Source organism: Sphaeramia orbicularis, chromosome 24 (genome assembly GCF_902148855.1).
Source record: "Sphaeramia orbicularis chromosome 24, fSphaOr1.1, whole genome shotgun sequence".
Taxonomy (NCBI): domain Eukaryota; kingdom Metazoa; phylum Chordata; class Actinopteri; order Kurtiformes; family Apogonidae; genus Sphaeramia; species Sphaeramia orbicularis.
Genome location: NC_043979.1, coordinates 26,898,756 through 27,475,471, shown reverse-complemented (window position 1 = coordinate 27,475,471; position 576,716 = coordinate 26,898,756). Strand labels below are relative to the sequence as shown.

Below are 576,716 nucleotides of genomic sequence, written 5' to 3'. Positions count from 1 at the left end.
GTATGAAATTTTTGCACAACATATATCCCATCAACCTATACTGATCAGAATATTCATATTAAAAATATGTGCACATTCTGTAAACAAGTCTCAAAAACATGTATTTATTTATTCTATTATTGCCCTTATTCTCTTTCTTTTTTGGATCCATCTTACAAGTTACATCTCTTCTAAATAAACCAGCATCATTGAAATTACAGATAAGACTGTAGTTGCACATTTTGACTGGTATTTTCAGACTCTTTCCACTGTCAATGTAATAAACTAGTGTGTATTTATTTTGAGCTCTCCCTTTAAGTTGCCGGACAGTTTACAGTGAAACTCATCAGCATTTTTGTCCACTTATGTTTGTCAAGTTCATAACTTCACCATCAGAGGTTCCACATTCTCATGAAAACATTTCCTGTTTTGTTCTCAGAAAAAAACCCTTAAAAACACAGAAGAACCAGCAGACCTCAGACCAGAGAAACATCACCTTATATAAAGTGTAATACCATGAGAACAAGACCAGTCTGAGATCTTGGGTTTATTTTTCTGTTATGTCGATTCACTTCTTCAGCAGTGAGCCAGTCAGAATATTTATCTCATATAATGTAAGTCTGACTTTTGCATTTACATTTATGCATTTGGCAGATGCTTTTTTCCAAAGTGACTTACAGGGGCACATTAACAATTAAGCTCTCTCTCTCTACTTTTTTGTAAAGCACTTTAAACTAACCTCAGTGGCCCAAAATGCTGCACAAAAGAATAAATGAAAAACAAAATAAAAGAATAAAATAAAAGAATAGATAAAAAGACATTAAAACAGCTGTACAAAAAGATATGATATGATGATTCACAGAGGAACACCACTGAGGGACAAAAACAGCTGTTGATCTGCTATTACTGTCTGCAGATTTAATCATAAACCAATCTGTGAATGGAGAGAAAAAGTTAAAACCTACAAATATCTGCATAGATCTGTAGATGTGTTTTTGTGGGCAGACGGTGGTATATGCAGTAGTGGCTGGTCTATAGAAGAAAGCCGATTTAAACACATTAATCTTAACAAAATGTGTCTGAAATGAAAAATATGTTCAAGTTATTGTAATATAATACTGGTCTGTATTCTGTGGTTCATGTCAACATTTATTAAAGTTGTTTTAATCTGAATTTAATTCATTTTTACCTCCGCCAAGGAGGTTATGTTTTTGCCAGGGTTTGTTTGTTTGTCTGTTTGTTTGTCTGTCCGTTAGTGTGCAACATAACTCAAAAAGTTATGGACAGATTTGGATGAAATTTTCAGGGTTTGTTGGAAATGGGATAAGGAAGAAATGATTAAATTTTGGTGGTGATCGGGGGTGGGGGGGCCCACGGGGGGGGCCACTGATCAGCCTTGGCGGAGGTCTGCGCTCTCCGAGTGCTTCTAGTTATGTGAATATTTGTGTGTGAACATGTGCCACCAGTAAAATGAGTGTGTATTTGGCTCTGGAAATTATTGCCTTGCAGGTTATATGAGGCTGTGCTGTCACTGGAGGATTAAAGACTCACCTTTGGTCACCCATAGCCATAGGAATTTCTTGTCATTATTTTGTATTAATGTAAATGAGTTTCTCTGGGTCGGTAAGTGGCCCTGAGTGAGATCTAGACACTTTGAAGACTCCAGAACCAACATGAAACAGGTGATTTACCTTCTCCACATGTCACAGCTACTGAAGTTTGGTCTTGTTCAGCTCCGTACACCTCTGTTTAGTCTCCTCCACCTCAAAGTTTGACACAAGGACTTGAATTTAATAGAGTGTGAGGACAAACACTACTTGGGTATTTGTCTACGTAGGTGATATTGGACCCAGTTCCTTCAGTCGACTGGTGGTGCAGTGGATAGGCTGTGGGTTTGTTCATGAAATGTATGTGTTTAAATTAAAAAAAAGACAAATTTTTCCTGGAATTGGAAGAAAAACCCACTAAATTGCAGGTGGACTTTAATCAAACTGCTGTGTTCATCTCCACCAGTCTCCACCACATATAAGATACAGACCTGATGACTGACTCTTAGAAGTAAATCAGTTATGGTTTAATATTTTGATCTTTTCAATTCAAAGGGATAAAAGCTCATGTTCTCGTGTCAAAGCACAGGTTTGAGCTCAAAGCACAAAGTCTGAGGTGGCAATAATGAGTAGGCACATAGAAGAGGAAGGACAAATGTGTTTTCCTGTTTGATGCATCATTTCACAGATACTTCAGATTCACAGTGAAGACCAGTCAGAGAACCACGATGGGTGAATTCACATGGATCACACTGTCTTTACTTTTTCTACAGATATCAGGTAAAGATACATTTATTGAGATCTCTGAAAGTAAAACCAAGTTTGTGTTTGTTTAATGTGATGAATCCACCTGTAAACCACAGAGGAAACTTTTGTCTATTTATTAATATTAGAGAAAAAAGCATCGTAACAACTACATTTATTTTCCATTTTCAGCGGAAGTCACTGAAGAAAATGTGTTTGTCAGAAATGGAAGTGATGCCACTCTGCCTTGTGGAAATGTGATGGATGGTCAGCATGAATGTAATGGTACAACCTGGAACTTTGTCAGAAAAGAAACAGCAGAGGAGCTTGTTGGTCATGGAAAGATTAAACCTGAATTCCAATCAGACAGACTGGCTGTTACAGCAGACTGCTCCCTTCTTATAAAGAATGTCACCAAGGAGGATGCCAACCAGTACACCTGCCAACAGTACAGATACAATCCAATAAAAGGTGTTCACAGATATGGGGGAGACGCTAAGGTTTATCTGTCTGTCGTTACCTGTGAGTATTTACATCAGAATATTTTCATCTCAAACTATCTTATTAAAATAAGCACAGGAACATAGTAACAATGGAATTTACAGTGATTCATTTACTCACTTTATGTATTTGTTTCACAATATCTCCATGTTCACCAGTGACAGAACATCAGGACACAGATAAAAGGATGTTCAACTGTTCTGTGTGGACATACAAACAGTGTAAACATAAAGTGAGGTGGCAGTTTGAGAAAAACAATGAGAAGAAGTACAAACAAGATTCGAGCACAGTGGATGGCATATGTTCAAACACCACTACATGTCTTGGTTGTAAATCCAAGAATTCTGATTCATTAACATGTGAAGTGACAGATACAAATCAGAAAGTGTATCCGTTCCCCTTTAAGTCTTCAGATCAGAAAACAGGTAAGAACATGATGATCTGTTTAACGTTATGGGAGGAAAAAAAAAAAAAAAAAGAAATGTTGATTTTAATTTACCGCACATGATTGGGTTGTTATTTCATTTATGCAGGTGAGGAAAAAAAGGTGAATGTGGAGACAACAAGAGTCACACCAACAACAAGAACGACGACTAAAGTAACAGCAGTGGAAAACACTGATGAAAACAAAATAACCACAGAGTCTCCAACTAGTAACTACACAACAAAACCAGATTCTCCTAACATCTCTATTTCTACTATTTTCTTATTTCATTAATCCAAGAATCTGTCATTGTTTAACTAGTATTTAGTTTTATGTTACATTTAGATTGCACAGTATGAATGTTACAGCAACATATGTTTGCAGATGTTCATAATACTACATCTGTTCAGTCCGTTTGTTCACACATAAGCAGATCTTGCTCAGTTTTTCTGATCTGCTGCTCAGAGGTTATAATAGAGAACTTACAGGAGAAAAGACTCTATCGTGGTAGCTACAGTAGAACAGGTATTTAAAAATAGCTCATGTGAATGCTCTTTATGTGAATCACTCAACAGTCTCCCCTGCGTGGCTGTTATCAGTGACTCCACTACAGAGCTCTGCTGATGCTGTTAACCACATTCTCACTACAACATTTCCTCTTTAGTAAAACTCAGAAAAGATGCAAAGACAAATAAGATGATTTTTTTTCCTCCAACATTTGTTGCTATATTTAGTGGCTGAACATCTTGTTTTATCTTTATCCATAGATAGCTAGCAAACGTTTGTAATGATGTGGCACTATATGAATACAATTTGATTGATTGATAGATAGGTATATTATTAATCTTTGACAGGAAATTGTTCTTTTACAACAGCCATGATGAGAGTGTCACACTAAAACAGAAATATAAATAAGATAAAAATGTAATTATGCCACGTAAAACTTAATATATAATGGTGCAAAATTAGTGCAGTTGGCACAGTGGAAGCAACATCTGCTTGAGGAACAAACTTACACCAACAAATATCGTTGCTTAATTTTTTCATGTATTTACCGAAAGTTAACTAAACTGTACTAGAGTAAAATGTTTGTAATAGTTTCAGGTTTTCCAGACTGGGCAAAGTTCTTCATTGCTTCAGGTTTAGCAGCACTTCTAGTAACTACTGTGGTGCTTCTCATTTGGAACAGAAAAAAAGGTCAGAATATTTATAGATGCAATATTTTATTAGTAGATTTGAAAATAAATTAACATTTTCATTGTATAAACTAAAAAAAATTCCTTTTCTTTTCAGGGGAGAAAACACAGATGGGAGAAGGCACTGTTGTGAGTAAAAATCTGCATAATTTTATAGCAAAAGGAGATTGAACACAGGAAAAAGCAAAGAAATATTAATTCATAAAGCAGCTGAGAGACAATATTTATGCGATATTTATTATGTTACTGTGTTACACGCCATCACATAGTGGATAAAAATAATACAGAAACTCAGTAAAAAAAAATAAAACGGTGGAGTACATCATTATTTTTGACAAAGACGATGGCCTTTAGAATTTGTACCTGCGTTTGTGATTTGTTTCTTACATGTTTATATGGATACATTCTGCAGGTTTAAGTCTCCGTTCATCTACCTAAAGTCTGGTGTGTGTTCATAATTTTTGAGATGCAATTTTAGACGGATCCGGGATAAGACAATCATGGTGGAAATAGTGGAAAAGTACTATATTAATTTATCAAAACCAAAGTTACAAAGTGCTTCATATAGCAGGCAAAACATGGAGACATAAAGCACAACAATACAATAGAATAAAAGCTAGAATTAGGTGAAATCAGGGGAAGACAAATGTGATAAGTGTGTTTTCCTTATACTGAAAAGAACCCACTAATCCAGCTGTCATATTTTCAGATGTGACATAATTATACACATTCTTTCCTCAAATAGAAGTGCTGATATTTGTCTGAGTGAATATAAAACTTATATTCAAATAAAAGTAAAAAGTACATCCTCTAAAAGGTATTCAAAGTAAAAAAAACTGTCATTTTTCTGTGGAAAGTGTGTAAAGTTAGTCAGACCTATTTATGTACTGGAAAGACTAATGTAACTTGAAATAAAATCATGAAGACTTGTGAATATGAGCTTCGTTTCAATTAGTTTTCAGTGTCAGCAACAGAGCTAAAAACCAAATTTTATCTGTGCTCTAGTCTAGTCTTTGTTGAATTTCCATTTATATTGGAGACATTAAGGATCATCTTTTCCATGTGATTGTTTTGATTGAAATCAGCGCTAATGCAAAATGAAAATAAGTGATAAAGTAACAAATGAATTAAAACTCCTGATCCTGCTCTGAAAATGGAAGAAAAGGTAAAACTATCAGAAAATAAATGCTCAAGTGAAGCACAGATACCTTGAAGCTCTAGATAAAAACAGAAAGAAAGTATGTGACCTTTGTATTTCCCACCTCTGCATATTTCATCATATAGTGACTAATAAAGTTAAAAAGCTTAAACCAGTGTTTAAGTCTGTACAAAGTTCATAACCAAGAGTTTGTGGAGTACGAGTAAAAAGTTTTAGCAGCGACACAAACCAATTATTTGCTTGAATGTCATTTATTCATCAGTTAAAATCTTAAAAAATGCTTTTAATCAATCTTCTGTGGACATCAGAAACAAATGGAAAAAAAAGTTAGGAGAAAAAAACTTATGTCACCGCAAAATTTTTGTCTATTACAGAGTAAATATGAAACTGTCCCACAGGTTTCTGTATTCGATATAAAATACTTTATATTTCTGATTTGTTAGAAGGGTATTAGTTCAAGACCTTTGTGTTCATTAGTAACATTCAAGTGTGGGAGGACACTGCATGACAAGGCACTAGTTTAGACAATGATATCATATAGAGAAGTGTTTCAGTTGGATTGACTAAATATAACGACACTGTTACCCATAAAGTTGGAATAAAATATGTTTACCTCTTCTGATGAAATGATTGTGATGATGTGATTTATGCTTCTATGGGTAACATTGTATTAACACTAACAGTGAGCAAAATTATAATATATCTGGCATCATTCGGCTGTACTGATAGTAAATCTACCTGAGGGTAACTTACATTTTGTAACACTGGTCATGTTTTGTGTAAGGCTCAGAAGTTAAGATAATTTATGTTGAGGAAATATAAGGTTTAACAGTGAAGTAAATTCATATTACAGGGAATAAGTTAATTCATGTGTTTAAGTTAATTGGTTAAAAATATATATTGAGACTGTTTACCCAATTAACAATTTACATTTACAGAATTATTATTTTCACATTTATACATTTAAATATTCTCATTTGTAGTATACAAGCTGCTCCAGTTGCAGGAAAAAATTATTAGACCATCAAAAGTCAACAAAAACAATGGATTCCACAATCGAGTACTAACTCCTGTGTGTGTCATGTGATTAAAACAAACAGAAAAGAAAACATGGAATGCCTAAAAGCACTGTTTTTGTCAGTACAATGCCATAGATATTGATGTAAGAACTGAAGTGAATTTGGTTATTATCAAGAAAACATGTAAAATGGATAGATATCAGCGCTTAAATTAAACTACTATGAGCTATTTTTGTTGTTATCATTATATTTGTCCAAACAAATGTACCTTTAGTTGTACCAGGCATTAAAATGAACATGAAATTGAAGAAAACAAGGGTGGTCTAATAATTTTTTCCACGACTGTAAGATAATCTGTTGAATCTGCCGTTCTAAATCACTTACATTTATCAATCAAAGTACTGCTAGCTCCTGATTGGTTAGTTCAGTCATGTGAGGGTATGTGTCAGGAAGTGTTGCTGTAGCAGCTGTGTGGAGAGTGAAGCACTGTTCAAGACTGCTGCTGTCTCATTTTATAAGGAGTGAACCATCAACCACCAACCAACCCTCATGTTACATTTTGTATTTCTACAATCTACTATAGTTTGAATATTAATTTGATAAAAACCTGTTTTTTTTATGTTTCTCAAAGCTTAAATTACAGTAAAACCAGATACCAAGATCTCTACCAACAAACTTCCAGTAGAAGACAGTGTTTCAGTGTCTGTGTCATTGTTGGTATCAGTTATTGACTCTGTGTTGTCTTGTTTCTGTCTTGTCCTTTGAGGCTGACCCTGAAGATGCTGTTCCCTACGCCTCAGTTCACTTCACCAAGAAGGCCAGAAAAGCTGGGGTGAGCTGCTGGATCACTTATGAATTCTGATATGTATATATAATACACTGGCCTCCTCTTCAGGTTCTGCTATGTTCCTTAACCCATAAAGACCCAAACCTCCACTGGCGACCAAAACCATCAACTGAACTAGAATGTTCCGTATCTGCTGATCCATTAATCCTATCAATACATGTAAATAATTGGTGTAAAATGCAGTTTGTCGTCTTTTCATGGTCATCAGATATGACCCATTTGGACGTTCAGAGGCTCCATAGTGAATGTGGAAAAACGTCCTCTTCTACAACATTGATTCACCAGCAAAACCCATGGAGTTGGATCAATGACAGTGGATGAGGATGCTTGTTTTTACATTCACTTATTGACATATTTGCTGAAAAAGTCACTGTTTCTTCAGTTTTCTGTTTTACGGTGGCCAACAAGGGCCAAACACACTGTAACGGCCCAATGCGTCTCATTTAGAGAAAACAGCTGCAAGTACAGAAACGATGCAAACTCACAAACTCAAACACAAGTCTAAACGAGGTACAAAAAGAGAAACATTGTGCAAATGAAAAAATGCGCCTTAAGACACAAAAACACATGCATAATCCTCAAATGCTCTGCAAATAGAGAAACAATGCAAAGCACAAAATGATTCAAACCAAGAAAACATCTGTAAATGAAAAACGCTGCATAACCAGTCACTTCAAAGGAAGTGCTCCAAACCTGTAGGGGGCGCTGTCAGCAGAACAGCTGACTGACAGTGTTTCAAACTACAGTGGGAACAAATTGAAGTTACAGCGTAGCACGGTCATGTGACTTTTATTTGATTCTAGTCTGTTGTCTATAAACGCTGGCTGGCTGCAGGTTTGAGCACTTCTGTTGTAGTGACTGACTATGCAGCGTTTTTCATTTGCATATGTTTTCATGATTTGCGTCGTTTCTCTATTTGCAGAGCATTTGATGTTTATCTATTTGTTTTTGTTTCTTGCAGCACATTTTTTATTTGCATCACATTCCTCTTTTTGTACCTCGTTTAGACTTGTGTTCAAGTTGTCAGTTTGCATCGTTTCTGTACTTGCAGCTATTTTCTCTTAACTGAGACACACTGGGCCATTACAATGTGTTTGGCCCTTGTCGGCCACCGTACTGTTTTGATATAATAACCGTTGACTGTACTCTGAGTTTTCATGAGCATCTAAATTAAATATAGTAAATGAAGTATAGGAAAATACATGATTTACGGTGAAAAATGCAGAATACAGAAGATACTAGTATAGTAAATGGTGATAAATCAATAATGAAAGGTTGACCGGAGAGAAAAATTCATTTGGGAAGTGCCACAAAACTGACAAAAGTACAACTGGGTCTTTATGGGTTAAAATCAGGGATCTGTATTAAGAGGCAAGTTTGACCAAGTCAGAATCTCTTTGTTTGTTTGTATCATTTCAACTGTAAAAGGTTTTTCTTAGTGGTTCTTGTGCCTTCTTGTCACTTTCTGATACTTTTGTCAAAGGTTCCGTGGTGTTTGTTTTCCACATTATAGGAGACCAGAAAGTGATTCACTACTCCCTCTAGTGGTCACATAAATGCAGTGGCCTATTCATGTGAAAACAATCCAGTGCTTTGAGTCTTTGTAATAACTTCACAGATCTTCATTCTAAACACTGGAATGATAATTTTATGTAATTTTTTAATATCTGAAAGTAGAAATACTTCATACAGCCCCTCTGAGGTGGTGGAACAGTTGATGTAAATGTAGACATAGTGGAATTTTAAGATGTATTTTTGTAAATCTGAGCCTGAAGGAAACATACAGTTGTTAAGTCTCAAATAATAAAGTTTAGGAAGTTTAGTATGTGATGTTTTCATATGTTTTGATCCACTTTCTTCAACATAACCATCACCAGGTAATTTTATTTACCCTTCATGATACTAAAAATTTTGAGTTGAGGCAGATGTTAGTCTCATAGACCCTTTAATCCTGCTTCATGATCCAGGCCTCAGACCAGCATGTCCACCTCACAGTCTCATCTAATAAGCAAATCTACAGCCTTCTGAATACTTAGTCGCTCTGTTTCCTTCTTGTTTCTCAGGCCCAGCGTAAAAATGATGATGATGATGATGATGATGATGATGCAGTGACATACAGCACCGTTAAAGCCTCCTCCTCTTCTGCTGCAGACTCCTGTGATCCCAGCATCCTCTATGCTACTGTAAACAAACCAAAATAGTGTCCATGTAACCAAATAGTGTAGACCACAGCAGTGTTTCATAGCAGTTCACCTATCAGTTCGCTGTTTTTATGTTATTATAGTCTTTCATGTTCTAAAATTAACGTGTTGAAAAAATGTTAAAAGAAGAAAAATATATTAAGCACCTGTGTCTGCTTATGATGGTTAAACTGTAAAAAAAAAAAAGCTATATAGGCTAATGCTTTTTTGATTGTAGACATATTTGTAATGAAAACAGTGGTTGAAATAAGATGTTTTCTGGAATTAAAATGAACCAAACTTTCTACTGAACTTCAGTGAATGTATAAAGCTTCTATTTTGGGCCAAACTTTCTGATGTTCTCTGCTTGTTTTTGAGAAATACAGATGGAAAGAGTACGCACAAAGTCTGAGGCTGATTTTATAGTCGACTTCCTGTATTATCAGTGTACGACACCATCAGTGTTATTAGCACCTTATTTTACATGATAGTTTCTTCTTCTTCTTCTTCTTCTTCTTCTTCTTCTTCTTCTTCTTCTTCTTCTTCTTCTTCTGATTAGTATTATTTTTTTATTATTATTATTATTATTTATTTTTTTAAATTTAGCATTTTTACGTAATATTTTCCTTGTTACTCTGGTTTTATTTTATTTATGTGACAAAAAAAAATTCTTCAAAATAAAAAAAAATATATATAAAAAAAGACTAAATTATTGTAGTAATCTAAAAATAAATATATTATGTTGAATGAATAAAAAAACCTATGTATGTTTAAGAAAATGGAGATGACAATAAATTAACTTTTTAAAATCAATTTTTTTTATTTAACACTTTAACTCTATTTACATCAGATGCAGGGCCGGACTGAGACTCATTTTCAGCCCTGGAGTTTCATACCTCAGACCGGCCCACTTTGGATCATGACCAATTATTATTAAAATTATGGAATTATAACCTTACATGTTAGGTCTACACACTGTTCTGCAAAGCCTTCTAATTCAGTGTATTTTCTAAAATATTTCCAATTCAGCACAAGTAAAGGTTGCTTCACAATGTGGATTTATTTCAACAGTGAGTGCACATCGACATCTCCAACATTATTATTCCTCACAACACAACAATAACAGAATCTATATTTTTGTTCTTATAAGTGTTAACATTTTTCAAACCTTTAAAATGTTTGAAATGAAATAAAAGAATATATAAAAATATTAAATAAAAAAATAATACAAAAAATAAAGCCTGTTGCACTTTCTAATAACTATCATTTTCAACAAAAGATTTTCATCACAACTTACTTGTGGTTTGTTCCATCTTTGCTATTGAAAACTTTTGGTAAAGTGATATTAGGGGTTTGACGAGGATGATAAGAAAAAAATATATGTATATCCTATGACTGAGGACGAGCAAAGCAGTCAAAGCTAACAACAGACTCCTCTTCATCTGTCTCATGTGCCTAGTGGTTCAGGGTTGTGCTGCTGAGCTGCTCCTCTGTCATCAGCAGACTCTGCTCTCCCTTTCACACTTCCTTTAGTTTCCCTAGACTCGCCTGCACCTGGATCACAATAAAAAATAATATCTACAGACATTTTGACTTACTTAACCAATTCAGATATTTACATTGGCAAAATATGCAGGCTTATTTGATATTACTTTATGCAATTACCTTTCAATTGTGGGCTTTGTGTATTTACTGTCTCAATTTTAAAAATAAAAAATAAAATAGGCCAGTATTATCGTTTGGGTATAGAAAGTGGTTTTACTGGAATTAATGCTTGTTCACACAGTCTGTTCCAACAGCTCACCTTTTCCTTCCATACTGACAGGAACAATCCCCTCATCACTACTGGCTCCTGGCTCTGCTTCTGACACTAAAGCACATTTTAAAAATGCTCATAATTCTCAGCACAAATCTTCTATTTTCAAAGCTTTGGTGTCAGTTTCATTCATGTAGTTCTGAATCCTGGAGCATCTCAGAGCACCTTTCATACTGAACAGGCCTACACCATACTCTTCATTGGAGCCTATTTATTCTAATCCTCTTCCCTCTCTGAGCAGTCCTACCTGCACACTCTGGACTTGTGGGCTCATGGCTGGTGCCTGGTGCTGGATCTGCTTTCTGACTCTGAGGAGCTAGAAGACAAAGCTTCCCAGTTATGTGGCATCACATCATACTATTATTTAAATGACATAACGTTATGTTACGCGCCACAATGCCACACAATTCACTGACTCGATAATTAACTAACTTGAAAGGTGGTTTACCCGGTTCATCATCCTCATTAGTTGTTTCCAACCGGGAGGTCGTTTTTGTGAAAAAGTTGCAGATTTTGGCACATTTGGCTGCGTTTGCTTCCAGAGCTTTCCTCTTTTTAATTCTTGCCTTCTCTGCACCACCCTTGCTCTTTCCATTAAAACAGCAAACACAGCTGACCATCCACAGCCTACAGAGCACAGATGGTATATGCTCCACAGCTACAGTATAGAGCTACTAACTGTATGCAAGGACAGATTACGGCAGGTCACGGTGCGTCTGCTTGCTAGTACAGGGGGTGGGGCCCAGGAACAGCGGCTGCAGTTTACATGATCAACCCAGTGCTATGACTGACACCCCCCCCCCCCCCCCCCGCCCCCCAAAAAATTTTAAAATTCATATATATATATTTAAAGTGAACTCCGGCCCTCGCGGCCTAAATATTATACCGGCCAACTGGGAATTGTCCCGGTCCTCCCAATTACCCAGTCCGGGCCTGATCACATGACACTTCCTATTGTGTTAATCAGCGCAGACAATAAACAGCATTTGCACAGTTAAAACATTTTATCTTGTGACACTGTAACAGAGCAAATACTGCAGAAGTACCAGTACCTATGTATTATTTAATTCTGCATCTTGTCCAATTGTGAATTTCAGACTTTTCTTCATCAGCGATCAGTGACTCACCCTCCCATCACACAGGACATTATGACTTTGTAGTGTTGCACACATATTTAACTTGCATGTGAGGGGAAATGCATATTGAGCAACATCTGTACCAGTAGCATGAGTCTTTCCAAAATGTGGAAACACCAATGAAAATAAAATCTCATTCTGGTGTTCTCATTATGTATTCTCCAAAATGTTTTACTGCTGGTTATAACTAATTCTGACATTATATTTAACTAATTAATGAGACCGTTTATTAATAGATAACTGACTAAACACATAACAGAAATGAAAAGCTGATTTGCTCCTCCTACTTAGACTCAGAATAGACAAAACCAATGGGGAAGTGACAATTTTATACAGGATGCATTCAGTAAGCATCAAGACTAAAAAAGAGAAGAATGATGGTTGAAAATAAACAGATTAAAATGTCTTCTTCTCTGCTACTGATGCTTCAGATCACAGGTAAAGGTTTCTTTCTTTTTCTTTTTTTTTTTCAGAAATGACAATGACATGGAATGAACATGAACATGTTACCCAGGGTTATTTATCTTGTTAGCATTTCTCATTACTGATGTGAGAGTTTGTGTTATTTTACACATTGAAACATGAGATGACACCATTAGCTTTATGGCATTAAGATTTATTTTCTCAAGTTTCTTTCTATATATTCAGACTCTTATTCTTGATATTCAAGTTTCTGTGCACACTAAAAACAGGGTATTGTTTTCCCCTTTGTGCATGTGAGCGTAAAATCCACTGTTTACCTGCTGTTAATACAAGCTATATTTTTTGTAACCCTCTTGGAATTAAAGAGGTTGTACAGTATTGATATCGCAGACTCTCAACAGCAGGAATAAGTTATGTATAACACTGATACATGCATTATGTGGCCTGCCAGTGTAAATATATTCAGTTCTTATCTCTACAATCCAATACATTGACATCTTTGGCAGAATTTCAGAGCTCTTCATTGTCGGCACTTATTATAATTTTAGGTCATTTATGAATATCTACAAGTAGTTATACTATATTTTGGTGCATTTAGCCTTGCAGTCGTTGCACAGGGTTTGCTTCCCTCTCTAATATTTATATATTACAGCTTTCCTTCAAAATATTGTAAATTTCATCCTTTTTTTCCTTTGAAGCATCATTACATATTTATTTATATTCACATTTTTGTTCCATATATTCAATCTGCCATTTCTGAGTTTTCAGTCATATATAATGATTCCTATTCCATTTATTCATATTAATGGGTCATTACTATATAGAGAGCAGTTGTAAAACATGCAGCCCGTGGGCCAAAACTGGCCCGCCAAAGCGTCCACTCTGGCGATGAATTTGTGAAATGCAAACTTACACTGAAGATATTTACACTCAACGGTGTTAAAATCATTTTAGTTCAGGTTCCACATTCAGACCAATATGATCTAAAGTGAATCAGACCAGTAAAATACTATCATAACAACCTATAAATAATGAAAACTGCAAATTTTCTCTTTATTTTACTGTCAAAAAGTAAAATTTCATGAAAATATTTACATTTACAAACTATTCTTTTACAAAAATGTGAACAACCTGAACAAATATGAACAACATGAAATATCTTGAGAGAAGTAAATGCAATTTTACCAATATTCTGTCTGTTACTAAATGTTTTGTGTATTTGTAATTGTAATGCGCATGTATAACTGATAAACTGAGGCATAATATTACTAAACTTGCATTTTCTTTTCTGAAGACATTTCAGGTTGTTCTTGTTATTCAGATTTGTAAGGACACTTTGTAGATGTAAACATATTCATAATGTTTTTTTGTTTTGTTTTGTTTTGTGTTTTTTTTGTCAGTTATTTCTTTGCTGGTCCGGCCCATTTCAGATCATATTGGGCCTCATGTGGCCCTGAACTAAAATGAGTTTGACACCCCTGTATAGAGTGATTGTTGTGTATTTTACTGGTGATTCACCAGTAAAATACAGTGTTGTAGGACATGTCAATTTGCTGTCAAGGACAGAATCATTCTAACACTACACCTGACCAGAACGTGACTTTTGTTTTTATTGTAAAATTTTTCTCTCAACAGTGGCAACTGGAGGAATTTCATCCGTTGTCAGAAGAGGAGATGATGCCATGTTGTCCTGTACAAATCTGAATGTGCATGACTGTGGTCAGATTGGCTTTATTTTCACTGTGGAGACTGACACAACAGAACTGGTCCAACGTGGCCAGATTCAGGAAAACAGAAAAGTTACAACAGACAGACTAAGAATGACAGCAGACTGCTCTCTGGTTATAAAGGAGGTCATACCTGAAGATGCCGGCCTCTATGACTGCCAGCAGAACCATCATCAGCAAGTTGAATATACTGAGAATTGGCTGTCAGTTGTTAGCAGTGAGTAGTTTTCTCATTACTATTTATTCAGCTATGTTATTACATGAAAATACTGCAACACATCAATATATAATGTAGTAACAAGTTGCTTTGTTAGGATTAACATTTTGAAATGAGCCTTCTTGTTTTTAATGAAGGTCCTGAAATAATAGTCAAACAGACAAAAAGGAAAAAGGAAAGTTTAAAAACAATGATCAAAATTGGATGTATTGTATATTATGTGTGTACATCTATAATAGAACTGTTCAATTTATCTCAAAGTACAATAAAACAAAGCAGGTTAAGTAATATTAAGTTATTGTCATCTGAAGGACCTGGAACATAAATGCTGTAGAATCTAGAAGAATCTTAGTGAATATATTCAGCAACATGCTCCCAAACAATGTTGAGGTTAAGTTGGATGAATGTAATTTGCGTTTTATGTTTTTCCTGTTTTTAGTAAATAAGGAAGAAGTTGATGAAAAGATTGCGCTGACCTGCAGTGTGTCGACATATGTACAATGCAAACATCCAGTGAAGTGGCTATATGAGGAAAATGAAGTGACCAGAGACAACAAAAACATACGGTTATCACAGGTCGTCTGCTGGTCTACAGTCACATTTAAAAAGTCAATCAACACCGAGTCGTTCACGTGCAAAGTAGAAGACAAAAACACTGGAAATATTCACCTGTTTCCCTTCAGGCCTCGGTCTTCAGGTGAGAGTATGATCAGCTGCTTACAGTAAACTTATGTATTGTATTGATATTATAAACTCCTAACAGAAGAGGGCGCCTCGTACCAGAACACACTGAGTTCTACCAAAACCACAAATGACTCAATGGCACATAAGGTATAAAGAGTGCAGTTGTCTATGGAGACGTAGGTACAAACAGCATCTGCCTTTTTTATTTTGTTCATGCAGGTGGGGATACCACAAAACCAGCTGTGGAAAGTACAGAAGAACAGATGACCACACCAGCATCTGAAACTAGAAGAAATAAAACAAATCAAGGTATTTCTTACATCTCTCATCTCTCACTCCTGAAGGAAACAGTACATCATTCTTCATGTGCTTTAATTCACCAGACTAGTTGAGTCTGTTGTGGGCACTGTTGCATTGTTTCATTTCACATTTTTAAAGGGTTCTATGTAGTAGGATAGTCCACACTCTCAACAGCAAAGGGAACACACTTAGGGCAAACAAAACCACCGACAAAACAAGGCTATGTATCCACAGATTGCACTGAATAATATCTAAAACTCATTGTTTGCACACATCTGTATTATAGTATCTTTAAGTTTTCTTCTTAAAACTGAAACTCCACATAATTGGTCCAAATAACACTGGGTTTTATAATCTTCACGTGCTACGTCAGCTGATAGTTTACATTACAGCTCTGTTAGCTTAGCTACAAAACAGCCACAGTAAAACCACAAATCACCTCCATTTCTGTACAATTTGTGCATCTATTTTAAGTGTGGACCAGAGTGAATATTCCCCAAAATAAAAAGACCAGAGCAGACAAAACAAACACTTAATATACTTTCAGTTGAAACCTGCAACTTCACCACTAGATTTCTCAATTATGCTGGGGTTGTAAATATTATTGATGCTCAAAAATGAATCCAACTATCAACAGCATGGAGGAGTTTTACCAGTTTTACCATGAAGGCATTAACTCTGTGGAGATGTAGTGTTACTCATTCCCTAAATAAAGGGTGAATGTCATCATTTACACATATCTCTACTGTTGTATCAGGTTTTGTCCTTCAAACACATCTCAGTCGATCCAAATAACACTGTGTCTTATAATGTTCAGGTGCTGCGTCAGCTGATAGTTTACATTATAGTTCTGTTAGCTTAGCTCTGTTTGTAGACATAAATCACCTCTGTTTTCTGTGCGGTTAGTGTTGTCAATAGCTGCGCTGAAGATCTGTTTGAAATCGTCAAAACATGGTCAGAACTGTCATAGTTTAGTCTGAACCGTGGATTAACAAATTAAAAACTTAGCAAAGATAATAACATACCACAATAACTTTATACCTTCCTAAGCCTCATAATCAAACTCACCCATATAGATGAATCATTGTGATTTCAGCATTCTTTTTATTTACAGCTGTATCCAGTGCTGAAAACAACTACTTCTAACTTTCTTCACTTTGTCGCTTTCTTTAACTCTGAAAGTCGTTTTTTTAGTTTCATCCAGTCTCATCACTTTCTGATGTTTTGGTCATCATTGCTTCGTGGTGTTAGTTTTCGTCACCATGTGAGTTCGACAGGGTGACTCACTACTCCCTCTAGTGGTCACATAAATCCAAGAATCCATCTGTATAAATAGATTCAGTTCATATCTGTATATTCCAATAAACTGGCATCTTTGACATAACTTCAGAGCTCTTCATTTCAAACACTCTGATGATAACTCTAAGTGTTTGGGTTTTTTTTTTTTTTCAATATTTAGATGTAGGAATATAATCTTATGAACTACGAGCTATTCTTGAGGTGATTAAAAATGTCCTTTTTCTTTTTACTGTCTTTAAGGGCAAAGAAGATCATCCTCATAGAACTTACGGTCCCATGGGAAGAGGGTTGTGAGGAGGCGTTCGAAAGAAAGAGCGGCAAATACCAGGACCTCCTGCATGACTGCAGAGAGAAAGGGTGGCAGGCGTGGCTCTTCCCAGTCGAGGTCGGCTGTAGAGGATTCCCTGCCCAGTCAGTGTGGAGGATGCTCACGGCAATTGGGGTGACGGGAAGGGAGAGAAAGATGGCAGCTCGCAGGATGGGTGAGGCAGCAGAAAGAGCCTCCTGTTGGTTATGGAGCAGGAGAGAGGAGCTTAGCTGGAAGCCAGGGGGAGTTGATGGGCAGTGATCTGGCCACCACTGCCGACCCACCAATGTTGAGGGTGTAGCGGTTTTGGGTCGAAACACCCAATGATCATTGGATACCGCCTGATGACATCAACTCTTCCTGGCCAAAGCTACATTCACTAACAGTGAATGAAGGAGAAGCATCTTCGGGTGTAATTACAATCAATGTTTTCCTTTGTTTCAGTTTGGATCCGGTTCTTCATTGGGTTTGTGGGTTTAACAGCGCTCTCAGTAACTGCTGTGGTCCTCCCTAAGTGGATGAAAAGGAAAAGTGAGGATATACACACTTTAAAACAACAAACTGTGACACAGAGAACTTCACTGTTGAAACTCCAGTGAACTGTCTTTTCTTTCTTCTGTCTCTTCAGGGAATAACTCACAGATCAGTCACAGTGATGTCACAGTGACTTATCGCGCTGCAGCTTCCTCCTCTTCTGCTTCAGTCTCCATTAACCCTGATGACTTCTATGAAAATGCAGATTATGGAAATCAATAACAGACCACAGTGTCATATGTAACAGCCTGTCGACCACATCCTAAGTTGTTTTATGTCTAAACCAAACCGTACCCATTGTCTAGTGCAGTGGTTCCAACCTTTTTTGGCTCCTGACCCCATTTGAACATCACAAATTTCTGGCAAGTTGGGAGTGAGAGTGAATAGATTTATTTTATTTTCTCTTGTACATAATGTACCAAGATTAATCACAGCAAAGTTATGATATATTTCACTTGTGTGCAATATAAATACAGAGGTTAAACTTTTATTATATATATATATATATATATATATATATATATATTTTTTTTTTTTTTTTTTTTTTTTTTTACAACTTCTGGTTTTATATTTTATGGGATAAATTGTACTATGTTGAATCTTCTCTTTTCTGTTTGTTAGGTTACACATCCATATTGTTGAGTCGTACTGTACAGACTGTATTTTCATTTCAGAAATGCATCTTGGCTTCTTTAATAAATAATTCAACTGCCCACAAGACGGCAGCAATTTTCATTATGTGTCAACTCATGTTTCTCCGTCTGAGGGAGAATGAGAGTGAAGAACATGTTTCCTTTCATAATAACATCAGGAAAAAAATGTGTATGAAATTTTTGCACAACATATATCCCACCAACCTATATTGATCAGAATATTCAGATATTAAAAATACTTGCACATTCTGTAAACAAGTCTCAAAAACATGTTTTCATTTCCTCTATTATTGCCCTTATTCTCTTTCTTTTTTGGATCCATCTTACAAGTTATATCTCTTCTAAATAAACCAGCATCATTGAAATTACAGATAAGAATGTAGTTGCAGATTTTGATTTGTATTTTCAGGCTCTTACCACTGTCTATGTATTAAACTGGTGTGTATGGATTTTGAGCTCTCCCTATAAGTTGCCAGACAAAGTTTACTGTGAAACTCATCAGCATTTTTGTCCACTTGTGTTTGTCAGGTTCACATCTTCACCACCAGAGGTTCCACATTCTCATGAAAACATTTCCTCCTTTGCTCTCAGAAAAAACCTCAAAAACACAGAGAAACCAGCAGACCTCAGACCAGAGAAATATCACCTTATATAAAGTGTAATACCATGAGAACAAAACCAGTCTGAGATCTTGGGTTCATTTTTTCTGTTAGGTCGATTCCCCTCTTCAGCAGTGGGCCAATCAGAATATTTATCTCATATAAGGTAAGTCTGATATGATGATTCCCAGAGGAACACCACTGAGGAACCAAAACAGCTGTTGATCTGCTATAAATCAATCTGTTAATGTAGAGGAAAAAGAACTACAAACATCTGCATAGGTCTGTAAGTGTGTTTGTGTGGGCAGATGTTTGGTGGAAAACAGAACATTCTTTGTGAATCTTATGCGTTCATATTTTAACATCCATTTCACACATATACAGTGGTTGCTGGTCTATAGAAGAAAGCCTATTTAAACAAATTAATCTTTGTAACAGCGTCTCTATAATGAAAAATATGCTGAAGTTATTATAATATAACACTTGTCTGTATTCTGTGGTTCATGTCAACATTTATTAAAGTTGTTTTTATCTATATTTAATTAATTTCTGTCTGAATATTTATGTGTGAACATGGACCACCAGTAAAATGACTCTGAAAACTTTTGTCAAGCAGGTTATATGAGGCTGTGCTGTCACTGGAGGATTAAAAAATTCACCCTTGGTCAGCTTTTTTGGCACCCATAGGAATTTCTTGTCATTATTTTGTTTTAATGTAAATGAGTTTCTCTGGGTCGGTAAGTGGCCCTGAGTGAGATCCAGACACTTTGAAGACTCCAGAACCAACATGAAACAGGTGATTTACCTGCTCCACATGTCACAGCTACTGAAGTTTGGTCTTGTTCAGCTCCGTACACCTCTGTTTAGTCTCCTCCACCTCAAAGTTTGACACAAGGACTTGAATTTAATAGAGTGTGAGGACAAACACTACTTGGATATTTGTCTACGTAGGTGATATTGGACCCAGTTCCTTCAGTCGACTGGTGGTGCAGTGGATAGGCTGTGGGTTTGTTCATGAGATTTATGTGTTTAAATCAAAACAAAATAAATGTTCCCAGAATAAGAAAAAAAACACTAAATTGCGGGTGGACTTTAACTAAACTGCTGTGTTCATCTCCACCAGTCTCCACCACATATAAGATACAGGACTGATGACTGACTCTTAGAAGTAAATCAGTTATGGTTTAATATTTTGATCTTTTCAATTCAAAGGGATAAAAGCTCATGTTCTCGTGTCAAAGCACAGGTTTGAGCTCAAACCACAAAGTCTGAGGTGACAATAATGAGTAGACACATAGAAGAGGAAGGACAAATGTGTTTTCCTGTTTGATGCATCATTTCACAGATACTTCAGATTCACAGTGAAGACCAGTCAGAGAACCACCATGGGTGAATTCACATGGATCACACTGTCTTTACTTTTTCTACAGATATCAGGTAAAGACACATTTATTGAGATCTCTGAAAGTAAAGCCAAGTTTGTGTTTGTTTAATGTGATGAATCCACCTGGAAACCACAGAGGAAACTTTTGTCTATTTATTAATATTAGAGAAAAAAACATCATAAAAACTACATTTATTTTCCATTTTCAGCGGAAGTCACTGAAGAAAATGTCTTTGTCAGAAATGGAAGTGATGCCACGCTGTCTTGTGGAAATGTGATGGATCGTCAGCATGAATGTAATGGTACAACCTGGAACTTTGTCAGAGAAGAAACAGTAGTAGAGCTTGTTGGTCATGGAAAGATTAAACCTGAATTCCAATCAGACAGACTGGATGTTACAGCAGACTGCTCCCTTCTTATAAAGAATGTCACCAAGGAGGATGCTGGTGCGTACACCTGCCGACAGTACAGAAATAAAGTGAAATATGGGGGAGACGCTATGGTTTATCTGTCTGTCGTTACCTGTGAGTATTTACATCAGAATATTTTCATCTCAAACTATCTTATTAAAATAAGCACAGGAACATAATAACAATGGAATTTACAGTGATTCATTTATTCTCTTTTTGTCTTTGTCTCACAATATCTCCATGTTCACCAGTGACAGAACATCAGGACACAGATAAAAGGATGTTCAACTGTTCTGTGTGGACATACAGACAGTGTAAACATACAGTGAAGTGGCAGTTTGAGAAAAACAATGGGAAGAAGTTCAAAGAAGATTTGAGCACAGTGGATGGCAAATGTTCAAACACCTTGAAATGTGTTGGTTGTAAACCAGAGAATTCTGATTCATTAACATGTAAAGTGACAGATAAAAATCAGAAAGTGCATCCGTTCCCCTTTAAGTCTTCAGATCAGAAAACAGGTAAGAGCATGATGATCTGTTAAACATTATGGGAAAAAGAAAAGGAATGTTGATTATAATTTACCGCACATGATTGGGTTTTTATTTCATTTATGCAGAAGAGAAAAACAAGATGAATGTGGAGACAACAAGAGTCACACCAACAACAAGAACGACAACTAACTTAGCAGCAGTGGAAAACACTGAAGAAAACAAAACAACCACAGCATCTGCACCCAGTAACTACACAACAAAACCAGGTTCTCCTAACATCTCTATCTCTACTATTTTCTTATTTAATTAATCCAAGAATCTGTCATTGTTTAACTAGTATTTAGTTTTATGTTTCATTTAGATTGCACAGTATGAGTATTATAGTGACATGTGTTTGCAGATGTTCATAATACTACATCTGTTCAGTCCGTTTGTTCACACATAAGCAGATCTTTCTCGATTTTTCTGATCTGCTGCTCAGAGGTTATAATAGAGAACTTACAGGAGAAAAGACTCCTCTATCGTGGTAGCTACAGTAGAACAGGTATTTAAAAATAGCTTATGTGAATGCTCTTCATGTGAATCACTCAACAGTCTCCTCTGCGTGGTTGTTACCAGTGACTCCACTACAGAGCTCTGCTGATGCTGTTAACCACATTCTCACTACAACATTTCCTCTTTAGTAAAACTCAGAAAAGATGCAAAGACAATTAAGATGATTTTTTTCCCCCAACATTTGTATTTCTTTGCTATATTTAATGGCTGAACATCTTGTTTTATCTTTATCCATAGAAAGCTAGTAAACGTTTGTCATGATGTGACACTATATGAATACAATTTGATTGATTGAAAGATATATTATTAATCTTTGACAGGAAATTGTTCTTTTACAACAGCCATGATGAGAGTGTCACACTAAAACAGAAATATAAATAAGATAAAAATGTAATTATGCCACGTAAAACTTAATATATAATGGTGCAAAATTAGTGCAGTTGGCACAATGGAACATCATTAACAACATCTGCCTAAGGATAAATAGATATATAAAACACTTACACAAACAAATATCTCAGCTTAATTACCTCAAGGAGGTTATGTTTTTTGCCAGCATTGGTTTGTTAGTCTGCCAGTATGTTTGTTTATCTGTCTGTCCGTGTGCAAGATAACTCAAAAAGTTATGGATGGATTTGGATGAAAATTTCAGGAAATGTTGATACTGGCACAAGGAACAAATTATTAAATTTTCATGGGGGGGGGGCAATGATCTGCCTTGACAGAGGTCTGCGCTCTCAGAGTGCTATTCTAGTTTATTCTGTTATTGTGCTTATTCTCTTTCTTTTTTAGATCTAGTAACAGTTTCAGGTTTTCCATACAAGGCGAAGGTCTCCATTGCTTCAGGTTCAGCAGCACTTCTAGTAACTATTGTGGTGCTTCTCATTTGGAAGACAAAAAAAGGTCAGAACATTTACAGTCACAATTATTCTACAAGTTGATTTGAAAATAAATTAACATTTTCATTGTATAACCTAAAACAAATTCCTTTTCTTTTCAGGGAACAAAACACAGATGGGAGAAGGCACTGTTGTGAGTAAAAATATGTATAATTCTATAGCAAAAGGAGATTGAACAAAGGAAAAAGCAAAGGAATATTAATTCATAAAGCAGCTGAGAGACAATATTTATGCTATATTTATTATGTTACTGTGTTACATGCCATCACATAGGGGATAAAAATAATACAGAAACTCAGTAAAAAAATAAAAAGGTGGAGTATATCATTATTTTTGCCAAAGATGACAGCCTTTAGAATTTGACCTGTGTTTGTGATTTGTTTCTTACATGTTTAAATTGATACATTTTGCAGGTTTCAATCTCCATTCATCTACCTAAAGTCTGGTGTTTCGTCATGATTTTTGAGATGCAATTTTAGACAAATCCAGGATAAGACAATAATGGTGGAAATAGCAGAAAAGCACTATATTAATTTATCAAAACCAAAGTTACAAAGTGCTTCACATAGCAGGCAAAATATGGAGACATAAAGCACAACAATACAATAGAATAAAAGCTAGAATTAGGTGAAATCAGGGGAAGACAAATGTGATAAGTGTGTTTTCCTTATACTTAAAAGAACCCACTGATCTAGCTGTGATATTTTCAGATGTGACATAATTACACACATTCTTTCCTCAAATAGAAATGGCGATATCTGTCTGAATGAACATAAAACTTATATTCAAATAAAAGTAAAAAGTACATCCTCTAAAATGTATTCAAAGTAAAATTTTTCATTTTCTGTGGAAAGTTAGTCAAACCTATTAATGTACTGGAAAGACTAATGTAACTTGAAACTAAATTATGAAGAATTGTGAAGATTAGCTTTGTTTCAATTAGTTTTCAGTGTCAGCAACAGAACTAAAAACAAAATTTTATCTGTGCTCTAGTCTAGTCTTTGTTGAATTTCCATTTATATTGGAGACATTAAGGATCATCTTTTCCACGTGGTTGTTTTGATGGAAATCAGCGCTAATGCAAAATGACTGATGAAATAAGAAATGCATTAAAACTCCTGATCCTGCTTTGAAAATGGAAGAAAAGGTAAAACTGTCAGAAAAGAAATACTCAAGTGAAGCACAGATACCTTGAAGCTCTAAATAAGAACGGAAAGAGAGTATGTGACCTTTGTATTTCCCACCTCTGCATATTTCATCATATAGTGACTAATAAAGTTAAAAAGCTTAAACCAGAGTTTAGGTCTGTACAAAGTTCATAACCAAGAGTTTGCAGAGTACGAGTAAAAAGTTTTAGCAGCGACACAAACCGATTCTTTGCTTGAATGTCATTTATTCATCAGTTAAAATCTTTAAAAAAATGCTTCTAATCAATCTTCTGTGGACATCAGAAACAAATGGAAAAAAAAGTTAGGGGTAACAAAAATTATGTCACTGCAAAATTTTTGTCTATGACAGAGTAAATATAAACTGGCCCACAGGTTTCTGTATTCGATATAAAATATTTTATATTTCTGATTTGTTAGAAGGGTATTAGTTCAAGACCTTTGTGTTCATTAGTCACATTCAAGTGTGGGAGGACACTGCATGACAAGGCACTAGTTTAGACAATGATATCATATAGAGAAGTGTTTCAGTTGGATTGACTAAATATAACGACACTGTTACCCATAAAGTTGGAATAAAATATGTTTACCTCTTCTGATGAAATGATTGTGATGATGTGATTCATGCTTCTATGGGTAACATTGTATTAACACTAACAGTGAGCAAAATTATAATATATCTGGCATCATTCGGCTGTACTGATAGTAAATCTACCTGAGGGTAACTTACATTTTGTAACACTGGTCATGTTTTGTGTAAGGCTCAGAAGTTAAGATAATTTATGTTGAGGAAATATAAGGTTTAACAGTGAAGTAAATTCATATTACAGGGAATAAGTTAACTCGTGTTTAAGTTAATTTGTTAAAAAAATATTGACAGTGTTCACCCAATTAACAATTTACATTTATAGAATTATTATTTACACATTTATACATTTAAATATTCCTATTTGTAGTATACAAGCAGCTACAGTCATGGAAAAAATTATTAGGCCATCGAAATTCATCAAAAACAATGGTTATGCAATCAAGTACTAACTCCTGTGTGTATCATGTGGCTAAAACAAACAGAAAAGAAAACATGGAATGCCTAAAAGCACTGTTTTTATCAGTACAATGCCATAGATATTGATGTAAGAACTGAAGTGAATTTGGTTATTATCAACAAAACATGTAAAATGGATAGATATCAGCTCTGAAATTAAACTCTTATGAGCTATTTTTGTTGTTATCATTATATTTGTCCAAACAAATGTACCTTTAGTTGTACCAGGCATTAAAATGAACAAGAAATTGAAGAAAACAAGGGTGGTCTAATAATTTTTTCCACGACTGTAAGATAATGTGCTGAATCTGCCGTTCTAAATCACTTACATTTATCAATCAAAGTACTGCTAGCTCCTGATTGGTTAGTTCAGTCATGTGAGGGTATGTGTCAGGAAGTGTTGCTATAGCAGCTGTGTGGAGAGCGAAGCACTGTTCAAGACTGCTGCTGTCTCATTTTATAAGGAGTGAACCATCAACCACCAACCAACCCTCATGTTACATTTTGTATTTCTACAATCTACTATAGTTTGAATATTAATTTGATAAAAACCTGTTTTTTTTATATGTTTCTCAAAGCTTAAATTACAGTAAAACCAGATGCCAAGATCTCTACCAACAAACTTCCAGTAGATGACAGTGTTTCAGTGTCTGTGTCATTGTTGGTATCAGTTATTGACTCTGTGTTGTCTTGTTTCTGTCTTGTCCTTTGAGGCTGACCCTGAAGATGCTGTTCCCTACGCCTCAGTTCACTTCACCAAGAAGGCCAGAAAAGCTGGGGTGAGCTGCTGGATCACTTATGAATTCTGATATGTATATATAATACACTGGCCTCCTCTTCAGGTTCTGCTATGTTCCTTAACCCATAAAGACCCAAACCTCCACTGGCGACCAAAACCATCAACTGAACTAGAATGTTCTATATCTGCTGATCTATTAATCCTGTCAATACATGTAAATAATTGGTGTAAAATGCAGTTTGTCGTCTTTTCATGGTCATCAGATATGACCCATTTGGACGTTCAGAGGCTCCATAGTGAATGTGGAAAAACGTCATCTTCTACAACATTGACTCACCAGCAAAACCCATGGAGTTGGATCAATGACAGTGGATGAGGATGCTTGTTTTTACATTCACTTATTGACATATTTGCTGAAAAAGTCACTGTTTCTTCAGTTTTCTCTGTTTTACGGTGGCCAACAAGGGCCAAACACACTGCAACGGCCCAATGCGTCTCATTTAGAGAAAACAGCTGCAAGTACAGAAACGATGCAAACTCACAAACTCAAACACAAGTCTAAACGAGGTACAAAAAGAGAGACGTGGTGCAAATGAGAAAATGTGCAGCAAGACACAAAAACACATGCATAATCCTCAAATGCTCTGCAAATAGAGAAGCAATGCAAAGCATAAAATGATTCAAACCAAGAAAACATCTGCAAATGAAAAACGCTGCATAACCAGTCACTTCAAAGGAAGTGCTCCAAACCTGTAGGGGGTGCTGTCAGCAGAACAGCTGACTGACAGTGTTTCAAACTACAGTGGGAACAAATTGAAGTTACAGCGTAGCACGGTCATGTGACTTTTATTTGATTCTAGTCTGTTGTCTATAAACGCTGGCTGGCTGCAGGTTTGGAGCACTTCTGTTGTAGTGATTGATATGCAGCGTTTTTCATTTGCATATGTTTTCTTGATTTGCATCGTTTCTCTATTTGCAGAGCATTTGATGTTTATCCATTTGTTTTTCTTTCTTGCAGCACATTTTTTTATTTGCATCACATTCCTCTTTTTGTACCTCGTTTAGACTTGTGTTTGAGTTGTCAATTTGCATCGTTTCTGTACTTGCAGCTATTTTCTCTTAACTGAGACACACTGGGCCGTTGCAATGTGTTTGGCCCTTGTCGGCCACCGTACTGTTTTGATATAATAACCGTTGACTGTACTCTGAGTTTTCATGAGCATCTAAATTAAATATAGTAAATGAAGTATAGGAAAATACATGATTTACAGTGAAAAATGCAAAATACAGAAGATAATAGTATAGTAAATGGTGATAAATCACTAATGAAAGGTTGACCGGAGAGAAAAATTCATTTGGGAAGTGCCACAAAACTGCAGTGGTGGAGAATCCCAGCTCCATAAAGTAAAAGTCCTGCCTTGTATTTGTTCCAACCATTCACTGAACCAGCACATTTTGATGGCCACAACTCCTCATTCAGGTAGGTGGGATTGTTAGTGGAATCACCTGTGTTAAGTGAACAGGTAGAACCAATACATGGCGGGACTTTTACTTTATGGAGCTGGGATTCTCCACCACTGCAAAACTGACAAAAGTACAACTGGGTCTTTATGGGTTAAAATTAGTGATCTGTATTAAGAGGCAAGTTCGACCAAGTCAGAATCTCTTTGTTTGTTAGTATCATTTCAACTGTAAAAGGTTTTTCTTAGTGGTTCTTGTGCCTTCTTGTTACTTTCTGATACTTCTGTTAAAGGTTCCGTGATGTTTGCTTTTCACATTATGGGAGACCAGAAAGTGATTCACTACTCCCTCTAGTGGTCACATAAATGCAGTGGCCTATTCATGTGAAAACAATCCAGTACATTGGAATCTTTGGAATAACTTCACAGATCTTCATTCTAAGCACTGGAATGATAATTTAATGTAATTTTTTAATATCTGAAAGTAAATTACTTCATACAGCCCCTCTGAGGTGGTGGAACAGTTGATATAAATGTAAACATAGTGGAATTTTAAGATGTATTTTTGTAAATCTGAGCCCGAAGGAAACATACAGTTGTTAAGTCTCAAATAATAAAGTTTAGGAAGTTTAGTATGTGATGTTTTCATATAGTTTGATCCACTTTCTTCAACATAACCATCAGGGGTGATTTTATTTACCCTTCATGATACTAAAAATTTTGAGTTGAGGCAGATGTTAGTCTCATAGACCCTTTAATCCTGCTTCATGATCCAGGCCTCAGACCAGCATGTCCACCCCACAGTCTCATCTAATAAACAAATCTACAGCCTTCTGAATACTTAGTCACTCTGTTTCCTTCTTGTTTCTCAGACCCAGCGTAAAAATGATGATGATGATGATGATGATGATGCAGTGACATACAGCACCGTTAAAGCCTCCTCCTCCTCTTCTGCTGCAGACTCCTGTGATCCCAGCATCCTCTATGTTACTGTAAACAAACCAAAATAGTGTCCATGTAACCAAATAGTATAGACCACAGCAGTGTTTCATAGCAGTTCACCTATCAGTTCGCTGTTTTTATGTTATTACAGTCTTTCATGTTCTAAAATTAACGTGTTGACAAAATGTTAAACGAAGAAAAATATATTAAGCATCTGTGTCTGCTTATGATGGTTAAACTGTAAAAAAAAAAAAAATGCTATATAGGCTAATGCTTTTTTGATTGTAGACATATTTGTAATGAAAATAGTGGTTAAAATACGATGTTTTCTGGCATTAAAATGAACCAAACTTTCTACTGAACTTCAGTGAATGTATAAAGCTTCTATTTGGGCCAAACTTTCTGATGTTTTCTGCTTGTTTTTGAGGAATACAGATGGAAAGACTAAGCACAAAGTCTGAGGCTGATTTTATAGTCGACTTCCTATATTATCAGTGTACGACACCATCAGTGTTATTAGCACCTTATTTTACATGATAGTTTCTTCTTCTTCTTCTTCTTCTTCTTCTTCTTCTTCTGATTAGTATTATTTTTTATTATAATTATTATTTATTTTTTTAAATTTAGCATTTTTACATAATATTTTCCTTGTTACTCTTGTTTTATTTTATTTATGTGACAAAAAAAATTCTTCAAAATAAAAAAAATATATATAAAAAAAGACTAAATTATTGTAGTAATCTAAAAATATATAAATTATGTTGAATGAATAAAAAAACCTATGTTTGTGTAAGGAAATGGAGATGACAATATATTAACTTTTTAAAATCAGATTTTTTTATTTAACACTTTAAGTCTATTAACATCAGATGACACTTCCTATTGTGTTAATCAGCGTAGACAATAAACAACATTCACACAGTTCAAACATTTTACCTTGTGACACTGTAACAGAGCAAATACTGCAGAAGTACCAGTACCTATGTATTATTTAATTCTGCATCTTGTCCAATTGTGAAATTAAGACTTTTCTTCATCAGTGATCAGTGACTCACCCTCCCATCACACAGGACATTATGACTTTGTAGTGTTGCACACATATTTAACTTGCATGTGAGGGGAAATGCATAGTGAGCAACATCTGTACCAGTAGCATGAGTCTTTCCAAAATGTGGAAACACCAATGAAAATAAAATCTCATTCTGGTGTTCTCATTATGTACTCTCCAAAATGTTTTACTGCTGGTTATAACTAATGCTGACATTATATTTAACTCATTAATGAGACCGTTTATTTATAGATAACTGATTAAACACATAACAGAAATGAAAAGCTGATTTGCTCCTCCTACTTAGACTCAGAATAGACAAAACCAATGAGGAAGTGACACAATTTTATACAGGATACATTCAGTAAGCATCAAGACTGAAAAAGAGAAGAATGATGGTTGAAAATAAACAGATTAAAATGTCTTTTTCTCTGCTACTGATGCTTCAGATCACAGGTAAAGGTTTCTTTCTTTTTTTTTTTTTTTTTTTTTTTTACAGAAATGACAATAACATGGAATGAACATGAACATGTTATCCAGGGTTATTTATCTTGTTAGCATTTATAATTACTGATGTGAGAGTTTGTGTTATTTTACACATTGAAACATGAGATGACACCATTAGCTTTATGGCATTAAGATCTATTTTCTCATGTTTCTTTCCATATATTCAGACTCTTATTCTTGATATTCAAGTTTCTGTGCACACTAAAAACAGGGTATTGTTATCACCTTTGTGCATGTGAGCCAGAAATCCACTGTTTACCTGCTGTTAATACAAACTATGTTTTTTTTTGTAACCCTCTTGAAATTAAAGAAGTTGTACAATATTGATATCGCAGACTCTCAACAGCAGGAATAAGTTATGTATAACACTGATACATGCATTATGTGGCCTGTCAGTGTAAATATATTCAGTTCTTATCTCCACAATCTAATACATTGACATTTTTGGCAGAATTTCAGAGCTCCTCATTCTTGGCACTTATTATAATTTTAGGTCATTTATGAATATCTAAAAGTAGTTATACTATATTTTGGTGCATTTAGCCTAGCAGTCTTTGCACAGGGTTTGCTTCCCTCTCTAATATTTATATATTACAGCTTTCCTTCGAAGTATTTCAAATTTCAGCCTTTTTTTTCCTTTGAAGCATCATTAGATATTTATTCATATTCACACTTTTGTTCCATATATTCAATCTGCCATTCCTGAGTTTTCAGTCATATATAATGATTCCACATATAACGAATTTCTGAAATGCAAACTTACACTGAAGATATGAACAATCAACGGTGTTAAAATCATTTTAGTTCAGGTTCCACATTCAGACCAATATGATCTAAAGTGGATCAGGCCAGTAAAATACTATCATAACTACCTATAAGTAATGAAAACTGCTAATTTTCTATTTGTTTTACTGTCAAAAAGTAAAATTTCATGAAACTATTTACATTTACAAATTATTATTTTACAAAAAATGTGAGCAACCTCAACAAATATGAACAACACGAAATATCTTGAGAGAAGTAAATGCAATTTTACCAATATTCTGCCTGTTACTAAATGTTTTGTGTATTTGTAATAGTAATGTAAGTTGTAATGCACATGTGTAACTGATGAACTGAGGCATAATATTACTAAAATTGTATTTATTTTCCTTAAGACATTTCAGGTTGTTGTTATTCACATTTTTAAGGAAATTTTGCAGATGTAAACATGTTCATAAATATATACATTTATATATACATATATATATATATATATATATATATATATATATATATATATATATATACATATATATATATATATATATATATATATATATATATATATATATATATATATATATATATATATATATATATATATATATATACATATATATATATATATATATATATATATACTTTTTTTTTTTTTACTTTTTTTGCTGTTATTATTTTTCTGGTCCGGCCCATTTGAGATCATATTGGGCTGAATGTGGCCCTGAACTAAAATGAGTTTGACACCCCTGATATAGAGTAATAGTTGTGTATTTTATTTATCCAGGACATGTCAATTGCTATCAAGGACAGAATCATTCTCACACTACACCTGACCAGAACATTACTTTTTTTTTAACTGTAAAATTTTTCTCTCAACAGTGGAAGCTGGAACAATTTCATCTGTTGTCAGAAGAGGAGATGATGCCATGTTGTCCTGTGCAAATCTGAATGTGCATGACTGTGGTCAGATTGGCTTTATTTACATTATGGACACTTACAGAACAGAACTGGTCCAACGTGGTCAGATTAAAAACAATGGAAAAGTTACAACAGACAGGCTAAGAATGACAGCAAACTGCTCTCTGGTTATAAAGGAGGTCATACCTGAAGATGCCGGCCTCTATTACTGTCAGCAGAACCATCATCAGCAAGTTGAATATACTGAGAACTGGCTGTCAGTTGTTAGCAGTGAGTAGTTTTTCTCATTACAATTCATTCAACTATGTTATTACATGAAAATGCTGCAACACATCAATATATAATGTAGTAACAAGTTGCTTTGTTAGGATAAACATGTTGAAATGAGCCTTCTTGTTTTTGATGGAGGTCCTGAAATAATAGTCAAACAGACAAAAGGGGAAAAGGAAAGTTTAAAAACAATGGTCAAAACTGGATGTATTGTATATTATGTATGTTCATCTTTAATAGAACTGTGCAAATTATCTCCAAGTACAATAAGACAAAGCAGGTTTAGTAATATGAAGTTATTGTCGTCTGAAGGACCTGGAACATAAATGCTGTAGAATCTAGAAGAATCTCAGTGAATATATTCAGCAACATGCTCCCAAACAATGTTCAGGTTAATTTGTATGAATATAATGTGTGTTTTATGTTTTTCCTGTTTTTCAGTAAACGAGCATGAAGCTTATGAAAATGTTGCGCTGACCTGCAGTGTGTCGACATATGTACAATGCAAACATCCAGTGAAGTGGCTATATGAGGAAAATGAAGTGACCAAAAACAACAAAAACATACGGTTATCACAGGACATCTGCTGGTCTACAGTCACATTTAAAAAGTCAATCAACACCGAGTCGTTCACGTGCAAAGTAGAAGACAAAAACACTGGAAATATTCACCTGTTTCCCATCAGGCCTCGGTCTTCAGGTGAGAGTATGATCAGCTGCTTACAGTAAACTTATGTATTGTATTGATATTATAAACTCCTAACAGCAGAGGGAGCCTCGTTCCAGAACACACTGAGTTCTACCAAAACCACCAATGACTCATTGGCACATAAGGTATAAAGAGTGCAGTTGTCTATGGAGACGTAGGTACAAACAGCATCTGCCTTTTTTATTTCGTTCATGCAGGTGGGGATACCACAAAACCAGCTGTGGAAAGTACAGAAGAACAGATGACCGCACCAGCATCTGAAACGAGAAGAAATAAAACAAATCAAGGTATTTCTTACATCTCTCATCTCTCACTCCTGAAGGAAACAGTACATCATTCTTCATGTGCTTTAATTCACCAGACTAGTTGAGTCTGTTGTGGGCACTGTTGCATTGTTTCATTTCACATTTTTAAAGGGTTCTATGTAGTAGGATAGTCCACACTCTCAACAGCAAAGGGAACACACTTAGGGCAAACAAAACCACCGACAAAACAAGGCTATGTATCCACAGACTGTTTTGAATAATATCTAAAACTCACTGTTTGCACACGTCTGTATTATAGTATCTTTAAGTTTTCTTCTTAAAACTAAAACTCCACATAATTGGTCCAAATAACACTGGGTTTTATAATCTTCACATGCTATGTCAGCTGATAGTTTACATTATAGCTCTGTTAGCTTAGCTACAAAACAGCCACAGTAAAACCACAAATCACCTCCATTTCTGTACAATTTGTGCATCTATTTTAAATGTGGACCAGAGTGAATATTCCCCAAAATAAAAAGACCAGAGCAGACAAAACAAACACTTAATATACTTTCAGTTGAAACCTGCCACTTCACCACTAGATTTCACAATTATGCTGGGGTCGTAAATATTATTGATGCTCAAAAATGAATCCAACTATCAACAGCGTGGAGGAGTTTTACCAGTTTTACCATGAAGGCATTAACTCTGTGGAGATGTAGTGTTACTCATTCCCTAAATAAAGGGTGAATGTCATAATTTACACATATCTCTACTGTTGTATCAGGTTTTGTCCTTCAAACACATGTCAGTCGATCCAAATAACACTGTGTCTTATAATGTTCAGGTGCTGCGTCAACTGATAGTTTACATTATAGTTCTGTTAGCTTAGCTCTGTTTGTAGACACAAATCACCTCTGTTTTCTGTGCGGTTAGTGTTGTCAGTAGCTGCGCTGAAGATCTGTTTGAAATTGTCAAACATGGTCAGAACTGTCATAGTTTAGTCTGAACCGTGGATTAACAAATTAAAAACTAAGCAAAGATAATAACATACCACAATAACTTTATACCTTCCTAAGCCTCATAATCAAACTCACCTATATAGATGAATCATTGTGATTTCAGCATTCTTTTTATTTACAGCTGTATCCAGTGCTGAAAACAACTACTTCTAACTTTTATCACGTTGTCGCTTTCTTTGACTCTGAAAGTTGTTTTTTTAGTTTCATCCAGTCTCATCACTTTCTGATGTTTTGGTCATCATTGCTTCGTGGTGTTAGTTTTCGTCACCATGTGAGTTCGACAGGATGACTCACTGCTCCCTCTAGTGGTCACATAAATCCAAGGATCCATCTGTATAAATAGATTCAGTTCATATCTGTATATTCCAATAAACTGGCATCTTTGACATAACTTCAGAGCTCTTCATTTCAAACACTCTGATGATAACTCTAAGTGTTTTTTTTTTTTTTTTTCAATATTTAGATGTAGGAATATAATCTTATGAACTATGAGCTATTCTTGAGGTGATTAAAAATGTCCTTTTTCTTTTTACTGTCTTTAATGTTTTCCTTTGTTTCAGTTTGGATCCGGTTCTTCATTGGGTTTGTGGGTTTAACAGCGCTCTCAGTAACTGCTGTGGTCCTCCCTAAATGGATGAAAAGGAAAAGTGAGGATATACACACTTTAAAACAACAAACTGTGACACAGAGAACTTCAGTGTTGAAACTCCAGTGAACTGTCTTTTCTTTCTTCTGTCTCTTCAGGGAATAACTCACAGATCAGTCACAGTGATGTCACAGTGACTTATCGCGCTGCAGCTTCCTCCTCTTCTGCTTCAGTCTCCATTAACCCTGATGACTTCTATGAAAATGCAGATTATGGAAATCAATAACAGACCACAGTGTCATATGTAACAGCCTGTCGATCACATCCTAAGTTGTTTTATGTCTAACCCAAACCGTACCCATTGTCTAGTGCAGTGGTTCCAACCTTTTTTGGCTCCTGACCCCATTTTAACATCACAAATTTCTGGCAAGTTGGGAGTGAGAGTGTATAGATTTATTTTATTTTCTCTTGTACATAATTTACCAAGATTAATCACAGCAAAGTTATGATATATTTCACTTGTGTGCAATATAAATACAGAGGTAAACTTTTATTATATATATATATATATATATTTGTTTTTTTTTTTTTTGTTTTTTTTACAACTTCTGGTTTTATTTTTATGGGATAAACTTGTATGATGTTGAATCGTCTTCTTTCTGTTTGTTATGTTACACATCCATATTGTTGAGTCGTACTGTACAGACTGTATTTTCATTTCAGAAATGCATCTTGGCTTCTTTAATAAATAATTCAACTGCCCACAAGAGGGCAGCAATTTTCATTGGTGTGTCAACTCATGTTTCTCTGTCTGAGGGAGAATGAGAGTGAAGAACATGTTTCCTTTCATAATAACATCAGGAAAAAAATGTGTATGAAATTTTTTGCGCAACATATATCCCACCAACCTATACTGATCAGAATATTCAGATATTAAAAATATGTGCACATTCTGTAAACAAGTCTCAAAAACATGTTTTCATTTCCTCTATTATTGCCCTTATTCTCTTTCTTTTTTGGATCCATCTTACAAGTTACATCTCTTCTAAATAAACCAGCATCATTGAAATTACAGATAAGAATGTAGCTGCAGATTTTGACTGGTATTTTCAAGCTCTTACCACTGTCTATATACTGAACTGGTGTGTATGGATTTTGAGCTCTCCCTATAAGTTGCCAGACAAAGTTTACAGTGAAACTCATCAGCATTTTTGTCCACTTGTGTTTGTCAGGTTCACATCTTCACCATCAGAGGTTCCACATTCTCATGAAAACATTTCCTCCTTTGCTCTCAGAAAAAAAACTCAAAAACACAGAGAAACCAGCAGACCTCAGACCAGAGAAACATCACCATAAACAATGTGTAATACCATGAGAACAAAACCAGTCTGAGATCTTGGGTTTATTTTTTCTGTTAGGTCGATTCACCTCTTCAGCAGTGGGCCAATCAGAATATTTATCTCATATAAGGTAAGTCTGATATGATGATCGACAGAGGAACACCACTGAGGAACCAAAACAGCTGTTGATCTGCTATAAACCAATCTGTTAATGTAGAGAAAAAAGAACTACAAACATCTGCATAGGTCTGTAAGTGTGTTTGTGTGGGCAGACGTTTGGTGGAAAACAGAACATTCTTTGTGAATCTTATGTGTTCATATTTTAACATCTGTTTCACACATATGCAGTGGTGGCTGGTCTACAGAAGAAAGCCTATTTAAACACATTAATCTTTGCAACAACGTCTCTATTATGAAAAATATGCTGAAGTTATTATAATATAATACTTGTCTGTATTCTGTGGTTCATGTTAACATTTATTCAAGTTGTTTTAATCTGTATTTAATTAATTTTTATGTGAATATTTGTGTGTGAACATGGGCCTCCAGTTAAATGGCTCTGAAAACTTTTGTCAAGCAGGTTATATGAGGCTGTGCTGTCACTGGAGGGATAAAGATTCACCCTTGGTCAGTTTTTATGGCACCCATGAGAATTTCTTTTCATTATTTTGCTTTAATATAAATGAGTTTCTCTGGGTCGGTAAGTGGCCCTGAGTGAGATCCAGACACTTTGAAGACTCCAGAACCAACATGAAACAGGTGATTTACCTTCTCCACATGTCACAGCTACTGAAGTTTGGTCTTGTTCAGCTCCGTACACCTCTGTTTAGTCTCCTCCACCTCAAAGTTTGACACAAGGACTTGAATTTAACAGAGTGTGAGGACAAACACTACTTGGATATTTGTCTACGTAGGTGATATTGGACCCAGTTCCTTCAGTCGACTGGTGGTGCAGTGGATAGGCTGTGGGTTTGTTCATGAGATTTATGTGTTTAAATCAAAACACAATATTTTTACCTTGAGTGAGAGAAAAAAAAAACACTAAATTGCAGGTGGACTTTAATCAAACTGCTGTGTTCATCTCCACCAGTCTCCACCACATATAAGATACAGGACTGATGACTGACTGTTAGAAGTAAATCAGTTACGGTTTAATATTTCTATCTTTTCAATTCAAAGGGATAAAAGCTCATGTTCTCGTGTCAAAGTACAGGTTTGAGCTCAAAGCACAAAGTCTGAGGTGACAATAATGAGTAGGCACATAGAAGAGGAAGGACAAATGTGTTTTCCTGTTTGACGCATCATTTCACAGATACTTCAGATTCACAGTGAAGACCAGTCAGAGAACCACCATGGGTGAATTCACATGGATCACACTGTCTTTACTTTTTCTACAGATATCAGGTAAAGATACATTTAATGAGATCTCTGAGAGTAAAGCCAAGTTTGTGTTTGTTTAATGTGATGAATCCACCTGTAAACCACAAAGGAAACTTTTGTATATTTATTAATATTAGAGAAAAAAACATCATAAAACCTACATTTATTTTTCATTTTTCAACAGAAGACACTGGAGAAAACTTGTTTGTCAGAAATGGAAGTGATGCCACTTTGCCTTGCGGAAATGTGCTGGATGGTCAGCATACATGTGATGGTACAACCTGGATCTTTTCAAAAAAAAACAACATCAGTAGAGCTTGTTTTTCATGGAGAGATCCAACCTGAACCCCAATCAGACAGACTGGATGTTACAGCAGACTGCTCCCTTCTTATAAAGAATGTCACCAAGGAGGATCCTGGTGTGTACACCTGCCAACAGTACAGATATGATCCAGTAAAGGGTTATCAGCAATATGGGGGAGACGCTGTGTTTCATCTGTCTGTCGTTACCTGTAAGTATTTACATCAGAATATTTTCATCTCAAACTATCTTATTAAAATCAGCACAGGAACATAATAACAATGGAATTTACAGTGATTCATTTATTCTCTTTTTGTCTTTGTTTCACAATATCTCCATGTTCACCAGTGACAGAACATCAGGACACAGATAAAAGGATGTTCACCTGTTCTGTGTGGACATACAGACAGTGTGAACATGAAGTGAGGTGGCAGTTTGAGAAAAACAATGAGAAGAAGTACAAACAAGATTCGAGCACAGTGGATGGCATATGTTCAAACACCACTACATGTCTTGGTTGTAAATCCAAGAATTCTGATTCATTAACATGTGAAGTGACAGAAAAAAATCAGAAAGGTCAGAAAGTGCATCCGTTCCCCTTTAAGTTTTCAGATCAGAAAACAGGTAAGAACATGATGATCTATTTAACGACACTTATGGAGAAAAAAAATGAAACTAATACTGACTTTAATTAACTGCACGATTGGGTTTTTATTTCATTTATGCAGATGATGAAAACAACATACAGGTGAAGACAACAAGAGTCACATCAACAACAAGAACGACAACTAAATTAACAACAGTGGAAAACACCGAAGAAAACAAAACAACCACAGCGTCTGCACCCAGTAACTACACAACAACACCAGGTTGTCCTAACATCTCTATTTCTACTATTTACTTATTTCATTAATTCAAGAATCTGTTATTGTATTGTTTTTAGTATTTAGTTTTATGTTACATTTAGATTGTACAGTATGAATATTATAGTGACATGTGTTTGCAGATGTTCATAATACTACATCTGTTCAGTCCGTTTGTTCACACATAAGCAGATCTTGCTCAGTTTTTCTGATCTGCTGCTCAGAGGTTATAATAGAGAACTTACAGGAGAAAAGACTCCTCTATCGTGGTAGCTACAGCCGGACAGGTATTTAAAAATAGCTTATGTGAATGCTCTTCATGTGAATCACTCAACAGTCTCCTCTGCGTGGCTGTTACCAGTGACTCCACTACAGAGCTCTGCTGATGCTGTTAACCACATTCTCACTACAACATTTCCTCTTTAGTAAAACTCAGAAAAGATGCAAAGACAAATAAGATGATTTTTTCCCCCAACATTTGTATTTCTTTGCTATATTTAGTGGCTGAACATCTTGTATTATCTTTATCCATAGAAAGCTAGTAAATGTTTGTTATGATGTGACACTATATGAATAAAATTTGATTGATTGATAGATATTTTATTAATCCTTGACAGGAAATTGTTCTTTTACAGCAGCCATGATGAGAGTGTCACACTAAATCAGAAATATAAATAAGATAAAAATATAATTATACCACGTAAAACTTAATATATAATGGTGCAAAATTAGTGCAGTTGGCACAATGGAACATCATTAACAACATCTGTCAAAGGATAAATAGATATACTGGCACAAGGAACAAGTGATTAAATTTTCGGGGGGGGCAATGATCTGCCTTGACAGAGGTCTGCGCTCTCCAAGTGCTTTTCTAGTTTATTCTGTTATTGCGCTTATTCTCTTTCTTTTTTAGATCCAGTAACAGTTTCAGGTTTTCCATACGAGGCGAAGGTCTCCATTGCTTCAGGTTTAGCAGCACTTCTAGTAACTACTGTGGTGCTTCTCATTTGGAAGACAAAAAAAGGTCAGAACATTTATAGTCACAATATTCTATAAGTTGATTTGAAAATAAATTAACATTTTCATTGTATAAACTAAAAAAAATTCCTTTTCTTTTCAGGGAACAAAACACAGATGGGAGAAGGCACTGTTGTGAGTAAAAATCTATATAATTTTATAGCAAAAGGAGATTGAACACAGGAAAAAGCAAAGGAATATTAATTCATAAAGCAGCTGAGAGACAAAATTTATGCGATATTTATTATGTTACTGTGTTACATGCCATCACATAGTGAATAAAAATAATACAGAAACTCATTAAAAAATTAAAAAGGTGGAGTATATCATTATTTTTGCCAAAGACGACAGCCTTTAGAATTTGTACCTGTGTTTGTGATTTGTTTCTTACATGTTTAAATGGATACATTTTGCAGGTTTTAATCTCCATTCATCTACCTAAAGTCTGGTGTTTCGTCATGATTTTTGAGATGCAATTTTAGACAAATCCAGGATAAGACAATCATGGTGGAAATAGTGGAAAAGTACTATATTAATTTATCAAAACCAAAGTTACAAAGTGCTTCATATAGCAGGCAAAACATGGAGACATAAAGCACAACAATACAATAGAATAAAAGCTAGAATTAGGTGAAATCAGGGGAAGATAAATGTGATAAGTGTGTTTTCCTTATACTTAAAAGAACCCACTGATCCAGCTGTCATATTTTCAGATGTGACATAATTACACACATTCTTTCCTCAAATAGAAGTGCTGATATTTGTCTGAATGAACATAAAACTTATATTCAAATAAAAGTAAAAAGTACATCCTCTAAAATGTATTCAAAGTAAAAAAAAAAAAAATGTCATTTTTCTGTGGAAAGTTAGTCAAACCTATTTATGTACTGGAAAGACTAATGTAACTTGAAATAAAATTATGAAGAATTGTGAATATTAGCTTTGTTTCAATTAGTTTTCAGTGTCAGCAACAGAACTAAAAACAAAATTTTATCTGTGCTCTAGTCTAGTCTTTGTTGAATTTCCATTTATATTGGAGACATTAAGGATCATCTTTTCCACGTGGTTGTTTTGATGGAAATCAGCGCTAATGCAAAATGAAAATAAGTGATAAAATAAGAAATGAATTAAAACTCCTGATCCTGCTTTGAAAATGGAAGAAAAGGTAAAACTGTCAGAAAAGAAATAAAGTGAAGCACAGATACCTTGAAGCTCTAAATAAGAACGGAAAGAAAGTATGTGACCTTTGTATTTCCCACCTCTGCATATTTCATCATATAGTGACTAATAAAGTTAAAAAGCTTAAACCAGTGTTTAAGTCTGTACAAAGTTCATAACCAAGAGTTTGCGGCGCACAGGTAAAAAGTTTTAGCAGCGACACAAACTGATTCTTTGCTTGAATGTCATTTATTCATCAGTTAAAATCTTAATAAATGCTTTTAATCAATCTTCTGTGGACATCAGAAATAAATGGAAAAAAAGTTAGGGGAAAAAACTCTTTCAGCTGGATTGACTAAATATAACTACACTGCTACCCATAAAGTTGGAATAAAATATGTCTACCTCTTCTGATGAAATGATTGTGATGATGTGATTTATGCTTCTATGGGTAACATTGTATTAACACTAACAGTGAGCAAAATTATAATATATCTGGCATCATTTGACCGTACTCATAGTAAATCTACCTGAGGGTAACTTACATTTTGTTACATTTTTGTTACATTTTGTTTGGTCATGTTTTGTGTAAGGCTCAGAAGTTAAGATAATTTATGTTGAGGAAATATACGGTTTAAAAGTGAAGTAAATTCATATTACAGGGAATAAGTTAATTCATGTGTTTAAGTTAATTGGTTAAAAATATATTGAGACTGTTTACCCAGTTAACAATTTACATTTACAGAATTATTATTTACACATTTATACATTTGAATATTCTCATTTGAAGTATACAAGCTGCTCCAGTTGCAGGAAAAAATTATTAGACCATCAAAAGTCAACAAAAACAATGAATTCCACAATCAAGTACTAACTCCTGTGTGTATAATGTGACTAAAACAAACAGAAAAGAAAACATGGAATGCCTAAAAGCACTGTTTTTATCAGTGCAATGCCATAGCTATTGATGTAAGAACTGAAGTGAGTTGAGAAGTGAGTTACAAAACATGTAAAATGGATAGATATCAGCTCTTAAATTAAACTCTTATGAGCTATTTTTGTTGTTATCATTATATTTGTCCAAACAAATGTACCTTTAGTTGTACCAGGCATTAAAATGAACATGAAATTGAAGAAAACAAGGGTGGTCTAATAATTTTTTCCACGACTGTAAGATAATCTGTTGAATCTGCCATTCTAAATCACTTACATTTATCAAAGTACTGCTAGCTCCTGATTGGTTAGTTCAGTCATGTGAGGGTATGTGTCAGGAAGTGTTGCTATAGCAGCTGTGTGGAGAGTGAAGCACTGTTCAAGACTGCTGCTGTCTCATTTTATAAGGAGTGAACCATCAACCACCAACCAACCCTCACGTTACATTTTGTATTTCTAAAATCTACCATAGTTTGAATATTAATTTGATAAAAACCTGTTTTTTTATGTTTCTCAAAGCTTAAATTACAGTAAAACCAGATACCAAGATCTCTACCAACAAACTTCCAGTAGAAGACAGTGTTTCAGTGTCTGTGTCATTGTTGGTATCAGTTATTGACTCTGTGTTGTCTTGTTTCTGTCTTGTCCTTTGAGGCTGACCCTGAAGATGCTGTTCCCTACGCCTCAGTTCACTTCACCAAGAAGGCCAGAAAAGCTGGGGTGAGCTGCTGGATCACTTATGAATTCTGATATGTATATATAATACACTGGCCTCCTCTTTAGGTTCTGCTATGTTCCTTAACCCATAAAGACCCAGACCTCCACTGGCGACCAAAACCATCAACTGAACTAGAATGTTCCGTATCTGCTGATCCATTAATCCTATCAATACATGCAAATAATTGGTGTAAAATGCAGTTTGTTGTCTTTTCATGGTCATCAGATATGACCCATTTGGACGTTCAGAGGCTCCATAGTGAATGTGGAAAAACGTCATCTTCTACAACATTGATTCACCAGCAAAACCCATGGAGTTGGATCAATGACAGTGGATGAGGATGCTTGTTTTTACATTCAGTTATTGATATATTTGCTGAAAAAGTCACTGTTTCTTCAGTTTTCTCTGTTTTACGGTGGCCAACAAGGGCCAAACACACTGTAACGGCCCAATGCGTCTCAGTTAGAGAAAACAGCTGCAACAACAGAAACGATGCAAACTCACAAACTCAAACACAAGTCTAAACGAGGTACAAAAAGAGAAACGTGGTGCAAATGAAAAAAATGCGCATTAAGACACAAAAACACATGCATAATCCTCAAATGCTCTGCAAATAGAGAAACAATGCAAAGCACAAAATGATTCAAACCAAGAAAACATCTGCAAATGAAAAACGCTGCATAACCAGTCACTTCAAAGGAAGTGCTCCAAACCTGTAGGGGGCGCTGTCAGCAGAACAGCTGACTGACAGTGTTTCAAACTACAGTGGGAACAAATTGAAGTTACAGCGTAGCACGGTCATGTGACTTTTATTTGATTCTAGTCTGTTGTCTATAAACGCTGGCTGGCTGCAGGTTTGAGCACTTCTGTTCTAGTGATTGATATGCAGCGTTTTTCATTTGCAGATGTTTTCTTGATTTGCGTCGTTTCTCTATTTGCAGAGCATTTGATGTTTATCTATTTGTTTTTGTTTCTTGCAGCACATTTTTTATTTGCATCACGTTCCTCTTTTTGTACCTCATTTAGACTTGTGTTCAAGTTGTGAATTTGCATCGTTTCTGTACTTGCAGCTATTTTCTCTTAACTGAGACACACTGGGCCATTGCAATGTGTTTGGCCCTTGTCGGCCACCGTACTGTTTTGATATAATAACCGTTGACTGTACTCTGAGTTTTCATGAGCATCTAAATTAAATATAGTAAATGGAGTACAGGAAAATACATGATTTACAGTGAAAAATGCAAAATACAGAAGATACTAGTATAGTAAATGGTGATAAATCAATAATGAAAGGTTGACCGGAGAGAAAAATTCATTTGGGAAGTGCCACAAAACTGACAAAAGTACCACTGGGTGTTTATGGGTTAAAATCAGGGATCTGTATTAAGAGGCAAGTTCGACCAAGTCAGAATCTCTTTGTTTGTTAGTATCATTTCAACTGTAAAAGATGTTTCTTTGTGGTTCTCGTGCCTTCTTGTCACTTTCTGATACTTTTGTCAAAGGTTCCGTGGTGTTTGTTTTCCACATTATAGGAGACCAGAAAGTGATTCACTGCTCCCTCTAGTGGTCACATAAATGCAGTGGCCTATTCATGTGAAAACAATCCAGTACATTGGAATATTTGGAATAACTTCACAGATCTTCATTCTAAGCACTGGAATAATAATTTTATGTAATTTTTTAGTATCTGAAAGTAGAAATACTTCATACAGCCCCTCTGAGGTGGTGGAACAGTTGATGTAAATGTAAACATAGTGGAATTTTAAGATGTATTTTTGTAAATCTGAGCCCGAAGGAAACATACAGTTGTTAAGTCTTCAATAATAAAGTTTAGGAAGTTTACTATGTGATGTTTTCATATGTTTTGATCCACTTTCTTCAACATAACCATTAGCAGGTAATTTTATTTACCCTTCATGATACTAAAAATTTTGAGTTGAGGCAGATGTTAGTCTCATAGACCCTTTAATCCTGCTTCATGATCCAGGCCTCAGACCAGCATGTCCACCCCACAGTCTCATCTAATAAGCAAATCTACAGCCTTCTGAATACTTAGTCGCTCTGTTTCCTTCTTGTTTCTCAGGCCCAGCGTAAAAATGATGATGATGATGATGATGATGATGCAGTGACATACAGCACCGTTAAAGCCTCCTCCTCTTCTGCTGCAGACTCCTGTGATCCCAGCATCCTCTATGCTACTGTAAACAAACCAAAATAGTGTCCATGTAACCAAATAGTATGGACCACAGCAGTGTTTCATAGCAGTTCACCTATCAGTTCGCTGTTTTTATGTTATTATAGTCTTTCATGTTCTAAAATTAACGTGTTGACAAAATGTTAAAAGAAGAAAAATATATTAAGCATCTGTGTCTGTTTATGATGGTTAAACTGTAAAAAAAAAAAATGCTATATAGGCTAATGCTTTTTTGATTGTAGACATATTTGTAATGAAAATAGTGGTTAAAATAAGATGTTTTCTGGAATTAAAATGAACCAAACTTTCTACTGAACTTCAGTGAATGTATAAAGCTTCTCTTTGGGCCAAACTTTCTGATGTTTTCTGTTTGTTTTTGAGGAACACAGATGCAAAGAGTAAGCACAAAGTCTGAGGCTGATTTTATAGTCGACTTCCTGTATTATCAGTGTACGACACCATCAGTGTTATTAGCACCTTATTTTACATGATAGTTTCTTCTTCTTCTTCGTCTTCTTCTTCGTCTTCTTCTTCTGATTTTTTTTTTTTTTAATTATTATTATTATTATTTATTTATTTATTTTTAATTTAGCATTTTTACATAATATTTTCCTTGTTACTCTGGTTTTATTTTATGTGACAAAAAAATTTCTTGAAAATAAAAAAATGTATATTTAAAAAAAGACACAAAATTATTGTAGTAATCTAAAAACATATATATATATATATATATATATATATATATATATATATATATATATATATTATGTTGAATGAATAAAAAAAACCTATGTATTTTTAAGAAAATGGAGATGACAATAAATTAACTTTAAAATCAATTTTTATTTAACACTTTAAGTCTATTAACATCAGATGACACTTCCTATTGTGTTAATCAGCGTAGACAATAAACAACATTCACACAGTTCAAACATTTTACCTTGTGACACTGTAACAGAGCAAATACTGCAGAAGTACCAGTACCTATGTATTATCTAATTCTGCATCTTGTCCAATTGTGAATTCAAGACTTTTCTTCATCAGTGATCAGTGACTCACCCTCCCATCACACAGGACATTAGGACTTTGTAGTGTTGCACACATATTTAACTTGCATGTGAGGGGAAATGCATATTGAGCAACATCTGTACCAGTAGCATGAGTCTTTCCAAAATGTGGAAACACCAATGAAAATAAAATCTCATTCTGGTGTTCTCATTATGTATTCTCCAAAATGTTTTACTGCTGGTTATAACTAATGCTGACATTATATTTAACTCATTAATGAAACCGTTTATTTATAGATAACTGACTGAACACATAACAGAAATGAAAAGCTGATTTGCTCCTCCTACTTAGACTCAGAATAGACAAAAACCAATGAGGAAGTGACAAAATTTTATACAGGATACATTCAGTAAGCATCGAGACTGAAAAAGAGAAGAATGATGGTTGAAAATAAACAGATTAAAATGTCTTTTTCTCTGCTACTGATGCTTCAGATCACAGGTAAAGACGCTTTTTTTTTTTTTTTTTTTTTTTTTTTTTTACAGAAATGACACTAACATGGAATGCTTTGTTGTAATATGTTGTCAGGTTTGAGTATATGGCAGGAAACTTACACAGAATGAAACTTAAATGAAGATAAGAGATTTGAGGCATGTTTCTTTTTCATTAAACAGGGAATATTATTACTTTTAAACAAATTTTGTCATTTTAGCCTCTAAACATGTTATCCAGGGTTATTTATCTTGTTAGCATTTCTCATTACTGATGCTAGAGTTTGTGTTATTTTACACATTGAAACATGAGATGACACCATTAGCTTTATGGTATTAAGATTTATTTTCTCAAGTTTCTTTCTATATATTCAGACTCTTATTCTTGATATTCAAGTTTCTGTGCACACTAAAAACAGGGTATTGTTTTCCCCTTTGTGCACGTGAGCCTAAAATCCACTGTTTACCTGCTGTTAATACAAGCTATATTTTTTGTAACCCTCTTGGAATTAAAGAGGTTGTACAGTATTGATATCGCAGACTCTCAACAGCAGGAATAAGTTATGTATAACACTGATACATGCATTATGTGGCCTGTCAGTGTAAATATAGTCAGTTCTTATTTCTACAATCCAATACATTGACATCTTTGGCAGAATTTCAGAGCTCTTCATTGTCGGCACTTATTATAATTTTAGGTCATTTATGAATATCTAAAAGTAGTTATACTGTATTTTGGTGCATTTAGCCTTGCAGTCGTTGCACAGGGTTTGTTTACCTCTAATATTCATATATTACAGCTTTCCTTCGAAGTATTTCAAATTTCAGCCTTTTTTTTTTCCTTTGAAGCGTCATTACATATTTATTTATATTCACATTTTTGTTCCATATATTCAATCTACCATTGCTGAGTTTTCAGTCATAAATAATGATTCCATATATAATGAATTTGTGAAATGCAAACTTACACTGAAGATATGAACAAACAAGGGTGTTAAAATCATTTTAGTTCAGATTCCACATTCAGACCAATATGATCTAAAGTGGATCAGACCAGTAAAATACTATCATAACAACCTATAAATAATGAAAACTGCTAATTTTGTCTTTATTTTACTGTACAAAAGTAAAATTTCATGAAAATATTTACATTTACAAACTATTCATTTACAAAAATGTGAACAGCCTGAACAAATATGAACAACACGAAGTGCCTTAAGAGGAATAAGTGCAATTTTACCTATATTCTACCTGTTACTAAATGTTTTGTGTATTTGTAATTGTAGTGCAAGTTGTAATGCACATGTGTAACTGGTAAACTTAGGCATAATAAAATTGCATTTATTTTTCTTAAGACATTTCAGGTTCTTGTTATTCAGATTTTTAAGGAAACGTTGCAGATGTAAACATATTCATAATGGTTTTTTTTGTTTGTTTGTTTGTTTTTTAACCTTTTTCACTGTTATTATTTTTCTGGTCTGGACCATTTCAGATCATATTGGGCTGAATGTGGCCCTGAACTAAAATGAGTTTGACACCCCTGTATAGAGTAATAGTTGTGTATTTTATTTATCCAGGACATGTCAGTTGCTATCAAGGACAGAAACATTCTAACACTACACCTGACCGGAACATGACTTTTTGTTTTTACTGTAAAATTTTTCTCTCAACAGTGGCAGCTGGAAAAATTTCATCTGTTGTCAGAAGAGGAGATGACGCCATGTTGTCCTGTGCAAATCTGAATGTGCATGACTGTGGTCACATTACCTTTTTTTTCACTCAGGACACTTACAGAACAGAACTGGTCCAACGTGGTCAGATTAAAAGTAATGGAAAAGTTACAACAGACAGACTAAGAATGACAGCAAACTGCTCTCTGGTTATAAAGGAGGTCGAACCTAATGATGCCGGCCTCTATCACTGTCAGCAGAACAGACATCAGCAAGTTGAATATACTGAGAATTGGCTGTCAGTTGTTAGCAGTGAGTAGCTTTCTCATTACTATTTATTCAGCTATGTTATTACATGAAAATACTGCAACACACCAATATATAATGTAGTAACAACTTTCTTTGTTAGGATAAACATCTTGAAATGAGCCTTCTTGTTTTTGATGGAGGTCCTGAAATAATAGTCAAACAGACAAAAAAGAAAAAGGAAAGTTTAAACACAATGGTCAAAATTGGATGTATTGTATATTATGTATGTACATCTATAATAGAACTGTGCAATTTATCTCAAAGTACAATAAAACAAAGCAGGTTAAGTAATTATAATTTTGAAGTTATTGTCATCTGAAGGACCTGGAACATAAATGCTGTAGAATCTAGAAGAATCTTAGTGAATATATTCAGCAACATGCTCCCAAACAATGTTGAGGTTAATTTGTATGAATATAATGTGTGTTTTATGTTTTTCCTGTTTTTCAGTAAACGAGCATGAAGTTTATGAAAATGTTGCGCTGACCTGCAGTATGTCGACATATGTACAATGCACACATCCAGTGAAGTGGCTATATGAGGAAAATGAAGTGACCAAAAACAACAAAAACATACGGTTATCACAGGTCGTCTGCCGGTCTAAAGTCACATTTAAAAAGTCAGTCAGCACAGAGTTGTTCACGTGCAAAGTAGTAGACAAAAACATCGGAAATATTCACCTGTTTCCCTTCAGGCCTCGGTCTTCAGCTGAGAGTATGATCAGCTGCTTACAGTGAACTTATGTATCGTATTGATATTATAAACTCCTAACAGCAGAGGGCGCCTCGTTCCAGAACACACTGAGTTCTACCAAAACCACCAATGACTCAATGGCACATAAGGTATAAAGAGTGCAGTTGTCTATGGAGACGTAGGTACAAACAGCATCTGCCTTTTTTATTTCGTTCATGCAGGTGGGGATACCACAAAACCAGCTGTGGAAAGTACAGAAGAACAGATGACCACACCAGCATCTGAAACTAGAAGAAATAAAACAAATCAAGGTATTTCTTACATCTCTCATCTCTCACTCCTGAAGTAAACAGTACATCATTCTTCATGTGCTTTACTTAACCAAACTAATTGAGTCTGTTGTGGGCACTGTTGCATTGTTTCATTTCACATTTTTAAAGGGTTCTATGTAGTAGGATAGTCCACACTCTCAACAGCAAAGGGAACACACTTAGGACGAACAAAACCACCAATGAAACAAGGCTATGTATCTGACTGTATTGAATAATATCTAAAACTCATTGTTTGCACACATCTGTATTATAGTATCTTTAAGTTTTCTTCTTCAAACTAAAACTCCACATAATTGGTCCAAATAACACTGGGTTTTATAATCTTCACGTGCTACGTCAGCTGATAGTTTACATTACAGCTCTGTTAGCTTAGCTACAAAACAGCCACAGTAAAACCACAAATCACCTCCATTTCTGTACAATTTGTGCATCTATTTTAAATGTGGACCAGAGTGAATATTCCCCAAAATAAAAAGACCGGAACAGACAAAACAAACACTTAATATACTTTCAGTTGAAACCTGCAACTTCACCACTAGATTTCACAATTATGCTGGGGTTGTAAATATTATTGATGCTCAAAAATGAATCCAACTATCAACAGCATGGAGGAGTTTTAACAGTTTTACCATGAAGGCATTAACTCTGTGGAGATGTAGTGTTACTCATTCCCTAAATAAAGGGTGAATGTCATCATTTACACATATCTCTACTGTTGTATCAGGTTTTGTCCTTCAAACACATCTCAGTCCATCCAAATAACACTGTGTCTTATAATGGTCAGGTGCTGCGTCAGCTGATAGTTTACATTATAGTTCTGTTAGCTTAGCTCTGTTTGTAGACTTAAATCACCTCTGTTTTCTGTGCGGTTAGTGTTGTCAATAGCTGCACTGAAGATCTGTTTGAAATCGTCAAAACATGGTCAGAACTGTCATAGTTTAGTCTGAACCGTGGATTAACAAATTAAAAACTAAGCAAAGATAATAACATACCACAATAACTTTATACCTTCCTAAGCCTCATAATCAAACTCACCCATATAGATGAATCATTGTGATTTCAGCATTCTTTTTATTTACAGCTGTATCCAGTGCTGAAAACAACTACTTCTAACTTTTATCACTTTGTCGCTTTCTTTGACTCTGAAAGTTGTTTTTTTAGTTTCATCCAGTCTCATCACTTTCTGATGTTTTGGTCATCATTGCTTCGTGGTGTTAGTTTTCGTCACCATGTGAGTTCGACAGGATGACTCACTACTCCCTCTAGTGGTCACATAAATCCAAGGATCCATCTGTATAAATAGATTCAGTTCATATCTGTATATTCCAATAAACTGGCATCTTTGACATAACTTCAGAGCTCTTCATTTCAAACACTCTGATGATAACTCTAAGTGGTTTTTTTTTTTTTTTTTCAATATTTAGATGTAGGAATATAATCTTATGAACTATGAGCTATTCTTGAGGTGATTAAAAATGTCCTTTTTCTTTTTACTGTCTTTAATGTTTTCCTTTGTTTCAGTTTGGATCCGGTTCTTCATTGGGTTTGTGGTTTTAACAGCGCTCTCAGTAACTGCTGTGGTCCTCCCTAAATGGATGAAAAGGAAAAGTGAGGATATACACACTTTAAAACAACAAACTGTGACACAGAGAACTTCAGTGTTGAAACTCCAGTGAACTGTCTTTTCTTTCTTCTGTCTCTTCAGGGAATAACTCACAGATCAGTCACAGTGATGTCACAGTGACTTATCGCGCTGCAGCTTCCTCCTCTTCTGCTTCAGTCTCCATTAACCCTGATGACTTCTATGAAAATGCAGATTATGGAAATCAATAACAGACCACAGTGTCATATGTAACAGCCTGTGGATCACATCCTAAGTTGTTTTATGTCTAACCCAAACCGTACCCATTGTCTAGTGCAGTGGTTCCAACCTTTTTTGGCTCCTGACCCCATTTTAACATCACAAATTTCTGGCAAGTTGGGAGTGAGAGTGAATAGATTTATTTTATTTTCTCTTGCACATAATTTACCAAGATTAATCACAGCAAAGTTATGATATGTTTCACTTGTGTGCAATATAAATACAGAGGTAAACTTTTATTGTATATATTTTTTTTTTGTTTGTTTGTTTGTTTGTTTTTTTTTACAACTTCTGGTTTTATATTTTATGGGATAAATTGTATGATGTTGAATCGTCTTTCTTCTATTTGTTATGTTACACATCCATATTGTTGAGTCATACTGTACAGACTGTATTTTCATTTCAGAGATGCATCTTAACTTCTTTAATAAATAATTCAACTGCCCACAAGAGGGCAGATATTTTCATTGGTGTGTCAACTCATGTTTCTCTGTCTGAAGGAGAATGAGAGTGAAGAACATGTTTCCTTTCATAATAACATCAGGAAAAAAATGTGTATGAAAATTTTGCACAACATTTATCCCACCAACCTATACTGATCAGAATATTCAGATATTAAAAATATGTGCACATTCTGTAAACAAGTCTCAAAAACATGTATTCATTTCCTCTATTATTGCCCTTATTCTCTTTCTTTTTTGGATCCATCTTACAAGTTACATCTCTTCTAAATTAACCAGCATCACTGAAATTACAGATAAGAATGTAGTTGTACATTTTGACTGATATTTTCAAGCTCTTACCACTGTCTATGTACTAAACTGGTGTGTATGGATTTTGAGCTCTCCCTATAAGTTGCCAGACCAAGTTTACAGTGAAACTCATCAGCATTTTTGTCCACTTGTGTTTGTCAGGTTCACATCTTCACCACCAGAGGTTCCACATTCTCATGAAAACATTTCCTCCTTTGCTCTCAGAATAAACTTCAAATACACAGAGAAACCAGCAGACCTCAGACCAGAGAAACATCACCATAAACAATGTGTAATACCACAAGAACAAAACCAGCCTGAGATCTTGGGTTCATTTTTTTTCTGTTAGGTCGATTCACCTCTTCAGCAGTGGGCCAATCAGAATATATATCTCATATAAGGTGAGTCTGATATGATGATTCACAGAGGAACACCACTGAGGAACCAAAACAGCTGTTGAACTGCTATTACTGTCTGCAGATTTAATCATAAACCAATCTGTTAATGTAGAGTTTGGTCGATAATAAACTATTCTTTGTGAATCTTATGTGTTCATATTTTAACATCCATTTCTCACATATGCAGTGGTGGCTGGTCTATAGAAGAAAGCCTATTTAAACACATTCATCTTAGCAAAAATGTCTCTATAATGAAAAATATGCTCAAGTTATTATAATAGAATACTTGTCTGGCTTCTGTGGTTCATGTCAACATTCATTAAAGATGTTTTGTAACTGTACTTAATTAATTTCTGTGTGAATATTTGTGTGTGAACATGGACCGCCAGTTAAATGACTCTGAAACTTTTGTCAAGCAGGTTATATGAGGCTGTGCTGTCATTGGAGGATTAAAGATTTACCCTTGGTCAGTTTGTTTGCACCCATAGGAATTTCTTGTCATTATTTTGTATTAATGTAAATGAGTTTCTCTGGGTCGGTAAGTGAGTGAGATCCAGACACTTTGAAGACTCCAGAACCAACATGAAACAGGTGATTTACCTGCTCCACATGTCACAGCGACTGAAGTTTGGTCTTGTTCAGCTCCGTACACCTCTGTTTAGTCTCCTCCACCTCAAAGTTTGACACAAGGACTTGAATTTAATAGAGTGTGAGGACAAACACTACTTGGATATTTGTCTACGTAGGTGATATTGGACCCAGTTCCTTCAGTCGACTGGTGGTGCAGTGGATAGGCTGTGGGTTTGTTCAAGAAATGTATGTGTTTAAATTAAAAAAAAAAAAAAAAATTCCTGGAATTGGAAGAAAAACCCACTAAATTGCAGGTGGACTTTAATCAAACTGCTGTGTTCATCTCCACCAGTCTCCACCACATATAAGATACAGGACTGATGACTGACTCTTAGAAGTAAATCAGTTATGGTTTAATATTTCTATCTTTTCAATTCAAAGGGATAAAAGCTCATGTTCTCGTGTCAAAGCACAGGTTTGAGCTCAAAGCACAAAGTCTGAGGTGACAATAATGAGTAGGCACATAGAAGAGGAAGGACAAATGTGTTTTCCTGTTTGATGCATCATTTCACAGATACTTCAGATTCACAGTGAAGACCAGTCAGAGAACCACCATGGGTGAATTCATATGGATCACACTGTCTTTACTTTTTCTACAGATATCAGGTAAAGATACATTTATTGAGATCTCTGAGAGTAAAGCCAAGTTTGTGTTTGTTTAATGTGATGAATCCACCTGGAAACCACAGAGGAAACTTTTGTCTATTTATTAATATTAGAGAAAAAAGGTTCATAAAAACTACATTTATTTTCCATTTTCAGCGGAAGTCACTGAAGAAATGTGTTTGTCAGAAATGGAAGTGATGTCATGCTGCCTTGTAGAAATGTGATGGATGGTCAGCATAAATGTGATGGTACAACCTGGAATTTTGTCAGAAAAAACACAACAGTAGAGCTTGTTGGTCATGGAAAGATTAAACCTGAATTCCAATCAGACAGACTGGATGTTACAGCAGACTGCTCCCTTCTTATAAAGAATGTCACAGAGGAGGATGCTGGTGCGTACACCTGCCAACAGTACAGAAAAAGACACAGATATGGGGGAGACGCCAGGGTTTATCTGTCTGTCGTTGCCTGTGAGTATTTACGTCAGAATATTTTCATCTCAAACTATTGTATTAAAATAAGCACAGGAACATTACAACAATGAATTTACAGTGATTCATTTATTGTCTTTTTGTCTTTGTTTCACAATATCTCCATGTTCACCAGTGACAGAACATCAGGACACAGATGAAAGGGTGTTCAACTGTTCTGTGTGGACATACAAACAGTGTGAACATACAGTGAACTGGCAGTGGCAAGTGAAAAAAAATGAGAAGTACCGTCAGGATTGGAGTGCAGTGGATGGCATCTGTTCGACCACCATTAAATGTGTTGGTTGTAAACCAGAGAATTCTGATTCATTAACATGTGAAGTGAATGAAACAAATCAGAAATATCACAAAGTGTATCCATTCCTCTTTAAGTCTTCAGATCAGAAAACAGGTAAGAACATGATGATCTGTTTAACGTCACCTATAGAGGAAAAAAAAAAGAAACTAATACTGACTTTAACTTACTGCACATTATTGGGTTTTTATCTCATTCATGCAGATGAGGAAAACAACATAAAGGTGACGACAACAAAAGTCGCATCAACAACCAGAACTACAACTAAATTAACAACAATGGAAAACAGTGAAGACAAAATAACCACAGCATCTCCATCTAGTAACTACACAACAAAACCAGGTTGTCCGAACATCTCTATTTCTACTATTTACTTATTTCATTAATTCAAGAATCTGTTATTGTTTAATTAGTATTTAGTTTTATGTTACATTTAGATTGCACAGTATGAATATTATAGTGACATGTGTTTGCAGATGTTCATAATACTACATCTGTTCAGTCCGTTTGTTCACACATAAGCAGATCTTACTCAGTTTTTCTGATCTGCTGCTCAGAGGTTATAATAGAGAACTTACAGGAGAAAAGACTCTTCTATCGTGGTAGCTACAGTCGGACAGGTAGTTAAAAATAGCTCATGTGAATGCTCTTCATGTGAATCAGTCAACAGTCTCCTCTGCGTGGTAGTTACCAGTGACTCCACTACAGAGCTCTGCTGATGCTGTTAACCACCTTCTCACTACAGCATTTCCTCTTTAGCAAAACTCAAAAAGATGCAAAGACAAATAAGATGATGTTTTTTTTTTTCCCCCCAACATTTGTATTTCTTTGCTATATTTAGTGGCTGAACATCTTGTATTATCTTTATCCATAGAAAGCTAGCAAACTTTTGTTATGATGTTACACTGTATGAATAAAATTTGATTGATTGATTGATAGATAGATATTTTATTAATCCTTGACAGGAAATTGTTCTTTTACAGCAGCCATGAGTGTCACACTAAATCGGAAATATAAATAAGATAAAAATGTAATTATGCCACGTAAAACTTAATATATAATGGGGCAAAATTTGTGCAGACAATGGAAACATCTGCCTAAGGATAAATAGATATATAAAACACTTACACAAACAAATATCTTAGCTTAATTACCTGATGCTCAAAAATGAATCCAACTATCAACAGCATGGAGGAGTTTTACCAGTTTTACCATGAAGGCATTAACTCTGTGGAGATGTAGTGTTACTCATTCCCTAAATAAAGGGTGAATGTCATCATTTACACTTATCTCTACTGTTGTATCAGGTTTTGTCCTTCAAACACATCTCAGTTGATCAAAATAACACTGTGTCTTATAATGTTCAGGTGCTGCATCAGCTGATAGTTTACATTATAGTTCTGTTAGCTTAGCTCTGTTTATAGACACAAATCACTTGTTTTCTGTGCGGTTAGTGTTGTCAATAGCTGAGCTGAACATCTGTTTGAAATCGTCAAAACATGGTCAGAACTGTCATAGTTTAGTCTGAACTGTGGATTAACAAATTAAAAACTAAGCAAAGATAATAACATACCACAATAACTTTACACCTTCCTAAGCCTCATAATCAAACTCACCCATATAGATGAATCATTGTGATTTTAGCATCAATTGTGATTTCAGCATTCTTTTTATTTAGAGCTGTATCCAGTGCTGAAAACAACTACTTCTAACTTTCATCACTTTGTCGCTTTCTTTGACTCTGAAAGTTGTTTTTTTAGTTTCATCCAGTCTCATCACTTTCTGATGTTTTGGTCATCATTGCTTCGTGGTGTTAGTTTTCGTCACCATGTGAGTTCGACAGGATGACTCACTACTCCCTCTAGTGGTCACATAAATCTGATGATCCGTCACTATAAATAGTTTCAGTTCATGTCTATGCATTCCAGTACATTGGCATCTATGACAAAACTTCAGAGCTCTTCACTCCAAAATTCCTGAAAATAATTAAAAGTATTTTTTCAATATTCAGACGTAGGAATATAATCATATGAACTATGATTAATTTTTGACATTATTAAAAATCTACCTTGTCTTTTTATTGTGTTCAGTGTTTTCTTTTGTTTCAGTTTGGATCCGGTTCATCATTTGGTTTGTGGGTTTAACAGCGCTCTCAGTAACTGCTGTGGTCCTCCCTAAGTGGATGACAAGGAAAAGTGAGGATATACACACTTTAAAACAACAAACTGTGACACAGAGAACTTCACTGTTGAAACTCCAGTGAACTGTCTTTTCTTTCTTCTGTCTCTTCAGGGAATAACTCACAGATCAGTCACAGTGATGTCACAGTGACTTATCGCGCTGCAGCTTCCTCCTCTTCTGCTTCAGTCTCCATTAACCCTGATGACTTCTATGAAAATGCAGATTATGAAAATCAATAACATATCACAGTACCATATGTACCAGCCTGTGGATCAGGTGTTTATTGAAGCTGTTATCCCTCATGTCGTCACATTCTGCTCATGGTCATGAGCCCTTTATCGTCAGTTGTTGAGCAGATGGAAGTCTACACATCAGACACTGATGACATGGGACAGGTGACGTTGTTGTGTCCCATGTATATTAGTTTCTTATTTTAGCACTTCCTCTTACCATGTCTCCCACATCCTAAGTTATTTTATGTCTAAACCAAACCGTACCCATTGTCTAGTGCAGTGGTTCCAACCTTTTTTGGCTCCTGACCCCATTTCAGCATCGCCAGTTTCTGGCAACCACAGACATTCAAAATGGAGACATGTTTTTGCTAAAATTAATTTGTTTTTGATCATGTAATAGTTTGCTAAACTATGTTGCAAATAAACATTAATTTTAGACGACATTTAGTCTATATAATGTATATAATGCACCTTTTTGGTGTGTGCTTCTCAGTTTCTCTTGTAGGTGTCTTAGTGGGGCCAGGTGGGTGAAGAAATCTTTCCATTTTCTGTTCAGTCTGGTTTTCTGACTGTGAGTGTGTCTGGGCAGGTTGAAGTGTAGTAACGCATGCAGTCACATGATCGGGTCAATCAAGATATGTCCTCTCAGATATTATATCCTGCAGTTTATTTGAACTTAATTTTTTTTTTTCCAGGAAAAGTGTGTGGTATTTAACCCTTTGATGCATGAATTATGAGAACCTTAGTCAACATTTTTTTCCTCAGTGTTTTATTCCTCTTTAGGTATGAAAAAACAATGTGATTGAATTTTTTTGAATGAATCTATTTTTTTATTGTTTCAAAAACCTCCACTCAGTTGGACACCATGCATTTAATTTTTGAAGCAAAGAAACATGTAAGTGTAAGTGATATACTGTGTGGAAACGATGAAATAAAAGCAGTTTCAGTGCAGCTAATCTGATGTTTTATCACACACTATAATACTAGTTATTACTTACTTCATGGAGATAATATGCAAAAAAAAAAAAAAAAAACGTTTTATCTCAGAAAACTGTTAATTACAGTCTAATAAACACTAGCAATTGATTTACACTCAAACATGTTACTGCAGATCAGGTTTATCTTTGTTACAAAGTCAAAGTTACAGTATTTGTATGACTTGCAGTGGATGAGATGATGTATAAGCATCCACTGTGTTGGCTGATATGGAACTAAAACAACAAAACCCATGAATATACAAGAGAACAGCTGCAGAATAGATGTCCACTGGAGTGACCACTATGCATGAAAGGGTTAAATTATAATGAAATATATATTGACTCATTAAAAATGTTTTTATTTGTAATTTTTTTTTATCAATAATTAGAAATTTCAAGTGAGCCCATTTGAATTTCAGGTGACCCCATGTAGGGTCGCGACCCCAACGTTTAAAAAACACTGGTCTAGTGTTGAAATGTGATGACACAACCAAGTGCATAATCAGTGTGTGATGAGTTGGGACTGAGAGTGTATAGATTTATTTTATTTTCTCTTATACATAACTGGCCAAGATTAATCACAGCAAAGTTATGATATATTTCACTCATGTGCAAAACAAATATAGCGGTTAAACTTTTATTATATTTGTTTTTGTTTTACAACTTCTGGTTTTATATTTTATGGGATAAATTGTACTATGTTGAATCTTCTTTTTTCTGTTTGTTAGGTTACACATCCATATTGTTGAGTCGTACTGTACAGACTGTATTTTCATTTCAGGGATGCATCTTGGCTTCTTTAATAAATAATTCAACTGCCCACAAGAGGGCAGCAATTTTCATTATGTGTCAACTCATGTTTCTCTGTCTGAGGGAGAATGAGAGTGAAGAACATAAATATGTATGAAAATTTTGCAAAACATATGTACCACAAACCTATATTGATCAGAATATTCAGATATTGAAAATATGTGCACATTCTGTAAAAAAGTCCCAAAACATGTATTCATTTCTTGTATTGTTGCCCTTATTGTCTTTCTTTTTTGGATCTATCTTACAAGTTACATCTCTTCTAAATTAACCAGCATCATTGAAATTACAGATAAGAATGTAGTTGCACATTTTGACTTGTATTTTCAGACTCTTTCCACTGTCAATGTACAAAACTGGTATGTATTTATTTTGAGCTCTCCCCCTAAGTTGCCGGACAGTTTACAGTGAAACTCATCAGCATTTTTGTCCACTTGTGTTTGTCAGGTTCACATCTTCACCACCAGAGGTTCCACATTCTCATGAAAACATTTCCTCTTTTGTTATCAGAAAAAACCCTTAAAAACACAGAGAAACCAGCAGACCTCAGACCAGAGAAACATCACCTCATATAAAGTGTAATACCATGAGAACAAGACCAGTCTGAGATCTTGGGTTTATTTTTCTGTTATGTCGATTCACTTCTTCAGCAGTGAGCCAGTCAGAATATTTATCTCATATAATGTAAGTCTGATTCTTGCATTTACATTTATGCATTTGGCAGATGCTTTTTCCAAAGTGACTTACAGGGGAACATTAACAATTAAGCTCTCTCTCTACTTTTTTTGTAAAGCACTTTAAACTAACCACAGTGGACCAAAATGCTGTAAAAAAAGAATAAATAAAAACCAAAATAAAAGAATAAAATATAACAATAGATTAAAAAGACATTAAAACAGCTGTACAAATAGATATGATATGATGATTCACAGAGGAACACCACTGAGGGACAAAAATAGCTTTTGATCTGCTATTACTGTCTGCAGATTTAATCATAGACCAATCTGTGAATGGAGAGAAAATGTTAAAACCTACAAACATCTGCATAGATCTGTAGATGTGTTTTTGTGGGCAGATGGTGGTATATGCAGTAGTGTCCGGTCTATAGAAGAAAGCCTGTTTAAACGCATTAATCTTAGCAAAATGCGTTTGAAGTGAAAAATATGCTCAATTATTATAATATAATTCTTGTCTGTATTCTGTGGTTCATGTCAACATTTATTAAAGTTGTTTTAATCAGTATTTAATTAATTTTTATGAGAATATTTGTGTGTGAACATGGACCACCAGTAAAATGAGTGTGTATTTGGCTCTGGAAATTTTTGCCAAGCAGGTTATATGAGGCTGTGCTGTCACTGGAGGATTAAAGACTCACCTTTGGTCACCCATAGCCATAGGAATTTCTTGTCATTATTTTGTATTAATGTAAATGAGTTTCTCTGGGTCGGTAAGTGGCCCTGAGTGAGATCCAGACACTTTGAAGACTCCAGAACCAACATGAAACAGGTGATTTACCTTCTCCACATGTCACAGCTACTGAAGTTTGGTCTTGTTCAGCTCCGTACACCTCTGTTTAGTCTCCTCCACCTCAAAGTTTGACACAAGGAATTTCATTTAATAGAGTGTGAGGATAAACACTACTTGGATATTTGTCTACGTAGGTGATATTGGACCCAGTTCCTTCAGTCGACTGGTGGTGCAGTGGATAGGCTGTGGGTTTGTTCATGAAATGTATGTGTTTAAATCAAAACAAAATAAATTTTCCCAGAATAAGAAATAAAAACCACTAAATTGCAGGTGGACTTTAATCAAACTGCTGTGTTCATCTCCACCAGTCTCCACCACATATAAGATACAGGACTGATGACTGACTGTTAGAAGGAAATCAGTTATGGTTTAATATTTTGATCTTTTCAGTTCAAAGGGATAAAAGCTCATGTTCTTGTGTCAAAGCACAGGTTTGAGCTCAAAGCACAAAGTCTGAGGTGACAATAATGAGTAGGCACATAGAAGAGGAAGGACAAATGTGTTTTCCTGTTTGACGCATCATTTCACAGATACTTCAGATTCACAGTGAAGACCAGTCAGAGAACCACCATGGGTGAATTCACACGGATCACACTGTCTTTACTTTTTCTACAGATATCAGGTAAAGATACATTTATTGAGATCTCTGAGAGTAAAGCCAAGTTTGTGTTTGTTTAATGTGATGAATCCACCTGTAAACCACAGAGGAAACTTTTGTCTATTTATTAATTTCAGAGAAAAAAACACATCATAAAAACTACATTTATTTTCCATTTACAGCAAAAATCACTGAAGAAAATGTGTTTGTCAGAAATGGAAGTGATGCCATGCTGCCTTGTGGAAATGTGATGGATGGTCAGCATAAATGTGATGATACAACCTGGATCTTTTCAAACAAAACAAAAACAGTAGAACTTGTTAGTCATGGAAAGATTAATCCTGAACACCAATCAGACAGATTGGATGTTACAGTAAATTGCTCCCTTCTTATAAAGAATGTCACCAAGGAGGATGCTGGTGTGTACACCTGCCGACAGTTCAGAAAGGATTCAATAATGGCTGATCAGAAATATGGGGGAGACGCTGTGGTTTATCTGTCTGTCGTTACCTGTGAGTATTTACATCAGAATATTTTCATCTCAAACTATTGTATTAAAATAAGCACAGGAACATTACAACAATGGAATTTACAGTGATTCATTTATTCTCTTTTTGTCTTTGTTTCACAATATCTCCATGTTCACCAGTGACAGAACATCAGGACACAGATGAAAGGATGTTCAACTGTTCTGTGTGGACATACAGACAGTGTGAACATACAGTGAACTGGCAGTGGCAAGTGAAAAAAAATGAGAAGTACCGTCAGGATTGGAGTGCAGTGGATGGCATCTGTTCGACCACCATTAAATGTGTTGGTTGTAAACCAGAGAATTCTGATTCATTAACATGTGAAGTGAATGAAACAAATCAGAAATATCACAAAGTGTATCCATTCCTCTTTAAGTCTTCAGATCAGAAAACAGGTAAGAACATGATGATCTGTTTGACGACACTCATGGAGAAAAAAAAAAAAAGAAACTAATACTGACTTTAACTTACTGCACATGATTGGTTTTTATTTCATTTATGCAGATGAGGAAAACAAGATGAATGTGGAGACAACAAGAGTCACACCAACAACAAGAATGACAACTAAATTAACAACAGTGAAAAACAGTGAAGACACAATGACCACATCTGCACCCGGTTACTACACAACAAAACCAGGTTGATCTAACATCTCTATTTCTACTATTTACTTATTTCATTAAACCAAGAATCTGTTATTGTTTAACTAGTATTTCGTTTTATGTTACATTTAGATTGCACAGTATGAATGTTACAGCGACATGTGTTTGCAGATGTTCATAATACTACATCTGTTCAGTCCGTTTGTTCACACATAAGCAGATCTTTCTCAGTTTTTCTGATCTGCTGCTCAGAGGTTATAATAGAGAACTTACAGGAGAAAAGACTCCTCTATCGTGGTAGCTACAGTAGAACAGGTATTTAAAAATAGCTCATGTGAATGCTCTTCATGTGAATCACTCAACAGTCTCCCCTGCGTGGCTGTTATCAGTGACTCCACTACAGAGCTCTGCTGATGCTGTTAACCACATTCTCACTACAACACTTCCTCTTCAGTAAAACTCAGAAAAGATGCAAAGACAAATAAGATGATGCCCCCCCCCCAACATTTGTATTTCTTTGCTGTATCTAGTGGCTGAACATCTTGTTTTATCTTTATCCATAGATAGCTAGCAAACCTTTGTTATGATGTGACACTATATGAATACAATTTGATTGACTGATAGATACATTACTAATCCTTGACAGGAAATTGTTCTTTTACAACAGCTATGATGAAAGTGTCACACTAAAACAGAAATATAAATAAGATAAAAATGTAATTATGCCACGTAAAACTTATTATATTATGGTGCAAAATTAGTGCAGTTGGCACAATGGAAGCAACACCTGCTTAAGGAACAAACTTACACAAACAAATATTGTTGCTTAATTTTTTCATGTATTTTCCTAAAGTTAACCAAACTGTACTAAAGTAAAATGTTTGTAATAGTTTCAGGTTTTCCAGACTGGGCAAAGTTCCCCATTGCTTCAGGTTTAGCAGCACTTCTAGTAACTACTGTGGTGCTTCTCATTTGGAAGATTAAAAAAGGTCAGAACGTTTGTAGATGCAATATTTTATTAGTAGATTTGAAAATAAATGAATATTTTCATTGTATAAACAAAAAAAAATTCCTTTTCTTTTCAGGGAACAAAACACAGATGGGAGAAGGCACTGTTGTGAGTAAAAATCTGTATAATTTTATAGCAAAAGGAGATTGAACACAGGAAAAAGCAAAGAAATATTAATTTATAAAGCAGCTGAGAGACAATATTTATGCGATATTTATTATGTTACTGTGTTACATGCCATCACATAGTGGATAAAAATAATACAGAAACTCAGTAAAAAATAAAACGGTGGAGTATATCATTATTTTTGCCAAAGACGATGGCCTTTAGAATTTGTACCTGCGTTTGTGATTTGTTTCTTACATGTTTATATGGATACATTCTGCAGGTTTCCATTCATCTACCTAAAGTCTGGTGTGTCTTCATAATTTTTGAGATGCAATTTTAGACGGATCCAGGATAATAAAATAATGGTGGAAATAGTGGAAAAGTACTATATTAATTTATCAAAACCAAAGTTACAAAGTGCTTCATATAGCAGGCAAAACATGGAGACATAAAGCACAACAATACAATAGAATAAAAGCTAGAATTAGGTGAAATCAGGGGAAGACAAATGTGATAAGTGTGTTTTCCTTATACTTAAAAGAACCCACTGATCCAGCTGTTATATTTCCAGATGTGACATAATTACACACATTCTTTCCTCAAATAGAAGTGCTGATATTTGTCTGAGTGAATATAAAACTTATATTCAAATAAAAGTAAAAAGTACATCCTCTAAAATGTATTCAAAGTAAAAAATTGTCATTTTTCCTTGGAAAGTGTGGAAAGTTAGTCAAACCTATTAATGTACTGGAAAGACTAATGTAACTTGAAATAAAATTATGAAGACTTGTGAATATTAGCTTTGTTTCAATTACTTTTCAGTGTCAGCAACAGAGCTAAAAACCAAATTTTATCTGTGCTCTAGTCTAGTCTTTGTTTAATTTCCATTTATACTGGAGACATTAAGGATCATCTTTTCCACGTGGTTGTTTTGATGGAAATCAGCGCTAATGCAAAATGACTGATAAAATAACAAATGCATTAAAACTCCTGATCCTGCTCTGAAAATGGAAGAAAAGGTAAAACTGTCAGAAAATAAATGCTCAAGTGACGCACAGATGCCTTGAAGCTCTAGCTAAGAACGGAAAGAAAGTATGTGACCTTTGTATTTCCCACCTCTGCATATTTCATCATATAGTGACTAATAAAGTTAAAAAGCTTAAACCAGAGTTTAAGTCTGTACAAAGTTCATAACCAAGAGTTTGCAGAGTACGAGTAAAAAGTTTTAGCAGCGACACAAACCGATTCTTTGCTTGAATGTCATTTATTCATCAGTTAAAATCTTTAAAAAAAATGCTTTTAATCAATCTTCTGTGGACATCATAAACAAATGGGAAAAAAAGTTAGGGGAAAAAAACTTATGTCACCACAAAATTTTTGTCCATTACAGAGTAAATATGAAACTGGCCCACGGGTTTCTGTATTCGATATAAAATACTTTATATTTCTGATTTGTTAGAAGGGTACTAGCTCAAGACCTTTGTGTTCATTAGTCACATTCAAGTGTGGGAGGACACTGCATGACAAGGCACTAGTTTAGACAATGATATCATATAGAGAAGGGTTTCAATTGGATTGACTAAATATAATGACACTGTTACCCATAAAGTTGGAATAAAATATGTTTACCTCTTCTGATGAAATGATTGTGATGATGTGATTTATGCTTCTATGGGTAACATTGTATTAACACTAACAGTGAGCAAAATTATAATATATCTGGCATCATTTGGGTGTACTGATAGTAAATCTACCTGAGGGTAACTTACATTTTGTAACACTGGTCATGTTTTATGTAAGGCTCAGAAGTTAAGATAATTTATGTTGAGGAAATATAAGGTTTAACAGTGAAGTAAATTCACATTACAGGGAATAAGTTAACTCGTGTTTAAGTTAATTTGTTAAAAATATATTGACAGTGTTCACCCAATTAACAATTTACATTTATAGAATTATTATTTTAACATTTATACATTTAAATATTCCTATTTGTAGTATACAAGCAGCTACAGTCGTGGAAAAAAATATTAGGCCATCGAAATTCATCAAAAACAATGGTTATGCAATCAAGTATTAACTCAGGTGTATATCATGTGACTAAAACAGACAGAGAAGAAAACACGGAATGCCTAAAAGCACTATTTTTATCAGTACAATGCCATAGCTATTGATGTAAGAGCTGAAGTGATTTTGGTTATTATCAACAAAACATGTAAAATGGATAGATATCAGCTCTGAAATTAAACTCTTATGAGCTATTTTTGTTGTTATCATTATATTTGTCCAAACAAATGTACCTTTAGTTGTACCAGGCATTAAAATGAACATGAAATTGAAGAAAACAAGGGTGGTCTAATAATTTTTTCCACGACTGTAGGATAAAGTGTTGAATCTGCCATTCTAAATCACTTACATTTATCAGTCAAAGTACTGCTAGCTCCTGATTGGTTAGTTCAGTCATGTGAGGGTATGTGTCAGGAAGTGTTGCTGTAGCAGCTGTGTGGAGAGTGAAGCACTGTTCAAGACTGCTGCTGTCTCATTTTATAAGGAGTGAACCATCAACCACCAACCAACCCTCATGTTATATTTTGTATTTCTAAAATCTACTATAGTTTGAATGTTAATTTGATAAAAACCTGTTTTTTTATGTTTCTCAAAGCTTAAATTACAGTAAAACCAGATGCCAAGATCTCTACCAACAAACTTCCAGTAGATGACAGTGTTTCAGTGTCTGTGTCATTGTTGGTATCAGTTATTGACTCTGTGTTGTCTTGTTTCTGTCTTGTCCTTTGAGGCTGACCCTGAAGATGCTGTTCCCTACGCCTCAGTTCACTTCACCAAGAAGGCCAGAAAAGCTGGGGTGAGCTGCTGGATCACTTATGAATTCTGATATGTATATATAATACACTGGCCTCCTCTTCAGGTTCTGCTATTTTCCTTAACCCATAAAGACCCAAACCTCCAATGGCGACCAAAACCATCAACTGAACTAGAATGTTCCGTATCTGCTGATCCATTAATCCTGTCAGTACATGTAAATAATTGGTGTAAAATGCAGTTTGTCGTCTTTTCATGGTCATCAGATATGACCCATTTGGACGTTCAGAGGCTCCATAGTGAATGTGGAAAAACGTCATCTTCTACAACATTGATTCAACAGTAAAACCCATGGAGTTGGATCAATGACAGTGGATGAGGATGCTTGTTTTTACATTCACTTATTGATATATTTGCTGAAAAAGTCACTGTTTCTTCAGTTTTCTGTTTTACGGTGGCCAACAAGGGCCAAACACACTGCAACGGCCCAATGCGTCTCATTTAGAGAAAACAGCTGCAAGTACAGAAACGATGCAAACTCACAAACTCAAACACAAGTCTAAACGAGGTACAAAAAGAGAAACGTGGTGCAAATGAAAAAATGCGCCTTAAGACACAAAAACACATGCATAATCCTCAAATGCTCTGCAAATAGACAAACAATGCAAAGCACAAAATGATTCAAACCAAGAAAACATCTGTAAATGAAAAACGCTGCATAACCAGTCACTACAAAGGAAGTGCTCCAAACCTGTAGGGGGCGCTGTCAGCAGAACAGCTGACTGACAGTGTTTCAAACTACAGTGGGAACAAATTGAAGTTACAGCGTAGCACGGTCATGTGACTTTTATTTGATTCTAGTCTGTTGTCTATAAATGCTGGCTGGCTGCAGGTTTGAGCACTTCTGTTCTAGTGATTGATATGCAGCGTTTTTCATTTGCAGATGTTTTCTTGATTTGCGTCGTTTCTCTATTTGCAGAGCATTTGATGTTTATCTATTTGTTTTTGTTTCTTGCAGCACATTTTTTATTTGCATCACGTTCCTCTTTTTGTACCTCATTTAGACTTGTGTTTTAGTTGTGAATTTGCATCGTTTCTGTACTTGCAGCTATTTTCTCTTAACTGAGACACACTGGGCCATTGCAATGTGTTTGGCCCTTGTCGGCCACCGTACTGTTTTGATATAATAACCGTTGACTGTACTCTGAGTTTTCATGAGCATCTAAATTAAATATAGTAAATGGAGTACAGGAAAATACATGATTTACAGTGAAAAATGCAAAATACAGAAGATAATAGTATAGTAAATGGTGATAAATCAATAATGAAAGGTTGACCGGAGAGAAAAATTCATTTGGGAAGTGCCACAAAACTGACAAAAGTGCCACTGGGTGTTTATGGGTTAAAATCAGGGATCTGTATTAAGAGGCAAGTTCGACCAAGTCAGAATCTCTTTGTTTGTTAGTATCATTTCAACTGTAAAAGGTGTTTCTTTGTGGTTCTCGTGCCTTCTTGTCACTTTCTGATACTTTTGTCAAAGGTTCCGTGGTGTTTGTTTTCCACATTATAGGAGACCAGAAAGTGATTCACTACTCCCTCTAGTGGTCACATAAATGCAGTGGCCTATTCATGTGAAAACAATCCAGTCAGGGCCAGATTAACACTTCATTGTACCCTGGGCAACAATATTCAAGGGCCCCATCATCACAACCCCAGGATCCCTATAATCTGGCAAAATACAGAATAAATTCCAGGAATATATGTAAATATACCCCATACTTCAATATCTAACTATCATCAAATGCATTTTGATGTACAAATGTGTAAATGCTCGTAGAACTACAAGTGCACCACTATAGCCTCTTGTCAAGGCCACTCACTTGCATATGATGATATGAAAACAAAACACATTAGCATCAGTATAATCTAAAATTGATCCACTACATTAGAAAGAGAGGGAAGTGTCCTCCATTTTCACAAAAAATAAATAAACCATTTCCAAAGTATCCAGTATATATTTAAGAACACTTTTTGCCAAATGTATTGAATCGTCAGAAAAAGCCCACAGACCAAGCACAAACATAATCTGATAGACTCAGATATGAATTTTAACTCTTTCCCCGCCAGAGCATTTTCCAGTGAGTTGGTAGCCAGCGCCAGCCTTTTTGGTCATTTTCACTAATCTTTGGAGGCTCACCGAAAATGTTGTGTTAGGAGTATGTGAACACTGAATACATCAAAAGAAAGAACAGAACAGAACTTTTAAACACAAAAAACGATTTTATTCTATCTTCATTCGTTCGTGAGATATGAATATTTGAATATTGTTCATTTTCAGGAAAAAAATGAATTTAGAGCAAAAAACTGAGAAAATTGAATTTTTTCGAAGACATTGATTTTCAAGATAAAACTGATTTCCTATTTACATTTTTGACTCTTTCTTCTTTACCAACAGTAACACTGTATTCAAAATCACAAAATAAAATAATTATAACAACAATAATAATAACAAACAGCTCTAAGATATCCCATCATTCCACAAAATGTTAGTGGAATCCACACCAAACTTTAGACCAAACATCTTCTAAAGCACCAGGTTCCTTCTAAACTTTACACTTTGACATACATCAGTTATAAGTAACAACATATTAGTTTAGTTTTTTGATATAAACACTTCAATATTCCTCATTTTCAAGAAAAAAAGAAACAAATTCACTAAATACTGCAGATTTCTGGCCTTTCTTTGGCTGTACCACATCCTCCTGTTGGACCACCTGCTGTGTTTGATCTGTAAATAATTATATGGACATGTAGTTATTTATCTTTGGATGAATATATGTATTTATTTATTTATTTATTTCATACAAAAGCTAAATCAAACAGTGTCTTACCTGTGTCCCTGCTGACATTCTACAGCTGAATCTGTTCTGTGTCCTCAGTCTGAATCTGAACTCACTCTAACAGATGAACACTAGCTGTCCTTTGTCTTGTCCCACGTCTGGTTGTCTGTCTTCTCCTTGAATGTCCCCTAGAAATGTCTCTTTTCTCTTCCTCCTGTCTGTCATTTTCTCCGTGTCGCTCCGTGCCCGCCCCCCCCCCCCCCCCCATTCAGTGACTGCCGCTGGATGCGTTGCCATGGGATACGGAGACTCCAGTGCGAGAACGTTAAACCCGGTCCTTCATTTTTCCGAAAAAACTGCTTAATTGTTTGTTTTTGGACTAAGGAAAGTATTTCACATGATCTGCAACACCTCCAACTATAGCATGAAAGTGAAAACACGGACTGACGGAAAATCTCGTCATTGGCGAAGAAAGAGTTAAACAGAAATCCACTTGTTACCTCAGAATTCAACAAGAGAGTTAAAGTGCAATGTAAACATCGTTTTGATTCGCGTACGTATGTCGCATAGTTCTTGACGTCTCACATCCCGCTCAGTGCACGCACGTTGATTTGCGTCACAGCTGATTTGCTTTTTGGACTGACCAATGAGGAGAGGGTCTCAGCTCACGGTCACAGACAGCAGGAGCAGGGTTTCTGTGCAGTGCAATAGCTCCGGACAGCGGACAGTTTCATTTATAAGCAAAAGATAACCAGATATTTTCGTTATGCCCGAGCTACCCAGGGCCCTTCAGACATCGCGGGCCCCTGGGCAATTGCCCAGTTGCCCATATGGTTAATCCGGGCTTGAATCCAGTACATTGGAATATTTGGAATAACTTCACAGATCTTCATTCTAAGCACTGGAATAATAATTTTATGTAATTTTTTAGTATCTGAAAGTAGAAATACTTCATACAGCCCCTCTGAGGTGGTGGAACAGTTGATGTAAATGTAGACATAGTGGAATTTTAAGATGTATTTTTGTAAATCTGAGCCCGAAGGAAACATACAGTTGTTAAGTCTTCAATAATAAAGTTTAGGAAGTTTACTATGTGATGTTTTCATATAGTTTGATCCACTTTCTTCAACATAACCATTAGCAGGTAATTTTATTTACCCTTCATGATACTAAAAATTCTGAGTTGAGGCAGATGTTAGTCTCATAGACCCTTTAATCCTGCTTCATGATTCAGGCCTCAGACCAGCATGTCCACCCCACAGTCTCATCTAATAAGCAAATCTACAGCCTTCTGAATACTTAGTCGCTCTGTTTCCTTCTTGTTTCTCAGGCCCAGCGTAAAAATGATGATGATGATGATGATGATGATGATGCAGTGACATACAGCACCGTTAAAGCCTCCTCCTCTTCTGCTGCAGACTCCTGTGATCCCAGCATCCTCTATGTTACTGTAAACAAACCAAAATAGTGTCCATGTAACCAAATAGTATAGACCACAGCAGTGTTTCATAGCAGTTCACCTATCAGTTCGCTGTTTTTATGTTATTATAGTCTTTCATGTTCTAAAATTAACGTGTTGACAAAATGTTAAAAGAAGAAAAATATATTAAGCATCTGTGTCTGTTTATGATGGTTAAACTGTAAAAAAAAAAAAATGCTATATAGGCTAATGCTTTTTTGATTGTAGACATATTTGTAATGAAAATAGTGGTTAAAATAAGATGTTTTCTGGAATTAAAATGAACCAAACTTTCTACTGAACTTCAGTGAATGTATAAAGCTTCTCTTTGGGCCAAACTTTCTGATGTTTTCTGCTTGTTTTTGAGGAATACAGATGGAAAGAGTACGCACAAAGTCTGAGGCTGATTTTATAGTCGACTTCCTGTATTATCAGTGTACAACACCATCAGTGTTATTAGCACCTTATTTTACATGATAGTTTCTTCTTCTTCTTCTTCTTCTTCTTCTTCTTCTTCGTCTTCTTCTTCGTCTTCTTCTTCTCCTGATTTTTTTTTTTTTTAATTATTATTATTATTATTTATTTATTTATTTTTAATTTAGCATTTTTACATAATATTTTCCTTGTTACTCTGGTTTTATTTTATGTGACAAAAAAATTTCTTGAAAATAAAAAAATGTATATTTAAAAAAAGACACAAAATTATTGTAGTAATCTAAAAACATATATATATATATATATATATATATATATATATATATATATATATATATATATATTATGTTGAATGAATAAAAAAAACCTATGTATTTTTAAGAAAATGGAGATGACAATAAATTAACTTTTTAAAATCAATTTTTATTTAACACTTTAAGTCTATTAACATCAGATGACACTTCCTATTGTGTTAATCAGCGTAGACAATAAACAACATTCACACAGTTCAAACATTTTACCTTGTGACACTGTAACAGAGCAAATACTGCAGAAGTACCAGTACCTATGTATTATCTAATTCTGCATCTTGTCCAATTGTGAATTCAAGACTTTTCTTCATCAGCGATCAGTGACTCACCCTCCCATCACACAGGACATTAGGACTTTGTAGTGTTGCACACATATTTAACTTGCATGTGAGGGGAAATGCATATTGAGCAACATCTGTACCAGTAGCATAAGTCTTTCCAAAATGTGGAAACACCAATGAAAATAAAATCTCATTCTGGTGTTCTCATTATGTATTCTCCAAAATGTTTTACTGCTGGTTATAACTAATGCTGACATTATATTTAACTCATTAATGAAACCGTTTATTTATAGATAACTGACTGAACACATAACAGAAATGAAAAGCTGATTTGCTCCTCCTACTTAGACTCAGAATAGACAAAACCAATGAGGAAGTGACAAAATTTTACACAGGATACATTCAGTAAGCATCGAGACTGAAAAAGAGAAGAATGATGGTTGAAAATAAACAGATTAAAATGTCTTTTTCTCTGCTACTGATGCTTCAGATCACAGGTAAAGACGCTTTTATTTCTTTTCTTTTTTTTTTTTACAGAAATGACACTAACATGGAATGCTTTGTTGTAATATGTTGTCAGGTTTGAGTATATGGCAGGAAACTTACACAGAATGAAACTTAAATGAAGATAAGAGATTTGAGGCATGTTTCTTTTTCATTAAACAGGGAATATTATTACTTTTAAACAAATTTTGTCATTTTAGCCTCTAAACATGTTATCCAGGGTTATTTATCTTGTTAGCATTTCTCATTACTGATGCTAGAGTTTGTGTTATTTTACACATTGAAACATGAGATGACACCATTAGCTTTATGGTATTAAGATTTATTTTCTCAAGTTTCTTTCTATATATTCAGACTCTTATTCTTGATATTCAAGTTTCTGTGCACACTAAAAACAGGGTATTGTTTTCACCTTTGTGCATATCAGGCAAAAATCCACTGTTTACCTGCTGTTAATACAAGCTATATTTTTTGTAACCCTCTTGGAATTAAAGAGGTTGTACAATATTGATATCGCAGACTCTCAACAGCAGGAATAAGTTATGTATAACACTGATACATGCATTATGTGGCCTGTCAGTGTAAATATAGTCAGTTCTTATTTCTACAATCCAATACATTGACATCTTTGGCAGAATTTCAGAGCTCTTCATTGTCGGCACTTATTATAATTTTAGGTCATTTATGAATATCTAAAAGTAGTTATACTGTATTTTGGTGCATTTAGCCTTGCAGTCTTTGCACAGGGTTTGTTTACCTCTAATATTCATATATTACAGCTTTCCTTCGAAGTATTTCAAATTTCAGCCTTTTTTTTTTCCTTTGAAGCGTCATTACATATTTATTTATATTCACATTTTTGTTCCATATATTCAATCTACCATTGCTGAGTTTTCAGTCATAAATAATGATTCCATATATAATGAATTTGTGAAATGCAAACTTACACTGAAGATATGAACAAACAAGGGTGTTAAAATCATTTTAGTTCAGATTCCACATTCAGACCAATATGATCTAAAGTGGATCAGACCAGTAAAATACTATCATAACAACCTATAAATAATGAAAACTGCTAATTTTGTCTTTATTTTACTGTACAAAAGTAAAATTTCATGAAAATATTTACATTTACAAACTATTCATTTACAAAAATGTGAACAGCCTGAACAAATATGAACAACACGAAGTGCCTTAAGAGGAATAAGTGCAATTTTACCTATATTCTACCTGTTACTAAATGTTTTGTGTATTTGTAATTGTAGTGCAAGTTGTAATGCACATGTGTAACTGGTAAACTTAGGCATAATAAAATTGCATTTATTTTTCTTAAGACATTTCAGGTTCTTGTTATTCAGATTTTTAAGGAAACGTTGCAGATGTAAACATATTCATAATGGTTTTTTTTGTTTGTTTGTTTGTTTTTTAACCTTTTTCACTGTTATTATTTTTCTGGTCTGGACCATTTCAGATCATATTGGGCTGAATGTGGCCCTGAACTAAAATGAGTTTGACACCCCTGTATAGAGTAATAGTTGTGTATTTTATTTATCCAGGACATGTCAGTTGCTATCAAGGACAGAATCATTCTAACACTACACCTGACCGGAACATGACTTTTTGTTTTTACTGTAAAATTTTTCTCTCAACAGTGGCAGCTGGAAAAATTTCATCTGTTGTCAGAAGAGGAGATGACGCCATGTTGTCCTGTGCAAATCTGAATGTGCATGACTGTGGTCAGATTACCTTTTTTTTCACTCAGGACACTTACAGAACAGAACTGGTCCAACGTGGTCAGATTAAAAGTAATGGAAAAGTTACAACAGACAGACTAAGAATGACAGCAAACTGCTCTCTGGTTATAAAGGAGGTCGAACCTAATGATGCCGGCCTCTATCACTGTCAGAAGAACAGACATCAGCAAGTTGAATATACTGAGAATTGGCTGTCAGTTGTTAGCAGTGAGTAGCTTTCTCATTACTATTTATTCAGCTATGTTATTACATGAAAATACTGCAACACACCAATATATAATGTAGTAACAACTTTCTTTGTTAGGATAAACATCTTGAAATGAGCCTTCTTGTTTTTGATGGAGGTCCTGAAATAATAGTCAAACAGACAAAAAGGAAAAAGGAAAGTTTAAAAACAATGATCAAAATTGGATGTATTGTATATTATGTATGTACATCTATAATAGAACTGTGCAATTTATCTTAAAGTACAACAAGACAAAGCATGTTAAGTAATTATAATTTTGAAGTTATTGTCGTCTGAAGGACCTGGAACATAAATGCTGTAGAATCTAGAAGAATTTCAGTGAATATATTCAGCAACATGCTTCCAAACAATGTTGAGGTTAAGTTGGATGAATGTAATATGTGTTTTATGATTTTCCTGTATTTCAGTAAATAAGCAAGAAGTTGATGAAAAGATTGAGCTGACCTGCAGTGTGTCGACATATGTACAATGCACACATCCAGTGAAGTGGCTATATGAGGAAAATGAAGTGACCAAAAATAACAAAAACATATGGTTATCACAGGACATCTGCTGGTCTACAGTCACATTTAAAAAGTCAATCGACACCGAGTCGTTCACGTGCAAAGTAGAAGACAAAAACACTGGAAATATTCACCTGTTTCCCTTCAGGCCTCAGTCTTCAGGTGAGAGTATGATCAGCTGCTTACAGTAAACTTATGTGTTGTATTGATATTATAAACTCCTAACAGCAGAGGGAGCCTCGTTCCAGAACACACTGAGTTCTACCAAAACCACCAATGACTCAGCACTTTGTTTCCACAGACTGTATCAGTCACTGAGTAAAGTACAAAGCTCATTGTTTACACACATCTGTATTATGGTATAATCAAGTTTTGTTCTTCAACTAAATCATGATATAGGTGATTATTCTAACAGTCATATATTATCATCTTCATGTTGCTGATAGTTTACATTATAGTTCTGTTAGCTTAGCTTTGTTTTTGCACATAAAACAGCAACTGTAAAAACCACAAATCACCTCTGTTTTCTGTTCGGTTTCTTTTGTCAATAGCTGCATTAAAGATTTGTTTGGAATTGGCCAAATAAGGACAGAACTTTCACAGTTTAGTCTGAACCGTGGATTAAGAAACGGACATCTTAGCAAAGAAAATAATGTCACATAATAATTCTTTATCTTCATAAGTCTAACAATTAAACTCACCCATGCAGAAGAAATTCTATGATTTCTGCATCAAACTCCATTTTTTTTTTAATTTAGCGCTGTGTCCAGTGGTGAAAATAACAACAGTGTTTCAAACTTTTATTGCTTTAACTCAGTGGTTCCCAACCTGTTTTGGCTCATGACCCCATTTTAATGTCACAAATTTCTGGTGACCCCAGACATTCAAAACAGAGACTGTTTTTTTTTTGCTAATTTTTTTTTTTTTTTTTTGATCATGTAATAGTTTGCTATACTGTGTTTCAAATAAACATTAATTATAGAGGACATTTAGTCTGTATAATGTATATTAGTATGGACAAGTACAGAAAAGCCAGGTGTAGATTACTGCACAAAGTGAGAATTTGATTTTCCTTGGCCAGGATATGTACAGTCAGTCCAGCTTGTGTTTACAAGGCTGACAATTAATACTGAACAAACAATAACTGAAACTATGAATTATGAAAGACCTGCAGCATCCTAAACTGACCACAATGAACATTTGAAAGATAAACAGCACCACAGTGCTTCAGTTTCAGCTTCACAGTTTGTCATGTCTTTTACATATTGTGATTATCTCTCTCAACTCACCATATATATGTTTGGGGTTTTTTTATTAGTACAATGTTGTTGTTGTTGTTGTTGTTGTTGTTTTATCAATTACAACAAACTTCAGACAACCCCATTTGAATTTCAGGCAACCCCACGAGGGGTCCTGACCCCAAGGTTAAAAACACTGCTTTAACACTTTCTTTGACCCTACAAGTTTTATTCTTAGTGGTTCTCATTCCATCTTATCATTTTCTAACACTTTGGTCAAAGGCCAAAGTTTTGCACACCACAGCAGACCAGCACAGTGTCTCACTACTCCCTCTAGTGGTCACATAAATCCACTGCCCTATCACTGTAAAAATATTCAGTTCATATCTCTACAATCCAATATACTGGGGTCTTTGGCAGGACTTTTGTAAACACTCTAGTGGTTCTTTTACTTGTACTACATATAGTCCTTTTATTTATTTATTTATTTATTTTTATTATATCATTTTTATCATTTATTCATATAGTCCTTTTAAACTAATGTGTATACTGCAGGGGTCACCAATCCTGGTCCTTGAGGGCTGGTATCCTGCATGTTTTAGATGTTTCCCTCTTCCAGCACACCTGATGGTCATTATCAGGCTTCTGCAGAGCTTGATGATAGACTTATCATTTTAATCAGGTGTGTTGAAAGAGGGATACATCTAAAACATGCGGGATAGTGGCCCTCGAGGACCAGGATTGGACAGCCGTGGTATAATGTGAATCATTGTAGTTATTTTATACATCGTGATATTGCTCCTCGTGTCATTAATGTACTTTGTTTTTCCCTGTAAATATTTATTTTTTCTACGCTCAGGTGGAGACACAACAACAACTGCATCAACAACGACAAAAACAACTCAAGGCAGCAAATCACAAACGACCAGTTCAGCAACCGATGGAATCAGTCATTCTCCAATAACCAGATTCAGTGACTCATATTCTTATTTTTTTTAAATGACTTGGGGTTTATGTCTGTCAATCTCTCTTGGTTATAATTAATTATCATTAGTGAAAGGGTTTTGTACAGAAAATTGCACCTATCTTTACAGGTTCTGTTTGTTTTCCAGACTGGTGGTGGTACATTGCAGTGGCTGTGGGTTTACTGGTTCTCTTAGTCATTGTTATAGTGGTCATCAAATGGAGGAGAAATAAAGGTGAGAAGATTTATTTATTTATGCCTGATGAGTGTCATACCTACTAATATTATTGCTTTTATTTGTTTATTTCTTTATTTAATCTCAGATTGGGATGTGTTACCCGGGACTTTGTAGGGTGGGGTGTGTGTGGGGGGGTATTGTATTTATGTTATGTCGAAAATCCAAAAGTATTGTTTTTTCTTGTATGATTGCCACTTTCTTTTTGTTTTTTTTTAACCTTGATTCCAATAAAAAGAATGTTGAGAAGATTTATATGGGAATTTTTAACAGTACTCCATGGAAATACTAAATGGACTTTCTTTCTCCTTTCAGGCAGCAAAAAACAGAAGAATAGCAGTGTTGTGAGTTGGTTGATTACTTTTCTTTGCACAGTAAACCAGACCAAAAATAATATTGCTTTTCCACAGACAAACCAGCTCAAATTGCCTCGACTTGGTACATGTTTTTTTTTCTTTTCCATTAAAATACAACTTGTGCCATGAAGGTAAAATGAGCATAAAATGAAGACAGATTTAGACAGAAATGAAGACAGTTATTGATTCAAATTAAAACAAAATCCCAAAAATTATCAGTCCTGGGTAAGGGTTTGCTTTCAGTCCTCTAAAGATGATATCATAATAAAACCTCTGCATCACCTAAACCTAATGTTATTTTTTTGTTTTTTGTTTTTTTGTTTTGCAGGCAGTGAGTTTAGACACTGCAGAGTTTCCGTTTTCTGCAGAAAATATTCAGGAACCGGTGAGATCATACACTACGCCTAGTTCACACTGTTATATGTACTTTTAACGTGTATTTGTTCTGTAGTATTAAAGTATTAGTAGTAAGTATAAGTAGTAAGTATTAGTAAAGTATTATGTAAAAGTGACAGAAGTTTTATGTACAGTACTTCTGCTGTTGAGAAGAATGAGGAAGGAAGGAGCCGGAGAAATAATCATAAAATGAACTATGTCAAAGAGAAAAAGTTTTAACCACCAAAAAGAAAAGAAATAGTCTGACTTTAGGTAAATGTGTTGTCTTCACTCTAGGTGGATCCTGAAAATGGTATTTGCTATGCCTCTGTCAACTACACCAAGAGGACCAAGAGCAAAAAACAAGTAATCCAAACTGTTTCCACTGCAGTTAAAAACATATATATAACATTATATTTGATATGAACATTAATTGCGTGAATCTTCATGTTTTGGCAGTGACCCTAGTTCAGCTTTATGCCCATATTTATCATATAACAACATTTCAGATGTCATATTCAAATGAATGGTTGTTTTGTGAAGAGTATGTGTAAAAACTGCTTTCCCCTGTTTCTCAGGTTCCAGATATGGATGATGCAGAGGAAACAGTGACATACAGCACAGTGAAATGTTCACGCTCTTCTGGTGTCGCTTCCACTGATCTCAACGATCTCTACGCTTCTGTAAAGAAATAAAACACAACACATTGCATGTACCTGTAGTGCTGTAGTGCACAAATCACTATGAATGATGCTGTAGTTGTTCTGCAAAATAGTACACATATTCATTTTCTCTAAGCACAAGCTGTCAAATTTAACAGATCTGTTTTGTCATGTTTCTATGGCCCTATTCAGCCCTGATATGGCAACATGCTCAACTTCCTCATTCTTTATGCAAAAACACAAGTTCATTTAGAGCCTAAGACATGGCACAAAGTTTCATTTCTAATTTAAATATTGTAATGTTAAACTGATAACTGGTGATGTTTATTATGTTTCCTTGTACTGTTCACACTGCCGGCAGCTGATGAGGTTTTCTTATCTGCTAATCACTGCATGAGGTGGTATTGCCAATTTTACCACATTTTAGTGATTTAGTGTGTTTCCATTGTGCAACCAACCCATACCGTACCATTTCTTGGTACCATTCCAATGAAGGTCCGGGACAGACAGGGTGGAACCAGACAGATGTCACTCAGTAGAGTCCATTTATTGGGTGACAGAAGAACGTCACTCCTCACTGCTGGATTTCCTCTGTTGTTGTTGTTAGTTGTGTCTTGTTTGTTGTCACCACACTGGTATGATGTCACACTAGGCATTTGGTCTCAACCCCCCTACCAAGTGAGGGTACATTTGGCAGTAGAAACACTACTGTACCAACCTGAACTGTAAGACTCAGTGGAAACATGCTGTGTGATATGACAACTTTGTTTTCTTTGTATGATAAACACCTTAGTGATCATTACAGTATATCTTTAAGTGCTTCCAACATGTCTCTGAATGTCTGTATTTTAATTCTTCACCCAAACACCATCTCACCTCAAGCTGCACAACACGTATGAAGTACTTGTGATGCATATTTGTGGCTTTTTTTTTTTAAGGTTTTAATAATCTTTAAAATGCCTTAGTTGGTGCATTACACAGGGCACATCCACAGACTATTAAATCCTTCCGGAGAATCGTGAAAATAAGGAGAATGTGAACAAATCCTTCCCAGACCACTTCTGAATGTAATCAGAGAGATTAGATCTCAGTACTGAACGCAAGTTTCATTAGAGCTGAGACAGACGTTAATGCCAGGTCTGAACACAATGTCTGTAAATGCATCACAAGCAATCATCAGAAGAGTGGATGAAGAATAAAAGGATGTTTTTCCTGTGTTTTCATCCTTAAAATTTAATGTTAACTATGTAGCATAAAACAGTGCAGCTCAAAGGCTACTGTTAACAGAGTTTATGTTTTATGTTTCATCTTTGATCCGTTTTTTATCATCTTGGTTACCATTAGTGACACTTTGGTGACACTTGGATTTTTAAGTGATGTAAATATTCTGTTTTCCCACAAAAACAGCAGAATGTTGTTTCAGTGTGTTCAACAGTTTAGTTTACAACAATTTATTTTTCTGGAATTTGTAAAGTTTAAGTTTATGAACAAATAATCAGAGATATTATTAACGGAGCCAAAGCTTCAAAGGTCCACAGTCTTGAAAGCTTTTATTTTAATCTTGGTATTTCTCAATAAATAACTTCCAAAAATGGACAAGGCATGATTACAGAGTGAGTCAGAGCTCATGACTAAATCTGCAGCTGTAAATGTAAACCATGATAGGGTAAACACAGATCTACATCCCCATCCTTCATCAAGAATAAACAGCAACTCTACACTTTGCCACCATGAGATTCCAAATATTGTATGTTTAAATTATTGGTTCAATGTTTGTGTTGGAATATCTAAGTCATTTTTGTATTCATTTTGACTATTAGTAAAAAAGAACAAAAAACAAAAGGCATATTGTTCTGGTGATTCCTTGTAAATTCAGATTCATTTGTCTATCGTGCTTGAAACATTTGCTCCTCATGTTTATTCACTATTTTCATGATTAACTTTCAGGATCTTTATTACTCCCACAAAGGGCTGTACAGTTGTTTTTTATTTTAACGCTATTTATTGTAACATCTGAAGTTAGAGATGCACTAAAGCCTTAACATGGAACATTTCCATATTAAAATATTTAAATACAAGCTAAGGCTTTATTTTGTTTGTTTACTTTAATTCAATGTTAACAGGCTGTTGGTTCAGAGAAATCCTACACTGTTCATAATAGTGCATCTCATTACCTGTCAACAGTGTCATATCAGTTTTGTTACTTGTTACTACTTTATCATCTACACAACTATTATTTTTGACTGCACCTTTGTTCTTTGAATAAAATAGCAACATCAGTATTATTATTATTATTATTTTTTTTTTTTTATTATTATTATTATTATTATTATTGCTACATCTCTTGTGGCACAATTTCAATTGCTGCAGATGTTTCTAACAATGAAGAAAAAAAAAAATATTTTAAATGGGACAAATTTAATTCTATACATGTATGTTTTTTGTCATTTTTTAAAAGAGTTCCTCTTGACCAAACTAATAGACATGACAGGAAGGAAATGGTTTTAATGGTTGGTGCATGGAAACATTTAGTCACATCAAAAAAGCAAGTTTCACTTCCCATATATATGTGTGTGTGTGTGTGTGTGTGTGTGTGTGTGTGTGCTTATACACACACACACACACACACACACATATATATATATATATATATATATATATATATATATATATATATATATATATATATATATGTATGTATATATATATGTCAGGGTAGAGACTGCGATCTGGTAGGATCGGCGATTCTACCAGTAGAAACTCCGATCAGAGTCTCTACTGGTAGAAACTCCAATCCGAACCCTAACCCTAACCCTAACCCTTCTACTGGCAGGATTGGAGTTTCTACCAGTAGAGACTCTGATTGGAGTTTCTACTGGTAGAGACTACGATTGGAGTCTCTACTGGTAGAATCGCCGATCCTACCAGATCGCAGTCTCTACCCTTACATATATATATATATATATATATATATATATATATATATATATATATATATATATAAGGAAAGCACCAGACCAGACACGAATTTGTGGATGTCATGACAGTATTTTATCCCCAGATTATGATGCATACATAGTGGATATATGTGACTGAACTTCAGTTTGTTAATTTGAGAGAATATTTACTTAGGTTTAAAAACTGCTCATTTTGTATGCCTATGTTTCAATTCATGTTTAAATTCATATTTCTCAACTAATGATGACAGTTTCAAATCATGTACAATGGCCTTTGCACTGTGCACAGTGAAAGTTTATTTATTTATTTTTTTCAGAAAGTTAAAGCTGGAATCCTCATGAATCACATGTTTAAGTAAAGTCTGATATTTTCCTAAATATTTCTTGACACCACACATATGCTCACAGGAGTTTTGTGAGAAAAGCCACAGAAAAGGATCTATGGATGTTTCGTTTTCTACATAGACGTTTCTACAATTAAAGGACTTCACACAGTAGTTAGTTAAAACACAGACATTCACTGTCACATATTCACTAAAATAAAACAAACCAAGTCATGGATGGGGGAAACATAATGTTTGACTAAATATAAGGACACATCACAGGCTGAATTCCCAGAGTCTGTGGGCTTGTTTTTGTTTTTGTTTTTTTCTGGTTTGGTTGGTCTTTTTTTGCCTTTTGTGCCCATTCTCTTTAAAATACCTCCTCCTCTGTTCTCAGAATTGTAAAAATAGTTGGTGTAACTTTGTGCATAAAGCAGTGCTCATGTAGCTGTTTTACAAAGGATATGTGTTGAATGTGGATGATGACAGTATGTAATTTTTTTTATTTCAAAAGCATTGTGTTGAAAATACCTAACACTCTACATCAACATCTCTACATTAAACTTGAGGCTTGAAATGTATGTCCATAGCTTCAAAAGTAAGAATACATGAGAGCACTTTCTGGGTTTTGCACTAAAAATTTGTAGTTTGGTCACAACAGCAGTAAAAACACACTGATCCATCCCAACAGACAACCAACATTGGTGACACAAGGTAAGAAGTGATTAAAAAATAAAAGATATATGAAATGTATAATATGTACAGTAAAAGTAAGGTAAAAAAATAAATAAATAAATAAAAAGCAGAAACAATTTCAGTTAAATGTACTATTGTTAAATGTGTTTGTTGACCCACTGCAGAGACTATCTCTGCTTTTGTCTAAGGCTACTGCTATATATATACAAATAAAAATAACTTTTGGATTCTTAGACTGCAATGACAAAAGAGAAGAAATGAGGAAGTACAAAATTCCCAATAACAGGAAGTTGTTTTTGATTTAAACTCAAAACAGTTTAATGATTTAATCAGTTGTGAGGAGTCAGAGACCCGAGCAGTACTGATGGATGAGACTAGTTGGATTAAAATACTTTCATTTTTGTTCCTGCTGCCCCAGTTTGCAGGTAAAGATAAATTTAACATATCATTGAATTAAAAATACAACTTTTGTGTTAATATACTGATTTTACAGTTATCAGTTTAATGACCACTACCATTTAACCCTATGCTAGTATTAAGGTTAGATTTAACCTTTAAAGACCTAGAACTATTTTTGTGGTGACTTAAATAATTTATCATGATGTTATCCTCCTCTCATTTTTCTGTGAAAATGTGGAATTTTCCAAGATTTAATTCACTGATAATGTAGATGTACATATAAGCTCAGAGTAACGTAAAAGATTATTAAATGCAAACAGAGAGAATTGGAGCAGCAAAATATATTATTAACTGAATGTAAAAACACATCTCTACAACTACTGCTATTTGTCAAACTACATGGGTTTTACTGGTGAAACAGAGTTGCAGAAGATGATGATGTTTCCCAGCTATTGAACATCCAAAGTGGTCATATGTGATGTCGCTGAAGAGCTGAGGAACTGTATTTTACCTGAATTAGTTGAATGTATTGATGGGATTAATGGTTCAAAATATATTTAACATTTTAGACCAGTAGGTGCTTTAAGTTGCTGGTGGTCCAATATGTTTGTAATTATTTGAAAGGGAACATCTTCTAGTTTCTCTCTTCTCAAGTATAATCTGAACTACAGATGTTTAAATATGGATCAAAACTCTGAACCTAACTTCAAAATGGGTCACCATAAAGTTATCTTAAACCATAAAGACCCAAACATCCACCTGCGACCAAAAGCATCTACTGATCTAAAACGTTTAATACCTGTTGATCCACTAATCCTATCAACACATGTAAATCATTGGTGTAAAATGCAGTTTGTCATCTTTTCATGGTCTTCAGATATGACCCATTTGAACGTTCAGAGGCTCTGTAGCGAACGTGGAAACACCATCATCTTCTACAACATTGATTCACCAGTAAAACCCATGGAGTTTGACAAGTAACAGTGGTTGTAGATGTTTGTTTTTACATTCAGTTTCTGCAATCTTTGGTGAAAAAGTCACTTTTTCTTCAGTTTTCTTTGTTTTAATATAATAAAGTTTGAATTTACAGAGTTTTCATGAGCAAATAAAAATAGGAAATTAAATATAGGAAAATACATAATTTACAGTGAACATTTTAGAATACAGAGGATAATATTATAATAAATGATGATAAACCACTTAAGAAAGGTGAAATAGAAAGAAAAATTCATTTAGGAACTGACACAAAAGTAGCACTGGGTCTCTAAGGGTTATTCAACTGGCTGCCAACAAATAATAATAGAATATTTTCTGGTCATGTTCTTATGCTTCACATAAATTCCACTCTCATCTTTTCAGTGGCAGTGGGTGTACAGTATTCCTTCCCCAATGTTTTAAGTGGAGATGATGCCACATTATCTTGTGGGAATGTAATACTCAGTGAGTCTGAATGTGGAAGTACTAACTGGTCATTCACTCATTTTGGACTCAGAGTGAATCTGGTTGAATATGGCCGCATTCTGGAAAATACTACAGTTCATTCAGACAGACTGAGACTTACATCAAACTGCTCTCTGGTTATAAAGGACGTCACAGCTGAGGATGTCGGATTCTACTACTGTCAGCAGGACAAATATGGAAAAGAAGAGCTGAACACTTGGATTTCTCTGTCAGTTATTAACAGTGAGTATTTATCTGACTATTTTTAACTGTTAGGTATTATCATATGTTGGAATAAAACTCTAAACATGTCTTTTTGCATGTGTTTTTGCTAGTGCATAAACAAGAATACAATGAGAAGATGACACTGTCCTGCTCTGTGTTGTCACCTGGCTGGTGTAAACATACGCTGACATGGCTGTATGGAGATAAAGCTGTGGATGAAAACAGCAAAGACACACACATGCCACGGCATCGCTGCTTTGCTAATGTCACAGTTAATAAGTCAAAGGGCACTGAGTTATTTAAGTGTCAAGTGAGAGATAATTTCAACACAACAGTCCATATGTTTCCCTTAAGCCCTCGATCCAAAGGTGAGAGTAAAATGAGCTGCTTAAAATCGTCTTAGACTGATGTGAATGATTGTAAAATAATGTGCATTCAGTTCCTTTATTGGTAGGTGTTTGCATTCTTTATTTGCAAATCTCAAATGTTGATTATTTATTTTGCCCATGTAAAGAAACAATGACAGCAACAAAAATAGAACAACAAGAAAATGCAAAAAACCAATTGTTCCACCTCTGTCCTCCGATACTCTGAGTTTCATTCAGATAAACAAAAAAAAAGTCCCGTTCATTGGATCATATTTAACTTTGATTACAGGACATATTCACCATGGCGTCATTTATGTCACACAATGTTTGTGCAATGTAACAATAAATGTCACAAGGCATTTTTTTTTTAAATCCATAGTTGTGTTAAATTTTTTTTGCAAGATCTTATATTGACATGTAAAGCCACCGTGCAAAGTCTTTTTTGTGATTTTTCTTGTCACGATCACTCAAGTGTAAGAAAAACCAATGCACAACATCCCAGTATATTTCACAGGACAAGTGATTTCTGCGTAATAAATGCATCAGATTTGAATGCATGTAAACTATATGCAAGCGTAAGATGAAATACACCAACACAGCAGTGCCTGAACTCTTTGAAACTTAGTTTTAATGTTTTTTACTTTGTTATGTCTCTTCATCATATTTTTACATACATGCAATGCTTGCAAGTTCAAAACTCAAATTCATTCATTTACACTCGAAAAGGAGTGGGAAGAAGAAAACATATTTAATCCCACATCCGTTTCTCATCAATAACTCATCATAGTGAAGTGAATGAGTCAGGTGAACACATGCATAATGACATTTTCCTCTTCTGTTGTCATTTCTCTTCCTTTTAAGATGTCTATCCAGACTGGTTAAGGACAACTATAGTGTCAGTGGGTTTAACAGCACTCATACTATGTGTTGTAGGAGTCAATTTGTGGGCAAAATTTAAAGGTGAGAGAAATTACAGATAAAATAAGTTTGGATAACCCTAATTTCATCTGTTGAAAGCAAATGTCTTTGTTGTTTTAGGAAAGAAAACTCAGACGGATAACAATGCTGTAAGTTTAAAAGTGAATATTTGTCTAAAAGTGAATATTTTGTTTGTGTTTGTTCAGTGTTTACATTATGTTTAACAGGACTGATGGTATTTTTCAGATTCCTATGGTGCATATCGGTGAAGATGAACATACCAGTGTGAAGTATGAAAATGACAGAGACACCTCTGCTGCTGTCAGCTACTTATGATCAGCACCTTCCACAAGAACATCAACTAACCAGAGAAAAATCCACATGGATCTAACAGCTTTTTGGCATAGTGTACATGTTAACATCTTTAGTGTTTGTGTTGTATTATTGCAGTCATTTTAAGCAACATGAACACTTTAAACCTTTCAATGAAATAAGTCAATGACTATATCATCCTAGTTGAAACTGATTTATACAAATAGCCATTTTAAGTGCTTGGTCTATATTAGTTATAATCTGGGTATATTGGCATAAATATTCTTATTTTAATAATAAACAGACTACATTTCAGAGTAAAACTGTAATGACTTGAAACTTTAAATGCGAAGGTACTGTTTGGATACACCAATCTCTTAAAGAATGAACTATAAAGCCTGGTGACAGTAGCATGTTACTTCCATCACTTCTGGTGTAGCAGTCTGTCTTAGAATGCATACATATGATATTGTCCATAGACTGACATATTTCCATTGTCAAGTCTTTTTCCTGTGAAGGTGATGGTGATCCAGTAACCTATTACATCAGTTAAAAAGTCTGTAGGTTAAATAATTTTATTGTGACATTCAAGTCAGATATTTGTTGTGAGAGAAAGTCAGGACTCATTTGGACCACTATTTCGTTTTACAAATATTTCTGAATTCTAAACAATTTATTGCTGTAGGAATATTTGTGTCCACAAGGGGTGGCTGTTAGCTAGTATTTGTAACAAAATGAAACTACAGAGTGAATGACAAATTAAAGGAAAAACTGAATTAATGAGTGGAGAAATATAACGAATACAGATGTTTCTACACTGGTACAAAGTTCAGAGACTTGCAGAATCAGCTGCTGAGCCAACACTTTATTTTTAGTGTTTTTTTTTTTTTTTGATATAATTTTCTGTAAAAGTGTTGCTCAGCCAACACCATACTCTTGTTGTTGTTGTTTTTTTCTATAATTTTTTTCCACCTATGATTCATAGTTTGATATTGAGTAGATATTTATCACATTATCATGACTTACTTTATCAATTTTGTCAAGTTACATTTCAGTTTACTGAGTTGGACTTTTAGATTTGTGCACTCAGGTCAGCTAGTCAAGCCTATAGCCCAGACTGAACATGGAGATGCAACATTTTGCCTTTACCCTGCAAAGAACTGGAACAGATTTGACCCTACATACCGACTTAAAAACAAAACAAAACAAAAACAAAGCAAAACAAACAAACAAAAAACACTTTCTTTTCATGTGTCTATCACTGAGTTCTGTACCTTATATTCTTTTCTTTGTGTTTTGTAAGCCTGGATGACTGCATATTCTTTCGAATCTTTTAATACAGATTTTGTGGACCTTAATCTAATACTGTTTTATGTAACCTGTACTCAGTAAATTATATATTGTTTAATATTCTTGTCTGTTATTTATGTAAAGTACATTTAATCGTCTTTGTGTATGAAATGTGCTTTATAATTTAACTTGCCTTGCTTTTGCTGTGATGGATGCATTTGTTGTAGGTTACATCAAGTGTTTAAAGGTTTTACAGTTAATTTGTGTCAATTATTTATGTGTTATTTCATTGAATGCAACATTTATTATCCTATGTAAAGCAGTAGATATTTTGATATTATAAGCGGAAATTAATTGTTAAAATGGTTTCTGTACTAAGCTGGTCTTTTCTGAAAAAGAACCATTGCTAACACCTGAAAATGTCCAAAATCAACAGTTGTAACCAGGTGCAGAAAAAGCCCAATTGTTGCAGATATATCACTTGTTGACGCCCAGGTCCATTAAAATCTACCAATCAGAGAGCGAAACTGGTTCCAAATATGGTAAAACGGACATCTAGGAACGCCCCTCTTTGTTGGCTCGACCAATCGAATGGTACCAAACGCTAGCGTCTACTGGGGATACAAGCAACAGAAAGGCAGCTCTGCACTCCGCAGCCAGTGGGACCGTTTTATTCCATTTTAACCATGTGAGGGACTGAAAAAACATTTGTTATCGCCATGAACTTGGATTTTTTGTGGAGATTGTTGATACCGAGGCGCCTTGACAGCTGCTACCGAGGAATAATGCCCAGAGGAGGTCATTTTCTCGGACTGGTGTAGCGGTGGGAGGCAACGGCCCCCGAAGATACAAGAGCAGTCACTTAGCTAGCAGAGCGGCTGCACTTCCGGAGGAAACTTCCAAAATAAAAACCTGAAATAAAGTTTTAAAGAAGGTATTCAAACTAGTGAAGTCAAAACTACTTCAATGCTTTAATTTAACGATACACGTTTTAAGCTGCAATGATTCGTTGCAGTTTGTTTTTCATAAACGCAAGATTGGCAAATGTGTTGCTTTTATTTTGAAGTGTAACGTGTGTGTATCCGGGACTCATTTAACTTGACCATCACAAGAAGGGGTGAAGTTACAAAGCCTTGATCCAAAACAAGACTTCACAGCCTGTGGTGGACAACGAAGCCTTGTTATGAATGGGACCTACCTCGTCTCACTGTGTGTTTCACGAGTCCTATGCCTTCTAAACCGGACGGCCCGTCGTTATTCTGAAGTCGGAGCCCCGGTGGATAATACGGTACGGCTGGATTAATAACGCTTGTCAGATTTCAGCGGATGCACCCAGAATGAAATATACATAAAATCTATATCTGTGGTGTGATACTCGCAAGTGTTATTTGGCAGTTGCATTATAATTTGAATAGTCCATACTATGTCAATGTAAGGCTTTTTTTTTTTTTTTTTTTTTTTTTTTTTTTTCTTTTACACTGAACTACAACCAGTAGTTTAGACACATTATTATTCCCTTCTGTCGAGTATCTATGGATTTTTAATACCCATTTATTTATAGCATTTACGAAAAAAATGTTAATTCCATGTTTGATAGGACATCGTGCATTGTGTCCAGCAATAATTTTTTTCACAGCTATCCAAACAGTGGTTTAATGTGATACTCAATTACTAAAATACTGCACTGGAGAGTATTTTGACAGTGTTTGCTACTTCTACTCCACTACCTTTAAGGTTGAAATATTGTACCTGTACTGTGTCACCCAGCTACCAAATAATATATACAAAATATCTAAAATTGGTTCCAAATTGATGGATTGCAATGCTTACATGTATTTTATTAGTGATAAAACAGGATCATTGTATATTCAGTACAGGTATACATACTTTTGATGTAACATTTTGCTCATAGTTTTTCTATTCTTTAACTTGTGTAACATATTGAATTAAGGAGTTTCATCTGTGATGGAGTATTTTTAAGCAGTAGTGTTTCTGCTTCTGAATCACTTTGACGTCCACCTCTGAACAAGTCTTGGCAGACTGTGATTACATAGGGATGATTTACTGTGCCTCTGTATATGCATTCATTGTCATATTGTAGGCTTCATATTCTGCTCCATCATTCCATTTCCAAAATAGGAGACGCACAGATTTTCATAAGTATACCCTCTCAGCAGAGAACAGGGTGGCATGGTAAACAATGGTGTGCCTTTATGGAAATATGTCTGGGAAGTGAACCTTGAAGAACAAACTTTATCATGTACTATAGATCTATTTTAACATGTCACAGCATTTTTACTGCTAAGTCAGCCTCAAATGTTTGGTTGGAGTGGAGTGGTTGATACTCTTTTTTTTTTTTTTTTTTCTTTCTACTCCACCAGGTTTGCCCTTAAAAATCAACATGTACTGTTCAGCATTGTCGAACAAGGAAACACTCTCGTAGCTGGAGGAGGATTGTATCCCCCTAAATTTTCCTCCTCCTCGTGGCCTTCCTGGGATCAATGACTGGCCCTAACTCCCCAAGCCGGACTGGCACCTCCCCGGCCAAGCTGAGCAGGCACGGCCGGTCCAAAAGCACCAGCTCACATTGCCTCCTCCGCTGTAGCACCCAAGAGGAGTCATCGGCTTCTCCTGCTAACAACAGCTCCAGGTCCCCAGGGGAGGAAGAGGAAAAAGATGGAGGGGTTCTGTTCTATGTTAACCGGACTGGGTTCCCTATCGAGAGTGTCACCTGGGAGAGGATGTGGTCCCATGTGGCTGCTGTGCACCCTGAGGGCCAAGAAATGGTGGATAGGATACGGAACGCTGCATACCTGCCTAAGGTAAGCCAAGCAGCTGAAACTTTACTGTAACACAGATCAAGAACTGTAATTTCAATTGGATGTGGAAGATGACAGCAGCAATCGGTTTAATGTTCATGTCAGTGCATCAGTGTTGGTCAGCTCTTGATTGAGGGTCCTTTGTGGAGGCTCCTTGTGGTGTCTGCTCTAGGAAGAGTGTAAAGGTGTCTGCATTTGTAGGGTGTTGAAACAGTGCTGTGTTACTCTGCTTTGACAAGACAGGATGGATGAGTAGCAGAGCTCAGGTTTCTAGTTGTAGGCTGCCTAGGAGCAGGCGCTCACCATATGACAGGATTGCTTTCTGTTGGCTTTGAAGCCCTGCTCACACCTGGCATTAACATGTGGCTTGAGTGATCCAATCACAAGTGGACAGCTCTAAGTACATTACTTCACACCTGGCATTAGAATGCATCTCTGGTGACCACAAGGGATAGGACCTCACTTCACTGCATACAAATACAGTGTTGCATCATTTCTGTTTGTAAAAATTAAATGTGTGTTTTTGTTTGTTTTTTTAGTGTTGGACTGATCAAATAACCTATTAAATGACATTTAGTTCAACATTGGCTGCATTGGTGCTTATTTTATTTATAGGTACAGTTAAGTGTTTGACCACAACCAGTGACGTGGAAAAGTGTTTGGGTAAGTGTTCTGTATCGCAAAAGATTCCCAAAAACTTTTTCTGCGACACTAGCATATTTGCTTGATGAATAACTCAAAGATACATTGATACAAGGCAGGAAGGATACATGCTTTCAAATGGCTGTTGTCAAAAAAAATTACAGATCAGCAATTTGTGAAATACTCAGGCCAACCCGTCTGGCACCACCAACCATACCACATTCGAAGTCATTTAAATCACCCTAATCACAAATTCTTTCTGATTCGGATGTTCAGTGTAAACGTCAGCAGATCATCTTGACCAGGTGTACATATCTAAATCCGCTGAGTTGCTGCCATATGTTTGGCATATTAGATATTTATGTTGTTGCACAGTTGAACAGGTGTACCTAATAAAGTGCCTGGTGAGTGTACTTCAGTGATGAGACATAAATGATTACAGTATGTACCATGGAGGTAGACAGTTTGTTCATCTGTGAAAAGCATAGTGACAGTCCTAGGAGATCTAGGTGTATGTGTATTCACAGTTTAGGTTTAATGTCAACTTGTTTTCACGCTCAGAGAACTTGTTTTCACACACACAGGGATGCACATTACCATGACAACAAGTGTGCTAAATTTGGGCACCATACCTGTCGTACTGCGGTGTTTGTATTTGTCACAGTATGTGTGATTCTCTGTGGCTCCTCAAGTACACCTTCGTATCTTAACCATGGGTTAGAGACATCAATATTGATTTTATTTATTTTTGGCTTGTGTGGAATACAAATGTTTGATGAATAGAATTAAATCAAGGAATTGTATCCAATTATTTAAGAAGCCCAAACTCAGATGATTTGAAAGAAACAGACGCAGTGTAAATGTGATCTACAAACCGATTAAAGCTCCCATTAAAACAAATCAACACATTGTCCAAGGCTTTGCCAATAAGTAAACAGATGTGGGGTAGTTTTCAAAATCTATTTCAGTGTTTGATATAACTTTAACTTAGTTTTCCACCCTTAACAAAAACTACAATCAAAAGAACCTTTTTGGCTTCGTGTTGGACATGAAGGGAACAAATTGAAATTAACACCACAAACGCCAGCTATCAGTTACAGGCAAGACAGCAAACAAATCAATAACAGCAGTAAAAGTGAAGATAACGATCGTTTTAAAATGAATCTGTGGCTTTAATACAGAACAAGAAAAGGTAGTGAGAGAAAAAAAGATGGCTGAGTTCTGGGATGGGGGGTGGCGGCAGCGGCAGAAGGAGACGCATATCGTTGATCTGTTACCTCAGAGGCCTCTCAGTCCAGATTCTCCTCATAGTTTTCTCATCAGTGGTTTGGATGAATGCTTGTTGTGTTTCAAGCTGTAGAGCAGGGAATGTGGTTGTTGTTGTTTAGCTCTACTAATTGGCCATGTGGTCATTAGTGACCCCTTTGGCAGACACTGCCCAAATCCCATACTGCAACTCTGCATAGAAGGATAGCAGCAAAACATGTGCGCACAAACAAACACAAAAGATTTTATTTCAGAAAGACATATTTCATCTGCCAGGGAATAGTCTTAGATTTAAAACGATAAGAAATGGGACAATACTGTGTGTGGTGCTGTAGGCTATACATACACCTGTTGGTTTATGTTGCAGTATTGTTAATATGCAACCTGATGCTGGTTATTGTGTGTCTGTGTTTATGTTCAAAAGCAGGTAGTTACCACAGATACCGTTGCTGTAACACTGACCCAGATGGATTAACCGAGGCATGCTAATAACAATGTTATTGTTATAATTTGCCATACGTTTGAGGTTTTTGTTCAGCTCTATGTTATATTCAGTGACCAAACTCCATGTTGCCACTCTTCTTGCCCCCATTAATGGAATAGAGACTTGGCACAGCAACCAAATAATCCCTACAATACAATCTGGGAAGTGGATAATCTCTGGATACCAACTGGACTGCCTAAAGTACTAAAACTGGCAACAACCTGTCAGAACAAAGCTCTTTGTCAAAGCTCTGTGACCAAAAAAAAAATTAAACTTTAATGAATGTTATTACTTTTTAAACAGTGTTATTATAACTTATACAGAGAAGAATTTCAAACATGCAGCCGCTGGGAGTCACACCTTTGCTTTATCACTTGTTACTCGCCTGTCACACAAAAAGAGAAGGAGGGAGAGCATTCCTTGACCCCCCCCCCCCCCCCCCCCAAAAAAAAAAAAAAAAAAAGAAATCTTGCCAGCATGAAATCCAATCCATCTCCCTTCCTCAGTCAGTCTTCTTTAGCTGGTTCCATTTTTAATGCACATGAAGCAAAAGTGTTTAAAGCATTTGTGAGGTCAACGGTGTCACGTCATCTGTTATTAAGATGATACTTTGGTCATATGATGATTCATTGCACATTTTCTTAAATAGTTTAGAAATATTTTTAATGTGGAAGACTACTCTGTTGCACTTTATAGTTCAGATAATTAACTGACATGATAACAGTAGAGACTCAGATTGACATCTCATTTCATCTCATCTACTTAATGAACACTAATACTGAAATATAATTTCAGTAAATTGCAATTAAACCTAATGGCAGATAAAATTAACTTTGTTTAGGCTTTCCCCAGATGTTATTGGTTTATGGTGTGGAGTAAAATATATATACAAAATACGAGACCCCTTGATGAACACTGGTTTTGTAAGTCATATTTAATGTCATGTATTCTTTCATCATATCTTTTTCAACTTCCATAAATGAAAATTTTCTTCATAATATGTTAAAAACTAAATAACAAATGAGCTAAAACTTGTCAATTCATTTAACTCTAGAAAATTAAACTGTAAATATTTAAGCACTCACAAACCTAAATTAAAACTAAACTGAAATCAGAGTCAAACAATCAAACAAACGCTAAATAAAGAATATCAACATTCAGAAACTCTAATGACTGGTCTATGGCTAAAAACACCTTATTTGGGCTTCTGATGCCATCGTTCTGTTTGAAGGGAGAGAGAAAAAGAGAGGGAGAGAGAGAGAGTCTGACCTTGGCATGAAGGGGGAGGAGCAGGAGGACATCTTTACATAGGAGCAGGGACAGAAGAAAACAGGAAGGGGCATGGATACGTATTAATTACCAGGCTAAACTGAGACTACGCGTTGATGCTCTTTTAGCTTCCATGTTCTGGAAAGAAGATGCAATCCTGCTGGTTGATGCAGTGTTTGTGTAGATGATCTAATGTGCTGCATGCACATACGTATGCAATATATATAGTGAGATAGAATTTCATTGCGGCAGGGTTTTTTTGCAGTGAATGTGATGGTAGCTTGAAATGACTTTTCTCTGTAGCAGAGCGGATGATAAAAGTGAGAGATCATCCTTTATTTCACTCTGACCCAGCAGAAAGCAGCTTTAGTGTGTGTATATGCATGTGTTTGTGTATGTGTGTGCACACCAGTGGATGCAGCTAGTGTATTACGCCTAGTGAGGATTTCACTACATGGGAGATTATGAGGCAGTAAAACCTGCTATTTACTGGTCTTGGCTGGATGGTTGACTGGTGTAAAGGCTGAATGCCTGTGGTCTGATACTGAAGGATGGACCAGTTGGTCAGACATTAGCTGTGGTTACATGGAAAATATTTTGTGATTCTCATTGTGATTCCATGTTTCAATATTGGTTCCTGAACTAAACATATTTCAAGACAACTTCCAGTTTAACCCATAAAGACCCAGTGTTACTTTTGTGTCAGGCCCAAAATATTGTGTTCTTTGTATTTAATTTTTCTTAAGTGATTTATCACAATTTATTATGACATAATCCTCTATATTTTGTTTTTTTTTCTGTGAACATCAGGCATTTTCCTATATTTAATTCATTGATCATGTAGATGTTCATAAAAGCTCAGATTAAAGTTGTGGTTTATTATATCAAAAATGGACAAAACTGAAGATAAAGTGACTTTTTCAGCAAAATATATCATTAACTTAACATAAACCCAGTGTGTCCATCCACTGTCATTGATTCAACTCCATGGGTTTTACTAGTGAATCAATGTTGTAGAAGATGACGGTGTTTCCATGTTCACTATGAAGCCTCTGAATGTCCAAATGGGTCATATCTGATGACCATGAAAAAATGACAAATGGCATTTTACATCAGTTATTTCAACATATTAATAGGTTAAGTGGCTCAGAAGTTCTTAAATATTTTAGTTCAGTAGATGATTTTGATTGCCAGTAGCTGTTTGGGTCTTTATGAGTTAAACGAAAGAATCTTAAAACATGCATTACAGGACAAATCTTTATTTTTATTGTTCAATTGCTATGCATTCTATACACTCAGAAAACATATCTACCATGACTTGAAGTTGGCTGACATCATCAATGAAAATCTATTCAAAACTTGAAGGTGTGCTACATGCATGGATGCGGAGGAGATTTAATGTTCCAGATGGGGCAGTTTTTTCCAACTTTAAAACTGAAGTAACTCAGAAAATTCAATTCATTCAGTAGAGGACGGACCTGCATTATTTCCTCGGTCCAACATTAACACTTCCTCTGTTCTTTCCCATTAAATTCCAGCCTGGCCAGCTACACATCCATGCAATCTAAAAAACAGGGGGAGATTATTTTAATGTTGCAGAATTTGTATCAGGTGCAGTTCAGTTTTTATTGCACTGTCATAACATCACCTGATGTTATCTCAACACGAGATAAATACAAGCAGAAAGAATCTATTTGGCTTCTTCCAACCCCGGAGATGAAATAATTGGATAGTGTTTATATGGTTATTGGGTGCTAATATTTTCCTAGTGTGCACAGATTATCAAAGATTTTCTCAAACCGGTTTGAAATTCCTTCTGTCTGGGCCAGTCTTCTGTTATTGAGGTGGATAAATGTGGAATTTTTTTGGTTGTATTAGGGTCCAACACAAATGCAGCCAGTTACTGAGTGACACGTTGGTTATCCTGTTTTCCAGCTGGAAGTCTTTACTGTATTAATGAGCGACTGAATAACTTCAGACTGACCAAATTTCATTGAAATGCTGTTGCACCTTCATCACGTGTTGACTATTATATTTGATAATTCCTCTGTTTTTGTGTATAAGCAGTAAAGCTAATACTCTATAAAACTATTATGTTTTAAGTGTGCACACTGACTGGTGGGTATTTGGGTAAGGCAGTATTTAAAGGTGTGGTATTTTCTGCCTCACTGCTCCACTCAGAGTTCACCCACCATGTTGTCCTGTTGTCTTCCTCTTCACCTCTCTTCTCTTGCTGTAAATAAATAGTGTAGGGAAAGCCCACAGGAAATGATGACGACGGTGTTATGGTTCACCCTTCTTGCACACACACACACACACACACACACACACACACACACACACACACACACACACACACACACACAGCCTGTGTTCCTGTGTGTCAGAGGAAGTGTGTTTGTCTTGTGGTCTGACTCACAGCACTAGTGTGGTCAAATCCTTTCATGAACCCACAGCTGTGTCCTCTGTTTCTTCTCTGACATAGGTCTGGTTGAGGTGAAACTGTTGTGAAAACATCATTGTGGTATAGTGGTCTAAAATTGTGCACAACATGTAACCTCATTCAGCGCTAATATCTGTTAACCACTTCTGTCACTGTAGTGGATGTGGCTTATGTTTCTCTTTTTCACTAGAAGTGGAAGAGAATAGAGTTGAGGTGTTGAAGGATCTAAAAAATACATTTATATACACACAGGCAAGCAACAATACACTCTCAGAGTGATTTTAGATTAACCATTTAACCTGTTGTCTTTGGACGGTGGGAGGAAGCTGACCAGTACTGGAATCAAGTCCAGGAACTTGTTTCTGTACTAACCCCTGCACCATCGCCCATCTAAGTCACAAGTATTAAATAATAATAAATATGGAGTATTGAACATGAAAATAAAACTAATAAATACTGTACCTACAATAAATAGATACATGAAAATGTAACTAAATGTCAAATAACACATTTTTTTGTCTCTTTCACATCAAAGTCAATGCTCCTGGTGGAGAATTGGGATATTTTAAAATGAGGGAACAGAGAACAGTGCTCTATTCTTCTCGTGTTTTGTAAATGGTGTTTAGAAAACAATTCACTTTTTTGTTTGTTTTGCAGTTTATTAAAGTGATTATAATTTTTATGTTCTCCGGATGATAACTGAGGCACTGATTACACTGAAATAGAAAAAATGCAGTTCTTCTGTTTTGTTTCTCTTGCTTGGTTGCACAAATGAAAGCCTGCATCTTAAAGAACTGAATAGTAAATGCAGTGGGGTGTTTTTTTCCAGAAAGCTGTGAGTCACAGCACATTAAGAAGGCAGATTTTTAAAAGAAGCTGGGAGGTGGTTTGGGGGCTCTGAATGTTGCCATGTGTCAAGTTTGTTGTGGGGTGTATTGTGTAAACGCTCTAACGCTGTCTGTCTCTGTGTTTTTCTCTTCCCAGCATCCTGTTCCCTCAGTCCCAACCTTCAAACCATCCATGTCGGTCCCAGACTGGCTGGTGGCCATCCAGAACTACATGAAGGCTCTGCAGTATCCTTAACATACAAACAGCAGGTCTACTCATATGTTTGAGGAAATGTGGGTTTATGTAGATGGAAAGGTAGAACAAGGAATGAAAGATCACACATTGGACAGACTTGGGCTCCTTGTTATATACTATATCATCTGTTGTCTTCCTGTTGTTGTCATACAAGGTTTTATTAGCAGTAATTGGTTTTATTTATTGTTTTGTTCCAGTTCTAATGGCAGGAATCTGAACCAAAACATTTTATTCCTTCTGTACGTGTTTAATGAATGTAACAAAGAAGTACTTGATTGTTGTAGAAAGATGCAACTAACACAGATACAAAACCTTTAGAATTAAACAAAAGGGAAATCCACTCCAAAGGTTCAGTTTTCGTTAGCATTTCAACCAGATACAACCACACTGGGACTCAGTTCTTTGAAATCAAGAAAAGCCGTCCGTTGTGTGGGTAAGTATCCAGTCATTTTCAATGTGACATTAAGCAATTGCAGTTTTACTTGAATTCAGCCACATTACTGCAAAAAGTATCTGACTTGTTATTTAACTACATCTCTGCTTTCAGTTTGTAATTACCTTGGGCATGACTCCGTTTTGACAATTAAGAGGTTATTCCCATAGGAGAACTGCAGAGATACTAGGCATACTGTCAGTTCTGTTATAATAAAATTAAAATATTAGCTAGGAGCTTAATTTGGTTATTTACAGTAAGATTGATTTAATTAAAATCTAAACCACATCAGCAGAGACAGTGCTGTCTTTCAAATAACTGGTTGGGTTTGTTCTGTATGTGCATGATACTGGTCACATTCTGCTGGTGATTTGATTAGAGAGCAGCATGCTGAAGTGGTGAGCAGTGAGACGTCCATGACCTCTGACCTGCAGAGATCAATAAACCCCTCTGATGTCACCTGACACTAGGAGCATTAATCCCATTTATTTACAGATATTTTTTGTACCTTGGCGACAATAACATAGATATTTTCACAAAACAAACCTTGCAATTTAGTTCTCTCAAACAGATTTTGAAATGCCTTTTAAATCCAGGTTTTGTGCAGTGGTGTATTTTGTGTGTAAATGTTAAATGAGTATGAAAATGTGTGCATGCCTGATGATGCTGTGTGTAATGCTGTATCTTAACCAAATATAACAATGGTGGATACTGGTTTCTAAACATTTTCTGAACACTAGCAGTTTGCTTTGCATCGCTGCTTCAGTTCATCAGCATGTTGATGTGCGTGCTCAGAATGTTCTCTCCTCATTGTCTGTGATGTTGTGCGAACAGGATATTTTTAAATAGAGGTGAAAATGATCTGTTCAGAAATATGTCTATATTTTAATCATTTTTATTCAACTGCTGTTCTCACTGATTAAAAGATGTTAGTCCTATTACATATAGACTCTTGTAAAATCAGACGCATCTGCAGTTCTTTTTTGTTTTTACCCTCTATTTCATCCTACCCTGGAACACACACACCTCTTGCATGCGTGTCGGTTGCTTTACCTGTCAATTTTCATTTCAGTGTCCATGTTAACAGATTAGAGCAGCCCCACAGGCTGTGTGAGAGGTGCATGTCAGACACTGTCAAGAAGTGCCTCATTTAGATATCACCTAGGCAAGTAGTAAGCAGCCTGCAGCAAAAATAGACAAGAAAACCTCTGTTTGGAGGCAAATTGACATGTTACCACCCAGCAACACTTTATATAATCAGAATACTTCTTTAATCCCAGGGGGAAATTGCTGTGTGTTACAGTTGCGTCATTCAGGTGTTAAAAAAAAGCAGCAGGAAAGAAGTGATCAGTTAGAACAGCAATTTGTATATATGATTTTTAAATATACATAACTGTGCAAAAATTTTTTTGTTCCTAAAAATATGTGGTTATAGAGTAGAGTTAAACAGACTGATGGCCACAGGCAGGAATGGTTTCCTGTGTCGTTGGGTGGTGCATTTGGGTGGTATCAGTCTTTCACTGACCAGCTGGTCATGGAGTGGGTGAGTGGAATTGTCCAGTATGGTCCTGATCTTGGACAACATTCGCCTCTCTGACACCATCAGAGTCCACCACCATCCCCACAACGTTACTGACCTTGTGTATCAGCTTGTTGAGTCTGTTGGCATCGGCCACACTCAGCCTGCTGCCCCAGCATGCAACAGCACAGAGGATGGCACTGGCTCATAGAAGATCCTGAGTATTGTCAGGCAGATGTTGAATGACCTCAGGAAGTAGAGACCAGCTTGGCCCTTCTTGTAACTGTCACATGTCACTATGGTTTCGATGTGACCATGTTGGAACGTGTCACAGACATGAAACAATATTCCAGTGCTCAAAATCTAATGAAAATCAAGTGACAGAACTTTTCTTGGTAACTAAATCTATGGCAAAAGGAAATAATTATTAGTGGAAGACTTATTGTAAACCGTAGGGCTGACTTCTACATGGTTACAGCATTAACAGGCAGATGGTATGAAAATTCGAACACAACATGCAGCAGCTCAGCAAGGCAGTTATGTAAAAGTGAGGTTTCCCATGTGTCCCAGGCGTGATTTTCATGGCTCTACATCGTCACCTTTCTGCTTCCATGTTTCTGGCCCAACAGTCCCTTCTCACTGCCTCTCCATGCTCCCTCTCCTCCCTCTTCCTATTGCCTGCTGCCTACTCCTCATCTTCTTTCATTTAATCTTCTCTTCCTCCTCTTACAGGTTAATGGAGACGGCAAGAGAGATGATCAGGGAGTCTTTACCAATCAAATGCCTGGAAGCTGTCATCTTGGGAATGTATCCTTTCTATTAACTGAGCACTGTGCCAGGAGGTAATTTTGTTATCTGAGGGTGAAATCAATGAGACATGTTGCGCTAATGTCCTAATGCCCCCCCCACCCCTCCACCACCACCACCACCACCACCCTTTCTAGTTCCTGCTGAACAGTGTTGCCTGGCAACAAGCCTACTTCCAAGTTTAACCCCCCTTCACACACACACTAGCAGGGTATCATCAGGCAGAGCTTAAATTTCAAAGCAGCAGTCTGTATTTTATCCAGCAGCTTCAGCTTTACAGCACAGAAAACCTGTAGTTTTTCTGTACTGTAGATTTAGTCACCTAGAGTTGAGAAAGATGAATAAGTAGTAGTCGTTGTAGTAGTCATAGTAGTCGTAGTCCTAGTCCTATTCACAGGGGCTTGGCTGCAAATATGCATCCAAAAAACCAAATGGCACCCCATCCCTCCTACACACCCAAAAGGAAAAAAATAGCCATTAAAGTTCACTCAGTGAGTCTATATTTTGCTGTCAATTACAGTTCCACAAGTTGTATTATGTGTTGTACTGTTTAAGCACAACATGGGAGAGAAAGCTGAAGTGAAGATAAGGTCACTTGAGTTTCTAACAGTTCACTATGTTACTGACAGTGCGATAAAAGCTTCACAACAAGTGTTAATCTGTCTAAAACCAAAGACGTCAACCTCAAACATCTTGGATTCAGGCCAAAATATCTGTATCTCTCTACTTGGAGACTGTTGCGAACATGCTTGTAGCTCTTCAGCTGTTAGTGAAGTGGAGTTGACAGCTAATCTTGGTCAGAGCATCAGCTCTCCCTCTGATAACCTTAAAGCTGAAACCTCCACGAGGACAGGCTTTGACCACTCTCGGCTATCAGACAAGTCAAGTCAGGTTTGTTTATATAGCTGGTTTAAATGAAGAACAAATAGGGATTTTTTTTTCTCTCCTCATTTTACAACGTTCCATGTTTATAATGAAAACAAGAGAAGCCGATGTGTGGAGAATGCTGTCTGCGGCGTGTAGAACAGACTGCTTTTAGTCATAATATGTTGATATGCAGCCACTGTGGCTTAGACAACTGTTGAAGTAGGCTCCTTGTTCTGTAGTCACTGTTTTCATCTTCTTGATCCCTGGTATTTTGACAGCTCTAACAGCTGCCTTTTTGGGGCTGCCTGGATACAAACTCACTCTGTGTACACATGTTAAATTTCAGGTTCTTAGACAAAACAAATAATTGGGTTCTAAGATGTACCAGAAAATTTGTAGATGAAATGATTGGTGAATAAAACCATTTCACTCAAGGCAAATGCATCACTGACAGTCAGTCACTTGTGAAATGTAATCTCTTTGCGGTGCATACTGTTTGGTATAATAGCTACTTGAGGTTTCTCTTCGTGTCAAGTGATGGTCCAGTTTCACATGAGCTAGTTTCAAAGTGGCTTTTTTTCCCCTTCGCTGTCAGGGTGACAGCTGACAGTGACTTTAATTGAGACTGGCTTTACCCTGCAGATGAAAGGAGAAGGCACAAGAGACATGAAGTTGCAGGAGCTCAAAAGAGAAACAAAATAAAAGGGGAAGACAAGAAGAGAGGGGGGTGAAGAAGTAGATGGAGAGAAGAAAGGACAAGGAAGTCTATTTGTATGATGGACATGCTGTCATTGACGCCCTCATATCAGCTGAGGACAGTGTTTGTGTAGTGTCACCTTTCACGTGGTTTGGAGGTCATCCACACCAGGGATGAAAAGAAATCAGGCCCCAGTGAGAATTGAACTCATGACCCCTGGCTTACAATATACCAGCCTGAGCGGTTGACCCTTTCTCCAGGGGTCTGCATTATTACCTGGCTCTAAAGTGAGGCCCATGGAATTGATACACCAGCAGAATTGGGAATTTTACCCCGCCTCCCCCCGAAAGGGAAGCAAAGGGTATTGTTTTTGGGTCACTTTGTTTGTTTCTTTGTTAACACTCTCGCAGCAAAACTGTTGGTTGAATTCATACCAAATTGGGTTAATAGATTGCTAGTGACCCAGAAATGATCTGATTACATTTTGGGAAAAGTTTCAATAATTTTTTTTGTTTCAAGCAGAAGAAAAAACAAAACATTTTACGTGTACAAGGAACTAATATCAGAACAAATACATGAATTAATAAAGGTGATCAAGACACTATAGCAATTACCATTTACACTAGTAATAACAAAATAAATTCAATATGTATTGCTTGAAAAGGAGTGGGAAGAAGAAAACTTATTGAATCCCACCCCCATTTCACATTTATACAATATTACACATTACTTTTTTCTCCCATTTACTTATAATGGGCAAAATTTCAAATGTCTTTTAAAACATAAGTTTTGTTTCAATTTACTTCAAACTTGGCACATATATAGAGGCAATTGATATGCTGATGTCAGTACACACATAGGCATGATGACATCAGCTGGATCGATGCCAAAATAAGCTACAATACATGTGAGGGGTGGGGTTTGTTGTGTCTGGCACTACTTGTTCTTCACTGAATTTCAATTAATACTGAAATCCAGATGGTTTATTCATTAAAAAAGTACATGAGGATGAATTCTAAGGAGAAGCAGACAGACAATGTGGCTGTTGTTGTACCTTCGCCTTCACGGTCCATCCTGTGGCTCTGTCTGGCTTCAGTATGTTTTTTGCCACTGGTTCTTTTCCTTTTCTGTCAGCAGTGACGTGAACTCTCTCCAGGATATTCATGGTTTATCTTGGGTCATTGTCTGGGATGGGTCAAACATCACTGGACTGCCGTCAAGCAGAATAAACTTCCTCAGCTGTTGAATTCGATTTGTCTCAGTATAACCACATAAAACATCCCGGAGGAGAAGAGAATAAATTTGGAGGAGAATGAATTTCACTCAGTGGAAAGAAAATGTAATCTCAAGTAAAACTCATTAACTTGCAAACAAATTGGTGTTTTTTTTCCTTATAATGGGTCCTTTTGATCACATTGCTTCTTTCTCACTGATTATACTTTTGTCTTTATTATCTGTTTTGCAGCCAGTAATTTACACAATCACAAATTTAACCTATAAATAGGAAGTTTTCCTGTTGAGATGCCTTCCTTCATTGAACACAAATCTTATTGCATACACAGCAGCTCAAGGTACAGTATATAGTAGTAAAACCTTATAGTTCAACAAAACCATATTCCAAACCTAGCGATGTAGTGACACAATGAACTGACTGCACTACTGCAAACAGCTCTTAAATCTGATTGGGTATGTAATATGCAGGAAGTTTAGAGGCTGAAAAACATACTGCATGACCAGAAGTATGTAGCACATTAGAAAAAACATGAGCATCAGTCTGCTTCTGTAACAACTTCCACATTTTTGGCTTCAAGTTTTAAGTTTCAAGTTTTACTTCTCAGGAAAAACCTTTCTTTATAGATCTGGATTTGCTACAGGTGATATCATTACCTGTCATTGCAGTGTTGCATTAAGGTTTCCCATTATCTGAACTCAAGTCAAGAGCCTAAACTATCATATCTGATATTCAAAACAAACAGAAGTATGTGCCCAAATACACAGTGAGCATCTCACATAAATCATTTTAGGGTTATTTTCACTAGAAATAATTTCTGGACTGTCTGATGGAATTCACATGACTCTCGGTGGAAAGACTCGGTGCATAAAGAGGATTTTATGCCTTTCTAGTGTTCTCTTATCTTTAATCTTGCTGCTTTGAGGGAGAGAGATAGCGAACTTAAAAATCTATTGGATTAACCTAGCACTGAGTCTGTATTTCTTACTTTCTACAGTGTTCAGTCCTACAGAAGCTGAAGGGAGTGTTAAGTGTGTCTGTGAAGTCAGCTGAGTATGTCTGCTTCAAAAATATAATTCTTCACTTCATTTAAAAAAAATGCTGCTAAAACAAGTAACCTTCTATGTCGACTGCCTTTGCAGTGTGATGCTGTTAGCAGTGTCACATGTCCTCCATCACAGGAAATCTGTTTAATGAAGCATTTATTAGACAGGAGCAGGAGGATGGGTCGTGTGTCTGTGGATGTTGTGTACAGATGTTTCTGTTACTTAACACTATTTTGCTAATAATAAAATAATGGGTATACTCTGAGAAGGATCCTTAATATCATGTTACAAATCACAGTCTTTACAACATTTTACCTTTTTTTTTTTTCTTCTAACTTTTTATTAGTTTTGTGCCATTATCGAACAGTGAGAGTGAAGAGTAAAGTACAAGATAAATCATTGGTTCCCGTACATACAGGCAAAGAATAGGTACAGAGCCACACTAAAAAGAAAAGAAAGCAAATATATTTGGTCTTTTGATGTTCCTTCTGCATGGTAGAAATGTAGGTAAAGAAATAGCATGAAAGTATCATAAACCTGGCAAAGGGTGACTGTGACACATGATTTTGGATACATCTCACACAGTAAATGATAGAAATGGGCAAGAAGGCAAACATCTATCTATGAGGGGTTTAACATTTAAACATTTCCTTTATTGTGTATGAAAGTTTCACATGAAAAATAATTTACTTCCTGGTAACACACAAGATGAAAACAAAGGACTTAATATAATAAAACATTCTTTGAAAATGTGTGTTTGACATTTGAAAAATCAACCTCAGTGTCAAAATGATAAGTCCAACTTTAATACAAATGTGTGTTTCCGGTCATTACTTGTGCTGCATTTGACATTTTTGTTTGGACTAAAATGAGATTAAGACCTCTGTGCATGTAGTGTTAGTGTCTTGCTCATGAGCACTTCAGTAGCGGAATTATAAAACAAGAATTAAAAGTTGTCTTGGTGAGGTGAGCCTTCCCCTTTTTAGATTGGTGTTTGCTTTAATGCTGCAGGCGTCTCTGCAGCGTGGACACGCTCCCTGCTTTGTGTGTGTGATCAGTGGTCTAGTTGTGTAGATGGCTCTTTGAATATTTCATGTGGTGGCATCCAGGCTGCTGAGGTGACGGATTGTTGCTCTGGCCAATGAGGAGCCTCTGTGGACATAACAGAGCAGATGGTTGGCTGCTGGTCAGCAGGAGACAGTCCAGATCTGTGTGTGTGTGTGTGTGGTTGCACAGATTTCTACAGTTGGACCAGTGTCCGTGTTGAACTCTGAAGCTGTGCAGTCCACAGCACAGGAACAGGCAGTCTATATATAGATATCATTCAGTTTGTTTAGAGTCTCTGATTATTTATTCTTCATCTAAAACTTAAGCTCATGTTGCCAATGCAGTTTTATCAGATTTTATTAAACAAGCAGAAGTTTGCATCATGTAAAACAATGTCTTTTGAATCCAGGAGACTTCCTTTGTGGATTAATAAATTTCATTAATCAAGTATTTCATGGGTTCTCAAAGTAAGTTATGTGCATTACCTTCAGTCTTAATTTTAAATGTGTTTATAGCTATATCATAAATAATACTAAAAAGGAATCAGTAAATATTATTATAAACTATGTAGACTACTCAGGATTTATCTGGTCACAGTAACTGCAAAGTTAGAAAAACATAATGTCACTAATGCATGATAATATTCTGTATTTACATTAACAGCAGCGCCAAAGTAAGGCTGACATTTTTCTGAAATTTTTGTCTGATACTGTAGTAAAACTGCACAATAGTGCGTGGGTGTGTGTCTGTGTCTCTCTTTCTTTCCTTTGGGCTCCTTGCCAAATCTGCTATCGTCCATCTTGGGATGTATCCAACAGATGTATTGGTCGCTCTATATGATGTCATTTTTAATATGTGTTGAATTGGTTGTGTACCAGGCTTTTGGTTTACTGAGTAAAAGATGGAGTAGTAGAGAGAGAGATTAGAAAACACAAGGAGGTAGAGAAGGAAATTTCAGAAGGTTAGAGGTCAGCACTGAGTCTTGTGTTTCATCATCCTCAGGCTTCTGGTTGGACCAGACGTTTGTACTCCTCCATCTTTGTGGTTCTGTTTTTGTGTGTTAAAACAACAGTGACTGAACAGATTCAGTTGCACAGTCACACATACCGGCGGTCACAGAGTTTTTGTTTACCCTGTGGCATTTTCATAGTATCGGCCTCCGGAGAGTCAGACTGAATCTAATTTCACATGACTGGAACTGCTGAGAGAGGCTCTAACAAAAAGGACTTCTACTTTCATTCTTTGGTCTACAGTCAAATGTTGATCACTGCTAGAATTACAGGCTGCTTCACTTTTGCAAAACTTACTTTATTGTTTAAAGCTAAAAATTAAGTAAATCCAACATGAGAAAATACAAAAACATCCTTCCTTAACTCCACCGTTTTGACCAGCTACCTGACCAACGGGCTGACGTCTCTGGAGCGTTTCCCCATCAGCTTTAAGACTCAGTTTTCAGGCCACTGCTTCCACCACGTTGTACTGGGTGTCTACTGTAACGGCCGCTACGGTTCTCTGGGCATGAGCCGCCGCCAGGACTTAATGGACAAACCACTAACGCACCGCACACTGGGAGAACTTGTGGCCGAGTTTGAAAGCTCCTACAAAAGATACCAGCACACTCTGAAGAAGGTCAGAAGATGGAGGAGGACGGAAAGGTCATGTATCAGTAGAAGTGATTCACGTGTGTCTGAAAAGTATCCTCTGGTCCTTTCAGGTGAAGATCGGCCTGTACGTGCCTCATGACCCCCATGTCTTCCAGCCAATTGAGTGGAAGCATTTGGTGCTGAATGCTGCCCGACTGGGTGCTCAGGAGATGAGGAAGGAGCTTGAGAAACATGGCCGTGACATGAGAATGAAGGTACTTTATATTAAGTATCGGTTCATAAAACGTTATATGACCATAATATTTAGTAGAAGACAACAACACTAGCTGCTTTTCCAAACACATATATTTCATTAGTACCAGTCCAGTTGACTCATGTCAGAAAAAATATTCAGCTGGGCTGAAATAGTCTTGATAGTCCACTCAGTGGAGATTGTTGGGACCTAATAATCATGTAAATGCTTAATCTTAGTGATTCTGTTTTTTTTGTTTTTTTTTTTCTTTTCTGTGCCAAGTGACATGAGTTCTGGGGCTGGTGCCACGTTTTTGTTTGAGACTCATACATTTTAAGGATTGTTGAATGACTCCACATCCCTTAGTTAAAAACGGTCTAAAGGGTCAGGGTTAGACTTGTTCAAAAAACAAAGTATTGAACAAATCAAAAGATGTTGGAAATGATTGAAAAGGATTGGAGGAAAATGTACATATCAAATTGTTTTCTTAGTTGTATTCTGATTAGATTATTTTAGGCGTCTAAATGCACTTCCTGTCAGATCAGTTTCTTAAGGGTCCATGTAAACAGTTCAAGAGATTCTATAAGAACTAATGCTGTAACCTGTAGTGAGCATAGATAAATACATACACCATAATGATCATAAAATGAGTCAGATGTATTTAAGGTCAAAATGCAATAATAACACGTGCTTTCACAGGTGAATAAACCTTGGCTCTAAAAATACCAAAATGTTTTAGAAAATCAGGTCTAGAAGGTGAGATGACCCTTTTAAAAAGTCAATGTGTGAAGTCAAAACACACAAAGTCAACACAGCTGCTGTTTATGGTCTCCTGAATTACATTTGCTCCAAAGTTAATCAGGAAACAAAACATTATTTAAACTGCTGAAGTGAATTGGACTTGTTTAACCAAATTTCCTTCCAGTTTGATCTGGATATTGTTTTTTAGCCTGTGCTCACATTTCATGTCTGATGAGGCTTCAGGTAAAAGTTTTAACATCAGGCTGTGTTTTGTCATCCAAGCACGGCATTGGAACCGGTGTCATCAACAAGGGAGATGCCTCTGTTTTTCCATGGGAGCAGAGATGGATGGGGCTTCCTCTGAGCTGAACATGGAATAGAAACTGTCAGGAATTATTTAGGGCATGATGAAAAAGGAAGGAATGTGCGAGTGAGTGTTTGTCTGCGTGTGTGTGTAAGCGAGAGAAAAAAGTGGGTTGTTTGAGGTTCAATGTTTTATGAACTCCCCTGGGTTTTACTTAAGATTTTGTACTGGTTTTTGAAAACTAGTTTTGTCATTTTGGAGCGTTTTACTGCCCGTGACATTCCACTACATTTGTGTGTGTGTGTGTGTGTGGCTGGTTGTGTGATGCTGGTGTTGGATAGAGATATATGGACAGCACTGCATGTCAGCAAGATATGTAGGTCAGCGAGTTTGCAGCTGTCACACACACACACGTACCTTCATGCTCACATACATGCACATGCACACACAGTCAGACTCCGGTCAGCTGTGATGTGGTTTGTGAGACTTGGGTATAATCTCCACTGTCCTCCAGAGAATGCGAATTTATTATAAATAGATGTTGGAGCGTGCATGTATCTATGTGCACTTTTAGACCATGACACTTAAGACTTTGTGGAAAGTGAAACAATTTCCATCCTCACATTTACGAAGGGTCATTTGAGGGATAAGAACTAGTTTTCGGTTGTAGGTAAAGGGCAGCATGGAGAAGCAGATTTTAAGATTGGAAAATGGAAATACAGGACTTGTGTTAAAGCACAGAGCCGTAGATGGCGTTTTGGAGGAATGAACTCCATTTTGTTATTTGCTATGTTGTAGTTTACATTTCTTACTCGCAGAGTTAAATGTTTTCACTTTAACCAAACTTGTCCTTCCCTATTGTTATTGTGCCCCGTTTGACAAACCACACCCCTTTTCTTTTGTCTGGCGCTAACATTTTTGCTCATTGTGGTTCCTAACAAAGTGAAGTGACCCAAAAGCATTGAAGTGGCAGTCATGAGAAGAGTTGCTGTTGTAAAATGGTCCAAGCAAAGTTAATGTTGCAGATCTTTGTAGTCCATCTTTAGAACATAACGTGCATCGGTCTTTTAAAACCCTTCAGCCAAATATAGTGTGTGATTCTGTTGAAAGTTACTGCCCTATAATTTAGATTAGATTGTCTTTGTGTAAAACTTATTACATACATATTTATATTTGAAAGTACTCGGATATTATAACTGCACAAGGCCACTGGACCTTGAAAAAGTAGGTCCAGGTGATCTATTCAATAGGCTTCTGCCCAGATGAATCCACAGTATAAATTTGGTGCAGATATGTCAATGCATTCTCCAGATAATGCGATTATGTCATTGAATGGACAGACGGACAGACAGACGACAAAACGATTTCAATACCCCTTTGGCCAGAAGGTGGCCAAGGGGTAAAAACTGTAGCTCCACCACAGCAGGCGTAGATAACATCCACCTAATGTGAAAGCCAGTGGGATGTCAGAGCTTTGCGGTCGTCTTCCTGTGAATTCTCCTTCCCTTCTTTCCTTGGCCTTAGGACATTTTCCATCAAGATCAAGAATAAATGGTTAGAGAAAGTACAAAGGAGGTAATATGCATGTGTGTAATGTGAGGTCCATTCTCACACATCAATGTCATTCTAGAACCTGAGGGATAATAAACCTAACACTAATACTTAAAATTCTTGAAATTTTAATACTCACCTTAGTGACAGGTTTTTCATTACCAGCTGGAAAAGTGTTGACAAGATAGTTTTTTGGAGTAGTTTTAGTTGATATATTTGTGTATTTAGTTCATCTTTTTCCAATGTGCAGTAGTTGATAGTTCTAGTTTCCGAACACTGGCTTTAACCATGATGCAGAAAATGACAGGCGTACATAAATACACAATGAAACATATCTGTCAGGAACACACGATGACTGTGGCCAGCTGTGGAATAAGAGCTGTTTCCTGTCCTGAAAAAAACCTGGAAGCCATGATATTCACTCTGCAGTTTTCTTCTCACCATGAGTTCTTAATGATAGCTTCACATCGCTTTTATATACACCCACATACACACAAGCTGAAGGCATAATATTTCACTTTAAACTGCATTTTCTGCAAGACTCCTGTGTCTCCTTTTTTTTTTTTTTTTTTTTGCCACATAGTGAAATTAAAAGGAAAGAGAAAAACCCCATCTCGCTCACACACACATGCAGTCAGATTGTTTTCTTCAAATCCCATTTATCACGCCTGTACTTTCTGCCCTGCAGCTAAATAGCAGCAGTGGTTTTTGGCGTCATGCTAGCATAATTTCCTTACATTGAAGTGCCTGAAGGAGTGTGGAGAAGGGTGTAAACAGAAGACCAGCATGTGTCCATTTGTATGGCATTCTATGGGTTTTCATTCTCCACTCTTCTGTTAACTGATGATAATCTGACCCAGAATCGTCGTCTGTGTCTGGTCCAAGGTCAAACACTTTCAAAACTAAACTTGTAAATATAATTTTAATACTTGAATCACAGATTTCTATATCCTTATGCTTGCTGTGGTAAAAAAAAAAAAACATCTCAAGAAAGCACGTCTAGTAATACTTGAATCATACTTATTGAGTTTCATAGGTAAAACATCATGGCAGAGTTGTAAAACAAGTAGACATTAATTTTACATTTAGGTGGCATTGATATTCTGCATTTTAGTTAGGTAGAGCTCATTTATCAGTCAATCAATAAAGAAAATAGAAATATAACACAAATAGAAAGCAACAAATACAGGCCAAGTTTATTTCTACAGCACTTTTCAGAAGCAGACAAATTGAGATAAGAGACACAGACATTAAATGCAGGCATCCAGATAAAAAAAAAAAAACATATAAAAGACAAACTAAATCCTAACCAAACCTGAATTAAAGAAAAACGAGCCTAATGTCCTCACCATGACATGACTGTTGTGAGACGCTATGTTGACTGATGTGTTGTTTTTTGTATTTTTCAGATTCTTAAATCATCCAGCGCCCAGTCACCAATCAAGGAGCGTAGCCGAGGAAAGTCCTTATCACCACGGCGACGTCAGAGCAGCCCTCAGCGACGCTTCACGCATCGCAGAGACAAATCGTAAGTGTTTCCTATTTCATGGTATTTGCACCTCAGGACAGAAAAGCAGAAGATGTGTCACTGTTGTAGCAGCTAATGAGTTTTTTTCGTTTAGGAAATACTTCAGACTTACCATCGAGTTTCCCAGTAATTAAACGCACAGTTTGTAACTCCTGCCCCTAGGGGTCTCTCATCAGAACAATGAAACACATAGCAGTAGATGACATGAAGAGTGGGATCAAGGGAGTTGTTGTTTCTACCACCACTGCACTAAAAATCTATCTGCCGGATTTCTATTCCCAGTATGTTTAGTGACGTGCATTGGTGTTGTGTTACTTTTAGAAACAATATGACAGCGTTGACAGGCAACCAAACTAAACAGACCTTTAACACCGAATAATTGTACAGATTCCTCTGAACTTTGAGGAGACAGCTGATGATGTAAGTGCAGAAGTCAGCAAAATATAGTACATAGCTCAGCGAAACAGTAAAGTTCTCAATGTTGGAAATGTTACATATACAGTTTTATATTAGTATAACAGTGACATCCTGTATCTCAGACAGGAAGGACTGTACTCTGTGATATAGACGCATCTTTAAAACACACACACAGCACGATGACAAGGCTGAATGCCGAACAGAACAAGGACTTGTCTGCTCGGTGATAATGCTGAGCTGTCGGCGAAAAGACACACAAGCTCCTCAGTGTCAGCTGTAGGTTAAGATTAGCGTCTGAGTGACTCTGATGCTTTTACTGCATTTTTGTGTGTGTGTGAGCTCAACACACAAGCGGTGTTTCCATCAGGATGTCAGAACAATGTATTCTAGAGGGAAAAATTCAGACGCATCAATACACAAATCACTGAATGCCTAAACTCTCTGTGACCTGAAGAGCAAAGTCAGAAGAAAGAGTGAAAGAAAAATCAGCTCTTTTCACTTGAATGGCATAACATGATTAAGCCAATTATGGCCCGGATCTTATCATGGTAAAAAGTCATAAAAAGATGGGGATACAGATCTCATTGTTGGCTCACCCAGTTTAAAGGCCTGTTTAGTTTTGATTGAAAGCTGAACAAATTAATTATTTTTGGTTTTAAACATTTAGTCAGAATATGTCAGAACACTTCAAACATACTGAGGCAGAACATTCAAAACAATTAATATAATTGAATGTTTAATGTCAAAACATGCATGAGAAAATTCTGTAAAACACTGAAACATTGTGTGTCCTTTTACAATGTAAACAAAATCAACCCAAAACACTGGATAATAATCACATAACTCATAACCTCATAGCTTCTAGGAAAATTATTCTAATATAATAATAAAGATATTGCAATATGATATAAAATTGGAGCAAAATAATTAATTTTCTCACCCAACCCTTATGTGAGTCGGTGTCAATAAGTATAACGCTAATAAAACTAAAGGCTCAATGTATAAAACAGGAAGATCCAAGTTACAAAGATGGAAGAAAATATTTCCTAGGTCAAGTCTACCATGTTGTACCACTGTTTCTGTAATAGTAGCAGTAGCAGTAGTTTTCTTCTTTCCCTTCTTTCAGTCTTATAGCTGGTGATATCCAGTGTAAATATTGCTTTATGTAGGAAGCCCAGAGTGGACAAAAAATGTCTTCAGATTTTTTTTTATTGACACCATAGGTGAAGATGGGGGGTGTTCATTTCAATTTCAGACCTAGATGTCCGTAAATTCAACAATCTCATTTAGAAACATGATATCTGCCCCATCTTCATCTGCAGTGGTGGTGTAACTCCCATAATCTGTTGATATCTCAGTACATCAGCTGCTTCTAGGTGTTTTATTTTTGTTTTGATTGAGAGACCTATCAGCACAAATTAAATAATGTGTGTTATGTTGCCCACCTGACACACTTGAGCAGACTCATGATGAATTCACTGATACTAAGCATAGAATAAAAACAAACATTTTTTGCTCTAAAATCCCCTGGAATTACCACAGTGGATAAAATCATTTATCTACTATTGTCTAATGGGTTGAAACTTTTGAAAGCAAGCCTTGAATAGATAAAGTAGGAATGAATTCTTTCAGGGTTAGCAGCTCTTAAAAACATCATGACTCACTCTCCACTTCATTTCCTATGGCAGGGAGACTTTAACTCGCATATGTAGCCTGTGTGTGTGTGTGTGTGTGTACTGTCAGCTGTGTGATAGGACGTAACACAATCTGAGGTGGACAACAGCTGCAGCCCAGTCGTACTGCAGAGTCACCACACACACACACACACACACACACACACACACGCACGCACACACACACACACACACACTTTGCACCAGAATTAGTGGCTCTCTGCCGGTGTTACCATTTGACGTGGCATGGCGTTGAACTTTCTGATGAGTATTCTCTGCTGGATTTTACTAAGTATTGAGTCACATGTTTGTGTGTTTAGAAGAGTCACAGTAGAATAGTAATAAAACAGTCATTTACCATTTGAGCTTAAACAGTAAACTGCCACCTTTATTTTGTTATACCAAGGATGTTAATGCTTTGGGTTGTAGAGATATGAACTCAATTTCTTTACACCTATGATCTGGTGGATTTGTGACCACTAGAGGGAGTAGTGAGTTACAGCTCTAACTGAAAAGAATGGAGTTTGATGAAATCACAGTATCTCTTCTTTGGGGGTGAGTTTGATTATCAGTCTAATGAAGGTATAACGTTATCCTGTAGTGTTATCATCTTTGTTAAGTTACCATTTGTTGATCCACGGTTCAGGCTAAACTGTGACAGTTCTGACCGTGTTTGGATGATTCCAAATAGATCCTTAGGGCAGCTGCTGACAAAAACCATACAGAAAATGGAGGTGATTTGTGGTTGTTCTGTGGCTATTTCCTGACTAGAAACGGAGCTAAACTAACAGAGCTATAATGTAAACTATCAGCTGACACTGCACATTAAGATTAAAACACAGTGTTATTTAAACCGACTGAGTTTTAGTTTGAAGAACAAAAGTTGATGATGCCATAATTCAAATGTGTGTAAACAATGAGTTTTATACTTTACTCAGTGATACAGTCTGTAGATGCATAGCTTTGATCTGTTGGTGGTTTTGGTACTCCTAAGTGTGTTCTGGTATGTGATGGCCCTTTAAGGATGTAAATGTTATCCTTCTAAGGTTTACTGTCCTTTTACCGTTGCAGTTAGCTCTGTGTGAGTGGCAGAAATTTGTAAGGCTGGAGAAGAGATGTGTGACCAGAAAAAAGCCCTCATTTTTATAGAGAAAAACAGTCATGTTTTTAATGCAAGTCTTTTTTGCATTATAGACATGTACAGCATGTACGGCTATGATCAGGACACAAAAGAATAGGATATTGTGACTTTCAAAAGGTAGCACTCAAAGCTATCGCTGTTATCAGCAGAGCACTTATGCACTTAACATGTTGGTCCTTCAGACAGCTGACTCAGGCACAGACACTGTGATAACCTGCTGCTTCAACTGCATCAGTTATTTTAGCAGAATGAGTTAACACACTGCCTGCTATGCACAAACTAATACTACACTAAACTTTATGAGATAAAATAAAGAACAGTTTGACATAAGATGTCATGAAGTTTTAATATTGTATGCCCTTCAAGTTCTCAGGATAAAAGTAAATCCGTAGTTGTATTCATACACTGTAAAAAATATGAGCAATAAACAATTGAGCAGAGTAAAGAGAACAGCACATTTGAGATGAGAGAAGAGGGTGAAAACAAAGGAAGTGAAAGTGGAGAAGAAAGGTTCAGACCGACTTGAACAAATAACATTTCTCTTTGATGCGTCAGTGAGCTTCAAAGCTTTGCTGTGAGATGACTGAAGGAAATGGAGGATAAAAAAGAGGGAAAGGAAAAGAGGGAGAGAACTGACAGGAGGATCAAATGTGATGACAAACTCCCACTGAGAAATGAGAGCTGGATCTCTTCATTTTCCATCCCACTCTTCATATCTTCTGATTTCCATTTACTCTTTCCTTTACACACTGCAAAAAACAAACCAAGTTTACTACATTTTTGACCCAACATTTTAATCACGTGCTGTTTATACTGATTTGTTAACTGCAATACTGTTATTTTTCTAGTCTGTAGCAGTCATCAGGATGCATGCAGCTGATTTTTTTTTTGTACTGTGTGGTAAACTAGGACCTGCAACAGACTGGGATAGTATACAGGGTTATTCACAAAGAATGAACCAATTTCATTATGCAATATTTTAATAAGGAAAAGCAATAGATAACTCCAGCCAAGTCACAAGTATTCTACTCACAATCGACTTTTATTTCCTGTCTTACAAGTGTCCAATGTGTCCACCACCTGCAGCACAGACAACATCAATGCGATAAGAGAAGTCCTCCCAGACAAATATCAGCATATCGCGATCCACTGAGTTGATCGCTGTTGTTATTCGATGTTTAAGGTCATCGAGGTTAGCGGTGGAACACGATATGTAAAAGATCACATTTATGTTCCACCACTACCCACTAACCTCGATGACCTTAAACACTGAATAACAACAGCGATCAACTCAGTGGATCGCGATATGCTGATATTTGTCTGGGAGGACTTCTCTTATCACATTGATGTTGTCCGTGCTGCAGGTGGTGGACACATTGGGCACTTGTAAGACAGGAAATAAAAGTCGATTGTGAGTAGAATACTTGTGACTGGGCTGGAGTTATCTAATGCTTTTCCTTATTAAAATATTGCGTAGTGAAATCGGTTCATTCTTCTTGAATAACCCTGTCCATATAAAAACTGTTTTCACCCACCTGGGTGGTGCTGTGTCTCCTTCAGGCTCAGGTCCTCGGCCACAGGCCTAGGAGCCTGATTTTTATCTGCTCCCAGGACTGCACTCTTCTGGATGGAGATGTCAGATGTTGTTCCTTGTACCTGCTAGAACAGTCCTGCAGCACCTGGGGTGTTGTCTGCTGTGGTAGACCCCAGCCTCTATTGCTCTTGTATTCAGGGCCTGTTGTTGTGTAGTCCTTCTGTGCTGTCGTTCAGTCCAACCTTTTCCATCCACTGGTATGTTTTCTCTGTCACCTCTTCAGTTTGGTACATGCCATGCAGGGGCTTGTCTTTCCATGATAGCCCCTCCTCCTTACCAGGCTTCTGTTGTCTGAGGAACTCACTCAGCGAGACTGATCTCATGAAATCATGTTGCATGTCACACCAGTTTTTGTGGCATTTGGCGTGCTATACGTACGCATTTTTGACCTTTCGTGTGTTATTCAACACCATTTGATTGCGTGTCAATTTACACCAAGATCTCTGGTTCACATAACACTAACTGTAACACTAACCCTCAATGTGTGGTATTTGACACGGCGTGAACATACACGTGGAACTCTTATAATGCGTACAGATAACGCGCCAATTAAAAGCGGTGTGTAGGCAGGTTCTGGCCCCCAGTGATGAACTGCTAAGTGGAACATGATATCATGACTCGCGTAAATATACTCCACTTTTTATTGGCGTGTGATCTGTACGCATCAGAAGCTTTCTGCGTGTATGTTCACGCCGTGTCAAATACCATGTACTGAGGGTTAGTGCTGTGAACCGGAGATCTTGGTGTAAATTGACACATGATCAAATGCGTTGAATAACATGCAAAAGGTCAAAAATGCATACATGTAGTGCGCCAAATGCCATAAGAACTGCCGTGACAGACAACACGATTTCACGAGATCAGTCTTGCTAAGTCAGTTCCTCAGACAACAGAAGCCTGGTAAGAAGGAGGGGCTACCATGGAAAGACAAGCCCCTGCGTGGAATGTACCAAACTGAAGAGGTGACATTGAGAAAACATACCAGTGGATGGAAAAGGTTGGACTGAACGACAGCACAGAGGGACTACACAAGAACAGGCCCTGAATACAAGAGCAATAGAGGCTGGGGTCTACCACAGCAGACAACACCCCAGGTGGAGAAAAGCCTCTGAGACAGTACAACACATCAGGGTGTAAGATGCTGCTGGTAGGCAGGGCATACATGGAACAACATAAGCAGGTCCAGGACCATCTGTAGTAGGGACTGGAGGTCCCAGGGTCAAGATTGGAGACATCTTTGAAGGTGACTGAGAACAAACAAGCCAAGATCCTGTAGGACTTTCAGATCCACACCAACAAGATGGTGATGGCCCATCAGGCTGACACAGTGGTGGTCAATAAACATCAGAATATATAAACATCAACGTTTTCAAAGAAGTGGGGGGTTAAGTCCTCTGGTTCAGACAAGGAGGAGAAAGCTACAGAGGGAATTTTAGTGCATCATCTGATTTATGGGACTTCAGTTTGTATTTCACAAACCTCAGCTGCAAATTTTAGTAGCTCATTTGTAGAAATTATGCCACAGTAATTTCCCTTTTCCCTCCTACAGCTACATAAGAGAATGTTACGCTTGTACCGTGTCTCTGATCTGGTGGTTTGTGTGTTTTCTCTTAGGCCGGCCTCAGTGGAGAGGAAACCTCCAGAGCTCAGCACTCTCAACGATGGCTACCAGATCCGCATCTGATCCCATCACCTATCACATTCTACTCACCCCATGGCCATCCTTCACCCTGATGCAAATTATCTTCACCCTCCACAAGCATTTTTTGGAGCAGAGCAGAGTCCCTTCAGCTGAGGTGATGTGGTTGGACCTGAATTTAAGGAGGTGAAAGGTAACAACAAAGAAAGACAGAAGTCAGTCACAGCTGGGGTTTGGACACAAAATGACCGTTGGTCTGATTTTCATACTTCACAGTGAACGTTGTTTACCTGTTGGGTTGTAAGAAAAGCTTCATCATCACAGCCCTCATTTAGACTCATGTCACTCATGCATTTACTTTTACATGTAGATGATTCAGCCCTACACAGGGACAAGTGGCCACAACCTACAACAAAAATTTAGACTAAAGGAGAATGATCTGATGGAGTGTGTTTTGTAACGATGTAATGTTTTAAGTACACATGGCCTTTTCTAAAACCTTCATGAAACAGCAGGGCAGTGCAAATGAGATGACTAATTAGACCTCTATATTCAGATTCTATTGATTCCAGTGGACGAGATTAGAATAAGGGAGAGCGTTCAATAAAGAACGCTGGGAAACCACATGTGCAGAGTCGACAGAAAGGAAAAGGGAGGATAAAAGAGGAAGAACATAACAGTAGGGAAGAAGTGAGAGAGTGATACAGAGAGAGGATTGACTGCAGAACATCAGAAGGATCATTAAGGCACTGCAGCAAACCCCCCGTCTCCTCACTCTAACTTCTCCTCTGCCTTCTGTCGACACAAATGAACCTGTTTCCATCCAAACTTCCTGAACATCACACATGAACGCCTCAGAACGACAGGAGTTTAACTGGCGTTTATGAAGCACTTAATGATATTCTGCCCATGAACAAAAGAACTTACCACAGATTATAATGTACTTGTCTGCTCAAGGTCCACATGGAATACATTTTTTAGTATTTTTTTTCTGGATGGAAACATTAATGGAAATTCTGTTGAAGTATTTCACAGTTCAGTCCTGTACTATGAAGCAACTTCAGCCGAGCCCAGCTTCAGCTCTAGCTATGAACAAGTTTAGATGAGTCGGCATGAGATGACCACGTACAAACACAGACAGGACTAACCTATAACTAGAATCCTGAACAAATCTGAGGAATGGAAAAACAGAATACAGTATAAAAGTAACAGATGCTGTAGCCAAGGCCAGGAAGGAACACACTGAATACGTACGCTCTAGAGCGGTTTAAGTTACCATGGGGATTTTCCCGATAAAACAGGAGCCTTCATGATGACACTGAAAACCCAGAGTTAAACCTGACGTTGTCCGTCTAACCCTGAATCTTGCTTCGTAGTGCAGGACTCAGCTGGAGCCATTTGTCTTCTCAGACAAATGAGGAGTGAGAGCAGATGCTGTTGGATGAGTGAACACTCAGCAAAGAAGTTCAACAGTCGTTTAAATGATGAGGCCATGTACCGCTCTGAAGGCTGCGGGTGGGTGTTAAAGTCAGTGGGACGGCAGAGTGGGGGGTCATGTGAGGCCTCAAACAAGATGTGTTGATTATCCAATCTTTAATACTGAGATTCATCATGTTTTAGTCTGGAAAAGTAGTCAAAGAAACGGCAAATCCACTCTGCTTTGAGTTTGAAAAACTAAAATGTGCAAGTTGTGGTAAAAAAAAAATCTTAGAATATTAAGTAAGTTCTCAGAGCAGTTTGATGAATTATTTCACTCTGACGTTTCAGTACCAAGTGGCCTATGGGAGTCCGTTCAGTACTGTATGCACTGATTCACACAAGTATGTGTGATGTATTCTAAGGATTGTCCAAAAATCTCATCAGAATCTGGTAGTTTTTTTGGATTCTCCTGTTGGGGCCTTTGAAAAATCACAGCTAAGAAGCTTGAAATCCAATGTCACACATATCCAGTGCGATATCCACAGTTCACTTTGTTACAAGAGCTTAAAACAAACAGTGTCACATATCAAAGACAGATTTCGAGCAAAATCACACCACGAACATCCAAAATGAGAACAAACCGGTTGTGTTTTTAGTTTTGACTGTAATAAACACAGTCTGTCTATGTATGTTTACATGTACTGACATATTTTTACATTTACAGAATGTACTGTGTTTTAAACCCTCTGACTGAAAACGGTACCAGTCCTGTTACTGAGCAACTTTTGGTGATATTTAAGATTCTACATATCAAAACCATTTTTATTCCAGTATTTAAAGTATTAAAGCTGATAATACCACTGTTCAATTTTACTCAAAAAGGACTTGTATCGTCTTCATCTGAAGGTTTGAATTGATAAACTGACTTGTTTTTCACTTGGACAGTAAAGCTGTATCAGGTATTTTACAGATTATTTAAAGGATGTGATCCCTCAGAAATATGGACATGATATACTTGAACGTCTGAGAGCTAAAAACAGTGCATAAAGAGAATTAGATCGCATTTTTTGTCGCAATTTTCGCAACTATTTGGTGCATGTTGAGAAATCCTGGTACAACTTTACATGAAAACACAAGCATCAGTTTAATTTGTTTGTGGTTTCATTTGATTGTTTTAAAGCATTTGTTGAATGTTTCACTGAAGAGGTGTTGTGTTGCCAATTGAGAAACATTTTTTTTAACCTAGCTTCTTGGTTTAACAATACGCTATGCACATGCTGTGTTAAATAGGCTAGAAAAAAAAAACAACAAACCAACTCAAATCCAGGTCTTCCACAGTTCAAGGAGGAAGAGGAGGGTGTTTGACTCAGTCTGCACAGAACAAATCCACTTTTCAGATACAGATTCAGAAAACCTGGTTATTTTATGCCATTTTCCGACTAAACCCACAGCCGTGCACATCCAGCCTGAGCCACTGTCACTGATTCACAGAGAACAAGCTGAATATGTGTACATATGAGACGACCATAGCACAGCCCAGAGGCAGATCTGAACCTGTGGCACAAACCAACGTGCATCTACAGTCCACGTTTGTACCGAGGGTGATGCCTCCACGCTTTGTAAAGACTTACAGAAGAAGCACAACGCTGCTTTAATTTTTGAGTCCTTCAGAACGCGGCTATGAACAAGTAAAACGACAGAACTGATGTATTTTCATACAGAAGAAACAACATATCGAAGTACATTTTCCAGAAGAAACAAACACTTGTTTTCTGACTGATCTTGTATTTTTGAAACTGTAAAAGGAGAATTCAGAAACCACAGACCGACGATTCTTTAACTTTTCTCGATGCAAAAACAATGTGATAAACTTTGGATTTTGAATATTTACAGTTGTGGGATTTTTTGATGGATTATCTGACCGGTAACGACACAAGTCAAACCAACAAGAAGAAATTCAATGTAGCAACTGAAGTCTGTTTTGTTGTTTGATAAGAGGTTTGAGCTTGACAATTTTATTACCTGAATGTTTTTCTCTTCTTTGTGGGCTTTTTTTTTTTTTTTACGTAAAATTGTGTTGACTTTTCTATTTTATCAGAACATTTGGGTTTGATTCATTGATTGTACTCATCAGTTTAAAGAATAGAATGCCTTGTGTTTGTCAGACGTGGGCTTTTTAAAGGCCGTTGGTTTGTTTCCAAAGTGCTGATATTGTTTCAGATGTTTGTCCATTTTCTGCTGTAATTTTGATATAAAACATTGAATTTTCTGTTTTGTTTTTTTTTTAACCACGATAATTTTATTTTCATTACCACTCACTGTATTCTGAAAAGTGCAGCCAAATTTGATAATCAAACTGGAATACCAATCTGTAAAATCCTACAATATCCTATAGTATTTTTGAAGTATTATATAAATCCTGTTTTTTTTATACTGCAACATCATACTATAGTATTTTTCCTTCAAAATATCTGACCAAATTCAGAGTAAAATGTTAAGAAAAGTAATAAAATCCCTCAATGTGATGCTTTGAAGCCCTAGAAGTTGCATCGATCATCATCGTGTTACTGTCGTTCTCTTTCAATGGTTTGTTTCTCTGCTCAGATCTGTTTTTTTTTTTTTTATTCTGTCCTGTTTTTTTTTATTTTCCTGGTTCTGCAAATATTGTTACAAATGAAAAACAAAGGAACAGTCCGCCTTCTATGAAACCTCACATCTGCTGTGGCCTAAGACGAACACAAATTCACTGACGTGTTTGTGGCGTTCTGACGGAACTGAAGCCACTACGACTGAACTGAGCCAGCGTCTAAATGTGAGCGGAGCCGTCCAATTAGACGGATGAACACTCTGACTTTAGGATCTATAAATATTGGTTTGTGAAGCTGGCTTTAAAATGCTCCCATATCATTATTATTATTATTATTATTGTTATTATTTCTAAGGGCGCTGTTGAGTCTGTCCAGGTTTCCAGTGTGAGGATCTGATGTGGTTTTGTATTCCTGTGGAGAACATGTGACCCCAGTACTTCTTCTCTTCTCCTACTGTTACAGTGTCGGTGGTCTGACAGCGACTGTAGCAGCGCGTGTTCTTTTAATAAATGATCTATGTTTTTAACCATGTCTCCTGTCTTTTCACTGTGATGGACGAAGGATGTGACTGATCGGACGGTTGGAAAAGGTTTAAGTCTATTTTTCTGCCATTGTAAGAGGAGTGCTTGGCTTCTGAAATTTAACTAAAAAAAAATTAAAAAAAATACTTGAAGAATTTTAAGTAATAACGGCATGATTTTCAGTTTCAACAATTAAATTAATTACTTAAATTTATTTTGGTGTCTGTCACTTTGCCAACTTTTTCCACCCAATAATAAAAGAGAAATTTAGACATATTTCTCCCCAGGATGTATCTAATGATGACCTCAGATAAAAGCAAAAAAATTATACTCTTGCTCTGAGCCATCCCAAAATTAATGAATTTTTAATTAAATATTGGGACATGAAAAGCTACCTAGATGTCAGTGCATTTGATCTGGAAAACATGGCTTGAAATGGTCTCATATAGTGCTATAAATAAAGACATGGTGTTAAATTTGTCGATCCTAGTGGTTTTTCTAATCCAGATGTTGGTTTGTCAGGAATCTCAGTCTCATTCCAGGTTTCGTGTCCACTGGTGTTACATGCTGAACCTGCCCATTTAAACATATAAATTGTGAGTGATTTTGCAACAGCGGCCATTTTTGTGAAACACTCTGCCTTTCATAATTACTTCGATTCCCAAAATGTACCTGTGAGAATAAAAACATATTCGAAAAAATAGTAGCGCATAATTTTACAGCTGCATGCAGATTTTTGTATAAAAACGTGTTTTATCTGAATAATACTTTCTCTTTTATCTCAGTGAATATTTATTTTTAAAGTAGACCCAAAGTACTTCCAAACTTGCTTCATATCATTAGACTAAATCTGGTTTGAATTTTTAGCCCCCATGTCCTGGTTTTAGACACCAGTTTCATAGAAGCACCCAAATATAACTGAAGTGTTAATGAATGCTCCCTGAGGTGTTTCAGGTACTTCCAAAGGTTTTACTCTGATCCACAGAAATACTCAATCTGGACAGAGTTTCATCCATGTTTCTATTTTTAGTATTTTTCAGGTGGTTATCAACAGCCAAATGGAAATCTAATCATATAATAGTATCTGATTCAAACATGAGTCCTTTGGGCAAATCAGTCATGTATGTCTGTAGTGTCTAAGCCTAAACTAACGACTAAAGCATTAATTTGAAGGTGATTACGAGGAAGTTTCAGTGAATTACAAGTGACGTTAGTGAAACTGTAAGACTATAGTATGAAAATGGTTCATTTGGAAAACTTTTTATCCATGTGTCCTCAGGGTTTTAAATATTAAAGCACTCTTAAATTCTCCCTGATGTGTTTCAGGTTGTTTTTTTTACTTCTTTTGTTCAGGTGGTCACCAATGGTCTCTGGTGGTGCAGGAGTAAGACTGGGCATTAATAAGTATTGGGGTTGAATATCAGGATTTTTATTTATTTATTTATTTATTTATTGTGCGTCCAGTAATTAAGTAATAAAGATATAGGTTTGAAAAAGGCTGATTTGAAAAGGTTTATGTACATGTTTCTAGAGGGTGTCCCATAAGTCTCCATACATAGGAGACATAATACATTCCATACATATATGGTTCTAACATGTATTTCTTTATATTTCTTCTTTATAGTTCTTCAGCAGTGGAGGACACGCATTGAAATGTGTTCCCGACAAAATGGCAGTCATATAGAGCATATTATATAAATAAAAATGGTTTATGTCAAGAAACATTTATTTTTCCTATGTATGGAGACTTATGGGACACCCTGTACAATGTTTTACATAATCACTAAAGCATTAATTCAATTCAGTTTTATTTGTAGAGCCCTATATCACGACAAGACTGCCTCACAGGGCTTTACAGAATTAGTTGGATGTGAAAACAAACAATAATTGCTTAATCAGTGCTCCCTGAGGTGTTTTGGGTTGATGGTCTGGATGTTCAGTAGGTCAACAGTAACATTAGTTAATGAAGTAGTAAAACTATTTAGTATGTCTTCCAGAAATGGTCATTTTGCAGGTTTCCATATCTGTTTCTAAAGAGTTTCAGATGATAACTAAAGCATTAATAAGTGCTCCCTGATGGATTTTGGGTCCATTGCCAGGATTTTTCAGTCAGTCAAAAGTGGACTTCAGTAATAAAGTAGGCTCTACTATGAGCTTTGAAAAAGGCTAATGGTCATTTTGGACAGGTTTTCAAATACATACCAATGCCTTTACAACCACCTGCAACACTTAATAGACCAGAAAGTATCGCATAGCATCACTGATGTATCACAGAAGGACCCAAACAATCACCTGGAAGTGTCTTAGTAACCAATAAACATGTCCATATATGGTCTGTCTAATGCACTGCTTAACCCATAAAGACCCAGTGGGACTTTTGTAAGAGTTGATTTATTAATTTTTCTCTATATTTAATCCTTTCTTATGTGATTTAGCACTATTTATTACAACATTATCCTCTCCATTTTGCAGGTATTTCAGTGAAAATCCGGTATTTTCCTATATTTATTTTATTGATCATGTACTTTAAACATCAGGCTGAGATTACATTTGAAGGTTATCACTCCAAAAACAGAAAAAACTGAGGAAAAAGGGAGTTTTTCAGTTCAATCTGTCATTAACTGAACATAAACTCAGTGTTTCCATTCACTGTCACTGATTCAACTCCATGGGTTTTACTGGTGAATCAATGATGTAGGTGTCAGTGTTTCCACGGTAACTATGGAGCCTCTGAACGTCCAAATTAGTCATATCTGAATCATTCATTCATTCATTTATTTCGAGCATTTACAGAATACATGCAAATTCAAAAATTCCAAAATCATTCACTTACGTTTGAAAAGGAGTGGGACGAAGAAAAACCTGTTTAATCCCACCCCCATTTTCATCATCAAATAACTTAACATAATAACGTCACTCACTCGTTTCCTTAGACTTTAAGACAGAACAATGAACACAAAAGGCCTACACCAAATTAGAATTACTAATTTGAATGTTTTTGGATTTAATTAAGAGTAGTGATAATGAAGGGGTAGGGAGTAAGTGACAAATTGGGACATTTTGTTTGATGTGGGAATGTACATGTATAGTATTATTTCAACTCTATACCTAAGTTTTATTTACTGTTATTTAATCAGCCCGTTTCTATGTAATGTTGTCAGATTAATGTTTGTCACATCTTTTTGAGATTTATTTTATTTTCATTTTATGTATTTATTTTGCTTTATTTATATATATATTTATTTTCATTTATTCATTTATTTTATTTATTTATTTATTTATTTTTTCTCTGCCATGTTCAAGATGTTCATGATGTTTAAAGTTTTGTATGAATGAAAAATAATAAATAAATGTTTACAAAAAGAATAACTAATTTGACAGTATTTACATTATATAGCCAAAACGTGTGTGAAAAATAGAAACAAAGTACATTCCTGGCGGTGATGACTATGAAAAGATGAATAACTGTATTTTACACCAATTATTGACATGAATTGATAGGAGTAGTGGCTCTAAACTTATTAAACATTTTACATCAGTAGATGCTTTTGGACACTGGTGTATATTTGGGTCTTTATGGGTTAAAGCCGACTATGATACAACCTTAGAAACCACTGGAAATACCTCTGACATCACAGATCGGTGTCTTTGGAATCTCATCGGGAGCATTTATCAAAAGCACAAACCAGAGAAATGCACTAAACACTGTAAAGATCAGAGACAGAGCTGGAAGAAGAGCCTAGTGTTCTCAGCAAACACAAACACGACCAAACTAGCAAGTGAGGAGTATTTTTCCACTTCAGATGACAGTCGTATACACACCACACAGTACGCCTGGCTTCTGACGGAATAATCTGCTTATACACCACTACAGGAGTGTGTGTGTGTGTGTTTATGTGTGTGTGTACGTAACAGATTTATAGAAATAATCCTTCATTTCTCATCTGTGCTGCAGTTTAAGGATTGGACAGCGTTAGAGGCTCACCTCGCGCTGTGTGTTTATCAATGTTATGTAAGGGGTGTGTGTGTGTGTGTGTGTGTGTGAGCGCAGGAATGATCCTCTTTGTTATGACAATGAAGCTTTTAACCAAACTGCTGAGGTGAAGCAGCAAAAAGCCGACAGAGATGTTCGACGTCAGAAGACAGAAGGTCATTTCGTCAGAAGTCATGAAGAGTTTAAGTGCAAATCAAACAAAAACAGGAAATATTCAACTCATTTTCCACCTCTTGCTTTGTCTCTAAAACTCACAGTCCGTCTTAACTCCTGCACTTCAGACGCCAAACATTTTACCCAAGATGCACTGCTTTCAACACAGAACAGATTTGGTTCACTACTCTGGTTTTCAGCATCTTTGTCTGAACACATTTTGTAGAAACTGAAGATTATGTTTGTTCACAACATCACCATTATTTAATTTTTTACACTTTTTCTGTACAAAAGTTATTCATACTCTGGTTTAGTTGTGCTTTTTTAGTGCTCGTTCATTATGTTGTACAGAGAGAGCATAGTTTAAAAAAATGGAGTAAAATTCCTTGTATTTTTGTGAAGATATTTGGCGAATAAAGGCGATTTTGATTAAGGTGAAATGTTAGTTATCAAGTCAAAATCGCTGTGAACTTTTTTTTTATATTATTCTATTATGACTTTTTATGCCACTTTCATTTTGGTTTTCATGTCTTTTTGCAGCTTTAATACTTGTATAACACGGTTTTCTGATCCTGTTTAGTTTTAGTTTAATCTTGGTTTCTGTTAGTTTTACTCTTCTTATATATTTGTGATATTATTCATTTATTTTCTGAACTGCTTCATCCTCAGGAGGGTTGCAGAGGTGCCAGTGCCTATCCTGGCTACCAAAGGGAGGGATTATGTAATAAATAAATAAATACATAAGTAGGAAGATAGATTACTTATTAGGGTTAAGTTTGAAATATATGACAGGGGAATCTTAATCAATTTCTCTCTGTTAGTTTTGTAAACATAATGCAGTCTGTCATCTCAGTTTTTGTAAATCCTTGCTTTTTTTTATTCCTATTTCTTTTATAACAAACATGTCTTGACACCTAGTTTTCATTTGTTTTAATTACAGATTATAATTTTGCCAATACACTGCATGAAAAATTATGATAATTCCATGAGGATATCGATAAATGTGGAATCTGTTTGACTGATAAATGCATTTTTTTACTTTAGTGTGACTGCAGTGTGAAGTTAAGAAAAAAAAACATAAAAATGAAAATACTGAAATTAACCTGCAAGACGAAAGAGCAATGAGCTGATATTTTAAAATGTGTCACTTCAAAATAAAAGTATTATGAAATTTCCTTCCAGTAAAATGTGATGGTATTTGCAGCTGAAAAAGGAGTAAAAACTAAAAACCCTATGAATGAACATATGAACAACTCATTTCATTTTATCATCATCCTATGCTCATATTATACATGAACCATCAGTCCTGAGTTCATCCACCTTCATGAATATCACACAGTCCTCTGCTGCCCCCTAGTGGTCACACCATAACCTGATGGACCTGATGTTCATCCTCATCCTCTGCAAAATGATGAAGACTCCAGAGGTTTGAGACAGAGACAAAAAAAAGTCTGAAAAAGTCACTTTCTTTAGTTTGCTCTGTTTCTGATATAATAACCCTCAACTTTGAACTGAGCTTTGAAGAAGATCTACATGATCAGTTAATTAAATATCGGAAAATCCCTGATTTCCACTGAAAAATGCAACATTACATTAGATAATATTATAATAAATGGTGATAAATCACTTAAGAAAGGTCAAATAGAAAGATTCATTTAGGGGCTTCCACAGAAGTACCACTGGGTCTTTAGGGGTTAAGCATACATTCCCTTAATGTTGAAGAATTAGCAAAATGTTCATTTCAAAGTGATCAAATGAAACAATGTTTTGGTAAATGCAATTATTTATAAAAGTACTTTAGAGGGTATGTTGTTGCATCTCATGGACAACAGTTCCTCAAATGTTTTGTCATTGAGGTGTCTTCGTTCTAGGCTGAATATCTTGCCTGCAACACTAAATATCCTCTGAACAGGTGCAGAGGAAGCAGGTGTGGCCAGGTATTTACATGTAAGTGCAGCTAGGTTTGGGAAAGTGCTTTTGTTTTGTTTTCCGGAACAATAATCCTCAGTCAAACATGGTGTGGTCAAGTAAACTGAGAGCTCATGTGAGGCTGTGTCAACTGGGACAGAAGTTTCATTTTCCACAATTTGAAAGTTGTTACATTTTAATGATCTGCTTTATAGAGTATGTTTTTATTGTTAGTTTGTGTAAAAAAAACAAAAAAAAAAACAGGCCTATTTACTATAATAATGTATTATGTACATAAAGTCCATACAATAATATCTATCTGAAATTCATGTTGTAATCATATGTAATATTTACTGTAAAGCTTCATTGTTAAATACAACTTAATTATGTATCATGAATTTCTTTGAATTCCAATTCCACTTCCTGCTATTTGAATTATAATTGCCATCCTGTGTCCTGTTTGCAATCTCAATTCCAATTCAAGAATTGAATTGGAATTTTGAGGTCATTCTCAATTCAGTTCTGAATTTTGTACAACCCTGGCATGGACAATACATTTGATGCTCATCAGATGAAGATTTCAACATATTTCAGTGTTTATAACCATCTATAATTTTGATGCTTCTGTAAAAATCAAAGTCAGACATTTTAATTATAATATATACTGGTTTTAGAAATGCAAACTGTACATTTTGAAGTTTGTTTTCACATGTTTATGCAACTACAGACAAGGGTTACTTTGGTTTAGGTTTTCATACAACAAAGGTTTTAGGTTTTCATACTACAAGGACAAAAGTACCCACATTCTAACCCACTTTCTTATACAATTACAGAACAGAACAGTGGGGGTCTTCTTCCCTTTGTGGTCTACTTTAATGTTACTCTAAGTTTTTGATGCAGTCGTGTCAAATAAAGTCTGGTGTCATTTTCACTCCAGGTCATGGTATATTCTCTGTGCCTGGAGTGACACTACCACATGTCCTGCAGCTCAGATCCAGCCCTGCGTCTTACTGCAGTGCAGGGAGATGCACAGAATACCAAGAGGTCTGAGTCCAGAGTCCTGCATAAACAAAGACACCATCTGTCGCCATCACACACACGTAAACGCTGCTTATAATGCACCAGACATATAGACACCTTTAGATTCACACAGGACAGATATACCTACATAAGTGTGCAAAGTGAGCTTCATAGCTTTAATTTACAAAAACTGCAGTTTCATGTTAGAAAGAACAAGGGGTAGAATCATTTATCCCACAAGGCCGAAGAGGACAAACAGCACATTCCCTGGAGAAACAGCCGTCCTCCTTTTAGACAACGCCAAAGACAAATGAACTGGGAAACAAGCCAACTCTGCCTGTTGTAAACTCCCAGTGGAAACACCTTAAAACAATCTGAGATGATGTAAAATACTGAAGTAAAGACCCTGAAGTCAAAGCCATCCAACACCACATGAACCCAATCTAATGTTAAGGGAAAATTCAGGAAATAAAACCAGTCAATTCCATATTTGACAGTATCGACACAACAGCCGAATATAAAAACTCAGGTTCTTTATTTACAAACTGTAAACATCATCTCTGTTCAAAGTGCTACAAAAATATATCCAGTACAGTTATGTTTTTGATTTATGCACGCGTGTGAAATGAGGAACAGTGTCTATGAGATCATGTGGTTTAGCAGTAGAGCAGACAATACATTCTTTTATTAACAGAGAACTTGAACTGCTGATAAAAATACACTTTTGCAATGTCTTGTAATTAATATTAAGTGATTATTTTTAAAACAGTTACATGTATTTGAGAAAAGTACAATGTTTGATGAATTTTGGCAACTTTGAGACAATAAAACAAGTGCAACTTCCACACTGACGAACATGAGATATGAACTGATTATTTCCTTGCATTTTCTTATCTCCAACTTTTATAATATAACCTGCATTTTCCCCTAAAACACATTTATTCTGGCCATCACTTTGATTTATGTACAGAATAAGAATTATTCCTCTAAATCAACTGTGAGAAGAAGCTTTAAAAGTTTCAGTTTGTGATATTAGTGACTTCTAGTGGTGAAGTTACATATTACAAATAAACAGATTACTCCCGCTACATCCTCCTCTCAAAACCATATTGTTTCTTGTTAGAACCTGCTTGTTTTGTCCATTCTGGGCTTTTAGGTTAAATGTATATATTAACTGTGGTCCACACTCAAACTGGACTATAAGAATGGATTCCATCTGCCATAAAACAGTTTTGAGCTACTGTTGTGGATAATGCCATTGAGATAAAAACACAACAGTTCTTATTTTTATCATTAACCAATCCTGCAAATCTCCTTAAATCACACACACTGACCTTCACTTACTCCTGTCAACAGATTACTGTCACAGCAAAACTATATTATCAAGTACCTTTTCATCTTATGAGCAGCAAATCAACTTCAAGTGATGATATTCAAGCTTTAAAAGAATTTATTTAAAACAAATCCCTTCACTGACTCAAAACCAAAAACCTTCTAAACTGGTTACTTAGTGGTAAAACCATTTTCAACAATTTGGTGATTCTTTGAACAACAAAATACTCTTTCAACGTCTCTACAGATATGAAAACCTTATGAATTAAATTAAATGTTAAGATTACTCATAAAAAAGTATTTATTGGCTTTTAGCAGTTACCACAAAAAGCCTAAATACTGATAAAATGATTATGGAAAAATATGATGTGATGAATTGTAAGTCTGGATTGAAAGCAAAAAAATTAGTTTTTTTTTTTTATTTTACATTAAAGTTACACATTTGGGTTTTGCACTTGAAATATCATTAATCTCTTTTAATCTTAAAGTCTTAAATAAAAGACTACTAATTCTGATGTATTTGCTTAAAAGCAAACTGTAAAATCAAACTGTACCATATTTATGTTTATGTAAAGTTTATTTTAGTAAAGTTAAAGGACATGAGGTTTCTCAGTTTTACGAATCCCTTTGAGTCTCAAACATCTCATGGTGAACGATACTTTTCCCTGCGTTGCTGTGACGATCAGCACCGAAATCGGAAGCGAGTGAGAAGAGGCAAGTGGTCGGATGAGTGACTCTGATTGGGGAGCCCATTGACCTCCTCCAGCTCCGGCTGGCCAACCAATGACAGCCTGCCCAGCAGCTGGAGGCCACGCCCACCAGGAAGTGACGAAGAAGAAGACGAAGGAGGAGGAGTGGTGAATTCTTTGAAAGAAGAAAAGTAAAAGAGAAAAAAAAAGAAAGACAGGGTTAGAGGTAAAAAGTAAAAACAAAAACACAACTAGTGCACAACAAAACTTAACAAAAAAAGAAAAAAGAGAGAAAGATGACTGGATAATTTGTTTTTGTCTCACCCAAAGTAAATACTTGGCAGATTCTTTATATCAATATTTAGATTTTTCGGACAGTTGAAGTTTAGAAATGTATTTGTAAAAAGTTTTGTAGGTATTAACACAATTTCTATGGTTGAGACATTTGACAGAAGAAAAGCAATGTTTAAATTTAAATTTTAAAAAATTCAGTTGCACTTTTTTTGTTATAATTTTTAATCTGTAAAGCCTCTCGCTAAGAACAAAACTTGCATTTGTTGTTTGTTTAGTATATTTTAATTTGTTACTTTCAATTTTTTTTGTCAAACAGGTGAGGAAACATTTGTTGAGGAGCTACAATGTTTCCGTTCTCATGCTTCATTTAAACTTTCATCAACAGTGACTGGTAATAATATTTAGGTAAGATACGGTCCTGGCATCTGTGGGTGTTTTAGTTTGTGTGTTCATACCAGGTGTGTAGAGGATGTAATCCACGGTCACGGCGGTGCGGGAGTGGCATGTGGTGATCTCTGGTCTCCCATCAGGCATCAGTCTGTGCCGGTATGACGACTGCAGTTTCAGACTGTGTTCGATCGTTGCTCTGCAGGAAAACACACACACACACACACACAATCAGTGTGTTGGTCCAGACTGTATCTATGTTCAGAACAGGTCTGAATATTAAAGAAACCTTAGATTTATTACAATTCATCACCTTTATAGTTATTTAGTTTTTTTAATTACCTCCATCACACACATTATATTTTCACTCATGTTTGTCAACATAAACAAAACAAAACAAAAATATTTTCATTACATTTGGTGGAAGGATTGAAATTCTGGAGCAAATTCATTAAAAAAAACGTTGTGGACCCTGGAAAATCTTTTTTTTTTTTTTCTAACACTGTGAAATCAGGCATTTGACTGAATTACAGAGTGGGACCTTGGTGGAGGTATAAGCTCTTGAACTGTTAGATTTATTCTGTAGTGCATTTGTGTTCATCATTTCTGAAAAATCTAATGAACTCTTATGTCATTACTAAAGGAAAAACGAAGTATTTATTTCCCATTAATACATGTAAAATTCACAGAAAGATTCATGGATGTGGAAGCTGTAGGAAAACCACCAAACTGGTCCTGCATTCATATTATGTGTGAAAGACTAGTTTCTTTTTGAAATTATTTCCGACACTTGTTCCATACTATTACAGCAAAATCTGAGCCTTTGATAATGATCGTTCAAAACAATACGGTTGCACTTCACTGTAAAAAATTGATGATATTTTAGTTTTAAAGGCCTATGCTGCACAGGAGAAAATAAAGCAAATCATTGTGTTTACAGTCTGGACTGTGACCCTAAATCTAACCCTGAAGAACCAATAAGAGTAACATTTAAGTACCACAATGATGAGCAGTATCAATACCAGTATGGATAACATCTGAATGATCCCCATCCACACTTAAAAGATATGCATTACCTGTTATAAGAAGCAGCAGCTTTGTTGGCCAGATCTTCTACTGTCAGATTAGAGATGGCTCCTTCTACTGCAGACAGACAGAATGAGGTTGGTCTGAATATCTGATGATTATATTCATGATATATTTACAAGAAACCTTCAAATTAGTCTTAGTAGAACTTTTTAAATAACCAGAAGTAAAATAAAAACAACAGCTAAATAACCAGAGAGTGAACAAAATTAACTGAGACAAATATAAGAAACAGGAAACACCATGATTGCTTTTACAAATGCAAAAAAGTAAATGTGTTCAACACCAGTGGAATTCAGGTCAGTCTTCATCAGGACACATCTCTCTTGGTCTTTGATCTCAAAATATAAAATGCTACTCTGGGCAAATCCAGTTCACAACCAAGTCCACAAATCATTTACTAATGATGATACATAAAATAACTACCACTGATAACAACACTGATTCAGAATGACATTCATGTCACATGAATGTGTACTTAACTCATGTGTAATTTAATCAAAATGTATTTTATCTATAGTTTTATATACTACTTTCTGGTAGAGGACTAAATCTTCCAATCGAAATTCTCCAACTAACACAACAATATGTAAAACAATACAATACACAAGGTTCATACATGTTTTTCAAGGTCAAATTCAAGCACTTTTAAGGGTCATTTTCAAATTTTTCAGGCACATTACCTTATCACTGTTGTCAAATACATATCTACAGGAATACATATGATATACTCATGATTATTTTTTTCACTTTTTATCACAACGATTTACATTGTATTATGTTATAAAGATGTATGTTTCATAATCGCAAAAAGTTTAGAAAGTAAAGGAGAACACGAAGTTTTGTCCAAAAAACAAAAGGGAAGCCATGTGACGTTCTTCAGACACACTCGCACCAAGACAAAGATTAAGATAAAAATGTACCCGAGTCGACCTGAGAGCACCCGTTAATTTTCCTCTCTGACATAAAGTTTATTTTTCAAAATGTGTCACCTCTGTAAATAGCTTTGGCTTGACCTCTAACCTGGCAGAGTTAATTTTAGAAATAAACACATAAATAACATCACAGAGTTATAATTGCAAGCACTTTCATGCACTTAAACTAAAATTCAAGCACTTCTCAGACCTTGAAAACACAACATTGAAATTCAAGCATTTGCAAGGAATTCAAGCACCCGTACGAACCCTGCATATACTTATACGAATGTTTTGAGTTCATCGACAGTCTAACTGTGTATTGACAGTGGTAACACAGAAGCACAGTGAGCGTACCTGTGGGACTGGTGGGATTGGACTCAACAGGTTTACTCTCGTACTGACATGACCGACTGATTCCTAAACTGCGAGACCAGATCGGAGAAGTGAGGAGACGCTGACCTCTGGGACTTGACTCCTGACCAGAAACCTGCGACAAAAAAACAAACAAAATAAAAAGGACACACACAAGAGTCAGCTTCACTTTCCCAGACAGAGACATGTACGAGGTAGCTGCTAAGGGGTTTAGTTTCTTCTCAAAAAAATTGACTTTTCAGTGTAAGAAATAGTGGAAAATACAATCAGATGTGTCATCACTAAACCGTTTTGTCTAAATAATATTCAGTCAATGCATAGTGATTATAGAACAGAGAAAAAGCAGCAAATGATCACATTTAAGAGACAGAAATAGCATTAAAGACATTCACTTCATTCAAAAACTTAAGTAAATTATAAAACATGGTGCAAGTCATTCTGCAGAGATAAAGACAAGTACAAACCACCAGAGACACATGATGATCACATGGAACATTATAACATGCTTTTTATAGGCCATCTCTATATGCAAAGAACTGAACTAATTCTAGTGTTTGTCTGACAACAGATGGACAAACAGTGGCAAGAAAAAGTACACAAACCCTTTAAAATATGTTTTTTTTTAAAAGTAACAAAAAAAGTGAAGACTTATTTTAAGAAGAGTTGTTTTTTTTCTAAACAGAAAATTTATATGGAATGTGTTTGTCAAATTTCACACTTTACCATTGTTGACTTTTCAGACATGATATACAAATGTGTTTAATTGTTTTCTTTTTTTTTTTTTTTACTCTGTTGTGAAGTATCTTCCCAAATGAAAAAATAAAATTTTATATATATATATATAAATCTGTTTTCTACATGAATTGGCCATGAACAGATGCAAGAAACTCAAGATTGCATGTTGTTTATGAGTCAAAGTCTTTTGTTCATGGCTCAAATCTCATTTCACTGATTAGAATTCAGGTTTGACCCAAGTATCTGTTTTTGGAGTCATTAGCCAAAGGGTCACTTACATTTTCCAGCAGCACTGACTGTTTAATAGGTGTGTTCAATAAAGATGTGAAATACTATAACTGTCTGTGTGGTATTTAGTCAAACATATTCTGTCTGTCTCCACTGGTGACTCAGATGCAGAACAGATCACAATTTATGACCAATTCATGCAGAAAACTAGGAAATTTCAAAGGGTTCATTTATTTTTTTTCTTGACAGTGTAATTATACATAGACCAGGTTCTCTCACATTTGAATAATAATGATCTATATATTTGTTTCTAATCAGGCTTTGGCCACCGTCAGGTCTCACACATTATAAACAATGTGTGGAAACATTTATTTATTTATTTACCTGCAAATACTTATAATAATAAAACTGAGGATAAATAGGGTTGAAATACTATTGAATTCTACTTAAATTGACAGATTAATGGTCTTTCAGTTTTGTCAGCCAAACCCCATATCCTCCTGAGACCCAAGAAAGATTTTTCAGATTCATTTATTTTTTTGGGATGTCCTTTGCAGTAGACAGTGTGTTTTCTTGTTGTTGTTTTTTAGTAAAGCTGTGAGACTCTTCTTCGTCCCCTACAGAGGACCAAAATGCATCAGTGGGTCTCAAGAGGGGATGTAATAACTGTGGGTGTGACCTTTGACTTTTCAGTGGAAGTGATAGGCAGCCTAAAATCTGATCACAGCTGGTCAGCTGGACATCTGGGGGACACATGACAGAAGCAGGTGTGGACGGGTGTGTCTCAGCTGTTGACTTGTGTTCAGATCTGGGTCTGTGTCTCACCATGCCGATCTGGAGTCCTGTGTAATCCAGGCAGCCTGTGGTCAGGAAGCTGTAGAGCGGACTGCAGGGGGTGGAGTTAAAATCCCCACACAGCAAAACGGGACTGGTGGATCCATCTGGAAGGCGGGTCAATCGGTGGATCTCGGCCAATAGAATAGCCAGCTGGGCCAGTTTGATGTCCCCGCGACGAGGGTTGTACAGCAGGTGAGTGTTGGCGACGCAAATGGAGGCGGAGGGATCTGATTGGCATGTGGCATCTTTAGGTTGGAGCAGAAGAACCAGCCCCACGTTGTCACGGTCCAGGAGGGTGTCACCGGGGCGGAAAAACTCAACGGGATTGGAGGAGACAAGCGAGAGGCGGGATGTTTTGAAGACAATGGCACAACCGTCTGGTTTCCTCCCAGTTCGCTTCTTGTATTCACACTGGTAACCTGACAGACACAAAGGGAATTCACAAATTAATAAAAAAAAAAACCACATGTTTATTTGTCACATGTCAGTTCAGAAATATTTTATCAAAAAAAACACAACCTCTATATACATTAACCCTTTTAAGACTGCCATTATAACAGGCCGCCTAGGCATCCTCATGTTTTCTTTGCAAATAAAAGTGTCAGAAAATGTCTTTTTTGCCAATTCTTTTGCACCTTTGTTTTCAGAAAGAACTTCACTCTCAATATCTGGCTACTATCATTATTATAAATAATTAATGCTTAAAACAGTGTGTTTTAGTAAGAAAGAAAAAAATGGACTTGAAGTTTTTAGCATATCTATTATCAGAAACAACTGTAAATATCCACTGAGAATGCAAAAATAAACTTTCAACTATTTACAGCTCATCAAACATGCTTTTTGGTCTTGAACAGTCAGTATCCATATTATATTCAGCTTTCCAATGCTATTTGAAATTTGTGGATAGCAGAAACAGTTCAGGAGTTATAGTAATTCAAATGCTGTAAAGTGTAAAATGTAGCATCGGAGAGATTGCAAGTATTACTGAACTACAATGAGATCACTCACTGATTACCTAGAGCCAGTAGAGCAGGTTTAATCTGGTTTACAAAGTGGTCCTCCTGGACTTCTTGAAGACACAGAATCTAAAAAAACAAAAATAGTTTCCATCAAATCACAGGATAACTTACATTTTATACCTAAAAGCAGGTATTTGAGCTCCAAATATATCTTATAACAGGAAACATATCTTCTATAACTTTGCACTTTTAACTTTTATATTGAGTTTGGCCCTATTTGCCTTGTGCCTTAGGAATCATCTATCATACATCTATTTGAATACTCTCCTATTTCTATTGATCATCTGAACACCAATGGTCAGGGTCATTTGTGTTTAACTCACATCAGCATTGTGCTGTTGGATCTCCTTCAGCAGGTTGGGCAGTCTGTATTCCCAGGGCAGGACACCGGGGTTACAGTGTCGATACAGGTAGGAGTTATCCAGCAGCAGATCCTGAGACAAGATGTTGTAAGACATTACAGAGAAGTCGAAGGCTTTGCTGACCCCTGGTGGCTCCACATCAGCACTGCAGGCAGGAGAGGCCTCCCACTGTCTTTGAAGAGCTGAAGAGGATAATATGACCAGAAATAATGGATGAATACACAGTCTGACCATATTTACTCACATTTATATTTATTCTACTCTGTTCATTTAAAATAGACATGAACTAAACCAAGATTTTATCTGTAACTGTATTTAGTTTTTGTTTGTGTTATAAGCTGTGAACCCATACACAGATCCAGCCAAAAAAATAAAAAACTGACATTGGACCGTTCACACAATGTTCTATCATTTATATCATTGTGTAAGTCACATATACAGGGATATTTTTCATTTGGCTCATTGGAACCATCAATGCTGCAGAATCACAGACAATCAACTGAATTTACCACAGGTGACTCCAGTCAAACTGAAGCATGATGAGTGGAAACACTCGATTGTTTCAAACAAACTTTTTTCACTTGGTCAATATGAAGTACTGTGTGTAGAATTTTGAGGTAAAAAATAAATAAATAATTTATTTTGGAATAAGGCTGTAACACAAGACAATTTAAAAAAAATAAAAATGTAGTGCTGTGAATACTTTCCAGATGCACTGTTAACTGTCAGGATGCAATAAATTCATGTATAATATATACATGAATTAGACAGAGGAAGGTTTTGACCACATCACACTCCCTTACTATAAAAGTATAAGATCATTAAAATAAACAGTGAAACTTCCTCAGACCACTGAGCATGAAGCTGTAGTGGAGGAGGTTATAATAGACTTACGTTTCACTTGAACGGGATCTGGTTTTCTGTCAGGTGCACATGTTCCAGGTGGAGGTGGCTGCCGTCCTGCTCCTACCACCTGCCATGCATTAGGAGGAAAACCAGGGTGTCGAGGCTGAGTTGGGAGGGCTGCAAACTGACCTCCACTGCTGCCCTCAGGCCGTCCCTGCTGGTCTGCACTCTTGCCTTTGAACCAGGGGTTCGGTCTGGGTTTGTGAGCACAAACTGCATCTTGCTCAGGTTTGGACTTGGTGGTTTGAGTCCTGGATTCTGCAGGTTGAGAACTTTTATGCCAGTGGTGATGATGTAAAGTCCTGCCTTTGTTCTGGGTTTCATTCTGAGTGGATCTGTCTCCGGATTTAGTCCTTTCTACATTTTTATCTCTGCTCTTTTCTCTACTGAAGTCTTTTCCAGATCCATTTTCCCCTTTGTCTCGACTTCTGTCTTTGTGTTGATGGTTTGGTTGATGCCCAAAGTCCCTATGGTGGTCCGGAGTATGATGGTACTCCCCTTTTGCACCTCCCTCCTTGCTCGCTGGTGCTCCTCCTCCTTTGTGTCCTTCTGCACTCTTTCTCCGTTTGTGTGGAGGTTCTCTGTCCCTATCGGGCCGCTCCATCATGAGCCCTGCTGAGGTGTAGAACGAACACCAACTACCTCCAAAGTTACCTGTGTTGCCGTTCGCAGTTCGTACTGTCCTTCCAGAAAAAACCTGTGGAGCTGCTGGGTGGAGAAGTCGAGGAGGCCAGGGAGGAAATCCTTGCCCAGACCACCATGGATGGGGAGCGGGGACAAAATGATGGAGGTAGGCAGATGTAGAAGAAGCACCACCACTCCTGAAGCCGGCGCCGTACAGAGCTTGACGGCTTCGGGGAAGGAAAGAGGAGCCGAAGGGGCTCAACTGGCGAAGGAACATGGGGTGACTGAAGACAAAGAAATACAAGAGAAATTAATCTTACTTTAATTTATTCAGTTGTTTCATAATTTGTTTAGTTTTGAAAATTAAGAAACTGATTCATCAGTTTACTCGCTGCAGACAGAAAACTTTACAGACTGCTCCATAGTTTGCTGATAAGTTAGATTACAAGTATATATGTACTTTGATCCAGATTAATTGATTTAGGTATTTAATATACTGACTCCAGTTTCCAATTATGTCAAAGAGAATTTTTTCTGCAAAACAAAAACTCTAAATGCAACCTGTTTGTTTGTTGCTTTTTATTGACTGTGCACTTGTTTCTTCAGTCACTGGTTTTCAATGTTTTATTAATTTATTTTATTTCAAATGCGTATTTCTAACAAATTACACATACTGACACCTTTTGTGACTGATCCACTTGTTGATGTTACTCCTATTCAAGGTATCATTTCAGTAAAGACAACTGTTAGTGAAAACTAGATTAAAATGTTGAATTTTCTATAAAACTGAACACTAAATTAATAAACTGAGATTCCATGTTTTGGCCATATCACCCAGCCCTATCTTTAACTGAACATATTAAAAACATGGGAAAAGAAGTCCAAGAATTCCTTCTGTCTTACATGTCCACTACTTATAGCAAAGTTGGTAAGTATTTACATTTTACCCAATTTTTTTTACTTCACTATATCTCAGAATCAAATTGTACTTTTCAGTCCTTATTCTACTCTTCATTTAACCAAACAAAAACCTCTGACTACTAGAAAATGGATCATCACAAAGCTGAAAAATGACTTGTTTTCTTTCCTCAATAAAACCTGACTGTTTAGAGATATGTAGTAATAGGACAGCAACACCATGAACATATGATAATCTGACAGAATGTGGTGCATTACTGTACATTATACTGCATGACAACTTAGGCAAATTTTGTTTGTAATACTCGCATATTTAATTTAACTTAAGTCTTGAATGAACCTGTAATGAAGAATTTCCATAATTTCCTTAATTTAGCGTCATAAACATACCGGTTAAAAATAACATAAGTAACTCACTATTGCTTCATAAAGACAGAGGACGAATTTATTTGTCACTCTGTATTAAGTGATGTTCCAAACAAAAGAGAGATAGTGCCATTAGTGTTGTGAAAAAAAGTTGGACTGACAGTTTGTGGCAGTTAAATACCAGCTGTGTTAGCATTCTGCTATTTGTAGCTTCGGTTAAATAGGAAAACTGTCTCTTTCTCATGCTTTTGTTTTCTCAATAGGTAGCTACCATTTAAGTACTCACTTCGGGTTGCTGGTGGAATAAACATCGTTTATGTATCTGACTGGAAGCATTTAAATAAAGAAAAAATAAACAGCATCGTACACGGTTCTAGTGACAGGCTAAGACAGGTTCGACGTCACCGTGTATAGACGTAACCAATGACGTATAAAATAAGCGCGATGATTCATTGACTGATCAGAAAAAGCTCGTGTTTTCCGGTGTCTGACACCAACGCTACAAAGTCAACATTCACATGTAAAAGTTCCACCGTTAATAATGCAATCATTAATACTTCTTATCGGTTTGCAAATTTGTCTTCGTAGTTACACAAATTGCAGTAGCGTCAAGTACCTGTACTGTTGTTTTCTATTTATGTTAAAGTAATAAAACACAATAAAATTACAAAATAAATAGAAGCAAAAGGAGTAGTTTGTAGTTATATAAAACACTCGATTAAATAAAAAAAACATGGATAGAAACAAAATCATACCGTGTAAAAGCTCAGTTTAGAAGAAAAATCTAAATCAAAAGAAAAACCCACATTTTCTAATTTTCCAAATGCAACACCGACATCTATGCTGGGACTTGTAGTTTTAATGTCCCATTGCCAGTCTTTGGATAATATGAGAAGAATCAGTTAAAGGACTACATCAACGGGGGTGCATCACAAATATGATTCCGCCTGGAAACGTGTCTAATGGCATGATTTTTTTCATCGATAGCATCCTGAAATGTGACGATTTCTCACAAAATACTAACATAAAAACCTCAGACCAATGAGTCAAGATGACAGTTGGAATATTTACATTGTTTTGTGTCTGTAGAGCAGGTGTGTCGTACATTAGTTTAGCGAAATTCAAAAGGTCATTGTACTTACGTAAAGGCGAACCTCCTGCTGAAGAAACCAACAGTGCCGTACAAACCGGTTTCCAGTGAAAAGAGAGGATGTCAGCTTCTGAAATCACTCATGTTCTGTGGAGCCGCAGCGGTAAAGCATGAGCTACAGCTGTCAGCAGAGGTTTAGTGATCCATTTGTGCTGTGTGGACACGATCAGCAGACCAGTTTAGACCAGTCTAAGGGGAAGAGGGGTCCGCTCCGACCTGTACACCGGACTCTCTCTCCGTGTCTGTCACTCGACCCACCCCCTCGATCCTCATGGTTCATGGGTTAAGATGCAGAGATGCTGCACCCCATCCATCCATCCATCCATCCATCCATCCATCCATTTTTCAGTCTTTCATCTCATTTTCCAGGAATTTAGAATGTGAATTATGACACTCAGTCACTTAAACATATTTACATATTTATATAAACAATTTTCTTATTACTGTTCTACAGATAGACTGATTCATCTGTTTGGATGAGTAATAAGTGAAGAAAACATGTTACTATTTCATGATTCAACCCTTAAAGAGCTGGAACTATTTTTGTGGCGACTTCTAAATAAATTCTTCTCTGACGGATTTATCACCACTTATTACAACATCACCCTCTGCATTTTACATTTTTAAGTTTTAATTTAAAGTACTGATCATGTTGTAATAATAATAATAATAATAATAATAATAATAATAAAATGTCATAAAAGCTCAGAGTCAATTCAAAGCGTATGTCAAAACAGAAAACTGAAGAACAACTGTCTTTTCAGCAAAATATGACTGAAAACAAAAACAATCATCAACAACCACTGTTATCAGCAATTACTAAACATTTTAGATCAGTAGATGCTTTTGGTCACTGGGGGTTGTTAAAGTCTTTGTGTGTCAACTACTGGCTGATTTAGATTTTAATTTTGACAATTACATTTGCATTTGCATACCCATTTATCCCAGTCCAAATGAAGTGACAGAGTTCAAGGGTGGCTGCAGTGATATATGACAAATGATCTCCTGACTGCCTCCAAACTATTGTTATTAGATGTTATAAAATCACATTCATATAGATAAATACATGAATGAACCCATAAGGACCCAGTGTTACTTTTGTGGTCATTACCAAATGAATTTTCTTCTATATTTAACCTTCCTTAAGTGATTTATCACCATTTATTTTAATATTATCCTCTGTATTTTGTGTTTTTTTCACTGAAAATCAGGTATTTTCCTACATTTAATTCACTGATCATATATATGTTCGTAAAGCTCAGATTACAGTTGTGGGTTATTAAATCAGAAATAGAGAAAACTGAAAAAAAGTGACTTTTTCAGCAAAGATATCAATAACTGAACATAAAACAAGTGTCTCCATCCACTGTCATTGATCCAACTCAGTGGGTTTTATTGGTGAATCAATGTTTAGAAGATGATTGTGTTTCCATGTTCACTACGGAGCCTCTGAACGTCCAAATGGGTCATATCTGATGACCATGAACAGACGACAAACTGTATTTTACACCAATTATTTACATGTATTGATAGGATTAGTGGATCAACAGGTATTAAACAGTTTATGGGTAAATAGAGATCAGTTCATTAGCAGAAAATTTAAAAAAAAAATAAGATGCTGCTTGAATTAGTGAAAAAAAAAGTAAGTAAATGAAATAAATTAGTGAAATACTCCTTAGAAAATGTCTTTATTTACGAGTCAAACAGGTTATCAAAATGGTGCAGTCAGTAATGTTAGAGACAGGAGTTACACAATTAAGAGAAACTTCTGTTGCACAAGAATCCATCATGAAGAAGAGCAGGTTAATTCATGTGAGTTCTGCTGGATTTTAAGATGCAAAAGCAAAGAAGGCTGTTTGACAAGTGAAGGGTCACAAGTGTCAGCTGTGCTTTGACCTCAGATTCTGTCTGAACTGTGGGTCCAAATAAAGCTCTCACCTCTACTTGTGGAACGACTTAAAGCGAGGACGTTTTGCTCTAAAAATAAACCTAAACAACGTGAGAACATCAGTAAGTTCCAAGGAAGTGTCATTTAAGACAAAGACAAGCACCTAATCATTTCATGTTTGATCAGTGTGGGAAAAATATAGAAAAAAAGTCCCGCATGCACAGCAACTTTTCTGTCTGCATTTCTATTTGTTGAACTATTTTCTCTCTAGTTTTCACAGTCAGGCTCTTGTGGCTTCTTCTGGATACGAGTGTTTGTGTTTCTTGTGAGACAGACCCCCCCCGATCATGCCCTTCTTTGTTTTTTTCTTCAATGCTATGATGGCAAATAAAAGCTGCATTAGGGAGAGACTTAATGGGAAATTATGTCCTCCTAAACAGCCTACAGCAAACAAAATGTTTCATCCCCTCGGTGTATTTCAGAGCTGTAATAACACTGAAATTACTCTGCTCCAGAAAATAACCATAACATTTTACGAGCACAGATAAAACTACCCCAAATGTTAAGAGACAAGCCTTCAATTCAGCCAAAACTGGACATTACAATAGTAGATCTTTGTTCTTTTATCATTCAGGCTTTTTCTTTTTGTGTTTTTTTTTTGGTACAAGACTAACTGTACTGACACATAAATTATGCAGGAGACTTTGCTCATTAAAATTCAGCTCCTATCTCTTCTGTCATGTTTTATATTTCAGATGATTTTAGGATCTTATTCCATGGAGTGTTACAGTGGTTTATAGGCTTCATTCACGCTGTAAGCTTTAGTGCTCAGTTCGGATTTATTGCTCAGATTCAATTATTTTTCTTTCTCTCCGTGTCCACTATTAATGTGAACTGGTCATGGTCCTAAAAAACAAAATACACAAAAAAAAAACCAATAACAAAGACATCACATGTATTTTGTTATGCAGAACTACACTGGGAGGTCAGTGACTGTGTTTACTGTTTAATTTGGAAGTTGATGTGCAGTGGAAGCCAGCGAATTAATGAGCAGATGATAACGAGAATGAAGAGACAGAGAGCCAGATTTTTAATCAGAGGAACACAAGTGTCTCAGCAGATATGTACCAGGTCTAACAGCTCACTGTCCCTCCAGAGTCATGTGTTTCTGATCAATATGAGCTGATCATTAATAGAACTGAACCTGTATGACTATAACACTAAGGGACAAAAAGTGATATTTAACCTGCGCTCCTGAAGGGAAGGCAAGGGGTACTGTTTTTGGTTCAGTTTGTTTAGCAGCAAAAGTATTGGTTGAATTCACACCAAATCGGGTTTATAGATTACCAGTGACCCAGAATAGATCTCATTACATTTTGAGAAACATAAGTCAAAGTTTCAATTTTTTTTAAATCTTTTTTTTTTTCTCCATTTACTTATAATGGGTGAAATTTCACATGTCTGTAGCAGCAAAACTCCTAGTTGAATTCATACCATATTTGGTTTATATATTGCCAGTGACCCAGAATAGGTGTGGTTACATTTTGGGAAAAGCAAGTCAAAGTTCTAATTTTTTTAATAAATTTTTCAAATCTTTTTTCTTCTCCCATTTACTTATAATAGGCAAAATTTCAAATGTCTATAAAAACACCAATTTTGTTTCAATTTGCTTCAAACTTGCCACATATAGAGGCAACTGATAGGCTGACATCAGCACACGCATAGACATGATGACATCAGGTGGATCGATGTCAAAATAAACTACAACACGTGCGAGGGGCAGGGTTTGTTGTGCCTGGCACCACTTGTTAGTATTACACTGGGTTACAAAAAAATGCTTTTTGCAAGTGGTCTAGGTTTTTTTCAACTGAATTAGGACCATTTTGCTAAATCCAAAAATGACATCTGTTTTTCTCAATCAGGTCAGGTTTTTTTTGCTAATTTGATTTTGAAAAATTTGATCTTCTCACAAAATTGATTACATTTTTGTGACTTTATCAGTTGATTTTTTATATAGTTCTCACCCAAAATAGGTTTGAAGAGAAAAAAAAAAATTTTCTAACAGGATTCCTGTTAGGTACAATGGTGTATTCAGCGCAGATGTAGCAGATACGACAGGCTTATTTTTGCAAGATCTTCTAGTCGAAGCCATTTCATTCACCTGTAATATTAAAAAAACCATTAATCATAAATTGGCAAAAGTAAAATCTTCAGAACTCATTTATTGCAAGAAATATGAAAGAATTCTGTATCATATGATGTGAAAATGCCCATAAATGTAAGCAAAAATGTTAAAAAGCCAATATGTAGCATAGTTCAGAAAGTTGACCTGATTGAGCAAAATTAATGTGATTTTTGGATTCAGCACACCAAAATTATCCTAAATCAGCTCAAAAAACTTAAACAATAAATTTGTTGTTGACCAGTGTTATAGTTTGGTACCTGTTAAGTTGCTGTAACTGTGAAAAATTCCAGTTATTTTTGACTCAAAATTACAAATCGAGTGAAATGTTAATTCAGGCAATGTCTTCAAACAGCTGAACATCATCATCATTAGAGCTTCCTGTTTGTTAAATCCCACTCCGTTTCCCCCGTCTACACCATGTTCCTGCTCCAGCTGAAGCTCCGCCCCTTCTTCTCCCGTTCTAGTGTAACATCTGTCTTAACCACGTCACGCTACTGTTTTTGATGCCTGCTCTGTTTGTTCAGTTCCCAATGGGGTCTTGCTTCACTTTCCCTGCTGTTTTCTATGTATTCACATGGGAGGGAGGGAAGGTGTGCTCTTCTTTTCTCAGGGTTTCCATGTTTGTGAATGGAGGTCCCAGAGCACAGCCATACCAACAAATATAATTTAGTGAAGACGTCCTAAATGAAATGGGAGATTTTTTTGTACTCAGTTGTTTGTTAAGACTTAATACCAGAAACTCTCATACTAACAGATTTTCTTTAACCCTTTAACCCCTGATGTGCCTGTGGTGAGCGTCCTAAATGTATGATTTATTTTAAATCGTCCTTAAATTCAACCATTTCCTCAATTGGAAAAATTTTAAAATGTGCTGATAGAATAGACCTTGTTCTTTCTGTAGATATATGAGCATGCTCAGTAGACCCTCTGCTGCCTGTGGAATTTGGGCAAAACACAGAGCAGTGACTGAGACTGGTTTGGGCTTTTTTTTTTTTTTTTTTTACACTGTTTTCTTTGTGTTTTTTTGTTTTTACTGTTGTTTACAGTGTATTCAATTTTCCTTTTTTTTTTTTTTATACTGTGTTTTTACTGTGTAACTGCTTTTTGGAGTTCAACCAGGTGTCAAAAAGCAGCTGGACTAAAAAAAAAAAAGATCCCCAAAACAAAAACTACTGGGCCAAAATTCAAATACTCATTCAGTGTGTTCTAGTTCACAGTTCATGCTCAACATCCTAAAGCTCTTATTGATGTACATTCTGAGTGCCTTATTTAGTAAAAAACCTTTCAAACTTCAATTCCTCTTTTTTTGTCTTTTTCTGTTATTCCACCCTGTTTTGACCCTAAAACACACATTAAAGCAAAACCACTGAAAAAAAGGAACACAAGCACATACTCACAGCAGCTTTTATGAAACTAAAACAGACGCAAATTTGCAGCAGCATGTTTACCTGGAATAAAGTCTCAGGGGTTAAAGGGTTAAATGGTGCACAAGTGATTTAGGAGAAATTCTAGCATTCAACTTTTCTCTTTTTTGTGTGCATATTTTCAGTTTTCTTTCTGTCTTTGTAGGAATCACATGAAACTAGGCTCTGAACTAACTTTGACGTTATTTACTTTGAAGTGATTTTAGTTAAAAACCCTACACTCTTAGCTGATGGTACTGGTGGCATTCACTGTTCAGAATCTGTACGAGCCTCTTATACTAAAGAAAACAGATCCCATACAAATACACAAATGTTCCTGCATGGTTTCTCTTTTTACATCCCTCAAACCAGCCAACAGGAACTTTAAAACCATTCCCTCCCATGGTTCCTGCCTTTTTCTGATGTCTAACTTCCCAGGGGGATCTGACCAGAATCCAGATCAGTCCACTAGATTCAACCACAGATCCGTTCTCCATGCACATTTGTTTTTATCGCCTGATGAATAAGTTTGTCATAATGTATAAGGAGATTATGCTTTTCATGAAGAAAATGACGACTTTTTCCTGATTTCATTGTTCATGCATCACCAACTTCAGGTACAAAAAGTCTCAAAATGAACGCTTTGAGCCTAAACAGGATCTGTATATGGATAACTTTACCTTTTGATTCATATGTGTAGTTCAGTGCTGTAACTGTGATCAGTATAAGTGGATTTCACTGATGATCTCCATCTTGTTTGTACTGACTGACTCCTGAAAGTGCATAATTTTGACAAACATAGATCTAGTGATGTAGGTGTTGCATTAATTCAACCCAAAAACTCAGATCTGAAAATGACTTTGGACCAGGTATCATGAAAGTGGTCCAAATCAGAATCGAAAAGGTCATATTCCATGAGATTTCTGCTGCTTAACATGTGATAAAAAAACAAATCTAAGTCACATATGAGTGAACGGCTCAGATTTGGGATGTTGAATGTAGAGACAGGTCAGACAAACAGGTAAATATGGATCATGCGTGGACATAGACAAAGCTTCTAGAGTCATTTTAATGGATCATCTTGTGGCGAACCAGATTCTGTCCATGCTTCAGCTTATAACACAGCAAACACATAAAAGACCCTTTTCACTGGCTTTGTTCAGGTGAGTCTGGACACAAAAATACTTGTTCTTATCTAAATCATTATAACAATGACACTTATTGTACCAAATAAACTAAAAACTTGAGTTGTGCTTGGTTTCACTCCCAGATACTTGAACTTCCTTAAAAACAAAGCAATATATTATTTAACACATATAGTTTTTTTTTCTCACCTCAAGCAAAGTTTGTGTCCAACTCAAATCTTTGACAGGTCAGTTTTAAGGTGCACTTGGTTTGACTCTTTCTGACACTTCTGAACAGCCTGAAACATAGAAAAAAACATTTCGGATTCTCTTCCTGGAGTGATTTTTTTTAACACCCAGTACCGACCTTTGATCATTCAGACCTGACAAAGATCCATGGTGACTGAAAGCAGTTCCATCAAACCCCACGTCTTCAACTTTTCTTTTCAGCTACGCTCATTGCAGCACTTTGGCATGATGTGCTCATGCATCGATACTGTGTCTGAGCCGGAGTCTGGGCTCAGATTTCAAAGTGGTACATAGGTCGGAGGACGGGTCTTTGGAGGTGACAGGTCACAGGGTTAGAGGTCAGGAGAACGGGACTTCCCATCTCTGTGTGTATGCACTCAGTTCACAGGGGCTGATCACCAGCATTCGGGAGGAGTCCATCCCATCCAGAGCCATCTCCGAGTCCAGACAGAACCGAGACACCAGGTGCTCCAGGTGGGTCCCCGACTTCTGCCACCGCTGGAACGACACATACACACTAAAGTTAGACTTAAGATAAGATAAGATAAGATAAGATAAGATAAGATAAGATAAGATAAGATAAGATAAGATAAGATAAGATATGCCTTTATTAGTCCCACAAGGGGAAATTCCAGGTTTACAGAGCAAAAAAAAAGAGCAAAAGAAGAACAAAAATACACACAAATCAAGAAAGCTATAAATACTATTCACAGCTGTGCACATGCTGATCATGCCACAGGTTTATTGCACTGTTTACTGCACAGAATATTTGGAGTAGTTATACAATATGTATATAATAATATACAGGGTGGGGAAGCAAAATTTACAATATTTTGAGGCAGGGATTGAAAGACAGTGTATGACCAATTAGTCTACTGAAAGTCATGAGAATTTATTTGCCACAAGAAAATTTGCATAATAGAAAATGTTTTTATTCTACGTGTCCTCCTTCTTTCTCAATAACTGCCTTCACACGCTTCCTGAAACTTGTGCAAGTGTTCCTCAAATATTGGGGTGACAACTTCCCCCATTCTTCTTTAATAGTATCTTCCAGACTTTCTCATAATAGTTTTGCTCATAGTCATTCTCTTCTTTCCATTATAAACAGTCTTCATGGACACTCCAACTATTTTTGAAATCTCCTTTGGTGTGACGAGTGCATTCAGCAAATCACACACTCTTTGACGTTTGCTTTCCTGATTACTCATATGGGCAAAAGTTTCTGAAAAGGTATGGATAATAGTGTTAGGTATGATTATGACATCAATATATATTTGGTTTCAAAACAATTGACGTAGTGCCTGCTGAGAAAAAACAACTAAATGTTCATTGTAAATTTTGCTTCCCCACCCTGTACAATAATGAGAATGCATAGAAATCCAGAGCGGTCTGGACACAAAGCACATTAACCCATAAAGACCCAGTGTGACTTTTGTGGCAGTTCCCAAATTAATTTTTCTCTGTATTTAACCCTTCTCGAGTGATTTATCACCATTTATTGTAATATTATCATCTGTATTTTCAAAATTTTCAGTGAAAATCAGGTATTTTGTTATATTTAATTTACTGATCATGTAGATGTACATAAAAGCTCAGATTAAAGTTGATTGTCATAATATCAGGAACAGAGAAAACTGAAGATAAAGTGACTTTTTCAGTCAAATCTATCATTAACTGAACATAAACCCAGTGTCTCCATCCACTGTCACTGATCCAACTTCATAGGTTTTACTGGTGAATCAATGTTGTAGAAGATGCCTTCATGGTAAAATTGGAAAAAACTGTTCCATGCTGTTTATAATAGGATTAATTTTTGAGTATCAATACTATTTACAACCCCAGAGCATTATTGTGACATCTAGTGGTGAAGTAGCAGGTTTCAACTGAGGTAAGTGTTTGTTTTGTCTGTTCTGGTCTTTTTAGTTTAGGAGATATTATGTCTGGTCCACACTTAAAATAGATGCCAGAATATACAGTAGATATTGTAACATTGGATATTTTCTGCTATGAATTCGACACAGAGCAGCAGACATAAAATCCATAATGGGTGTTGGATTTATTGTAGATGTGTAAATGATCAAACATTGATAAAAGTCCATAAGTAATTTATAATAAATCCTGAACAAGATATTTTTTGGTCATTAAATGATTTTTAGGGCTGTAATGATTTTGCATCTGTACTAACTAGCTGCGGTTCTATCTTCAAATCATATTTAAGTAACGGAATTTATTTATTTTTATTCACATTATGTTTAGTCATGTAGATCCTTCAGTACGACTATCAAATGACTCCAAGTCTATCACTTCCATTTAATGATGTGATGTTGATGTTTTAATTACTGTTTCACAAAAAAAGTCAAACTTAAGTTGCTTATTCTGAAAACCATCAATGAGTTGGAGTTGAGTAGGAGAGGAATAAATGGTCCAGATCATGTCACCATCAAGTCACAGAGGAAGATGACAACAGAAGTCATCATAATGCCCCTTAAATGATCATTTCAAGTGAAAACACCACCAGTACCTTCTATCATTTTTCTACAGAAACATGTATTTATCCCTGCTTCAGGTGGAAAATACTGTACGTCTTAATAACTGTAATAACTTACTGTTGCTGATCAATCTATAAGAAAATAAATGAGTGACAATGTCAATATGAAGAGTTAACCATCAAAAAAATCTCAATTCCCATCCTTTAATCTAGTTTTCTGGTGATTCTGATACTGTTTTTGCAGTAAGAGAGGTACTACAGCGGCCGAATAAGCCGTAATTAAAGTAGACGGTATATTAAAGCTGCTGCTCAAAGGAGTTTATAAATGTCAAACCCTGCAGTGAGCAGAGACACATCTGAAAAGGTTTCCAGTCATGCTCTGCAGGGCAGGTATTACAGTATGACCAAGGTGAAAAATACATAGAAACATGAGTCTGTCAGTTTCATGTCACACTCCCCTGCATTCAAAGAAACAGGAGAAGTTTCACAGTGTTTCACCTGAAAATACTGCAGAGACGACTGAAAAAAAATACAGGATACCCAGGAAAAAAGTATGTGAGAGCAGTCACAGAACCGCTGAGAGAAAATCTAAAATATACTTATTAAACAGAAGAAAAACTGATGTACTTGAACACCTGAAATCTCATTACATTATAGACCAGTTATTAAGGAACACGCATTTTATTCTGCTCATGAATTCAGAGTTTAACTTTATTATATTTTATCATTGCAGTTGTGTGGAAACCTCGTAAGTCCATTTTCGGTCTTTTCTTTTTGTCAGAAAATGATTCTATTGGTCAGTTTTCACGTTGGCCCTCCGGATGGGAAATTTGAGTACAAAAAAAAAAGAACAAAAAAACAAGTTGTTTCAAGTTTTGTTTCAAGTTGTTTTGTTGAAACTGTTGAAGTCATTTAATAAACATGTTAAATAACTATATATTCCCTTCTTTCTTGAGGCTGTTTGCTCATGCAAAATTAAACGCGATTAATGTAGATTAAAAAAGAATGATGAATGAATCAAAATTAATCCACAGCAACCCTGTGATTAATCTGATTAAAAAATTTAATCATTTGACAGCACTTGTTATTATTAATATAAGCTGTGTCCAATATGAGTTTATACATTTGGCCGAAACATTTGAGACCTTATCTCACTGAGGTTTATATTTTGTTTTTGTTTGGTACTTGTAATTTCCCTTGTATTATGATTATTATTATTATTAATATTATTATTGATGAATTATAATAAAAAGTAAACAAATCAAAACTAGCAAACCTGTCATCAGATTGAATATGAAAATAAGATTGAAAACATTAAGTCAAGATGAAATACAAATAAAAGTTAGTGAAAATGCACAACTACAGCCTTGTTGTCTTTCTTTTTCTTTTGACATGGTCCTTGGCTTGTTTTCATGGTTTTACTCTTTCTGAGTGAACAGCAGGTTGAGTTTTTAATGTGCTTTTTAAATAAATTTGGATTAAATCAAATTATTTACGTCTGTGATTTCTACCGCCTGCCACTAGATGGAGCCTGTTGTTGGTGTTCTGAGTTGATTGTCTGACCGTGAAGATACTGAGCTGAGAGTGATTAGTTGTATCTCAGTGTGTGTGTGTGTGTGTGTGTGTGTGTGTGTGTGTGTGCATTATTCATAGCTGGATTCTTGAGCTGGAAAACAAAGCGGCAGATATGATCAGACATGAAGAGAGGCTTTTATCCAGCTGAAACCCAGTCATCTGAGAGAAAGGGAGAGGGAGAACAGATTGACAGATAAAGCAGGAAAGACAAAGACAAACTGAGGAAAAAAGAGAAAAGGAAGCAAAACAGAATCAGAACAAAGAGTGTTCGCAATTTGTGTGAGCATGTGACACCTAAATATGCATGTTTGTGTCTGTAATGTGTTTCTTAAGAGGGCAGGGAGTGGCCGTGTTGTGTTTGTTGAGCCTCTGAAGTGAATCACTGCCATGTATCTTGATGTTACAGGCTTTGTAACAACACAAACACACAAACAGGCTTTGTTCTGTATATTTACATTGTGTGTCCGCAGCGCTGTTGTCATCATAACACACTCATCACAGTGTAACGATAGGACACAGAGCTTTTTAATTGAAAAAAAAAAAAAAAGGCGGAGGGATAATTAAAAGTAAATCAATTAGTATTCCCCTCATTACTAGCTGCTGTGGCTCTGCTGACGCCGGGCTCAGAGAACAACTCTTTACTTTGCATCTGTCTGTCTTCACACATGACTGCTTCTATTTTAAACAGTGTACATACATTAAAAGTTTCTGTACTTCAACCAGGACAGGACGTCCCTCACATGGAACTTAGAGTAGATGTGCATTTTTCAGTTTGTGTGTTAGTTTTTCATTCTATTTATTCTTTCCTTATTTTTTTTATAAGGGCAGATACAAAAAAAGCATAGAAAAAGTATTAAAAACACACTAAACAACTGATAAAAATGTGTTCATTTACAACCATTCAGAAAAATCCTCATCCTCACATTAAAAAAAAGAAAAAAAAAAAAAAGATGCTTTTGTAGACATTTGAAATTTTGCCCATTATGAGTAAATGGGAGAAAAAAAAAAGAATTTAAAAATTCTTTTCCCAAAATGTAACGACATCTATTCTGGGTCACTGGCAATCTGTAAACCACATTTGGTATGACTTCAACCAAAAGATTTGCTTCTTCAGACATTTAAAATTTTACCTATTATAAGTAAATGAGGGAAAAAAACGATTAAAAAAATTCATAAAAAATTTGAACTTTGACCTGCTTTTCCCAAAATGTAACCCCATCTGTTCTGGGTCACTGGTAATGTACAAACCACATTTGATATGAATTCAACCAACAGTTTTGCTGCTAGAGTGTTAACAAACAAAGAAACAAACCGAACCAAAAACAACACCCCTTACAGGGGGGTGGGGTAATTAAACTTGAATGGTTAATGCTAAATGCTAGAAACATACAAAAGCATTATAATTCGGCTTGAACCTTGAACAACATTACCGGAGTGCAGGTTTACACAGGAGGTGAAGACAAGCGCAGAAACAACTTGATACTGCTGATCTGGGTCCAGTCATGGCTTTGTAATCACACCCTCCAACCTCTGACCCATGATTTTCATGATAAAAGCTACTCAGGAAGTGTTACTGTATCCGACCTACTTATCTTTCCAAGTAATGCCCTTTTTGTCTTTTATTTTTAGGCGTCTGTTATGTAAATGCTCCTTACAGCTTTATATAGATGTGACAGTGTTACAGACACACTGCATGCATGTTATTCAGTAGCTGGTGGAGAAGATGGAAGTGATATTACTGGAAAACCACAGGGAGTTAAGAAAGTGATGTTTGAAGGAGGACAAAATAGCAGCATTAAATATTTATTTAATAGAAAAGTGACTTCTGCATTTTATTTTATGCCCAAAAAAGTATATATTTTGAAAATATATTTTCAAAACGACAAGGCAATGTTGGTCTGATTTATATTTTTCAGTCTGTACTGAAAAATGTAAAAGGCTACATAAATAAAGTACTTTGCCATTTAATAAACTAGGTGCGTTTGTGCTGAAGGAAATTAAAGCAAATTTGTCAAATGGAAATTTACGAAGCCACAGTTCCCATTTCTTTTCCCCACAGGACTTGTTTATGTATCTGGTGGCTGGTTCTGCATTTAACTCAGCCGTTCAAAGTCGAATCATCATTGCAAAAAGATGAAAGTCTGTGATAGAAAATATCTGGTTCTTTGATATAAAGTTGAAGGTACAAGCCTGTGGACATACAAACTTCAAGGTAGGAGTTAACTGTGATTCCTAAGGTGCTTTTGAGCATGAAACTTGCAGCACAGAGCTTCGGATACAGTTACATAACACAAAATGAAAACACAATCTGCGGCTTAAATCGACTTCAAGGCGTTGAGAGGTGAATTCAATGACCGTGGTGATGTGCAGCTGTAACCACAAACAGTTTGACTGATATTGTATATTTTTACACCACTACATTTGTCTGTCAGCTTTGGCTACTTTTCAGATTATAGTTTGTGAAATTATAGTCATCTTTGTCTGAGACTGAGACAAGATAAAGACCTGTAGAAAGTGAACTATGCAACACAGAAGGAAAGGAAAGGTAATTGGAGGTAATGTGATCTTCATCTTTGTGTTCGACTATTAAAGGGGTTTTATGTAGTTTTGATATTCCAAATTCTCCACAGCAGGAGGAGTCATATACCAGAACACACTTACCTCTACCAAAACTAACACAGAATCAATGCTATGTATCCACAGACTGTATCACTCACTGAATAAAGCATAAAAGTCATTGTTTACACACATCTGTATTATGGTAACACCAAGTTTTTTCCTTAACATAGTAGGTTAAAAAAACCCTGTGTCATGTAATCTTCATGTGCTACATCAGCTGATAGTTTACATTACAGCTCTGTTAGCTTAGCGTCAAAACAGCCACAGTAAAACCACAAATCACCTCCATTTTCTGTACAGTTTGTGCATTTATTTTAAGTGCGGACCAGAGTTAATATCCCCTGAACTAAAAACACCAGAACAGACAAAACTATCACTTACTGTACTTTAAGTTGAAACCTGCAACTTCACCACTAGATTTCACAATTATGCTGGGGTTGTAAATACTATTGATGCTCAAAAATGAATCCAACTTGCTGGCAGCGAGTAAAAAGACCATTACAAAATAATGGCTTACGAGAGAATGTCCACCAATAACTGTCTTTACCAATACTGTAAAACACAGGTGTCAAACATGCAGCCCGGGGGCCAAATCCTGCCTGCCAAAGGTTCCATTCTGGCCAGCGGGATTAAAGTGCAAAAATTAACCTGAACAGTCCAGGTTGTCCAAATCCTTTTGGTCCAGGTTCCACAAACAGACCAATGTGATCTACAGTAAAAATAACAACAATAACCCATAAATAATGACAACTACAAATTTCCTTTGTGAAAAATTATGTGGAAAAAAATTTACATTAAAAAAATACGATTACACTGTGAAAATATTTAGATTTACAAAACTACTCTTTCACAATAAAATGCAAATAAATACATAAATAAAAACAAAGATGAACAACCCGAAATGTGCAATTTTAACAATATTCTGCATTTTACTAAATGTTTGGTGCATTTATGGATCCACTGTAACCTGGAGTTGTGTTAATAATAACAGATATACAGGGTGGGGAAGCAAAATTTACAATGAACATTTAGTTGTTTTTTCTCAGCAGGCACTACGTCAGTTGTTTTGAAACCAAACATATATTGATGTCATAATCATACCTAACACTATTATCCATACCTTTTCAGAAACTTTTGCCCATATGAGTAATCAGGAAAGCAAACGTCAAAGAGTGTGTGATTTGCTGAATGCACTCGTCACACCAAAGGAGATTTCAAAAATAGTTGGAGTGTCCATAAAGACTGTTTATAATGGAAAGAAGAGAATGACTATGAGCAAAACTATTACGAGAAAGTCTGGAAGATACTATTAAAGAAGAATGGGAGAAGTTGTCACCCGAATATTTGAGGAACACTTGCGCAAGTTTCAGGAAGTGTGTGAAGGCAGTTATTGAGAAAGGAGGAGGACACATAGAATAAAAACATTTTCTATTATGTAAATTTTCTTGTGGCAAATAAATTCTCATGACTTTCAATAAACTAATTGGTCATACACTGTCTTTCAATCCCTGCCTCAAAATATTGTAAATTTTGCTTCCCCACCCTGTAATATTGTAGAAATTGTTCAAATTTTAGTTCCAAACTCCAAAATTTTAACAATATTCTGCCTGTTACCAAATGTTTATGTAACATTGTGTGTAAACGTACATGTATAAACAATAAGTCGAGGCATAATATTGTTAAAATTGCACTAATTTTTCAAATGATATTTCTGTTTTTTTAGGTTATTCACATCTTTTTTTGTAAACCGTTAATATTTTCATAATTTAATTGGGGTTTTTTGTACTAACACAAAAAGAAAAAAATGGATTTGTCATTATTTATAGGTTATTAAGTCATTATTTTACTGGTCTGGCCCAGTTAAGATCAAATTTGGCTAAATATGGCCCCTGAACCAAAATGAGTTTGACATCCCTGCTGTAAAACATCTCCAATAACTAGAACAGATGACCTACACAATACGACTGCAGAAAGAACTGGGTGAAGAACACATCAACTTAATATGTGAGACAAATTTATAAACCATTAAGTGCAAAAATTGTGTTGTTTATCTAAACAATGCAATCTTTGTAACCCCTTGACCTCACGACCTGTTTGTTCTGTTTTTGTTTTTGTATCTGTTAAAAAAAAACTTTCATAAGTAAAGAGTTTAAAAAAAAAATGAATCCAACTACCAACAGTGTGGAGCAGTTTTACCAGTTTTATCATAAAGGCATTAACTCTGTGGAGACCAAGGGTTAGTCATTTATTCCTGAAATAAAAGGGGAATGTCATCATTTACAAACATCTCTACTCTGCTATCGAGTTTTGTCCTTCAAACACATCTCAGTCGATCAAAATAACTGTGTATTACACTGTTCAGGTGCTGTGTCAGCTGATAGTTTACATTATAGCTCTGTTAGCTTAGCTCTGTTTGTTGACCTAAATCACCCCCATTTTCTGTACGGTTTGTGTTGTCAATAGCTGGAATCATTCAAACAAGGTAAGAAGTTTAGTTTAGTTCAGTTTAGTCTGAACTGCGACTCATCAAACGGCATCTTAGCAAAGAAAATAACATCACATAAGTCCATTCTTTTCATTTAGAGTAGTGATGAAAACAACAACAACAACAACAACAACAACAACAGTACGTCCAACTTTTATCACTTTAGTCTTAGTGGTTCTCATCCTATCTTCAAAAAAACAAAACAAACTTCAGAGCTCTTTATTCTCATCACTCTAATGATAATAAAGTAGAAATACCACATAAACCCCTTAAAGTTTTGATTTTGCTCAGAGTGTTGATTACAGAGATCTGCTGTGGATCTTGCAATGATAATGGTTCATAGTAAAATATATATTTGGAAACTGTACTTTGACAATAAAACAGTCTTTCATCTGAACTTTCCTCATGGTACCTGAATAAAAAAAAAAAAAAAACTCACACAAAAACCTCATTAAGAACAGACCAGGAGTTGTTTATTCCTTACAATAAAACTATTGTAAACTACTGAAATCAAAAACCAAACTGAATGTTTAATTGCTAACGACACGCTGCATGAATGAAAGTGTGCGACTAGTAGTAAATGTGCACAAGCTAATTTTTAGATTTTAATTAGAGAATACTGTGAAGCTGAGCATTTATATTCATTCTCCGTACTGTAACTGTAGCATAATTATTTTTTGACATGAGTTGTTTGCCAGTCTAGGTTTCTTATTTTTACTTTCTCCAACACCATTCTTCTCTGCCTGTCATGGTCTGTTTAGATCTCCAAACTATGCCTCTCTCTCTCTCTCTCTCTCTCTCATTGTTTTTGCTGTCTGTGTCGATGTCTCTCATCCCATCACCCTCCCCATCTCGATATCCTTAATTTAACCTCCCTTTCTCTCAACATTGTTAGTCAGTGTCTCTCTACCAGTCAGCTCTGGGCTGTGTTTCTACAATGGATCTTGGTTCTAATTAGCTGCTGTATCATCGCTCTACTTCCTGCCTTCTGACACACACAAAGAAACACCGAACATCACTCTGTATGTGTGTTGGTACAAAGGTTTACTAGTTTCACTTACATGACAGCGATGCGCTTCAGCGGCTCAGCTGAACACATAAAATCTACACTTGTGCTGGTGTGAGTGCAGAGGTTTTTTTAGTCAGTTCATTTAATGCTCTAGTGTGAGACTCCAGCTAGGTCACACCTGTCTGTCTGTTTGACTGTGTTTTATTTCTGAGGACTGTGTATAACTCTCATTTAGAAGTCACACAACTCCACTCCTGCTGCCTCTTTTCATCCCTCCTTTGTTCTCTTATATTTGTAATTACAAGCTTTTCCTTCTCTGCTTCTATTTTTTTTCTCACCTTTTTGTACCCATCTTTCTTTGCATCTTCCAGATATTCTTTCTTTCCTTCTATCTTCCCTTGTACCCTTTTGTCCTTAATTTATATGTTACTTGTTTATTTCATTCACTTCCTTCCATGTTTCTCTTTCCATCATCTTTTTTACCTCCTTCCTTTTTGCACAGGATTCCTTCCTTCCTTCTTTACTTTTATCTCCCTTTATTCCCTTTGCCCTTTGTTCGATCCTCACATCCTTAATTCACTTGTTATTCTTTCATTTTCTTGAACTTCTTCCATCTATCGTCCCTTCCATATTTCTCTTTCTTTCTAAGTTTTTTTTTTCTCTTTCTTTCTTTGTAAGCTTTCCATGTACAATTTCTGCCTCTTCTCTTTACCCATGCTCCCTACCCTTTAGCTTTCAGCACTGACGCTAATCACTAATCACCATTCTATTGTTCAGGGTCTACTCTTGCATCTCAGCTTCTTATCTCATTTGCTGATGCTTTCACATGGAAATGTGTGAAGCCATGGCAGGAAAAACTGCCCCTGAATTCAAATGGGGAAAAAAAAAAATCTGTTTTCATGTTGCCTGATGCTTGTGCTTTTTACTTCATTATTGGTAGTGTAATATAGTGACCTCTCCTTTAAGAACCACTTTTGTAAATGAAGGTTAGTAGATGTAGCTCCAGTTCTATGAGTATGGGTAGCCTCTTACTTAGATGTAAAACAGCAGCTGTGTTGATGATAATTAAAGCAAAATATGGCTTGATGGTGCAATATGAGTGTGTAATTGGAGGGAAAAGCTACAGCCTCTATCTTATCTTATCTTATCCCATCTTATGGGTGCTTGTGAGTTTGTGAAGCTGCTGCAAATTGGTGATTAGGAAAATGTGGAATGGATAGATATCTTACCTTACCTTACCTTACCTTACCTTACCTTATCTTATCTTATCTTATCTTATCTTATCTTATCTTATCTTATCTTATCTTATCTTATCTTATCTTATCTTACCTTACCTTACCTTACCTTACCTTACCTTACCTTATCTTATCTTATCTTATCTTATCTTATCTTATCTTATCTTACCTTACCTTACCTTACCTTACCTTACCTTATCTTTCCATGTCTATCTCTCTTGTTTTGATTTGTCAGCTAACTCATTTTTTTCGGTGACTCATAGTCAACGAGTCCACGATAATAACAACGACAAATGCTGAGTGAATCACACACATGCACATGTACAAACACGAACACGATCGTTTCATGTCTGATCATATAAGAGATTAGTTCAACAAACACACACACCTATCAATGCAGACTGAACAGTTGGTGTGGTGTAATGAGCTAATCTTCAGCTACCTTTCTGACACCCCCCCGTACCCCCCACTCCTTCTGTTCTCTGTATCTCGACTCACCTCCTCCCTCTTTTTTAGCCTCCCCCCTCCCTTCACCCTGCTCTCTTCCTCCACTTTTGTCTGTCTTGCTTCACCTTTCCACCTGTGCCTCTCTCCCTCCCTTTGCCCCCTCTCTCTCCCTCTCAGGTGATTTATTGGTTGTCAGGTTGTTCTCCGCTGCAGGGGCTTCTGGGACGCCGTCAAGGTGCCCAGTGGTCAGGTAATGACAAGTGTGTGGATGTAGGTGTGTGTGCGGGTGTGTTAAGAAGCTGCCCGTCCAAAAAAGTGTCAGGCATCTGCCCCTGCAGTGTGTGTGTGGAACGATCATCTTTAGACAAATTTAACTTTAGATTAATTAACATTTAGATTAATTTAGCAGCAGTGTGATATATGGCGGTGACTCGCCTGCAGCTATGCACCACCTGTCTGCCTAAACTATGAGTGTGTATGTATGGTCAAGTACTTCTTATATTATGCGGCTGTAAAGTGTTTGCAGGCACTTTTTGGGACAAAATGCAGGTTCCCATAATGCAGCATTCATCTACAGTTGTCAGAGACCCAGATTTACTTTTTAAAGAACACAGTGTTTCTAATAATTAAGGCAAATTAGCATTAAATACAATTGTCACTGTCTCAAATTAATTTTCAGAACTATTTCTTACAGGCCAATATTTGTGCATATTGAGAATGATTAGCACTAATAAAACAACTTGCATCCTGTTGTTCAAAAAAAAAGTGGAAATGCTGAAAATATTTTAAAATCTGCATTTATATAAATAAATGGCATACTGTCCTGATTTTTGCATCTAATTTGCTAGAAAAACTGTAGTAAAAGAATAAGAAAAAAATGACAGACGTAGGACTATAAATATAAACTTGGATTCCTGAACTTACAAGGTGCACATGAATGCACCATAGAAACTGTGCCTCAAACTCTTGACATAAAAGCCAGTTTAAATCTATAATTCCTCATCTATAACTGTAGGATGTAGCTGATAGGCAGGAAATATTAATAACTTCAAACTGTTTTTGACAATTGTATAGTGTCTCAGTTGGTGATGCTGAGTTGGCTACTCACTAATAATGAACAAAGAGATGCTGGATTTAGAGCCTTTAGATCCTGTAGGTTCTGGTCCTGTGGATTTTTATTAATACTCTGCAGACCCGATGGGAGGCTTTGGTGAGCAGATTGGACCTGTGGGTCCCCAGTTGATGATCACTGTCATAATCTAACATATGAGGGTTTATGGTTGTTTGAAGGTTAGGTAAAGCCCAGGGATTAATTTGTCCTGGAATATGACGCAACAGAATGGAAACTAGAGCCTGTTTGATTGGATCTGACTTTTCCTTTGTCACCATCAGCAGTGACTCTCTACTCCCTCTAGTGGTTGCATACATAAATTCAATTTATTTGTCAACCCAGTACACTGGCATCCTCAGTATAACTTCAGAACTCTTTATTCTAAATGCTCTAATGATAGTTTTAGGTCATTCTTTTTAACCCTAACAGCTACCATCAACCAAAACCATCTACTGGCCTAAAATGTTTAATACCTGTTGATCTATTAATCCTATCAATACATGTAAATAATTGTTGTAAAATACAGTTTGTCGTCTTTTCATGGCCATCAGATATGACCCATTTGGACGTTCAGAGGCTCCGTAGTGAACATGGAACCACTGTCATCTTCTGCAACATTGATTCACCAGTAAAACCCATGGAGTTGGATCAATGACAGTGGATGGAGACACTGGGTTTATGTTAAGTTAGTGATACATTTTGCTGAAAAAGTCACTTTTTCTTCAGTTTTCTCTGTTTTGATATAATAACCCCCAACTATAATGTGAGCTTTGATGAACATCTACATGATCAGTGAATTAAATATAGGAAAATACCAGATTTTTACTGTAAAGACACAAAACACAGATGATAATATTATAATGAAGGATGATAAATCACTGAAGAAAAGTTAAATATAGAGAAAAAAATATTTTAAAACTGCCACATAAGTAGTACTGTGTCTTTATGGGTTACAGATATTTGTAAGTAGAAATACTATATTTAGCCCCATTTAACTGCTCACAGTACTTTGACCCAAAGAAAACTGGTTTAGAGCCTGGAAAGTTAGTTTCCAGCTGGAACCAAAAAATTGTGCCCACAACAGGTACACCCATCGAATCACTGTGGGCAGTTCATTTAATTTCTGTGAATTGTTGAGGGTGTGTCATATTCTACAGGCTGGAGAGAGGATGGTGATGACAGCTATGTAAAAGCCTAAAGAAAGTGCAATGACTGCTGACTCAACCTAGTGTTTGGTGGTGAGCTAAAGGGAGATCTAGAAAACAGCAAAAGAAAGTGCAAGATGGTTTCACTTGAAAATACTAAGAACAATTAATTCAACAAGAAAAAAATATGAGCATTACTGACGAAGAAAAAAAGTACACTGAGTTGAGCTTAATGTGCTAATACATCACTAGGGTAGATAGATAGAACGATAGAATACGTAATAGAATATGTAAAAGATACTAGAGACTGAATGTAAGTCAGCGTTAAAACCTGAAACATATGGAAACGTGTGTTGGTGCGTCCAGACCTGTTTGCCGTCAGCCATGTTGCAGGGCAGCAACAGAACCTGTGAAGCAGGGAAAGTGGTGGAAAGAGACAGACAGTGCTGCTGTTGACGGATCTGCTGCCCATGAGTGTACACCCACTCCTAAAAAACAAAAAGAAACACAGAGGGAGAGGAGTGAGAAAGGAGAGGTGTTCCATCTGGATGGTTTTCAAAAACTGACATTTTGCTTTTGTTTTTGATAAGTGGTTTAATAAAAGTCATTAATTTTATTCATGGAAAAACCACAAAAAAGACAAAGAGAAAGTAACATTTTTTCTTTCAGTTTCCTAAACCTCTGTTTTGTTTTTTTTTTCTTAAAGTTTATAGCATTTGCTTTATCTGACAGCCATTAATTATTTTTTGTTTATAGACAAGGATTTTATCATTGAAAATAAACATAAAATACGCTATGACATCAATGTTATGATAATATTCAAACAAAGTATGTGCAGATTAAAGATTTTAATCCTTTCATTTCAGCATTTAAAGCAGTGGTAAAAGACACACCTGTCTACACATTACATTGTTATTACTGCACTAAGCAAATTGTTGAATTTTGATTTACTGGATGTAGAGGAGTGATGGAAACTGAAACAAACGGAAAATGAAGAGCTGCAAAAGTCAACATATGAAGCTGTGACAGTAAAAACAACTATGATTTGTTCACTGTTTTCACACCTGGGTTGAGAGGCCTGTCTGAAAACTCTCTGATAGAGGCAGATAAATCACATCAGAGTCAAAGACACCTGAATGACAAAGACTGTGAATACAACTTCAGCTCCTTTTACTACAAGGCTACTAACAGTATCCAAGTATTATACGTTTTTATGGTTGTTGTTTATTTTTTCCTATCATGAGCTATTCTGTACTTTTACTTTTGGTGCTTTTTCTTAGAACAGAGTATTTTTCCACACTACTTTTATCCAGGTAAAAGTTCTTTGTGCTTCTTCCACACACCTTTACACAAAAACACATACACATAGGTGTACAGGCAGCAAATATTAAAGAGGTCAAGTTCAAAGATGCCCTGATGTTTAAAAGATAATGTAGGACAAAGACGTGTTAGGAAAGAAAATCAGAGCCAAGACCCACACATATACCAATGTGGAACTAGGTCAGGGTTGTAGTGGTAGCAGGATCCTCACTAGTGTACTGTATGTTTATTTTTAAGGGCTTTCCAACCCTTTGAGAACCATGCAATTAAACGGACACAACAAAGACGGACCCTTTCACAACATATACAGTAACACTTGCCGCACTATTTTACAAAATATGCAATATAATAAGTCATTAGACTGGTATTTCACATGACAGATACATGAATTAATCAATTATTTACATACTTTAAACATTCAATGAGTAGAATTGTAGAATCATAGAGTGAATAAGGTGAGGGGTTTAGGAGGTTTTTTAAATGAGCTCCAGTTTTTTCTGGAAAATCTCCACACCGCAGGCATTATGATTGATTTATCGACCTACAGCGAAGAAAATGACACTGGAGGTTAATTGGTAATGTAGCTCAATATATCATCACTGTTGGAGACCCCCAGGGTTAAGACACTGCGTTTACATGCACACTAATGATTCAGTGTTAACCCACTCGAGGCTGTAAATTCACTACTGAAACATGCAATCTGTACTGCAACTAATATAACTAAGCAAATACACAAAAGTGTGAAGTGGGGGATTCTTTTTCACTGTCTTCAATACTGGAGAGCATCTGGGTAACACTCACTGCCCACTTTATTAAGTACAGATTACCATTACTGGCTGTACCTAATAAAGTGGCCGGTGAATGTATATGTTGTTGCTGTGGACCATGTGCTTCAAGGTTTGAGATATTAGGCTACATGACCTGGTTGTAACAAGTAGGTATTTGAATTAATGTTGTTTTTCTATCAACAAGAAATTTTCACTACTACCACTCACTGCATATTTTCCCCTTTTTAGACTATTCTTTGTAAAACCTAGAGATGGTACTACATAAAAAAAGGTTAGCTAGTGACAACAACAGCCAGACAAACAAGCACCTGGTTTTAGGCAAACTGAGATAGGTAAGCTCTAAAATGTTTACTTCTTGCCATTAATATTTAGTGTGAACTGGGTCCTTTCACCATTGTAACAGTCAGTTACACATAGACATGGCATATTTTGTGGTATGTAGTTTAATAATCGTATTGAACAACAAGTAGTATTACTGATAGTAGTAGTACAACTGCTTACAAATATGTTATTACTGTACTTTTTCAGGTATCTGTACTTTATTGGAGTCAGACAAATACATGCAATTTCTACTTGTTGCATTTTCTAGTTACTTTCTTTTAAATGCATTTGAGGACAATTATCCATTTTGAATCACTCTGCATCACAGCATATCAACAGTAACTTCAAAGAACACGGATGGGACACAACACATAAAGTACATGACCCCTTGGGGAGTAGTGCACTGCACATCATGCATGACAAAACTACTGGTGTAAAAGTTCTAACATGACAAAACAGATAAGAGGAGACTTGACTGTGAACAGAAGGTGTTTATTCAATGGAGAAGAACTAATATGGACGTGGATTATATGAAGTTCAGTGGCTTTGGAAAGAAACAGCAGGTTGACATGTACAAACGGTTTTTACTTTACCTGTTTGGGTACATTTCAGAGCTTCTACTTTTACATGAGCACTCCAGTATCTTGTATTTTTTATGTCTGTACGTCTAAAGAATGTGTGCGTGGATAGATCAAATTCAGCATCACTTTCCTTAGTGAGATTAGAGAACTACTTTCCTGCTTTTGTATATTTATGCTGACTCATGTACTTATCGCTGTATAGTTTTCAAACTTTTTTCCCCTGATTTTTGTGTTTTTCTCTTTTTATCTGTGCTCTATTCTGTATCTTTAGTCTCATACGGATATAATATCTAATCACTCAGGGAATAAGCAGAGTATTGTCTTCTTTACCTCTTCTTGATCTGATAACAATTCCTCAGTTTTGCATTCAAACAAAGTGAACGAAAGCAGCGAAGCGATGAACAACAGGCACTTAAGTCAATACATGTCAGACTATAAAGACCATGAGGAGATAACGAACTGTAACCAGGGATAATGTTTTACAGAGAAATGTGCTCAGTGATTGTTTACTGCAACATGAAGCAGGTCAGTGCTGAAACAATGCATGCTCAGCAGAAGTGTTCCCAGGGTAAACACAGGTTAAAAGCAAAGTGCATTTTTGCTCAAAGCAATGTTGACACCTGCAGCCCTGTGCACAAAGCAGTGTGTGCAAGCTATATTTTACTTAGACACTTGACTAAGTCGCCTCATGTTCATGCATACATTCACAGCTGACAGCAAAAAAACACATGTGCTCATTACATTTTGACATCCAAAGTGTGTTCAGAGTTATGTATTTGCGGCTCAGCGGGTCGTATTACATGCCACTCACTCCCGCTCCTTCATTTTAACTTTCTGCTCTTTTATATACAGCTGCCACCTTTAAATTATGCAAAATCACTGATTAATGGAACAGTGGAATACATTTGAAGTCTGACCTGACTGACATTACAAGCCTTCTGGTCTGTTTTCTGCTGCTGTGGATTTACAAATTGGTCCCCCTGCCTCCTCTATTGATTTCTGCCTGCATGTGAATGTTGGTGCAAAATGGCGGCTCAAGACACAAATCCTTGCTCTTTTGTTTTTGGGACTCACAGCTTCATCTTAATGTTTGCAGTGGATGTTTCAAATCAATTAAACATGCTCTGCTAATAGGTCCTGTTGTAGCTGCTGCAAATGTCTGTAAAGGATGTGATAAGTGTGTACATTTAGAAACACACCTAACACATCGACTGCATTGGTACTGTCTATGTGACCCTAAAGAGGATCTGTTAGAGACATTCCCAGGTACATATGTTTATTTTGTTGATAAAATAAACTAAAATAGCTTTGCATTGATTTAGGAGCAATTAGAGGAAATCATTTCTCTATGGCCCCAATAAAATCACAAACAAGGGATATGTTTAAGTTCACCCATTGACAGTGGAGTCGAATAGTTTCTAAAATTGACAGGAAAAATATTGAATCAATTTCTTGTTCAACGGAATTACAACAGATGGGATAAGGGGTGATCTAAATACATGGAAGCTAAGACCGTAAGACAGGTTATTCCAATCATAAGTTATTTCCAACGGGTAAAACCTACAGGTCCCACTTAAGGCCAGTGCAGAAGTCTTAATGTGTAGTACCGCTGACTGCCACTAGGTGCTGGATCCAAAAAGCCACAGCTCCCATAGATGTCCAGACAAACACCTAACAAGTAAATAGTTTTCTCTATTAGACATTCTAATCACTTTTGCTTAGTTTGGAGTCTCTGATTAAGTGATGCTTGTTTTCTTTTTCCTCTGTTAATCAGATCTCAGCTTGAATAGAAGCTTTGACATCTGCCATGCCAGGCTTTGATTGACAGGTCTGTATGACAGCTCACTCACCTGCTGAGTCAGACATCTGAAACTTCTGATTACTAAACAAAATGCATTTTTCCCCCTGTCAGACATCTTCAATGTATCTGTGGTTAACATGTTACTCTAACAGGCCCAAGCTGTGCAACGGTTGATGAAATTTGCTGTTTACCAAGTCAGTAACATAGCATCTAGCAGTAGCCCACCCATTATACTCTGTCCCTTTTGTCCAAATATAGTTACTTACACCTCCAAAAAGCCAACATAGCCAACAACAAAGCCAACAAAATGCTCAACTAGCTTCAAAGCAGCAGTTCAGAATGGAGAATGGGTGATAGTCCATAGTTCCCCCTCTCATTATAAATTCAGTTAATGCCCAGAGTAAAATAAAAAGTAATTAGTGAATTATTCCATCATTTACACGTAAGATATTTGTAAATTTAAAAGATAATTTTACAAGCCAAGAAAGTTGGAGTCACTGAAGATCCCTCCCCAGCTTCAACATGGCCTGACTTGCAGTTTTCATCGTTTAATACTTTTTTCCCACTACTCTTGAAGAATTAATTGAAATATACTGCAGTCACAGCTGGCCAGGCATTTGTGGTTTGTGACATGGTTACTTTTTAAACTTGGAAAATGCTCATTTGTGTAAATACGTAGTAACACAAAAAGGATTTTAAAAAATTATTTGTCTCCCTCCAGTGCCCATTATGCATATTTTCCTCACAGTTAGGTCCAATTAGGACACACCGGTGGGGGTGGGACCTTACCCACTTCCTTCCTTCCTTTCGCCTCTGACATGTCTGACCAAGAAGAATAGAGAAGATTTCTAAGGGGGTTTCTTGTGATGTATCTAGATTTGTTTTGATCTCTCAGTGAAAAGAAACTAAATCAAAAAAAACAGAGTAAATGAACTGTACTTCTGAAAAGGCCTTTAGTTACAGGTCATACATTTATATTTGTCATTGATGGTGTTTATGTGGGAAATATGCCAAAATTCAGATGTGGAGATATGAAACCATGCATCAATCAAAAATACATCATAGATATGATGGTATGCATATAACATCAATATTATATATGACAGAAAATAAGCCAAAATTTAATGTCCCTTTTAAGCTGAGTCTCACACTGACTTATGTTAAAAATATACAACAGGGTTTTCACATCGTTCATTAATTAAGGGAGAAACTGGCAGAAGACAAAATTAATCTAAATTATTAAATTTCTAACACATTCCCACCTGGGAGCTGCCAAGACTCGTGAACATGAACAAACAGCCTTCCTTCAGGGCCTCTGCACAGAAGCTAAAAAGGGAAGGTTTCTCCCTCACACATCCCAGTGGTTTTCCTCAGTGAGTTGAGGGATTTGAACCAGCGACCTTTTAGTCACAGGCCTGCCTCTTTAGCCTTTGGGCATTTCAGCTCCTGACACATTCGCTGTCAGTGCCGAGGCTTGTTAGAGGATCACAGCCTTCACGCTCACCCTAAACACAGAATAATGAGAATCCTACGGGTATTAATTATGGCTGAGAGAACACACACACACACACACACACATGCACAGATGCAGACAGGCTCTCAGTTATGTTGATGTGTTACGAATAAATAAGAGAATAAAGTTGGACAAAATGAACCAAAGGCGAAAATTGCTGGTCAAGTTCACACAAATACACATGACCTTAGCATTTAGCTGTCAATCACAACACATAACTCCTATTCCTGACAAATTAGGGCAGCAAAACCAGACCTAGCACGCAAAAACACCTGCTGTTGTAACTTTATTAGGTTTTAACTTAATGACTCTCTCTTTGGTTTTTCATTTACATCTGTTAATAATGAACACTGAGAGGGACACATACATAAATACTCCCACTAGGAGTTGGTAAAGTCAATGAAGTTTATATACTTTTCAGCTTTTCAGTGGAGAAAATAAAAATCTAACAATTTAACACATCACAGAAAACACGCACAACTATATTCCTTGTGTAAACTAGTTTATTTCGCCTTTTCAAATTAATCTGAACACACAAAACTGAAAATAAGCATCTTCATTATCACTCTGCACTGAGATTTCTCACAAGTGATAATTACAATACTCTGTATGCTAATGTTGGCCGGCCCTCCCTGTGTAAACCATGATAGACACTGGGTTTTATTTCATTTTATTCATGAGGTCCTTAGTGTTTTTTTATTCAGTTAGATTGCTTTGTTTCTCTCTTTTAATGCAGGGTCTTATCAAACATGGTCAATGATTGGATTGCGTTGCTGTTTTTACTAAGCTGGGTAAAAACAGATTCATTCACCGTACAATGTGGAATAGCATTCTCCGAGCTAAATGTTGCCTCAGTCTTGTCCCTAGGGCAATTAATGTTTTTAATTTCATCATATTTCACTTCCAGCTGTTTTTGTTTCACTTGATTCATTTGCTTTAAACTTTAATTGCTCCAATTATTCCTATGGTTTTATTATTTTACCAATGTCTTTTTTGTTTTATCAAAGTTTCTTTTTTGTGTTTTATAGAGTCTAGGATCACGTTTACTTTTTTATTTTGCTGGATTGTAAATGAGGTCTCTAAAGTAATGTATTTCTGAGTTAAAATGGAAGCTGAATGCAAGTGGTCAAAGTGATGTGGAAGCATCAAAGTAAACTGAATGTCCACTAGGGGGCTGGCCTCAAAAGGGAGTCGTGTTTACATGTTTACAGCCAGATACAAAAAGTACTTTTGGTCTCTGTAGTTAATTTTCTCCTCCGTGACAACTGTATGGAGGTGAACATTTATAACTCACTTGTTTAGATGATATTAAGGCCATAAAGTTCTGCATAATTTAATAGCATTAGCTTGGCTTGTGAGTTGGATACTGAGAGATCTTGTTTACGGAATAAAACTTACAGGCAGCTCTACCGTAGCTGCCAGATTCTGTCATGAATTTTACTGGTATTTACCCCTCAGAGACCGTGACCACCTTCTGTGGCTGACTTGTCAGTTATTAATGCTGCTCATATGCTTTAAAAAGTAAGGCAAAGTGGAGTTTCTCAGCTTTCCAGGGGTACTACATGTGTCTTACCTGGGCTTACAGAGGTTTTGTAGTGAATGTCTCTAAGCATTAGCATTGATTCATAAAAATTTCTTCATCTGAGTAAACACATGGCTGTAACTTACTTCTGAGGTGTTAGGTGTAGATAGATCTAAAAATCTGCATTCAACTTTCTAAACAAGAAAAAGCAAAAAGCACAGCTAAAACACTTCTTTTCTCACTGCTTTTTTTCCCTTCAGGAAAATTAATTTATTCTCACTTGATGCAAATGAAAATTTTAAACTTAACTTAAAATGAACCAGAATCAGATAATGATTGACTCCTGATCCTGACTGACCCTAAAGGAAATAAAAAATTAAATGAGCTAGTTCTCTATGAGCCGCAGAAGGTGATACAGGTCTTTGAGGGATAAGTACAATAGCTGGTGTAACTTAACTGCATTAGCTGATGTCACCATTAATATGTATTGAATCATATGGTCTGTCAGCTAGCCTCCTAATTAGCTCAGGTAACCCTTATTTCACATCACTGTCATCAAACAAAGATGCATGTGTTAGCATTTATTAAGTAGTTGAAAGTACTTGGTCTTTTTTTATTACACCCTTAGTGGATGTGATCGGTGTTTTCAGTAAGTTGTAGTTTTATCCCTTGTTCTTCTTCAACTCCCTCCACTTGTTTCTATAAAACACATGCGACCATGTGATGTCACAGTGGGTCCATTAACTATTTATACTGTATGTGGTTGAATGAATGAATGAATGAATGAATGAATGAATGAATGAAGGACATGCATATAAAAAGGTTCAAGCCAATCAAGGTTTGTCTGATTTTTTTTTTTTTTATATTACACTGATTGCAAGTCTATGAACAATCCTTGTAAGGAGCTGCAGGTTTGACGTGAAATAAAAAGTGCAGTGCTTTCACTTGACTGAGCTGACATCCTCACCTGGTTGATTGCAGGGACTCCCTCTGTACCTATACAGGGAGCCAGTGTGAGGACAGGCAGCTCTTGGCCTTCGACTCTGCGGGACTCCAGACAGTTCTGCCGTTGTCGGATCACCCCAGATTGAGAGTCTGAGTCATCTGGGACCCTGATGGAGGAAACACAATGCGCAAAATATTCAAAACTCTTTTCTGTTTACTTTTGTGCAGACATTTTCAGCTGAAAGTCTGTGAAGTTGTAACATTTTGCTACTATAAATGAAACCAGAGATAGTTTCAACTTGAAGGTAAAGGTGCAGTTTGAAGACAAATGTATGCCCCCAGGAAGAAAAAAGAAATCATATCCTGCCCTCAATAGTCCTAAATATCACAAAAAGTTGCAATTGCTTGCATCTGCAAAATCCTCCTTTGCAAGTTGATGTTGGTTTGCAAACAAGTGTGACCTTAAAGGTGCGGGAGACTTTCATGACCAATTTTTCATCAGACCTGTCAAACCTCAGTCATATCCTCAGTATCACAAATCTGTAAGTCTTTCTGTGATTACTCACCTGAATCTCTTGCATTATGGTGAACAGTTTCTTAGTGCCATCCACTGTAAACAAACCCGTGTGTTTACAGAGTCAGGAAGTAACTCGGGCATCTTCGGAATTGTGGGAAGTGAAGGCTCGCACTGCCGCTGTCAGGTGGCAGCGCGAGCATTTGATATTATATGGATGAAACATGATGCGGAAATGGCTGAAACGCGGAAACAGCTGGAGGAATATGCATAGAAGGAAGGGAGCTCCTGCCGTTTCTGTGTCGTGTCTTTAGCAGCTGCTGCTGTCACACAGCAGTGCGAACCGGCATTTCCCACAAAGCACATCGCGACAAAATTCCAAAGATGCCCGAGTTACCTACTGGCTCTGAATGTAAACACACGGTTTGTCTATGGTGGATGACACTAAGAAATTGTTCACTGTAATGCAAGAGATTCAGGTGAGTAATCACAGAAAGACTTACAGATTCGTGATACTTAGGCTATGACTGATGTTTTACAGATTTGATGAAAAATTGGTCACGAAAGTCTCCCGCACCTTTAATAGAGAAAAACTCTTGGGAAAAAAAATCTTGAGTTGTAAACATGATTATGACAATAATCACTTTGTAAAGTTCAAGTCACTTTTATAAAGTTGTATTAAATTCAGTCTCTAAAATATTTCCAGACATATTCTTTTCAAAAAATATAAAAAGTATGTTGCTAAAAAGTATATGCTAAAACTATAACTATATGCAGTGGTGCAGTCTGGTCATAATTTGTAGGAGCTCTTTGTGCAACAGTGATATAATAAGTTAAATGTATGGAAATAATGTGAAAAATGTGTGCATGTATTGGAGGCTGCTGCGCTTTGTGTAAGAAAACACTTAAATTAGAAAATCAAAAAAGCCATTAGGGTCATAAGTTGTTCCATTAAAGGTCTAATTGACTTGTATTCACATCAGGAGCATGAGAAAACTTCTTCAACTCCAATAAGCAACATCCAGACAGATGTGGATCTGTCAACACTGATAAGCATGTAACAAAAATTAAACAGCTATACTATATTGTAAACATATTCCTTTACTTTGCATGTATTTTCATTCAGGGTTTTCTTCATACCCTTCCCTTTTCCCCATCAAGTGCATGAAATTGGTCTTAAATTGCAAATTGTCTTGAATTCAACTTGTTGAAATGTGTAAAAACACTTAACTAACAATGTACCATTTCATTTCTAATATCTGATTATCTCTCTTTTTGCCATTACTGTCCTGTCCAATACAAACATTTTGCAAAACAAATATAACTGGGCCTCTCCTTTGCATATAAAAGACATTCAGGTCCCAAAAACTGACATTTTTAAAAATGATTACCAAAGTGAGTTCTTAGTTACTCTGGTTTGTGTGTTACTGTTTTCAGAGAAAATGGAGAGATTGAAAATGATGGTGTCATGGTCGCTTTTGCTCGTTCCTCATGTGTTATTTGTGTATTGAACCTGCACCTGAAGTATCCAACCAAATTAAATTAATGTCTCATGCCAAGGAAAGTCAAAACTCATGCTAACAGCTCTGTTAACATAAAACAGAGGTACCCAATCATCTCTGCTTTGGACACATTAACCATCACTTAATTTGACAGTGATTTATCAGCCTTAAAAAAAAAATTAAACACTGTACCTTTAATAAATCCGCTGATGGCCATGATTCTCTAAACTCATTACTTCACAAAGTTTCTTTTTGATAAACTTTTGCAGTCTTTCTTGTTAAATTCTCGGCTGTGCTATAAACTCGGGCTTAAGCCCTGTAGCATTAATTCAATCTGCTATCTCGCTCTGTTTTAATAACCCGTTAAAGGTTATTCTGCGTTTTAAGGGTCAGGTCGGTCTTCCCCTGAGAGCAAGCCTGTTAATTCCATTCTGGGGGATTAACACCAGCCTTCAGTGGATAAATGGGCATTTAACTGTGTCCGAATGTGTGTGTTTTAGTGTGTGTGAAAGAGGTTGCTTATGTATTTTACAGGTGTTTGTATGGGGGTGTTTATGTGTACATCATCTGTATGTAATTGTCACTGCCAAGGATTATACTGTAATGCTTTAGAGTATGTATACATGCATTTATGTGTGTGTGGAGATAGGCCTGTCAGTCTGAAGAGCCAGGACCCTTGGGAACTCAGCCAATCAGAAGACAGTGAATGAGGCGTTCAGAAAGGCATAAAACAGGCCTGTATATGGGTATGTGTGGCTGAAAGCGGCAGCACACTCAGCATGGTCGTGAATTTTGACAGGTGCTTTAAAACAAAATGCATTGTGGGCAGCTCCATTTGCCGTTGTCTTGTCTTTAAAGATAAGTATAAATATCACATGGCTGGCTCTGTCTTCCAGATAAAAAGGCTGCATATTTCCTTACAGACCTCTGAGTTAACAGTACTGTATGCTCTCATCCATCACGTTTTTGTAATTAGTTCATCAAAGACACATGATTAGGATTTTGTCTGGAATGCATGATTGTATACGCAGTGGTTTTGAAGGCTGTTAACTGAAAATGTTCTGGAGAGGTTAGGAATGGACAGACAACCACACAGGCAATGAATGGGCTGAAGACAGACCGGAGACAATGAAGAACAATGAATTCAGCAAATTAGAACGAGGATGAGGACAGAAGACAGCGCCAGATAACCCAGTCATCAGAGTAAAATGTGTGCTGGGATACATCTCTCAATGTTTCTGAACTAAAAATATGTTTCGTATCAACATCCCCAGACATAAATGAGTACACCCCAGCATTACAGGCAGTAGAAACTTTGTACAAACAGAACTGTTACCATTTAGATTTAACCAAGTAAATAGCTCAGATGCTTCCACTGGATAATTACTGCAGTGATTGATTCGTTTCAGCTGCAACAAGTTCTTTGACCCTAAATGATGCAGCGAGTCACCGCTCATATCTTAAATAACCATCACTTTGATAGAGAGCATAAAGATTGAACAGTGTGTCAATTGGAAAAGGTCAATGGTCTGATGAGTCCAGATTGACCCTGTTCCAGAGTTCATGAGAAGAAAGGCAGAAAAAGTGATTACCTATCATGCCTAGTGCCTACAGTACAAACCTCTGGGGGCAGTGTTATGATCTGGTGTTTGTTCAGTTGATCAGGTTTAGGTTCAGGAATATTATGTGTCCATAAAATAAGGTCATCTGAACCTGAATATGCCGAAGGTCTGAATATCAGTGGATTTTTTTCTTCACTGATGGCACAGACATATTCCAAGATGACAACACCAGGATTCATCTGGATCAAAATGTTAAACAGTGGTTCAGGGAGTATGAAACATTATTTTACACATGGAGAGTCCAGACCCAAACCCTACTGAGAATCTTTGGGGTGTGATGGAGAAGAATTTACACAGCAGTCCCACACTCCATCGTCAATACTAGTGATGTGACGTTCACGAACGAATCGAATCTTTTGAACGGCTCTTTGAAATGAACGATGAGAACCGAGTCTTTGTAAAGAGCCGTTCATTTTTTTTTTTTTTTCTTAAAGAGGGAGTGTCTGATTGCCTGTCAATTTAGCATCACTGGGGAGGCATTGGGCAGGAGGAGAATGTTCGAGCAGAAAAAAAAGAGTGCTTGTGCACTGCGCATGTCTCATGATAAGAAGTTAGCAAAAAAACAAGTTTGAAGCGTGAGGTGAGCATACTTGAGGAGGCGGAGCTGGAAGACTGGTCGAAACCAGAGAAAAGTTTGAGAGTGAGTGAATGACCACCCTTTTTGAGGAGAATAAAATGTTATTTCATAAGAAAAGGTTTTATTTCTTCTTCATTTTTATGCTACAGACTAGTCCACATAATGTACCGTGATGTTTTTTGTCAAATTCCAGCATTTGCCTAGTGTCACCTCTCATGTCATGTATTTAGCCCACACATTTTAACGAACTAACTATTCTTTTTTATGGTAAGATAATATTTACTGCCGCGCCAATTAAACATCTTTAAAATGCAATCTCAATCATCACATGTAGCCTATTTAGTCATTAAAACATCAGTGTTTCAAAATAATGCAAAAAACATAAAGAAGCCAGTCTTTTGAACGGCTCTTTTCAGTGAACGGCTCCTGGTTGAACGGCTGCCTTCAAAGAGCCAAAAGTCCCATCACTAGTCAATACAAGTTCACAGCTGAAAATTTATGCAACTCTGGATATAAAAAAAAAAAAGCTGTGACATTTATTGTAACATTGCATAAGCATTGCATGTCGTAACAGTGAATGCATCCTGAAATCAAAGCTAGAGACATTCCAATAAAATAATGGGTGTGTGATTTTTGTTTTGGCTGGGCAGTATCCATATATTTTTTTCTGCTTTTCAGAACTGTCTTGATTCTATTGGACACTGAGTTAACAATAGATGTGCAGATCTTTGCTGGGATGTTGCTATACATCATATTTCAGGCCCCACAAGTGTTGGTTTAAGTTTGGCTGAGGCCACTGTTTCAGATAAGTAGAGGTTTGCTGTGACTGATGATGTGATTCATCTGCCTTCCATTGCAACTACCTCTTTCCGTTTGGGAGGTAAAAAAAGTATTGGATCCATCAATGACAAATTATATTGATACTGACAGAAAAATTGAATGCAGTTATTTTATTCAAGCCAAAAAGATGTATCATGAAATTCTTGCAGAAAATCTACACCAGAAAAAAACAGGCAAAGTCCATGTTTAAGCACAACAGGAAACTGGGAAAGACAGGCACCCAGATCATCAAATGGAACAGATGATCAACAGAAGCCCGTGGGAAAGCAGTCCAGGGTCAAACACATACGAAGGTTAATCAATGGTATAGGGAGCTGGAAATTATCAGTGGGAACACACAATCCAGCAAGGAACAAAAGGAAAGTGAGTGGTTCATTACTGGGAAACAGGTGAGTGTGGGAGGACGCTGCGATTAGTGGTGGGAAAGCTGCAGAGAATGTGGAAAACTACTGAGGAAGACACTCTGTGAAATGGAGTGGGCGACAGAGCAGGGTAGAGAACAGGGAAAAGCAGGGCTGCAGTGGAAGGGAATCCCTGACAGATATAATGAGCCAGAATGTGTTCAAATGGTCTGAATTTGAATTCCCTCAGAGAGGAGTAGTCCAGAGATTCACTACTGCTCTTCCACAACGTTAGTACACTGGTGTTGTCTGTAATTATAAGTCATTATATCCTCTCTGAGGCAAGAATGATTCAATAAAAAAAAAATAAATGCACAGCATGATGTCAGGCAGTCCCCCGTTGAAAGCACTGATAGCAGAGTACTCCTCTGTAAACAGGTAAAGTGACAGCAGTAGTGGCAAATGGAAGAAAAAGAGAGCTCTGTGAGATGGTTACACTGTGCTTACAGTCACTTCTGTTGGTCTTTTCAATGATCTTCAGTGCAAAGTAGTTAGTGCTCGCTTAAAAAGAGTTTAGATTATCTCATAAGCAGTTGTCATGCTCATGGTGTTATTGGTTAATTTTATACAGTATATATGAGTTCTCTGACAAAGAGGATCAGTCATTGATCACCTGTCTGACTGTTGATTGGTTGACGAAATGAGTCACACACAAACAATAAGAAATGTGCGGTGCCAGGACATCTACAGGTTCAGGCATTTTCACACCTGAATGGTGTGTTTTTGTGAACATGGATCTGCTTAGCTTTGTATTCACACTGCAGTTTTTGTTGTGGACCATGACAGATGAATAGGTCCTTGGGTTGTATCTGACATCATCATGTTATTCTTTTGTTTGTCTTTCTTCTTGAATAATTGTATAATTCTGATTTGGTTAATAAATATACAGAACAAAGGTTATTTCACAGCCATTTTTCCTCACAATATATAACTGATAAAGGAATAAGCTGAAGCTGAGGGCTTATTTTTGCTCATACTGTTCACATCCATTCATTTACCAAGAATATGGAAAAAAAATAAAATAAACCTACATATTCCTTACTTATGTTACATGCAAATCATTTCAAATCATAGTCCTGAATTATTTTATAGTTACATTTGTATATTTAAGTCCTTATTGAAACTCTACAGAGAACTTCACATTTTCAACTGACTACTAGGTTCATTCTGTCAAACAGACAGACATCTATATTCTACATTTGTTTTTACCTTTCATGATGGAAAGTCAAACAATCTCCTTCAATGAACTCCCAAAACCAGTTTTTTGGCAATGATCGCCTTAAGTTACTTTTTGTAATAGATCCGAAAATGTGGACTACCCATCCACAAATAGTTTTCATGCTGCAGGTGGACTGAAACCCCTACTGAAGAAAGAACCATTGTCTTATACAACACTGTGCTGTTTTACTTTGATAACTGATTTATATTTATTGAGTTTCTTTTTTGTAAAACACTACTTGCTGCTCTTAGTCTTATATGGATGAAGCAGCAAAGCACTTGATCCTCTGGTTTCCACAGAGCACCCTGATTCTGTCTGGTGATGAAACACTCTTTGTCTTGTAAGCGGCCACACCTTTAATGCGTTAAGTCAAGAATAGGGAAATGCCTTTAAGCAAGTCCAACACTCAGTCCATTTTGAGGTCACATCAGAACAACCCGAGGATGAGAATACACAACAGAAATGCAATGCCTGTCCTGTTACATGTGTCAGATTATTGGAGAGTGCTGCAGAGTGATATGAAGAAGATCGAAGCCTTCCACAGTGGGTGTCTAAGGAAGATGTGTCACATTTTGGTGATCACTAAAAGTCGCCTGCCAGGTCAGACCAATGCAACGAGGCAAGACGACACTGTTCCCATAGCAACAACTCAGTAATTCAGTCCTAAATGCAGACTTTTAAGGCTTTTAGGAGGTATATTTTTTTTTATTGTGTGGAAATGCGAATCAGTATAGTGATAGTTGGTTACTGAGTTCGTGGCCTTGATGAAACTGCAGGAAAAAAAATAGCTTTCTGTGGATAGATAGATTTTTTCCAGAGCAGTTCCCTCATTCAGAATCGTTGGAGGTGCTTTAAGCCCATTATAACCTCCGCAATTTTTCATTCATCCATTTTCCAAACCGCTTAGTCCTGATGAAGTGATCAGCACAACAGGTGTGTTTATGTTGCAAAACTATGAAACTCAGGCTTTCTGTGCAAAATTACCATCCAAAGTTTCCATCTCATCATGAGTCACAACCAGATCCACACTCTCCTCCTTTCCTTTGATGGGATTTTTTTCCCCGTTCACATACAAATATTGCACAGAGTAATCATCATTAGCTTAGCTTCATTTTTTGCTAATGCAATGCAGACATGTGCACTGATGATGTTTAATTGTATCTTTACTTGCATCGTAACATTGCACAGTCTGAATGTGCATGGAACTAAAGTTTACACACAGAGTGGCTGCCGGTAAACTTAGAAAACTGCTGAAAGTGCACAGTTGGAAGGAAACTTTAAATACACAGAGAAAACACTATTTCTCAAGACAGCATTTCACCAGGGAAGAGCTGATAATAATGCTGAACGTCTTGGTGACTTCTACAGTCCATCAACATCTAAACACTGGGAAAAACTATGGGATACTATGTTCTAAACCCATCCCCCAGAGATGTCACCTTTTGGCTTGAGCTGAGCTGAGAAAAGACCAGTTCATTCTGCAGTAAACTTCAGAAGCTATGTCCTAAAATGGGCTTCACATGGACCATAAGAAAAGAGCAAGCATCTACTTGGAGAACGACAAAACCAGCTGAGATGATGGAGGTGTTACTGCGACAGCTCATCAAGGCTTCATTTCCCAACACAATAAATAAGTTCATACTGTCCAGATTATAATGTGAACTGCCTTTTAGTTAAGGATTACAGCTGAAAGTAACTGAAAATATAATTCTTTTTTTCACAGCTGGGGTACTCAAACTGGGAAAAATGTGTAAAATCATTGGAGTTCCCTTTAAAAGCTAAAAACAAATAAAGCCAGACCTCATACAATAAAGGAGAAAATCCTATTTAAGACATGAAACTGATAAGCTGCCTTGAAATGTTTCTGTTCTGTCATTTTGTGTGCTCAGCAGAAGCTTTTCCTACAGGGATAAGTCCAAAAAATAAAAACACACAAACACACACACACTTACTTGAGCTCTGGGTAGACATTGTCCAAGTACCACTTGAAGGATTTGCAGTTGAGCTTCTTGCGGAGCTCCACTCTGCTTCGGATACTGGTGACGCATTCACAAACAAACACACAAGCAGGCGGACAGATAAACAATCCAGAAGCCAGGACATTTTTTTTTGGCTCCAGGAGAAGCTTAAGTCATAAAAAATACTAAAGACAGAAAAAAAATCAACCCAGATTGTAAAATAATTGGAATGTTTGATGTGAAATAACAGTTAAACACTTAAATGTCAGCATTTACCTCTTTCTAACAGATAAACACTGAGCCCAAAGCCCAAATGTGGACTTTAACTGCAGCATGTGTGTGTTGACTGCACTTGTATCAAACATACTATAGGAACTCAGCTTCTGTTTTTGAGGATTAATGCTGGACCTCACTTAGTTTTAGAACCAAAATGTAGTTATATTAAGGTGAAAGTGAATAAGGAATGTTTGTTGAACTCCTTGATTGGAATTATAGAATATTTGATTTTAATGTATGAAACAATTTAACATCCTGCCACTTAATTCCTACAAATATCTGTTAAGTGTTTACTATACCTTGACCTATGTTTGCAGTATGGTGTATATTAATATAAGGGAAAATCCACCTAAAATCACCAGATTTCAGAAAATGCCTAGAGAAGATAGCACCCATGTAAGAGGCGTTTCATTAACCTTCATAACATGTACAAGGGGGAAACCATTAATTTGCCAACACTATAATAAATATAATTTGGTTAAAGATGCCAGCATCATATTTGTGCATGTTTTATTGAGATTTGAATGTTTTTATGGTAGAACTTGTCATACATGAGCAATATACATTTGAAATACAGGTGTGAAATAAACAAACATGGGGAATAAATACCAACATTTTAAAAATCTGTGGATATACACTAAAATTCCACATTATTTTCTTACAGTTTTCAGCGAGCTGTAATTTAGCAAATATGCAACTGTGGATTTTCCTTTACAGAAGTAATAGAAATCATTTATCTTAGAATAACTCCTGAAAATTTAAGGCATCTATCTCTGCACCTGCTTATTATATGTTACTAGTATTAACTGTGAAATTTCTCCATGGTGGGATAAAGTCATCTTATCTTCTGAATAGTTCAACATAACACCCTACAAAACTGCACAACTCATTTGTACAGTAAAGTCAGTACCACACCCCATTGTTTAAGCTGCAACATAAGGCTGAAATTTTGTCTGATGATTACTAGTAAGTATGAAGCAAATCACAGATGGTCAGTCAGAAGGCCTATGGTGGGTTTACATGGACTGACCCATTTGGCATAAGGTCTGTATGACAAATATAACAAAAAGTCACGTGTTCGTTCTTACTCTCCATAGGATTTGCCTCGAGCTGCAGGACGAGCAGAGTAGTAAAACAGCCGAAAGTCATCCATCCACACCTCAGCTGTGCGACGTGTATTCCTGTCAACACACACATGCACAAACATATAGTTAAAACATGCCAAGTCACTGTAATTTACTGATATTTATATACTTGGGCTTAAAATTAGTAATGTTTGACAGCTGTTTGGTGTATGGTATGTACATATATGGTATGTTGTGGAAATACTGGCAATGAATGTTGGAACTTAAAAAAAAGCCCAAGACCTGCAGGAATTGTCAAGCACCTCAAAAGAAGAGCATAAGAAGAACACCAGTATAAAAAAAAAAAAAAAAGTCCCATACTTAGATTTGATGATACCTGACCTCACAAAGGTCTTAATGCAATTCTGATTTTTTGTTGAAATCTGATCTTTTTTTGCGTGGTTGTTCACATTATAGTCAAAATGCAACTGCCATCAGACTCGAGTGTGAACAGTCTATGACGCTGAAGTAAATATGGATCTTACTACTATAGAACTATGGAGCGTCTGTCACATTTCAATGATGTAAAAATCAGATGAAATGCAACATGACCGTTCAGACTTGCAAAACATCAGATACATATGTGATTTAGAACCACATATGAGAGTGGCCTGGGTCTGATCAGATTTGTGCTGGTCAGATTGTCATAAAAAAAATCAGATATGGGTCACATATGGGCAAGAAAGTTAGATTTTTGCCCCTTTTGCCTGCAGTGTGTTGAGGTGCACACATACTAATATACCAGCACACTTAGCAAAAATGCACAAACATCTATTCCATAAAAGATAAATGAATGTGAAGATGGCATTTAAAAAAAAAAAAAAAAGATGATTAACATATAAATAAATCACAAACTATAAGCTTTTAAATCAGCCAGCAGGAAAATCCACTCATTAGAGAAAATTCTGATTTGGTGATTGCTTGAAAGGAAAATGACTGTCATTTAGGATTTCACTCTGATTATGGGGTGATTGCCTTCTTAACCTTCTAGCTTTATTTCTAAACCACATCAGAAAAGAAGAAGAAAAAAAAAACTTATTAAGTTTTGTTTTGGAAAATTATTGACCTGTCCAGATGTATATATATATATTTTTTTATAAAGAAACTAAATGACTATAATAGCATATCATTTGAAACAACATCACAGTTGTCATGTTCAGTGACATGATTTCGGCCACAAATATCTGATGCTACTTGCAGCATTGATACTTTTTCTTCATGACTTCTGTATGTGTTTAAAGCTAAATGAAAAAATAAAAAGCTAGAGATTCAGGGATCCACGTTATACTTTCATATAGATTTATACTTTCCAAGCATTATGTTTGTCTTTACAATGTTATAGCCCACATTATTCACTGCTTGCAAAATTATATGAATGTACTACAAATTATTATTCTGGTTTTCATGAAACTTGCTGTAAAGTTGAGTGGAATTTTTACTTATATATTATGTACTTTTACTCTCCGATTGTGGGGTCTGGTGCACTGTTCTAGTCATTCTTTTTTTTCTCCAGCTCTCACTTTCCATTCTTTTACTGACTTCTTTGTACATAAACCAATATCTATATGCAATAACACATTGAAAACATCAGCTGACAGCACTTTTGTCATTTGTTTTCCAATTCGTCTTATTAAAGTATGTAATATTCCACACATCTAATCTCTGTTACCCAGAAAACACTGCCAAATTCCTGTGCACGTTGTCAAGTTGGTGATAGCCATTTTGATTCTAGACATCATTAACGACATGTGCCGCTTAGAGCTGAACTGTAATAAAGTGCAAACTACACAGCGTTGTACTCGTCAGGCCTGGGCTGCTCTGATCAAAATGCAGCGACTGAGACTTCAGATTATAACAGGTATAAATCCTGCTGCATTTCCCTCGGTCTCTTCTCTGCTCAGTTCAGACTCACTGCGCTTTATTCACCAACACTGCACCGAAGGCACATTTTCTCAATCTCTCGCCCACATTTACTCTTTTCCTCTCATTCTTTCTTCCCTCTCTCTGTCTCTATGTAGTAATTAGCTATTAGCTGAGTTTCTCTGAGCTGTGAACGATCTCATTGAAATGACAGAAACCCTCCATTACAGGCATTATACACACTAGCTGTGGCAGTTTAATGAAAGGGGAAGAGAGAGATGATATGAGATGCTTGTAGGCGTATAAACATAAATTCAGATCACACACAGGCTTACAATTAAAAACTCACACACACACCCACAAGGTCATGGTAGCAGGCACAGCGAGGGAGGAAACAGCATAATCTTTGTAATCGAATTATTAAGCAGCTCTTTTTATTTAGCATATTCATAACCCAGACTGCCTCCAGCTAATTAACCAGCAGAGCAACACATGAGCAGACAACGGCAGCTTTGTCTGGGAGATCAGCGTTGATCACAAACATCAGGCCATCGTGATACGAATAAAAGTCACCATCTTCCGTGGAGAACAGATGTTGCCTTGGTAACAGCCAACAGGGAGCGAAATGAGCAACTAAACAGACCAGCTTAAAAAAAAAAAAAAAAAAAAAAAGTCACAGCGTTGGTGCGGATTAGCTGGTTGACAGAGAACAATAAGTTTATATGAGCCGCTTGGCATTCAGCAGCAGAAAGAATCCTTTTGGGAACTGAACCCTCTAACCTGGCAGTGTTAGTGCCTTGCTCTGTCTGTTAAACCAGAATGGGAAATCAACTCCCAACCCTGGCAGCGATAGTGCCTTGCTTACCCGCTGAGGTCTATGAATTGTTAAAGGAACTGTAAAAGGAAAAACCCGCTACATAAATATTATCAGGCTGTGGTGTTTTAGTGGATCCCCGGAGTTTTTTGTTGATGAAGGGCTGCAATTTATTTTTTGGCACGTTCTGTCTCTGCCTTCACTTCAGTTTGTCATGAAAACGCTTTCCAGAATGCATTGCCTAAATATGACATTTCTGTGTAAATTAATTGTTGAAGGAAGACATGTCGGAGTGTACCTCTATTTTTATGTTGTATTTTTACAATATAGATAGCTTTTTGGTTTTTGTTCCACAGAGGACTAATATAATATTCTTTTGGATCTGAGGTTTGATCTATATTTCAGACACCATCAGAGCAGTAACACAAAGTCATCTTACTCCGGTGATTATTGTGACTGATGGAAGTTTGAGTCTCATGAAGGGCGAACACACATAAAATTTGGATTTTTTTAAAGCTTAAGTGGGAGTAAACTGCTGTATCAATCAGACTGCAGTGGCATTTAAGGAGTAGAAACATTCACATTTTATTGCTTCACCAGCAGGAGTGAAAAAGATGCACAGGCAGTCTGTAGCACCGAACACTACCAGTCAGGTCTTGGTCACTCAGAGAGCGCAGACCACCACCAAGACAGATCGTCAAAACAAGGTCTGGACTGTCACAGTTTAGTCTGAACCATGGATCAACAAACAGTGAAAAATAATAACGGCACATAATAACTTTACACCTTCATAAGCCTCATAATCACATTAACCTGTGTTGAAGATAAGCTATGATTTCATCATCAAACTCCATTCTAGAGTTGTATCCAGTGGTGAAAACAACAGGGCTTCTAGCTTTTTATCACTTTGTCACTTTCTTTGACCCTAAAAGTTGTTTCTTAGTAGTTTTGATGCTTTGACAAAGATGTCATGGTGGCAGAGTGACTCACAACTCACTCTAGTGGTCACAAAAATCCCCTGGATCTTCAGTGTAAATAGATTAAATCTAATACTTTGGTCCGGGGATCGGGTCGTCGAGCCCCCTGCCGTTGACTGCCACCCAATCCACAATGCATCCAGCCCCTACAGTTCCCTCGGCAGGTGGTGGGTCCACCGAAGGATGGGCCCACGTCACTCTTTTGGGCTGTGCCCGGCCGGGCCCCATGGGCAAAGGCCCGGCCACCAGGTGGCTCGGGCATGTGTTTTGGATACCTCCTGGACGCCTCCCTGGGGAGGTGTTCCGGGCATGTCCCGCTGGGAGGAGGCCTTGGGGAAGACCTAGAACACGCTGGAGAGACTATGTCTCTCGGCTAGCCTGGGAACGCCTCAGGGTCCCCCCGGAAGAGCTGGAGGAGGTGTCTGGGGAGAGGGAAGTCTGGGCATCCCTGCTTAGACTGTTACCCCCCTGACCCGGCCCCGGATAAAGCGGAATATAATGGATGGATGGATGGATAATACTTTGGTGAATTTGGCTTTTATTATATTTGAAAGTAGAAATATTACATATATCCCCTTTAAATGAATGTCATAAGTAGCAATAGGTTCAAAGTTTTTATAACTTACTTGCTCTCAAAACTTTCCTGAACACTTTTTTTATATCGAGCCTATTGTGACCAAATTGTGAAAAGCCTGATGTGAATACACTGAAAAGTTGTATATCATTACACAGTTGTTGTGTGTTGGGTTTGCTGGTTCAGACTCTGTAGAACCACACTGAGCCAGCAGGAAATCCACAAACACTGCTGTTCTTCCAGAGAAGAGAGAAGAGAAACCATAATAAAAACAGTTCAAACACTGGAACAGATTCCTTATACTGACTCCTATCTTTCTGATTCCTCTTAGTGGTGATGTGATGTAACGTTACTGTAGTTTGGGTACATTGGCAGTACTATAATAAACATATGTTAAGAATAAACTCAATACCTACATTTGAGCACGTCTAGATAACCTGTGTAATTTAAACATTATCAGGAAAAAATGCAAGAAGTATTTGTTTTATTCCACATTTATTTACCTCTGCTTATGACAACTATTTTACCACAGTGTTTTAAGTGCTTATAATCATCATTATAATCCTCATTTATCGTTTGTGTTCTCTCCCAAGTCACACACATAATCATTTATTATACAACATGATATAGTGAAGTTAATACACTAGCATGTGTTACAGTATATAATAAAATATCCCCAGATGGACACCTTTAGGTTCAGGCTTAAGAGGCTTTTTATCAAAGATTATTGTTTGTCATACCTTGTTGTGTAGAATGTTATGATAATTAATTCATAAGAACACATCATGTTATGTTGACCCTTCACTTGATTTGTCATTTGAATGGACTCTGCATCTTATTATATCTTTGATTAATCTATTTATAAGAGATCAATTCCCATGCATAACCTGAGTATAATAGTCCTGTTAATGGATTATTGGGCTGCCTGTAAACATCTTTCTGTATGAACTGTTTGAAAGGGGCAGAGAACAGACTACAGCTTATGCTAATAGGATAATATTGTACTCGCAGCTCAAAGGCTCCCAGGCAGCTGTAAATCCACTTTAACAATGATGTGAGCAGCGTTCAGTGGCTGCGACACACAGCTCAGTGTGCAAGCACGGCATATCTGCTTCCTCTGTGTGTATTATGTCAGTCAGGCAGTGAATCAGTCAGTGGGAAGGTAGTTTGACGGTCTGTTAGGTATGTCGGTTAGAGTGTAAGAATATATTATGGGGTTTTAGGAATTTACTGACAAGCCAGACAAGCCATTTGTTGGTTTGGTTCTAAAGTTAGTCAAGCAGGCCTTCAGTTATGCAGTGAGCAACACATGTAGTGGGTCAGTTGAAAACTTTTCCTAAAGATATGTGCAAACCCTTAAACTGCATGAACAGCACTTAAACTTAAAGAAACACAACCGAAGAGGAAGATGATACTGAATGACAGCTCAGTAGAGCTACAAATAATAAGACGAACTGTAATTTTTGATCATGAAAAATAAAAATCTCCTTTTTTTCCATTTATTTTTATATATTTTAAAACCAAAAAAAAATCTTCATATTCCTTTGTTTTCTAAAGGTTCAATATGTAAGATTTCTGGATGCTTGTGTGTGAAGGAGTGTGTTTAATGTACTAGCAGTAGGCGTACAGTTTGGCCTAAATATAAGCAAAAGAGTCACTAAAGAACTGAAGAGAAGCCTGAGGATTTTCCCCACTAGAGTCTTATAAATGAATGCCAATGTATAAACTGTTGACTCTAGGCAGCTGAGGCTTAGACATGGAGTTAGCTAATGTCAATAAACACACAAAACACATGTGAGGACCTACGCTTTTATGAGTTTATTATTGGGTTTTGACCTGCACTTTGTACTTTTTTGGTAGAATTGTCTGAAAATATACTTCATCTTAAAATATAAAATATAAACTGAGGCTTACTTGATGTAGGTGTTGGCGTTGCCCTCAGGGAAGACATATGGGTGCTTCTTCCTGAAGACGTGACCCACTCGGCTGCAGGGCAAGATCTCAAGACTGCCACCACACTGCCATACCCGGAATGAGATCTCTGCACACACATACACATAAAAATGACCATGATCACACACGTACAGAAGTGGCATCATGTTATACTGTATCTTTGTAAAATGAGTCATTAGGTGCATTTCCATTCAGTTCACATTTGCAAAACATCTAAAAATGCAGTTTATAGTTAATGTTTATTAGAATTTAACAGAGCTATAAAATATAAAGCAAAGTGTAAACGAAACAGATTTGCTAAATTAACCCATAAAGACCCAAATGTACACCAGTGATCAAGAGCATCTACTGACCTAAAATGTTTAATAACCTTAGAGCCACTAATCCCATCAATACATGTAAATAACTGGTGTAAAATGCAGTTTGTCGTCTTTACATGATTATCAGATATGACCCATCTGGATGTTCAGAGGCTCTGTAGTGAATGTGGAAACACTGGCATCGTCTACAACATTGATTCACCAGTAAAACTCATGGAGTCTGATAAATGACAGTGGATGGAGATACATAGGTTATGTTCAGTTAATGATATATTTCACTGAAGTCCGTTTTTCTTCAGTTTTCTCTCTCTTTGGTATAATAACCTTCAAATGTACAGGGTGGGGAAGCAAAATTTACAATGAACATTTAGTTGTTTTTTCTCAGCAGGCACTACGTCAGTTGTTTTGAAACCAAACATATATTGATGTCATAATCATACCTAACACTATTATCCATACCTTTTCAGAAACTTTTGCCCATATGAGTAATCAGGAAAGCAAACGTCAAAGAGTGTGTGATTTGCTGAATGCACTCGTCACACCAAAGGAGATTTCAAAAATAGTTGGAGTGTCCATAAAGACTGTTTATAATGTAAAGAAGAGAATGACTTTGAGCAAAACTATTATGAGAAAGTCTGGAAGATACTATTAAAGAAGAATGGGAGAAGTTGTCACCTGAATATTTGAGGAACATCTGCACAAGTTTCAGGAAGCGTGTGAAGGCAGTTATTGAGAAAGAAGGAGGACACATAGAATAAAAACATTTTCTATTATGTCAATTTTCTTGTGGCAAATAAATTGTCATGACTTTCAATAAACTAATTGGTCATACACTGTCTTTCAATCCCTGCCTCAAAATATTGTAAATTTTGCTTCCCCAACCTGTAATCTCAGTATGATGATTAAAGTACATGATATGACAGAAAATACCTGATTTTCACTGAAAAAATGCAAAACAGAGAGCATAATATTATGATAAATGGTGATAAATCATTTAAGAAAGGTTAAATACAGAGAAAAATAAATTGGGAACTGCCACAAAAGTAGCACTGGGTCTTTATGGGTTAATAAGAAAAACAGAGGTACAAGATTTTATGGCAAAGAAAGGAAAGACATGCCGTCATGTATAAAGTGTTGCAGACAGAAATGTTAGACAGTCTTTGATAAATTTATAGTTTATAGTTAAACCCAGAAAAACAGTTTGGTTCAGGATGCAGATGTCAGTGGTTGGTGTCCAAACTGCCAGTATCGTGATTTGGCCACTGGCAAAATGGCTTTTGGATCCAGAGGTGACCGCATTTGGACGAAAATGGCAGAAATAACGAAGCCAGAGGTGCTGCCTTATTTATGCTGGAAAACTGTAAACTTCACTAAGCACTGCGTAACAAAGCCATTAACCATAACTACAGTCAAGGTGTTGATTAGGAAAAAACACATTTATTCAGTAAAATGAAACTCTGCAGGCTGGCATGTCCAGGAAAAAATACAGTTGACTAGATATTTTTAGAGAGAAACTAATGTAAATCTAAGGGAAGTTTCCATCAGTGGTATTATAACTCTAAGATATTTCAGCATTGGCTTCAGGAATTATTTCCATTTGGTTATAGAATATAATACTCAATATAATACTCCATATTCATATTATAAAATAACTTATTTTATTCACACCACTGTACTGGCTTTTTCTTATGCCCATTTTAGAAAACTTTAGCACAAATTTAAGATATATTTGGAATCCTGCCATCAGAGTCTCTGTGTTGTTTATCTGCAGCTTTTCCATTCTGGTTCTCCTCACTAGTTTAATATCCTGCACATCATGGCTAAGTGGGCCAAACCTCACTAAATATTTGATGACCTGTCCGTTGAACTCTGATTTGTTGGTTTGATTTAGTGTGTCTGAGGGGAAATGTAGAACTCCATACTCTGTGTTTGTTCATATGACCTCCTTATCGTGCTCTCATTCTCCAATTTGAGCACAGCAACACATGAAAGTCCCAGAGAACATCACTGTAGTTGACTTTATTGTGTTTTGTAAGTCGGAGTTATTTAATTCAGAAAGCAGCTGCCTGTCTGTAAACTCAGGAGGGAGAAGGAGAACTAAGACCGTTTCCCCAAAGAAAAAGAAGCTGGAAACTTTTAGTGCAACTGAGAGGGAGAGAGTCATAGACAGAGAACGGGAAAAGGAGAGGGCGTGAGAGAGAGAGAGAGCGAGCAACGGGAAGCGAAAAAAATGAGAACACGGACTGGGTTTGATGAGGAAGAGGAGAGATAGAAGTCGAGATGAAAAGCCAGAAAGTACAAAGGAGAACAAGAGGAGATACTGAGATACTGACACAGAGGCTGAAACACATGACGGAGAGCATGTGAATTTGTGTGAATTTTTAGCCACTGCAGTGAGGACGTGGTCTACAAAGTGAGGACGCTCTCACCTTCAGATGGACCCTCACATTGATCATAAAGGATTCAGGCCCGTTATGGTTAGGATTGTGCCAGGGTGAGGGAAAGCCTTTCAGTTGTGATGAGTGAGTAGATTTAGGCAGGGCCTGACAGTGTTTCATATGCAAAAATAGATGTATGTGAAATAAGGTTGTAACATTTCTGAATATGGGATCTACATTTGATTATTTAAAGCACTGGAGAAAAAAACAAGTCTGAGCAGAATTTCAATGTCAGACTGATCAATTTGAGCTGCATTCTTGCGTAATTTTAACCCATAAGGACCCCGTGTTACTTTTGTGGCAGTTCCCAAATGAATTTTTCTCTATACCTAACTTTCCTTAAGTGACTTATTACCATTTATTGTAATATTATCTTCTGTATTTTGTGTTTTTTCAGTGGCAATCAGGTATTTTCTTACATTTAATTTACTAATTATGTCAGTGTTCATAAAAGCTAAGAATAAAGTTGAGGGCTATTATATCAAAAACAGAGAAAACTGAATGAAAAAGTGACTTTTTCAGCAAATCTATCATTAACTGAACATAAACCAAGTGTGTCCATCCACTGTCATTTATCAGCTCCATGGGTTTTACTGGTGAATCAATGTTGTAGAAGATGACGGTGTTTCCACGTTCAATACAAAGCCTCTGAACATCCAAATGGGTCATATCTGATGACCATGAAACAATGATAAATTGTATTTTATACCAATTATTTACAGGTATTGATAGAATTATTGGATCAACAGGGATTAAACATCTTACATCAGTTGATGGTTTTGGTCGCTGGTGGATGCTTGGGTCTTTATGGGTTAAAATCATGAAATTTGAATCCTATTTCCACAGGACTAGTATAACCTTTGGACCACTGGAGTTTCCTGACGTTATTCCTAAATTCTTATGTCAAGGGCCGGTTCAACATGCACAGATAACTGTTGAAAGGTGGAAAAATGTTCCTTAATATAGTTGTCATGCATCACATCCATCTAATCATCTTTTGAAATGTCTCATCTAGATTATGTTGTAACATGAACCTCCTGAATTTCAACCCAAAACAGCAAACTGATTTGTCACCACCACAGCCTCCACTATAGTCAACCAGGAGAAAGGCTGAATAAATTCATGTAGGAGCCAAAAAAATTTTGCAAATCCAATCGTATTCCAGAGATGTCAGTTTATATGAGACTAATATCATTGGGCCTACGTTTGCTGAAATATGGAATTTGAAGTGGAGTTTTACTTTACAAATTACAGACATGGCAGATTTGTTTAATGAAATGTTTTAAAATAAGTGGTGATACTGCATGCTATAATATGTGATATTTTCTGAGACAGTTATAAAATCACATGTTGCAATCTTACAATTGATGCTGAATTTTCTTTGAGTCTAAATAAGCACTTGAGTTTATTTAACAAATGGATCCAAATTTAGAAAAAAATGTCATGAATCTACAGCCTGCAATACCGTACTGTAAGTAATTTAGAAAGGCTTGAATCAAAGGGGCTAATCAACTAAATTAGTATCTTGGTTTGACATTAAAACACACATTCATGTCTTCAATGTAAAATTCTAATTAAAATTCAAATCCAAAATTTGAAATTAAAAAATGCTTACATTCCATTGCAACATTCCAAATTTAAATGTAAAATGTGAATGTCAATTCTAATTCTGATGTTAAATTCTGAATTCAAATTTAAATCTAACAATAACATTCTAAATTAAAATGCAGACACAGCATAAAACCAAAATATACAGGGTGGGGAAGCAAAATTTACAATGAACATTTAGTTGTTTTTTTCTCAGCAGGCACTACGTCAGTTGTTTTGAAACCAAACATATATTGATGTCATAATCATACCTAACACTATTATCCATACCTTTTCAGAAACTTTTGCCCATATGAGTAATCAGGAAAGCAAACGTCAAAGAGTGTGTGATTTGCTGAATGCACTCGTCACACCAAAGGAGATTTCAAAAATAGTTGGAGTGTCCATAAAGACTGTTTATAATGGAAAGAAGAGAATGACTATGAGCAAAACTATTACGAGAAAGTCTGGAAGATACTATTAAAGAAGAATGGGAGAAGTTGTCACCCGAATATTTGAGGAACACTTGCGCAAGTTTCAGGAAGCGTGTGAAGGCAGTTATTGAGAAAGAAGGAGGACACATAGAATAAAAACATTTTCTATTATGTCAATTTTCTTGTGGCAAATAAATTGTCATGACTTTCAATAAACTAATTGGTCATACACTGTCTTTCAATCCCTGCCTCAAAATTTTGTAAATTTTGCTTCCCCACCCTGTATTAATATAATTTATGAAGACATAAAAATAAGGGGCAAATCAACTACATTAATTTCTTTGTTCAACATCATAGCACATATCCAAGCTTTAAATGCAAATTCAAAAACATATTCAATTGTAACATTCCATATTTAAATTTAAAACCTGAAATTGAAATTCCAATGTAAAATTCTAAATTCATGTTCAAATTCTAACTATAAAATTCCCAAATTCCAATCCTAGTGCTTTTTGTCTTTAACAAACATTTTGTTTTGTTGCGTCTGACGTTGTCATTGTCTTACTGCTTTTATCTTGTTACGTCTTTTACAACTGAGGTCTCTCCACTTGTCTTCAGTTTTAAATTGGAAAACAAAGTTACATATCATATTATTGCTGTTATCGTATTTTCCTCTGTCGTTTGGTGACCCACTAAAACATCTCTGTGAGCTATTCCCAATGCTACATTTGAGAAACACAAATGTAAAGGAACTGAGCAGCTTTTGGTGAATAAAGAATAAAGAGAAGAAGCAAAAATAGTTTAAAGTGTAAATAATTATATTATTAACTTTCCTGCCTGCAGCTAAAGAAAGTCTATTCTTCTAAAATATTTAACAACTTGTGCTATAAAAAGTTGGAGAAAGTGCACCCGTCAAAATAAAAACAACTTTTTAATCTATCCATGTTCAGAGAAAGAAGGATCCAATTTCTTCTTATTAATATTATTAGTTTTTCAGGAATTCAGGTGAATTCACTAATTATTTGACAAACCAAATGCAAAAATTTTTCTTGAACTTATTTAACTTAAATTTTTGATGCCAACAGTGAAAATATGTTAAAAAAAACAAACAAAAAAAAAAAAACTTAACAAATACAGATAATTATCAGGTCTTGGAGGGTTAAATAAATACAATTTGAAGATGATATCAAAGTTTTGTATTGAAAGACATTTTTCTTGAGAATATTTCTCCTCTTTTGTTCAAAATGATTTCATTACATTTCGAGTCATCCACAAAAGCAGTTTTGTAGACCCGAACCCATGAACACTCCCACCCTGCTGCACCATAAAAAATAAATAAAATAAAAGACACATATAAAAAAATAATAAGAGCCTCAGATATTAGTCACAGATTACTATTAATAAGACTACTCTGGAATAAATGAGGGATCTACCTCTTATGTGATTCAGAATAGTTCTCCTCTTTAACAAAAAACACTTTATTTTCCATTGCATCCCTAGAATTTATCCATTTCAGGTCACATGTCCTTCTCTGGAAAATAATGTGTTAGAGCCTGTTAAGATCTGTGTGTGTGTACATGAGTTATAGAAAGTCAAAGAGGAAAAACAGACTAACAGTTTTTCATTGATCTGAGAAGAGCAGCAGTGCAGTAATCAACAAACTGACTCCAACGGTATATTACTGAACACACACACACATTTTAAGATGACTGGAGGCGGGTGGCAGCAGGAGAGCCAGATGTTGGCGCTGAACGGATGTCAGACTGTAAAAGACTTCTAAATGAAAAGTTTCCTCCGTTCAGCTGATACTAAAGGACCTCTGTGCTCCCATCAGTTAACATCAGCGGTGTGATAATTTCTTCCTCTTCGTTATCTGCCCGGCTGTTTATGATCCAGTTGTGATAAGCATCTAAAAAAAACAACCCTGTCTCCATGAAAACTGTGGTGCTTTCACTGGCGAGTGTGCTTTGGAGGAAATGTGGCTGGTGTTTTTAATAACGAAGTTTGACATTTGTATACTGCAGAAAAAAGCTCTGACTACTACTGAAATATTTGGTCAGAAGATGACGTTGCAGTCAGAAAGAAAGTTCCATCCAAAAGGTCATGTACACATTTACATAGAAACCTTTTCTATTTTCCTCCAGGCATTGCATTTTTTTAAAATATGAAATGTCCTGAATAAATCAAGATTTAATGTTTTTAATCATTAAAAACATGTCTTGATGTACCCTGCGGTGATGTGCAATGATATTTTTTGTATGCATCAGTATGGTCTCAATATAACATTATATAAATTATTACATTTTCACCAGCTCTCTCCAGCAGCAAAATGATGAAGAAAATGAAAATATACTGTCAGAGTATCAGAGTTACATGAAATTAGAGCTCGCTGCATGTTAACAAAACCTGATTCCTGCTCTGTTTACACTAAGATATTAATCAAATGAAATTAGGATGTAATCATTTTCATCTGGAAAAAAAGGAAAACTTCACTTTATATCCTGGTGTTTGGAGCAGGGCATAAACATCCAGTGAAGATTTCATCAGACACTATAATGAAGTTCTGAGTGTTTTAATGTAATTGTCATCTACTATAATTTCTCCTGCGGGCATCAATAAGTGGGGTCTGTAATCACAGTTGCACCAATTGAGAAACTCTGGGCCGATGCTGGTGTTTTTTTTGGTGTTTATTTTGTTTTGTTGTTATTTCTTCCCCCATTTTGTGCCAGGGGAAACAGAGAAATCTTCATTATCCTTCTGAGAACCAGCAATGCATTTTTGTCTTCTGTAGGAGACAAGAGAAAAATCTGTCCACTGCAAAGGAAATTCTATAAACAAAAAATGTAAAATATATCCGAAAGAACTGTTGCATCATGCTGTTTCCAATCAAGGAAATTATTATATTATATTATATATTTATATTATTTATATATTTATATTATATTATTATAATGTAAATGTTATCATATTTGTCTGCATTGTACATCTTAGATATTTATGTGTATATCAGTGGCAATGAGTTTTGTTGGAATTACCAACATGCATGAATAAATACAAAAAATGTCTATTTGCTGCTTATGCTTCATGGCTATGCACTGAAAAAGTAAAGTATTAGAAGAGGAAGATATGGAAAAAGTTCAGATCTGTAACTTTTTAAGGAAAAATGTTAAATATAAATGTAATACAATTTGATTCCCTACGTTGGCCATCAAATCAAAGCTGCTTTGTCTAGTCTTTACCTGAGTACAGTAAATATAAAACCCTACCAAAAGTTGAAATGGGTCCAACTGAGCTGGATTAAACAGCCTATAAAAACCTCTGAGACCTTATAAACACCTCATCAGTCTCCAGGCTCCACTCAGACTCACCAAAGTTCTCCCCGCCCCAGATGTCCATGGCAGTGTCGTATTTGCCGAGGTGATTGAACCACGATCTGTCAATCACAAAGAGGCCACCTGCGATGATGGGGGTCCTGGCAGAAAGAGAGAAAGAGATGTGGAAAAGGCAAACACAAGAGGAAATGTGCTTGTATAAGTACCTACTATACTCTCATTCCATACTGTCTTTAGTTCAGTTTAAACATGCAGTCATGAGTATGTATAATAATCATTAATGTGTAGGTTTAGTTATTACACTAGATGCTTGGGTTTGGTTTAATATGGAAAATATCATATAAAATAGGCTCCTAACATATCATGTCATATTTTAACCTAACCATTAGTTTTTCTAAACCCTAACAAAAGCATTGGAGACGTGAATGCCACTCTCTGGTGGTAGAATCAGAGGTGTCAAGTAATTAAGTACAAATACTTTGTTGCCTTACTTAAGTAGAAATTTTGGAGTAATCATTTTTCAGTTGACTTTTTACTTCTACTCCTTACATTTTCATGCAATTCTCTGTACTTTCTACTACTTACATTTTAAAAAACAGCCTCGTTACTCCTATTTAATTTTGGCTTGTTTTCATTCTGGCTTGTCATCATTCAAATAAAAAAGAACTATCCAGATAAATCGTGTCATCTGGATAGAGTGAATTTGATTGTGATTGGATGAGAAGTACAAATATAGACCATTCTGACATCATATTGGTTTGTATGTGATCCATTGCACCTGACTTTTGCACCACTTTAATACTTATAGGTAACTAGTCCTCATATCTTTTGCTCCATGAAACACATGTTAATGCTCAGTTGTACACATATATGGACTAAAATCCATTCATTTTCAATGGGCATATATGCAGCAGAAACAAATAGACTAAGTGCATCCCAAATGTTTCAACATTAATATTTTAATATAACAATATAGTCATTATGGCCTTTAGGTGGGGTAGTGCACTATAGGCCCCTGTGGCACCGCCTAAGCTTTTGTCCTAATGGAATTTTTTCCCCTTACATTTACTTTTATACTTGAAGTAGTTCTGAAACCAGTACTTTTAGACTTTTAGTTACTTTAATACTTCACCTTAAGTCTTTTTAAACCCTAGCTTCTATACTTCTACCTGAGTAATGAATCTGAATACTTTTGACACCTCTGGGCAGAATCCTGGATTTTCTAAAATCACCATCTACATCAACTACCTTCTTGTTATTGAGGAAATGCAAAGACAGAGAGGTAAAAAATGCCTTTGAATGGTAAATTTAATCAAGATCACATGAACCTATGGCAGTGTAGTCTGGCTGAAACAGCCTATGGCAGACCTTCTGAGGTGGACCCATCTGAATCACATTTTCTCCTCTTGTCTTAGTCAAAGTATAATGAGTTTTCCACTAGTTTTCTGTGGTTCATGGAGGTTAAGCAATGTGCACTATATGTCTGTGAGAGTTAGAGTTTCCCTTTAATTACACAATCCAAGAGTTTCTACCCTCTAAAATTTTGCTTTGCACCACTGCTTCTGCAAAGCATCAGAGACTGAACTAGTGGATCAAGAGTTACTCTAGTTCTTTACTGTCCAAAGTGATTATTTTGCCAATATTTCTTAAGGCAGAGCAAAAAAAAAAAAAAAAAAAACAACAACAACAAAAAAACAAACACATTATACAAACTTTGCAGGTAAAAGTGGACATACGGTCAAATATTATACAAGAATCAATATGATAAACTCACTAGACCGGCAATATTAATGTCAAACCACCCACTATGCAAGACTCTGCAAAATTTTGTAATTACACTGATACTTGAGCCACTTAAGTTGAATGCTGAGTGAAAAGGAAAGCATGGACAGTGTTGTTATTTAATGACCTTCTGTCTGTAGAACCCCTCTGAAAAGCAGATCAGATGACAAATTAAGGTCCATCTGAATTCATCACACAACCCTACGTGTGTCCATGATTTCCACAATGTACAACGGTAGCATGGCTTTCTGGTGATTGGGTTGAATTTAGTGAAGACCAGCTTGTTATATTTTCTGTCTCTCACACACACACCAATACAAGGCTGAACTTTGATCTGGACAATGTGCTGAGTGAATCGCCGAGGGCCAACACATGTCATCAAATACCCTCTGTTTATCAGCAATTATCCTGCTGTGGCTTCCTGCAAATAACACTGTTTGTGAGACCCAGTGTGTTAGGGCATGTGAGTGGGCGGGTGCACATAAAACCTTTTCTAGCTGTTTGTCCTTGTGTGTTTAGAGGAATGTCAGTTTGTATGGAACATGTTTTTGCTATAACGTGGAACATTTATGTGCTTGCATGTCAGGAAATATAAATAGCATAAAATAATTTGGGAAATGAATGTGACAAGGCTGATGTTTGTGTGCATATCCTCTTTTAATTGTATCTTAACAGATAGGACACCTTTTTAGGCAACATTTTGTCAGCCTCTTCAGGGTGTCCAAAATAAATTATACTGTGAATAGGGTAAGTTTTATACATCCGTGCAATTTTGTCTGATGATCCAAAATGTGCATGTACAGTATGTCACCAAACTCACATCCTTGCTGTGTCAACTGTAAAGATGCAGAAATATCTGACAAGTACATGACACTTCAACCAACAAATGAGTACAATAGACTGTGATGAAATTCACTGTTGATCCACAATTTTATACAAAATCTGCTGTAAAATCAAGCATTTTAGGTTCTAACAAACCAATAAAAGCCTGTGAGATTCTTGATGGATTGTTTAACACACTCCTTACTTATAAAGGCTTTGATTTTGTCTTTTTTTCATTTTATTTATTTATTTAGACAGGGACAATGCACAAACATACATTAACCTTAAAAAGGAGAGATGTAGTGTGCCAGGTTCTAGCACTAATGCTAATTTCCACCTGTAGTCCCTGGGCAGGCTGATGTTATCATTAAAAAAAACAGACATTAATTAAAACTAAAACATTAAAAAACTGTAAAAAAAAATGTATATTTATAACTCCATCTGTATATCATTAAAAAAACAGACATTAATAAAAACTAAAACATTAAACAACAGTAAAAAATGTATATTTATTACTCCATCTAAGTAAAATATTCATTCACATCCAACCATTCACTCTTATGTCCCACTGCAGTCTGTCACACTCACTCTAAACATGTTTACATCACATTACATTAGGGCTACAGGTTTGGTTTGACAGCAGCTGTTTTTTCACCATGTGGAAGAATGTGTGATAGTTTGTAATTGTTAGTAGTTCTGTTGGTAATGTGTTCCACTGTCGCATGGCCACACATGAGAATGCTGAATTGGCAAATGTTTTGTGTCTTGGAATCCTGCACTCGCCGTGTGCTGTTGATCGAGTAATTCGAGATGTTTTTCCACAACTCAAAGATATAAACCTTTTCAAGGGAGGAGCAGCAGAATTATTATAATCAACCAGCATTTACATTATAATATATTATTTTTGAAACTGTCTTATCACATTACAATAGCCTGTTCAATAAATGTAAACATAATGAAAGAATGACAACAACCTCAAATCTGTTTTATGAGCAGCAATGTTTAAGCGAAAAAAGAAAGACATTAGTGGCTAAAAGGAATGCTCTTATTAAATATCTGTAACTGTAGATAATGGCTGCAAGCATCAAATGTCACCTGTAGGCTACTAGGTAATATTTTATTTTCTTGTTTTTCCATTGCACTAAAGTCCTCTGCTGCTTACTTGAAATCAAACACAAAGCACATAAGCCATGCAATTCTCTCAGTGCCATCTCAAATCGATTCTGCAGAGAAAAGTTCCTCTCTGCATGCACAGAACTCATGCAGTTGTAGCCCAGTCAGGTACGCGTTGCTAAACACATAAAAAAAGCACTTTGCAAGTTAAACCCCCATAACTGTGAACGTGCTGCCTTTACTCCTACTGTATCTCATCGTCTGTAAAAATGCGAGGCTGCTGATTCAGTTGTAGCTTCACAGCTAAAGCAGGCAGTTCTTTTAGGGATAGATAAATTATATATGAGCATTATTACCAGACATCCTTTATTTGGTACCAGTTATAAATCAAATTGAAACCCTGACTGCAATGTATGTTCTCAACTGAGAATACTGTGAGGCAAAAGTTGTGATAATATGTTGTAGTAAAGTCTTACGTGGAAAATACAGTCAGATAATGTCACACTGCATTATGGAACAAGTGGTGCTAGGTAAAACCCCTCGCATGGACTGTAGCTTATTTTGGCATCGATCCAGCTGATGTCATCATGTCAATGCGTGTGCTGATGTCAGGATATCAACTGCCTCTATAATTGTGCCAAGTTTGAAGTAAATTGAAACAAAATTGATGTTTTTACAGACATTTGAAATTTTGCCCATCAAAAGTAAATGGGAGAAAAAAAAAGATTTAAAACATTCATAAAAAATTTAAACTTTGACCTACTTTTCCCAAAATATAACCACACCTATTCTGGGGCACTGGCAATCTATAAACCCAATTTGATATGAATTCAACCAATACTTTTGCTACTAGAGTGTTAACAAACAAAGAAAGAAGCAAATCGAACCAAAAACAGTACCCCTTGCCTCCCCTTTGGGGGGCGGGGTAAAAATGATCTTTTTGCAGAATCATAACAGTGTTGATGTGATATAATAATCAGACAGATGTGTTTGTTTTTATAGCCCTAAAGGTGGTCATCATGTCCAGTGGTAAATTTCCATTCTCTGTAATTTAACACTTTATTCTTTTTAATACCTGCATGGATAAGTTTTTGTCATGATGGTTAGACTGAATGTAAGTGTCCTCACAAGTATATTGTACATGTATTGTACCCCAGATGGACACAGTGACTCAGTGCAGCCTCCACAGGTTGACGTTACACTGACAGAAGCATCACACTGACAACCAGGTAGAGACAGGCCGTCATAATAAACAAGCTGCACTCATCTCTATACATGTAACTCTGCAGCGCACACAAGTACACACACTCGTGCACACACACACAATCATCACCATCCATCCATCTGTGAGTGTTTAACACTCTGCCTCCTCTAAAAAAAACAAGCACCAAGTCAGACAGTCACAAGTTGGCACAGCGGTGGATCTGGGCTCCTGCCACCAATCTCTGACTTAGGAAAAAGGAACAGAGCCAAAGTTTAATATTTATATCTATGTGTGTGTTTGTGTGTGTGTTATTGTGCATTTGGCATGAAGCTGCCCTGCTTTGTCTTTGTTTGTTCATCACTCTACACCAAATGACTGCATTAAGCCTTGTTGGTTTTATTTGAAAAACATTTTTTTTATATATTTGCAATAAACAAACCCCTTCACCACTGCCCATCAGTCACAATAATGGGTCAAAACACACAGGGACATTTGTTAACAGGAAGGATCTGTATTATCTGTCATTATAACAGTGGTGGGCCACTTCAGCTCTGAAATTAACCACCACAGTCTGAGAAAATGGGACCCCATTTCAGATGAAACTAATAAAATAAATTTCCTCACACAATTTATTTATTTTTTTATGTCTAAATATCCTATTGAACATAATAGGTGCTTTCAGACCGATCTCCTATGAACAAAGTACCACCAAGGACTTCTTTTGTTTGTTCGGTAGCCTGCAGATGGTTGTTATAGCAATGTCAATGACAAAATGAGTCACGCCGCAATCAGAGCTGTGTGTTTGTCATGTGTTTTGTGATCGTAAGTGAGAAATTAGTCACAATTGTCGTTGCATATTGTAAGGCTGACTTTAGCAGCTGATGTATTTTCAGAAGTATCCGTTTTTGGGAGGTTACAGCTTTGAAGGTGTGGACGCCAGGTGGAAATGCAGCAAAAGTTTCCATTTGTAAATAAAAATGTTTGGACAGGCCTTGAATATTAAATAGAGAAAGCCATGTAATAAATATGATAAATTTAAAATGTGAATGTTGGTAATAGGATTGATGTGATCTGATGTTGACCAAATCAGACATGTTCATTCGAAAACTGAAAGTAGAAGTTTGAGTTATGTGAACATGTAAAAATAAACACTAATTTTCCAGTCTTTAATTTGTAGTCACAATCTGAAGATAATACGTCCATCAGCTTGGATCAGAATTATTCCAAAATGTTTCAGATATTGTCTCTTGTTCTTGTGGGTTGTTTCCTGCAGTAGAACCAACAGTATCACTATCAGGTTTGGGTTGAAGCCTCTTGGTACCTGGTTTACCTTTCAGAAATATCTGGATGAAATCATCCACCATCACTTTTACATCAACCAAAGCCAAAGTCTAAGAGGAGGAAATGAACTTGTGAGTGTCATTCTGCAACCTATCTGTTCATATATTTTTATCATGCCCTCAACCAGTTGACCATAATGTGGTTCTTGGTGGTTGAAATGAAAATGTTGCAACACTTGCACAAATTAATCCCAAGAACTGATCTTTGAGGGGAATACTTGATAACCAATGCGTCTGCCAATCTGGAGCCAATCAAAATTGTAGCTTCACATCACTTTGGACTGCACCAAATTCATGTTGCAGGTATTGAAAGCTGATGTTTTTTTCTGAATTTTGATCACTGAGAATTTATAGAACTAAACCACTGACTATATTTTGACTTGTGCTTGACTCAAAATCCTGTAAAACATTCTGATATGATACACTTATGATATGCATGCTATTTTTCTTCTGGTAGCAAAATCACCCTTGACCATATAGTCATATAATAAGGAATTGTCAGTTTGCATTCTTGAAAACAGGTTTTTTTTTTAAAAAAAGATGTTATCAGGTGTTTGTAACCAAATTCAACATAAGACATTTTTCATTGAAAGGATCATTAACATATTATAATCTGGATGTAATGTCACAGTAGCTAAACTGAAACAATATAAGCGTAGAAAATAAAACTGACTGCAAAGTGAAGGACAAATACTGTTACACAACCGCAAAAGAAAAGCCAAACCCACACAAATACACACACACACTGAAAAGCACTCAAACCACATTTAGCAGCAATTAAAACTCTCCACTCAAGCTTGAAAATGGGAAGTAAAGATCAGGGTTAAACGCCCACGGCAAACTTTTTCCTGCAACTTTATTATTTATATAATTATTAATGTTGTTATTTTTCTTTGAACATAAGGGAAAGCTTGCTCTACACCCAGTGAACAGCCGGGGGAGGAACCTTACATGTTATCAACCAGATGGAGCTTTCAGGTAGAAAGTGGAAGCAGTGATATAGCAGAAAAACTGTGTCTCCTATAGAAGATGCTTTAAAAACACTCCCCAAAGTCCATCCTTTTCTCTTTTGCCACTAACACCTGCTCTTCACTTTCTCCAGCATTTTAAACTTTCCCATCTTCACTTTCACTCTGTTCTTGTTTGCACTTTTGAGGTCAGGATATAGTGTTTTGTAAGTGTATTGGTTGTTATACTATATTTATTATTGACTGCTGTCTCTAAGCTGCATTGCTCCACTGAGACGTTAAAGTTGTGCTCTGTACTCTGCTATGTGCGGTGGTGTTTGTACAGTATTTGTGTGTCGGTGCGTTACTTGATAGGCTGGGTCGGGTCAGTCCGTCGAGCCCTCTGTTCTGGCGACAGCTGCTCCCATTTAAAATGGAGACTCCAGTCAAAACCTTGGAGACAAAAACAAATAAAAGTGCATAAGGTGAATAACGTGCTGCATCACTGCTGATCAAGCGGTAAAGTCACACTTTTTTCACACAGATTTTTTTACTCTTAAATGAATTTTAAAAAACTTGACATATGGAGAAATAAATTAATTTGCATTTTTGTTAAGAGCTAAAGGACAACACAGATATGAAATTCTGGGCTGATACAAATGTTTAAAGCAATTTAGCCGATAGTCAGTGCTATTTTTTCCCCTTTATTTTGTTTTTGTTACAATTTATTTGTTTTTTTCCCAGAAGAACAAAGAAATCTTCATCTGAAAAACATAATCAAACTGTCCATCAGCCAAAAGGAAAGAATGAGCACAACTGTATGAAATAAAGAAACTGTGAGGAAACACAACAGAACAAACAAATAGAATAGAACAGAATAGAATAGAATAGAATAGAATAGAATAGAATAGAATAGAATAGAATAGAATAGAATAGAATTGTATTTAGCTTTTCCCTTTTTATTTGGTTAAAGCGCTGTACCTAAATGTTATGATGGCTGTAAAAACCCCACCTATAAAACACAACAGATACACATCAGCCACTGTTAAATGTTACTTTATCTGGTAATAGACCGCTGGTAGTCAACAAACTAAATACTGGTGGATGAAATTTGAAGTTGATGCTGAGAAACTTTAGTGTGAAGTCTGGCAACAGTCTGACTCACTGATGCTTAGTAGAAAAAATATACACTTCTTATTATGTAAATTCTTTTCTTTCTTTCTTTCTTTCTTTCTTTCTTTCTTTCTTTCTTTCTTTCTTTCTTTCTTTCTTTCTTTCTTTCTGTCTTTCTTTCTTTCTGTCTTTCTTTCTTTCTTTCTACCAGCAAAATATAAACATTACTTGACAATTTATAATGGGGTGCTTTTTCTCGTCATGAGAATGTTCTTAGTCAGAACACAGAAATGTTTAGTACCAGCCCAACAAACAGTCTTCACCACAGTCCACAAAACAAATAGTTGTTTATAGATTTCTGTTTTGGCACATCCTAATCCAACAGATTTGATGCTGGTTGAGTTTCAGCCATTCTGACACTTCCCTCCTGTATTACATTCACTATGCTAAGCTAAACTAACTGTTTACTGGCTTCCTGTTCATATTGAATAACATTAATAACATCTCATGTAACTCACATTTCACAAAATACTGAAAAAGTCTCTGAAAATATTTTTTTCTTCACAAATGGCACATTTACTATTCAATGTAACAGTCTGTTGTTTCATTGTTGTCTTCTGAATTGATATTTCTCATCTCTGATAAATTCTACTTTAGCAAAACAAGGAAAATCTGCACACCAGTAGAGCTCCCATGTTCAGCTTTATTTCAATCATGATATTTTGAGCATCAGGGCTCTTCTTTAGATTTCTACCACGTATTGTAGTTTCTCAGGTCTATGCCTCACCTCGTCTCCTTGGCCCTTACACCAGATGAGAAAAGAAAAGAGGAAAGAGAAGCCAAGGAAATAGGCAAGGTTTGAATTTTACTTGAATGTGTGTGTAATGGCTGTACGTTATTTTGCGCCAATGTACTAATGTACTTTATGATCTCTGACCATTGGGTAGTTATTTAAACTTATGATTAACATTTCATTTATTTCACAGCAGGACGTAATGGTGATGTGATTATAGGTGATGTAGGAATGTAATTTTTTTATATATATAACACATACAAGTGCCTTATATATGACTTCCACAAAATTATGATGGTCATCAGTCCTTAATGTGTATTTGAAGGAAGAAAAGACATCCTTCATGATGATCAATTTCCAGGCCACAATCAAACATCTAGTAGTTGAGGGGCTAAGAAGGTCATAAATAAGGACTTGAGAAGAGAAAGAACCCATTTTAAATTCCCCAAATCCTATGCTGTTACCAGGCATAGGATCAGTCATTTTGCAAGTACATAGATAATTTTCAGAAGGAATGATGTTTAAATAGTTTGTAATGTACAATAGGTGTGTTAATATTATTATAGACTACAATATGCATGAAAATAACAGGATATTTAGTCGGGATATTTAGAGGGACCAAAATGAGACAACATATAATTTGAAATCTCATAAAATTACCAGGTGTATAAAGGTACCGTTAACCCCACAAATGTAATAAACTGCAAACACAATAAAAACTTGCAGATTTTAACGTAATAATCCATTAACTTGCCCACAAACATAATAACAGTTGCTTACCACAAACGTAACACCTCATTTCCCACAAATATAATAATTATTACTTTGGTGGTGATTTATTACATAGGTGGGACGGTAAAAATCTTCAGTTTCCAAAATTGTAATAACTTCCCACAAATGTAATAAATTAGTAAATCACATTCCCATTTATTCTTGTCTTTTGAATACTTGCCTGTTTAGAATGATCAAATGTTGCAGTTAAACCACATGGTACTAACTCCAGATTAATAGGTGTTTAATTACAAATACAAGTGGAGGAACAAAACAGAATGTGCAAAAATGTTGTAAAGGTTTTATTATAAAATCTTCAATATGAACTGGATATTATTTATTCTCATTAAGTATAATAGAAGCCTATGTTTGAACCATGTAAATAAAATGTCTGGATATGATTATGATAACAACGGAGATGATAGAAGCACACTGTGGGAAAATTAGGTATTACGTTTGTGGTAGGCGACTGTTATTACATTTGTGGAAAAGTTATTACATTTGTGGGATTATTACGTTAAAAGCTGCACATTTTTTTTTTACATTTGTGGGAGTTATTACGTTTGTGGGGTTAACAAATACTGTTGGGCCAAAAAATACTTTTCTCATATGCTAATGAGGGTCCTAAAAATGGAGAGCCAGATGCTTTGACAAAAAAAACACTACACAACTAATCTACAACTATGCTTGTAAACAAGGACAAAACCTCATTTTACAAGTATTAGGTTTCATGTCAATTTGTTGATTTATGCCTTTGTGTGTGGATCCAAAATATTTCTCGGTTTAGTAAAAGAGTGTTGATGTTATTATTAATTTGTACTTTTCACTGTGTGTGTGTGTGTGTGTGTGTGTGTGTGTGTGTATGAAGAAATAAAAGTGTGTGTTACAACACAGACGTACCACAAAGCGTCCATACTCTATCTGTGTGTTGATCAATAAACGTCCCTCTTATAATGTCTTTTTTTTTGTTATGAGTGACGACTTCATCTATAATTAAAATGTCTTTTGTGATCCCCTTCAATTACCCATGTGTAAGTCAACATATGTGTGTGTGTGTGTGTGTGTGCGTGTGTGTGTGTGTGTGTAAGAGAAAGCACCATGGACAGGACTATTATCAACATTGATTGCTGCATCGCTGTTACCAAGAGAAGAAGATTGGAATAAGACAGACTAATGGAAAGACCGGGACTGTGAAGCTCTTAGCACAGATTGCCTTCAGAAAAAATTGGGGGATGACAGAGGGAGAAAAGTGGAAAACACAGCAGTGTATTGTTCAGATACATTATCAAGCTATTTAGTTTTAACTCATCTGTAACGGCAGAAAAAGCCTTCCTCGGATACTCTGCTCTACATCATTGATCTGTGATGCTCACTGCATTAGAGGACAGTCACCCATTTATCCTCACATCCTGCATTCTCCAATTTCAATTAGTGATTTTCTGGTTTCATGTGTCTTTATAGCATCAATGCACAGAAAAAAGTCAATCTTGAACTTAAACTGAAAGTGACTTCATTCACCATCACATTTTTAATAAAGTTTATAATCTTATAAATGACACGCTTTTGATTTTGTGTGAGTTTTATTTTATTTCATTTAAATCATTCATTGACCATTGTTTAAACTTTTTGATTCAATTTTGTTCTTCTATTCAATGTCCAGACTTGAATGCATAATTCCATTTAAAAAAAAGCTAAATATCGCTCTTTTAACAAGATGCAACCTGTAAACTCTTGAAGTATTTTTCCATGTATATAACGGTTAGTAAATGGTGACTGGATGGAACCAAATTTAGAGAGATTTATTAGCAGAAATAAAATATAGTATACTTAGACATACATATTTTTGTTTTCATAACTATATGATCAGGTTTCTTTAATTTAGAATGAGCTCTTTATGTCTGCAGGAGTAATGTGTCTTCCATTAAGTTGACCCTGTTGTGCTGCCATGTTTGTACAGTAGCTCCGCGTGGACGAATCAAACACTGGCTCCAGAGAGAACATTTCTTGCTTGACCTTGGCCAACCAAATTGAGTCTAAACCAGTGTAGAAGCTTTGTTGGAGTAACAGATTACAAAGTAATGGATTACTGTAATTTCATTACTTTTATGGATAACAAAATAAGGTAACGCACTACACCAAGCATATCAATACCTAAATTACATTACTGGACTGTAGGAACATGATTTCTTGTGTTATTTAAGCCAGGTTCCATTGACTGTTTCCGACATGAAGGGACAGTCTAAAACGCTGAATGTAAAAAAGCTTAACGTAGCTAAATGCCTTAAAGCTTTTCAGCCAGAAAGCTGCAAAAGCAGACTTCCCCCATGTAATATACACACATGTACACACATATGTATTCCAAATATCCAGGATTTATCAGTAAAAATACCCTTCATTTTTAATGTTTCTAGGCCACTAAAACAGCTACACATATATATATGGAAGGTGATGACTTCCTACCTCCACGGAGGTCAGCAGAGGCTGCTACATAGGCGAAGGTGTCCATGTTGATGATGTCTATGACTGGGCTAACCACACATGTGGGGTCCTGGAAGAAAAAAAAACAAACAAAAAAACCACAACATTCAACACATGTCTATAAGTTACAGGAATAAAAAGCAAAAACACGAAAATGATCTAAAGAAAACAGCAGAGAAAAAAAAGAAAGGCAAATGTGCTCCTGTGCAAAGACCAATGACTTGTACAGCAATAAATGAGATTTTCAGTCCAGTGTGTGTGCATGTGTGAAAAAGACTATATATTCCAAGGTCATTATACAGCACAGTATTAAAAGGAGTTTCAGTCATTCAGCAGCGATCATGCAGACAGCACATTTACTGAGGTGAGAATGACCTCTACCTCTGTTCGCTTCAACTCAGTTTCATTTTATTCACTTTTCAGCCATTAACATCACACTGTTAAACCACTGAAAAGAAAACACAGAGAAAATGCTCTGCAAGAAAGACAATATGAATAAAACAGTGAGTACAGGGTTAATGCACACAAACAATCTGATGGATAAAATCCTTATAAGAGTCTTTTTATATGAGTTAGGTGAAGGTAAGGTCATCCTGCTGTGAGAAACATGCTGAGATCTTTATATCTACTTTACCTGAATGAATCACTGACAGACCAAAAGATGTTCAGGTATAAATTATCAAACATGTGCTACTGAGAAAAACACCTCAAGACAAGAAATAAAATGTGTTTCTATTGCACAAGAAGATACTGTAAATCAGTAAATATTAAACTACGCAGTGACAGTGATGGAGGTGGAACAAAGCATGAATGGCAGAAATAATGTTACAAATTCAAGACACTATGACTTTAATGAAAAACTATTCAGTAGATGGGTTTACAATGGCACCGATATTCCACAAATAATGGAAATAACAGTTTGATTATGTACACAACTCAAGGGGAAAAGGTTGACTCAAATCAGAATGAATTTTCATTGTGGTTGAGAGGGGTGGAGTAAATCTCTGATGGTGATGATGTTGGAGAGGAGAAATATTCGCCTGATGACCATGTAAACACTTGTCTCTTAAATTTTCCGGGAAAGACAGAAACGAGGATTTAGCAACACAAAACTGGTCTGTGACTGATAAAACTTTTTGTTGTATTTAGCAAAACAACTACATTGTAGTAGAGCCCACAAGAGCAAGAGGTCATGAGTTAGATTTCATAAGTTTCATTATGTGCTTCACAAAAAAACAGCAAGCAAAACCAAAACTCTGGCTGACAAACAAGCAGAGATAACGGTAATGAAATAACACTTCAAACCTATGCAAAGTTCTCAATGACCCTAAGATTAATTTCAGAATTCCTGAATTTTCTGTAGACACTTAGTATTATTGTGGTTTCATAAGTGATGAAGCAACAAGGATGGAATAAACATATTCTTTACATTTTCAAACATTATGACAGAAAAAAAAAAGTTGTGTGCACATCTAGGCTACTATAATGACACTACAGGATGAAAACATGCAGAGACAGATGCAACTTTAATATAACATACTCTTTTATTGTAGATTTACCCTCTGTTTTCAACTGCCCATTCAATCACTTCGTTCTGGTTTTGGGCCTGACTGACTCACCAAGTCTAATTCACAAGGTCTCAATTAGAGAAATTTCAGTAATGATGACAAATTTGCTTTGATATGAAGAATGAAAAGACGTTGTGAACGGCCCAAGGACTCATCTAATCAGATGAATAAATGAAAATAAAAATCTAAGTGTTTACATTAAGAGTGGACCTTGAAGCCAACGCAAGCCAATAAGTGTTTTCTTTAGAGCAGCTGTTACTAACAGGGATAAGACTTAAGATCTATTTATCCACTGAAAAATAAATAAAATAAAAAAATATATTGATATCAGATCACTGAAATGAGGTTTAAGGTTTCTCTGCTTCTAAATCCCTTTTTTTTAAATCTTTATATGAGACTCATTTCTAATTTATTCCATTGTGAAAGAGCTGTCTTGAGGATTATTTGGTATTTGGCTAATCTGAAAATTGACTTCCACGCTAATTAAAAATATTCATGTTTTTTCTTGCAAACCACACAAACCATGCATATATCTGTGGATAGCTGCCATGCTGTTAAAAATAAATATATTATAATGCTGTGAATATTTGCTTCATGAAAGCAGAGCAGATGCATCCATATATCTTAACATAAAGCTGTGGAAAAAATGGAAAAAATACAAGCTTATGTATTTTTTTCCTGCCAGCATCATTCACTGTCATTTCATCTTCCATAAGGCCACAAGACCCTCATGCATTTAGTTTAGTTATTGCCCTCTCAACTCTTAAACGAAGTCCTAAACCGCTGTAAAAGTGAAAGCTGGCAAACTGTCTGCACTTGATTTCCCTCATATTTCTGGCTTGATGGGACCATTTGCTTTTTACAAGGATAAAAGTACAACAACACACACACACACACAATCGAGCCAGACTTAAGACCCCTGTTAAATCACGGAGTGTCCCTCTATTAGTTTGGTCAAACGGCTGGATGCATCTTCAGCCAGTGATATTACAGAGCAGGTGGAGCGGTTCTGGACCATTAGCTGCAGGGTCAGTGCAAGGGGACGCAGGCTGCATCCCTCTACAGCTACAGCCACATTACAAAGCACTGCCTCCGCTTTAATAGCTGTTGGGTAATGACACCGTGCAGCACTCAGGGTGAAGCATTTGCAGCATTACTGTTGTAATTGGATGAGTGTTATTTTCAAATCGCTCGGGAGCTCTTTCTTAATTTCAGTCATTTCTTCTTTTTTCCCACTGATTTGAAATGAGGAAGTTTAATGACCGAGTTAAGAGGAAAACTGACCTCAGAACTCTCCGTATTATCTGACCTTCATGCATCTATACAATATTAGCGCTGCATTGGACAGATGTTAGCAATATGAGTAAAAATACTCTAAAATAATCACTCAGACCCTCCATGTTCAATTTCTGCAGCAAAAATATTATGCCAGCAATCCCATTTGAATATTTCTAGATGTTTTAAGCAATTCTCAAGGCCATTTTGAGGATGTTTGTGTGTCTTACTGCCACTTTAAAGTAGTTCTTTATCCATGGCTATAATAAAACATTTTTTACAAAATGCACCACTAAAAAGATATTTTATTATTATTGGGGTTTTTTTCAGTAAGGCTTTTATTCATTGAAATTCTAACTACGTACACTGCATGACTGTTTTTACATTCACACGAAATGTAAACTGCAGATGATGAAGATAAACCAAATTATTAAAAGTTACATGCAAAAATCCATCTTGTGACCGAGGTGGATTCAGACAGCTTCATTAGCTATTAGCCACAAAAATGACTTAATTCAGAACCAGTTGTAGCTTTATTTGGTATAAAAGTGACTGAACATGAATTATCTAACACATATACTTTGATACATTTCATGACCTGGTTAGGATTGAGGCTTATTCGCTCAACCACTGAAAAGATTATAATTGAGAGGAAATGTGGTCATGTCCCACACAATATGGTGAACATTCACTGATTTTTTTTAACACCTCTAAATTCTGAACAATATCTGGTTGGTATTAACAATGAGTCCTTATACATGACCATACAAATCTGATAACTAGGGGTAATCAATTAATTGTAATAATAGATTCTGATGCATTTACATGCACTTCAGCAATGCAATAATCAAAAAACCCTGGTTTAGATGTTTCAGTCCAGCATTTGATTTGATTGATTTCTTTCAGAGTATGCATGCATGTAGTGATAGTAGTGTCAAACTTCTTTTTTATGTGTGCACAGATTTTAAAGAATGAGGGAAAAAAAATCTGATTAATGAGTATACATGAGCTCATTGGCACCTGCACGTGTATGTCTGTATGGCTTGTGCATACCTCGGAGAAAGAGAGAGAAAGGTATGTTGCGGTACTTATGGAGAACTCCCTCCCCCCGCTTATGATTTATTGATCCCCCGTCTTAAAAGCATGTGAAGTTTCACTCTTTTACAGCCGTGTGGTCTGAGTGTACTTGTCGTGAGGTACAGCACGGACCACCACCTCACCACCCACCCCCCCATCTGTGGACCCATGCATTCCTCCGAATGCAGGTCTGCAGGCGTGCATACATGAGCATTGAGGAGAAATCTAAGTGTGTTAATCCGATTTCTCCCAATACAATAACTGCAGCTGTCTGATAAAGCATATCACATTGTGCTGTTTACACGATCAGTAGAATAATCTGATAACTCCAAAAATCAATAATGATCAGATTTTTACTGTGCATGTAAACAGGCTCAGTGATGTCAATGACACACCGCTGTACTCCACCGTTGTCTTTAGGTTGTTTTTTGAGATGTGAAAATAAAAATGTGTTTAAGTGCCAAAAACCCAAATAATAAGAGAGATAAAAAAAATACACATGCAGAAAGGCCGGTGTTTCCATTTGCATTTAAATAAAATGGAATAAAGTCTTAAGAGGTATAGCAAAGCCTGTTTTTAGTTGAATTACGTTTACAGACTTAGGATATTAAAGTGTTAATATAAATGTACTTGAGTTACCTATTGTAATAATTATGAACATATTGGTTTCTGGTTTTCATGAATATAGAAACAAACATGTAGACCATAATTGATTATTTTATCATAATTTTAGTTCTTTATCCTAAAAGTAACCATAGATTTACTACTATCTACTACTTAAACAAATAATTTTTCCTAAAAACCCACTATTTGTGCTTGGCAGAGTACATTCATGACCCTGTTGTACCATTGATCATGAGACCACGCTGGTGCTCCGTTCTGACTCATACATCTTCTATAAAAACACCTATATTAGACCATTTCATTTTTCCGTTATTCTCTACTCCTCTGCAGGTGACTTTTCTTTCTTTGGTGACTCATTTTGCATTGTCTGCTCAGCTTTATTATTCTACCATTATAAAAAAATATAAATATATAAATGTATCACTTACAGTGCCCACCAGACCAGACACATGTCACTGTTCAGTTTTTCATATTTCTGCACCTGTGTAGCATTCTTTGATTCTTTCACTTATTATTCAAGCTCTCACAACTCAAGTAGCAAATAAACACCAGCTCATTTGCATTGAGGTGAGGTATTTTCAGGCGTATATGTGAAAATCCCACGGCAAAAAATGGAGCAAAGACTTAAAAATGGAAAGATGTAGCTTCTATTGTTAGGGATATGAATATAAAAATTTTACTTTGGTATATAGAAGCTGATATGACACTGCCAGCAGTAAATAACAATGAGAAAACTGCACAATACCCATTAGCGTTAGCTGAAGAAATGCAGTTAAAGCTTCATGTGACCAGATAAGTATAAAAATAATGAGCTACAGTGGAAGTTTAGAAGGACTTTGGCTCTGTACATCAGTGAGACAGACAATCATTTTGAGGTGAGTAAACTGTCATGGTGGTCCAGAGTTTGCCTGTGTGTGTTTATCTGAATCAATAGCTCATACATTTAAATCTAAATATATGACTATAAAGTGCCTGCGAAGACAGTGATGGATGGCTCCCCTGCACACACGCTCAAACTGTATAAATATGGATGTGGTGATATGGCAGCACAGGCTCTGTGGTGGTTTTACTTATCGATCGCTCCTCTGTAGATGAAGATCAAAGGTCTTTAATATCAGCAGAAACAACGGGAGGTTTGATGTACGGGTGAAGGAGTGGACAGGTAAATGAATAAGGAGATGGGAAAAGAGAAGAGGAGGGGTGAGGAAATAAAGTAGGGTAGGAGGAAAACAATAAAATATGAAAGTACAGGAGTGAAAAGAATGCGATATGGAATGAGAAAGTGAGAGGACTGAGGAGAAGGTTAAAAAGGGGGAAGGTAGACTTAAAAGCAGAGGTGTGAGGACAAAGGAGAGATGAGAAGGAAACACAAGAGACTGGAGAGGAGGCAGATATTATGGGAAATGTTTGCTTAGGTTTAACTAAATATATTCTGGGCCCTGATCCTGATTTGGGTTTCGGGTGAAAGGAATAAACCTATGCCTATTTCCCACTGCCAGTATCAGCTCAACTTGCCTCGTTTCCACTACATGACAGCAGGGACCAACCAATATGACACAGTCTGGCCCAAAAAATCCCACACACAATATTTTTTTGGACCGCCTTTAGGTTTAATTACAGGAAGCATTCAGCGTGGCACTGTTTATGCCATGCAATGTTTATGCACTGTCACAATAAATGTCACAGCATTTGTTCCGGCCCATAGTTTCATCAGTTTTTTGCCAAATCATGATGGTCGAACCACTGTGTAAAGTCTTCTCCATCACATCCCAAAGATTGTCCACGGGGTTCAGGTCTGGACTCTGAGGTGGCCAATCCATGTGTTAAAATGCTCCCTGAACCTATCTTTAAAATTTGAGCCTGATTAATCCTGGCATTGTCCAACCTTTATGCTAACTAGCAAACTCATAGTTATTTACTTTACAATTCACATAAAGCATCCAATGGGCTTCCTAAATGAACATAACAGGATACATCTGATGATATCGGTTCTGATATTGGGTCTCAAGCCCAGTGGAGGGCCAGTTTAGGACATGAAAATTAGGTCAGTCTTACAATCCCCCCACCCCCAAAATGATTCTTAGAGGAAATAGTAAAGCGTCTTAAGTTTCACTTAAACTTGTACGGTCTGTGTGTACTCACTGTTAGGTACGGCATGGACCGCAGTGAGTACTATACCTGCAATGGAAATGCTGCATGCCAAACTGAGTCGAGCTATACCGAGTCAAGGTTAATTCCAGCTGATACTAGAAGTGTAAATGCATCGTATCATTTTTATCCACCACTAATTGAAGGTCTTTTAACCTTATCATTTATTTATGTCTATCTGTGAAAGACATGAACAGCTTCAAAGGTATTGTGAAAGCTGACTCTGAGATAATCGAAGACCAGCAAAGATACTTGGGTTTCCTTTGGCAGAAAGCAAAAGGTACTATAAGCCAATCGGACCATGTTCTTTCCATTGAATTCACTGTGATGCCCTCAGGCCACATGTGCTCCTTTGCAGAACAAAGTTCTTCCCTGTGTCTTTCATTTGTTCTCCTATTGAGCTGCTAAACACTGGACTAATAAAAAAATAACTGTTAAACTGTTCACCCTCTGTAATTCATTTATTTAATAATGAAATGTGAAATTTTTTACAACCCTGCCTGTAAGTTTCTGAAGTAGTGTGTGTATAGCCAAGGTTAACTTCAAATGAGAAAGTGAATATGAACAGTTAGGTCCATATAAACACTGCTAATGTTAGTGATAAAAAAAATCTGTAATTTCCTAGTTTGGGATAGATAAAGTACATCTATTTATCTATCTAAAGCAGCCAATTTTTCATCATTTGATCCACGTCAAACTATGATACAATATATTTAGGGATATTTTTTATAAAAGAGGGCTTCATGCAAGATTCTCAAGCTTCTCTGAGCTTCTATTTCTTTTTCTATTTGGAGTGAGAGTGGGATTTATATAGATCACAGTCATGGAGCAAATGTTCATGGGATTGTGTCGGCCAGAGTGGTTCAGCCACTGCTTGATTGGTCCGTATCTTTTTATCATTATTATTCTGGTTTGGATGGAGGGCATGTGTTAATTATGATGTTGTGACCAATCAACTAATCAACTTGAACTGGCTCCATTTTTTTTTACTTCAAAAAGTGACTGAAAAACTCACCCTTGTCCCTGTGCATTTAAAACCCAGGAATGGTTTGACAGATTGTTTCTAAATGTTCTATTTGGGACAAGGATGAACTGATTTCGGTAGTCAAAGGTCATGTTGCCAATCACTCTTATAAGCATGATATCTCAGGAACACCTCCAGGAATTTCTTCAAATTTGGCACAAACATTAAGTATGCCCCAAGAATGAACTGAAAATATTTCAACTGCCAAAGGTCAAAGGTCAGTCTCATTTTGGTCTTATGGTTATTCATTCTTAGGCACAAAATATCTAGAAAAAACATATCAAAGGAATTTTCTTTCAAACATTCACTTGGATTCAAAGATGAACTGAAAATATTTCAGAGGCAAAAGGTCAAAGGTCAAAAGTCGCTTTGACCTGTGTCCCTTCTTGTGACATCTCTGTACACAAGGATGAACATATATTTGGTCATAACGCCTAGCAACTGAGGGAAATACATGAAGAGATTACGATTCAAGGCTAGTGCACACATTAGATTTAAGTTATGGCTGTTTTTTTACTACAATGAGCTACCAACATCAAATTTAACAAATCCTTGAGAGAATTGTGTAAATGATCCACATCAACACCATGAATCCACCTGTGTCAAACATACCAATAAATTATGAAGTGTAAAGGGCTTTGAGATTAAAAAGTGCTTGAAAGTAATGACATATACAATCATTTAGTGAAAAAAAAAAACTAATTTTACATGATACTTAAAGTCTGTATGACAGTGAAAGGAAAAAACGAATGAACGCATAAAGCTCCCCTGACTCAATTATAAGTGGAATTTAAGAACAAAATCCATTATACATATATAAAAAAAAATATTTAGAAAATATTAATCCGTTTGCAAAAACAACCAGTTGACTGGTTTCCTACAGCAGGACAGGCTCAAAAGGAGTCTATAAGGTGAAAAGAAAAGAGGCAAGATGAGGTGACAGGACAGAAAAAAGGAGGTGTGAAGAGTGAAAATACAGAGGGGGAGGAGATACAGAAAAATGAAGACAAGGTGAGAAAAAGGAGGACGAAATGACAAGTGGTAAAAGACGATATGAGAAGAGGAAGAAGTGAGGACAGCAGAGACAAGTGGGGTGAAAGGAAAAGTGCAGTACTTATTTCTTAATGAGGAGCAATCAGAACAGCATACGCACACAAAGTCCTTCTGTGGAGCAATAAAATACTCCATGCTTTTGAAGTGGCCTTGTTGAAGTTGGTTGCACTGAGCACGCTTAGACGCACACTCTTCTTCAAGGTTAAATATGAGGAAAAAGTCAGAATTTCAATCACAAGCACACATACATACACACATGAACCCCTTTTAGATTTGGTTGTAAACAAAGTGTTGTTGTTGTCTACCTGTTTGATCCTCTGCAGGAGGGGGGGCAGCCAGTCCTTGTTGACCTCACAGTGGCTGTCCAGGAAAGTGAGGACTCCTGCCCTTGCAGCGTCAGCCCCCCGAACTCTGGACCGGATCAGGCCTGATACACAAAAAGAAATAGAGTGTGTTGTTTTTACCCATTAAAACCCAAGCATCCACCGTCGACCAAAACCATCTACTGATCTAAAGCGTTTAATACTTGTTGATCCACTAATCCTATCAATGCATGTAAATAATTGGTGTAAAATACAGTTTGTCATCTTTTCATAGTCATCAGATATGACCCATTTGGACAACCTTTGAAACAATGTCATCTTCAGCAACATTTATTTACCAGTAAAACTCATGGAGTTGGATCAATGACAGTGGATGGAGACACTTGGTTTATGTTCAGCTAATGCTCTGTTTCACTGAAGAAGTCCTTTTTTCTGCAGTTTTCTTTGTTTTGATACAATAACCTTTGAATTTACTCTGAGTTTTCATGAACATCTAAATTAAATACAGGAAATTAGATATAGAAAATACATGACATACATTGAAAAATGCAAAACACAGAGAATAATATTATAATAAATGGTGATAAATGACCCAAGAAAGGTTAAATAGAGAGAAAAAAAGTAGCCACAAAAGTAGCCCTGGGTCTATAAAGGTTAAAGTGATTCATGCATCATCTGTATGTACTCATAAAGGTGAAGCCCCTCTCCAAATGTATTGTACAAATTTGCAGAAACATGAAGCAACTGATGTGCAAATAATAGGAGATAGGTGCAATGAAACAAACAGTAGGTGGGACTAATTTTATGGTCCAGTGCCATTATTGTATTAAGAGGACATAATGAGATAATGCAATTATAAGAAAGTCAGGGTGTACTCACACTGCCCTAAGCACTCCACGAGTACTGTCCCCCTTCAACCCCCCCACTCCAACCCACCACCACCACCACCACCACCACACACACACACACACACACACACACACACACACACACACACACACACACACACACACTTACAATGCTCTATGTCAATGTAGTAACAATGCATTTCCATATGTTTCATAACAAAGATGGAAATGGATTTAATCGTTATATTTGCCTTGTTGCTTATGTGGAGTCATTTTGAGTGAGGGGATCCTTTAATATGTCTCATAGATTTATCAATTTTGTAACATAGATTCTCACTATGTCACGATACATGTAAGAAGCTGATGATGAGGGATGAATTTGTAGATTTACTTGATGGCTACAATTGTTGTTACTGAAAAGCTCTAATATTCACAGGAGTTTTCATTATTATATGTCCTTGTTTCTTATTTGGAGTCATTTTTATTGAGGTGACTCCTCCATGTCTTGAAAATTTATGAACTATGCAATGCAGGAATTTTAAGTACATTAGGCTGAACTGTCGGCAGCTGATGTTCAGGGAGGACTTTCATGCTTATTCGACAAAGACCAAAGTGATTCCACTACCGCAAATTTTGTTTCATAATTTTGATGCCATATTGTTCGAGTTCAATGCTTGGGTCAAATCTATATCATTACCAAGTCCAGGGAACAATGGATCACATTACCAAATTCTGCAGTAACACAGATAATATTTCTTCAAAATTCCATCTTAATTATTTACATGAATAAACTGTTTAAGTTTTGGCTCAGGAGTCCGAATCATCCACAAACTGGAAGGCTGAAGGTTCAATTCATGACCTTTGTCGACACACCGAAGTGCCCTCGAGCAACACACTGAACCCCAAATTGCTTTCAGTGATTGTTTGTGAATGAATGAATGTAAAGGGCTTTGAGTACCACTAACCCTATAATGCCAAACATATCATATTTGCAACATGATTTTTGAAGCCCTCTACATGATCAGTGTGATATTTTTTTTCTTGAAAAACCTGATGCATACAATTAGATACATGCAATACATGGATAACCCACCGGGGGGAGGAATTTGTTCACCAGAGGCCTTTCCAGTGACACTACATGATTGTCAATAATGAGGAAGCAGGCAGAGCTTTGCCAATTTTGAAAAGGAATTACAAATGTGTTTGACATGTTGGTGTTATATTATGTTTTTGTTTGTTCAAAAATAATAATATTTGAGCATTAAGACCCGATGTATTAAATATGATACAAACTTGAAACTCATACATGGAAATTGATATTGGAAAAAAAATGTATTTGGTTGTTCAGAAAGACCAATAAAGGCTCCAGTTTCAAAAGAACTGGAATTTTCTGTCAATGATTTAATGGTTCAGGCTTTACAGGGTTACGGTAAAGGTTTGTACTACATGACCCAAAGTATTAACACAATATATGTGCAAAAGGGTTCAATCGACTATAAAGACTAATAATTTTATTGAGAAAATTCAATTGAATCAACAGAAAAGAATGACCACGACAGGCAGAGAAACAATATATTTTTCTGAGCCAGAGAGCAATGATTGGATCTAGTGTTTACACAGATTTTAGGTGCTAATAATGTTCAGATTGTAGATTTTCAAGGTTTCCACTCCTATGAAACTGATTCGTCTGATCTATCATTTTTTGTTGTCCAGAAGTAAGTATATCAATTATTGTATGCAGAAAAGATGATTATATTTAGTAATACATTTGTGGTCATGGGATTTTTATGTGATATTTTATCCAGTGCAGGAGGTTTTGATGAGTCCAGTTTCTGTTATCTTCCACTTTTAGACACCACATCTGCTCATATATGCCTTAATATCTAAACATACAGTCTCCATCCACACATGCACTTCATGCCTTACATTTGATATCATCATAAAGCCTCCCTGCCGTCAGAGCTGCTCTCTGCTAAATTGAAATCCTCCACTTTGCCTGCTGAAATTGATTCTTTTCAGGGCGGCAGATCGGATAAGACAGTATATATTCAACTTTCACGCTCACGAGCTGTGACTATCAGTACCACACACTCTCCTACATCCTCTTCAGTTCTTCACACAAACACATGTTCATCCAAGCTTTCACCGCCGCTTCAACAGGATGGGATATTTTTAGACATATGGTGGGAATCGAACCTTTAACCTTAGCAGAGTTAGTGCCTTGCTCTTCCTATTGACATCCTTTCTTTCTCTCCTTCGAGCTCCCAGTCAGTCAGCAAAGGGGAAAATCGATGCACGGCTCTTAGAGGCCCTGTCAGACATGGACACAACCTTTTAACGGGGCCATCACACTCTGCATGTGTGTGTGTGTGTCTTAGTATGGGTGTGTGTCTGTGTCTGGTGGTGTGTGAGGAGGTGAGTGAAGGTTAGTGACAGGGAGACAAAATGTGTGTGTGTCGGCTGACTGTGGTTGTGTTTAGAGAGACGGACTGGATGTGTGTGTGTATATGTGTGTGTGTGTGTAAACGAGGCTGTTAGGAGGTCTCCCTGATGGAGGCCAGTGTTCTCTTCTATTTGGACTAAATGGTCTAATCAATACTCCCTGACATGGAGATGTAGTGTGTGTGTCTGTGTGTGTGTGCACTGCTCTGCTGCTGTGTGTTTGTGTAGCTGTGACTGTGTGGGTCCATTGCGGGTCTGGATGTGTGTGTCAGTGACATTGTTCGCGGGGGCCGTGAAGTTTCGCACGCCGCCGTTAGGCCGAGGCTCAGCCAATTAAAAATCCCATTTCATCCTCAATAAGGCTTTATTTTCTGGATGGATGGACACACACATAAGTACGCACACACACAAACACATGCACGCCCACACACATTGAAAACGGACTCAACTTGCAAGTAGCACACATGCACACACACACACTCATAGTGGTGGACAACCATTTATTCAAATACACACACAGTTGCACTCAACACAAAGTCAAACAGGCTGGTACAGCGCAGGACGGGCCGCCTTTGTGTTTGAGAGACCATTAATCTGTATTGATAACTCTTAATGTTCTCCACCTATCACCGCTGTGTGTGTTAATGCAATTACCTACTGCACGTTTGAGGGTCTAGTCCTTATGTGACCTGAAGGGCTCTCTGTTCATTTAACCCTCCAAGACCTAAACCGGCGACCAAACCGTCTACTGATCGAAAATGTTTAATACGTTTAGATTATTAACTACTAACCCTTTCAATACTTTGAAATAGTTCTGGTAAAATTAAGTTTGTCAGTTTTTCAGCAGCCTCAGATGTGTCTATTGTGGATATCCAGAGACTCTGTAGTGAATGTGGAAACACTGTTATCTTCTGCAACATTAATTCACCGGTAAAACTCATGTAGTTTGACAAATGGCAATGGTTGTAGACATTTGTTTTTATGTCCAGTTAATGAGGTATTCTGTTGAAAAAGTCCCTTTTACTTCAGTTTTCTCTGTTTTATGTAATAACCTTTGAATGTGCTCTGAGCTTTTATGAACATCAACATGATCAGTTAATTGAATATAGGAAAATACCTGATTTTCACTAAAATGTAAACTGCATTTTAGGATAATATTATATTAATGGTGATAAATTGCTTAACTCTTTTGGTGCCAGACAGTTAAGGGGCTAATAAGCCTTAAAAGTGCCACAGAATTTGGCCGTTTTTCAGTATTTCGCGTCGTTTTTATAATCGAAGTCTGAACCGTCATCAGAACTCATTTTCTAGCAGATGGGACTGTTTTGACAGATCGCTGTGTTTACGATATTACTACAAAATGGCCATCTAATTTGCATATGATTTCATTCATAAATTCATTCATAAAATTTCCCAAGCAGAAAACGAAACGCGAGCTCTTCCTTGGTCAAAAACCGCTCGGTAACATCCGACCAATTGCTACTTAGATTCATAAACGCACCGGACGCAGCCGATTCATTATTGATTGTAATTTGCAAGAAGATTTGAAAGAACGTCATCGAAATGTGAGAAAGAAATGGGGGTGGATGGTTTGTTTGTACACAAATATGGCGTGTTCTCCAAAGCCGATCTGATCGGCCCGTGGCACTTCAAAGGTTGTATTCGTAAAGCCGATTTAATCGGCCCATGCCACTGAAAGAGTTAAGAAAAGTTAATTGCAGAGAAAACCCCTTTTGGAAGTTGCCGCAAAAATATTCCTCGGTTTTTATGGGTTAACAGAAACACCTGGAACCTGCCTTACAAACACATACACACCAGGGTTTCATGATGATCTAGTGAACAAAAGGAATGTATTTTACTCTAAAAAGTATGAGACAATTTCTCTGATGTTTCAGTGATGGTGTATGTTAGAAATACACATATAATGTACTCGTAAGAAAAGGTTGATAGAGCAGCAACAACTCAAACTCAACTCAATTTTACAGTTTAACAGAATGACACAAAATTTTGCCAGAAATGTTTACTTGGACTAGAAAAGTGATAATATTTTGATAAAAGGTCAAGGTCACTGTGACCTCCATTTTTCCTTTCTTATGACTGTGATATTTCAGGAATGCCTTGAGGATTTTTTTTTTCTAACTTAGCACAAAGTAAACTTCAGTGCCTCAAAATCAAACCCAAACACATTCTATATCCAGAACTGCTACAGAAAGAATTGGACAGACAGATTGCGACAGTTGACGCATCTGATTGTGCGTACTATTTTTCTAGGCAAAAATGGCAATAACCAGCTAATGTAAACCCTGATACATAGTAACCGATGACTTCTTGCAATCATTTTCTATTTTAATTTTTTAAAAAAGCAGTGGGAATAACAACAACAAATCTTCAAATTTGTGTGATTGAAGCCACTAGCTATTCACTTTTTGTTTAATATCTAACCATGCTTCAGTGGTTCAGTGTAAAATATTTGGTGATATTCACTCTGATCCTCATTCAGACATAGCATAGAAGTTGATGTATGCACTTTAACAATGAAAGCTATCGGCAATAAAAAAAAAAAAAAAAAGAAGTCTGAAGCTATTGTAGAAACACGGTAGACCGTGTGAACTGCAAGCAGCTCCCTTTCATGCTAAAGGAATGAAAACACAGCCATTATGATTTTTTTTGCCATTATAAACCAGTGAAAACATAATTATCTATATTTATATCGAAGTGGCATTCCATTTCTGTAATTAAATCCTCCTTAACGCCATTAAATTTCACACACTTTAATTTAGTTTGAGAATAAATTAGCTTTGACTTGATAATGCATTTTATCTGTGAGGGTCCTCAGAAGTACAAACACTCAAGCGCTGGTGTTTGTGTCATCAGAGAAGACGTAGCGTATCAGCCTGATGCATTTTTATGAGCATTAAAAAAAAATCAAGTGACACGGACAGAAGCCATAAACCATTAACTAGCTGAACTGATGAACCCTGCATGTCATGTGTGTTTGTGCATGCGTGTGTGTGACCAGCGTGACGGCACTATAATGGAATCCTTCAACGGCAGCATGTAGGACAAGTGCTCCTGTTGTTACAAAGAGAGAGACATGAGTGAGGAGTGGGCAACAGAGGAAGCTAAACAGGTAAAATGTGAAGATGTGGAAATACATACCAGGATAAAGAAAGACAAAGAGACAAAACAGAGGAATATTAGAGGAGAAAGACTCATAGACATTTCAGAGAGTAATCAGAGTTTAAATGGCACAGTTCTCACTGAACAATAACATGGTTAAAGTGGTTTCTGAGTGTTTTCTCCTTCAGTTTGCCCTGGTGAGGTCGCTGCTATTTGAACTTTTCTAAATAACAGCGATGAGATGTCTGGAAATGTCTGTCTATCTTTTCCCACTCAGCTGTGATGAGGGTAGTGCAGAGTAAGAGCATGATCTGGAGAAAATGACGTTAAAGGAAAGAGTAACTGAGGATTTAAGTGTAGGTGAAACCCTTTCACTGTCGTCTTAACAACAGGAATGCATCCCAAATTCTCAGATCAAACAGTCATATTTCCCATGATCACATATATGTAGAAGATATTTAGTGCTCGTAGTATACAATGTTGTGATTCCAACATTCACTGTATCCTGTATTCATTCATGTGGACCCCAGTTAGTCTCCATGACATTCCTTCGACTCTCCCTGGATTTTATATACTATATACAGTATATAATGTTTCATATTGGCTTTTTTAATGCTTCTCTATACATTTCTTGTTGTACTCACAATATAATACTCACATAATGAGAACCACTAAGAAACACCTTTTAGAATGAAAGAAAGTGACAAAGTAATTAAAGTTAGAAGCATTGTTGTGGTTTTCACCTATAGATATGGCCCTGAATGAAAAGAATGGAGTTTGATGATGAAATCACAGTGTTTCTTCTACACGGGTGAGTTTGATTATGAGGCTTTTGAAGGTATAAAATCATTATGTGATGTTATTATCTTTTGTAAGATGGCCATTTTGTTGAGTCATTGTTCAGACTAAACTGTGACAGTTCTGACTCTGTTTGGAAAATTCCAGACATCTCTTTAGTGCAGCTATTGGCAACACAAACAGAAAACTAAGGTGATATTTGGATTTTACTGTAGTCGTTTTCGGTCTAAAGCTAAGATAACAGAGCTATAATGTAAATTATCAGCTGAAGTAGCACATGAAGATTAGAAGACAAAAAGTGTTATTTTGACCAACTTTCAAAATAACTGGCTATGAGTTTTAGTTTGAAGAAGAAAATATGATGATACTATAATACAGATATTTGTAAACAAGGAGCTTTATACTTTATTCAGTGAGATACAGTCTGTGGAATCATAGTGCTGATTCGTTGTTGGTTTTTGTAGTCCTAAATGTGTTCTGGTACATGACTCACCCTGCTGTTGAGAGTTTGGAATATCCATATCCATAAAACCCTTAGATATCACAACCAATGTCTCATAACCATAAGTTCCTACATACACAGTCATTAAATAAGAATAAAACTAAATCTGTTTTTGGTGTCATGTTCTGCTTCTCTATCCAAAATGGCTCCTGACCCTTTCACATTGTCAAGCTGTCATGTTAATTTCTGTATTGCTTTCATTTGTATTCTATATTTGAGAGCATGGAGCCAGTTAAAATGGATTACATAGAAAAATGATAGCCGTGAAGCATGTCTCGTATTAGCCATTAAAACAAGGAACAACATCCATATTTAGTTGGATTGAAGCGTGAACCCTCCTCTGGTTGTCAGTGCAGTTTCTGTTTTGACATAAAACACAAATACATTTCTTTTTTCTTTTTTGTGGTTTGCCTTTTTTTTTACTGTTTGATTTATGCTATATTTAGTTAAGCCTTATGGAAGACTTTTTTATTCTTCAGTAACATTTTCTGATGACACACTGTCTCACTCTGCCTTTCTGAGCTTTATTTCAGCAGCAGCTCCTGTCACTTCAGTTCCCTTCAGGTCATTTCAGCTCTGCAGATCCATATGTTGCCAAAGATGGATGAATCAATTTCACTTCACACTTTTACTGTCTGCTTGTCTGTCTGCAAGTCATGTTATTATATATATATAGGAATGTATAGACGAAGACTAGAGAGGATTTTCATTAACATCCTGACAGTTTATACCAAACATCAATACTAAAAACAGTGCAAACAAGCGTCAGACGGCAAAGAAAACAAACAAAAGGAGTCTGGATAACATATGTTTTCACTTGTGTCTGCTTTGTTTGTGTCTCTGGGAGCAGGATCATGTAAAATCTACAACAGCAAAGAAGTGTGCATTCATCCTAAAATTAACCATAATTAATCTGTCAGTAGTTGACAGTTAACTTCAGCTCCATCTGACTGGCTAAACGTCCACATGCTGAGCGTAAATGCATGGCACATATAAATATAAACTGATTATACTTGTTCAGTGCATTTCAGGCAGTCTTTTGTGACAGTTAATCGTGCAGGTTCACATTTAATGGCTGGATCTTCTGTCAGTAGAAGACCAAATCTCACACCAACTGTCATGCGTTACCGTACCAAAATAAACCTTTGTATCGCCTATGCAGCGCCGAAAATAAAATACGCAACAAGAACAAATGTACGTGTGAGATCCTGATGAAGAGGTGAGTCGGATTTGTAAAGTAGAACTAATTATGGCTAAAGTCATCAGTCTGTTAATAAAATCTGATGTAGATGAACTAGTGTCAAGAGTCTTGATGTTGTAAAGGTGTTCAGTCTCACAGATTTTTTCCAGTTCCCTTCCTTTTTTCCTCACCTGTCTTTATCACCAGTGTCAGAAGTTTTCAAGAAGTTTTCTCTAGCAGACAACAGGCCTCATGACAAGAACACCTCCTTACTGTATCTCTGTTTTTTGGTAAAATGAGTCTGCACAAGCTGCTACATGTTTTAGCAAATGCTTGTAACTTCAGAAAAATGTGTGCCCAATTTGCATAAACATGGTGAGTGACACCTGTTCTATCATTTGTATCAGAAAATTATGAAGCACACAGCACTTAAAACAGTCAAAACTGCCTCAAAGTAATGAAATATAGAATAATTCAGTAATTTTAACCCATAAAGACCTAAAATCATCTAACGAGCTAAAATATTTAATACTTGTACACTAATTTTATCAATACATGTAAATAATTGGTGTAAAATATAGTTTGTCATCTTTCATGGTCATCAGATATGACCCATTTGGATGTTCAGAGGCTCCGTAGTGAACGAAGAAACACCATCACCTTCTACAACATTTATTCATGGAGTTTGACAATGACAGTGGATGGAGATATTGAGTTTATGTCCAGTTAATGATAGGTTTTACTGCAAACGTCAAATTTTCTTCAATTTTCTATGTTTTTGATTATAATAACTATCAATTTTATTCCAAACTTTTATAGACAGTCTACATGATCAGTAAATTAAATATTTACCTAGCTTGAAGTAGGAAAATACCTGATTTTTACTTAAAAATGCAAAATACTGAGAATAATATTACAATAGATGGTGATAAATTATTTAAGAAAGGTTAGAAATAGAGAAAAATTCTTTTAGGAACTGCCACAAATGTAGCATTGGGTCTTTATGGGTTAATTCAATAAATTACAGAAATCTAACAAAACAAGATTAACAAACTCACAAATTGAGTACCTCTAAGAAAATTCAAGCTACAGAAAAACTTGAGTATGGAGAAAAAAAAAACAAAAAAACAAAAACTTGCTTTGTGATTTATTGCATTAAGGATCACTCTTAAGTCACTGAACTCTGCCATTCTCCATAACCACATGTTCCCTTCTGCACATGCTCTGTTGCATTGAGGTCAAAACTGGATGTTTCAGCAAGATAATAGACACATCCAGGAGACGACATATTGAAGAATTAGTTCTGGTATTTTATTCTTATTAACAAACAAAAAATAATTAGAATTTGTTTGTGTCTGTTTGATGCACACCTTTTGAAATGCAAAAAAAGATTTGTCTGCAAATATTTCGAGATAATATTTGAGACTGTGTTAAAATTTTAAGGGCGCCCAAAAACCTTTTCCCACTACTGTATTCAATTGCATGTATAGATTTCAATAGATTTGCTAGTGTGTGTGTGTGAGTGGTTCTTGCATGAGGCCCTTTGATTTTACATACTGCATGATTATATCAGTGAGGACAAAAACTAACTGGAACTGATTTGGCTAGTCTGGGTTGGTTATTACATCTACAATCTTAGACACAAACACATGAACAAACAACCACATCATCTCTTTATATGCACACACGTACCTTCTCTCTTGTTGTTGCGAAGGCATTTCACTTTGGGGAGTTTTGTGAGAAGCTGGCAGTCGCTTTCTGAAATGCAAAAAAAACACATGAAAAATTCAGTTGAATATAATAGAACAATCAGAATGCGGTGTGCTGCTGTATAATATATTTTGATAATTTTTCTGAAACTCTGTGGGGAAATTAGCGTCTCATTGAAACTCCAGCAGCAGCAAGGCGACAATTCAAAGCTTTCAGTTTGACAACTCAGACGTTTGTTTAGTTGCTGTTCAGCCAACTGTGAGCTCCCTGCTGAACCTCTGAGTGGTATTAATATATTATTTTAAATATAATAATAAAACTGTCTGCTGTAATACAGGCTCAAGAAGTACTCAGCCAAAGGTGTCACGATGAAAAGAAGAAGAAAAAAAATCCCAGTGGGATGTGAGTCATTTATAGACATGAAATTAATATTTAGTATTTTTTTTTAAACAAAGGCACTACAGAGTCACATTTAGATTCAGCACAATATAATTATTTTTTGATAACTACAACCTGGAATTTCAAATATTACACCACATGAGGAAGTGTTGTGGTTCTCTGCTATAAGGAAAACAGATGAAAGAACTCCACTGTCACACTATGTGTAAGTGTAGTGGCCCTGAATGACTGAAAACCCCCATCAGAGCCCTTTGACCCAAAACAGACGCCTGCTGCTGGTCTTGCACAGCAAACGCCTGCAAAGTGTAAACTCTAAGAAAAAAACAGAGGAAATACTCTACGACCCCGGTACAAACGTTATGACCCAGAATGAAGGACATGTCTTAGAAAACTCACTCTTGACCCGACACTCAGACAAAATAATTCTGAACCCTGCATCTTATGCTCACATATTATTAAAATGTGAATACATCTTGTCACCATGTTAACACATGTAAAAAATTTTATAAATAAATCTAAAAATAAATAAATAAATAAAATGTAATAAATAAGAGACATTCAATGACAATGTATTTCTACAGTTACTTTTTCTTGTGTTGCAATTGTGATTAAATTTTCCATTTTTTTTAAATTATTTTTTCTCTTTTTGTTTTTGATTGAATTTGTTTTATTACCTACCCAGGGGAGGCAAGGCATATTGTTTTTGGTTCGGTGTGCTTGTTTGTTTCTTTGTTTGTTTGTTAACACTCTGGCAGCAAAACTACTGGTTAAATTCATACCAAATTGGGTTTATAGATTGCCAGTGAGCAAGAAGAGATGTCATTACATTTTGGGAACACTAGGTTAAAGTTAAACATTTTTTATGAATTTTTAAAATCTTTTTTCTTCTCCCATTTACTTATAATGGACAAAATTTCACATGTCTATAAAAACATTAATTTTGTTTCAATTTACTTCAAACTTATAACTTAAAGTTAAAATATAGAGTCAATTGATATGCTGACATCAGCACATGCATAGACATGATGACATCAGCTGGATCCATGCCAAAATAAGCTACAATATGTGCGAGGGACAGGGTTTGTTGTGCTTGGCACCACTTGCTTAGTTCTAGGACAAAAACATGATCATGTTTGGGTTTGTATGCAGAAACATATGGAACATTTCTAAAAGGTGCACAAACTTCAATACCGTGGGGGTCAAACTCATTTTAGTTCAGGGATCATTCATTGGATCTCAAGCAGACCAGCAAAATAAGAGCGTAACCCATACATAATGACACCTCCAACTTTTTCCTCTTCTGTTTAGTGCAAAAAAGTTAAATTATGTTGTGAGAACATTTACATTTACAAATGATCCTTTCATGAATATCTTTTATGAATAACCTGAACCATGAATAAGCTGAAATTTCTAAAGAAAAGTGAATTTTAACAATATTATAAAAAGGATTATTTAGTAACAGGCATTTGAACTGAAAAATATATTACATAATATATATTATGTGTAATTTTTGTATTTTGTAAATTAGTCCTGTGGGCTGGATTGGACCCTTTGGAGAGCCAGTTTTGGCTGCTTTTGGCCCATGGGCCGTATGTTTGACACAGTTGGGCTGAAGAAACAAACCAATACATTCTGCACTATCTTTGAAAGCATTTCATCCTTGAATTACCAAGAAGCATGAATACACTTGAATAACTTCAAACACAGACGAATAAACTCGTGTCAGTGAACAGAGATAAACATTCAGGAACAAATCAACTTTTTTTTTTATCAGACATGCACTGTATGTCTGGACACACAGTTTGCCGATGTATGTTTGTGTTTTTCTTATCTTTGTTGTCTTCCCTGACCGTGAAATCCAAAGAGCAGACATATTGTTTCTGATAGTATCAAAACTCAGAACCACCAGGTATGAACAAGAACTTAGAGCAGGAAACAGAGGAAAATACTACAACAAAACAGGTGTTTGCAAAGTGTTGAACTCTACAGATGATTTCGGCAAGCAAATATAGTTTTTATTTAAGTGTAGTTTTAGTAGATATTTCATTTATTTCATTTATGCATTTGGCAGACATATTACCTGAATACTCCACTCTATATCTCAACATTTTAATTTATTGGAAAAAAATGGCAGTAGGTGCTTCAGTGAGTGGAAAAAACATAAAATGTAAATGTGTATAAAGGAAACAGCTACTAATCAAAGATGGGGCGGAATGCATTGAAAACAACAGGGCAAAAAAACCAAACAAACAAACAAACAAAAAAAAAACATCATTAATGTTAAAAAAGTAAGTAATGAAAAAATACAACAGCCAGAAACAGGCCAGAAGCACTCTGATACAAACATAAAAGTTGTTTAGTACCTGCAAACATGTTTTGACTATGTTTTTTTTAACCTTAGTGGATGATGGGAGAATAATCACCTTCAAGTAATGATAAAAAAGGAAAAGGAAGAGACGTGGATATAAATACAGCAAAAGAAAATACTAACAAAAACAGACAAATGAAAAACAAAGTAATGAATAAAAAAAAACGTATTCATTCATTAATTTTGCTTATAAATGAAAAACATTCATTTAAAATGTATAATTAGTGTAAATCAAGGGTTTGCAGAGGTTCTGTAATAGCTTTTGTTGTTGTTATCTTACAAAAACTACACATTTTTGCTCAATTATAGGCTTCGATCTTTTATTTACAAAGTGAAGCCGTAAAGCTGAAATCTGCATTTTGTAAATGACAGAGAACAACCATTTTAAAAGCATTTTTGATTTCTTTTCCTTCTGCCTTTCTCTTTGACACTAAAGAGGACACAGTATTGTTGAAACATTAGTCTGTACCATCAAAGCAGTGAGTGTCAGCGTGTCCTAGTCCCCTGTCATTCATCATTCATTTATTATTGGTTTTGGTCTTTTAATGTTTTTGTTAAATCCTGACTGACATACAGAAACATGACACCTGCTTCTTCTAAACTGTTAAAGAGTACAGAAACAGAGTGTACCAATGCAGAAGTGTGCTGTGTTTCTCAAAGTCAAGGATGGATTCTTCAAGGCCTCATTTACATAATGTTACGTCATCAAGTTTCTCCTTCTGAGAATATTCAAGGCTTCTTCTCAGGATCCTCTGTGCTCATTAAGTACCCACAATCCTATGCATGGATCTTCATGACACCACATGAAAATAACAAACAACTTCACCAGTGTAATATGCATTTAAACATGGGTGTGTGACATGTTTACAGTATATAACACATTTCACAAAGAGCAATTCATTATACTTATGCATAAATAAATGGAACATGTTGAGGAAAACAAGGTGCTTAAATAATAAAAGTATTAGCCTTTTTAATACTATATTTGTTCCACGTTGTAACAAAACACATAAATCTGTTTCATCTTTATTATTGTCCTTGTAAATGCATGCATTAATATTCTGCTAAATACTATCGACACTGTAAATCTGTAATAATTAACTGATTCCCAGACTCATTTAGCGACACTGGTTGACTGAATAGATGTAGCTGACTTGTTACCACCTTCATTTGTGTTTTATTTTCCATCTCAAATATATGAACCACAGAATGGAGAAGGACCTTGACAAAACTTGCACAAAATGGACTGTTCCATTCAGCAAGAAGGACTCGATGTGAAGGGAAGGATCCTTGACTTCAAGAAACAGCTGTTAAATATTTTTTTAATGAAAGACCCCGTTGTTCAGAGTTTTCAGGGCCTTTAATAATTCAGTATGAAACATTCATTCAAGTTCATGTTGGAGTCTTCTTTCTGTTGGAAGCTGGTCATTCTTTGATGTTAACAAATTTCACCACTAAACTAATAAATGTCTCAGTTAAACATACGTTACAATAAATACACTGACTTCTTGGGTCAGACTTTCTGTGAAAATCTTTATGTTCACTCTTGAGTTCTTAAATGTTTCTGTTTTTGCTTAAAATATCAAGTGAATTTGAAGAAAATGTCTGAAAAGTCACAAAAAATAAAATGAAAATTCTATGTGTTTATATTACATTTTGAGCAAATAAACAAGGCTGCATAGTTTGGTTAGACAGTGGCACTATAAACAAAGTTACACACATCTTTGATAAACAGCGCAGATGTCTGGATGTGTGGTTGCACTTCCACTTCACAGCTAGGTTTCATTTTCAAATCCCAGTCTAACCGACGCCTTTCTGTGTTTATTTTGCCTGTTCCCCACACTGAGCACATATCCTCTGGATCCTCCAGTTCATCCTGCAATTAAAAACAGGTATAATTCTCCTGTCAATGCCCATTGACCAAGGCAATGATGAAGATCTGGAGTTGGTCCCCAAGCACCTTCAATGGCCGCTCACTGTTCCTAATGTGCTGAGTGCTAAGGCTAATTGTCAATACTAATGCTAATAGTTTATGACAGATAAAATGCAGAGATTAAATTTCTCTGAGGGGATAATAATGTGAATTAACCTTTAACCTTTATTCGATAGATGAGACCAGGAAAAAATGAATAGTAAAATAAATAGTAGTAATAATGTCTGCTACAAGACAGGTTGTCATACTTTATCAGAATTACCAGGAAGACAGTCGTCTGTCTCAGTCATGTGAATTAAATGTTTATGTGAGAATTTACTTGTAAATGGTTTTGTTTTGTCTCATTTTTCCCCATTCATCCTTGATCCACATTTACTCTTTTGGTGGAAAAAAGCAAAAACCACCAAGAACCAATGAGATTTGGGTCTGTTTTGCTGTTAACATTCTGATTTGAAACTTTAAATTGCACATTAAATATGATTATGGAAACATACCACTAACTACAGTTAGCTTAGAAATGCAGTGGGCTTCAGCTAAAATACAACCATCTGCCGGCACAACACAGGTTACTCCACAAATGTTATGCAAGTACATGAGCATGGGCAAATCTGCACCTTTAATCCAAATCTACATAAAGTACTTTTTTTTCTTCTTTTTTTCAGTTTAACCTGGACTTTGTCTGACAGGGCGGACACAGCTGCTGACGTGACAATACTCATGCAGTCTCTCCTCCATGACCCAGAATGAAAAAGGTCCTGTTTCATCTCTATTGTAATCCTAAAACTGTGGACCCAGCTGCTGTGGACACATTCTTCCCTCTGACCTGTTATGTAGGTCTCATCTCTGTTATCTCTGACCTGGAAAAAACCTGGAATGTTGTGTTTGTGTGTGCGTCTGTCCAGCTGCAACTCACCGTCATCGCTGAAGTCGTCCACCAGAATGATCTCGTGGATGAGATGAACCGGAGTTCTGTTCAAAACGCTGCAGAGAAGAGGAAATATTGGTCACAAATGTGCAAAAACACAAACGTAAAAAATGCATATGTAACATACAGACAACTGACAAAGAAATGCCAACCTGCACACACACAAGCACACACACATAGTCTCAGGTGCTGATGAATCCATTATGTACACACTGCACGCCATATGAAACAACATATTGAAAATGTCAGCCCAAATTCCTGTTATGAAAATGTATGACGTGTCGCCTCTAAAAAATGTTTCATTAAAACCATAGATTGAAACATAAAAAATTCATAACTTTTACTGGAAGAAAATGAGAAAATGTGTTTTGTTCTGGGTGGGTTTCTGCTGGATTTTATTTCATTATTTCTGTTCTTCAATAAGTCCTGTGTTCATCATCCCCTCTGGAAAACACTGAAGGGGAGGAAGAGAGGAAATGAAAGGAATGGAAAGGTAAGAAAGGAAAGGAAAGGAAAGGAAAGGAAAGGAAAGGAAAGGAAAGGAAAGGAAAGGAAAGGAAAGGAAAGGAAAGGAAAGGAAAGGAAAGGAAAGGAAAGGAAAGGAAAGGAAAGGAAAGGAAAGGAAAGGAAAGGAAAGGAAAGGAAAGGACCAACAGATCTGAAAGGAAAAGACAAAAGAGGTGACAAAGTGTAGATTTATTATATCATATATGAGGGGAAAGACTGAAGAAAATGGAAGGAGGAAAATGACAGGGTATGCAAAAGGCAAAAAAAAATTGGGGGAAAGGGGAATGAGGAGAAGGATAAAACAAGAGGAGGCCAAATCTTCTATGTGATGATGCAAGGCTTGAAGAAAAGAGAAGAGGGAAGAAAGAAAAGTAAAACTGTAGTGTAAGAAGAATAGATACTGGTAGGTTAGAAACGCAGACAGAAAAAAGAACAGCAACAGAAAAGATTAAAAAAAAGGTAAGGAATGATGTTATAAAAGAAGGAGGAAACAAAGTGAAACATGAAGTATGAACGGAGGCAAAGAAAGTTCAAAACAGGAAAAGAAATGGAAGAAGTGAGAAAAACGAGGAGATATGACTGAAGGTGCAAGGGACAAATTATTTTCTGTCTCTCAGAAAATTGCCAGCTCAAACACGTTTTCCTTAAAATATAATGCCAGCAGCATTCTTCTATCTAGTGTAATAGGATTTTGTTTTCTATGATGTAATTAATAATATCTGAAAGTGACTTCAGTGTTATTAAAAAAGGTTATTTTGAGGCACTGGCAGCACTTGGTTTGGATTAGGGAAAGATACAGTGTTCAATTTAATACAAAAAAAAGTCTAATATGTAATGTGAAGGACTGAGCTGGAAGGTACGAGGAGTCACCGGTGGATTTTTAAATTAAGGACCACAATTCCCCAAAAAGAAGAACAAATAATTACATACAATACGGTATGGCTCGACAAAATAAGCCAAAGGAAAATACCTATTACAACAAAGTTACAACAAGCCAACTGGGCTTTTTTACTGCATTTTTACTGATGGTATCAACTCAACCCGCCTCGCCTCTTCATGACTTGACTAGGATTTAGTAGCAGCATGAAGCATTTCTGCTTCAGATAAAACAGCCCCTCAATGTGGCTGGTCATCATAAGGATGCAATGTAAGTATAAAAGTTCAACCATTACACTCAGTTGAGTCAGACAACTTAAGTTTGCTTTTTTGCAGCAGCAGCAGAATACATTTAAAGTTTGGTCAATGGGCTCCGGGGCCATCTCTCCCTGCAGGTATTTTTAATGTGTAGCTATAGAAGGGGAGTAATGAATAAATATATTCCTCCCTGAAGCCTACAGGTGGATGGTACAGGGGGCTTCGAGTGCTGGCAGTAAGGATGCAATGCAGGTGTATCAGAGGGGAAGATGGGGAATTCTTGCAGTTTAAGAACAGATCTCCTATTTGGAGGGTGTGGTTAGTGTGTGTATCAGTGCAGCTGGAGTTGTCTGCATGAACTAGCCCGCAGACTCCTTTTCATGACTGTAAGCACCTTTACATCAGACCTCAGAATTCATTTGCATGTTGTCGTACTTCGGTGAGAGAAAGAAAACTGTAGTGTGTCTAAAAATGTTGCAAAATGATGGCACACGCAATGTTTCTGGATGATCCACTGTTACCTGCATGCTTTTACATCACCTTATATTATCTTGTCAGCTCGCTTGGAACTTCAGCAAAACTGCATGGTAAGTGGTGCCAGGCACAACAAACCCCACCCCTCACACATATTGCAGTTTATTTTGGCATCGATCCAGCTGATGTCATCATGTCTATGCATGTGGTGATGTCAGCATATCAATTGCCTCTATATATGTGCCAAGTTTGAAGTAAATTGAAACAAAATTGATGTTTTTATAGACATTTGAAATTTCACCCACCATAAGTAAATGAGAGAAGAAAAAAAGATTTTAAAAATTCCTAAAAAAATTTGACCTACTTTTCCCAAAATTTAACCACATCTATTCAGGGTCACTGGCAATCTATAAACCCAATTTGGTAGGAATTGAAGCAACGGTTTTGCTGCTAGAGTGTTAACAACAAAGAAACAAACAAACGGAGCCAAAAACAGTATCCCTTGCCTCTCCTTTGGGGGGCGGGATAAAAATTGTACCCTATAGTACCTGCTAATGTGTAATTTAAATGCATGGACTGCAAATGGTTAACAGAAAAACCATGACATCACTTTTTGGTTTCTGATCTGTTCTTATGAAGCCCAAGGGGTCAGGGGTGAGCTAATACTAACTGCTAGCATACTGACTTGGTAGAACTGTACACTTCATCAAGTAATATGAAACAAAGTCATTTTACATTCTTAGTGTAAACTATTAACCACGACTACAGTCCAACTGTCTATCCTTACTCTGCATTCATTTCATCTGTTTTTCTGTCCATCTTCTGGAAGCTTACAGATATGGACCAAATATTGCAATACCACCACACACCATCCTATTAACATCCTTTTAATCAAATCTGAACACCAAACCTAAGTCAAATGAAATACACATAACTCATTTTAGGTTTGGGTGGATTGAAATGTAACAAGGTAGAGATGACAGGGAAGAAAATTTGCATATGGATGGATAGAAAATTTGAGAAATGAAGGAGTTAAAAGGAAAGAGAGCGAGGGAGAGTAGTATGAACCAACACCAAGTGAGGAAAAAAAGGAAGGATCAAAGAGGAGGGAGGAAAAAGTTTGGATTCTCAGTTGATTGAGGCAGAGCAAAAGAAGGAGGAGGATGGATGGAGTCTGGAGGAGGAACGGATGAAGGGATGGAGAGAGCTGATAATGGAGGAGGTGATGGAGGTGTGGGGCCAAACTATGAGCCTCTGAGGCCCCGAAGCCCATCAGGAGGAGTGATGGATGCAGGAGGGAGGGAGGAGGAGAGGTGGAGCGAGAGGACAGAGTGAGGGACAATAAAGGATGAGAAAAAGGGAGAGAGAGAGAGATGGCAGGTTAGTAAGGGAGACAAATAACCCTGACTGTAACTCCTTCTCTCTCTCTGGAGTTGAGGAGCGATCAGGAGAGATGGATGAATGGACTGATTGATGGCATGGAGGGAAGGACTGACGACAGGTTTGAGAGGCGAGAGAATAAATGAAAAAAGGGAGGAAGAGTGGAATCAAGATGAAAAGAGGGATAAAGATGGAGAGACGGGGTAATGAAGGAGAAGGAAAATAGTGTATGTATTGTATTAGTTCATATTATATCCAACGATCTATCAGGCTTCTATTCAGATTCTGTCCTGGATGTCCAGTGACTTTACAAAATGAATGTGAAACATCATGTTTCAGAAAAAAAGTTTATGTTTCAAACTGGACAGGAACACCACACTCAAACAAACAACAGCAATGCAGAATCCAGTCTCAGGCATATTTCTCTTGTTTCTGTTGTCAAACATCTGAATGACTATGGAACAGTCATTTAACTGCTGCAAAAACCACATGTTGACCAGCAACCATTTTTACTACTGACAACTGCTGTTTGACAAAATAAAAATAAACGCATGTTAATGACAACCAATATGTAATGATTTCAGTTTTAGAGACATGTAAAAAATAGAAATAAATGATAGAAAGTTGTTCCCTTTATTTGTCACAGTGTCCTTAGCATTAAACTAAGTACTGAAAACATTTAATGGTTCAGCCTATAATTTTCGTCAAATAAACATGGAGGCTGTAATAACAGCTGAGGTTGAGGTCAACACAATGAAAAAGCCAGTTCTCAATTACAGAGCAGGTGCAAAACAAAATGTATAAACGTCACATTGTCATACAGTGTGCTAAATGCAATGTTCAATTCAACAAAATCAATCTAACATATTGTATTTTGAATATTCAATATTGTAATTATAATCCTTGTAATCCTCCTTCTTTTTTCTTTGTTAAGCAACCTTGGGTACCATGAAAGGCACTGTATAAATATTATTATTATTATTATTATTATTATTATTATTATTATTATTATTATTATTATTATTATTATTATATTGAAATTGAAGAAACATATGAACAGCACCTGATCAGGTAGAAGTAATTACCAATCACTGATCAGATTCAGTCTAATGTCTATCTATCTATCTATCTATCTATCTATCTATCTATCTATCTATCTATCTATCTATCTATCTATCTATCTATCTATCTATCTATCTATCTATCTATCTATCTATCTATCTATCTATCTATCTATCTATCTATCTATCTATCTATCTATCTATCGTTACAGTGAAGCTGACAGACAAAGATAAATGAATACAATCTCTTTTCTTTTGCTTCTCTTCAGCTCTCTCCACCTCCTCTCCTCCTTTTCACAATCTCCCTCTCACACACATATATGCACAGGAGTTCCCATTCTCTGGTTCACAGGCCACTAGCTATGAGGCTTAACCTCCCCTCAGGCGTGCTGAGGGAGAAGCTATCTTCAGCTCACAGAAAATATTATCACCGCTGACAATACGGCAGTCGGCTGCTACAGAATAGCAGCTCTATATCTGCGCCGCTCGTTTCCAACACTCTATATATCTATTTTAGAAGGAATTTTTTTGAAAAATTTTCATTACCTACAGCTGCCATTTGGAGAGCGCTTTCATTCAAAGTGCCTCGAGAGCGTGCATTTTTAGAGCTGCTCAGTGTGTGTGGCCCCCGATGGGAATTGAACCCTATTTCACTGCGGTGGTGGTACTAAATGGGTGCTGCTGTAATGCTGCCAGGGTGACAGCGGCATCTCTCTGGGGCCAGCCATGCACAATGTGTGTGCACCAACAGTAGAGTGGAGCAATTTGATACATAGTCCTAAAAGAGCAAAACAAAACAAGAGCCATGCGTTCAATTTGAAGCAGGGTATTATTTTTAAGCAGAAAGGTCATAACTGGCTTTTGGTGGCCTAGTAATCACTGACTTCATACTTTAGTGTCAGCTCTTTTGGGTATTGTGGAGAAGAATTCAGTAAAACACTGGATTGGTCATTTTCCCAACTGTCTCTCCTGGAGTTTAAGTTTATATATAAACTGAAAATCCAATAACATAAAAAGTAAATGTTGTAGGTGACATAAACATTCATAGTGTCTCTCATATTTCTGCCAGCCACTAGTGGAGGAGTTTTTAGTTCATTCACTGAAGGAAAATACTGACAAACACTGTAAAAATACTCTGCTACAAGTAAAACTTAAAGAACATAAGTACATATCAACAATAAATTTGCTTTTGTGTTTACAATTTATTGTTAAAGTTATGTTTTTGATTCACTTTCTTGCTGCATCAATGTGTATGGTACATTTTTACTGCTGTAAATGCAATGCAGCATATTCTATAATGCCCCAAACACATATTTTCTGTACATGGCAGTCAGGACAGTGTGTCATTTATAAAATACTTCAAATAAACAGTTTAAAGCACTGTTGATGTGAGAATTAGTGTGATATAGGCAATATTTTACATATTTATTATAGTTTTAAAGTCTAGATGGCATCTTTATGTGTCACAAATGAAAAAATATTCTAATGCATAATCTCTCCCTCTTTCAACGCGCAGCAACACAGTAAACTGGATTACATCCACAGGTGAGGCAGGAAGGTCATCATATGCAGGCAGTCAGACATGGAGCTATTTGAATATTCACTGGTTACAACTACAGATTCAGTTTTTGAACGTTGACAACAAGACATGAGTTTCAGAATCTTGTGTCAAAATATGAGTTAAACTACACCAACAGAAAATGTTGCCTCTGAACTTCCTCTGAACAATGGTTACATTATTGATTGTGTCATTATGAATGGGTAGTGAATGTGAGTTCAGTTTAGATTATTTGTGAAACAGGGCTCGTTTCTGCACTTGCTCATTAATTCATTAACCCCAACGCAAAATGCGTTACATGGGCGTAATTTATGTTATCTCATTTCTGGGCTAGTTGGTGAAAAGTTTGCACTGTTCAGTGCCGCATTACAGGGCTGATTTTAATGCAAACATTGGGGGTCCACAATTTTGAGAATATCTTTGATAATAGTGGTGGATTCAGAAAAAATGGAATTTGGGGGGGTGCAGGAAAATGGTGGGGTCAGAGGCCCAGTGGGGGTTCAATGGGGCGAAGTGAATCAAAATCAACATTATGAATGCTTCAAATCCCATAAAATTGTATTGTTTTTTTTGTTTGTTTGTTTATTTTAATCACACAATAATAAAATTAGTACAAAATTAATACTTTTGGAACCAAAGCAAAGAGTTGGCTTTAATAAAGTTGTCCTCAGTTATGGCAAATTCCATCACATTCGAAATAATGCAAAATTAGAACACCTTATCAACTCTCGTCATAAATGTATCTCCTTGAAACAGAAGTGGGAACAGCAGGAGTGGAAGCATTCGTTCATTAGTCTAACAACATAGTTGTATTAACATTAACAAACGCAACCAGCCCAGAAATGGACTTTGTATTTGTTGAGCATCTGCGTTCAATAAACCATCGTTAGCTTGCGAATTGCGTTAAAGGGTGCGCAAAAGTTGTGTCTCCTAGTTAACTTAAAAACAAGCCCCCAATTAGTTATACCTGAATGAATGTGCGTTGCTTTCCTGCAATTAATTTTTCCCCACCTTGAATTAAAAACTAATGGATTCTGTGTCACTTTAGCTAATACTGTCTAAAGTGTGTCCCGTTCTGCCAAATGCATGCTGGGATATGGTCCAGTCCCACACAAGCCTGAACAAAATGAGCAGTTTAGGGAAAGGACAGATGGATGGATGGATGGATGGATGGATGGATGGATGGATGGATGGATGGTCATTCAGCTCATGAACTGAACTATATTGATTTTTCAAAGCATGAAACACGTGGATAGGACTCAGAGAAGATTTGATCATTTCCTAAAGTTAAAGTTGAAGATGTTTTTTGGGGGCAGCACTTTTTAAAGGTGATTTTTTTTTAAAAGAACAAATACAACATTTGGAACCTTTTAGGTATATTTGGTAAAAAAATAAAAAGTAAGAATTAAACATGGTTAGAATGAGCAACAAGAAATGACAGTTGAATCTAGGGAAGTTTGTTGCATAGTTAGATGCTAATTTCACATGGAGCCGCAACACTTTTTGTATAATTAAAGATATGTCATTTGAATTTGCTTACATTGTAAAGTGGATGTGGAGAAAGCTTTTCTTGGGGAGAAATTGCACATATTTATGAAAAGTAATGATTTTTTTCCTAGTTAAAAAAAACCAAACAAAGAAAACAAAAATATTATTATCTGAAATACCAGTGAAAAACAGAGTAAAAGTGTTTTACAAAACTGGCAAAAATAAACCAATGTTACACAGAAAGGGTGGTTTATTTTGTGAGAAGTCTTTATCTGCCAGGTTATTTCATAGGCCTAGTATTTAGGTTGGACATTAAATCCGTCATCTTCCAGCTGTCAAAAAACTCAAAGTGAAATAAAAATGAAAGCAAAATGAAAAATACAGAACTGTTATAACCTTTTTCGTTGACTTCAGCTTGGCTCTATGAAGTCATTATGTTTTGATCCGTTATTGAAGGTTAAATAGCAGAAGCCCATTTAAACCAAATATAATAATACAATAAAATAACCACAGAGAAAAGCTTTTGGTTTTTTAAACTGTGTTATCTGACTAAGGCTGAGTGATCTGACAAAGGACGAAATTACAAGTTTTTGAGGTAGAATCATCATCACAATCTGAATCCCAATGCCCTCACCTCTTTAAAAAGGGGGTGAGATACAAATACACTTGTAGTTTTTGTCTATTTTACTCTGGTTTATGGAGGCTCAGTCTGTGTGTGACGGCTTTTTGTTGATCTTATCTGACAAGAAACTTTGCAATTTTGCATCATCTGGGACTGAAATTATTACTACATGACAATATCTAGGTGAAGTAAGCGCTTGTCAATATTTTCCTGTGCATACAACTGCAGTGTTTCCATTAATTACAAAAATGGCTCAGTTTGATCTGCTGAAGTTTTGGGATGAATCCAAAACCTTTTCATTGAAGCATTTGTGTAAATCAGAGTGTACACAATGGAGTTCAGAAGCTTACACACTTATTATAATTCTTCATCAGAATTTCTTCAATGGCGGCAAAACAACACATTATACAAGCTCTTCAAGTTAATGTGGACTCAACCTGAACACTTTAACATGAACAAATGTTAAGGTATTGTCTTAAAGACTGAAATAAACTGACCAGCCTAGTCCCCAGTGATGCTACAAAACCATAGGTTGATGAAATACTCTCTATAAAATACTGTAATGAAATTGGCTATTGATAGCCAATGTTAGCTGGATAGGAACATTTTGTGGGTGCTTTTATTTTTCAAGTGATATGATCTGCATGACTCCTCTAAAAAGTAGATCATATGACAAATTATGATCATGGATTCTTGATCTAAGGATGTGGATCAATCAGCCCCTCATCTGAGTAAAAATATGCTCACTACTGTAGCTAAAGGCTCCTACAAAATATGAGATTTTTTATTTTGAAGCTATTGTCAACTACACTGTGCAATGTGTATCTTGTAATCTTGGATATAGATCACCAAAGCCCCATCCCTTTCCAGTGTGCCCCACAAGACCAAACTCTGGAAATATTATAAAATGAAGTTCAATGGAGAAATGGACTCATCTCTCATTGCATGTGCTACACATCAACGACATCAAAACAATCACTGCCTTGACACATTTTTCCTCAATCTTCAAGTGAGGTATTCATTTGGGTAAAAAATTATTAAAAGGGTTGAAAGCAAGTACAAGTCTGGTCGCATTGAAACTGCAGAAACATCTACAGTCACAGAAAAAATTATTAGACCACCCTTGTTTTCTTCAATTTCTTGTTCATTTTAATGCATGGTGCAACTAAAGATTTGTTTGGACAAATATAATGATAACAACAAAAATAGCTCATAAGAGTTTAATTTCAGAGCTGATATCTATCCATTTTCCATGTTTTTCCTGATAATAACCAAAATCACTTCAGTTCTTACATCAATAGCTATGGCATTGTACTGACAAAAACAGTGCTTTTAAGCATTCCATGTTTTCTTTTCTATCTGTTTTAGTCACAGGATACACACAGGAGTTAGTACTTGATTGCATAACCATTGTATTTGATGACTTTTGATGGTTTAATAATTTTTTCCACGACTGTACAGTGACTTTGAACACATCTTGGAACGAGACAGTTACAATGGAGTCACCCTCTCAACATTTGGATCCATATTCTTTATATGTATGGACAGTATTTACCGCAAACTGTGATTTTCTTGACTTGTAAAGTCATATTTTATATTGATAAACATCATACGTGTAAATGATGCATAATTCCAAGGGGATCAAAAAATTAACTGTCTTGCACACTTTTTTTTCTCTCCAAAATAGGGTCTCATGGGGTGCAATCGGAAGGGGCCAGACCTTGGCTTTCTATGGCATATCAACAGATGGTACCATTATAAAACCAACTCAGATGGTTACAAGAAATACAAGAATAAACATCATCAGTGCATGTTGTATGTCAGTGCCGCTATAGTTTTGAATAATGGCACTAAGCTAATAATTGTGCAGTTATAAAAGTAGTGAATAAAGCAGCAACGTAGGAAAAAAAAACCCTCTAAAGTTGAGGAGTAAATTGTGGATCTGGTTATGACCCTTTTATAATGAGATAGTGACTTTGCATTTGCCATTAACCCTTTATAAATGCAGTCATGGAAATACTCTGAAATTCAAAGTTTCAAACTTAGAGTGTTATTCGAGGACATAATAAGAATGTATTCCTCTTTTGAAATTTTTCCAAAATTTTCATTATTATGTAGAAAATCAAGGTTAATGAAGTTACCATATTAAGTTCTTTCCTTAAGTGGAAAAAAAGACAAGGATAAAAAAAAAATACAAGAAAAACACATGAAAGGTGAAAGGAACATGTGAAAGGAACCAACATTTTTCGAGCATTAGAACAAAATAAGTGCTGATCCAGACCCCTGTCCACATCCACATTCTCCCTTTGAACATCATTCCTTACATTAGTACCATTACTTCATGGTACCTAACAAAGAAGGTACACTCACTGTTCATGCAGAGGTGGACCTTACAGACCCTGTAGACCACATTGGACCTGAGATTGTTGACTCACTGTCCTCACTGTAACTGTTGCTGTCACTGTCTTGTAATGTATGTGGAAATGACTAAAAATAGTCACTTGCCTGAGTTAAGTAAAACAGGACTGCAGCAGCTGTCACATTTTAAAATGGTCATCCACAATTTTTGACAAAATTTTGCCCTAGGTTGTTTTTGGTCACAACACTGGAACAACCACGGTCTGTGAGCCCATGTAATTGTTATCCAAGACCAAGATATTAACGTGTATTTGTGGTTTTTTTTATTGGATGATGTATATGTGGTTTATGACAGTATCACTTTGACTCATTATGTGATATGTAGAAGAAGCTGGGGTGTTGGGAGCAAAAATTATTAACCTGATTTTTAACATATTTTAATGAATTATGCATAAATATAATCCCAAATGGGGAATAGGATTGTACTCCTTTAGAATCTGACACTATATTAGACATCACCCTTTAGACAAATCAGCTGGTTGAGGTAGCATTTGTATCGGCTGTAAGAGCTGAAGAGTCATGAAGTCTGCGTTTTGTAGCCACATATTTTTTGACTGCTGAGTGGCAGTAAATTAAAGTTGTTTTTATGTAATTTATTTTTCTACCTTGACACCAACCTTTATGTATGTCCTCTGGCAGGAACAATTCATTCATTTGTGTGCAAAAGAAAAATATAGTACGGCAGAGTCTGAAGGAGGAAAATACGACAGAAGAAATGAAAAAAAAAAAAAAAAAGAAAATATGCCTTTGTATTCACTGAGATGAGACAGTTTACTGTATAAATTTGTGTCAAGGATTGGCTGAAAAAAAACCAAACCAAACCAGAGCTGCAGTCATTTTTAACAAATTACATCATGCATATATTTATATTATTGTGCTTCTATATCTGTGGTGAGTTATGGATGTGTGAGAATGGAAGCTGCAGTTTCATGCTCTGTATTAGAACTATGTTAAACTGCACCATCTCTATCGTATAAATAACCATCATATTCAATTCATATGACAACCTAGTGTTCCAGTTGTTAAAGTACATATTTCACGGTTGTTTGTGCATTTTAACTCCCCACTGATCCTCCATGGTGGCAGTAGATGTGTTTGCTGAACGTGATGCAACTACAAACCTCTATTACAGGTTTCAGATTGTCTTGCCTCTGCACTGCCTGAGATTTATGGATTTATTTACACCTGAGAAGTGATGCTTTCAACTGTTGTGAGCCAGATATCTTCTGCTCCGTTGAGTAAAAACACTTTCCAACTCTCTGCTTCATGGGCATGGGGGTTTTACTCCTATTAAATCAGCTGCAGAATTGTTTTTCACTAACTCCAGTCCCTTCAGGTAAGAAGTCAAATGGGTTTCTACTGTTCATAGGGTATTAGACTTTGCTCAGGGCGCAATTTTGCTCCTTTTTCATCCTCTCCAGAGCTTTTCTCCCTTTTATTTTTCTCTTTCTTGGCCCCCTCCCTCTTTGCTTTCCCCTCACTCTTTGCCTGATTGGTCAGCTGACAGCCGGTTCTTCCATCCTCTACCGTGCTGGAGTAATTCATCACTTCTTTTTCTCTAAACCTGCAACTGCCACTTTTTATGTTCAACCGCACCCCCCACCCCCATCTTTCTCCAACCTATTTCTCTATCATGACCTCTGACAACACTGGAAGAATTTCACTACAGAAATTAGGTGTGTAGACCCAGCGGTACTTTTGTGGCCGTTCCCAAATTCATTTTTCTCTATATTAAACCTTTCTTAAGTAATTAATCGCCATTTACTGTAAAATTAACATCTTTAGTTTGAGTTTTTTTCAGTGTAAATCATGTATTTTCCTATATTTAATTCATTGATCATGTAGACGTTCATTAAAGCTCGGAAAAAAGTTGAGAGATATTATATCAAAAACAAAGAAAAGTGAAGAAAAAGTGACTTTTAAGTAAAATCTATCATTAAGTGAACCTAAATCCAATGTGTCCATCCACTGTCATTGATCCAACTCCATAGGTTTTACTGGTGAATCAATATTGAAGAAGATGATGGTGTTTCCACGTTCACTGCGGAGCCTCTGAACGTCCACATGGGTCATAACTGATGACCATGAAAAGATGATAACCTGCATTTTACACCAATTATTTACATGTATTGATAGGTTTAGTGGATCAACAGGTATTAAACAGTTTAGATCAGTAGATGGTTTTGGTTGACAGTGGCTTTTTGGGTCTTTATGGGTTAAAAAAAAATCCTTGTGTTTTCATAGTTTTCATTATTTCATAATTGTTCTTCCTGGTCACAACAGATCACTTATCAAGTATGACATATTATGTGAAGACAATATTAGTCATCCAAGTATAAAAAAAAAAAAGTAAGATATTTCCAAAGTTACAGCCAAATACTCTCTTTTAATAACAGTATCTTCATCAAAGCTCAGCAGCATTGCATATGGAAAGTGAAAATTCATTCCTATTGACTAAAAATACAATTAATTAAACTGTTAAAGCTTAATACCTTCAGATAAACCCTTGAATCCAATATATATTTGCTGGCCATAAAAAAGATGCTGTACCAGCCCGTTCTTCCCACACTCATGACTTCATCTAATATAAACACTGATTTTTAATATCGCTGTGCGATAAATTATTGTATGCTGTGCATACTTAGGTGTGTTAGGTGTTTTGTTTTAGGTTATTGTATTATTTACATTACTTGTATTGTACACACACACACACACACACATATATATATATATATATATATATATATATATATATATATATATATATATATATATATATATATATATTTATTTATTTATTTATTTATTTATTTATTTATTTATATATCTTTTATTCTGTTTATTTATTATTTATTTGTTCCATTGATGGTTGTTTGTGGGATGTTCACGCGATGGGTCAGCGTGTTTTTTTTTCTTATACTGCTGCTGTTGTAACAAAGCAATTTCCTGCAAAGGATCAATAAAGTATCTATCTATCTATCTATCTATCTATCTATCTATCTATCTATCTATCTATCTATCTATCTATCTATCTATCTATCTATCTATCTATCTATCTATCTATCTATCTATCTATCTATCTATCTATCTATCTATCTATCTATCTGTCAGACCTTGCCAGGTGTCACAAGTTACTTTTACCAAAAAAAATTACAAAATCTTGTCCTAGTTGAGAAAAAACACACTACTCCTATTGACATGAATATAATTATTTCAGTAATATATCTGTTTACATGCATCCTTTACATGCATGGGGGGACTGGAGCAGCTTCATGAAAAAGTCATTTTTTACCAGAAAATAAGATAATCTCCACCAGACAGAATACTCCATCTATAACTGTATACAGTACATGACCAAAGAATCTCCATAAAAGGGGAATAGTAGCAGTAAATCACACTCATGGCCCATCCGAATACCCATTACCATATTCTACAAACACAAAATCTCCACTAATGATAAACATACTAATGTAAAAAAACAGCATTTATCTTTATGGATGTACTGCTTTGGGTCTGAATGTCACTTCCTGATGCTTCCTTAACTGCTGAAGGTTCCTTTTGTACAGATGTGTATGTAATATCACAGACTATACCAGCATGTCCTGGCATTTGGTGATTATGCTCTAATTTGTTCATGCACAAATAAACAACCTCATGATTATTAAACATTACTTCCTGGTTCTCTACTGCTGTCTGATATGTTCTTGTATCTGTTTTTGCACTGTTGGGCATGTGCACTCTTACACTGACACTTATTGCATTCTATGAATCCCTTTATTTACTGTCCTCAGAGTTTTCCTATGTACTGTATTGTCTATTTTAATCCTAATTATTCTGTTTTTTCAAATTGAGTTTTTTCCTTGCTATTACAGACTGTGCCGATGTGTATAATACTACAGATTGTACTATCATCTGTGTAATATTACTGTCTATCAGCTTCCATGACTGCATTGCATTATGGGATACTGAAGCTGATCTGTGATGTTTTGACTCACTGATTCATTTTTTTTTTTTTTTTGCAAAGGAATGTAACTGTTTGTCCCCATCATGTATACACGGTTGCCCATAAACTTGGAATAAGATATTTTTACCTTCTTCTTAGGAAATGACTGTGACAATGTAATTTATTCTTATAGATAAAGTATAACTGGGACTCATTATGTAATCATTGCTACTGGTCAAAGTTGATTAGTGATGTATATACATAGGAATAAAAAAAAAAAAGGAATGTGTCTGTAAAATTATTCAGATTTTATGGATAACAGGTTACTAAAAATATTATATAAAGGATTTTTCCAATATTTTTTGCATTTAAAAAAACCCATAAAGTTATTCATAGCAACACCCTATTTATTTGTATGGTCTGCCAATGGCATTACATCCCATTAGATAACCTGAACAATCACATTATTTGTAGCTATTTTATTAATATTAAATGACATAATGTGAATATTTCAATAAAGCAAACACAACTTTTTTTAATATAAAAAGTGTTTTTGTGTAGAGTTTCAGTGAGTTTTACAGTGGTGGTGAAAACAACTTCCCTTTTCATTGATGATGTCATCTACTATATGTTTTATTATTGTTTTTATTGATTTGACAGACACCCCTAAGTAATGAACAATGTTAAATAATACACAACTTATTGGAAAAACTGAGTCTATCCTTTAAATGAGCGCATATTGATGCAAGGCACCGACTCCAATTTACAATTAACATCATGTACCTTTTTAATTAACACTTATTCAACTTAAGATAGTGAAACCATGCTTCCTGTCTCAGTCCTAAATCTCCCTCTGACAGAAAACCTTTCCCAGCAGATCTGCAGAAACTGTTCTTGGAAAGAAACCCTGATTCAGCCGTTCAATATGTCCTGTCTGACTACTGCTGATGCATTATACTATATATCTGTGCCCAGTAAATACTGTCTCATCACTGCTGATCTACAGCTCTTTACATCTACATTTATCAGCTCCAGACTGGGATCAAAAAGGTTAAATCGTCCACATGATTTATTTATAATCAAGGCAGATATAGATGTAGATATAGTTTACGTCGCATATGCCGTAAGCTCATCAGCAGTACTATAAAACCCGCGCTGAATGCTGTCGACACTGATTAAAAGTCTCGTCACTGATTATCTGTAGAGCCTCAAGCTACAACTGTGTAAATAGTTTTGACAAATAATATCTAATCACAGCTGAAGTGGAAGTTTAAGCTTAAATGCATGAGCAGAGTGAATGTTGTCTAATCACAGTTGAACGGAATCTGACTGTAGAGACACTTTTTGATTATGTGCTTGAAATTTAGCCAAGTGACAAAAACCATAAGTGTTAACCAATACTTAAATTAAACATTTGCTCCAGTGGCATGTGAGCACTGGATAAAGATATATGAAACAGGAGAAAAAGAAAAAAAAAAAAAAGAGTAAGGGAGCCTCTATAAAATAGTGAACTTGCAGGAGAAACTAAAGGCTATAAATCTACCAAATGGCCTCGTCCTAATAAATCCTGAGTGATCAGTTGTAGAGGAAGTGATCTGGACTCTTTACTGTGCGTTTTTTGGACCGCTGAAGCAGAAAGTGCTGAGCTGGTGCTGATCTAGAACTGGCATTTCTATACTCTCAGAGGCTGCTAGCTGCTGAGCAGAGCAGGATGCTGGTTGGCTGGATTACAGATGTTGGTAACTAACTGATAGATCAGATGCATAATTAGAGATAATTAGAGTGAAAACTTTGTGATCAGAGATTCCTTCTTCTGCGATAATGGCACAAAACTTGCCTCAGTGTTACTTGACCTGGCTCAGTTTTGGCACCAACACATTGCATTTCCATGTCAGGTATTGTACTTCCTCATGATGGCTGATCGTCATAGCGATGTGACTTCTGCAAATTGTGACGTTATCTTCAATGCAACTGTAGCTATGAGCGAGGCAACGATGGCGCAGGAGGGAAGTTAAGTCATGTCTCAACTAAGATGTTATATTTAGATTTTTTGAGGTGTGCTTGGCTGCGCCCCCCATAGCCATATTAATTAATTTATTTATCTAAATTATATTAATTAGTAATTAAATGAATTGATATAAACTCTGATTGATATGAATTGATATAAATTATTATAAATGTTGAATTATTTAACCCATTTTTTACTCTTATTGAGGCTGCCACAGGAATAACAAATAAGACTATTAGTATTATTACTGTATCACTTAAAAAAATAAAAAAAAATAAAAAAGGATTTTTTAAGGTGGCAATCTAGTTGTGTAGACCCAATGACACTCACACACCATATTGACAAAGCAATGATTCTGGATCAACCAATCTGTGATCTGCAGGATTTTAAGTTATGTTTAGTGTCTGTGGTGGTGTCAAAGCAGGTCATGAGTATTTTTGTCTTGAAATACGAGTAGAAATCTGCAGTACAACAGAGCTCCATAGAAGCTCCCATTGGTCAGCAGTGAGCTCACACATGCTCCACCGCCTTCTCCACGCACAAATCATCTCATCTTTAACCCTTTCTCAGGCAGGTGACTATGTTTGGTAATTTCCACTAGCATTAAATATGGGGCCAATCCTGTGCCTCAGTGAGGTCAAGAAGCATGTTGGGTTTTTTTTTAACACTATGCGGTAACGCAGAGAGATTTTACAGAAATTTTGAAGCTGTAAATAGTGAATATGAGTGATTTTTGTCAGTTTATGACCTTATAACAGTTGTTTTAATGCATGTGTTTAGTTTTTAGCAAGTGCTGCTAAGATGTTTTACGGCAAGAGGAGGAAAATGACAATGTCCACTAATACACTAAGGTAGAAATTTTGAATTTCAGAGCTAAACAAGTTAATAAAACCAGTTTATTTCTTTTATATTCTCTTTTATTATGTTCTTATAATTATTATTTTCTTTCTACCTGCACTTTTTCTCATATCAAACACCTTTAAAAAAGGATTTTTGGGTGGCTGGAAGGGATTAATTATATTACAATTCATTTCAATAGGGAGAATTGATTTGTAAAACAAGTCATTGCAAAACAAGCTCAGTCATATCCACACACATAGTTAGATATCACTGTATGAGACATAATTATTAATAAAGTCATTCTCTGTCTGTTAACACTATATCTACCCTACCTCAGTATCTCTACCAAAGGACATTGGCAGTAAGGCTCTTTTTATGGCTTATAATTGACCAGTAATCATACATGTTTGACTTAAATGTAAAACAGTGTTGTGTATATTTGGAACATGGCAGTAGCATGTCACGTTGCAATTCTACAAAACACTGTTTGTTTGTGATGATGCTAAAAAGTGCCAGAATTTATTCCCCCTTCACATAAAATCTACTTCATACATCATTTATCGAAGTTACAGGAAAGTATTTACTAAATTTAATACTTAAATGTTGTTTGGTTCAGGTTGTTTTGTATATACTTAGACTAAGATGGACGAAGGATGCGTATCTATTTGTTTTTATATAAGCTATAAATGTGCTCTTTTACACGTTAGAGCAAAAATAACCACAATTACTTCACTAATGAATAGAGGAAGTGAGAAGTGTAGGCTGGGGATCAACAAAAAAATAAACATCGTACTGAGTTAATTAACCCTTTTCTTGTATCATCATGTTTGTGGTGCGCTTATGATTGTAGGTGTTATCGACGTAAACATGAGGTAAAACAAGATAAAAAATGAGAAAATAGGTTACATTATATGTGTTATTTATATTTTCCATCCATCTTTGAGCTGTAAATCCATGTTGTAGGATCAGCTGTGTTTTGTGTCATTCAGTTTGGGATTAATGAGTCAAATTTCTTAACATAGAAGCTTTGATCTTGTAATATTTTTATCATGTTGGGGGAGAATTTTCAGCTTTTTCTGTCTTAATAAAACCAGTACAGCAGGAGCCCAGGAGGCTGTTTTACATTAAAACCAAATACGTCCTCACAAAGTTCTACGTACATCGTTTTAGTCTCTTGTTCTTGCTCTTTTTTTCTCTTGCGGTCTGCTTATCTCTCACCCGGCGGAGAAAGAGAAGATGAGATCAATTTTTGGGATCAGAGCTTGATTAAATATCGACAACAGCCAGCTCTCCCTCAGAAAGCAACTCTTTGATCACGAGATGAAAAGCTTTCAAAGTGCCCATCATTGTCTTGGAAATCAAACTTATTAAAGTTCAGCCTGAATCTTGCTTAGCCCCAGAGTGCACAAAACCCCAAAATTATAGTCTTTTATAATGTAATTGTAGCTATTCAATATACTTTCAGTGTTTCCAAAGTCTCCAGAGCAAAGCATGATTGCAGATGGTAAAAAGACGCCATATCTAGCTATTATCTGTCCATTAAAGTGACTTTATTCTGCTTGAAATCTGACGGTTGAAATTAGATTGGTATTTTTTGCTGTCTTCATTGAAAAACTTATTGAAAAACTTCTGATAAAGTTTTCTTTTACAGAAGTTTTCAGCTCTGAGTTGCTAAATATTGTCAAAGAACACGATGGCATTTCTCAAAAGGCAGTCACCCACAAAGAGTGATGATGGTGGTTTTTCTCACTTTGATACTTGTGATCATATTCGCACACGATTACATTTAGAAGCTGCAAAAAATCCGCAGTCGTTTAGGCTGAATTACTTGCTCTGGTGCTCTCAACCAGGAAGACAATCAGATTATTTACTCAATTGTAAATTATATAAGGTCTGTGGGGTTTTTCACAAGTGGTTACATCGTATTCCTTCACACTGCTGTTTATGTCATTAGTGCACTCTATAAGGTAATACTTGTAGCTGCTTAAATCCTATTACCATACTTTACTTATTTCTCACAATCTTGTTAATTTAACTTATGTACTTTGAGTATTCACACATTTTCTCCTAAAGAAGTATAAAACAAAGTTCATCAGAGAAAACTGGAATTGAAACTTCATGTTTTGAACACCTTATGGAGTCACACTCCAGTCCAGTTGGTGGTGTTAATTTACTTCTTCAAGCACCTTTAAGGAGGTTTATCAACCATCAAAAATGCCACCGAAGAAGAAGAAGACATAAGGTGCTTAGTTAGTGACTATCGATGAGCAGGATGGGAGCATTGAAGTTTTCTAGTGCAACGTGGAAGGTAATTTTAGACGGAAAGAGGTGATAGGATTCTCAGAAACCCCAGAAGTAAACAAACACGTTACAGTGTTGTGTTGTAACATGCACGAACACACTGATTTGAACCGCTGCTTACATGTCAAGGTTCCTTACTTTATGTTTCACAGAGTAATCAGACTCCACAGGTGTGCTTAAGCCCTTCCACCAATGAGGTTGAGGGTGGAATCAGCCAGAACACCTGTTCCTGGAGCAGCCATTTTGAAACACCATGAGTCAATGGCCGTTTCACAGTTCTTATTTGTTCTTCCATTCCTCCGTTCTCCTGTTCTTGTGAAACGTCATCAGTCGCAGCCCAAGTCCTGTTCCATTTGAAAGTTTGCATAAACCAAGAACGCATGGAATACCCGGATGTTGTTAAACCAAGGATGCACTAGATGGTGACTCGTGTAGACTTGGCTGGCAAAATATCCCAAGATGCACTTCATGCTACTCTCAAATGCTACAGTGGCTTCTGTAAAAACTTAATTCAGAAATGTTTTTTAACTAGATGACTATAACAAGATGATGTGATATAATGTTACAACATGAGAGAGAGGCAGAATAGAGAGAAATACGCCTTTGTGATCATGATATGGGATTCAACAAAATGTATTACAGTTTTGAAAAATATACAAAATGTATAAATGACATGTAAATACTAGTACAAATGTACTGAAATCAAATCGAGTGACACTGTGGTGATTTGAGGAAAATATGTTAGGGAACCGATGACAAATACAGCAGAGACGGGGAGGGAAGTTCACAAGTACGCAGCAGTTCCAATTACAGAGACTTGCGTTCTTAGGAAGTCTATTCTCTGGGACCGTTCTTACAAAGACTGTACTCGCCAAGTTCGCAAGACGGTACTCTGCATTCTGGATATTGAGAAACAGCCAATGTGGGCTTACTTATTCTTGTGTGGAAATCTAACTTATTCTGAACCTTTCGGCTCCTCCCTTGGAGAAGGCCTTCCTCTCTCGTCTCTCATGATGAGAGCCTCTTGTGAAAAAGAAGAACCCAAAACTAAACAGAGATCCTTTCCAAGTTAGATTAAAACTATTTAAATGTCCTATTCCCTTCACTTCCTTTTCTAACTCCGTTCTTGCCTAACTGCATAAAATTACCCTTGCACTGCTTACATGTATGTGTGTTGCTGTTACAGTATTTTGTTTGAATAAAAACATAACCCTGCAAACCAAGCCCGGATTAACCATTTGGGCAACTGGGCAATTGCCCAGGGGCCCATGACCTCTGAAGGGCCCTGGGTAGCTCGGGCATAACGAAAATATCTGGTTTCTTATTTATTTTTTGTGAAAATTGAGGACACTTCCCTCTCTTTCTAATGTAGTGGATCAATTTCAGATTATACTGATGCTAATGTGTTTTGTTTTCATATCATCATATGCAAGTGAGTGGCCTTGACAAGAGGCTATAGTGGTGCACTTGTAGTTCTAAGAGCATTTATACATTTGTACATCAAAATGCATTTGATGATAGTTAGATATTGAAGTATGGGGTATATTTACATATATTCCTGGAACTTATTCTGTATTTTGCCAGATTATAGGGATCCTGGGGTTGTGATGATGGGGCCCTTGAATATTGTTGCCCAGGGTACAATGAAGTGTTAATCTGGCCCTGCTGCAAACTAATCATTTTTTGGTGTGCTTTCTTCAGTTATTTAAGTTGCTTACACTTAGAAAGATCAATTTAATTATACTTGATATTTTTAAGTAAATTAAATAAACTTAACTTGTAGATATGAAGTAAACTGAACTTTAGACTAATGATCATGTTTATTTGCCTTTTTTGAGTGCAACTGGTTCTAGATTCGATTAAGTGAGATCAACTTGTCATATTTTTCGGTGTACTTTCAAGCAGAACTCTAATAATCTGCAATGAAAAAGCAGTACAAAGGAACAGAAGACACAGGACCAGACAGACTGTAGACACACAGGCTGCAGATGAGGCAGAGATATTCGTAAGCATGAATTTCTCAGTACTGTGTGATTTATTTGTCTTGTTATTGTTGCGTAAAAGGCCTTACGGACCTACTCACACTTGTACATTCAGTGACTCAGCCTGATACTGCACACACAGCTACATGCATCATCTGCCCTATCCACACTAGTACTAGATGTTATATATACAGGGTGGGGAAGCAAAATTTACAATATTTTGAGGCAGGGATTGAAAGACAGTGTATGACCAATTAGTTTATTGAAAGTCATGAGAATTTATTTGCCACAAGAAGATTTACATAATAGAAAATGTTTTTATTCTATGTGTCCTCCTTCTTTCTCAATAACTGCCTTCACACGCTTCCTGAAACTTGCGCAAGTGTTCCTCAAATATTCGGGTGACAACTTCTCCCATTCTTCTTTAATAGTATCTTCCAGACTTTCTCGTAATAGTTTTGCTCATAGTCATTCTCTTCTTTACATTATAAACAGTCTTTATGGACACTCCAACTATTTTTGAAATCTCCTTTGGTGTGACGAGTGCATTCAGCAAATCACACGCTCTTTGACGTTTGCTTTCCTGATTACTCATGTGGGCAAAAGTTTCTGAAAAGGTATGGATAATAGTGTTAGGTATGATTATGACATCAATATATGTTTGGTTTCAAAACAATTGACGTAGTGCCTGCTGAGAAAAAACAACTAAATGTTCATTGTAAATTTTGCTTCCCCACCCTGTATATTTTTCTAAACAAGAATTTTCCTTCTCTCTTTTATTTTTCTTCTTTTTTATAAATCTGCACAGTGGCCCTGGGACACTGGGATGATCTATAGTTATTTATTATAGTTATTTATTCTTTATGTATAATTTCTTATTGAAGGTATTTGAGTCTTAGTTATGGGATTCATCAAGTACAGCAATGTGATGCCAATAAAGTACCTTGAACCTTGAATAATAAAGGACAAAGAGCAGATTCAAAGGCTTTAATCTGATGTGAAGTCAAACGGCAATGGCAAGTTATGAACTTTAGTTAACTGCCAGTTTGTTTTATCAAAGTGTATTCTTTATATCTTAAAGATTCTGTCACAGTTTTCGTCACAGTACATGTATCTGTGATTTCAATTTCCCACTGACTTTCCATAGCAACCATTCTAAAATATCAGTAAATAAATAAATAAACAAACAAAACCACAACAAAACAGACACGTTGCTAAATACCATTTGTTCCATCATTCTTGAATTTCACTGTTTTCTTTCTGTCAGCAGTTGTAGTAAACTGTCAGCTGCCTTGTTGTAATTCACTGACTCATAAAAAAAACCCCTAAATGTCAAGTGATCTCTTGTTGCACGATTAAGTGCTCTCAACTTTACCGAAGTGCTCCACTCTGACTGTAAAGGCATCGACTGACGCATTTCTCTGTCAAACCAGTCTGCCAACAAGAGCTAAAGGAAACAGCATCTTAACAAAATACCATGTTAATATTCAACAACAAGTGCTAAAATATCATCCAGTTTGTTTTAGTGCTTCATTATTTGTGGATTTGTCCCACTACAAATCTCTTCAGCTTTCTGTTAATGTAGTTCAAGCTTGTTGAACCTGACAATATTTTTTTTTTTTTTTTTGACACTGCGGCTAATTGTAGAGCAAAAAAAAAAAAAAAAACACAGATGAAACAGACAGACATGTAAGAGTTATCACATGAAACACCAAATTTACTAAAGCATTTCCAAAGTTTCTTAAAAGAAAAATGATCTTTATCAACTCAAGTATTTCAGCAGAGTTTTCTAACTTTCCTGAAATATATATCACATGTTAAGGTCAGGAAAAGGTCACGATTTCGGCTGAAAAAAGAAAACTTATCTTTAATTGGAAACAAACACTGGTCTGTGTTAGACAGGTTTGTGATCACAAGAACAGAGTCACAACAAGACACAAAATGTCATTAATCGCTTTTCCATTGACTCTCAAATTACACAATATAACCTGCACTTAAAAATTTACCAAATGGAAAAATGACAATTTCGCCAAAATTCTTGTTGTTCAATTAAAAGTTTTTGTGCTGGCAAGAGGTAGTTTTTCTGGTGTAGTATACCATGCAAAACTGCAATGGAAAGACCTTTTTCCTCAACTAGAGTTACGTGAATTAAAAAAAAAAAAAGGATGTTGACGGATGTTACAACAAGCGAAGAAGAAGACTTTTAAAAGAAACATAGTGCGGTGTGTGTGGACACATCAGGAAACCAAATCATTTTTTTATTTAGTACAGGATAGAAGGGTAATATATAATAATAATGAATATATCTGTAAATCAACATATTTACATTCGATGCCATGTTTATGGAATGACTTCTCATGTCATCTCGCGATAATAAATAAACAAATCATAAACAAACTAACAAATCACAAATCATCGCATTTGTGATTTAATGGAAAAACCGACCACCAACAAAGTTTTGTGGATATGTCCAATGGAAAAGCAACTACTGTTTAATGAATATTCAAATCAGACACAAGTGTCCTGTCTGAACTGTATTTAATACAAAAACTTGTTAATCAGTGTACTGCCATAGTGAAGCTTCAGAGGATACTGTTGAGAGCCAATGTTCCAAATACACAAACTAAAAATAAAGAGCAACTAAACTACTTCCAGTTCCAAGTCACCATCGGCAAACACACACACATATACCTACACACACACATACACAAACACCTAACCACACAAATACACCTACACACATACACACACATACACATAGAGTCAGAGCCAAAGGGAGCAGAGGGGCCCAGGGAGACAGATTGTCTTTTAATTGGTTGAAAACTGCAGAGCTTTGAGAAGGGCTGAAGGGGAGGACACACTCTCACACACACACACATAGAAAACACACACACACACACACACACATTAAAAGCACACATTTACACACACACACACACACACACACCCACGAACTGCACAATGTCCTCTGTGATAGTAAGGAGACGTAGCCGGTCCCTGCTGACTGACTGGTATAATGAGCTGAACTCCAGCCAAAACCTGGCCGTGGATGTGTGTGTTGTGTGTTTATTTATATTGTGTGTGTAAAGCAACCTGCTGATATCATCAAACTGAAAGACAGTAAGACAGTCCAGAGACTGAGGGTCAGGAGAGCAAATGTGTGGAGCTTTTATTCTGCTGAACCATTAGTGTGTTTTTACTGCAAATGTTGGCAGGAAAAGTGTTTCCTTCATCTGCAGCCAAAAGTAAAAAACACTCAATTTTGATGGATTTTCTTAAAACTGATATTAATACTAGCTGTTTAACCTTAAAGACCTAGAACTATTTTTCTTATTTAACCGTTTCTAAGCAATTTATCACCATTTATTATCACACTATCTTCTGCATTTTACTTTTTTTAATGAAAATAAAGTTTTTCTATCTGTAATTGACTGGTCATTTAATGGTTCATAAAATTCCAGGGTAAATTCTAAGGTTATTACACAAAAACAGAGAAAATTGAAGAAGATATAACTTTTTCAGCAAACCATATAATTGAATAAACATGAAAAGAAGTGTTTAAAAACTGCTGTTTGTCAAACCACATGAGTTTTATTGCATAAGATTACAGGTTCCATGTTCACTGCAGAGCCTCTGAACATCCAAATAAAACACATCTGATGCTGGTGAAAAGCTGAAAAACTGCATTTTAACTAAGTTATTTCAATGTATTAATAAGATTAGTGATTTAAAAAAAAAAATCGGAATCATTTTGGATCAGTAGATGCATTTGGTCGCCAGCAGCTGTTTAGGTGTTTGAGGGTTAAGGCTACAGAAAACAGCTCAGCATAATAATATTCTTGTACACATCAAACCTGTGCTTTGTTGTGTGGTATGAGTATTCCTTAAAGGGGTCATATTTTGCTAAACCCACTTTTATTAGTCTTTGGTACATTTATTTGTGTATTTAGACCCTAATAGTTCATAAAGTTTGAATTTGAACCCTCCACATGCTACAAAGCTATCTTTATATTCATTCCAGCAAAAATCGAGTGGATTTCTACAATCTGTTTTAATTCTTGCTTAATGTGTTGTGTCTATAAGTAGTTACATCATGACATTTGCACATATAAGGTCAAGACTTCCGACGAACATTTCTCAGAATACGCCAAAATTGTTTATCAGCAGCAGTGGTTGTAGTAAAAACTGAAAATATGTCCAAACTTTGAGCCGATTACCTAAAATGTTCAGTTGTTCAGTAACAAGGAACTAGTGCAAGGCTGAACCACCCACTACAACTCAGCGGCTTGAGATCGTAAGAGAAGTCTACACCATGGAGAAAATAACCCATTGGCTTAGAATGAGAGACAGTGTCTTTATGACTAAATAGGAGAAATAGACACAGTATGACACAGTGAATGACGCTTAAGGATTGACAGACTCAAATGTATTTACCTTATTTTGTTTAAATATTGATAACTATGACTGCTACTTCTTTTGTTTTTGTTTCTTTACTTAACACATCTGTTTTATTTCTCTAACTCTACAATGGAATGCATTTGAGCTGCATAATATATTGTTTGAGCATCGGCATTGTGATTTCTGTGTGCGCAATAGTCACATCGCAGGTCCTGCAATGTAGGAGGCAAATGAACTCAATGTGTTCTTATCCAACCTGGGTACCTGACACACACTGCACGCAGCAATCCACTAATCACATTCGTTCTTAATCAGTTTGGAGTGAGACGCTGGTAACAACATTGAAAAATGAGCAACGAACAAGAGAAAATCACCATAAATGAAGACTTGGTGCCAAAAAGAAAAGCAACGTCAGTATCTGGAATTATTTCTGCTACAAGAAGGATGATACTGAAACACGAGTTCTGTGTCGATAGTGTCTTACACCTGGCGCTACAACGAGAGGAAACACAACTAATTTGTTTGACCATTTACGTTGGCACCACACAGCTATTACATCCTCCTGAATATTTTTTTAATATCGCAATATATATCGCAGGGTTAAGAAAAATCGCAATGTCAGTTTTTTCCAATATTGTGCAGTCCTATAATACACAATTTGAATATGTATGTCATTGTTAAAATGTGAAAAACCTCAATAAAAATGTGAGTATAAAAAAAAAAAAAGTTCATTTGTTGGCTGTATTAACAAACACAAGTGGTTGAACAGGACAGAAAGTATGGTCAACAACCTGGAGGGGGCGGGGCGTGAAGTGGCTCATTTGCATTTAAAGGGCCAGCGCTCAAAACAACCTTTCTGGTGTCATTAGTTAGAAATAGGATTGAAGATGGATCTGTGGAGTTGAATTAATGAAGAATTCAGACCCAAGCATAACATTTACAGTTTATGTAGACCACAGGGAAATGTTTTAAAATGCATAATTCTATCTAAAAAACCAAAATATCCCTCCATTAAGTTACACCTCATTTTATTGTTATAATTTCCACAGAAAATAACGTTTGGAGGATTGATAAAGAGACACATGTACTCTAAAAATGGACAAACTGCAATGTCCAAGCCCATCGTTTTAGTTCAAGCACATAAATAACACAAAAATAGATGAATATAGTCAGTCCTTCTCTATTATCTCTTTCACACTGCACAAAAATCACAGTGTGAAAGAACAGTCAGCATTCATTCCCAGTCACGGGTATTTATCGGCTGCTGATTGTCATAACATGAAAACAGGATGTCCCACTATTTTTCACCCTGTTCCCTGCTATAAATGCACAGGGAACATAAAATGCAGTGTGTAAATGGCCAGGCAGGAATATTATTTACTGCTTTTCACAAACAGGAAGTATTCTGCCCTCGTATCGTACACCAGCAGGACAGCGAGGTGAGAGATCTTCTCCTGATCCAAGGGGAATTTGAGGAGAATCTATTTTCTCCTGTTTTTCGCCGTGTTCATACTCGTGCCAGACTTGATATAAACCAAAATAAAAACAGAAGCAAACTGGTCCACTGGCAATATGTGTGAAGTGAGTAAATCGCCTATTGTTAGTGGGATTACTGGCATTTAAAACCCGGATATACACGCTACACAAAATAGCATCTGATATGTGTTCAGCAAATATCTGTGTGCATGTGTTAAATACCTTCTGATAGTGCGCAGCAGGGTGGATCTGGCCTCGTTGTGGAAGGTGATGATGATGGAGGTTGGAGGAAGATCTGAGTCATAGTGAAGAGTGGTACATCTGCAGAGAGGGAACATATATGAACATTAGAATCCTTATTCATTCATCATTATTGTCACTTGAAAACTTCATAATTTACTGTAACATCAGCCTGGTTTTTAAATGTCTACACACTTATGTCCTACCCCTGTTTGCTGCGTTGGTTAAAACACGTTGGAGCTCAAGCCAAGTAAATACACGAACCTCCTACAACGGTGACTGTACTGTTCCGAGGTGTGTAACATCATTTGGACAGTCTGCCTTTTCAGTAAAAGGGGTTAACCTATGGAACTCTCTACCCACTCACTTCACACTGGAGATAGATGGAAATGCTTTTAACAGAGGGCTCAAAGCATGGCAAAAAGCAAAACAAAAGTGTTCACATGTATAGACACAGACTGTTATTACTGTTATTATTGTTGTGATCATGAATCTTGCCTGTTTTATTTCCTATTGTTGATCATATGCTCTGTGTTCTTAGAAAAAGAACACAGAGCATTTCTATTATTTGATTTTTTGTGTATTGTTTATCATTATTATTTTTCTATTGTTTGATTTTTATTTGTGTATTGTTTATTTATTTATTTATTTATTTATTTTTGTTTCATATGTTCTGTATTATGTCTGAAATAAACTAACCTAAACCTAAAACCTAAAAAAAATGTCAATGGACTGGTGTTGAAAACTAGCATGTGTGTTATATACAGTACACCCAAGCAAAGCACCCATTCTGTCCTTTGGGATAGTCTCAAAGTACTTGTGATGTCCATATCAAATAAAATAAATTAGATTATTTCAAGTCAAGCCTCATGTTAAAGTATCAACATATGACTGACTGATGAAGGGCATTCATTTCTACATGTGAAAAAAGAAGCCTAAGAGGTCGCAAATAAACACGACAGAAGCAGCTATTGAAGTAGTGTGTGGAGGTTCGTTTAAAATACCACATCTTCTTTAGATAATGAACATTGAAATCTACAAATCTAAAACGTATATAGGCCATTCTGAATCTAAGTGATGCTCTGTGAGTGTTTCAAGTAAATATATACATTTCATTTACATCATAAAAAAGTACACTTATAATTGATAATTTTCCATACTGTTGCGGATGATTCATTGTTTTAATATTGTTTTTTTCTAACAAGACATACAAGCATCAACAAGCCTAAAAACTAACAAGAAAACAGGATTTACAAGGATTTCTATGTGCCGGGTTTATTAAAAATTAAACACCCATTTGGACATCCAGAGGCTACGTAGTGAACGTGGAAACACCGTCATCTTCTACAACATTGATTCATCAGTAAAACATATGGAGTTGGATCAATGACAGTGGATGGACATGCTTGGTTTATGTTCTGTTACTGATATCTTTGCTGAAAAAGTAACTGTTTCTTCAGTGTTCTCTGTTTTTGATATAATAACCCTCAACTTTAATCTGAGATTATATGAACGTTTACATGATCTGTGAATTAAATATAGGAAAATATATGATTTTCACTGGAAATAAATGCAAAATACAGAGGATGATATTTTAATAAATGTTGAAAAATTACTTAAGAAAGGTAAAATAGAGAGAAAAATTCATTTGGGAACTGCCACAAAAGTAGCACTGGGGTTTTATGGGTTAAGGCGTTAAATTGTTGATTACCTCTATGAGATTCATTTACCTGTAACTGAACCCACGGTCTCCACCTTTTACTGTTCTTCTTATTGTTGATTTTGAGTTCTGTGTGAATTATGTCTCTGCTTTTTCTCTATATCCTGTTTCTTTGTGTGGAAAATTCTCTGCTTTGTGGAAAATAAAGTTACATCTTCTGTACCACTATACGTATCTACAATGTACTGAAATAAAATTATGGAATTGTTGCAAAATGATGCCAAAAACTATCAAGCACTGCAACTTTATTCAGTCCAGTTAATTTAATATATTGTCTGCCTCTGAACAACCAAAACTTTTTTTTTTAAAATATCAATTTCCATGTATGAGTTTCAATTTTGTATCATATTTGATACATCAGGTCTCAATGCTAAAAAAATATTATTTTTGAACAAACAAAAACATAATATAACACAAACATGTCTAACAAATTGTTAATTCCTTTTCAAAATTAGCAAAGTTCTGCCTCTTTCCTCATTAATGACAATCTTGTTGTGTCACTGGAAAGGCCTCTGGTGAACAAACTCCTCCCCCCTGGTGGATTATCTGTGTATCATGTATCTAATTGTATACATCACTTGTTTTTTTTGTTTGTTTTTTTCTTTTTTAAATATCACACTGATCATGTAGAGGGCTTCAAAACTTATGTATCAAGTATGATACATTTGGCACTAAAGGGTTAAGGAAATAATTGGATTTATATTTTGGCTGTAATGGTGCAAAAAAAAAGTAATAATTGCAAATGCTGTTAGTATGGAGGGACACATGTAACTTAGCAATTTAACTTTATTGCTTCAGGCAACACACACACACACACACACACACACACGCACACACACACACACACACACACAGTGACAGAGTGGTCAGACCAGACCTGTTGAAGATGAATTATAGATGACCAGCCAGAAGCTCATTAAAATACACCATGTAAAAGTGTGTGTGCGGTGCTTCGCTGGGTCAGCAGCCTTTTCTAAAAGAGCAGACACACACACACACACACACACACACACACATATATACACACAGTATAATGAGATGACTGGCCTTTACCTATCACACTGATGGATTGGTGACATTTTCAAGCAGAAACAGTCCACTTGCTGCGTTCCGGCCTTCATTTTTAAAAACCTCACCTTTCTCAAATGTGTGTATGTGCAGCTGTCTTCAACTTAACACGACATACTATATTAGACACAACCGCACTGCACCTGCTTATCTAGTCGACTGTTTTCTCCTACTATTTTGTTTACTGGAGGTGTTGAGGTTGAAATATTCGATTAAAATGTTTTACTGAAGGAAGAAGGCCAAGAAAAATGTAATTAATTGTACTTTTATTCTACTTAGCGTGTTGCCTGAGGAATCCTGAAGTGTAAAAAAAGGAACTAATATGAATTCATTTAGATTGACCATTTAACATTTAAGGTGCATGTTTTTGCAGAACATGCAAACTCCACAGTACTGCCTGAGAATATGAATGAGCTTCATAATTCAGAAGAAAGAGCAAAATGGCATCAAGGTCAGTTGTCTATGAACATGAACAGCTTGTAAATCAATTAAAATATCTGAACCAAACACGCACTCAAACAGAAGAATGAAGCAAAACTGAATAAATAACACTGTGACTTACTCCAAGAAGAAAAATACTTTTATTTTTTACCTCAAAATATTGAAAGATTCAAGGATTTTAAGTCATTGTATTAAAGTTATAATGAGTTCAACAAACGGACTTTTTCATTACATACTTCAGAAACACTTTTTTGCCACAGAACCACAAACACATATTTATCAAATACCAGACATTTTTGCCAGTTTGCCAACGTGAAAAGTTGGGAAGCTCCTCTCGGCTGCCGCTGCTGCTTCTGCTCCACTTTGTAGTTCAGAAAGATAAGATATGCTCTCCCGGAAAAATCGGAGCCTGTGTAACTCAAAGGCAACGCGACTTATCTACATTTCAGCCATCTGAAGAAGTTCAAAAGCAAAAAAATGGGTTGACTGGCTGTGATCAGGCAGGGACGTCTGTATCAGAAGACATCAACCGGTTGGTGTTTTTTACAAAGGCCAAGCGTTTCTGTGCAGTTTGTGTATATGTCTAAGCCAAATGCAACGTAACTTCAGCCGCTTTTAACAAACGTTCAGTGATCTGTGGGACGCATCCAATGAATCAGCTAAGATCAAATGAGTCGTTATCAGCATCTTCCTTAAAGATCAAGCATGTTTATAAAATGAGCATCATTTTGTTCAAGAGCTGAGCTAAGTCAGCACCAGACAGTGATATGGTCACCATTTTTGGGCCAATCACTGCGAGTATGATGATTTACAAAATATTATATGGACAGAATTCAGTTCCAGTAGTGGCCAGTAGCTACTTTTCAGCTTCTCAACTGGAATTATTGATTTTGATAGAAAAATTGCAGCTTAATACATAAACTGCATTGAGAATTGCCTGAATTTCTACCAGTTCTACAATGAGTTCCAGATTTATTGATTAATTACTTTGATTAATACTCAGATGTATTAATTAGTTTGATGTTAAGCTATCCAAATTTATTAATGTATTTGCAAGAGTGGTTATTATTTTGACTTAGTTGTTCATTTCAATAGTTTTATGCACTTCATAATAAAAAAGACTGCTCATTCCTGCTGCTTTTTAAAATTTATTTTATTTATTATTTTTTTAACATCACTAGGTAAAAATCCCATAATTCCCTTTCATTGTTTTGTAACTCTAGTGGTCTATGAGGACACGAGACCTCTGGACCTATTCCTTACCTGTGTTTTCAGGCTAATTACAGGCTTTCTTATGCAGGTAGGGAGCTTTAATACAGAACTGATAGCTGTAATTACCGCTGCTGATCAGACTCTGCAGTTATAGTCTGGGCATAACTCTACTGGACTAGATTTATGAACACAGAAACGTGGAAAAGTGAAGCTACTTTGTCAGGTTTATCTACAGTGTATATCTATATGTAGTCTCACATTGTGTAGTAGTAGTTTTACATTGACAGGAGGGAGCTGCAGGAGTTTTGTTCCTCTGATTTTGGATCCTGCAGCTTAAATGACTCTGAATTTGATGTTTATTTATCCACATTTGTTAATTAATTTCAACAGTTTTATACAGTTTATGATAAAGTCGAGTTCTGACACTGTTATATTAGTTAATAGGCTATTGCTTATTTCAACCTTTAGAAATCCACTATCACTCAACCTGTTTCTTACAGATAGATTTTTCATCACTGTTCTTCACACGGAGTCAGGGAGGAAACTTGTTTGATAGCAACACAAACAAACATCGACATCATGACGCATAATTCTGAACAGGAGGAGGATTCTGACTACCTGGAATGAGGAGTTCAGAACTAAAAAAAAATATTTACACAGACCAGAAAACTTTATCTAGTAAAGTATGTTAGACAACTAAGTTCAAACAATGTTTCACATAAATCAAATTGTGACTGAAAATAAGTTTCGTTATGAACATAGGTTACTTTTTGTTTTGAAATGATTAAATGTTAGTGTGATTTTAAATGCAAATACACATTTTTTGTAGACAAAATGTGCTGTTTGGCCAAAAGATTGACCATCACAATTTCAAATTTTAGCTTTTTTTTTCACATTTAGCCAGTGAAAGGTACTAGTGTTTGGTTTATACAGAAAAAGAAAATAGAAAAATTATAAAGAAATAATTCACAGTTTCATTATAACAAAAACGTTATAGACCGACCCACAGCACTTTAAATGCTGACCAGTGTAGTCAGAGTTTTATGCTTAATGTATACACACAGGCAGCAGTAAACACAGTTGTTTAAAGGGCCTTATATTCTCTGTTTGTCATATTTTGATATCACTGTATTTACATTAAAAGTGCTATACTGAAGCATATATTGTTATCTGGAAATGAAAGGACCTTTACTGAAATATGAGCTTTAGGTGATACAGCACAGCTCTAATTTGTGGCTTCAGCGTCTTCATCAATATAGTGTCTGTCATCAAAATAAGCCAAATGCTGAGTCTCCTTGTGTTATTTTCTGAGGGCTAAAACACAAACTCTGCTCCTAATTTGTTGTATTAACAGGTCATCAGCCAGTGCACACGAGCACCCGGCTGTGAAATAATACTCTCATCACCTCATTAACTTGCAATTTGATTTTTTTTTTTTTTTTTTTAGTTTAGAGGCAAAATGATTAAATGAGGAAACAATATTGCCAAAGCAGATTAAAGAGAGGAAAACTTCAGAAACTGTAAAAATATGAGCTGTAACTTGAACATGCCTTGTGTCTATTTTTATAGATATGCTTGAATCCATTTGTTTCATGTATTGCATTTTAATTTAAAGGGGCTATACGTGATATTTGTACTTTAGAATATTTAGATTTACCCTGAAATTATCATTAGAGTGTTGAGAACAAACAGCTATGATGTTTTGACAAAGAATCCAATGCATTGAATAGTAGAGAGTGAACTAAATATATTTTCGTTGACAGACTGGTGGATTTATGTGACCACTAGAGGGAGTAGTGAGTCACTCTGCTGGTCTCCCATGGTGAGAAATCCTTACATCATAGGGCCTTTGACCAAAGATGTCAGAAAGTAATAAGATCGGACAAGAATCACTAAGAAATAAGAAGCAACAGAATAGAAAAACAACTTTTAGAGTCAAAGAAAATGACAAAGTGATAAAAGCTAGAAGCACTGTTGTTGTTTTTATCACTGGACACAGCTCTAAATGAAAAGAATGGAGTTTGATGCTGAAATTACAGTGTTTCTTCTACATGGGTGAGTTTGATTATAAGGCGTATCAAGACTGAACTGTGATAGTTCTGACCTTGTTTGGACAGATCTTTAGTGCAGCTACTGACAACACAAATGGTACAGAAAACAGGTTTTGTGGTTTTACTGTGCAACTTAAAACAAAGCTAAGCTAACAGAGCAATAATGCAAACCCAGGGTCTCAAACTCGCAGCTCGGGGGCCACTTGAGGCCCACAAGATGATATTTTATGGCCCTCTGACATCAAAGTTTAGTCTTAGTGTGGCCTGCACGTAGTTCTCAAACACACCTTTTTGCTGAGTCTTGCCATGCTTTTATTTAACTTATTTTTATTTTATTTTTATTTTTATGGTCTACCACAGATAGTCTCGTGACAGCTTCCAGCAGTGTTTGTTGTCAACGGTTGTCAAGTTAGCCAACCACGAAGTACCAGGGGAAGTATCAGCATTAGCCATTTGGTTGAAACGTGTTACAGAGGGACACCAAGTGGACGGAAAATATATGCCATCACCCAGTTCCAGTCACGTCTCTCTCAAAATGTGCCGTGAAGAGAGAGGGTGGCGACGAGCACAGGCAATTTCAGGAAAAGTGGATTTTTTTTTTTTTGGTCGAGTACATCTCATATGTACAGAGAAAGTTGGAGAGTATAAAGAATACAACGTTAGACGTCATTACTCAACTAGACATGCTTAGGAGTATACATAATACCAGGAGATGAGAGAAAGCACCAGGTCACCAATCTTAAAAAATGTCTATTGAGGCAACAAGATTTATTCAAGAAATCTTGTCATTTCACGAAGAACCTTTCATGTTGGAAAACTGATAATAATAATAATAATAATAATAATAATAATAATAATAATAATAATAATAATAATAATAATAATAATAATAATAATAATAATAATTGAGAAGACTGAATAAGTTGCTCTCTTTTTTTTTTTAAACTTGAAACCCTTTTTTGTGGAATAGTTAATGTGGCCCAGCCTGACCCAGACTCTACCTCCAGCAGCCCCCAGGTAAGTTAAGTTTCAGACCCCTGATGTAAACTATCAGCTGATGTTACATGTGAAGATTATAAGGCACAGAGTTACTCTGACAGACTGAGTTTTAGTTTGAGGGAGAAAATGTGATAATTCCATACAGTACTACAGATGTGTGTAAACAATGAGCTTCATACTTTTTTCAGTGAGTGATATAGTCTGTGGATATGTAGTGTTGATTTGTGGGTGGTTGTTGTACTCCTAAGTGCATTCTGGTACGTTGAGTTTGGAACATGAATACTACATAGAACCCCTTTACATTCTCTTTCACCTTCACTGTTTTTGCATCTTTAGCTGCAAGTCCATGACTTCATAATCCAATTAATATGAACTAAAACGATGCGCATGTTTGGAAGTGCACACCCTTTGGAGAAATCACGGCCAGAGGAGGCTACAAGCAGACTGTTGTCACTTTGCATTCAGATTTCCCTCCATCTTTCTTTGCCTTGTCCCTTCTTGCATCCTTTTTTCTTGTATTGTCTCTCTTTCTCTTGCTGAGAACAGGAATATGCACAGTGTACATTTGTCATATCATATCATATCCCATCATGCCCCTCTCTGCTTCCTCCATCCCTGTATCTGGCTGTCTCCATCTCTGGTTTTCCTGCAGCTGATTTATTCTGCAGCTTTACCAGAGAGGAACGATGAGATGATAAAGCTGCTACTGTGACAGAGAGAGAGAGAGGAAGGAAGGAAGGACGAATGAGGCCGAGAGACACAGAGACAGACAGGCAGAGAGAGAGACAGACAGAGATGTACAGATAAAAGTTGTGCTGACAGATGACTGATGTCGAAGCTGATATGAACAAGCTTTCACACTCCCAAAGCGAATGTATGTATGTGTGTGTATCAGTAAGTGTGTGCGTGTGAGTGTATTAACTTCCTGATGCGGCAAAGCTCAAGAGCGTGTGCACACACACACAGACACACACACTGGAAACGCAACAGAAGAGAGGGAAGAAAATACAAGGACAAAATTGCAGGAAAGGAATAGAGGATGGTGGAGAAGGAAGGTGACGGGAGATATAAGGTGAAAAGAAGGTACAAAGGTTACAGAAGATGTGATGAAAAAAGGAGGTGAGAGGAGTAAATGGAAGTGAAGAGGCAAAAAAATGCAAAGAGGGAAGGATTCAGAGGAAGGGAAGAACAGGATGAAATGAGCACACATAAAGCTAAGGTTACAGTACATGATTTTAACCCTGATTTGCACTTGCTGACAGTTTGTGAAGATCCCCGACAAAAGCCCCAGATCAGAGGCGAAGCTGTACTTGCTCCCGTAAGCGGCAATCGCTATGTGTTAAGTGTCAAAAAGACGAGATGCAACAATGCATTGCAGGTGCCCGTGAGATACCTAGCGAGTTCAAGTGTAACTTCACTGTCTATGTGATCTTGAAAAGTGGTAAAAACTGGGAGGAGGCTAAGAGGAGGTGAGGGTGTATGCGACAGGCATAGTTCACCAACGTCTCCAAGCCACAGAAAGAAAAGTGAGCTAAACAGAATCAACTTAAAAAACTGAAAAAAGTCAGTCTAAAAAGATCTGTAAGTCAGCTAAGTATAGGTGATATTCAGAAGATTTTCACTGCTTTACGTCACTGTCAGACAACCCTGTCTGATGCTGAACCGATCAATGAGGAATTCTGCAAAAGCCACCACATTCCTTAAAACAACGAAATTTTAATTTTATTAATTTTATTTTATTATTATTACTTTTTTTTTTTTTTTACATATTTCATCAGTATTAGGATTTGGCTCTGATAGTGAACACTATTATTCTCAACTAGAATTGCTAACTTTTAACTATTGCCAATGGTAGTAAAAAAAAAAAAAAAAAACTTTGATTTTTGACGGTGAGTTTGATCCTATCGTTTATTCAGATATTTAATACTTTCACTTAACCTAGTTTCTAATAAAATCTTTTAAGAATTTCCAACCGTTTCTGGTTTTCTTCTGTGGGGAAGTGACATTAACAGATTATTCAGCCATGTCTTGTTGTTTCTTGTTGTTATTATTATTATATTGACCTTAAAATATACCCTTGATGCACCTCTACAACTTTCTTTCCAAAAAACCTTGTACATTTAAAATCTATCTATCCCCAGTCATGGTACTAACCCAGTATTTTTCAAACTTGGGGTCAGGAATTCAAATGGGATTGGCCGAAATTTCTAGTAATTGATAAAAATAAAAATTTACTAATAAAAAATATATGGTGAGTTGAGAGAGACAATAATACATAAATAGAATGACAAACTGAAGCTGAAACTGAAGCACTGTGGTACTGTTTATCTTTCAAATGTTCATTGTGGTCAGTTTCAGATGCTGTAGCTCTTTCATAACTCATAGTTTGAGTTATTGTTTGCTCAGTATTAATTGTCAGCCTTGTAAATCCAAGCTGGACTGACTGTACATATCCTGACCAAGGAAAATAAAATTCTCCCTTTGTGCAGTAATCTACACCTGGCTTTTCTGCCTCCGTCCATAATAATATACATTATATAGACTAAATGTTGTCTAAAATTAATGTTTATTTGCAACATAGTAAAGCAAACTATTATATGATAAAAAAATAAATAAATAATTATTTTAGCAAAAAAATGTCTGTTTTGAATGTATGGGGTCGCCAAAAATTTGTGACGTTAAAATGGGGTCACGAGCCAAAAAACATTGGGAACCACTGGACTAACCTGTGGTCAATTAACCTCATTAGTTGCAAAATATTCGGACATTTGTTTCTTTTTAGTGTCACTCACTGTTCCTGCATTTTATTGCCCCCACCCCAACTTTTTGACACATCCTGGCACCATAAAATTTTAAAATCATTTTATTTTTGTTTTTTTTTTCAAACTGTACTTCATTTCATTATTTCACAGTATGTACATTACACAGTGAATAAACTATGCATTTATGAGATCTACAAATCATTGCAACTTGTTTTAATTTACATTTTACACTGTCCCAACATTTTTGGAATTGGCTCTATTTTTTAGACATTTGAAATTATTCCATAAAACACTCTAGGGACTTTCACTTCCTGTGCTGCCAGACTTCTGCAAATCAATAATGAATGAAATATTAAGGCTCATCTGTTTAGGAACAGTTCACATCCCTCACACTGGCATTATTTAAAACAAACAATATATATAGATATTATTATATGGTATCTCAATTTCTAAGTATAATATCCTATATATGTACAATGTATTTTCTTTCTGTTGTTATGTTGGTGCCTGAATATGACCGTTTACTTTCCTTAAGGGAAGGTATTTCCATAAGCCATCTTTGGATACGAACCTCTCTTGCATAATGTGATAACTTATTTATCATCTTATTTCATGTGACGTACAAAAAAAAAAAAGAAAGAAAATTAAACTAAACTACTTTTAATTCACTGAAATCCTACCTTGATCAGTTAGTTTGCATCAATTTATCATGTGATTTGGATGTTTTGACACATCGAGGCAGTGGTTCTAAATGTCTTCCACATATTGACCCCCTGTTCCAGATGACTCATGTAATGTCTAAGCCATAAGATATGCCATCACACAGTCAGTACAGATATAAGTACAGCAGTCTGATGATATATGGAAGTCATTATGTGGTGTGTAGGAGGCAAAAGTAAAAGGTAATGAAAGGTGAAATAAAAAAGAAGATAAAGTATAAGTAAATGGAAGGAAAAATATGAATAAATCAAGACATTTGGACAAAGAACGAAGGATGTGGGAAGAGGGTCAAAAATGGGAAGAGAACAGGAGAGGTAAGATATGCAAGATAAGAGAAGACAAAACAGAACATACTATAAAAAATAGTAAAGGAAGAAACAAATAGACATGGAAAACAAGGCCAACAAAAAAGGAACATGTAAAGGAAAGAAAGAACAAGAGGACAAAAGGGGACTAGTGAGAATAAGTAGATGAGAAAAGTCACAGAACAGCATGGATGAGGGGAAACACTGGCAGACACAGAAACAAAATAAAAAAGGAGAAAGGAGGAGAAGAAACCAAACCAAAAAAAGGCAGGGACAAAAAAAAAAAAAAACAGGAATGGAACATGAGTAAAAGGTGCATGAAAGGACTGGAGGAAAAAAAGAGGGTAGGGGGGTAAAAGAGGATGAAACCAACAAGCAGATGAAAAATAGCGGATGTGTACTGTATTCTGTCCAGATGGTGCAAAATCATTCATATTTGATGAACAGAGCCGTCGAAGAGGGATGTGTGTGTTTGTGTGTCGGTGGCTCATTGAAGTTCATCTCGGGGTGAGATAAACACATGAAAGGCGAGGTCAGTGTCTCTGTGGGCGGTTGGGCCGACCTGTCAGACCGCGTCTTCGTGCTGAAAAATACTAATGGCCACTGATGTAGCCCTGAGATAGTGTCAGAGCGGTTCACACACACACACACACACACTACCTGCCTTCCTACAGCCTCTGATTAACACCTCCAACACTCTTTTCTCTCCGTCCTTCACTTGTTTTACCTCTTGGCGTTTTTCTATTCTTTTTTTCTTTTGTTTCTCTGCCTTAGCCTCTGTGTCCTGCTTCCTCTGTCCAGCTCAAAAGTCACACACAGAAACACTTGGATGTCTGTCGCGGTCTAACACTTTACACTAGTGTACTGAGGCCAAATGCAGCCACGTTACAGCTAAATACAACACTTCCCTCATGTAATAAGACACAATGAAACACACTGATTTGTGCTCGATATGTTCTTTTACTAATAGACTGAATAAACTCATTACAAAGAGTTATACTGACCACATTACACTGATATGATCTCTGAGTAAAGTAAAATAAGTGAGATAAACGAAAAAGTGAAATATGTAAAAAGAGGTGTTGAAATATTATTATGCACAGTTCAGACATGATCTTAATTTGTCATATGATCTACTTTTCAGAGAGATCACACACATTGTGTCATTAAAACTGTAATTTTTTTTTTTAAAAAGGCATTGTTAGCTGCACCTGATGCATATTGTCATAGGTGTCAAACATACGGCCCGTGGGCCAAAACCGGCCCGCCAAAGGGTCCAGTCTGGCCTATGGGGTGAATTTTTGAAATGCAAAATTTACACTGAAGATAACAATCAATGGTGTTAAAATCTTGTTAGTTCTGGTTCCACATACAGACTGATTTGATATAAAGTGGATCAGAGCAGTAAAATACTATCACAATAACCTATAAATAATGACAACTGCAAACTTTTCTCTGTTTTAGTGTAAAAAGTCCTTAAAAATGTTTTCCCTTTACAAACTATCCTCTCACAGAAAATGTGAATAACCTGAAATGTCAGTGCAATTTTAACAATTTTCTGTCAATGGATGGATAGATAGATAGATAGATAGATAGATAGATAGATAGATAGATAGATAGATAGATAGATAGATAGATAGATAGATAGATAGATAGATAGATAGATAGATAGATAGATAGATAGATAGATAGATAGACAGACAGACAGACAGACAGACAGACAGACAGACAGACAGACAGACAGAACAGTGAGTAACACTTATGTGCACTTATGTTAAGCTGATATTGTACACTTTGAACCTTACGTTTCTTTACTAAATAAATGTTTCTGAAGTAAGTATCAAATATATGTATAAAGAGTACTGCTTGTAAATGATTACTAAAGTAAGTGTTTTTTAACAAGATAAATGTAAGTGCAAAAATAAATCTGAAAAGTTACAGATCATTATAAGTGTAGTGGACTTAAAACTCTGACATGTAGTGGATACCTCACACAGATCTCCAGTAAATAAACTTTGTTATTTTCAGCCACTGTTTGATAATGAGCTGTCAAATTATCCTCTGCAAAAGTATCACAAGGCCACTTTTTGTTCACACAAATACAAGTAAAGTATAAGGTCTGAATAATTTTTGGTGTGATTTTCTTTATAATAAACAAGTCCAATGAGAAGTGTATTTAATTTCGACGTCGCCTAACCCATGTGATGTGGAACAATGTCAGTTTAATCTGAGTGAAGTACCAGCCCGCCTGCCGGAGTAAGATATTTTGGCAAGCCTTTCACCCCTGGCCTTTCTTTCTTTCTTTCTTTTCCCACTATCTCTGTCTCGCTTCAATTCAGGTGTTCACAGAGGAGAAGATGGCCTAGTTTTGGCTGGTTAGGCAACATCCATTTACATATTTATACACACATACACGGCGCTGGTGAATGAGGGAGCAAGGGATTTCTCTTCTCTGGATCAGGAGAAAGACCAGAAAAGAAAAAAAGAGACAGCAAGGGACAGTTGATAATGCCTCATTTCTTCTTTTACTGGAAAATTCCATTAGGGAAATTTCCGAGTCAATGATTCCGATGAATGAATAGCTCAAATGAATAGTTTGAGTAGATTCAACAATTTTAATTGAAGCAGATTCAATCCTCAAAAGGAGTGAAGAGGTGTGTCTACATCATGAAAGAAAAAACGATTTGTGGCCTGTAATTTCCTAATTTCTGCTGCTTAAAGTGGCATTTGGAAAGATTTTAATTTACTTTTTTTACTAACAACAAAAAGACATGGAAAGAGCAGCATAAATACATTAGCAACCCAAAGAATATACACAAAAAAACTTTTTTTTATTAAACACATTTACAGGATAAAAGTTTTGCTCTTGTTGCATTGCACTGCATTTGTTCTCCTGTTTTAACCAAATGTCAATAAACTTCCTTATTGAAAAGTGTTCTGTGTATAAAAATGATAGCAGTGATCAAAAGGCTAAAGGTCCTAAAGTCCTCATGTGTCTGAATTGTCATTTTCTTTAACCCTTTCATGCATACTGGTCACTACAGTGGACAGTTATTCTACAGCTCTTCTCTTGTATATTCATAGGTTTTGTTGTTTTGTTTTTTGCACATATCTTTATTAAAGTTTTAACACATTACATATGTTTTCTGACCTGAATTGGTAACATTGTATAGATCTCCCCTGAGCGTAATAGTTATAGTTTTCACACAATTTATCAGTAAATACATGTTTCTTTGCTTCAAAAATTAAACGCATGGTCTCCAGCTGAGTGGACATTTTTGCAACTTCATGAAAAATAGGTTCATAAGAATTTTATTATTATTATTATTATTATTATTACTAATTTTGTATGGTTTTTTTTTTTAGCTTTTTTAAAAAAATTTAACTTTTTTTTTTTTCATAAGAACATTTTCAGTCGCTTTGTTTTTTTCATGCCTAAAGACAAATAAAAGCACTCAGGAAAAAAATCTTGATTAAGGTTCTCATAATTTGTGCATGAAACGGTTAATAATGACTATGATATTAAAGGCAAAAAAATCCCAATGTGTCCACAGATCTGCATTCTAGGTCTTAGTCCAGAAACTTTAGCACTTAGACCTTCTGAAAATAGGCCGGTGAACCTCTGTCTAATACATGTGAAGTGTCTTATAGCTAGACACTGGAAAAGTGTTGATTGTCCATTGTTTATTTCATGGATAGCGGAACTTTCATCCTGCACAGCTTCTGAAAGGCTCACGTACACAATTAAACGGAAAACTCATATCTTCCACAAAATATGGAATTCATTTCTCAAATTTTTAGAATCAAAGGCCTGATATTTAATCATCATAACTTACAAAGTGAGACCATACCCCTTTTAATTTATTTTTATGTATCTGAATTATTTTTAAATGATGTTTGATTATGTATCAGACAAATGAAGATGGATGTTGACAAGTATTCAAGTCACTATTAGTTATTTTATCTGTCAATTATTATGTTGTTATTTACTTTCATTGCTGTTTCAAAATTCAGAGGTGGTTGGGGGGGGCGGGGGGGGGGGGGGGGGGTTGTGGTTTTGGGGGGTTTATGCTCAGGGGAGACCTACACAATGTTACCAATTCATGTCAGAAAAGATATGCAATGTGTTAAAAATTCAATAAAGATATGGTTTAAAAAATGACTATGATGAAGAATATTAGTAAAAGTGTGAGTAGTTGTAGTTTATAATGAATGTTTAACCCATAAAGACCCAGTGCTACTTTCATGACAGTTCCCAAATGATTTTTTTTTTTTTTGCTATATTTACCCTTTCTTCAGTGATTTATCACCATTTATTTGAATATTATGCTCTGAATTTTGCATTTTTCCAGTGTAAATAACGCATTTTCCTGTATTTAATTCTCTGTTTATGAAGATGTTCATTAAAGCTCAGTGTAAAGTTGAGGGTTATTATAACAAAAACAGAGAAACGTGACTTTTCATCTAAATATATAATGAACTGAATATAAAGCAACTGTCTCCATCCACTTTCATTTGTTAAACTCCATGGATTATACTGGTGAATCAATGTTGTAGAAGATGACCATGAAATTGCATTTTACAACAATTATTTACATGTATTAATAGGATTACTGGATCAACAGGTATTAAATATTTTACAACCGTAGATAATTTTGTTCAATGGTGGATGTTTGGGTCTTTATGGGTTAATAATGACTGTGACTGGGGACAAAATATGTTTCCTCCTGTGTATATGGTTCACCTAACGCAAATCAGAAATTATCATGAGGATTCACAATTAGATACATTCAGAATAAGTTACACTCTTTTCAGACCAAAGATCAACAATGAAGAAATCCAAAACACTTGTCTGCAACAATGTGAAAAACCTACCACTTTCCAATAACATCTTTTCAATAGAAATAACTGTCTGCACCGCCGGCGGTTCAGGCTGTTTGTAGCTAGATATAATTTGTAGTGTCTTAAAATATGAATGAGGAGAGTGTGTTACTTGCAAAAAACATGAAAACTGAAATGCTTTAGACTTTCTATCCATGGGTGCTTCAATGGAATACCCATTGGGGATTATGCAAATTCATGCGCTAACTTGAGACAACAAAATCTCCCCTCGTTTGGCAACTTCTTCTGTCTCTTCCCAGAGTGGTTTAGCTGTTCAGAGAAGTTAGTGTCACCTCTAATAAGTAGGAACAAAACTAACTACCAAGACAGAGTGTCATGAGGGAAATGGTGGATGATAGCACTGTGTGTGATACAGATCCCAAAAGTCTGTCACTCTACCAGCTGACAACTTGGAACAGACTTGGTTGGCTGATTTTGCACTGCTGCAACTTTTACATTAACCCTTTCATGCACGAATTATGAGAACCTTTATCAAATTTTTTTCCTGAGTCTTTTTATTCCTCTTTGGGCATGAAAAAAACAATGCGATTGAAAATTTTCTTCTGAAAAATAAATTAAAAAATAAAATTAAAAAAAACATTAAAAAATAATAATGAAAAAAAATTCTTATGAGCGTATTTTTCATGAAGTTGCAAAAATGTCCACTCAGCTGGACACCACACATTTAATTTTTGACGCACAGAAACATGTATTTACTGATAAATTGTGTGAAAACTATGGGGAGGGCTTGTGATTCTTGGGGTTTATGCGAAGGAGAGATCTACATAATGTTACCAATTCATGCCAGAAAAGATATGCAGTGTCTTAAAAGTTTAATAAAGATATGTGTAAAAAAAAAAAAAAAAAAAGAAAAGAACAACAAAATCCATGAATATACAAGAGAACAGCTGTAGAATAGCTGTCCACTGGAGTGACCACTATCCATGAAAGGGTTAATGTTTTTTTTTACTTGTTCATTTTCATACTGCTGTATTTCACTGTAAATCTTTGGTGTGAACTGGGCTTGGGCATCACATTAGTTTATATCTGTCCCTGTAGCTCAAGTGAAGAAATTTTACTAGTTGTTCAGTTCCTTTATCAGCCTCAGATAAAAATGTCAGTGCATTTTTAATGTCGACTATTTCAGTTAAACCCATAAAGACCCAAGTATCCACTGGCAACCAAAAGCATCTACTGATCTAAACTGTTTAATACCTGTTACCATAATCCACCATTAATCCTATCAATACATGTAAATAATTGGTGTAAAATGCAGTTTGTCATCTTTTCATGGTCATCAGATATGACCCATTTGGACGTTCAGAAGCTCCGTAGTGAACGTGGAAACACCTTCATCTTCTACGACATTGATTCAGTAGTAAAACCCATAGAGTTTGATCAATGACAGCAAATGGGGATACTTGGTTTATGTTCAGTTAATATCTTTCCTGAAAAAGTAACTTTTTCTTCAGTTTTCTCAATTTTGATATAATAACCTTTAAATGTACTGTTTTCATGAACATATAAATTAAATATAGGAAATTATACATAGGAAAATACATAATTTACAGTGAAAAATGCCAAATATAGAGGATAAAATTATAATAAATGGTGATAAATTGGTTAAGAAAGGTTAAATAAAGAAAAAAATTCATTTGGGAACCACCACAAAAGTAGCTCTGGGTCTTTATGGGTTAAAGTTACAATACTGTTGGTGAACTAAACCCTAATTAATCACAAACGCAAATAAAAAAAATGACCATAGAGGGTGTTTACAAGGCACTAATAAATCCCTCACAGGGAAATATTGCTATATTAAGAAATATTACATAAAATCTACAATCTATAATATATGCAACTGGGAAAAAAACTGGGACAGTAATAAAAATATGTACGAATATCTGATGCGTACAGGAAAAAAAATATAGAGATGTGTATATTATACTGAATACACATAGCAAAGAAGTATCTCATTTAATTACATCTACTGAAAACCTACAGAGAATTCAACAACAGTGTCAAACATTTCATATCCTGTATAACAAACACTTGCAGTCTCGGGTGAGTTGTAGTTTAGAACTGACACATCAAATTAATCTCATAAATAACTTTACATTTTCAATTAATCATATTGTGTTCAAGGGGGAGAAAAATCTGTTTGTGTTTATGAGCCACTGTGATAAAGACCTGAAAAATTTGTCATAGAGATAAAACTTGTTCAGCCATCTGGTTTTCTTATGTTCATGACACAAAATGTTTTCTTTGAGAAATTTAATATAAAGATAAATCTTGTTAACAAAACCTAACTTTATAGATAATAAGTATCATAAATTAAGAACATCTGATTTTGAAAACTGATCCAGAGCACATACCATCTGAAAGACAAAAGAGCAAAATGTCATTTGAAGGTCTATGTATTGAATTTCTACAGAAAATGACAGATAGTCTATTATTGCCAGAGCTGTATATGTGTTGAATTGGCCTTTAAATGTCTGCTATCAGTTCAACATCCACATCTTCTGTGTAATCCTGAAAATCGATTCCGCTCGAAATCTGATGTGTTTTCACAGTTGCTGCGAGCTGAGCAGAGATGCAAGGTCAACGCGGAGCACAGACAGTACCTGGAGATTGTTGTTATAACACTTGAAAACTACATCATGAACAAAAATATTCTAAACAAAGAGGTGTAATCTGAACAGGCAAGTACATCATTGTTTCAATTTATATAAAAATGAAGGTTATGTGTATGGATGTGGACTAACATTATTGTAATTGACATTCATTCAGGTCACATTTAGCTTTTTAAAAACAATGCAATAGCTAATAATACCTGCATAATGTCTCAAAGAGTAAATGCTTCATTTTGGCACTGCTTTTCATTTCGCTTTAGCAGCAGATGGTGAAGTTGTCAAAGTCCTTATAAGAGTCACACTTTTATTTTGAGGTGCAGAAGTTAACATGTCTGCAACTCTCCTGCTGTATTACCAGAAAACTTAAATATTCCTTTTGATCTGAACTAAATTGGGCCAAACAGATTTATCTGCAGACCGTGATCTGATCTATTTAAAAAACCTGCACTAACAGCAGTGAGAGACAACTTCATGTTTTTGCTGTTTATATAAAAAAAAATTGTAGGTGTGCTGTCACCCGATAATTTATGGTTTAAAACTGTCTAAAACTAATACCAGAGTATTACTTCCATAGTGATCTTTGTTTTGTTTTGAAAGTACGCCATAAAGTACCTAAATTTAGTGGAGGAGGTGGCGAGGTTCTCACATATTCAGCAAATCCTGGCGAGGATTAACAAGGGAGAGCATCTTCCAAAGTAACTCTAACACCCACCACCAGATTAAAAGGAGAACATGTCACCCAGGAGAGATAGTTTTGGCCTCTTCAGGCTAACCTGAAAAACACAACCATCCCTGCAGCAGAAAGCTAAAAACAGATTAAAGAGAGGACACATGATGGCTTCAGAGCTGATATTGACAGAGCTGGAGGAGGGGAAGGTGGTGTCAGTGATGAACAAAGACTGAGATTTCCAGATATGACAGAAGATAGGGGACGTTTTAAAGAAAAACATTATTATTTTAACAACTGCTGGGGCTCCTCTGGTTCCTTGTTAGCGCTGTTGTGATCCCCAGTGGAGCGGAGAGACTCGTGTTTTCCAGAGTTTTCTGACTGTTTGAAAAACATGAGGCTGGAAGTGCTGGGAGAGACGCTTCACCCCGTGCTGCTTAGATATTCATGCTTTACAGTTCACAACTCTGCCTGTGTGTGCACCCACTGTCATGTTTGCATGGGAACATTTTTTTAGGTGTGTGCACATTTTGAGAGAATTTGATATTATGTATGAGTAAATAACGCTTCTGTGTCCATTTGTCTGGGTGTTCACAATACGTGTGAATGTATTTACAGAGAAACAAAAGCAGAAATAGTAGCACATGAAATGTTGTATTTTGTGTATGCAGTACATCTACATCAGCACATATACGGTGTACCTCTTGCTGTGTGATTTTGTATTTATTTGTTATTTTCTTATCTGCCTCCTGTGGCAAGATGGAATCTAGTTAGCTCTCCTTCCTCCTCCTTCCTCTATTTCATATTGTTACATAAGTAAATCTTTTTGAAGAAACTTGGGTAAGAAACTGTCACAAAGTCAGATGTGGATAGGGTAGAGGTGAGTCAGCAACTGTATCAAAGTAAAACCTGTCATATGTAACTGGACACATGCATTTGAGATCTAGTATTGGCCTATAATGACAATATGCCAGTTTGAAGAGTATTGCTGTAACAACTGGAGCCTACAGACACAGGATTCATTAGTAAATCCTTAAAATATTAACACAGGCCTCTATTTTCAAAACTCATACAAAGAAATGGTGCCAGGCACAACAAAGCCCGCCCCTCGCACGTATTGTAGCTTATTTTGGTATCAGTCTGGCTGATGTCATCATGTCTATGCATGTGCTGATGTCAGCATATCAATTGCCTCTATATATGTGCCAAGTTTGAAATAAATTGAAACAAATGGATGTTTTTTTTAGACATTTGAAATGTTGCACATTATAAGTAAATGGCAGAAAAAAAAAGATTTTAAAAATTCAATAAAAAGTTTAACTTTGACCTACTTTTCCCAAAATGTAATCACATCTATTCTGCATCACTGACAATCTATAAACCCAATTTGGTATGAATTCAACCAACAGTTATGCTGCTAGAGTATTAACAAACAAAGAAACAAACAAAACAAAACAAAAACAATGCCCCTTGCCTCCCCTTTGAGGGGCGGGGTAACAAATGTAAAAAAAAAAAAAAACATGAAATATTTCCTATTTGAAACAACCTTAGGCATCATTAAGCATAAATGCTAATCCCTAATGCTAATGCTAAGTGTTGTGTGTACACAGATAGGTAAAATGCAGAGACTGAATGTCCATACTGGAATAATAAAGTAGGTTAACCTTTAACCTTTTATCCATTTTGCTTAGAATAAAATGCAATGTCAGTTTGAGATTATGAGGTGCACCTGAACCCACCATGAAGTTCCGGTCCCTCTCCGTGAGTTAAACTCTACAGGAAATTACTGATACAGATACAGATACAAACGAAGAAACAAACAAAACAAAACAAAAACAATGCCCCTTGCCTCCCCTTTGAGGGGCGGGGTAACAAATGTAAAAAAAAAACATGTAACACTACGGCTGCATAGAGCTGTGCTATTATTACCAATAAGATCTCTGATTGTAAAATTCCAATAAATACACTACCACTGTGATTACAAGTGTCACATTTTCTACTGCTAACAGAGCCAATACATTTCCTTCATCCTGTTCCCACTAAATGTATTAACAATATGATTACCACTACTGATTAAGAACAACTCTGCAGAAATACACCATCCAACATACCAGTATAAGTATTGCAGTTACACAACTTACATCTGCCCAAACTACTGCCACTCCTGTCTCACTCTGGTTTGCAAAATCCTCAATGGAATGAAAAATGGTGAGCGCGTCCAAAGAGGAACTCAACATTAAGACACTGTTTTTTCCACCAAGCATGCCAACTATGCCATAAACTTGTAATCACATGAAAAGAAAACAGAAGGGTGTGCAAGGACTGGTAATGAATGTTTGCTACACATTGTCTTACAAAACAGAGTAAGTCTGAATGTGAATCTTTGAATGACTCACCACATTTATAACATAAGGCAATGTGTTTCCTCTTTTGTGGTGTGTATGAGACAACTGGCAAGAAATAGGCTGAATTAAAAGTTGGTACTGCATGTGTTTTATGGAACTATTCTATTCATTCTAACCTTAGACAACACCAGACTGACACATACAGCGGAACAATGAAATAACAGAAATGCTTTCTTTTAACTGCTGGAAAACAGCCATGGAAAACAATAGTTTAACATAATTCAGCTCTTGTGTTTCATTTGTTAATTGTGACCCTTTGCTTCTTTTGTATTATACAGTGTAGACATCCAGAGAAAAGAAAAAAAAACATCATGACCACCCCTGTGTTATATTAAGATACTGCAACTACAAGCACATTAGGTTTTATTATGTATTTCGTTATTGCACTCTATGTTCCAGACCAAATACAATGCAGTTAAGTATGTTTTGTATGTAGTTTCTGGGGCAATATCAGATTAAAAGGTCACATACTTGCAGGATTGTCATGTTTTTTCAACAAATCCTGAATAAATTTTACAATAAAGTTTGGCATAGATGCAATATTATCTTGGGTACAATATATAATATGTTTTGTGTAAGACATAGAAAACAGTAAAGATAAAGTAAAAAGGGACCATTGAGTTAAGAGATATAAGAGGAAACCAAAGTAGTGTGTGCAAAATACAGTACTTTTACTAATGTTACCATCAGTAAAAATAATGATGAAAACACATCCATCACACTCATCCTGTCCTCGACTGTCTTTTATTTCACATCCATCAATTGCTGCCTGTTGTTCTCCTTTCATTCTGTCATGACAGAGCAAAGACAAATCAGGATCTGAACCCAACGAGGCTTTGAACGATAAATCAGATCAAAGATCTGTTGTGAGGGGGATGAAGAGGAGGCTCTCTCTGTTCAACACCCTTGTCTACTTTTCTATCAGAAGAACAGACTTCAGAGAGAAAAAAAGAGAGACAGATTTAGGGAGTGGGTATAGAGGGAAAAGGAGAAGGAGGATGAGAAAGTGATAGACAGGAAGAGAAAAAGCTGCACTGGATAAAACCGTAAAAGGAAAGGGTTAGGGGCAAAAAACATCAAATAAAGGCACAAAGGGGACAATAACTGAGCTGTTTTTACGATGTCATTTTGTCATCATGGCTTTTAATACCTCCAGAGGACAGATATAATTGTAGGGTGTTTGGTTTGTTTTGGTTTTGCTGAATGAAAAATACTGTCTGTGAAATATTAATTAATACATAGAAAAGCAATCAAGGGGTGACAAAAGTGCTAAAATGTGCACCTAAATTAAATCTCAAATAAATGTTCGAAGTGTAAAAACCTAACAAGCTAGTAGTGTTTTACATTTATTCACTTTTTCCATATAGGTAATGGAGATCCCTGACAGTATGTCTGAATTGTAGTACAACTGTCAAAATGCCATATGTCTGTCCTGTTCTCATTAAACAACACAGTGTTGAGTGTTAGGTGTACCCGGTGTATTTCTCTATAAATAAGACAATGCGGTTCAGACTGAGGTCATCAGAGACCTCAGTAGTCTACCCTGATGAGAAGGTGACAGGTTTTCAGGTGACTGTAACATGCCAGATGGAGCTTGACGTGGAGCAGCAGCCTCCCATTTTTTGTTGTCTGTATGTGCGCTCTTTTGTGCAGAAAGGCAAAGGGAAGAAAAAATGCCAGAAAAGTAAATTTAAAAAAAGAGGTGAGGAGGAGGAGGAAGAGGAGGAGGTGGAAGAGGAGGAGGAGGAGGAGAGGTGTGTTGGCTGGAAGAAAACTGTAAAGCCCAACCTGTTAAGTGCAGGGAACCAGGGTGTTGTTTATACTGCATATGGTAATGAACACATGCTGCTACAGAAAAAGACTCAAGTTGCTTTTTTTGGTTCCACTTGTGAGTGCTTATTGTGCTCTCCCCATCAAAATACACTGTACATCAGTTTACCGTCACCCTGCAACATAAGCAAAACGAAATCTGTTAAAGACAGGAAGCAGAGGTTGTACTCCATATTTACAGCTGCAAAAAAAAAAAAAAAAAAAGCTATGTTCAAACTACCAAATACATTTTTTTCTTGGTTGTTATATACAGAATTTCTGCAGAATGATTTCAGACAAGACCGGGCAATCAGTTGCTCCAAATTACATTTAGAGGTGATCTCACACCACTTTACTTTTATTGGTACTGTGCATCATTAGTAATTTATTTATCTATTGACGGGATTTTTGCTGAAAAAGCCTAAAAGCCAAACAAAAACATTTTTTTTATTTAATTGTTCCAGTATTTAACCCTGTAAAGCCTGAACCATTACATCATTGACAGAAATTCCAGTTCTTTGAAACTGGAGCCTTTATCGGTCCTTCTGAACAACCAAAAACATTTTTTTCAAATATCAATTTCCATGTATGACTTTCAATTTTGTATCATATTTGATACTTTGGGTTGCAATGCTCAAATATTATTATTTTTGAACAAACAAAAACATAAAATAACACAAATGTGTCGACCAAATGGTAACTCCTTCCTCATTAATGACAATCTTGTAGTGTCACTGGAAAGGCCTCTGGTGAATGAATTCCTCCCCCCTGATGGATTATCCATGTATTGCATGTATCTAATTGTATACATCAGGTTTTTCAAGAAAAAAAATATCAAACTGATCATGTAGATGGCTTTAAAACTCGTGCATCAAATATGATACATTTGGTGTTATACAGTTAACACTAATAAATGGCTCTTCCTCCTAATTAATTGGACTGCTTATGCCATACTTAAAGCATAAAATAAACAGAAAAAGATAATTCATTACTTGTAATAATTTGTCTGATAATTCATTGTCAACATAAAGATTATTTATCAAAACAGCCCTAACTATGGCTGCTCTGTGTATCATTTGAGTCCCCCTTCAGCTACATCTTTTGGTGATGGAAGTGTTCAGCAGAATGTATGCTGCTATTAAAGGTGCCTTCACATCTCCATCTAAGTGTGAAACCTGCTGCAGCCCACAGTGCTGTGGTTTAACTCGTGTACAGTGAACATGAACCTTGGCTGAGTTTTTCAGCTATTAAAGTGACCTTAACAAAACTCTATGGAGGACAGTATGGTAAACAAGTCTGTGTATAGATTTAGAAATTGTTTGCAAGCACATTGGGGGGGAAGCTTGTCTACAGGCAAAGCTGGAAATAACACAAAGAATGAAGCTGCGTCACAAGTGTAGTCATGTACTTACATCAGCCAGTGCCATCAGAACAATAGATGGTATACAATTACTGGACCAAGGAACTGTGATCTCACCCACTGGTTTCTGAACTGCCAACACTTTGCAATGTGACAATTGGGATTCTGACTTTTGTGACTATATTTGGACAAAAGGGGCAGAGCTGGAGGGGCATGAGAACTGTGATTTGAATATGGACCAGATCACTCACCATAGGGTTCAAATAAAATATAAGAGACCAGAATGACTCCTGGAAATACAATTATTGACTTAGTACTTTAGACAGAAGTTCAATGTCAATGAGAGTCAGGCTTTTTGGAACCACCCCTAGTGGCAGGCAGCAGAATTACAACCTTAAGATTTACGTAGTACACTTACACAGTAACTTCATTTTGGAGCTGAGGTTCATGACACTTATTCTGACCAAATCTGCAAACATTATCTGATCACTTTTAAATAACAATCCAGACAGACAGTCCTAAAGAACATATCAGAGCATCAAATCAGATTCAACTGAAGTCTGAACAAAATTGTTTTTTATTTCCTTTTTTAAATGTTGTAGCAACTCACAAAGACCTACAACTTTAATTGAACATTAGCGTAACCTCTACAAAACAGTGTATTCTTATTGTCCTGTCAATCATTTTCACTTCAACTAATTCAATGCACTGTTCCCATAAACAAATTAGATCACAGACAATTATCTTATTTCCTCTTAATTCTATAATGTGATTTCCAATATAACCCAGCTACTCTTTGTGCCTGAGGGTTTCACATTATTTCTTGTTATGTTATAGGGTACAGTCTTTATTTGGGTTTATATGATACGTGGTCCTTAGAATTAAACTATCCCATGTTCATTCTGGATGTAAACTGTCTGCGACAAACAGCATGGTTGTTCACTGTCTTGTGTTTGGTTAAATCTAAAACACAGATTGCAAATTTCCAAAATGATTCTTGTGCGTTAATTGCAGACAGATTTGTGAGTCCTACAGGGCTCTTGCCGGCTCCTGCATGGGTCACGAGTAAGCGGTTTGTTGTGATTAATGAAACGTGTCAAAATTACCAGGAGGTAAGTTCTGTGAAACAGGCCCTCGTACAGCAGTAGATCCACATTTAGTCTACGGAATGGACCGAAATACTCAGAACACATTCTGCTTTACTGACATGACAAAATAAACCTCAGAGTCCAAACAGATTTTTATCACTCAAAAACATACAGATAATTAGTTTTGTCATATGCATTTCTCAATTTGCACCAGCAAAACTACGACCAATAACAAAACAGTTTGTCCAATTTAAATAATTTACTGATTAATGTGATTAATGTTAGTGATTTCACAGTTCAGGGAAATAACAATATTCTGTTTCATTCTGAAGGGTACAGTTATAAAGTGGATTACTTATAACTGTATCTTATTGTTACATTATAATGTTTTTAAAATTAGAAACTAAAATGTACTTTAATTCCACCAGTGCATCTCTTCCTGAATCAATGCCTTGTGTACAGGCACATGAGGGTGTGAATGACCTCTTTTCTATTGGGGAAAAAAAATCAATTGATAGTTTGTCTCATTGTCATTTAAGACATAAGTAAATTATGGTGGCCCTGAAGGGCAAACCACAACGACAAATCACAAAGCACACAAGAAAAAGAAAATCACGCAAACAAGAAAAAGGTCCTACCGGAAAAGGTAGGTACCTGCCGTTACCAGGATCTGGATGCTGATTGGCTTATCTTTCTGACGGGAAGAGGGACAGTGCTTCTGTCCAATCAGCATCTAGATCCTGGTCACAGCAGGTACCTACCTTTTCCGGTAGGACCTGTTTCTTGTTTGCATGATTTTCTTTTTATTGTGTGTGTGTGTGTGGTTTTTTGGGTGCAGTTTTTCTTGTGTATGTGCTTTTCTTTTTTTCATTTGCATTTTGTTCTTGTGTGTGTGTTTTTGTTTATGTGTGTGCTTTTCTGTTTCTTGTGTGCATTTTGTTCTTGTGTGTGTTTTTTTTGTTATGTGTGTGCTTTCCTTTTTCTTGTGTGTGTCTGTCTTTTTCTTGTGTGTATTTTGTTCTTGTGTGTTTTTTTCTTATGTGTGCTTTTCTTTTTCTTGTGTGCTTTGCTGTTAGTTGTTATGGTTTGCCCTTCAGGGCCACCATAGAAAATGGCCAATACAGTGCAATCTAAACATTCTCTATCTACATTAAAACAATTACTATACTTCTGAAATTTCCCATAGATTTTAGTTTTTATTTAGTCCTTAGCGTGGTGTTGCATTTCAGTTTAGTTTTAGTTACTTTTACAAGTGTGTAAGTAGCCTATTTGTAGTTTAATGTTTATTGTGAGTGTGTTCACAATGACATTTTTATTCACTATCTGAAACATTACATGCTTGGGTCTTTCAAGGTAACCATGAGGATTTACCCCTGTAAAAAAGTAAACACCTTCCTGATACCAGAAATCCAGCACTGAACCAATAGTTACCTCGATTCTTAATCCTGCTTCATGTTACGGGCCCTAATTCTCTCTTTCACATCACATACAATGAAAAAAAAGGGTATTTGCAAATCACACTGGTTCTTATATAATTTAGTGGCACTTGCTCAAGAAATAGTCAGTAAATCCAACTAAATCGTCACTGTGTGGAATCATGGGACCCATAAAAACCATTATGGGTGGCATCTCAATTTTTTACATTATGTCTAGCGGATGATGATGTCATCTTCATGAGACAGTGCAGCAGGCTGCTCATATTGCTGCATATGAGACGTGTGTGTGTTTATGTGTGTGTTAGTGTCAGTACTGACATAGCTGTGACTCCCCAGTCAGTTTGCTTCATACAGGCAGGAAACCATCACTCATTCTGTAGCCCCAGGTCAGACACACACACACACATACACACACACATACACACACACAGACACACACATATACAGTAGATGAATGATCGGAGGCAAGCAGAGGGAGAGGGTTTTCCACATGGAAGATTCTGTACAATGGATCTGTGGTCACTCTCCATCACATATTCTACACACACACAATATGTATGACGTCGCACACAACAAGTATATCTACGTAGAAATACACACACATCCACAGAGTGATGACAGTGTGTGTGGGTTCTGCTGGGTGATGAATGAAGCAATATTTCAGTCTAAACCAGCACCGCACCACAGATGGTCGTATAGAGAAATGCGTATACATAACACACACGCACACACACACACACACACACACACACACTCACTCACACTATGCTTTGAAAACCCCATCCGTCAGAGTGCGACAGGGTCTGCAGCACAGAAGAATCACCTGTCTTATTACACACACGTATATGCAAACACACTTTAATGCCCATCTATATGCAAACACACAAACAGAAAACACGCTCACACACACCTACACTCGCACCGACACACTAATTAAACTCTGCAGAGGGCGTTGTGTTGTTTCATTGTGTTAGGTGAAAGCCCAGAAGGTAAAAAATCTCAGTGCCAAGCATTAGCAGCGCACGCATAGACACACACACTGAATCTAAACATACAAGCTACTGTAACACACAGCCAAACTAGATCAGACACACACTCCAACATTAACAAATACAAACACAGAGTATAAGATGATACAAACAAACACCTACAACTCCGCACAGTCAGACACTGTTGGTGTTGCAGTTTGTGTGATTTCAGGTTGCTTGCAGGTCTGTAGCAAGGGCCTCTGCTGTCCTACTTGCTTTCCATCCAAACCTCTTTCTCTCTCACACACACAGACACACAAACACAAAACACAAGTTTAGAGAGGAGCAGAAGCCCAGACAGCTACTTTAAATATCACTGATAGTGTTTAAGTATGTGCCAATATCCCGGTTATGAGCCATATTAAGGATATAGAGTCTATATCAAACACAGAGAAATCATGTTATTCATAACACTGTTTACAGGATGAGTACTATCCTGATTACTGATCTGTTCACTGTTTGCCTACAAAGATATAATCCTGTATCTTTTAGACTAACTTGAAATTAATTCTACTCATGCTATCAAAAATGAGGCTTGTAGCAGGCTTTGCACTATTAAATGCAAACATTGCGTGGCGGATTTTCTATTAATAAAGGCAGGATATTTCTTTAGTGTTTTCTACTGTGATCTAACTTCCTTCATGTATGTGTTGGGAAACTGGCATGACCCCACGGCCTCTTAAATACAGATTAATTTATGTCAGTGTTTCAGTAGTTCTTTTGTAAATCAAATAAGGCCAAACAATAACTAGTATTAGCAGATGTTGGGTTGATATTGGTCAATGACTGATTCAAGTCAGGTTTCAACACAGACTTTACAGTTGGCCAAAGTGCTGTACATGAATCATAAAACAAGGGAATAAATAAGTAACAAGAAAAGCACTCAGAGAGCGCAGACCTCCGCCAAGACAGATCTAACACCCCACCCCCCCATCACCACCAAAATTTAATCATTTCTTCCTTGTGCCAGTATCAACATTTCCTGAAAATTTCATGAAAATCTGTCCATAACTTTTTGAGTTATCTTGCTAACAATCAAAAACAAACAAACACGCACGCACACAACACAGAGTGATCACAATACCTCCTGGCAGAGGTAAAAACAGTGGTAACACAGGGTGCAAAGTGGGCTAAGAACAATAAAATACAACCATCATATAAACAAAGACAAATTAAAATCTCGTAAAAACAACATAGGAAATCTAAAAAACATCTAACTCGCTGATTAAAACCCAATGAGAAAAAGTATGTTTTAGACGTGATTTAAAGACAGGCAGAGACTGACTATATCTTTAGTTTAATATTCATTTTTACATTTATTGATTAAATTTTATGTTTAATGAGTTAGATTTTAGGTGTCACTGCATTATTTTTCTCCTTCAAAAATTCATTATAATTACAAGTTTTCCAGTATTATTTATGTATTTGTGGTCTGTTTTCTTCCTGGATGAGCTTTTATGTCATTTAGCACTGTTTTTCATTTTGATCTCTTGCAGTGAAAAGCTTTTTCTGAAACCTTTGGGGAGGCTTTATGTCTCCTCTGCACTGTTTGTGTACGTTATCCTTTCATCTGTCTCTTATCCAGCAGAGATACATGTTGTAAACCATTACTTTATAACAAAAAGCAGCTATGTGTCGTATGAAACGCAGTCTAAGTGATGTTTTTTTGCTCTTGTTCCAGTGTTTACTGGTGCGTTTCTGCTGCAGAACAGTCAAGATGGAAAATCATCATCAACCATCCAAATATTACCGAATTCGATCCAAGTACTTTGGCAGGAGCTTCTCTGTTTGAATGTTGTGGGTGAAAACTGTTGACTTGACTGGTGAAAAAAAGTCAAGAACAAAACACAGACAAAGCAAACACAGAGAAAGATAAATCCACCAAGTTTTTAATTCTAGCAACAATTCATTTTTAAAAAGAGAGGAGAATATCTGAAAGAGCGGCAACTAAATCATCAACCAAAAAAATGGATGTTGTGACTCCTGAGAGTGAATGTGTTGTCAAAAAATATCTAAAAACATGAGGCCAGAACAAAAAAGGATTGAGAAGCTTTTGTGAGTGCAAAACCAGTGCTAACAACACAAAAATATTTTGTGTAATGCACAAAGGAATTCACTGCAAACTACGCAGCCAGGTAGTGGCACCAATGTAATTTGTATTCATGCAAATGTCATTTACATGGACAGGAATGAGGGAATATTCTTACATTCAGTGCAAAATCAGTAACTTTCTATGTAGATATACTGTATGTAACCCTGTACACACAAGACCAGACTGGTACAAATAAAATCTGGAAAACTACACTCACCTCTGACTCATTGTCTCCCTCCTCTTTCAAATTTTAGAGTTAGTGATGCATGAATAATATTGAATGTATCATGATCAGATCAGTCTGTGATTCGGTATCAGTATCTCTGAGTTTGGGTATTTGAATATAAAGCGCACTAATGATCACTGATCAGACTGTTTCATTACCTATCCATATTGTTATACAGCAATCCTGGAGAGTAACAGCTGCAGAATGCACAACATTAATGACTGTCAGCTCCTGATGGATCCAAACTTAATGAAGTAACAGCTGCTGCTGCGTCGGGTGTAAATGTGCACAGTCTCTTTTGGAGTTTGGAGACGTTGTGATGCATATTCAGCTGAGACACCAAACAGAACATCAGTACCAGTGCATCTATGAAATCTTAGATATGTTCAGTGACACATAACATCATTTCAGTCTGACATTACTCAAACACTTTTCAGCTCTTTCTGTATGATGTCAATAGTTGGAGCCTATTTTGATGGACATTTTAGTAGATGACTTTATAGATGTGAAATACTATAGACACATGAGTGTTGGTTTGATTGTGAAGAGCTCCGTATGTAGGTGCTTCTATGAAACCGGTCCCTATAAACAGGACAAAAGGGCTAAACATTCAAAAAAGATGTAGACTAAGGGACTTTGGAAGCACTTTGGGTCTACTTTAAAAATAAATATTTACTGAGATGAAAGATAAACTATTTTTTACATACAACACATTTTTATATTATTTTTATACAAAAATCCACATGTAACAGTAAAAAGGACACAAAAATGACATGCTACTATTTTTTCAAACATCTTTTTATTTTCTCACAGGTACATTTTACGAATCAAACTAATTATGCCAGGGAGAGTGTTTCACAAAAATGACTGCTGTTGCAAAATCCCTCATCATTTATATGTGTTTAAATGGGCCGGTTCCGCATGTAACGCCAGTGGACACGATGGGTTATGCGCAAAACCTGAAATGAGACTGCTGATTCAAGAAAAACCCACATGTCTGGATTAGAAAAACCACTAGGATCATCAAATTTAACACAGTGTCTTTATTTATAGCAGTATATAAGATAATTTCAAGCCATGTTTTCCAGATCAAATGCACTGACACCTAGGTAGCTTTTCCTGTCCCAATATTGGTCCTATTTTTGGCCCCAATATTTTATCAAAAATACATTGATTTTGGGATGGCTCAGAGCAAGATTATAATTTTTTTGTATTTATCTGAGTTCATCATTAGGTACATCCTGGGGGGAAATATGCCTAAATATCTATTTTATTATTGGGTTTAAAAAGCTGGCAAAGTGCCAGGTACCAAATTAAACCCAGATTTATAGAAGCACCCATATGTATGTGCACCTCATTCAAAACACATTTAGTGAGGATTTCTGCTGTTTCCATTATGGACAAATCTGTGGCTGCAATGAGAGACTTGAAATACTACAGACTCTGACACAAAACAAGGGCAGTTGAAAGAGTTTCTGGGTGTGTTTGAGCCAGGAAATCATTAGCACAAAATTCTTTGTTAATATGGGCAAAAGTAACCAAGCAGATTGGTGGTGGAAACACTGCACAATTCCTTCCATAGTTAGTGGGAACAATCCATTTCTTTTGGATCCAGCCACTACAAAATGGAATTACTAAACTAAAACTAAATCTACACATTCTAATTCTGAACTCATCACACACATGCTTGGCCATAATACACATTTCAACACACAGAGTAACCTAATAACATTATTTTTCAGTGCGTGGGATTGTCTGGGAATAATTAAATAAATAGAAGACATTTAGACCATTTAAGTTTCATTAGAGTTTGAGGAAAAGGGCTGATGCAATAAAATAACAAAGACAAAGAGAAAACACAAAAATAAAAACAGTAGGAAAGGGGATCCCATATAATCAATTTCCATTGTCTAAGGATTTCCACTGACTTCTACTGTTTCCTGTGTGTTGAAAATTGACACTGTAATGGTTGTCAACAGATACCAAAAGTTATTGACCAACTGACTTAGACATATGGATAGAATCTTAAATTGATACATAATAGTCCTACATATCTGATGCTGCTCCGTAAAATTGTTGTGTGTATGTAATGTGTTTATCCCAACTGCTTTTCTATTTTTTGAGTTCAGCCTAAACACACACATGATTTCTGTGAAGAAAATCCAAGAGGACAAGTCTCACAGTCCCTTTTCCACCAAAAAGAATCTGGTGCTAGATTGGTGCTCGTGCTAGAGCCAGTGCTTAACTGGTTCCAACCTGGTGCCTCCCCGGAGCCAAGTCAGAGCCATGTCATTATGCTGGCATAAAACGTGATCACATGACTGCTCAGAAGCTGGTTTAGGGTCCAGTCGTAGCCGGCAATAGCCATCTCTCTTTGTATTTTTTCGAACACCAGCTTTGTGCAAGAGGCTCTCTCCAACTTTTCTTGGACTTCGGATGAAGCCCACAGTGCCAGGAGGCACTGGGTCTCCTCCTCAGTCCACTGCTGCTTGGTTTTAGTGTCCATAATTCTTTCTCTTTTCAGACTGAAAACCCACTGGTTATAGTTTTAAAAATGGCAGTTCATAGTTTTTGCTGTTCCTGTTTTGGTCTTTAAACCACCAATGACATGGAGGGTCACATCATCTGTTCTTAGCTCTGACCCCTGTTTAGCCCAGCTCAAAGTTGGTGCTTGCCTGGAACCTGCTTGGAACCACATTGGAACTGGTTTGGCCTGTGTTTATGCAGTGGAAAAACAAAGAACTGGTGCTGAGTCAGGCACTGGCTCCAAACCAGCCCTGAAACCTGTTGGGTGGAAAAGGGGTGTTTATGACCTTGGGGAACTTGTTTCTTTTTATGTTGTAGATCATTTTATCCTTGAGGATGTCAAACTTTTTACCTGAAATGGATACAGTTTACTTTACACTTACAGAAATGTAACTTCATTCATTCATTTTCTGTAATGGCTTAATCCTCCATAAATTCATGGGATGATGGAGCCAATCCCAACTGACACTGGACTATGAAATATAATAAGACTATCCTTTTAGACTAGACCTCACTCATAATAAATAAGTTTTCCTATCAAGTGTCACATTGTAGTCACTAACTTTTTCCCCAGCCTTGGTTCAGCCACTGAACAATACCGGAACTTTTTTTTTTTTTTCAGCATTACACTGCTTGGCATTCACACTGTTTTGCACATTGAACCTCAGGAGTAAAAGCAGTCCATTAACAATGCTGGTTGAGTGCCTTGCTCAAGGTTACTGAAGGAGAGGACGGAGCCTGCTGTTCATTTTTCCTCCCCAGCATGTCATATCCAATACAGCGGGAGATGCCTTCAAAATAACGTGCAAAATAAACGACAGGCCAGTGAGTTATTTTTAAAAAGGAGTGAGTGAGCGAAGGAGGAGCTCACAGGGGGGTCCAAGTTACCTGAGCGCCACCGCTGATTACATTCAGAGGAAATTCTCCACTGCATGTTTGAAGTTAAACTAATTTCACCTCCAGGGACACACAACTTAATCTGACCCAGTTTAGCTCAAACATGGTGGAGAGTGAATATACCTTATGAAAACGAATTAAGAAACATGGAATCAAAACCAATTTTCGTTTTAAAAAAGCTCATAAGTGTCACAATCTAATAGTAGGTTTAATTTGTCTGGGGAGCATCAACTGAGCTGCCTCTTTATCAGGAAAAATGTAATTCATTTTCACTCACTAATACACTTTTACAAAGCAGAGCTGCAGCCGTACAAATATATTAATCAAATCTCTTCAGGCTTAAGGGTCGTTTTTGTGTCTTCTTCTCTTAAAGCTATACCTACCGATGTGGCATTTCTCACAGCACTTAGTAAAAGTTTGAACATGAACAACCCGCCTCCCTCCAAAGCCCCGCCCCCTTCCCTCTGCCTGAGCTCTGAGGCTCCTCCTCCTCTCATCTGATGCATGATGGAAACGGAGGAGGAAGCAGAGGCGAAGGTCCGGTCCGTTTTGGCGTGTCCGCGGACCCCTCCCTCAGTAATCAGATGCATCATCCACCTGCCGCAGGCCCGCGGCTCCTGTTCCATCAGTAGACCTGGTCTGTGCAGTACTGGGTCAGTGTCTTCACTGCAGTGCCCAGGGGATGGACGCGAGCACCGTGAACGCGCGGCCTCTGCGAATTTTCCGTGGACATTTGAGGTTTCATAGTCCATACAATTATCATCTTACATTGTGTGACACCATGTAATTGCACCTGTATGAGTCCCACTGTCATAAAAGCTGAGCTTTGTGCAGACCTGTTCAGTCCAGTACAGCTGACTTCCAGACTTTTATCTCCATCCCTTTTTCATCAGACTCCCATTTGCGCCCCTCAGTTGTTGTTTCTGTTCATAAATCCGTTTTTTCCCTTCCACATGTGCATGTCAGTTCTATCATACACATTCTAGACAGTAGACTGTGGTCAGTGACAGGAGAAGCAGTGCCAGTGAAGCGTCAGATTCAGAGGGACACATATCGGATGTGAGACGGCGATAATGGATCGGTTGCTGGACGGCCGTAATGGATGATTGACAGGAGGCTCAGTCAGGTTCGGCCAATTATTTTATTCGGACCGACTAAAATGATTGGTCAGACTTTTATCAGAAATATATGAGAATTAAACATTTTTGAGTTTCAATACCTGGCAGATTTCTTTTACATTTCAGTTTAACACACACTTATTAAGAGCATTTTAAGATGACAAAAGAAAAGTGTAAAAATGCCACATCATACGGTATAGCTTTAAAGTCAAAAGTTCAGTGAGGAATACAGTGAAGTTGAGATTTACAACTAAGGCCTTTTCCACAGAGAGACTAAAAAATGTTCTGAAAACACAGCATCGTCTCAAGCAATGCACAAAAAAACAAACAAAAAAAATAAATAAATACTGTAGTACATGATGCTGTAATGCTGCCACAGTAATACACCAAAAACAGAGAAGAAGAAGCATGAGCATAAAGCTTGTGTGTTGCAAACAAACAAAAGAAGAATATGGTGGCACATATGAGTTAAGGGAGAGGCAGGGCTTGACATCATTGTTTCAGAAAAGAAGCATATTTGGGCTCCCAAAATGTCAGTTTGTGTGTGAATGAAACACCCATACAAAAAAAAACATTTCTGCAGATTTCCAAAAGTCAACACAAGGCCTGATTGAATGCACCTCTGTTAGAAATTGTGTCATTTACATCAGTGTGGATCCAGATCTCTCGCACAGAGGCCCAATTCTAATCTCCAACCTAAACCCTGATCACTAAACCTTCACAGACTTTACATCCAGACACAACATCCAGCTGTACCACAAATATGGAATGCAGAATATCCACAACAATAAAGAAAAGACAAAGCAGTAAACAATTCAGAAGCTCCTTTCATCCCTCCACACTGATGGACAACCCCTACTTACATTATTACATGTCATGTCTGTCTTGTGTCAGGCTCTTCAATATTAATTGTACACACTAGGCTTGTTTGTGAAGAAAAAGATCTAGTCTATTAAATGTAAAATACATGTAAATAATAGTATATACTTACTTTTATGTTTGCCTTAATACTGATAAAAAGGATTTTAATCACTGTGTTTATGTACAACAGACTATCCCCTGGGATGTCACGGACCTCCAACATAAACATATGTGTTACTGTCAGCTCCATGAAATATATAAAAATAATACGTGCCTGGTTTGTTTAGTCTTGTTTTCAAACATGCAAATGACAGAGAAAGAGAACGAGAACTGGCAGAAGTATAGAGAAAATTTTCCATGCAAATATGAAAGTCAGAAAATAGCCATGGCAAGCTTTGGATTTTAGCCATAAACTAGAAATCCATATGAACTATGTAAGAATGTCCAGGGTTCGGGTCCAGTGTGGACCTTTCTGTATGGGTTGTCTCCAGGTATTCCAGCTCCCTCCCCAACCCTAAGACAAGCACCTTCATAAATAAATTGGTCAGTGCAATTTGCCCATAGGTGTGACTGCTTGTGGTTGTATCAATGGTAACGGGCACATAGATGTAAGACCATGGCTGAGCAAGATAGGCTATCACAATGCACTCCAGTCTGCATCATTAATAGGGTGCAATAACTTTTTACAGTGAAATCATGCATGAAGACTAATTTTTCAAGCCCCAATATCTCAAAAACCATATGAACCTGAAATTTAATAATGTGTAAACCAAGACTAGTAACTTTATTTTCTGACACTACAGTGTAAATCACCTAGGAGTCACTTGGACTGACTCCACTTCTTTATTCAGTCTACATTCATGATTTTTCTCAGTATTTTATTTCTTTCTGTTGATTCTAATATGCATTTCTTGTAGATCCTTCTTTATCTGCTCTTTATTACCCCTACTATTACCTCTTTTTTCCCCCCTTTTATTTATACTGGGCAAAATGTCAAATGTATGTAGCAGCAAAATTACTGGGTGAATTCATACCAAATTTGGTTTATAGACTGCCAGTGACCCAGATTAGATCTCAATACATTTTGGGAGAAGTAGGTCAAAGTTTAAATTTTTTATTTTTTATTTTTTTTTCCTCCATTTACTTATAATGGGTGAAATTTCACATGTCTGGAGCAGCAAAACTATTGGTTGAATTCATACCAAATTTACTTTATAGATTTCCAGTGACCCAGAATGGATCTCATTACATTTTGGGAACAGTAGGTTAAAGTTCAAATGTTGATGAACTTTTAAAATACTCCCATTTACTTAGAATGGGCAGAATATGTGCGAGGGGTGGGGTTTGTTGTGCCTGGCATCACTTGTTCGATATTTTGCTGTTCGTGAAGACAAAGTTGCAGAGATAAAAAGCTGTTGAATTCATCCCTGTCTGTATAATAACATTAGTATGGTCTATAGTCTATTTCAGCAGTTTGTGATGAACCAGGTTAACAGTTCAAGTCTTGAATATTGTCAGTATTCCTAAACTAGACACACACAACTCTAGCTGATCCTAAATGTGATTTGACATGTTGACTCATCAGGTCCAGTTTGTGGTAAATTTGTGGTAAATGTCAACGTTCAACGTTCTTAAGATCCGGTCACTGTTTTTTGCCATTTGTTCTTAGACAAGATGAGGAAAAGTGAGCAAAAAGTTGGTACAATGGTACACAATGACCCAATGTGAAGGAGATTTTTTAAACTAACCAATAAAAATTATGTCTACTCTCCAAAGAAGTTTTAGAGAAGACTAAAAGAGTGAAAAAAAACAACCCATATTGAATTATCTGATCAATGTAACCATGAGCAGCAAATCTTTGAAACACTCACGATCTCTGCTTTCTAATATTTCTTGGATCTCCAATCTGTGATTCAGGTCTCGTCTAGTAATGCCTTGAGGCTGAATGTTGCAGGAAGTGATGCTGAAAAAGAGCTGTGTTTCTCCCTGCGGCCTTCACCTCCTCTCATCTGTTTTACACACACACATACACACACATACACACACTATAGTTGTGAGCTAGATGGCAGGTGAGTGCACACAATGATGAATGATGATGGTGTACGGGTAACACACAAATACAGGCAAACACAACTAACGACATACACTCAATTTATGCCCATGACGTTAAATCAGAATTTCCATCAAATAAATCACTGCAGATAATTAAAGGACATGTAAAGAAAATTACACAGGTTCAGTTAGCTGCAGGCAGAGAGTCGAGGAGGTGTGCTGTGATGAGCGGACCACAGAGCCAAAAGTGGAGCATCTCTGACACTGATCTATGACTACGGTCGGGTCTCGCTCTGAAAATTGAAACCTCGTGACACTTAATGGTATTATCAGCCTTAAACCTTTAAAGGGAAATACTCACATATACTGAAACCCTGGAAAAGATTAAAAACTTCCAAGTCAAGGTGGACAAAATAGCAAGCAAGGAAGTAAAGTTCATTAGTCACAATGAAATAAGTAAAAAAAAAAAACAACTAGATAAAGATAAACAACACCAATGATCACATCTCACTTAGAAGTGAAGGGTGACTAGTTTGTTCTGACTTGTCATTTTCTGGAAAATTAAAATCTATCACTCAACGAAAGATTTAATTGACATTCTTCCATACTGATATTCATTTTATTGTCCATCTCATGCTCATGGATCAGTCAGGTTCACATGGAATTACCATGTGAGCGAAATATTCATCCAGAGGTAACTGTCATTGTCTGCACGTTACCAGAAGGACCTCAACAATCCATGAGCTGCAACTACATCCTTAAAATGGCAAGTTTTCACAAGGGGCTTTTCCATTGGACATCTGTGCAAAACATTACAGATATTTACTAAATGTCAAAAAAACAGAAGTGCGTAATGTTGGTTTTTCCATTAAATTACAAATGTGATGATTTTTTATTTATTATCGCGAGATGACACAAGAAGTCATTCCATAAACTTGGCGACAAACATAAACATCATGCTGATTTACAGATATATTCATTATTATTATATATTACCCCTCTATCTCGTACTAAATTAAAAAAATGATTCAGTTTCCTGAATCCTGCCATGTTTATTTTAAAACTCTTCTTCTTTGCTTATTGTAATATCCATCAACATCTGTTTTTTTTTGTTTTTTTTTTATTCATGTGACTCTAGTAGCGGTGTGATATAGGCCTACCAATTTTGCTACATTTGAAAAACCACCTCTTGTTAGCACAAAAACTGTTTGGGTGAAATTGTTGTTTTTTCCATTAGGGAAATTTTTATGCGTGTTATATTTGTTCAATTTGAGGGTCAATGAAAAAGCAACTACAGACCCACATCTTCCTATTTTCTTTTAAGGGTATTCAGTCATTTTAATACTACAACACTCTCCTCCATGTGCAGGTGTTTCCACCAATACATATTCTCTCTCTACAACTTCTGCAAAGTCACCATTGTTGTGTCCTGTGCTTAGAGCCACCCAAGACAACTATGACTCATCCAAAGAAGCAGCCAAACAGCCCAAAGAGCTTTTATCTCTATTTCAGGAAGATATTGTGTGGTGCCAAACCTGTCCAGTGCTGGCACAACAATAATGAAGTGTAAAACATCTGAACAAAAAACAACTCCAGAATATAAACACTAAAACAAAAACAAAATCTATTTCCGCACTGGTTATTGTTCTATACTTGTATGTGCATGAGCAGCTGCATTAGTAAATGCGATGAAGCAACTGCACGTCCAGCTGCTGATTTCCAGCATCATCACTCTTTTTCTGCCCTATGATTTCTCCTTTAAAACATGCAACATTTCCATTCCTAAACGCTTACAGAATGCATTTTATCATGGCTCAGCTGCACACTCAGCTGAACGCTAACATAGCATGTTAGCATGCTAAGTGTAAGCGTGTTTTCATGGTAAGTTAAGTGTAAACAAACCTGAGCTGACAGCTGATGCTTAAGAATTCTTTCTCTGGTGCCACATTTTATTTGTCTTACAACACATGCACTAAAAATATAGAAATTAATATAAAATTGAATGCTCTTTTCATTGTGGGTTTTATTATTTAAAACAACTTGAATTTGTGTTTCATCTTTCCTCTATTTGTCATGTTTTTAATTAACTGCAGATATAATCACATCTCGCAGCCTTTTGTAATAGAAAAAGCCCCTTTTGACACTTGTTTAATCTCTTCAGGCTTTTCAAAGCATTTTAATGACTGGACCATGGGGTTGATAATTGTACCTGGAGTTCAGGCGATAGTGTCTTTTGTGTGTGTTTTATGTAGAATACATGGACGATGGAGGTGCCTTTCACACACACCCATACAGACTCATACTGGTCCTCAGTTCTGTTGCAGCCAGAAGGCAGATGACCTTCTCTTCAAAGTGCTGATGTCCTGTTTTCCTCCAAACCCCTCTACACTTAGCCAGCAGAGCTCTGCAGAGGAGCCACCACTGCTCCCGCTGTTGCTACGAGACAAATGGAAATCTGTCTGTACTCTTTTTCCCTCTGTGACGCTACAATGAAATGGTTGTCTGTTGTAAAGTTTTCTCTTCCAACTACAATATCATGTATAGCAGATATAGTGAATTTGTATTTAAACTGCATTGTGTCTCTAAGTGTAAATAAACTTTAATGGATATTTTGTTCCCTCGAGTAATAAAATGGCTAAATGTACAAATTGAGTGGGCGGAGATACTTGACAGCTGTGCAGAACAAACTTTTTCACAGTAATTGTCAGCTGACATTTTAAATAAAGTCTATTGCACAGCCATCAATTTGCTCCTGGCTTTTAAAATGTTCTATGCTTGTACTATTTTTCAGACATCTTGCACGCCTCCTTATAGTCGGCTGGTGATTTCTGCACAACTCAATACATATTGCACAAAAGTATTTTGGTTTGAATCGATTTTGACCATGTCTCTCCTATAATAAAATGAAAAAAGATAACGAGAAAACAGCATAAAGTGTGTTAATAAGGTGTTGGTCCACCTCCTTAGCAGCTTCACTGCTCTGTAGCATTGATTCTCTAAGTCTGTGAACTCTATCACATGGATGAACACCATTCTGACAAAATATGTTCCCTCATTTGGTGTTTTGATGATGGATGAGGACAGTGTTATCCAACATGTTGATCCAAAATCTCACAGAGATGTTCAACTGGGCTGAGTTTCACATATGGTTCACATCATCATTATATCTACCACGCAGGAAAACCTCAAAGGCAATGGATGGGGACATTGTCAACCTGGAAGAGACGTTTGTCTGTCGAAATGTTACAGTTCCGTATTCTAATAAGTATATGTAGAAGGTATTTTAAGTCCCTCATTTCCTTATGGTGTTTGGAGATGTTTAGCATTATATTATATCCAAAAGGAACCTTATACTGAATAATGTACTGTGTTTTATCATTGTTCTTCATTGTTGTGTTGTTGTTCTAACAAAGTTGAAAAAAAAAAAAAAAAACAGGCGAGAGAGATTTTGCTACATAGAAAATGTGCCATGTTTTTACGATGATGTGAGATTCAGTTAGCTTTACACAGAAACTGTGAAAGTGTAGAAATACTTTATGCTATGCTATTAAGAGTGCATTTCAGAGCTTGAACTTTTCAGAGTTTCACCAGGTTTTCAGGGAGAAGGGGTCCTACTACAAAAAATATTTTATAAGGTCTACTAAAAAAAAAAAGACAACCTAATCTCAGACTTTATCTCCATATTTAAAAAAAAAAAAAAAAAAGGAAGTATTGGGAAAATATAAAACAGCATCCAAAAAGTCAACTGTATTTTTGTTTGTTTGTTTTTACCATTTATTATTATTATTATTATTATTATTATTATTATTAATAATAATAATAATAATAATAATAATAATAATAATAATAGTTGGGAAGACCATGCTTTTGTAATATTAGTTGAATCAGTACTTCTGCTTTTACCATAATATTTTTTACACAAGTATCTGTGCTTGATATTATATTCCTATTATATATATATATATATATATATATATATATATATATATATATATATTGTATTAGTATTTGAGTGCAGAGTGTGTGCACCTCTGCCCTTACATACCAAAACTAACAGTTGAAGTGGAGGTAAAATAAGAATATGATGACAGTGATCCATTGAAGATTATCCATTATATTAATTTGAGCTACTATTTCTAATGTCTACAATGCTGCTAAAGATTTAAGGGGCTACGGTTTTTGCAAAAGGGCACTTGAGCGGGCTTGGGGGACTGTTGAACCTGTCACCTTCAAGCTTCAGGGCTGATTCTCTAATCGTTTGGACATCTGGCTGCTAGTGTGAAGCTGTTAGACCAAACACAGTTGGAGTCGGTCAGTGGTGCTTATTCCTTAATTGGGCACTGCCACAAGTCTGGAGGACACACACATGCACACAAATGCCCATGTCGATGTCACTCTCACATGGCTCCACCTCTGTGTCATCCAGAGATCCTCTAATCAAACCTGATGGGAAGAGAAAGTGAGTGACAGTGTGTGTGTTGTGTATATGAATGTGTGTGTGCGTGTGGTCCTCCAAATTTAGTGGCAGCTATCTGAAGTAAACAGCTGGTGATTGGAAGGGGGTGCGTCCTGTTTTGGAGAGCTTCCCAGAGCCTCATTCACTGAAACACACACACACACACATACACAAAGACAGTGAGACCAGAAAACACTGTCCTCACTCTGATATACTACATGCCTCATCACTTCGCTAAACACTTACAGATACACACACGCACAATCACACACTAAACTGTTGACACACACTTGAACAGAAGCGCATGAATAAACAAAGACAAACATACAAAATAACACAATAACTGGCCGCTGGAGTCCACTGCAGCTATGCTCAGACAAAGGCTGTCATAGTCCAAAAACACTATTCATCCATAAAGCTTTGACTGAACCTTATAATAACCATCACAAAATATGACACCGACACGTCAAAACACAATTTAGTACCAGAGTAACATCTGCAGGCTGATGTCAAATGTGAAATCGAACAGCTGCCTCTTCAGAGTTTTCTGAACAGATGTTACCTGCCATACTGCCTTTAAAACAAGGATCTGACCGTCATTGTATGAAGCACAAAAAAAAGATCATTTTCTCCATTTGTATTTATTTTTATGTAATCTTTGCTTGATTTATGATTTCAGTTTAGTTTTAGCAAGTTTAATAATGGATTAGATTTCTATAGTGCTTTTCAAGGCATCCAAAGCGCTTTTACATCATTGATCCATTATTCATTCACTCACACATTCACACTCTGGTGGTGGTAAACTACATTCGTACCCACAGCTGCCCTGGGGCAGACTGTGTCAATTCACACCAAACGGCCTCTCCGACCACCACCGTACATTCATATGTATTCATACACCAGTGTGAGTGTCACTGGAGGCAAAGTGGGTGAAGTGTCTTACCCAAGGACACAACGGACTGACTAGGACAGAGCAGGATTCGAACCATCAGCCCTATGGTTATTGGATGACCCGCTCTACCTCCTGAGCCATGGCTGCCCATGGAAAGGGCATTACTAGTTTTACACCCTGTCCACACTAAGGCAGATATTTTACAAAACTATGTTTTTCCTCTACATTTGGTAGGGGTGTGACGAGATGTTGTCCCATAAGATCTTATATCGTTTCTCGTTTAAGTGAAAAGCTGTCGCGTGGGCAAAGGGCAGAGGCCTATCAGACTGTGAGTTATCCAAACTTCTAGGCAGGGGGCAAGTGAAGTACATTGCAGTACTTACGGAGAACACCCCCCACACACAGGTCTTACGAACTATGTGCCAGACAACACTGACAGACACCTTCGCACCTAAACTCCCAGAGTCAACCGCCAGAGCCACAGCAGTAATGAGAGACATCAGTGTTTTCATTGCAGCTGATATGAGGCCATTTTACAATTTTGCACATATTGTTTGCACTTTAAAAAAAGAAATATTTAAATTTATTCATGGAAAGAAGTTAAACAGTTAAAAGCTCATGCTTAGGTCATGCATGAATGGAAGTTATGAAACATTTCAAAATGCACCTACGTTGTTTTGTAACTGTTAAATAAAAAAGTCTGTTCGTCCAGTTGTATATTTTGTCATTTTTATTTTCTTAAATGTAATGTGAAATATCATCTTGTCTTGTTCTCATGAACCCAATATTGTGTATCGTCTTGTGAGCTGAGTGTATTGTCACACCCTTAACATTTGGGCTTCGAGTCCACATGTAAACAGTGTTTTAGGTTGCAAAACCTTTAAGGCACACTTTTTTAGGAGACATCAAACATCAAACATCAAATCCAGGTGTATAAATCAGTGTATGACCTGTAGTTGATCAACATCGGCACAGATACCTTTGGAAGACAAATCAAACCAGTGCTGTGACCAAATCCACATCATGTAAAGACTACACATCCACAACCTGAACCAACACCAAAGGTTACCTCAGTTTATAACTGAACTTGTTGTTGTTGCTCGGCTTCATGACAGATGTTATTGACAGTATTGTCCACAGTGTCTACAGCTGAAAGTCCAACAGAAACAATGGTTGTCTGAACATTTGTACCAGATTGTAGTCGCTTTTGCTTTGTGTGGACAGAGATATTGTGTTAAGACCAAGGTTGTGTGAATATTGAAAAAAAAAAAAAAAAAAAATGGAGGAAGAAAACAACTGTTTGGAAAAATATCCATGTTAGTGTGGCAGGGCATCTGAATGGACTCATTATGGACTCATAAATATTTTATCAGGAAAACTCTGAACAAGGCAGGATGCAAGAATGTTTGGAGAAGACTAGATTTTACTATCCATTTTGTTATTTTTGATGTTTGCATGTTGGTAATACAATAATTGCCAATTTTAGTTTCAATCTGCCACGTATGTAATAATGCAAAGCTGGGTACAACTAAATATGTGAAATACTGGAGGAAAAACATTCTGATCGCGGTGGGAGAGTTGCTGCTTTGCATCACGGTGCAATACAAGATGATGAAATCCCAAGAAAACATGGACTGGGAGTTTTGTTTTACTATGTATGCAGACAACACAGAGCACTTCAGGACCAATAAATAACCATGAGCAAACTGAGGTGTGACTGTTTTACATTTGAACACAGAATTATAGAAAGCGCTGATAAATGTATGTGTTTGAGTAATCTAAAGCACTGTTTGCATGTGGATGAGTTGCTGAGATGTGGAGGGAAAAAAAACATGTTTTGCAAATTATCTGCATTAAAAAGTCCCTTCACCCAAGGTTATGTTGAAAACAAACTGAAAACTGAATATCCTGTTGGTACTGTGCTGCTGAGTCACTGTTTAAGCAGGATGTTGAAACTTTAAAAATACATTTTTATGCTGCTCAACAGAACAGCCGTTTCCAACCTGGGGCTGCAGATGATTTATTGACCCAAAAAACATATATTTCTAATATGCAAATATCTCTGCATGTTGTTAATCTTGGTGATAAATGTCCTTTTTCCTGTGAAATAATGAATGCTCACAGCCTGTGGGCTCCCTGCTTTTACTATTCCGATAAAAAGCAGTGTTACGTGGTTTCAGTTTTCACGCTTCCCGTCCAGCTCCGTTTTCTCCCCGTGCTCAGTCTCCACTTCCCTAAACCCCTCCCATTACCTGCAGTTTTCCCTCCAGTAATCACCGTCACCTGCCATACACACCTGCTCCCCATCTCTTTCCAATCTACTCATACACCTGCCATGTCGCCTCACTCATCACCAGACTGGTTTCTGCCACAGTGTTGAGATCCGAGACCTTTCATTTTCACACCCAGCCTGCTTTCAGACCCTCCAAGCATCTAAAACAGTCTTATACGTAGAAAAGAAGAACTGAGGAAGATGCACAAATGGTTCTCCTCATGTACTTACAACCTCACCTCTAGATGCCACTAAATCCTAGACCTTCCTTCTTATCCTTTAATAATATAATCATAGCTAATGGACCTAATGATACTCTAATTTCTGTAATGAAAAAATAATGCTTTCCAATTCTGTATAAAACATTTATGCTTCTGGGTGATGGCAACTAAACCAAAAATTGACAAAATCTTCCATTCACATTGTTCTGAACAACCTTGTCCCCATAATTAAATGTTATGACCCATATAATAACCATATTTAGGAAACAAAGCATGACTTTTATCAACATTTCACAATACATGTATGTCCAGCGTTTACTGTTTCAATGGCCCCTGATGTTTTCATAAAAGAAAATTATCTATATACACTGTTTTTTTCTGAATTTCTCAACAGTGACTGAACTGTATTTATTGAGTTATCCATCATTTTTACCTGCTAAAAAACTATTTCTTTAGGGTATTTTTGTCACTCAAACCAAAGGTCTAAAGACACAGGGTCTTATATATTGTACCAATTGTAAACCCTTTGAGGTGAATCAGTGAATTGTGATATGATAAAATCTGATTTAAATATATGTATTAAATGATGACTATGGTCAAATACTTGATTTAAAAACAACAACAACAAAAAAAAAAAAACAGATTAGCTTCAGGAAAAGATACCTGGACTCATTAGGTTTGTGGTAATATTAAAACAAATGGCATTCATAACCTAAAGCAAAGAGTTTTCATAGCCAACACCTTAAAAAAAACACAACCTGAAAGATCCTTTTCTCCTCTAATCTCTTCATCTGTGTTCTTTGCAACAGTTAAAGAACATAATATAGTACTGCTGCTACAATCTGGCATATTTACAGCTGCAATTGTTGTAGATGTTCATTAATATGCACTGTCCCTAATAAATAAATAAATAAATAAATAAAAAAGATGACTGAGATGTGAAACCTAACCTTCCAGAACTGTTACCTATATATCTAATAATATAGCCAAGTCATAGTTTTTACACTTTAGCCATCCATTAAAGTGCAAAATTATTAACAGGTGTGAAACAAATTATTATTTAAAATTAAGTATGAAAATTTAAATTGCAGTCATTCAGAAGGTCACCAGCCTGTGACAGACAGCATGTTCAAGAGGAAATGGGTGTTTTGGTGGTAAGAAACATACTTGTTAGGCATAAAACACACTAGGAGAAGCTGCAGTCCCTGTAGACCTATTAGTGCATCTCCGTGTCATCTATCTGAGCTTAAGTTGTCTATTGTTTGTGACACACTCGACACACACACAATTACCAGTGCTGAGAAACAACTATGCAACTACCCCCTCGACACACACATAAAAACACAAAAAGACACACACTCAGAGAAAACACTGCGGCACCTGTCAGCGTCTCCGGGGAGCCATAGTGGTGTTTAGGAGCAGCCGTTACAGAGGCACACAGGCTAATTAAAACACACTCATTTCATGACAGGTACCACACAGACACACTCACAGACAGACACACAGACACTGATGCCAACACTAGTGTCTGTGACCAGAGTTTGAAGGTAACACGAAAGAGGTGCTGTATATTTTCATAGGTCCATGTGTATTGGTAATTTCTGTATCTGTTTTTGGAGATAATTTAGCTCATTGTAACAACTCGGAGAGGTTCATCTGTATGTACAATGGTCTGTGAAGTGAAGACTTTCAGATCATTTCCCAAAGTAAACTTAATGTCATTGTGCAGAAAAATAGTCCCTGTCAGTATTTGACTACACTGTAAAAAAAAAAAAAAAATCTGTAATTTAACAGAATTTTCACTGTTTATATTACAGATTTTTCCTGTATTTTTAAGATACAGGAAAATATCAATGAAATGACAAAAATAGACTGTGATTTTACATGTCAAATGTAAAATAACATGAAAAAACTGGAACTGTGAATAACCGTAAAATTTCCATTTTTTTAATAGATTTTTTTTTCACAGAAAAATATAGTTAAAATACATTTGCAAATGTATCGGAATTTCACAAATATTTCTTTTCTATGTATGAGATTAAACTGTTAATTTAAAGCTTAATACTGTAAAAAAAAATAATAAAACCAGATAAAATTACTGACAATTAACCATAAAAGAAGTATTTGTTCTGTAAGTTTAACAAGACTAGTTTGTTAATTGACAAATATCTTGTGTACAGTAATTCTGGGAGGTTTCACAACAAAAATGTGAATAAATGTATTTTTGTGAATGTATAACATGTATAAGCGCTGATAAACTGTCAAAATACAGTTTTTATCAGTGGATTGTACAACTTAGTCTCATTGAAAATTTTATTTATTTATTTATTGGTAATTTGATTGTTTCAATACATGAAAAGATTCTTTATTAAACATTAAAAAGTCCAAAAAAAAAAAAGCAAAATCTCATGTAAAGTTAGGGCAAAAAACTGTATTTTAATTATGGAAAATTACCGTATTTTTATGAGATGGTTATTTTCCGTTATTTTACAATATTTTTTTGGCCCCCCTGCTGCCAGAATATCACCGGGTTTTTTTATGGGTGTTTTTTTCTTTCTTTTTTTTTTTTACAGTGTATTGTACTTGATGTTTTTAGATTGATATTACAACTGAATTTAAGCTGAAATTGCAATCAGAAACTGAAAATACACATTATCTTTATGCAGCTTTCTACTCTCAGTCCAAATTAAACAGTATAAATACCAGTAAATATTAACATATTTGAATCTGATGTTGAATGCCGTTATGTTTTATGGAAACATAACAGCACTTTTCCAAGCTTCCACGTACAAGAACAGTAGTCACCTCCAGGATGCATATGACACAATCTTATCTCATGTTGCACATAGGCATTGGAATTAGCTGCAGGTTTATTGAACAGAATAGGCTTTACTGTAATTACACCAGTTGTGCAACGAAATTGCAGATCATATTCTTATAGCATCTCAGGTCCCATTAAAGTGTCAGCATTGATTTTCAGGGTTTGTGTAATGTGGTATTTTGCTGCTGCTAAAGAAATGATATCCATGAGCTACAGATCGAGCTTCTGACCCTCAACATACAGTGAGTCCAATTTACAGAGATATGAGGTATGCTAGGGTACAACAAAATAGGATACACAATCCAGGTAACTAATGATAACACTGCAGGAGTATGTACATGAAAATGTGGACTCATGTTTTATTCATCTAGATATGGTCAGCACTGTAAGAATGTCAGTCCACTATTATGCAAAAATGCAGAGTTTCTAGTCAGATAAAAAATACAAAAGACCATCACACACAAGCTAAACATCCATTTTGAAGAGTTTATCTATCTTAAAACTGAGGGAAAACATACATGTAAAGATACACTGTATGTGATTTTCAATCAGCAGGAAGGAGATGAACAGTTATAACTAAAAAGTAACTAAAGCTGCATTAAATGGAGGTAAAAGCAAATACAAGCACCTACTAGAGTACATACATCCTTAAAATAGCTATATGTAGTATTTCTAGTTTGAAATATTCAAATATAATCTGAAAGTATCATTAGAGTGCTTAGAATTAAGAGTTACAAAGTTATGCCATAAATTGGATTGTACAGATATGAACTGATGTTACACCGACAGGCTGAGAGATTTATGTGACCACTAGAGGGAGTAGTGAGTCACTCTGCTGGTCTCCCATGGTGAAAAAGCACCACATCGTTTTTAACAAATGCATCAGAAAGGGGCGAGATGGGACAAAAACTGCTAAAAAATAACTTTTAGAGTCAAAAAAAGTGACAAAGGTAAGAAGAACTGTTACTGTTTTCACCACTGGATACAACTCTAAATGAAAAGAATGGGGTTTGATGATGAAATCACAGTATTTCTTATACTTGGGTGAGTTTAACTTTTAGGCTCATTAAGGTATAAAGCTTACTGGTGTTGATCCACAGTTTTACTATGGCTATTTTCTGTCTAAAAACAAAGCTAAGCTGACAGTTATGATGATATCTCCCTGAGGATTATAAAATACTATTATTTTGTTTAGTTTTAGTTTGAAGAAGAAAAACTGATGATATCATAACACAGGAACAGACTACAGTACGATGACATTGATTCACTGGTGCTTTTGGTAGTCCTGTATGTGTTCTGGTACATGTCTTCCCCCTATTGTTGAGAGTTTGGAATACCAATAGTACATAGAACCCCTTTAAAGTCCTGAGGTAGAGTCCTAAATATGTGTTTGTGAGAGCGACTTAAAGCACAGAGGCAGCAGTATGTAGCTGAGGGCCACGCCAGGTGGTGCATGTGCCTGTTTGCTTAAATCACAACTTGATGATGTGTGTGCATGTGTGTTTGTGTGTGTGAGAATGCCAGATGGCGCGTGACGACTGTAATGCTCCCAGCAACACAGCTGTCCAAGGCAATACAGCCTGGACACACACCTCTTCATTAAGTTAAGTAACAGCCACTCATACACACACACAAACATGTCAACTGACTCAAAAAATGTGGATAAAAAATGTAAGAAAACAAAACATAAACATATTAGTCTTTACATTTTAGTCACAAAATAGAGAAATATCAAAAACTATTTCAAGTTTGACTTAGGTGGAAAAATCTGCATTTTTTTTAATAGGTTTTTGCAGTGACTTTGCCCACAGACATGACAAATGATACGCTGGTACTCAACCATGATCTATGATGCCTATGAAGTAAGTGCACATCCAGTTATGTCTATATAGTGTTTTTCATTTTAGAGCAGATTATGGTGAGTGGTTTGTGAGGTTGTTGCTAATACCAGCAGTGCCTCGGCTTTTATCTTCATCAGAGGTGCCGTTGCTCCATGATCTGTTCATCTGTTTATCTGTTCTCTGCCATGATTTTCATAAACAACATCATTCTTCTTTCACTTTTCTCAACAGCTTCTGGGCACAGAAGGTGGAGCTGGTTGTCATATTTTATGTGACTATGTTTACATGCACACTAATATTGAGTTTGCTTGCTAATTCTGAAAAAAGACAGCATTCAGAATAAGCTGTTTACATGGTCAATGAAAATGAATATTCCTGTTTACATGCAGCTGTGCATGTAAGAAATGATGCTGTTTCAATGTTTTCCTGGTGGCAGATGTTCCACTGTATGAACTCAGCCTCTCTCTTTTGTTCCATTAAACATCTCCTAGAAAAAGGTCAGCTTTCCAATACTTGTGCATATCTATATACGTGCTGATTTCCTCTGTCGTAATTTTTAACAGTAGGCACGTTTCTCCGTCAGACCAAAAATGTGGACTTTTTGTGGCTACAAAGTTAGCGATAACTGGTTCCTAATTTCAATATAAATTGTTGGAACAGCTGGAACTGAGTCAACTAACATTAATTTCTTTGCAGCTTGGACATTTCCGCACATTTAAACACAACACAGTGAACAAGTTTAAGGCAATGTAGCATTAGACCTACCATATCAAAATTATGAATTTTTAAAGACTTTTTTAAAGTATTGAATGCAGGTTTGGAAATTCAAGACTTTTAAGACCCCGTGGGAACCCTATTTCCCCAGCTGAGCATTTAAAGGTTAGTGTGTCACAATCTACAGAACCATTTTCCAGATGTGCTGTAGATGTCCAAAAAACCCTCCTAAAATTGAAATATCACCTGCATATCCCTTGTGTCTGAATTGATAAATGCTCCATTCTGAAAAACCCTGCTTCAGAATATCGAGGCAGACCGTTGTTATGTAACACGTGTCGAACGCATAATAATAGTGGAATTTTAGAGGAATATTAGCGCATATAAACATACTCATTATCATCCAAAATCTGTCAGTGTAAAGTGTAGTTTGAGAATGAAATGGTAGATTGCTTTTAATTTGAAAGGAGGTAGTGAGTTTGTATTAAAACTAATGGGGTTTTGTGCAAAATACAAACATTTCTACTTATTAAAGAAAGAAAATTAGAAGTAAAGACTTTCTCCTAAATACAAATCTTCTTAAAATAAAGGCCTGTTTTGTTCTGCAAATGAAGTAAATAAAGGTCCTGGCCACTGTTTGAGGAACATGCTAAGAAATAAACCAGCAGAGGTTTTAACAGTAGTATGCCAGTGTTCACAAAAGGCCTTTTTCAGGGAACAAATTACGGATTAACCATTTACAGTTTTTCTGCACTAGTGGAAGTAAATGAATGCCTTGAAAGTTGATGTATTTGAAACAATTCCTAAAGGCTGTCTTAGTTTTGATGATCACTTACAAGCACTCTCTCTGTATAACACCGTATACTACACCCTGTGGAGGTTTATTTGGACAAAATTACAGTGTAGGAATAAGTGCATTGCTATTATAATTTATACTATTATTATTAACTATTATAATATATATATATATACACAAAAAGATAGGCAACTAACAGTCGCACAAACAACAGCTGAGGTGATGAAATTCATCTGAAAAGTGAGAGTCATATGGCACTGGAATTATTTACTTGCAGTGTGAATCTGAACAGAGAAGGCAAACATTCACTGACACACACTTGGTACAATACATTAAACATCTAACATCGAAACATGACAAATAAATTCATCACAGGATGTTAAACAATAGAAGAGCACCGCTGCTGCATATAGAACAGGAGCCTGAGTTGTAATATTCACTGTAATAATAATATGAAGCTACTGTGCCTTGACCAGTGAAAATGCATGACTTACTTTATATTAGTTTTATTAGTTTTAATTTTTATTTGTGTGGGAAGGCTTTAGGTGGTAAATCCTGCAGTCTATGCTTAAACAGATGCTGAAAACACCTACGATGCAGGATAAGGTTGGTAACATTTAAGTGTTTGCATGACTTTATTGCTGATTTATATTTGCTCCATCAGGCTACACAAAAGAATATCAAATATGATAACTTTATATTTAGGTCTGAATAATTAAATATCTTTTTGTCCACTTGTTTACATAACAAACCAAAATGTCACTAGGGCCTTTCCAGAAATTTTTTTGCAAAGTGCATTGTGGGAATGGCGACCAAGCAAAAGCAGTTTCTCACAGATTCGGCAAGAAAACGAGCCAGATCGCTACAACATAAAATTATCCAGTCCACCAGGGTTGTTTTAAAAGCATAAGTATAATCGGTGGATGGAGGTAAAGTTGACATTTGGGTTCAGCACTCATGAAGAGACAGTGAATTTGCTGATGCGTGGAATTCCCATTCAAACCGTGCACTTCGCAACAAAATTTCCGAAAAGGCCAGAGTGACGTTTCAGTTTATGTAAACAAGCAGACTGTGTTTATGATGGAGTCATCTTCAAAGTTGTTCACCATGAGGGAAGTGATTCGGGTGCATAAGCAGGAAAGACTAATGGATTTGTGATAATTAGGCTATCACTCCGGTTTCACAAATCTGAAAAAAAAAAAAAAAAAATTGTAATGAAAGTCATACGCCGCTTTAACATATGCAGGTCATAAAATATTTTACTCCAATATGTCTTCAGCATGTTTAAACTGTAATATATTTTCTCCTGTATTTGAATACAATGTAAATGCTGAGTATTTCTCAACTGAAAAGTGTTATAACAGGTACTTTTTGGTTATTTGGGGGCAGCACACACGAAACACTACCACAATTATCACTTTTTAACTTTCTAAACATCCAGCAGCTATGGAGACACTGTTAGCACTGTCATTCATCCTGTTTTAGTTCAATGTTCCTTCTCATTTTACAATGATTGGTTGATGTGTAGTTCAATTTAATCGAGGTTCAAGTTCACTTATCAACTTAAGTTTCCTTAATTGTTGATCGTGTTTGTGGAAGTGTATTCTTTACATGATGTGGATTTGTCTGTAATGCCGATCCAATCCAATTTTCAAGGGTATCTGTGCCAACCTCAATCTACTGGTTTATACACTGGGATTTGATGTTTCAGATGCAGCTTTCGTACACAAAGCAAACACAGACAGAAGGAAAATGGGTAGGGACTCCATTGTTTTCCAATGTTTCAGTTTTTCCTGCATACCTTTTTGACCTAAAATACCATTTGACTCCACATTATTGTATCTGCATAAGCATGGACAGGGCATGAGAAAGGTGTAGACTACCATCACCTTTTCACTGTGAGGTAAAACAAGTTAAAGCAGTGAAAATACTCTAAATATAGAACATATTTAAACTGCAACTTATTTTTATGTTGCTAGCAATACATTATTTTGCTTCTCCAAACTGGGGGGGGGGGCGGGCTGACCATACTGTACAATGACTTTGGCAAAGAAAAAAAGAACTCTGAGCAAAGCTTATACCTAACAATGACAATAAGCAAATGTGTGCGTATCTGTGTGTGTGCGTATGAGTGTGTGTGTTTGCGTGTGTGTGTGTACAGAGTTGAAACAGCTATTTGTGATAAACTGACAATCACATTTTTGCAGAAATATAACCAAAAAAAAGACTCTTTCTAGGTTGAGACCTCCATAAACCTCAGAAACTTGTATCCCTTTTCACACGGCAGCAGAAAGACTCTTCCATATATTTCCTCATTAACACACTGAATGCTTTGCTCAGGGTTAAACAAGACAACACACCGTTTATTTCCACATGCGGCAAACAGACTTTAACTGTTGCAATTAATAGAAAAAGAAGAGAACAAGTGGAAACAGCAAATGTAGCCGAACTGTGGTGAAACATTGTTGTAATGCACCTCCCGTCGTGAAAATTTAATTTCCATTTAGACATGAATAGAGTCAAAACTAATCTAATTTAATCTGCCCTCTCCTCTCATTTCCCCTGCCGTCTCTTCTCGTTGCCACTGCTGTCTCCTCAGCTCCTCTCTATCCTTTCACATCCCCCTCCTCTCTCCTTTTATCACCTCTCAACTCTTCACCTCTCGACTCCACTTTCATCTCCACCCTCCTCTATCCTCTTTTCCTTTTCTTTCTTTACTGTCCGCTCCTTCTTCCTTCCCATCCTTTCCCCTCCTACTTTTACATCAACAGGGGTTTATTAATGAAGGGGAGATTATATATAGGCCAAGAGCAGCGAGAAATAAAAACAGAGCCAGTGAGAAAGATGAGAGCGAGAGATGGCGGAGGGTAAAGAGTGGTAGAAAATAAGCATGGCAGATAGAGAGAGAGGGGAAGAGGTGGCTGTTGGGTTTTTATAATTGGCTGTCTGTGACTCAGAGAGGGTGAGTACAGTATCCCTCTGCCGCCACACACACATACTGCAAAGAGATCACATTTCCTCTTTCTTGCCTCCCCTAACATGACATGAAACCAGCTTCTGAAGCCTCAGGGCTCTGAACATTTAAATTATCTCCCATCTCCTCAGCTCACTGTGGGCTAAAGATCACAGATTCAGCTTCACAGCAGCACCACCACTGTCATTTCCTTCTGATTTGCCTAATTAGCGTCGCTAACGACTTCTCTGTACAATGCCCCTATTTTAACCTGTGTGTTAGCCCGTAAAACGATACTGCGGGTCGCTGCTACTGTTATTGATGGAGGAGCATTGCTTTTAGATGTAGGTAGCATCTTCAGTACTTTCATTTATCACACTGCAGTCATGAACTGTAGTGTTACAGTCATGTAAACTATTTATCATGAATGTATTATAATGTAAACAAGTATCATTAGCAAAACAAAGTCTTAATCTTTTTTTAATCTTATTTTAAAGATTCAATAGATACAATAATAAAAAACATAGTTGCGATGTAATGTTGTATGATGGGAGTTACTGCGGAACTTAAACGGAACAGAAAGTATTGAAATTATCTTTATACCAACCTCTACTTTCCATCTTTTCAGAGACAATATTGTATTGTTTATGCATCTACATTTTTCTGCACGTGTGATTTTGAGTGTTTGTGATGAAGACTTTTATGTTCAAAGCCCTAAACAGCGTCCACCAATAATATCTAATAACTTTTGAAACACTGATCCTATCAATAAGTTAAAATAATTCATAAAAGGTGCAGTTTCTGAGCTATTAAGCATCATCAGATTTGTATTATGGATATTCAGAGGCTCAATAGTGAATGTGGAAACACCATCAACTCCAGTGACACTGATTCACCAATAAACCACATGTAGTCTGACAAATGACAGTATTTGTATGTGCTTTTTTTATCTTCAGTTAATGATATAATTTGTGGAAATGCTCACTTTTTCTTCAGTTTTTTCTGTTCAACATAATATGTAAATTAACTTATAAAGACCAAGTGCTACTTTTGTCGCAGTTCCCAAATGAATTTTTCTCCCTAAATTTAATTCACTGATCATGTAAAGGTTCATAAAAGCTCAGATTAAAGTTGAGGGTTATTATATCAGAAAAAGTGAAAACTGAAGATAAAAGTGACTTTTTCTAGCAAAGATATCAATAACTGACTGTAAAAACAAGTGTCTCCATCCACTGTCATTGATCCAACTCCATGGGTTTTACTGGTGAATCAATGTTGCAGAAGATGACAGTGTTTCTACGTTCACTACAGAGCCTCTGAACGTCCAAATGGGTCATATCTGATGACCATGAAAAGATGACAAACTGTATTTTACACCAATTATTTTCATGTATTGATAGGATTAGCGGATCCTAAGGTATTGAACATTTTAGATCAGTAGATAAATTTGGCTGCCAGTGGCTCCATGGGTCTTGAGGGTTAAATGCAGGAAAATACCTGACTTTCACTGAAAAATGCAAAATCTAGAAAATAATATCATAAATAGTGATGAATTGCTTACAAAATGATAAACGTAGAGAAAAATGTATTTCATAAACTCTTTAAAACCCCCCTGGATTCACTGGAATATATAACATGACAAAGCTTGAAAACAGGCCTGTTTTTCTGAGCTCATGAAAATTATTATATTTTCAGAAATAAGTGGTTCTCACAGGACAGCAACACCATAAAAATATGACATTCTTACAGAACACGATGCACTGCTGTAGATTAAACTATGAACAGTTTATAAATTACATCAAATGAACCAACATTAAACATCTACAGTAGTGAAATGCAATCATTTCAGCAGTAAAATTAAACCAAAAATGTCATATATAATAGTAACCTATTTCCTTCTGTGTCAGTCAGAGTTCTTGAGTTAAATAAATCCGTCTATACTTGCAGATCTAAAGGTTGTGACTCAGGAAATAGGAGAGTAAGGAGGAGAAAACTTGAGCTGCTCTTTAATGAAACATCCGACTCTGTAGCTGCTTATTTAATATTCACAGAGTAAGTAAAACTGGCTTTTTTTTATAATAGACCCTGGGCAATGGAAAGAAACATCTACAAGGCCTAATTAAACAAGACACACTACCTTTTCTCTACTTTAAGAACCATATTAAAGTGACTTTAACAGGAAGAAGGTGTCATTGTTTCTGAACAGGCAAACGTCTGCTCCTATCTCCTGTATATTCAGCAGGGATTGTTAGTGAAGGCACTGAGGTCTTCAACGGGCTTGTCTAGTGCTGTCGCCTCATAGAACAACATTTACATATTCTCTCTGTGATGTTCACTTGAACTGAACAAATGTTTCAAGTCATATACCCCTTAGTTCTACACAACCTTGTTCTGATTAGCTTCAGCCTAAAAATTACCTGTTAAGGAGGATTTTAATTTTTCCCCTTCAGCCTCTGTTCCTGCGTTAATCCATTTATGGTAAAGTTTAATCTAATAATGTGTTACAAAAGAGTAAAATCAAATTTCACACTACTGCTTCCAGTCCTGCTGTTGGAAATCAACTGATGATCATAACTCCTATTATTACTGGTAATACCTGTGAAAAAAGTGGCAAAATGTAGAAATTACAGGCTGCAGATTTCACTAAATGGAAATCAAGTAATTGTGAATGACTTGGAGGCAGCCACATCAGTAGGTTCCTGATACTGACGACTTATGATGACCTTTTTCAGAATATTTTGGAAACTTTATCATTCTTTATTTTCATGTAATCATTTCTGTTGCATGTTCTGGGTGTGTTTCTCCATCAGACTTTCCCTGGTTAATGTTTTAATGATAATTAGCTGTAGCCACAATAGAGGCAAGGCAAGGCAGGTTTATTTATATAGCACATTTCATGTACAAGACAATTCAAAGTGTTTTACATAAAACATTAAAAACATTACAGCAGAAGCAATAAAAAGTATAGGCATGAGAAAAACAATACAAACAAACAAACAAAAAACAACAACAAAACAAAATCAGATAAATAGATAAAACAGATAAACAGATAAAACAGATAAAAACTTTAAGCTTAAAAGAAAAAAAAACTCTATTCAAATGCAGCTGAGAACAGGTGAACAGAGAGGAGAACAGAGAAGAATAAGTACTAATGTACAGCAAAAGCTATCATCTCATTAAAGCAGGGGCTGTGAGACAGGATAAGGAGGAGGGATACATCTGACATGAAATTACACACTAAAAACATTTCTTAAAACATTTACTGATGAACTGAGGGTTCATCATGATCTTGAACCAGGTTTTTCACATATCGACATGGGACAAGATTTACCCGGTTAAAGGTTAAATCATTTTAGTATCCCCACAGAGAAATTCGGTTTTTGCATTTTACCCATCGTAATAAACAAACACAGTACCCAGCATTAGCCTTAGCAACTAGCATCAGCACACAGCACACACATTAGAATCGACTACAGAACATAATCAAGACTTTGGTCAGGGGCACTGATGGGAGAATTAACCTTTATGTGCCTGTATTTAAGCACCCAGAGAACAGATAAGCCCAATGCATAAAGGCTCCAGTCCAACTGAGAATCAAACCCACAACCTTTTGTTGTGAAGCATAAATACATGAATACATAAACAAATATTTTTTAATAGACTGGATCTCTGTACATTACTGACAGTATAAAACTATAGTTTGCACTCTGTACATATTACAATATAAATCCTCACTGTAAATATACTCAGTGCCAATGAAAACGCAACGCTTGAAGATTCTTATATTTTTTTAAATCGATGAGGATTTTTATTCCATTAGCTCTTTGGAATTAATCATAGGCCATTTCTATACAGTAAAACAAAAAAAAAATCACATCCAAATTTGTTGACAAAAAATAGGGATAAAGAAAGAAACTCAAGGACCCCCAAAACCAAAAGTCACAAAGCGGTCCCAGAGGGGCTGCAGCTCAATGTAGCGATCCTGCTGTGGCGTGGTCACACGTGCTCGTCCAGGGCGAGGTCTGTCTGCAGTTGAGCCAGTTTCTTCATGCCTCTGTTGTATCCTGACTACGGTGGACACATTGCATCCAAAACAACGCGCCACCTGCCGAGCAGAGATTCTGGCCTCCAGGAGCCCCATAGCATGGCATCTGTGGTCACATGTCAGTCTAGGCATCGCTGAGTTATTGCAAATGATTTTTGTGCTTTTCAGCTTGCTTTTATATACAGAACATGACCACTCCTTAACTGACCACAATTCCTTAAGTTGAGCAGTTCATTGCTGAGCAATGAGAAAAACAAGTCTTATGAATGCAGACAAGTTCATTCAAGCATGATAATAGCTCAACCCGTCTCAGGTTGTTAAGAAATTGTCTGGGATTATCTTATACAGGTGAAACTTACACATATTGATGCAGCTCAGGAACAATAAAACACATTCAAGTGTTGCGTTTTCATTGGCACTGAGTATAATATATACATAAAGGTATATTTTAATAGACTGGTTCTCTGTACACATCTACCCAGTTATATTTATCTTAACTATTCTCAACCCTTGTCTCTAGTTGAATGTTTGTTTATATTAGGTCTATGTTTAAGTGTGTTTGGGTTTATGTTGAAATTGTCGTGAGCTAAGAAAAACCGAAGCCAAATTCCTTGTATGTGTTCACATACTTGGCTGATAAAGCTGATTGTGATTCTGGTAAGTGCTATCCACTGTCTGTGGTTTTAATCCTGTCAGAATCTGCTATGTTGGTTATTTTTAAAGTAAACATCCCACCACAAATTGCCTACCAAATTTCATCAAAAAAGGTCCTGTGTGATAATTATAGTCTGGTGTGAATGGGCATGTCTGTGATTTGGGAATGATGAGCAATGTTTTTGTTTCCACCACATCCCTTGTTCTTATTCATTTTCTGCCTATTTACTAGCTGATAAGTCTGACTCATAGTTAAACATGAATCAAATACAAATTACAAGCACTTCACTTATTCTGGGGTGCACACAGGGGTTAACTTCCAAATAATCAGAGGTCTTAAGGATTTACTAGACCCATATGGTTATGGCTTCAGAGGATTTGATCTCGATTTGTGACACCTGAGTCAGAGCTTACATTACTGCATCACCGGATGAGTGAGAAAAGTCATTTCTTTCAGTTATTCACTATCACATACTGTCACATACATTTTCTATGATATATCCATGATCCGTGCTCTGGGTTGAAATCAGCACAAGGAAATAAGCGAACAGATGTGGTCGGAACATAAGGCTCATACTTTACGTACAGGTAAATCCACCATAAATCACCAGATGTAAGAAAATGTTCCCAACAAACTGTCTCACACTTTCAGAAAATAAAGCAGACATGCTCTTTCCAGTAATAGAACACTCAATATGTTGGACCTTGTCATACATATGAAATCTGTATCTGAAAGTGTGGAATTATTATTATTATTTTTTTATTTATTTGAAAGGCCCATAAAAAGGGAAAACAGCATCATGAAAACTCCCAAAGAAATTATTTATTGAAATAAGTATCCCATTCCGGACCACTTGTTTTTACAGTACAGTCAACATCTCAAATGAATACATGAAGGCTGAAATATGGTGTGGTATTTATTCTGACATATATTATTTTCTGAACATATGAAGTAAAGTTGAGATTAACCCTACTGAATCGCCTCCACTAATTTATCATGAATGGAACCATATGTGTCCTTCATACACATGTAGATGGTTCATATTAGTGTCTTTCAATGGCTTTTCTCAGTTATAGTGGCAGAAACACTACCCGTGGACTGGGGGCTGCCTGTTACAGAGCTGGATATGATATACCACAGTCAACAGGAAGATTTTCTGAGGGATTATTGAAATTACTGACCGCTTCTCAATCTCAAGGATCCTTCCTTAGTTGTCAGTTCCTTCATGAATGGATCAGTTGGAAAAGATCAGAAGAAGTCCTGTCCTCAGATCAGTGGATCAGTAACACATTGACATGACAGTGTGATTTAACAGAAAACTAGGAATTACATTTACAAGGACAATAAGTGAAGCGGCATTAATTTATTCTATTCAACATGAAACAAACTTCATTTACATTTAACTCAAAGGTTGATATTCTTAAATCCATGAAAAACAGTTCACTTCTCATGTGTCTATGATTTAACTCTTTGTTAATTCTTATTTCACTATATGACTTTTTGTTATAAAATTCAGGAATTCCTTGTATTCATCATTTTAAACATACTCTAATTACACTACTCTCTTTATTATGATTCAATCTATTCTATTCTCTCTTTTCTCAGTGTTTCTGTCTTTTTATGATTTTAGGTTGCTCTGGACATTCCATTTATTTAATTATTTATAAGCACACTGAACTGCTCTATATCATGTAAATAAATCTGTCTCATCTGTCTAATAACATCCCCTAATAATTACATGTAAATGCATTCTGCACTGGTGACGTGTTCGGCTTTTTATTGTTCTTCTTTGTGGATTTATTTGTGGTGATGATCAGCTTTTTTTATTTCAGCAGTATTTTTAAAGATTTGCACAGCGGATTGTGGGTATATTATCAGTGTCAAGGATGCGAAGGATTCACAGATACATCCTTGAAAATTGTCCAAAGCAAATGTCAAGTCTTTGGAAGGATCCTAGAGATTGGAACAGTCCTGCAGCTAAATCTGATGACGTAGCTTTATGTAAATGAATCCCTCACTGAGACTGAGAAACATTCATTGAGTCTCAAGACACTGTAAAAAAAGAAAATCTTAACCCATAAAGACCCAAACAGCCACTGACGACCCAAACCATCTACTGATGTAAACTGTTTAATACCTGTTGATCCACTAATCCTATCAATACATGTAAATAATTGGTGTAAAATGCAGTTTGTTGTCTTTTCATGGTCATCAGATATGACCCATTTGGACGTTCAGAGGCTCCAGAGGGAACGTGGAAACACTGTCATCTTCTACAACATTGATTCACCAGTAAAACCCATAGAGTTGGATCAATGACAGTGGATGGACACACTTGTTTAATGATATATTTTGCTGAAAATGTCACTTTTTCTTCAGTTTTCTCTGTTTTGATATAATCACCTTTGAATTTACTCTGGACTTTTATGAACATCTACATGATCAGTGAATTAAATATAGAAAAATATATGGTTTATACTGAAAAAACTTAAAACAAAGAGGATGATATTACAATAAATGATGATAAATCACTTCATAAAGGTTAAATATAGATAAAAAATAATTTGGGAACTGACAAAAAGTACCACTGGGTGTTTATGGGTTAAAAAATTAATCTGTACACCACTCTGAACTGGCAGAAGCATGAGCCTGACAAACTACTGAAACATAAGTCAAGATGATATAGTCAATATTAATCCTTTCATACGTTCTGTATGTTATATATATGCATAACATTTAAACTAAAAGTATATGCACAGTATGTCATGAACGTGTAAATGGAGGGATTCCTAGTGCTCAAAGTGCTTTACAATTGCCTCATTTGCCTGTTCACACACTCTCACACACCAGTGGTGTCAGAGCAGCCGCTGGGAGCGACTCCGGGTTCAGTGTCGAGCCAAAAGACATATTAACAGGAGGAGCAGGAGACAGAACCGCCAACCCTGCATTTTTTGGACGACCTGCTCTCCCTCCTGAACCACAGCAGTTTGCCGTCCTGTGGTTGTCGGCAAATGACTCATTCAACAGCTCTGATATTTCTCAATTAACTTCAAGAGAGAAAACTGGCAAATGTCACAGATCTATTCTACCTACTCCCCATAAAGTAGTTCTTATATGATGCCAAAGAACTAAAAATGAATTAAAGAGAGGTGATGTATATTATTATGGCTGATTTTGTTGTGTCCGGGTGGAGCTGCCTTAACTCTGTGGTCGCACAAAAAACATGGAGATTCTGCATACACATTTGGCCTAGCACTCTCTTTGGGTGGAGCACATTCTGTGGTAAAAGTGAGCTATAATAAAACTGACCAACACATGTAGTCTGCCACTTCTAGTCAATCCACAGTGAATCTTTGTGATTTGTTGAAAAATGATCTGTTTTGTTTAGTTTAGTGAAGAACTGTCAGTATAACATGATAATATAGAATCAGGCGATAAATATACCACACATTTTCCACAGTAAAAAGCACAGTAAAAGATTCAGAAGTCCAATTTTGTGCTTTTCCTGGCTTTTCTGTCCCCACGGATAAGAATAACTTAGTGGACCTCATGCAACAAACAGATGAAAACCATTACTTCTGCATACTGGTGCAAAAAAAAAAAAAAAAAAATCCTGTCTAAATCTCAAAGAGCATCTCTGGTTATCATTGAAACATGATGACTCACCAGGCTAAGAAGCTATATGAGCCTCCTGAATTGGCATCCAAAATACTATCAGAGCTCTCATTAATAATTTACGCCGCAGCATCCAATTTTCTTGACCCAGAAGAAAAAGAAGCCACTAAACAGATGCAAAGATACTGATTCATTTGGGACTCAAATTATGAGAAGGCTGCAGTGTTTGCAGAAAAACTGTCAGCTTTCATTTGTAGTGCAACTTGTACTTTAGATTCACATAAAAACAGACATCTGCTGATAATAAAAATCACAAAATGGCCCTGACCTTAAAATTTTGTTAGTTCTGTTTGAGTAGAGATAAAATGTTTCTGTTATAGAGAATCTGTGGCTAACACAGGAAACAGTTCAATGATCACAGGTGAAGAAGCAGAGCCTCTGGCAGTCTGGAATGTCATTCTGTAGTCTAAAATAAATTAATCCTTGACACCAATATTGCATCGCATCCTTTACTGAGACCTTCATCTCCCCAACATCAAGTCGGCAAAATTGGACAGAGAAAAAAAGATGTCAGAACATCAGAAACTATTTTGAAGTTTCTGTCAAATTGCGGTTGCTTCGTAATGTTTTCTGTTCAGTTGTTGACCAAGAGATGTTGCAAATGGTTTGTCAAAGAAGCAGCACCCGCTCTGTGTCTGTTTTTATTGATATCATTTATTCCATGTGAACTCTAATTCTGATATTTTGCAAAATTACCACTTTCCTCCATTCACTTTTTCATGTCATCTACACATAAACAGCATTTTAGGTCACTCCAACAGGATGTTTTTTTTTTTTTAAATTGCACATTTCTTTAAAATTTTTAGATTTTTGCACATGTTCCTTTATGTAATGACTATAACTAGCACTGCAGGCCTGTCAAACTTTCAGAACAGAACAGAGCTGAAAATGTGTATATGTAGGCGGCAGCTCCAAGACCAGACAGCCTCAAAGCTTAGATGAGATCGCTGTGTTTTGTATTTTCTTTGCCAAATTTGATCTGAAGTGAGCTGGAGCAGTAAAATAATAACATAATAATATATAAATAACGTCAACTCCAAACTATCCTCTATGTTTTAGAGTAAAAAAAGTAAAATTGTGTGATGAAAATGTTTCCATCTACCAACTATCCTTCAAAACAACGAACAAACTGAGTGCAATTTTAACAATATTATGTCTCAGTTTATCATTTACACATGTAAATTACAACTTATAGATCACACTGGATCTACAAATGCACAAAACATTTAATAACAGGCAGAATATTGGTAAACTTGTACTTCATACATTTCAAAATGTTCATATTTGTTCAGATTATTCACGTTTTTGTTAAATTATGGTTTTAGTGTAAATACAGTAAAATGACATGAAAATGTTTACATTTACAGGGTGGGGAAGCAAAATTTATAATATTTTGAGGCAGGGATTGAAAGACAGTGTATGACCAATTAGTTTATTGAAAGTCATGAGAATTTATTTGCCACAAGAAAATTTACATAATAGAAAATGTTTTTATTCTATGTGTCCTCCTTCTTTCTCAATAACTGCCTTCACACGCTTCCTGAAACTTGCGCAAGTGTTCCTCAAATATTCGGGTGACAACTTCTCCCATTCTTCTTTAATAGTATCTTCCAGACTTTCTCGTAATAGTTTTGCTCATAGTCATTCTCTTCTTTACATTATAAACAGTCTTTATGGACACTCCAACTATTTTTGAAATCTCCTTTGGTGTGACGAGTGTATTCAGCAAATCACACACTCTTTGATGTTTGCTTTCCTGATGACTCATATGGGCAAAGTTTCTGAAAAGGTATGGATAATAGTGCTAGGTATGATTATGACATCAATATATGTTTGGTTTCAAAACAATTGACATAATGCCTGCTGAGAAAAAACAATTAAATGTTCATTGTAAATTTTGCTTCCCCACCCTGTACAAAGAGAAACATTTGGAGTTGTGAGTATTTATAGGTTATTAAAATAGTATTTTACTGATCCAACCCACTTTAGAATGACTCTGAATGTCTCTGCCAATGCATTTCGGGCAGTTTGTCCACGCAGAGTTACTGTAGCGCATGAACAAGTGGGCAGTTGATCCAGTAATGACAGGCAACAGAACCAACTGATAAAGATGGAAGACACTACCATTGCAACCACTGTTCCGTGTTGTAAAACTTTAAAATTTTAAATTCAACACTTTAATATGTATAGCAAAATGTGTAGGCCTATTATTGATTTTTTTGTATTAAATGTATGGTGTAGCGGCAAGGACCGCCATGGCAAAACCTTACTAGCGGAAACACTGAGTATATGAGAGTTCCATGAATATAACACAACAGATAAACATAAGCTACTCCTATTGCTGAAGTATTGTTTTATTTGCCAATAGCCAGTGATATTCAGCTCATTTACACTGGTGCATCCCCATTATATATCAATTATAAAATGCTTACAGTTTGCTAATTTTATACAATGGGAATATAAGAGAAATCTCAGAAACACACTAAATGAGCAAAACAAAAAACATAAGGTAACACTGCTAAAAGCCAGCACAGCACAGCAAATAACAAAGCAGGCAACATACTGTAAAATCTATACATACAGTATGGTTGTCTGCCTGCTGCCAGTCGGTTTCCTTCCTCCTCACTGCTCTGTCTGCTTGAAGCGGAAACAAAACTCTGACCTACAGCGATCTCTGTAATTGATCCCCACACCGGAATAAATGACAGTGATTTTCCTTTTCACATCCACATTGTATTCATCCCTGCAGCATTTGACATGGCCCCCAGCACGGCGGCATAATGTGCTCATACACACACACATAAACATGCACGCTGGGCCGAGAAATAATATCTTCCTGTCCCGAGGACGAGATATTGATTGTGGCGCGCTGAGCACAGAGTTTCGATTTACACATTTAGAGTTCGACGGCAGCCGTGTCGGCTATTTGCCTGTCGTTAGCGGCAAAATGCTCGTAACTTACAGCATAAATGGCTCAACAGGAAATATAAACCTCTGAACATTCAGCTCAGTCTAAAAGGAGGAAAGAGGTGGAGGATGAGGCAGGAGGTTTGTTTGTGTGAGTCCAGAGTTAGTCAATTAAAACACTTTTACATCAACAATGATTGGAGAAAAAAAACCTCAGCTTTGTTCAGTCTGTCTCACATTCATGACTGTTTGGAGGCTGCAGAAAACAATATGCTTGTATGAGAGGAGGGTCATTTGTTCTTGTGTGGGCTGTTTGTTTTTCCCTGTTCTCAGCTCTGCAGTGGTTGCAGGTGAGTGTATGTGGGAGCTGCTGCGTTGTTTTTATTTATGTTTGTCTTCTGTTTTGTTATGAGATGTCTTATTAAAGACTATCAAAAGTCTGTCTCTTACTTACACACTTCTCATGCTCTGGAACTGAGCAACAAAAAGCCAAGTCATGAATCTTCATGACAATTGGCTTAATGACATCCATCAACCCTGAATTCATTATAAGGTGCTTTTAAAGCAGTTTTAACACACTCTCACTCACTGTTTCACACACACACACGCACATGCATACACACACACACACACACACACACACACACACACACACACACACACACACACACGCACATAAGTGGCATACACATAACAGAAGAAGACAGTTAATAGTAAAGTAATGAAGACTTACGGCATAAACTCTCTATAAGCCTCTCATCTCTAATAAATCACTTAGAAACCAATTTCATATCAAAGCAGAAAAGGAGAGGAGGAGGAGGAGGCCTGCAAAGAAGAAAAGATTAGAAAGAAGGAGGGATGAAGGACAGATAGAAGCATGAACTGATGAAAAAACACAGGAATAAGAAATGAACGAGGAATTAGCTGAGTTTGAAAGATCGGATAAGAAAAGGCAGGAGGACTGAGTGAGGAGCAGGAAAGGAAAGGTGGAAGACGGGAGAAGAAACAGGAAAAGGAAAATGTGACTGATATCACGAGGTGAGATTGACTAATAGAGAAACTAGAGAAAGGAGAAGGATTCTTGTCCTGCAGATTAACAGTGAACTATTCCTGTTCACTGGTTTATTGAACGACGACCTCATTTACACCAAGTAATAATGTGACTGTGGATGCATGATCCAGAGGACAGTCACTGCACACCTCAGCATCTCCACTCTCTGCTTTGACAGTGAATCTGCAGATCAGTAGATGACTGATGCATATTAGGAATTCCCACTTTAACCAATCTAAAAAGCATAAAATTATTGTCAGTATGATTTTATGAACAAAACAAGAGAACAACCTGTGCATGAAGTCATCACTGAGAACGTGGAATTAGCATGCCTTACACATTTGGCAGGGCTATCCGGTTAAGTAAAGTTGTTTTTTGGGGTTTTTTGGTGGGTAGGAGACTGGTGCCCTCTCTCTCCTTCACCTCATCTTCAGCTGACTGCGTTCCTGTTTTTGGCTTCTGTTGTATTTCCCCTCTGTTTAGTTGTGGGACTGGCAGTCTTTTCCTGGTTTTATTCCTGTTAGGGTTTATTTTGGTCTTTTGGGGACAGGGGAGAGTGTCCAGGTTGTACAGCCCAAGTCACCTATGTTAGTTTTGTCAATTATGGGACAACATTGAGCCTGTTTTGTTGAAATTCATTTGTGTTGTAAATAAAAAAAATTGTTGTGAACTTTATTATGTGTTTGTTTTCTAATTTTCTTAGGCTGATGACTGCAGCGTTCATTCATTTATTCTTTTTCCAAACCACTTAATTTTCAAGAGGGTTAAGAGTGAGGTCGATAAGTACACTGCCGACTGCTGATAGGAGAAGTAGTAACAATATTATTTCATTACAATAGTACCTTTTACTTTCTGGGTTGCATATATTAGGCAACAAGTCAACATTAAGTCATCACAACTGATGTGTTGAATCAAAATGTAAGGAGCTGAGTGACCTTGAGGTGACCTATTGGGTCAGAGCATCTCCAAACCTGCAGGTTTTGTTGGGTGTTCCTGGTCTGCAGTGGTTAGTACGGACCAAAAATGGACTGAGGAAAGACATCCCAGTCTCAGGAAAATTGATCATCTCTACTTGTAGGACTTCAGAGATTTTCTGCTAACATTTGGTCCAGATACCACAGCACACCTTCAGAGGTCTGGTGGAGTCTAGGCCTTGGATCAGAGCTGTTTTTGTGGAAAAAGAGGACCCAAACAATATTAGACAGGTGGAGATAATGTTATGGCTGATCAGTGTCCATAAATATACAGCATTATGTTGGTAATACTGCCTGATTAGTTCACTTTCACCGATTTCATGCTTAATATTCCATCACTTCTCTTTGAACATGACAGGATTTCACTCTATTATCGTCTCTATTAATATCACACATGTGGAATCAGAAAGACTCCAACCCAGTCTGTAACACGAAAGGCTCCCACAGAGTCGGGCGTAACGTGAGCGGCACGGACTCCACGTGCACTGTCCACCGACGTTTGAGGTTTCATAGTTGAGCACACCAATTAAGTCATATCAGCTCGGTGTCGCATTTAAAACACGTTGATGTGAAGACTTACCACCATTCAGTCTACTGTGTGACGCCGAGCACGTGTATGCGGAGTCCACCGTCGTAACAATTGAGCTCTACATGGACATGTCCAGCAGAAATCCCCTTTGGGTCCGCATTGAGTTCCGCCTTGAGTATGCACGGACATCCACGGAGTCAAGTACAGCTGGCTCTGTGGGGGCCTTAAGTGTATTGGTGTCAACAAGTGAGGTCTTGTTTGCTGTGTTCACAATAACAGTCATAACGAAAAAACTGCCCAGATTCCATGACAATTGTGGGAATTTGATGAAAGAGTTGTGACAGGTTTGTGGTCATTTTCAGAAATCATAGAGGTCATGAAAGTACATTTTTCAGTGGATCATAACTTAATATATTCTAATTTTAGTCTGAATTATTCTGAGGAAATATGTGTGGGGAAAAAATGTTGATATTTCAAATGGGCTCATCTTCTCATAATGATTCTGCATTTCCTTCATTATGTTACCTGCTTAATGGTTTGCTAAATTGTAGACAGCGTTACTGAGCAGTGGTGTTCTCATGACTAACCACTTGACCACCAAGTATTTTGCATTAATGACTCTGCATGTCATAATCACAAGCTCCATTTGCATTAATATGTCTGTAAACCCCTCACACTACAGGATCATTTGGGCAGATAATCACACCAGATCATCCTCAAATCAACATTATTATTACACATGGAAGGATTTTAACTTGTTTTTCCATTGCTCTCAATGTACATACATTGAGAAAGGCAGTAGTTGAGGCAAAAGGAGAAGAAGCACCAATGAGCAGCAATATAACCTCCTAAAAATGCATCAATTTACACCTGCTCCTGTTGTTTGCCTTACTCAGATAAAACAACTGAATTGGTACAGCTGCAAATTGCCACAGTGAGTTAATTCTCTGCTCCTGCGTAACTACTTTTATATTGATTTTCCGCTGCTGATAGCTTACACAGCAGCATATACAGATAAAACTTTGTTCTTAGTCAAGTCATCTCAGTTATTTAGGGTTAAAAATGTAACAAAGACGGACGGAGATATAGCTGAGCAGGCCAAAAGGAAATTTCACTCACACTTACACACACAGAAACAGAATCACAGACTGGAAACGACTTGGAATAGACCTTGTATTAATCTGCAGGCAGAGCCAATGGAGAAGCTCCTGGGAGGCTATTAGCTTCAGGACTATTCAGCGCTCCATTTGGATTAGGCTGCACTGGGACGGGGATTAAACAAACTCTGCTGCCACATTACAATAGATCCAGCAACCCTCGCTGTCACCACGAGTCACCTTTACTGCCTCTGTCTTTTCAAACACATTTAGATACAGAAGATATTAAGCAATGCAATAATACCGGTTTTCTTGTATAACGGATTTGTTCTGTAGTTTGGATTCATTTGACTCAACTGGATTTGGACTCAAAATCCTCTTCACCTCTAAACTCTGCGACCTAAAAACACACACTTTGCATTTTAGTCTTTTTTTTTTTTATTTTGAATGACTTACTTTCTTACTTTTGAGAATAAACACAGTAATTGAGCCATATGTGAGGCACCTGATGACGTGACTGATCTTATTATTAAATGTAATACATTTCCTGACATATTTAATGGCTTATATTTGGGTTTTGAGAGGATCTAGACTTATAAACCTTACAAAAATAGAAATACAAGCACAAATTTAAGCTCATACCATTGAAGACAGGAGTGTTATAACATAAAAACAAGGCATTTCTGTAGTTAAATACCATTTAGCTGTGTCTTATGTGGCAGTGATGGTGCACAAAGTGTGTTTTCTCTAATTACTGTTGATTTTAACTTATTTTTGTGTGAATAGAGTGATCAGACTGTTTTGGGGCATTTCACAGCCCAGTGTTCACTCATGACAATTTGTAACTCTGGAAGGCAGCTAACACTAGTGCTCACTTGGTTTGTTGTAAATTACAAAAATCAGCTGGAGTCAAGAAACTCCAGGATTCTCTGGGGTTCTAAGATGTCCCAAGTCTTTTGTTGTACCTCTGTCATAGACTTTACATAAAGCTGAACACCATGACACCATTTCATCTCAATTATTACAAATGAAGGCACAATTTTTGTAGTCACAAGAACCTGTTACATTGCTTGTATGATGCAATATATCTCCCCAAGTGGGGGAGATCAGGCTTTACAGAAAAGCATGCTGTCCATTTTTACATAAAGTCTATGGCTTTTGTATGTTAAAGAAAGTTAAACAGAACTCTGGTTCACCAAATATGGTGACAATACTCTCACAACAGACAACTCTCAACTAGGGATGGGCACATAACCCCCACACTGAACAGGAAATTATTAAGGACCAGAATGTCCATCACAAAACCTAGAAAAAGTCCATCAAGTACAGGCAGAGAAATGCATAGTGTGAGTGTGACGTTAGCTCATAGTTCAGCTGTTTGTCCTGTTTATGTTATGAACTACTATGCTAGCAGGCTGGAGCACAAATAAAAGCATGAGTTAATGATTAAAAGTGACGGATAGCAGCTGATTGTTTTGCTGTAGTCAATTCATAGATTTAATGTGAAATGATCAGTGTTATTTGACCTGCTGTTCATAGATTCAGAGAAGGAGGTTTGGAAATCTGGAGGCTACAGCAAAACTACCACACTGTCAAAATACTGACAGTCCTCCAGTCACTTTTATACTCAATAATAATATGTGAAAGACTACTTTCTTTCTCAGTAATAATCTGAGATAATACTACTGTCATAACGCAATCAAAATATATGAAACTGATCAGTTCAAAACGATGTTGCAATTTACAACTAAAGAATAAAGAGAAAATAGAGCAAATAATTATTTTTATAATTTGAATTGTAACCCTAATCTAAAAAAAACCCCAATAAGATATCATTAAGGTACCAGATCATACCAATAAGTAGTACTGATAATAGTAATATCAATAAAATCTTAACAATACCCAACACTGCTCTCAAAAGTGATTTCAAAAATTGCATATTCACAAATATATGCATCTTTAAATTGACTTCATATATAATTGCACCATGAAACTTTTGCTTTGAACCCACCACAAGCTTCAGTCTCTGCTAGACAGAGGTTTAAGAGGAAGTAAAACCTAAATGTTTGCATTCACAAAGGAAGCAGATGATTGAAATTAGTGTAAAAGCTTTCACCATGTTATATATTATTATTCAGCAGGAATAAAACAATATTGGCACTAGCAGCAATGATAAGGATGAAACGTCCTGCAGTAATATACCAGCAGCACTGTCTGAGGCAGTAATATCTTTAAGTCCTCACCTCGCTGAGGACGTCCCTTGCTGTGATTAGCAATGCGGCTGGTCTGCAGCACCAAAGCTCCCATAATCACAGGAAAGGACATCCTCAGAGTATTAAGCCGTTTTTATTCAATAGTCACCGATGCATGTGTGCTGACTGAACCATTTCTTTAAAGTAGTGTGCATACATTACGGTGGGGACATTCAGAGCGGCTCACATGGGAGAAGGTTATTTATTCAAGAAGTACAGTAGACCTTCAAACCAACATTTACATTTAGAGTATTTCCAGGTCTAGATGGGTTTGTTTGTCTTGCCTGAAAGTACTGCACTATGTATAAACAATACTTTACGTTTCATAGAAGGAAGGCTGCTTGGAGGGAGACAGAAAGTTCAGTTTGCCATCATTAGATTGTCTCTTTTATCTGAGCTTCAGCAGTCACTTCATCTATCAGGCCATCTGCCCAGCAGTCAGCAGCAGCTCCTCTTCATTTACATCCCTTTATCATAGCATCGCGGAAGTGGCGAAAAAAGACAGAGAATAAAAAATGACGGGCAAAGGGGTGAATGTGTGAGACAAACAATAAAGAGAATGACAGAGCAGCGAGGATGAAAAGTCACAAGGAATCAAAGCCAACAATCAGCTCACTCCTCATTTCCTGTACCAGAGGGCGAAAAAGAGGAAGTAAGCTTCGCGAACATGAAAAGTCCTATATCCTCTGCCACGTGTTACTTCATACCATCAAAAGTGGAGCGATAGCATCATGAAAACTTCAATCAGTGTGAAACGTGTTACTACTGCGCTTCATAGTTCTAATTAGTGGGTGTACTGATGGTGGTCTTATAACTATTAAAAAAAAAAATCATCAATTATAGTGTGAAAATGAGAGCGGGTTCTTCAGATCAACGCATTTAACCTCTAGCTGGTTCAGATAAGAAAGTAAGTCACCACAAGAACAAGAATATGCTCATAACAGGCAGATATAGTGAGTTCATTACCCAGACCTCCCTGATTTAAGTCTCTACAGACTGATTATTAACCCATAAAAACCCAGTGTGACTTTTGTGGTAGTTCCCAAATGAATTTTTCTAAATTGTTAACCTTTCTTAAGTGATTTATCATGATTAACTCTAATATTATGCTATGTGTTTTGCATTTCTGTGTGAAAATCAGGTATTTTCTTATATTTAATGCACTGATTATGTAGATGTTCATTAAAGCTCTACATGTTCATAACTGATAACCATGAAAAGATGAGAAACTGCATTTTACACCGATTATTTACAAGTATTAATAGAACAAGTGGATCAACAGGTATTAAACATTTTATATCTGTGAATGATTTTGGAGGTTTGGGTCTTTATGGGTTAAATATTTAATTTAGTATTAATATATTTCATTTATTCAAACTACTTAAAACAACAAAATGAGTTTAAACATGTGCTTGATTGTCTAATATCTATTTTCTACCGTCTCATTTCTTTATCCCTCCACAGGTCATTCCAATTAATGTTGACATGCAGCATAATGTCCAAAGTGTAACCCTCAGACCATTACATAATGGACACTGATCTGAAACAATTCACAGTTGTAACAGCAATTCACTAACTTGGATAAACGTCTGGAGTCTGTCACATAATGTCATTTAAGAACAACGTTCAATGTTACTGTCTGACTTCAGCCACTGCTGGTGTGTATGTTTCATGTTTTCAGCAAAAATGTCATTTGATGAAGCTTGAAAGCCTGACAGAAAGTCAACATTTACACAGTGAAAGCTCTGTTATGCGAAGAATGATTCCTATCCGCTGAAATGCAAGAAGGCTTTTATTTTGAAATGGAAAAGGAGGCGTTGCCGTTGCCTTGTAGAAACGGGCCTTGTTGCACTTATAACCATGCAAGTAGAAAACCATTTCTACTTAAGAAAGAGAAACAATATATGAGCAAATACTTAACGGTATAGAATGTTTCATGTGTGCGGGAGGGATTAAACTGCACAAATATCAAAACAGGATAAGAGTCAAAAACTGAATACTATTAGAGCATCACTTAGAGTAAAAGGGACAGTAATTTATAATAATAAATAACTGGCTTAACATAAATTGCATTCAATTAATTGTTGTTATGCAGTATAAAATAATCTCTCAGTAATACTCATCTGACAGCAAAATTAAACGTGTCAACACACAAAATATAAATTTAACTCAGTGTGAGGGGTTGGCTTTTATTGTCTTAATGTATAATAACTTTTATCGTTTTTATTCATTCTTTTATGTGTTTTATTTGGGGGGGTTTTATGTCTATGTATAGCATCTTGGCGCCTGTGTTGTTTTTTAAGTGTTTTATATATAAAGTTAACCCTGACTTGACTTAACTTCTCTCTTTAAACAAATCCCTTTTTTTTTTTTTTTTTCAGTCCTCCTGCTGCTACAATTGCATTTCACCCAGTTCTTCTTGCACTTGATAATGTTTTGTTGATTGTTCTTTAGCACTGATGCTTGATTTGATCCTCTCTTTTGTAAGTCACTTTGGATAAAATCGTCTGCTAAATGTAATGGAATATAAAGTTCTTGCATTCATTTTAAGAAAATACAAATGACAAAATACTCAAAATGATTACCCTCTTATTTTAAAAACATTTAATTGAAATACTGCCCATAAGAAACATGGTGTTGAGTAACTTAATCAAGTACATGCATCAATCTAAATATTTCATACAGTTTTCTACCTGATGCAGAAAAAAACAGATCTTAGCTTTGTAAATTACGCAAAAACAGGTGCCTGGAATACATGTACATCTATTGGCTGATAACCATACATAGTATCATGTCCTGCATACACTGAGACTACATTTTTCTGTGTTCTCCTTTCCCGTCTCCCTGTGCCTCTTTGTCTTAGTCTCTCTCAGTCACACCCTCTTTATTACAGTAGTGGACTTGATTAGAGGGAATTAGCGCTGTGCAGCCTTCAGCTACCAGAGGTTGAAGTCTCTGTCACTGCAGGGCAGATCGATGCTGCTGTCAACGCAGCCTTTTAGCTCTGCACCGCCACACAGACACTGTGCTGTGAAGTCCAAAGGTCAAGGGTCACGACCGGGGATTAAATGTCAAACCAAAGAAAATATATTCACAATTTCTTGTGATTTATGCATGGTATAGGTCTTTTGTCAAGGCAAATGTGTTAATTATCTGATCCCTTAGAAAGGTCATGAGCTGTATTTATAGCATTGACATTATTTCATGTCTACACTAATGATGGTAACAAATTGTAATTGAATGATCTAATGCTAAAGCTGCCTGGTGAAAAATAACAGGACATTTACTCCACTACTGTATTTTAAGCACATTTCTTACCAACATTTATTTTCCTGCTTCATACTGCACTATGTACCACAGGAAAATATTGTGTTTTTAACTGAATCTCCTCTAAAAACACACTTTATCATGTGTTTTTTTTTTTTTACTCAACTGCTGATATTTGTTGTAATTATCAAACTCTTATCCTGTTTTCTAGTTGTAATTCAGCTAACACTTTAAAACAGATGCAAATTAAACCACTCAGCAGTACACAAAGCTGTTACAATACGGTCCATATTTACAACCTGTATTATTACATTCAGACAACAAATGAGTGCAACAAATAATAGAATAAATATTACACTCAAAAGGGTCTTTTTGCATTATTTTGCTACTTTGACCATATCTCAGTCCCCTAGTGTTGAATTAAACATTTGTTTTTACACTGCAGTGCTTGAACTTCACCCTGCTCTCAAAAAGAAGTTGTTTTTTTTTTTTTTCCTTTGCTCCAGACTCAGAGTTTCAATGAGCAGAGTGTGGTGATTTAATGATGAGCTGCTAAAGGTGGAAAATGTTTTAGCTAAAGTTGGACTTTAGGATGTTTCTGCTTTTCCGGATAGCAAGTGAAACAAAGATGTGACGGATGCAATGTGGGAACTTGAAGTCATCACTACCTATAACTCATCATGGACTTCTCAAACATTGTGAACAACACTTAAAGGGGTCATATTTTGCCAAACCCACTTTGATTAGTCTTTGGTACATTTATTTGTGTATTTGGGGACCCTACTCATTCAAAAAGTTTGAATCTCAACCCTCCAGGTGCTGCAAAGATATCTTTATAATCATAAAGTAATGTGTATATTTTGCAAAAGTCATATTTTTGAGCCTCTTGTCCAAATGTAAATGTAAATTTAGGTTTTTAAAAAATAAGTAGTTTTTTTTACAAATGCTTGCCATTGTGAAATCTGGATGTTGTGTATCTGTATGGACAGAAAAAACGTAAAGGTTACAAAATAAATATGAACTGATTGAATCTGCACCTGAAACATCAAATACAAGTCCTATAGGAGTATAAGTCAGTGTTTAAGCTGCAGTAGACTGAGGTCAGCACTGATACATTTGGAAGACACACACGTGTTACTAGTTTCATGTTGGAATCTACATGATGTAAAGAAACATTTCAACAACCAAAAGCAACACTTCAAGTAAATTAATGATGTAACTTCACTTTCATGATACTTTCAATGTGGTCCACACTTTTAAAGTTCACTTGAAACAATGAACCAATCAAATGAACCAAAACCAACAATCTGAGCATATGCAGTAATTTTTGCATTGTAGTTACATTGTATCTTTAAAACAAAGGGTAGAATGAGAAAAAAAATAAAAATAAAAATATTTGTATTAGTGTGGACAGGGAAGAAAATATATATTAAAAAAACATCAATGTAGCTGATGTGTACATTATATCAAACATTTCCAAGACTGTTTAAATGAATAGAAATCCATTATTTATTGACTGTATTATGTATTGTATGTCAATGGTGTCATATGACATTTATTAAGCCAGCGTTACAGTTTGACTAAGTCCTGCCACATAGCGTGGCCGCTTGATTTATTGAGAATTATTAACAGATGTGGTAAATTTGTAGCATGAGTCGTCGTTGAATAAAAATACATACTGTGAACTTCAAAAGATCATTCCCTGAACACATCTATCTGATATCTGGCTTTATCATGAGAACATTGCAGCCGTGTAAAATATAAAACCATGTGTCCACTTCCTGCTGTATGATCTTGGGTGAGTTGAATGTCACGTATTTAACACAAACAAGCAAAGCATTCAAGGAAAAAACACACTATCATGGCTGCTAATGGACTAGATTAAGGTATACTAGTGAGTAATGTGATGGAGGTAAATGAATGCTTAAGATCCTACACTGAACATCTGCTGAATCCTGAATGTAGCTGTCAGTCAGTCTGTCAGTGTCCTGCATGAAGCTGCGGTACACTCGGTCTACGGCTGTCTGGACATACAAAGATGACAGCTATTTTAAGATCCATCACACTCTCCATTTATGTGTGTTGGGTCTATATTGAGGGTGTGACAACATGTCTTGCAGTAAGAGGAGAAGCGCTTTTCTCTGCCAGATGAACGTGATCCAGTCTGCCTCTTTACTTAACTACATGCTCTGCCATTCCACATGAAATTATCACCCACCTTTTTCCTAGCATGAGGCAACTGGAAAGCATTAAACGAGGGAAAATCTCTATATCTGACACATTTCCTCCTAAAAAGGCGTTCATAGTTGGAGTTAGCTGACATGTTTATTTATATTCTTATACATCAGCATCCTATAAAAACCAAATCAAATTGAAATAGATAATATTTCCATATGGAATAAGATACTTTACTGTGTATAATCGATCCACGCACCATAAAACTGTTTATTTTGAAAACGGCTGCATCTTGTATTAACAACTCTTATCTCTGACATGATAACCATCTAATTATATGAACAATGTCAATTAGAACAACAACTACACCCAGCATATTTTAATTTGCACTAGTTGAAATGTCTGCAGCTGGGAGAACAAGTCAAAACAGAAATGAGAATAGAGGGTTTTTTTTCCAGTTTTTCTAAAAGACAAAACTGTCACATTAACTAAGGAGGTTTTCTCGCCTGCGCTTTTTAATCTGGTTTTGATGAGAACACAGTCTTTTGTCAACCAAAAAAGCTCCACCCTCTAGAGGAGGATAACTGATGCCCTGTCCACACTAATGTGAACATTACTCTACATTACTGCATGGCCTTCATTTTACAAAATATAATGGAAAAATGATTACAAATGCCCAAAAAGGTATGCCATGCCAGTCTGTGGAAAACATGTACATTAAATGCCTGAGCATGTGCAGGGAGGTTATTTTTCAGATGGATACGTAGATAGTAGATGGTGCAGTAAATTCAGAAATGCTGACTGGTTATCTCATCATTGTTGTTTCCCCTTCAATGTGAGAACGAAAGAGGTCACTCAGAAATAGCACCTCAAACACACATTTTTGTCGCACCAGCTGCCGGTTCGACCTGCCCTTATCCAAAACCGTCCTTTCTAGTGGACAGACTGGACACTAGAAATAGAGGATAGTGTGTGAAGTGGTGTATTGAGTTAAACTTGTAAGTATTAAGGTTAGCCAAACATAAATAACCAGGTATAAGTTCGTCATTATTGTTGTGTTTAGACACACGCTCCTTATGCAAAGCAACACTGGGTACACTGTTTCCACTATCGACAGGGATACACAAAAAAATCTTTTTTTTTTTTTTTTTTTTCTAAAACACTGTTTACTCGTACACACAAGACCAGTCGAGGAGAAAAATATCAGTTTTACAAAATATCCACCTGTCCCACTGGCTTGTTGTGGTGTGATCTCAATGAAACATGGACAATATCTTTAAAATCTAAATCTACTGTATATGTAATTGTATGTCACAATAATGGTAAATATTACAATACCCTGTTCTCTAAATTCAGCTATGTACCTCAGGTTTAAGTGTTTTATTCTTTAACAAAACTTACACACAAACAAATACAACATGAGACAAGACATCACTTAAAAACAAAGGAATAAGAAAGTCTGGCTTATTTTCAGATTTTCCTGCTTTTACTGTATATCACTCAACTGTATGAATGATCCAACCTCTGTGGGGAACGCTGTGAGCTTCAACTAAACACCTTCTGTTGCCAGTTGTGTTTTGGATTCTGGGATGTAACAGTGCATTCTAACAGTAGCAGGTTGTGTTGCCTTTAGCAAGAAAGTCAGCCTCTCACAGCAGTCTGCTCTGGAACAGGACCTTTATTCCTGTATTTACCTTCTTGCTCCTGGCCCAGAAACATCTGACCAACAAGAGGAATGAAGGTTCCCAGTGTGAAAAGAAACTGAATGACTATGAAAACATGCTGGCAACTCAATAACTTATTCAGATCTGAGTAAATCAACTACAGGTATGAAAAGGCCCAACAAGTACCATTTTTTAAGAGACTAAAATGAATGACTGTCATAAGATAAAACTTACATTTACATGACCTCCATTGTTGACATGAGGTTGCATAAGCTGTTGTGTTAGACCATTAGTTGTCTGTGTTTCTGGCTGACTGTACCTGTTTTTCTCACCCATATAGCGCACCAAAGATAATAACTAGGATTCAATAAGAAAACTGACACCTGCTTTAATAAAACTTAATACTATTTATAAACTTGGTTGAAGCAGGTGTGAAGTGAGTGGAGTGGATGCTCAGGAGATTGAGGAGCCACATGAAGACAGTCTTCGTGACTGAGTTTTGGGTTTATTTTAGATTTTGTTTGGACAGTGGTGGGAAAGGTCCACATATTCTTTACTCAAGCAGAAATTGCCTGGTAAAAGTAGAAGGTTTGATTAAACTTCTTCACTCAAGTGAAGTATAAGCTGTGAAATTTACTCTAACTATGAAATATTTCTAGTAGCTGTTTCTGTGCAAAGCAAACTGAATATAATACAATATGACTATTCAGAGATTTGGACTAAAATGAAACATACCAAAGATTGTCCGCTTTGATCCAATGGATATAGGTTTTCAATAGCTGTGCTTTTATTAATGAAAACGATCCCAGTTTAGGACAGACATGTTGTGGTTTTATTCACATCTCTGTTCTGCAGTGCTCTTTCTTACAGGTAATTCCGATCTCTCTGATTTTAACTCTGCCATATTTCAAATATGCATGACCAAAATATAAATATGTATATAAAATAGTGAAGTCAAACGACTGAAATTTTTAAACAGATTAATCACTGGGTTGCTGTCAATTAATTTTGATTAATCACAATTAAATATTCATTTTTAAACTATATTAATTGCATTTGATTTTGCATGAGCAAACAGACTCAAGAAAGAAGTTTATTAAACACCTTTAACAGTTTCAACAAAACAACTTGACACAACTGTTCCATCTTGAGGTTTTTTTACTCATATTTCCATCCAGAGAGCCAACATGCTGTTTAGCATCTTCCATCTTTATGGGTCGGTTCTGCTGCCTGTCACTACTGGATCAGCTGCCCATTAGCCCATGCGCGACGCTAACTCTACTCGGACAAACTGCCCCAAATGTGTTGCCATAGACGTTTAGAGTCATTCTGCGTTGCAGATGGGTTAATTGCTTTAAAATTTTTAATCAGATTAATCATGATGATGGATTAATCCACAATGATGTGTTAATTTTGATAGCCCAAATCTAAAATTAATGAAACTAACTGTAAACTTTGACTTATTTATTTGTACCCCTTGTTGCTGTTATAAATGTTTTGTTATTGTCTTAGGAAAAATTGGTACCCCCCCCCCCCCCCCCCCCCCCAAACATACTTAATACTCCAGTAAAATCCAGATATCTGAAAATTTAGATTAGATATCTACTTCAATACACGTTTAAAAGGGTCGTGTGTGGTTCTGATGTTCACATCTCTCAACAGCACTTCTGTTTTCCGTACAGTTTGTGTTGTCAAGAAATGCACAAAAGAACCATCCAAACAAGGTCAGAACGTTCAGTTTAGTCTGAATCATGGATCAACAAACGGCAACGTAACAAAGATAATAAACATCACATAATAACTTTATGTCTTCAAAAGCCTCATAATTAAACTCACCTGTGTAGAAGAAATGCTGGTTTCAGCATTAAACTCCATTCTTTTCATTTGGAGCTGTGTCCAGTGGTGAAAACAACAACAGTGCTTCTTGCTTCATTTTGTCATTTCTTGGACTGTAAAAGATGTTTCTTAACAGTTCTCATCCTATCTGACCCATGGCGTTAGTTTTTATCAACATAGGAGACCAGCTGAGTGACTCACTACTCCCTCTAGTGGTCATATAAATAGGGTCAGTAAATTCAGTTCATATCACTTCAGTCTAATACACCGGTGTCTTTGGCAGAACTTCTGAGCGCTTCATTCTGAAAACTCTAATGATGATTTAGTTTTAGTTTTTTGGGGTTTTTTTTAATTTCAAAGTAGAAATACTACGTCACGCCCCTTTAAGGTTACATTGTTCAAAATATTCCCTGTATATGCATCTGAATTTCATTTCAAACGTATCTTATGCTCAACAGTTTTTATTCATACACATCCTGTTCTTCATTTTAAACTCTATATCTGATTGAAAAACACACATGCACACTTGTAGCAGCCACTAGTGGAATGAAATTAATGTTTCATTTTGCAGGGAGCAGCTCATATTTACTATAAATATGATGTGAAAACGGCAGCAGCAGTGGTGTTAACACTGTGAGGACGAGTCGAGGAGAAACTCTGGATGTTATCTGTCCTCCTCCCCTCTTTTCCTCTTCTCTCCGCTGTCCCTCGCTCTATTAACCCGAGCTATTTGCATGGACTGTTCCATTAGACGGCTGGACAGCAGAGCAGATGAGACCAGAGAGGGGAGAAAAAAAGAAGGAAAGAAGAGGGGAGGAAGGAGGAGACGGCAATAGACAGCAGAGAGCCTTGCAGCAGGATAATGATACAACACCAGAAGATCATGACAGAACAATCTCCTCTCTCTCTTTGTCTTGTTTCTATCGCTCTCACCCTCACACACACTGTTGTCTGATGAGGCTGTCATGTTGGGAGATCGGCTGATCCATCTCTCTCTCCCTCTCTTTTTTTTCTGTCGTTCTTTCTGTCTCTCTCCCCTCCATTAAACTTTTATTACTCCTTCTCTCTCGTTCTGTCTCTTGCAGGCACTCTGGTCCCTTTCAGTGTAATTCAGAAAATTACAATCCATGAATTTATAGAAGAATGTAATGTGGTAGGAATGGTGTTATCACCTCAGGTCAGTGATCCTCGCTCACTGCCTTCTTTTTTTTTTCTTTTCTTCTATTAATCCCTCTCACATGTATCCTCCACACCCTCAAAAAATGAAGCTGAAATTTGGAAACTGGTACCAATTCTGCATGTTTTAAAGATATAAGACTGATCTTTTCATTAGTGAGGGGCTACTGTGGGGAGAACGGCTACAAATATTAACAAGCAATGATGAAAGTTTATGAATTTTTAGTCTTTTTAATGCTGGTAAAACTATCCAAATCCTCTGTTTCCCATTATTACTTCATTGCAATTATCTGTCTCCAGCTGATGCAAGTTTCTTTTGATCTTAAAGTTTAATCAAACAAATGTTAATCTGTTCTGATACAATCTAATTTTAATCTGATCTAAACACTGATGCAGTGCTGGGTCTCATAATCCAGACAGACTTCAGTAATTGTGTTAATCACCATGTCAAACCAAATGGGATTAAAATGACGCTACAGTGCTGTCTGGATGGGATTAGTGGTAGAGAAAAAATAAAAACATCACCAAAATAGCTACACATACAGTACAGCAGTCATTTTTAAGGAGGGAGGCATATGTTACTCATGTACTGACAAGAATATTCCTTTAAAGCAGGGGGAATTCTTCTGTTAGAATGTCATATTTGGAATTTACTGTTCAAATTTAGGCATCGTCTATTGTTTCACATGGAACTAGAATCAGCAGAACTCATTGAATAAATGTTTTTTCTGTCTTGGTCTGTGTCTTGTTGCAGAAACACACGTCACGGTTTGGAGATAAGATAAGATAAGATAAGATAAGGTAAGATAAGATAAGATAAGATAAGATAAGATAAGATAAGATAAAAATAAGATAAGATAAGATAAGATAAGATAAGATAAGATAAGATAAGATAAGATAAGATAAGATAAGATAAGATAAGATAAGATAAGATGGTCAGGACTCCCTTGAGAAAGAGGTTCTTAATCTCAATGGAATTATTTTTCCAGGTTAAATAAATGTTAAATAAATAAAAAAGAAAAAAAAAGAAAAGAAAAGATAAAATAAGAGATAAGATAAGATATTACTTTATTAATCCCCCAAGAGGGAAATTCAACAACATGTCATCTGACACAGTATATAATTTCTTATGAATAGGAGTTGTTTTACAGTTGCAGAGTATAGCAAAAAACCAAAACAAAAAAAATGGGACTTTTTGAGGCTGTTTTCTGATAGTGCATAACAGTGTAGACATACAGTAACTCCACCATAAAAATAATACTGTTGCAATGGAACAATATATTGAGTTTCAGTTCTTGTCAGTTTACATTCTATGTTTAAGCATCATATAGTCTGACGTACAAACATATTATCAATACAATGTTCTCTCTGAGATGTGGTGAAATGGAAGTATAAGGTTATATGAAATGGACTTACTGAAATAAAGTGCATATATCCCAGATTTGTACTATACTTAAAGAATAAAACTCATGAAAGTAAACTATAGCCCTGTATGCACGGAACTACTATCACCTATGAACCTCAGGTAATCTGTCATAACTGAAGAGGTCTGAACAACTGTGATTTTAATTCCATGTGAATCTGTCAAGTCTGTAATTTGTGAAGTAAAAATTCCACTGCAAATTGTACTTACCATTTCCAGTTACTGTGATATAAAATTTTAAGTCCTTTGCGAATTAGCTAATATCGCTATAATTTGATAGGCTTATGTAATTTTTTTAATTTCTTCTGCACATTTTTTTCAGGCTATTTCCTGGTCGAGGACGATGGAGGCTGTGTTGATGATGACAAATTTAAGTTTTCAAAGTGTTTTGGATGAAAATTCAGGAGGATCATGTCACAATGTAGCATGGATATTCACCGAAAGAGCTAATTTAAATCCTTCAGAAGTGTGACAGATGAATGACATGCATGACAGCTACAGTACGGAACATTTCAGCGATTATCTGTAAGTAGTGAACCTGTCTTTACAACTGGGAAATGTCAGTATATTCATGTAAAAACAGACTTTGGCTATCCCACATGAACACACCACATGAAACGCAGGCATAGAGGTTTAATAATAAAATCACAAGATGTCCACAGGTTATACTAGTCCCGTGTGAATAGGGCTTATATCCTCCTGAGACCCAGCAATGCATTTCTGTCGTCTGTAGTGGACAAGAGTTTCACAGCTTTACTTTAAAAAAAAAACAAAAAAAAAACATGTCCACTGAAAAGGACATTATATTAAAAAAATATACAAAATGTATCTGAAAAAACTGTTGCATCACGCTGTTTCCAACTGAGGCAATTATTTAATGTAAAATGGCGAAAATGTTTACTTACTGGGTCCCAGGAGGATATTGAAACTAGTGGCAGAAGAATACACAAGTGTTCACTGATTGGTCGTCTGTGTGGTTAAACCTGGCATCATGTTCTAAGTCTCTGGAAGGATCAAATCAGAGGCAGGAGGACTTGTTCCAGATACAGTTAGAGCCAGCCCTGCTCGGCCTGCCAAACGGACACGACCTGTATGCTTCTGACTGAAAACGAACAGTGTCTGAGTGGGCGCCACTTGTCATCTGAAAGCCCCTCAGAGCTGATTAGAGTAAATACCCAGGCCTCAGATTTCAGCCAGAGCCCAATCTCGCCAAAGCCCCCCGGACAGGAACTGAAGTAGAGGAACTATCAGCGGAAGACGCAGGTGCCAAAAAGTTTTCTTCTTTCACATAATTAAGTTAGACAGAATACGAATTATACAAGAGAAATAGAAATTACACTTGTGCCTTGCATTACAGCAAAAATAGTGAAGTGGGTTAATCTTCAATAAAAACACAGCAGAGGAGTTTTGTCTTGCCAGCTCTGGATGCCAGTATGATGATGCTGCAAACCACAGGGTACCTAGATTTCCATTTACACCAGCAGCAGGATTTATAGTGTGATTTCAACTCAACTTCATCCTCCTTACTGTTCTCAGTTTTTACCATTTACATAAGGTCCATGAGCCCACTGATTAAATTAATCCAAAGGCCTGCACTCTGTAACAGATACAGGGAACACACCCCATTTCTATGCAGGTGACAGAATCCATTCAGGTACAGTAAGTTAACCTAAATCTGAGCTACAATTCAATGCTCAGTCACACAAAATGACCAGCAGAGACTATTGTATGTATATAGCTGCAAATTTAACATGTCAAAAATGATTTAACAGGGACATTTTACATTTTAAGAAGTGTTTCAGGTCAGAAATAGTGCCAGAGTATAGAGTCAAACAGCTCATGCTATTCAGATTAGGGTGAAAACTGGCTACACATACCAAGAATGCAGTGTTAAACAGGATATTTGTAGTATTTGTACTTTCTAAATTAAAAAATATACCTAAAATTATGATTAGAGTGTTATGAAGTTATTACAAGGGCCCAATCCCAAATCACCTTTAACCCCGACCCTATGGCCCTTGTACTTGGCACTTGAAACGGAGTTGCAAGGGGTAGGGGATGAAACATGTCCCTATGAAATGGGACAACCCTTCCAGACCTGTTACATCATCAGCAGTCATCGATGCCACTATAAACAGATGCATCAACTTTGTTTCCGAAAGAATTCGCCGTTCAGTCAGCAGCTGTAAACGTCTCTGTTGCATGGGCTTCGGGCATCTTTTTGTGGCTATCAACTATAAACCTCAGAAATGTGATCGATAACACATTGAAACAGCATTAAACAATTGATCAAACGATTAGGTTGTTTACGAAGAAGATATGTTCATTTGTGTGTTTCTTTCTTTATACTGCTGCACTTTTTTGCTGTTTACTTCCATCTTGTCGATGATTCAAACAGAATTATGGGAGATTTCTCATACCTCTCCATTTGTAGTGTGGAGGGCCAAACAGCCCTCCCCCTTAGCCCTTCCCCTCCGACTCATTGAGAATTGGAACACTCCTGCCGCTTCACGTGAACACGCAAAACGGAGGGGTAGGAGTAAGGGGTGAACTGGGATTGGGCCAAAGACACCAGCGTATTGAACAGTGACAGGCCTGGGATTTACATGACCACTAGAGGGAGTAGTGAGTCACTCTGCCAGTCTGATGCTGAAATCACAGTTTTTTCCTTTACGCGAGTGAGTTTGATTATGAGGCTTATGACAGTATAAAGTGATTATGTGAAGTTATATTTACTAAGTTTGCCTTTTTGTTGATCTACGTATAGAAAACGGAGGGAATTTGTGATTTTACGATGGATTTTCTGTTCAAAAACTAACAATATACTCAAAAGTAGCATCTGGAGAGTTTAGTTTCTAATAACAGTAAGGAGTGATGTTTTTGTAAGTTGTTTCTTATGAGATTTAATCCTTTATATTTATTTCTTCTCATTAGTTGATGTAATTTGCTTTATTAACTGTAGGTGACAAAAACATAACTATATATCAACTGACCCATAAAGATCCGGTGCTACCTTTGTGGCATTTCCCAAAGAACATTTTCTCTGTATTTAGCTACTTTACATGATCGCCATTTAAGATAATATTATCATTTGTATTTTGCCTTTTTCAAAGTAAATCATGTATTTTCTTATATTTAATTGACTGATCATGTTGATGTTTAAGAAAACTTAAAGTAAATTCAAAGGTTATTATATCAGAAACAGAAAAAAAAACTGAATAAAAAGTGACTTTTTTTTTTAGCAAAGATACAAATAACCAAATGCAAAAACAAGTGTGTCCATCCACTGTCATTGATCCAACTCCATGGGTTTTACTGGTGAATCAATGTTGTAAAAGATGCCAGTGTTTCCACATTCACTACACTGTAAGCCTGGAAGTTGTATTTACTAAAATGCTTTAATTACTATGTACTTAAATGATTTAAGTTTTATGACATTGCGAAAAAATGTTAAGTATATGCTACTAATTTGTAGACATAGTTGAAAGTACGAATAAGTTTAAGTTGAATGGATTTAAATCACTAAGTTTTAGTCATGACCGCACCTTTTTATCTCCGCGTTACATTGTGGGTATTGGGCATGTTGTTGAAAATGTGTTATTTTTATGTGCAGAGGTTCAGCAGGGTTGTGCTGTTAGTGTTAATTCTGACTTAATGTGTGTATGGCAATGTTTATAGGCCTTTTTGTGTTTGTTTTTGTATTTTTGTAGAGCTGCACCATGAGTGAGAACCATTGGAAGAACAATGGATTTCCAGTTCATCTTAAATTTTTTCTGAACAACAGAAATCTTTATGCCTTGTCAAATTAAATGCACTTCCTGTACTGGTGAATGACACTTAGCTAACTTCCATCCATGCTATAATATATTAAAATGAATAATTATACAAAGCACTTTATATTGCAAAAGATTTCAATTTAAATGAACTTGTGATTGTGTAAAATGACCTGATGATATTAAGTGTAATGATTATGCAACGCAATTGACATTGCAACAAATTTTAAGTTAAATTAACTTGGCATTTAGTGCGTTGTACTTAACATAGCAATTCCATTCAAATCAAGCATTTAAGTTTAATACTCTCAAGTTTTGATTACTCATTACTTACATTTTTTAAGGCAACGAGTTACCTGAGATTTTTTAAGTAAACTCAACTATCCGGTCTTACAGTGTACGGAGCCTCTGAATGTCCAAATGGGTCATATCTGATTATGATTTAAAGCTGGGAAACTGCATTTTACCTCAAATATTTACATGTATTGATAGGATTAGTGGAGAATTAGATGCTTTTGGCTGTTTAGGTCTTTATGGGTTAAAGACAGCTAAGACGACTGCTTGAAAGTAAACATGCAAAATTCGGAAAAATGTTTCACTGATAAATGAATAAAAACACAAGAACTAGACTGATGTTGGAGGGGTCTTTGAGACAGCCCAAAAATATGTGGAAAGAAACTTAATGGAAACTATGAATATATCAATAGTAGCTGAAGATTGTCAAACAGTGTGTGAGGAACATGTTCTATTGATTTCTTCAGCTTTAACTGTGTCTTTTACTGATTTTTGTCATAGTAACCTCTGACCTCTGGATGTTTTACCATAGCAGTTTATTAAAAATATTTTTCAGCTCACTATACATATGTTGAAAACAGCCCAGGCAAAACACCTCAAGTTTAGAAAGTAACAAAACCATTGGGAGCTGGTTGCATTTGTTTCAACATCCTTGTGTGGGTGTTAACTTGTGTTTGACAACGTCTTCACGCCCGAGTAAGCCACTTAAAAGCCAGTCAGCTAAATGTAATGTAATGTGAGGCGATGTTTCACTCGCCTGAAACATCTATATATTTCACCACGCTCGATTTGAGCTGATGAACGGTCGACCTCCGATGTTAGCTGCCACGATGATCCATCTGCATTCTGGGTGTTTCTTAGCTGTCATTATTGATCAGTTCAAACTAGGAAAACAATCCTGGTCCCACTCTGCTCTTTCTTCAGTGAATGTTTGTTCAAGCACTCACTGTATGCATTGACTGTATGTGTGGTTTATAAGTGAATGAATATTTTTATGCACGTATGATCTAACCCTGCACTACATTTCTAAGAATCCCTCATCAGCCACAAGCTCTAAATGAACTAATCTGAGTGCTTTTTGTTCCTCTGTTCATTTCTCAAGCTTAATTTAACTGATGTCTCAGTTGTGGAATCAGGGGAACAAATGTTGAGATTATAATGTATTAAAAAGTGGTTGTGTCAGCATCTTCAGCATCTACGCCATTTGTCCCACAATGTGTCTCTTTAATACATTTTGTGCTGACAGTGTCAAAGTCAGCTACATTTCCCTTACATTGTATTTCCATGTATCTCACTCGTGTGCATCTGACTCTAAGAAATTGGAAATGATAAAAAAAATAAGTCCAAATTCATCACTGCCATATTTGCAGTTGATAGACAATGTCATTTGCTCATTCTAGATCTAGATCCTGCAGGAATAGATTAAAAATAGATGAAAAATAACAAGTGCATTGGAGATGATCATGAGACCACTTGTGATTTCCTATAGAAAATCATATAGTATTCCTTCCACTGATATTCTGATGTTCTGTTTTTGGTACTAATTGTTAATCAGTATTAGATGTCCTTAACTTATATGCTATTTATTATTAGGGAAGTTTTTTGTTGTTTTTTTGTCATTGTTTTAATTATTTTTCATCCTTTATTAAATTATTCTATGTCTTTTCCCAGATTTTTGACTCGCATTTACACACAGGGAAAACCCTGATAGTTCTACAAGTCACATTTGTGATTTTTACAGTTTAATGTAAGGATTCACAAAGTATTAATGATGATTTCTTCATGCTTATCTGCCAAATAATGGATGAAAACACATTAAAACTAATTTTTCTTTTAGTATTTTCTGGTGGTTCTCATACATTCATTACTTTTTCTCCTCTTTCATTTACACAGTTACATTTATTTGAGATCGAGACAAAGAGACTAAGATCGGTTTCAGTATTTTTATCTCAGATCTTCTTTATTTGCTCTCCAGACTGAACTTGAAGTGTTTTCCCCTAGCTAGTTTTTTTTTTTTTTTTTTTTTCCCCCACAAAAAAACTCTCACCCATCCAAACCATCACTACAAACCATGTGAGAACTTTGCTCCTCTTATTGATGAGATGTGTTTATGAGCAAGACATTGAATATTGGGTGAATGGTACAGGAGATGTTTAACCCAAACCAAGTACAGCTGGTAGTTGAGTTGGATTCTGTTTGGATCACATTCCACCACAACTAAAGAGCACCAGAGTTAGTTTAGGACCAGACTCCATCTGAATGGTCCTGGTGTGGTTGTTTTAGTCCCAACCAAAGTATGATTACCATATTCACACCTGCACAAACCCAACATACTCAGGGGGAAAACAAACCACAATCTGATTTAACTAAAGTGAAAACCACAGCTGTGAAATCCCCCTTACTGTCCCCTTAATGTCTGTAAATAAAGTGCATATATCCCAGAGTTGGGACCCATGTCTGAGTTGGGACATGTCTAATGTGTGGTTTCTGCTGGCAGTATTAGCTGAACTTGCCTCGGTCCGGCCTTTTATGTGTTTCCATGAGATCATCACAGGTATTATCATGTAGTATTTTTAGTACCACTTTCACTGAGATACCCAATGAGCTGATGTGATACTAAAAGGTGATATGAAAATATGTAGATGACAGATTTGTTGTAACATAGTAAAGCCAAGCTAAGAGAAACCTCCAAGACGCTGAAGTATTTTTTCATGTAGATTCTATTTAGATGCCTCCACCATAAATTTGAAGTCTCAACAATGATTCAACAACAGAAAAATCATTCATTAATTTTAATGTGTTATAATTTGAAGGCAGAGTATGTAACATTTCATGGAAAACACTATATAGACCCTGATAATAATTCTTTTCAGTCAATTATCTTTTAAATTGAAATTTTTAAATGATGACCAGCGTTAAATCCAGTGGGGTACAATGGAAGGGGCAGGTGTTGGCTTTCTATACCTGCAGTGGAAATGCAATGTGCTGGCACCAAAACAGAACCAAGACGAGAAAAAGTAAGGTGAGTTGAGCTGATAACATTGGAAGAATAACAGCTTTAAGTGTCCCTGTTCAGTGGTCATCTGTGCCTCTGTGGTCACCTACGAAAAACTCCTACCTCCTTTTCCTACCTCCAGCATCTGTGGCATCACATGTGTTTTAGATTTATTATGCAGCCTTTAGATATGATGAGGAAACTTTAAGCCATTACTGCTTAGACACTGAACATGGACTTCTGGGAGAGTAGAAGACATCTGGTGTTTGAGAGTTTAACTTCAGAACTGAATTATATTAGAATATTCCCAGACTGTGGGTGACTGAGAGCTCAGACACAATATGTTATTGAAAGCATTATATTGTATATAAATATTATTTATAACGCATATAGAAATGATTAAGTCTGCAGTATACTTAGAAAGTGCTTAATGAAGGAGACTAAATAAATATCTTATTGTCTTATTGTCCTTTATAGAGAATAAATCATCGCTATCAAATCTATTCATCACTGACTTTCTTTTAGACGCACGCTGCATGAAGGCTATGATTTGTTGTTTTCAGCTGACTTTAATTTCCTTTCTTCGACGTCGTCTGTGATGTTGACTTCATCACTCTAGCGGTTTGAGAATCTGATTAGATTATCATTTCGTGCATTCAGCCGTCTGCTCTGTCACCTGTGTTCATTTTCTCCCTTGTTTACTTCTACGCTGGCTGGTTCATTTGTTAATTATTCATCTGATCCCGTTAATCAGTTCATTTAATTATTTACTTGTTTAATCTCTAACTCATTAATTAGTTTGTGTGGGTTTTTTTTTTTGCACTTTTATTCATATACATCTGTTTAATCCAACAACCATCTTCTCCCTTTTTTTCAAAACTTCATTTGACTCAAAGTTGTTGTTCGTGAACTCTGCATGTCGCTCAGAGAACAGAAGCCCAGCAGCTCCAACCTGCAATAAAACTCCTCATAAACCAATGTGTGTGTGTCTGTCTGCGTAAATGTGCATTCGTGCATGTGCGTGCGTGTGTGCGTGTGTGTGTGTGTGTGTGTGTGTGTGTGTGTGTGCGTAGGTGGGTGTTTACTGCAGTCTTTTACTTGTAATTATCAACAGCTCAGCAGGGGAGAATGATGGTGCTTTTGTGTGTGATTGTGTGTATGTTTTTGTACTGTGGTGTGTGTGTCTGTGTGTGTTTGTGCAGCAGTGTGTGCAGAAGACGTAGGAAGGTTTCAGCATGAAGTTACATCCAGCTGTTTGCAGGATCATCAGAAGCAACCTCGCACTGCACGAGTCCAAACAACTAAGAAGCGTGTCTTTAAAGTGAAGAAACTTAATGACCATGGCGAGATAATAATGCAATAATAATAATAAACTAATAATAATAATAATAATAATAATAATAATAATAATAATAATGATAATAATGCATGACTCCATACTTGGTAATTTAGGAGAATATCCACGAATTTTCCAATTTTCTCACATTTTTAACTTCCTCTTGGGCGCAAACACAATTTATGAGTTAATATCTGCAGTAGGAGCCCTGTGTAATTAGCTTGTTGTAATTCTAACCTAAGTATTTCAATATTTTCTTTGACAATGACTGTAGATTTCATAACAGCTTCACCAAATAGTGATTTTCTCTACATTTCTAATTTAGTTTAAATTTCAATAAATGCTGAAATCATCCAAACCTTTATGTCCCCAATCTCAAAGTCACCAAAAAATCTGTTACAGGAAATAAACAAACAGATTTTTTTTAGCATTAGTCATGAGATGATCATTCATATTTAACTGGTATAAAACTGAATATTAATTAATTTCAACCAGCTCCACCTCCAGCAGCTACAGCAATCATATCCTGTGACGTTTCAACACTGACAATCTAACCTTTAAGATAATTTATAAACCAGAGTCTTATCAACTACTTTGACTCAAAATAGTGTAGAGTGTTTTAGCGATAACACTTCTGCATTTGTATTTCAGTGGGATTTTTTAATATAGGAATTAAACTTGTATTTGATTGTATTTACTTAAAGATCTGAACACTCTTTGCACAACAGAATAACACCAAACTACTACAACACACAACATATGAACATGCTTTGGCTGCTGTAATTCTCTCTCTGTACACTGCAACAGCATAAACTCATAAAACACCAAATATTCCAAAGTATAACCAAACTGTCTCATGTAAAGCAAACAAATGGCTCTGTTGGGGTAAACTTTGCTCAGTTATATTTCTTAAAGCTAACTAAAAAAATTCAGTAAGTTGTGCTCACTACAAACAATGAAGACACATTTATTTAAAGCTGATCGGTTTTGGCTTAATTTGTCAAAAATTCCATAATTACCTGTGACCATATTACAATTTAATTTTATTATGTTATTATTTATTCTGTGGCTCAAAACAGAACCTTCTAAAGTGGCTTCACTTCTCCACAACAGCAAAAAATGATGTGATGTTCATTTATACTTATATATAGTCTTCTCATTTGGACTGAGAGGAGAAAGCTGCAGAGGGAAGGTGTGTACAGTCACTGAAAAAATTATTAGACCATCAAAAGTCATCAGAAACAATAGTTATGCAATCAAGTACTAACTCCTGTGTGTATCATGTGACTAAAACAGACAGAGAAGAAAACATGGAATGCCTAAAAGCACTGTTTTTGTCAGTACAATGCCATAGCTATTGATGGAAGAACTGAAGTGATTTTGGTTATTATCAAGAAAACATGGAAAATGGCTAGATATCAGCTCTGAAATTAAAATCTTATGAGCTATTTTTGTTGTTATCATTACATTTGTCCAAAAAAATGTACATTTAGTTGTACCAGGCATTAAAATGAACAAAAAACTGAGGAAAACAAGGGGTGGTCTAATAATTTTTTCCGTGACTGTATTTTCAGTTATTTTTTCCTGATTTCCTGATTAGACTAAATATTCTTATAGAGAAGTTGTACGAACAGTGTCACTCTTAAGCTTTTTTTTTTAGTTTATTATTGTTTAAAGCTAGTTTAAAATTAGCAGGAATATTATTAAAATAATTTCATAGAGGTTTGTTTGTTTGTTTGTTGTGGAAATCAGCGCTGGGACTCTTCAGAGGCACCAGAGGAAAGACCCCATCTCCCCTTTACTGGCCCAGGTTTACTACACACCTCTGAAGCGCAGCATTGACTTTAAGATTCTTCTGTTTTCAAAGCTTGGCATGGACTGACAGATTAGATTTCTGAACTGCTCACCTCCTATTCCACCTCTAGAACCCTCAGATCTGCTGACCAGTCACTCCTCTCCATCCCACGCTTTGACTTGACAGAGCATTTTCAGTTACCGGCCCTTAGATGTGGAATAGTTTGGCTTCATACATCTCTACATCTTCCTCTTCTGTGATGTTCTAAAACCTGTAAAGACCTGCCTCTTTTATTTAACCTCTTTAATTCTTATCATATAGATGCGCCTGACCACACTCTGGCTTATATTTGTTTGTATTTTACTTGTTGCTTGCGTAATGTTGTTTGGGTTATGATTTTATCTGCATAGTCTTAATTATGGCTGCACTTTATCTGATCATTTCTGTTTTTCTACCTTTTCCATAAGGAACTTGAGTTGACGTTTCTTATTTTTAAATGTGTTTTACAAATAACCTAACATGACTTCACAATGAATTTGAGTTGATTTGCTTTTCAAAGAATTTTTTCTCTGAATTATATCAAAGGTAGAAATAAATGTATCCTCAATTAATGTAAATTCAGCCCATTTATCACCAATCATTACATGACAAACACTGATTCCTTTAGGACAGGGGTGTCAAACTCATTTTAGTTCAGGGGCCACATTCACCCCAATTTGATCTCCAGTGGGCCGTACAAGTAAAATAATAACAGTGAAAAAAGTAAAATTATATTATGATCAGGTTTACATCTACAAAGTTTCCTTAAAAATCTGAATAACACAAACAACTTGAATTTTCTTAAGAAAAACAAATGCAATTTTTACAATATTATGCCTCAGTTTATCAGTTTATCATTTACACATGTGCATTACAATCGCACAAAACATTTAGTAACAGGCAGAATATTGGTAAAATTTACTTTAAATTTACTTTTCTTAAGACATTTCCATTTGTTCATATTTGTTCAGATTATTCATGTTTTTTTGTAAAAGTATAGATTGGTAATGTAAACATTATCATGTAATTTCACTTAAAACAAAGAGAGAAAGTTTGGGGTTGTCATAATTTATAGGTTATTATGATCATATTTTACTGCTCTGACCCACTTGAAATCTAATTGGACTGTATGTGTCTGTATGTGGAACCTGAATTAAAATGATTTTGACACCATTGATTGTTAATATCTTTAGTGTAATTTTTGCATTTCACAAATTCATCCCGGGGGCCGGATTGGACCCTTTGGCGGGCCGGGTTTGGCCCCCGGGCCGCATGTTTGACACCTGTGCTTTAGGATGTGAAAAATTATTACCTATTAGACTTAGAGGGGCATTATTCATCTAACAGACAGGAACAATATGTAGATTACATCTTTAAAATCTAACTATAACTAAACTAAAAACTAAGGAATCACACCCTTTACTTATACAAGACAACCCATCCACATGAGGCACCAAGAGCTAGAACTAACCAACATCCACTTTCCTACAGTCTTTAATAAAATAAAATTAGCTCCTGGTAATTCTGACACGTTACATTAATCACAACAAACAGCTCTTGTAACCCATGCAAGAGCCGGCAAAAGCCCTGTAGGACTCACAAATCTGTCTGCAATTAGTAAGCAACAACCGGTTGTGTGTTCGTGGTGCTTTTAAATGTGTTTTCATGAAACAAACACTAATTGTCTTACACCGAACAAATTATTTTGTGGAATATTATGTAGCAGCTACAAAGAGCCAAGGTGCAATATCAGAAATAATATCAAGAAGGAAATATCAGGAGAAAAAAAGAAAACCATCTAATTTATTCTTGTGACCAATGGGTTACTTCAGCAAGTTAAAATAATGACAAAATGATCAAAATCGATTTATGTGTATGTTATATTTGGAATTTTTTAGCCATATTCTCTTGCCATCATATAGTCATTTCCCACAGGAAACTGAAGCCCTGAAATGCTCCTAAATCTACCAAAGTTCCCTGACAAAAAGAGCAATTCTGCACCCTGGCTTATTGTGTCTCTGTGGTGTTTTAATGTTATTTCAGACAAAAACTGAACAAACAATTTGAGGAGATTGAGGTATATTTGCAGGGGTTTTATGACACAAAAACACTGCTTTCTTGTCAGTTCTGTGTTTCCAAATACACTGATATAAAAGCTTCAGTTCAACCCAGTGGAAAACGAATGAAGTTTAGCAGAATCTGACTGAGTGCCTCTAATTAAATGTGGTAATATGGATTTTTAATGCAAATTTCATGATGTAGAGTTGTACTAAAACAATACTAAAAGTATGACTCTACGTCGTCATGTGGGTCATAGGTTCCAAAAGATGTTCAAACAGGAAGGGGCTAATTGAGCTGTTCTCACCTACAAAATGTGATTTTTATTTGCATTATCACCAGCACTGATGCATTTCATGACAACGAAGTCATATGAAAAAACATGTTTTAGTGTTAAGCAGCACTTGGAAGGAAAATTCAACATTAAGTGTCTTACTGGTAAAGGATGAAGACAATTCTAATAAAAAGATATTTTCAACAACCCTTCCTTTACCAGTCCCCTAATCATTACTATTTACCTATTTATCAGGTAAATAAATGAAAACAATATTATGCATTGTTGGGTAGTCACCAGTAGTACATACAAAGAAGACACTTCAACTGCTTAAGGAAAAAAAAACACTACTAAACATCAACTTAGTGCCAGAAGCAGCCTAAGGTTAATCTAGGTACTATCTATAAATTACCATAGTACTTTCTAATTACTTTTTCTTAAATCATTATTGTTAATGGCAACAGGGCCTTAAGGTTTTGTTAAATATACATTTGAAACAGAATTATTCTTTTGGGTGTTTTTATGTTACATCTCTAAGTCTTAGTTGCCAACTTTTCAAAGATGTATTTAATTTCTTTTTTTGTACCAACTATAGTACTTTGTTGAGTTGATGGAATAACAGCATTTCTTTGTTGTATTACAACTGTCGTTTCTCTAAATACTACTGCTTTTTACAAGGGGCCAGAAGTACAGTTTACTCTACGATTACTGGGTAATGAAGGGGCTGTAAAAGGAAAGGGATGCTGATATTTCTTCATCTGGTGTTTTGATGATGGAGGTGCAGAGCGATGTCTACCACGCCGGTCCATAATGTCCCACTGGTCTTCATTTGGGTTGAGATCTAGTAACTGTGAAGGCCACAGCATATGATTTACATCATTTCCACTCTTATTAAACATTCAGTGAGCCCTTATTCCCTGCGGACGGGGGTTTCATCATCCTGGAATAAACCACTTCCATGAGGTTTTTCTTTTCTGCTACCATCTCTAACAATTGTTCCTTTGGATGTAATCTGGACAAAGCTTCTGCCAAATGAAAGGCAATGTAGCAGAAATAAAATAAATGCCCTCAAGTGATAAAATGATGCTACTCATGCCATCAGTAAATGCTGTTGTTTTTCACCTATTGCACAAAAGAGCAATAATGAGGAGTAAATAGTTACATGCAGTGGCGGCTGGAGGAACTAGAAGCTGAAATAAAAAATATGTTTAAATTATTCTGATATAATACTCATTCTGTGTCCTGTGTTTCTGATGTTTTTTACTGTGTTTTATTCAAAACAAGGGTTTGAATGTGGCAATGTGCAGGAGATGTTTACTTTTTTTTACACTAAAATGCAGTCAATCAAAGGCTTAGGATGACAAGTATCAGCTGACTGAACTATTGCACAGAATCTGCAAATGTGTGTGTGTAGCACCAATTCCACTGGTTACACATAATTATGATACATAACGTTAAAAAAATATGCATTTTACTAAACAAAAGTATTACCAATTTAACAATTTACAATGCTTTTAGTGCTGGAAAGGCAATTCTTACTGTGTTTTTAGGATTAGTCATTTTTAAACCATTTAATCATAAAAATTGTTACAATAAAATATATATATATTTTTTAAAGTAATTAAATGTAAATGCAGTAAATAAAAAGGTTTACATTTTTAACAGGGTAACTAATATTCTATAACCTACTGTTTCATAACATTGCTATAAAATCTGAAATAACTATTTGATTCACATAGAATATTTTCAGAATTTTCAATAAAAAACCCAGAAACTTAAACCTGGTGCAAGTCATTATTTTGTGTATTTTTGGTCTAAATATCTTAGAATAAAAAAAATAAGTAAAAACACAGACAAATGAAATAAACAACTCCACTCTGGGTTCTGGGAATTCATCACTGAAAGTATTCTTCAAATTAAATCAACAATGAAGGCAATCCTTTGTTGCTTTCATTGCTGCAACATAATATTCAGTTTTTCAGAAATGTTTCCATGAAATATTGTGCTGCAACAAAATAAAAACTGTTCTACTGTTGATCAGTTTGGTCCAGTAGTGCAGTGTTTCTTTTTCTTTTTCTCTGTCTCTATTTCTATTCATCTCCTTCCTTTCAGATAGAAAGTATCCAAAGTGCGCTTCTGCACACACACCTGCAGGGATCAGGAGGTATTGACTGTTCTCTGGCTCTGGCTCAATTTAAATAAGGCCTGAAGCAGAGTCGAGCAAAGATGGAGGAGAGAGTGAAATGAAAAGACTCAAGATCAACGCCAGGAAAAGCAGAGATAGATAGAAAAGGCGGAGGAGGGATGAGGGAGGCGACAGAGGATGGTCAAGACCGTCGGGGCGTGAAGAGGATCAGCGCTGCTCAATACCAGACAGACACAAACACACACTGACACACACTACCAGCACAGGAAGAGTCAGCTGCCATCTTTCTTGTGAGCGGCGGCGGTGACAGGATGGTTGACAGGCACTTACACCAACCAATCAATGAAGGAAGATCAATACGTGACTTGACCAATCAATACTGTCACAACCTCTGGGTACGCACACACACACACACACACACACACACACACACACACACACACACACTGCCATTATACATCCGTATCACAGTAGATCATACAAACATTCCATATTATGCTGTGAAATAGGTCCAGGAACACATTAAGTATCATATTTTACTGCTTGCATTTGAATAAAATTCTTTTTAAGACAGGTGTAAAAGTGCTAAAATGATACTGACAGCATGTATTGACCAGAGCTCTGTTCTAGAAAGTGGATTCAGTGCAAAGGGTCAAAGACATCAGCTCAAAAATCAAGCCCATGTGGAGGTATTTTAACGTTGTAACTCCAGTGAAAGATACTGGGATTAGCTGTGATTGGCTCCCTGCATCCAATAGACATAGGCTTATCAGACATGGACTTCACTCAAAATATACTCAATCAATGAGTCTTTTTCCAGGACTCATTCTGGGCTCATCAGTTGTATTATAAATCTGTAAAATATCTGGTGATGCATAATAATTTTGTTCTCCATTAACCAGATTTTATAAGGTGTGATGTCAGGTGTGTTGATCTTCAACTGATAGATGACACCTTGCTAACCTGCCGAGGCCGACTTTCCTGTTTTTTTACATTTAATAAGATAATTTGCTCCTAACAGCTCCACTTAAGTTGTGCCACAAACAAGACCATGAAATGACTTTGTGTAATATTTAATGGTTACAGTTTTACAGTCACTAAACTAGTGCTTTAGCTGTAGTTTAAAAGGGGTCATATTTTGCTAAACCCAGTTTTATTAGTCTTTGGTACATTTATTTGTATATTTGGACCCTAACAGTTCAAAAAGTTTGAATTTGAACCCTCCAGATGCTGCAAAGCTATCTTTATATACATTCTGGCAAAAATCGAGTGGATTTCTACAACCAGTTTCAATTCCTGCTTAATTTGTTACGTTTTATAACTAGTTACGTCACATTTGGATGCATAAGGCCAAGACTTCCAATGAACATTTCTCTAAATACGCCATAATTATTTGTCAGAGCAGCAATTGTAGTAAAAACTGAAAATATGTCCAAACTTTGAGCTGATTACCTAAAATGTTCAATTGTTGGTTGTATTAACGAACACAAGTGGCTGAACGGGACAGAGCAGCACAGTCAACAACCTGGAGGGGGTGGGGCGTGAAGTGGCTCATGTGCATTTAAAGGGCCAGCGCTGAAAACAACCTTTCTGGTGTCATTACTCAGAAATAGGGTTGAAGATGGACCTGTGGAGTTTAATTAATGAAGAATTCAGACCCAAGCATAGAATTTACAGTTTATGTAGACCACAGGGAAATATTTTAAAATGCATAATTCCATTTAAAAATGCAAAATATCACTCCCTTAAGTTTTATCATTAGCCCTTCAGGGCTCTGTAGTTCTGCCCGTTTTGTCCAAATATGGTCACCTCTGCCTCTAACAAGTCAACATGGTGACAGCCGTATCACAAACTGCTGGCATGTAAAAGGCAAATACATCCTGTGGTGCAAAATCTGAGTTTGTTAACGCTGAAATGAGGGAAACTCAGGGTTTCAGAAAGTGAGTTTAACTTCAGTCTGAGTCAACAGTTACCGCAGCAACTTGCTCTGTGAACCTAAACTAATCTGCACGCTGGCAGATATTCTCTGAAAAACCCAGAGTTGAACCTTGACTAAATTCTGAAACTAAAAACTCAGTTTTCCATTGCAGGGTTCAGGTTGAGGCTCAATAGTTTGTTAAATCTGCTTCAGCAGCCTATGACGTTTTCTTAACATAAGATCCTTTGCTCTGTTTCTAAAGTGTGACTTCAGAAAACAGATAATATCACAAGACAAATCATTGGTCAAAAGCCCAACAATATGAGCTATGAATGCACTTGAAAGGCTTTTTGAAACCTGCATTATTAAGTAATTATGTCATTGACTGTTTTGTTCATTTGACACAGCTACATTACAACCACTCAGAGGAAGTGATGTAATCTGGTTTATTTAACTCACTGTAAACTAGTGAGAGTTGCAAAGTGGGATGTGTATGAATAGGTTTAACAGTTGCTGAAGTCTAAACTGAGGTTTGAGCTGAGATAACAGTGGCGTACGCTCACTGCTAGAGAATGACCTATTAATTTCCCCAATAGGACTTTGCATGAACTATTGGTAGCAGCAGATGTTGGTGCTGATGTGACCAGTGGCTACAATTATAGACATACTCACTTTGATGAAAAATAACAGCTCAGTATCAGTTAGTTTGATGTTCAGTTTCATGAGTTCATATTCAGGACTTCAGATTTATTCAAGTATTTATTCAAGTATGTATTTTGATGCTGTCTTTCAGATCAACAGCAGTACAGTCAAAAAGATGAAGACTGTTTTTTGGTAGGAAGGGCAGGGATGATGTAAAATTAATCAGCTTTTTCATCTTCAAATTATCAAAATTATACTGACATTTTTTAGTTGAATAAGACAATATTAATCTGATTCATGTCATGTTAACATCTGTTTGGATATTCCTGATTAGGCTTATTCTAAATGTAGCTTTTTCAGATTCAAACATACAGTATATCTTCAAATATTTTGGGGGTATTGCAGTATTCTTGGGTCATGTAGACACTACAATCAAGTAGATGTGTTGGCATTTTTACTGGACTTTAAAGTGAGCTCTGTATGTTGTACACAAACCTATTAGACAACAGTTTGTAAGCCTGGAGTAAAGATGTGTGGGCAAAAGAAAAACCTCACATTTCAGAAGATAAACTTATTTTTAAAACCATCGCAACAACAACACTTTCAAGAGGGTAGACGAAAGAAAGAAAGAAAGAAAGAAAGAAAGAAAGAAAGAAAGAAAGAAATGAATGAAATGAATGAAATGAATGAATGAATTTATTTTTGGTTTTACATCAATCATTGCACTCAGTACATTAATCATAATAAACGTAAAAACCAAAAAAGGAATAGGCTAGAAGGCCTATCCTTTTGAACTAATACACTGCTTACATCAACTTAAATGTGTACAGCATCAAGTATTCACACCATAATAATAAAAAATTAAAAATTAAAAAATCAACACCAAAAACATATCTACCATCTCAATTCAATATTTCTGAATAATTTTAAACTTAAGGTACTTTAAAAGAAAGAAAGAAAGAAAGAAAGTCTGTCAAGAGAGGTAAACTTTGAAAACTGAAATGTTCTGATGCAAAGAAACAAAATGGAACAGGCCATTCCACTTTTCCATTTTTACTGTGAGAAACAACAATTTTAACCCGTTAAATACAGCCCAGAATTTCAGAAGTGTGGAGTTCACAGGCTCTCATGATGGTAAGAACAGGGAAAAGACACCCAGGTTGACAGCAGGAGGCTGATTTAATTATTCTAATTATTAATTAGAATATTCATTTTCATAAACAATGTAAACATCTAATTAAGAAAGTCTTTTCAGCCTAAGAGTAAAAACTAGACTCCTGTTCTTAACACACTCTAGTTACTAGAGTGCATTACATGTGACTGATATTTGTTTCAGTTAGGAACCATGTCTTGTGTTTATTTTACTAAAACCATGCAACATCCCCACATGGTGTTTCATGATGCATTTGAGTTCACTTGTTATCCATAAACTGAACACAAAGGACATCCAGTTACCATCTTATCCACTGACTTGGACCAGTGGACTGACCGATGCAGAGATGCTCTACATATTTTATTTTTCATTGTAAATGTGTTTCCTCTGTGTTATTTTTTAATGAGATTTGAACATTACTGTTGTTGTGGATCCACTCTTCTTCTTGTGCTTTTGAAAGAGATAAAATGCCACACAACAAAACAGATCTAGCAGTGCAGAACACATCATTAATAGCTGCATGTCCTTCTGTTTGAGGCTGGACTGTTTCTTTAAGTTTCACTATCCGTGCCTGAAATGTATGAGGGCTTAAAAACTCTGCCTTTAATCTGCCTCCTCCCTTTCCTTGCCTCATGACTGAAGTGGATTTAAGAGGTGAAATCAATGAGACATCAGAGCTTCACTCAAATCCACCACCTCAGTGTGTTTCAAGGAGCAGCTCTGCATCACGTTAAAAAAATGTGCGTTTTACACAGCGATTCCTCTTTAATTCACAAATATGTTGGAAAATCTTGAAAAAAAAAACTGCTGCAAAGATGAGAAAATAAAAAAGAGAAAAGAATCAAAAGCAGCAATGGGAAATAAGAGTCAGACAAATCTAATCAGGTATCAGAGCAGATACAGATGTAACGCTGTCTGCTCAGTGATTGTTTCGACATGCAGACGTCTCACAGGCAGAGCGGGAAGACGGTTAGCTGAGGCGCTCGCTAGTGTAAAGCCGCTTAGCGTCACTGTCACTCCGCGCTGTTGTAGAGCACCGGGGTGCTTCAGAGCTCAGGTTCCACATCAGCAGATTACCCACAATACACCAAGGGGATTTCCTCGCTTCACAGAGAGCTTTCTGCCGTGGTTTGTGCTGTTAGTTAAATTCAGTGTAAACAGTTGTAGACGTGACTGAGGTCATCATTTGTTTTCCAAAAAGGAGAAACTTTTCCAAGAAGAGCTCCAATTCTGCTTTCAAAAGCTTTATCGTCAAACAGGGTTTAATATTGAACAGCAGCAATCGACATATTTGACTGGATGAAAAGTGCATGAAAGTTATACATTTCAGGTAGATTCCAGTGAAGATATCTGGTCCCAGGTGGAGAGTCACTGGCTAGAGTTTTACCAGTATATTTCTCTCTCCATACACTTCCATTTTACCAAAGATAATACAGATTTTAAATGGTAAAATACAAAACATGTGGTCAACAATTTTATTAGTATTTGATTCATATTTTTTTTACTTTAAATAGAGCTTTTTATGATTAACAAAGTAAGTAAATATAATAAGAGTTGTAGGTCAAGAACTCCAGCAGCAGGGTGATGATGACCCTAATGAAAGCCAATTATGACCCCACCCCCCGAAGGGGAGGCAAGGGTTATCGTTTTTGGTTCAGTTTGTTTGTTTCTTTGTTTGTTTGTTTCTTTCTTTCTTTTTTAACACTCTAGCAGCAAAACTACTGCTTCAGTTCATACCAAATTGGGTTTATAGATTGCCAGAGACCCAGAATAGATCTGATTACATTTTGGAAACAGTAGGTCAAAGTTAAAATTTTTTATATATTTTTTTTTATATTTTTTTTTTTCCCATTTACTTATAATTGACAAAAATTCAAATGTCTGTAGCAGCAAAACTGTTGGTTGAATTTGTACCAAATTGGGTTTATAGATTGCCAGTAACCCAGAATAGATGTAGTTGCATTTTGGGAAAAGTCAATCAAAGTTAAAATTTGTTATGAATTTTTAAAATCTTTTTTCTTCTCCCACTTACTTATAATGGGCAAAATTTTAAATGCCTATAAATACATCAATTTTGTTTCAGTTTACTTAAACTTGGCACATATATAGAGGCAATTCATATACTGACTTCACCACATGCATAGAATTGATGACATCAGCTGGATCAATGCCAAAATAAGCTACAATCCGTGTGAGGGGCGGGGCTTCTTGTACCTGCCACCACTTGTTTTATTTAAAATGAAATAAAGTTCTTCCACATGACAAATGCTGCTGGAGTTCTTGACCAACAGATAATTTTTGTCCTTCTCCATGCACCTTGGAAGTAGGTGAAATTGTGCCAGAGCCTTTGATTTAGATTTATTACGAGTTCTCAGTTAGGTTTGAGCTACTCCTGCTTCAGTTCTCTGAGATGTTTCCAACCTCTTTGAATTTTTAAGCTCATTGACTTTTTTTTTTTTTTTTGCAATGAAACTGCAATCAATGCCTCAGACTTGACCAAGACTTACATATTAAAACCTACTCATGTCACAGCTACTTGAATTTAACCAGTAAAACCCATTATCATCGCAATTTAAAGCTAAAAACATATCTTCTATTTATTTCTAACTATAAATATGTGTTTTAGTGCATTTTACCACTAACCATGACCTTTCTGTATCCTTTCCCATGTCATTTTTAGGGTTAAAACAGCAAAATCCTTAACTTTAACAGTGTCAAAGCTTACACACAGTATAATTTTGTATATTCCAATATGAAATGCAGCATATTATGTCATTTTTTTCTGAGGCCCACACTCGTGGTTGGGCGTCATGTCTCCTGCAGGCTGAAGGGGAGCTAATCCATCAGCAGCTGCTATGGGTCGTATCAGGGGGTGGTGACAAATGGCATATATGATCGTTGGAGGTTGGTTGGAGGACATGTTGGAAAAAATATTTCTTCAATCAGTAGTGACTACATAAACATAATTACACAGATACGCCATGTGCTTCCAACTGGTGAGGGTGAAATAAAAACCCATCACAAACATTAATATGGGGCCTGTGTTAAGATCAAGCAAAATGGTTATCGAGTCAGTTTTGAGATTGAAAGCTTCATAACCACCATAACTGTAGGTATTAGCTTGGTGATTTGTACCTAAAAGGTTAGATTACACCTGCGGGGGAAGTATAAATCAATGTCTTTGCTTTCTTCTTTGTGCTGTATTTAAAATGTATTTAGTTGTATAAGAGGCTACAGTCCTTCCTTCTGATGTACAACTGCAGATACTGCATTTTATACCCTTTAAAAACTCCAGACTACACCTGATTTTCCTTTTCTATGACTAATGGATGTTTTTGTGAGTGCTTTTTACAGGTTCAGAGTAACATTCAAAACTCTCAACAGAAGGGGGAGGTTACGTACCAGAACACACTTAGGACTACCAAAACTACCAACACATCAACACTATGTATCCACAGACTGTATCACTCACTGAATAAAGTATAAAGCTCATAGCTGGTTATTTTGACATTCGGTCAAATTAATACTTCACATGTAACTGATAGTTCACATCATAGCTCTGATTTCTATCTGTTTGGAATTGTGCAAACAAGGGCAGAACAGTCACAAATCTTCATCGCAGAATGGGGAACTAAGGAAAAATAAAAACATCATATAATAACTTTATACCTTCATAGACTTCACAATCAAACTCACTTGTGTAGAAGAAACACTGTGATTTCATCATCAAACTCCATTCTTTTCAGTTAGAGCTGTGTCCAGCACTGAAAACAACAATGCCTCTAGCTTTTATCACTTTGTCACTTTCTTTTGCCACGTTTCCACTACGTGGTACAGGCTCGACTTGACTCGGGTACCAGGAACTATTCCTGGAGGCCGTTTCCATTACAGGATACTACCAACTTTAGAGTACGTGGGTACCTGCGCGTAACTTCCGTATAATTTCTTCAGCTTCTCCCAGCATTGCATGAATGGTCCTTTGGTAGCCATGTGTTGTCATCTGCTCTGAGAGTTGCTGATAAACTCGCTTGTTACGTGTTGCCCCGTCAAGCACACGCTGAATCTTTTCATTAGCCACAAAGGACAGAAATGTCTGAACCTCCTTGACCAACTATGGTGTCATTTTGCAGGCCGTCATCAGCGATGTATTTAACCTACCGGAATATTAACTGTCAACTTCTGAATCCGGTTTGTTAAAAATGGCGGGCCGCGCATTGATGACACAATGACGCAGAGACAATCAGTGGTCTGCTGTTTTTTATACATCACATTTTAGTATCTCTTCACCCGTTTTGGAACCTCAGCCGAGCAAATACTTAAAAAAAAATACCCAGGTACCAGATTCCAGGTACATTTACGTAATGGAAACGCAAAAAGGCAGAGTCAAGTCGAACCGGTACCACGTAGTGGAAACGTGAGTTTAAACTCTAAAAGTTGTTTCTTTGTGGTTCACGTCCCACATTATGAGACTTTTGTGATGGTTTGGTCAAAGGCCCCATGGTGTTTGTTTTCCTCACCATGGGAGTCCAGCAGAGTGACTCACAACTCCCTATAGTGGTCACAGAAATCCACCAGACCATCAGCACAAATATATTAATTTCATGTCTCTACAATTCAAAACCTTGGAATCTTTAACAAAACTGTAGAGCTCTTTATTCTATACACTCTACGATAACTGTAGGCCATTTCCTAATATTTTCAAATAAAAATACTACACTACACCACAAATTATTTGGTTCTCACCAAGATTAAAAAAAAAAAAAAAAAAAGAGATTTACAAGTGTTAGATAATTTATCTTGTTCTAAGAGTTAATTTCTTATTTCAAGTGTTCATACATCGTAGACATGCTTCTTTATAGATTTAAGAATCTTAACTCAAGAGATCTTGTCAAGATCTTGCTGCATGGACAGATTTTTCACTTATTTTGAGAATCTTTTCCTCAGATCTTGTGTTTTTAGGCACCCTTTTTTGAGGTGTATGTATCACCCTTTTAAGAGCAATACCATAAAGTAAGTACTGGTGCTGTTGATAGTTTTCCTTTTTGACAGTAGCAGAAATCTAGAATATCAAGAGCCTTGTCCTTCAGCATTACTAGAAAATAAGATACTGAAATGCTGATGAAACACCAGCTCAGAAAAATGTAACCCAAACTTTTTTGGCCAACTTTAGCCCATTTCAAATCTGAACGTCTAGACATCTACTGACTTGCAAATCACAAAATCAGTGTTTACTCTGAGGAAGTAAATACGCCAATTCAGAAAACGATGTTAAAAGTTTCTGGAGGTCAAAAGTGTGTTTTTAAAATCCCTGCTTTTCTGCTGAACATCGGCTCACAGAGAATCAGAGCCTCAGGGGTGTTAAATGTTTCCTCCATCTGCTTTTGATACCAGACTGTGTGATCATTCATCACTGGAGCAGCTAATCAAATAAACGAGCTTGACGAGGGAAAATAAAAATTATTCAGTGTCAGAGTTCAGGGGATTTTTTTTTCCCTTTGTGTTTTTTTGGAATTGGTGATGTGAGAGGGATGAGAAGCATCAGCGTAGGAGGCGCCAAAGCTAATACAGTGATTAATGTTTAGCTGCATGTTGTGATTCATGGAAACATGACTAAGAGGCTGACTGAGTGTGAAAGAACACTAATGCCAGCGTGCACGCACACACACACACACGCACACACACACACACATAGACAGACTCACTGAATGACTGTATGATCTGGTTAGTGATAAGTGTTCAAGGATCACTGGGTCATAATGCAGTGAATTAATTAGTAACCCATGCAGTAGGATGCTTATTTATTTTCCCCTTGTCTGGCGTTGCTGATGGTTACAAAGAAGATGCCTCTGTTTTGGAACAGTGACAACAAAAACAGTAGAGCGCTATCACATCTCCCACCTTGGCAAAACAAAGAAAATGACAAATGTGTCCAGAGTGGTGTGGTTATGCTTTAGAGGAAGGAGAGGATGAGAATTTCACACCCTTTTAATGCCACCGCTTCAGCATGGTGACATTTTCTTCAGAAACACCCTTTGAATCAGAGCCTGTTGTTGTTTTATTACAATTCTATAACAAGCATCATGTGCAGTTTCAGGCAGCGATCATGTACATATAAAGTATAAATTGCCAGAGGGGCTGGGCAATAAATTGATTTAATTAATTGAGTTTTTGCATTATGGAAATTGTGAAAAATGCCTAAGTTGAAAGAGTGAAATCAGTTCTTCTTGTGCATACTTCTCTTGCTTAAGGCCCTCTGTTACACCTTGACTATTCAGGCAGCGTATGCCGACGTATAAAAAATTTGGCGAATACGCTGGAGTGCATCAAATAAGTTAAGGGCAAGTTTTGTGTAAGTTAAGAGCATGCTGAAGCATGGTGGTATAGGTCATAGTACAGCAAGGTGATGGTTTATTTAATGGAAATACTGGATAAATAATGTGCATTTACACCTTTGCCCATGCTCCTTTTTAGTGTTGTTACATGTTGATAAAGATTTCAGAGATTTCAGAATTAAAGTGGCACTCAGTGGAAGAAGTATGCTTTACTCAAGTAGAAGTTCAAATAGCATACACGAGAAGTAAATGTACTGTATTCTTCCTGAACTATATGTATGTACTGTATCAGAGATAGGTCAATAAGATGTTCCATAAACTATCAGTATCAGCAGACATTGGTTCCAGGAATGGCTAGTCTGCTGTGTGAAGTTTTACTTTACCCTCATTCTGAGTTCAGCTCCACACATCAGATGATTCTGAAAACAGCCACAACGATCAACAGAGGTTAAGACGGAGGTGATCAGTGTTTGATGCCATGTACAGTATACATGTAGCAGGGTATGTGAAAAAAGAGATATATTCTCAAGTGTTTTTGCCTTTCATCAACATGAAAACTCTGGTTTAGGTTTAGGTCACTGAAAATGATGATTTCTGAAAACTCTAGCCAAAAGTGGTGATTTTAGAAAACTTGTACAGAGGAAAACTTACTTTTAGGGTCCCAAGTGTCACAGTATGCAAAAAAAATGCATTGAGATCTTGTGTGCGACCTGTTTATCCTAAACTTAACCTAACCTATAGTGTATTTATTGGGTTCATGCAGATAAAAACTTTTCTGAAAACATTCTGATGTGTATGATGTGACTGTTGAAAACAGAGGTGGGGAAATATCCTAGTTTCTCTAAATATGAGGCTACATGTTTAGATGACCTGGATGTCCGGGTGTGAATGTGAGGAGTAGTTCAGGGACATCCGTATGACAGAGAATCACAAGATGCATATGAGGGTTAGTCTGAGTTTTTGTTCTGGTTTTACCACCTGAGAAAGGCCCACTTAAAAATCAATATCAGTGTGTGCTATATTTAGAATATTTTCACTGCTTGTTCTTGTCATTTTACAGTCCACTGGGATCTAAAGCCCTGAAGTCTGTTACACCTACAATGTTCACGGACAAAAAGAGCTATTCTGCAGCCTGTGTTGTTGTGTTCCTGTTGTGTTTTAATACTTGATTATGGAATCAAACAGGAAAACGGACTGAGGTGGTGAGGTAATATAAGCCTTACTATTATACTGAAATTTCACATAATCAAAATTAAGAAGCAACAACAGGAATATTGAAATGAAATGTTTGGCATTGCAGAAATTTTGAATGCATTTCTTCAACGTGTATATCCTCCTGAGACCCCGGAAAGTAAAAGTTTGGGCTTTTTTACATTAAATAATTGTCTTGATTGGAAACAGCATAATACAACCGTTTCAGATATATATATATATATATATATATATATATATATTTTTTTTTTTTTTTTTTTTTTACTGAATGTTCTTTGCAGTGGAGAGCATTTTATTTCTTTTTTAAGTAAAGCTGTGAAACTCTTGTTCCCATACAGAGGACAAAAATGCATTGCTGGGTCTCGAGAGGATATAAACCAAAATCACTGCATTTTCTTACTCTTTCACAGTGGTGCAAAGGTATTCACATTTACCATAGTACAATACAGATGCAGCAAAAATAAACAAACATAGGTTGGTTTCAAATGGTCAAAACTTTTATGACTTGCCAAACATAACATGTAAGAAATGCATTGAATCGTGAGTTGTCTCTAACATAAAACAGTCAAAAAGTTTTGTTACCATTTAGCATAAATCTAATTCCTCTTCATTTCCTTTTTTTGTGCATTTTACTGTTTTTCCTCCACTTTTCTGGGTGCCATATGAGCCCATTGTGTGGTACCGTTGGACATGTTTCCTCTATGTACTGTATCAGCTCATTGTCTTCATGCTTGGATCTAATCCCTGCGGCGAAGCTGCTGTTGGGCTTATTGACTGTCTGTCAGTCGGGGAGCAGACGGAGGGAGGTTCCCCTGTTCACCGAGATAATAGCGGAGCACTGGAGTGGAGTGGTTTCCACACACACCACACACACTCACAGCCTCTCAAGCTCTGCATGTGGCAATTATCTCTCCTCTCAGCAGCTTGTGGCATCTCCCCCATCGCTTCTCCTCTCCTTCGCCGCTCTCCTTAATCTCCTCTTGACTCCTCTGCTTTTTCCTCCTCCTCTCCCTCTTTCCTGGCATCCACCTTCATCCCCTCCTGTCTCTCCTGTATCTCCCCATCTTTGCCGAAGCTTTCTACAGCTTCCCTCTCATCTCCTTCCTCAGCTCCTGTGTGCTCCACCTCCTTCAAACCCGAGATAGCGACAAACAGAATGATGACCTGTCTCCTCACCTACAAGCCCGCAATAAAAGACAACACTCTCTGACCCCCCTTTCACACCATCTGTACTTTAACGCAGTGCATCTGCAGCACACAGATACATGTAATATGACCGACTGCCTGAGGAAACACACTCTGAACAGATAAACAGCACAAACAGCCAGAAAAACTAAAGCGCAGAAACGTATATCTTGCCCTTCTTCTTCTAAACTACTAGAGCCAAAAAGCCTGCTTTAGTATCTGCTTATTGGTATTAAACTATTTAATTTCACTTATAGGAAGATGATCTTTTTCTTATGAGATGCAAAATACTTGTACTTCAACACTGGCTGCAGGGCTCCAATAACATTCTGGGTTATACAGACTAAAGAACTCCTGTGTGTTCATGTTTATGTTTATGTGTTTAAGGTAAAATCCTGCCTGACTTTGTTTTTCATTTAAATTTGATTATATAGTGCTAGTTAAGCAAGACCTGCTGCTAAATTTGCTTGTTTTGAGTGTGAATTACCATTTCTACAATATTTGCATTTGGGTAAAGCATTTCCATAGTAATGTTTAGTCTAAATCAGTGGACAGATAATTCTAAAACGGAAAATATGCGTAACTTTTTCTCTTTTTTTATCACTATCATTAAAAACTAAACAGGGGAATATCTGTTGGAAGAATAGAGTTCACACACCACTAAAATCGATGCCAAAGCCAGTGTTTTGGCCAAGCTTCGATTTCCAAACACATATTTTTTTCTGTTATTTCCCTTTAATTTGACACTTGTCCTCATGTCTATGCTGTATTTATCCCTGTGGAAGCTGACCACTGCAGCTGCAGACCCTCACTGCTGGCAGTTAATGGTCCGCCTCAAGATTTTCAGGTCAAATCTCACTTCTCTAATCTATAGGTTATCGTAGACCTGCTGAGAAAATAACAGACCTGGAGCCTCTTCTCTAAGCCTGCTGTGGTTTCCCAACCGGAGCGTTGTCTCACAGTGGTGATCTACCCGCCGGGTTTTTGTCTTTATGTATCTATAAACTATAAACTAGGAGGATTAGGGCCACGCAACAGATACAAAATATGTTATTTTGAGAATAAAGGCATAATATTATAAGAATAAAATGGTAATGTTTCCAGAAATAATAAATAATTCTGTCATAAATAATGCTACATGACTGATTTTTATACTTTATCAGAAATATAGCTATTGATACACCCATAATGCAAATAAAATGTAACTTTGACAACTAAAGAATCACAATTGACAGGATAATACGCGAATGCTACCGAGCTGGATTCCGAGCAGACTAATAAAAGTAATATCTTGAGAATTAAAGTAGAAAAGACACCAAGTTCACTATAGTTCATAGTTGCTATGGATGAAGGTGGGAAATGAAAGAACAGCAATAGAAATCTACAAGATGCAGTTAAGTGGAATCATTTCACTAAACAATAGCTTTACTTCTTTCTTCTTTTAACTTTCTCTTAATGAATTTGTTTAATTTTCAGCTATAATTTTACTGTTGTTTCTGTTATTGTTTGTCTTTCTTTGTTGAAGATGATTAAAATATGAAAAAGGGAGAAGAAAAAGACAAACTCATGTAGTAGAAAGAAACTATTTTAAAAAGAAATAATGGATTATGGCAGGTTTTTGATTTGTTTGTTTGGCTCCTTTTGGCCGTGTATGTTAAACACTTTTCTTTGTTTTGTCTTACTGCACTATGAAGACAAGATTAAACAATGGTGCCTGTGAAAGTTTATTAAATTGTAGGTTTCTGTATACAAAGCTTTTCTATACCTCTAAGTAAGGCATCAGAAAGTACTGTCTTGGCATCCTCAAACTCTTCTATAGGTAACAGATGAAGGTAAAAAAAAAAAAAAAACTTAACATAAACTGCAACTCAAATTTAGATTATAAGTTTATGAAGTAACTTCTAAAAGACCACACCCTCATTTTCAACGGCAGCGTGTCTCTTTCTCCTTGCTCCCTTTGACAAATTGTCTACCTCCCACTTTTTGTGCTCTTTCTATATATTTCTGTCACACCGTCTTGAAACTGTTTCCTCTCAGGATCGAGGCCAAAGTGTAGGAAGCACCTCAGTGAGTCTGCAGTCAAAGAGACAGTGTTTCTAAGAATACATAACCTCAGCAGCTTCAGATGAGGATTTCACTGCAGATTTTTTTCAATTTTTTTCCTTCCTTACAGAGTATGGAGTGCTATCATTTTCCCTGCCAAGTGCTCCTGAGATCTACAGCTACGGTAACTGAGTTAACAGATAATCACACAACACCAAACCCCACCTCATCCCCACACACACACACACACACACACACACACACACACACACACACACACACACACACACACACACACACACACACGCACACACACACACACACACATATCCCCTTCATCGCTGTCTATATGAGATAAATGAGCTCCATCAGCCCCCTACCTCCCTGCTAACAGATTAATGTGTAAGTGTATCCCTGCTTTCCCCTCCCACACACACTTTGCACTTTGTCCGTTGTGCACACACACTTTTCAACTGCCTTATGTCAGCTCGACAGCGAATTTCCCTCCTCCGGAAACACAGCAGATGATGCAGACAATCGACATGCCACGCATTTACGCAAGCTAGCACGCACATATGGAAACGCAGAAACACACACACAGTTTGATGCATGCACAGTGATACACACAGCAGACACTGTGTGACTGATTCAGACATCATGCATCCCATCATTGGCAGGATTCAAAACGTCATACACACTGCGATGTATGTGGCAGTTACGCTAACAGATGCCCACTACCACAACCAGCACCAGCAGCAGCCATTCAATACTTAGTCATATTCACTATAACTGCAAGAACGAACAAGCAGCCAATTAACGCCCACATGCTGCTTCCTATTAGGGAGCTGGGTCACCAATGATCTGCCTGCTAACCTTTAATTATACACAGAACATCAACTGAAAGTGAGGGGATTTTGTTCCTCAACACCTAAGACAACGATTAAAACAAACGTTCTCTGTTGGTTATAAACAATATCTGAGTCATAGGTACAAAATGCATAATGTGTCAATATAAAGAGCCTAAGTCCTGCCCTGTCCAGTGTGATTAATGGGACATAACTTGGAAAAAAACATGAATTGTGCCCCCATTTGCAGATATGTTTACTTTACTTTATAGGAGAAGAAAGTCACAGTTTGTGGCAAAGATGGTAAAGTCGAGTTTTGAGTTAAACAGATGACTGGGCTACATTTCTCCTTGCATGTGATACATGTCACCAACACCAAAATAACTGCTACCTTGGCACATTTTACATTAATCTTCAAGAGCCAGTGTGAAAAAGTATTTACAAAGGTGAAAATCACTACAAGTCTGGTCATGTTGAAGCTTCATCCACAACATTTTTATATGTACTACATATTTTTACCTTTGATAGTTCAGCAGTTTTACAACAAACTGAGTTTTTCTTCACTTGTAAAATTATCTTTGAAACTGACAAGCAGCATATGTCTACATGGTGGCACAATTCAAAGCAGATCAAAAAAAAATAACTTGCCTTTCAACATTGGCTGTAATACAATTTTCTCCCCCTGCTTAGGTCCCTTCAGCTCTCTACTTCAGGATCAAGAATGAAGGAAAACTAGAACTGCAGCCTCATGATTGTTTAGACTACACAATCTCACTACATACTCATCAGATGCTGATTCTAGGTCAGGGTGTTACATTTAAACATACACCAAGCACCAACTAGTACCACAGACATCTACACAACACCATGGTCACAGTTCGGTTAAGTTAACCCTCAAAGACCTAAACAGATGTGGTCAACCACAAGCATCTACTGATGTAAAATGTGATCCACTAATCCTATTGATAAACTTAAATAATTCAAGTAAAATGAAGTTTCTCAGCTTTTCAGTGGCATCAGATATGACCCATTTGGACGTTCAGAGGCTCCGCAGTGTACATGGAAACGCTGTAACCTTCTAACATTGATTCACCAGTAAAACCTGTGTAGTTTGACATATGACAGTGTCTATAGACTGTTGTTTTACATTCAGTTATAGTTGCTCTTGAAAAAGTCACTTTTGTGTCAGTTATATCTGTTCTGATATAACCTTTGAATTTACTCTGAGCTTTTATGAACATACAGGGTGTCCCATAAGTCTCCATACATAGGAGACATAATACATTCCATGGTTCTAACATGTATTTCTTTATATTTCTTCTTTAAAGTTCTTCAGCAGTGGAGGACATGCATTGAAATGTGTTCCCGACAAAATGGCAGTCATATAGAGCATATTATATAAATAAAAATGGTTTATGTCAAGAAACATTTATTTTTCCTATGTATGGAGACTTATGGGACACCCTGTATATACGATCAGTAAATGAAATACATGAAAATACCTGATTTTCACTGAAAAATACAAAATACAGAGGTAAGTATTATAGTAAATGGGGATAAATCACCAGGAAAGGTTAAATGTATGGAAGTCGCCACACAAATAGTTGTGGATATTTTGGGCTATTACATAATAATATAAAGATTTTTTTAGTTTAGTCAGATTTCAATCATGTGAACAAACTTTTCCAAGCATCACTGTCTTTTAAACTTTAAATTGTAAAATATGTCTAGCTAAATAATTGTGTAAATATTTTTTACATTGATGCACCAGACATTCGGTGCATTTACATCTAATTTAAAAACAAAATGCCTGAGGCTTGAATATTCTAGTCAGTGAACGCATCAACTAGCTGTAATGAAGTTTTCACACAGGGCCATATTACAGACATAGCATACAAACTAAGCCATCTGAAGTCACTCATTGTAGAAATTACTTTGCTTTCTTAGTTTAATGCAATTTACAGGAAAGTTTAAGAAGATAATCTGGGATTAGGGAATTAAAAAGAAGAGGAAAAATCAATCAACCAAACAGTCAATCAACATAAAATAAATGCTAAATCCTACAGTAAACATGTGTAAACCTATTAAATAATTAATCCAACTGAAACAGCAAACACTGTTCATGATGTAAGCCGCTGAAAAGCAGCTCTCTGTTGAAATTCACTTATGCAGCATTTATGACAAACTGCATCACTGTATTTCCATATTTTTCCATATGTCAAGATGAAAAGTCATCATAAAAAAACAAAGTGTAGGATAAGGATAAGTGCCTGATGTGGAAACAGTACTTCAGTGTGTGTGTCACATATAATATCTGCTGACCTCTGCACGCTTTCCACAAGTGCGTAGAAGTTTTTATCTCCTGGAATGTGGAGGAAGGCAGTTGCTGTGAGAGCAGTGAGCTCCTTATCTTCCTTCTGAGCGTCTTTCCAACAGACGAGGACGGCACTCCACTAAGAGGATTTCTATTTCAGTGTTTAATTTAATTTCTTAGCGGACACACGGATTGTAATTTGGTGTTTTTTCTATAAAAATGTGTTTGGTTCCATAATCTAAATTTGTTTTAGTGCAGATACCGGATTAATTACAATCTCTCTGAGAAGCTTTTGTGTAACTGAGTTTGTGTACAGTATACGTCTATACTGTAACACTGAGAGGTGATGCATGGTGTCTTCTTCGTGCTGTTTGTTTATGCCTGCAGGACACTGACATTTGAGTTTTTATGCTGATAAGTCTCATTTCTATGCAGTGCACTCTCAACATTCATACATCACATTGCAAAGTGTGTGGATTACAAATCTATATAGCTAAAGAAACAGGAGACATATGATACTCTGCTGAATATCAGGTATAGTCTGATACACCTGGCACAAAGATCTGAGCAAAAATGCAAGAAAGAATAAGTACTGTAATAACTGACTCATTGTTTTGAGTAATTTTCATGGAAGAATGATACTAAGAACCATTAAAAGTCAACTGTGGCTGTGTGATTTAAGTCTTATTGTGATTACTGATGTACAATGTATGAGGTGTAATTTAGATTTCTTTCTACTTGTTTCGTTATCAAGTAAAACACATTTACTCATTGTGAAATTAATATTTTTTCAAGTCAAATATACACATTTTAACTACCATTAAAAACATAAAATTAAAGAAATACTTTTTTTTTTTACACAATCTGTCTCACTGCTCAATCATTACAAGATCATCCAACAACAAAGGATGAGTTGATTTCCAGTTTCTTCAGTTCTGCTTGTTTTCCCCTTCTGGTATCGGCTTAATTCACCTCAACTTGTCTCAGTTTGTGTGCTGTATTTCCACTGTAGTTATAGTGCAGGATGTCATAGTGATGCAACGTAAATCATCGCGAAATTGTCAGTAATTCCAGACAACAACAGACAAGGATAAAACTTAAAACTTTAAAATCTAATTTCCAAAATAAAACATTATATAAAAAAATTTTAGGTGAGAAATGAACTCAAATTTGTGGTCGATATATCAAGAAAGAGAAAATTTGCTGAATATTTGCTCTGGCTTAGTGTCCAATATTGCAACATGATTACCATGGATCACCAGTTTATGATCATTATGTTACATCAAATATTGCTTTAATTAATTTGGAATGTTGGTTGAGATGTTACTAGAAACAGTATCTGATAGGAGCTGGCAGTCCCTGCTTTCACACAGTGGAAACAACACAAAAGTCATGCGAAGTCAGGGCAAGTCAAGCAGAAAATGTCAGTGGAAAATTAGATGACATCACACTAAATTCTCCTAAATCTGGATCTTTAAATTGCAGCTTTTGTGATTACATAATTGCACAGGCTGATATTATGTCTGTGATTTGATTAATTATAGTCCTACAGTCAATATTTACACTGGTGCTCAGACAAAACAAAAAATCTCAGACATAATCCCGTTGTCTAGGATACAATAGATGAGAAAATCCCTGTGTCTAGTCTGCATGGTCTATGACATATGGTTATAGTGTTTTCTTTGTATTAGTCGGTTTATTTTCTGTGTGTGTGGTGTGTACCTGTAGTGTCGTGTGTCTCTCAGAGCTCGGTTGCTGGGGATGCGTTCACTCTCTCGCTGGTTGAAGGCGTACAGTGTGTAGGGGTCATCACCAGGTTTCCATCGTCGAGCGTTCAGGTAACTCCTTTCATCGAAACCCTCCAACATGTCCTCCCACTCTGCATCTGAAATCTGTCGATAAATCGGTCAGTCACTTAGGGCAGCATACTATGTTTATGACTAATTCTTGTGTAAATATGCAATATATAATAAACTCTAAACCAAAACGCATTTTATTTTTACACAAATCCTACAGTGTACCTTGGAATATTTTTTGAAATCTTGCATGTTAATGTGGATTTTTCTTGACTCCAAATGCAGTATGTTATCTTTGGTCTCTTGGGATTTTCAGAAACATATCAGACAGCAAACTGGTACATACAGTATCTACACATTAAGCACTTATGGAACAACAATCAAAGTTATTTTGAGGAGATGTTCATGTTTATGTGAAAGGCTACAGCGTATAATATATATCATTACCCCACCCCCCGAAGGCGAGGCAAGGAGTATTGTTTGTTTGTGTTGTTTGTTTGTGTTGTTTGGTTTGTGTTGTTTGGTTTGTGTGTTGTTTAGTTGGTTGGTTGGTTGGTTGGTTGGTTGGTTGGTTTCTTTCTTTCTTTGTTAAAACACTAGCAGCAAAATTATTGGTTGACTTCAGACCAAATTGGATTTACAGATTGCCAGTGACCCAGAACAGATATGGTTACATTTTGGGGGAAGTAGGTCAAAGTTCAAATTTCTTTTTAATGATTTTTTTTGTTTGTTTGTTTTTCCCATTTACTTATAATGAGCAAGATTTCAAATGTCTGTAGCAGCAAAACTATTGGTTGAATTCATACCAAATTGGGTGTATAGACTGCCATTGACCAAGACTAAATGTGGTGACATTTTGGGAAAAGTAGGTCAAAGTTCAAATTTTTTATGCATTTTTTAAAATCTTTTTTCTTCCTTTTACTTATAAGGGGCAAAATTTCAAATGTCTAAAAAACCATCAGTTTTTTTTTTCAATTTACTTAAAATTTGGCACATATATAGAGGCAGTTGATATGCTGACATCACAACACGCATAAACATGATGACATCAGCTGGATCGATGCCAAAATAAGCTACAATACATGGGAGAGGCGGGGTTTGTTGTGCCTGGCACCACTTGTTTACATACTGTTTTCAGGGTTCTACAATCATGAAAACCTGGAAAGGTCATGGAGTTTTAAAATCTCCCTTAAAATCATTAAATATTCTGGAAAAGTCAAGGAGTTGGATGTTTGCAGATGATCCTATAGGTAGAACATGAGCTGAACTTTTCATTAATATTACTTTCACATTATTCCCAAATACAAAGATAAAGATAAAGCTCAACATAACTGTGATTTAAAGGCAAATATTTCAGTGTAATGACTTAGATTACTTTTAGAGCAGTAAAATTAATTCTCTGGTTTCTCTTTCTTAGATATTATATTTTATATTTCGTGGTCAGACAAGTTTCGCATCTTGATCATATTCTGCATCTCTGTGTTGGAAACTCAAGAGACAGGAACAGAATAAAAATGGGGGCATCATTATGCTTCATATGCACAAAAAGGTTTATCTGGTTTTATTATCTCCACAGACCGAAATAACATCATAAACTGTTTCTGGTGTTCGCAAAATAAAAAAGAAAGTCATTCCATCAGCAAAATCACTGGTAACACCATTAAATGGGATGCTAATGTAGGCCATGTCATAATATTTTATCATAGGCAACATGTTTTTAGGTGATTGATATGTGACTGAATATGTTTACAGGCCAATCAGAACATATCAGTCAAATTTCCTCTACTGTACCACATGCCCAAAAAGTTGTGTACATACACTGTTGTAAGATTTGAGCATAACCTCTGCTCAGGCTCAGACTGATAACTGCCCAACGGTGCCTAGGAAGGACGGTACATTCAGTTCTTGGTTGGAGGTTCATTTGATAAATGAGCATCTGTCATTTGAGCTGTCCACATGTGATCAGATGTCTTAGGATGTATGGCTTTGGACAACTTAACTGAAAATAACAGCTTAATGTGATACTAAGAATTGAAAACCCCCACCCCATCACATAATACTTTTCCCTTCCTGCTCACTGATGCCCTGCCTATTCAGGGATTCATTTTGAGTTTTAAATGAAAGATAATAATTATTAATTAAAGAAACCATATTAAACTAAACTGCTGTCCTTTTTGTAGTTCAGTCAAAACAAGACAAACATTATTGTGCCCAAGTCTTAACTTTCAGTCTAATCACACTTTGTCAAATTGGGTGAGTAGTCTTCAAGAATTGGTTGGATGAATTTTCTAAAATTTGTAAAAAAAATTCAAAAACTGAAATTCATCCAGTCAACTTGGCACTGCAACTCTCCTGGCAGTAAAGAAAATGTGTCAGATTTTAAAAGCAGAATAGTCTTGGAAAAATCGGTTGGACAAAAATTTCGGACAGACGGAAAGTCGGATGGAATTCCTGGCATTACTATTTACTCTCGAAGAAGAAAAAGAAGAAGATGAAGATGATGAAGAACAAGACCAAGAACAGGAAGGAAGAGGAAGAAGATGGAGAAGGAAAAGGAAGAAGAGAGAAGGGAGAAAAAGGAAGATATAAACTAAGTGGTAATTCATTCAAATGTGTAAACGGATTTCATATTGTTACTGTAATGGTGCTGGAAACTGGACTCCAGTGCTGAACCTCGGTGTAGACTGATATTTATGATACACGGAGCAGGAAGTGGATGACTGTGTAGAGCAGGTGAGTGATGACATGCAGCAGGTTAGAAGATTGAAGAGTGCATGGGCAGGCAGGGCAGCGGTGGTCAGCTAAGTGGTGAAGAAAAACAGCCCAGTGCCTCAGGTGGACAGGTCAGCAGCAGTCCACTGAGTTGTTTTGCATTCATCTTCACATATGGCTCAGTGCACTGCATTCTATTAACAGAAGCAGCATGAGGTATATCTGTACTACACATGAGGTGGACCTGGGTGGTGTACAACCTCCAGGTCGTCCCTGTTCCACCCACGTGAACCAAATGGGAAAAGGAATCAAATGTAGACAAGTGTACATTATGCATTGTTTTATTTTGAAGGTGACTACTATTTTTATCAGTTAAAATACACAATATGGGCAAAAATACTGGGACATGTCACACCTACAGCTTAGAGAACTTCTCACTGATGATAAATGTCAAATCCATACTCTTCTGATTTTTCTTGCTGAGAGAGAGGTGAAGAAACCAGATGGTTACTCGTGGTTAAAATAGTTATTTATGGTCAGAATATGACCCCGCTCATGACCCCACCCCCAGCTCAGGAGGTAGAGTCCAGTCCAGTAACCAAAGGGCTGGCGGTTCGAATCCCACTCCGTCCTAGTCATGTGCTGTTATGTCCTTGGACTTCACCCTCCTTGCCTCCAGTGCTGCTACTCTCACTGGTGTATGAATGCGTATGAATGTTCGATGGTGGTCGGAGGGACCGTCGGTGTGAATTGGCAGCCACGCTTCCATCAGTCTGCCCCAGGGCAACTGTGGATACAAATGTAGTTTACCACCACCAGAGTGTGAATGTGTGAGTGAATGAATAACGGATCCACTGTACACACTTTGAGTATGCGTTCATAGAAAAGCGCTATATAAATCTAATCCATTATTATTATTTCTGAAATCTAGATGGAGAAGATTTAAGATAATTATAATGATTTTTTGAAAATCTATGCAGAGTAAAAAAAAATAAGCAAAAACATTATATTCTGAGATTTGTTATTGTTTTGTTACCCTTTCCGGTGATACAACCTGAATTCCATGTGTTCCAATTCTTGTGCTATTTATAAATTATAGCCAACTGTTAAAAAATATATATATATAATTATTACTAAATAGTTTTACATTTCTGGAACAAAAATAAACCAAAAAAATAGACCTTCACTAAATCTATGTTAAAAAATATCCAGGTAATTGGTAAATGGTTGTAAATTTAATTAAATCTAATGTTTTAAATATATTTTAATTAAACTTTTAGAACTTTAATCTTTTAAGACCTAGAGCATTTTTTGGAGGGGCATCCATATGTTTTTTTCTCTACACCTAACTTTAAGTGATTTATCACAATTTACCAAAATATTGTTCTTTGCATTTTACATTTTTCAGTAAAAATCAGGTACTTTCCTAAATGTAATTTACTGACCATGCAGATGTTCATAAAAGCTTAGAATAAATTCAAAGGTTATTATATTAGAACGGTGAAAACTAAGGAAAAGCTGTCTTTTTTCAATAAAATATATCATTAACTTAAAATAAATGTATACATTCACAAAAAAATGACAGTCTTTCCACATTCACTTTGGAGCCTCCGAACATCCAGATCAGTCATATCTGATTCCATTGAATAGCTGAAAAAGTGCATTTTACCTGAATTATTTACATGTGTTGATATGATTAGTGATTGAAAAAGTTATAATCATTTTGGATCAGTAGATGCTTTTGGTCTGGGGAGGTTGTTTGGGTGTTTGAGGATTAAATCTACTCAATGGTATGATGTGTCACAAAATAATGTCATGTACAGTCGCAGCCAAACATTTTAGCAGTGAGACAAGTTTTACATGTTAGAAGTTTCAAAGACATTTATTGAGAATTAAATCACACTTGAGCAAAAACTCAGTTCACTGCCAGGGCTTTTGGTTACGACTGTATATGATTCTGACAACAGCTACTGGTTTCACATGATCATTTTACACATTAGCCATGATTCCATTCATGTATTTTTACATTTGAGGAATACCATGTGATATCTGAGAGAAGAGACTATGTCGGCTGGATTGAAGTACATGATGTGGTTTTGTTGACTGACATGTTCTTTACATTAGTCATCAAACTTGACGACACATGAAAGTGTGATTTAGTCATAAATGTCACATCCTGAGCCTCTGATTGCAACCTGTGATTATCCACTGAGGATACTGTGCATCCACTGTGATGCAGGTAATTGTTTGTGGTGAACAACTGCTGCTGGGCTTTTAAAAGCATCAGGAGAGTGTTTAGAGGTCATTTCACTTAAAGAACATTCAGAGAGGTTTTTATCAGTTGCTCTTTGGTATTTAATGAGATAAAAGCCGGACTTTGGTTTTTTATATGAGCATTGTTGCCTTGTTTTTTTGAACTAAAAGCAGCCTGTGTAGCACTGCTGTGTTTTTTCACAGCTCCACATTAATTTTACACTAAAACGACACTTTGTTTCTGACCATTTAATCCTCGTTTCAGATCTGCCCCAACATGTTGAACAAAGAAAACATTTAATTCTGATAATCAAGTAACTCTGAAAGCTGTATTGTATTTAACTGAATTAAAAGAACATAGGACATCAGATATAATGACAGGTTTAACCCATAAAGACCCAAACATCCACCTATGACCAAATGCATCTGAACAAACATGTTTCGCTAATAGCCTACCTATTGATCCACTAATCCTATCAATCCCTGTAAATAATTGGTGGAAAATACAATTTGTCATCTTTTCATGTTAATCAGATACGACCCATTTGGACTTTCAGAAACACCAGAAACATTGATTCAGCAGTAAAACCCATGGAGTTGGATCAATGACAGTGGAAGGAGACAGTTGGTTTATATTAAATTAATGATATATTTTGCTGAAAAAGTCACTTTTTCTTCAGTTTTCTCTGTTTCTGATATAATAACCTTTGAATTTACTCTGAGCTTTTATGAACATCCACATGATCAGTGAATATATAGGAAAATACCTGATTTTTTGCTGAAAAAACAAAAAATACAGAGGATAATTTTATAATAAATAGTGATAAATCCCTTAGGGAAGGATAAAAATAAAGAAAAATTAATTTGGGAACTGACACAAAAGTAACACTGGGTCCTTATGGGTTAAACAATTTTTATTTCAATCATAAGAACACACACTCCAGACGATACAGTCCAGATGCACTTGGAGTTCATGTTAAATGAGTTATTTAATGATTTCAGAGTGGTGATAGAAACGTAGATGGTTAAACGTGACTTTAAAGCAAAACAAATGTGGTGCCATCAGCTGGTTGTGTGAGCAATGTTTGCACCGAAAAATAAAGTAGAAGAACAAACTGTGGGTGCAAAGATGGAGGCAACATGGTTTATATATTTGCAGTGTGACCTGGAAGTAAACTTTTACCCTTAGTCTCAAACAGAGCTCTGACACTACAACACTACAAAATTCTGGGTGGCTTTCGTTACAATTCAGATCACACTACAGGATTCCAATGGTTTGAGTTCAGAGCTGTTAACATTTAGGTCATCAGCATGAGACTGGTGTAACCTGTGGACCTCTTGTGATTTAGAATTGAGCTCCAGACTTCTGCACTTTGTGGATGTCAGGGGTCACTGTTATTAGACTCTCACTTACAGGTAACTACTGCCAATTGAAAAAAAACTCTGCTTTTACAGTCTACCACCAGGCACGTCCTCGATCTCCAACATCTTACTCTAACTGTGGATGGGTGTCCATGCCATGCGTCTCCTAAATTTGCTTCCAAAATACGTTTAAAACATTCACATAGAATTGTTTCCATGGTTCTCAAACTGCAAACAGGCTAATCAAACCAAATCACAGAGATGTCCATTAGCACAGGCTTGATGACAACTGACTTCTATGCTTGCCTAGATAAGTTTTTATGTCACAAATTACAGAAATGACAGATTATCAAGGGATTAAGGTTACAGACAACCTCCAGAATTCATCGATTCATAGTAGGACTGACTAGAAATACATTTTTAAAGCTCCGGAGATTCAGGAATGATCAATACAGAGCTGAAGTCCTACCCCGTCTAGTATGTGTGTGCAATAGTCACATCGCAGGTCCTGCAGTGTCGGAGGCAATGGAACTCAACATATTCTCATCTGATTTCAACCTGAGTAGCTGACACACACTACGTGCAGCGATCCACTAATCACAATCGTTCCTAATCAGTTTGCTGAAGCAGACCACACCCCTACACATAGAGTGAGTCGCTGGTAACAACATTGAAAAATGAGCAACGAACAAGAGAAAATCACCAAAAATGAAGACTTGGTGCCAAAAAGAAAAGCAATGTCAGTTATGTGGAATTATTTCGGCTACAAGGATGATACTGAAACATGTGTTCTGCGTCGATAGTGTCTTGCACCTGTCGCCACAACGAGGGGTAACACAACTAATTTGTTTGACCATTTATGTCGGCACCACACAGCTATTATATCCTCCTGAGTATTTTTTCATATCGCAATATATATCGTAGGGTTAAAAAAATTGCAATGTCAGTTTTTTCCAATATCGTGCAGCCCTACTGGCGACCAAGTATCAGACAAAAAGTATCCAGAAACCCAACGCCGTAGTAATATCACTCAAACAACAAAAGTGTAAATAAGACATAGTGTCACGAAGTGAATGGTTAAGATGGTAAATCAAAACATATAACAATGTAGTGTAAAGGTAAAATCAACATAAAAGTATCACTAATGTCCATAATGTTGGGATACATAAACTGGATGGTTTGGTCACTCATAAGCGTCAACAGATCAATGTGATCTGATTGTGACTTTTTAACACCATAAAAACACTTTACACAAAGTTCTGTAGGTTAAAATGAACAAAAAAACCTTTAATGCTGACACAATCCAAGTATCACTACAAACACACCAGAGAGCACAAATAGATCAGCTAGCCTAGCCGCAGGAATGCTAACAACCCACAATGCAAAGTAGTGACGCACTGACACTGGGAGTGATAGGAGTTTAATTCTGCATTATTATTTTATTATCTGCTCCTATATTATGAAAAAAGTGAATGTTGAAATGTTAAACTTGAAAACCTGACGTCTGAAGGTGTCACACATTCAGGTCTAGGCTCAGTTCATGGTTAATAACAGATATGGCTCATTTGGGTGCAATCAGATCAGACCTGCTTCGAAACAGAAGGGTTAGTATTAATGGAGTTTCATAGTAGTTCAGGTATGTATTCACATATAGTCAACCTTCTTTTAATCAAATCATTCCCAAGATCAGTGTGTCCCATCCCAGTTAGCACATTCTATAAGTGAGGTATTCATTTAGTCTGATCTGTGCTCACCACGTCATTCCTTTCACAGCGACCTACAATCTGAAAATCTCCTCCTCCACCTCCCCTCTGCAGCCTCCTCCTGCATTAGCAAAAAACGTTCTACACTGTCATGCAGTTCTACTTTCAAACGGCATGAATCTGAGGTTCTGCCAGGGTTTTTGTGATCTCAGGGACTATCTGTGTCAGGTTTGCTCTTATTATTCCAGAGCAGCACTTGAGCAAAACCACTGTCAAACTAAAATGCATGTCAGTCTGTATAATCTGATGTAAGAGCCCTGCCTGAACTTAAAAAATGGCACAATTTACATTAGATGCCAAATATTTAGGGATTATTTCGTAAACCTCTGGGTGCCTGCTGCTTTCAGGTGAGCCAAGTAAAGTACAAGACTCGATTGCTGAGATTTAACTTTTCTTGACACAGTGCTATAACCCAAATAATATTTTTCTGCAAGATGTAAATTTTTTTCTCGCTTACTGACAGGACTGTTAACCCTTGCAGAAAAGAAAATACTGTGCACATTTGGAAAGAATAAAACTAATTCTTGTTTGTCAGCTGCTATATTTCAGATCTCAAATGTCAGTAGTCCTTGAACACAGTGATTTCTGCCAGTTAAGAAAAACTTTGAGAAAAAAGTTTACTGTTGAGTTGCTGGGCTTCAGCAAATTATGAAAGTGTGTTTCTCAACGTGACTAAATAAAATTATGGTTGTATGAAGGGGAGGAAATCAACACAATTTTGTGCATGAAAACAGCTAATCAGTGCTCTTGTCTTTAGACCGGAATAAAAATCAGACCTCATTTGTGTTTTTTTCCTGGAAAGGGACAAAAAACTTCCCAGTGTTGCATTAAAGAAGCCTCAAACTCTGCAGAAACCTTTACTTCTCCTGAAAACACAAACATTATAAAATAAGATATAAAATGTTAATGTAGCACATAAATCCTTAGCAGCTCCTAACAGCTAGTGGAGAAAAACACAAGGTGGCGACGACTTAAAAAAACAGCTACAGCTGCACTTTCTGGAGCTCTGCTGTGTATGTGTGTGTAGTTTAAAGGAGAGTGTAGATCATTTATGAGACAGTACAGATGCCTGTTTGCATGCAGGAGAGAGTGTGTAGCGTGTTTGTGTGTGTAGTCTGTGTGTCTTAGGGAGTAAATGTACTTGTGTGTACATCATTTATGAGGAAGTGTGTGTCGGCATCGCTTCAGAGGCTGACAAGTGTGAGTTTCAGCTGTTAGAGATGTGTGTTTCAGTGTGTTTGTGCTTCACATGAGGAAAGAGGATGTTTCTCTGAGGGTGAGAGATATAAAGACTGTACAGGATCATTCTCTCTCTCTTTTGCCTTCATAAACATAACACAGGAGCTTCAGAAGGAAAAACCCGGAGGCCATATTTCTCCCCAACGACCACACACAAGCCCATAGAGATGGATGGAAACACACAAACACACACACACACATAGGTCACATCACTGATGATGTGCGCAACAGAATAACATTTATGGCGAAACTGCAGTGTGGATGGAGGGATACAGGAAACAACTCCTCATCTTCTCTCGTCGTGCTCCTCCTTTTCTCTTCATTATTCAGCCATACGACTTGCTGATGCGACACATTGTCTAAATGGGGCCATTAGAGGGCTGGGAGTCAGACTCTATGTGTGCGTTAGTCTGTATTGCTAGTTCTTCCCCTGGTGGCTGTAACATTGAAGCATGAAGAACAAGAGAGAAAGAAGGGGAAATGGGAAAATGATGAGCAAAAAAGAGAAAAAGAGAGGGAAAGAGGAAGAGCAAAAGGGACAGAAAAAAATGGAAATAAGGAAGGAATTAGAGGTAAGAGATAAAAGGGAAGATGGGGGCAGAGAGAAAAGCATCAGAAAAAAAGAGGTAATTAGAAAAGTGAAGACAGAATGAGAGAAAAAGATGGAGCAGAAGAAAAGTCAAGAAAGTCTAGACCTACAGAGGACGGAAATAGATGATGATAAAAGGTGGAAATCAGATGAAGATTAGGGGTCATTATCGAGCCATTCAGCATTATTTGCCAATATCATCATTATTATGTTCTGTTTTTTTAGTTTTTTTATGTTGATTATGTTTTATTTGAATAATTTTGATAATTATCTGATGTTTTTGCAGTCTTCCTCTTGTCTGATCTCACCACTTTACTGTGTGCTTTGTGCACATCTGATGCTTCTAAATGTAGACTACTAACTGATTACAGTTGGAAATTTATATTACTACTTTATTTATATTGTTCTCCCAAAATTCCATTAACCATATGCTTAACAGCATTTTTAGCAAAGTTTGTGATCAAGTATGAGCTATAATAAAGATTTTTTTAAGGGTGATATTATAACAATTGCCCAGAGCAGAAAAAAGCCAATAGTCAGTTAACCCTTTAAATGCCAAAGTCGCAATACTGCAACAAGCATCATAACTGAATGAAACAGACCATAGTTCCAGATAGAGTGCCAAATCTTATTACCACCTCCCACCAATAAATGGCAAACATGTGCCCCTTAAACCATACACCTTCAGGGTATGTTTCTATCCAAAGTGATGAAGAAAACTGAGGTTGAAAGCCGTGGTCCTGAGCTGCTTTAGTAAGTAAATTAGTAAAATTTATCAAGTTTTAATTTTCATAGATAAGGACAAATTTGGCTACTGTGCTCCTTGACTAAAACGCTATTAAAACTTGCTGAATGTCATGTTCTACTAATGTTTAGTTTAATTCATTTAAAGGATAAGACGACAAAAAAACACAAAGAAAACTTCTATGTAAATATGTTTTTTTCACTAAAAGTTACACAATCCAATATGGGTGCCACCCTGAGACATCACAATATGCAAATTAGATGATTACATTTACTCCCATCATAAACTTTGGCTCATATCCAATAATTTTTTTCCTTTACAGTATGTCTTTATGTCTACCAGCTTTCAAGCTACAGCTTTTTGAAATTTTTATATCAAATTTGAATATATTTGAAAAAAACTGACACTGAAAAGATATTGTACAAGTCTGAAATTAAGTATCTTTCACTTTATTAGAAAAACTGCAACCACTTCTATTGCTTATTGTCCTGAAAACCTGCCAGTTCACACCAATACAGGTCGACAATGTATCATTTCTAGCTCGTTTTGCTTCTGCTCTGGCTGGTGCTTCTAAAGGCTTTTTGTAGCTGGAAATAATTTGTAGTGTGTTAAAATATAAATGAGTTATTCACTGCAGCTGTATTTCCAGTATTGATGAAACAGCGAGAACATAAAAAGTAGAAGGTATTCCCAGAGCAGTTTCCATTGTTTAGAGGAGTTGGTGTCACCTCTAATAAGCAGAGAAAACACTACCCATGGAGGTAGGACTTCACCAGGGGAACGGCTGATGATAACGCTGCACTTCTTAGTGACAGGTGAGCTACAGCCCATAAATACTGAGAAAAACACACTATATAACACCACCATGTTCTACACCCAATCTTTGGTGATTTGATAAGCTGGCGCAGGCAGACGGTTTGAGTCAAGTTGACATGGATCAGTTCCAACTTCCCTCCAAAATGGTTTCATCTTTTGAGAAAAAAAAAAAAACCTAAGATTTCATTTTTGCAACAAACGGTTTCAACTATTAGTTATCGATCCCTTTTATTTCTAATAATTGCTATTGGCCCTCAAAAAACATACAAGTTGCCAATCATTTGGGATAAGATCACAATCCACAATATGACTCACAATGTTATAGTCAATTGTTTATTTTTTTATTATATTTATTGTTATTTTTCTCAAGGTTTCAAGAGGGTTTGGGGCTATGATGGCTTTTTGTTGTTATTCAACTAAAAAAAAAAGCAATTTTCCACAGATCTTATTGAAATATTTAGACTCGTCTCTCAAAAATTCAAGGGTTGGACTCTAAAAAAGGCTGCGGAGCTGTTTAAATTTACTTACTGGCTTGAGTTATATTTAATTTGCAAAAGATGAGATAAAAACAATGTGAAAAATGGATCAAGACCAAAAAAAAGTAGAAGATGGATAAAGAGGAAAATAATGTATAAGAAGCAACTAAAGGGAAATAACACCAACGATAAAACAAAAGAAAAATGACCTAAATGAAAACGATGTACAAGACATTACATGACAAAAAAAATAAATAAATAACAGCATAAAAGATATACCAAAACAGCATTAAAAAAGCAAGTTCAAAATTACCTTAAATATGTAACAAGACAAAAAATGAAAAAAAAAAAAAAAATGTCAATAAACCTATTACAAGACTACAATAACAGAATGTAGTCACACAAAAGACACAACAAAATGAAAATGACTCAAAAGCTGCAACAAGAACAACATAAAAGAAGTAACAAAGTAAAAACAACACATAAAACATAACAAGAGAAAAAATTATATAAAAGACAGGAAATGAAAATTACCTAAAAACCTGTTATAAAAAGAAAATGACATTAAAAAAAATGTAGCAAAATGAAAATAGCATAAAGAAATGCCTGACCTAAAAATGATAATAAATGTAATAGGATGAAAATGAGGTAAAAGACACATAAAGTAGAAAAAAAAAAAAAGAGATGTAAGAAGACCACAAAACCACAAAAACAGAGATTCAGAGTTCACTGTATTTGTTTCTGTACATTATCATTAAATATTTTCGTTTCTGTGGTGACAGGGTGTTACTGCTGCGGTTAATTGTTATTGTTGACATTATCTCAACATCCGTAACTGATATTCACACATTCCAACAACAGTCATTTATTCAACAATCTATTGATGTCAGAAAAGCCGATAAAAATGACTTAAAGTTTGAGAACTGATTTAGATGATAGCTAGTTATAATGAAGTAAATATGTTTCTGTAACTATGCACTAAACAGAAAGACACCAGAAAAAAAACAGCATTACTGCACGGTGGGTAAGATTAGAAGAAAAGGAAGACAAGTAAAAGAAGGGATTAGGAATAAGATTAAAAAAAGATGAATGGGTGTAAAGTTAAGTGAAAAAGGGGTAAATGACAAGAGGACAAAAACAAAAGAGAATAAAAAGAAAAAGTGATGAGTGGAGAAATAAAGAGTAAGAGAGGAGGAAGCGAGACGACAAGGGCGAAGTGCGATTAAGCCTGTCACACATACACACACAACCTGCGGCCTTTCTCGCCTCTCTGTAAGATTTGTTTGTGTCTCGTCTCGCTAGGAGGCTGCGTTCAAGGTCCTCTGCTTTCAATCCTATTTCAGCACACACAGACACACGCAGCTTGTGTCCTTAATGCACCGTGGCATCCTCTCAACGCTGCTTATGGCTGCCTACATGAACACAGACATTCAATTAACAGACCTGAGACATGAAACACTGGACATACAACGGGTGTTTGTGGGTTCATTGTTTTTCTATCGTGGTGGGGACTTTGGCCTGAACACACACCAAGAGTTTTATATTCAACAAAAATCCAAGGCTAAAAGAAAAATGAACAGCTAAAAGCAAACAAGACTAAATAGAAACAAGAGAAAAATGCAACAGTAACTAAAACGTTTGTTTCATTTATCCCCAGGGTTAAAAAAAATATATAAAATGGCTTTATATACTATTGCATCAATTGTTATAGTCATATAACAATACAAGTAAAATATTGTTTGGCAGTTATTTTAGGAAATAAAAATGTAAAACTTCTAGAATATTTCAAGTACTTCTTAGCTTCAAAAGCTCAAAAAATAGATGAAGCACAACTCAAAATATTGGAATATTTCATTTCAAGTTTGATTAAATCAGTATTTACGCAGTATAAATACCATGAATCTCTCGGTCTGGTTCAGTGCACACAACCACAATCAAGGTGAAGACTGTTGACTTAACACTTGTCCAGAAGACACTCACGGATGTCCTCCACTGTAAGGAAAGGACACTGCTAAAAGGGATGGAAGTTCACAGAGTAGTGGATCAAAGCAGATTTATGGAAAGCTGAGTGGAAGGGAAAAGTGTGGAAAAAGGTGGACAAGTAACAGGGATCAGAAGCTTTGAAGAAACCGTCAAGAAAAGCCAATTCAAGATGTTGGAGGAACTTCGTCAAGGCTGGAGACAAAACATCAAGAACCACTACCCTAGATTTTCTGAATCCTATTAGAACCATGCCCAGTGTCAAGACAGTCCTGAATCAGAAACGATGTCAGAGGAATCTTATCTGGATAAGGAGTGAAAGACTCCAACTAGGGATGAAAGATATATCGTTATCGTATCGATATCTAGACATGAACATTCAAGATATTAATATTGAAAAAGCAACGATATAAATGATATGGATTTCCCCCACGCTCACCCTCCATGTACAGCTCTGGAAGTCACAACAAATTTCATTTATTCGTACTTTATGTTAATGTTGATGACTGGCAGTGAGTTCTTATAAATAAAACTGCACTTTCCACATTCTTTTGTATTATGATGTTTGTATTTTTCTGAAAAATGCTTGGTTTTCACCGAACCCATAGTCATATCGTATCCTATCGATATCGAGATATCTGGCATGAATATCGAGATAAAAATTTTGTCCATATCGTTCAGCCCTAACTCCAACCAGTGACCAGTGGATCAAAGTCCTGTTGCATTTCATTTGTAAATCCAGGTCCCAAAGTCTGGAGGATGAGCGGAGAGGCTCAGAATCCATGATGTTTCACGTCCAATGTGAAGTCTCCAAAGTCAGTGATGATTTGAGAAGTCATTTCATCTAACGGCTGAGTTTTATTAAGTCAAATCAAGTTTTATGGAGATGCTGATTTTCTTTTCCAGCAGGATTTGGCACATGCCCACTGTGCACAAACTACTCAGAAGTGGTTTTCTGACCATAGTGTTACTGTGCTTGACTGACCAGCTCCCCTGACCTGAACCACATAGATAATCTATTAGGTATTGCAAAGAAGAAGATGAGAGATGCTAAAGTTGAAGGCTGCTGTTAAAGCAACCTGGGCTTCCAATGCACCTCAGTAAGGTGATCACCTCCACGCCACATTGTGACCATAATTTCATGACAAAAATGCAAAATTTGACAATACTACCAACACTTGTGATAACCATTTCCAACTGAAGACCATCCAGTGTTTGTGACCACGATGACCTTTATCAATGTTTTATGCCTTCACTCGAAAAAAATCAACATTGTTCTGAATAAATGAAACACTGCTTTTATGGCACATAATGTTTACAGTCTCTGTGAAAGGACATAAACAATCTAAAAATATGACATAAGTAATGATCTTAAACCTCAAAGACCTAACCAGCTGCATGTGACCAAAAGCATCTACTGATATAAATGTTGAGTGACTTCTGAACCACTAATCCTATCAGTACATGTAAATAATTTAGGCAGAGTGCAGTTTCTCAGGTTTTGACAGTCAGCAGATATGACTCATGTGGACATTTAAAAGCCCCACCGTGAGCATGGAAACACCATCATCAACTTTTATTCAGCAGGAAATGTAGTTGGACAAATGACAGTAGTTGAAGATGGTTGTTTTTACATTCAGTTAATTATAGTTAATGCTGAAAAAGTCACTTTTACATCAGTTTTATCTGTTCTGATATAAGAACCTTTGAAGTTACTGTGAACTGTTAAAAACATCTTCTGAAAAATGCAAATTGTGGACAATAATATTACAATGATCGGTGATAAAACACAAAGAAAAGGTTAAATGCATGGAAAAATCATTTGGAAATCACCACAAAAATAGTTCCAAACCTTTAAGGGTTAAATACTTGGTTTTAGGGTCAGGGTGACACATGGGTAAGGTTAAGAGGCTAAGTTGGTCTGAGTGTGAAAGAAACACAATTGTGCAGCTTTCGGCTTTCTCATTACGATTCTAAATGCATGTCTGTCTCGTCTGGATGAATTAATAGGTTCCTTGGTGGTTTCCCTCAACACACACAGGTTCAGCCCCGGGTGTCACAGCCACTGCATACTTTCTGACAGCTCACACTGGAGAAAGACAGCAAAGGTAAAGACCCATAGGAAACACAGAGATGGGAATAAGAGGGACCGGACCCAGAATAAAATACAAAATAGTACATCAGTATAGAGGAGCGGTGTATGATATTCATAAAGGCTACGGCAGCAACAAAATCAATATCAATATCCGTATTAACATTACATCAGTATCCGTGTCAGCATGTGTATTAACCAATGTCACCTGGCTGTCAGGATGATTCATACACTGAGGCAAAGAAGAAAGAAGAAGAAAGACATCAGCCTGAACACCGGAGCACCGCTAATGAGAACACACTGCTCTTTGAAGACATGCAAGTGTGTGTTTTAGTCAGTCAGTTTTGTCTGCATTTCTGGGGACAAATCACTGTCAAGTAAAACAAATTTCCTACTGTCTTTATGAGGACATTTTATCTGTCCAGTGATTTTAGGGTAATAAAAATTAAAATCAGAGGTCAAAAAGGAGCTATATGTAGTATTTCTACTTTCAAATATTAAAAATTATCTAAAACTACCTTTGGAGTGTTAGAGCTCTGACCTTATATGAAGGCACAAATGTATAGGACTGACATGAACTGAATATATTTACAGCAATGGGTCGGAGGTGTATGTGGCCACTAGAGGGAGTAGTGAGTCACTCTGCTGGTCTCCAATGGGGAGGAAAATGGACACCAACAGGCCTTTGACCAACGTGTCAGAAAGTGAGGAGATGGGATGAAAAGCACTAAGAAACAACTTTTAGAGTCAAAGAAAGTGTCGAAGTGATAAAAGTTAGAAGCATTGTTGTTGTTTTCACCACTGGACACAGCTCTAAATGAAATGAAAGGAGTTTGATCCTAAAATCACAGTATTTCTTCTATTAAAAGGCTTATGAAGGTATAATGTTGTGTGATTTTATTATCTTTACAGTGATAGTTCTGACCTTGTTTGGATGATTCCAAACAGATATTTAGAGCAACTCTTAAGAGTTATTCTGTCTAAAAACAGAGTTACACTAATAGAGCTATAATGTAAGCTATCAGCTGACACAGCACATGAAGACGCAGTGTTATTTTGACCGACTGTCAAAGCATATACAGTTTGAGCCAGTTTTAGTTTAAAGAAGAAAACTTGATGATACCATAATACAGAAGTGTGTTAATTAGCTTTGCAGTTTATTCAGTGAGTGAGATCTTTCAGTGTATGTCATTCAATTTCATTCCACAATGGACTGAGATGATAATAAACATGCTTTGATTTACACTTCTACAACTGTGTCTGAGTTTTTATTTTTTTAATTACAACAATTATCCTCTGTGTGCATGTTGGACAACACTGAAACTGGTGAAACCACTGCTCACTACCCTCCACTGGCTAAATTTTCAGTAAAACAGAAGTAGGCCTGAGGGTGTGGGAGGGACCAGAGTGTTGTTATGAACTCCAGGAGTGGAGAACACAGTCAGTGCTGCAACAGAGGCACCAGAGAAACACATTGTTATCCACCTGGCCTTTCTGCTGCAGGGAAACATCACAGACTATAAACCTGGAATAGGTCCTCATCTTGTTGTGCAGCTTGTTTGCAAGTGATGGAGCTCTACTGCTGTTTTGCAAAATATTTTATTTAAAAACAAAAAATACATACAAACCTGTGATCAACTGGTACAATAGGAATATATCACCAATCCGGAAGCAAAATTTTTACTCATATATATGGAGAATTGAAGTAAACAGTTCAACTTCACAGTGTTGTGGATCCCATGGATATTTTCATGATTCATTACAGCACCAAGATAATGTTCAAAACTTTTCTTTTTTTTTTTTTTTTTTTTTTTTTTTTTTTCATGAGAGTCAATCTTTTGTTAGTGTCTGCATGTAATAAAGACCTGTGTGTATGTGTGGACAGAGAGGGAGTTACAGACTAAACAGGAACATGACACAGGAAATGTCAGATAACATATGAAAACAGTGTGTAGTTTCAGAAAAAACAGACATTACAAATCAAGTTTTCAATTTGCTGCTACTCTGAGCTGCCTCTCTCTCTTTCTGTGTCTCTTAACCTTAATATGTGCTCCAGTCAGATGATAAATTACCCATTATATCCAGGGTATAAATCATGTGTGGAGTGTTTGTGTCCTCTTTATTATCCCTGCTCACATGCACCTCTATGAGCAATGACCTCTCTCTCACACACATAAACACACACATGTCAACTCCTCTGTTTTATTGTGATGTATCGCCTCTGTAGCAAAGCCACAAAATAAGTGTGATATCTTCATTATTACAGATTCCTTCTTACATTATCCATTCGCTAGTTACAGGCAAATAACCTTAGGGGAGGTGGCTGTTATGAGTGCCATTATTACACAGCTGAGAGCAAAATCAGCCTTCATCTACTCTGTTCTCTAACTCAGGTTACACAGGTGACGCAGAGATGGAAAAGCTGCTGAGTATAATGTGAGTTATGGCACAGATTATCACTTTTTTCCTTGTGTTTAATGCTAGGTTCAATAGGTCTTATTTGCCTTTTTCTGAAGGTTCATCCTCTGAATCTCAGTTAAGTGTGTTGTTTTTTTGTTTTTTTTTACCCAGGACTGTGCTGCGGTTTTATCCAAAAACAGACTTTCATCTTAATAGTACACACCAATTTCCAGAGCTTTGATCACATAGACATAGACAAATACTAAGACAAGACACGTAAAAAGTAAGATCTGTAAAGTCATGTCCGCTATCTTTGAATCAGGAGAATCGCAATTTTATTTCTTTAATGACACATCTATCAAGTTTCATGTAAAATGGGGGTGTGACAAACCTTATAGAGATGTGTGAGTGCATTTTAAAGATTCATCCACACATCTTCATTAGACTACTAGAACATATGATTAGTCACGCACATCAGTATCAGGATTATTGTGGCTTTTTGAGGTATCCTATCTTTGTGTTTGCGCATATGAACATCTTTTCCTTTGAGGCTTTGAGGAACACAGATAGATCTAGCTAGAATAACTGGGTAATGTGGATGCTGTTACACGTATACGTCTTATCCAACTTAAATGATGGTACAAAAATACAAACATGGCAGTGGCAGAAAAACCACCCCGCTTCTAGAGCAACAGAGACATGGAGTTTCATTATTCAATTAAAAAAAAAATCAAAAACACTGGTAAATAGACTATTTCAGGCCTGAAGTAAACAACCAACTGGACGTGGGTTTGACAGCACGGGCAGTGCAAAAAGTCAGACTATAGTGGGAAATAAAACAGAAAACATGTGGATTAACATTAAAACCAGTCGCTGAACTCCATCATCACGACCCTCTACCATCAGTCATGGCTTCACATCTTCATCATCCTCCTTGTCCTACACAGTAACAATGACAGACAGCACGAGGACATGTTTACCTGTTGATCTACTATCTCTGCACTGGTAACAGAATATCACTAATATCACTAAGATAAACCCACAGCATGAATTCTAATAAAAACCAAAGTGGCTTAATTTTCTCCAGCCACAGTAACTTTAAAGTTAGACCTCAGCTACAGAAACATTAGATTAAATGGCCATGTTAATGTTGTAAACATCACAGGTACCTATGCAAACAGCAGTAGTAATGACTAACCTGGATACTAGTATTTATCATGTATATAAGGATTTATTTGTGGCCATATCCTGAATATAATCAGACCCCTGAAAACCAGGATACTACTGTGAATGTAAACAGTCACACAAACAAAAATAAAGACTATAAAAGCTACAATCACAGCCTTGTTGTATTTCTTCACTGATCCTGTCCAATTATCATTTTCATGTCTGTCTGTAAACATATAGAAGACAAGATTTAATAAATGGTTCTGGTTGTTAGTTGAGGATCTAAGGACAGAGGATGTTTTTTGCTGTGTTTTTTGTTTTTTTGCCTTGAGACAAAAGGACAGAGAGATAAAATTCACTTGAAGGTAAATATTTAACATTTTGTGCAGACTCGTACAATAATAGTCTCCTTTCATTCATCATTTATGACCTGCCAGACCTTATGTTTTAATATAACACAGCACACTGAGGGCCTGACTTAGTAAAACCACATTGACTCTGGACACATACCGTTTTCCTTTTTCTGCTTCACAATGTTTTTCCTCTGTCTGTCTGAGTGGCAAAACAAACAGAAGACACAAACCTCTCAGCCCTAGTAGACAGACGGAAGCCTGTACTTTAACTGAATGAAGTGATTTCTCTAATTCACACCTTTTTTTCTTTCCAACAACATTCCCTCTCATCATTCCCTCTCTAGCTTACTTGACCATCACTGCCTCCCACAGTTTATTTACAAGCAAGTACAAAACACTGCAATATTTTACCGTTCAGCTTTGTTCTTGCTTTGTTGTATGTCTGCTGTATTAGTTTATGAGTTCATTGAGTGAAAAAACAAAGAACTGTGTGTGTCCATGATCCTTGGATCGGGTCGGGAAGGTCATAAAAATTAACATTTTAATTCAAAGTGGATGAGTGCCAGGTTGATGACATACATCATTAATGAGGAAAATATTCAGTATTATTTATTCATTTATTTATTTTCCAGGTAAGAAAACCTTCCAGACGTGTATAAGGAGCATCTGAATGCAGCGTTAAACGCTACTTTAGGTGGTGTTAGCTCAGGGTGTAGTTAATAAGCTGAGTTTTAACCCATAAAGACCCAACGAGCCACCGACGACAAAAACCATCTACTGGTCTAAAATTTTTTGATAACCTCTGATCCACTAAACCTATGAATCTATGTAAATAATTGGTGTACAATATAGTTTGTCATCTTTTCATGGTCATCAGATATGACCCATTTGGATGTTCAGAGGCTCCATAGTGAACGTGGAAACACTGTCATCTTCTACAAAATTGATTCACCAGTAAAACCCATGGAGTTGGATCAATGACAGTGGATGGAGGCACTTATTTTATGTTGAGTTAATGATATATTTTGCTGTAAAATTGATCTTTTTCTTCAGTTTGCTTTATTTTGGATATAATAATGCTTAACTTTAATCTGAGCTGTAATGAATATCTACATGATCAGTGAATTAACTATAGGAAAATACTGGATTTTCACTGAAAAATATAAAATATAGAGGACAATATTAGAGTAAATGGTGATAAATCACTTAGAAAAGGTCAAAAATAGAGAAAAAATCATTTGGGAACTGCCACAAAAGTAGTACTGGGTCTTTATGGGTAAATCTTTTTTTGCAATTATGACAGTTAATAGTGAATGAGAAACAATTCTACGGACCCCTGATGTGTTACTAAAGGATGCACATGTAACTTTTAAGTTAATTATGATCTTAATAGACCTTTCCCTTATTTCAGACCAGATTACACAGGAATTATTGAATAAGGTGAATTATAAACCAGTATTTCATTCAACAGAAAAATAAATTCTATGTGCAGTCATTGCAGAAGATGGACTTTGAACTCTTTGATGCAGGTACACAAGGTCTGAGTGGATTCTCTTCTCTGGTGTCACTACAGAGCTACACCTGTCATACATGTCAAAATGCAGGTGCACTGAAACAACATCAATGAGGACAGAAATGTCTCATGTTATTAGGGCGTGGGTCTGTAAATCTGAGATAATAATTAGTTCAGGTGGGTGGCAGATGCATGAATTATGCATGCATTTGGTTTGGATAGTTCAGAGCCAAAACGTGCACCACTAGTTCAAATGCTTCAATGCTTCAAGCTTCATTAAAGCTGATTCTGATAGATCACATGCGGAAAAACCTACAAATCATAAAATCCTATGCACATCTTCATCCCAACAACACCACAGATGTGTTAAATCAGCACAGTGTCATGGTTAAACCCAGGATTAGCGTAAAAATCACAGGCCTGTACAGCAGTTAACTGAAATAATTGTGATTATTTACTGAGAAAAATAATGGTGTTGACTCATTTCCATTGTATTAAAAGACTGGGTGAAGCTAAAAAAAAAAAAAAAAAGCCAACATATTTCATCATTATTTATACATTGTTTATTATTGATTCAATGCTACATTTTAAATCATGAGCTTTTTTAATGTTGTACCTAGACTAAATGTGTCAATAACAGACTTTGTATGTATTTGTATGTATCCAAAAGCTAACACAAAAACCCATGGCGAGGTAGCTTTTCAGCATTATGCTCCTCGCCTTTGGAACACCCTGCCAGGGAACCTCAGGGTCGCAGAGAATGTAGAAATTTTTAAAACCAGGCTCAAGACCCACCTTTTTAATTTGGCTTTTAACTGATGCTTCTGTTTTATCTACTCAAAGGTTTTATAGTTATATTTAATATATATATCTTAAGATTCTTTTAACCAGTGCTTCTGTTTTATCATTTTAATGTTTAATATTTTTATTATTTTCATATATGTCTTAAATTTAGCTTCTCTTAATCAATTCTTTTATATCTTTTTAATGTTTCTTATTCTCCAGTGTTTCATCAGAGGGAGCCCTCCATGCCGGGGGGCAGCTGCGGACTCTGGGGGCTGTGGCGCCTTCTCTCACTGGGGTCCGCTCCTTTCTGGTGGGTGGGGGTCCCAGTTGGCCCTCTCCCACTAGTTGGGATGCGGGGCTGTGTTGCTGGTGCCTGGTTGCCGGGGTCGGCGGCTGCCTCCTGGTGCGGATGGCTCCCTGATACAGCGCCTCCTCTTTTACTTTTACATTTACATTTTTGTTCTGGTCTGCCCGTGCTCAGTCAGTCTTCTTAAGTATGTGTGAGCTTGTGGGTTTGCATATATATATGTGTGTGTGTGTGTGTGTGTGTGTGTGTGTGTGTGTGTGTGTGTGTGTGTGTGTGTGTGTGTGTGTGTGTGTGGGTGTGTGGGTGAGTGGGTGGGTGTGGATGGGGGGCGGTACTGATTTTTAAACTGATACGTAAAGCACTTTGTGCTACAGTTTTTAATGTATGAAAAGTGCTATATAAATAAAGATTATTATTATTATTATTATTGTTATTATTATTATTATTATTATTATTATTATTATTATTATTATTATTATTATTATTATTATTATTATTATCATTATTATTTATGTTTTATCATATCTATCACATTTAGTTTTGCACAAAACTAGTTGTACATATGTGTTCACATCATTTCATTGAACAAAAGCCCTAAATGACATTATAACAATACACTGCCTGACCACCAAAAAGATCCCATATGGAATATTTGGACCCTCATTTTTTTATTTTCTTTTACTACAAAATTCTTGATTTCTGGTCAAAAGCTCCTTTGAGTATACAGATTCAGCGCAGTCAGTACATTTACAGCCATTTCATTGGACTATTGTCCTTGTCCCAGTCTACATCATGCACGAGAGTATAATCGATTCATTGTTGAAATCATGCTGCCTCCACTACGATAGGTGGTGATATACAGTCTTTCAGCTTGTCAGTACTGGGCCATTTCTTGTTGACCTATGACATCACAGACCACCACCACAACAATGGTCAATAGCAAGCAAGCAAGTTAGCAACCCAGATGCTGTTCCAGGACAGGATTTAGTGCAGCGTTCTAGCACATTTGTTTTTATTAAATTTTTATTTGTTTTTTTATTTAGAACATAAAAAAAACAAAAAAAACAAGGAAAAAAAACGTAAAAAAGTTAAAAAAGAAAAAAAATAAATTCAAAAAGGAAGGAGATAAAGTACAACTTATATACCCCCGCCCCCTTACCCCATCTTTTTCTACTGATCACAAAGTCCCATGTCAGTTCCTCAAAGTAACTTAACAAATCTTTCACATTTCAAAATAAATTCTAAACAATCCTGCACAAAATGCAAAAATATTATACATATCAAAAATGAACTCTGTCCATTCCATAGCCATATTATGTATATAAATAGACTTCACTTCAAACATAAGTAGGCAAAAGAAATTCCAAAGCTAAAAGGACACTCCAATATATGCAAATAAATCAACCAAAAAAGAAAACATAACACATAAATGTACAACAACTTCGCTCTTCAATTTCGCTTCAGTTTGACTCTTCAACAACAATCAATATCTGAAAAGGAATAGGAAGAGGTGGAGCCTACATTGTCCCACCTCAATCCCACATGACCTGGCAAATCAGCCAAAGTATACAGTCCAAAACAAACAGGTTAGTCACTAAATTACAAAAAAGAGATGTGCAGAACATCTCATCCTGTTCTTGTCCAACTGGTCTGTATACATGTAGCGGTAGATCAACTTTCAATCGCATTTTGTAGGTGTGTTAGTCTGGCTATAAAAACTTCGATTTCAGTCAGGCTAACATTTACAGTTTCAGTCATACTAACACAATCATTCCTTTTTTTAAGTGTCATGAAAACCCACTAAGTGTGTACAATTAAACACTTGTACCAAATTCATGAGAAAACGACAGACAGACAGATGGACGACCTGAAAACATGGCTGAGACCACGGCTGTCAGAGCAGACGCATAACAAACAGGTACAAAGAGGATTAGTTGCAGCCCAGCAGGTCAGATACTACAGACAACATCCACATTTTCTGCAGGGTTCTCTAAATGACTTACAGCAAGACAAACCTCATTTACATAAATATTTTTTGCTAATCCTGTTATCTCCTGCTTGCCAATTAGGCTAGTTTTTGTAGCAGAGTGAGAGATCAAACTTTTGTTATCTCCAGGTCACAACTAACTATCTTGTTATCCACTGAAACTGAAAACTGTTTTGTTAAAAAAATAAATAAATCGAGACTTCAGATCTTTGAATCAACATCAGAACAGCTCAGGGTTGTGCCCTTCTTTATAGTAGAAATGAAAGCAGGGGAAACAGTCGGACAAAACGATTGATCAGTGCTTCAACCATGAACTGCAGTGGGCATTTCTATTATAGATAAACAAACTGGCTTTACTGTCTAGGTAATGAGATTATAAAGCCTTGATCTTGACTAAATGTAGCTTGATATCTTTTTGTAAGTTTTAATAATTTGTGGAACTAAACATGAGAATGGAGAGACACTATCTAAAAAAAAAACTTTGCACTACATTTTAACGATTGAATGGCATCTTCTTCTTTAAGGCTATGTTCCCGCTGCAAGCTTTGGTGCTCAGTTCAGATTTGTTGCTCAGATCCTATTTTTTTAAAATAGTTTTTTAAATGTGGCCAAAATCAGCTTCTGGTGCGAACGCCCACAGTCAACAACAACAACAAAGATGTTACCCGCAGCACTCTGTCACACAAGTAAACACGAAGGCCACTGAAATCAGCAGTTACATTTATAACTGTGATGTGTAGTGGACACCACCAAAATAATGAGCAGATGATGATGACAATGAGGAGGAGAGCCAAATGCTTAATTAAAACAACTGACATGTCATCTTAAATACTTCTGAAGGTTTGTATCTCACTGGCTGCCTCATTACAGAGAAATATGTGAGAACAGTGTTGTTTCCGTTTCAATCATAATTTAACACCTCTCAAACATGTTATCTATTAAAGGGAATATATAGTATTTCTACTCAAATATTAATCAATTACCAAAACTATAAAAATACAGAACTCTGAGGTTCTGCCAAAGATGCCAATGTACAGGATAATAGAGATATATGAACTCCGTATATTTACACTGGTGGACCACTGGACATACAGGGTGGGGAAGCAAAATTTACAATATTTTGAGGCAGGGATTGAAAGACAGTGTATGACGTATTAGTTTATTGAAAGTCATGACAATTTATTTGCCACAAGAAAACTGACATAATAGAAAATGTTTTTATTCTACGTGTCCTCCTTCTTTCTCAATAACTGCCTTCACACGCTTCCTGAAACTTGCCAAGTGTTCCTCAAATATTCAGGTGACAACTTCTCCCATTCTTCTTTCATAATATCTTCCAGACTTTCTCGTAATAGTTTTGCTCATAGTCATTCTCTTCTTTACATTATAAACAGTCTTCATGGACACTCCAACTATTTTTGAAATCTCCTTTGGTGTGACGAGTGCATTCACCAAATCACACACTCTTTGACGTTTGCTTTCCTGATGACTCATATGGGCAAAGTTTCTGAAAAGGTATGGATAATAGTGTTAGGTATGATTATGACATCAATATATGTTTGGTTTCAAAACAATTGACGTAGTGCCTGCTGAGAAAAAACAACTAAATGTTCATTGTAAATTTTGCTTCCCCACTCTGTATGTGACCACTAGAGGGAGTAATGAATCACTCTACAACAGGTTTGACGCTGAAATCACAGCGTTTCTTTGACGCAAACCAGAGAACAGAAAACAGAGGTCATTTGTGGTTTTATTGAGGCTGTTTTCTGTCTAAAAACAGAGCGAAGCTAACAGAGTTATAATGTAAACTATCAGCACATGAAGGTTATAAGACGCAGTGTTATTCTGGCCAATTGTCAAAATAATACAGATGTGTGTAAATAATGGGCTTTATACTTTATTCAGTGAGTGATACAGTCTATGTGGATATATATAGCGCTAATTCGTTGGTTGTTTTGATAATCCTAAGTGTTTTTCTGATACGTGCTGTTGAGAGTTTGGAACATCAAACTCACCATAATGTATATAGGGATGTAACGATTAGAGATTTTGGTGCTACGATTACCATCAGAGAAATAATTGCGGTATTATGATTACTACGATTAGGCTGTTTTGCAGGGGTTTATATGCCAAAAGTGAAAGTTAACGAGCGTTATTAATTCCACTACGTCTTCCACTGTTGTGAAGTATGATACTATTTTTTGCAGTTTGCCTTGTTATCTGCATCAATTCACAAGTTAACCCTCCTGAAGCTTGTGCGACAGTCTGAACTACTAGAGAAGAATGACCTTACTCTACCAAAGCTATGCAGCCAGATTGTTGTGAATGGGTTGGACAATGGTAGCCTGAAGCTGCGTAGATGACAGTAGCGAATACAAACTGTATGAAAACGAAAGTAGGCCCACATCGAAAATATATTTATGGTCTGAATTTCTGAAGCTTGTTCCTTCATTTTCACTCGTAGAACATTGAATGCAGTGCTTCTGTAATGTTGCTCTCGTTCCGTGCAGAAAGCGCATACTGGCATGTCTTTGGTTCCGCTCTTCATCTACTGTACTTTATGAGATGGTTTTTGGCAGCATTGATGATTAATTAATTGTGATGTTTAAAATCGCGATTAATCGTAATTCCATGACATCGTTACAACCCTAAATGTAATCAATAGTGTATTAGAAAAAATAAAATTGTATTGTGTTTTCATCTCTGAAGGCCTGTATACTGAGTCTATTCAACTACTGATAATGTAAAACAAATTCACTCCACAAAGAAGAAGCCTGATCAGTATGACAGATGTGAGCATATCATGGAATACATATAAAATATTCATTTGCTTATCCAAATGTACGTTTGAAGAGATCACAGTAAAGCTGAAATTAGGAGAAAAAACTGTGCACCATCCCTCTGCTCTCGTCTCTGCTCTTTTCTCTGTCCAAATTAAAAGACTAAATATAGATGACATGAAATCCTTTCATGCCGTCATGGTAAAGCCACTTTTTTAAGCTTCAGAACTGACCATACAGTAGAGCAGTAGAGTCATGTCCTGGTCTCATCGGACAGAATGTAACCCGCAACTACAGCTACTCTGGAAACACCTGCGATTACCTAAAATAATGACATCATGGAGTAGATTTGTATACAGCTCCAAAAACACAAGCAAGAATTAGATGCAGAAGTCTCTCAGATCACATGAATTACACTAAGCTGAAAAGTAATAATGGAATTCTTGCCTAATAATGCTAAAAAAAGACTATGACGCACCATAGCTTTGAGTGACACCTGCTAAAATCAGCTATAAATCATACCTACTTTTACATTGCTGACAAGAGGCTACGCAAAACAGCCTGTTCTGCTTTGAGTGATTTTTACAGTACTTAAAGCTGCAGTGTCTGATAGTTTCTTGGCATCCTTGGGGGGAAAAATCCATAATTACCTTTCAACATATTGTAATCAAGTGGTCTGAGAGGAACAGGAAAAAAGACTTTTACCCATTTCTGCGGACTTCTGTTTGACTTAATCACAGGTGTTTTCATGCAGGTAGGAAGTGTGAATACATGATTGACAACTGTAATTATGATCTGTAAAGACATTACTCCACTGCTTTACTCTGTAGCATGATGTCTTCTCTTTTGCACAACAGCATAAAATCCTGTAAGCTCCTCTATATTTATATGAATTGTTTTGATTTGGACTGAGAGGAGAGAGCTGCATTTTTTACTTTCTGAGATTTTTTTCTCCAAGATTTCAGCTCCTGCAGATTCAGTCATTGCTTGCTCAGTACTTAAACATACCAACAGAGAACCAAAGACCCACTCCTCCTGTTTGTGCTCAATGGGACCTTCTGTTGGAAAAAAAATTGTATAGCAGTTGATTGTGAAAGACGAGTAATTTTTTGATCCAGCTTCAGTTACGAATCATTTACACACAGGAAGTTTGATAACTTAAAAATAGAGGCAGACCAATGTATTGGCCAGCCAATATATCGGTCCAATAAACTGATTTTTTCAATATCAGCCATCTGCCTTAATTTTTATTGAAAGCCTATATTTGATCAGTAGTAAAAATGTTCTAAGATATTTGATCAGGCACCTGTGTGAGCAGCACTTGAAGTTCAATAAATGTTAAAAGAGTACTATGTGTATGTGTAGTAATAATTTAATTTATATTGCTGCATAAAAATCTTAATTATCTGTGTGTTTCAACTGTAATTTTATGGTCCATGTGCTTAAAAAAAAATCAGCCTTAAATATCTAAAATCGGCTTTAGATACCCGTCATCGGCTCACCAAATTTTAAAAATCGGTATTAACCTCAGAAAAACCCATATTGGTTAACCACTACTTAAAAAATTATGTTGCAAGTCAACTAAGTCACAGTTTGTCATAAAGAAGTGTTATTATCAGACTGTGAAATGACATAAATACACACCTACACTACACATCTGAAAGTCGATGGAAGTGATTGTCTCTGTAATTGTCTCTGTCCACGATCTGTTCAGAGTCTGAAGATGCAGCATCAACATAACCAGACTTGGAGTTACTTTAACTGTATATTTATATTACTGCTTTTATTCATTGTAATGTTTTTCTGTGTAAAACAGGTCTTTCTTGCAAATTAGACTTTCTATAGCTAGACTAACTTGTATAAATAAAGAAAAGAAATTACAAATAAAAGAAAAACTGCACCTCCTTTAACATTTTTCACTGTTTTTCAAGTTTAACCCATAAAGAACCAAAAAGCCACTGGCAACCAATACCATCTCCTGATCTGAACTGTTTAATATCTGTTGATCCTCTAATTCTATCAATACATGTAAATAATTGGTATTAAATACAGTTTGTCATCTTTTCATGGTCATCAGATATGACCCATTTGGACGTTCAGAGGCTCCATAGTGAACGTGGAAACGGCGTCTTCTTCTACAACATTGATTCACGAGTAAAACCCACTTGGTTTACGCTCAGTTAGTGATATATTTTGTTGAGAAAGTCACATTTTCTTAATTTTTCTCTTTTTTTGATATGACAACTTAAATCTGAGCTTTTATGGACATCTACATGATCAGTGAATTAAATATAGGAAAATAACTGATTTTCACTGAAAAAATGCTAAATACAGAGGATAATATTATAATAAATGATGAAAAATAACTTAAGAAAGTTAAATAGAGAGAAAAATTAACTTGGGAACTGCCACAAAAGTAGCACTAGGTCTTTCTGGGTTAAGGTGAAATATACCGAGGCAATCATTTTTGTGTTGGCAACGTGTATCTTGTGTGATGAGTGATGCTGTCCATTGTGATGTGCAACAAAAACTGGATTCTTTCTTTATTATCTTTGTGGGAAGTGGATCAACACAGTTTGTCTCTTCCCACTGACCGTCTCTCTTTTTTTTTAAGTTACGTACATCAGAAATCATAAGTAGCTCCACAAAGCACTATTTCTTATATCATTTCTGCACCTGGTTCCTCTTTCCTGTTTCTTTCTGTGGTCTGCTCATTTTTACTCCATCTCCTAGTTTTTCCTACATTACCTGGCTGCCCTTCTCCTCCTCCTCCTTCTCCCCCTCCTCATCTCCCTTTTCCCCTTCATTTATTTGTAGGTCCTTTCCTTCCCCCTCTTCCCTCCTCCTCCTGTGCGAAGTGGTCGGTGTTTGTTTGAAGTCGGAGCTTATTGAGCTCAGGTCTGGAGAGAGCGCTGTTACATCAATACAACACACACACACACACACAGACAAACAAACACAAACACACACTGAGACAAACACCTTCTCGTCTTTCTCTCTCTCCTATCGTCAACATGTAGGACACACAAACAAAAACCCACACACACACACACACACACACACACTGCTCAGTCATCAATTAAGGGTGTGTATAGATCTCTCCCTGCAGCAGCAATGCTTGTTTGGTTTCAACATTGTTTTCTGTTCCAGCTCATACATCTCTGTCTGTGACCCAAACACACACAAAAACACACACACACCACACTCAAATCTACACATACCTACGTAAACGGGGAACATGTACACATACCCATATTATATTTCATAACACAGGCACACGACTCTCCACTAAACCTGAAATCTACCAGCGGAGCAATGAATCATGGGAGCACAGGGACAGGACGGAAATCAGTCTGACAGCTGTTGGTTGTTGTTGTTGTACCATGTGCGTGTAGGTGTGTAGATGTTTGTGTAAATTGTGTCCACGTTTTGTATCTCTATATCTAAATGTAGCACGGGGTCAGGTGCTGTTCTCTTGACAGCAGAAAAACCTACAACACAGGAGGTTTCCTCATGGACCTGATATACTGTATATTATATATGGCCACAGTAGTACACACTTCTTAGAATTGCCTGTTTAAATGCATACATTTACAAAATATTCACACACAAACACACACATAGGACTAGTTAGTAAAATAAAGATATGTTTTTATAACTCGACTATATGTTTTTATGACTTGATTATATTATATTTTTATAACTCGATTATATTTCTCATTACAAACATTTTGATGAATAATTTTACAAACAAAAATAACCATCTCGTTTGTTCCTTATCTGTGACCTAAAACCAGCCTTTTAAAGTGTTGGACATTTAATTCAATTCAATTCAGTTCAATTTTATTTACAGAGCCCAAAATCACAACAAAGTCGTCTCACAGGGCTTTATAGAAATTGTTGAATTGCTAAAAAAAAAAAAAAACAATGAAAATGAACAAGCTGTCATGTAATCACTTAGTACACATTCGATGAAACAAATGGATCAATGTCCCGGCTGGGCATCCCCCCATCCTTAGACCCTCCTTCTTGGCTCCAAAAAACCCAGCGGGAAACAAGGAAACCTTGGGGAGAACCACAGTGAAGGAGAGATCCACTCCCATGGACGGACAGGCTGTGACACTGTTGTCCATAAAGTTGGAATAATTTATTTTGTTTTTAGACACATTGCTCATTTTACTCCTATTTGTACACATCAGCAATCACCTTTGATCAAGTCCTGAGTCACAATTGAACTTTGTCTAGGAAGAAAGAATCACATTGTCACAATCATTTCATGAGAAGAGGTAAAAAAAAAATTTTTCCAACTTCATCAGCAACAGTGTATAATGATCATTACACTGTTCATCTTAACTAAATAAGGTTAGCTAATTCCAAAACTGATATTAGAATTTCTCCATGTCAGGATTTGGAGTTGCTCACAAGTATACAGTCTTGTATTAGCAGTATATCACACCAGTGTTTCAATTCTAGAAATTCTAAGGGATCAAATTCAGACGCTTTCAACACCTGTAATAAAAATGTGATGCAGTTAAAAGTGATGCAAAACTGAAAGCTAGGATTTTCATTGTATCCCAGATTCAAAAACACATTATTGGTCCTATACTGCCCTTAAAGTCAGCTCTAGAATTAACAGCTTGGGATTCATTTGTACAAGTGGTGAAAAAGTTTCTGATCATTGAATCCCCAATTATGATCAACTATTTGCGAACATGATGAAAGCATATGAACAAATGGGTTGTAGAATGATGCTCAAAATGAGTTTCCTCCTCTTGCACCTTGATTTTTTCCTGTTTGTGTGACATAAGTGATGAACATAGTGCACAATTTCATCCAAATATTTCTGAAATGGAAACCAGGTACCAAGGGGCTTCAATCCAAATAGGATAGTGATACTGTTGGTTCTACAGCAGGAGACAGACACAACCCACAAGAACAGGAATGTCTGAAACGTTCTGGAACAATTTAGATTTTTTTTACATGTTTATACAAGTCCAAATGCTGATGAGCTGGAGAAATTCTGATGTTAGATTGACTGTATCGCCCAGACCCACACACACACATATATAACTTATGAGAGCACAATCAATTTATATGGTAGATATACTGTATGTACATTTTAGGTTAGTTCAACTGGCATCATAAACTGAGGTTTGATTTCTTCTGTGTATGACTTGAGCATTCATACACATTCAGATACAAACCCACAAACAGACACACACACACACACACATTTATCTTCATTCAAGATAATTGCATGACAAACACACACAAACCTGCATTTATCTTCATCCAAAGTTTAATTTAACAAATGTCCCTGAAACATAAACAAAACCTGCCACTTCATCATTCATTAGACTCCCAGATGAAGTGTCATGAAGCAAGGCACTTAATATGTACCAGGTCCACGAGGTGCTAGTCTTCACCTAACATTGTGGTCTGACCCTTGACCCCCCAATGGAGGCAGCAGAGCGCAGACGAGGCAGAGTTTCCCCACAGGGATCAAGAGAGGATCACATCGCATATTCATGGTACAGCAAAGAGCCGGGGATAAAAGCATGGACCGCAAAGTGTTCAGACGGAGACAGTGGAGGAGAGCGGAGGAAAAAATATGTTTGTAGGTGTTTATGTCTAAAATTCTCCTTGAATTTAAAGTATTTTCTTTGCAGCTGTGCAAGCAAGGTTTTCTCTCTGTTAATCTGAACTCAAAATGTGGAAATAAATAAATAAACAACCAAGGCTGACTGTGTGTATAAGGTGTTTCTGCATGCATATGTATGAGGTGACAGATGGAATGTAATTTAAACGTTACCTTGTACAGATGCACATTTTACCCTTCACACATAAGCGAGAATGCTTCAGCCTGAACACTAATGCATGAAATAATGCATAAACACCCCAGAAAAAAATATTAGGGCTGTATTAAACTCTGCTTTAATAGATTCTATTTCATTCACTGCTAACTCCTCAATAAAACTCACAAAAGTATAGTCACTTTAGAAGAGATTAATGGGAGTTTCTATACACATTTGAGGAGGTTTTGCCTTTTATTTAAAAAAAAAAAAAAAAAGTTAATGTGCTAAAAGGAAGATGGAAAGACCTTCATTGAATACATTCTTACATTTATTCATTCATTCATTTCCTGAACCCACTTTATCCTCACTAGGGTCAAGGGGGTCACTGGAGCCTATCCCAGCTACTTATGGGAGAAGGCGGGGTACACCCTGTACAAGTCACCAGTTCATCGCAGGGTTGAATACATTCTGACAGAACATCTAGTCTGATCAGCTGACTCTGTCTTCACAGATATACCCATAAAATGTGAAAAACGGCCATCAGTTTCCACAGGTTAGTGACTGATTCAGAAATAATTTCATTTATCATATTGTTTTAGTTTTGTTTCCAGCTCACAACCTGTACTTTTTCTACTCTGTTTATTGCAGCCATGTGTAACATAACTTATCCTGCTATTCTGACAATGATTCCTAGTGTCGTTTATTTGCCTCACACCAATTTTACAATAATGCTGTAGTGCCGCAAACACCCATAAAGTTTTGCACTTGTTTTGTGTCAGAGAATCTGGTGTTTCAAGTTTTTCAGCCATAGATAAAGGTCCATAATGAAACAACACATACCATCTAGTGTCTTTAATGAACAGAGACTCAAACACACAATCAAATCAATATTCATGCCTCTATAGTATTTAACATCTGTTCATAATATCTACTTAATTGTCCATCAAAATAGACTCCAGCTACAGCTGTATGTAGGCAGGTGTGAAATGTGACTAATCAATGTCTGACAATATGAATCATGTTATGTGCCACTGAACATATATGGGTTTTCGCAGAAACATTAATACTGATGTTCTGTTTGGTACTCACAGCTGGATGTGTGTCATGGTGCCTCGAAACTCCTAAGAAAACTGTGCTTTTATGTACCATGCAGCAGCTGTAACTTCATTAACAGTCATTAATGTTGTGTGTTTTGCAAAGGTTACACTACAGGACTGCAGGATAATGAATATGTTATACAGCAGTTCGATCATCAGTCCTTTTTATATTTAAGCTCCCAAAAGCCAAAAAAAAACACGCTTATCGAAAAAGTCACTCCAATATTTGACTGAAGATTTCCCGCCTGTCATCATTAAACATTACTTTCATATCATTCAAGCCTCAGACACTCGGAAATTTGGAGATACAGAGATATACAGAAAGAGACAGTGAGTCAAAGGTGTGTTAATGCTGTGCTAACACCAGCTTTCAGCAGATGCTAAGTAAGCCAGTCAGACTGTGTGGTGCAATTTGCACTGGTCTTTTGTGAATGACACGGGTTTCGCACTATGGCTTATTTGCAAAAAAAGGGTTACATTAATACACCCAGTATATGAATATATATCTAATTTACATCCATGCAAATGAAGGATGCACTAACAACATTGGCACTATCTGTTTAGCAGAGGAGTTGCGGTGAATTCCACCCTTTGTGGATGTTGTGTGAATTGCACGCAGTCTTTTTTACTCAATTGCACCTATTACAATCCTTTTGTAGATTTGGCCTAGTGATTCTTATTTTCACACGTATATGAAAATAAAATAATAATACATTTTATCCAATTTCTTCAATCAGATCCTTGTAAATCATCCATCATCCATCCCTCCACATTCCTACACCTTCCCTGTACTACATAAACATTACATGACTTCATGCAACCCCAGTAAATGTAATCACAGTTTTCAGACTGTCAGGGAAAGCGTGCCTAGCCGTGTTACATTTCCAAATGCAAAATACTGTCACACACACCAGGATGTTTCTTGCCTCCTCTACAAAATAACACCACATCAACGATTCAGGTGCTGTTGTTGCCATAGATATTACCGCTCCCTCTCTCTCTAATCCATACATACATATATCCCAGCGGACAGCGGTCCGGGAAACTGTTTATCCAATCACGGCTGTTCAAAATTCCTCACCTTCTCCCACAAAACCCACCTTCACTAGAGAATAGAAATGCCTGAGACTATGTATGTGTGTGTATGCATGTGAGTGTGTGGTGTGGGATGCTTAGCAAACACTGCAGAGCAAGCAGTCTGGAAGCTGAGCAATAATTCACACTCTGCAAAAGCCATGAATAAAAACAAACTTAAGAGAAGCGACAAAATATAAAATGTGGTCGTTCTTTTCCTGTATTCCTCTCTGTCTGCTCCTCTATCACACTCCTGCTTTCTCCCTAACACACAAACAGCCTCTCACCCTCTCTTTCACCTTTGCTTTGCATCGAAGCACCTTCAAAGAATGTTTTTTTTTTTTTTTTGACCCAGGTAGCTCATGGAAATGAAATAAATATAGTGCAACACACATTTTCTGTCTAACCCACATAAACGCACCGTACAGTTATTAAACGACCAACAAAGTAACAAAGTAATAAAAACTAATAACAACAGAGAAGTCAGCCCTTTCTGTGAAAACACACACAAACACACTCAAGGACACAATCACAACATGCACACACACTCTGATCCATTATTAAATGTCTTGACGCCAGCTTGTGTGTGTTCGAGGTGTGTGCAGAGTTTAGAGCTTTCAATCTAATCCCTTCCTTTATTGGCCCCTAGCAGCAGGGCCAGTCAGGGAATACACAATAATGTGTGTGTGGGTCTTTGTTGCTGAGGAAGAATGAATGATGTGAGTTTTCAGAGGCGGGTTGAGCAGGAGGAGGAAGAGGAGGAAGATAGAGGAGCCCTCGTTTAAATCCTCCTGGTAATATTGCTTTCTTCACTCTCTTGGCAAGGAGATTAAGTACTAATAGAGAGGCTACATCTGCTATTAGCCCCAACAACAACAACAACACCGACAGCAAGGAAGTGAAGCGGTGATAGGCTACATATAACAGAAAGACGAAGTTGACAGTTTGAGAAAAAGTGCATTTTAGAGTACACCTTGAGGATTGAAAATACAAATTTGCAACTTGGGGGAGATGAAACTTGGACTGGACTTATTTGAGACAAGATTTCATTACATTTTCTTTAATATCATTTTCATACTTGCCTCAATCCCACCTTCCACTTTTTCAACACTCTTCACACTTTGTGCTTTACAAACACACACCTGTGCACATCAGTTAACCTTCAGTAGAAAATGCACTTCAACCACAAAAACACAGACTTCAGACAGAGGTGACTCATGCTCTGTCATAAGATGCCTGCACTGTTCAATGTACAATCAACCACAAAGCACAAACTGACAAGGTTGAAGCACTGCATAATACATACAGTTCATCGTTGCATTGTGCATTTTACTTCAAGTTAAGTACAGTAAGGCTGGGTGATCTTGCCTAAAAATCATGATGTTCTTCTGGAGTACATTAACGTTTCATGATCTGAGTCACAAATTTCTCCCCTGTAGTATGTAGTAGAGTTTCAACCAGACTTTTCAACCAGTTTTCCTCTAGTTTTCTCTGGTTTCCTGGAGGTTTAGGCTGTGTGTAAATTTGTTATTTGATGATTGTAGCTGCAGTGTTTCCATTAGTTGCCTTGATTGTGGAGGCCAAATGTGCCCTGCTAGTCTTTTACAATGAATCAACAATGGTTTTACACCAGTATACCTCTTAAGCACATGTGGAAATCAGGCTCACCACACATCGGAGTTCAGACATTGTAGACTTCAAGTAACTCCTCATTATTTCTTCTTCAACAGCAAAACAATGCTTTACACAAACAATGCAGGTTGATGCACTCCAAATACAAACACTGTAGTATGGACAGATGCTATAGAATCACTGTAAATGGATTGAAATAAAGCCTGTCTACTTGTGCTAGTGTTGCCAACCCTATAGGGTTGTCGAATGCGCTCCATAAAATATTGTAATTACAAATTTACTTAAGAGGAAATTTAAAACAAATGCTGAGTAGAAAACTTTTGACAGTGCTTTTAATTATCTTTTTAGGACAGAACTTGCACAGTCCCTCTGAAAAGTAGATCACATGACAAATTTAGATCCTGATCTCAGATTGTGCAATCCCCCAGCCTAAAATACTGTAAATGTGAAAGTGTGATCTCCTGGACATGTCTGAGTTAAATACATTACGACAATATTGTAAAACAAAAACTCTGCACATACCTCTTACTACAGTTACAATACATAAGACTAAAAATCTACTGTTGGGGTAATGCTAACCCATCGAGTCAACAGTATTTGGGATCAAACTTTTCCACGGATGAACTTCCCATCACTTTCCACACTAATGCTGCTTTTCCACTCATGGTATCATCTCGCTTTACCTCAGCTCAGCACAGCATTCTTTGCGTTTCCATTACATCAGAGCAGAGACCAGAGTGTGCTGTCAGATACTGTTTCTAGTATCACCTTCACCTTCGGCTAACGTTGATGCAGATGCAGACTGGTCACCTGTCCAGAATTGTTGTTGCCTCAGTAACTATATGTGTCATCATGTTGAGACAAATTAAGACAATGAGCCATGCTGAGAGACGACTATACCTGCAGTGGAAATGCAATGTGTTAGTGCCAAAACCAAATCAAGTCAAATAAAGTTGAGATGCGATGAGCTGATATCTTCAGTAGAAAAGCAGCACAACATTCTCCTCTGTCTGGAAACTGGGAAAGGCATAAATCTCTAGCTTTTTTGTGGTGACGACATGGGAGTGGATACCAAATTGATACAAAAACCTTGGTTCATTTCCTGATTGGACCATATGCTCCATGTTCTCCACACATTTCCTGTCTCTTTCGATTTTCAACTCACCTATCAATTAAAGGTGTAAAAACTGCCCACAAAATACCTTTAGAATTCCTCTCTGTGTCTACTTCAGCCATGATGAGTTCCACTCTTGGGCAACTTTCTTTCACTCAAACCTGTTCTCCGTCCCAAGATGTCATACTCTGCCACTTGGTTATGATCCCTCCGTGTTCTTTTTCCACAGATACCTCTATAGTGTTATAGGACGATGAAAGTCAGGTGATGTTATTTTTGTATTTTCTTTCTCTCATCGTCTTTCTCTTGTGATTCCTTCCCCAGACCCTTTCCTTTGCCCAAACTAATGTTGTTTTATGTTTAAAAGTGACAAAACTAACCCACCCAGAACAGTTTTGCTTGTTCAGAGGCCATGACTATGATGTCAGGGGCTATGATGATGTCCAGATGTGGCCTGTTCCCTCCTTTGCCAAATTAAGTCTGTAAAATGGGAGTGATTCCACAACAAAATTTAATAAACTTTGTGTCACTGTCAAAATACTTACGGTTTAACTGTATATTCACCCCAGTTCAAAGTGAAAACTGATAAAAGTCATATGATGTTGTACTTAAACAACAGTGTTGTGTTGGAGTTAGTCTAGTTACTCTCAGAAGGCTAAGGTAGGGCGATCTGTCTGACACACCATCTTCAATAATGTTATGTGTCAGGAGGTCTAGGGTGCTGATACGAAAATAAAGAAAGATTTTCCGGGTGAAGATCAAAAACAAAAATGTGGAGAGCAGGTTGCTTGTAACAAAAAGGAGTCAGAATTTTTTATACAATAAGAAAAAAAAGGCCAACAGTTATATAAAGCTGAATTACTTAAAAACTAACACAAAATTAAGCAGACAAATCACTGCAGCGATGGACCCACTGGGCATCTTCATTGTGGTGGCTCCTGGATTTATAGGCAGTGGAATTAGCCGCAGGCGTTGTCCATCAGCCAAACAGGAGGTGGAGCCAAGGAAAAAAACCAGAAACAGCCCCAGCTGTAACAAATACATGAATGTTGGTGTGACTCTATTCTCATTATCTATCATATGCACCCACATGCAATATTTTACTGGACAAAATACTCTACATATGTGGCAGGGTGGTAGTAGAAAGCATTTAAGAAAGAACTGGCAACCAACTCGCCATCTCTGTCACAAATAAAACTGAAATGAAACGGGTGCAGGTGATTTCAAAGACTACAGCTACATCTCAGTGACACCCACACACCTCCATGCAGCTACCACAGTGACAGAGTGACAGACACAACCCTGATATGTACATCATTACAGCAGTCACCCTGATTGCTAATAATCTGCATTAGTATCAGCCCTGAAAACCACATCACCGGAACCCTAGAGAACCACTTCTGAGTCTGGTAAAAAGTACTAAAAAACTTACATGAGTGTTCTCCTGTTTTTTGTGAACTGTGAATTGACCCGGTGGGAATTAATAAACATGAAAGTTTGTTTCTCAATACCAGTGCATGCTTCCAGTGTGGCTAAAACAAAGTAAATATACTACTGAGTGACCTTTCTAAACAAATTAGTACAGGTTCCAATGGATAAAATTGTATATTTTCATGAAAATTCTGCCAACTTATAATCAAAGTACATCTTCCAGGTAGAACAATTGTAATCAAACTTGGAGCAGAAAACTTGGACTCATTTAAAATCTGGATTGTATGTTTTCATGCTGATCCAAAATGTGGTTCATGTAGGCTAGATAACATTTTCAATACAGTTTAGCTTTACTGCACATTTTTTTCACTTTCTGCATATGTGTTTTATATTTGGTTTTAGTACTGACTTTTATTGTGTTTTATGTATATTTTTAGTGTGGATGTATGGCTGTGATTTCTATTTTGTGTAACTTCTGCTGCTGCTGCTGTCTTGGCCAGGACACTCTTGAAAAATATATTTTTAATCTCAATGAGCTTTATCCTGTTTAAATAAAGGTTACAATAATAATAATAATAATAATAATAATAATAATAATAATAATAATAATAATAATAATAATATTAAAAATTCAGTTTGATGCATCCACAATCATTGCAAAATTTTCTGATCATACCCTTCTCTCAGGTATGGTCAAAAAATGTTCTGAGGTAAAAACTTTCACTTTTGTGAAGTGAAGGTTTGTGCCAAATGCAAAGAAATTCATTCAAGGTGTTTCTGAAATAGAGGAAGAGCAAATCACAACAACCTTGATCAAAAATGTTGTTCTTCAGTCTTGTATCCAAGTGAATTCCCATGAGGCCTTTCTGAGATGCTGTGATCATAAAAATGGACTGACGTGGTTACAGCAACCTTGACCTTTTTGCCACCAAAGACATTTCAGTTTGTCTTTGCATCTAAGTGTTTGTGTCCAGTTTCAAACATTATGTCACTAAGGATGGGTACCGAATTTGGTACTTTTATTGGTACTAACCAAATTCCATCTGTACTACCGAGTATTGATTCACATAAAGTCAAACAGTACCACATTTTGGTACTTGAACACATCCTCACATTGCATGTGTCAGGGAGAGAGTGGAGGAGTGTCTGTCTGACTCACCAACAACATTGGACGCACAAGAGTGTGCTTACGTCAGTGACGGCCTGATGATAACAGCAAGAATGGCGGATAGAAAGCATTCAGGGGTGTGGCTCCACTTTGCCAAACTTGGTGCAGACTGTGCTCGCTCCAGTATCTGTAATGCTAAATGTAAAGCCGGCCACGGCAACACCTCAAACCTGAGCAAACACTTAGTCAAACATAAAATACACCTGAACGCTGAGGACGTACAATATTGGAAAGCCCCAAAGGAGCACAAGCTCTGACTCCTGCACCAGGCACCGTCACTGCACCTGCAGCAGCCGGCGGCTCCTCACCTACAGCCAGCACTGGGGGAGAAGAAGTGGCATCAAAAAAAAAAGTCAGTGTGGAGTGGGCTCGGCTCTTGCCAGAAAAAGTAGACATGTTGGTGTTCCTGAAAAAGAACTGCTGAACATGTGCAGTACAGTTCATGCTTCAGGTTTGTTTTAGTTTGTAATACTTATGTTTGAAAAATGTTATATACTGTATGTTATATTTATTTCTAAGTCATTTGCCCTCCCCCACACACTCTTTTCTCAAGTTTTCTCAAGTTTTATGTTGTTAGGTTATTTCACTTGTGATGTTGAGAAATAAATATTCAGAATTTAGAAGTTTTTACTATTTTTTTTACAAACAAAATAACTTTAATCACCACACATACACATAAAAAGTCCCAAAAACAGGTACCGTTGTATACCAGTACCAATTCCCAGGAACCGAGTATCGGTACTATATTAGTTTAAATGTGAAAGGTACCCTTCCCTATGTGTCACACTATTATTGTAAATGTATTGAGGACTAATGGACAGACACCTTCCCATAGACTGTAGACCGCTGAATCACATTCCTGACTCTGGATTTTACTGGTTTAAACAAAGTGGTGCCAGTTAACACAGTGATCCCATAACCAAGGTTTCAGCTACATCCACACTAATATGCTTTTGATTGAAAAAATACAGCTTTTTGTTTACACATGGCATTCACACTATTTAAGTCTTTTATAAACCATGAAAACTGAGATTTTTGGAAACAATGACTTTGTTTCAAGATTGTACGCGGGGGCTTAAAAAAAAAAAAAAAAAAGAACATAGCTTTGACATGGTTTAAATTGCATGGCCTTCAGTTTTACAAAGATTAATTCAAAGGCTGGTATCAACAGCTTGCAGAAGTGTATTGACCTAGATGGAGCATATGTTGAAAAATAAACATCATTACTTAAACCGTCCTTTCTCCATTAACTTTTTGAAGCCCCCTCTTATTGTAATGTGGACAGACAAAAACAGACACTTTTGTAAAGTATGACATGTACACCTGCACTCACTGCCTGATATGACCTTTTCTGAAAGGAAACAAGATATCAGCCTTGACTACCAGCCTTTAATTCAACATGGAACCCACATCATATGGGTTAATGTCCTTGCTGTTTCTGTGAGCAGCTGTTCTGTAGTTAAATTCCGCTTTTTATAATGATAGCACTGACTATATTCACAGCGTGTGAGCTATTATTGAAGTAATTTACAACAATTTTTGTGACTAACCCCCTGGTCATGTGTTGTATGTTACAGGCATTTTAGAACGTACAGAGATTATTTCCGAAACTTTACAAAAACATTCATGTTGACAGGAAGGCTAACACATAAGAAAAGGACCCAGTTCTCTCAAACACTTGGAAGATGAATACAGGAATACCCTGCTTCAAATGAAATGTTGTCCTTGTTTATTGTCAGTTATTTTAAAGCATCTGTTTTAAAATGAAAACATGTATTAGGGTGGCTGATTCCTGTGCTGAAAATCCACCTATTAAAGGTAGGGCAGGAGATGTTTTCCTGGAGCATTTTTTACTATATTGCTTAAAATCCCCATCACACCCTGATTGCAACCAATTAATTAAATTAACCCTTTCATGCACTGTCCACTCCAGTGGACAGTTCTCCAGCTGTTCTCTTGTATATTAACGGGTTTTGTTGTTTTAGTTCCATATCAGCCAACACAGTGGACACTTATGCACCATCCCTTACACTGTAATTCAGATCATTACTGTAACTTTGCTGTTCTTGATAAACCTGATCTGCACTAACACGTTTGAGTGTAAATCAATTGTTATTTGTTCGACAAGAAGGGGTTTTTTTGCATATTATCTCCATGAAGTGAGTAATTACTAGCATTAGAATATGTTAAAATGTGAGAAGACATCAGATTAGCAGCATTAAAAATGTTTTTATTTCATTGTTGTCATATCACTCTCTGATATTGGGTTTTAAACACATGTTTCTTTACTTCAAAAATTAAATGCATGGATATTTTTGTAAATCCATAGAAAAAAAAAAACTCGATCGGATTGTTTTTTTCATGGCTAAACACTGAAGAAAAAAATCTTGACTAAGGTTCTCATAATTCGTGCATGAAAGGGTTAAATGCTCACCATTCAATCATTTTAACTGGCCCATTGAAATGCTTGAATGGTGATATATCTATCAAACTTAACTGCCATTTGTTCTTCCCCCCTCTCTGCGTACCCCTCTGCATGCACGAACTGCGCATTCTCAGAGGCTTGGAGCACTTGTACAGGAAACGAAGCCAGAGCCAGAGCCTGGCTAGCTATACTAGCTATATTAGGATGTACAGTTTGCTGACAAGCTGTTTTGTCACTAACATAAATCCCTAGGGAATGTAACGTTAACCAGCTAGGTATGAATTGGGCTGTTCCGCTGACAAACACAATAGTGAAATGCACAGATTACAGTGTTCAAAGCAAACTTTAGAGGGCTGCTAGCCTGACATCAGTCTTACTGCAATCAGCTGTTCTTACTAGCCCAAGATTACTTAGAACACGTATCAAAATAACAAATGAAAAGCCCAACTTCTAATCTAATATACTGATGAACTGATGTGCCTGCAGACCTGAATTCAGAAGTACACACGGATCTGGGGGGGGGGGGGGGGGGCAATTGATGCTGCGGAGCGCTCATGAGCCCTCGGCAACAAGTATTGCGCATTCCGGTAATCTGGAGGTGGGGCTTCGGGGTTAAGTCTTCAGAAAGGTGTTTTGTACTATTGAATTGTGTATTTTCAAAATGTAGCTTGCTCGAACCATTTTTCCAGGATCTCCTACCCTACCTTTAATCGATACGCAAACCTTTTAAAAGTTGGCTGAGAGTTTGCAGCTTAACATCTTCTGCCCATGTTCATCATGAAATGCCTGGGCTCATGCTAAGACGTAGGCCGTGACAGGAGGAGCTGGTCATAACTGGCACTGAGCAGAGGAATGACACACCGAGCACAAATGACTGGCGACAGCGAAAACAGCTTGTACTCTGTCCTCTTTAAACCAGTTCATTTGCTCCCTGTCGTCTCTCTGCTGTTGTTCTTGTTGTCATTGCAGTGTCTATTGGCTTTTTTCCTCCATTCATTTTTCTTTTTTCCACCCACCATCTCTACAAGTCATTTTCCTCTTTCCTATACTTTATCATTTTCTCCCTTTCTCATTTACATTCTCATCTTGCATCGTGCTTTCCTTTTGTGCTGCTGTTCCTAATCTTCATCTTATTGTCTACTTCCACTCTGTTTTATTTTAATGTTCTCCTCCTTTGCTGTCTGTGTTGTTGTCCATGTTTTTTCCTCCATGTTCCCCTCTTCCCTCAGTTTTTCAGCTCATTTTCTTTCGTCTTTATGCTCTTTTTCTTGTCTCGGTTTTTGACTTTCCTCTTTAGTTCACCCCCCCCCAGCGTCTCCTCCACCCTGTTATCTTTCTCCCCCACTCTCTTTATCCTCATTTTACCCTCCACTCTCTATAAACTAGATTGATGGCTCAATCCTACATGCATCAAGGTGAGAATTACAATTTTCGCACCAGCACATACACACATGCACACACAAATGGCAGTAGACAATGACAGCCCTATTCACACACTCAGTACCTTCACCGCCCACACACACATTCTCCTTTCCCCCTCTCTACGTTTCAGGTGGATTTATATAAGGGTAGGCAATCAGATGCTCTTATACCATGAATAATCTAAATATGGTAAATGATCTGCCTTTCAGAGGTACTATACAAATTGTGGCATGAATAAATGAAAAAAGGGGGGAAAAAACCTGTTTCTTGGAAATTGTTCTTATTTACAAAAATAATTATCAAGCAAGTTTTTCATTAGAAAACTAATCTCCTTTTAAGAAATTATATCCAGCTAATACTGAAGTGGATTTAACCAGTAATACGTGCAACAATAGTCGATATAAAATCCCAGCGGAGATTGCTTTCCTTACTTTAAGAATGAGGTCACTACAATATCTCTATTAAGGAAAATCAAGGCTCTATAAAATAATTGTGTTTTCATCGCTTGTAATAAGCACAACTTCAACTTGGACTTTTTCCCCCTAATTACAATGTTTGAGTGAAACTTTAAATCTAGTTTTAGGAAATCTATCCAAGACAAATGTGTCTTTTTGCTTCCTACTAGACAATCCAGTTATACAGCATCTATTTTACAATATTTGGCTTCATGCTTGTAGGGCAGTACTGAGTATCATCCAAACTTTCCTACTTCACTAACATTAAAATTAAATGGGCCAAGAAGGAGAGCAAAAACACCAATAATGAGTATATTAAAATCTGTTTGCTGTGGTTATTTTGAGCCTGTCAGCTGTAAATGTGTGGACTTTCATCATGATGACTAAAACAAGTTCAGTTGGGTTGGGCCGAACTAACATTTGTCATTATGACAGCTTGTGTCAAATAAAAAGTGTTTAACATCAGCAACTTGATGCCAACAGTGTCACTGCAATAAATATAATCTGTTTTACATCAGGAATAAGCAATATGATATATTATATTGCAAAATGTTAGGTTGTATACTATGTTACTAATGTAGTAATGAGCCATGACTGATTTACAGGAAGCAGGGTCACACTGCAGGTGAGCCAAAAACACAGATGACACACGTAAACATTGCAGGAAAAAAGCCTGATTGGAGTGCTTCTTTAGTCTTATGCTGCGTTTCCAGTACATGGTACTGGCTCAACTCGACTCGACTCGACTCACCTCAGGTACCAGGTATTATTCCTGGAGACCATTTCCATTACAGGATACTACCAACTTTAGAGCATCTGGACATCATAGCGACATTGCACATAACTTCCGTGACGTCTGCTCAGAGAGTTGCTGATAAAGTCTCTTGTTTTGTGTTGCCCCATCAAGCTCACACAAAAATGTCTGAACCTCCGTGACCGACCACGGTGTCATTTTGCAGGCTGTCATCATGGATTAGCCTACCGGTATATTTACTGTAAACTTCCAAGTCTGTTTTTTTAAAAAATACCGTGTTATGCATTGATGACGCAATGACGCAGAGATAACTCTCTGACCAATCACTGGTCTGCAGTGTTTACACGTCATATTTTAGTATCTCTTTACCTGTTTTGGAACCTCGGCCAAGCAAGTACTAAAAAATTAGTACCGGGCACCAGATCCCAGGTTCCCTAATGGAAACACAAAAAGGCCAAGTCGAGTCGAGCTGGTAGCACGTAGTGGACACGCAGCTTTAGTTTTTCTGCCTGTCATGACAGCACTGAAGACTGTCCTGCTTCACTCCTGCTTCTATTAGCATTAGCATTAATGCCACTAAATGGACTGGAGTCACTACGCTTTGTCACAGGTTTCTATAGTGTCATTTCGTCTCTTCTGATGAGTGGAAATGCAACACTTATTGGTAAAACTTTGTCACACAGTTCAGTCTGTTGTTTGACCTTATATCACCTGGTTTGAAGAATTTTATACCAATCATCTCCATGTCCATCTGGGTCCAACAGTTATGTTTTTGTTGAAATATAACCTTGTTCCAACTCCATTTTTGCTTTCTAATTGTTTTATTTATTAGTAGCTATCAGAACAACAGATTCTAAAGTGAACTGATTCCCAAGATGACTAACGTGATGTGGCATTTTAGTTAACCCATACAATCCTTATTGTTCCCTGTGATGTCTTCACTGTAGAAATGAACAGTAGTATGTCCAACGGCTGCCACAGATAAAAAATTCAGAAAGATGGATTGAAAATGGAAAAATATATTTGAGAGGAATTGAGTGCAGTAACTCAGTGAGCTGCTGGTGGCTGCAGACATCCAACTGTACACTAACACTGATGTCAGTTTGTTAGAAAAATGTGAATGTAGTGAGCAGATTTATTTTATGTTCCTTCTGGCTGTTGCAATGATATCAGTGCAACAGTTATGTTTTTGTTGAAATATAACCTTGTTCCAACTCCATTTTTGCTTTCTAATTGTTTTATTTATTAGTAGCTATCAGAACAACAGATTCTAAAGTGAACTGATTCCCAAGATGACTAACGTGATGTGGCATTTTAGTTAACCCATACAATCCTTATTGTTCCCTGTGATGTCTTCACTGTAGAAATGAACAGTAGTATGTCCAACGGCTGCCACAGATAAAAAATTCAGAAAGATGGATTGAAAATGGAAAAATATATTTGAGAGGAATTGAGTGCAGTAACTCAGTGAGCTGCTGGTGGCTGCAGACATCCAACTGTACACTAACACTGATGTCAGTTTGTTAGAAAAATGTGAATGTAGTGAGCAGATTTATTTTATGTTCCTTCTGGCTGTTGCAATGATATCAGTCCAAAATTATGCACTGCTTTTAGTCAAGCAACAATAACAAAATAAGCCATTAAACTGCCGAAGCCCTGCAGAAATGTAGGAAAAAGGTAATTTGACAGGCAAGCGATGGTTGAGCAGTTATGTAGAGATACTTTTCTGCTTGTGTACTCATATCAAATGCACACACCTGTTTTTATGAGACTAATTAAATGCCAGACATATCCTGTGTAACTTGACAAAGAGATATGGGTCTTGTTTTTGACAGTTCGTTTCATATGAATGAATGATTGTGTAACACATGTAGAAATACACACTTACATACAAACACACTGTATAAACAGAACAGAAAGGAGATGTACAGTATGTGAATGTACTTTAAACACAGACACAGCTATGATTTACTGACACTGTCCTGCTAAGCCTGCATGACATCATCCCCAAAGCTAGAATTATCAGCTGCCTTCAGCCTCTCCACGCCTGTGTTTATCTGTGTGTGTGAAGAAACACATTCACACACACACACACAGTATACTTGGATAATTTCGCAGTCAAAGATGCTTGATTATGCCGCATCCTCAACTTTAAAAAATCCCATTTATGCTGATTCTTGCTATTTTTTCTGAATCGTCTGAATCATTTATAAAGGAGGAGGGGATGAGGAGGGAAAAAATGCAAAACACACTTTCTTGTGCTTTGTGAGAAACATGCTTTTTAATGCAGCAACAGCACGGTGATTGCAAATTGCCTGTCTGTGTATAATATCAGAGGAACTGTTCATTTAGCTGAAAGCCACAGTCTGTCTTTTAAAACTCCTTATTTACTTATCTGTCATTTCCTCAGTAAAGTCATATCTACAAATTCCAGACCTTTAGCTCTACTTACTGTCTTGTAACCTCTGACCTTTGACCACAGCTCAATTTACACTTTTAACATCTGTAAAATCGAACGTTCAACTAAACGTTCCTGATATTGACTATTTTCTCTATAGACATTTCCCTGATTAATAAACAACAAAACAGGCTACTTTATTTTAAAGCAGACTTTCAATACAGAACCATCTCCTGCTGAGACATTCTGCAAAAGTTGATGTAATTTTTCCAATGAAACCTTTACTATTCTGTTTATCGTTGCATATTATGCTCTTCAGTTTATTTTGCTGTGTTGCACACTTCTTACAGAAATATTGCTCACCATTTGGATGATGATTTGTGTTCTTTCACATGGAAGCAGGCAGGAAACGTGCATAAAGGCAAGACAAACAAACACAGAGCGGAGCAAACATGGCATACAACTGAGTAATTCTGAACAGGAGAAGAAATCCAATCCAATCCAGCTCAAACCTAAAAGAAGGACTATTTTTGTTCCATGGATAGGAAATAGTTTGACAAATGTTTTTTTCAAATCATCTTTTTATAGCTATAGTCTATATTAATGTTATACGATAAAATTTGCATAAATAAATTTATAAAAAGGAGAACAGAGAAAAATGAAGAAGGATCTGCTTTTTTTGGTCAAATTGTACAATATAAACCAACAATGAACCCTTATTTTCATGGAAAAAGTATGGATGCACTGATATATCAGTTGGACAATGATATCGACCAATATTTGCTGGTAGTATCACTATAGGCATATATAAAATGTGTTTTCACCAATGGCAGTGGCAGATATTCATCTATTGTGTTATATTACAGGTTTTGTCATATATTATATATTATAGCATCCCTGGCAAAAAGCTCCAAACTTTTAAACTCACATCAAAGACTGTACAATGTCATAATAACACAAATTAATATGCAACACTACCAGTTTTTTGCTATTTGATACAAAACAAAAACATATACAATTCATCTTTACAAGAGAAGCCTGTCTGATAGAATAAGATAGTTCTGTCTGTCCTCTTAGTGTAATATCACATAATATATTGCAGAAAAAAAGCAATGTCATTTTCTCCAGTATCATCAAGCCCTATGACCCACAAGCAAATATGATGCCAAAAAACTGACTCAGCGTGGAATTACAAAATGCAAAGTCAGATGTAACGCTGGAGGTGAATCAACAACTTTACCAATACAACTACTGGGATGGACAATACTTTGAACAATACTTTTTAGATGCATCCATGACTTCTCTATAATAACAAATCAGTCACACCCCGATTACATTTAAAACATTATATCCCAGGAAATATTAAAGTAAATGTCACAATATTTGGCACAAATGTTCATTTGGATGCAAGGATGAACTGAAATTATTTGGGTAGCCATAGGTCAAAGGTCAAGCTCATGTTGACCTCATGTCTGTCCCCTGACATGAATAAATCAAGCCTTTCTACAAATATGGCACAAACATGAACAATGGCCAATATAACATATTGCTATTTATGTTTTAATATAAATGTGATATTTGTGATATTTTTTCTTAATTTGGTGCAGACGTTCACTAGAACTTGAGGATGAACAGACTGTGTGGCCTAACAGAACACATTTTTGGTTGTAACTGTTAGTAATTGAGTGAACTGTAACAACAGATTATGGATAAGGATAATGGACTCATCTGACTGAACCTCTGTTTTTTTTTTTTTTTTTTTATTCCAATACAAGCTTCCCATTTTATCAAAAACATTAAAAATCATTAATAAAAATGTATGAAAGACTGAAATGTGGTATCAAATGATAACAAACAATAGCAAGTTTTTCAAGTTCCATAGCTAGGCTTGATTAGATACAGCCACTGACATGTAAAAACACAAGTGACGATTGGGACTGAAGGAAAAAAAACAGAAAAGCATGTGTTGTTATTTCAGTGGCATACATGAGCCCTGAAAGCCTCAAGATCTTTCCAGATGTCATTACAGTGCTCCCATTAATACCATTTATCATAGAAATCATTGAAATACTCGGTCAAATTCAGCTGTTAAATTATTAAAAGTGGCTGGATTTTTTTTAGATTTCCATATTCAATCCATTCAGGCTAAGAAAAAAATAGGAAATGGAAAGAAACTTTTATGATTTATTGGTCATAGGAGCTGCTGAACCACAGGCGGCTGAGTTTCCCTCGTTGTGAGAGTGTTTCACAAATGAGACCCCCGATGCCAGAGGCCAGTCTACTTAGCCAACCTGTGGGCTCTGCCGTACAGAGAGCCTCATATAAAACATTATTATTATTATTCCCTCCCTGGGAGCTGGTTATAGCTGCTCTGAAAACTAATTTCCCTCTCCTCTTGTCCATGTGAATACCTCCTGATAGGGAGCGCGAAGGAGAAAGGAACAATAACTGCATTTCATATGACAGGGAAATGAATAATTTGAACTGCGACTGTGCATGCAGTGTGTACGAGTGTGCAAATGGGCAGTGTAGACTAGGGAGGGATTTTGTGTGTTTGCCTTGTGCCATTGTGAAACGATTGGCCGCTGTGATACAGAAGAGCATGGTGATTGGAGGGTTGATCTTGTTTTCCCCAAGAATATAGAGAAAAAGTGAGACATGAAAAAAAAGAGATTCTGTTCTAAAGGAAGTTGCAATGAAGATAAATGGACTAATGTTGGTTTGAAAATGAGTGAATGAAGGAACAGAATATCTGTAACAAGGCCACACTTTGACTTTACAAAGCTTAAAATCAATTAAAAAAGAGATGTTAATATCATCCATACATCAAACAGACACTTTCAGGGCTGGGTGTTTTCCACAGTGTAGTTTAACTGCTGGATTTTCCTTAAAGGTTCAATGTGTAACGTTGTAAAGTGACATCTAGTGGTGAAAATGCAGGTTTCAACCAATTGAATGTGTCCCTTCACCTCCACCTGGCCTTATTTTGGTGGCAAAAACAAGTGTCCAACATTAGAATGGGTGTTTATGATTAGTCTAGTTCACATTTAAACATAGCAGGTGACAAAAGTATATATTAACAATTATTGCTAGTTTTCCCACTTCCTATAAACCAGAAAAAAGGGAAGGTAATGCTGATTTCGAGCAATAAACATGACAAACCAACACAACCCCCTTATTTCCAACGCTGCAGCTCATTCTACAAAAAAGAAAACACAACACCTCTTATTTTCTATGTAATTATACACTACAGAAAACAGAATTCTTACTATTTTATTCCATTTCTGCATTTAGATCCTCCCTAATACCCTTAAATCTCACTCAACAGACCTTTAAAAAAAATAAGGCAAACTAAAATAAATCATCAAAAAGCCAAAAGTCCTCATCTCACTGGTAGGCCTGTCACACTTTTTTTATATAAATGGTGGATTGTGTCTATTTGAATTGACCATGATCATTTTGTCTAATCATTGAAATGGTTTTCATTCATTTAACTAAACACACCAAGGTGAAACTAACAGAAATATCTATTTCCACATTGTTTTGATGTTGGACTGATGCTCTTTTAATGATGTCTCCTCGTTGCTTCCCCTTTTTCTGCAATGGTTTATCATTTCCACAGTTCAAAGTTAGCACCAGCAATTGAAACGTTAAATACTCAACCAACCACATTTCACTAAGAATTTATTAACTTAACATCAGTGATTTTATGTGCAAATGTCTAGAAAATGTGAACTTTTATTATATGCTGGAGTGTTCACTGCCAATAAATAGCTCATCTTGTATGTATGGTGTTCACTATTAATAATTAATAACTATTAAACTGTGAAAAAGTGGCATAAAATAAAAAAAAAACAGAATTCAAAATTTGTATCATTGTTGCAATATTTTTTGGGCAAGAGCAAGGGAATAAGCGTAGGAAGGTAGTCCTTTCCACTTAAATTGGCCAAAATAGAAAGGAAACAACGTTCTTTGTTACTAGTTTGTGACCAGACTTCACTTTATTCTCCAAATGGCTTCTGCTGCCTGTTGACTTCTTTCCAAATATCTCAGTTTGACCTGATCTGACCAGCTGTCCTACTGAATCACACTCATTACAAACAAACCACTACTCATTTGTGAGTGGACAGAGACCATGTATAAACAATACGTCCACATTTATACAGATAAATCTACCTGAAGAAGAAAAAAAATGTGAGACAATGGGATGAAAAGGTTCAAAAATATTCTAAGTGACTTTAATAAGAGAATATATAGGCGGTGGTTTAGGCAAAGGGTAAAAAATCAACTTCCCACAAATGCAAAGGTGGTCTTTGGAGAGGGGATAAAATGTACATCAACGATACAGACTAAGTACTTTAATATCAGGGAAACTGAGCCTCTACAGAACCAGTTATTGGAACTAATCCCTAATATTTACAATCCACATTGACACATTTGATTATAAGCATCATTTTTTCCTCATGGCTGATTTTTATCTTTAAAGTGAGTCTGGTGAGTTTGCTTGTGGCAGTTCTGACGAGCCCTGAAACACCAAACCAACTGTCGGCTGCAGAGCATCTGTGGCTTCGCCTGTAGTTTGGGTGTGTTCGCAGAATGTCTGGCAGCATTGGCACATGTCAGCTCTTTATGTCAAGTGTAAATATGAAGCGCAGGAGTTAACAATCTGCTGAGACACATGGATGAATTTTGTGATAACACGCTTATCTCTGAGAGGCAAAAACTCCCTTTAAAGTGACTGTAATTCCTTGAAGGGTTTCATAACTAATCATTTTATTCCAGTCCGTCGAATGGCACACATCCTGCTTGAAATCTGATCAAACACCTGCCCTGGGACAGCTGACGTACATCCATGACGAGGAGGGGCAGCAGGGGAGACAGAAAGAGGCACACACAGACATGCAGAGTGCGCTTCAGTATTCAACCAACCAACAGATTGTTTCCTCTTATGTTTGGACTACTGAAGGCAGAAACTCCAGAAAGACCCCCTGCCAACCTGCCTGAGGACACGCACACTCCAACCATGCTGCTTCAAAGGCTCTCCAAGGCTCTCACAGTGTGTCTGTGTGTGTTTGAGTATCAGTGTATGTGTGTGTTCCCTTCTCTGTGCAAGAAATCCGATTTTCCTTGTGTGCACATGCAGATGAGGGTGTGATCTTGCATATAAGCGCTTCTGTGTCTGCTTGTGTGTGTGTGTGTGCACTCGTGTGTGGCAATCTTTGTGAGAACCAGCTTGAATTTTTAACCACTGAAGTGAGGACTTGACCTATAAAAGTGAGGACATTTTGGCTGGTCCTCACCTTCAGATGGACCTTCAAAGGACTGTTTGAGGGAATTGAGCCCCTTTTACACAGCCTGTCCAAGGCAGGAAGGCTACATCTTTATTCCACCTTCCACTTCTCTATAGAAGTTGGAATAGAGTGGTGGGAAGTGTTATTGCATTTTTAACCCTTACACACCTAGAACTATTTTTGCAGCAACTTCCAAATTAATTATTCTACGTTTAACCTTTCCTAAGGGATATATTACCAGTTACCATTACATTATCTTCTGCATTTTGCATTTCTCAGTAAAAATCAGCAAATTCAAAGGCCATTACATCAAAACAGAAAACAAGAAATTAAAGCAAGCATCTACAACCATTGTCATTTATTACTCTACATGGGTTTTATTGGTAAATCAATGCTGCAGAGGATGACAGTGTTTCCATGTTCAATATGGAACATAAAAAAAGACATATGATGCTGAAAAGTTGAGAAAGTGCATTTTACCTGAATTATTTCAATGCATTGATAGGATTAAGGGTTCTAAAATTATTAAACAGTTTTGATCAGTGGATGCTGTCTGTGAAGGTTAAGATGGAAGTAGTCACAGAGCCAAATCAATTTTCTATAAAAGGGAAAGGTAGCATTGCAGAAGAAGAGGGTGACATTTTAATAATGTCTCAGGAAAATAGGTGTAGTTTTCGGAGGGAACGTAGGAGAAAAGTCCCTCTGCTTATTTAGAGCATGAGTGTTTTAATCATTTATAGCAAAAATTTGCTGCAGGTCTAGTTTTCAGTCAATGTGGCAAAACACATTTACACAATATGTTTTAAATGTTTTCAACATATGTTACATTTTAATGTCTAGGGGTTTATAAATTAATTAAGATGCACCACTGATATAAATAGGTGCCACAAGCTCACAGAGAGATTACATCACCAAATAAAAGACGTAAAAGACAGAACAGTAATTCAAGTGTGGCCTGGACTGCACTTTGAGTCCCCCTCACATGAAAGAACAACCTCGAAGCTGCAAATACACAATGAAAATGTCAAGTTCTGACAAAGACACACATCTTTTTATGTGCCATTTTCTTTTGTAGGGATTTACTCACATGCACGTTACAACAAAACAACTTCACTCCCAACCCTATTTTGCAAATGCACTGTTACCGCATTCTGCGTTCGGTACTGCCCAAGACCTAACCAAACAACCCACATAAGTTCTACCCATCTTTCCGTAAAGCTTACTGTATTCTATTATATGTTGAATCATAACTTTGTTTTGTGTTTTTCTTAACATTTACGCATCAACTGATACAGAAAAGGCACAAATCAAGTGTGGACAAAAATTACCAGAATGCAGGAAGTGAAGTGGTTAATGCTGAATTTCATCAGTCACAACAGATTTAGTGAATACAATACAAAGTTTTGACTGTATGTCTTTCTTTGGCTAGCAGAAAATCCATTTGAATTAGTTTTACTAAAGAATTAAGCAGCATCAGATGTAACAGGGTCATGGGAAAATATTTTTCAGCCTTTAAACAGACAGCCCTGTCACAAACGGTTCGATTCACTGACCATAGATGCTTTTCCCTTCCAATAAATTAACAACTGGCTTAACAACTAACAGTTCTACAGGAGTGTGAAGTGTGAGTGAAAAAAGGTTGAGTCATTTGTTTCATCTTCTCTCATCATGTAGCCTAACAACAAATTCATTGATTTTTTTTTTAAAGTTGTGCCAGCTAACCCTGTTAGAAATATATTTATGACAAACCTTATTTACAGTATAGCCGCCCATGTTATCACCCGCACATTTTTTTTTTTTTTTTCAGTTTTACACTCCAACCCAAAAAGATAGAAGAATTACCCTTGACTGAGGTGTGTGAGGCCTAGATACTGAGTCCTTAACCCCTGAGAAGAGGACACATCACCTGACATTAGTGTTTTGAAAACAAGACCAGTTTGCTCCTATTTCAGAATGTTATACACACTAGATGCTTACACTGTTGTGTCGCACCTTGGATGACAGTGTGTGTAAAAATCACACACTGGAGCAGCTTTATACTGTTTTGTTTTGTGTAAACAGCCAAAGTCCATGTAATGAGGGGTCTGATAAATAACAACAGAGGGATCTCTTTTTAAAAACCATTTTAATTTGAGTTCAGATTAGAATTAGATTAGGCTATGGTGCTAGGAAAAGCATTAGATTCAAGAGTGTCTTCACAAAGATAGAGATATGCAGATGTGTGTGTTTTCACATGTGCAAACAGGAGTACCATTCCATGCACAGGAAGTAGTCAAGCTAGGTAAACAGGAGCGCGCGCTAATCCTGTGAGGAATGGGAATTCTGCATTAGCATTTGAATAGCACACTGTGCCACGAGTACTGCTGACAAAACTAACACACATCCTCAGTCTTGGCTCACACTCACACTGAAACACACTGCATATATTCAGAGATAAAGAGGAAGACTTTTTATAGCATTCAGAAACAAGAATATACCCAGAAAATACCCACCTGGTGATTGTTTTAGCGTACTGGTGGATTTAAAGCTACAACATGCTTCTGTTTTACATACTTCAACACATTTTCACCTGCAAGCTGCCCAGTACAACCACATCCTACTTTTACATGCACATTAATAATGGGATTATACTATAATTAGGCCAATAATGAGGGTAAGAGCCCATGTAAACAACATCTGATTACATGCAACCACTGTATGCATAATCACAGGAACATATGCATGTGTCTGAATTAAATTACCATTGTTCAGCCCAGTTGAGGTTTCCAGATGTGACTGGATTATTACAATTTTAATTTACAGTTCTTCAAGATTTTTTGATTATTATTTGCATCAGAACTTTTTATGGCATTAAAAAAATGGAATCAGGAATCAGTTATTTAATAAGTACACCTGCAAAGTCTGAACATCAGGGCTTTTTCTTGCAGATTGTGACAAGAAGGTTTTTATTAATGCTATGAACAAAATGTAAAAATCCCAAAATAGTTTTTTGGAGCATCACTTTCATGTGCAGGACCTTTTTCTAATAATGGGACCACTGAAGGGACGGTCATTTCACACAATAGAAAACACTGATTTCCAGTAGTACCGATATTCCATAGGAGATTCCCCAACTACTTTTTATACCCGCTTCAGCCTCCCGTCCACCTCTGCATTCTCAGTATTCAATCTGATACAATTAAAAATCATTCTGTTGTTGTCTCTTCACATTCATTTGGCATCTCATAAGAAATGTATTTTTTCAGGTGAAGTAAAAACACAGGAATGCACAGTTTACTTTCCCTCTGTCTCCTAAGTACAGGTGGGACAACTGGTTCCACATTGTCTAATCTATCTGAATCATATGCCTCCGAGCTTACTACTTCCTTTTATTGATTTTGGCACGTTTTACTGACAGTTACACATTGCAAAACAGTGACTAATGACACCAATCAAACTCCTGCTTCTTACAAAAATAAGGACTGGTGCAGCAGATTAGAAGAAACAGTACAAAACATGGCTTCAAAACAAGGATGACAACAGCAAACTCTTGTATAGTAACATCTCTGACAACATGTCCGAATTTTTAGCTACTCATATGAGGATTGGACTAACTGAAAATATTATGGCCAGTCTTCATCCTCATACAGACTTTAAAAGCTGTTTGATTGTTCCGACTTGAGCCCCACACATAAGTAGCCTATGTTTTAAAGAAACACTGAGCAAAGACTATTGATATGTCATTCATCCCTATTGTTAGATTCTGTAAAACTAGCACCACAATGCATTAAAGTGAACACAAAATTCCTACTTTCTGCCTTTCTGCCACAGCTGAAATCAAGGGGAAAAAACACACCGGAATCTGAAAAAATACACCTTCCCTCAGCAGCTCTCTCCTCTCAGTCCACATTAAAAGACTGAATATAAATTTAAGTGAACCTGTCATTTCATACTGTTATGTAATAGTGAATCCAGTTTTCCAAACTTCTAGGTTGAGACACAGAGCAAAGAAGTACAATCACACAAATGTCACATCTGGCTGATTGGCAAGTATAGCTCATTTGTGTATTTCACCTCCCTAGCTGTCTGAAAACACTTGTGATTAATGAAAATCTGCATCATAGGGTAGATACTACAGCCTAAAATCACAGACAAGGAGTACATGTAGAGATACAGTTTCAAATCAGACCAACTGAATTAGAATATGCTGTAAGATAGATATGGATTCTCTGTCCAGTGATGCTAAAAAAAAAAAAAAAAAAAATTGCACTGCAGCTTTATAATTTAACACCAAGATTTTAATTTATACTGCAAATGTACAGGACATTGATTCCAAATATTTGCTACTGAACTCCTCGATTGACACCAAAGAAAAATGAAATTTTGTTTTTAAATTACAGGACAGATGACCCTATAGTATTCAGCAGAGCAGACACACCTTTCATGTTTTTTCACAGAAAATGTTGGTTTTGGCTGGAAGGTTTTTCTCTCTAATTAGGACTGTATCATTTTCCTGGCCCGGTTTTAACTCATACTTGAATAATGAGGAAGGGAGGAAGGGAGGGGAGGGAGAAATAGGGAGAGGAACATTTTCCATGACAGAAACACTTGACGTGCATGGCAATGACAATTCTAAGCTGCCTGTACCTGCCGACAGGTCCTACAGTTTTACATAAGGTGTGAAAAACTGTAGGATTAAGTTGGCAAGTGTGTATCTGGCACAGGTATTAGCTGAGGTGTATTACAGCATGTGTGTCCTGACTTGAAAACGATGCACAGACTGTCCTGCTGAATGAACAGAGATTCTCTCATTAGCTCCCACAGAACAAGTCCGCACAAGACAAGTCTTCTTCCCTCTTCCTCTCCTGTAGAGCTAAGTGGTTGCAGCTGTTTCTAGCCCTCCAACTGAAGTGGTTTAATTATATTTCAAATTCCATATTTGAGGCATTTAGCTGAGGATGTTATCCAGGTCAACGTACAATAAGAGCAACAGCAGATTAAGCTTGAATGCCTGAATTATCCACCATTTGAAAAACACCTCCTACTCATACAAAATTAAGACAAGACTCAAAATTAAGATCGCTTATCTCTTGTAAAAAGAAATTAACTCTTTGTACATTTAGAGATGTTGAATTAAAACATCATATTAGCCATTTCTCAGCTCTGCCTGTAGTCAAAGGATGACACTTCTTTTAAAAATTGCGATGTTCTACCCTAATAATTTTCACACTAAATCTCCCATCGTTCCAAATCTGCCTTCTCACACCTGTTCACTATCTGTCACTGCCAAGGTCCTACACCTTTTCACCAAATGACCCCCTCACATGACGACACAGATGGTCAGTAGTCCCAGTTTATGGGATGTATAACCCGTGGAGCCCTCCGCTCTGCCTGTCCACACATACAGGTCAGGTTTCCATCCTAGTATGGTTGAAAATCTGCAAAAGAAAGGGCAGATGGATGGCAACTAGATGAACTCTTCCATCCACCATTGGTTATGGAAGCAAGAACTGAGTGTGAAGAACTTTGGACAGATTTACATGTGAAGTGGATGGGTATTTTTGAGGGGTTGTGCCTGTTAAGCCTAAAAACCAAAGAAGAATGTACAGGCTGTGAGTAATACATTCATTCAATTTCAGAATGGCTTAATCCCAAGAGGATCGCAGGGATGACTGAGCCTAGCCCAGCTACCATCGGGTGAAGGCAAGGCTCACCCCAGATGTGCCACCAGTTCATTGCAAGGGTGACATATATAGACCCTTTTGTAATAATTGTCCCAAAATCTAATTATATCACCATTATTATCATTATTGTTTTATTGTGCATCACTAATGTCAATAAAAACAGGGTTCTCGACCCATAAGATTAGGACTCAAGAAGAACAATTGTCATGTCTGCTCCCAGACTGTGTCTGTCTTTTATGTTTTGTCTGTCATTTCCTGTTTTATTTTGTTAAGTTTCCCTCTTGTGTCATGTCTGGTGTCTTTACTTCCCCTCCTTGATTGTTTCACCTGCTCCTGATTACCTGACTCCTCCCTGATTATCTCCACCTGTGTCCAATTGTCTTCCCACCCTCTTGTGTATTTAAACCCTGTGTTTTCCCCTGTTTCTTTGCCAGTTTGTGTTCTACCTTTGTGTGCTCACTTACCAGTGTTTTTGGATACCTGTCAGTCTGTCTGCCTGTTCTTGACCCGTTTTGCCTTCCGACCACCGATTCTGCCTGTTCCTTGTCTGCCTGCTCGTCTGGTTCTGACCTGGTTCGTACTTCGACTTCTGATTCTGCCTATTCCCTGACTACCTCAGCCTCCAACGTGTTACCTTGTGTTTTGACCCTCGCCTGGACCCTGACCGTGAGTAGCCTTTCCCTCATGTTCCGTTGCCTCCTGAATTGCCCTCCTGTGTATGACCTGGCTTGTTTTTTGACTATCCTCTGTTTTGCCCTAGTCGGGGTGTTGACGGGAATCCTCCGGCTCGGCCGTGCTGACCATCCATATTCCCCGTTCACAGCCCGGACGAAGAGTCCAGAATCACACGCCTTCACAGACGTGTTAACTATTTTGTGCTGTGTTTTTACTACTGTGATTGTGTTTAATAAACACTCTCAATTGGTCATCTGCATTCTGGTCTTGCATTTGGGTTCAGCCTTTGTACTAGTCCCATTACAACAATGTCAAGAAAAGTGGGAGAAATGGTCTGTTTATACAATGACAGGATAAGGATGATCTTATTAATAACAACACTGGAGCATACTGTAGAGACATGGCAATCCACTATGGTTTTTTTTTTCTTTTGAGGTTTGTACTTTATTTTTTTGTCTTCCTTCTGTATGTCCACATCTGCTACATTTTCTTAAAAAAGAAACAATAAAAAGAAAGTGTTAAAAAAAAAAAACAGGGTTCTCCTCTGTAGCTCGAAGACCACACTCTCCAAAACCAACCCCTTCACTTCATCTGCTAATATCCAATCCACATTTTTTCCCATTTCACAAGCCTTGGTGTCAAACTGGATAATTTACATTTCTTTTGTCCTCACATTAACAAAACCTTACGTGCTGCCTACCTCCTGACTTGTATCAACACACAACTCACATCTTGCATTGTTTATTGTAATATCATTCCCACTGGTATAACCAATAAACACGTAAATCAGTTTCAAATCATCCAAAACTCTGCTGCCAGAATCATAACCTGCACCAACCATAACAGAGCCCTTTTCATCCAGCTTCAGTGTTTCCCTTCTCAATAGTGGATCCATCAAAAATTCATACCTCAGGATCCTGGCTCCCTCATGTCTTGTCCATCCTAACAGTGATTCTCTGCTTTACTTTCTGCTGCTCTGCTCCTTGTCTTTAACTTTTGGCTTCACATCACGGCTGCCAAAGCTCTTAGCGTCTCTGAACCATAACTCTAGAACTCAATATAGCAACACATCCATCAGTTGGACTCCATCGTACCTGTCAAATCACAGCTCAAGACACATCTGTTTAGACCAGAACACTCATCATCATGGGACTGTAAATCATACACCACATGATTTTAACTATTATTATTATGTTTACTGCATTGTAACGTGTTTTGAAAAGCACCAATAAATGTATTATTCTCCTCGGCATAGCAAGTGTAACTAAAAAAAAACAAACAAAAAAAAAACTACAGCTCATTTCAGATTGAAATTTTTACACAACAAAAGGTCTATTCTATATTCTCGTCTTCCCAGAAGATGGTCTGGATCTAGACTTGTTTAAACAGCTTTTCACCATGGTGAGATTGGGCACTTTTTGACATTTGCATAATTCTAAGACAGTTATTGCTCTGAAAAATTCACATGATGAATAACATAAGATAACATAACTAGTGCTGTCAAACAATTACAATTTTAATCAGATTAATTACAGGGTTGCTGTGGATTAATTTTGATTAATCACAGTTAAATATTCATTCTTAATCTATATTAATCGCATTTCATTTCGCATGAGCAAACAGACTCAAGAAAGAAGGGAATATAATATATGCACTTAATGTGTTTATTAAACACCATCAACAGCTTCAACAAAACAACTTGAAACAAAACAACTTGACACAACTGGGTATTTTTTTACTCATATTTCCATCCAGAGGGCCAGCGTGCTGTTTAGCATCTTCCATCTTTATGGGTTGGTTCTGCTGTCTGTCACTACTGGATCAATAGCCCATTTGCGCATGTGCGACACTAACTCTACTTGGACAAACTGCCTGAAATGCGTTGGTAGAGACATTCAGAGTCATTCTGTGCTGCAGATGGGTTGAGTTAAAATTTTTGATCAGATTAATCATGATGATGGATTAATCTGCGTTAATGTGTTAATTTTGACAGCCCTAAACATAACATAATTTAACATAACAGTACCTGTTAACATGATCAGTTTCTTGCTGATCAAAAGAAGATCCAGAACTGAAAGCATATTTTCTTTTTATTCCCACAACCACTTAAGGGGCTTTTCCACTAGCACCTAATCGCCTCTACTATACTCCGTTTCAGTTTTCCATCACAACTGAGTACCACTGCAATCACTGAAATCTACTTGTACTTTGTTACCTCTACTGCCCTGACTACAGTATCCTCAGCAATCAAAGTCAAAAATTACATTTAGTAGCCTAACACCCCTCACATTAGTTCATGGAAAACTCATAATCATAAATAAGATGAACATAGCTGTTTTAGTGTTCAGAATGTGAACACTTTACAGAGCAGCGGTTGTGGTATAAGGAGACAATGATCATGTCTCTACAATCACTGCATTGTAACTCACGTTAACTAAATTTGCTATAGGAATGTACTCGAGGTGTGGCTGCAGCTGGTTTTGTGTTAATGTGTTTTCATGCTGTTCACTCATGCATCTCTGAAAAGCTTCATTCGTTCATTCATGATGTGCATAAGACTGTCATGATATTGAAATCTGAGCTGATGACTACTTGTCTTCTTACCACCACTGTCACACTGTGGTAAAAGTCTGACAATAATTTAATTATAAAGATATATGAATAAAAAAAAAACATTCAGCATATCATTAAACTCATAACAGAAGAGGACTGAGGCACACCAGAGTGATATCAAACTATGGTAATTGATTTGGTAATTGGTAATTCATTTTTGAAACTGAATTGCCAAGAAAAATGCACAAGACACTGGAGCCAATCAGATAGTACCAGCATTAAAAGCAACATTTACATCAACATACCAACAGTACACAAACAGGTAAAGCTGTGATCCAAAACAGTCGCATACTGCATTTTGCAAAACAGAGGTGAGCACAGAGGTGTCAGGTGTTGTGTGCAGCTCTATGATTATTTTTCCTGCATTGTTTCAAGATAAAAACTTGTCATTTTGACACAGACTGCTGAGTTTTAGTTTGCAGAAAAGGCATCAGCCCTCACATACAAATGCATGCTCACATTGTTACAGCGGATTCTCCATTTACAAATCTCCTGTTGAAATAGACAGGAAGCACATTTACAAAACCTCCCCTAAACTATTCCTATAACATGCAATTACTAATAAAATGTTACAATATTTATGCTCATATTTGCTCCCAAAAGATGGCAAGGAGTGAAGAGGATTGGGTCTAAACGTAGAATAATTAAGCATTTTGGGAAAATATGGGCTATGTGAGAATTTCTGCTTATGTGTGCGGGTGCTTTTAGATCAATAAAACAAGGTAGAATAGGCAGGATCAATACAATTTAGCCCACCAGGCACAATTAACATGCTGCGGGTCTTTTGCATAACAGACATCCTGCAGTGCACTCTGGGCTCAGACACCAAGCCGGGTCGAAAATGAACCTAATTATCTTCAAAGGAACCAAAGCAATCTGATAACAAATTAATAAAATGATAAGATCCCCTATAGTGGATATATGAGTATATTATTGGGGCAACATAAGACAACCACTTGTGCTATTATCACAGGAAACAAGAAAAACAGTTGGGTATTACACAGCAATCTAAATCTGCATCAGGCAAGATGAATTATTGCCACCAGAGGTAAAAGGCTACCAATGCTCTAATGCCACAGAAAAAATACAAAAACTCTGAAATTGCATTATCAAACATTTTTCATTTACTTGGAAAAAGATAATGAATTAACTAGAAATTATTTGTTCAACATTTGGAATTGACTTATCTTTTTTAATCTGCTAAAATATGAGAAAAGTGTCAGAAAGAGGTAGGAAACATATTGAAATCCTTCAATTAAAAATAAAAGTAGAAATGCTGATGAGAAAAAGTCCTGAGTTCAAAATGTTATTTAAGGAACAGAAGTACACGGGCAAAATGTATGTTAATGCATCAAAAGTAAAATAGCTTATTTCTTTTATAGAACAAATGTTTTATTACTTTGTATTTATCATTAATGAACATATGCGACATTTAAGGTTGTAGCTCCTCAATGTTTAGCAAATTTTATATATACTGTAGATAATACATTGCAGTGATGCATCATATCTTATGTATTCAAGAATAAAAGTAGTATTTTTCCCATTATATTAACCTGCATTCTTTTGCATCTAAATAAGTTTGGATTAGTTTTATTGTAATACATAGGTAACCCACACATAACTTCATTATCTTGATCCGGCTATTAAGCAAAACAGATTAAAGGCAGTATGCAAATTGTTTAAATAAATAAATAAATACTGTAATCCCAAAAGGAACTATTAAAAATCATCGTGAGACTCTAGCTGTTTTCAGTAGCATAAAATATGGAAATAACTGAAAACATTTATGAAAAGTCTGAAATCTTGCAACTTTCTGCTTTTAACTTGCAGAAGTTCTCGCAACTGAAAAAAGAAAAAAAAAAAAAAAAAAAAAAAAAAAAAAAAGCTGATTTAGTTGCAACTGAACAAACTACAGTTTTAAGCGCGTACTCTTTTTTTCATTTCAGATTACCCAGACTTTGAATTGCTGTGGAGTTAAATGTTGCGTTTAAATGCACTTGAAACTTTGACAGGTTTTCTTGGGGAAGCTGGAGGAAGTCTCTTTTGGGATGATAACACATTGTCAGAGCCCTAAATGAAAATGCGCCACTGAAAAGTCATTATTGTGGGATACGAGGTTATCATAGGGGTAATGTGTGGAAGTGGTCCACGCGGCGGCTGGTGTAAACTCCACGGACACTCTACAAGTCCCGTTCACGGTCTTCTACCGGACACTCCAGCTCATGTCTCGTAAACAGAGGTGTTTGTAAATGCACTTCACCTGGTTGTAGGCTGTCTCTCCACCTCCTGCTGCTCCCGCTCCTCCTCCTCCTGCTCCGGTCCCGAGCTCCGGCAGCCTCCTCCGGCTCAGCACCAGCAGGTAAACCAGCGCTCCCAGCCACACCAGCACCGCCACGGCCACCGCCAGCCTCCGACAGAGACGCTTCATTTTCCGGTCAGGAGGAGCCGGCGGCGCCCGCAGCCCGGCTTCTGTCAGAACCGCATTTTACACAGAGCGACAAAACAAAAACAAAAGAAGAAGCAGCGCAGAGCGGAAAGCGAGCGGCCGCCGGAGCTCCGTTAACTGTTAACTCACGCGCACAAGTCCGTCCGGTCCCGCTAACGTGTAAACGGCGACTACACGGCGCGCGAGGCGAGCTCTCTCAACTCACAGAAGCTCCAGCGCTTCTCTGACACGCCTGACAGCCGTGGGCGCGTGCGCGGCGGAGTGCGCGTGTGAATCAGTGTGTTTGAGGGAGTCCGGGACCCGCGTGGAGGGTTGAATTGGAGAGCGTGGAGCTCCACCTGCCGACACGCGCCGCATGAGGGAATGAAAGCACAGGCACGAGAGGAGAAGGGAGGACAGGGGAAGAAGTGTTCACAGCGATTTTTATTTATTCATTTTACTTTTTTTTAATAGTAAAACTTTCATTGCCTATATTTTAGGTAGATTAAATATAAATATAAATATAAATAAATATAAATAAACCCTCGACCAATCCAGCCCGGCATGAATTTGTAAACTGTAAAAATGACACTGACGGCTTTAACAATCAAGAGTGTTGAACTCATTTTAGTTTTATTTATTTATTTATTTGGTTTATTTGATAGGGACAGATACAAAAGACATAGACCAGCTGTAACACAGCAGTCCCATGCATGCATCATAGTGCTTATAGCAAAAGCTAATTTGCAGCACCGGTCCCTAAATGGGCTTTTATGAACAGGTAAAATACAGAGAGGAATGGACAGACCTTCTACATACAAAACTGTGGTATAGGAAAGAAAATAATCAGGTTAAAGCAAAGAAACAGATAAACATTATACAAGCATTAAACATGAGTACATGAGTTTAGGGGCCACATTCAACCCAATTTGATGTCAAGTGGGTCAGACCAGTAAAATAGTCTTCTATCATAAAAACTTATAAATAATGACGATTTTTCTCTTTGTTTTAGTGTAAAAAGAAAATAAAATTTGCATGAAAATGTTAAATTTACAAACAATCCTTTCACATAATATGTGAACAACCTGAACAAATATGAACAACATGAAATGTCTCCAGAAAAATAAGTGCAATATTAACCAATAATGAATTATTTTCCATATAACACATGTTGGGGGACAGGGGGATCTTAAATAACTTTTGAATCACTGATCCTATTAATACATGGAAATAATTCAAGTAAAATGCAGTTCCTCGTCTTTTCATGGTCATTAGATATGACCTATTTGGAGATTCAGAGGCTCCGTAGTGAACATGGAAACACCATCATCTTCTGCAACATTGTAAAATCCATGTAATTTTACGGATGGAAGTGGTTGCAGACACTTGTTTTGATGTTTGATGTTGTGGATGTTTGGGTCTTTATGGGTTAAACAGCTCTTTTCCATAGACGTAGTTGCAAACAAACAAAGTTTCATACACTACAAATAATTAAAGCCCAACATCTAATTCTAGACAATCACATAATAGCTCAAGAGCATTATTTTCATGATGGTTTAAAACCCACTTAAATTCCCCCAAAGAAATAAATACTGACAGTTTCAGGTCCTTCTGTAAATCAGTCCATGAGGAACAGGCAGCAAATAGAAAAGCTGTTTTACCAAACTCTGTTCTGACTGAACCACCATTTGTAGGATGGTGTGAGAGCACGGACCATAGTGCTTCTGGGTTTTACACATGAGTGAACAAAGATAAGATGTAGGCAGCCCAAGGATAGATTTATGAATAAATATCAACCAATATGAGTGTCTGTATGGTACAGTGGTGAATGTAAAGCACTGTGGTAAATAGTATCTAACTTCTTTAGGGGCTGTTTAGGTGGAATTTTAACGGGCCAATCTCCACAATCCAACAAAGTTAAGAAAGTTGCAGAAATTAGGTGTTTCCTTTCCAGTAAAAAAGGCAAAAGTTGTTCCTGAAGCAGAAACCCAATTATAGTTTTAATTTATGAACCAGGCCAGTGTGGGGCTTAAAAGACAAGTTGTAATCAACAACACCTAAATACTTGAATTCCAATTTCTTATAAATAAATACATCAATAAAGGGTTTATAATAAATAAATGCCAAACTTCTAAAAAGTATGTTCACTTATGTACTTAATACTAACATATATCCACTTAGATTTTGTGCATCAGTGGAATAAAATGCACTTTATAATATAATTTATAATATAATTTGTATTTTTATTTATTTATGTTAGCACAGAGAGTTCTTTTAGTGGATGCCTTTTGTACTTTTATATATTATGTGCTTATATGGTTATGGAAAGTGAAACGGAAAAAGAGTCACAAAAAATAAATTCAAGGAAAATACAAGTTTCAGGTTAAAATGCCTATCACTTTAAAGTTAAAATATATAACTGAACTTCACTGAATGTTACCCTCAGGCAACACTGTACCGTAGAGGGAATACAGAAAAGGAATAAAAAGAGAATATACACATTTCCGTAAACTTTACCTGATGTACATTACATGTGAGAGCAGTTTAGTGCAGAGATACAATGGAGCTGAACCATGTGTCGAAGGCAGAAGTAAATGGATTCACAACAGGCACCAGAGAATCATGAAAACCTTTAACACTGCTGCTGGTTTCCTCAGGGTCCTGCAAATCTTTACTAGTATTGTGGATTTTTTCTGGATGAATGGTGTGAACATATTAGGTCACACAGGGGCTGCCTTAAGGCATCGCTGTACTATTGAAGGGTAAGTGGAAGCAGTTAAAGGGGTCATTATGCTGTAAAATTTTCTACTATTCTGATGCTTTTGGAGTAATTTTACTGTGTATTATAATGTGTATATTGCCTTTTAATGGCGTACATACTAATAGTTGATTTCAACTGTTGGTAGTTAAATCCACACTGATGCATCATATTTCTGATGTTGCTGCACTGTGAAAGACACACATCTGTGAACAGTCAACTCTTCAAGAAGTCACAAAAAGAGACCTATTCTGTAGTTTGCATGTATGAGTATATTTTTGGTTCTTTAAAATCTTGTTGACCTTTTTTGATAATGTGACCAAGACTCTGTTTTTTGTTTATTTTGTGTAATAATCTTATTATTATTCCTTTATTTAAGAGTAGGGATGAAGGAATGACCATGATCTGTTTGAAATGAAGTGGTCAGATGTGAAAATAAAATACTGGGTAACAGGCAAGCAGTGTTTAGATTTTTGAGTGTGGACGGCAAGATTAGAAATAATCATAAGAATGGTCAAGATAAAATGTGTTTTAAGCTCTGTGAGGATGTTTTTTTGTAGCAAATCAAAGACAGTTTTTTTAATGAACAGTTAATCACAATCATGCATGGTATATGGAGTTACTGAAGAGGAAGGGAATAAAAAACTATCTGTAAAGTATCTAAAGCTGTCAAAATATGGACAAAAAATAAAAGTGAAAGTACATTGCAACCCTGTAAAACAGTGTTTTTCAACCTTAGGGTCGGGACCCCACACGAGGTCGCCTGAAATTTCTAGTGATTGCTAAAAATAAAAACAAAAATTTACAAATAGAAAATATATGGTGATTTGAGAGAGACAATCACAGTCCATCAAAGACATGACAAACTCTGAAGCTGAAACTGAAGCACTGTGGTACTGTTTATCTTTTAAATTTTCATTGTGGTCGGTTTCAGACACTGCAGCTCTTTCATAATTCATAGTTTGAATTATTGTTTGTTCAGTATTAATTGTCAGCCTTGTTAATACAAGCTGGACTGACTGTACATATCCTGACCAATGAAAATAAAATTCTCACTTTGTGCAGTAATCTACACCTGGCTTTTCTGCCTCCGTCCATAATAATATACATTATATAGACTAAATGTCGTCTAAAATTAATGTTTATTTGTAACATAGTATAGCAAACTATTACATGATCAAAAACAAATGAATTTTAGTAAAAAAAAAAAAAAAAAAAGTCTCAGTTTTGAACCTCTGGGGTCTCCAGAAATTTATGATATTTAAATGGGGCCACGAGTCAAAAAAAGTTGGGAACCACTGCTGTAAAAGGTGCCATATTATCTCTCATTTTTAACATTTCTCTATCCTAAACAACCAGATGATGATTAAACATATTTTTATATCTTTGACAAATGACAACAATAAAATACAAAGGGATAAAGTGCAAAAACCTGGAGCTGAACAGCCCATAGCAGAGCAGAACTTTCACATTATAACCAGTGTGTTTATATGGTCATAAACTAAACATAGTGACAGTTTTCCCACTTGATTCCACTCGGGTTGTCAGGGTCGCGGTCACTGACAGAGGAAATGCTCCGACTATTTTCTCCTTTTAAACCATAAATCTTACAGACTACTTTTCAACTCTGTCACATAGAAAGAGGCGTAAACTGTCTGATAATGATTTTATTTTTTTAAGTGACTTCACACAAGTAGCATTTGACAGCCTTCTTCATACCCTTTAACTGACCTACATAACATTTCAGCTCTACCCATAAGTAATAAACATGTGCAAAAAAAAGAATAACAGCCGAATAACAGCCTATGATTTAAATAATTAATTACATATATTCTTATTTTTTAAATTAAATTACTATATAATTTCAACTTTCAATTGATCAAGAATCAATTCAGTTTAATTTTCCAGTTTGTTTTTTATGATAAAGGGTTTTCAGTCAATTACAATAAACATAAAAACAAATTTCAAAATAGGGTTCTTTGTTGCATTAAGGTGAATATATTTAGCCATAAAAGTCCTGGAGAAAAAGAGTAGAAATCAGGTGAGAAGAGACTGAGAAGGGGAAGTCCATGGAAAGGCAGGAAAGGAAATAAAGGCAGTAAAACTGTTAAAAATTAGAGTGGATAAAGAACAGAAAATTGGGGAGAAATGTATGTTAATTCACAAAGGAGAAAGAAAAAAGATAAGTAACGAAAAGTTCAGAGAAGATGTGAAAATGTGACAAAAAGAAAGAAGCAGAAACGAAAGAACAGAATAAAACAAAAGAGGAGAAGCACTGAGAAGAACTGAGCTGAAATATGGAAGGCAGTGGGAATATTTTCCTCCTGTGCTGCAGTCACATGAAAACAAGCTGACAAGAAGAAACCTGTCAGCTACACCACGCTCTGTTTTAATAAATTATCAGACACTGCTCTGCACATGACTCCATCCTGGGATATTAATAAAACATGACAAAAATATCCTTTCCTGTCTTACTGCACCATCTAGTGCTGCAGCAGGGAAACTGTAACCTAGTGTTCAGTGTGTGGAAGCGAATATATCCTCCTCAGACCCAGGAGAGGAAAGGTTTCAAGTTTTTTACAATATAATAATTGTCTTGATTGGAAAAAGCACAATGCAACAGTTTTGTTTTGTTTTTACATGCATTTTAACTTTTTTTATGAAACGTCTTTTGCAATAGACAACTCTTTTTTTTTTAAGTGAAGCGGTGAAACTATTGTCCCCAACAGAGGTCACAAATCCACCGCTGGGTCTCAGGAGGATATTAAAAAGCAGCATTTTTTACATTTTATTCTTTGTTTACCTGAATGTTCTGAGAGATTAAAATGCATAATTCATAAATACAGATTTTCTTGCACATAAAACCTTTTTGATGCTGTTAAATCAGATGATGTGATTAAATAGCCACACACAGTAATGTCATGTTTATAAGGAAGTCAACATATCGTTAGCCTCGTAGCATAATTGACTAAATCATATTTTTGGCCAAATTGTGATATCTGCATAAAATGAATCAGCAGTGTAAGGAGTGTAAATTTATGCAGATATCACAATTTGGTCCAAAATATGACTCAAACAATTATGCTATGTATGAGGCTAAGGGTATTTGACATTTCAAATATAGAAGATGAACTAGAAGAACAAGAACAAGAAGAACTAATGAAATATTCTAATATTTGAAGAACTGTAAACTGTAAAAATAAATAAATAAATTTGTTTACTTATAATGGGTCCAAAATATAGTTTTCTCTTGCTGACATAACTGACAGAAATTATTTTTTCTAAAATACTTTTTTTTAATGCAATAATACACTGAACAAAAACAGAAGCACAACATTTTTCTATGTGCGTAACAGATCTATTTCTTTCACATCTTGTCCATAATTTTCTTTACCTCTGTATTATTCAGGACTTGCAGTGTGCTCAGATATTGATCAGACATCATCATTATTTTACAGGTATGTCTTTGATTAGTAACAATAACAGGCCAATATAAAATGTGCAGTTATATCACACAGCATAATGCTACAGATGATCTAAGATTTGAGGGAACGTGTCCTGATGGCAGGAATATCCATCAGAGCCAATGCCCAGGACCTGAATGCTCATATTCTCCACCTTAAGTCATCTCCAAAGTAATTTCTGAGAATTTGGCACGACATCCAACCAGGCCTCTCAATCGTAGGCCACATTTAACACCAGCCCTGGACCTACATGTCAGACATCTTCACCTGCAAGAACATCTGAGACACACAATGAAACAAAATCTTTGCATGAACTGTGTCAATGAAGCTCATTTTGTGACATCATAACATCACACAGCCATTGAAGAGTGGACTAACATCCTACAGACCACAACTGTGAAGGAGATGTGTAGCAGTGCATGAAGCAAATGATCAACCCCTCCCCTCTGTACATCCATAATTCAGTACCTGATAAATGTCATTTGTCAAAGTAAAACTGGACTTTATAAAATGATCCTGATATGCCACATCTGTCAGGTGGACGGAATATCTCAAAAACAGATTGATGACATGATTTAAACACATTTATGAACAAAATTTGACATGAACAGATCTACCATGTACATGGAAAAAGTTTAGATTTCAACCTATCAGAAACTGTTGCATTAATTTTTATCTGTATTTTATGTTTTCATACTTAAACTATTTTGTCAGTGTTTGTACTTTTACTTATAATGCAGAATTTTCAGTGTATTAGTACACCTACTCAAGCAAAGGATCTAATGTCTTCCAACACTTGCTATGGTAGACAACTGTGATAAAAGAAAAAAAAATTGAGTCTGAAACATTATAGAGTAAGTATCTTAACTTCCCACTCTATTACGCAATGATCTAACAACAAAATTATATTGAAACTAATCAAATGACTCCAAGTTAGTTCGATAGTGTCGCTTGTAATAGAGAAACACACGGGTAGAAATTACAGTGTCCTTTTCTTGATTTATTTATAGAAATAAGACCCTGACCCAAACATTTGCTGATGCAGGCAAAAGAACCACACAGATGAACACACACCACATCCTCTAATCCAGTTTATTTTCCTCAGCAGAAAATGGAACACGATAAAATTAAAGGAGAAAATAGGACAGAATTATGTTCTTGTTTTTTTTTTATACATTTAACTAAATATGCCACTCTATGCTAGGGTGTAAGTAACTCAAACTGATATAAGGTTAAATAATTTTTTTCTTTAAAAGGTACAGAAAGATATTCCATTTCTTCCATTTCTCATTAGCACTCAAAAAGGAACAAGTTTTTCCAAAATATCAAAATAAGAACCAGCCATGACAGTTCTCCAGGCTCCCTTTATCCTTCGCTGTGTTCTCATCGGAGAAGACGGGAGGGCAGGGGGGACGTGAGGGACCGAAGAAACGATAACGTGTGCATGAGGATTAGCATAGTTCAGTGGTGTCTGCTTATAAAGGGAGCTCCACCTGAATCAACGTTTCTTGCCTGCTTTACACTTGAGATCTCCAAAAACAGTGAGTAACATCAAACTGTACTTCTAGCAATGCTGAAAAGTACTTCTATGGAGTCCCGTACCTTAATTAAACAAATCAAAAAGGAGGAAAAAAAAAAACCAAGGCATACGCTAAATGCCTGGACATTAAATAAAATTAAACAAAAATCTGGAGGAAATGTCAGCTCCTGCAGTGTCACAAAAAATGGTTAATTTCGGTGGAAACCCCTTTTTAAGGATAAGAAGAACAAATAGGTGTGTAACTGAACAATATGCACAGCACAAAGTCCAAGCAGTTAGACTGAGTAGGCTGAGAAAGAGTCGAAAACAATAACAGAATGGAAAAGAAATGTAACGAGGAAAGGGAAAACCACTCAATTTAAGAATTCACAAGTTATTTCTGCAGCCAAAACCAGCTCAGGCATCAATAAAAAAAAAGTCTGAATCTGTGACGTCACCATATGTGCAACCTCGGGGTCATATTTGTGACAGTATTTACTGTCGTTTAACAAAATGCAAACGATCTTGCAAAAAATCCTACTTTCACTGTTGTCCGAGCACCTGGCTGCAGAGAACCAATCATGTTTGGCTTTAATATTTCACCAAACTAAAAGCTTCAACCAGCTTTTGGTTAATTTTCCAGCCTTAATTGATGCGACACCACAGATTTAAACTACCTTGAAACTTGTACAAACGATGCCCTGGTTGGTGATTGAAAGTAAAAGGAGAAAAAATTAAGTTTTGTATATTAAGTATGGAGGTCGAGAACAGCAGCTCTTGTGATTATTTTCTTAATGCTGCTTTTCAGTCTTTATCTCAATACAACACAGGTCATTTTCTTGTGATACTCAGTGAGCTTTGTTGTATTATGACAGGAGATAACAATCGATCAGTAAAAGAAAACAAAGATCTTGTTTCCCCTCATTTACTTATTAAAACTTTCAGCGTTTTCTCATCATAATGTCAATGGATAAATCATCTCGGCAGGTAATTGGCCTTTTGTTTTCATGAGATACTGAAATAACTGTGATCTTGAAGACAGTGCAAGAAAAAAAAAAAAAATCACAAGCACAACAGTTCTCTTCCATTAAAAGAAAAGAAAAAGACATCCCCAGTCTGTAAATGACCCCAAATCCTACCTGCAAATAAAACACAAAAATAAATTATAAAACCATTTCAATGGTTATTGTCAGATGGCAAGATTAACACTCTTTACCGACCACTATTGAGATACACTCAGGTAATTTTCTTCCTTGACGTTTTGGCGAAGATGTCTTCATCTGAATACAAAAAATTAAGCCGTATTCTCCTTAATGCATCAAGAACAACAGTACCACTCATTGCAAGAAAAAAAAAAGGGCAAGAGGGGGGAAGAGGATCTGCTACACAGACTTTTTATCTGAGTGACTCTTGTCCATTAGTGTGGTTTTTGTTTTTAGTTTTTTATATTTATTTGTATTTTTCTTTTTGTCAACAGAACAGTCCACGTGAGCAGAGGCAGGGATTGGCTGTAATTGTCCACCACAACACCGTGGTTGAGCAGTAAAAACGGAGCTAACCACCATGACGGCCACACAGGAAAAAAAAAAGGAAGAAAAAAAAAAAACAGTGTGACAGCATCCTTGGACTGCCTCACATGACCAAATGACACCTCAAACCTGCACAAATACACCGCTGCTGGTACCATGCACAAGCAAAACCCGGAGTGATGCTGCACATGGACCTAGTGGAAGAAAAAAAAGAAAAGAAGAAGAGGAAGGCGGGGTTACAGGTTTGATACTCCAACCCCTTGATGACGACCTGAGGCGTGGTCGTGGGACAGAGCTGAACACCACACCCGCGACCAAGAAATGGGGGGAAAAAACAAAACAAGCAACCTGCTGTGTAATGAGTCCACACGGATCAGTTCAGCCCAAAGCTACAACAGTTCAACATCTTCTCCTGTACTGGAAAAAACAAAAAAAAACAAAAAAAAAAACGGAGCATGAGCAAAGAGGAGGAGACTGTGGTGAGATGCGCCGGAGCTGTGCATGATGTACAACGGACCGGCTCCCCCTCTGCGGCGTCCTTCCTCTGAAACACGGGGTGGGGTTTGGGGTTAAGGCTGTGTGTGTGAACATGCGATACTGAACGTGGCTCCGCAGATCAGCCACCGGTCGGCCCCTCCCCCTTCGCCGCCTTGAGCCTCGTCCGGGCGTTAACGGGGCGGCGTCGAGCTCAGATCCAGAATCATCGGGTCAGATGCAGGGTGTTACGACGATGCTCCCTCCCCTCCTCTTCTTCCCTCCCTCCCCCCTCCCTCCCTCTCCCACCCATCATCCCAATTGTCATTCCTCCCTCCTCCTCCTCCTCCTTTTACTTCTCATCTCTAACTGGATGGCTGGTCACACCGTGGCCAATCAGGAGCACTCCTCCCCGATGCGTTGGCATGAGCGGCCCACCTTGCGGTCCAGCTTCACCATCTTGAGGACAGCCTCCTCGCGCCCGCGGCCCAGATGGTCAAACAGACAGTCGTGCTGCTCAGGGAGACGGTGAAGCATGCAGAAAACGTAGCCTGGGAAAGACACGGTGACAAAGTGAGCAGCGAGACATGATGGCTCACTACCTCTGACAATGGAGAAGATATAACATGACCCCGAACACACTCCATACTGAACTACCTCCAGAAAATGTTCTGTAATTATTAAAGCATTTTGTAGCATCATTTACACTACAGCTGCAAGTAACAGCTGATTTAATTTGGAATATGTGGCATCTTTTTAAGTTTCCTAATTCTTATATAATGCAAAAGAAAAAAAGTGTGCAATTTACAAACACTATCTGAACAGTACCGAATGGATCAGATTCAATGCTTGACACTCTGCGCATCAAATAGAATGGAATGTTGAGTCAAACAGTGGAACAGCCAATGAGAGTAACCCAACTGAGAGGCATCAGCAGCTGGATGATACGAATTGTGCAACTAAAACTAGAAAAGTGATGGCAGTGGGAGTGCTAATAGCAGATTGTTTATTTTTCAAGTCACTACTCCTATGTCTGATATATGCATTCTTACAAATTAAGTATTCCAGATGGTTACAATTCATATGTACATGCAGTCAACTTTGAAGCTTCAAGATTAAAGTATGCAGCTGCTCGCTAATATGGATAAATTAGTGTAAATGTGGGTAAAGCAGTGAACAAAAAGCCAAAATGCATTTAGCTATGAGAATCCTCATAACTAAAACTAGAAGCACTCGGAAAGCGCAGACCTCCACCAAGGCAGATCAGTGCCCCCCACCCCAGCCCCCACCCCCAATCACTACCAAAATTTAATCATTTGTTCCCTGTGCCAGTATCAACATTTCCTGAATTTTTTATCCAAATCCATCCATAACTTTATGAGTTATCTTGCACACAGACAGACAGACAAACCAATGCCAACAAAAACATAATCTCCTTGGCGGAGGTAAATATTCAGAAAACCTTTTATATACGTCAGATATTTAAACAATGTCCCTCTAATAGTACACAAGCATCTTTGGGAAACATATATTCTTGCATGTGCACAGGTATTAGGATTTGTTGTGGAATGAGTGTATATGATGGAGTTTCATTTCACATTTCAACTGCACTCATAATCTGATCCAAACACTGAAATATTATTTATATGTTTAGTGTTTATTTGTGTAGAGACAAGTATGTAGTATAGATTATTTCTAGAAGAACTTATAGAATAATTTGCACTGCCAGTCCCTGTCTGGGACTTTAAAGTACATAAAAACCACAATAAAAACCACACAGAATAATACATTCACAATACAAGCTAAATTACAAAGTTTAAGATGATTCCAGTCAGTATCTAGTTCAACTCATATCTGTCACAGTCTAGACACTAAAGAAGTGAAAAACATTCACATGTATCATGTTTAAAGTATATGCACTGTTTATCTATGTGGTCAACTGCACTCCTGTGTTTATAACGGGTTAGCAGTATTTAAGTATGTGTGTGTGTACTTTTTCGACACAACAGTGGCTGACTTTGTTGCCTGACACACTTTCAGCCACAGCGGGGGGGCAGAGACAGTGAAAGTAGATGCAAATGGGAGTGTGTGCGGCGTGTTTGGTCAACAAAGTGACACCAATGCGCTGGTACTGACCGCAGCGGCACGAGCCCAGCTCCTGCTGCACCAGCTCTAGTTTGGTTTGGCAGCGATAGCAGCGCCGACGGTTTTTCTGCTTGGGCGTCACGCGGACCTCCTCGCTACTTCCCTCCTTCTCGTCTGTCCGTGGCCTCTTCTCTGGCGTCGCCTCACTCTCTGGGCCTGAGGCTGAAGAATAAAAAACAAGAAGTGCTGATGAGAGTTTGGCCTTAAAGTGGGGCAGGCCACACACAGACTACTGGCTGCTCACTGTACCTGATTCCCGTGGACGTTTTGTGGGTGTGCAGAGTGTGCCTTGAGCTGTTTCTGTGCACGACGAGCCTGCAGAGGGAACATGACAAGGCATGAGATGGATACAATCCAGCTGAGATGTACAATACAGAACATAAATAAGTCATGTAATGATACTGATCTCAGTGAACAGGGATGATTCCATTTGGACAAAAATATATACAGAAATGCCAAATAAAAATGAACAGTATAGTTACATATGCCTTTGTAGATCCACTGTGATCTGTAATGCAGATGTAGAAATGTAGTTGAAGCATAATATTGTTAAAAATTCTGGTAAAAATTTCTGGTTGCTCATATTTGTTCAGGTTATTCAATTCTGACAAAGCAATATATACTTATATATTGGGCTGTATTTGACCCTTGAACTAAAATGAGTTTGACATCCCTGCTCTAGACCTCCTTCATACATTGTTTAATCTTGAATGCTAACATCAGAACGAAACAGTTACGCCATAAATTCACCTCTGTAAGTGAAAAGCAACACTGTTTGACATTAGTCCTCAGTAATTGAACATACAGGCATTCTCAAACCATATCATCATCCTCCTCTTTTTTAAAAAAAAAACTTTACATACCAATCAATAACAACAGATTTAATTCATATACACACCTGATCAAAATCTTAAGACCTGATGAAAAATTGCATGAATTTACATGTTGTGCTGTTGGGTCTTAAGAAAGTTCTAAGTAGAGTTTCAAAATGCAAAAAGAAGAAATGGGAATGAGACAAAAAACAAACAAACATCTGAGTAAGCAATTTATTGAAAACAACAAATAAACTAAAATGGGCTGTTCACCAGCAGATTAAAAGTGTAAAACCACAGCCTTTAAAAGCCAAAATCTGTGAAAAAAAAAAGTGAATTCACAATGTAATTTTCTGTCAGGTATTCACACTATCATGACTTCTTTTTGCATTTTGAAACTCTAATTGGAACCTTCTTAAGATCCAACAGTGAAAAATGCAAATTCATGCAATTTTTCAACTGGACTTAAAATTTTGAGCAATTGTGTATATGTTGCTTTAAAAATCTTCCAAGTTGTTTGGCTCAAAACTTTCCTGGCTCTCTTTTGGATTAGTATTGGTTTTGTTCCCGTACATTTCCACACAGTAACTTAAAGATTCATTGTAGACATTATATTGTTCCTGAATACTCTCATATTCATCTTTAAATTTATATATAACGTTGCAACAGTTTTGGTCAATTTGCCCCTGAGAAGGAGCCTCCACCACACTTCATCATCACTCAGACATTTAATTTCTGATGCAAAACTATAAAAGCATCAAACATTTAGTGATGGATGAAAGAAATAATGCTCATGTAGTGTGGATCTCAGCATTTGTCAGGTGAATAGCAGTGCGAAGAAGTCCTGGAATGTGCTTCACATTATATTATGCTTCCTCGTAGCTGAAAGGTTCATCATTCTGCCAGTCGACACAGTCAGAACCTTATTGGATATATTTGTCGTACTCGATCTGTCTCTGTACTTTCCCGCCGGGTTTCGAGACAAAATAGAATGGACTGTCCCTTCTTCATGAGCAGAAGGGGCAGAGGTTGTTATGGTTTTGTCAGTTCTGTGTTCCTTGATTTTTTGGACATTTCTTATAGGATCATACATTTTTCTGGCTTTGTGTGGATACCGTAATAAAGTGCTGCGATGTGAAATCTGCCGTCTTACCTTCCCTCGTGCTGGAAAACGTGGGCGAGGGCTCTTCGGTTGACGGCTGCTCGGAGCTAGTGGGTGGCGAAGACGATAGGGATTGGCTACTGCTACTGCTTGTCTCACTACTGAAAACAGGTGATTGGCTACTTCCAGTACTTTGGATAGGCTTGGAGGTGCAGTCCTCCCCCGGCTGCTTCTTCTGGATGTCTGTGGTCAAGGACAGTAAGAGGTGTAAAAATAGGACAGGGGAATAGATAGATCCAGACAGAGAGGGAGGAGGAGAATGCAGGGACAACACAGAAACTGAGGCAAAACGCTCCAGTCTGGATTTACGGTTTTGCTTATGAAATGCACATGGAAACATGGCTGCACACCACAAACCTCCTGTCACCATGCCTGTAATAACCAGTGTGGAGACGCGGCTGTGAGCGTTTACAAAACAAGGAATCGGGAGCTACTGTTCCACATTCGTGTCAAATAAATCCAATTTCATTAGACTGTGCGACGCTTCAACAGGGTCTGAAACTGATCAGATTTAGACGTTATGTGACGGTATGAAGGTTGTGTGGCTGTAATCTGTAGAATCTGTTCATTTCATCCTTGAAAATGCTTTCAGAGTGATTCAGGCAATAATTTGCTGCTTTAATTATTCAATGAAATGTGGAAATTGTTGTTTCTTTACTGCTGTTCTATTCTGAGCATATTCAGATTTTTTGCAAAGGATTATTTCAATATGGTGGTTTAGAAAATGAACGATTTCCCCTCATCATATATTGTATAGTATCAATGACTTCCCACTTCAGGTCACAGAATCAAGAAAAACAAAGTGAAAAATTATATTAATTTCATTGGACATGGTAACTCCTGCATTTTTATTTCTCAATGTTGACCCTCAGAGCAAAAAAGTAACAATTAGTATATGTCTTCTAAGTCTCATCAAATGCTTATTTCCTTCCACTGGATTGGGTTAAACTTAAGATTATTTACAACATGTATTCTTTTCAAGGGCTGATGCTAGAGTAAGATTAATGAAAGTAAACCATTTGTTACCCAAACCAAAAATCTTTCAGTTAAATAAGACTACCTCCAGTAAATTTCTCTATCCTGCAAACAAATGTATTTAATGCAACATGTCTACAGAGGGTATTTTGTCTGCCACCATCATTAAAAAAAAAAAAAAAAAACATATAATGCCACTGATTTGTTTAACTGACTTAAGATCTGACTTAAGATGTAAAATTCTGGACTACAACATTTGGAGGGAAGCTTTAAGATTTTGCTAGGTCCCGATTTACCATGAGAATCCATGACATGAACTTGGTAAAGTTTGGAAATCTGGATCAGCTGACATGTCATGAAAATGTCAGTTTTACTTGTTGTGCGATTCCCTCAAGTGTCACATTATAAAACTTAAAGCTCAGTTGAGAAGTTTTCCTGCTCTGCATCACCATATGCCAGAAAGTCAACTGTACCCACACAGAAGGACGTGATCACCTCTGATGACTGAGCGGCACTTGAGGCCTCTCAGTATAATAATCTCAGACATTATTGATCGACGGGGATATTGTCTTTACTCTTTCCCCTCCAGGGAGGGTGAGAGAGGTCAGTCCAGATTTTAGTTTCTCCTCCACATGTGGGCTAACCCACTTCTGCTCAGCCTCCATACTCATGTGGATTGAGTCTATTCTAAGCGTTTGCTGCTGTCTGTGATGCTAGACTCAAAGCCAGGCCCTTAGGTCCTCGCTGTCTGCCATACTCACTGGTTGCCATGGCCACCGACAGGGCTGCCGTGCACCCTCAAACCCATCCACCCAAAGCAGACTAGGAAGTCACTCAGAAAACTTAATGCGTACGGTGACATTTTCAGACTTTAATTGGACATTTTTGTTTGTCACACACTTGATAAATTGCAGGAAAACAAACTTAACTTAGAAGAACAATAAGACTCTGTGTAAGTGCATAGCTAATTTGCATAAACAACATGCTCATGCAGTATGAAAGCACACATTTACATCTAACAAACTCATTTCCCCCTATAAATTCACCTTTAAACACCATTTTCCTCCAAATACTGGACAGTATTTAGGAGTGAGGCCCTCTTCTAGTCCTCTACTTTTCCTAAAATGACCTCTTAGCATTGTTAGCATTCCTAACTAAAATCAGCTGGCAGACCTAGCATGAAGCTGCTGCTAGCTGCGTCTCAAGTTGACAGAAAGATGGCATCTGCCTGACAACAAGGAATATCATAAAAAGAAGCAAATAAGAAACTGTCTTTAAAATCCAGATAATAGATGAGAATTTTATTAAAAAGTACAAACTGATCTGTGTGTGTGACAAAGTGGCACACATTTGACAGTATGCAACCAAGCTTTGTTCAGTTGATAGCTCAATCTAAATTAAAAGGAAGCAGAGAAACTGACTTTCACCAAGGAGAAGACGTATATAAGCACCTGGGAGATCGAGTTTTCAAAGAGCAGCCACCTATGTAAAATCATCTCCTGACAAACCCTGACAACTGGGGAAAAAAAATCCTTCAAGCTGTGAGGACCATATGGTGATAGTGATCCACCAGTGAAGAACTGAATTTAAACATTATTTAATTTGAACATTTTAATTTAAACATTTTACATCATAGCACTTTTACTACTTTTTTCTAGCGTGCCAGCATACAAACATTGCCCTTTTCCTCTTGGTCACATAAGAAATGGGATGACAACTTATGATAATGAAAAATAACATCTTAGATTAAACAAAAAAAAAAGCTATTGGCATCAACTATTGCCCAAAAACTTATTTTAAACATCTGTATCAACACAGAATTTCACATTAAGTGCATCCATGATCATCAAAATTCATGTCAAATAAATGTTAGAAATTCCCATCAAAGCAAAGACAGACTTACCAGCAAAACATTTGGAGCAGAGGTTCATCGTCTTGCTGGACCTGAGCAAAAAAGTAAAAAACAGAAATCATGCCACTGATATTTTATTTTAAAGCATTGGTGCAATAAAATTAAAAACTACCATGAAAATGTTGAAAATAAACAAAATGTAAGCTCTTAAGCGTGTAGGTGCAGAAAGTATAAATCTGTGTCACGTCATGAAATCGGTCTACAATTGACACAGTATTTCCTCCAATAGGAAGACACTGGCCCTTTTTCAGAATCTCAGATGTCGGTTACATCAGACATACCATCTTTCATAAGCTCTCCTAAGGTTTCCTCTGTATTTTTTTTTTCTCTTTTTATTTTGTCACAACAAACTGAGCACAGGGCGACAGTGAAGAACAGAAGAGCATGGTGGCCTGTGGTGCCTCAGACTGACAGGACTGTACATAAACCTCTTCCAAAGGACCTTAAAGTGACATTTAGCATTTCATAGAGTGTGTTTCTCTGTCACGTTTCCTTCATTTCACCTTTTCTACAGGTATGACATGTCTGCCTCTCGCCTTCTGGACCTCTCTTTAATGTTCAGACCGTCACAATGCATGAGGCTGAGCATTTCTGTCAGCAGTGAGCGCCATCAATAGTGTAGAAAAGCTGGAAGTCCGTAGGGTTTTCAGATCATTGTTCCTACAGAAGCTATGTGACTAATGCTGTAAAACAGGACTACAGAGAGTGTTCTACCCCCACCAAGGAGACGGCTTAGCGCACAAAGACAGACACTGTAAATCGTCATCTTTCAGTAATGCTAACATGACACTGTTGTATACAACTTTAAGTCTGTTTTTATTGTTTGTCTACTGTATTAGTATTAGACGCAATCCAGGACAATGCCGCTACCCACAACCTCAAAATGTGTTTACACGGACCCCACTACTCCACTAATACTTGGAATAATAGTGCAATCGGAATACAAATACCTCATGTAACCACCTCAATAAGAATCCTGGTTGGAAGGAATTTTAAACTGAGTTGGTGTAAACATTAGGAAAACAATAACCAAATAAATACATAATCTGTTCTATTCTATCTGGCTGGAATGACATGTTCTTTCTGGACATACAGGCCCCAGTAACAAAACAACACCAGATCAGATGCTTTTTTCTGTTTTTTTTTTTTTTTTCCCAGACCTTAAAAGATTTAAGGTTTGCCGGATGCCTCAATGGCTTCAAAATCTCACAAACAACGGGTTGTAAAAACAAGGGCTTCCAAAGATCAATGAAGCTCAAATGTACTGAGTGTACTGAAACTACTGACCAAATGAAAAACTCAAGTATAAGGCTAAATGTCATTGTGGTTCCAGTACAGCCAGGATTCAGTATTACTGTTTGTAGTCACAGATGTGTCACCACGTTTCATGTCATAAAAGTAATATTCTGATTAAATGCTTACTGTCACGTCTTACTGGATCACTTTATTTAACCTGCATGTAAACAGCTTAGTAATCTCAAATAAATGATTAAATCCCAAAAGGGAATTTGTTGATTTTTTTAAAGGGTTGTACAGGTTTACCCAATAAACTGCTGTTTGAAACACAACACTGTTTATAATAACTACATTGTGGTGGTCTACGGTGCATATTTTTTTAACTTATGAAATCTATATCCGATCAAGTGGATCAAATTGGCCCTTGGGGAAAATATACAAATAAAATTATATTATAGTGAAGCCGAGTCTGAAATTAAATAAAAAAGAAATGTAATTTACAATCTACTTTTCCCCCCTGTAGTCAACTTAAACTACCATTCGTCAGCTGTATTCAGAAGACAGTCAAAATAAAAACAACAGTAAATGTTCTGTCTTACCCAGTTAAATAAATAAAATAAAAAATAAAATCCATGACAGACTACATACAGTGTTCGTACCAGTTGCTTTTACTTATTATGTGCCTGAAACTATTTTCAGTCAAAGTTTCAACCAAACTTCAGAGGAAAAAAATAACAGGCCTATGACTTTTTCGACTTCTAAAATGATCTTTTAAGGTGAAAACTGGTGTAAATTCTGGAAAACATGAATGGGATCAAAAATTCTCATGAGTTTTTAATGTAATGCAATTATTTTTCCTTTCCTTTTTTTTTTTTTTTTTTTTTTGAAGAGGAAGAGAAGCGACTTTGGCATCTTCATGGGTTGTGACCTGACACATGGTTACTCTGTCTTCAACAGCCTTCTAGCCATGATTTCTAGCCATCTTGTCAGTTGCTCGATGCAAATAAAGACGTTTAGCTCCAAATGTGTTGACTCTCAGCAAATTGTTTAGGTGTATAAATGTGACAATTCCTGAGGGAGTGTTTGGCACAACAAAAATGTGACAATGTACATCACAAAACCAAACAATGCAATGTAATATTAAGTAAATTTAATCAGCTGGCTCCCAAACTGTGTACATGAGAGGGAGTGGAGCGGAGCACTAAGTGATCGCCTGTCTGTGTTTCCTCTCAAGCCAAGATAACACTCCACTCCTCGAGCAGGCTGCGTTTAGATACAGTGTGTAGTGAATATTCAGCTGCCTCTGACTGCTGGAGTGCTTTTGCAGTCTGTGCCTTTTGGCCACAGAACTGTCAGTGCATTAGTTCTCTGGTGGACATTTGCTGAGACAACAAGCACCAACTGTATGTGACATGGATAGGCCAGACTTATTTCACACCAGTGATTCAAACCACTTAGTTCTGGCACTTGTTCCTTTATACTGTAAATGTTAATCAAGTATAACTGCCTGAAACATTTTCATGACAGCTTGTTTTTGTCTCCACCATCATCCTTCTATTGACTCTGGATTCATGCACATTTTACATATTAATAGAAATAAATGAGAACTCCTCCACCATCACATGGCAGCCCATCATAGTTTCGCTCTTAACCATGGAACGATGAAAGCTTTGGGGCTAGTGTGGGATGTGCTGCTAACATTGCAATGAATAGTGATGAAAATGAAATTAACTACATGTTTTGTGTTTCAAACAACATACGTCACTGCCGCTGTTATACGCCTCTTTAAACTGTCATAACAAAATGTACAAAGGAATCAGACTCTGAACCAGCAGCTTATGACCTAAAGAGGGCTGCAGCTGCACCACAGAACTCAACACAACTCATTGAGGTGAACTTAGTATTACTGTTAACATTGGAGTGTTTGAGGTTAATAAAATGGCACTATTGTTTGTTGTTTACTTGTTAACTAGGCAAAAGGCTACGTGATTACAGTGAGCCTTAGAACTTTGTGTAAAGACACGACAGATAGCTAGTAATAACTCAGGTAACTTTAGGGCGAAGTCAAGGGAAGGGTAATATCTGGTCAAAAAAATTAAATTACAATAATCTACACCAAACTCATATTTTGGGGTAGGTAATTACTTATATTTTCAGGAAAATGTATTTTGAAATGAGTGTGAATGTTTGGAAAGTGACAGTTTTCAGCCTCCATTCTGGGTTCATTTTAAAAACTCTCATAAATAAACTACATTTATTCCAAATACATTGATATTTTACTATTATACTATTTATGTCATATTCTAAACAGTGTTTAAAATGAATAAATGCATATATCTATGCAAAATACATTTAAGTATAATGTTAATATTATTTGTATGTTGTAAATATAAAAAAAAAATAAATATATATATATATATATATATATATATATATATATATATATATATATATATATATATATATATATATATATATATATATATATATGATTGAAATAAAAAAATGTTTAATTTGATATTTACTTCTGTTGTCCATCCATGACGTTTTTGGCGTTGTCCATCATTAACTGGAATTTTTCAAAACCCTTGCTTTTTAGGTACAAATATTTTTTTCCTCTAAACAATTATTAGATTGTAAAATAGAGGGTTTAAGGTATACACTGAATACATTTTAGGATGAAAGTGTCATAGGAAGTTCACTTTTGAGAACTTTGTAATTCTTGCAAAAAAATAGACGTTAATTTTTTGTCCATCCGTGACACAGTAGTTTTTGATCTTTGCATTTAAAAATATTTGAAACTAAATTTTTTTGAGTAAGTTTAAGATGGCATTTAGACCTTTCCAATTATGTGTAAAATGTGTCTTAAACTTGTCTGGTTCAAAAGTTATGAATCATAAAGTAGTGGGCTGTCCACCCGTGGCACCCTTGACTTCGCCCTTTAATATTTCTTGTCTTTTGAAAAACAACTTATTTCCAAGACAAATATGACATCAGTATCAGCAACTAAGGTTATCCGGCCAGCGGGTGCTCTATACGAGTCTGTTTCACTACAAAATACAGTGTACGTGTACATGTCAGAAACTGGCCCGTGCTTATTTTGGTTCCACTCAATTTCTTCTTGTATTTAACACAAAGCTACCAACTCTCACATTGCACAATGATGTTCTCACACACTGGAAAAACACTTAGTTAATATAGTTAATATGGTAGATTACACAGCAAATAGATGATATTGATGAGGTAGAAGGGGCAGCATTGAAGAAGTAAAGATGTTTATTAATATGGCAAAAGGGATGTGAAATAGTGAAATCTATTACCATAACATAATTGTACAACTTGCTGAACATCACACAGAGCTGCAAACATGGTCAAACAAGTACATGAATACCCCCACGCCTCACCTTCCCCTTTGGTGGCTCCAAAAAAAAAAAAATGTCTTGTTTAGTCTCTTGTTAAAGCCAGTATTTGTTTTGTGTGTTCTGGGGTTTTCAGATAGGGATAATAACTCTACACAGATGACAGGAATCCACCTAAAGGCTGGATATCACCTGCTATGAACCAGAAAAAAGGAGGAGGAAGAGGCATCCTTATGAGCTAGAAACATGGCGATCCCCATGGAGGCAACCTGCTCTCTATGCAGATACAAACGGTTCACTCTAAGGTAACAGAAACAAAGAGATTCATTTTCAAGTCATTATGCAGTGATGAAAAGATAATCATGGAAATAATATTACATTTTGGCCATTAGACCCTCTTAAATCTCACACACTGCACCTTTAACACTCAAATGAGTAAACAGTAAAGATAATAAATGTCCTAATGTGGCAAAATGAGCATAACACTTGACTTGTTGACACGTATACTGGGACGCCTCCGAAACCAGACCAGACTCCCTGCACAGTCGGACATTCACTCAAAGGCATTTGCAGCTCAACAGAATTCCACTGTTTTGTGGTGTCACGACTTTACAATGGAATCAAAACACTTAACATAAGGTTCTGCATGTTAAAGTGAATTAACTGAACACTTTAAGTGCAAACTGACTCGAAGGAATCCCTAGAAAAACAGACTTTATGAGACTTGCTAGCCTCGCCACAGTAAAACAAATGACCCCCGATGCAGAGAAGTGAAGCCATGAAAGCATGAATTTAAGGAACTCCTTTAAGGAACCGTCCTTCTTAACAAAGATAGTTTGTGCGTAACAGCATGCATCACTTCTTGTGTAAATTAAAAGCTAGTGAGAGACTTTATCGCAATAGCTTCTTCTTCTTCTACCTTATTGCTCAATGCTGTATATCTAAAAAATACTATTTGAATATTAAAACGGAAAACCATTCATCTACCTGAGCCAAATATGTTTTTAAAGTGCGAGTAACATGGCCGGTTCATCAGATAACAGCAGGAAAAGTGAAAAACCAAACACTGATAAGACGAAAACAGAAAGCAAACCATTAACCTTGAAAGCTGTTAGAGATGCCAAAAGGAGCTGCAAGCAAAAATGTATCCATTATTTATATTATTATACCAACCTCAATAATACTTTAAAAAAATGCAAACTTGCTTAATCAGTCACTTTAAGAGAAACCTAATGAAATCCTTACATTTAAAAAGCTATGTTCAAGCACTATAATTCATCTGTTATTAACACACCGGTTATGGCTTCAGCAGTGACATATTAGGCTTTATCCACATGGTCAGAACTTTTACTAATTACTACTAATTGCACAATTGCTGATACATTCAGCCATTTCAGTTCCTCCAACATCAGTTTTTAACTTCACCAATGTTTTCTGCTGTAGGGCGAGGTCAGGGGCATCACAGATGGACAGCCCACTACTTTTTGATTCATAACTTTTGAACCAGACAAGTTTAAGACAAATATTACAAATAATTAGAAAGGTCTAAATGCCATCTTGAACATACTCAAATAGAAAAATTTAGCTTCAAATATTTTTAAATGAAAAATATCAAAAAACTACTGCGTCACGGATGAACAAAAAAGTAACATCTATTTTTTGCAAGAATTACAAAGTTCTCAAAAGTGAAGTTTCTATGACATTTTGATCCTAAAATGTATTCAGTGTATACCTTTAACCCTCTATTTTACAACCTAACAACTGGTTAGAGGAAAAAAAAAATTTTATCATACCTAAATGGCAAGAGTTTTGAAAAATGGCAGCATCACGGATGGACAACAAAAGTAAATATCAAATTAAACATTTTTTATTTCAATTACCAGTATCATATACATTTTTTTTTTTACAATATTTAGCTACAACATACAAATAATATCAAGATTATATTAAAATGTATTTTGCATAGATATATGCATTTATTAATTTTAAACACTGTGCGTCTAGAATATGACATAAAAAATATAATAGTCAAATATCAATGTATTTGGAATAAATGTAGTTTACTTATGAGAGTTTATAAAATGAACCCAGAATGACAGCAGAAAACTGTCACTTTCCAAACATTCACACTCATAAAACTCCTAATTTTTTTTTTTTTCACATTTCAAAATACATCTTCCTGAAATAAGTAATTACCTACCCAAAAATATAAGCTTGGTGTAGATTATTGTCATTTAATTTTTTTGCCCGGATGTTAACCTTCCCTTGACTTCGTCCTGTAAACCATTTCATTTCCTCCTTCAACATAAACCATTCACTTTAACAATATTTGTGCTTTAGGCCTTTTTGATTAAATTTAGTCAAAATTCAACAATACTTGAGCAGCATTTCAGCAAACACATGCAATCTTATCATAAACTGCAATTTTTCAATCACATTTGAAATGCAAAATAATACAACTGAATTATTCTTTGTGTGTGTGTAAAACTTCTACAATAGCTAAAGCAAGCTACCTCAACTTGCATTTTTAAAACAGATATATTAAATACATACTCCTCCAGCATGTCAGAACATACTCAAGTTACCAAACTCACCACGTAAGTCAACTGACTGGCACTGGTTCAGCAAAGAAGAAAAACTCCTCTGCATCTGCATTTCCATGGACACTAATCCTGTACTAACAATTGGAATAACAGCCCAATAAAAATAAAAATCCCTCACGTAACCACTCATAATCAAAGAAACTCGATCCTCAAGTTTCAATGGGTTTGAGGAGGGCGGTGTAAACTTTTGATAATCTGCTCTGTAGGAGACATTTACATCAAAAAACCATGTGTCTAGTTAAATAATTCAACCATTTGTTTTGAATTTGGTTGAAATGATCTATGATTGGATAGTTGAAAACCTCCATCCATCCCTTAATGCAAGAAATGTCAATAAATCTCCAGTAATAGGATATTTTTGACACTGAAAAGAAACTCATGATTGGCCAATTCTCACTTAAATGAATTACAATATTTGGAGAAAGTTACGTTACAAATCTACATGGATGGTTTTTGAGACAGGTTGATTAATGGCTTTGGTTGATAAGTTTTACAAAGTACTGGCAGACCTTGGCTCCAATAATGGCCCACAGACCTTTAAGTAACACCTCAAAAAACGGAAAAATCACGCCATCTACATTTTTATGGTTTCAATATCGCACTTTTTGATTAATTACTTTGAGACTGACGCACTGCGATCCCAATTAAAAATAAAAAAAAACTTCTGACCTGAGGATCAAAACATCATTAATAAAACATTTTTTTGTGGTTTGGACCAACTGTGTAGGCATTGCCTTTCTTCAGTGATCCCAGTTTATTCATTTAAGTATTTATGACTTTGACTTCGACGCGATTAAAGGGTGATATAGGCCAAGTAATCAGCTCTGGCTTTTTCCAGTGCCATACTATTGTTAATATTTCAGCCTTTAAACATCCACTATTGTTCACAGTTTACTTCTTCTTTATCCCAGGGGTAAAATTCTGAAAATATATTCTCCTTCAGTGTGTCAAACATGCTCAGGTTACCAGTCACACCTGGTAATTCAACTGATCAGCACTAGTTCAGCAAAAAGGGAGGAACTACTCATGTCACCTGGCGTAGACTTTGATTGGAAATGAAACCTACATACTCTGAGCAAACATTGTAGACCAATGGAAAACACTGAATATGTGCCAAATCAAAAGGTAACAACTTAATATGTAACAAACAGACTGCACCTTAAACTAACATTAACCACAGAAAACAGTGTGTATCCAACGTGGCCTGAAATCTAGATAAATGGCTGACTTTCAAAGACCTTCAACAATAACTAATGTCTCAAAATGCTGCATGTAACCTTGCTTGACAGATTTTTAAGAAGCCTTGTGTTTTCAGTGAGGGAGAGGACAGCAAGTGGCCCCAGGCTGGACAAACATGGCTGTAAACACACAATGCAGCCATGTGTCACCTGACATTGACAGGTGGGCTACTGGTTCCAGTTTGCTTACTGGACAGCACAAAATGAAGGCAACTGGAGGTTAGGGCTGGGGGAGGGGTGTAGATAACCAAATAAGAAGTCATATGATCATGTTTATTACTGGTTATGCCAGAAAACAAGAGGATCCTTATATTTCTTCATTCATTTCACATAATAATAATAATAATAATAATAATAATAATAATAAAAATAATGATCTCTCTACATGAGGCATTAATATTAATTGGAATGTGAATATTACAGTGTAGATCTATAGTGGTCAGTAATGAGATGACAATTTATGTACATTTTCTCCTTATATTTTCTGCTAGTTTACATTCCTGTAGAGATCAGCAGCCGGTCACTTTTATACCGTATTATATCTAAGGTTAGGAGAAGTCATTTTTCCAATGGGGTAACACAGGAGCCATCAGTGAATCACATCCGGTATGCAACACACATCCACTACTTGACAAGACACAATGCAAAACGGGTGTAAAATAGCTGAGAAGCACTCTTATCAGCTCTGCTAACTTTACAGATTTAGCGGAAAGAACGGCATTTATCGTTATATTGCTGCCTCTCTTCGAGGTGATTGAAGAAAACATGGCAGGTTTAAAAGGAACCTGCTGGCAATAAATCATTTTCTATCTCGGGTACGTCACCTCCTGGATCACCAAAATGCTTTAAAACACGATATTATACCATTAAAAATAACCCCCGACGATTAAAACGATGAAAAGGGCGTTTATGGACTTTAAAAGAGTGTGAATGTAGCTAGTTTTTAAGCTAGTAGGTTTATTTATTAGCCAACTTCCCAACCCCCCACCCTCGGCCTGCACAACAGAACAACAACAATGGGTTTGGACTAGTTGAACCCGTTGAACATATTTCATCCGGATTTACCTTTCAGTTTTAGATAGCGGCTTTAATCTAGTTGATAATAGGTTTCACACTCACCCCCAAAATCCGCAGGGACACCGGGGAGGTAGACTCGGAGGTTTGCTTCGTTCACTAGTGTCTCCCATGACTTCCAACAAAAACCGATAAGAAAACGCGAGGCTGGGGATGAGTCCGGGGCCTGGTCGTTCAATGAGGAAAAACGATCAGTCAACTTAGACAAAAAAGATAAAGCTGGTCTTCTTTTTTAAGTCCACAAGACGGTGACAAAAATGTGGCGAAGTCGACCCGTTTCGGCCCCAAAAAACGCTTCCGTTAAGTCAAACAAAACGGCTCAGTTTGAACTGGAATAATTGAACGGCACTCAAAGCAATCAGCTGGACGTTCGGACGTTACGACCGCCGAGCGAAAAGAGGGGGGCGTCGGGGTATTTTACACGAACCTAAACGGCTTAGAACAACCGCCGGCTGTTCCCCCCGATAGGTAAAACACAATAATGTCGACGTTAAATACGTGGGAGGGTACCAGAAAAGAAAAAATAAATAGATTGAGTCAGGCCTTCCCCCTTTTACAGTCAGGACCACCCCTATTCACACGTCGCTGGTACAAAGTATGCTGGGCCGGAAACGCGTCCATCAAACCAGAAATGTCAATATTGCTCAACGAAAATAAGGCGAAATAGTATCACAAACAGAGAGATGTGCAGCGATATTACACGACTGAAAACAGCGGACAGCAATAAAGTCGAGCATTATGAGTTAAAACAGGCGGAGGAGGAGAGAAAAGCTGTGTGAGGGATTGCTTTGCTTTGATCGCTGGCTCCGGTGTAATCCGTTTTACTGATTACAGTGATGACTTCAACTCAGACATTTCTGTTTGACAAAGTGAATATCATCAGGATTGTCAAACAAAGGATAGGTGTAACACTGAATAATATATTACACTGATATTTTCGGATCGTGGTTCCACTTTGCTGACCGGATATTATCAAGATGAAGGTAACTGGGGGCTGATGTAAAGAAAAAAAAAAAAAAAAAGTAATATTAGTGTTCTGCCATGATTACCTTACAAAACAGGAGGAGTCTTGTTTCTTATTGTGTTTTACATAATATCAATATGATGCCACCCTGAAAAACATTAAATTCAGTATTATAATAGTATATGTTGGTCAGTAATGAGAGGACAGAAATTTTTTGTCATGTTTGATTTTTTTCCCATCTATGGCCTTAGATCAGATTCAAATGAAGAGCATGAGTCAGTCACTGTTGTTCCATATCCCAAACTTTACCATTATGGATCTGAAGCACTTCATAGAGAACTCCTGTCATTGTTGTGAAGGTTACTTTTGATATTATGTTACCAGTGATCAGGCCACTATTTACCCTGTTAATAATGTAATAAGTAAAATGACGATATATATAAATTCCTTCAGTAATGTGACTTATGACATTTAAATACATTGTGTTTAATTTTCTATTAGGTTTTAAGCAGGCAATAAAGCCAAGAAGTCTTTTTAAATCAACAATACACAATAATACTGTTGCTACTCTGTTATAAAAAAATGTACTCAACTGGACACTTTTTCTGATTCCAGATGGAAAATGTTGAATTTCCAGAGCGTTCTTGTCTGAGGACATCTGCCTTAGCATGATTGGCTTCTATATTTTACTTCTAAACTTTTTAGAAGAGACAATATTCAAATATTACCCCTTTGTAACAACTGACATCTTGATTAATACCTTTAATTTAATCATGTAACTTTCAGATAATTATTATTTTGCAACACTAATTTCTTCATAGTATGTGCCATATTTCCAGTACCTAACACTAAGAAAAGGGTTAAAAACCTGCATCTTAAATCATTCAGGTCATAGCTTTAGTTCTGGTAGAAAACAAGTAACAGTGAGTGTATTGAAAAGAGAACAACTATGGAATGACACTCAAAATGTACAATGAAATTCATTTAATAGGTAAACCCATCTGCTCAGCTCTTATGTAACTCCTCTGTGCTAGGTCAGACACCACCATCACCACCACCAGTAAAAAAAAAAAAAAAAAAAAAAAAATACAATGAGACCCATGATGTGAGCACTTGTAAATGTTTCATTACATTAAAATTGTCTCCTGGCAGGGCATCAGTGCCTACAGCATGATGAATACACTGATAATTCACCACTGTTGGGCTGTAACAGAAGATCTGAGGACTAACAGAAGAGACATCACTGTTGTGCTTGTATCTGAGACCTCCACTGTGTTTAAAACAGCAGAGATTCAGACAAGCAGACAGGTGTGAACCCTCACAGTGATGAAGGACATTGAACAACGTCGGCTGTTTCCAAAAATCACATTTTTGACAGGCAATGTATTGAATAAGAGGCAGTGAAATGCAATCACACATCAAACCTAACATACTGTACATTAAGAAACCCTATACATTTACATAAAGTTAAATAGGAGATGGGAGTGTGTTTTCTACATCACAATGTAACCTGAACAAAGCCCTATGCTGTTTCTAGTCTGTTATTAAGGAAGACTTTATCCAACTAATGTATAATCTTCTAAAACATACAGAGATGACTAAAGAAGGCTTAGAGGAACACCAGTGGGCCACCAAGGGTAGTTAGAGATTTAGGGCATTTAAATAAAGACATTTTAAAGACGAACAACTCAAAAGTGCAACATCAGGACATAAAAATAAACAGAGAACCACAGCACTGGCATCTTAATTTAAAAACAACTCAAAAACACACACAAGTCAGCTAAAACCTGACACATCCGGAAGCAAGATGTGTTTACATTAATTTAACAGTTACCTAATCTAGCACTGCAGTACTATACTTCAGTCAGAAAACCCAAGCAGTAACCTGTATGTCTATAGACTTGAGTAATATAAAGTGCCAATAGCAGCTACTCGTGTATAAACGTTCTTGCTAGTAGCACTAGTGCATTCATAATTTGGTCCGAACCCCTTAGTCCAGATGTTTACGACCTAATTGATTTCCCCAATAATTTGTGCTAACCGTAGACTGCATATACAGACTATGGTGCTAAGATATGCAAGTGCTTAAACGCTAAATCAAATCACCTAATTTAACCAAAATTTGCCTTGAGGTATTGATTTCAGCTATCAAAACACCACACCGGATGAAGACCATTTGATTTTGGTTTCGGATGTGAAAGCCTGTCAACAAATATTCAATAGCTAATACATAATATGCAAATGCATAACTGGTTTAAGTGCTTTTTGCATATGTATGCTGCAGAGCACATTAGCTCCACAGCTTTGGCAAACATTTTAAGAACTTGATTCCAAACTTTGAAAAATACTTCTACTTCTATTAGCTTGATGGTATGAAAAGTGAGTAGTCATTTTAACACCGTTTCTTAGAAAAATAGCTTGTTTTCAGATAAAATCCTTCTCTTTTGGAAATATTAACTCGTAAAATTCAGATAGCAATCCCCCCACCCTGGTCTTACTGCTCTTTGGTGGTACAGTATCACCACATTTCAGCATATGCCTCATCTTTGGACATCTTGATGACATTGAAGGGATTAAACTTGAGTCTTAGTAGCTAAAAAGTACCTTCACAAAACTGTATGAATAATTATTTTTAATAGGTAACTGTCTGTTTCAAAACAGGGAAGACTGGAGCCCTAAATGTGGCTGCTACAGATAAACCAGTCTCTAATGTTGCACTTATGACAGAAGGACCATGAGCTATGACAATGAGACGATCGCCTTTAGCAGCGTTGTAGCAGTGCAGTCTGGATGATGACGGCTGTGCAAAATGGCATTCTGAGATCTCCCTTCCATCTCAACACCTTTAGAAAGGAGGGAGTGAAGGATCCTTAATGATGGGACTGGGAGGAGGAGGATGAGGAGGAAGAGGGCTGGGAGGGCAGCAGGCTGTGAGTGCGTGATGGCCGCTGGGGTCGCGGCTGCTGGGGGGCCGACCCAGAATCGGAGGGGTCCACTCCGGGGCTGCCTTCGTTCACCTCAATGTCGAGCTGTGCCGGACACTCAAAGTGAACGCAGTGGAAAACCTGAGGAGACACAAACCGAGACTCGACGTCAAAGCTATGAACTACACATTTACTGTCCACCACAGAAAATACAGATACTTGTATACTATACATTTGTACATTTGCTATTTTATTATTTATTGATAATTTCTTTCCAGCCAATTTTATTATAAACTAAATGAATGGAACTATAACACACAATTATGCTTCTGATTCGACTGTACCCTTTCCACACTCAGCCACACTTCCCAGCATGAAACAGGTATTTCTTATGTACTGACTTACATTGCCTGTATGCAATCTTGTTTAGGATTTTTGGCTATATGCATACTACAGACTTTATTTCTGCATTGTCACTCTCTTCAGGACTGAAATTCAGGATTGAATACAGAGTTTTCCCTTATTACATTCTTTATAAGACTCAATACTGCACACATGTCAGCAGCTCCCTATTTTAGCTGATTAAATAATTATCTGCAAACTACCAGTTACATATCAACAAAGCTTCGAGGAATGACAACATATCATGTGATGACAGAAACAAGTGTGTTTTTAATATTATGCTCCATTGTATCATAAACCACTCCTTAAAAAGCAATATTTTTCTTCATTTGGACAATGTTTTGTGCTCTACCACATGGACAGATACTCTATTGCTTTGGTTTTCTGATACAAATTAAACACTACTACTGTTAACATTATGTGTTTGCTTGTTTTTAACTTGTGACCATATCAACATTTTAGCCTCATATTTATTTTGTTTGTAACTACAGCTGAAATGTGTTTCCATTTATCGTTTAAAGTTACACAGAGATGATATGACATATTTCTTCCCATGAACTAAAATCATGATGTACAGTTAGAGCTCAACTTTAGTTTGAATGTAATATGAAAATGAAATGACTAATAATCAGATCATACTGTGCAACCAAAAAAAAGAGAGAGCTGAACTTTTGACACAGATCATCAAGAAATACCAAAAGAACAAAAAAAAAGGAAAAAAAGCATTGAAAAGGTGTTGAAGAAAATGGCTTAGTCATCAGCACCATAACACATATTTTTAAAAAGTATGTGGTGTGATGAACACAGTGAATGTGTGGTGTTTTCACCTCATTAGCAGTGTTGTGAGTTCCCACGATACGGATGAAAGAAGCAGGCTGCTTATCAAACTTTAAGGTCTGCCATGATCTGCAAGAAATAGTGGGAAGAAACATCCAAAGTTTTGATGATTAGTATTTTTGCACATTATGTGAAAACTTAAAAAAGACTATTAGTCAGCTTTGGGAAAAAAAACAAAACAATCAGCGATAATTTTCAATAAATGACCAGAGGTCTTTTAAACTAGCTTTGATGTGTTAAATGTTAATGAGAAAAATATCATAGTCATTCTTTTTCCAAATTTAGTTTATTACATTTGTAAAGTAACAACTTCATGCATATTCTACCAAAGTTCCGACTTATATTTTCAAAGCTGTACATTGTGCAACTTAAAAACTACAATGATGTAGCATGACCTAGTGAGTTATACGTGTTCGTTAGCAGACAGATAAGTCACATTAACATGAATAGTAACAAGTCAAAACAGGATTCTCACCGGCATGCCACCCTGGTACGGTCGACCACCTTTGTCCACTGCTGCTGATTGGTGGAAACTTCAATGTAGTAACTGTAAGAGCGTTCATCACAGTCCCAGAGCAGCAGCCTGCATATGCAAAGGGAGAAGTACATCAACTGTCCATCATCCTGTTCTACGTATGACTACGCAATACAATCATTATTCTATTGGCCTTAGTGCTTTTCTACACTAAACCCAGTTCAGTATTGGTAACTTTTCTAGAGCCACCACCCTCTAGACCTGTCTGAAATCTGAACTATTCTGACTGTGTGATATAAATGACATAACAGTCTACCTCAATGATCCAATGGAGTAAGGCTGAGCCAGTTGGATGACGATGGCCCCGGAGCCCAGCTGGTGGCAGGTGTACCCAGAGTCCCAGTCATAGTTGCGGGTGTCACCATTGAGCAAGGCATTTCTGCTACGGCTCACACCCTCGACGACACTGGCACACGATGCAATAGTGGCAACATTCTCACTGGGCACTGGAAACATTAGAAGCTGGGTTACACTCTGCTTTTAGTATCCACCTAGTTTATTTGCCTAGTTGGAAAATCTTACATTTCTGAATCAGAAACATTAGTAGTAGTACAGATTACTGATTTAATATAAGACAAATACTTTTTTTTTTTTTGAAATCTGACTCCAGTCGGTAACATTCAGATTATGTCTATAATTCCCTTCTCAATACAGGATCATTTGGGGAGAATCAGTTCAGCCTCAAGACAAACCTTTGACTCCTCATCCTTAAAAGAATCACAAACATAACAAACTCTACACATTAGCTTTGCAGTAAAATCTGTGTTTGCTCTTGTGACCTACCCACAAGTCCATTGTCCAGGGTATATGGGCGGTTGGTGAACATGCATTCAAAAGCCACGAGGTGGAAGACCTTGTTGACAGTATTGTGTGTTCCCACTATGCGAACGTATCTAAAACACAAAAAAGCAACACCAGATCTGACACAGGAAAACCAAAAATCCACGCTGAGGTAGCCTTTCCTACTAAAAAAAAAAACAAAACAAAAACAAAAACACACACACACAGACAGGACTAAGACAAGCTTGATTTGATCTTAGCTAAGAGCGCGCAAAATACTATGGTTTGAAACCGATGACAGTGGAATCCAAACAAACTACAAGCACCAACCAACCGCAAAACACACTAACTGGTGTGTATGCCAGATATACGCAAGTTATGGCAAAGAGAAGAGGCATGATAATCTTGTTGGAAGAATTACAGAGATCAAATCAGATTTGTTTCGACTTGTCAAACCACCAAAACCAAGGCTAAAGAAAATCAAAATATACAGAGCTATGCAAGAGGCCAAACAAGAGTGTGTTTCTTGTTTGGAAACCTGGTTTTCTTATAAATGAACAGAGTGGACATAAAAAGAACAAAGTCAACATTTCCACAACGACCAGTAGACGTAAATGAGCAGTGGGTGAAACATTTTAACCTGGTTTACCTGCAAACCCGAGGTGTAAAGTACAGATTCTGCCAGGAGCGACAGAGGTACTTCGAATGGTCTACAACACGCACCCAGTCCAGCTCATCCATAGACACCTCGATGTAGTATGAGTAAGACCTAAAATGATCAAGAATGATAGTTCAGATCATCATGGACAGAAAAGATTCTTTAGCAAATGACAGAAAATGTTTTACTGATCAGCAAATACAAAACACCTCCTTGATGCATCTATATCACATCCTCTGTTTTGCTCATCCCTGCACCAACCTTTTTTCATAAGTTAATACATCCTAAAATAAGAAATGATGGGACAGTAGGGAAAATCCAGACTAAAATTGAAAAACAGTGCACCAACATTAAAATTTAATGAAACTTCTTTTTCATACGCAACGTCATGAACAAAACATATTTCATGCTTTGTAAGGTCATCTCCATTCTATTTGTAAATACACATATACTCCTCACATTCATGCTCCAACAAAATTAAGTTGGAAAAAGTTGGAACAGGAGAAATTTAGGGATATAAATGAGATAAAATAAATACATTACAACATGAAATGTGCAACTGATATACATCACTGTCTAAATATGAAATGGGCCATAGCTGGATAACAGATTTTAGTGACATCACACAGTCTTGACCAAGGAGTACTTGAAGTCTACCTCTACCATTCACAACATACAGTTGTGGAAAAAATTATTAGATCACCCCTTGTTTTCTTCAATTTCTTGTTTATTTTAACACTTTCAGTGCCATGGGCCGATTAAATCGGCTTTACGAAAACAACCTGTAAAGTGCCACGGGCCGATCAGATCGGCTTTGGAGAACACGCCACATTTGTGTACAAACAAACCATCCACCCCCATTTCTTTCTCACATTTCGATGACGTTCTTTCTGTGTCCCCCTTTTGAGACTAAGCAGACGGGAATTTGAGGTCACGCGACTGAATAATATTTTTATATCTTTTTAATGTTTCTTATTCTCCGGTGTTTCATCAGAGGGAGCCCTCTATGCCGGGGGGCAGCTGTGGACTCCGGGGGCTGTGGCGGCGCCTTCTCTCACTGGGGTCCGCTCCTTTCTGGTGGGTGGGGGTCCCAGTTGGCCCTCTCCCACTAGTTGGGATGCGGGGCTGTGTTGCTGGTGCCTGGTCGCCGGGGTCGGCGGCTGCATCCTGGTGCGGATGGCACCCTGAGACAGCGCCTCCTAAATTGATGTTTTACTTTTACTTGTACATTTTTGTTCTGGTCTACCCGTGCTCAGTCAGTCTTCTTAAGTATGTGTGAGCTTGTGGGTTTGCATGTATATGTGTGTGTGTGCGGGTGAGTGGGTGGGGGGCGGTACTGATTTTTAAACTGATATGTAAAGCACTTTGTGCTACAGTTTTTAATGTATGAAAAGTGCTATATAAATAAAGATTATTATTATTATTATTATTATTATAAATTATGCAAATTACGATCAATAATGAATCGGCTGCGTCCGGTGCGTTTTGGATCTAATCAGCAATCGGTCGGATGTTACCGAGCGGTTTCCTGCAGGATTCTTCAAATATTATAAAAACGACGCAAAATACTGAAACACGGCCAAATTCTGTGGCACTTTTAAGGCTTATTAGCCCCTTAACTGTCTGGCACTTAAAGAGTTAATGCCTGGTACAACTAAAGGTACATTTGTTTGGACAAATATAATGAGAACAACAAAAATAGCTCATAAGAGTTTAATTTCAGAGCTGATATCTAGCCATTTCCATGGTTTTCTTCATAATAACCAAAAACACTTAAATTCTTACATCAATAGCTATGGCATTGTATTGCCAAAAACAGTGCTTTTAGGGATTCCATGTTTTCTTTTCTGTCTGTTTTAGTCAAACGATACACACAGGAGTAAGTACTTGATTACATAACCATTGTTTCTGACGACTTTTGATGGCCTAATAAATTTTTGTGCTACTGTATTATGTGAAAAATCAGTCACATACAGTAAAGAGTAATTTTACAGTATAAGGAATTTCTGCTGCTGACAGGTGCAAACACAGTATCAGAAAAGGCTACATGTAGGTCTACAAGTAAGTCCCAAACACTACTTGGCTACTTTTTGTTTTGTCAGACATGTCTTACCGGCTGTCCCTGTCCCACAGCAGCAGGCGGACATGGTTAATGATGGATGGCTGTCCTAGTTTCACCTGAATCCCGGCCCGGCCGTCCTCCTCAATGGGATGTCTGGAAAAACCATGATCCAGGTCGTAGTTCTGGGTGTCCCCATCCAGCAGTGCAGACTTCAGCTCTCCTTTCACCACCTGAGCTCCATACTTCATTGTAGCAATGTTCTCCTCTGGGACTGAAACCAAAGATGAAGCAGAAGAGTTCAAAACTAAGACCAGGTCAGAATCAGCACACAAAGATGCAAACCAGACTGGATTAATGAGTCTAACATATACTCAATACAATCTCAACCTTAATAATTTCTTTGATATTAGTTTGTTATATTAATAACTTACTGTACTACTGTACTGTACTACACAATACAATACAGATAATAAAATCTGACATCACCCCATTATGAGCTCTGAGTAAAATCACTAATAATGATATGAAACATCACTGACTGAGCATGCCCCGGTAGTTGAGATCCATGTTGCGGCTCTCGGAGCGGGTTTTAATGGCATCCAGCAGGTCATCTGGGCTCAAAAGGCCAGATGGTCGCACCACATTCAGCATCTCCGTCAGCGTCATGAGTGGCAGCCGCACTGCTGACATCACTTCCTGTGTCTCAGCCCCCTCGCCATGCTGCCGGCACCAGCGGCACAGAGCCTGGAAGATCTCCTTTTCACTGGCAGCAAACGAGTCCCGCGTGACCACGGTCAGCAGAGCCGTCTGCACACGGAGACATTTAGATTAGTCAATAGTTTAAGTAAAAATCACTAAGTGTGATCAATACTTCGCTATGAGGGTGAATTAAATGATTAACAGGTTTTCATCAGGTCTTAACTTGGTCATTTGCATTGTTTTAAAGACCTTTATGAACAGCATTTAAGGCCTAGAATAATAGAATATTTGGTGACAACAATATTTGGTATCCAATACAAACCTGAAAAATTAAAATTACATTTGCTATTTCAGCATATTTAATACCAAGTACTCCAGCATAACTTTGGGAAAGTTTTGCTTGAACTTTTAACAACTGACATATTATAAATTTTTGAATAATTTTTCCCAAAATTTTGTTGTGGCTTCTTCTTTTAGTTTATAATAGACATAATGCTGTATCTCAATGAAATCCGCTAAAATTAATGTATATGTGACTTAAAGGGACAATTAATTAATTATTAATATTACTCATCAAAAATATTAGTTATTTCTATTGCCCACATTTAATTTGCCTTATGAATTTTATATTTCATCTGCTGGTCCCCCTGTCCTATGAGTTAAAAACTACATTTTAGACACTGGTTAAAAAAAGGAATTCTCTAAAAGACCGGTGTCTACATCTTACCTTGGAGAGCATAAGGAACCCTTCAGAATTCAACACTTCAGGTGCATGTCTGTCCATATAGGCACAGCAGGCAGCACTGAGCGCGCTCAGAGAGTAGAGACTGGCCACATCAAACACCAGGCAGACATTGTTGGTGTGCAGGATGGTACGTAGAAACTCAGAGGTGGAGTCCTCTAGTGGCTGGAGACCATAGCGATGAGCCAGGCCCAGGAAGTCAAGCAGCACCTCTTCCCGGGCAGAGCTGAGGCTGGCCCGGCCTGTGTACAGGTAATGCAGCAGCATGGAGAAGGCCTCAGCCCTCGTCTCCTCCAGACGCACCTCAGCCTGGGGCTGGGACTCTTTCATTCCACCATACAGCAAAGCCCTAAATGAGACAGGAAAGGGTGGTGAATTGATATCAGTTACAACACAAACACCAAAGGTGGATCATTTTCCATGTGTGGGTTGTAAATGTTGTTAGAAGATCAGTGGGAAACTGTAGACCACACAGACTTTACAAGAACATGAATTATGTGACCCTGCTTCCTACCATCATGTAATCAGAAAATGTGACTTGAACATGAATTAATATAATAATAATAATAATAATAATAATAATAATAATAATAATAATAATAATAATAACTTTTATTTATATAGCACCTTTAAAAACTGAGTTTACAAAGTGCTTTGACAGACAAAGCAGAAGGGCACAACAGGAGGATGCAATTGAAAAAAAAAAAAAAAAGACACAAGCAAAGACACAAAGACATAGAAAACAACACAACACAGTAAAAGAGATATGTACAGCAAACCTGGACAATATAACACTTCGAATAAATTTAAATGTATCAGAGTAGAGAGGGCAGAGATTACATAACATGATGCTGTCAAATCAATGTAAAAATGAAGGAATGGAATAAAACAACGTCATGTATGTCAATATAAATGAATAACCAAAACAGGGTAAAATTAAATATTTAAACATTAAGAGACAACATCACATAAAGGCAAGTCTATAAAAATGTGTTTTAAGAAGTGATTTAAAAGATGTGACTGATTCTGCAAGCCTTATCTCCTCGGGCAGGCCGTTCCAAAGTCAAGGGGCCCTGATTAACCGAGTAAAATCTACATAAATAGACAGAAATCCCATTTGGGAAACATTTATGGGAGGTGCAATTTGATACAAGTACCACAGACAAACATGGAAGAGATGGGTTTCATGACTTGTACGGCAGCAAAGCAGCAGATCAAAATCAAGATGTTTCAACTGTCACTATAACCATCTTTATATGCAACCTATTACATAAAGTTATCTGGTAGACTCAGGTAAGCAACATTTTCAATCAATACCGTCTGTCAAACTACAGATTCCCGTTCAAAGTATATGACTCAATCTGAACTCATTTGATAAAGGATCCAGAAGCCTCAGAGGTGGCTTAAGACGAGATATGTTTAATCTACCTGAAGTAGTGACAGCGTGCTGCCAGGATGACCCGATGAGCTGGGAAACGCTTCCCTCCACGATGAAGGTGACATCGCTGTACTCCTCACCGAGCACCAGGGCTCCCAGCTGCTCTGATAGGAGGTGTATGTGGTCGATCTCCGACACGGAGGCCAGTGGACGCAGAGGGTGACTGTTACTCATGGTCGATAGCTGCCAGTTACATCTAGCATGTCAAATAAAGAGGAAAACAGATGTTTAGGAATGCAACAACCTGCCTGAGTGTCTAAAAACACAGTCAAGTAATCAAGACAGGATTTGTTTTGAGCTTCTGAAAACACATGTACGACATTTGAGATGATTTTTAATTCCTAAATGGTGAATGATTTAGGTCCATGTTTCAATCACATCTTTGCATCATTTTAGATCTGCCTATGTTGGATTACAGAGACAAAATTTCAAATAATGGATTTTAAGAAACAAGCACTGTTGAAAGTAATCTGATGATTATACTACCTTCTTTGGCCTACATTATGGCAACTGTTTGCACATCACACATACAAGTTCCTATGACAACATAATTCAAAATTGTGATGATTTGTGAGATTTGCCATCATCAAGACAGCTGACAATTATTTGGGGTCTTTTTATATTTTTTACATAACTGTTGGACAGAAAACTTGCAGTGCATTCTGTTACTGCAATACTTCAACATGTCTCCATTAACATGCTTCATTCACTAATTTGCAAGAAAAGGAATATTACCAAATGTCTAAGGCAAACTTCTAAGCCATCTTAATGTAAAAATAAGTGTAGCATCCCTTAACATCAATAATTGCTAGAATCCTCCTCATTATGGACAGTAGCACCTGATTTGGGTGTGAAGTATGTATGACTCCCTATGCGTCAAACTGACTGGTTGACCTGGTCTTGATTGATCAGTAACATTCAGGTTGCCGTGAACCGTTGCTGGAAATACAGATTGGTGGAATAAGCGTTGTCCAGACATCTCGATCTAGCTCTGGTGCACTGACCAGACTGAATCAGACCAATGTGAATTTTCTCTCTGCTTGCATCAGTTGACACATCTCTGCTGACAGTGATGTGGATCTCATTTTGTGGTCTTTTTAAACACAAGGGTAGTCAACCATTAAGCCATTTAGACATTAAACTGTATTTTGCATTAAGCACAAAGCCATTGAAGCAAAAGGGACCCAAAAGCCACTTTAAAGCTTTTTATCCAGGCTAATAGGCCTGATCCACGATTTAAGTAAATTTGGCCTATTTTTACCTGCAGAAAACATGTAGTGCATTTCTAAATTATTTTGAGTATGTACAGTGTATTAGGGATAATCACCAAAACTAAAAATAACTAGCAATCAAAAATTAATAAAATGAACAATGAGCATGAACAAGAAAAATACAACCTATCATTCACTACTAGTTTGCAAGTGGGACCTTTATAAATACAAAATAAACAATGGTTTCGTAAATCACATTTGATATCATCATATCAAATCATTTTCAGTTCCTATAACTCAAAGTTCCCTCATTATACTAGATCTAAGGGAAAACTACAGGTTGACTAGTAATTGATCTTTTAAAAGGCTGGTGGCTATAATAATATAGTTTAATCTAGAACAAACCAATATTACTGCTACATTGACGATAAAGCAAACTGACGGTGCTGGATATGTTTTACTTTATTATTATAAAACAAATAACTAAATCAAAATGACAAACCCCAGGTGAGCATGTAAATAAATCTGAACTATTTGACATCAAACTTGAAGGTCTACCTTGATCTAATCCTATCGATCATTAAAAATTAATTAAATCGTGAAAACAAAGACACAACATACTTATCGTACTACTGACACTAAAACTGAAAGTAAGACAAAATTGATAAATAAAAAAATACACCAAAAATTTCATTACGGTTATTATGGTTAGATATTTTCGGTGTGTACGAGTAGAGATTTGAAGTCATAGTGTTTAATAATGTTACCTTGTTAGAGCTATTACTAGTACTACAACATCTGTAGTACTGTGCTAGCACATTGCACAAGGACGTGTACGTTATACCTACTGATATACTTGCCTGCAGCAGGGCTGTAGACAGAACCTAGAAGCTAAACATGGTTCATTGCACCTTTTTCTCCTGAGACATTAATGTTTTGGTAGATTGCATATAAATAACCTAAGCTAAACGTTACCCAGAAGCAGAGCCATATTAAGCTAATACTAATGCTAATCTTAAAGCCATGATATAATAAATCGCTGTCTTCAGCAAACTGAACAGATACAGACTCCAATATTTACTATTGCTTTGGTGCTTGTATTTATGGAAAGTAGCAGCTAAATTTGCAGGACAGAATATAGCAGTGAGAATTCAGCTCCACTCAGCTAGCTTAAGCTGTCTTCTTGTTTACAGCCGCTGGTGTCGCAGACATTTGACACCTGAAAAAATGGCAGCTAACGGCTAACTAACGCCTCCTTTTCTCTGTACATCACAATTTACACTTACCGAGTAGCTCACAATCACTGCGTATGCTTCAAGCAACGCGTTTTCACAAGGTTAGTCGTTGTTGTTGTTTTTTTTTCCGTCGGTATAAAAATCCTCCAGTGTCAAATTCACTCTTCCTCCACCATCATCAGACCGACGGAAACCGAGTCTAGGTCAACGCACAGGAACTTCCGGTTCATAGTTTTTCAAAATAAAGTCCGCAAAACTGAAAATAAGGATAATTTACTGTCTGCTGATAACTTAGAAATGAGAATGGTAACTTATTTCTGTTGCTCATTTTTTATATCTACCAACCCAGCTATTGTAAAACTTATTCTTTAAATCATTTACCCAAGAGAAGAGAATAATTACAACTAAAGTTTACACTAGGGTGGTCCAAAAATTTTTTTTAAGATTCTCTGGATTAGAACCCTGCATTTGGTTCCATATCTGGCCAAATTACTTCGGTCCAAATGTTATGTAAATTAATTAATATTTAGAGGTTGCACAAGGCACATGAAGACTGCTCTACATACTATAACATAACTAGCCAAATGAATAAGGCATTGTAGAATAATTTGTAATTTTACTCTCAAAATCAAACCACAACTCGCATAAAAGTGTTACTTAGAAAGTCCAGCAACCACTGTTGATTTATTGAAATTACAAAAAATGTTCCTGTGTTCTTTGACAGCTTGGAGCAAGTACTGTTTCTGATCTTCATTTTTTGTTCGGCTACAGTTGAAGTCTTGAATAAGCTCCACCCCTCATTCAGCAACATCATTGACAACTGTTCTGGAATGCACAATTTTATCAGCCTTCTGAAAGTCTTCATCATCAGCCCAGTCTTCTGGAGGAATTCTGAAGAATGTTTGTGGGAGATCCAAAGTTTCAAAGAAACGCATGGTGCTGGTGTTGACAAAATCACTGATCTGCTTCCCTTCATAATCTGCTTGATTAAGGGCATCCCAACGCTTTAGTGGAACCGAAAGAACCTTCATTTTCCATAATGTTGTCAGTCATCAGCTGCTTCTGCACTGGTGTCACACTGGAGCTGAAGAGTGCCAGGCCAACCAATTCTTCACTCAAGTACCACAGATGTCGGTGGCCTTATTTAATACATATATTGCTATGTGAAACACTAGAACCTTGGTTTTGATAGTACTGCTGCTTCTCTTAGCAGGTCAGCTTGGCTATGCTGAAAATGCAAAATGCAACCTCTAAAACATCTCCTTTTTCTTCCAAATGTTTTCCTAAATCATCTTTTGAATGCCAAAACTTAATGCAGGGTTTTAACTGAGGTTATCTGAAACTTTATTTTTTACCATGATTGTTGGACCACCCTAGTTTACACTGATGAATGAATATCCATGAAAATGTCACTTAAACAGCCAGGTTTCAGCACATACCCTCAAAATATGTTACATTTAAAAACATGTAATAAAAAAACATGGCCGAAAAAATTAACTTCAAGATAGTATCTACTTAGCAAACCTTGTGTGAGCTCATATTTGGGTTTAGTGTATCCCCCTTTGCTATTTATTATTTTATTAGGTAACATATTTCTATTATGGAGTAATATTTAATGTTTTAAGTGTGTTTTAGTAAAGTTTTCTTTTTTTTCTATTCAGTTACTGAAACTGAATTTCATAGACATGCTCACAATATGTGCTGTTCAGTGTACTCCTTGTGTTGCATATTGACCTTAAATAAATTGGTATGTATATTAGTATGTATAATTTACTTTGATTGGAAATGTAGTTAATTAATATATTGGAGAAATTCAGCCAAATTTATGTAGTAAATAAGCAGGGTTACCACAGTACTTGAAACCAATTATGTAAACCTCTTGTGTGGTTTTGTATGTTAGGATAGAAAAAGTACCTTTTTCTATAGTTTCTAGCTCTTTGTCTGCATTGTGCCACATTTACTAAAGTCTTACAAAAACTTATGTTTACAAAATGGTTCAAAGATGTGTTTTGTTTTGTTGTTGTTTTTAAATAAAAAGTTAAGTTATGAGAACAACATCTTGAACCAGACTCCAAGAATTATACTTTTAGATTTTACAGAAAATAATTAAGCGTACCATAAAAATGCTATTATTTACACAAAATGCTAATGATAGGGATTATTTTTTATTTGATTTCCAGTAGAGTCACTTTTCCCTCATTTGTACTATATTACATATACAGGTACATTCTGGAGACTCAACTCAATAACAAAAGCTATATTTGTTACAATGCATCAGTTTTATAATTATGCTTTATACACTAAAGAAAAAACAACCATGACTTCAGTCAGATCTATCCTTTATCCTTGTATCATATTCTGAAATCTTGAGTAACACTATGGCTGTTAATTGTATGAGTGGATGCAGGCAAAACTGAATTTTTACTGTGTGCACTGTATGTTTACTTTGAAGAACTTCCACTGCTTTTACGTCACTTGACAGTAGGTGGCACTACAGCAACATCAGTTACAATGACCATAACTCAGCTCTGTGCATTAAATCTTTCTGCAGAATAATATTTTACTGATAGAATATGATTGCTGATTTTCCATCTTTCATGTTCCTGTGGTTTTGAGTTCTCAGACTTTTAAGAGTTTAGAGTTTTTTCTTCTTAAAGAGAAAGGCGTATTGTACTTCCTGTTCATCAAACTTCCTCATTGTGGCTGCAAATGTTTCATTTTTCTCTCCCTCTTTCTCTCTCTGTTCCTCATAAGTTCAGTAATTTCTTCTTTTTAAGTTTTTCACAATGACTTGTGGTTCATTTTGAGTTTCTACAGGTGTTACTTACTCAGTGACATGTTTCTGTAATTTGTTGAAGTCGTATTACAAACCACCTACAGATGTAAGTAAGCAAATAACAATTTATTTGTGTGAAACTTTCAAAATAAGGTAACAAAGGGCTTTACAAAACTACAAAACAAAACAAAACAAAATATAAAACTATGGAAATAATTCATAACATAAAAGAAAGTACAGGCAGCTCACAACATAAACACTATATACATGAAATCCATAATAATAGCACAGTATCTGCTCATAGACATTAGTCAGTCCAGATGTAAGAGACAGTGAACAGAACCATAATCACCCATATATAAATAAAAATTTGTAATGTACACTCAATGGCCACTATATTAGGTACACCACAAATCTTTTTAAACTAATCACATGGCAGAAAAACAATGCATTTGGACATTTAGACATGATCAAAATAGTCTGCTGAATTGTAATGCAAGGATCAGAATAGGAAAAAAGCATGATTAAACCTATTTTGAACAGGGCATGGTTGCTGCTAAATATCCACTGAGAGGCAGCTCTCTGGGTGAAAATGCCTTGCTAATCCCAGAGATCATAGAATGGCCACTTGTTCGAGCTGATAGAAAGATACCAGTGACTCAAGCACTGTTTACAGCTGAGGTGTGCAGAAAAGCATCTCTAAACACAAGAAACCAAGGCTACAAACTAAAACTTAAAGGGGACTGTGCATTTTCAGCTTGTGAACATAATTAGAAGCATATAATGAAAATGTTACAAATGTCAAATTAAACAATTAATAAAAAAATACATATGCTATAAAATAAAATAAATAATTGTAGCAATTTACTGGCAAAGCCTGTGTTACATCTACACAGTAAACTTTCTATCAGTCTTTGCCTACAGTTGCATAGAGGTTGCTGGGGTCAGTGTAGGCTGCAGCAGAAGAAGAGGAAGCTTTCACGGCACTGTATGTCACTGTATCATCGTCATCTTTACTTAGAACCTGAGAAACAGTGTGAGAAATTGCACAACGGCAAATTACTAAACTCACCACAGCCCAATGTGGTAAAGGGCCATCAAGATATTCACACATGGGAAGCAACATAACCAGTGTTAACAAGAAATGACAGGTTAGTCTGTTTTCTCAAATGTGACAAAACAGAACAGTCACACAATGTATCACAAGATAAAATAAAGGCTGTTTTATTATTTTTTAGACAGTTTACCCGGGCTTCACTGTTGGCTTTCTTGGTGTAGCTGATGGAGGCGTAGGGAACAGCATCTTCAGGATCAGCCTACAAAATTAATACAAAACAACACTAAAGACTGCATGTTTCACTCTTACTCAGTTTTAATTTGTGTTTTAATCCACAATCATTTTAGCTTCTCTTATCCATACAGAGGAACTTGATTTATTTCTGCTTCAGTGATGTTGAAAATGATGTGGGTTTGATTTGATGTTATTGATCTCTGACAGCTCATTCTTCCCATTCAACTCCAGTGTATTCTATTTGTAATAACCTCACTTCCCTTTCTGTTTCTCTTCTGTCTCACTATATGCTTAAGACGTTTCATCTGGCTTTAGTTTTAACAAACATTGGTAACATTATGTGTACGTAATTGTGTGATCTCACCAGATCGTGACTGGTTTCTGGCGCTGACTGCATCATGTCAGGGCTTGAAGTCAGCGCCTGGAAACAGAGTTTAGCAAATTTTAATTTCATATAGTTCACAGATTAGTTTGTGCAGATGTTGCAACAACACAATGTGGTCCCGAGGCCCCACAGTCATCTACTGTAACATTTCGTTGTTAGTTTGCGAGTAAATTTTCATGAAACCGGGTAAAATGGTAGGGCCAGAGGTGGAAGATATATTCAGATTCTTTAAATACTAATAGAGTACTGTGAAGTAAAACTTCTAAATCCTTAACCTTAGTCAAGTATCACCAGCTAAATTAATTAAATGTATGAAAAGTCATAATAGTCACTGTGCAGTAAAATGGTCCCTGTCAGTGTTTTACTATTACACAAGATGAATTTGGATTTTACAGTTGTACCTGACAGCTGAGCTCATCTTGTTCATTCCATCATATTCTTGAACAGTAATTCCTAAACCTTTTCAGTTTGTGTCCCAAAATAGAAATGTAGTGTCTTCTCAGGACCCAGACTTACAGAAATACGTCATTAATTTCCATAGATCTTCATCTTTTACCGACTCCACAACTGTCAAAACACCATCCTTGGAAGTCTCTTATTTAATTATTTTTGGGCTTTTGTATCTTTCACACGCACACACGCACGGTGTTGATGAAGACTTCAGTTGTTCAATGGCAGTTCACTGTTCCTTATCTGCTAAATGCTAATGCTAATGCTAATACCAGGTACTGCAGGTGTATTAGCATTGGGAAAATGTGGACCCGCAATTTCCCCCATTTAGCATTAGCGCTCCCTCGACCCCTCACACTCCCATAGTTCTGCCAATTCCTTCAAATGTGGTCACTTTTGACTCCAAAAAGTCAACTTCCAGCAGTCAGATCACAAACTAATGAACAGAACAATCCCTCCATCCACTAATCATATACAGTCTAGGGTTGTGACCCATAAGAGGGTTGCAAAAGTGGGCTGTAAAACATGTGGTTGAACAAAAAGCTTTCAAGCTTTCAAGGCTTTTTATTGCTGTCAAGGCTGGTGGCAGGGTTTTATTTTGACAGATGTGTCCATGTCTGCAGTGACCAGCAGCGACCAAACATTTGATTTTTCCTACAAATGTTTACAGAGATGTTATGCAAGTGCGTTAAATATGGATTCACAATAAAAAGGTATTGAAACCAAAATGTGTGATATGTGAAATACTAAAACTGAAATGTGATTTATATCTGAAACACAGACTGTTTTCATTAAAAAAAAACCAAAAAACTTTCCATAGTCTCTGCAGTTTTAATGTTCACTAAGTTTATTCTTCATTTGTGTATATACTGTTTAAAAAACGGTCATCATAACACTGAACATGTGCTTATGAGTATATTTTTTAAGAATACATTAGTTTAGTTAGAATTTCTAAATGTCAGTTATGACTTGATGACCATGTGTTAATGTACGTATCAAGGCCAGACCAGCTGTGACCTACTGTTTTACATCATGTCTGTCTTGTTAAATGTCTTATAACTGAAGCCTCTGGATTTCACATCATTTCCAGAGAAAGACAGTCTTCTATTTTAATTTGGAAATTTAACTCACTCATCATTGCTACATAGTGACCTGTGCCAATTGGCAGCCCAATAAAAAAAGCTCCATGACAGACTTTAGTTCTTGACTCTAGGTTTAGAAATCACAGTTCTACAAGATGATCATATATTTGCAGCATCACTGTCCTGTGGGAACCATGTATCTACAAAAAAGTCAACTTTTCATGAACTCAGAAAACGGGCCTATTTTCAACTTTGTGACAATGTAGGTAAACAGTGAGGCTTTATGTAAAGAGAATACTTAATGGTTCAGTTTATCTCAGTATTGCTTCAATTTCACTGGAAATGAAGGGAATGAAAAACTAAAGCTGCAAATGCTGAGGATGGAAATACTCCAAATATTACACTGAATGCACCTTTAATACACAGTCAAATACCTTTATCTAATCATTTAAATTAATATTAGAAAAGAAAAACTCACAACATCGCCATTTGTCTGTCTTTCCTTCCCTGCAAAACAAAGAATGAGAGCTGACCTTAGTTTCCACTGGATTATCCACTGGATTATTTTGGTACAGTTTTATCTTTTCATCTCTGACCTTTATGTTTCTTCCATATGATGAAAACCACCACAGTGACGATGATAACTACGAAAACCACAACCATGGGGATGATCCACCACTGGTCTGCACAAACAAGAAGAACATGTCAGTATTCTGACTGCAGACCACAGCTAAGTTCAATATGCTGTATCTAAAAAGATGAGAAAACTGGATATGTTTTGTTAATTATTATTGCACAATTATTTAATCTAAACATCTCAAAAGTGAGCATGTCTTGTTTCTACATCACTTTCAGGCAGTGGATGACGAAATTCCACAGGTTTGTGTTAGAATATAAACCAGAAAAGAGGAAAATGGTTCAACAACAAGTTTTGCTCAGTAGTATTTCAGAGTATTGATTTATCGACTATGATGCGTCCAACACTCCTCATCCTCTCTGTCTCTCTACATTTATACTATAAAAACATAAAAAAATTAACACAAAAAATTATGAGACCATCCTTGTTTTCTTTGATTTCTTGTTTAATTAAATGCCAGGTAGAACTAAAGGTACATTTGTTTGGACAAATATAATGAGAACAACAAAAATAGCTCATAAGACTTTAATTTCAGAGTGGATATCTAGCCATTTTCCATGTTTTCTTGATAATAACCAAAATCACTTCAGTTCTTACATCAATATCTATGGCATTGTACTGACAAAAACAATGCTTTTAGACATTCCATATTTTCTTTTCTGTCTGTTTTGGTCCCGTGATACACACAGGAGTTAGTACTTGATTGCATAACCATTGTTTTTGATGACTTTTGATAGTCTAATATTTTTTTCCGTGATTGTAAAGATTCATTCACCATTACATGTCTTTAACTTTGTGGCTTCCTTTTCTCATAGTTTGTGCTTTTTTTCCTCTCTGTCCTCACTCTCCTGGTTATTTTTCCTTCCTATTGTCATCTTTGTTTCTTACCTTTCCTTCCTTCCTTGTTAGTTTTCTGGTGGCTGTTGTTTTCTTATTACTGATTAGTCATGTATGTCATGTAATGTGATTGTTATTTGTATCAAGAAGATGATATTCTCACCTTAAAGACCCAGTGCTACTTTTGTGGCAGCTCCAAATAGAATTTTTCTGTCTTTTTTCTTTCTACCTTCTCTATTTTGCATTTTTTTCCAATGAAAATCCAGTATTTTCCCATATTTAATTTACTGATCATGTAGATGTTCATCAAAGCTCAGATTAAAGTTGAAGTTCATTATATCAAAACTGAGAAAACTTAAGAAAAAGCGAGTTTTTCAGCAAAGATATTAATAACTGACTGAAAAAGGAGCATCTTCAACTATCATTTGTCAAACTACATAGGTTTTATTGTTGAATATATGTTACAGAATATGACGATGTTTCCATGTTAACTACGTCCTTATGGATCATATCTGATGACCATGAAAAGATGATAAACTGCATTTTACCTGAATTATTCACATGTATCGATAGGATTAGTGGATCAACAGGTATTAAACAGTTTAGATCAGCGGCTGTTTGGGTCTTTGAGGGTTAAGATCCCATCCTGTGTGTATTATTGTTATCATATGTCTAATGCATGCATTAAGTGACTAATATAAGAACTTTTGGGTATAAAAGCGTCTTCCTTTTGGACGGTCGACAGAGATCTCCCCTCACACCACATGTGAATGGTTGATGTGTGTGCTCTTATCAGTGCATACATAGAGCCTTGAAATAAACATAGAATTTCATCTTCAAGCGCCTCGTCTCAGAGTGGTGATTTTCAGTTTTAAAATTCCACAGTTTCCTTTACATTTAGGCTTTTTAAGGCCCCAAACTAAATTTGTGATATTCCTTGCAGTAATCGTTTATTATGATTGACGTAATATGAACCAAACTGAATTGAACTGTAGCAAAACATTGAAAAAGTCCCATACCAGCTGCTCCACCCCAGCCCTGGAATTCTCTCCCACAGCTTCCACAGTACTAGCCACTATTAGCATACCCACTTACACCCAATCTGACACTACCTGGTTATTGTAACAGTGTGATGCATTATTATTTGTTTTGCATTTTTGATGTTTGATAAGCTGTTTTTGTTTGTTTTCAACTTGCTCTTTCAAAGCAACTTTAAATTCTTTAATTGGTGCACATAAGTAAAATTTATCATTAACATTATTATTAAAATAAACCACAACTACAAAAAAAGACAGTGAATATCAGTGACTCTCTATATAGAATGTTTTCCTTTTATATGTTGGCCTGATTGAAACATGATCAATTCACAGCTCGTCTTCAGCAAAAGACAAATGGAGAGGAATATAATTCAGTACCTGAGTTTCCTGATGTGTTCATTTCAGGTGCTGTGGGCATTGGAGTTACTCTGGTGTTTTTGTTATTATTCCCATTGTCATCTGAAAAAAATAACACAGATGTATAAATAGAACTTTAATATGGAAATATTTTCTGGAATATGCTGGAATTAAAGTATTTTAATGTGAAGAGATGATGATATTCTGACCTGGTTGCTCCTCAGATGATGAACATCTGAATGGAAAGTCCGTTTTTTCTTTATTGTGATGCACTCTACATTTAAACAGCTGAACTTTTGATGAGCAGAAGTATTTTCTTCTGTTAAAAGTAACCATTGCACTGCAGGAAGGCTTTGATATTGTTAAATCTGGGTGATCTTTTCCCACTTCACCGTCATTATACATCCAGGTCACTCGACTAATACACTGTTCACGTCTCGACACAGAGCAGTTTAATGTCACATCATCACCGTCCTGACGTTCAGTCACTGAATAAGATGAAAACAGAGGAAAAGAATGAAGACAAATCATCACATAAATATTCCAATGCAAACAATTTAATGTAAATACTCACAGGAAACAACTGACAGAACAACTGAGGAGCTCCGACCACGTTCCTGTCCTGAACGATCGTACTGTCGACAGGAGTAAAAACCTACATCCTCATCTTTGACCTTGTTAAAAACCAGAGAACAGTCTTCTGTGATATTCAGTCTGTCGGATTTATCCTGGTCATTTTCAGTGATCTTCCCAAGTTGAATCAGCTCTATTCCTCCTTTGGTTCTCTTTTCATTGATGGTCCAGGTCGTTCCATCACATTGATTCTGATCATCTCTCACACTGGTACAAGGCAAAGTGACTCCATCTCCATCTCTACCATAAATGTACAACATGTCTCCATTTGCTGCTGCTGAGACGACACAGAGAAAGAGATACACAAAGAATTACATAACCAACACAAATCTGACAACAAACACTCCTAAAAGTTCCACATCCTCATTTTGTCTGTTGAGTTAACTCCACATTCATCGATCCACTTCACTGTGTCTGTTGTTTCAGATGTTTTAATGTCCTTTACCTGTAAACTCCAGCAGAAGAATCACAAATAAAAACACTTGAACGCATCTGAATCCAGCCATCGTGCGTCTTCGTCTCTATTATCTCTTCTGCTTTTTCTTGTAAGTTTCCAGTGCCTCATAAAGACATTTCACATGAACTTCCTGTGATTATAAAGTGTCAGTTCCTCATCATGGTTACAGCCCTCCTTTTTCCTCTTTTGTCAGAACGTCTTTGTGCATGCAGATATGTTGACTTTGATCATCTGCATTTTTCTTGAAGGTACCAGTTAAAACACTTCACTTCTGTAACAGGTGACTAAAAACTTATAGAGTTTAATAGAGTTTGTGAGCCTTCATTGCTGCTTAGTTTGGTTCAGTTACTTTAATACAAGATCATGGAAGACATACATAACAAAGAAATATTCAATTTAATACACATCAAACAACAAGAAGGTGAATTTATGGAGAAAAAAAATATGAAACATATAATGAGCACATTATAATGCAACAAAACAAACATAGTACACTTATTTATGTTACAGCACACTGCAATTCTTAGTTTTACTAACCACATTGAGGCACTACTTAACCGTCTATGCCCCTTATGAACAAAAAGCTATTTTTAACAACCACTGAAAGTAGTAATGGAACAAAATACAATATTTAAGAAATTCTCAGCTCATCTGGTGGTGGTGATGACTTATAAATACTGAAACTGAGAAAAGGAAACAAACCTCCACATTTTCAAGTCTGTGTAAAAAAAGGTGAAAAAGACAGAAACAGAAAAGGCATATACTGATATTTGACATTTTAAATAATATTATAACAATATAATGAGAAATAAAACATTTAAAAAAATAGATATCGACAGAGGCAAATTTCCCACCATGATGATAGTGCTGCCACATTTTTCAACTGTGTGGTCTTCATATGTACATATTTTCACAGTGTGATAGTTTTACCACAGAGATGACAGATTCAATCCATTCAGCTGTTTAACACAAAACTAAATGTTACTTTATTATCTTTGCTCTAAACTATGATGTTCTTGTGTAACTACCTTTTAAATTGACAAACATATGTGTAAATGATGCATAATACAAACAAGATAGAAAAATGACTTGTCTCTTGCCTTTGACTATAATACTTTTTTTTTCTGAAAAAAAGTCCCATGGGGGTGTAACGCGAAAGGACAGAACTTCTGCTTTCTACATATGAAATTCATTTTAAGTGAAAACAAAATTAAACATTTTACAACTGTTACAACAAGATAAAACATTTGACAAAACTCAGCAAATGTTTTTCCAATCAGATTAAATTAGAACTAACAAATTTGTGCTTAAAGTAGAAATGTTTGGCCACAAAAAAATGCATGATTTAACATATAGTAAATACACTGTAACAATTTTCTGTCGTTTTCACAGCATTATTACTGTATAATGAGCAAATGCTTTACTGTAGAACCTGTATACAGTATGTTGCTGTAGATCTGCAAAGCATCATGAGCAAAATTAATTGGCGGGTGAATTCTACAGTAAAATATATTTTACTGTAAATCAAAATACAGTAATGTTGAGCGGGATTTTTTTTTAGCTGCCCTCTTTGGGTCATACTACATGTTCAACATTGAATATCCAGAGGAGGCAGGCACATCACTGGAATTTATCCAGAGGTAAGTATGTATTTGTTCTGAATATTCTTCACAAGGGATGGGAGCAAGTATTTGTTATGTGACCACCTACTCCACAAGTAAAATACCACTCAAAATGTATCTGATTTTCACAGATTTTCACCGTTCAAACTTTAAAATGTTCAGCTTCTTCAGGACATTAGTGCTTGTATTTATATTTTTCTTTTTCTTTTTTTTTTTTAAGTATTCAGCTTTTTATGCCAAAACTTTTTAATGATTTCTTATAGAGGAATCAGCACTTCTTCTTGTACTTGATGGCAGCGTCTGCGGCCAATCAAACTTGAAGCACTTTTTGCACTTACTAAGGGTTTTTCCCTCAAGTCTAAATTCTTGCTTATGTTGTACTTCACTTTGGACAAAAGCGTCTGCTAAATGAAACTGTAAAATTGTAGAATTCTTCAACAAGCCACAGTTTCAACTTTTTCAGCTGTATTTTCAACCTTTCTTTTCAGCTCAAAGCGAATTTTACCCACCCAAAACAAAGCCCACCTAAATAAATCAATATTGGTTCAAGAGTGTGTTAAATAAAGGATATTCCCATTTTTTACATCGCCATCAGACAGCCCAGTCCTTTGCCATAATACTTTCTCAAATGTATTACTTCAAAAAATCCTAACTATCACCTCAAACAGCAGTTCTTTATTTTTACTCACCATGCAAAAGATAGAAAAGCGAGAACGGCTTTTATTGGTTCCATGAGAAATGTAAGTCTAAAATTAATGCGCATATCACATATCTACATGTCTTTTTTCGCGTCATCATTTTAAAACAAAAAGTTGAGTGCTTGTTTTTGTTTTGGAGTATTCAATAAAATACCCCAAAATTCCCATTTCACAGTAGTCTGCTATTTGCTGTGATACAAAATACGTCACCATATTACAGTACTGTAATAGCAATTACAGTACTGTGATTGGTACTGTAATGGTAGTTACAGTATTTTACAGGTTCTGTAATTTAATATACAGTAAGTATGCTGTAGAAAGTAATACAGCAACTTACTTGCTAATTGCTGCCAGCAAGTTACTGTACATTTCACAGTATCCTTGTTACAGTGTAATAAAACCAACAATATTCAAGCGTGGGGTCATCTTGCTGACATTGATCAGTGGAATCTGACAGAGACAGAAGGATCTCAAAGCTAAAGCTTAAAGTTTCTGCACACATTAACTTCCTGTTTAGAAAAGAAAAAGACTTGCACACATAATCTTTTTTTTTTTTTTTTTTTTTTTTTTTTTTTACAGATTAGCAATATTTCATGCATGTGTTTTATTTGGAAAAAGGAACACAGACCATAAAGAGGCAACAGAAGGTGGAGTCAGTGGATGAATATTACCTAGTCTAAAAATAGGACCAATGGCCCTGTAGCTTACTGACCAAATTAAAAGCTTTGGGAAATGTATCCAGATGCCATTTATTATCACCCAGTTATGTGTATTTATTATATTACAGAAATAGCCCATGTTTTGGTCATATTCCAATCAGATCTGTAAAAAATTCAAATTCCAACTTGATATCATTGATACTTACTGATTTATAAGGATCAATCCACTTCCTATCTCCTATAATGGGAACATTTTTCAAAGTGGCACCAAATCCAGAATCAGATCCGGATTGAAATAATGTCAATAGCTTGTGTTGACATCATCATACAGAAGCTGTATACCAAGTTTGAAGTCAATCAGAACTGTAGTTTCGGAAAAAAAAAGACGATTGAAATTTTTTCCCCATAAGAGTCCATGTTAAATTTTCTGTAAGTTCCCGGATCCAGAAGAAGATCCTGATCAGCATGTGGCCATTATGTTTTGGTCATGTCCCCATCGGGGCTGGACTGTAGAAATTTACACTGGATATCATTTATATTTACTGAGTTATTGCATCCATCCACTTCCTATCTCTTATAATGGGGAAATTTTTCAAAGTGGCACTAAATCCAGAATCAGATCCGGATCCAAATAATTTCACTGACTTTTGTTGACATCATCATAAAGAAGCTGTATACCAAGTTTGAAGTCAATCGGAATTGTAGTAAGAGAAGAAGACGATTGAAATTTTGTAAAGGACGACAGACGATTACAGACGACGACGACGGACGCCGCATGACGACAATAGCTTACGGCCTGTTGGCCGGTAAGCTAAAAACAGACCTCAAATACTTAATAATGAAATGCAGATCTGGACCAACATTGAGAAGTAAAAAGGCTAGAGGAGATAAAAGGAGACGCATGGAGAAGTGACATTTGTAGCTGCAATAGTTCTGAACTCTGACTTCCATGATTCACAACACTCTGTGGTCAAACCTGAGCTGTACATGTGTTTATTCTATAATGGAGGGTGGGCGATTATTTGAATATCAGTAATACAGAGGAAATATTATGGGCTGTCTGTATGTGCAACAGGACCAGGACCAATACTTGGACGTGAATGTCATTGAGCTGGAGATTCCTCTTGATTTCATTTCAGTGTGTTGGGTTGAAGCTTAATGACTGTATGTGGAAGTAAATCCTCTGTTTGACGTCTTATTGAACATCCTGGTGAATCAGTCAAGTTATGTCAGTGTTTAGTTCCAATAATAATCTAACGCAGGTGGAAATGACGACTGTTTTATATGGCTGATCTGCTCTGAGAAGGCCTTCCTCTGTATCTATAAATAAATCAATAAGAGTAGAGAAAATTCTGTCTCTGCTATTGACGTAAAATAACGGCATAATCAGAAGTAAAAAGAGTCACAAACCTGAGTAAATTTCATAAACTCATTTAAAAACTCTCCTTACTAATATTAGTGTTTTGAAATGACTCCTACAAATACATACACAATTAGTTCAGGTGTAAAAGTAATGCACTAGTTTTAAACTGCACCAATTCAGTAAATCTCACCAGAGGAGACAGAGCAGAGGAAGTGTCGATGTGTGTTTATAGATGTTAAATAAAACCCACTGCTCACAAATGTTATGTTCATCATCTGCTATAATGTAATAATAACAAAACTTAGTGGAAGAAAATTTTAGGCTGGAAATAATGTCTTTTAATGTGAAGAGATGATGATATTCTGACCTGGTTGCTCTTCAGATGATAAACATTTAAAGGGAAACTCCTCTATTTCACTAATGTGATGCAGTGAGTGAATATCAGTGTCTGTCTATATAAAATGTTTTCCTTTTATATGTTGGCCTGATTGAAACATTATCAATTCACAGCCAAAAGCTGGTCTTCAACACAAGACAAACAGAGAAGAATGTAATTCAGTACCTGAGTTTCCTGATGTGTTCATTTCAGGTGCTGTGGGAGTTGAAGTTACTGTGGTGTTTTTGTTATTTTTCCCATTGTCATCTGAAAAAAATAACCCCGAAGTATAAATACAACTTTAATATGGGGAAACATTTGCTGGAATATGCTGGAATTAAAGTATTTTAATGTGAAGAGATGATGATATTCTGACCTGGTTGCTCTTCAGATGATGAACGTCTGAAGGAAAACTCCTCGGTTTTATTCCCGAGACGCACTGCACATTTAAACACCTGAGCTTTCTTTGTGTAGAAGTATTTTCTTCTGTTAAAAGTAACACTTGCAGTGCAGGAAGACGTTGATATTGTCATATCTGGGTGACCTTTTTCTACTTCAACACCATTAAACATCCAGGTCACAGGACTAAAACACTGTCCATGTGTTGACACAGAGCAGATAAACGTCACATCATCACCGTCCTGACGTTCAGTCACTGAATAAGATGAAAACAGAGGAAAAGAATGAAGAGAATGCATCACATAAATATTCCAATGCAAACAATTTAATGTAAATACTCACAGGAAACAACTGACAGTTCAACATAAGAGCTCCGACCACGTTCATGTCCTGACTCATCGTACTGTCGACAGAGGTAAAGACCTGCATCCTCATCTTTGACCTTGTTAAAAACCAGAGAACAGTCTTCTGTGATATTCAGTCTGTTGGATTTATCCTGGGCATCTTCACTGATCTTCCCAAGTTGAATCAGCTCTGTTGCTGCTCTGGTTCTCCCTTTATTGAAGGTCCAGCTCGTCCCATTACATTGATTCTGACCATCTCTCACATTGGTACAAGGCAAAGTGACTCCATCTCCACCTCTACCATAAATGAACAACGCTTCTCCATTTGTTACTGCAGAGACGACACAGAGAAAGAGATACACAAAGAATTTCATAACCAACACAAATTTGAAAATAAACGCTCCTAAAAGTTCCACATCCTCCTTTTGTTTGTTGAGTTAACTCCACATTCATTGATCCACTTCACTGTGTCTGTTGTTTGACATGTTTAAATGTCCTTTACCTGTAAACTCCAGCAGAAGAATCACAAATAAAAACACTTGAATGCATCTGAATCCAGCCATCGTGCTTCTTTGTTTATCTCTTCTGCTTTTACTTCTCAGTTTCAGGTGCTTTTTAAAGATAAATGTTACAACTCTTTGTGGTTTATAAGATGTTAGTGTGTCACAACGACTTCTGCTCTTCTTCTTCTCATGCCAGTGGATGTTAATGTGTGCAGACATTTCTTCTTCTCCTTCAAAATAATCAGAAAATCCCTTCACACACACTTTAAACTTCTTACTTCTATATAATTATGGTGATAATATGCCTCAAATTATGAAATAAATAAAAGAAACAAGGCATTCTATTAACTGTTCCACTGATTACAATGTTTTTACAGGACTGATTTCTGATCAGAGCTGATTAAGTTAAGAGTTGATTCTACTGATTTTACTTCTGCTCCATTTGTTTTAAGAACAACTCAACACTAATTTATATATCAGATACAGATTGAGTTATTTGAGTTTTTTTTTTTTTTTTTTAACTTTTACTTCTTCTGATTATGTCACCCCTGCTGCCAGACGCTAGTCTGGTTTTGTCTGTTCTTTGTGTTTTTGTTTGTCACTTCCTGTTTTATTTTGTTAAGTTTTCCCTCATGTGTCTTGTCTGTCGTCTTTACTTCCTGTTCCCCGCTCATCCTGACCTCTGTCCTGATTACCTGTCTCCGCCCTGATTTGCTCCACCTGTGTCTAGTTGTCTTCCCTCCCTTTTGTGTATTTAAACCCTGTCTCTTCCCCCTGTCAGTCGCCAGTTTGTAACTCTTGTAGTTCTTACCAGCGTCTTGACCTCGTTTGTTCGTTTGCCTGCCTGTTTTTGACCTGTTTTGGATTCCTCGGTTTTTCGTCTTCTGCCTGCTCCCTGTCGGTTTGTCTGCCTCATCTGAAACCTGGTTTTGACCTTCTCGCCCTGACTACCGGTACGTGAGTTTAAGCCTAGTCCTTATGTCCTGTTGCCTGAGTTTTTGCCTGTCTGTGTATGACCTGTTTCCGTCCCTGACCTCCCTTTGCTTTTCCCTAGTCGGGAAAACCCCCCTAACACCGCTCGGGAGACGGGCTGTCGCCCTCGATCCGGAGGACGAATCAGAGGAGGATATCACGAACTATTATCATCAAGATTCTGTCATTGATCATTATTTTTCACCTGTGTGTGATAAATAAACCTTTTGAACTATATTTTTGGCGTCCGAGTTCTGCATTTGGATTCTGTGTTTGTACTAGCACCATTACAGATTATTGCTATTTAACTGGTTGCATCCTCTTCTGGACAAAAAGCTGATTTGGAAAAACAAAAAAAAACCTAAACCAGTAATACAGTCTTTGCCTAAATGCTTATTTGCAGAATTTATCTCAAAACTTGACACAAGCCCAGGGATACACAACACCTGTGCGTTAAAAACAGACAAATACTGGTAGATTCTGAAATAAAAACAACGGGGTCTAAACGTGATTAGTATGTTTCAGGTTATCTTACAGTGTTCTTCAGTCTGCAGTTCCCTGAAAATAAATCAGATTAACATTATTTCATACTGTATGAAAACATAAAAGGTACAAACTGCTTTATCTTCAGTCATTTTTATTGCATGAGGATATATTACATGATTGAAAATATACTTAAGGAACTAAGCAAAATATAAATTTACAGCGTCATTTTTTCATTCACTTTAATGTTGAGTAAATACATATTCATTTACACTGTTACATGTAATAATGTCAAACAGTCTTTTAATAACTGCACAATACAAACAAAATAGAAAAATGACTTGTCTCTTGCCTTTGACTGTAATACTTTGGTTTTCTGAAATAAAGTCTCATGGGGGTGTAATGAGAAAGGACAGAACTTCAGCTCTCTACATATGAAATTCATTTTAACTGAAAAAAATAAAAAATAAAATATTAAACATTCTTACAAGTGTTACAACCAGACAAGACATTTGACAAAACTCAGCAAATGTTTTCCCCATCGAATCAAATTACAACTTACAAATTTGTGCTTAAAGTAGAAATGCTTGGCCTCAAAAAAATGCATGACTTAACATATAGCAAATAATAAAACCAACAATATTCAAGCGTGGGGTCATCTTGCTGATGTTGATCAGCAGAATCTGACAGAGACAGAAGGTTCTCCAAGGTTTTCATAATGAACTGTACCATCAGCTTCACCTTCATCCTTATGGACCTGTGGATAAAACACACAGACATGAACTCATGGGTTTATACTTACATTTATTCTACTGGATCATCCATACATGACTGTCTGTTTGGATGGATGTTCAAACTCACAGTGTTTCCCCTCATCCGTGTTTTGTTCCCTGAAAAGACAAAACACAGTGGACTTCAGCTTCCAAAGTGACAATCCCTCCTCATAAAAATGTGTTTTTCTGTCAACATTCTCACCTTTAGTTCTGGTCCAGATGTTGACTGTAACCACAGATATTAAGAGTGCTGCTAAACCCACACTCCCAATGATGTTTCTCAACAAATACCAAGTATCTGAAAACATTACAGATATTTTTAGCTTAAAGTTTCTGCGCACATTAACTTCCTGTTTAGAACAGAAAAAAATTACACACAATCTTTTTTACAGATTAGCGAAATTTCATGCATGTGTTTTTATTTGGAAACAGGAACACAGACCATAAAGAGGCAGCAGAAGGCGGAGTCAGTGGATGAATGTTACTTAGTCTAAAAACAGACCTAAACTCTTAATAATGAAATGACCGACGTTGAGAAGTAAAAAGGCTAGAGGAGATAAAAGGAGACGCATGGAGAAGTGACATTTGTAGCTGCAATAGTTCTGAACTCTGACTTCCATGATTCACAACACTCTGTGGTCAAACCTGAGCCGTACATGTATTTATTCTATAATGAAGGGTGGGCAATTATTTGAATATCAGTAATACAGAGGAAATATTATGGGCTGTCTGTATGTGCAACAGGACCAGGACCAATACTTGGACGTGAATGTCATTGAGCTGGAGATTCCTCTTGATTTCATTTCAGTGTGTTGGGTTGAAGCTTAATGACTGTATGTGGAAGTAAATCCTCTGTTTGACGTCTTATTGAACATCCTGGTGAATCAGTCAAGTTATGTCAGTGTTTAGTTCCAATAATAAATCTAACACAGGTGGAAATAATGACTGTGTTATATGGCTGATCTGCTCTGAGAAGGCCTTCCTCTGTATCTATAAATAAATCAATAAGAGTCGAGAAAATTCTGTCTCTGCTATCGACGTAAAATAACGGCATAATCAGAAGTAAAAAGAGTCACAAACCTGAGTAAATTTCATAAACTCATTTAAAAACTCTCCTTACTAATATTAGTGTTTTGAAATGACTCCTACAAATACATACACAATTAGTTCAGGTGTAAAAGTAATGCACTAGTTTTAAACTGCACCAGTTCAGTAAATCTCACCAGAGGAGACAGAGCAGAGGAAGTGTCAATGTGTGTTTATCGATGTTAAATAAAACCCACTGCTCACAAATGTTATGTTCATCATCTGCTATAATGTAATAATAACCAAACTTAGTGGAAGAATATTTTAGGCTGGAATTAATGTCTTTTAATGTGAAGAGATGATGATATTCTGACCTGGTTGCTCTTCAGATGATAAACATCTAAAGGGAAACTCCTCTATTTTATTAATGTGATGCAGTGAGTGAATATCAGTGTCTGTCTATATAAAATGTTTTCCTTTTATATGTTGGTGTGACAGGTTAAAATGCCTTGGCGCATTATTTTTTTGAAATGTTCTTCATAGGTCATTAATACATTTATTTGTTTTCAGTTATTATTATAGATTTATATGTGTTGTTACTGAACTGCACAGGTAGTGTATAATTACATTTATATTTAATTAATAAGGGAAAATATAGGTTTATATAATTTAATTTTACATTTAAAAAATAGTAATTAAAATCGTTACATATTTTGTTTAAAAATTAAATGCATTTAGAAAAGGTTTTATTTAAAACGAGTAAAATACAGTTTGTTTGATGTTTCATGCCTGATCGATTCGTGTTGTCTGGAAGGAAGTTGTTGTGCGCATGTGCACAGTGAAGGTGAGTGTTGTAATGGCGGCTGTTAAATAAACAGCGTACGAGTGAGAAAAACGCAGCGTGATCGTTGTTATTTCAACACCACATTCAACGCAGTCATCTCCCCCGAACGTCCGGGCGGAGAGCGCAACATTGGCCTGATTGAAACATTATCAATTCACAACCAAAAGCTGGTCTTCAGCACAAGACAAATAGAGAAGAATGTAATTCAGTACCTGAGTTTCCTGATGTGTTCATTTCAGGTGCTGTGGGGGTTGGAGTTACTGTGGTGTTTTTGATATTTTTCCCATCGCCATCGGAAAAAAAATAACACAGATGTATAAATACAACTTTAATATGGGGAAACATTTGCTGGAATATGCTGGAATTAAAGTATTTTAATGTGAAGAGATGATGATATTCTGACCTGGTTGCTCCTCAGATGATGAATGTCTGAATGGAAACTCCTCGATTTTATTACCGAGACGCACTGCACATTTAAACACCTGAACTTTTGATGAGTAGAAGTATTTTCCTCTGTTAAAAGTAACATTTGCACTGCAGGAAGACTTTGACTTTGATATTGGTAAATCTGGGTATCCTTTTTCTACTTCAACACCATTAAAGATCCAGGTCACAGGACTAAAACACTGTCCATGTGTCGACACAGAGCAGATAAACGTCACATCATCACCGTCCTGACGTTCAGTCACTGAATAAGATGAAAACAGAGGAAAAGAATGAAGACAAATCATCACATAAATATTGCAATGCAAACATTTTGATGTAAATACTCACAGGAAACAACTGACAGTTCAATCAGAGAGGCCAGACCACGTTCCTGTCCTGAATCATCGTACTGTCGACAGGAGTAAAGACCTACATCCTCATCTTTGACCTTGTTAAAAACCAGAGAACAGTCTTCTGTGATATTCAGTCTGTCTGATTTATCCTGGGCATCTTCACTGATCTTTCCAAGTTGAATCAGCTCTGTTGCTGCTCTGGTTCTCCCTTTATCGAAGGTCCAGGTCGTCCCATTACATTGATTCTGATCATCTCACATTGGTACAAGGCAAAGTGACTCCATCTCCATCTCTACCATAAATGTACAACATGTCTCCATTTGCTGCTGCTGAGACGACACAGAGAAAGACATACACAAAAAATTTCATAACCAACACAAATTTGAAAACAAACGCTCCTAAAAGTTCCACATCCTCCTTTTGTGTGTTGAGTTAACTCCACATTCATCGATCCACTTCACTGTGTCTGTTGTTTGACATGTTTAAATGTCCTTTACCTGTAAACTCCAGCAGAAGAATCACAAATAAAAACACTTGAATACATCTGAATCCAGCCATCGTGCTTCTTCATCTGTTATCTCTTCTGCTTTTACTTCTCAGTTTCAGGTGCTTTTGAAAGATAAATGTTACAACACTTTGTGGTTTATAAGATGTTAGTGTGTCACAACGACTTCTGCTCTTCTTCTCATGCCAGTGGATGTTAATGTGTGCAGACATTTCTTCTTCTCCTTCAAAATAATCAGAAAATCCCTTCACACACACTTTAAACTTCTTACTTCTATATAATTATGGTGATAATATGCCTCAAATTATGACATAAATAAAACAAACAAGACATTCTATAAACTGTTCCACTGATTACAATGTTTTTACAGGACTCTGATTTCTGATCAGAGCTGATTAAGTTAAGAGTTGATTCCACTGATTTTCTTTCTGCTCTGTTTGTTTTAAGAACAACAACTCAACACTAATTTATCGATGAGATACAGATTGAGTTATTTGTTTTTTTTTTTTAACTTTTACTTCTTATTACTGCTAGTTAACTGATTGCATCCTCTTCTGGACAAAAAGCTGATTTGGAAAAACAAAAAAAACCTAAACCAATAATACAGTTTTTACCTAAATGCTTATTTGCAGAATTTATCTCAAAACTTGACACAAGCCCAGTGTTACACAACACCTGTGAGTTAAAAATACACTAATACTGGTAGATTCTGAAATAAAAACAACGATGGGTTGAAAAATGTGATTAGTGTGTTTCTGATCATCTTACAGCAGGGGTGTCCAAACTTTTTTAAAGAGGGCCAGATCTGATAATGTGGACATTGCCAGGGGCCAGTGGTCCCTTCGGACGTTTTTTAAACAGTAAAAATTACATATAAAAGCGCTGTTCTACAACAATTTTATTTTCATTGTCACAATATCATTTTTTTAAATGGCAATGTAACCAAATCTACGCCACTCAGGTGTGAACAAATTAAAAAAAAAAAAAAACAAAAAAACATTTCTGCCTTCCTTTCACATCTGGAATCAGATAACATAGAACAAACTGTGTGGAGTATCTGAAACGTCCAAGAAGTTGATAAAAATCTTAACCCCACATTCATTTTAAACATGACTTATATGAGTAATCATTACTCATATATTACTCAGTAATGCAAAGTCTGTTAACATTTCAGATGAAAACATATGACTCTTACTCTTGTCTTCCACAAAATCATTCAGAAAGTAATTTTTGTGTCACATCTACAAGTACATCACACCAGCAGTTAGAGGCAACTAACCTGGCAACTTGGTAGCCTGTCCTGGTGGTGAATTCATTGAACTCAGGTTCACATGAAGAGTCACTGTTGTGAGTTTAAAGCAGCTGGAATTTGCTCCAATTTTTCGGAGCGCTCACTCCCTGCTAGCTTGTCGTATGCGTTAGCATGTTCTGTCTGCTAGTGTCTCTTTACATTGAATTCCTTAAACAAGGCAACAGTCTGTTGACAAATTAGGCAAACACAATCACTTCGATTTTCAGTGCAAAAAAATTGTAATTCCCATCTCTCCTGGAAGCGGCGGCCCTCACTGTCAACTTTCATTTTTTTATTTAGAGGCGCCATGGTTAGAAATTAGCGAAAAGGGTTCACGGTGAGGTCACAGAGCCAGATAGAGTTAGAGTGGTGCTGCCACCATGAGATGAAAGGAGGAACTGTATTTTGAACCTTTTATGATTCATGTAGTCTGTTCAACAGTCCATGCGGGCCATAAATAATACATTATAAAACCCAAGCTGTGGGCCGTAGAAAATCTGACCGCGGGCCGTGATTGGCCCCCGGGCCGGACTTTGGGCATGCCTGTCTTACAGTGTTCTTCTTCAGTCTGCAGTTCCTTGAAAATAAATAAGATTAACATTATTTCATACTATATGAAAACATAAAAGGTACAATCTGCTTTTCCTTCATTTTTATTGTGCAAGGATAAATTACATGATCGAAAATGTACCTCAGAAACTAAGCAAATATAAATTCACAGTGTCATTTTTTCATTCACTTGCTTTAATGTTGTGTAAATACATATTCATTTACACTGTTACATGTAATAATGTGAAACAGTCTTTTAATAACTGCACAGTCCAAACAAGATAGAAAAATGACTTGTCTCTTGCCTTTGACTGCAATACTTTTGTTTTCTGAAATAAAGTCCCATGGGGGTGTAATGAGAAAGGACAGAACTTCAGCTCTCTACATATAAAATTTATTTTAACTAAAAAAACAAAACAAAACAAAAACAAAAACATTGGACATTTTACAAATGTTACAACAAGACATTTGACAAAACTCAGCAAATTTTTTCTCCATCGAATCAAATTAGAACTTACAAATTTGTGCTTAAAGTAGAAATGCTTGGCCTCAAAAAAATGCATGATTTAACATACAGCAAATAATAAAACCAACAACATTCAAGCGTGGGGTCATCTTGCTGACGTTGATCAGTGGAATCTGACAGAGACAGAAGGTTCTCCAAGGTTTTCATAATGAACTGTACCATCAGCTTCACCTTCATCCTTATGGACCTGTGGATAAAACACACAGACATGAACTCATGGGTTTATACTTACATTTATTCTACTGGATCATCCATACATGACTGTCTGTTTGGATGGATGTTCAAACTCACAGTGGTTCTCCTCGTCCGTGTTTTGTTCCCTGAAAAGACAAAACACAGTGGACTTCAGCTTCCAAAGTGACAATCCCTCCTCATAAAAATGTATTTTTCTGTCAACATTCTCACCTTTAGTTCTGGTCCAGATGTTGACTGTAACCACAGATATTAAGAGTGCTGCTAAACCCACACTCCCAATGATGTTTCTTAACAAATACCAAATATCTGAAAACATTACAGATATTTTTAGCTCAAAGTTTCTGCACACATTAACTTCCTGTTTAAAAAAGAAAAAAATTACACACAATCTGTTTTTTTTTTTTTTTTCCACAGATTAGCAATATTTCATGCATGTGTTTTTATTTGGAAACAGGAACACAGACCATAAAGAGGCAGCAGAAGGCGGAGTCAGTGGATGAATGTTACCTAGTCTAAAAACAGACCTAAATACTTAATAATCAAATGCAGATCTGGACCAACATTGAGAAGTAAAAAGGCTAGAGGAGATAAAAGGAGACGCATGGAGAAGTGACATTTGTAGCTGCAATAGTTCTGAACTCTGACTTCCATGATTCACAACACTCTGTGGTCAAACCTGAGCCGTTCATGTATTTATTCTATAATGAAGGGTGGGCAACTATTTGAATATCAGTAATACAGAGGAAATATTATGGGCTGTCTGTATGTGCAACAGGACCAGGACCAATACTTGGACGTGAATGTCATTGAGCTGGAGATTCCTCTTGATTTCATTTCAGTGTGTTGGGTTGAAGCTTAATGACTGTATGTGGAAGTAAATCCTCTGTTTGACGTCTTATTGAACATCCTGGTGAATCAGTCAAGTTATGTCAGTGTTTAGTTCCAATACTAATCTAACGCAGGTGGAAATGACGACTGTTTTATATGGCTGATCTGCTCTGAGAAGGCCTTCCTCTGTATCTATAGATAAATTAATAAGAGTAGAGAAAATTTCTGTCTCTTCTATTGATGTAAAATAACGGCATAATCAGAAGTAAAAAGAATCCCAAACCTTAGTAAATTTCATAAACTCATTTAAAAACTCTCCTTACTAATATTAGTGTTTTGAAATGACTCCTACAAATACATACACAATTAGTTCAGGTGTAAAAGTAATGCACTAGTTTTAAACTGCACCAGTTCAGTAAATCTCACCAGAGGAGACAGAGCAGAGGAAGTGTCAATGTGTGTTTATCGATGTTAAATAAAACCCACTGCTCACAAATGTTATGTTCATCATCTGCTATAATGTAATAATAACCAAACTTAGTGGAAGAAAATTTTAGGCTGGAATTAATGTCTTTTAATGTGAAGAGATGATGATATTCTGACCTGGTTGCTCTTCAGATGATAAACATCTAAAGGGAAACTCCTCTATTTTATTAATGTGATGCAGTGAGTGAATATCGGTGACTCTCTATATAAAATGTTTTCCTTTTATATGTTGGCCTGATTGAAACATTATCAATTCACAGCCAAAAGCTGGTCTTCAACACAAGACAAATAGAGAAGAATGTAATTCGGTACCTGAGTTTCCTGATGTGTTCATTTCAGGTGCTGTGGGAGTTGGAGTTACTGTGGTGTTTTTGTTATTTTTCCCATCGCCATCTGAAAAAATGAACAGCAATGTATAAATAGAAGTTTAATATGGGGAAACATTTGCTGGAATATGCTGGAATTAAAGTATTTTAATATGAAGAGATGATGATATTCTGACCTGGTTGCTCCTCAGAGAATGAACGCCTGAATGGAAAGTTCTTTTTTTCATGATTGTGATGCACTCTACATTTAAACAGCTGAACTTTTGATGAGCAGAAGTATTTTCTTCTGTCAAAAGTAACATTTGCACTGCAGGAAGGCTTTGACTTTGATATTGTTAAATCTGGGTGATCTTTTTCTACTTCACCACCATTATACATCCAGGTCACTCGACTAAAACACTGTCCATGTGTCGACACAGAGCAGATAAATGTCACATTATCACCGTCCTGACGTTCAGTCACTGAATAAGATGAAAACAGAGGAAAAGAATGAAGACAAATCATCACATAAATATTGCAATGCAAACATTTTGATGTAAATACTCACAGGAAACAACTGACAGTTCAACCGAAGAGGCCAGACCACGTTCCTTTCCTGACTCATCGTACTGTCGACAGAAGTAAAGACCTACATCCTCATCTTTGACCTTGTTCAAAACCAGAGAACAGTCTTCTGTGATATTCAGTCTGTCTGATTTATCCTGGGCATCTTCACTGATCTTCCCAAGTTGAATCAGCTCTATTCCTCCTCTGGTTTTCTTTCTGTTGATGATCCAGGTCGTGCCATTACATTGATTCTGATCATCTCTCACATTGGTACAAGGCAAAGTGACTCCATCTCCATCTCTACCATAAATGTACAACACGTCTCCATTTGCTTACTGCTGAGACGACACAGAGAAAGAGATACACAAAGAATTTCATAACCAACACAAATCTGACAACAAACGCTCCTAAAAGTTCCACATCCTCCTTTTGTTTGTTGAGTTAACTCCACATTCATTGATCCACTTCACTGTGTCTGTTGTTTGAGGTGTTTTAATGTCCTTTACCTGTAAACTCCAGCAGAAGAATCACAAATAAAAACACTTGAATGCATCTGAATCCAGCCATCGTGCTTCTTCATCTGTTGTCTCCTCTGCTTTTAGCTCTCAGTTTCAGGTGCTTTTTAAAGATAAATATTACACCTCCCTGTGGTCTATAAGGGGTTAGTGTGTCATGATGGCTTTTGCTCTTTTTTTTCTCATGCCAGTGGGTGTTAATGTGTGCAGACATTTCTTTTCGCACAAAATAATCAGAAAAACACTTTAAACTTCTTACTTCTATGTAATTATGGTGATAATATTCCCCAATTTATGACATAAATAAAACTACTGAGGCAATTTATTAAATGTACAACTGATTAAAATGTTGTTACAGGACTCTGATTTCTGGTCAGAGCAACAACTCAGCGCTAATTCATCTATCATATACAGCTTGTGTTTTTTTTTTTTTTTTTTTTTTACTTCTTTTTACTGCTAGTTAACTGTTTGCACCCTCTTCTGGGCAAAAAAACTGTTCTGGAAAAAAACAAAACAAAACAAAACAAACAAACCCCCAAACCAATAATACAGTTTTTACCTAAATGCTTATTTGCAGAATTTATCTCAAAACCTGACACAAGCCCAGGGATACACAACACCTGTGAGTTAAAAATACACGAATACTGGTAGATCAAGAAATAAAAACAATGACGGGGCTGAAACATCTGATTAGTGTGTTTCTGGTCATCTTACAGTATTCTTCTTCAGTCTGCAGTTCCCTGAAAATAAACCAGATTAATATTATGAAAACATCGAAGGTACAAACTGCTTTTCCTTCATTTTTATTGTACGAGGATAAATTACATGATCGAAAATGTACCTCAGAAACTAAGCAAAATATAAATTCACAGTGTCATTTTTTCATTCACTTGCTTTAATGTTGTGTAAATACATATTCATTTACACTGTTACATGTAATAATGTGAAACAGTGTTTTAATAACTGCACAATACAAACAAGATAGAAAAATGACTTGTCTCTTGCCTTTGACTGTAATACTTTTGTTTTCTGAAATAAAGTCCCATGGTGGTGTAACGAGAAAGGACAGAACTTCAGCTCTCTACATAAGAAATTAATTTTAACTGAAAAAATAAAAATTAAACATTAAACATTCTTACAACTGTTGCAACCAGACGAGACATTTGACAAAACTCAGCAAATGTTTTCTCCATCGAATCAAATTAGAACTTACAAATTTGTGCTTAAAGTAGAAATGCTTGGCCTCAAAAAATGCATGATTGAACATACAGTAAATAATAAAACCAACAATATTGAAGCGTGGGGTCATCTTGCTGACGTTGATCAGTGGAATCTGACAGAGACAGAAGGTTCTCCAAGGTTTTCATAATGAACTGTACCATCAGCTTCACCTTCATCCTTATGGACCTGTGGATAAAACACACAGACATGAACTCATGGGTTTATACTTACATTTATTCTACTGGATCATCCATACATGACTGTCTGTTTGGATGGATGTTCAAACTCACAGTGGTTCTCCTCGTCCGTGTTTTGTTCCCTGAAAAGACAAAACACAGTGGACTTCAGCTTCCAAAGTGACAATCCCTCCTCATAAAAATGTGTTTTTCTGTCAACATTCTCACCTTTAGTTCTGGTCCAGATGTTGACTGTAACCACAGATATTAAGAGTGCTGCTAAACCCACACTCCCAATGACGTTTCTCAACAAATACCAAGTATCTGAAAACATTACAGATATTTTTAGCTCAAAGTTTCTGCACACATTAACTTCCTGTTTAGAACAGAAAAAAATTACACACATAATCTTTTTTACAGATCAGCGATATTTCATCCATGTGTTTTTATTTGGAAACAGGAACACAGACCATAAAGAGGCAGCAGAAGGTGGAGTCAGTGGATGAATGTTACCTAGTCTATAAACAGACCTCAAATACTTAATAATTAAATGTAGATCTGGACCAACATTGAGAAGTAAAAAGGCTAGAGGAGATAAAAGGAGACGCATGGAGAAGTGACATTTGTAGCTGCAATAGTTCTGAACTCTGACTTCCATGATTCACAACACTCTGTGGTCAAACCTGAGCCGTACATGTGTTTATTCTATAATGAAGGGTGGGCAATTATTTGAATATCAGTAATACAGAGGAAATATTATGGGCTGTCTGTATGTGCAACAGGACCAGGACCAATACTAAGAAATACTGGAAGTAAATCCTCTGACGTCTTATTGAACATCCTGGTGATTCAGTCAAGTTATGTCAGTGTTTAGTTCCAATAATAATCTAACGCAGGTGGAAATGACGACTGTTTTATATGGCTGATCTGCTCTGAGAAGGCCTTCCTCTGTATCTATAAATAAATCAATAAGAGTCGAGAAAATTCTGTCTCTGCTATCGACGTAAAATAATGGCACAATCAGAAGTAAAGAGTCACAAACCTTAGTAAATTTCATAAACTCATTTAAAAACTCTCCTTACTAATATTAGTGTTTTGAAATGACTCCTACAAATACATACACAATTAGTTCAGGTGTAAAAGTAATGCACTAGTTTTAAACTGCACCAGTTCAGTAAATCTCACCAGAGGAGACAGAGCAGAGGAAGTGTCAGTGTGTGTTTATAGATGTTAAATAAAACCCACTGCTCACAAATGTTATGTTCATCATCTGCTATAATGTAATAATAACCAAACTTAGTGGAAGAATATTTTAGGCTGGAAATAATGTCTTTTAATGTGAAGAGATGATGATATTCTGACCTGGTTGCTCTTCAGATGATAAACATCTAAAGGGAAACTCCTCTATTTTATTAATGTGATGCAGTGAGTGAATATCAGTGTCTGTCTATATAAAATGTTTTCCTTTTATATGTTGGCCTGATTGAAACATAATCAATTCACAGCCAAAAGCTGGTCTTCAACACAAGACAAACAGAGAAGAATGTAATTCGGTACCTGAGTTTCCTGATGTGTTCATTTCAGGTGCTGTGGGTGTTGAAGTTACTGTGGTGTTTTTGATATTTTTCCCATCGTCATCTGAAAAAATGAACACCAATGTATAAATAGAAGTTTAATATGGGGAAACATTTGTTGGAATATGCTGGAATTAAAGTATTTTAATGTGAAGAGATGATGATATTCTGACCTGGTTGCTCCTCAGATGATGAACATCTGAATGGAAAGTCCTTTTTTTCATTATTGTGATGCACTCTACATTTAAACAGCTTTAGTTTTGATGAGCAGAAGTATTTTCTTCTGTTAAAAGTAACCATTACACTGCAGGAAGACTTTGATATTGTTAAATCTGGGTGATCTTTTCCCACTACACCGTCATTATACATCCAGGTCACTTGACTAATACACTGTTCACGTCTCGACACAGAGCAGATTAATGTCACATCATCACCGTCCTGATGTTCAGTCACTGAATAAGATGAAAACAGAGGAAAAAAATGAAGAGAAATCATCACATAAATATTCCAATGCAAACAATTTAATGTAAATACTCACAGGAAACAACTGACAGTTCAACATAAGAGCTCCGACCACGTTCATGTCCTGACTCATCGTACTGTCGACAGAGGTAAAGACCTGCATCCTCATCTTTGACCTTGTTCAAAACCAGAGAACAGTCTTCTGTGATATTCAGTCTGTTGGATTTATCCTGGGCATCTTCACTGATCTTCCCAAGTTAAATCAGCTCTGTTGCTGCTCTGGTTCTCCCTTTATTGAAGGACCAGCTCGTCCCATTACATTGATTCTGATCATCTCTCACATTGGTACAAGGCAAAGTGACTCCATCTCCACCTCTACCATAAATGAACAACGCTTCTCCATTTGTTACTGCAGAGACGACACAGAGAAAGAGATACACAAAGAATTTCATAACCAACACAAATTTGAAAACAAACGCTCCTAAAAGTTCCACATCCTCCTTTTGTTTGTTGAGTTAACTCCACATTCATTGATCCACTTCACTGTGTCTGTTGTTTGAGGTGTTTTAATGTCCTTTACCTGTAAACTCCAGCAGAAGAATCACAAATAAAAACACTTGAATGCATCTGAATCCAGCCATCATGCTTCTTCATCTGTTGTCTCTTCTGCTTTTACTTCTCAGTTTCAGGTGCTTTTTAAAGATAAATGTTACACCTCCCTGTGGTTTATAAGATGTTAGTGTGTCATGATGACTTCTGCTCTTTTTTTTCTCATGCCAGTGGATGTTAATGTGTGCAGACATTTCTTCTTTTCGCACAAAATAATCAGAAAAACACTTTAAATTTCTTACTTCTATATAATTATGGGGATAATATTCCCCAATTTATGACATAAATAAAACTGAGGCAATTTATTAAATGTTCAACTGATTAAAATGTTTTTAACAGGACTCTGATTTTTGGTCAGAGCTGATTAAGTTAAGAGTTGATTCTACTGGTTTTACTTCCGCTGTTTGTTTTAAGAACAACAACTCAATACTAATTTATCTATCAGATAAAGCTTATGTGGTCTATTTTTTTTTTTTACTTTTACTTCTTTTTACTGCTAGTTAACTGTTTGCACCCTCTTCTGGACAAAAAGCTGTTCTGAAAAAAAACAAAACAAAACAAAACAAACAAACCCCCAAACCAATAATACAGTTTTTACCTAAATGCTTATTTGCAGAATTTATCTCAAAACTTGACACAAGCCCAGGGATACACAACACCTGTGAGTTAAAAATACACAAATACTGGTAGATCAAGAAATAAAAACGACAGGGTTGAAACGTGATTAGTGTGTTTCTGGTCGTCTTACAGTGTTCTTCTTCAGTCTGCAGTTCCCTGAAAATAAATCAGATTAACATTATGAAAACATCGAAGGTACAAACTGCTTTTTCTTCAGTCATTTTTATTGTACGAGGATAAATTACATGATGGAAAATGTACCTCAGAAACTAAGGAAAATATAAATTCACAGCGTCATTTTTTCATTCACTTGCTTTAATGTTGTGTAAATACATATTCATTTACACTGTTACATGTAATAATGTGAAACAGTGTTTTAATAACTGCACAATACAAACAAGATAGAAAAATGACTTGTCTCTTGCCTTTGACTGTAATATGTTGTTTTTTCTGAAATAAAGTCGCATGGGGGTGTAATGAGAAAGGACAAAACTTCAGCACTCTACATATGAAATTCATTTTAACTGAAAAAAAACAAAAACAAAACATTCTTACAACTGTTACAACCAGACAAGACATTTGACAAAACTCAGCAAATGTTTTCCCCATCGAATGAAATTAGAACTTACAAGTTTGTGCTTAAAGTAGAAATGCTTGGCCTCAAAAACATGCATGATTTAACATATAGTAAATAATAAAACCAACAATATTCAAGCGTGGGGTCATCTTGCTGACACTGATCAGTGGAATCTGACAGAGACAGAAGGTTCTCCAAGGTTTTCATAATGAACTGTACCATCAGCTTCACCTTCATCCTTATGGACCTGTGGATAAAACACACAGACATGAACTCATGGGTTTATACTTACATTTATTCTACTGGATCATCCATACATGACTGTCTGTTTGGATGGATGTTCAAACTCACAGTGTTTCTCCTCGTCCGTGTTTTGTTCCCTGAAAAGACAAAACACAGTGGACTTCAGCTTCCAAAGTGACAATCCCTCCTCATAAAAATGTATTTTTCTGTCAACATTCTCACCTTTAGTTCTGGTCCAGATGTTGACTGTAACCACAGATATTAAGAGTGCTGCTAAACCCACACTCCCAATGACGTTTCTCAACAAATACCAAGTATCTGAAAACATTACAGATATTTTTAGCTCAAAGTTTCTGCACACATTAACTTCCTGTTTAAAAAAGAAAAAAATTACACACAACCTGTTTTTTTTTTTTTTTTTTTTTTACAGATTAGCGATATTTCATGCATGTGTTTTTATTTAGAAACAGGAACACAGACCATAAAGAGGCAGCAGAAGGCGGAGTCAGTGGATGAATGTTTCCTAGTCTATAAACAGACCTCAAATACTTAATAATCAAATGCAGATCTGGACCAACATTGAGAAGTAAAAAGGCTAGAGGAGATAAAAGGAGACGCATGGAGAAGTGACATTTGTAGCTGCAATAGTTCTGAACTCTGACTTCCATGATTCACAACACTCTGTGGTCAAACCTGAGCCGTACATGTGTTTATTCTATAATGAAGGGTGGGCAACTATTTGAATATAAGTAATACAGAGGAAATATTATGGGCTGTCTGTATGTGCAACAGGACCAGGACCAATACTTGGACGTGAATGTCATTGAGCTGGAGATTCCTCTTGATTTCATTTCAGTGTGTTGGGTTGAAGCTTAATGACTGTATGTGGAAGTAAATCCTCTGTTTGACGTCTTATTGAACATCCTGGTGAATCAGTCAAGTTATGTCAGTGTTTAGTTCCAATAATAATCTAACGCAGGTGGAAATGACGCCTGTTTTATATGGCTGATCTGCTCTGAGAAGGCCCTCCTCTGTATCTATAAATAAATCAGTAAGAGTGGAGAAAATTTCTGTCTCTTCTATTGACGGAAAATAATGGCACAATCAGAAGTAAAAAGAATCACAAACATTAGTAAATTTCATAAACTCATTTAAAAACTCTCCTTACTAATATTAGTGTTTTGAAATGACTCCTACAAATACATACACAATTAGTTCAGGTGTAAAAGTAATGCACTAGTTTTAAACTGCACCAGTTCAGTAAATCTCACCAGAGGAGACAGAGCAGAGGAAGTGTCAATGTGTGTTTATAGATGTTAAATAAAACCCACTGCTCACAAATGTTATGTTCATCATCTGCTATAATGTAATAATAACCAAACTTAGTGGAAGAATATTTTAGGCTGGAATTAATGTCTTTTAATGTGAAGAGATGATGATATTCTGACCTGGTTGCTCTTCAGATGACGAATGTCTGAAGGAAAACTCCTCGATTTTATTACCGAGACGCACTCTACATTTAAACATCCGAGCTTTCTTTGTGTAGAAGTATTTTCTTCTGTTAAAAGTAACATTTGCACTGCAGGAAGAATTTGATATTGTCATATCTGGGTGATCTTTTTCTACTTCAGCATCATTAAACATCCAGGTCACTTGACTAATACAATGTCCATATATCCACACAGAGCAGATAAACGTCACATCATCACCGTCCTGACGTTCAGTCACTGAATAAGATGAAAACAGAGGAAAAGAATGAAGACAAATCATCACATAAATATTGCAGTCCAGACACTTTGATATAAATACTTACAGGAAACAACTGACAGATAAACCGCAGAGCGATGTCCACGTTCATGTCCTGACTCATCGTACTGTCGACAGAAGTAAAGACCTACATCCTCGTCTTTGACCTTGTTCAAAACCAGAGAACAGTCTTCTGTGATATTCAGTCTGTCTGATTTATCCTGGGCATACTCAGTGATCTTCCCAAGTCTAATCAGCTCTGTTGCATTTCTGGTTATGTTTTCATTGATGGTCCAGCTCGTCCCATTACATTGATTCTGATCATCTCTCACACTGGTACAAGGCAAAGTGACTCCATCTCCATCTCTACCATAAATGTACAACACGTCTCCATTTGCTGCTGCTGAGACGACACAGAGAAAGAGATACACAGAGAATTTCATAACCAACGCAAATTTGACAACAAATGCTCCTAAAAGTTCCACATCCTCATTTTGTTTGTTGAGTTAACTCCACATTCATGGATCCACTTCACTGTGTCTGTTGTTTGAGGTGTTTCAATGTCCTTTACCTGTAAACTCCAGCAGAAGAATCACAAATAAAAACACTTGAATGCATCTGAATCCAGCCATCGTGCATCTTCATCTGTTGTCTCTTCTGCTTTTACCTCTCAGTTTCAAGTACTTTTTAAAGATAAATGTTACACAACTTTGTGGTTTATAAGGAGTTAGTGTGTCATGATGACTTTTGCTCTTTTTTTTTTCTCATGCCAGTGGGTGTTAACATGTGCAGACATTTCTTTTCCTTCTAAATAATCGGAAAAACACTTCAAACTTCTTTCATCTATATAATTATGGTGATAATATGCCTCAATTTATGACATAAAAAAAACCAAACGTGGCATTTTATTTACGGTTCAACTGATTAAAATGTTTTAACAGGACTCTGATTTCTGATTAGAGCTGATTAAGTTTAGAGTTGATTCTACTGATTTTACTTCTGCTCTGTTTGTTTTAAGAACAACTCAACACTAATTCATCTTTATTTATTTATTTAACTTTTACTTCTTCTTTTTACTGCTAGTTCACTGTCTGCACCCTCTTCTGGACAAAAAGCTGCTTTGAAAAAACAAAAAACAAAACCAATAATACAGTTTTTACCTAAATGCTTATTTGCAGAATTTATCTCAAAACTTGACACAAGCCCAGGGATACACAACACCTGTGAGTTAAAAATACACAAATACTGGTAGATCAAGAAATAAAAACAATGACGGGGTTGAAACATGTAATTAGTGTGTTTCTGGTCATCTTACAGTGTTCTTCTTCAGTCTTCAGTTCCCTGAAAATAAATCAGATTAATATTATTTCATACTGTATGAAAACATAAAAGGTACAATCTGCTTTTTCTTCAGTCATTTTTATTGCATGAGGATATATTACATAATCAAAAATGTACCTCAGAAACTAAGGAAAATCTAAATTCACAGTGTCATTTTTTCATTCACTTACTTTAATGTTGTGTAAATACATATTCATTTACACTGTTACATGTAATAATGTGAAACAGTGTTTTAATAACTGCACAATACAAGCAAGACAGAAAAATGACTTGTCTCTTCCCTTTGACTGTAATACAATTATTTATTGAAATAAAGTCCCATGGGGGTGTAACTAGAAGGAACAGGACAGAACGTCAGCTCTTAATGTAAGAAATTAATTTTAACTGCAAAACTTTTTAAAACATTTTTATAACAGTTTTTTTTAACCATCAAATCAAATTAGAACTAACAAATTTGTGCTTAAAGTAGAAATGCTTGGCCTCAAAAAATGCATGATTTAACATACAGTAAATAATAAAACCAACAATATTCAAGCGTGGGGTCATCTTGCTGACGCTGATCAGTGGAATCTGACAGAGACAGAAGGTTCTCCAAGGTTTTCATAATGAACTGTACCATCAGCTTCACCTTCATCCTTATGGACCTGTGGACAAAACACACAGACATGAACTCATGGGTTTATACTTACATTTATTATCCCTGAAATGGCGTTTACAGGGAAATAATGGTTTAACCCCGAACGCTGCTGCTGGATCTGTCACTGCCGGATCTCCTTTGTGTGAATGCAACAATTAGGACAGATTTGGTTGGATTTCTTCTCCCTTGATAACCAACAAAGGGGACCCCTAGTGGAAGAACCCTATTGATTTTAGCTTCTCTATGAGTATTACAAGTCATCCAAACGGGGGTGCTTTAGTTGAAAATCCATTTTTTGGACATAAATCAAGCAGTAATAGGCCAGCTGAGAATAAATTTGGCTCATATTGATCGTCTTACAAATTTTCATTTTCTCGCTACCATCCAAAGTTCATATAGTGTTGTTTTCATTCACTAGGTGGAGTTTTCAGGGAAAAATTGGTTCTCTGACCATTATTCTGCCACTATCAGGTTGATGTAGCTCAAATTGAGTTCATATCAATTGTCTTACAATTACACTACCAGGCAAAAGTTTGGACTCACCTTCTTATTTAAATGACATGAGATGGACCACAGATGGCCAACAAGTGCTCAGCATCATTTGGAATTCCTTCCAGACTTTTGGAAAACATTTCAGGTGATTACCTCATGAAGCTCATCAAGAGAATGCCAAGAATGCACAAAACAGTAATAAAAGCAAAATGTGGCTATTTTGAAGAATCTAAAATATAAAACATGCTTTGAGTTTTGTCCCACCTTTTTAAACTACATAATTCCATATGTGTTCATTCATAGTTTTGATGCCTTCAGTGAGAATCTACAATGGAAATAGTCATAAAAATAAAGAAAAACCAGGTGAGTCCAAACTTTTGCCTGGTAGTGTATGTTTTGTCATGCCACTACCTTGAGTTTCCATGATGTCATAATTTGACACCAGGTGGTACATTTTTTCCAGATGGTTGGGGGATGTTTGATAATGTTCTGAAAATATCAAACGGTTACAACAGTTATGGGTGTTTCTAAAGAATGTCACATTTCATGTTGAATCTATCCACAATCTACTTTCTGAATAACAATTTAGTTGGCAACTTTTAGACATTGTGTCTTTTATTTGTTTTATTAAATAGGAAAAGATTGGGAGGATTTCGGGGATATACTCTTGCTGTCGGCCCTCGACAGCATAAGCCTCGTTCTACTGTGTCATCCATACATGACTGTCTGTCTGGCTTTTTCAGCGGAACTACTTTCTACCAAATAAATAATCGTGCTGGTAAAGTAAAGTCATGGATGTTCAAACTCACAGTGTTTCCCCTCGTCCGTGTCTTGTTCCCTGAAAAGACAAAACACAGTGGACTTCAGCTTCCAAAGTGACAATCCCTCCTCATAAAAATGTGTTTTCTGTCAACATTCTCACCTTTAGTTCTGGTCCAGATGTTGACTGTAACCACAGATATTATGAGTGCTGCTAAACCCACACTCCCAATGATGTTTCTCAACAAATACCAAGTATCTGAAAACATTACAGATATTTTTAGCTTAAAGTTTCCCTGCAGTTTAACATCCTTTAAAATTCAGTCTCTTCTATTGACGTAAAATAATGATAAAATCAGAACTAAAACAGTCACCAACCTTAGTAAATTACATTGACATATTTGAATATTCTCCTTACTAATATTTGTGCTTTGACATGACTCTGATTCAGTACCTTGTGTTCTTGATGTGTTGATTCCAGGTCTTGTTATGGGGATTTTGGTTGTTTTTGCATCTTCACCTGGAAGATACACGTGAAACCACATTTACATTCTGTTAAGTATTTGAAATGTATTTAAAACTCACTCACAAGTATCTTTGTCATCTTTTTGTTTTGTAGTTGATGGTGGTGGTGGTAACTGATATTTATATAAACTGTTGTTGCTACAGTTTCATCTGAAAAAAACAAAACAAACTGAAAGCCAATAACCAACAAACTGCAAAATGGTCTAAAAGAGAACAAATAGTACTACTGCAAAACTAAAATTCTATCAGGGAAATAAATGTTGATTTAATGTACACCAGGATAAAGTGATTCTGTAATGTGTGGAAAGAAAAGGTACATTTATTTATGTATTATTGGTTTTAATTGTCCATGACTATTTACTTGTATTATTTAAAATACAAGCATGTATATGTGGCAAAGTATGTTAAGTATGAACTGTTTTCATGTTTTGTTAATCTGATAATAATAATAATAATAATAATTATTATTATTATTATTATTATTGTTATTATTTGTATTGTTGTTTAAGTTAATGGGTTATACAACAAATTGATCAGAAATGAATTAAAACAGATGTTCAGCACAATCCACATCCTTGGATCTGTTCTAAACGGAGAAGTTCAAAGGAGTTTAAGAAACAGTTACTTCATCACCTAAAGATTATATGTACTTCCTCCATGTTGCCTAGCTGCCTAAAAATAATACTTGCAGTTCTAATGAAAAGGAACTGGGTATTTTTAGAGATAAGAGAAGATGGACCAAAATTGCAACATTTTTCTTGAAAATGTAGCAGAGCTATTGTGGAGAACTAAATAAAATCACTAAAGTTACCGTATACAGTTGTGTTCACACCTTCCTGCGTTTCCGAAGAATAAGGGCTGAAGATGAAATTCTTCACTTCTTGTGTGTAAAAGTGCGTCACTTTACACAACAATATCTTGTAATTCGATGAAAAATGTTGCGAGGGTAGGAAGGTCATTCTGGCTGAGCACAGTGATGAAGAGTTCCGGTAGTCAGAGATGTAATATCCCACATTTTTAACTGCAAAATCCCACTTTACTGAGAATCTGCATCGGTTATGTCTTGACACGGAGCATGTTAAGGTCTCCTCGTTCCTGTATTTGTGTTGAGAAACTAAAAGACAAAAACAGTAAACCTCTTCTCTATAACTGTTATTGTACTGGTTAAGCATTTATCTTAAAATCCATATATTCTGATGTAAATACTCACTGGTAACAACAGACAGAATGACTTCATGCTTCGATCCTGACACGTCCCTCTGCATGCAGACATAACGACCAGCATCGTTGACTGTGACCTTCTTTATGACCAGAGAACAGTTGGCTGAAACACTCTGTCTGTCTAATTTCTTACCAGGATGACCTACTCTCCTGGAGAAGACAAACTCTGTCATCTCTCCAGGGGGATTAGTGAATCTCCAGGTTTGGCTGCATTGATCCTGATCAGGTATCACACCAGTACAAGGTAAAGTCACATCATCCCCATCTCTGACAGTAAAGAAGTATATTTGTCCAGTTACAGCTGTAAAAGACATTAAATGATTAAAATCCAACCAAATAACCAGTCTCCTGTGACATTGGTGTTTATGCACTGAGGTCCTGTCTTACCTGTTAAAGGAAGCAGCAGAAGAATGCCTCTGAAACCACACATCCTCCCTGTGTGTGTGTCTGCCAACCAGCTAATGTTTTCTTGAACAGAGGCCTTTCTTCTTTTAGTGTTACACAGAGCTGAAGGAGTAACTTCCTTCCTCTTTTCCATTACTGATGGATAAAATGACGCCTTAAGCATGCGTGAAACACCCTATTTTCATCACTTTTTTTTCTCCTGAAAGGGGTCACATGTTGCTTTTTTAAATGGAATTATGCATTTTGAAACATTTCCTTGTGGTCTACAGGGTGGGGAAGCAAAATTTACAATGAACATTTAGTTGTTTTTTCTCAGCAGGCACTACGTCAATTGTTTTGAAACCAAACATATATTGATGTCATAATCATACCTAACACTATTATCCATACCTTTTCAGAAACTTTTGCCCATATGAGTAATCAGGAAAGCAAACATCAAAGAGTGTGTGATTTGCTGAATGCACTCGTCACACCAAAGGAGATTTCAAAAATAGTTGGAGTGTCCATAAAGACTGTTTATAATGGAAAGAAGAGAATGACTATGAGCAAAACTATTACGAGAAAGTCTGGAAGATACTATTAAAGAAGAATGGGAGAAGTTGTCACCCGAATATTTGAGGAACACTTGCGCAAGTTTCAGGAAGCGTGTGAAGGCAGTTATTGACAAAGAAGGACACATAGAAAAAAAACATTTTCTATTATGTAAATTTTCTTGTGGCAAATAAATTCTCATGACTTTCAATATACTAATTGGTCATACACTGTCTTTCAATCCCTGCCTCAAAATATTGTAATTTTTGCTTCCCCACCCTGTACATAAACTGTAAATGCTATGCTTGGGTCTGAATTCTTCATTAATTCAACTCCATGGGTCCATCTTCAACCCTTTTCTGAGTAATGACACCAGAAAGGTTGTTTTCAGTGCTGGCCCTTTAAATGCAAATGAGCCACTTCATGCCCCACCCCCTCCAGCTTGTTGACCATGCTGCTCTGTCCCGTTCAGCCACTTGTGTTCGTTAACACAACCAACATCTTAACATTTTTGCTAATCGGCTCAAAATTTGGACATATTTTCAGGTTTTACAACAACTGCTGCTGCTGACAAACAATTATGGTGTACTCGGAGAAATGTTCATCGGAAGTTTTGATCATATATGAGCAAATGTCGTGACTTAGCTAGTTACAGATGTAACAAATTAAGAAGGAATTGAAAGAAGTTGTAGAAATCCACTCGATTTTTGGTAAAATGAATATAAAGATAGCTTTGCAGCACCTGGAGGGTTCAAATTAAAAACTTTATGAACTATTAAGGTCCAAATACCCAAATAAATGTACCAAAGACTCATAAAAGTGGATTTAGCAAAATATGACCCCTTTAAGCCAGTCCACGCAACCTTTAATTTTGCAAAACTTAAATTACCTTAAAGGGGATCCATGCAGTATTAATATTCCAAACTCCAAACATCAGGGGGAAGTCATGTACAAGAACACACTAAGGACTAACAAAACCATCAACAAATCAACACTTTATATCCACAGATTGGATCACTCACTGGATAAAGTATAAAGCTCATCGTTTACACACATCTGTATTATGGTATTAACTAAGTCTTCTTCAAATTAAAAGTCAACATAGACACTCAAAATAATACTGTGTCTTATAATCTTCACCTACTACATCAGCTGATAGTTTACATTATAGCTCTGTTAGTTTAGCTCTGTTTATAGACAGGGCCAGTTCTAGCGGGTCATATTAGGGTGGGCTGGTTGAAATAACAGGTGGGCAACTTGGTTTGTTTGTTCTGATGATAGCAAAGCTGAACAGTGTCCTGAAGGCTGACAATTTGAACTGCAGTCCTGTTGGCACTGAAAAGAAGTGGTTTGGGGGTTTATTTAAGAATAAGAATCACTTTATTGATCCCCAATGAGAAATTCAATTGTCAGGCAGCTCATCTGTGTTCATTTACTCATTAATATAAAATAAAAATGATTTTAAAAGTCCTTCATGCAGATTTCTTTTCATTGGATGAGCTTGAAAAAAAAAAAAAAAGAATACTAAATACTCATACAAAAAAATAGTCTCACTGTGGCCAGAATTTATACAAAAATAAGGCAGTCTACTCTTGTTCAAGCTCAAACTCAAAAGTGGCACAACAGAACAACCACACAAACAACTGAAACTGGGCCAAAAGTAAAAATAAAATAACTAAATTATATTTTTTCATATTTCACAAACAAAAAAGTCTTATTTGAATTCAATCTGAAAAGTGACAAATGCCAAAGAAAAAAACAAACCTTTCTTTTTCCATCTAAAACCCTGAACTTTAGACTCAAATGTCAGTAGAACTACATACATATAAACCCACAGGACAATTAATATTATTTAGCGACAGAGATCGTTTGCCCCTCACTTGGTTTTTGTATCTTCCTTGGGCGACGACTGAGAGACAATGTATGTGTTTTACTGGCGTTGTGTTGCTCATTGTGTGTGTTTTATTGGCGTTGCTTTAGTCAGTGTGTACGCACTGGTCCGGCTGCTCTGAAGGAGCCCAGACACAGAGCATGTCAAAAAGTCACAGATACAGTGAAACTCCAGTAGAGAGAATCGTGGTATTAAACAGAAACCTCAACAGGTGCAGCAGTGACCAAGGAGGGTCGTTTATTTCCCCGCAACTCGGAAACAGACAACAGACAGTGAGCTGCTGTATGAGGATCAGGAAATGCAAAATATTAATGACAACCAATCACTGATGAAATAGGGTGGGCTGTAGGCTGCCCATCCAATCGCAAATAAGACCCAATAGTAGTGTAGTCTGTTATATTTTTCTATTGGATAAACGTTTTCCCTTAACTTTTGACCGGGTGGGCCAGACGGACATTTAGGTGGGCTGAGCCCACCCCTGCCCATGCCTACCACCGGCCTCAGTGGGAACGATGAATATTTGGGGTTCAGGATGATCTGTATTGTCCAGAATTGTACTTGTATTGTCAATCATATTAAGCATAAAAGAATCTTAATAGTTTATTAATTATATTCATTTTATTCTTAATATCACCTCATATAAAAATGTTCATCAACCAACACCCTTTTCATAACCCAATCACATGGTTTTCAGTCTAATCCTCACTAAACCGCAGCTCTAGCCTTATCACAGCATAAAAACAACAGTGGTGCAGTATTTTTAATGCTATCAGCTGCACTTTGTGTCATATTTCATGCTGTTTTGGGTGTAAGTGTAGATGGACTGATGCTGTCACTGAGACCTGAGGTTGATGAGTAGAAACGCAGTCATTGGCTGAGTTATTGTACAGTCTGATGGCAGTGGGAACGATGAATATTTGAGTCAAGTTCTTCTAAAGTTAGAATTCAGTTGAGGACAAAAATGATCTTGTGGGAAGTAACAGCTGCAACTGCACAAAATTTAACTTCAGGTACAAATGTTTCAAGATGTATGATGATTTAACACAGGATTAAAAAAAACAGATGCAGGTGAACTTTTTTGATCAATTCAGTTTCTTAATCAGCTCAATAAAATAAAAGACAGAAAAATTAATCCTTATAATGAATTGTAGACTGATGGTAGTGGGCAGGGGGGGCCACCAATGATTAAGCCAACATTCCTCACCATTTCAATACTAGAAAACCACACATACTCTAAAAATGTAATTAATTTAAAATAACACTGTGCAGTCAGGATCAATACTCTGCTTGCAATAGATTACATGATTTCATGCAAGATTGATGCAAAAGATGCAAATGCAATGCTCTAGCAATACACACATTCTATACATCCACATAATCCACATCACTTACTGCTCACTTCTTACTTATTTATTGCTATCATTATTACTACTATGTTTTATTATTTTTAGTCACTTAAACAAATTTTTATATATATACACTACCGGTCAAAAGTTTTAGAGGACCCCAATTTTTCCAGTTTTGGACTGAAATTCAAGCAGTTCAAGTCCAATGAACAGCTTGAAATGGTACAAAGGTAAGCGGTGAACTGCCAGAGGTAAAAAAAAAACAAAAAAAAACAAAAACAAACAAAAGGTAAGGTTAAACAAAACTGAAAAATAATGTACATTTCAGAATTATACAAAAAGGCGAACAAGAAATGGGTTAACAACTTAAAGCAGTTCTGCAGCAATGGAGGTTGATCAAGCCTCGAAAGTTGGTTCTACCAATTCCTACAGGTGTCCCAACATTTGTGAATTCCTTCCAACCCCCTCTGTCTGCATAGAAGTAGTGTTGGAACACACTTTGGTACCATACCGTTGGGAGCAGTATTTAAACAGTGTTGTACTGCAGAAAGTAGTGTGTTACTATAAAAATGGAAAAGAGGAAAAGGCAATTAACCATAGAAGAGAGACAGACCATAAGAACACTTAATAATGTGGCCTGTCCTACAGACAAATGTCCAATAAAGTCCAGATGTCAGTAAGTCCAGTTTTCTTCACCATCCAAAGGCACTCAGAAACTGGGGGAAAGGAAGAGGTCTGGCAGAGCCAAAGACACAACAGAATCAGAAGACAAGTTTATGACAGTCAACAGCTGGAGTGACAGGAAGCTCACAGGACATCAGCTTCAAGCACAGTGAAGATAGTGGTCGTAGTAAGCAAGTCTCAGTTTTAACTGGGAAGAGAAGACTTCCAGTTGCGGGTTTGATCAGTCCATAACACCTTCTTCCAGTCTTCAGTAGTCCACTGGTGGTGTTTCATGGCCCAGGCAAGCCTCGTTTTCTTATTCTGAAGTCTCAGCAATGGCTTTCTTGCTGAAACTCAACCCATCAAACCTATACAAATATGTATATATATATATATATATATATATATATATATATATATATATATATATATATATATATATATATATATATATTTTTTTTTTTTTTACTTTTTATTTTTCTGTTGTATTTGATACATATTGTCTTGTGCTCCTGTACATTTGAATTTCACGTATCTTATCGTAACCAGAAGAACATCAGGTAAATGCTCAACAAAACTAATTATATGACAACAGAACACAACAAAACAACAAGCACTTAAATAAAAAATATATATCTAATACAGTCTGAATGTCATGGATAATTTCCAAAAACATGCTAATACTAAGCTAACACTAAGCAGTTCCAACGGTACACGTATAATTTCTCTACTGCTAAAACTCACTGAACAAATAAATTGTTGCATTATGAAGCAATAATTATGAATTTTATCTTACCTTTGCTGTTTCCTGGTCATAATTTGGCTTTATATCAATGAATCTTCTGCTATTGACCAATCCATTGTTTACAATTTTGTGTTACACTGAAGTGATTCCCACTAGAAACAAATGGTCCTGGGTTAACAGGTGTTGGTCATCATTTGTAATCAGTAGTCTGTCATGGGCCTTTGGACCTGCCTGACAGTGGGCATGAAGGACCTTCTGTACTCAGTCCTGTGGGCATGAAGGACCTTCTGTACTCAGTCCTGTATCTTAATGAGCTTAGACATCGACTGCAGCTCCTTTATTATTTGTCAAAACGAGATAAAGAGGATGATGTATGATGTACTGTAATAAACATGAATATAGTCTTTAGAGTTTTGTTACTTATTACAGTTATTATTTTGTATTGTTTGGGTTTTGCACTATCTTTATGCATGGAATTTTTTAATTTTTTTTTTGCACTTTATTCTGTCGCTGCCTTAAGCATTGAATTTCCCTGCTGTAGGATCAATAGTCTCTAATCTAATTTGGATTTTCCAAAATGTCCTCACCTTCTTCAGTCCCGTGTTCAACTTCTCACCAAGAACAGAACCAGCAACATTAGTACTCTTTTATCTAAATACTTTTGCTTAATTGTTGAATATTTTAAAGTAGAAATATTAGATATCACTGTTACAGTAACAGCAAAACATCCTTTAATTATTATTAAACAGCATCTGGAACACACTTAAAGTTAATTAACATTAATTTATGTTTATTGCAGTTTAACAAACACTAAATTTTACTTAAAAAGTCCAGTTTAATATTTGACTTTTACTACTTTTTTTTTTTTTTTTACAGCTACTTTTACTTATAATACAAATTGCGTATATCACTAGACTAATGAGTGTATATTTCTAATTGTACTGGTTTTTCATTTTGGGTATCCAATACTAAAACTCAAAGAACAACTAAACTGTGGAAATTAGTAAAACAATAAGAATTAACACTGATATTAGAAATGTAATTATGAATAGTCCAGTACACAAGTGTCATTGTCACTATTGCAAAGAGAACTCAGTTGAAATCTTGTCTTTCTTAAATAAAACAAACACACCACATAGTAGGGGTATCCAATATTTTAATATAATTTTTGATTTATGTATGAAAGACTTTTGTAAAATAAACTTTTTTTTTTTCCCCAAATGATGACATGGAGATGAGCTGTTACACATATTCTCATTTTAAAACACTGCAATAAAATGGGCAGTTTTTGCTACAGTAATACAATTTTCCATTTACGCGACGTCACAGAGGTCAAGAAACAAGATCCAGCAGCTGCCTGCATCCACAGAAACCATCAAAATAAAGATTAAAAAAAAAAAAAACAACAACAACAAATACACGTGGTACATAACCACAAACTGATCTGTCAAACTCAACACATACTGTTTGGTAAAGAATGTGCTTTAAAAGTAACTCCGAGAAATGAAACAGGGAGGTATGTGAAATGAAGTTGTGTGTACAGAAGTCGATTTTAAAAACAATATAAAGAAAGATGACGTCCACATGAAGCCATGCAGTTTTCAAATGCTGTTTACGTGTAGAAATTGTGCTGTTTTGTGCCATTTTGTCACTGAGATACCACCTGTTAAAAACCTAAAGAACTACCTTTCTTCTCTTTCAACAAACAGAGCTGCCATACGGTCGGTATCCAGTAGTAGTAGTAGTAGTATATAGTGGGTTAAACACTGCTACATTTGCAGTTTGATACATAACCCACGCTACAGTTACAGAAATTATGGATAATTCTGTTTTTAATAAAACGCAAGATGTTTTTTTTTTTTAAGTCACAATTTCCCAGATAAAAGAAATGCCAGGGAGGATATTAAATGACAATATACAACAGAAATAAGCAGCAAACCTCCCATTTCAGCAGCAAATGTGTCACGTTTCCCTCAACAAGTCATTATTAAAATACGTTCACTGTCAAACATCTAAAGCAACTAACGTCAAGTTCAGGCTAAATGTTTGCATCCGCCTGGTTTCATGGGGAAGGAGGTAAAAGCAGCCGAGTGCAGGAATGTCAATGTAAACCAACACTAGCGTCTGATGCCGTTTGTGTTCAGAAATATAAGTGCGGACCTGTTCTTGGGGTGCTTGGCTTCTCATTTTGGGGAAAGACAAAAACTGAATCTAACACATTAGTCTCTTTGTCAGGACCCGGTGAAGAGTCCTAGACACAGTTTAAGTTGTTTTATCCACTATGACAAAGTCCAGATCAAAAAAATCATTGATTGTCGGAGCAGACGTCCATTCTCTGCCAGATCAGGCCACAGTCAAACATATTTCTCATAGAATACGGTATAAACTGTGTCATTCAATCTTATGACTAAAAAAGAAAATAAAACCTGTGCTGATGGGGTATTCTGACAACTAAAACAACAGAAGAGTTAATAATTTGACTTAATCTGAACAATTTTGTCTGTGTGCTGGAAAAAAAAAAAAAAAATCAAAATCTTACCAAGTGTATTTTTCTCATTTCTAGTCCAAATATCTCATCCCACTTAAAATAAGACATAATCACCTAAAGGGTAACTTCTCAGTGAGGTACAAGAACTTCTTTTTAGACAATAGATCTTGAAAATCTTATTTCAAGAAATCTTACCACGGTAATTTTCACTTGTTCCAATGGCAGATTTTTTTTTTTTTGCTTAATTCAAGCAAAAAAAAAGTGGCTTTTCCTTTTTTTTTGCTTAATTTGCTTGTCATTCTTGTTTTAAGTGTGATGAGATATTTGACAAGAAATGAGAAAAAAAACACTTGGTAAGATTTTGATTTTTTTCCAGTGTGCACAATAAAATACTAAAATGTCTAAGATGTTTTGCATGTTTGGGGAAAGTTGACTCAAAAAGAAACAAAAAAACAAAACAGGAGTTCTATGTTGTGCTGGCTTGATGTGGACGTACATAAAGTCAGTGCAATAAAGTTGATAAAAAAGAAAAAGCACTTGGTCTGGATGCTGGATACTGGCTTTCTGCAGCAGCTGGTTGTGAGACTCTTCACATTGTCGTTTTCTCTTCAGTTCACAGAGGCTTTAACGGCCTTGTCGGTCCCTGATTCAAGGCGCTTCACCAGCTGGACCCGTGTTCAGCGAAGGGACAGAACTGGCGCCATCAGCCGACTGCTGGTACGTGTTGCTGTGGCCGTTTAAGTGCTTTCCGAGCAGCCGCTCCCGGCCAGCAGCTGGAGGTCCTCTCCTGTGCTCTGAGCCGGCTGGTGATTTCATCAAAGTGGCTGGTTGAGCTTTAGGAAAATGTCCCGCCCTTCCTGAATTTAGTTTTCAGTGCAAATCTGTAAGAAAAGTCCTTCTTACATCCACTGTGTCTCACACTGAAAGAGCTGTAACAAAGTGCCTCAGTTCGCAGGGACTTTTTTGAAAAACCTCAGTAACAAAATTAGAATCTCAGTTAAAATAACAAGAAAAATATACACAAATATATATTATGTACATTTATACAAGTGCTTTAAAAAGTTGATCAACACATGGCTGCCTTTTCACAAAGAAAGTGCCTTCATCACGTTGTACCATGTAAACATCAGACACAGATCATGTTGCTGCTGGAGGCAATTTCAAACTCATTCTTTATACCTTTTAACATCCAGGCTTTAAAAAAACATTTACTCACAAATTCAATCACAAAACGTACTGTTCTCTCTTTCCTCTGCCAACAGGAAGGCAGAAACTATTAGATAACCCGCCGACACACACAGTGTGACGGCTCCATCTCCAGCACCAACAGGACGTGTCCAACATGTTCACAAACGCAGGCAGCATGTTGGCTTCAAGGAAAATGTACTACAGTTCAGAAAAACGCCCTACATCATATTGCAATGTGTTAAAAGTCCCAAAACTTAATTTACTTTAATTCCAATTTATGAATTGTGGCCAATCTATGTTAAATCAGATTAAAAAGGGGGTGGGGTCAGCTCCAGTTTTATTCTTCATCGTGGTCATGGTTGATCCTGGACCTTCAGCAGCGACTTTAAATGAACAGTCATTTGCTCTCGGCTTTGGTTGCTCTCTTGAGGATCGTTTTCTCCGACCCAGTGACTGGGTGGTTTCGGTAAGACACTGGGTGACGGCGGCTCACTAAACTTCGCTCCAGCGTAGACCTTCTCGCCATCTTTGAGGTATTCCAGTGCAGCTTCAGCAGGCAGTGTGTTCACCGTCTTCACATTGTTAGCGGTGTGGAGGTGTTTTTTCTGCTCTTGGAGTGGCGGCTTGTGGACAGATAAGTGCTTGTTTGGGCTGGCATCTTTCTTCTTTGTGGGCTGAGACACACCAGTTCCTTGGGCCTGCTTGGGCTTGAGGCTCCTGGCGTTGGCGTTTTGGCTGATCTGATCATGTCTGGCCAGGTTGCGAGTAGTTTGCCCTCCAGGTTGCACCACTCCTCGTTCCAATCTGCCACCTTTGGATTTCAGCAACTACAGAGAGAAACAAACATGTGTCACCATCTGAGAAATGCACTTATTCTATTTCCTTAGTTTAAAGCAGCTGTGCATCATATTTTTTTGGCATCATTGAGCAAAACTTCCACAATTACACTCACAAACAAGAATTTAACACACTTCTGTGGATGATGAAACAATAACCCTGCAGGAGGTTCCTGTTGCTCATGAGTTTTCAGACAAGAAGAGAGGGTTGAATACATGACTGACATCTATATTAACTGACTGCTGTTGATACTTGTACACGTTAATCTACTGTTCTACTCAGTGAATGAGGACAGAAGCTCAGACAAGTGGTTTTACTTTTTCACAGCAGCATCAAACAGTGGTAGGTCATTCATCTTACATTCATATAGCACATACTAAAAGTCGTGAGTATTTCAAAGACAGAGCGTGACCACATTCTGTCTGATTTAGCTGACTGTGCAACTGAATATATTTTATGAAAAAAATTGAACAAAAAAGTAAAGAGCTCATATGCCAATATACATCTAGAAAATTTGGTTAATGTCTTATACATCAATGTATAATTTGGATTTTGAAGTGATAACATATGATATATATGTTTATATGTGATATATATGATATATATGTATATATGTACATAATAACAATTAACATGGATAAAACTGAATATATTTTATTGAAAAATTGAACAAAAAAATAAAGACTTCACATATGACAAGTTAACATGATAAAGGAAGGGAAAACACTTCCTCGGAAATGCTCATGATGATAGAATGTGCCCACGCACATTTCATTTCTTTAGTTTTGATTTGGACAGAGAAGAGAGAGCTGCAAGAGGAAAAGCATTTTAAGATTCCAGCTCCTGCCTCTTTAAAAGCAGCAAAAATATTCAACATCTACTACTTTAAATATGTTTTTGACTCATCTTCTTATAATCTTTCTTTGCAAATAAAGTCTGCTGACTTGTTACGGATATTTTTACACATCAGTAGTGAAAACAATGCTATATCAGGTCAGGGCCGTGTGGTATACTGTGTAGTGAGAGAAAGATGTATTTCATTGTGGTGAAAGTCATGCTCTTGACAGTGATAGATTTTATCATTTGGACAGTTGCTGTGTTCTTCCACATGGCAGTGATGCAGGCATGTTTCGTTTTACTTCATTATATTTGATACACATTAAGGTGTTCAAGGGTAACAATATTTATATTAGTCCCGCAATCATTTGTTATGCACTAAATTTAGAACAACTATACTGTTAGAGTGTTCATATTATTTTTTAAAAAGACAATAATATTCAGACATTAGGCCTAATATTTTGTTACATCCTTGAATGAAAATGTGAATAACCTACAAAGATTCTTAAAATAATTTAATCAGAAAGTGTGATCTAAATACTATATACATGATGTAACAGGCTTTTCTGTGGAGTGCATCTACAAAAAGTGTTTTTTCTTTGAATTTACAGAAAATGTATTAAAGGGGTCATATTTTGCTAAACCCACTTTTATTAGTCTTTGGTACATTTATTTGTGTATTTGGACCCTAATAGTTCAAAAAGGTCGAACTTGAACCCTCCAGGTGTTGCACAGCTATCTTTATATTCATTTTGGCAAAAATCAAGTGGATTTCTACAACCCGTTTTAATTCCTGCTTAATTTGTTACGTTTTATAACTAGCTGTCATGGCATTTCCACATATAAGGTCAAGACTTCCGACAAACATTTCTCAGAGTGCGACATAACTGTTTTTCAGCAGCAGTGGTTGTAGTCCATACTGAAAATATGTCCGAACTTGCAGATTACCTAAAATGTTCAGTTTTTGGTTGAATGGGACAGAGCAGCACAGCCAACAACCTGGAGGGGGTGGGGTGTGAAGTGGCACATTTGCATTTAAAGGGCCAGCGCTCAAAACAACCTTTCTGGTGTCATTACTCAGAAACAGGGTTGAAGATGGACCTGTGGAGTTTAGTTAATGAAGAATTCAGACCCAAGCGTAGCATTTATAGTTCATGTAGACCACAGGGAAATGTTTTAAAATGCGTAATACCATTTAAAAAAAAAGCAAAATATATCACTCCTTTAAAACTTATCATACTATGCAATGATCTGTGTATATGGTTTTGGTTGTGACATGCAGCCCTGGTACCTGGTATGATAACAGGGTTGTTACCCAACACTTGGCCAATGTGATGCCAAATGAATCATAGCTGTTAAATGACACCACTTTATTAAGTCACTAATTACCATGTACTAATGTTAAAGGTATGCTCCACATCTTCCTGACACTTCTTTAAAGTGCTATGAAACCTGCACAGCTTTCATCAGCTCTTCATCCCTTTTTCTACAGATATAACTACCAGACATGTTTGATATTTTAATGACCTGACACGGTCGACATGAAGAGGAAGGAAGCCCTGCTCCTCCCATTTCTACTTTCGATTCCCCTCAGCACGAATTAACAACTGCATCACTTTGAAAGCCTCAGGTGTGAAGATTACATCAAGTTTCATTCAGAACCTGTTTGTACATGTCCATAAACAATGGAAACTTGTACTGAGAAGCTTGCAACTTCAAAGTATTTGCCACTGACTTTCGTTTTCTCATAAAAGCAATCGTGTGGAATATGTATCAAAATAGTGAAACTGAGCACTGTGATTTAACTTTATTCCTACAGTATTCAGATTCATTGCAGGCCTGGAGATATGGCCAAAATATTAGATCTCAGTCAATCAGTTTTTCATGAATTTAGTTGCACTATATTCTGTACTGTGTGTACAACATCAGTCAAAAACAAGAACACAAAAGCAGCTGCATTTTTTTTTTTTTTTTTTACAAATGAATAAATATAACTGTAAATATCATAAATCTGAGGGAACATGACAAAGCACTGACTAAGGGAATACATGCACAACGGAGATATTAAAAACAGTTGCATTCATTGGATCTTAGTTGAGCAACAAAGATCTCCAGAAAAATCTCTAATATTATTTTTTATTGTAGCAGGGATTTTTCTCTTGACTTTCAGAAAACAAAACCCTCAAATAGTCAAAACAACATTGTTTTCAATTATCCCTTGAATACATCCTTTATATTTTGCATATTTTTCTTCAATCTCAGTGGTTATGGATTTAGCCTTTTGCATATTTTCATTACATATTTTCATGTGATGGTTTTTATATATAGTTTTTCTTTTAACATTGTAAGAATTTGCTGTTAAACACATTTCCATTGTTCCTGTAACCGTGACATTGAGTAACATTCTTTTCTGCATTTCACAACAATAATCCAATCTCTTTCTCGACTCTCTTACAAAATGCAGATTAGTAATTCAGAAGCAGAAATGTGAGGAAACCATTAAATCATTTGTATTTGAGAGGTTATGACATTTACAGTATCTTATAACTCTGAGTATTGATTATTGATCAAGGACAAGGTGTCAATATCTCTTCCAAAATCGATCAATAGCTTAAATTTCACCCGAGACAAAAGACTACAGATGGACAACGACGCATGTAGAAAACAATGTCTTTCTATGAGGCTAGTTGTGATTTTTAATAGCCTTTTAAACCGGCTCAAATGCTCTAACTCAGCTGTAAACACACATCTGCAGTGTCTTTACCTCCTTCTTGGCTCCTTGTTTGAGATGATGGAGGGTCAGTGCGGTCTGAGTACCGGCAGGCAGCTCCGTACCGGGCTGGGCTGAGGGTTTATTAGCGGATGACACAGGCAGGTTGTTGTTGTTGTGGTCTGACAGGCGGATGTTGATGTTGGGGCTGTTTTTCGGTGGTTTCTGGTGATGCAGCGGCGCCGTCGACCGCAGCTTCCTCCCTCCTTTCTTCAGCAGCGCCTGCCGTGTTTTGTTGCCCGTGTTCACCCCATCGCCGTTTGAAATCAATATCGGGTTGTTGTTTTCGACGTTGCCGATGCTGGCCTCATCGCCGTGAGCCGGGGATCCGTCCAACATTATTTTTCGGTATCGAAAACATAAACAGGCTGTGAAATTCCTCCGCAGATGAGCTGTTTTAGCTAACAACGTCACAAGCTAACAGTTAGCTAACGCTAGCGCCTGAATTAGCCTCTTATTTATCTACGTGGGAATAATTACGTAGAAATGATAACGTTGCGCTGTCTCTTCAGATGTTACTTTGTCCAACCCTATCTGGTTTTGATTGTTTCTGCTGCTAAAAACAGTCTCTTGTATAATCTCGTGATGGCGCGTCGATACCAGGCAGAAAAAGCACAAAAGTTAAGTTAGCGTAGCGAGCTAAGTAGACATGTCACATCCGGTCTTGGATTTCAAAATAAGACGCCGCAACACATGAATTGTCGAGAACAGAAATTTTGGTTATCATTGCAAGTATGAGATATAAATAGACCTAAAAAACCGCAATGTGATAGTGATGTGAAAAATGTTGTACATATAACAAATAATTTGAAAGCAAAAAAAATAATTAAAAAAAGCCAAAAGAGAAATTTCCTAAATGTGGAAATGTACAGGTCGACTAAGCATTGGATGGTGGCTCAAGAAATGTCCCTGAAATTAAAAAAACATCTATCTATCTATCTATCTATCTATCTATCTATCTATCTATCTATCTATCTATCTATCTATCTATCTATCTATCTATCTATCTATCTATCTATCTATGGGACAAAAAATGACCATATACAGTCACAGAAAAAAATGATCAGACCACCCTTGTTTTCTTCAGTTTCTTGTTCATTTTAATGCCTGGTACAACTAAAGGTACATTAGTTTGGACAAATATAATGAGAACAACAAAAATTGCTCATAAGAGTTTAAACAAAGAGCTGATATCTAGCCATTTTCCATGTTTTCTTGATAATAACCAAAATCACTTCAGTTCTTCCATCAATAGCTATGGAATTGTACTGACAAAAACAGTGCTTTTAGGCATTCTATGTTTTCTTTTCTGTCCGTTTTAGTCACATGATACACACAGAAGTTAGTACTTGATTGGGTAACCATTTTTTGGATGACTTTTGACGGTCTAATAATTTTTTCCACGACTATATGCAGTCTGGATGGTATCATCTGCAGCCTAGTGCAAACTTGTATCATGTCGTAACATAACTGTGTCTAGATATGCTGAAGTTACCTTTTTCAGAAATGAATGCATTAAAGAACTTTACTGTATAGACTTGAGCTGTGGTTACCTGAAACAACCTACCATTATATGTATTCAGGATGAAGAACAGCCACTATTAACAGAGAAATCAGCTATAGAACATATGTTTGTGATGGGAAAATGATTTTATTGAGTTAACATTGTGAACTAGTGTTACTGTACCAGGCGTCAATCACTTATTTCAATGTGGTTTGATATGATGTGATACTAAATTATATATGAGCTAGATAGTCCAGTCTTATGTCAGTTCATTCATTTGTTTTTGTGGTATTAATTGGTGTATGAACAAAATATTCTCCCTGTGTTTTATTTTCATTTACTGTTGGTTGTCTGATGTTATGTTTGTTTTTGTGTGGATGCGGACGATAACTAAGGATTAAAAAGTAAATAAATACTACCTGGGGGGTTTAATTTCATACTTTACATCTATGCTTACATTGTTTTTAACATTACTGTTTACTCTGGTTTCTTATTGTAAATTCTTAAATGATTCTTTCAGTTTAGCTGAATTCATTACTGTTTTTTTTGTTATATTGCAATGAAAGCTTTACCTCCATATATTTTAAGCTAAATAAAAGTGTCAATTTGTCCTGTTTGTATTAATACTATATATGTGCTCGTTTCTCCAGTTTATATATAAGTTTTCTGTCATTCGTTGTCTCTTTTGTTGTACAGTATTTACCACTCTCACGTTACATGCTGCTTTTGTTTTGAAGGATTCTTTTATTAATTTCCGCTGTATTTCTGTTATGTTTGACAGATTCCTTTTTCTTCCGGGCTTCTGTTTCCAGTAATGGGCGTGACTGACTGCGTCCTGTCAATGACGTTTTACCTTTTTATTTGGTTGTATTATTTCTGAAGGTGTGGCACAGAAAAAACAAACAAACAAACAAAAAAAAACAACAACAACAAAAAACAACACAAAACCATGCAGGGAGGAAGTTTGAAATGTTATTACTCATGAGGTATTTGTGTAGTATTTCCATTGTACGCCTCTTTATCTAATTGTACTTTTTATTCTATTACATTTGTCTGACAGCTTAACTTTATGATGAATTAATATAAATCATCAATAATAATATATTAATAATTGTACCAATGCCAAAATTTGTGGCCATGACTGTACTTAGATGTCATGTGTCTATAACATTTGTTCTCTGGAGGTTTTATTTCAATAAGTCTTCATGATAATTCTATAAATCTCTAAAAACTGAAGATGAGAAGAAAAGCCCAAAAAGTGAAAGCAGATTTGTACCTCGAAACTTCTTCTTTTTGCCTCAGATTTGTGAAACTAGATATAAAGTCATTAAAACTAACTCCACATGTTGACTCTAATATTTATCAGTCAATATTAATAACCTAATTTCCCATATAATAATACATCAGTCAAAAGAACCTTACCATTACTTTTACTTCAACACTTTGACTTTGGTTTACTGCTTGTACTTATAAAGGTTTTCCATAAACACAAGTATAATAATAGGCTTATATTTTGTGCAACTTCCATCTAAACTATGCACTAAAGGCTCCCCTTGTTCCAATTATTACTACTTTAAACTTCTACTCTGCATGTATTTTATATTTTCCAGTCTGATTTTATAACTTTGTAGTTTTACTCTGAAGGTAAAGGCTATCTAAAGGCTTCAGATAAATATTGTACTTGTACAGTGATAATAAAGATCTTATACTGTATGTTGGATTGTGGAGCCACCGTTTGGCTGCAGGCAGAGTTTAAATAACCTTATTATAAATCCTCCTGAGACCCAGGAAAGTGACAATTTTAGCCTGTTTTTACATTTAACAGTTGTCTTGATTGGGAACTGCATAATGCAATGGTTTTTTCAGATACATTTTTGTTAATTATTCTGTATTTATTTTTTTTAAATGAAATGTCCTTTGCAACGGACAGCATTTTTTTTTTAATATAAAACTGTCAAACTTTTATCCCCTACAGAGGATAAAAATGCATTGCTGGCTCTCAGAAGGATATCACGTCACACCTGTGCTTTAGTTATTTTACTGAAAAAATTCCAAAGATTTTAATTAACAAGTAAATCACATTTAAGTAATGAATCCATTTGTGTCATGACTTCAAACTTTAAGCCATGACTGTACTTTACATTATTATACACTTCAGTACAGTTGAATAAAGCACACACTAAACACAGCTTTAGTATCACATTGTTTTACTGTAGAAAACATGATGAGCAGTTTACCATGTTCCAATTCCCAAAAAAACCCAAAATTCACCTTCCTAACATTGAGAAAACTGCACATCTTGGTGCCTAAACCAGCTACGTCTACACAGCATCTGCCTTTTTACAAGCAGGATGAACCTGTTAAAGAAACACTGACGATAAAATGCCGGGAAATAACCCTTGTCTTAAACGGCACGGTACATTTTAAGTGCACAAAAGTCTGAAAAATCCTTCATTGTGAGTGAAAAACACAGGTGCTTAAAGTCACTACAGAACAGGCTAAGAATTATTTGGCAAAGAGAACCAAGAAACCTAAAAGGCAAATGTGACACCCACACAGGAGGACATATTAAAGGTTTGCTTCAGTACAAAAAATAGATATATAAACCATATACAAATACAACATAAACATCTAATAATCCGTCCCTGTGAGTGCGGTACATGTCGTCTGTGACCGTGACTGGAGAAGGCAAATCAAAGAGACGTTAAGGTGTTTCTGCAGCGTCAGGACTCATGGCTGAGCTTCAGCTTCAGGATCGTCGTAGATATAACTGCCCACGCCTCCAGTGTTCACACCTGAGAGAGAGTCCAGCGCAGCTTTAAAGGGTCACTTCACCACAATGATGACAATAACACAATCTGAACATGACGGAGTAAAAACCGACATTTTTCCTACATGAGCACCAGACTTAAATACATTCATAAGGTGTTTTTTCCACAGGAATTGTGTAATTTAAGTAAAATTGTTGTAAATATGTAAATAATCTGTATAGTTTTTTATTACTATTATTATTTTTTATTACCCCGCCCCCTGAAGGTGGAGGCAAGGGGTATTGTTTTTGGTTCGGTTTGTTTCTTTTTTCTTTTCTTTGTTTATTAGTTGCTTGTCAACACCCTAGCAGCAGAACTATTGGTTAATTCCTACCAAATTGGGTTTATAGATTACCAGTGACCCACAATAGATCTGATTGCATTTTGGGAACAGTAGATCAAAGTTCAAATTTTTTATGAATTTTTTAAATCTTTTTTCTTCTCAATTTTGTTTCAATGTACTTCAAACTTGGCACATATACAGAGGCAATTGATATGCTGACATCACCACACATAGACATGATGACATCAGCTGGACTGATGCCAAAATAAGATACAATACGTGGTGGGCGGGGTTTGTTGTGCCTGGCACCACTGGTTTTATATTGTTTACTTTTGCAGTATCTTGTTTCTTTGCACTATTCTTATGCATGTACACGTTTTTCTTGCACTTTATTCTGTTGCTGCCTTGACTGTTGAATTTCCCTGTTGTGGGATCAATAAAGTCTAATCTAATCTAATCTAATCTAATCTAATTACAAAGATCAATCCAAAAGGCAGTTGAAATCACCTTCATCTAAATGATGTACTTTTGTTTTAAGAAGCAGCCATAAAGCCACATCCTGCTTCCTCCAATGGTTTTCAGCCTCTAAAAAACGTTTCCCTACAGTACATGTCTGTTTTTCTTAACCTTTACACCTTGGGAACATTCCTGGAGGTTTATAGATGGTTATGTATGAAAATTTTATGATTTATTTCCAAAAATGTACAGTCTTTTTACAAAAAAACAAAGCCATCATCTCTGTTTTCTGTACGGTTTGTGTTGTCAGCAGCTGCACTAGACATCTGTTTGGAATTGAACAAACAAGATCAGAACTGTCACAGTTCAGTCTGACCACGACAAACAGCAAACTTAGCAAATATAATAACACTTTATAACTTTATACCTTCATAAGCCACATAATCAAACTCACTTATGTTGAAAAAACGCAGTGATTTTATCGTCAAACTCCATTCTTTTCATTTCGAGCTGTGTCCACCGGCGAAAACAACTACAGTGCTTCTAGTTTTTATCGCTTTGTCACTTTCTTTGACTTTAAAAGTTGTCTTTTAGCAGTTTTCATCCCATTTCAACACTTTCTAGTGGCTCATGTATTCAGTTCATATCGCTATAATCTGATACATTCACATCTTTGACATCGGAACTAAAGACTGTAAAGACTATTTTAGACCATTTTTTAATATTTAAAAGTAGAAATACCTAACCCATAAACACCAAGTTCTACTTTTGTGGCAGTTCCCACATGATTTTTTTTTTTTTTTTTTTTTACCTTTCTCAACTGATTTTTCACCATTTATTATAATATTATCCTCTGTATTCTGCATTTTTCAGAGTAAACCATGTATTTTTCCCTATATTTAATTTACTGATTATGTAGATATCCATTTAAGCTCAGAGAAAATTCAAAGGTTATTATATCAAAACAGAAAATTTCAGAAAAAGTGACTTTTTCAACTAAATATATCATTAATGGAACATAAAAACAAGTGTATCCATCCACTGTCATTGATCCAACTCCATGGGTTTTATTGATGAATAAAAGTAAAAGAAGATGGTGTTTCCATGTTTACCATGGAGCCTCTGAATGTCCAAATGGGTCATATCTGATGACCATGAAAAAAGGATAAACTGCATTTTACACTAATTATTGACATGTGTTGATAGAATTAATGGATCAACAAGTATTAAACATTTTAGATCAGTAGGTGACTGGTGGCTGTTTGGGTCTTTATGGGTTTATATATGGGTTATGGGTAATTTATGGGTTAATATAACCCCTTAAATGGACCGTGTCTGGTGTGACTTCGTACCTTTGGGTCCAAACAGCACAGCGTAGCATGGTTTGTGGCAGTACGGCTGTCCATCATGCTGCAACAGAAGGAAATCTCTTGTGTTATTTCATGCTTTTTACTCTGTGCATAATGTGTTTGGTCCATGTGTGATGAACAGTGCAATGATTGAGGTGGGATTTCTCACTTCTGCATGGCTTCCAGGGGCCAGAGTCTTACTACACCTCTCACAGCGCAGACAGGGCCGGTGCCAGTTCTTCCCGAGAGATGACACCTTCTCAGCTGCAGCCACATGCAAGCAAACACACACACACATTACCATGGAAATTATCACTAAGACAACAAGTCACCTCTGACACATACCAACACTTAAATGGATACAGATAATGATATATATACACGTATAGACATCACTCTGTTTACCAAAGTATACAGTCTTGTTGCATCTGGGGCAGATGTTGGGTCCTCCAGAGAAAGACGAGAAGCTTGCAGCTGCAGAAGAAACACAGAATAAGGATTTTTAACATGATTTATTTTTAATGGAACAACTAGTGTTTGTGGAAAATAAAGGTTATCAGTCTGAAGAGGTTGCCAGTTTGTGTGTGCTGCCTTTTTACCCTCAGATTCTTTTACTTCCTGTGTGTGACTTGATTATTTTTACTCATGCAAATACTCTCGGGCCTTTGAATACTCTTATCGTTGCTGATTTTACTGATAGTTTGATGATTTTGCTTCATATGTGCCCAATTCGTCTGTTATTATCTAAGTACAGTCGTGGAAAAAATAACTAGACCATCAAAATTCATCAACAATAATGGTTCTGCAATTAAGTACTAACTCTTGTGTATATCATGTGACTAAAATAGACAGAAAAGAAAACATGGAATGTCTAAAAGCACTGTTTTTGGCAGTGCAATGCCATAGCTATTGATGTAAGAACGTCAGTGATTTTGTTATTATCAACAAAACATGGAAAATGGATAGATATCAGCTCTGAAATTAAATTCTTTTGAGCTATTTTTGTTGTTATCATTATATTTGTCCAAACAAACGTACCTTTAGTTGTACCAGGCATTAAAATGAACAAGAAATTGAAGAAAACAAGGGTGGTCTAATAATTTTTTCCCCGACTGTATGTCACCCACAGGTGCAAATTGAACTTTAACCCTCAAAGTCCTAAAAAAAAGTCAGCCACCAACCGCATCTACTGATATAACATGTTTAATAACTTTTAAACCACTAATCCTAATAATAGAGTTCAATAATTTCAGCTAAAATGCAGTTTCTCAGCTTTTCAGTAGAATCAGATAAGAACAACATTGATTCATCAGTAAAACCCACTTAGTTTGACATATGGCAGTGCTTGTAGACCATCCATTTCCATTCAATTAATGATATATCTGCTAAGAAATTCACTTTTCTTTCTGATTTCTGTTTTGATGTAACAAACTTTAATCCATAAAGACCCAGAGCTATGTTTGTGGCAGTTCCCAAATGATTTCTTCTCTTTATTTAACTTGTCTTAAAGGATTTATCGCCATTTATTATAATATTATCTTCTGAATTTTGAATTTTTTCAGTGTAAACCAGGTGTTTTCCTGTTTTAAATTCACTGATCATGTAGATGTACAGAAAAGCTGAGATTAAAGTTGAATGTTATTATATCAAAAAGAGAGAAAAATGAAGAAAAAGGGACTTTTTCAGTGAAATATACCATTAACTGAACATAAACCAAGTGTCTCCGTCCACTGTCATTGATCCACCTCCATGGGTTTTACTGGTGAATACAGAGCCTCTGAACGTCCAAATGGGTCATATCTGAGGACCATGAAAAGACGACAAACTGTATTTTGCACCAATTATTTATGTACATGTGTTGATAGGATTAGTGGATCAACAGATATTAAACTTTTTAGATCAGTAGATGAATTTGGTTACCAGTAGCTGTTTGAGTCTTTATGGGTTAAATTGACACTAAGCCTTTATGAACATTTGTAGGATCAGTACATTAAATACAGGAAAATACATTATTTTCACCCAAAAATTTTAAAATGCAGAGCACAGTATCATAATAAATGGAGAGAAATCACTTAGTAAAGGTTAAATATAGAGGAAAAAACCATTTGGAAGTCGCTACCACAAAAACTGCTTATATTCATGACATTTCATATTGAAGGTGCAGTGAATTATGATGAGGTCATTGATGCAAATGCGTTTTACTGTGAGAATGGCATATGGTACACTAACAAACTGTGATTTCCAGTCTGACTGAAACATCTTGAACAGTGTAATTCCATATTTCAGCACTATATCGCTCACAGTCTTTTTTTGTAATGTAAATGTCTGAATTTCCTTTACACAGACTTTAATCCTTCTCGACTCGGAACAATTCCAGCAACACTGAATTTCTCTTTCCAGCATGTGACAGTTTTGCTATTTTTGCTCCTCATATTTCTCACCCTTCACTGGTCCCCGTGCGGGGGCTTTCTTCTCCTCCTGTGGTTTTGCATCTGTTTCCATGGAAACGGCTGCAGGGGCTTCGTTGACAGGAGTATCATACACGTAAGAGCCAGCCCCGCCGATGTTCACCCCTGAAACGCAGGCAGATACAGCATTGACAAAGCTGGTCTCACAAAAACAGACAGCACTACAAAATGCTTTTAATGTCAACACCTTTAGGTCCAAACAGGGCGGCGTAGCACGGCTTGTGGCAGAAAGGCTTCCCATCATGCTGCAAAATACAAAAATGATGCACAGTAAGTAAAGGAATGTCAGTGGAAAAGTTTAGTCAAACACATTTTTGGATTTAGTCTGTTTAGAGTTTTATAAACCTAAATGACAAATGGAGCAGCGTTTGTTAGCAGGAGTTTATAAGACCTGTCTGCTCCTGTTATTTTCTTTATAACACATGACAAAACTGACAAATATGCACATTATTCCCTGATGTTATCCGGACATACTCGTTTACTTTTCTTAGTTCTCAGTTCTTGAGGAAAACACCCACTATTGTGATGTCCAGTTTTAATCTCACTGATTCTCTGCAAATTTATTGATGGATTTAGCATAATATAATATAACACACATGTTTAATATCTTATTCTTTAACCTTCTGAGACTCAGCAATACATTTCTATCCTCTGTAGGGACAAAGGTTTCACAGTTTTACCTAAAAAACGCTCCCAATTGCAAAGGACATTTCATTAAAAAATAAATAAATAAAGATAATTTTAAAAATGTATCTGAAAAAACTGTTGCCTTATGTAGTTTCTGATCCAGACAATTATTTAATGTAAAAAAAAAAGCTAAAACTTTCACTTTCCTGGGTCTCAGGAGGTTAATTTAAGCATAGGAGAAATAGTCTTTCTAGCAGACAACAATGACAAAACTAATTAGAAGTAACGAATAGAACTCGATGGATGGATGGATGGATGGAACCTGTTTGCTTGTTAATTGTAAATTGTACGTAGTTTTATGGAAAAAAGAGTTATGTTTTCAGTTCATTTTGTCAGAAAACACTGCAAAAATTGAGACTCCAGTTTTTGGCCATATCGTCCAGCTCGACTGAAAAGGTATAAATAAATATGTTCCTCTTCCTTCTGAGCTTTTCTTACCTCAGCGTGCCCTCCTGGGTTTAATGTCTTGTTACAGCGCTCACATTTCAGACAGAACTTATGCCAGTCTTTGCCTAAAGATGACACCTTCTCCGCTGTACAGGAAGAATGAAAACAGGAATTAGCATCAAAATACAGACTTAATGTTCTCTGGATGTCAACCCTTTTAAGTGTAAGAAGATAAATCACAAATAAAGATGCACATTGAAAGAAAATAGCAGCACAAACTGGCCTGTAAAGTGGGTCAAAATATGATTTATCAGAAACATAACCTCTAACAATTAAAACTGGCTTTAACACAACCTCAGTGTTAATAATAATAATAATAATAATAATAGTAAGACTGACATTTAATAGAATGAATCGGTGGAGAGTTGGACTAAACATTTATCTGTTTGTCCTTGTCCTAGAATATCCCAGCTGATACCACATGACACTTCCTGTTCAGACTCACTGTCACTATGATATATGACAGAGTCACCTTGGCACACACTGAGCCCTTTGCATGGATGGTAAAGGTTATGTATTTGTTTAGTATGATTGTAATGTCATGACGTGGCTGCACACATTAACCCATAGTTTTGAATGAAGGAATAGCCTCACTAACAATGACACTTCCCTTCTTCACTTGATATCAGAGGTGGGAAGCAGTATTTATTGTTTTGGCAAAGTTTACCATTTAATCCCAAGATTTTTAACACCAGTATTTGTACTTACAATTTAAAGACTTATATATCACACACGAAAAATGAAACAAAGCAAATGTGAATCACAGAGGCACCAAACATTGTAATGTTTTCAGTTCTGTTGCTGACTCTAAAGCTGGACGTTACAGTGTGACATCAGTGTTTATAGTTTTCAGTATGCTATTATTTTATTTGACGTTAGAAGTGGTTAAAGGGGCTATATGTAGTATTTCTACTTTCAAATGTTTAAAAAATGACCTATAATGACTATTTCGAATAAAGAGCTGTGAAGTTCTGCCATAAACCCCAATGTATTTTTCTGTAGAAATATGAAGTGAATCTTTTCGTACTAACAGTTCTGTGGATTTACGGGACCACAAGAGGGAGTAGTGAGTCGCTCTGCCGGTCTCCCATGGTGAGGCAAACTAATCGGGCTTTTGACCAAAATGTCAGAAAATGATAAGATGTAATGAGAACCACTAAGAAACAACTTTTAGGGTCAAAGAAAGTGGACACAGCTCTAAATGAATAGAATGGAGTTTGATGCTGAAATGGCAGCGTTTCTTCTATATCAGGGGTGTCAAACTCATTTTAGTTCAGGGGCCACATTCAGCCTGATTTGATCTCAGGTGGGCCGGACCAGTAAAATAATAACAGTAAAAAAAAGTAAAATTCTATTATGATCAGGTTTACGTCTACAAAGTTTCCTTAAAAATCTGAATAACATGAACAACTTGAATTGCCTTAAGAAAAACAAGTGCAATTTTAACAATATTATACCTCAGTTTTATCAGTTTATCATTTACGCATGTGCATTATAATCGTACAAAGCATTTAGTAACAAGCAGAATATTGGTAAAATTGCATTTACTTTTCTTAAGAGATTTCCGTTTGTTCATATTTGTTCAGGTTATTCACATCTTTTGTGAATGTATAGTTTGGTAATGTAAACATTTTCATGTAGTTTTACTTTTTTACACCAAAAAACAAAGAGAAAATTTGGGGTTGTCATTATTTATATGTTATTATGATAATATTTTACTGGTCTGATCCACTTGAAATCTTAATGGACTGTATGTGTCTGTATGTGGAACCCGAATTAAAATGATTTTGACACCATTGATAGTTAATATCTTAAGTGTCATTTTTGCAGTTTTTCACAGATTCATCCCGCAGGCCAGACTGGACTCTTTGGCGGTCCGGATATTGCCCCTGGGCCGCATGTTTGACACCTGTGTTCTACATGGATGAGTTTGATTATGAGGCTTATGAAGGTATATTACATGATGTCCTTGTCTTTACTAAGTTGCTATTTTTCAATCCACAGTTCAGACTGAACTGACAGTTCTGACCTTGTTTAGACGATTCCAAACAGTTCTTTATTGCAGCTACAGACAACACAAACTGTACAGAAAACAGAGGTGATTTATGGTTTTACTGTGACTGTTTTCTGTCTAAAAACAGATTTTTACATTTTTTACAGCTCAAAAAAATTATCAGACCACCCTTGTTTTCCTTAGTTTCTTGTTCATTTTAATGCCTGGTACAACGAAAGGTACATTTGTTTGGACAAATATAATGATAACAACAAAAATACAGGGGTTGGACAAAATAATGGAAACACCTAACATTGTGGCATCATAGAAGGTGTTTCCATTATTTTGTCCAACCCCTGTAGCTCATAAGAGTTCAATTTCAGGGCTGATATCTAGCCATTTCTATGTTTTCTTGATAATAACCAAAATCACTTCAGTTCTTACATCAATATCTATGACATTGTACTGACAAAAACAGTGCTTTTAGTTCATTCCATGTTTTCTTTTCTGTCTGTTTTAGTCATATGATGCACACAGGAGTTAGTACATGATTGCATAACCATTGTTTCTGATGACTTTTGATGGTCTAATAATTTTTTCTGCAACTGTAAGTTAACAGAGCTATAATGTAAACTATCAGCTGATGAAGCACATGAAAATGATAAGACACAGGGTTGTTTTAACTGTCAAAATATGTGACTAGGAGCTTTACTGTGAAGAAGAAAGCTGAAAGATACCATGAAACAGATATAGAGTTTATACTTTGAGTGAGTGATACAGTCTGTGGATGCTGATTTGTTGGTGGTTTTGGTCCTCAGTGTGCTCTCGTACACGACTTCGCCCTGCTGTTGACGGTTTAGAATATCAATACTACATAGAACCCCTTTAATAGTTTTGACTTTATATTAATATGACTTTGCACAAAAACAGTAGGTAGAAATCTCCTTCAAAGGCCTACTTGTTACCCCTGTATCTCTGTAGAAGTGAAATTTAACACCTCTTATTTAGTCTTTTTTGGAGCGTCACTGCAGGACTGACAGCAGAAAAGAGACAACAGCAGGTTTTGCTGAACCTGCAAGGCGTGGTTTACTGCTGCCCACAAGAGAAATAAAGAGGAAAGGGGAACACAAAGAAAATCAATCCATATGAAGCATGTGCAATCAATAAATTATTTACCAAGCCGTGCAGGGTGGTTCTACAATGAAAAGAAGCTGAAAACTGATATATATAGTCCCTAAACTCAGGCCGGTTTCCCTTTTGTTAAATATAAAACAATAACTGAAGTGTCCGATCACCACAACTAATGCCTCTGCTGTTAAAAGAGGACATCAGTGGAGCCATGTGGATGTAAAGACAGAGTTTCAGAGCAGGCAGATAATGCAGCTCAGCTCAAAGACAACAAGCAAACATGTCTGTTAATGGCTCGCTGTAATCTTATCCAAAGATAGTAAAGCCATTACAGCCCGACTTGAGCTGCGTGGGACTCAGAGAGGATGGCAGTCTGAGGTCAGGACTCACAAGCTGAAGACATTTAAGATATTTAGGGGTTAACAGTCACATGTTTGCGCTACATTCACACTGGTGAAATTGTCGGAAATGATTGACGACGCTGAACAGAAGCAGCACAGACAAAACTAATGAGATAAAACCAATGGGAGGGTAATTAGATGAGGACATAAGCTGTTTTTTCCCCAGAGGAACATCACTGCTCCTGCTCAGTGTATCCAGTCTGCACGTTATATTTAGTTAGAACATTACTTTTGTCACTCACATGGTTTTTAGTTATTATTTAAACTATTTGGTTGTATAAAAGGGTATTAATACACAGTGTGTCAGACTGAGCTCAGTATAGCCAAGCCACCAGAGGTTACATCTAGTTATGATGAATAGACAAAGAACAGTCTATTCACCTGCAATATGGGTAACATTTGGCATTTCAACAACTGATTTCAGACAGCACCTTAACCTCAATGTATATTTTTATTATCTCTCTCACTGACACATCGAACAAAAAAGTTTTACTAAATATCTTAACATAAAGAGTTGGTTCTGCTTTAACCCATAAAGACCCAAACAGCCACTGGAAAACCAAAATAAACCACCGATCTAAAGTGATTAATACCTGTTGATCCACTAATTCTATCAAAACATGTGAATAATTGGTGTAAAATACAGTTTGTCAAATTTTCATGGTCATCAGATATGAGCTATTTGGACGTTCAGAGGCTCTGTAGTTACCGTGGAAACACAGTCATCTTCTACAACACTGATTCACCAGTAAAACCCATGGAGTTGGATCAATGACAGTGGATGGAAACACTTGATTTATGCTCAGTTAATGATATATTTGGTAATAAAATCAGTTTTTCTTCAGTTTTCTTTTTTTCTCAAATAATAACCCTCAACTTTAATCTGAGCTTTTATGAACATCTACATGATCAGTAGATTAAATATAGGGAAATACCTCATTTTCACTTAAAAACTGACAAATGCAGAGGATAATATATAAAGTCAATGGTGATAAAACACTGAAGAAATATTAAATACAGACAAAAATTTAAGTTTTGTAATTTGCACAAAAGTAACACAGGGTCTTTATGGGTTAAGGGTCATACAGAATTTATGCATATTGTGTGCATTAACTACAGTAATACAGTACAGTATTACCTGACACCTCTGATAAAAGCTGTTGCATCCCTTTCTCCAAAGATGCCACACACCCTTGACAAAAAATATAATTTTATCTGATAGAGCACAGGGGTTTCTAATCTAATACAGCCTCAGCTAGTAAATTCATTTATATTATAGTGGGACTAAGGTGTTTTAAAAGATTGCATCCATGTGTAATGTGTTAAAAATAAGTGGTACATGCACCTCCTCCATTCACATATGCTGCTTTTTCAATACACATTCTCCTCCTTCTCAAGTTTATTTTTTCCCCATTCACATAAATCACAGATTGTGACTAGGATTATTTTAGCTCCATTTTTCAAATCTATAGTAGTACAGTTTCCTGATGACACCTAATTCGTGTACATTGACGTACTCTGAGATTCAGCAGGTGTTGATATTGCAGTCAGTCTGCAGACATGTCAGACTCATGGTTTTGCCTCCAGTGCAGCTGCGATAAATGTAAGAAACTGCTGAAATCTGATCTGAAATCTGCAAAGCCTTTAAAGATAAAAATACCGTTTTAGTCAAAGGAGTCTGGTGGTTTTAAAGAGTGATGAATGGTTGAATGGGTGTGACTGTGAGGTAAACCACTGAGCATATACTAAATATACTGTTTACATAAGATTAGATTTTTTTTTTTTTTTACATTTTGCTGCAGCCTCTTTGCTTCTTGTCTGCTTCTCCACATTTAACTGACTATGAGTAAGAACCTCATACAACAGCACTTCACTACATCCAAACCAACTCTTTAAAGCCCCATTAAGTCCTATTATTTATTCTTAAATGCTAGGACATACATCAACATTTTCCCAGATATAGAATAGAAATATTTGGTAAGAAAATCAAATAATATGATAATTTAATGCAGCCTGACTGATCACTTATAATCAGATCTTTCATTATCATTGTATGTCTGACTAAAGACAGTAATGCATTTAAAGACGTGTGTTTTTTTGGAAACATAAGTCAAATTTGTGAAGTCTCCTGTACTCATCAGGCTTGAATGATCTGTGTATTATGGCTACTGAGTCTCCAAAACCACATTGCACCAAAAATCAATCTATATGAATAGTCTTGAATGAAAATTAAGTTGTCATTTGTCTCATATTATTAGAATATAGCAAACGTTGAATCAGTATAATATACATTTATGATAAAAAAAATAAAATAAAAAAAAAAAAAAAAAAAAAAAAAATCTCTCTAAGATCTCCATCAAATAAGTCCATTCATGCACAGTCTTACTGAACTGGTCTGTCTGTTGTTCAGACACCAGTGGTGGTGGGTACCAGTCCCACCCAGCAGCCAAAGCCTCTGCTTCCACAGTCACGATGCTCGATGCTCTGCAGTGTCTGCACAAACACACCGGTGGACACTCTTACCGAAATACACGGTCTTGTCACATTTGGGACACTTGGACGCCATGTTCCGTGTGGACAGTCCGCTCCTCTCGGCCAGTCCGCCTCTGGGTCTGCAGCTCCGATGATGAGGATGAGGATGAAGATGAGGATGGTGGTGAAAGAAACCGAGACTCACATCCTCCTCCTCCTCCTTCTCATTGTCATCATAACTCCGCCCCCGATGACGTAATGCTCTTACCAGCCTCACAGACAGGATGCAGACACAGACTATGATCACCTATTTTAGGCAAAAAATTAATTAATTCATTCATTCATCCGGATGAATTCATGTCCACTAAACTGAATATCTGAACACAGTCTCATTTTTAAGTTGTTTCTATTTGAAATTATAGGTTAGCCTGTTTGTGTGAAATAATATTGTTTATTTGTCATTTTAATCCTGCACTGCATTATTTATTCATTATTTATTATCAGGTTTTACTGTTATTATTTTAACAATAGGACTAATTTTTATAGGAATTTTTACAATGTACAGGGTGGGGAAGCAAAATTTACAATGAACATTTAGTTGTTTTTTCTCAGCAGGCACTACGTCAATTGTTTTGAAACCAAACATATATTGATGTCATAATCATACCTAACACTATTATCCATACCTTTTCAGAAACTTTTGCCCATATGAGTAATCAGGAAAGCAAACGTCTAAGAGTGTGTGATTTGCTGAATGCACTCGTCACACCAAAGGAGATTTCAAAAATAGTTGGAGTGTCCATAAAGACTGTTTATAATGTAAAGAAGAGAATGACTATGAGCAAAACTATTACGAGAAAGTCTGGAAGATATTATTAAAGAAGAATGGAAGAAGTTGTCACCCGAATATTTGAGGAACACTTGCGCAAGTTTCAGGAAGCGTGTGAAGGCAGTTATTGAGAAAGAAGGAGGACACAGAATAAAAACATTTTCTATTATATAAATTTTCTTGTGGCAAATAAATTCTCATGACTTTGAATAAACTAATTGGTCATACACTGTCTTTCAATCCCTGCCTCAAAATATTGTAAATTTTGCTTCCCCACCCTGTACATTGCTGGTCCTGAGTACTGATTTCGTTTCATGTACATGTAATGATAACACTGGGTTACAAAAAAAAATGTTTTTTGCAAGTTGTCTAGGTTTTTTCAACTGAATTAGGAAATATGAAGAAGAAATATGAAAGAATTTTGTGTCATATGATGTGAAAATGCCCATAAATGTAAGCAAAAATGTTAAAAAAGCCAATATGTAGCATAGTTCAGAAAGTTGACCTGATTGAGCAAAATTAATGTGATTTTTGGATTCAGCACACCAAAATTATCCTAAATCAGCTCAAAAAACTTAAACAATAAATTTGTTGTTGACCAGTGTGATAAGTTGAACCTGGAACCTTGAAATTTACTGGTAGTATATGTTTTTTTCTTCACGATGCAAAACAAACACATAAATACATACAAACATTCATATACTCAAAGGAACTAATATCTATAAAAATATCTATATCTTCTTATTTTTAGTCTCAAAATGTTTTGTGAGACTCAAAATATGAGAAATACTTCAAATGAAATTTTGCAGCCAAAGATATAATTTTATAAACACAAAAGTAAAACCTTACAACTATTTAATAGACTATATTAAGCTGTACCCATTATCCCAAATTACCATATGTACGACAGATATATGCGTCTTATTTATTGTATTGTATTTTATTTCCTCAATATCAAAGAAAAACAAAGACCAAAATACAATAAATTTGGCAGGTGAGCCAAAAAATCCTAAGAGGTTCATGAAGTTGTCACACTGAGAGAAAGTAATAACCAAAGAAGTTACAAATGAGTGACAATAAATAAAAAGAACAGTTTAGAAAACATATAATCACTGTTGAATTATTGCAGCATTTCATCAATATATTTGTACATATTAATGAATTGTATATATATTTCATATCAGAACTGACTTATTTATTAGTGACATGTTTTAAGAGACGTCACATCTTGTTGAAGTACAATAAGTTTTAAAAAGGCGCATAAGTATTCATGTATAAATATATTTCAAATAGAAAATGCAACTTCTGACTGTAAAAACTGTGTAAAAAATCCTTTATTTAATCTTTTTTTTTTTTTTTTTTTTTTTTTTTTTTTTTTACAAATTTTCATCACATTCTTTTTACAGTTTATTTGCATTAATATCTGTCTGTTAGATGCTGTCTTTAAGTTGCTTTACTATTTTTTTAAAGATGATTACAGACAGAATAGGGTATGTCTGTGTGTGAAAGTCATAAAAGCTGAAGTGACTTTGGTTTATTTGTCTGCTGTCATCTGTAGTAATAGTCGGTAGATAATGACATCCCTGGAGGTTATTTCTTAAACTCAACAGAACATCTTAATACATTCCAGCTGCTCTTATAAACAGTGCAGTCTGTGTAATGTGTATGAATGGAGACGGGCTTCAGCAGCTGAACGTTTAAATTTGGGATGTGAGTTCAATGGTGCTGACTGGAGTCTCCTTTACTCTGTGGAAACCACTTGTTGTACGATGCAGGTGCCTCTATTTTGGAAAAGTGATGAATCCCAAATCCTAGCACCGCTGGCTCCCATGCATTCGTCAGTGTCACCATTCAGCTCTGTTTGTTTCCTCAGTGTGGTTGTTAGGCTACGCTCCCCGGCTGCACAGCTCTTCACTGGGAATGTTAAGTGATGCTCTGCAGCTCCCCAGAATATTGCTCTGGACATTCTTGGAACCAAGATACGAAAGGAGCCAAAGATACGTGGCCTTTTGTGACGAATGAAGAACAAACATAAAAACATAACATGGGAAATAAATAGGAAACTAAATTCACCCACAGCCACTTTTTCTCTTTTCCTTTTAATATGTAGTTATGTTATTATACTACATCCCATAAGGACTCAGTCTGACATTTGTGGCAATTCCAAAATGAATTTTCTTCATATTTAACAGTCCTTAAGTGGTTTATCACCATTTAGTGTGATATTATGTTCTGTATTTTGTGTTTTTTCAGTGAAAATCTGGTATTTTCCAACATTTAATTTACTAATCATGAGGATGTGCAGAAAAGCTCATAGTAAAATTGAGGATTATTATATCAATATTAGAGAAAACTGAAGATTTAGTGACTTTTTCATTAACTGAACATAAACCCAGTGTGTCCATCCACTGTCATTGATCCAACTCCATGGGTTTTACTGATGAATCAATGTTGTAGACCGTTCACTACGGAGCCTCTGAACGGTCATATCTGATGACCATGAAAAGATGACAAACTGTATTTTACACCAATTATTCATATGGATTAGTGGATCAACAGGGATTAAACAGTTTATATCAGCAGATGCTTTTGGTAAACGGTGGATGTTTGGGTCTCTATGGGATATAGAAAAAATCTTAAAAAGATGTGCATTTCATGTTGTGGAGTTGTTTTGTGGAAAGGATTGGATCTGAATATCAAACAGTGTGAAAACATCACAAAATTTCTAAGATGTATAAAAACCTTATTTTTCAGAGATATAGTAACAATGACTGAATACAACAGTGATAGTTACTGATAGCATGTAAACATTTGTTTTCTTTTTTTGGAATTTAACCCATAAAAACTCAAACATCCTCCATTGACCAACGTCACCTACTGATCTAAAACTGTTTAATAACTGTTTATCCACTAATCCTATCAATATATGTAAATTGTTGGTGTAAAATGCAGTTTATCATCTTTTCATGATCATCAGATATGACCCATTTGGACCTACAGAGGCTTCATAGTAAACATGGAAACACCGTCATCAATGACAGTGGATGGAGACACTTGTTTTACGTTCATTTAATGATAAATTTTGATGAAAATGTCAGTTTTTTTTCAGTTTTCTCTATTTTTGATATAATAACCTCCAACATTAATCTGAGGTTTTGTGAACATCTGCATAATTAGTACAGGAAATATCAGAAAATACCAGATTTTTACTGGAAAAATGCAAAATACAGATGATTATTTTATGATAAATGGACATAAATCACTTGAATGTTGGAAAAAAATCATTTGGGAACACCCACATACCTAACACAGGGTCCTTATGGGTTAAAAATGAAGGAGGAGGATGTGAGAGATATTTTCCATCAGCAGCTTTTTTTAACTGGTGAACTTCCGAGTCTTAACTCACCGAAAAAAAAAAGTGAAAATACTGATGGACGCTGTCATGTTGCAGTCTGAATGTTTCAGTGTTTAACCATCGAAGACCTAGAACTATTACTGTGGTGACATCAAAACTATTTTTTCCTCCATATTTAACCTTTATCAAGTATTTGTAAATTATCACCATTTATCATGACATTATCCTCTGCATTTTTCTGAAAACAGTAAGTATTTTGATATATTTAATTTACTGTTATTACTATATGTTCATAAAAACTCGGAGTAAAATGAAGGGTTATGTCAAAACAGTAAAAAAAAAAAAAAAAAGTTTTTTCTTTTTTCTTGGTGACCAACATTATTTTAAACATACTTGGAAACGTTTTGTAATATTTAACCAAAAAGAAACTTGATGTATAAAATATTTGACTTCTTTATTGAGGCCCAGCTCCAGTTTATTTCATTTATCTATTGGGACTTTGGAGAACCAGCAAGAGTTGCACCATGTTCTTCACAAGAACAGAGCTGAACTGACTATATAGACAAATAAGCAGAAATGTATATTCACAGAATTTGAGGAAAATAAGCACAATGATAAAAACAGATTAGACCCACTGAAAAACCAGAGTGGATCTCACATGAAAAGCATGAACAGACTCAGCTTCTCCTGTCGTCTGTGGCAGAATATTTGACGAATGAAGTAGAAAAAACTCTGAGGATCTGAAGACTCTGCACATGAGATATGTAAGGGTTGTTAAAGTTTACACTATTGATTTACTTCTTATTTTACAGCTCTGTGGACTGTAATGGATGAAGCAGACACTCTTCTTAATATTTAAGTACACGCTGCAGATAAACAGAATCTGTAAAGATGGAAACAGCAGCAGTTTTTTTCCACAGTTACTGCACTTGAGCTCAGGCCATCCAGAGCCTGGGAACATACTAATCTCAAAATAAACTCCTCCAGATTGTGTCTATATGTGATTTTGGCACAGACAGAATCTAAAGGCAGTCTTTTCTTAACCAGCTTCTGACTCATATGAGCATAAAAGCTTTATTTCCCCTTCAGGTCTGTCTGTTTTTCATTTAAAGCCAGAGCTCTGCAGTAGGTATAGGTATACAGCTGTTGGTATACAACAATTAATCAATTGGAATAAAGGTTTTCAGTGGTCTGGTAGGTTTACACTTGTGGAAATGTGAAACACATTTTCTCTACAAAAAATCTCCTCAGTCTGCAACCATTAATAAAAACCCATGAATCCATTTTGTATAGATTTTTATGTGAATATCATTGCATGCATGGAGACTTTCTTTCAATTTAGACAAGTAAGAAAGAAAGAAAGAAAGAAAGAAAGAAAGAAGTTACTGCATGCTGATTTCACTCAAGACAGTTATTTAACACATAAAGACCCAAACTACCGACGACCAAAACCATCTACTGATCTAAACTGTTTAATGACTCCTGAACCACCAAACCTACTAATGCATGTAAATAATTGGTGTAAAATACAGTTTGTCATCTTTTCATGCTCATTAAATATGACCCATTTAGATGTTCAGAGGCTCCATAGTAACCGTGGAAACACCGTCATCTTCTATAACATTGATTCACCAGTAAAACCCATGGAGTCAGATCAATGACAGTGGATGGAGACACTGTTTGTGTTTGATAAAACGACCCTCAACTTCAGTCTGAGCTTTAAAGAACATCAGCATGATCAGTGAATGAAATATAGGAAAATACCTGATTTTCACTGAAAAAAACACAAAATACAAAGGATATTATCATAATAAATTTTGACAAATCAATTAAGAAAAGTTAAGTATTGACAAAAAGATATTTTGGAACTGCCACAAAAGCAATATGGGTAAATGTAAAAAAGCAAAAATTTTTTACTTTCCAAGGTCTTGGAAGAATTGATTTACAACCAGCAGTAATAAATATACATCAGCCAACAACAACATCTACAAATACTAACTTGAATGCATTTTTACACTGTCATTTAGGAGGAATAAATGACTTTCTGAATCTTATGAAAGTGGTAGACTATCTGCAAGAAACAAGAAAAATTCACATCACAATATACATATTACATGAATATATACACCGCAAATCGTATTATATTTATATATTATCTTTTTATTGTTGCTTTTACATTATATTTGCAATACTGTCTTTAGTGAGATCTGTAAAATCACATCTGTCTTTTATATTTCTGTATTTTGATTATTATTATTTTTTTTTAAATCAGTTTAGTGGTTTTTATAGGTGAGTTCACCTTAACTGAGCTCTTAATATACAAGTGTGATAATAATAATAATAATAATAATAATAATAATAATAATAATAATAATAATAATAATACTGAAATACTAATAACAAACTGAGTGTATTTTAAAACTAATCAAGCGGCTTCACAATATAAAAGAAAAGATAAGAAAAAATGTGAGGATGATAAAGAAAATAGAGAGAAATATGAATGCATATATAATATTAAGGTACAAATACAAACACCACAGGCATCTCTTCTGAAAGAGATTCGGTTACTGCTTTATTTTATTTAGAGCAATGCGCCTTCTTACCAGAAGGTGACGCCAGAGATCTTTTCACAACATCCTGATCTACACGTACAAAAAGTATGTACACAAATCCTGCACCACTACACGATTTTATCACATTTCGCTCCAAGATGGGCAGCACATTGAGCTGAATGTTTAACTGTTTGTGTTATTATCAAGAAGCTTTTAAGTGTAAAAGTGAAACCACAGTGGATGTCAATAAATGCCTGCAGGTAGCATGAAAAGTAAACCATTAAAACTAAAGTATTAGAGAGTAAATGTTCAGTGTTTGTAGTTTGCTTGGTCTCTGATGAAAACAACAAAAAGAAACAATGACAAAAGGTCAAAAATCATGTACGGTAATGACACTCTATATGCACTGGTGTCTGATAAATATAAAAATATAGTAATTTAATGTTGAAAAATTGTCACACTGATATACAGTCATGTTATTTTCTTCAATTTCTTGTTCATTTTAATGCCTGGTACAATTAACGGTATATTTGTTTGGACAAATATAATGATAACAACAAAAATAGCTCATAAGAGTTTAATTTCAGAGCTGATATCTATCCATTTTTCATGTTTTCTTGATAATAACCAAAATCTCTTCAGTTCTTACATCAATATCTATGGCATTGTACTGACAAAAACAGTGCTTTTAGGCATTCCATGTTTTCTTTTCTGTCTGTTTTAGTCACATGATACACACAGGAGTTAGTACTTGATTGCATAACCATTGTTTCTGATGACTTTTGATGGTCTAATAATTTTTCTGCAACTGTAATTCAAGCGTGTTTCAAGCAAATATGTTCATGTATACATTTGTAGGTTCTAACATATAAAGAAGTGGAGTAAATACAAATAGTAGTGCTCTATGTAAGTCATAGTTTATTAAGAGCATTTAGGGCACATACATATATTAGAATAAACAGGTGTTTGGATGGTTTTCTGTTTCATTAACTCTCAGTATGTTTGTCTGAAAAGCTTAGATATGGTCCAGTTAATTTGACTTTTACTTCTCAGAGAGTAAACTATGCCTGTAAAATCTATGCACATCATCAAGAACAACACTGATAAATGAAACAAACTTGGTGCAGTCCTAATTTTGCTTATACAATAAGCTCAAACCCACATATTCGCTCTGTCTTACTGCCTGATACATACACACATTGGTGTTTTAGACAGTAATTAGTGTGTGTGTTGAGCATGAAGAAATTGCAGTGGGGGGTTGTTAATGCAGTTTAGGACAAAGGGCTGTCAAATAAACTAATTCTGCTTCATTGCATTTATATGACACATTCCAGACAAAGGCAAACCGGACTGGAATGCCAGTCTAACAGAGTTAAAACGACTTAGATAATTAAAATAAGAACACAGACAAGCTCATAAAATGTAAACCAAAAGTAAAAGAGTTGACTTTGTAAACTTGGACTGGATTTCCCCCTGGGGATCAATAAAGTTAATCTGTAGTGATTGTAGTTTATTTTGTATATTATAGACTATAATCTGAAATGGAAACAGCGCTGAATTCCTTCCTTATTTCCTTGATTCCTCTGTTAAATCACACCCAAGTAATACATTTTTTCATGCACTTCTATCGACTCTCAACTCACTTTACCTCACCAACACCAAACGACACCCATGAATGAGAGTAATTACATCATGAGGCATACAAATGGGCTAATTTGCCTTTTTTTTCATCCTCAATAAGGGTCCATTAGACCATGACCCATTTTAAACACCCAATCAAAACTCAGGGCAAATCTCCTGAGCCAATGGGATTCATGACACCGCCCACACACATGCATAATAATAAGACTGGGAATAATAACACAAGAGGAGAAACTTCCTAAGTCTGCAGCTTGTTCAGTGTGCTTTGGAGATTACATTGCCTCTCTCTGAAAACCGCCACCATGGTTGACGCCTTCTGTGCCACTTGGAAACTGGTCGACAGTGAGAATTTTGATGATTACATGAAAGCACTGGGTGAGTTTCCTCTCATTCTTACACTTATTTTCAATGTTTGTGTTCGCTGTTCGGCTCACTTTCATATCAAGCATCATATCCTACCTTTAGAGGCTTATTTTTATTCCTACAGTTGATAAAAACAGGACATTAATGATCATTTTCCACCCTTGTCTCCATGGTCAGGTGTGGGCTTTGCCACTCGACAGGTTGGCAACGTCGCCAAACCCACGGTCATCATCAGCCAGTCGGGTGACAAGGTGGTGATCCGCACCGAGAGCACCTTCAAAAACACAGAGATCTCCTTCAAACTGGGAGAGGAGTTTGACGAAACCACCGCTGATGACAGGAACTGCAAAGTGAGTTCAATGGACAAAGGATGAACCAGTAAAAATGCTTTAAATTCAATACATTAGAGAACATTTACATGCATTATCCAGCATTTTTAACACCAATAATCCTGTAATTCTGCAACACATATCTAAATAATGCTGCTGACCTGAGTTGCACTTCCAAAAATTAGATTTTGCAAGTGCAGAAATCTTGATATATCTGAAAATAAACTGTAAATTGTAAATATTCTGCCTCACTTATTGTTATTTTTCCTCTTTCAGTCCACAGTGAGCATGGAGGGAGACAAGTTGGTCCATGTCCAGAAGTGGGACGACAAAGAGACCAAGTTTGTCAGAGAAATCAAGGATGGGAAGATGGTCATGGTAAGAGCAGGAACACATTTAACACATCTTATTTATGTCTCACATGGTTTATTTTCTGAACAGTTTAGAAAGATATTTAACCCTTCAGTAATGTGGTTGTAAATTGCAAAAGATAATAAAGAAAGTACATACATGGTTTTACATAGTTCACCAACAAGTCACTAAATTACACTGAATGCATTCTATTCAGTTACACTTAGATACTAGAATAGGTACTTTTCAGGTTTTTGTCATTTTTTTCTACAGATACAGGCTCTACAGGTTGACTTTTTACAGTACATACATCATTGGACCTTTGCAAATCAGTTTCCATGTTCAGACACATGTGACTCTCTTTATGTTCCGTCTAAACACAATAAATCAACTAACGTTTTAGAATTTGAAGACATTGCTCATTAATAATTTGTTAGGATGCATTTTGTGTATTTCAGGATTAAAAAAACTGACCAATGTTGCTAAAAAAGGCCCAAAATTCAAGTCAGAGTTATTACATTGTTGGATGAACAATGCAACAAGATTAAATTCTCACAATAATCAATACAACAGATAATAAATAAAATCATAATACGTCAGATCAGTAAATTTTCTCTGGTCTTTTTTTCAGAATCTGACCTTCGGGGACATCCATGCGGTGCGTACCTACGAGAAGGCATGAGTGCTCTGATTCGACAGCGTCCCAAACCGACCCAAGTGTTGATTTTATAATTATTATTGACTGTTTGCTTCTCTTTGCACTTCTTCCTCCTCTACATGTACACAGTCTGCGGGCTGTGCATGTTTTGTAAGATTTTTTTTTTTTATATGAAACCATTTCTGTCATGATGGATGGATCGTCTTTTTTCAACCCTGTGTGAAACATGAAATAAAACACAGAGAGCAAATGACTGTCTGTCTGATCGTTATTCATCAAACTCATGTTACCGAAGCCATTTCATGAGCTCATTTTAGTATTTTTCTAGGGTCTTTTTTGCTGGTTTTAGATCATTAATCCTGAGCTCTGACTTGTCTGCACATGAGGATGGACCTAAAAAGGGGAAACAGAAAATAATACCATAAATGCATTCTGGACAGAGTTATTAAACAGTCTGTCTACATGTTTAAGGACATTTTTATTAACAAGAAGTGAAAAAAGTACTTGTAGTTCAACAGAGAAGCAGAAGTAAACTTTGATTTACTCTGACCATTCTTCTGCAATCATGTTAATACATTTTACAGCCTTGTATGAATCATGCACATTTATTAAAAAAAGTAAAGAAACAACTAGTTTTGTCTTAGTTTCTCATGCACTAATCATGGCTTTTCATTCTTTGGCCTCAGGAGGAGCTAAAAAAACAGTTTGGGTACAACTACTTTATAAAAATATGTTATCATCATATCTAATATACAGATATAAGGAGTTTATTTTTTGGTCTGTAACACAACTCAAGTGTTACTAGGTTACCTCACTGTGGTGGAATTTTCTCTGTAAAGTGTTTATTTGTACATGCTTATTGGCCATTTATGGCATGATTTAGCTTATTTTACCAAAATTTATATCAGAAGCTCAGAGGATGTTGTTGTTGTGAGGACTTTGAAAATGGTAACACACCAATACTGATAGTCTATTTATTCAGTGTTTATCTGTTTAGAGACAAGTATGTATGGACGCTATTGTTGCCACAGATCAAAGTATTTGTAGCCAAGGCTAATTTGTAATGTTAAACACTAGCTGAGCTTTTAAAGTCCATAAAATGAAACATAAAAACTGTACAAAGTGTAATACTCAATCACACAAATGTGTGAATGAATTATATAATAAAATACAATAGTTATAGTGTACATAGTAATAGTGTTTCAGTCGCTCAGTTATTCCAGTAGAGAACATCCTGTGAACTAGAGCATCAGCATGTTTCCGCTTCCTTTGCAGAGTCCTTCCTTAGGATCAGTTCACTCCTGAATGGATGAGTCTAACATGACCAGAACAGGCCCCGCCCTCAGATCAGTGGATCGGTGACCACTCCTCAATCGTGAGGAAGGATCCTTTGGGGATTCATTTAAATAAACCTATGTCATCAGATTTAGCCGGATGACTGTTCAATCTCCAGATCCCTCCTAGGATTAGTCCTGACTGTGAAGAAATTTCAACGATACATCTGTGGATCCTCACTGCCATTACCCATAATACCCTGTGCAAGTCTTTTAAAAATGCTGCTTAATGAAAAAGGCTAATCGACAACCAGGGACAACATAGGGGGAGAAAAATGATGTTGATTCTAAGGGCCCATGACTGACAGGGGTCTTGAGAAAATAGTAGAACATTAATACAAAAATTATGAATCTATATAAAATAATGTTTGCTTCACAAGATATTAATAAATATTTCTTTTTTATGAATTTTATTTTGTTTTAGTTTGTTTGTAATTAAATCTATTCTATTAAGTCCATTATTTAACACACTATTTGTTTTTCTGATAATGCATTATTAATATACAGGGGTTGGACAAAATAATGGAAACACCTTAAAAAATCAACAAAATATAATTTAATATGGTGTAGGTCCGCCTTTTGCGGCAATTACAGCCTCAATTCTCCGAGGTATTGATTCATACAACTTATGAATTGTTTCCAAAGGAATTTTAAGCCATTCTTCAGTTAGAATACCCTCCAACTCTTTTAGAGATGATGGCGGTGGAAATCGACGTCTTACTTGAATCTCTAAAACTGACCATAAATGCTCAATAATGTTGAGGTCTGGGGACTGTGCCGGCCATATGAGATGCTCAACTTCATTAGAATGTTCCTCATGCCATTCTTTAACAATTCTAGCTGTATGGATTGGGGCATTATCATCTTGAGGTGAAGGTGTTTCCATTATTTTGTCCAACCCCTGTATTCCAGATAATGGCGCTGAAAATTGTGAAATCCATTGTAAGCAGACTTTTGACCCATGCTTGCACAGTGTTATATTTTTAGGGTTTGTACAGTTTACGGTATTGAAATGATGATGCCCAAAGTGGTATTTTTCACAGGGCCCCAAATACCTGGCACCACTCCTGTCAACAACCACAAAGAAATCCTTAAAGAAAAAGTATGAAGCTGATATTACCTGATACATAAATGAAAAATGAAACAAACACATGAAAATTAAATCATAAAAAGACATAGATACTGAGAAAGATAGAACAGATAGAATCATGATAAATAGAATAATATAATTAAAGAATGTGTAAAATTATTAATATTGGGAACAGTCCACCTGAATTTACAAGGAATTAAATAAGTATTTATGAAGAACTAATCACAGACACATGAGAAAGGAAATGTTTTTCTAAGATTTATGAAGCCTAACCTTTGGGATAACTTTGATTTAAGTTTATTTCATGTTGCAGCAGAATAAATAAATACATGCTGCTTTACTTTTATTATTACCATCGTGAATGTGTTTCATTGTTTTCTATTAAATCCTAAATCATTAAGTCGTTTGTTAATGTGTTACTGACTAATGAAGGCTCCTCTTCAGTAGAAGTCCGTGTGGTTAAACTCCGCCCCATTCGCGTCAAAACACAGTCACGTGACCAGTACCCACTTTACTTCCTGTTTACTTTGTGAGACTGACACACTGCTGCTTACTGCCTCTTTAGCCTGTATGTCCGTGTTGTAACCCGCTGTTCTCCCTGTTTTGTTTTGTTTTTTTTCTTTATCATGGTCCACCTGTCCTGTTTGGTTCTGCTCCTGTGCACCGCGGCTCGGCTGGAGGCGGCTCCCGCTGGACGCAGCTCCTGGTCGGACACAGGTGAGTGGAAACCCGGTACCTGGAGCCGTGGAGGGAAATGACACGACGATAATCCACCAAGTGAATACATCTTTTTGTTTATTTACTAGGCATGTCTTGGCTGAATGACCACACAAAACTGAATAATACGTTTAAGGTGCAGATTAAAAAAAAAAAAAAAAAAAAAAAAAAAAAAAAAAACAGAAAGAAAAGAAAACCATCTTATTGTGCTCAAACATGAACCAAAATGAGTTAATTCTGGACAGAAATTATTAGTTTTGGAAATTATCAATAAAAGTATAAAGTATTCAAAAAACATCATGTACAATACGGTCTGTTATTGAATTTACAGAACATACACCATATCATGAACTATAAATGTAGACACTGTGATTGATCACCTAAGTCTAAATGAAACAGTATTAAGACTTTACTCTCAAAATGCTAAAAATCCCATATTTAGTCCTCTTCCTAATTTCATTGTACACACAATGACATTCTATTCTATTCTATTCTATTCTATTCTATTCTATTCTATTCTATTCTATTGTAACGCCTGACTGTCGTATACTTTTTTGGTCTCATTATTTCCTCTTCTCCAACCCCCCCTTTGGTCTCTTCAGGCAGGTTTTGGCACATTACTGACCTCCACCTGGACCCCACCTACAACCTGTCTCCTGACCCCACCAAGGTGTGCTACTCCTCCAAAGGAGTCCCAGCCACACAAGCCGGTCTGTTCGGGGACTTCCTGTGTGACTCCCCGTATCGCCTCATCCAGTCAGCGTTCACTCACATGGCTCCGCTCACACAGCCGCAGGACTTCATCATATGGACCGGGTTGGTACAGACTCAACATACGCGCTGCTGATAAGGAATCTGTTTCATCCTCTTTTTAATGCATATATGACACTACTGTCTGGGAGTTTGTTACTGGAACATGTTCAGACAGCCTAATAGAAACAGTTGTGGTGGTTTTATGTTGGTTTCATATCCTCCTCTGTCTTTATAAAGGAAGTCAACTTGAAAACCAGTTTGAGCTGTTACACTTTCATATGTTTGGATATTTTATAGTTCTTCTTAAATTGCTTGAGGTAGAATTGCCACCTACAGTCTGAATTACAATCACAATCAGTGTTCTGAAATGGACAAAATGCTCCAAATTTAGGTCTGTTCTTTGTCACTTTTTCACAGTCTCTACTGAATACTAAAGTGTGGGAATATTTGAAAGAATGACTGTACACTGAGTTAAACATAGATGTTAGTCAACTATTGTTAATACTAACTGCTCCTAGTTGTCTACAGTTGATTACACTCTAAAATGAAAGGAGGAAATTCTGTATTTGGCTGTTATTTAAAGGAGCTAAGTGTAGAATGTCGACTTTAAAATTCTAAAACATGACCAAAACCTATCATTACAGTGTTCAGAATAAAGATTTCTGATGCCAGAGACGCTAATGTATTGGTACAAAAAACCGTGATTCATGGTTTTATTGAGGCTGTTTTATGTCAAAAAACAGAGTGAAGCTAAAAGAGCTGAAATATAAATTATTGGTCAAAATAACTGCCTTTTTGTAAAAGAAAACTTGATGATACATAATACTGTTGAATTTCCCTGTTGTGGGATCAATAAAGTCTAATCTAATCTAATCTAATCTAATCTCCTGGGGGGAAATTCATTTGGGTATTTGTCAGCATATGTACCAGCAGTCAACATACAATCATTGGTCCGTAACAGTATAAGTACAGAAATAAAAATATGTACGGTTCACTAAACTGCACAGACATTTGTGCACCAACATTTCTAAGTATATATCTATGTATCTGTGACCTTTCACTTACAGGATTAGTACAAGAAGTGGTCGTGTTGGTGTTTGAGGTTAGTATTTTGAGGATGTGGAATGAGTTTCAGTTAATTACCACAAGTGTATTCTGTGTACTTTCCTGTACTTCAGCAAAGACAAGTGTTACTTCCTCTGTTAGAACTGGTTTTAATTTAGCAACAACAACAACAAAAAAAACAAAAACCTGATTTCACTTGACTTTATCGTCTTGCTTGTGGTTTATTGGTTTGCACTCAAATAATGATGTGATTACCAAACATTTATAGCCACAGAAAACGATCTTAAACCTGCACATAGTTATTAGCTACACAGTCTGAGAGTTCAGTTTGCTCTGGGCTTTAAAAGAGTTTGTGCTTATATCATTATACCTAGCAAATGAATCCTATATCAATCCCTAGAAAATGAAGTTTTAGTCTTTTGCATCTTTCTAGGCTGCAGTCTGGGTCAGGAAGTCTACTTTTGAAGAGTAGTAAGTTACAGATTAAATATAATTCTGTTAAAAACGTAACAAGTAATGACACTTTTTGAAATCAGAAGAAAAACCTGCCAGAGTCTGATCAGTGTTCTAATATTTAGTCTGAAAACGCCTGTAATTTCTCAGACTCTTGATTTTGTAGATTTTCTACAGCCTGAAAACAGAGTCCAGAGAAGGAGTAGAAGTATTGTTTCCTCTCAGACTACTGTAATTGTGGATTTTTTTTTATCAGTGATGCCAAAAAAAACAAACATTGCAGTTTTAAAAGTCCTGACTCTGCAAATAATTGATTGATTATTAAAATACTCGCAGCCTCTAGTATGAAGTGCTATAATATGTGTTGATAATAAATCCCTGAAGCACTAGACCTGAATCAAGAGTCAGTGTTATCTGTTCCATGAAAATTAGCCTGAAGACGTGCTCTACATTCACATATTGAAGTGTGATAATGACAGATGAACCCAATGCTCAAGTTGTGAGACTCACTCACAGCCCTCAGACCTCAACATAACTCTCTGTTAATCTGCAAATAATCAGCTAAGTCAGGAATTCATAGGCTTATTAAACGTGCTTAAGAGAACGCCTCGCCGCTGAATTATCAAAGACTCCCCGAGGCAGAGGATTAAGTTAGCGCACAAGCAGATTTGTGCTTTGTTTCATTGTCATTGTGCTTCGTATTATGAGTTAAAGGGAAATTCCACCATCGTGTGGAATATTTCTGTAATATTCAGGGTTTGGACAGAAAGTACCGGTATATGACTGATAAGACATATAAACAGAAATTTGTATAAATAATATAAGACACATAAACAGAAATTAATTATTTTGTTTTTAAAATGACAGACAGATATTTCACATATCACCAGTTTTAAAATATACAAAAAATCTCAAACAGACTTTATTATCTGAGGTAAATCCAGGGTTTAAACAAGACTAGTGGTGATTGTGGAAGATTCGTCTTTCTTTCAGTAAAATACTCTGCAGGATCCTAAAAAGTTTATATTAATATTAACTGAAAATACAGGTATTTGCTTTTCTCTTGCACTCATATGTCATTTAATCATAATTAACTTTTGTTCTCTTGTGTATGTCAAATTGACTTTTAAGTAAAAATAAAATTAAAAAAATCAATTGCAGGTAGAATTTAACCCATAAAGACCCAAACCTCCACTGGCAACCACTATCACTTACTGAAGTTAAATACCTGTTGATCCACTAATCCTATTAATCCATGTAAATAATTGGTGTAAAATACAGTTTGTCTTTTTTTCATGGTCATGGAGGCTCTGTAGTTACCATGGAAACACCATCATCTTCTACAACATTGATTCACCAGTAAAACCCATGGAGTTGGATCAATGGCCGTGGATGGAGACACTGGGTTTATGTTCAGTTAATGAGAGATTGGACAGAAAAAGTCCCTTTTTTCCAGTTTTCTCTGTTTTTGATATAATAACCCTCAACTTTAATCGGAGCTTGTATGAACATCTACAAGATCAGTGAATTAAATACGGGAAAATACCTAATTTTTACATAAAAATGCAAAATACAGAGCATAATATTAGGAAAAAAATTGATAAATCACTTAAGAAAGGTTAAAAATACAGGGAAAATTCATTTGGGAACTGCTACAAAATTAGTTCTGGGTCTTTATGGGTTAAGATTAAAAAAAAAAAAAAAAGTAATAATGCAACACTTATATGAATAGTGATGACCAGCTGCCATGCAATTCCACCAAGTCTTTAGTCTCTGTTTATTAAAACATATATATTAAATGTGGCTTTTTCAGACCTGGGAAAACCAATAACATTTTATTTCATCTTTCTCACAGTGACAGTCCACCTCATGTCCCTCCAGATGAGCTCTCTACACAAATGGTGATCCAGGTCATCAGTAACATGACCCAGACCATCAGACAGCATTTCCCCAACCTGACAGTCTACCCGGCCCTTGGAAACCACGACTACTGGCCACAGGTACAGGACCAAACACTTCAGTTTTGTTGTGACACAGGTCTGATAAAACACACCATATGAATGTATTGTCCTGGGCTTTTGGACATTTTATGAACCAAATGACCAGTAGATACTGTAACCACAATATTATAGTTTATAGTTGTGGTTGGATCATATGTTACTGTTTACTGTTTATGGTGTAGAGTCTAAAACTGCCTTAGGTTTCGACTTTTTACTGTTGGTTTGATGCTTAGTGATCCAGGTTTATTTATGCAGGTATTTATTATTTTGTATTATTTAAATTGAATATATCTGAGTTTCACGACATGCTAAAATTGCTATCAGCCAAACCTACTGTAACTAGATTTGATTATAAATGTCAGATATTAGCCATGGCCTTTATTTCTCTCTTGTGCAGAAGGTTCCAGGCTTTTATTTGAAGGATGCCTGCATTAGAGTCACACCTGTTTTCCAATTTCCTCTTTTTAATGAGAAGAAATGATTGTATTTTGATCCAGTCACTTTTTCTAATGTTAAAAGTACTGCGTTACACAAACACAACAGCCCCTTAACAGTTTCAAAATATAACCCCTGTGGCATTTTGTTGAATAGAATCTGTTCATTCCTTAACAGAACTTTTATTGTGTAAACACTGCCTTCCTGTTACACATATAAGTTTTGCTAAAAAGTAAGACACACACCTGCAGTGACTGAAACTAGATAATAACACTTCAGGTGAGAGAACTAGAAAAACAGGATGTTGAAAACAGCTACATTCGATTGTTAAATGAACTTTATATGACAGACACCAGAAATGTATTTTATTTAGATTTCTTTTTTTTGTGTGTCGTCCTCAGCACTGGCTTTTATCAAAAGACAAGTTGTCACTGATTCCCAGTTTGTATTTGTGCAGTAATACTAATAGTATTGGCTTCATGTGATGCATTGTACAGTTGTGTTACAGCTTGTATCTTTCTCAGACTGTGTTTTCTTTTCTCTATTTTAGGACCAGTTGCCGACATCCACTAATGACATCTACAAAGCTGCTGCCCGGTTGTGGAAACCATGGTTACAGGCCGACGCCCTGCTCACACTATCACAAGGTAAGAGTTGTACAGCAGCTTCTGATAAATCACTGCAGGTAATATCTGTCTTGTTTATTACAGTACATCACAGTTACATTTTCTTTATATTTCTTTACATGCAGTATCTTGTTTCACTTTGTGTTTTTAGTGTAATTTATTGTATGATTTTCATTTCCGGAGAATAACAGGAAACAGTTAAATTTTTCTTCAAACATGCTAGAAGTGTCTGTCTCTTGTTATTTTTTCATCTGTTCATATCATCCATCATTTTGTTTCCACCTCAGAGCTAGAAAATGATTCAATATTTTTCCACTAAGCTACTTTTAAACTACTGAAGCTACTTTACAGTGAAACTAAGTTGATATTGGTAAAATAACTACTACATTGTAATTTTGCGATGGACATTCCCTCCTCTGACGACTCTTGTTCTGCACATGCAGGTGGTTTTTACTCTCAGCTGGTGAAGCCTGGTTTGCGGTTGGTCAGTCTCAACACCATCCTCTACTACGGTCCTAATAAAGCCACAGTGAACATGACCGACCCTGCTGGACAGTTTGAGTGGCTGGAGGACACTCTACAGAAAGCCACTCAAAACCTGGAGAAGGTCTTTTAACAGCCCTTTTCATGCTGTGATACCTCGTCTCTGTTGGTTTTTTTTTTCACGTCCTTCTTCCTCTAGGTGTTCATCATCGCCCACGTTCCAGTCGGGTATTTACCTTTCACCAGAAACATCACAGCTATCAGGGAGATCCACAACGAGAGGCTGGTCACTATTTTCAGGAAGTACAGTCATGTGATTGCAGGACAATTCTACGGCCACACCCACAGAGACAGCATCATGGTGCTTCTGGACCAGGGAGGTAAAAAACCCCAAAACATAACGTGCGCGTGCTTGAAAACCCTCAGCCTGACTTATCAGGTGCACTACTGCCCCTAGTGGCCTGACTTATCAGTGTATGGCAAAGTTTTTGAACGGACGGACGACCAACTAATGACAATACCCTTCCCGTTGGTTAGTGTAGCCAAGGGTAACAACTCCTAAATGTGCAAAAGTTACTTTCTACTTCTTACCATCATTTTTTCTTTTCCTTTTTTATATAAATGTTAATGTTAACAAAATGGTATCTTTGCATTTTACTCTCAAAAGTTATATTTCTTGTGTTAAATTAATCATTTTCCTGGGCTGTCATGCATATTTAGTGTCATGCCATGACAATAACATCACATTTTTATGTTTAATAGGGAGGTTTCAACAATGCTGGATGGTCATTTTAGATTTTACATTCTTGTATTTTACTTCCCATTTTCTGCTTTTTAAAATTTTTCTGCCCCAGTGCATCTCAGAAGGAAATATTGTACTTTTCCCCCCAAACACATTAATACATTTCAAGTTATGGTGTATCATAATGGGCTATGAAGCCCATCAGTAAAATAATATGAACACATAAATGGATTGATAATTACAACCTAGTATTATACAGTATGTCATTCTAAAATGGATAATGCTGCAGTTTTACTTCTGGCACTTTAAGCATATTTTGATGCTAATATTATTATACTTAATTCAGGTTGTGAACGCAGAGCTTTTACATTTATACACTTACACTGTGGTATTGAAATTGTTATTTCTGTAAAAGATCAGAGTGCTTCCTCTGCTACTAGATTGTAATTGAAGTTTTGGATATGCATGTTGTTGCAGAAAACCTGTGTGTGTAAATGCAGTTTCTTAAAGCACTGACCTTTATAGCAAACGAATCGCAGATTAGATAATGGATAATTATGAGGTAATTATGTAAATACTAAAAGGCTGTTAAACGCCGTCACCTCAGCTCCTCCCTGAAGCTATGCTGGCAAAGAAACTGTTTGAAATGCACATATTAATATTAGAAAATGAGCCTTGTTACACAGATTTACACATTATTATCTTCAGTGCATCTCCACCTTTAAAACAGATGTGCTGGCGAAGAGGTGTTTGGTTTTTGTTACTACAATTTAACTTTATAATAACAAATCAGAAAATTAGACAGTTCTAGACTGCTATTTTAGTCAAATTACTGTACGGCTGTATAGTTAAATAGAGAAAGCAGCTGCATAAATGTTGGTTTTAGGTTCTTATTAGTTTTAGAATAAACAAAAGTGAAGTTATATGGACAGATTTAGGCTAAAGCCCAGGCTCAGACGATAGGGTTAGGTCCAATTAAACTAGTACAGCTACAAATGCATTGTAATAACACTACCATTGCAGAAAAGAAGACAAATTAAATACATAAGAAGGTTCTGTCATTATATATATATATATATATATATATATATATATATATATATATATATATATATATTTTTTTTTTATTATAATTAAAAACAATATGGTTAGTTACTACAAATCACATACATTTTGCCATGATGTTGTGCAAATTATAGTAAATTACTGTATCTTGCAGTAGGTTTACTGAAGATTTCATGGTATTTTTACAGTAAAAATACAGTAAAGAAAACAGAATAAAAGAGTAAAGTGTAAGCTAATATCACAATAACTGTTCAGATTTGGGGAGGCTGAGATATACAATCTTCTGTTTGTCACTTTTTCCTCAGTTTTCTCTTCTTGGACATAATAAACTTTAAGTAGCTTTTTTTATGAGTTTTTATGCACATCCACATGTAAAATTGTAAATTAAATATAGGAAAATACCTGATTTTCATAAAAAAGCAAAATGCAGAGCGTGTAATCATAATAAATGGCGATAAATCACTTAGATGTAGAAAAAAATTCATATTGAAGTCATCACAAAAATAGCTCAGTCTTTAAGAATTAAACAAGACAAATTTCTTTCTTTCATTTTATAACAGCTGTTTGCAACATGGTTTCCACTTTGTGCGGCTGAATTCTCATACTTTTATTCACCCTCTTCACCTTTCCACATATTGACATGTCCTTGTTGTTTGCTTGATCTGCAGGTAAACCAGTGAATTCTGTGTTTGTGTCTCCGGCTGTCACACCCATCAAAAGTGTTCTGGAGTCCTTTTCCAACAACCCAGGTTTCCGCATGTACTTGTTCAACCCCAAAGACTACTCTGTGTTGGTAAGAAACTCTTTACTACAGTCAGCTCATGATCTTCATAACACAGCGCCTGGTTTCAGCTCGGTCAGCGTGCCTGTTTTTGAGCAGGAGGTGCATGTTGACCTGCATTTGTAAAACCATGGTTACCTTCAGGAATCTGCTTCACACATATTTGATTCTGATGAAGGCTGCAAATCATTATCGTAGTTTTGGAATGTTAATTAGTTGTTATATTTAAGTAGTCTTTCAGATTGGTTTCTAATTTATGTTTTAGTTTTCTTAAGAGTGCATTAATTAGTTTCTTTTTCACTTTATTTTTGGGTATTTTCTTTCATTTTTATTTACATATTCTGTTAGTCTTTAAGGTTTTATGAGGAAAACCATGATTTATACATTATGAAAAATCATTTACTTCTTCCTTGACGCACAGTAGAGCTCAGTTATTAAGAGACTTTAATAAAAAGCAAAACTTTCAATAGTTTTGTTGCAATGTTTACTAATATTTTAACAACTAATCCTATCAATGCAGTCAAATAATTCAGATAAAATGAAAAACTGAGCTTCTCAGTTACATCAGATATATCTTTTTTTGGACGCTGAGAGGCTCTGTAATGAACACGAAAACACCCTCATCTTCTACGACCTTGATCATCAGTAGAACTCGTGGTTTGATAAATGACAGTGGTTGGAGACGCTTGTTTTTATGGTTGGTTAGTGATGTATTTTGCTGTAAATGTCACTTTTTCTTTACTTTTTTTCTGTTTTTATTTAATAACCATTAAATTTACCCCGAGCATTTATAAACATCTACATGATCAGTAAATTAAATATGAGAACATACCAGACTTCTACTGATTAATGCTAAATTCATAATAAATGGTGTTACAGGAAACTTTAGATGTAGAGAGAAATTCATTAGGAGGACGCCCTAAAAATACTTCTAGGGCTTTTTTCATTCTAGTTCATGTTGTGCTTTAATTTCCATTTCTGAAAACTTTTGCTTTATTAGGTTTATTTTTCTCTTTGTTTTCATGAATCACTGTAAAAGCTAAGGTTCAGTACATGACCAGAGTTGTGTGGAATTCCATACGTGAATGTTAAAACCTCTTGCAGTAAAACAATTCATCTAAAAGTTATGAAATTTTACTCATATAAAACTAAAAAGAGATGAACAATGAAGGTATTTTGGGCCAGATTTAGATCAAACTGAAAATGCCATAGACTGAAAAACAGACTTTTATCTCCATGATCAAAAATAGAATAAAGAAGTCCTTGATGATTAATCACAGTGTCAGTCAGCACACAAAACGTGCTTCTGGTTTTCAAAGAGACTCTAAGCCTTTTTTTCTCTTCTTTTCTCTCCCTGTTTCATTACTTTTCTCTCTCTCTGAAGGATATCTGGCAGTACTATTTGAATCTGACGGAAGCCAATGAGAAACAAAGATCGGACTGGAGGCTTGAATATATCATGACGAAGGCTTTTGGTCTGACTGACCTGCAGCCACAAAGCCTCCTCCAGCTGGGCCTGAGCTTCTGGCTGCCACAGACCAAGGCCTTTGACAAGTATTTCAGCCACTTCATGGTGAGCTACAACAGCAGCATCATCTGCAGAGGAGGCTGTCAGCTCAACCAGGTGTGCGCTGTGCTCTACCTGGACCAGGTGTCCTACTCCAAATGTGCCACAGAGGGGGGCGGGAACATGACCGAGGACCAAAACCAAGGGTTTATGAGGGATCTGACTCAGCAGATGCATTTACATTTTTAATTACTAGTTGGTAAATCTTTACTGGATGTAATTTTTACTTGAAAATGATTAATGTTTGAGGAATGAAAGGAGGATGCAGTTTACTGTGTATGCTGCACTCAGATATTTACCATATTGAAATATTTTACATTTTGCCTAAGCTGCTTTTTCATCAGATGTTTTCAGCACTTACACACAAAAAAAAAACTCAGCGAAAAGGTGAAAAGTTATTTAAAATAAACCCACTTTTACTTCTATTGCAGCTAAAATGCAGCAAGGTTTAACCTGTTCCTTATTTTCCTAAAAAAATGCCTCTTTTATGATGCAGAAATTGTCCTTATTTCTCGCTTTTTTCTAACTTCTGGCAGTTGCCTCTCTTCCATCTCAGGTCATTCTGTGGAAAAAAAACTTTTATAGATAAAATAATGGTTTGGCAATATACATCTTTTCTGGAGCAATAGAAGTAAATTAATTTGTCAGAGTTCACATGTCCTGATTTTGCATTATTTGGGCATTTTTGCACTGTAGTATAACTAGTCTATTCATAGTGAAATGGTGAGAAAAATGAAATCAACAGAAGACTTTTGAGAAACTGCACTTCGGACCAGTACAAACAACACTGTGATTAATTCAATGGATTCTTGAGGGATTTTGTCTTATGGCCAGAATGATATATTTCAGTTCTATTTTTAATACTTTAATAGTCCACCTCAAATTATACTTCATGGTGTTGGTACATTCTGAATCTGTAATTTAGGATTAATGTCCATGTCAGATGTTTATTTTAGTGTGTACTCATGTTCTCGTAATGTGCAATTGGTAATCATGTCATTGAAACTTGCAAAAAAAAAAAAAAAAAAATCAGTCATGTTTGAAATGTAAAACATACCAAAGTGTGTGTGAAATGTATCATGTTATGATTGTCTTGATTTTTTTTCTTTTCTTTTTGGTAGAAAAAAAGCACAAAAATAAAAAATGAAATACAGATCATATTGCACAAATCACATAGGGAATATGGAAGAAACTGTGACTTGCTGCCTTTATTTTTTTTTATAAATAAAATGTTTCTTAAAGTATGTTTTCAAAGCTGCTTTTTTGTTGTAGAGATTTGTTTGACATTTGTTTAAAAGAAAAAGAGTAAAAGAATATCAGTACAAAAGACCATACTACACGACAGAAGCAGAACATAGATAAAAGAGTTAACTTATGTGAAACTAATACGTGAAACAAAATCTGTCTCTATCTATGGTGCATTCACTGACCCGCAGGACTTACTCCATTGCTATTCGATATCAAATGATGCAGATGTTGTGTAACACCAGTATTTCAGTTGGTAACATAAAAGTATTGC

At 36.3% G+C, this 576,716-nt stretch overlaps 18 protein-coding genes and 4 long non-coding RNA genes across 29 annotated transcripts; 11 read left to right on the top strand and 11 right to left on the bottom strand.

Moving 5' to 3' along the window:
- The first annotated feature begins 473 nt into the window (after window positions 1–473).
- On the top strand, window positions 474–9,994 carry LOC115415497 (uncharacterized). 3 transcript variants are annotated; one of them, XM_030129085.1, is made up of 9 exons: window positions 474–593; window positions 2,215–2,306; window positions 2,463–2,792; window positions 2,930–3,196; window positions 3,305–3,424; window positions 4,294–4,392; window positions 4,489–4,520; window positions 7,336–7,401; window positions 9,480–9,994. In XM_030129085.1, exons 2-9 carry the CDS (start codon window positions 2,255–2,257, stop codon window positions 9,615–9,617), a joined length of 1,104 nt encoding a protein of 367 aa, XP_029984945.1. In that variant the 5' UTR covers window positions 474–593; window positions 2,215–2,254; the 3' UTR covers window positions 9,618–9,994. The 3 variants fall into 3 exon arrangements, with proteins under 3 accessions (XP_029984945.1, XP_029984947.1, XP_029984948.1); XM_030129087.1 differs by lacking the exon at window positions 3,305–3,424; XM_030129088.1 differs by lacking the exons at window positions 2,930–3,196; window positions 3,305–3,424.
- A 2,928-nt stretch (window positions 9,995–12,922) lies between these two features.
- Window positions 12,923–18,400, top strand: LOC115415499 (uncharacterized). Its single transcript, XM_030129090.1, has 6 exons — window positions 12,923–12,986; window positions 14,607–14,915; window positions 15,355–15,612; window positions 15,819–15,908; window positions 17,950–18,036; window positions 18,134–18,400. The coding sequence occupies exons 1-6, from the start codon at window positions 12,923–12,925 to the stop codon at window positions 18,259–18,261; spliced, it is 936 nt and encodes a 311-aa protein (XP_029984950.1). The 3' UTR covers window positions 18,262–18,400.
- A 988-nt stretch (window positions 18,401–19,388) lies between these two features.
- On the top strand, window positions 19,389–28,853 carry LOC115415495 (uncharacterized). The gene is made up of 9 exons (XM_030129083.1): window positions 19,389–19,457; window positions 20,637–20,728; window positions 20,885–21,199; window positions 21,337–21,603; window positions 21,702–21,842; window positions 22,924–23,034; window positions 23,132–23,163; window positions 25,955–26,020; window positions 28,313–28,853. The coding sequence occupies exons 2-9, from the start codon at window positions 20,677–20,679 to the stop codon at window positions 28,448–28,450; spliced, it is 1,122 nt and encodes a 373-aa protein (XP_029984943.1). The 5' UTR covers window positions 19,389–19,457; window positions 20,637–20,676; the 3' UTR covers window positions 28,451–28,853.
- Window positions 28,854–29,551: 698 nt separating this feature from the next.
- On the top strand, window positions 29,552–69,993 carry LOC115415498 (uncharacterized). Its single transcript, XM_030129089.1, has 8 exons — window positions 29,552–29,886; window positions 31,579–31,887; window positions 32,329–32,586; window positions 61,252–61,386; window positions 62,240–62,338; window positions 62,435–62,466; window positions 65,261–65,326; window positions 69,454–69,993. The coding sequence occupies exons 1-8, from the start codon at window positions 29,823–29,825 to the stop codon at window positions 69,589–69,591; spliced, it is 1,101 nt and encodes a 366-aa protein (XP_029984949.1). The 5' UTR covers window positions 29,552–29,822; the 3' UTR covers window positions 69,592–69,993.
- A 905-nt stretch (window positions 69,994–70,898) lies between these two features.
- Window positions 70,899–79,053, top strand: LOC115415496 (uncharacterized). Its single transcript, XM_030129084.1, has 9 exons — window positions 70,899–71,106; window positions 72,766–73,074; window positions 73,522–73,779; window positions 75,715–75,828; window positions 75,968–76,054; window positions 76,370–76,398; window positions 76,739–76,795; window positions 77,083–77,151; window positions 77,364–79,053. Exons 1-9 carry the CDS (start codon window positions 71,043–71,045, stop codon window positions 77,478–77,480), a joined length of 1,104 nt encoding a protein of 367 aa, XP_029984944.1. The 5' UTR covers window positions 70,899–71,042; the 3' UTR covers window positions 77,481–79,053.
- Window positions 79,054–81,787: 2,734 nt separating this feature from the next.
- Window positions 81,788–85,621, top strand: LOC115414857 (uncharacterized). Its single transcript, XM_030128220.1, has 6 exons — window positions 81,788–81,848; window positions 83,182–83,505; window positions 83,598–83,855; window positions 84,717–84,815; window positions 84,894–84,922; window positions 85,604–85,621. Exons 1-6 carry the CDS (start codon window positions 81,788–81,790, stop codon window positions 85,619–85,621), a joined length of 789 nt encoding a protein of 262 aa, XP_029984080.1.
- Window positions 85,622–86,997: 1,376 nt separating this feature from the next.
- vash2 (vasohibin 2) lies at window positions 86,998–120,985 on the top strand. The gene is made up of 9 exons (XM_030128414.1): window positions 86,998–87,663; window positions 88,757–89,197; window positions 96,283–96,371; window positions 96,758–96,814; window positions 99,066–99,140; window positions 105,420–105,657; window positions 105,743–105,886; window positions 109,870–109,988; window positions 116,428–120,985. The coding sequence occupies exons 2-9, from the start codon at window positions 88,877–88,879 to the stop codon at window positions 116,495–116,497; spliced, it is 1,113 nt and encodes a 370-aa protein (XP_029984274.1). The 5' UTR covers window positions 86,998–87,663; window positions 88,757–88,876; the 3' UTR covers window positions 116,498–120,985.
- Window positions 113,255–115,669, bottom strand: LOC115415019 (uncharacterized). The gene is made up of 2 exons (XR_003934753.1): window positions 114,755–115,669; window positions 113,255–113,968 (listed from the first exon to the last, which is right to left on the bottom strand). It is a non-coding gene; the product is annotated as an uncharacterized LOC115415019 (long non-coding RNA).
- A 7,588-nt stretch (window positions 120,986–128,573) lies between the features above and the next one.
- Window positions 128,574–140,505, bottom strand: angel2 (angel homolog 2 (Drosophila)). Of its 3 annotated transcripts, XM_030128369.1 has the most exons (10): window positions 139,414–139,535; window positions 137,254–138,127; window positions 137,208–137,220; window positions 136,275–136,495; window positions 135,948–136,017; window positions 134,921–135,351; window positions 133,115–133,247; window positions 131,834–131,900; window positions 130,826–130,956; window positions 128,574–130,251 (listed from the first exon to the last, which is right to left on the bottom strand). In XM_030128369.1, exons 1-10 carry the CDS (start codon window positions 139,461–139,463, stop codon window positions 130,070–130,072), a joined length of 2,172 nt encoding a protein of 723 aa, XP_029984229.1. In that variant the 5' UTR covers window positions 139,464–139,535; the 3' UTR covers window positions 128,574–130,069. The 3 variants fall into 3 exon arrangements, with proteins under 3 accessions (XP_029984229.1, XP_029984230.1, XP_029984228.1); XM_030128370.1 differs by lacking the exon at window positions 139,414–139,535 and adding an exon at window positions 140,270–140,505 and having other exon boundaries at window positions 137,208–138,127; XM_030128368.1 differs by having other exon boundaries at window positions 137,208–138,127.
- A 5,040-nt stretch (window positions 140,506–145,545) lies between these two features.
- On the bottom strand, window positions 145,546–443,032 carry galnt14 (UDP-N-acetyl-alpha-D-galactosamine:polypeptide N-acetylgalactosaminyltransferase 14 (GalNAc-T14)). Its single transcript, XM_030128374.1, has 15 exons — window positions 442,647–443,032; window positions 377,986–378,155; window positions 259,846–259,944; window positions 232,022–232,089; window positions 226,391–226,456; window positions 215,791–215,912; window positions 206,699–206,786; window positions 201,930–202,014; window positions 194,390–194,493; window positions 186,204–186,330; window positions 180,029–180,121; window positions 178,659–178,742; window positions 170,054–170,198; window positions 161,609–161,728; window positions 145,546–147,624 (listed from the first exon to the last, which is right to left on the bottom strand). Exons 1-15 carry the CDS (start codon window positions 442,812–442,814, stop codon window positions 147,466–147,468), a joined length of 1,698 nt encoding a protein of 565 aa, XP_029984234.1. The 5' UTR covers window positions 442,815–443,032; the 3' UTR covers window positions 145,546–147,465.
- On the top strand, window positions 259,035–269,717 carry LOC115414996 (uncharacterized). The gene is made up of 3 exons (XR_003934747.1): window positions 259,035–259,162; window positions 265,222–265,227; window positions 269,707–269,717. It is a non-coding gene; the product is annotated as an uncharacterized LOC115414996 (long non-coding RNA).
- LOC115414997 (uncharacterized) lies at window positions 409,532–433,314 on the top strand. The gene is made up of 4 exons (XR_003934748.1): window positions 409,532–409,595; window positions 417,746–417,756; window positions 421,918–421,919; window positions 433,304–433,314. It is a non-coding gene; the product is annotated as an uncharacterized LOC115414997 (long non-coding RNA).
- Window positions 443,033–450,107: 7,075 nt separating the features above from the next.
- On the bottom strand, window positions 450,108–469,872 carry LOC115414993 (AN1-type zinc finger protein 3-like). The gene is made up of 6 exons (XM_030128380.1): window positions 469,117–469,872; window positions 459,553–459,593; window positions 456,666–456,857; window positions 454,950–455,015; window positions 454,692–454,862; window positions 450,108–453,106 (listed from the first exon to the last, which is right to left on the bottom strand). The coding sequence occupies exons 1-6, from the start codon at window positions 469,182–469,184 to the stop codon at window positions 452,952–452,954; spliced, it is 693 nt and encodes a 230-aa protein (XP_029984240.1). The 5' UTR covers window positions 469,185–469,872; the 3' UTR covers window positions 450,108–452,951.
- Window positions 469,873–471,004: 1,132 nt separating this feature from the next.
- Window positions 471,005–483,767, bottom strand: btbd9 (BTB (POZ) domain containing 9). The gene is given in 12 exon segments (XM_030128372.1): window positions 471,005–473,100; window positions 474,189–474,267; window positions 474,674–474,781; window positions 474,990–475,179; window positions 475,517–475,626; window positions 476,163–476,282; window positions 478,285–478,504; window positions 478,773–479,040; window positions 479,660–480,023; window positions 481,103–481,157; window positions 481,160–481,308; window positions 483,610–483,767. Coding segments are annotated over 11 exon segments (1,836 nt in total). The 5' UTR covers window positions 481,287–481,308; window positions 483,610–483,767; the 3' UTR covers window positions 471,005–472,905.
- Window positions 483,768–486,441: 2,674 nt separating this feature from the next.
- LOC115414988 (uncharacterized) lies at window positions 486,442–499,556 on the bottom strand. Its single transcript, XM_030128373.1, has 12 exons — window positions 499,464–499,556; window positions 498,960–499,292; window positions 498,595–498,873; window positions 498,405–498,485; window positions 492,985–493,320; window positions 492,620–492,898; window positions 492,432–492,512; window positions 490,139–490,225; window positions 490,021–490,049; window positions 487,990–488,046; window positions 487,582–487,650; window positions 486,442–487,358 (listed from the first exon to the last, which is right to left on the bottom strand). Exons 1-12 carry the CDS (start codon window positions 499,522–499,524, stop codon window positions 487,242–487,244), a joined length of 1,809 nt encoding a protein of 602 aa, XP_029984233.1. The 5' UTR covers window positions 499,525–499,556; the 3' UTR covers window positions 486,442–487,241.
- A 1,735-nt stretch (window positions 499,557–501,291) lies between these two features.
- LOC115414990 (uncharacterized) lies at window positions 501,292–517,989 on the bottom strand. Of its 4 annotated transcripts, XM_030128375.1 has the most exons (7): window positions 517,906–517,989; window positions 517,402–517,734; window positions 509,224–509,508; window positions 509,034–509,114; window positions 507,618–507,713; window positions 507,504–507,532; window positions 507,188–507,399 (listed from the first exon to the last, which is right to left on the bottom strand). In XM_030128375.1, exons 1-7 carry the CDS (start codon window positions 517,964–517,966, stop codon window positions 507,316–507,318), a joined length of 969 nt encoding a protein of 322 aa, XP_029984235.1. In that variant the 5' UTR covers window positions 517,967–517,989; the 3' UTR covers window positions 507,188–507,315. The 4 variants fall into 4 exon arrangements, 2 of the variants coding, with proteins under 2 accessions (XP_029984235.1, XP_029984236.1); XR_003934744.1 differs by lacking the exons at window positions 507,188–507,399; window positions 507,504–507,532; window positions 507,618–507,713; ... (2 more) ...; window positions 517,402–517,734; window positions 517,906–517,989 and adding exons at window positions 501,292–501,676; window positions 501,781–501,809; window positions 501,895–501,990; ... (1 more) ...; window positions 504,337–504,667; window positions 504,839–504,921; XR_003934745.1 differs by lacking the exons at window positions 507,188–507,399; window positions 507,504–507,532; window positions 507,618–507,713; ... (2 more) ...; window positions 517,402–517,734; window positions 517,906–517,989 and adding exons at window positions 501,292–501,676; window positions 501,781–501,809; window positions 501,895–501,990; ... (1 more) ...; window positions 504,337–504,670; window positions 504,839–504,914.
- Window positions 510,926–511,874, bottom strand: LOC115414995 (uncharacterized). Its single transcript, XR_003934746.1, has 3 exons — window positions 511,734–511,874; window positions 511,620–511,648; window positions 510,926–511,515 (listed from the first exon to the last, which is right to left on the bottom strand). It is a non-coding gene; the product is annotated as an uncharacterized LOC115414995 (long non-coding RNA).
- Window positions 517,990–518,597: 608 nt separating the features above from the next.
- LOC115414991 (uncharacterized) lies at window positions 518,598–522,756 on the bottom strand. Its single transcript, XM_030128377.1, has 8 exons — window positions 522,697–522,756; window positions 522,299–522,610; window positions 521,900–522,202; window positions 521,018–521,083; window positions 520,727–520,822; window positions 520,614–520,642; window positions 519,197–519,319; window positions 518,598–518,675 (listed from the first exon to the last, which is right to left on the bottom strand). The coding sequence occupies exons 1-7, from the start codon at window positions 522,737–522,739 to the stop codon at window positions 519,236–519,238; spliced, it is 933 nt and encodes a 310-aa protein (XP_029984237.1). The 5' UTR covers window positions 522,740–522,756; the 3' UTR covers window positions 518,598–518,675; window positions 519,197–519,235.
- Window positions 522,757–530,682: 7,926 nt separating this feature from the next.
- On the bottom strand, window positions 530,683–536,648 carry LOC115414992 (proline-rich nuclear receptor coactivator 1-like). The gene is made up of 2 exons (XM_030128379.1): window positions 536,005–536,648; window positions 530,683–532,393 (listed from the first exon to the last, which is right to left on the bottom strand). The coding sequence occupies exons 1-2, from the start codon at window positions 536,347–536,349 to the stop codon at window positions 531,920–531,922; spliced, it is 819 nt and encodes a 272-aa protein (XP_029984239.1). The 5' UTR covers window positions 536,350–536,648; the 3' UTR covers window positions 530,683–531,919.
- Window positions 536,649–539,704: 3,056 nt separating this feature from the next.
- crip2l (cysteine-rich protein 2-like) lies at window positions 539,705–552,213 on the bottom strand. The gene is made up of 8 exons (XM_030128381.1): window positions 552,060–552,213; window positions 546,006–546,100; window positions 545,068–545,125; window positions 544,854–544,985; window positions 542,818–542,886; window positions 542,582–542,676; window positions 542,416–542,473; window positions 539,705–540,309 (listed from the first exon to the last, which is right to left on the bottom strand). The coding sequence occupies exons 1-8, from the start codon at window positions 552,100–552,102 to the stop codon at window positions 540,245–540,247; spliced, it is 615 nt and encodes a 204-aa protein (XP_029984241.1). The 5' UTR covers window positions 552,103–552,213; the 3' UTR covers window positions 539,705–540,244.
- Window positions 552,214–560,621: 8,408 nt separating this feature from the next.
- Window positions 560,622–562,339, top strand: LOC115415320 (fatty acid-binding protein, brain). The gene is made up of 4 exons (XM_030128848.1): window positions 560,622–560,760; window positions 560,926–561,098; window positions 561,354–561,455; window positions 562,060–562,339. Exons 1-4 carry the CDS (start codon window positions 560,688–560,690, stop codon window positions 562,108–562,110), a joined length of 399 nt encoding a protein of 132 aa, XP_029984708.1. The 5' UTR covers window positions 560,622–560,687; the 3' UTR covers window positions 562,111–562,339.
- A 2,681-nt stretch (window positions 562,340–565,020) lies between these two features.
- Window positions 565,021–576,439, top strand: smpdl3a (sphingomyelin phosphodiesterase acid like 3A). Its single transcript, XM_030128847.1, has 8 exons — window positions 565,021–565,227; window positions 565,830–566,043; window positions 569,354–569,498; window positions 570,484–570,580; window positions 571,003–571,166; window positions 571,242–571,422; window positions 573,518–573,642; window positions 575,015–576,439. Exons 1-8 carry the CDS (start codon window positions 565,137–565,139, stop codon window positions 575,384–575,386), a joined length of 1,389 nt encoding a protein of 462 aa, XP_029984707.1. The 5' UTR covers window positions 565,021–565,136; the 3' UTR covers window positions 575,387–576,439.
- The last annotated feature ends 277 nt before the right edge of the window (window positions 576,440–576,716 follow it).

Bases quoted from the DNA above. Each gene is read 5' to 3' on its own strand.
- LOC115415497 (XM_030129085.1), top strand. From the start codon at position 2,255: ATGGGTGAATTCACATGGATCACACTGTCTTTACTTTTTCTACAGATA. The intron at 2,307-2,462 runs GTAAAGATACAT...TTCCATTTTCAG, and splicing joins ACTTTTTCTACAGATATCAG to CGGAAGTCACTGAAGAAAAT. The intron at 2,793-2,929 runs GTGAGTATTTAC...CATGTTCACCAG, and splicing joins TTATCTGTCTGTCGTTACCT to TGACAGAACATCAGGACACA.
- LOC115415320 (XM_030128848.1), top strand. From the start codon at position 560,688: ATGGTTGACGCCTTCTGTGCCACTTGGAAACTGGTCGACAGTGAGAAT. The intron at 561,099-561,353 runs GTGAGTTCAATG...TTCCTCTTTCAG, and splicing joins CTGATGACAGGAACTGCAAA to TCCACAGTGAGCATGGAGGG. The intron at 561,456-562,059 runs GTAAGAGCAGGA...TCTTTTTTTCAG, and splicing joins AGGATGGGAAGATGGTCATG to AATCTGACCTTCGGGGACAT.
- LOC115415495 (XM_030129083.1), top strand. From the start codon at position 20,677: ATGGGTGAATTCACATGGATCACACTGTCTTTACTTTTTCTACAGATA. The intron at 21,843-22,923 runs GTTCTCCTAACA...TTTCTTTTTTAG, and splicing joins TAACTACACAACAAAACCAG to ATCTAGTAACAGTTTCAGGT. The intron at 23,164-25,954 runs GTGAGTAAAAAT...TTGTCCTTTGAG, and splicing joins AGATGGGAGAAGGCACTGTT to GCTGACCCTGAAGATGCTGT.
- smpdl3a (XM_030128847.1), top strand. From the start codon at position 565,137: ATGGTCCACCTGTCCTGTTTGGTTCTGCTCCTGTGCACCGCGGCTCGG. The intron at 569,499-570,483 runs GTACAGGACCAA...TCTCTATTTTAG, and splicing joins ACCACGACTACTGGCCACAG to GACCAGTTGCCGACATCCAC. The intron at 570,581-571,002 runs GTAAGAGTTGTA...CTGCACATGCAG, and splicing joins CCTGCTCACACTATCACAAG to GTGGTTTTTACTCTCAGCTG.
- LOC115415499 (XM_030129090.1), top strand. From the start codon at position 12,923: ATGATGGTTGAAAATAAACAGATTAAAATGTCTTCTTCTCTGCTACTG. The intron at 15,909-17,949 runs GTATTTCTTACA...CCTTTGTTTCAG, and splicing joins AAGAAATAAAACAAATCAAG to TTTGGATCCGGTTCTTCATT. The intron at 18,037-18,133 runs GTGAGGATATAC...CTGTCTCTTCAG, and splicing joins TAAGTGGATGAAAAGGAAAA to GGAATAACTCACAGATCAGT.
- LOC115414991 (XM_030128377.1), bottom strand. From the start codon at position 522,739: ATGTGTGGTTTCAGAGGCATTCTTCTGCTGCTTCCTTTAACAG. The intron at 522,611-522,696 runs GTAAGACAGGAC...TGTCTTTTACAG, and splicing joins TCTGCTGCTTCCTTTAACAG to CTGTAACTGGACAAATATAC. The intron at 520,643-520,726 runs GTGAGAATGTTG...TTGTCTTTTCAG, and splicing joins CATCTGGACCAGAACTAAAG to GGAACAAGACACGGACGAGG.
- LOC115415496 (XM_030129084.1), top strand. From the start codon at position 71,043: ATGATGGTTGAAAATAAACAGATTAAAATGTCTTTTTCTCTGCTACTG. The intron at 73,075-73,521 runs GTGAGTAGCTTT...CCTGTATTTCAG, and splicing joins TTGGCTGTCAGTTGTTAGCA to TAAATAAGCAAGAAGTTGAT. The intron at 73,780-75,714 runs GTGAGAGTATGA...TTCTACGCTCAG, and splicing joins CTTCAGGCCTCAGTCTTCAG to GTGGAGACACAACAACAACT.
- LOC115415498 (XM_030129089.1), top strand. From the start codon at position 29,823: ATGATGGTTGAAAATAAACAGATTAAAATGTCTTTTTCTCTGCTACTG. The intron at 61,387-62,239 runs GTTGATCTAACA...TGTTTGTAATAG, and splicing joins TTACTACACAACAAAACCAG to TTTCAGGTTTTCCAGACTGG. The intron at 65,327-69,453 runs GTGAGCTGCTGG...CTTGTTTCTCAG, and splicing joins AGAAGGCCAGAAAAGCTGGG to GCCCAGCGTAAAAATGATGA.
- galnt14 (XM_030128374.1), bottom strand. From the start codon at position 442,814: ATGAAGCGTCTCTGTCGGAGGCTGGCGGTGGCCGTGGCGGTGCTGGTG. The intron at 186,331-194,389 runs GTGAGTCTGAGT...ATGTGTGTGCAG, and splicing joins CTGGGGCGGGGAGAACTTTG to AGATCTCATTCCGGGTATGG. The intron at 147,625-161,608 runs GTCTGGACGCAC...GTGTCGTTCCAG, and splicing joins ACATGGCTGACGGCAAACAG to CGGTGGCAGAAGTCGGGGAC.
- vash2 (XM_030128414.1), top strand. From the start codon at position 88,877: ATGACTGGCCCTAACTCCCCAAGCCGGACTGGCACCTCCCCGGCCAAG. The intron at 96,372-96,757 runs GTATCCTTAACA...CATTTCAACCAG, and splicing joins AACTACATGAAGGCTCTGCA to ATACAACCACACTGGGACTC. The intron at 99,141-105,419 runs GTATCCTTTCTA...CGTTTTGACCAG, and splicing joins GAAGCTGTCATCTTGGGAAT to CTACCTGACCAACGGGCTGA.
- LOC115414988 (XM_030128373.1), bottom strand. From the start codon at position 499,524: ATGGCTGGATTCAGATGCATTCAAGTGTTTTTATTTGTGATTCTTCTG. The intron at 498,874-498,959 runs GTGAGTATTTAC...CATCTTATTCAG, and splicing joins TGAACTGTCAGTTGTTTCCT to TGACTGAACGTCAGGACGGT. The intron at 487,651-487,989 runs GTGAGATCACAC...TTAATTTTGTAG, and splicing joins CAGAAACCAGTCACGATCTG to GCTGATCCTGAAGATGCTGT.
- LOC115414990 (XM_030128375.1), bottom strand. From the start codon at position 517,966: ATGGCTGGATTCAGATGCATTCAAGTGTTTTTATTTGTGATTCTTCTG. The intron at 509,509-517,401 runs GTAAGTATTTAT...CATCTTATTCAG, and splicing joins TTATCTGTCAGTTGTTTCCT to TGACTGAACGTCAGGACGGT. The intron at 507,533-507,617 runs GTGAGAATGTTG...TTGTCTTTTCAG, and splicing joins CATCTGGACCAGAACTAAAG to GGAACAAAACACGGACGAGG.
- LOC115414992 (XM_030128379.1), bottom strand. From the start codon at position 536,349: ATGTTGGACGGATCCCCGGCTCACGGCGATGAGGCCAGCATCGGCAAC. The intron at 532,394-536,004 runs GTAAAGACACTG...TTCTCTCTGTAG, and splicing joins AACAAGGAGCCAAGAAGGAG to TTGCTGAAATCCAAAGGTGG.
- angel2 (XM_030128368.1), bottom strand. From the start codon at position 139,463: ATGCTTCCAGTCAGATACATAAACGATGTTTATTCCACCAGCAACCCG. The intron at 138,128-139,413 runs GTGAGTACTTAA...CTTTGTCTTCAG, and splicing joins TATTCCACCAGCAACCCGAA to TCACCCCATGTTCCTTCGCC. The intron at 133,248-134,920 runs GTGAGACACAGA...TTTTTGTCGCAG, and splicing joins CAGGACTCCAGATCGGCATG to GTTTCTGGTCAGGAGTCAAG.
- LOC115414857 (XM_030128220.1), top strand. From the start codon at position 81,788: ATGGATGAGACTAGTTGGATTAAAATACTTTCATTTTTGTTCCTGCTG. The intron at 83,506-83,597 runs GTGAGTATTTAT...TGTTTTTGCTAG, and splicing joins TTCTCTGTCAGTTATTAACA to TGCATAAACAAGAATACAAT. The intron at 83,856-84,716 runs GTGAGAGTAAAA...CTTCCTTTTAAG, and splicing joins CTTAAGCCCTCGATCCAAAG to ATGTCTATCCAGACTGGTTA.
- LOC115414993 (XM_030128380.1), bottom strand. From the start codon at position 469,184: ATGGGAGACACTAGTGAACGAAGCAAACCTCCGAGTCTACCTCCCCGG. The intron at 459,594-469,116 runs GTGAGTGTGAAA...TTTTTTGCTCAG, and splicing joins TGTCCCTGCGGATTTTGGGG to GTCCAGCAAGACGATGAACC. The intron at 454,863-454,949 runs GTACAGTGAGCA...TTTATTCTTCAG, and splicing joins AAAACGTCCACGGGAATCAG to CCTCAGGCCCAGAGAGTGAG.
- crip2l (XM_030128381.1), bottom strand. From the start codon at position 552,102: ATGGCGTCCAAGTGTCCCAAATGTGACAAGACCGTGTATTTCG. The intron at 546,101-552,059 runs GTAAGAGTGTCC...CTTCCTGTACAG, and splicing joins TGACAAGACCGTGTATTTCG to CGGAGAAGGTGTCATCTTTA. The intron at 544,986-545,067 runs GTGTTGACATTA...CCTGCGTTTCAG, and splicing joins CGCCCTGTTTGGACCTAAAG to GGGTGAACATCGGCGGGGCT.